Source organism: Puma concolor, chromosome D2 (assembly GCF_028749965.1).
Source record: "Puma concolor isolate L17-30 chromosome D2, mPumCon1.1.hap2, whole genome shotgun sequence".
NCBI classification, from domain to species: Eukaryota; Metazoa; Chordata; class Mammalia; order Carnivora; family Felidae; genus Puma; species Puma concolor.
Window position 1 is genome coordinate 56,447,159 of NC_141677.1, and position 576,716 is coordinate 57,023,874.

The 576,716-nt window shown below is 43.4% G+C and overlaps 6 protein-coding genes and 2 long non-coding RNA genes across 14 annotated transcripts in view; 2 read left to right on the forward strand and 6 right to left on the reverse strand.

The window, feature by feature from the left end:
- Positions 1-14,407: 14,407 nt before the first annotated feature.
- Positions 14,408-92,576, reverse strand: BLNK (B cell linker). 2 transcript variants are annotated; one of them, XM_086680507.1, is made up of 18 exons: positions 91,537-92,576; positions 66,409-66,474; positions 61,780-61,829; positions 53,519-53,559; positions 49,763-49,828; positions 49,407-49,563; positions 46,304-46,464; positions 41,706-41,787; positions 40,640-40,711; positions 33,662-33,731; positions 31,875-31,902; positions 30,987-31,029; positions 28,660-28,744; positions 28,200-28,231; positions 24,127-24,194; positions 23,223-23,306; positions 20,499-20,654; positions 14,408-14,797 (listed from the first exon to the last, which is right to left on the reverse strand). In XM_086680507.1, exons 1-18 carry the CDS (start codon positions 91,581-91,583, stop codon positions 14,678-14,680), a joined length of 1,428 nt encoding a protein of 475 aa, XP_086536633.1. In that variant the 5' UTR covers positions 91,584-92,576; the 3' UTR covers positions 14,408-14,677. The 2 variants fall into 2 exon arrangements, with proteins under 2 accessions (XP_086536633.1, XP_086536634.1); XM_086680508.1 differs by lacking the exon at positions 49,763-49,828 and having other exon boundaries at positions 91,537-92,574.
- A 3,498-nt stretch (positions 92,577-96,074) lies between these two features.
- On the reverse strand, positions 96,075-110,422 carry LOC147576096 (uncharacterized). Its single transcript, XR_015241762.1, has 2 exons — positions 108,948-110,422; positions 96,075-96,859 (listed from the first exon to the last, which is right to left on the reverse strand). It is a non-coding gene; the product is annotated as an uncharacterized LOC147576096 (long non-coding RNA).
- Positions 110,423-120,008: 9,586 nt separating this feature from the next.
- On the forward strand, positions 120,009-151,687 carry DNTT (DNA nucleotidylexotransferase). Of its 2 annotated transcripts, none has more exons than XM_086680515.1 (11): positions 120,009-120,297; positions 131,999-132,170; positions 133,108-133,236; positions 134,726-134,896; positions 135,205-135,276; positions 136,468-136,591; positions 138,683-138,815; positions 139,874-139,982; positions 144,358-144,603; positions 149,289-149,369; positions 151,267-151,687. In XM_086680515.1, the coding sequence occupies exons 1-11, from the start codon at positions 120,095-120,097 to the stop codon at positions 151,351-151,353; spliced, it is 1,527 nt and encodes a 508-aa protein (XP_086536641.1). In that variant the 5' UTR covers positions 120,009-120,094; the 3' UTR covers positions 151,354-151,687. The 2 variants fall into 2 exon arrangements, with proteins under 2 accessions (XP_086536641.1, XP_086536640.1); XM_086680514.1 differs by having other exon boundaries at positions 120,014-120,297; positions 149,286-149,369.
- A 1,110-nt stretch (positions 151,688-152,797) lies between these two features.
- Positions 152,798-165,708, reverse strand: OPALIN (oligodendrocytic myelin paranodal and inner loop protein). 2 transcript variants are annotated; one of them, XM_025917799.2, is made up of 6 exons: positions 164,990-165,704; positions 162,272-162,307; positions 158,362-158,397; positions 157,236-157,355; positions 155,813-155,869; positions 152,798-153,418 (listed from the first exon to the last, which is right to left on the reverse strand). In XM_025917799.2, the coding sequence occupies exons 1-6, from the start codon at positions 165,128-165,130 to the stop codon at positions 153,242-153,244; spliced, it is 567 nt and encodes a 188-aa protein (XP_025773584.1). In that variant the 5' UTR covers positions 165,131-165,704; the 3' UTR covers positions 152,798-153,241. The 2 variants fall into 2 exon arrangements, with proteins under 2 accessions (XP_025773584.1, XP_086536643.1); XM_086680517.1 differs by lacking the exons at positions 158,362-158,397; positions 162,272-162,307 and having other exon boundaries at positions 164,990-165,708.
- A 3,013-nt stretch (positions 165,709-168,721) lies between these two features.
- Positions 168,722-296,146, reverse strand: TLL2 (tolloid like 2). Its single transcript, XM_086680518.1, has 21 exons — positions 291,518-296,146; positions 266,584-266,694; positions 239,857-239,934; positions 224,642-224,797; positions 221,766-221,883; positions 217,272-217,450; positions 216,175-216,280; positions 208,766-208,890; positions 206,156-206,271; positions 200,753-200,855; positions 193,788-193,904; positions 192,625-192,770; positions 192,011-192,206; positions 184,451-184,576; positions 183,557-183,717; positions 182,744-182,924; positions 180,760-180,885; positions 178,329-178,456; positions 175,134-175,347; positions 172,286-172,536; positions 168,722-170,693 (listed from the first exon to the last, which is right to left on the reverse strand). Exons 1-21 carry the CDS (start codon positions 291,723-291,725, stop codon positions 170,559-170,561), a joined length of 3,081 nt encoding a protein of 1,026 aa, XP_086536644.1. The 5' UTR covers positions 291,726-296,146; the 3' UTR covers positions 168,722-170,558.
- A 144-nt stretch (positions 296,147-296,290) lies between these two features.
- TM9SF3 (transmembrane 9 superfamily member 3) lies at positions 296,291-366,178 on the reverse strand. Its single transcript, XM_086680513.1, has 15 exons — positions 365,885-366,178; positions 354,815-355,010; positions 344,050-344,172; positions 340,610-340,770; positions 339,301-339,378; positions 333,220-333,351; positions 331,517-331,683; positions 326,433-326,527; positions 323,004-323,134; positions 312,134-312,273; positions 309,490-309,558; positions 306,367-306,513; positions 305,771-305,854; positions 305,366-305,442; positions 296,291-300,396 (listed from the first exon to the last, which is right to left on the reverse strand). The coding sequence occupies exons 1-15, from the start codon at positions 365,981-365,983 to the stop codon at positions 300,329-300,331; spliced, it is 1,767 nt and encodes a 588-aa protein (XP_086536639.1). The 5' UTR covers positions 365,984-366,178; the 3' UTR covers positions 296,291-300,328.
- A 4,696-nt stretch (positions 366,179-370,874) lies between these two features.
- On the reverse strand, positions 370,875-488,610 carry PIK3AP1 (phosphoinositide-3-kinase adaptor protein 1). Of its 4 annotated transcripts, none has more exons than XM_086680509.1 (17): positions 488,453-488,610; positions 479,701-480,117; positions 429,831-429,967; positions 426,944-427,088; positions 424,841-424,983; positions 424,328-424,460; positions 422,210-422,406; positions 419,406-419,595; positions 402,764-402,859; positions 399,905-400,102; positions 397,289-397,354; positions 395,048-395,253; positions 391,274-391,346; positions 383,575-383,730; positions 381,514-381,584; positions 379,513-379,631; positions 370,875-372,781 (listed from the first exon to the last, which is right to left on the reverse strand). In XM_086680509.1, the coding sequence occupies exons 1-17, from the start codon at positions 488,463-488,465 to the stop codon at positions 372,724-372,726; spliced, it is 2,418 nt and encodes an 805-aa protein (XP_086536635.1). In that variant the 5' UTR covers positions 488,466-488,610; the 3' UTR covers positions 370,875-372,723. The 4 variants fall into 4 exon arrangements, with proteins under 4 accessions (XP_086536635.1, XP_086536636.1, XP_086536637.1 ...); XM_086680510.1 differs by having other exon boundaries at positions 488,484-488,586; XM_086680511.1 differs by lacking the exons at positions 479,701-480,117; positions 488,453-488,610 and adding exons at positions 442,696-442,928; positions 443,723-443,963.
- LOC147576097 (uncharacterized) overlaps positions 488,053-576,716 on the forward strand; it is a 91,562-nt gene continuing 2,898 nt past the window's right edge. The window contains exons 1-2 of the long non-coding RNA XR_015241761.1: positions 488,053-488,207; positions 522,760-522,873. This is a non-coding gene — a long non-coding RNA (uncharacterized LOC147576097). The remainder of the gene's footprint in view (positions 488,208-522,759; positions 522,874-576,716) is intronic.

Genomic DNA, 576,716 nt, shown 5'->3' on the forward strand with positions numbered 1-576,716 from the left:
TGAACACACTTGTTTCCTGGAACATAATTTTCTGGTGTCTTCTGCCCTTCATACATCTACTCTGGCATGCTTACTTCCCTGAGTCTTAATTTCTGTCTCCACTATCTTTCATAGCAATTCAGACATTTTAGCCTCAATCAGTAAAGGCAATCACTTTCTCTAGTCTCGCAGGAGCCACCCAGTGAATTTGCACCACCTCCTATGGGTCTTGCCAGGGTGTTAAATTCTGTATCCTGAGAAGTGCCCTTAAGTTAATAAATTATTTCTTATCTAGTCTTATATTCTGGCTCGTTTGCTCAAGAATTCTCAAAATCTAGTCCTATGGTACTCCCTCAGCTCTTGCCAGTATGTGGTGCCTAATTCTTTAATCCCCTTCAGGGTTTATTCTTTTCTTCCCTCAGCAGGCCTAGCACATCCATAGCTGGTTCAGGCTGCAATATGACTTTAGTTATTGGTCTAGCAGCCAGGACAGGAGATGGAGCATATCCTAAAGGAAATTTCTGTTGTCTTACAGGGAAGAGTCCTCTGCAGTGCCTTCCTACACAGGCAGAGTCATAGTTCTTAATGAGAGGGGTACCTCTGCAAACTCTGAAGGTTTAGAGGATTCTGGAAAACCAAAGAATTGTTGGCATTCACAACCAACAACGAATTTACTACCATTCATCACCAGATATACTCACCCCATCTATCAGGGTCCCAGGTTTTTGAACTAGGACTCTGAAACTGGCATAACAGATCTGTCTTGGTTTAGAATTAAATTATCTTTGCAGCTCAGGAACTTTATTAAATCCTGAGTTTAGTCTTAAGCTTTTTGTTCTCTCTCACTGCAGGAGATTAGCAATTGGGTTGCTACTTTGTACCAGGCATAGTCCGTGCCTCAAATACCCCCCAAAATGGGGTCCTCACTGCCAGCTGGGTGGTGAGTAATCTAGTGGTGAGTAATCTTACTGCCTACTTTCTTGGATTACTAATACTAATTCTGTCAGTTTGGTTTTCTAGGGAGAAGATGCTGAGTTTGGAGTGCAAGAGGTTTCTGAGCAGTAATGCCTGGGAAAAATTAAAGGGGAGAGAACAAGACGGAGTAAAAAAAGCCTTGAAACCATAGTACAGACACTGGTGAAAGAAGAGCGTTTGTGAGTGGAAGTAGAATTGGGTATAGAAAGCCTCAGACTGCCATGCATTGCTGATAAAGTCAGCCAACTCAATGAATGTATTAGGTCAAAGACTTTCTATTAGAGGAGTTCCATGTTGAGCAGAAATGGCAAGACTGAAGACTGTCTAGGGAGAGCATCTACTTGACTCAAAACCCAAGGCAGATTTTATTTTATTTTTTTAAAATTAAATTTATTTAATTTACATCCAAGTTAGTTAACTTATAGTGCAACAATGATTTCAGGGGTAGGTTCCTTAATGCCCCTTACCATTTAGCCCATTCCCTCTCCCACAACCCCTCCAGTAGCCCTCTGTTTGTTCTCCATATTTAAGAGTCTCTTATGTTTTGTCTCCCTCCCTGGTTTTGTATTATTTTTGCTTCCTTTTCCTTATGTTCATCTGTTTTGTGTCTTAAAATCCTCATATGAGTGAAGTAATATGATATTTGTCTTTCTCTGACTAATTTTGCTTAGCATAATACCCTCTAGTTCCATCCATCTTACAAATGGCAAGATTTCATTCCTTTTGATTGCCGTGTAATACTCCATTGTATATATATACCACTTCTTCTTTATCCATTCATCCGTCGATGGTCATTTGGGCTCTTTCCATACGTTGGCTATTGTCAGTAGTGCTGCTATAAACATTGGGGTGCATGTGTCCCTTCGAAACAGCATACCTGTATCCTTTGGATAAATACCTAGTAGTGCAGTTGCTGGGTCGTAGACTAGTTCTATTTTTAGTTATTTGAGGAACCTCCATACTGTTTTCCAGAGTGGCTGCACCAGTTTTCATTCCCACCAGCAGGGCAAAAGAGATCCTCTTTCTCCGTTCGCTCACCATCATCTGTTGTTGACTGAGTTGTTAATGTTAGCCATTCTGACTGGTATGAGGTGGTATCTCATTGTGGTTTTGCTTTGTATTTCCCTGATGATGAGTGATGTTGAGCATTTTTTCATGTGTCGGTTGGCCATCTGGATGTCTTCTTTGGAGAAGTGTCTATTCATGTCTTTTGCCTATTTCTTCACTGGATTATTTGTTTTTTGGGTGTTGAGTTTGATAAGTTCTGTATAGATTTTGGATACTAACCCTTTATCCGATATGTCGTTTGCAAATATCTTCTCCCATTCTGTCGTTGCCTTTTAGTTTTGCTGATTGTTTCCTTCGCTGTGCAGAGGCTTTTTATTTTGATGAGGTCCCAATAGTTCATTTTTGGCTTTTGTTTCCCTTACCTCCAGAGACATGTTGAGTAAGAAGTTGCTGCGGCCAAGATCAAAGAGGTTGTTGCCTGCTTTCTCCTGGAGGATTTTGATGGCTTCCTGTCTTACATTGAGGTCTTTCATCCATTTTGAGTTTATTTTTGTGTATGGTGTAAGAAAGTGGTCCAGGTTCATTTTTCTCCATGTCACTGTCCAGTTAGTTGTTCCAGCACCACTTGTTGAAGAGACTGTCTTTATTCCATTGGGTTTTCTTTCCTGCTTTGTCAAAGATTAGTTAGCCATACGTTTGTGGGTCCATTTCTGGGTTCTCTATTCTGTTCCATTGATCTGAGTGTCTGTTTTTGTGCCAGTACCATACTGTCTTAATGATTACAGCTTTGTAACACAGCTTGAAGTCCAGGATTGTGATGCCTCCTGCTTTGGTTTTCTTTTTCAAGATTGCTTTGGCTATTCGGGGTCTTTTCTTGGTTCCATACAAATTTTAGGATTGTTTGTTCTAGCTCTGTGAAGAATGCTGGTGTTATTTTGATAGGGATTGCATTGAAGATGTAGATTGCTTTCGGTAGTATTGACATTTTAACAATATTTGTTCTTCCTATCCAGGAGCATGGAATATTTTTTTCATTTTTTTGTGTCTTCTTCAATTTCTTTCATAAGCTTTGTATAGTTTTCGGTGTATAGATTTTTCACCTCTTTGGTTAGATTTATTCCTAGGTATTTTATGGTTTTGGTGCAGTTGTAAATGGGATCGATTCCTTGATTTCTATTTCGTTGCTTCATTGTTGGTGTATAGGAATGCAACAGATTTCTGTGCAGTGATTTTATATCCTGCAACATTGCTGAATTCATGGATCAGTTCTAGCAGTTTTTTGGTGGAATCTCTTGGGTTTTCCATATAGAGTATCATGTCATCTGCGAAGAGTGAAAGTTTGACCTCCTCCTGGCTGATTTGGATGCCTTTTATTTCTTTGTGTTGTCTGACTACAGAGGTTAAGACTTCCAATACTCTGTTGAATAACAGTGGCAAGAGTGGACATCCCTGTCTTGTTCCTGACCTTAGGGGAAAAGCTCTCAATTTTTCCCCATTGAGGATGATATTAGGGTTGGGTCTTTCATATATGCCTTTTATGATCTTGAGGTGTCATCCTTCTATCCCTACTTTCTTGAGGGTTTTTATCAAGAAAGGATGCTGTATTTTGTCAAATATTTTCTCTGCATCTATTGAGAAGATCATGTGGTTCTGTCCTTTCTTTTATTGATGTGATGAATCACATTGATTGTTTTGCAGATATTGAACCAGCCCTGCATCCCAGGTATAAATCCCACTTGGTCGTTGTGAATAATTTTTTAAGGTATTATTGGATCCAGTTGGCTAATATCTTGTTGAGGATTTTTGCAACCATGTTCATCAGGGAATTTGGTCTATAGTTCTCCTTTTTAGTGGGGTCTTTGTCTGGTTTTGGAATCAAGGTAATGCTGGCTTCATAGAAAGAGTTTGGGTGTTTTCCTCCCATTTCTATTTTTTGGTACAGTTTCAAGAGAATAGGTGTTAACTCTTCTTTAAATGTTTGGTAGAATTCTCCTGGAAAGCCATCTGGCCCTGGACTCTTGTTTTTTGGGAGATTTTTGATTACTAATTTGATTTCTTTACTCGTTATGGGTCTGTTCAAATTTTCTATTTCTTCCTGTTTCAGTTTTGGTAGTTTGTATGTTTCTAGGAATTTGTCCATTTCTTCCAGATTGCACATTTTATTGGCATATAATTGCTCATAATATTATCTTATTATTGTTTTTATTTTTGCTGTGTTGGTTGTGATCTCTCCTCTTTCATTCTTGATTTTATTTATTTGGGTCCTTTCCTTTACTTTTTGACCAGACTGGCTAGTGGTTTGTCAATTTTGTTAATTCTTTCGAAGAACCAGCTTCTGGTTTCATTGATCTGTTCTACTGGTTTTGTTTTGTTTTTTGGTTTTGGTTTTGATGGCATTGATTTTTGCTCTAATCTTTATTATTTCCTGTCTTCTGCTGGTTTTGGGTTTTATTTGCTGTTCTTTTTCCAGCTCTTTAAGGTGTAAGGTTAGGTTGTGTATCTGAGATTTTTCTTCCTTCTTTAGGAAGGCCTGAATTGCTATATACTTCCCTCTTATGACTGCTTTTGCTACGTCCCAGAGATTTTAGGCTGTGGTGTTATCATTTTCATCGGCTTCCATGTACTTTTAAATTTCCTCTTTAACTTCTTGGTTCACCCATTCATTCTTTAGCAGGATGTTCTTTAGTCTCCAAGTATTTGTTACCTTTCCAAATTTTTTCTTGTGGTTGACTTTGAGTTTCATAGCGTTGTGGTCTGACAATATGCATGGTATGATCTCAGTCTTTTTGTACTTGTTGAGGGCTGATTTGTATCCCAGTATGTGATATATTCTGGAGAACATTCCATGTACACTGGAGAAGAATGTATATTCTGCTGCTTTAGCATGAAATGTTCTGAATAGATCTTTTAAGTCCATCTGGTCCAGTGTGTCATTCAAAACCATCGTTTCTTTGTTGATTTTGTGTTTAGGTGATCTGTCCATTGTTGTAAGTGGGGTGTTGAAGTCCCCTACTATTATGGTATTATTATCAATGAGTTTCTTTATGTTTGTGATGAATTGATTTATATATTTGGGTTCCTCCACATTTGGAGCATAAATGTTTACAATTTTTAGGTCTTCTTGGTGGATAGACACCTTAATTATGATATAATGCATTCTTCATCTCTTATTACAGTCTTTATTTTAAAGTCTAGATTGTCTGATATAAGTACGGCTACTCTGGCTTTCTTTTGTTGACCATTAGCATGATAGATGGTTCTCCATCCCCTTACTTCAATCTGAAGTGTCTTTAGGTCTAAAGTGGGTCTCTTGTAAATAGCATATAGATGGATCTTGTTTTCTTGTCCATTCTGTTACCCTATGTCTTTTGATTGGAGCATTTAGTCCATTGACGTTTAGAGTGAGTACTGAAAGATGTGAATTTATTGCCATTATGTTTCTTGTAGATTTGAAGTTTCTGGTGGTATTCTCTGGTCCTTTCTAGTCTTCGTTGCTTTTTTCTTTCTTTCTTTCTTTCTTTCTTTCTTTCTTTCTTTCTTTCTTTCTTTCTTTCTTTCTTTCTTTCTTGTCTTTTCTACCCTCAGAGAGTCCCCCTTAAAATTTCTTGCAGGGCTGGTTTAGTGGTCACGAACTCCTTTAATTTTGTTTGGGAAACTTTTAATCTCTCCTTCTGTTTTGAATGACAGCCTTGCTGGATAAAGAATTCTTGGCTGCATATTTTTCCAATTCAGCACATTGAATATATCCTGTCACTCCTTTCTGGCCTGCCAAGTTTCTGTGGATAGGTCTGCTGCAAACCTGATCTGTCTTCCCTTGTAGGTTAAGGACTTTTTTTCCCTTGTTGCTTTCATGATTCTTTCCTTGCCTGAGTATTTTGTGAAGTTGACGATGATATGCCTTGTTGATGGTCGGTTTTTGTTGAATCTAATGGGAGTCCTCTGTGCTTCCTGTATTTTTATGTCTGTGTCTTCCCCCAGGTTAGGAAAGTTTTCCCCTATGATTTGCTCACATAACCCTTCTACCCCTTTTCCTCTCTCTTCATCTTCTGGGACCCCTATGATTCTGATGTTGTTCCTTTTTAATGAGTCACTGATTTCTCTAATTCTTAAATCATGCTCTTTTGCCTTAGTCTCCCTCTTATTTTCTGCTTCATTGTTCTCCAGAAGTTTGTCCTCTATATTGCTGATTCACTGCTTTGCCAAGGTAGATTTTAAAGGAACTAACAGTTGAAGGTTGTCAACAAATTGCATTCTTCACAGCTGAAAGCCAAGTTTTTTTCTTAATGGGAGAGCCAAGGAGTAAACCTCCACACTGCCACCCTGGGGTAATGTCAAGTAGTGTGACATTCATGTCTCTGGAGTCCCAGAGGGGAAGAGAAGAAGAACAGGCAAAATATTTGAAGGAGTAATGATTGAATTTTTTCCTAAATTTTATGAAAACTATAAATCCCAACATCCAAGAAGCAACATGAAGCTCAAGCAGAAAAAGAACAACAACAACAAAAAACCATACCAAAGCACATCATAATCACATCCTCATAATCACAAGTGATAAAAAGAAAATGTGAAGAGTGGCTTGAGAAGAAAGAACATACTTTACATATTAGGAATCAAAGATAGAATTACTGCAGACTTATCATCAGAAGCTACATAAGCCAGAAGACAGTGGAATGATATATACAAGGTACTGAAAGGAAAAAGAAGTCATCCTTGAATTCTTTAGCAAAATTATTCTTCAAAAAGTTAAAACAAAGACTTCATATGAGAGAAATCTAAAATAAGTCATCACGAGAAAAATTGCACTATCTTAAATGTTACGAAAAACTCTCCAGGTGAAAAGAAAATGATGCCAGATGGATATTTATCTACACAAAGGAATTAAGAGCACTGGAAATGGTGAGTATATGAATAAATATAAAAGACTTTCCCTTCTTTGTTTAGGTTCTTTTAAGGAAAATTAAACATTTAAGGCAAAAAATAACATTGTGTTTATAGTATGTAGAACTAAAATGTATAACAGTAGCACAAAGTCAGGGAAAGGGAAGTGGAGATACACTATTGTACTTGAAGATAGATTGTGACAAGTAAATGATGTATATTGTAAACACTAGAACAGCAATTAAAAAGAACAAAGAAATATAGCTAATAAATCAATAGTGAAGCTAGAATAGATTTAAAAAGAAGTTCAACCCACTAGAAGGCAAGGAAAATGGGAGAGGAAAAATATGCAGGATAATTTAGAAAACAAATAGAGATAGTAGATTTAAGCCCAATCATAATAATAATTACATTAAATATAAATGATATAAACATTTCCATTAAAAGTTAGAAATTGTTAGGATAAAAATATGTAGACTTGAGAGAAAAAAATAAAACTAGGGATAAAAATATCTGTTCATTAAGAAGATGCAACAATTCTAAAATTCTATGCACATAATACAAAAGCTTCAAAATATATGGACCAAAACTGACAGAATTACAAAGAGAAATTCACAAATCCACAATTATAGTTAGATATTTCAACTCTCTCTCTCAGTAGTTGATAGAACAACTAGGCACAAAAAAAAAAAAAAAAAAAAAAAAAAAAAATTAGATTAGTAAGGACATAAAAGACTTGAGCAACAATACCAAACAACTTGAGCTAAATGACATTTATAGAACACTCCATCCTGTACCTTCTTTACAAGTATATTTGGGACATCCACTAAATCATTCCAATTTTCAATAAATTTAAACGAATTGAACTCATGCAGACTGTATTTTCTGTCTACAACAGAATTCAATTGGAAATAAATCTCAGAAAAAGATTTGGAAAGTCACCAGATATTCAGAAATTAAATAGCACTTTCCTGATCAACCAATAGTTTAAAGAAAAAAAAAATCACAATGGAAATTTGAAAATGTTTTGAAGTTAATGAAACTGAGAAAACTGTATTAAAATTTGTGGGATGTTTTAAAGCTGTGCTTGGATGGAACATTTCAGCTTTAAACAGTTATATTAGAAAATAATAAAGGTTTAAACTCAATTATGTAAGCTTCCATCCTAGAAAGCATGTAAAGAAGAGCAAATTAAACCCAAAATAAGTAGAAGGAAGGAAATAATAAAGGAATCTGTGGAAGTCAATGAATAGAAAACAGACAAACAATAGAGAAAATTAATGAAAACAAAACTTGGTTCTTTGGAAAGAATATAAAAATGATAAACCTTTAGCTGGACTGAAAAAAATAAGAAGATATATATTGCCAACATCAGAACTGAAAGAAGGGACATTATTACAGACCTTAGAAGGATTATATGAGAATATTAGTATCAAGTTTATGTAAATTTGGCATTCTATTTGAATTAGATACATTCTTTTGAAGACATGAATTAACAAAATACATAGAATAAATAGAAAATCTCAATAGCCTATATCTATTCAAGAAATTGCTTTCATAATTAAAAACCTTCACACAAAGAGAACACCAGCCCAGATGCCTTCCTGGTGAATTCTATCAAACATATTAGGAAGCAATAGTATCGGTAATATACAAATTCTTTCAGAAAGTAGAAAAGAGAACATTTTTACGTCATTTATGAGGTGATCATTCCCCTAATACTAAAACCTGAGAAAGACATTATAAGAAAACGTCCTTTATGAATGTATATGCAAAAATACTTAACACTGTATTAGCAAATCAAATCCAGCAATATATAAAATGGACAATGTATCATGATTAAGTAGGGCTTACTCCAGGGAAGCAAAATAATATATTCACAATACATGTATTTGTCAAGGGAGTTATATCCAGAATATATAATATATTCATATAACTTAATAAAAAGAAGACAAACAACCTTTTATTTATTTATTTATTTATTTATTTATTTATTTATTTAACAGAGAGTGTGTGCGTGAGTAGGGGAAGGGCAGAGAAAGAGGGAGAAAGAATCTTAAGCAGGGTCTATGCTGAGCCTGATGCAGGGCTTGATCCCATGATCCTAGGAACATGACCTGAGCCGAAATCAAGGGTCAGGTGCTTAACTAACTGAGCCACCAGGCGCCCCTTTTGTTTCTTTGTTTATTTTTTTGACAACCCAATTTTTCAAATGGGCAAAAGATTTGAACAGACCTTTAAAAAAAGGAAAATATATACACATGAAAAGATGTTCAGTATCACTAGTCATCAAGAAAATTCAAATTAAAGCCATAGTGAAATACTATTATATACCTGCTAGAATGATTAAAATGAAAATACCTATAATGTTAAGTGCTGTGTAGAGTGTGGAGAAGCATAACTCTTATATATTGTTGATGTCACTGTAAAATGGTGCATCCACTTTGGAAAACACTTTGGCAGTTTCTCACAAAGTTAAACACGCACTTTCTGTGTGACTCAGGATTACTACTCCTAGGCATTTACTTACTTAAGAGGAACTAAAACATATGTTCACATAAAGTCTTCCACACAAATGTTCATAGCAACTTCAATCATTTCAAAACCAGAAACAATCAAATTCCATCAATGAATGAATAGAAAAACAAATTGATGTATATCCACATATTGGCAAACTACTTAGCCGTAGAAAGAAACAACTAGTGATACACATAATGATATGGATGAATCTCAAAAACATTGTGCCGACTTCCAAGTCCTGGAGTATCTTTTTCTGGTGTTTCCTTCCTTTCCCTTCTTGGTCCATTCATACTAGGCTGGAACCTCAGCACTTCAAGGCCTAGGTTAGCCCAATGGCCACTCTGTCTGCCTCCAGCCTTTCAATTTTCAGCTGTACCTTGTCAGAACAATCTTCATAAAACACCACTTCTTTATGTCATCATAAAAACCAAACAAAAATGTAAAACAACTAAGGTTGTGTTAACATTTAACACAGTTCTTCTAATACCCTAGCCTCCAGAATATTTTCTAAGATTTTTTACCAGACAAATAAAATAAATTTTCCTAAATTTGAGCCCATATGTGAATGTAAGTCTTCTGGCTTGTTCTGATACTCTATTCAATGAATTGCCCTTGAGACTCTTAGAACTATGTGGTCAAGAATTAACACAGGTCAGCTCTCCCTACAGACTTTTGTCTTTTGGTCAGAGGCAGTGCCAGTCTTCCAGGTATCCAGGCTTGAAACAGTAGAGTCAGTGGGGACTCATATTTCACCCTATTCCTCTATGCAGTCAGTTAACTTTCTTGTGTTAATCCTTAGACGTTTCCTTTACATCTGTTTCTTTATAGGAGTCTGGTCACTGCCAGAGTTTAGGCCTATGTCTTCTCACAATGGCTTTACTGCAATAATCTTCAAATTGTGTCTTTTGCCTTTAGACTTACAGTGGGGTATTTGAGGCTTCAGCTATGTCAATAGCATTTGTTGAGACCTAGTATGTCCTAGGTATTTGTATATATTATTCTCATAAAAAACCCTGCAAGGGAAGTAAGAAAAACAAGTTCATTGAGTACTTTGTTCAAGATTACACGGCTAGTGAAGGACAGAACCAGCAAGATTAAGACATAGGCCTAAGTGGCCCATGTATAGGTAAGAAAAAGATAACAGGTAAAATTTCATTTTTTTTAAACATTTATTCATTTTTGAGAGACAGAGCATGAGTTGGGGAGGGGCAGAGAGAGAGGGAGACACAGAATCCGAAGCAGGCTCCAGGCTCCGAGATGTCCACCCAGAGCCCAGTGCGGGGCTCAGACTCACGGACTGTGAGATCATAACCTGAGCTGAAGTCAGCCGCTTAACCGACTGAGCAACCCAGGTGCCCCATAACAGATAAAGTTTTAAAGTTCTGCGTTTGTCTAGGGGGAAAAAGGGGGAGACAATACATTGGAGGTAACAGGCAAGTGCTTTTAAGTAGGGACTTTTATTTTACTTACATGATTTTCTCTCCAGGGTTATTCTAATTGTCTGCCATTATTTTAAGTGCATTTATCATCCTGGATAAAAAGTTCTATTTGATATTTTTATAAAACGATGACTCCAATTTCAAAAGATACTTGAGTGGCTATTTGGTTGCCTTCAAGGTCTTGAGATTATTTGTGCATTTCATGTGTCTGACATGCATACTGACAGACATACAGCAGACTCAGTGAATGTTGGCTGGTTGAGTGAAAGAATAATAATGAACACTTTCAACTTTTACAACATTTAGTTCACTCATTTAACAAACTCATAAGGTAGGTTGCATTATCATCTCCATTTTACAAATGAGGACACCAAGACATGGAACTTGCCCAAGTTCACACACTGTATTATTGGTGGAGCATGGATTACAAGCAGAGATTGAGGCAACTCACTCTCAAGCCCCTGCATTAAGCCATAGTAGTATCCTGCTTCTTGGCTCATGGGAGAGTTACATCGCTCAGGTTGTTAGTAGAATAGTATATCCCTCTTGATGCTTCACATTTTAAGATATAGGGCAAGGTCCTTAGCCTTGGATCTTTGTACCCATGGTCCATTGACAGGCCCTAGGGGTCCATGGATCTCATGAAATTTGATTAAAGTTTGTGTGTCCCCATAAATGCATATTTCCCTGGGGGCAAAGACCCATGCCTCTCATCAAATTCTCGAAGAATTTTGTAATAACTACAAGATTAATCACCATGGACATAAAGAAATATTTGGGAATTTCTTGAGACAAAATTAAAATTATTAAATGCCCAAAGATACTTAATAGGTCAGTTTATTTGAAGGATTGTCTACATTTTATTTCTGCAAAGGAGACTTTGGTTAGGGGACTAGAAATTAATATTTATTAGGCACAACCAAATGCCAGGTATTAAACATATATTAGCTTATCTTAGTTCTTGTACCATTACCAAAAAGATGCTGTTTTACAATGTAGAAACTGAGGCTTGGAATGGTAAGACACATACCTGATAACATACTGGTAAGTGGTAGGACTGGGGCACCCAGAGCCAAGTCTGAAGCCAATATCACCCCACTTCATGGTTAGACGCAGCTGCTAAGTGCCAAGGGCATTTGGTACAACTAACCTTGCTGGGAGATAGGTTTTTAGTGATTTCCTTGCAACCCTGCCTAGAAATAGTCTATCATATGGCATCTTAAGTCCATTTTGAAGGACAGAAGTTCAGTCTGGCTTTAAGATCATGTCTCATGTGGCCTCGTGTCTCATTTACATCTCTACATTCTGTTCTCTGGGATTCATTCCCGTGTAGGCAAGTTTGTCACAGCTGCAGTGGGAGCGGTTTAGCTCCCAGAGTGCGAGGTGTCTGAACCACTGACCTGGATGACTGGTTAGAGCCTACTTCAGGCTCCTCATGGCCACAGGCCTATGCTTCCCATCTCTGTTGTCCATTTGAATATACAAACAGTCCTCCTCCTACTTCAGCTGCAGTGGACTTTGCAACATCCTTGAAACACAAAACAGGAACTCTAGTGGTTTGTTTCCTTGAGCTGCTATACAATGTTCTTCTCCTTGACTGGTGGCTTTTATTCCACCGCCTGGTTTGCCTGAAAATCTCCCTATGCAAAACCACTTGTTTGTCGAGCACTGCAAATCACAGATACGGCCTTTGAGATCTCTTGAAACTTTTCTAGTCTCATAGAGTAGCCTATACCACCGGTGCAGGAGGGTTCTAGAGAAGTAGGTACGGCCGTCCTGCAGTGTGCTCTTGTAACAGGTGGAAGGGGGAAAGATTGCTGTCTTGGATTGAGTGTTTCTCCAGCTTTGGAGAGAAGTGGATCCTCAGCAGAGACTGGCTTAGCTCCCAGAAATTCTCCCAGTCTCTGCTCCAAGAGACCTACCCTAGCAGTGCTGAGTATCAGTCGACTGGATTAGGATGATCTCATGGCTATGCTCCTTCACCTGGCTGGAATAAGCTACCTGGGGGAACAGAGTGGGGCGGATCAGAAGAGGATGTTGTGGAGCCAGGATCATCGTGGTAGCAGAAGGAATTAGTGAACATTTACTTAAGTAGAAAAGCATTCCATATAACACTGAGGAAAACTAAAACAGAAACCTCATACTTCACACTACAAATGGATGATTTGTTTTACAAAAGATAAATCCAGTTTTCTTTAAATTGTGAATTATCTCTGCTAACATTCTAAATGATTCTATTGTTTTCCTAAAAGGAGAAAAAAAACCTTTCCAAGTAAAATTTCCAAAGCCCATTTATATTTGATTTTATTGTCAAAAATGTGTATAGATTGTTTCCTAGGACTACCATAAGAAAGTACTACAAATTGGGTGACTTAAAAGAAATAAAACAGATATTCATTGTCTCCCAGTTCTGGAGGGCTAGAAATCTGAAATCAAGGTGTCAGCTTGGTCACGTTCCGTCTGAAACCCTTGGGGGAATCTTTCCTTGCCTCTTCCTATCTCCTGGGGGCTTACTGGCAATCTTCAGCACTCCTAGGCTTGTAGATATATCACTCCAGTCCTCTGTCTTCACATGGCATTCTCCCTGGGCATCTCTTCATATAGTCTTCTCTCTGTTCATGTCTGGGTCTGTGAATTCCACCTTTGTATAAGGACAGGTGGATTGGGGCCCACCCTAATAGCCTCATCTTAATTTGACTACATCTGTAAATACCTCTTTAGGTCATATTTTGAGGTACATTTAGGGATAGGATTTCAACATATTTTTGGGGGGGGGGACAATTCAACCCATTATGACAGCTAAAAATGCTATTATATGGAAGCATATGACATTAAAAAAATACAGTTATCTTTACAAATGAGTCTGTGTGTTACTCTGAAATATTGCCTTCTAACCTTTCAAAATCTTTTCAGAGGTTGCTGTCTTATTCAGTGATCAAGTGTATTCCTCACTTAATTTATTAGATTTATCTTAATTAGCTGCCTTATCATTTAAGTGCTGCCTAAAAAGTATGTAGTAGAATAAAAAGCTTTGATATGACAAAATATATTACATTTCTGGGATGATCTAAGGCCTTGGATGTGACTGTTCATAATGGTATCTATTTTATTCCTTAGTGTTCATCAATGTCTGCTTTTCTGCCCTTGTTCTGTGCGATGTTTCCCTAGGCTTTTAGTCTAGTTTTGCTCTCACCCCACTTGGAATCTCAAATCAAGCTTAGGGGTCCATTTAATAGACATGCAGATCAAAGAGGGTATAATCAAAGAGGGTAGACCAAAGCTAACAACCTAATCATGGACAAGAACTTCTAGAAAGTTCATATCTGTATACATCTCCCATGGTTGGGAGCACTCACAAAAAGGAATATTACATCCCCCTTAATTTGCACTTATAAATATTGTACATTATCTATATCGTATTTTCTACACATTAAAAGTTCGACCAAGACATAATTGTCAAGCATTGGCAGTAGGCATTACAGTAGTGTACCAGTGACCGTTGTGGTGGCCCAAATTTCCAGCAGCCCTGTTTTAATCCAAGACTATTATTTTCTTATTTTGAAAATAGAGTGTTATTTTCTTACATGACTAAAAAGACTTTACACCTGTTTCTTTTAAATAAAGACATTTATTTAGAGAATTTTAGTAGCATGATAACGCAACCTCACCAAATATTCACAGTTCATCAGGTCAGACAGTAGAACAAGTCTGCGTGAGCTTCTTATGAAGATATGGGTGACCACCTCAATAGCTGCCTCCATCTTCTATCTTATTAGTGGATGGTTCATAATCCAAAATATGAAGTTTTGGGGCTTTTTCTCAAAAAGTAGAAATAAGGAAAATGTCTGAAGCAATGATGTTGACCTTTTTCAAGAAATCTATGAAACTTTAACTGCATATTTCAATCTTGTCCAATCTTTTGTATTATTCTGATTGTCGATAAGAACCAGAGGCCTATGTTGATGATTCTTGATAATTTCAGCAACACTTCCAAAGTACTAGAGCAAGAAAACATAAATGAATTAAACATTGGAATTCACATTAACTTAGAGCTCTGCTCCTCCCATCTTCTCCCACTTTCTCAAGTTAGTCAAAGTTACTAGGTCTCAGCAGACATTCTACCCAAAAAAGTCTAATTTAACAAAGGGTGGAACACTTGAGGTGGCAGACTCTGGCCTTTCTTATATTCGGTAACACTAAAAACACTGGCAGCCTAAATTAGTGGAACCCCTTAGAGAAATTACTTCATTGAGTTATGATGCAATATTTTAATAGTTTTTTATTTGGTAACAAGTATAAAACTGTCATACACTGAGTTTCTCTACATTTTTACAAAACATAGACTATCTGTTACGTTGCATAAATCTGAGATATAAGGACTGATGTAATAAATTAACCCTAGAATTTGGTGTCAGAAGAATTATTTTCCAGATTAATCCATGCTTGTTTTACTTTGTTTTCCTTTTTGAATAGAGAAGCTTTACAAATTCTCATATTTCCATTTCTGCTCTAGCTCCCAGAGCTAATTAATAATTAATTTAGAGGTAATTAATAATGTAATCCATGCCAAGTTCTTGCCATACATATTTATTTTCCCAAATGTTAATTCCTATTGTCTATGATTTTAAAATGTTCTTCTGGAAAATTATCAATAGTTGAAAGGAACACAAAATAAATATAACACAGAACAGGAAATGAAATGCATTGATTATAAAAAAGTGCTATGAGCTCACAATCATAAATAAATGCATTTAGAGTCGTTTTCAAAAAAGTAGTTATCGTTTTGTCACACTGCCATAAATTTAGCAACTATTACCAATTGATTTTATTGTATTTTAATTTTTAATATAAAGACAAACATCCAGAATTAAAAGTTTTTTAGTTATTTGAATACCTTCTAAATATCTATGTATTGAATAAAGTATTCAGAATACTGGTCAACTTTTTCAAATGAAATACCAGTTGTCTTTTAGATAATTGGCTATCTGAATATTAGGTCAGGGAGGAGAGGTAAGAGACAGGGACCTTCAAGTATCTTCAGTTTTTATTTCTTAGCTTTCTCTTCAATCACTCAGCTCTTTGTCAATCGCCAATGAAATCAATGATATTCATTCTGTTTGCTTGGCATAGCATGTTGTTAAATTGAATGCAGTTGGAAGTTAAATTGATGGATGAAAGAACCAGGAAATGGAATAGCACAATCTCTTTTAAGTGGATTCCAAGCAAAAGTGTTCTGAACCCAGTAAACACAGGAGAGAGTTGCTATAACTATGCAAACATCTCAGTCTGTCATTCTAGTCCCTGAATATTTTTGAGTATTTCTTTGTTGGAGTGTTTGGGCATTTGAAATGTTTGAAATATGGAGTTGAGGTGAGTTGAAATGTGTGAAGTAGGGAGCAGAGTTGAGAGCTGAAACATATTGGATGTAGAATTGAGCATAACTTAGTTGCAATTTCCCTTCAGTGCTCTTTTTTTTCTTTTTTTTTTGTCTATAGTAATTCATTGTTTTTGAGGTATTCATACATGGACAGAAAAACAAACTGATAACTCAAAATCCCATGGTCCATAAAATAAAGCAAATAGATATCAAAGCTATAAAATTACTCAATACTGTATCTATATAATGCCAAAACAACTGCATAAAGTAGTTGAACAGTTAATCAATTGGTTTCTTTTTCTACGCAAATACAGGCAAACAGACTTTTCACAATATCCACATGGTTGACATCATGTAACCAAAGTTTTAATTTTCCATTAAGATGTTCAGTATATGGGAGAAATAACCTTTTTATTGTAGATAACTTAAGAGTTTTAATGGACTCTGTCAGCACTTCCAGATACCATTATAATAATATGCTTTTTTTCCCTTTTATTTCTTTTTTCTTTTCTTTTTTTTTTTTTTCTTTTCTTTTTTTGGTATCTATAGGTGGATATGTAGGGAGTGATAGTGATAAAGACTCTTTAAGCCAAAAGGAATCACTATTTACCAGAGTTTCCTTAGCAGGACAAGAGAGTCCAGAGTCCCTCTGAGAGTTCAAAATATATGAGAGAGTTTCAGGAGTTCTAAACAGGACAGCTCCCTCACCTACCCTTAACCCTCTTAAAGAAGTATTGGACCATGGCCTGGGGAGGCTTTAGAATGAAACCATCCATCCAAAGTCACTCTACCCTACTAGGATCACCATCATCTGCTACCAATGATTCCTACTGAAGAGCATCTATTTTTTTTTTTTTAAACAGTTTTTTTTTTTTTTAATTTTTTTTTTTTTTCAACGTTTATTTATTTTTGGAACAGAGAGAGACAGCATGAACGGGGGAGGGGCAGAGAGAGAGGGAGACACAGAATCAGAAACAGGCTTCAGTCTCCGAGCCATCAGCCCAGAGCCTGACGTGGGGCTCAAACTCACGGACCGCGAGATCGTGACCTGGCTGAAGTCGGACGCTTAACCGACTGCGCCACCCAGGCGCCCCAAGAGCATCTATTTTGAAAGATTTGTCAGATAAAGGTTTCAGTGAGAATGACGTTTTTTTCTGAGTAGGAAAAAGCAGACAGTTCTGTTAAAATTTAACTGGTTTTATTTAAAAAAATTTTTTTTTAACATTTATTTATTTTGAGACAGAGAGAGAGCATGAACAGGGGAGGGTCAGAGAAAGAGGGAGACACAGAATCTGAAACAGGCTCCAGGCTCTGAGCTGTCAGCACAGAGCCCGACGCGGGGCTCGAACCCACAGACCGCGAGATCATGACCTGAGCCGAAGTCAGACGCTTAACCGACCGAGCCACCCAGGTGCCCCCCCCTTTTTTTTAAAAATTTTTTTTTAACATTTATTTATTTTTGAGACAGAGAGAGAGAGCAAGCATGAACAGGGGAGGATCAGAGAAAGAGGGAGAAAGATTTAACTGGTTTTAAATGATAATGCAATCTATATTTTAAAACCCAAGTTTGGTCTTGATATATGTTTTGTGTCTTCAGTTTCAGGACTTTTTGCATTTTCTGATTATCTGAGACCTTATTAAAGGCAAAATAAAACCCCAAACTATAAAACTCCTAGAAGAAAACGGGAAAATTTTCATGAAATTGTATTTGGCAATGATTTCTTGAATATGGCACCAAAAACCGCAGGCAACAAAACCAAAAATAGACAAATATGACTACATTAAGTTAAAAAACTTCTGTTCATCAATGGTCACAATCAAAAGAGTGAAACGGCAGTCCATAGAATGGGGGAAAATATTTGCAAATCACCTATCTGACAATGGTTTAAAACTTAGAATATATAAAGAACTCCCACAACACAAAACCAAAAGATCAAATAACCCAACTTAAAAATGGGCAAAGGAGGGGCGCCTGGGTGGCACAGTCGGTTAAGCGTCCGACTTCAGCCAGGTCACGATCTCGCGGTCCGTGAGTTCGAGCCCCGCGTCAGGCTCTGGGCTGCTGGCTCAGAGCCTGGAGCCTGTTTCCGATTCTGTGTCTCCCTCTCTCTCTGCCCCTCCCCCGTTCATGCTCTGTCTCTCTCTGTCCCAAAAATAAATAAACGTTGAAAAAAAATTAAAAAAAAAATGGGCAAAGGACTTGAATAGACATTTCTTTAGAGATGATATACAAATGAAAAGATGCTCAAAATCACTAATCACCAGAGAAATTCAAATCAAAACCCCAGTAAGATATCACCTCTCACCCATTAAGATAACTACTATTTAAAAATCCCAGAAAATTTCACGTGTTTGGGAGGCATGTGGAAAAGTTGGAGCCCTTGTGCACTGTTGGTAGGATTGTAAAATGAGGTAATCACTACAGAAAACAATATGGAGGCTCCTCAAAAATTTTAAAATAGAACTACCATATGATCCAGCAATCCCACTTCTGGATATATACTTAGAAGAACTGAAAGCAGGGTCTCAAAGACATTTTCATGCCCATGTTCATAAAAGAACTATTTATGAGAGCCATCAACAATAGCCAAAGGTCCATCAACAGATGAACGGATAAACACAATGTGGTATACAATATAATGGAATACTATGCAGCCTCAAAATGGAAAGAAATCTTGTCATGTACTGCACAGCATGGATAAACCTTGAGGATATAATGCTACATGGAATAAGCCAGTCACAAAAGGACAAATATTGTATGATCCTGCTTATATTAGGTATCTAAAGCAGTCAAATTCATAGAAATAGAAAGTAGAATGATAATTGCCAAGGACTGGGGGAAAGTGGAAAAGGGGAGTTGTTTTCAATGAACATAGAATTTCAAATATGCAAGATTAAAAGCTCTGGAGATCTGTTTTACAACATTGCAAATATATTTAACATTACTAAACTACACACTTAAAAATGACTAATATGGTAAATTTTAAGATATGAATTTTTTATAATTAAAAAAAAAGCAAAATAAAGAATATATTTATTGACAGAAGACCTTATCGGTTTGTTTTACAAATGCTACTCTCCTGCCTGTAATCAATCAACAAATAAATTCATCATTTAATAAGTATATATCAAATATCCACTAAAGTCAGCTATTCTTCTGTGATTCTGGAAATACAGAGATGAGCAAGACCTAGTTTAGTCCGTGGCCTCATCTAGTGGAGAAGATGACAATTATGACAATTTCTAACAATTCAGATGCTTTCTAACAACTGCTGGGTTCAGAATGGGTATAGTTGTTTCTGAAGGAGTATTGAAAATAAATATTTCTTAACTTGAATTTTTAAATGCTATTTCCTCTGCTTAGATTGTTCTTTCCATTTTTCTCCTTCTCATCTTTAACTTTCATTTTAGCTACTCAAATTCAACCCATTACTCCAGGCCAGTACAAGTTTCACTCCCTTTCTGACCATTTATGGATTATTCCAGCCCATATTTCAGGGCTCACTTATAAAAACAAACTGGCTAAGCAGAGGTATGGTAAACATTGAGTTTAGTCTAGATTAAAGAGGGGTTGGACTTTAAATCTGGTTGGTACTCAAGACCTACTGTAATGCTTTTCTCTTGCTGCAGGCCCAAAAGCTCATCCGGGTCCATGGGAATCTAATGTATCAACACAAGTTTCTGCATCTCTTCTGATCCTTCCTTGGTCATCTACTTTTACATTTTTCTTAATGTTTATTTATTTTTGAGAGAGAGACAGAGCATGAGTGGAGGAGGGGCAGAGAGAGAGGGAGACACAGAATCCGAAGCAGGCTCCAGGCTCCAAGCGGTCAGTACAGAGCCCGACATGGGGCTCGAACTCACGAACCGTGAGATCATGACCTGAGTCAAAGTCGGATGCTCAAGCGACTGAGCCACCCAGGTGCCCCCTTGGTCATCTGCTTTGGTATTTGAATTGAGATCCTAGTTCTTAGGAGCTCTGGACACTGACCTTCATTCTTACAACATTAATTCTACTTGACATTTCAACTTTGATTTCTATATTCCTCTGAACCAAAATACTGAATCAGACTGAGTCCACTAAGTAACAGGATAAAGGGACTAAGTGCAGCCTTTACATCATGCAAGTCTATTCTCCCATCTTCTGTAGATTATGCTGCCTGAACACAGTATTTTATCTTGTACTCTTTTTATGACATGTATGCAAGCCTCACACCGAGTGCCCTTGCATCCTTTCTCTTCATTTCTAGCACCTAACACACTATGACATCATTGTGCTCAATACATAGTTATAGAGTTGGATTAAAAGAGATGTTACTGACCTCTTCACCATTTTTCTTCCTGCCCAAAGCATACTGCTTTGTTGCTTCGATAAATCGCACAGGGATATTATATACTCGCTTATTAAAGAATACAACTAGTGTATATGGCTGTTTGGAATCATGGCCGGAGCTTTTCCGAATAAGAAATGATCCATCCTGTTTATTAAAAGAAAAACATGATTACGGTGAGTATATTTATGTTTTCACAGGTTATTAATCAGTTCATACCTACATTATATTCCAAATGTAATTATTGAGCTATGTGATTTTCATCATTGATTATAGTTTATTATTTTCCAAGAAAATACTTCAGTAAAATATATACTTACAGAAAATCCGGAGTGAGGTCAATGCCAGCTTTTTGATGCATGAAATAAGATGTTATATTTATAGATTTAGAAATGTTTAATCTTTAGATTAAGATTAAATAAAAAGGGCACTCTTGAACTAGGAACCATGTCTACAAGTTACCTATGACTAAAAGAAATATGAAACAAATTCCATTTAAAAGTACTATGAGAAGAAAGCAGAAATTGGGAATCAAAACATTTGATGTGATGAGAATTCTCTTCCCCAAAACTTATACTGAAGCAGAAAAAACTGTAACACAACATACCAAATTAATTAAATATTTTATAAAATATTCTAGGGGTGTCTGTCTGGCAGTAGAGCATGAAACTCTTAATCTTGGGGTCGTGAGTTTGAGCCACATGTTGGGTGTAGAGATTACTTAAAATGAATACATAATTTAAAAACTTAAAAAATAAATATTCTATATCAGAAATTCAAAAATTTTGAACAAAAAATGGACAAAAAGCAGAAGGAAGAAATGCAACAAGAGTTCATCAAACTCAGGAAGGAAACTGAAGAGAAAGGCAAATCTGGGTCAGAAATGAAGAAATTACAAGATGCCCAAGGGACAATACCTTTAAATGAAGATACGATAAATGAGTAAAGGAAGGCATGGAAGCAACCAAGACAGAAAACAACAAAAAAGGAGATTTAAAAGAAGAAGAAGAAGAAGAAGAAGAAGAAGAAGAAGAAGAAGAAGAAGAAATACAATAGGGTCAGAGTGGTTAAAATGGAAGAAAGACAAAAAAGGCCCAAAATGCATGTAATTTGAGTCCTTGAAGAGAAAAACAAAACAATAGAAGAGAACTACTGTTTAAGACTGGAATTTTATTGGAAAAATAAATTTATTGGAAATAAGAGAAAACTTAAATCTATATATAGAAAGGGGTTCCATCTATCTGAAAAAATTGACCTGAAAATCAACTCAGAGACACATTCTAGAAAACTATTAGATTTTAAAAACAAAAGGTCTGCAGAGCCTTCAGACTAAAATATGAAATCACACATAAGGGTAAGAAAATAACATTAGCAACGGACTTCTCAAAAACATCCTATAAAACAAGGTGGGGCACCAGGGTGGCTCGGTTGGTTAAGCGTCTGACTCTTGGTCTCAGCTCAGTTCATGATCTCACGGATCACGAGTTCGAGCCCCACATTGGGCTCTGTGCTGATGCATGGAGCCTACTTAGGATTCTGTCTCTCCTTCTTTCTGCTCCTCCCCTCTGTGTGTGTATGTGTGTGCTCTCTCTCTCTGTCTCAAAAAAGAAAATAAATAAACTTAAAAAAAAAAAAAACAATACAATGGAGCAACACTTTCAAAACTCAAGACAAGGGTTTTTATAAGCTGTCAAGGTATCCTCCAGGTTATCAGGTTATAAAAAAACAGCTTTGAATGTGCAAGAACTCAGGGAATAATGTAAACATAGTCCTTCCTGAGAATCTACTACAAGGTGAGATTTGTCAAACAAAAAGAGATAACTGGAAAGCCAGCCAGCAAAGGGATGAATGGAAAGCATTTAATATATTTAATTGTAGAGGTAGGACTAGAGCAAAGGTAGCAAAAACCAGTATGTAACTGTCATATATTCTGACAAAGTAGGTGCAAGTGAAAAAAAAAAAAAAGAAAGAAATGGAAGAAGGAAAGAGCAAGAAAAGGAAAGGTGGCACTTTAATTTTGGATTTTCTAAACTAACTGCTCCTAGTGTTTCCTACATGATTTGCCTTGGACTCTCTAAAAATTTACTTCCAGGTACTTTCTGCCACCTTGACCTTGATCTTTTAACCCATGCATTGATCCAAAATAGACTGTTACTTCTCACTCCTGAATGGATCTCATGTAGGAGCAAGCCTTACAGAGATCTGCCCCTGCAGCCTTCTCTCCCACTGTTTGGAGAGCAGTGGGGCCTATGGATCCTTGCAAAGGAAGGACAAATAGAAATAAGATGTAGGAACAAAGAGGGAGATGCTTGAAAGACAGGAGGGGATGGCAATGGCTCTTGAATAAGTAAATAAAAAAGATCCCTGCATCTATAATCGCTGCAATTATTTGGTCAGCGAATTATTGGGATGACAGCTGTGCCTATAGTAGACTGGGAACAGAATATGGGATTTAAAAATGGTCACACCTGGGGCACCTGGGTGGCTCAGTGGGTTAAGCATCTGACTTCGGCTCAGGTCATGATCTCATGGTTTGTGAGTTCGAGCCCCACGTCCAGCTCTGTGCTGACAGCTTGGAGCTTGGAACCTGCTTTGGATTCTGTGTCTCCCTCTCTCTGCCCCTCCCCTGCTCAGGCTGTTTCTCTCTCCTCTCTCTCTCTCTCTCTCTCTCTCAAAAATGAATAAACATTAAAAAAGTCTTTTAAATGGTCAAACCTTGTTTGATCTGTATAAAGCCTCTTCAGCAGACTTTCGATCGCAGGCACCGGCAAACCACGGCTTGCAGTGGATGTCAGCTTCCTGTGAAATGGAAAAGAATGTCAGTAGCACAGTACCTTCTGGCACTGAAAACAACGTCCCACTTTGCATTACCAAGACAAATCTGTGTTTGGACCAGTAATTTGAAAATGAGTCTTCTGCTTCTTTTGATCAATCACAGGATTACATGATTGACTTTTTTCTCATTTGGCCTTAGTGCTTGAGCATTCTTATCAATCAGTCAATCAATCAATCCTGCCTGATTCCTGAGCCATTTATTCCTTCCTCTTAAACAAGTTATAATCTCCCTTTCTATTGTGATCTTATTGTTGTTGCTTTGTGGAGTGCATCTTAATTTCCAAAATGTTTTTACCAAATATTATCTTATTTGATTCTTTTAACTGTTTTGAAGGCAAGAAGGACATATAATATCATCCCTATTTTACATCTGAGAAAGCTTAGGGAGACTTGCCCAAGGGCATACAGAGTTCTTTCTCTGTCTTTTTAAAAACTGGGCTGCGTTGTGTGTTTTAATATCATATGCCTCCACAGATCTATTCTGAGAAAATTACACAGTTTAAATAGAATCTGTGTGAGAGGAAGAACAATAAAAACAACATACTTCTTTGCTAGTTTTGAAGAAACACAATTGTTATTTAGGGCATCTAGAATACAAAGTGGAATACATCGAGCAGGGACTTAATCCCTGAAAAAGAAAAGTGTAGTCTGTATCCATCAGCAAGTGATAACTCACAAGCTGACTTTTAAAATACAGTCTATCCTCAAGCTTTACCCCAAACCCCTTACAAGAAAACATGCCCTTTCCTGCATCTTAATGGTAGCAATAAGAGTTCATTCATACCTGTTCTGACAAATGAGGGTTAGATGAAAACTGGCCATCCACAGCTGGGCTTCCCCCTTCTGGAAATCCTGGAAGGGATTTGAAAAATCAATGGGGTCTTCATCTTATCTTGAGAAGTTATTATGTCCATACTCTCAACACTGTGCTGGGCGCTGCAGGGGGCACACACACTGACAAATCATTCACACGCCAAAAAAAATCCTTAATTGCAGTGGTTCTCAAAGCATGGTCTGAGGACCTCAGGAATCCCCAGGATTCTTTCAGAGAGGTTGTGAGGTCTTTTCCAAATCCGTATCTTTGTGAAGCCCAAAGTTCTTCATCTACTTCAGCCAGAAAAACATCGCAACAGATTGAATGTAGAGGCAGATATGAGAATCCAGCTGTCCCTGTTAGTCTAGGCATTAAAGAGACTTCAAAAATGCAAAACAATGCCACTCTTTCCACTCAATTGTTTTTGTTTGGAAAATATAGTGGTTTTTCATGAAAATATTTTATGTTAACATGTAATGGGTTTAACATTTTTAAAGGAAAAAATAAAAGTTTTAATTAAAAATGGATTAATAAATATGTTTTAAATGTCTTTTTTTTTCTCAACGTTTTTTATTTATTTTTGGGACAGAGAGAGACAGAGCATGAACGGGGGAGGGGCAGAGAGAGAGAGGGAGACACAGACTCGGAAACAGGCTCCAGGCTCCGAGCCATCAGCCCAGAGCCCGACGCGGGGCTCGAACTCCCGGACCGCGAGATCGTGACCTGGCTGAAGTCGGACGCTTAACCGACTGCGCCACCCAGGCGCCCCTTAAATGTCTGTTTTAATTAATACATTAAGTATCAATAGAAAGAAACATGTGAACCAAAGGTCTTTGGGTCTGCAATGATTTTAAGAGTGTTTAAATGGTCCTGAGACCAAGACATGTGAAAATTGCTGCCTTAAGGCATAAACTTCCTCAAGGAGTTTATAATCTAAATGTGGAGACACACGAAATACAGAAAATACTGCATTCATTCATTCATTCATTCATTCATCATCGTGTGCCTGCCATGGATCAAGGCATTGGGGATAGATATATAGTGGTCAAACAAAACAGCAAAATGCCCTTCCCTCATGGAGCTTAAGTTTTAATGGAGTGATTGAGACAGGCAATAAAGACATAAGAAATATATATGCAATATTACAGAGTTGTAAGTGCAAGGAGAAAAATCAGCAGGGAAGGGGTTTGGGGTTAGCCTTGGAAAAGCAATATGTTGAAATAGGCTAGTCGGGAAGGCCTCACTGAGGTGACATTTAGGTAAGATCTGCAGTGAGAGAGGGAGGAGGCATGCAGATATCTCAGGAAAGAGTGTTCCAGGTAAGGGGAATAGGGCAAGGGGCCTAGCATGTTTGAGGGATGGAGAGGGGGTCATTGTGCCTGGAGTGTGGAGGGAAAAGGAGAGAAAAATAAGGGATGAAGTCAGACACCAGGTAATGAAGGGACCAGCGGTGTAGGACTTGGTGGACCCCTTAGCATGACTTGAGCCTTAACAGACACGGTGTGGGAAGCTTTTGGGGGGGTTTTGAACAGAGTAGTAATGTAATCTGCCTGTCTTTCAACAAGGTCACTCTGGCTGCAGGGCTGGAAATAGATCCAAGAAAGCAAGGGCAGAGAGAAGAGGCCAGTTTGGTGTTCTTGCAAGCCCAGGCAGGAGATGATGATGGCCTAGAACAGATGGTGGCAGTGGATGGTTGGATATCAATTATATTTTGAAAGAATAGCTGGAAGGTGTGTGAAGAAAGCAAGCGAGGGACGCTCGGGTGGCTCAGTGGGCTAAGCATCTGATTTCGGCTCAGGTCATGATCTCACAGTTCGTGGGTCTGAGCCCCTCATCAGGCTCTGTGCTGACAGCTCAGAGCCTGGAGCCTGCTTCGGATTCTGTGTCTCTCTCTTTCTCTGCTCCCCCTGCCACTCACACTGTCTGTCCCTGTCTCTCTCAAAAATAAACATTTAAAAAATTTTTTTAAAAAAGCAAGCAAGCAAGCCAGCAGTCCTGGGGAGCTCTAAGTTTTTGACCAGAGCAACCATAATTGTCCTTTATTAGGAAGGGAAGCATGCAGGAGAAACAGGCTTAGATGTTTTCTCCTGGATGTTCAAAAGCGACAGCCACCCGTTGTAACAGGATCGGGCAGTGATGGCTTGGCGGGCCCAGCAAGGCTGGGCGTGAAGGAAGGGTGCGTTCTCATGGGTCGGGACAGTACTCCTGGGTGGGCGCAGCCACAGAGGGTGGGAGGTCAGGCTCTCCCAGGCCACACAGTATAAGGTGGTTGGTGGTTATTGTAGCTTGGAGAGTTAGGGCAGTTCAAGCCTGATATTTTCTGACCCTTGAATAAGTGCCAGTCCTGTTCTACTTTCCACATCTTAGTTCATTTTGTCCTCACACGGGCCCATTGTGGGAGGAGCTATTAGACCCCATTTTCCAGCTGAGGCCCTGACGGCCCCATGCGAAACAGCAGACTCCACTGCCTCCGTTACTCTGTGACCCTACCCCTGCCAACTTGCTTTCTTTTTCTTTATAGCACTTTAACATTTACCCGATAGCATATGATTTATCCAGTTGTTTCTGGTTTTTGTCTATCTCCCCTGGTAGAATAGAAGCTCCATAATGGCAGGGATTCATTTGTTTTGTTCAGTGCTGTCTACCCTGTGTCTAGAACAGTGTCTGGCATGTGACAGAAGGTTAGTAAGGATTTGTCAGTTGAAAGAATTACTTAGGTTGAAAAACAATAAAAAGTATAATGAAGCTTTACACAGTGAAAAAGAACATTTCTATAGCCAAACCATTTGCACTTTGTGTTCAGAATTTAAGAATACATATGTCTTTTATATATATGTTTGAATTTCATTTATTGAGATAAATAAAAAAATCTAATTGAAACCTGATTATGTTATGATTAACATAAATGCACATAATTTTTTTGTTTATAACAATTATTTTATTTATGTTTACCAAATCTTGCTTATTTTGGAATATCTTCCAAATTACCCATGCACACTGGGGTTTTGTTTTTTCATTTTTTCATTTTTTCCTACATTTGAGTAGAAGGGAAATCAAAGTTTGGGCAGTTCTGTTCTACAAGTCCGACTTCATATGTTTTTAGGGTGATGTTCTATTTGCCTTGGGAAAATTATCCAGCTATTTGCCAAATATTTTTAGGGTAGCTTTTATGGATATATTTTATGAGCATCAAAGTGTCTTTTAGATTTAATTTCAATAACTATCATTTATTGAACACCTTGTATCGGGGCGCCTGGGTGGCGCAGTCGGTTAAGCGTCCGACTTCAGCCAGGTCACGATCTCACGGTCCGTGAGTTCGAGCCCCGCGTCGGGCTCTGAGCTGATGGCTCGGAGCCTGGAGCCTGTTTCCGATTCTGTGTCTCCCTCTCTCTCTGACCCTCGCCCGTTCATGCTCTGTCTCTCTCTGTCCCAAAAATAAATAAACGGTGAAAAAAAAAAATTAAAAAAAAAAAAAAAAAAGAAGACCTTGTATATACAAAGCACTATATCAGGTACTTAATCTTATTTTAAAAACAGTTGTACTATTTTTATTAAAAAATTAAATATAAAAGATGCCCAGTATGACTGGTAAAATATTGAATCAATACTAAAAAAAGAAAAATGATTTCAGATTTATTTACTTTTGAAAATTACTCCATGAAACAAATATTCTTTTTTAAAATCTTCGTTCATTTGTTTGTTTTGAGAGAGAGAGAGTGCACATGCAAGTGTGAGTAGGGGCGAGGCAGAGAGAGAGAGGGAGAGACAGAGAATCTCAAGCCGGCTCCACACTGTCAGCACAGAGCCTGATGAGGGGCTTGATCACAAACTAAGAGACCACGACCTGAGCCGAAATCAGTAGTTGGACGCTTAACCAGCCGAGCCACTCAGGTGTCCTGAAATAAATACTGTGGCTCCATCTAACAGAAAAGGAAACAAGTCAGAGAGGGCACTAAGATCCTCCAGCTGGAAGTGTTGCTCAGACATGAAGATCCAGCCTTACCTACAACGTGATATTGTTTTTCATGTTTCACCATACTTACTTGGCAGAGGTACAGGTTTGTGATGGATTTGTCTGCAAGGAAGAATTTCAGATTAATTAAAGGGCAAAGCACAAGACGAACAAGTCTGACATTTTGCTTGCACTGAAGATGCTCTGAGCAGGAGCGTCACAAAGGAGTCGACCCAAATGGCCAATAAAACATATTGAAGGACAGATAAGGCACCAAAACCTTCAAGGTAAGTAAAACTATCCCCTTTAGTTTTTGAAAAGGAAGGGCCTTGACTAAAGTGTTAGATTTTAGTGAAGACCAATAAACCCAAATATTAGATCTTTGTGAGTCTAAGAAGTTCTTTTAAAGTTCTTTCCTACTTAACACCTTTAAAAATTTTAATTGCAAAACAATGAATGTCAGATCTTTACCAAGCACTAAGCCCGTGTCACTATGCAATGTAACGATACAGGTGTTAGGGAAACTTATTTTTAAAGGAAGGGATTCTTACTTCTGGGCAGGAGGAAACACTGATGACTGCATATTTTCTTGTCTGTGACTAGATGCTCGGTGGCGTTCAGCAGGTATGGGTTTTTCTGCATTGAGAAAGTTTTCATATCAGACTAGAGTGAAATGTCTGTTCCCAACCCAGCAACATCAACCGAGAAGAAACGGATTTGGTCCGATGTTTTCCTATGAACCCATCTTTCACCAGGATGCCATCTGTTTGTGCACCTGTCAGTCTGGTGATGTGTTTGCACTATTAGGACCGGGCATCCTACCCAGCAGTGTTGCAGGCACACCTCACAGCTCTGTGGCAATATACATGGGGACCGAGCCACGGGGGCTGGACCTTTAAATGTGTGAGTACAGGTGGGAGCCAGAGACAAACAAGTTTGACCCACACCTGTATCCCTCACACAGGTGTTGCAACACACTTAGTTTATCTTCATTAGTCATAAGGGGTGTTATAAGTAATTTCTAACTGATAAGAGGTAAAATATGAGAGTTTGCAAATAATCTACTCTTTTTGCAAAATTAACTGAGCAAATTCAAGGTCATCCCGATAATAATGTTAATCACATTTGCATTTCATTGTGTTTTCCTGAGTGGGAGAAGAAAGGGTGGGGTTATAACTGGTACACAGGGAAATGGGTAAACCTGAAATGTAAGAAATTTATGCTGAATTTATGTTGAACTTTACTGCTGGACCATGGATAAATGTGATGATAAATTATTTTAATGCTTTGTTCTCCTTCAAATTTGGTCTAGGGTGTGTTAGAATCTCGGTATGTCTATGGGTGTGTGTTCCACATGGAAGAAAGGTGAACTATGGGTCTTCTGTTACAGGACCCCAAAAGAGTAAAAGTAGTATGAACTCAAAGATTCAAATAAATGATAAAATAGACTTGAGGGGTTCATGTAATGCAGCAAAATTCAGAAGTCTTGAGGCCCTGAAGAATGTTTTAAGTCAATGGCACCCTACTTTGAGCTGCCATGTGAGATGTTTTGTTCATGACTTTACAACTTGATAATTTCGGAAGGAGAAACAATGAACACACTTGGTTCCCACAGCCTGATGACCACCCTGCTTTGTCTCTGCAGTCCTGGAGGTTTCCTTTCTAGGTGAGAAGAGGCTGTTCACCTGCACTGGGCTTGGCAGATTATTGCCTCTGTCCCTGAGACAAGTCACAAAAGAGACAGCATGCCAAGCTCTTGTACTAGGAGCCCTTTGGGAATGAGGACACCGGAGCTGCGTGGCACATGCCAAGAGCTCCTTCTGGGCTGGTTTTCAAAGGCTCCTGAAGTCAATGGAATTTGCACAGGGTTGAGCTTACTTCCTGCAGAGGCTCACCCTAGGGCTCCACTATAATTTGAGCTCCCTGCTCAACAGGCACAGAAAACTGTAAGGTATGGAAGGACAGTGAGGCAAAAGCATCAAAGGAAAGGGAGATGAAAGCCAGATAGCAGAAAGGGAGTGATAGCTCAAAAATAGCCTGGAGGAAGAAAGATGTGGGAAACAGATGTAAAAAAAAACAAACAAACAATGGTGCAGTTGAAGCAGACAGGCGAGGTGTAGGACACATTCAGAAAATGTCCAACATCCATCGTCAAAGAAACCAGAGCATTTTATGTGGATGTGCCCATGTTAACTCAGGAAATGGTGAGAATACTCAGCTTTAACGCTGGGTAGCTTCAGTTGTAGAATTAGACGGTTTAGGGCTCTAACTCTATATAGTGTTCTAAGTGTTGAGATCATGGATAGTTCTTACTTCTTTCTTTTTTTTTTTTATTTCCCCCAATATTTTTCAAATACAGATAGTTTTTTAAATGGAAAATTCCAATTAAAAGTATTTGTGAGGTTTTAAGGATACGATAAAGCGAAGAAAAACATTTGAAGATGTGAGGTACTAAAATAGACATTTGAATTCAGAAAACATTACTTTCAACACTTAGCAAAAGAACTTGCTCAGATAAACAGATTTTTATAAGTTTCATTACTGTAACTAAGCTATTGTTTCTAAAATACATGAATGCTTCTAAATAAGTCTTCATATCTATGTAAAGCCATAGATCTGTGTCTGGCAAGTCATATGTCTCCAAACAGGCAGGTTTGGGGCGTGTAGACTACAGCCTTGCCCCAAAGACACTGGCTCAAAATCTCAGGTCCTTCCTGCTCGTTGCAAAGCCAAGGCCACTTTATTTAGAAACCCGAGTTTCATATTCACAATTGCTTTATAAGTAGACAAAGCAAATTAGAAATACACTTATGTACAAATCTTTAATTAAAATAGCTTTGAGAGGACATACTCATCCTTCAGAATAATACAGGTTTACCTTCACAAACAGCTGAAGCGTTCTGTTGAGGCGTAAGTGGAGTCTATTAAAAAAAAATAGGCAAGGATATTCACTACGGTGGGATGTGGAAATAAATGTCAAAGCAACATGATTAAAATAAGTACTTGGGGAGGGCGTTTCTTTGATGCATAGCTATTGTTTCAATCACAAGAACAACAATAAAAAGCACCCAGTTCCCAGCCCAACATCTGCAATAAGCAGCAATGGACTAGAAGTGTATCACGGAAGGGGCAGTGTCGCCCTGGTGTAGGGACTTCCGTGCCCTGTCAACAAGGCTCACGGATGCCGTGACCCCCAGTAGCTGCTGGCCAGTAGCTCTTGCACAGAGGGAATGTGGCCTCTGGCTCTGGTCTTAGGGCCCCACCTCAGTGTTTGCTACGTGACTGCAGATGTCAGGTTACAGAGTAGGCACTAGGTCAAGGGGGGCTTCCTCAGACAGTGGGCTGGCCCAGGTTCCCCACATTCTGGCCAGAATCCAAGTGTAGTCGGGCCTGTGTGTGCCTGATACACCATTAGCCCCCAGGCCGGCAGATGGAAAGCAGACACAGGCGCTCCCCATGGGGAAGGCAGATGTCAGGGGAGGAAGGGAGCCCGGCTGCCACCTTGGATCTGCTGCTCACACTCGGTGAAGCCCCCCACCCCCCGCCCCTCCCGCCCCTGGGGCTAAGTGAGGATGAGCTCCTCCCATGCAGCCTCTTCCCTGGCTAACTGAGGAAGCTAAATTTCTCTTGGAGCATCTGGGCGGCAACTTCAGTTGCTAAAATTGCTGTGTTCACCTTAGCTGGAAGCACTGTCAACTTTAAATAAGGGAATAAGAATAAGCATGGCAGGAAATATGAAACACGTTTAAATGCAAAATTAACTTACTGTCTTCAGTGGGGTAGCTGGTTTTTTCCTGGAGGATAAAAAGAGATTGGGCTTTGTTAAAACATAACAAAGATAAAGTGGAGCTGACTGCTCATCATTTCACTCTTCAGTTTAAACTAGAATAATAAACATGATATGAGTGTGTTGGGAGACTATCCTTCAAGGGCAGAGGGGGATGGAATGGGGATTTAGACCTGATCCTCCCAGCTTCAGATAGAGTCCACTGACAGATGGCTAAGAGTTAACTGGGGATAAACAGGAGCGCCAGTTGCCAGGGAGTCAGGATAGCTGAGTTCTTGTTCCAGTCCCGCTGCTGATTGCTCTGTGACCTCAGGCCTCTTTCTCTCGCCTGTGAGGCTGGTTGCAGCTTTAGTTTCCTTGCCCGTAAAATGAGGACTAGACTCGGTATTTTGAAAGTATGGACGCAGAGACCTCCCATCCTCCAAGGGTAAGCTCGGGCTACAGCGTATGGACGCGAGTGGAGATAGGAGGATGGCCCAGCAGGTGGAACCGCAGCCAGCGCCCCTCCTTGCCCACTGCTGTCCTGCCTCAGGTGACTATTCTCTACTAGACACTTACCTAGGATTTCAGCCCAAACAGAGAAATCGAAGACCAACACAAGTGTGAAAACCACTGTGATTTGTGGTCCTGTAGGGGCTTGTCTCAGCTTGGTTCCAGTAGAGATTATAATCGAATATTGTAAGAGTGTATACTTCTTTTCTGTGTTCAAAGACTGTCACCTCCTCTCTCTCTCTCTCTCTCTCTCTCTCTCTCCTTCTCGGTCTCTCTCTCTTTGTTTTTGGCTCAGAGCTGGAAGATGGGAGGAAGAACACTAACAATTCCCAAGTGCCTGTCTCTGGGTTAGGCTTTTCATGTTCCCTAAACCTCACGGTGACCTTTTAAAATGGATATTATTGTTGCATTTTGGAGATTAGGAAACTGAGGCTCAGAGAGATTAAGTAATTTGCCCAAAGTGATAAAACTCAGGCAAGGGAGAAATTTTGGTCAATAAACCTTTGAACCTAAGAATTTCTTTGCTTTCCACAGAGGCGGAATCAAGATTATAATCATGCAGGCCAGCTTTGTACATATTTAAGCGGGCTTTTAAAATAACCTATTGAATCAATATAAAATTATGGGGGTCACTGTTTTGTGATATTAATACGTTACAGCACCTAGCAGTTTACAAAGCTCTTTTACATTCAATAAGAAAGTATTACTCTCTTATCTCACCTTTGAAAGGAACCTCGGCAGTATGGCCTTTGATGGAACAATCCAGTGTGTGCTGTTGGGTGTACACGTGTTTGTTTACATATCATTAACTACTCGAAAGAGAAGTGGAGGAGTAGAAAGCAAAGATGAAACCTGCTCATGGGTCTCAAAATTATTCAGGCTCTGGAGCTTCTGTCTTTCGGAACACAGGTCAATGAACTCAAGACTTAACTAAGAGTTTAGGGGAGGAAAGACTGCTGGTTCTTTATTTCAGCAGGAGACCCGTAGTCTGACTAGCATGCCAGGGGAGCGGAGGAGAACAGGGCAGTGGGGCTTGTTTTCCACACCCTTTAGGAACACACCTACTGTAACGTGAGGTGCACCTGTATCTGAGCCTGGGCCGCTGTGTTCCTCTGGAGGGAAATAGCAGAAAAAGCCCCCGCGTTCCCCCCCCCCCCCCCCCCCGGGTTCTCAGGCAGGACTGCTCTGTGGATTCCAGGAGGCCCTGCCCACAGCAGTGGTGGAGAGCGTCCACTCACATCTCACAGGGCTGATTCTCCACAGCAGGTACTCACCCGGCCCGGGGCATTGGGGACGGCGCAGCAGGAGAAGGTGACTTGGCGTCCCAGGCCCCGCTGTTACGACCTGCACAAACATACACACAGGTTAGTCTCCGAGTCCTGAACCTGGGGCTGACGGTCACAGTGAGGCTGGCCTTTCCAGCAGGCTCAGAGATGTAGGCACATTTTTGGTTTTTTTCAGTCAAGCATGTATAGGGGGTTACACAGAAGCTATTGGGGAAAGCCTATAGGCAAAGGTGATGAAATATCTAAATGATGGCAATTTATAAGCTCAGAACCAGAATGAGAAGTAGGGACTCCATCTTAATATTTCTAAATGACCTTCTCTTCCATGACACAAGCACAGAACCCCTGATTCTGTGGGCTCAGTGAAAGCCCCCCAGTGTTCCTATAGGAAGGAGCCAAGAGCTCATACCTGCATCTATATACACACACACTGCACAGATGTGCACACCAGCAGTGCCCAGGGACAACGTGACAGACCCACCACTCCCACTACGAGCCCACATGAACCTCACATTCACAGGCTGTTCATTCATCTCTGAATTCTCAGGCCTTTTTGCCCGTTGCACAGACAGATTGAGACAAGTAACAAGCTACTGCCTAATCGCATCTTCCAGAGTCACAGAAGGGACCCAGCGGGCCTCGTCTGCTGCACCGCACTGCCCTCCCGCTACCTAAGGCAGGGGGCAGACGGTCATGAGGGAGGAACGGAGACAGGCAGAGCCTCACCATCAGGACAGAGCAGGCCAGGAGGGAGAGAGCCAGACACCAAGCCAGCTCCCCCCTGCGTCTCCCGGCTGCCTTCTCTCAGGCTGATGCTCACCTGCCTGGGCGTCACGGCCCAGTGAGACAAAAGCGCTTTATTGACTTAAAGTGAACCGAATACCCATTTTGTTAAGAAACGACTACATTTCTAAGCCCACAGTTCCTACTGGACCTACAGGGGATGCTCTGGAAATATAGGTTGGACCTGCCCTCAGTATGTATTATTTTAGTTTGTGAGATAAAGCACGTATCGGTGAGTGCTGAGGCAGTAATCGCCTACTGAGAATTACTGAGAACCTGGTACGTGAAGAGCACTGTGTCAGGGGTTGTGGAAGAGGTGAAGACGCAGAGATAGGCCTCTGCCCCCTCGGAATTTGCAACATGAAGACATACGCCCGCCATGCAGCTTCACCTCACAGGACCACCTACGCCAAACACAAAAAAGAAAAAGGCCTCCACAGGCATGAAAAATAGAGATCATAAAGCTCATTCTCACGTACTTTAGAGAGAGAGAGAGAGAGGCCTTCAGGCTTTCGCTTAGAGCCCATCCACTCCTTTTCTACACACAGTCCTTACACAGAACTGGTTTCCACGAATGCCCAGAACGGCCCTCCACAGGACTCTCACTTACATGTTAACCCAATCTTGATGTGACTTTTAAGAACTTTTGCAAAAGAGACTATGTTCAGAATTTTTACCATTTCATATGACAATAAACTGCCATCTGAATATGAAGTGTGAGTCCAAGTGTGTCTCACTGGTTGGTGAACCAACCAAATGGATGTTGTCCTTCAAATTCTTAATACCTGACTGATGCTATTAAAATACCCTTGACTACTCATAGATCTTGATGGAGGGTTTCAGGGATGGAGGGGGAAAAACGCTCGTCTGAAAAGTAAGGAAATAGAAAGAAGGTCTGAGTCAGAACTTCCTCCCTGGGGTTTTCCCTCTCTTTCGATGCCAAAGGCTCATCTGGCCTGGGGTACATTGTTGTCATGTTTTTACTGCCTGGCTTCTCTACGGAGCTTCCCTTCCCTTCACATCTTCAAACAGTCTGCCAACATGTCCCTTCCCCCGCCCTCGCTCATAAATAACTTCTGCTATCAGAGAGGGAGGAGCACACCTCCTTCCCCTGTGGTGGTACCATAAATGTCGGTGGGAAACCCATGGTCTCACACCAGGACAGGGTTCTAGTTATTTCTTTGCCACCAGATGGGCTGGGTGACCTCTTACAAGTCACTGCGTTTCAGTCTCCCCCACTGTGAAATGGGGACACAACCACGCCCGTACCTAGCTCACAGTTATTGTGGTAAGACGAGAGGGGAACCTGGAAAATGTAAAGAATTAGCCAAATATAAACTAATATTTCTGGAAAGGGACTGAAAGTACTTGAGGTAAAAACATTACGCAGGTGAAAAGAGCCAGAGGGAGAAGGCTTCCTACTATATGACTCCAGCTATATGAGATGTTCAGAAAAGGCCAATCTACATCAACAGGAAGCAGATCAGTGGTTGCCCGGGGCTGGGGGTGGGAAGAACATTCACCAAAAATGGGCATAAAGGATCTTTTGGAGTTGGTGTGGGCAAGGAGATTTTCTACAACTGGATTGTAGTGATGGTTAAAAAACTCTGTAAATGTAATGATTTATAAAAAATACTGCAGTACACTGTTGGTGGGAATGCAGACTGGTGCGGCCACTCTGGAAAACAATGTGGAGGTTCCTCATAAAATTAAAAATACATCTACCCTATGACCCAGAAATAGCACTGTTAGGAATTCATCCAAGGGATACGTGAGTGCTGATCATAGGGGCACATGCACCCCAATGTTTATAGCAGTGCTATCAATAATAGCTAAATTATGGAAAGAGCCCAAATGTCCATCGACTAATGAGTGGATAAAGAAGATGTGGTTTATATGTACAATGGAATACTATTTGGCAATGGGAAAGAATGAAATCCTGCCATTTGCAACAACATGGATGGAACCGGAAGGTATTATGCTAAGTGAAATAAGTCAGTCAGAGAAAGACAGATATCATATGTTTACACTCATATGTGGAACTTGAGAAACTTAACAGAAGTTAAGAGGAAGGGAAGGGGAAAAAATAGTTTCAAACAGAGAGGGAGGCAAACCGTAAGAGATTCTTAAATATAGAGAACAAACTGAGCTTGATGAGGGGGCAGGGGAGAGGGGAAAATGGGAGATGGGCATTGAGGAGGGCACTTGTTGGGATGAGCACTGGGTGTTGCATGTACGCGATGAATCATGGGAATCTCCCCCCGAAACCAAGAGCACAGTGTATACATTGTATGTTAGCTACCTTGACAACAAATTATATTTAAAAAATAATAATAATAAATAAAGTGACTGAAAATAGAAAAAAAATCCTGCAGTATACATGTAAAACAAACAAGTTTTATAATATGTAAATTATAACTCACAAAGGTCAGTAAATATGATTACTGCTATTTTTGTTTTAGCATCTTGCTACCAACCACCACAGTGTCTCCAGGTGCTGGGCACTGCTGGGCACTGCGGTACTTTCAATGTGCCATCTCGAAGCGTCACATAACATCACATGGAGCAAACGGAGGCCCAGAGAGGTTAAGTGGCAGGGCTGGGCTTGAAAAGCAAGGCTACCTGAGGTTCAAGCCAGGTGGGTACCTTTCCTCTCTGGCCAATGCCTCCTAGTGTTACTGTGAGCTCTGATCTGGCAGGTCAGATTCACCTGCTGTTTCTCCCTTACTTCAGGAAAGATTGGTGAAACTGAGCGGTGCTTTTGTGGATGCCCGTGGGAAGATGCAGAATGACTGTCCTATTTCATAGACCGGCTCTCTGCTGCTCTGGGCCTGAGGTCAGACCTAGGGGCATGCTGGGGGGGGACAACCTGATCCCCTCTTTGTGTCCAGGATCCTTACTTTCTGATGAAGCCAAATTCCTGGCTGGAATACTCCAGAGGAGAAATTGGAAATGCAACAGAGGGAGATGTGTCCAAAAGCATAATGATAAGAAAAACAAAAATCAGCTTTGTTTTCATTGTATTGAGCAAAAAATGATGTTAATGTTTGCATGGCTGGTGCTTACCAAAGTTCTCGACTAGGAAAACGACTTACTCTCAGTTTTTCCTTCTACCACATGTATTTTATGTATCATCCTCTCTTTGGTTCTACATACAATGTTGGTAAGTTTTCTTTTCCTTTCTTTTCTTTTCTTTTCTTTTCTTTTCTTTTCTTTTCTTTTCTTTTCTTTTCTTAATGTTTATTTATTTTTGAGAGAGACAGAGACAGAATGCGAGTGGGTTGGGGCAGAGAGAGAGGGAGACACAGAATCTGAAGCAAGCTCCAGGCTCCCAGCTGTCAGCACAGAGCCCGAGGCGGGGCTCGAACCCACGAGCTGCGAGATCATGACCTGAACTGAAGCCAGATGCTCAACCGACTGAGCCACCCAGGCGCCCCAACGTTGGCAAGTTTTCTTATCCTTAGCAATCCCAATGTTGGCACCGTAAGCCCTTGGGATTTCCGACTCTTTCCTAGCTGTTCTAGAAATCCTGGTATTATTAGTGGGGCTTGCACACCAGCTGGAGCATCGCTTACTCTCAGGCCTTGTATGAGCTCTTACCAAATAAAGAGATTTAATTTAACAATTTCAGAACAGTTTGGCTTACAGGTAACATTCAACTTGCATATTAACATGGAATCGTAAATTCCCCAAACTCCTTCCCTATCTTAGGAAATTAGCAGATAGATCCCTTTTTAAATGCTACTTACTTAGGGGAAGTTCAGAAGTGCATCCCCTGTCTACCCTCTTCTGACAAAAGCTGCAAATCAGCCTCTAAATCACGTTTAGAAATAAATCACTAAAAAATGTCAGTCTTTCAGTTTGTTTAGACCAGTGGTTCTTAACTAGGAATATTTTGTCCCTCCTGCCCCTGGGACATTTGGCAATGTCTGGAGACACCTTAGCTTATCACTACTGGGGAGATGATGTTATTGGCACCTATTTGGGGCAGAGGCGGCCAAGGATGTTGCTAAAATTCTCACGTGCACAGGGCAGTTAGGACAACAAAGAATGATCTAGCCCTAAATACCAACTGTGTGGAGGCTGAGACACTCTGATGCAGGGTAAAACTTTATGCAGAAAGAAAGAAACAACTGTTCCCTGGGATGTGTACAGGGCACTCCGCCAGACTGGTCACGAATTAAGACATGCTAAACAAAGGATTCCAAAGAATGGTAATAATAATAACAAAGAGCTTACTCAACTTAATTTTCACGCTCCCTTAGGCATAGGTGCCATTTTCTCCTCCCATGTTTTCAGAGGAGAAAACTAAGAAACGTACAGATTGCTTAGCTTGTTTGAAGTCTGGCACCTAGCGCAAGTCGGAATCCAGATCTGAGCCCTCTGGCTTTGGAGTCTGTGCTGTCCTGAAACTGTGCTTCTCTGTATGGAGCATCGAGTAGAGGGAGACATTGCCCCTGCACCTAATTCATGGTGTGATCCTCGCCAAGTACCTTCTTAGCCATCAAAGAGCCAAAAGCAGCACCCATTAGCAGAGGCAACTATCATGGTGCAGACAGAAATACCAATCGAAGCCTTAGCATTTTCATCATGCCTATCTGGGCATTATCCATAGTCTTCAAAGGCTAGTGGACAGTTATACAGAGACACAGGCAAGTAGTCTGAACATTCCTTTTATAAAAATCATCTCTGAAAACTGCTGTTTGCAAACTCAGAAACTCATTCTAACTGTTCAGGTTTCGTCCCTCCCAAATTATCTCACTTCCTTCCTCTTCCTGTACTTCCTCCCGTCCGTGTCCACCAGTCACATAACCAGGAAATTATTTTCTTGTTCAGGTTTGGTTTCTTCTGGTGCCTCTAGTATTAAAATACAGCTATACTAGATTAATAGAAAACAAGTGAATAAAACTGGCAGCATTTGGAGGCATTCAGAAACTCATCTCAGTGACTGAGGAGAGAGCCAAAAGGCAAGGGTATGGCTAAGTGGACTCTCGAACACAGGAGACAGAAGGTATGAAGTGACAAAGTAAAGGAAGCCTAGACTAAGGTAGTGGCAATGAAAACGGAAGAGCAAATTCAAGAAAAAGAAATGGCAGACTTTGGAAAGAACACAGGCCCTCAGGCATGTGACCTGGAGGCCGACATGCACAGAGGAACAGGACCATCCTAATGGCAGAGAGCTGATGAAGGCATTGAGCTTGAGGCCCTGGGTATGTCAAGTTGTTCAGAAGAGAAATTAGGTCAAAGTTGCACACCACGGGGCGCCTGCGTGGCTCAGTCAGTTAAGCATCTGGCTTCGGCTCAGGTCGTGATCTCACAGTTTGTGGGTTTGAGCCCCGCATCAGGCTCTCTGCTGTCAGCGCAGAGCCCACTTTGGATCCTCTATCTCCCTCTCTCCGCCCCTCCATCCCTCTCTCTCTCTCTCTTTCTCTCTCTCTTTCCCCCTCTCTCAAAAATAAACATTTTTTAAAAGCTTATTTATAGTTAAAAAGTTGCACACCAGAGAATTATTGGCTTGGACAAGAGAACTGAGGCCAGAAGAATGGATGGACCCCAAAGAAGTGAAAGAGAATATTCTTTCCCAAGCATGTGCCGTGTGCCAGGCACCGCATTAAAGATTTCCTGGGCACAATTCCAGAATTCTCCTGTCACAGGGCAGGGGCTATTATCTCCATTTACGGAGGAGAAAATCTGAAGATTGGAGAGGCAAAGGACAGGCCCAAAGTGGTACAGCTGGTAACTGGGAGCACCGGGATTCCAACCCATGTCTGTCTGGTCCCAAACCCAAGCTTTTAACCACCACAATATTCTGAAAGAAGAGTGGAGGGCTGAGGACTGAACAGTGAAGACACCCTCAGTCAGGGGAGGGGGAAAGAAGGAGCCAGAAAAGTACCCAAAGAAGTAGGAGAAAAGCCAGGACTGTCTAACAGAGGCCTTGGGATATGGGGGAGAGGGCCCCTCAACATAGGTGCTACGAGACAGTGGATGAGGATGAGCACAAGGCCTTCTGTCACAATTTATGAAGAAATTTGGAAACACAAGCGATTATTTCTTAATACTGGATCTGAGTTGTTTATGTTGTTTGGAATAGATTTAAAAACCATCCCCCCAGATGCAATCGTTTCACACACACACACACACACACACACACACACACAGCATCGAATCACGCCTATACTTTACCTGACGCTGTCCCAGGAGGAGAGGCTGGCTTCGATGCGTTATTTGGTTTCGTAGATCTATTCACCGTGGGAGCTTAAACACACAAATACATGCATATATATATATATAAAACAATGATAAATACAGTTTGTTGAGGGAGATTCACACTTATGGAAAAATGGAAAAATGCATCGTGGGAACGATGGGTCAGACCAGGAAATTTGTAAAGAACGGGAAACACAACTGTTCAACACACAAGCCATGAAAAGAAGCCTTCTCCGAAGAAGCATCTTTAGAGTAAATGTATTAATGATTAAGGGAATAATCAATCTCTTGGATTCTGTGGGGTTTGGGGGCGCAATTTAATATCTATTTGTGGTTTCATGGTGATGGGTAGCTCAGGAGGGCCTTGAAGTTGCTGGCAATATTTGGGGAGTGCAGGAGGGGGTTGCTACAGAATGGCAGAGTAAAAACAGGGAATGACCACTTTGGACTCATTTATCAGGTGAGTAATGTTACTTGAAGAGGCATCATGTTCTCCACAGTGACTCGCTCCAGAGTCAACACACCCCGCTCTGCTCCCGGTCCAAGGGTATGTGGCACCGGCTTCTAAAGATCACTTGTAATTGCACCTGTTACACCACGGAAGGCTTACAAACAAAACGTTTCTCATCGCTTGGGATAGCACTACATGTAAAGAGTCGGGCGTATTTCGTTCCTTCTTCAGTCCTCTGCAGAAACTGTTCCGGTGCCATATTCGTGAGGCCAACACGGTGGCCTGCGGCTTTGTGAGGATTCAGTTTTATGAGAAATCCATTCTACGTGAGGACAGTTAAATAAGAACCTAGCTGCCTTCATAACTGGAGATGGAAGTATGACAGGGTGGAAGGGCATGGGGGACCAAGGGCGGGACAGAGGTGGGTCTGTCTGTCTCGGCCCCCACGGAAGGCAGATGTCGTGACCACAGAGGAGAGAGGCCTGGGCCCGGACTTTCTGTCCCCCCCTGTTGGTGCTTGTCACCAGACAGCCTTGCGTGCCCCCATCCACCGCAAAAAGCGTTCGGGCGCTTAAAACTGCAAACGCTTGCCTTTTTCAGCTGGGAGTGAACTGCTTTCTGTGGGATGAATGTAGTTTTCGTCTTCATCCTCCAGAGGAACCACATAATCAGCCTGGAAGAAGTACGGAAACGAGTGAGAAGGAGGCCGTACATGCCACGTTCATCGTCTGGGGAGGAAGGATTTTGAAAAGACCTTTGTTGAGACAGAATTCACACACCATTAAGTTCCCCTTTGTAAAGTGTATAGTTGGGTGGCTTTTAGTATATTCGCAGAGTGTGCAAGCATCACCCTAATCTAATTTGAGAACATTTTCATCCCCCCCAAACAGGAGCCCTGTGCTCATTAGTCACTTCTCATCGATCCCTTCCCGGACCCAGTCAACCACTGATCTACCTTCCGTCTCTAAGAGCTGCCCATTCTGGGCACTGCCTAGAAATGGAGTCACATGACAGATAAGTCTTTTGTGACTTCTTTCATATAGCATAGTAATTTCCGGTTTCAACCACGTATCATGTATCAGTCTTTCACTCACTTGTATGGCCAAATGATAGTCCGTTATATGAATATAACACATTTTGATTATTCGGGTGGACCTTTGGGTGGTTTTCACTTTCCGGCTTTTATGAATAATGGTGCTGTGGACATTGGTGCGCGTCTTTGTGTTGATGTACGTTTCTCTCGGGAATATACCCAGTGGTGGAATTGCTGGGTCGTACAGTGGCTCTGTGTTTAAGTCTGGGGAACTGCCAGACTGTTTGCCAAAGTGCCTGTACCCTCTTCGTTCCCACCAGCAGTGTGCGAGCGCTCCGATTTCTCCGCGTCCTCACCGACACTTGTGACTGTCCGCCTTTTGGAATAGAACCATCCTGAGATGTAAAGTGGTATCTAATTATGGCTTTGACTTGCATTTCCCTGATGGTTCATGAGGTTGAGCCTCTTTTTGAACGCTTACTGCCCCTTTTTATAGCTTCTTTAGGCAAAAGTCTACTCGACTCCTTTGCCTATTTGTGTAATTGGGTTGTCTGTCTTTTTTATTATTGGGTTTATTATTGGGTTGGGTTCTTTAAATGCTCTAGACAGAAACCTCTTATCAAATATATAATTTGCAAGACTGTTCTCCCATTTTGTAGGTTGTCCTTATTTCTTGGTGGTGTCACTTGTAGCACAAAAGCTTTACATTTTGAAGCCCATTTTAACTAAGTTTTCTGTTGTTGCTTCTGCTTTTGGTGATGTATCTAAGATACTACTGCCTAATGCAAGGTTGTAGGGATTTATACCTTTGTTCTCTTCTAAGAATGTTATAGTTTTAGCCCTTACCTTTAGGCCTATGATCTATTTTTGGTTACTTTTTGTCTATCATATGACGGGGGCCACTCTTATGTTTTCGTATGTGGATATACGGGTCTCCTAGCACATTTTTTTTAAAAAACAATTCTTGGGGCGCTTGGGTGGCTCAGTCGGTTGAGCGTCCGACTTCGGCTCAGGTCACGATCTCGCGGTCCGTGAGTTCGAGCCCCGCGTCGGGCTCTGGGCTGACGGCTCAGAGCCTGGAGCCTGCTTCCGTTTCTGTGTCTCCCTCTCTCTCTGCCCCTCCCCCGTTCATGCTCTGTGTCTCTCTGTCTCAAAAATAAATAAATGTTAAAAAAAAAAAATTTAAAAAAACAATTCTTTCCCCACCGAATGGTCATGGCAACCTTGTCAATGATCAATTGACCAGAAATGAGGGGAGGAAGTGATTTTATGCTGACATGAAGCAAATGAGATGATCAGATCCCAAATGTGGTTTTTACCACCCATCTTGGGGGTAGCCAAGGAGGATACCAGGAGAAACAAAAACCGAACATTTACTGAGCACTTACTGCCAGAAACTCATCTGAGTACTCTACATGTGTTATTTCACTCAATCCTTAGAACCACCCAATAATATAGGTACTACTATCGGCTGCATTTCAAGATGAAGAAACTTGAAGAAACTGAGGCCCAGAGAAGTGAAGTAGCTGGCTCACGTCCTCATAGGTAAAAAGTAGAAGAGCTGGGGTTCAAGTATCAGTTCAAGGATCGAGCGCCATACTCTTATCCACTACATTCTAGGACCTGCCTGCCTTCCCCTTCTTTTTCTGTCTTATTTCTACCCTCTCCTCGTAATTGCTATTTCTCATCTCTTTCTTCACCTCCACACCTGGCCTCTGTGACCTCGGACAAGTTCTTCAACCCCTTTGCGCCTCATCTGTACCATTTCCTTATCTGTAAAATGGGGGTGATAATAGTACAGATTTCGTAGCGTTCTTGGGAGAGTTTAATGGGATGAATACAAAGTGCTCCGAACACCAGTGGACACCTAGCACTCAAGTGACGGCCACTCGTGTCATTAGGGCACAGGTGCTTCTTCCTCCCATGTTTTGCTCCCTCCCCAGCTCTCTGGTTAGCCTGTACCCCATACTTTTCCTGTAACCTGTACAGCAGAGCTAAGTATTTTTAGTTATTTATGCTTGTGCTTGACTTCTTCTTTTGCTATCTAATGGTTCAGCCAGATCTTAATGTTGGCCTATTTTTTTTCGTTTTTAACCTCTTTCTTATCTTGACTGTCCATCTGCCCATTCCAGAATGCAGCCGCCTCCATACTTCTCCTTTTCCCACTGGTTCAAACTTGCCTGAGCCACCTCCACAAGGCTACTATTAGCAAAACTCTGCCTCTCCCCACGGGGGTCCGCTCTCAGCTATTCACAGAAGTGGAGAGCCTTATATAACACACACAGTATTCATTTGTATTCTGTGTCTGAATTTATATCTTCATATAGATTTGCCAAGCGCTGAAAGAATTCACAGTGAGCCCCTAACAGCTGGTCTCTGCATCCTGTCCCTTGGTCAGCTTCCTCCTGCCACCCTCTTCTCACCCCAAAAGGTCAGCATCACCTCTCAGACAGACAGACAGACAGAGGACTGGCAAACCTCCTTTCTCTCTCTGTCAGCTGACTTTCTGACTTAAACTTAAACTGTCCCTAGAGTAAAGTCATAAAGTAAAACGCTTCCAGAGGCAGGCAGGGAGACATGGGGACGTGTGCAGAGGAAGGGCATGTTCATGCCTTGTACGAGTGGTGGGGACTATGACCAATGGAAACAAGGTCAGGGATTCACAGCTGAGCTGGAAGACTGCCATGAAGCTCAGCGGCTTTGAGGCCATGACTGGCCCAGTGTTGCCCAGGCTTTCAGGTTTCTGGAGAAACTAGAAAATTGGATTTTGTAAAGAATCTAGAATATGCTAGAAAGGAACATACGACACAGGGAATCCTTCTATGGGTGAGGCACTGTAGTTAGTGCTGTTCTAACACTAAGTCCTTAAAATAATCTGAAGAGATGAAAAACCGAGCCTCAGAGAGGTTATCTGGCTCGCCCAAAGTCACACAGCTAATACGGGTCAAAGCAGGAATTTGGGCCTAAATGCTGCCACTGTTTTATTTAAAAGTTTCCCTTGGGGCACCTGGGTGGCTCAGTCGGTTGAGCGTCTGACTTTGGCTCAGGTCATGATCTCGCTGTTCGTGGGTTCGAGCCCCCCATCAGGCCCTGTGCTGACAGCTCAGAGCCTGGAGCCTGCTTCGGATTCTGTGTCTCCCTCTCTCTATGCTCCTCCCCTGCTTACACCCTGTCTCTCTCTCAAGAAAAATAAAGATAAAAAAAAAAAAGTAAAGTTTCTCTTTTCCCTCCCCTGCTGGGCTACAAATTATATCAAGGTGGAAATGAAGGTGTTTTTACAACATATTTATACACTATAGGTTTTATCACCTCTAGGCATTTAGAAACAAGTCATTTCTTCAAAAGCTGCAGTAAGATTATGGTTAGAAGTTGCCTTTATTGTGATCTTGTTTCTGGGTTCTGGTATAGGGTTGTTCTGATGGCTAAGTTCGAGGGCTTCACTTTGCCCTTATTTACAATGCGCGGACCTCTGGGAGCCACAACATATTAGGCCTTATCAGTCATTCCTACAACAGTCTGAATGAGTTTACCAGTTAGTTTTCAAATAGGAGCAATTCCATAGGGAATAAGACGTATAAAAAGCTGGGTGCTGCCAGAGGGGAGACTGATGAGTGAAACCCAGAGTCGAGTCCTGGACAATCTGCAAAGGTGGGTCCCTGGGTAGCGGCAGCTGAGGGAAAAGGGGGTGAGAGGCAAGGGCTGCCAGCGGGAAGTGAGGTGCGGGCTCCTGTGCACGTTGTGTGGGGTCCCTGACGACTAGGGTCTCTGTTATTTGTCCTCCCGCGCTCCTGTGCACCTTGCAAGAGAAATGTGGAGAAGTGGCGAGGAGGCAGGGCAGAGAAGCAAAGGAGAGTAAAGATAGAGAAATTTATGGAGGAAGGAGAAGATTCACAGGAAACCCCCGAAGAGGCTAATCAGAGGGGCACAGATCCAGTGCTGGTATCACCCGTACGCTCTGGGAATGAACGTGCTTAAACTAAGGCCATACATGCCTTTTTTAGAGAAGAAAACCTTTGGGATTAACGGTGGGGAGTTAGAGGGGTGGGCGAGGAGGAGGAAGGCATGTCAGACGCCAGACGGTCCTGGCCGGTCCCCCTCCCCCCTGCATCCTGCCTTCCACTCGGACTGGGAAGCCTTCAGGACAGATTTCGGTTACCTCATCCTCAAGGTCTTTGGGTTTGGGTGGGACTTGAGGTTTCTGAAGAGAAGTCAGGGCCGGCAGAGTGGAGGTCAGCCTTGTCTTTGCCGAAGGCCAGTTGGGCTTACTTGGAAGTGTCTTGCTGAAGGGCGGAGACTGCCTCTGGCTTGATCGATTGTCTTGAAAGGAACAATGACAAAATAGAAAATGAGAGGGGGGCTCTGGACCATTCCCTGCACCCAAGTATAAAACCACCCACATCTATGTAGTCACAAACAATTATTCCAGGCAGTCCTTAAAAGCGTAAAATGACATGTTAGGCAAAAATTTTCAATTGCCTGTTCCTTACATTACACTCTCCCACGAGAATGACGGCTACAGGACTCAGAAGAGCCTACGGCCCTGCACTTTGCCAGACAGAGTGGATGGCTGACCTTGGCAGCAGGGAGGCCCGAGAGGGGTGTGCTCCTCGAAGGTTCACTTCGCTCTATGAACCCTTAAGGGCAGTGACTCTCAATCCTCCTTACATAGAAGAACCACCTGGGGAATTTTAAGAAAATGTTAAGGCCCAGGCCCCACCCCAGACATACTGGGAAGAACTTGTGAGGAAGGTCTTGGCGTTAATAGTTTCAAGTCTCCCAGGTTATTTTTTTTTTTATTATTATTATTGTTTAACAATTTTTTTTTTTAATGTTTATTTTCGAGAGACAGAGAGAGAGTGAACGGAGGAGAGGCACAGAGACGGGGGGACACAGAATCCGAAGCAGGCTCCAGCCTCTGAGCTGTCAGCATAGAGCCCAATGTGGGGCTCCAAATCACATAGTGGGAGATCGTGACCTGAGTCGAAGTCGGACGCTTAACTGACTGAACCACCCAGGCGCCCCTCTCCCAGGTTATCCTAAGGCGGATTCAGGGTTGCAGCTACTCATCTGAGTGAACGCACACATTCTTCCTCTCAATGATTTCCCTTCAATCATGGAGGGCCCCTGAGTTACCCCTTGTCGGGAACTGTCCTTGGCATGTGTCAGGGAAGGAACACAAGTTCCAAAGCCAAATGGCCCTGAGTTGGGTCCTCTGCTCTGCCCCTCACTGGCTGAGCTCTGTTTGGGCTACTTATTCATTATCCAGCCTCTCTGGGACTCACATTCCTCTTTTGTTTTGTTTTGTTTTAACCATTTTATTTATTGATTTTGAGAATGGGGGCAGAGAAAGAGGGGGAGAGAATCCCAAGCAGGTTCCATGCCATCAGTGCAGAGCCTGATGTGGGGCTCGATCTCACAAACCTTGAGATCATGAGCTGAGCCCAGATCAAGAGTCAGAGGCTTAGAAGACTGAGCCACCCAGGCGCCCCCACATTCCTCATTTGGAAAGTGAGGATCATAACATCCACCTGAGAGGGCCACTGTAGGGACTGGGAAGAAAGCAGTGCAAGCTGTGGGAGCAGTGCCTGGCAGAGTGGATGCCTAATCCATAGGACCAATATGGCGACGTGACATGGCCGAGGTGTGAGGCAACAGGGAGTCTGCTCAGTGGAATCTGAGCACGTTGCAGACTGATACGCTGTAGGGAAAGCTTAGCACAGGAGGAACCTGGCATGTCCCCATCCTGGGAGCAGCCCAGGCACTCACACTGGCTTCTGCCCCACCCTTAACTTCATGAGGCTGCCCCCTGCCCCCACCACCCTGCCGCCAGGCCCACCCCCTGTTCTCCCCCCGGTGCCAGCTCCTGCCCTGTCCAAGGTGTGCCGTTCGCTTCACATTGGATGTCTCCTTGGAAGGCTCCCTCTGGGTGTTGTGGTCGGGCTGGGGCTCCGGGTCAGCCGCTTTGCTGTGCCCATAACTCTGTCAGGTTTTCTAGTTTTATTTGCAGCTCTTAGAGTTTACTGGGATTTCTTAATGTAAGATCTAAGCCCATCAAAAGTAGCAAAATACACAAGACAGGCTTTGAAGAGCGTGGCCATGAATGAGCCACTGCGCCCCCTCCCCTTAATTGCAGTTTGCTGGCCTATAAAATGGGCCTAATGCAGCCCCTTCCTTCCCAGGGTCCTGTTGCTTGAACAAGGTCAGAAATCTGGTGAGCCAGGGCTTTGGGGGCTGAGAAGCCCAGCGTGCGTCCCAGCTCTGCCACTCCCCAAAGCGGTTCACTCCTCCGAACCTCACTTTCCTCCTTCATAAAGTGAGGACGGATGCCTCTTCCGTAAGCTTCTCGAGAGGGTGAAGTAGGCCACGACTGTGAAGCACGATGCTGTGAGCTACAAACACTCTGGGAGTGTGTCTGTCTTGCTTGCTGTTGAAAGCTCCAGGCTCAGCGTAGCTGTGGCACACAGTAGGTGCTCAACAGGTGAGTTGTGGCATGAAGCAAGGGTCCATGCTCAGTGCCCCGTGAGGAGGCAGTTAATGGCAGTGATAATGGACAGAGTCCTCTACACGTAAGGGCTCTCTGTACAAATGCTGGCGTCACCGTGATCATCACAGACACACTCCCTTCCACGGCTCTGCTGAACTTAGTCGCCTGCAACCCAGGCTTCTTCCTGGGGGACATTAAGAGTCACACTCAGGTCTGGAGGCGACACCTGAGCTGTGCCCATTTAACCTACAGCTGATTCCACACTTAGAGCTCCTCACCCACCTCCACTCCCTGCTGAAAACCCACAGTCTAGACTCAGAGTGTGGGCTGCCTGCGTTGGGGTGGGCATGAAGGAACGGGGCCATTGGCAGATACTGGGATCCCTGAAGATCATCCTCGTTCTGCACGGATGTCTCAAAAGAAATTCCAGAACCTTGTGTGCGGGAAACCCCAAAAGAAGCAGGTACTAACCTCAGGGCTGATTTCTCATGGGATTATCTGGAGTTGGGCTGGGGTGGGGCGGGGGCAACCGTCAGGGCATGCGCCTTTTGTCTTTTACCTGTTTTTACCCTTGGAAACTTGGGAAGGGAGAGCGTTCCCCCTCCCCCAGGCAAGCGTTCCATCTGGGGCTCCCTGGCTTGTGAGTGAGCAGATGACCCACGTGGGGGTGGCCAGGGTGGGAGGCACTCAGCGTCCTGCCAGCCCGGCTCGACCCCCCTTCCCCATGCCTGGCAGGCTGGGCGCCCAGGGTCGGGGGGGGGGGGGGCTGCCTCACCTATGTAGTCGCCCCTGGTGAAGGGCAGGGCTGGGTGAACGGTTCTCGTCTCCTGCTCGGCGGGCGGCGGCTCGTAACTGTCGTCCCCAGTCTCTTCCGCGGGGAGCACGTACATCTCCGAGTCCGAGTGCTCGTCTGGGTGTTCATAGTCGCTGTCCTGCAAATGCATACCGAATGCTCAGTGCCCTGTCTGTGCTCAGCCATCGAGACAGCTCTGGCGTTAGGAGGCGGGAGCTGCTCCCCCAGCGTAGGGACCAGAGAGCGAGGCTTGGAAGGGTTGGCTAAGCAAGGTTGGGCAGCCATCAGAGGCAAAGCTGGGGTTGAGGCCGGGCCTTTCTGCCTCCAGAATTTATCACCTGAACCACTATCCTGGGGGAGCATGTGGACCATTTAACAGGAAGGGTGGCTGAAACTCTGTGTGTCTGCAAAGAAGAACAGTCGGAGATAAAATACATTTTTAGAAGACAGAAAAAGGACGCAATAAAATAGAATAACCAATAGGTTTTGTTTATCATGAATGCTGACGGTTGAGGAAAAAGATTAATATGAAAGGGTAAAGGTTTGCATAGAATATACAGATACCTTTGAGGAGATGAGGTGTGTGTGTGTGTGTGTGTGTGTGTGTGTGTGTGTGTGTTTTAATAGAGCTGATAAGCTGCAGGGGCTAGGCTTCGACCTGACCCGGAGTCCATTCTCTTTCTTTTTGTTTTTCTTGTTTTAAAGATAAATTTTAGTTAAGTCTTCACTGAAATGATCGAATATTGAATATTCAATACGTATGGGAAATACATTCACACAGCAATAGTTCAAAAGGATGTCAAGTCTCCTTCCCAGGCTCTCAGTTCTTCTCCCCAGAGGTGCAGTTCCTAGTTTCTTGGGCATTTTGTTCAGAGATCGCTTAGGCATACTACACCCATATGCATATTCCCGTGCAGGAAATATTTGATCCAGGACTTAAGAGGTCTTCTGTCCACACCGCCTGATACACTGCGTGATTCATACATGAGCTTCCAATGAATGCATGATGCACCTGCCTTTCGGCCTGTCTCCTTCCACCTGCAATCGCACAACACCGACGCAGGTACAGTGTGAAACAAACACAGTGGTTCCTTCATTGTTGTCTCCTTGGGGCCTGTGGCAGGGACCAGCACAGGACAGGAGCGCAGTATGTTTGCAGCGAATGGATGAGCGAGTGAGTGAGGACCGCTTTCCTCCTGAGTCTGTAGGGACATGGAGGAGAGGACAGGAGAGGGAGAGGGTGAATAGCAGGAGAGGGAGAGAGAAAGGCGGCTGAAAAGGGAACTTTTCCCAAGGTGGTGGAGGAGAATTGGGAGAGAATAGAAGGAAGGAGGAGCTCAAGGAGGGTCCTTGTCCTTGTCCTAAAGCAGAAGAGTCAGGAAGGGACAGGGAGCGGGGAGGTAAGAGAAGTCTTGTACGGGGATTTTCCCAAACCCCTGTTTCAGTAACAGCAGACAGCGAGGCTCAATAATCCTTCCTGACCGTGAATATGAAATTAAGGTGAATAGAATAATGGGAATGATAACGATTATTTTAACATTTCTATGTACTGCATACCTCAGTTACCCTTTACCAGTATCATATGAGAGAAACTGAGGCATGAGGAGTTGAATAATTTGAGGCTGTTCTGTGTTCTGAAGAAGCAGTGACTGTTCTCAAACAGGCGGCCTGGAAGGTGGAGTGAGAGCAGAAAAGCAGCCCGAGGCAAGAACCCGGCTCTGAAAGTCTCATCTAGCCAGCCTGAAGTGGTCGGGGCCCCTCCTCATCCTGGGCAACCAAAAGGCCCGTCTCTGTGGCTGCAGCATCCCAGGGAGACAGCAGTGAACGCGCTGAGAAACGGGTGCTTCATAACCATCTGGAAAGTGAAAGAATCAGTAGGCGCCCAGACGCCTGTGCCTGGGAGGGGGAGACAGTTCAGGCGGCCCACTTTGTCTCAGTTTTCATCGGAGCAGGCACCGTGCTTCCCTAGACTTGATCACCTGGAGGCTGGGGAGCAGTGTGCCTCCTGGGAAGGACACAGGGGTCTTCACAGCCCCTTGGGCAGAGCAGCCTGACTGAGAGGACCAGGCTGGCCGAAGAGGCAGAGGAGGTTGAGGAGGGGCGCCTCTGCGTCAGCTGCTCTTGGCAGGCCAACGCTGACACGGGGCTGCCCATCAGACTGTAACGCCCATGAGGACTGGGCTGCGACCTCAAGAGCAATGGGAGGAGGGGTTCTACCTCGGCTGCAGGAAAGGCCTTCCTGAGAAGGAGACGTTTAAGCCAAGCCTGAAGGACAAGAAGGAGCAGAGCAAATGAGGGAGAATGGGGCGCCCTTTGGTTTCTCCTCTCTTCCCTCTTCCTTCTCCTGCCCAAGGTCCGTGAGTCAAATTGCCGAGCAGGCATGACCTTGACCTGCTGTGAGACTAAGGGCAGATCTGTGCATCTGGGCCGTAACGGACAAGGCCCTGCTGGGGGTGGTGGTGCAAGGAAGGCCGGACAGGTCCGCAGGGGCTGGATTTCATCTGGCCTGGAGACTACAAGCCTGGATTTCATTCTGTGTACAATGGGAATCCAATAAGGTCAAAATAATTGTGAGTGAATGTTTACTCAATCTGTATTACAGCAGGTATCTTAATTTTTTGGTTGTTTGGCTTTGGGACACAAGTCACGCTCTCCTCTCCAGGCTGACTCTATTTGTATTTTCTAAGTCCCTACCATGTGCTCTTTTTCTCCAGCCTGCGAGCTCCATTTTCTTGATTTCCCTGTGGTTGTGGACCAGCTCTCAACTTTGCTTCAGACGTGGCTGGGCGCGTGCGGCCAGCAGGGGGCGCAGCTGCAGCGCTTCGGAGGGACCAGCGGCTGCTGGGCCCTGGGAGGAACTCCACACCCAGCTGACCTGCAGAGAACCCCTGTCATCCCCTCTTTTTTACACATCTTCGCTCTGCAGTTGAGAAGGGAGATACTCCTGTCTCATAATACGTTGAATATACTCCAGGTGGTGTACACAGTGTGGATGGAGCTGGGCTCAGACTCAGTTCTGGGCACTGGATTGAAGTCCTGGGCTCTCATTACACTGGCCACTGAGTAACTGAATTTCTGTGTGCAAGTCCTTTTCATTCTCTTAGCCTTGGTTTCCTTATCTGTAAAAGGGGGTGTGTGGTTGTGTGGAGGCCCTCTTGGATCCTGTCCAGATAAAACACACGTAGAGTGGAGCAGGCTAACATTCTGGATGAATTCGATACAAATGAAGAATAATTGTTACAAAAAAGTTTTTAGGCTGTCTTGTCCCTACAAGACTTCACCCAAGAGAGCAGTGAGCACTGGGGTCCTGTGGGCTACAGAGCCACCTTGGAGAAGTTGACTGTTAATTCTGACACATCACCTTCCGTATCATCACGGCCAGGTCCCTTGCTCAGTCTGTGGCCCCCAGCATCTGCTACTGTCCTCTTGGTCACTGCAAGCACCTTAGAGTTTAAAAGCCAGGTTTTGAGACCTGAGGGCTTGGGTTGGAATTTTGGAACTGCAAGTTACTTAAACTCTCCATGCCTTGGTTTCTTTACCTGTAGAATGAGCAGGGCTGATATTCACAATGTTTGACAACTAGCATGGCTCAGGTCCCGACTTGGCCCTAAAGAGTGTCCCAGAGGCCCCCTGATGCGCCAGGCATTCACTCTTTGATGTTGGTTTTTGATGTTTGGCTCCTGGATAAGGCCCAGGCAGCGATGGGACACTGAGGAATTCAGGGCAGAGGCATTTGTCAACTGATATGGAAATATTTAAAAAACATTCTAACATGTGTTTTGGCTGTGCTGGTTAGTACTCTGAATACCAGCACTGAAGACAGGGATAAGAATGCCTGCACACAGGGCTGTGGGGAGGCTCACATGAGGTAATGCCGATGAAGCACTTAGCCTGGCACATGGGGGTGCTAGGTCAAGTCAGCCATCATGAGGTTCTTGCTGCCTTGTCTGTAGGTGGCCTTTCCAGCCCAGCCATCTCCCTGCTGGGATGTGCAGCTGACTATGAGCATGTAATTCAGAAACAAGCCCTTCAAAAGGCCTCCCACGGACCCTGGCGGAAAGGATGATCTTCTGATCCCAGGAGCAAATACTTACAAAGTCATCTGACCACTGCTCCTCTTCGTCAGCAAGGTCTTCTGCAGTGGCATGTGGGAAGCAGAAAGCACAGGCGTCAATCTCAGCTCCACCCTGTCCCCAAGCTCCCTGCGCCCACCTTCCTTGCCCCTGGGCTTCCTGGTCCTGTTTCCTTGGCCTTGAACGGTTATTACACATACCTCGTGTTCATCCACTTTCGACTCCTCTTTTTTGAAAAAATCAGTTCTCAAAGCATAAAGGGACGTTCCACTGAGCAGAGAAACGGTACATCTGAACCATGTCCGTTTTTGTTAAGGAACACTTTTGGGACTTTAGAACGATCCGGGAGGCACCTGCAATCCGTACCATGCTGCTTCTAAGGATTCCTTTGAATCAATATATGGATGGTATAGTAGGAAGAGCACTGGACAGGGAGTCAGATAGACCAAAACTCTCATGCAGGCTCTGTTCTTAACTAGTTGGAGGGTAGGCAAGACAATTAACATCTCTGGGCCTCAGTTTTAAGATCTATGGGATCACTTCTGTGATTCTCTGTAGCTCTAACTTTGACTTTCTTATTGAAAAGCATTTACCCGGTGCTTTACTACACGCTGGGCAATATCATCAGAGTTTTGCACTCAATTAGCTCCCTCAAAACCTTACGAGGAAACTGAGCCCTAGAGAAAATAAGCCATTTGCCCAAGGTCAGATAGTAAATAATAGAGCCAGGAGTTGAACCCTGTAGGTAGACTTCCAAGTGCATGCTCTGAACTCCAATGTCACACTGCCTCACTGTCTTTGAGCTCCAGGGTTCAAGCCCTGCAGGCAGTGTAAAAATGGATATAACAGGTCTCAAGTAGCTGAGGATCTTGAAGAATAAAATTGATCTGAATTATGACAGCCAAGGAGAATATTTGACCCCCTTTACTCCAAAACACATTTAGAGTATGAGAAGCTTAGCATCCATCCCATCGCATACGCTGACATTAGAGGTTAAATACAATTTACTCAGCTATGTACAGATCAACCAGGCACAGGTCCAGAGGGCAGTGTGGCTCCAGTGACTATCCCATAGAGGCATCCCATTGCGCAGCCATGGCTAGAGGGCCCAGTGAATGGTCCCTGAATCCCCCAGAGCCTCTCTAGAATCTTTTCTTGCCATTTCTAGCTCCTGCTATGGCAGGCTACTGACTCCAGATCTGGGTAGACTCCAAAGAGGCACAAGGAAAAGAATTGCACATTAAAAATGGGGGCCTGTGCTCTGGAAAGCAGTGTGGAGGTTCCTCAGAAAATTAAAAATAGACCTACCCTATGACCCAGCAATAGCACTGCTAGGAATTTACCCAAGGGACACAGGAGTACTGATGCATAGGGGCACTTGTACCCCAATGTTTATAGCAGCACTCTCAACGATAGCCAAATTGTGGAAAGAGCCTAAATGTCCATCAACGGATGAATGGATAAAGAAATTGTGGTTTATATACACAATGGAATACTACGTGGCAATGAGAAAGAATGAAATAGGGCCTTTTGTAGCAACGTGGATGGAACTGGAGAGTGTGATGCTAAGTGAAATAAGCCATACAGAGAAAGACAGATACCATATGGTTTCACTCTTATGTGGATCCTGAGAAACTTAACAGGAACTCATGGGGGTGGGGAGGGGAAAAAAAAAAAGAAATTAGAGTGGGAGAGAGCCAAAGCATAAGAGACTGTTAAAAACTGAGAACAAACTGAGGGTTGATGGGGGGTGGGAGGGAGGGGAGGGTGGGTGATGGGTATTGAGGAGGGCACCTTTTGGGATGAGCCCTGGGTGTTGTATGGAAACCAATTTGACAATAAATTTCATATATTGAAGAAAAAAATGGGGGCCTGAAGGAGGTGTTTAGATCAGAGTGGCCGGATTTTAAACTGTGGCAGCAACAGCGCCCTCTCATGGGAAAAACGTGATAGGCGCTAAGACAGAGCTTTCTTCTAGGAGCCAAATAATGGGTCAAACTTTGACATTAACAGAAAAAAAAATTTATTAAATTATGATTTGGCCTCATGTATACCAAATTAGAGTATACTGCAACCACTGGGGTTTTCCAAGAAACTCCAGAAGAATAGATGACTAAGTCCTCTTCCCAATACCTGGCGCTGAGCGGGAATAGGTTTCTAATACCTTAAGTTTGGGGATAATTGAAGATCAGCACTTAAGGGGCCACAATGTTTTTGTTTCGACCTTTAAAATAGAAACATTTATAAATTGATGTTATAAATCACACTTCCCTGCCTTGATCAGCCGTGCCTGCCGAACCTTTTCTCGGGGACCCAGGGTCCACTTTGTGGTCAGACACTGCTCAAAGTACTCGCAGGAGCTGTCTAATTCCTTCTCCTGTCCCCATTATCTTTTCTCTCCCACACATACTTCATACTATTTCTAGTCATTTTCTTTTTTTTTTTTTTAACGTTTTTTTTTTGTTTTTTGTTTTTTTTTTTTTTAATTTTTGGGACAGAGAGAGACAGAGCATGAACGGGGGAGGGGCAGAGAGAGAGGGAGACACAGAATCGGAAACAGGCTCCAGGCTCCGAGCCACCAGCCCAGAGCCCGACGCGGGGCTCGAACTCACGGACCGCGAGATCGTGACCTGGCTGAAGTCGGACGCTTAACCGACTGCGCCACCCAGGCGCCCCTCTAGTCATTTTCTTAAAATACAGTTTGAATCATGCTGCTCCTTTCCTCAAGAATCATCAGTAGCTCCCTATGGAGTGAAGTCAAGGCTCTATGTCAACACATCAAACGCCTTCATCTCCTGTCCCTCTCTGGACTTCTCTCGCACAGCCTTCCACGTTCACTGATACTGGAAGCATGTTCCTCCCAGCCTGCACTTTTGGTGGTTCTCCGCTCCGTTCACGCTGTTCCCCCAGACCCTGTTCCTGGGAAAGCCCTGTCATACCTCTGCCATACAATCTTCCCCAGTCCCTCAGGTTATAACCCACTACTGCTTCCTCTGGGAGGGACTCCTTCCTCCTCCCTCTTAGATGCTGCTGGCACCCTGACGACATAGGCACTGCATTCTGCCCTATGCTGGGATTCATTTGCTCGTGTCTCTCTATACCGAAAAGCAAGGCCTATTTAGTTTGCCTTTGTATCTGGATGACCCTTGGCATTTGTAATCCCGCGCAGTAATAAAAGTATGAACCAATAAATGAGTTGAATGAATGAAAATTAGGATAATAATAATAGATTGCATTTATTGAACACTTCCTGTGTGCTCAGCGCTAGGATAAGTGTACTTTCTCAATTATCCTCAAAATAGCACTTTGTGGTAGGTGCCCTTATGATCTCACTTTTGCAGTCGAGGAAACTGGGGCTAAGAGTGTCTGCAAAACCTGTCTGAGGCCACGTGGCTGGTGAATGTGGGGGGTAGACTGGGGGCCGGGGTACCTGTGTTGGCTCCTGCAGCTAAAATCTCATGTACACTGGGGCGCCTGGGTGGCGCAGTCGGTTAAGCGTCCGACTTCAGCCAGGTCACGATCTCGCGGTCCGTGAGTTCGAGCCCCGCGTCGGGCTCTGGGCTAATGGCTCAGAGCCTGGAGCCTGTTTCCGATTCTGTGTCTCCCTCTCTCTCTGCCCCTCCCCCGTTCATGCTCTGTCTCTCTCTGTCCCCAAAATAAATAAACGTTGCAAAAAAAAAAATTTTTTTTTTTAAAATAAATAAATAAATAAATAAATAAATAAAATAAAATCTCATGTAAACTGCGTGGCCCTCTACTGTGGCTTCAGATAAAGCCTAGGAGAAACAGGATGGCCCGGTGCAGGTATCATGGGGCACTGAGGCAGAAAAGAGAGAAAAGCATCATCATGTGGGAGAGTTACCTGATGGTGCCCCGCCCACTACACCCATCCTACAGGCAGCTTGCAATCTCTTACTCATAAAATCACAGCCCTCGGGGCGCCTGGGTGGCGCAGTCGGTTAAGCGTCCGACTTCAGCCAGGTCACGATCTCGCGGTCCGTGAGTTCGAGCCCCGCGTCAGGCTCTGGGCTGATGGCTCAGAGCCTGGAGCCTGTTTCTGATTCTGTGTCTCCCTCTCTCTCTGCCCCTCCCCCGTTCATGCTCTGTCTCTCTCTGTCCCAAAAATAAATAAAAAACGTTGAAAAAAAAATTAAAAAAAAAAAAAATCACAGCCCTCATGCCATTTCCCAGACTGAAAAGCATGAGAGTCCAAAGAACTAGGTCCAAAGTAGGGGATGTCCAGAACCTCAGTGAGTCTCCTAATATGGTTGGTTGTGGTTTTAGAACCAGGCTCCCTGGGTTCAAATCCTGGCTCTGCTCTTTACTACCTGCTTGGCAGTGGACCGGTACTTTGTTTAAAGCTCAATTTCTCGCCAGGGCAACAAGGGTAGGAATAGTGCCTGCCTCATGTTTTTATGAGAATCAAGTAATACAATACATGTGAAGTGCTTCACAAAGCCTGGCATATAGTAAATGCTGTATTAATGTTACTTATTGTTTTCTCGGGTATTGATAATGTCTTAGTAAACCCTCAAAACAATATCAATTCTATTTCACTCTAATGGCAACCACACAGTATGGTTACCATTTAGAAATGGACCCCAGAGAGCCTCAAGTATAGAGGGTGATGTTTTCAGGAGGGTAAATTCAAGCGTAATACGGGCCGGGTGGTTTAACATGAGATGTAAGGTTGCATGCAAGAACCTGGCAGGTTTCTTCCTGGCAGGAAGCTGAGATGCTGGCTCAGCCTCCTTATTAGGGAAAGCCTTTTCTATTGTGTCGCGTTTCTGGCTTGTGCTCCATTTACGGTGTCACAATCCCACGCCACACAATGGAGGGACTCCTCTCCTTGCCTGGCCCAGGTTTTGTGATTCACATGCCCCACCCCACAAGCCTGTGGGCACAGCACTACGTGACATGTGAGAACGCCACGATGACCCCACCTCAGTGTGCACACTGGGGTTTTGAGCTTTGGGCTCTCAGGTCAGGCTGCCGTGATCAAAATCCCGATTCTGCCATTTGCTAGCAGTGTGACAGGCAAGTTGCTTAACCTCTGGATATCTGTTTTCTCGTCACTAAAACGGACATGACTAATAGTGCCTATATTATGGGGCTTTGAGAGAATGAAATAGCCCAGGGAAAGTGCACAGAAGGGTGCCTGATAGAAGTAAGGGCTCAACGGGAGCCGTGTGTGACTATCAATCTACTTTAATGATCATAATAACCTGAAGGATAGGTCGGCACTCTCATCTCCAAGCAGGAAGCTGAGGCTCAGGGAAGTTTTAAACTGTTCCAGGTTCACAGTGTTTAGGGGCCACAGCCAGGATTCTAACCCAGGGCTAAAGGACCCCAAAGTCCAAGATCTTCTCACTGAGCCATGGAGGGAATAGACCTAGAGTCTAGGAGGGCAGCCATGTATCACACTGATGACAACCCAGGGCAGTGTAAACTTTCCTGACAAATGTCCCTACACCTGGGATCATGGTCAGATGCTGGGAAAGCTCCAGGAAGGGTGTTGCATGAGCTCGCACAAGGCTGTGTGGTGGCAGTGGGACTGAACTGGGCCTTGAAGGACGAGCAGGACTTGAGTGACAGAATGAAGATGAAAGAGGGCATCCTCCTTCCATCTCTTAAGGCTGGGGCCTGTGTGTCAGCCCCAGAAGCAGGGCTTGGCTGATGGCTAGAAGGGGCATCCATAAGGCACAGAGGTGCCTGGAGTGAACGAGCTGCACTGGAGAGTCAGGGAAGAAAACAAAACCAGATTCGTTGCCAGCCAAGGGGGCGCTCCAACCACAGAGGCCACTGCAGGTCCCAGTGACAAGCTGGAGGTAGGGAGGCTGATGACGATGGCGTTTGAGTAGCTCAGGCATAAAGAGACGAAGGTTGAACCGGACTAGGGTTCTTGGGAATGGGAAGGGATGGCTGAAAGGACGGTGAAGGACTCTGTGGCAAGAGCTTGAGGGAAGGGGTGAAGGCAAGGGTGTGGATTGGGCCTTTCCGTTCCAGAGCAGCAGCAGCACCAGAGACCAGCATTGAGAGACATGCACTCCAAACTGTGGGTCTGACACATGCTCAGTTGTAGCCCTGATTCAGCACTGGAGGCCACGTGCTGGGCCACTGGGCCTGCCAGCTTCTCCTCATGCAGAGCCGGTGGTGAGATGCAGGGAACCAGTGGGAAGACCGCAGTGGCACGCAGGAAAAGAAAGAGGGAAGGAGGCTGGACTAGATGTGGTGGTGGGGACAGACGCAGGGAAGGAACAGAAAGCAGAACTACAGAAGCTGTGGGGGAGGCAGCCGGTGGACAGTCCAGGACCACTGGGTGTACCCCAAGAGAAGAAAGGGATGTGACCATGTGGGGAGCAGATTTGGGCTGGCTAGGAGAGGTGATTTGCAACTAAATACTAACATCTCAGAAAGTCCCTTTGTCTGAATATCCCTTCAGCCCTTCCCAGAGCCCTGTTAACGGGGTGGGTGTGCAGACACGGAGGGCTTAGCCCCAGCTTAGCCATCGCCTGGCTGTAGGGCCTTGGGCAGCCAGTTGGCCTGTCTGGGCTCCAGTTATCCCTAAGTGAGAAGCTAAGGTTGGGTGGTCTTTCAGGGCTTTCCAGCCTTAAAGGACTTTCAAGTCCAAGTTTTATTCCTCTATTCTTAGTTGCACGAGGCAGGACTGATGGTGCAAGCCGCTCTCCCCGTGTCAGCCTTGCGGGGTCCACCGGTCAGAGTGTAGCCAGGGAGATGAAAAACCGAGTGAATGCTGGCTTCGGTAAGGACAGCAGGGCAAGGGCAGAGCAGTGTTATATTTCCGATCTTTGGTGGCCAGAGGGTTGGGAGGCCCTGTGCTTCTGTGGTGGGCATTTGCCCAAGAATCTCTGTCTGACTACCTTCCTTTGTCCCGAGGTCTGTCCTCTTTGCAGTTGCTCAGATCGCCTCCCTGAATGACATCAGTGGTGGGAGGAGAATGATTACAACAGCCCCTGGGAATTAGGGCCCAAGGGTACAGGGAGGGGGGCCTGGTTCAGTTCTGACCGCTCAGGGGTTTGTGGAATGGCCAGGGAGCTTCAATCCACTAGCAGTGTGACCCTAGGCCAGTATCTGCCTATTGCCTTTCTTATCTATTATCTGCTCCCCACTAGTCATTAAGCACCTTAAGGTCAGGGGCTATAGTTTGTTCCCTACTCCATGTCTAGTAGCGTGAGCACCACGCGGGGCACACTTGTGTAATATTTGTTGAACGAGTCAAAGAATGTGTGCAACAGCGGAAGCAACTGGAGTTACCGAGTCCAGAGAAGAAACCCTTCAAGTGACCTAATTTCCTAATTGTATCCTTGACGTTGCACAGACCCACTCTATTTCTCTTTTATTTGGTGTTTACAGACTTGTGCTGTGTGGCCATTAGGACACACTTAAGGAGCCACTAGGAAATGGATTGCATCTGTGTCCTGACGGAGCTGTCTGCCCTTGACAGGCCCAGGTAGGTGTGGGAGGTCACCACCGGAAACGTCCAAACAGAAAGTGGACCTCACTGTGGCGCATGGTGGGGGGAGCAGGTGTCAGCACCGGATTGGATACAGGCTGTAGGACCCCTGGGGCTCCTTTTAAACCTGACACTCCATGATTCCATGACTTTCCTACCACAACTTGGGTTACTTAGCAGGTGTAGTCTGTTTTCTTGTTTAGAACTTGGGAGAGAAGAATGAATTTGTTCTCATTTGTTCACTAAGCAGCTCCCTTGACTTTTGATCGGGTAGATTTCAAAGGTCAGGACGGGGCATGTATGTATATATGTTTGTATCACTCTGTGACCCAGTGAGTTCTGGAAAGTGGTCCAACAGGTCAGTCACCAGACTTGGGTAGCTTGGGTCCTACACAGCCTCCACCTCAGATTAGATTAGACATTGCTGTAAGGACTTTCATAAAACTTCGTGCTTCTCCATCACCCTGAACCCTAATTGCTTTTAGATCGTGAATGGATACTCTTCTTTGCTATAAATTCTATGAGTGTGGAGACTATATTTTTCTTGGTTAGCACTGTATCTCCACCTAAAACCTTGTATGTACCTGGCACATGGACAATACTTAATAAATGTCTGATAAGTAGATGAGTGGATGGATGGATGGATGGATGGAGTACTACATCCCCACTATAGTCAAATGCTTAATAGATTTGGGCATTAGGATAGGCACCTTTTATTTTCAAATGAGTAGAACATAGTTCCCTTTTCAAGAATTAAACATGAACATGAAATTAGTCAAGAGTCCAAGTATTTTAGAAATACTCTTACCTGAGGCATAGTCCCTTTGAGGAACACTTGGAGGTGCTTTGACTTTCAGCCTATAGATAACAACCATTAGACAAACGGTCAGTGGGTAGGACAACTGTTGTCAAGGCCCGTAATATAAGCAAATATAGGGATAACAGACAGATAACTAATAGAATAATGGCTTCTTTTGGACCCATCACATTGAAAGACTAAATGTATTATAAATGTAGTGAAGCCGTTGATCAGAGGTCTCCTAGCTCCCTCATCTCCCCAGTGTACAACGGGGCTGTGACTTGGCAAAGGTGAAGTCAGGTGGTGGGATATTCACCTGAGTTCAGAGCTTCAGGGAAGAAAATTGTTAACTGGTTGATAAGATGGTAATAGAAGATGAACTCTGTTTTAATAAATAACTCAATGCAGGACGCCTGGGTGGCTCAGCCAGTCAAGCGTCTGACTCTTGGTTTCTACTGTGGTCACGACCTCACGGTTTTGTGAGTTCGAGCCCCACATGGGGCTCTGTGCTGGCAACGCGGAGCCTTGCTTGGGATTCTCTCTCTCTGTCTCTCTCTGCCCCTCCCCGACTCATGCTGTCTCTGTCTCTCTCAAAAATAAACTTAAAAGAAATAAATTAATACCTCAGTGCTTTAAACAACAAGAAAAATATTAGTTATAATGAGCACTTCGGTTGTAGGTTGGACTGACACTATTTTTGCACTATTTAAAAAAAAAAAAAAAAAAGCCAAATAAGAGAGCAATGAGTGTTCCCGGGTGGGGATTGTGATATTTAGCTTACTTAGAAGTTGAACTGTTTCAAGCACTCTCAAAACTACTTTAGTATCTTTAGGCATATATAGAATGTTTGAATATTCACAATCCTTCCCTACTCATTACGAGAAGAAACTTAAAATTACATTTTAAAAATATACCCCAATTTTTAGGCTTTTTATAAGTTTTGACACCACCTCCCATTCTATTTCTAGTAAATTATTATTCTTACTAATAATTGCCCATTTTATTTAAGAATGATTTGCTTAAAGAAGTTTAAAAATATATAAATAGAACCTATATCCAGTAGCTTTTATTTACTAAAACATCACATCCTTTTACAGAGGCAGGATATAAGGTAACCATTACATGCAAAACATATTTCATTCCTTGGGGGGAAAAAAGCAGCACAGAAATTCATGTTTGATTACAAAAAATAAGCCTGATAAACCAGAATTGTAATGTTTCAAAAATAACAATTTTTATATTTGCATAGAAATTCTGCTTTTTGTTTGCCCCAAGGTTCTCAGATCAATTATTTCATTCAATTCTCATAGCAAGACAGGGTGTGCTGGGAAGATATTATCATTAGATGTATGACGAGGTCCAGAGACAGAGATGATCCACAGTGTTATAGGGGAAAAAAACCCTCAAAAACAAACAAGGAATGGTACCAGGTCTATTCCTGAAAGAGAAAAATTTTGAAAACTAACCATTCCCCTTTATTGCCATCATTTCATTAAAGAAAAGAAAGGGTATTTTAATATTCCCAAATGTATGAAGGTTATCATCTCCGAATAAAGGACAGACTCAGGAAAGGGCTGTTGGTCACTGAACACCGACCAGGAAGAAAAGCTGTGGTTTGGGCCTCACTCAGCAGCTGGCAGCTGCATGCCAACCCCCAACGCTTCAAGGTCCTTATTTTCTCATTTGGCCATGAACCAGTGACAACTCTGTCATGGTCTTGTGTTAGGAAACCAGCGTGTTCAACCGTGCTTCCTCCTTTCAAGGTAGCACCTGTTGCCTGGCAACGAGTAAGAGCTTAACTGCAGGTCCCTTAGAACCAAAGGGCCACTGACTTCACCCAGGGTAATGACTGTGGCAGCCAGATTTCCCAAGCTGAGAAGAAACATTTGTCAAGTACAAGTGCATTTTGGGAACAATGGGCATAAAAAAAATAGAAACTGTCTGAAAATATGTGAGCTCCGTGGCTACTGTGTAAGTATGACCGACCATGGAAAAGAGAGACATTTTATACAGAGGCTCCATATTATTAAGAAAAGTCGTGTGTTATAAAACTAGCAACTGTGGGATAATTAATCTAGAATTGCTAGTGATTAAAACAACGACTCGCAGGCTTCTCTCATTTCAGTGAGATTCTGTATGTGTCAGAAGTATTAAATGAAAATAATCACATGCCTCTCCCTGCCACAGGACAGAACATGGAGACAAAGTCTCCTCCTCTAGGAGATGACCAGTTCCCCACAAGCAGACCGTTTTAACGATTTTATGATAATCACTTATACATATTGAGACTCATTTACATTTTATAGTCTAAAAACACCATAAAACATGATTTCTTTCAAGTTTAGCAAAGACCAAAGAATGAAGATATTCTGTTCTTTATATATATATAATATATATCACATATTTATATTATATATAATCTATACATATATATTTAATGTTTATTTATTTATTTTGAGAGAGAGAGTGCAAACAGGGGAGGGGCAGGGAGAGAGGGAGGCAGAGAATCCCAAGCAGGCTCCACACTGTCAGCACAGAGCCCAGTGTGGGGCTGGGACACAGGAACCACAAGATCATGACCTGTGAAGCTGAAATCAAGAGTTGGTCATTTAACCAACTGAGCCACCCAGATGCCCCTGAACATACTCTGTTCTGAAGGTATAGGTCAATGAACTTTTATACACAATTAGTGGTACAAAATTTTTGGAAAACAATTTGGTAGTATCAACAAAAATGTCAAGGGCATAACTTCTTCAATCTAGAAATTTCATTTCAGGAATTTAGCTTTCTGCTATACTCAAAGTCTACAAAAACTATTTATTGAAATGTTATTTATGGCAGTTAAACTGAAAGAAATGGCCACAAAATTTTGATTGATCTTATCAAATTGCCCTCCAAGAATATATGCCTGTTTAAACTCCCACACTCCCTCTCTTTAAAAAGTGTCCACCAGGGGCGCCTGGGTGGCTCAGTCAGTTAAGCCTCTGACTCTGATCTTGGCTCAGGTCATGATCTCAGTTTGTGAGATTGAGCCCCGTGGGATTCTCTCTGTCCCTCTCTCTCTGCCCCTCCCCTGCTCACGTGTGTGCACACACTCTCTCTCTCACAAAATAAATAAATAAAACTTAAAAAAATAAAAAGTGTCCACCAATACATAGCTGGTTAAATGAATGATAATGGATTTATAGCAGACTATTAATCAGCTATTCAAAAAGGAATATGGTTTATTTTTACATACTAACAAACAAAGATATCCATGATATAACATTAAGTAAAACCACTAAGCAAAGTCAGGTTGGTAGAATGTTTTATGGAGAATAGCACCATTCATGATGAAAATGTATGTATGTATAGGTAAGTGCTACATCTATGTCAATATACGTGTGTGCGTGTGAAAATACATACATGTAGATATTTATGCCAGACTCACTCATGACAATGTCCATTGCCCTGGAGTGGGTTGATGTGGGGCATGGGGAAGGAGGAGATTTTGACTGTATGCAATTCTGAATTCTTTGATTTTTTTTCTCTTCTGGTGAATGACCACTACTTTCATTTTCTGAAAAAAAGAACTTAAACAAAAACTTAGTGGAATACCATCTCCCCTCTCCTCTTAACTTAGATTTTGAGTGACAAATATAGATATGTACAATTTTTATTTTCTTTTTTTAAAAAAACTTAAGAGTTTCTGATGTGCAGGAAGATTTGGAATTCTAGTTTCCTTTTCCAAATGCCAACTGAAAACACTATTTTGGGGTGCCTGGGTGGCTCAGTCAGCTAAGCATCTGACTTTGGTCAGGTCATGATCTCACAGTTCATGGGTTCAAGGCCCACATCGGGCTTTGCACTGACAGTACAGAGTCTGCTTGGGATTCTCTGTCTCCTTCTCTCTCTACCCCTCCCCTGCTCATGTTCTCTCTCTTTCTCAAAAATAAATAAACGTTAAAAAAAATTTTTTTAAAGGGGTGCCTGAGTGGCTCAGTCATTTGAGCCTCCAACTTTGGCTCAGGTAATGATCTCACAGTTGACAAGTTCGAGCCCCACGACGGGCTCAGTGCTGACAGCTCAGAGCCTGGAGCCTGCTTCCGATTCTGTGTCTCTCTCTCTCTCTGCCCCTTCCCTGCTCATACTCTGTCTCTCTCTGTCTCAAAAATAAAGATTAAAAAAAATTTTTTTAACTCCATTTTAAGGCTATAACTGAAAAAACAAAAATTGAAATATGGAAAACAGGTATGGCATCCTAAAGATGCTAGGGCTGTGTTCTTGTAACTTCTCTTTTGGATTTCTCCAACCATGTCCTAGTGGCCCTTAACTACATAGTTACAGAAGCTGATTTTCCTGTTTCTATAAAGGTCTTTGTTGACATTTGCCATCTTAAGTGGCATAGCTCACTTTTACTGCAATGAGAGGGGAAAGCAAAGGGCCCTGAGCATCACCCTGTTCATTTGCCATGTTTCCTGAACATAGATCTGACCACCATAGACTCTGGCCATGAGTTAGAAAGGGTTACATGCTAAAAAGGTTGCAACTCCTCACTCAGGTAACAGAGAACTTTGTCTTCTTCCACTTAGCACAGGCTGGGATGATGTGTTAATTATGTAAATGAGTGCTTATACAGTGCTATGGAGTTTAACTTACTTTTTGATCTTGTTCATTATTCCACCTTCATTGTTCTTGATGTCATGGACCATCTTTTGAAGTTGCCTGCAAGAAATAAAATCACACATAAAATATTAATAATAGGTTGATTTTTTTTTTTTAAGTCAAAAGGGAATACAAAAAGGAGAAAAAACCCTACAATAAGCCCCCAGTGAGAATCGTATCGTATTTAATCGACCACCCGCTACTTGAGTAAAGCAAAGCGTGACTGATAATGTAAGGAACGTGGTCATTGGGCCGTGTCCCTGTCCCCTGAATGTCTGGGCTCTGAAGAGAAATTCTGGTTTCCAGATCTATTCATTTTTAGGAGACACGGGAGGCAAAAGCCCTCTGAATAACCTCACTGTTCATCACTTATTGTCCTTAGAGCATTTGCACTGCCAGGATGGGGCTACCTTGAAGGACAGGTGGGCTGAAATCAGGCCCAAGAGTTCTTGGTTAACTTTACTAGGTTGAATCTGGAAAAACTGTCACTAGAAAGTTGTACCTACACAGAAGCCATAAGGAAAATGATTAATGAATCTGACTGCCTACACATTTGGAAATTCTGTACAACAAAAGGAATATGCACAAGATCAGGAGATGAATGATGTGCTGGAAGAAATATTTGCAACACAAGAACAATAAGGACTACGTGTTTTGATTTACAAAGAAATCTTATGACTCAGTAAAAAAAGATGAATAATTCAATAGGAAATGGGCAAAACATGTGAACATACAGCTAACAGAAAAGGACGAGTGGCTAACAGATAACATGACTTATTTTTTAAGAAATTTGCATCTAAACAACGAGATATGTTCTGCTTTATCAAATTGGCAAAACTTAATGTGATAATACCCTGGGGCGGGGTGGCGGGCGCACCAAAATATGGATATTCTTGGGAATGCAATTTGTGATGATTAATATCTGTTAAATTTTAAAACCTCCATGCCTTTTGACCCAGAAATTCTACTGCTAGGGATTTGCCATCCTGAACATGGTCATAAAACTATACCACTATGTACTATGTTATTTGTGTAATAACCCTAATCCTTCCTGCCTCCCCACTAAATAAAACCTGGAAACAACCTAAATGCCCATCAATCATTAAAAGGGAACTAGCTAAATAAACTTTGATAAAGCCATACAATGGAATACCACAGACCCTTAAAAAAAAAGAAAAAAAAAAAAAAAGAAGCACACATCAGTATTGCTGATACATGAAAATCCCCAATACCTATTAAGTTACACAAATACGGTGAAGGAGAAAAAGAAAAAAGGAAGAAAGGAAGGGAAGTTCAGAATAATGTGTATGGTGTTTTTTTGTGCGATTGCAAAGGACATATACATTCATATGTGCTGGTAGGTGCATAATTTTTTAGAAAGATATGCAAGGAATTATTCAAAGAATGTTTTCAAAGTCAATACAATGTCTTCATACAAATTAGGAAAAGGTACCCTTTTTTCTGAGTGGACATTGCTCAGTGGCCAGGCACACAGCTTGGCAAATAGCGAAAGACAGATTTCAGTCTCTACTTGTCCTCATGGCTGGGTGCCCTTGTACCAAGGGCAGAGCGAGGGCTGGAGGCTTGAGTGGGGATGAGGGCTTCTGCTTTATAAAAAGGAGACTTTCACTTTACAATGAAGATTTTTCTATATTAGTTGAATGTTCATAGCTTGTGCATCTATCATTTTATTATCTGTTTTTATATACATAAATAGAGGAAAATGTTAAAAGTTGGAATCTTGGGCCATGGTTTTTTCCTTCATAACTCTCTGACTTAAAAAAATATATGTGTAAGTATGTTACTTATATATATTTACATTTACATGTAAATATATCTAATAAATATGTTCACATATTATGTATAATACACATTTACATATTATAGTGTATATGTAAATAATGGTGTGTATAAATATATTTATTATTTCTATTTATATGTAAATTATGTATGTATAATTTCACACGGTTCTGCCCTGAAAGAGTAGGATAGCCGAATTTACCCTTCAGGCAAGCCTTTGCTTTGTTCTGAGGAAACCATTTGATTGGGCCCTATAGTTATCAAAACGTAAATCTTGTCCACAGCCATCGCTCTTGGAGAAACCTATTTCCCGCAAACCTGCATGCACACTTCTCTTGCTCTCGGAGCTAGGCCTTGCGTTAGGTAATATGAACAGTGGTGCACAATTCAGCTTGGCAGAGGCCTTCAAAACCCTGTTGACTGTGGGGGGGAATCCGGGGAAATAATCTCTGGCTCAGCACGGATTTAGGACGCACATGTTGCAAAGCTCTTCAGTGTGGGTGGAGGAGTTTAGAGCAGGGAGGAGGCTTGGGGTGGGGGGGCCTCTGCCTGGCCAGCCTGTTGGCGTCTGCAGCTAAGTGTTAATTTAAGGCTAACTAACCCATCTAGGTTGCTGTTCTGCTGTAGTTGTTTACTGAGGGGCCCTTGGGCACTAAGGAGTGGGGGAGATTTACCGGGTAGGGATGGACCCTCTTACCCTCAACTATTTTGGGAAAAGGAAAGTTCTCAAAGGAATGGGAACTTGTCCTGGGGATCTTAGGGAGTTCTCTCCCCTTCTCCCTCTAATGATTGTTAGGAACTAATACTGAAGAACAACCACTGAAGTGGTGGAGAGGAGGGGAGGGATGGATACAAGGGTGGAGTGTTGGCTGGAACCTGAGGCTGGGTCTGGGCTCCAGCTCTGAGAAGAGCCATGCCGGGCACCATCACTAGGCATTTGCACCAAGACAATTCCTCTCCATTGCCCCTGAATGTTCAGCGGTATCCTGTTTATCCTGTTGCAGCCTCTGGGCTGTGGGCAAGGGTGTGTTCCATGGCGTGAAGAGCTGAGTGCACGGGGAACACGGCTGGAAGGTGGAGTAGCAGAAGAGAAACTTCTTTTAGGACATCCTTTAGGCTACATCTTGGGGAACTGTCTTCAGAACTGGGGGACCCACTGAGGGGCCCATGTTGGGAGGTGGGGAGGGGTCGGAGCCAAGCAGTAATCTGGGTAACAAAGGAAATGAGATGGCGTTTTCTATCCCCAGTTAGGGAGGCTGTGCTCACAGATTCTACTCATATGAGAACTCAGCAGAGCACCAGGCTCAGCGGCAGGGAGACGAGAATGGATGAGGGTGAAGGAGGACTACCTGCCCAACCGAGGTACACAGAGGGTCCCTAAAGCTCGACCTTTGAGCTGCTTCGGAACTCCTCGGTATTCTAGAGTTTGTTCACATATAACCTGTGCCTACCACTCCCCCCGCCCCATCTCCTTTTCCTGCAGAACTATAGGGAATCTCTGAGACAGAGGAATGAGGGAAAATGGGAGATAAGATGTCCGGGCACAAGAGAAAGAGACACAGAGAGCGAAGCTGGAATGGTTTGATTGGGAAGCAATGTAATCATTTCCAGTGCAGAGCAGAGGGCATCTCCCGCTGTAAGCTGATGTAACTGAACGGAATGCCTTTAGACTAAATTAAACCTTAACCAGGTTTAAGGACAAGATGAGCCAGAGTGAAGGATGCTGTCTGAAATTTGTCAGCAGCGAGACACAGACAGAGTAAGAGGGAGCCAGGGGCTGATTTGTATAAGCAACTTTGCTGCAGGTGTAGACAAACAGGCGTAAATTGTTGCAAAAGAGTTTCATGTAATTCTGTCATTTGCTCAAGTTGGTATTTGATACTTCTTGGCCTTTCTTAAGTTATTTTCATTATAGATTTTTTTTTTAACGTTTACTTATTTATTTATTTTTGAGACAGAGAGAGACAGAGCATGAACGGGGGAGGAGCAGAGAGAGAGGGAGACACAGAATCTTAAGCAGGCTCCAGGCTCTGAGCTGTCAGCACAGAGCCCGACACGGGGCTCGAACTCACGGACCTGCGAGATCATGACCTGAGCTGAAGTCGGCCGCTTAACCGACTAAGCCACCCAGGTGCCCCTCATTATAGATTATTAAAATAATCAGTTGCTTCATAAATTATGCTTCTTGTGTTCAAAACTTTTCCCCTCCCTCTGCCTCTCGTTCACACAACACTTGAGGCTCACAGACTGCTGTTTCAGCAGCCAAGTGTCTGTTACCTGGAAAAACAGTGTCCGCCAAACCAAGAAGACCTGGGGATGCTCTCAGCTCCTTTTATCAACTATTCACACGCTGCCTGATGCACAGCTTTCCTGCTCTCTGGTACCGTCTTTGGGGCCCTTTTTTCCCCCCTCTACTACAACATAAAGCACATGCAAAGGCATGTGCAGCTGGACTGTTCCCAGATTTAAATACCAGCGGTCTCACTGTGAGAAGTCGCGTGTAGGTGAAAATAGGCAAAAAAAAAAAAAAAAAAAAAGCTTCTCTTTGATTAGCCCTTTCAGAGATATCTTTCCATGGATGGTGAAAGGATAATAGGAGCACAATGTTCTACTCTTTAAATTATGAAGAGACAGCCATGTACAGGTTACAAAATAAAATGAACGAAGAACAAAGCTCATGTAATATATTTTTTAAAAGATGTCAATAGTGTATTTTTTAAGTGTACTCATTTTGAGAGAGACAGAGGGAGCAGGGGAGGGGCAGAGAGAGGGGGACAGAGGATCTGAAGGGGGCCCCAATGCAGGGCTTGAATTCACCAAGGCAGAGCTTGTGACCTGAGTTGAAGTTGGATGTTCAACTGACTGAGCCACTCAGGCACCCAATAACGTATTTTTTAAGTAGCATGCTATTTCAACATTTTACAGTGGTGAATACATTATATAAATAATTATAATTATTATTTCTCTATAAACCAAATCAAATTATACATTCTCTCCTTTGTCATTGATTTAAAAAATTTTCTTCAAGCTTTTGAATTAATGTCAACAACCTTAGTTATTTAACAATACTCTGAAGTAGTGTGACCCGGGCTGAGCCTGGACCTCAGAGGATTTAGATCCCACAATGTACTGAGTTGGAAAAAAATCACTGTTTGAAAGTCAGCAGCAGGGTTTTTTTTTGCCTTCAAGGAAGTGGTTTACTTTAGAATCTGATAGACCAGTGGTTCCCACTGTAAACTGCACCTGAATCACCTGATGGGCTCTGAAAATGGTGAACCCACCCCCAGAGCTTCTGATTGGGTAAGTCTGTAAGTGGGTCGGCTAATTTGCATTGCTAACAATTTCCTTGGTGCTGACTTTACTGGCCAGGAGACCACCCTCTGAACATATTCCCCCCCCCCCCGCCCCCCCCCCGCCCCCCGCCCCCCCCCCCACCCCAGCCCCTTGCTGTGAGCCTTTTAGTTGTGCCTAAGTTAAGCAAATAGATGCTTGGGAAAAGTTCTCAAGCATTCAAGGGTGAAATTTCAGACAAATAAATTGAGTGGTCACTTCAATAACTTAATTTGGGTGTGGGTTTTACTAGACTATCCCTCCTCTGTGAGACTCTGGACTTTTCTCTGTGTGGATTTAGACTACCCCATGCCTGTGTATTTTTATTTATTTTATAGTCACGTGCTTTCTTCCTGAGCCATAGTTTGCTAAAGCAGAGTATCAATGAAGGGGGTGCAGGACAGACACGCCCCTCACATTTGCAACAACGTAAAAAGGGACTGGATCTGCTTGGCACAGAGCCACATGGCCAGGACCATTTGGTGACGTTGGGACATGACTATATCCCTGTCCCTGGCTGTCCTTGCTGCTACTCAGCCTGCAAAGACTCTAAGCCAGGAAGTGAGGAAAATGAGGATATGGTATATAGGCCTTGGGCTTTGCTACTGGATGTTTCCTGTCTTCTGGGGCCTTCTGGTTGTTGGTCCTCTACAGGTTGACCTCTCCAGGGATTTTTATAGTGCAGAGGTGAGCTGGCCCTTGAAATAGTCTATGGCTGGGAGCAAAGCACGGAAGACCTGAAGAAGGATCCAGGAGGCTGAACGAAACCTTGTCAGGGAGCAAATATAAATCGTTCTCTGTGTTGTGCTTCCTTCCATTATTTCCCAAATTTCAGCAAAGTCTTAACTATGTATGACTAAATCTATTAGGATTGTGGGGGAATGAGGAAAGGGTCTGTGGCCAAAGGTGAAAGAGCCTGAGAAACTCACATGGTGCCTGGAGGATGCTGTCTGCTCCACAGTGGGGGGAAAAATGACTCCAAGAAGAGGGACTCATGGATCTGGAGACAAGCAAGAGCCAGTATGGAGCAGTGTGGGATGTGTATGCAGCCCTGGGAGTCCCAGAATGCCAGGGGCGGGAATAGGGGTACTGTAATTTGAACGGCAAAGAATGATGTGACTTTTTTTCTTTGGAGTCACAGGTAAATAGTGACTGGTCACATAGGTTGTACAGTTTTTAATTTTATAACTTTATTTCTGATAAAAAATGTAATCTATGCTAAGTGAAACAATCCTGAAAGCCTGATTCCAACTAGACTCTGGGAAAAGCAAAACTATGAAAACAGTAAAATGATCAGTGGTTGTGCTTTCAGGAGGAGGAAGGGAAGGATGAATAGATGGAATGGGATTTTTTGGGCAGTGAAACTATTTTTGTATGTCACTATAAGGGTGGCCACATGTAACATGTTCATTGTATCAAAATTTGCAAATAAAACTGAAAATGTCACTCTTACTTCCAACCCCCACTATTAACATTTAATTAAATAGCCTTCTAGGGGCGCCCGGGTGGCTCAATAGGTTAAGCGTCCAACTTTGTCCAACTTCGGCTTGGGTCATGATCTCATGGTTTGTGGGTTCGAGCCCCCCCCCCCCCCCCCATCGGGCTCTGTGCTGACAGCTCAGAGGCTGGAGCCTGTTTCGGATTCTGTGTCTCCCTCTCTCTTTGCCCCTCCCCTACTCGAGCTCTGTCTCTCTCTCCTGTCTCTCTCTCTCCCAAAGATAAACATTAAAAAATTAAAAGACTTCTAATGTTTTACTACACGTGTATAGTATGTATAGATTTTACATAATTAAGATGATACTTGACATTTTGTAATCTGCATTTTTCACTTATATCTCGAACATTTTCACAAGTGAGTAGGATCCTTAGACTTTGTTTGCTTAGCTAGCCAGTCTTTATCTGCACCTTTTCTCCTCCTGCAAACTGAAAAGGCTTTTAATTAGCTGAAACTCTGATCTGGGTGGGTGTGACAGGGAGCAATGAAATGTCAGGACCACCCCCCCCTCTACCCCCCCAGCCCATGTGCTTGAGGGAGTGGAGAGAGAAGACCAGACCAGACCTGAGCCCAGCACCAGCAAGAGCTGTTGACAAGTCCTGGATGCCTGGGGGCGGAGGGGCAGGAAAGAGTCCATCTCAGGTTCAAACCCAGATCACTCTAAAACAATGTTTCTAAACGCTAGCATCTGTTAAATGAAGATATGTACCTTGCAGGGTTGCTGTGAATAGACAATGGATGTAAGGTGCCTGCCCAGAAGAAAGTTTTGGTACATTGTAATGGCCCTTCTTGCAGAAGACCCTGGGGACTGGTTTGGACCAGGAACAAAACTCAAAATCAGTGCCCTCTGCTAGAGGGAAGTGGGGGTGGGAGGGCGTTACCACCTGGGTTGATTTCCTCCAGGCCAGAAGGTGCTCCAGAAATGGGTTTGGTTGTGGGGTGTTTTGTTGTTGTTCTTGTTTTGTTAGTGTTTTTTCTGGGGGGGGGAGGTGATGGGTGGTTGCAGGGAGAACGCTCCCATCCTGGCGTGGCTGATTGGTACCAACAAGTGGGAATCATCTACTAACCACTGTTCTGCATGAAACCAGGCATTACGTGCCCTGACCGGAGTGGCATTTTGATCTCTAACCTGCAGGAATACCTTTGCAAAAAGATGAATTATTTTGGGTTCTTAGGGTGCCTTTAGTCCCAACAAATGCTTCCATAGAGCCAGCTGTATCCAAGTGTAAGAAGAGAGCATTTTAATCACCACTAAGTTTAGTACAAGACAAAATAATGTGCCTGCTTAAAAAAAAAAAAAAAAATTGAGGGGCGCCTGGGTGGCTCAGTTGGTTAAGCGTCCGACTTCGGCTCAGGTCATGAGGTCGCGGTCCGTGAGTTCGAGCCCCGCATCGGGCTCTGTGCTGACCGCTCAGAGCCTGGAGCCTGTTTCAGATTCTGTGTCTCCCTCTCTCTGACCCTCCCCCGTTCATGTTCTGTCTCTCTCTGTCTCAAAAATAAATAAACATTAAAAAAAATTAAAAAAAAATTCAATTAAAAACAAAAATTCAGATTGCTGGGCCTGCAACCATCTCAAGGTAATAAAAATCCCAGGTGGGGCCCAGGAATCTGCATTTTCACAGACTTCTTGGACTGGTGATTCTTACGTACACAGAAAGCTGAGAAGCTTTATTAAAAGAAGCAAGGCAGATTTATCTGCTTCTAGTCTAGGCTTAATTGCACAGAGCACAAGAGAAGGCCCCCAACTTCCATAGTATTTTTGCACCTGCCTGCATTGCCTGAAATTTCTTTAACAGAAAAGCTTTACTCCATATTGGGATGCTGAAGGCTTACCCGGACACTCTCTCTTCCCACGAAAGGAACATAGGAGTTTTAGTCAATAGTGTGATGTCTGCTTGCAATAGGGGAAAAGAGCAGAAAGAATCAGATGTGGGTGCGGAGGACCAGGCTCTTACCTTCACCCATGCTCAGATCAATACAAATTTGACACAGAGCTACTTTTCATCTGCCTGCTCTCTGTTCCCTGGCAACCGGCACCAGAGCAGGGACTCCCAACTCCAGGAGCTGAATACAAACAGCCCAGCCTTTTTCAAGGGGTATTTTGTAAATTTGGAGTTAAGAGCTTACATCAAAGGGCAGTCTCTATACATCTTCTTCTTAGAGGAGGTAGTCTTGATTTGGGCTACGCATTAGAGTCACTTAGGGTGCTTTTAATAATCCTCATACCCAAGGCTCCCCACCAGACCATTGGCTCCCAGGTGATTCTAATGTGTGGCCAAGGTTGAGAACCACTGGCCAAATTATCACTGTAGGAAAGACCCACAGCCTAAGAGAGCATGGGAGAAGAATCCATAGATGCTGGCTGCCTTTCAGAAAAGTGTCTACAGGCTGAGAGCAGCCCTGGGATGTAGAGGGACAGAACAAATCCAGAAGGGTGGACTGGTGGACACAGAGCTCCACCAGGGCCAAGGGAGCACCGAGAAGGCACTGCACATGCGTAGTTTGGTCCCATCATCAAAAAGTAGTCCAAGTGGGGCGCCTGGGTGGCGCAGTCGGTTAAGCGTCCGACTTCAGCCAGGTCACGATCTCGCGGTCCGGGAGTTGGAGCCCCGCGTCGGGCTCTGGGCTGATGGCTCAGAGCCTGGAGCCTGTTTCACATTCTGTGTCTCCCTCTCTCTCTGCCCCTCCCCCGTTCATGCTCTGTCTCTCTCTGTCCCAAAAATAAATAAACGTTGGAAAAAAAAAAAAAAAAGTAGTCCAAGATAATTTTGTATCTTTTACAAAATATCTTTCCAATAATTTTGCCAAATACAGGAGATGATTTCAAAGGTGGTATTATCTGGTATTATTTTTAGTAGAAAAAATAAAAGGATCAGAAAACATCTTGCTTTCCTTTCAGCTCCTTAATGCACTCACAGAGGACCATGAAAGGCAGGTTTTAGCAGGCTTTTGCACTTCGGTCTTTTCCAGGAAAGGTGGAATGCAGAGCAAGTTAATCAGAGAAAATCCATGTTTGCTTTGGGTTTAGGAATGGATTGAAGAGGGTCTTGGATGAAAGAGACTCTTGGCAAACAAAAAGAGCAGATAAATCCTTCCTCCTTCTTCACCCCCCACATCTTAACCACGGTCCGATCCGGGTCTAGAATTTTATTTTGTCAGTATCTGTGGAGCTGGTCCTCTGTGTATGAGGGATTTTGTCAGGGCCCTCGTCAGCTACTGTTCCTAAACCCCAGCTTTCACCAGGCCACGTCCTCCTTAAGAGTCTGCAGCAACTCCTTGGGTCTCCTGAATAATCCTGACTTTTCCTCTTGGCTGAGAGTTATTCACTGTTGCCCTGAGCTCCTGGAACCCCCCCTGACAGTGGGCTTGGATCTGTGAATTATCTGCATCTACTTGTCTGGGTACCTTAGAACATCTGCACTCTCCTCATATCCGGCTGTTTCCTCCAACATATATGTTCCTAAGATCATCTGGAATAACAATCTCTCTAACATCTTCTTTGGTATATATAAAGAAGAAGACATTCGTTCTCTTAATTCCTTTCCACCATGAATGGAGTTTTAAAAATGTAACAATCATCACTGGGTCTGGCGATCCTTCATCTGACTTCCTCCTTTCTGAGGTATTTAAATGATCTTCGATCATTGAGTCTGAGTTTCTTTTTAAGATGCTACTCATCATTTTTATAGTATGTTTTATTTTTGTTAAATTTCAATACAAGCATTGTGTGATAGAAAGTTGAAAGCTTCTGATACGAAAGAGAATAAGAAAACAATGGAATTTATAATCGGGTACCCTTGGATGCTCAGGCTTGAACCTTTTGGGCTTTTTTTGACCCTCTTTCTCTTTGACTCTTCATCTGCGATCACCAGTTCAGTCAGTTCACCTCCAGATGATCTTTTCTGTCTCTGTTTCCTCATGCCCACTCCTTCAGCCACAGCCACTATGATCTCATGGACAATGGACAACGCCAAAAGCTTCCCATCTGGGTCTCCCTACTTCAGTCCCTCCCTTCCCCCAAATTCGTTTTCTTAAATTACCCCTTTGCATCATGTCACTCACACACGAATGTCTTCAATGTCTCCCTGCTTCATGCATGATAAAGGACAAACTCATTTGCTTGGCATTCAAAGGCCTTCACAATTTGGACCCAACCAAACATTTTAGACATAATTATGATGCCCACTGTTATGAACCCACAATTGTTCCCCTGAGCCCAAGGCCCAGCTTAAGTGGCTCCTTTCCCCTTCCAGATTATTTCTTGGGCGCAGGAAGGAGGTCGCTTAGGGAAAGAGCACTGGAGCCCAGAGAAGTGGATTCTGCTCTTATCTCTGCTGCTTCCTGGCTTCGCCAATCTGAGCAATCCCCTTCATCACTCAGTGCCTCATTTTCTCTTGTAAAACGAGAAGATTGGATTACAGGGGCGCTGAGGTCTTTTGGAGCTCTGCATTTTATCTCTGTATATCCTGGATTCATAGCACTTCAGGCAGAACTACTGATGGGCCATTTAATCTCCAGTGTTGATAACAGCTTGTGAACTGTTATTTGGTTCATGTGACATCTTTTGTATGCTGTATCTTAAACTTCGTTTCCTAAACTCAAAGTAGTTTTGTTTCTTCATTTTATGAAAGTGATACATGCTAATCCCTAAAAATCCATATGATACAGACACGTAAAAGGGAAAACTCCTCCTTTGGCCATAGGGAGGGTCAGAGGGCTGTGAGGGCCCCTGAGAAGAGAGTGGCTGACCCGAAGTTTTGAGATGAAGTGTCCTGGGAACTGGATCCTGGTGGGAAAATCAAAATTCAGCAGGCAAAAGAGTGAGGAACAGGAGCCAGGTGGCAGAAACAGCAGGTGCCAAGGCCCAGAGGTGAAACTGGCTGGGATGCTTGGGGTCTGGTGAGCAGCTGAGAGCAGCAGGATGTGGGGTGTTGGGGGAAGGGTGGAGTCATAGATGAGGCTGGAGGGTGGGGTCAGGCAGCTAGGGCCTTGTTAGTCAGGCCAAGGAGATGGGTTATAGGCAGCAGGAAGCCCCTGAAAACCTTTCCTCAGAGGTGTGCCCAGGTTAGGGTAGAAAAAGGGAGGAGGGGACACTGGTGGCTGGGAGACCGGTATGAAAGCAGCCCTCCTGGACCCCAGCCCCAGTCCACGGTAGGGAGATACTAGAAGGATAACATCAAGATGCCCTTTAGTGCCCCAGCTGGGCAGGGGGAAGAGCTGATGGCTGCACAGTGGACCATACTGGGGTCTGAGGCAGAACAGATCCGCAATACTGGTCCTGTCTTCATTTAAAATGTCAATATTTTGGGGCATTTGGGTGGGTCATTCAGTGAAGCATCTGACTTGTGCTCAGGTCATAACCTCACAGGTCATGAGTTCCAGACCTGCATCAGCATGGAGCCTGCTTAGGATTCTCTCCTCTCTCCTCTCTCTCTCTCTCTCTCTCTCTCTCCCTCCCTCCCCCACTCTCTCTCTCAAAATAAATTAAACAAAAAACAAAATAAATAAGTAAATAAACAATAACATTTCAATATTTTGTTCATCGTGAACTATTTTTTTTTTTTGCCTTACTTTTGATTTTTAAAGTATTATCTTGAAATACTATTTAACTTACTGATGGGTGGAGGATTTCTTCTTAAAGTTTAATGTTATCATTTTTTTTTTTTACATGAAACATGTATTTGTCTTCTTTAGTCTATAAACCCTGGATGAGTGCCCACGCTGGGAAAGTCAGGTGCCAGACACAGAGCTAACTAGCTTGAGCACAAATCCTTCCCCCTGGGAATGCAGGAAAAAGGTCCTGCCACCCCCTAATCTCATGACAAAAACCTTCTGGTTTATGTGAAACCAGAGGACAAACACAGAGACTGGGGGATTCTCTGATTTGCACAAAATATCTTCCTTTTGGATAATTTCTGTCTCAAAGCTGAAGTCTCTGTTTATGAACCATCGTCTTGAAGCAGAATGCCACTTTTTAGTGACTAGTCTGCTATCTGCATGCGGCGGAGACTGTCCCATCCCATTGGCTGGCAGGCTTCCCTCCTCTGCCTCTCCAACCCTCTTCTAGTCCTGGCCCAGCTTCCTCATGTCCCTCCTTCCTGTGGCATCATGGGTGCTATATTTAGATTTGCAAATTCAGCAGCAGAGGGGGCTTCTTCCTTCTAGAAACTGAGTCCGCACTGGAGATGGCACAAAAGTTTTGACAGCCCCTTCTGTGGTGAGGAAGCCCCCCAAGGATGAGTTAGCACCACCGTCCCATTTCACAGATGCAGATACCAAGGCCCAGAGAGATCATGACGCTTGTCTTGTCTCGGACCACACAGCTTGGAAACCCTGACTCCTAGGTTTGCCTGTCATTAAGGTAGTCACAGTGAGAGAAACTTTAGTAATATCGTGGATCAATCCCCTCTTGTTGTAAGGGAGGAAACTAAGTTCTAGAGAAATGTTGCCACTGCCCCAAGATTGATTAACAAAAGGGGCTCTTGGGTGGCTTGGTCGGTTGAGCATCTGACTTCGGCCCAGGTCATAATCCCGGGGTTCGTGAGTTCGGGCCCCACATCGAGCTCTGCACTGATGGTGCAGAGCCTGCTTGGGATTCTCTCTCTCCCCTTCTCTCTCCCCCTCTCTCTCTTCCTCCCTGCTCGTGCATGCTCTCTCTCCCAAAATAAATTTCAAAAACTTAAAAAAAAAAAAAAAAGATCGATTAGCTAAAGATTCCCCCAGCTCTTTCCATCACACCCTGTTCTTTCCCTTTCCACACATGGCTTGGGTCTCCTGCCAGAGGCTCAGCTTTTCCGTTGCAGGGACTGCGTCTTCCACTTTCTTGTGCCACAGCCCAGAGCCACCATGAACAGTCCGTGCCCAGGAAGCCATGCCGGTGGTCACACTCAGATAATCGGTAGTTCAGTAGTAAAAGCTGGCGCTTAGTGAGCCTGTGTTATGCGCCAGGTGCTTTGCATCTATTACTTCACTTAACCCTCGCGACCCTCTGAGGTAGGTCCTATTATTATCCGCATTTTTTACTGCGATTAAAAATAACTACACACCAGATTTATCATCCTAACTACCTCTAAGTGTCTAGATCAGTAGTGTTTTCGCCTATACATTGCATATTCACATTGTTGTGATTATCCCAGTTTTAATACATGAGAAAACATTCACTCAGAGAAGTTGAGTAATTTGTCCCATGTCCTACACCCAGTTGAGGACAGCTGGGATTCAAAGTGGGGCCTTTTGACTCCAGAGCCCATGCTCCCAACCACCCGTGGATAACCTATGCTGGCTTGTTTCAGCCTGACCCTTACCTGGGCAGGAGGGGCCATCACCACAGGCCTCTTTGGTCACCTCCATCTCTGTCCCTGGAGAAGGCATCCGATCCTTCCACCAAGCAAGCAGTCTTTACTGGGGACACATGTGCCCCCACCACCACCCTGCTGCTGGTCCCCAAGAGCTGACTTGTTGCTAGAGGGAAGCATGGGCTCTTAGGGGCCTGTCTCTATCTTTAAGGAGGGGCAGAAAACAAAGAGGACGGGACAGATGGCAGGAGGAGAGGCAGAGGGTAGTGCAGGCAGGTGGGGAGTGGGTAGGAACGCGGTCCAGGCCCTCTGGGGTCTGGGACCTCCTGAGAAGCAGGATGGCTGGACTCACGGAGGGAGACCAGGGCACCACGTGCCCATGTCCTTTCACGGCATCCTAGTGACAAAGACTGCCCAGGAGACCTGGCGTGGAGGGGTGCATGCAGCTTAACTGTTAGCAACTTGTTTCTGCGGTTCTTAACCACCGTTAACCAGAGAAATTAACTTGCAAGTTTCTCCAGACACTCTACCATTTTTCTTTCTTTTCTTTCTACCGCGATCTGCAAATACTTTGTGGTTGTCTTTGGCATGTCTGAAGTGCTGATCTGTGTTATAAGTCCAATTGGGCTGACCTGCACAGGCAGGAGTAGGGATGATCCTATGAAGGCCCTGAATCCTTTTTACAAATCCTGGCATGCTTTACCCTGTCAGAGGCAGTTAGGCACGGGGCACAGCACCCTGAGACTGATGAGGTAACAAAGGAAATAGGCTAAACTAGACTCAAGAAGTTCTTAGATGATCTGCCACTTGCTGTGATAGTTTCTACTGACTTGCGGGGACTGCAGGGACACACTTTCCTTCCTCCCAGCGCTGAGGAGGCCTTGCTGGTCCCCTCACTCAGCCACTCACGCAGCAGGGAGGGACTGGGGGGAAGGGAAATCTCTTCCAAAAAAACCATACATACATAAGCAGGTTGCAAAATGCAAAAAAGTTACAGGAGGCTCCTGTGTCCACAGATGGCACAGACTGTTGGTTTGGAACAGTCCCCAGAGGTCATGTTATTTAATCCTGTCACTGTGCTTGGCTTTGACATGCTCTTTGTTCTAACAAGGTGCAGACAGCTGACATTTTGCTATGTTCACGGCCTCTCCTCAACCGGCATGAAAATTGCCCTGGGGAACTGATGATTCCCAAACAACAAATTTGTAAGACGATGATGTGATGTATAATTCTAATCACATTTCAGAACCTTCCGAAAATGTAATCTGTGTAATTCTAGAAAAGGAATGTGTTTTTAAGAATTTAAGCATGTTCTTTTATTTATTTATTTATTTATTTATTTATTTATTTATTTTCAGAGAGAGAGAGAGAGAGAGAGAGAGAGGTGGGGGGGAGAGACAGTGCGTGTGAGTTGGGGAAGGGCAAAGAGAATGAGAATCCTAAACAGGCTCTGTGCTCAGCAGGGGAGGGGGACTGGGGCAGGGGGAGGGGCTGACAGGATTGATCTTACTACCACGAGATCATGACCTAAACTGAAATCAAGAGTTGGATGCCTAACCAACTGACTGAGCCACCCAAGTAACCGAGCATGCTCATTTAAATTAAAAAAAAATTTTTTTTAATTTATATATTTATTTTGAAGGAGACAGTGAGCAGGGGAGGGGGGGCAGGGAGAAAGAAAGAATCCCAAGCAGGCTCCATGCTGTCAGCCTAGAGCCCAATGCAGGGCTCGAACCCATGAGTTGTGAGATCATGACTTGATCAGAAACCAAGAGTCGGATGCCCAACCAACTGAGCCACCCAAGCACCCCAAGCATGTCCTTTTAAAGATTAACCTTGATGGGAAAAAAGGACTCTTGCCTATGTCTACATTGGCACAATATAATATTGTCACCCACTTATCTGGGCATCCCAGTTTGATAGTTAAAAGCAAAGATATTTTCAGAGAGTGAAGAGTGATTTTGAGGAATGATATTTCTAGTACGTTGAAAAATTCGGCTCAGTTAAGCTCATTTCACTGGGATCTGAGTAAAAAACCCTACTGGGGAATATCACATGTGGGGATTGAAGTGGAAAGAAGCCTTGTAATTCTTAAAAACCATCCAAAAATGCTTATTAATAATACGTGAAAACACACTTTGAAACAACATCTAATTGGTGAAAAAAAATATAGCACGGATCCCCAAGTATAATATTTTATGGTAAGTACAGAAAATAATTTCATTGTCACTTTTTTCTATGGAGGCGAAATACACTGTGTAAAATTGACCATTTCTACCGTTTCGAAGTGTGCAATTGAGCAACTTCCTGACGGGGTGCAGCCACCACCGCTATCTAGTTGCAGAGGTTTTACATCACCCCAAAAGGAAACCTCATTCCCACAAAGAGGTCATTAGCAATTTTAAAGCAGATTTCCCCCCATTTTATTTGGAGGTATTTACACAAATACCTTTTGTTTTAATCGTTTTAAGAGGTTGTGTTCGGCATGCATCAGGTATATTAGGCCCAATCATCTGTGACTGGTTTGCAAATGTGATCATTTTTGAATGTGGAGAATGATATGAAATGAAATGAAAAGACTTTCTATTGTAAAAAAAAAAAAAAAAAAAGAAAAAGACTTTGACCCTAAACAGGCTGTAAAGACTGCTTAAAAGGCACAATAGTCACAGATAACGACGAGGATCTGGTTTTCCAAGGATTTGGTATTTCATTTGCCATTTCCCTTTTGAAAGTGTATTTCCCAAGTTTGTATTTTATCCCACCCATAGTTATTCGCACTAAAATAAGATAACTTTGGGGCGCCTGGGTGGCTCAGTCAGTTAAGTGTCTGACTTTGGCTCAGGTCATGATCTCACAGTTTGTGAGTTCGAGCCCCATGTCGGGCTCTGGGCTGACAGCTCGGAGCCTGCTTCCGATTCTGTGTCTTCCTCTCTCTCTGCCCCTCCCCCACTCACACTCTGTCTCTCTCTCAAAAAAAAAAAAAAAAACATTAAAATAAAAAAAATAAATAAAAAAAAAAATAAAATAAGATAACTTTCCTTCCGGCCAGGTACTGAGTGTGGACACTGATATGCTTCCTGTGCCTAAGAGATTATTCTTCATCCCATAGCAGTGAAGTTGTAAAGTAAACAACGACAACAAATTGAATGGGGGGGGAGGGTCTCTCACCCTGTAGGGAGCATCCTTAACCACAGCCCCCCACCGCCAACTCCCTTTGCTTGGGCGTGGTCTCCCTCCTCCAAACTTTCCCTCCTTATCACCTGTTCTTTCCTGAACAAAGTCCCATTCTTCCAGCTAACAGCTGTGGACTGAGCCACCTCTGTGAGGGAGAGAAAAGCCCAGCTATCTGCCCTCCAGCCGCAGGGATGTTGGTGACAGATAGTGCCTTAATGCCTTAACCTATTACCCTCGGTGAGCTTTCATTTTGAACCAGGACTCTGAGACACTGCCTTATCCCGCATGGATGCCTCTTTAATGACACAATTTGGGAAAGCCCCAGCCAGGAGGGATTTGGGGGAAGGAAGCATCCACGGATCTCTTCCTCTCTGTTTAACATATTCACTGCTACAACACCCCTGTTATGTTATATGTTATTATAATAATGTATGATATTACTTTCCAGATGAAAAGGTTGAGGCGAAAAGGGATTACATGACCCGTTCAAAGACCATGAGCCGGTAAGTACAGAGAAGTATTCAAATCCAGGCCTGCCTGATTTCAAAGATCCTATTCTTTCCAGTATGGCAAAAACACCTTTCTGAGCACTTCTTAAATTATACCACGTCGGTCCTGTATGCTCGGTCTATGCGTGAGACCAACTCTTCTCTTTATAATTACAGCTCACTCTCAGACTACACAAACGACTGTGGGAACGTTCTTGGAAAAATATGTATCCGTAGATATCAAATGTGCTGGGTCAGCACAGAATTCAAGTGCAGACCAGGAAACCTGTAAGAGCCTGAAATACTGATGGGCATGGTTCTGTAGGGGTTTCTGGGGTTTCTCACTAGTAAATTAGTTCTTTTAGTTAAAAAAAAATGTCTAGGGGCGCCTGGGTTAAGTGCCCAACTTTGGCTCAGGTCATGATCTCGCAGTTCGTGAGTTCCAGCCACACATTGGGCTCTGTGCTGACGGCCTGGAGCCTGCTTTGGATTCTGTGTCTCCCTCTCTCTCTGCCCCTCCCTCACTCACACACACTCTCTCTCTCAAGAGATAAATAAACATTAAAAAAAATTTTTTTTTAATATCTAGGGCAAATACAGAATATAGACTAAGCTGGACCAATCTCTATTGGTCAACACCTGACACAGGGTAAAAAAAAAAAAAAAAAAAAAAAAAAAGAGGGGAGTGGCCTACGTACTCCCTTCTCCCAGCAGGCAAACAGGGAGCTACGGTTCTGGAGCAGGATCAGCTATGTGAGCTCCGACAGTGACTTCACCTCTCTGGGCCTTAGGTTTCTTGCCTCAGAAATAAAGTTGCTAAAGAGACGGCCTCCCAAGTCCTCGCCAGGAGACCTGTGTGATCTGGATGGGGGCTTCTCCGGTGCTGTCCGTGTCCTTCCACAGAGCAGGGGGAGCAGGCTCAGCTGGCGTGGCTCAGGGAACCTGTGACCAGAACTGACTACATCATTTCTAGGGGCCCAGGAAGTCCAGCAAGCGTGTGCAGTGAGAACACTGAAGCTGTCCTTGAGGCTTAGACACCAACGGCCTTGAACAAACAGAGAGACACAGGGCCACCTTAAAGAAGCAGAAAGGCTGACACAGAAGAGGGGCTGACAGAGGGGAATCACGAAGCAAGAGACACACGCGTCCGATGGGGAGAGAGTGGCAGCCCCTCTGACCATTGTCCAGCAGAGACAGAGTCTGGTTAAGCAGACTCAGATGGTTTCCCTGGCAAGGTCATAGCCATAGTGGGCAAGGGCACTGCAGCCCTTTGGCTTGGAAGCAGGATCTGGGGTCACCCATGAGCCTGAGCATCTGACACTACAACACGCAGCAGCCCCACACCAGCCTGGACCCCTTGCACGCATACCCTGTCATCATTCCCAATAGTGTAAGAGGATCACACCAACTGCTCACCTCTGGATAAGATCAACACCAACTTAAAGAGTCATGGGAGGCTGGATAGAGGACTCCTTTCTACTAAAGCTGGAATAAACTCTTTTTTAAAAAAGTTCCACCCTCAAAACCCAGCCATCAGTTTCACAAAATATACACCAGTGGCCATGGGGAGATCAGGCAAGAAAGGGTGAATTGTGCTGCAGAAACTATCCAAGGTGATGTCAGAGTTATTTGGATCCGTGCCTCACAGTGCTGCAGCATCTTCACATGGGACTGAGAAGACATTAAAGGGTGGAATGATACACAGCATCTCATCCCCCACACCTCAACCTGTTTTTTATCCAGAAACATTCTACCCATGGACCTCAGGGCAATGCGTTCTGCTCTAGGACAGACACAGCATATCCACCTCTGTCCAGAGTTTGGCCATAGGATCAGATCTATAAGCCCTTGGACTTCCTAATAGCTATGTTACCACTTAATTGGCTTTTTATCCCAACTCTAAGGATTTGCACTCATGGTTTACCTGGTCTGCTTACAGAGGTAGAAACAGAGACTATTCCAAGATGACCTTATGCCTGGAGATCTTTCCTGCTCTCGTTTCTCTGGAGAGACCAACATATACCCCATTGGTGCATATCGTTTGTGGAATCTAGTTTTATTTGACCCTAAAAATTTTTTAAAATAGTAACTCATTGAAATATAGGCCCCAGCACCTCTAGCCCTTCTCCTAGGCAACCCCTCACCCAAACCGTCCCAGATAGAGGAATATCAGAAGGCTTATCAATTGCAAAGATATATATTCTAAACTTTAAACACATACCATCTCTGTAAGAATATACAAATGAAGAGGGGCTTCCTGTTCGAGACAGAATTCATTTACTTGGCCTAAATCAGTTTCTCAACAGCAGCTCTATTGCAATTTTTGGCGATTCTTTGCTGTGAGTACTGCTCTGTAAGTGTAGGATGCTTACCAGCACCTCTGGCGTCTACCTGTTGGTGCCAGCAGCACCCCCTCCACATTTGTGATGATCAAGTGTCCCCTGGGGGACGAAAGTGCCCCTGGTGGAGAAGCACCGATCTAAATGATGCAGCCAGGCCTTCACGGAGGACAGCAGAAGGAGGCTTCCGTGGAGTCTCTAAAAAGCCAGAGAGACCTTTCCGTTTCCCTGCTACATGCTATCATTCAATTTTTTTTCTTATTCATATTCTTTGTTTTAAAGTTTACTTATTTATTTCGAGAGAGAAGTGAGCAAGCATGAGCGGGGGAGGGACAGAGAGAGAGGGAGAGAGAACCCCTAGCGGACTCTGTGCTGTCAGCGCAGAGCCCGACACGGGACTCCATCTCACAAACCATGAGACCATGACCCGAGCCAAAATCAAGACTTGACGCTCAACTGACTGACCCCCCCAGGGGCCCCTCCTATTCGTATTCTTTAACCAGCCTAGATTCTGTGATGCTGCTGCATGTGGGCAAGAGGAAGATCCTCTTTGAAAATGAACCAAACAGTAAATTCTCCACTGAACAGATGAGGTTCGTCATCCGTGGGGGAAAATCAAGAGACTATCTGCAAATGTCTGCCTGAAGTTCTCTGGAGAGAACTACTCCAGAACTACTCTCTGGAGTAGTACCAGCCCAGTCTCCTCCAATTCCGTGATGTAGGAGTCTTGGCTGGAATGTAATTGTGGTTCCATCCTTGTGAACCTAATTAAGTGTATCACAGCCCACTTCGAGACCAGTTGCATGAAAAGAAGGGAGTCGTTCAGCCATGGTACCCTGGCGATCACTGGATCCAGGACAGAGGGTGCTTTGGACACGTGGGCTCTGGTTTAGGGTTTTCCTGGTACAACCATGCCCAGAGTGGGTGAGAAAGAGTGCCCCGAGTTTCCCTAGCCAATGACCCTGAAAGCTACAAATACTAAGCAAATTCTAGTAATGTGGCTCCAGGGTAGCTTGCCCACAAGGAGAAAGAGGCCTTGTCTGAGGATTCCATCCATTGGTGTGACACAAGAAGTCCCAGTTGAGCAGTTTCTTGGCTGACATAATGCAGATGGGCAGTGTGAAGAGAAATACTTCCTGGGAAGTCTATCTTGTCTCTACCATTAGATGCTGTGCCTTCTTTTTCCTTCCCTCATGAGCACAGGCCTCTGCCCTAAGCTTATAAAGAATGAGAAGAGAGATGCTCCCAGACACATGTATGTTCAAGAGTTGCTCTACCCATCATGAGGCCCTGGGCAGCTTCCTGCTCTGCTTGCCATTCTAATTCAAGGGGGTTGGGTCCATTACCGTGAGGAGAAAGAGAGACTGCAAATAGTCACTCATGATATGTGGGTTGAAGTACTGGCTATTGTGTTTACTTTTTATTTGCTTGTTATACTGACCATAAAGCCAATGCCATTCTTGGCACGTCAGCCCATGTTGTCTTCGTCTTCACAAAAAGGCTGTGAGGAAGGCATCTCTAGTTTTGACACCTGAGGAAACTGAAGCTTACGGAAGTTGAGTGACTTCCTCAGGACCCATATGCTAGCAATGGGCCGTTGAAATTCAGCCCTTTTGGGCTCCAATTGCATTGTCCTTCTAAATACGTCACAGCAACCTTCTAGGTGACCTTGTTGGATGCTGTGTAGTTGTGTTTTCTGACCTCACTGTTTAGGGATGGACAGCTTTCAAAGATGGATGATTCAGTCAGGAAACTTCTCCTGAAGGCCTTGGGATAAAATCATTGAAAGCTGTCTATCTTTATTTTAAAAAAATTTTTTTTTCAACGTTTATTTATTTTTGGGACAGAGAGAGACAGAGCATGAACGGGGGAGGGGCAGAGAGAGAGGGAGACACAGAATCGGAAACAGGCTCCAGGCTCCGAGCCATCAGCCCAGAGCCCGATGCGGGGCTCGAACTCCCGGACCGCGAGATCGTGACCTGGCTGAAGTCGGACGCTTAACTGACTGCGCCACCCAGGCGCCCCGAAAGCTATCTATCTTTAAACAGTAGGGTCAGAGAATAGTCTCCATGCCTAAACGATCACATGGCATTAGAGCCGAGAGGGGCTTCGGGAATTGGCTCGTCCAAACTCGGCATTTGCAGATGGGGGACACAGGAGAGAGGGGAGGACTTATCCAGGGTGGCGTGGTAGAAAAGCCATACATGGAATATATGGAAGCTTCATTAAAGAAAGACTACAGGGTGCGGTAGGTGAATGGGGGTGCAGAGAGGGATGAATTAGAGTTAGGGTTGATGACGATGCAATTGACGGAAATAGGGAGGCTCAGAGATGGAGCTAGTGGCAGAAAGGTGAAAATAAGGTGAGTTTCTTTCCTTTTTTAAAAAAGTAATTTCTACCCCTAATTGTGGGACTTGAACTCACAGCCCCAAGATGATGAGTCACATGTTCTACCTACTGAGCCAACCAGATGCCCTGGTGAATTTGTTTCTGAAGAATTGAACTTGAAGAGCCAAGTAACTGGAAATTCCAATTGAAGATTCCAAGACCTAAGGAGAGAAGTCATGTCCCAGAAGCTGTGAAATTACATCTCCAAGTGAGAGTCCTGGCAGTGAGATCCGGACACCCAAGACAAGGCTCTGCCGTGCTCGACAGATTTTTCGCCACTTAGGTTAAGGCAGAGGAAGGGTGTTTGTCACATCTACAGTCCTTGCAAAGCTAAATGCCACACGTGTCACAATCAATAGGTAAAATAACCAAAATGGCCAAAAAGAAGAACTGAAATGAACATAAACTTTACCAAGGATCAATGCAAAGTTCTGCGTTTATGTTCAGGAAATCAGTTGCACAACTACGGAATTAAGAAGAAAGAATAGCAGTGATATTAATGACTGCCAGTTTTAATCTAACAGTTATTATGTTCCAGGATCACTATGTGCCCTTGATGGACACTCACTATCTCTCTATTTTTGTGGCCAAGAGTTTAGGCAAAGTCTCACATAAATTTTGATAAACCTAAGGATATAAACACAGCTCTTCACTTATACTGTCACCTGGTACCAAATAATTGCAGTTACGCAACCTTCCGAATTGGTGTCAGTCAGGACAGAGGGCACAAATCACAGGGATCAAGTATTTCATTTCCCTATTCTTTGACATCCCACCTAATTACAGAAAAGATTTAAGGTGGTGCTTCAAGTCCATCATGTTTACAATTTCCTGTCTTTGAAAAGCTCCGCGTCGGCAGTGCACATTTTACCAAAACAGGCCAATTCTGTAAAGACAACTGAGTAACCAAGTGGAAAAAAATTTACTTCTGCTTCAGCGGATGAGTGTGGTGTATGATTATCCACAATATAATTTTGGTTTCCCGCCCTATAATCTATGGTTGTATACTGCCTATTGACCACTCACTCTGTGATTAAGCTGGACTTTGTCCCAGGAGGGTAGAGGGTGGAGCTCATATGATGATTCAGGTTCTATTCCCTTTCCTTATTTAAATTCCCATCTGGATTTCCTAAAAGAGGTTCTAAGGCTTAGCGTAGCTCCAGGTTATGGAATGTCTGGAAAGGACTATATAAAACCCTCTTGCTCATTTGAGAGAAGCCCTAATATCCATGCCTTGTTGGTTTCTTTGGCATGTCTTTCCTACACTCTTTTCCTTTCACTTCTTACTGCTATGCCTCAAGTCCAGGCCTATGGCACTAGATGCTTAGGCTGCTTAACTGGCCCCATTACAGAGTATCCCTGCCCCCTATTACATGCTTGCTGGCATGACATTTCTATTCCTGTAAACCATTCTCTAACCCCCTGTGGTTAGAGCCCTCACTGTCCTTTGTGAGCTGACTCCACCCTACACATCCCAATTTACCAGGACCTTCTGGTTCCATACACCCTACTCCATAGTCTCTGTTGGACAGAACACTCTCATCATCCCACCAATGGACTGTGTTCAAGTCCAGTTCCAAGTTGCGTTTCTCTATTTCCTCCCTCCCGGCTCGTTGTTTTTCCTCCAATTCTCACCCTACTTTTGTCTTACTTGCCTCTCAAACCTAGCTCTTGAAGCATTTTCTCCATGAGATCTTTCTCAGCTACTCCAATTCCCTTCTTATATTCATTTAGTCTCTTACTACTTTCATTGATTCATCTGCCCCCCCTCCCATGAGAGTGTAGTGACTCAAGACCAAGGGAAAGACTGAGGTACCTTCTTGGCCCCTGTCAGTGCAGGTCAAACCACAGTACCCAACAACACACCCTTGAAATGGCTGACCGTGCTGATGGAGCCTACTGGTCCCAGATCAGCAGTTCGTTTCAAAACACCATTTACCAAACACCTAACCGGTACAAGATCCAAATTCTCACTGTGAAGGGCGGTCACTCTGCAAATTCCAGACTCATTTCTCTTAAATTTTGTCTCAAAACCTCTAATTGTCTAGCTCTTTATTATTTGTGATAGTTTACTTGTTGCACGTGTCACATCACCCATGACAAACTGAAGGTCAAAGTGGTAGTTGGAATATAAAACACTCACTGAACATTTAAAATTTCCGATCTCCAACAACCATGATGCTGTTACCATGAAATAAAAAGATCTTCAAAATAAAAAGTTGGGATACTGTCTTTTCCACAGCTCAGAGGAGTTGTTTGATTCTTGCCCCTTGGGCCACTTCTGGTTTTTAATTTCTAAGTGGCTTTTTATTAGATAATTGCTATAGTGACAAAATAACACTGGAAAAACAGATCTCATGTCCCCACACAATTGTGATATCCACCCACAAAATAAATAAGAGACAACTGCAATGAATACAAATGATTACAACCATCTTTAACATTAAACATTAAATAGTAATCCACAATGAAATGGTTGAGATTCAGATTAGACAAACGTATCCTTCGAATAATTTGTTGTATTCAGGCTCTGAAAGCTGAACTTCAGTAGAATCTAAGTCCTTGGGTTTTCTTTTTTACCGTCTCCCCAGGGCTTCCTACATGCATCTTTCAATGACAAAAGCCAGCTAGAATAAGCCCACTTGTTCCTACATATTTCTTTAAAAACTCAGGGTACTGCTCTATAGCAATTGCCACCCACTGCCTTACAACGAGCAAAGTATTCCAGGATTTCAGTTTTTCTCAGAATCAGTAGATCATTAAAGAAAAAAAAAAAAAAAGGAAGGAGAAGTATTGGATGGGGAAAATCTTACCTCAACTTCTGACTGGCAGGGACAGTTATTTTGTTAAGCTTGTCCATTCTTTTTGTTAATTATAAGAGCCACGAATAACCGTCAGTGGTAAGGTCAGCAGTCACTGGCCCTCCTAGGGAGTAGCATGGTAAGCCTTTGATCTCAAGGGTCCCAGTCACTTGAGTCTGATTTCCGAGAGAGTGCCGGCTGCTGGCAGACACCCTACACTAGGGAGAAGTAAAACTTGCTCGAGCACATAGTCGAGTTTCATGTTTCTACACAATCATGTGATCTGGGTAGCCAGCCAGCTTGGCTGATTACTCCACGTTGTGTAAACTTTAATAGTGAAACCTATTGGACATGCAAATTTCTTTCCAGCTGCTTTCTTTTATAACCAGATTCGTAATCAGGTCAGGACGGGCTTCTGGCTGGTCACTACTTCCTGTTGTCCCAAACACGTATAGTCCTTGTTTTCAGCAGGTGTCATTCTGTCCCCAGTAGCTTCCTGGGCTCAAGAAAAAGCAGAATAATCAATTCTCAGGTCTCTTTGGGACTTTCTGCTCATTTGCATAAATTCATGGATAAACTTTTCCACTTAAAGAACCATGATATGAAAATAGCATTTCTGTACTGTCATTTAGTGAGCAGAAGGCAGTTTAAGATCAGGGAGGAAGAAAATGAGAGAAACGGTTCCTTTTATGCCTGGCACACTTCCCTGTAGCCAGCAAGCACACCCTGCTCACCTTGGTGAGGAAGGTGCACATTTACCACATTTGCCCAGGTGACCAGTCCTCTTCTGGGTCTGAAGAATACAGAGAAAGGACAGAGTAGAGGTTCCAAGTTGCCTCTTCTGGTACAGACCCCAGGTCTGGCTGAAGATAGAGGGGGAAGGAGAGGAAGAGAAGAACTGAAGGAGATGGGGTGGGGGAGTGAAGAAGAGAAGGGAAAAGGGGAGGAGGAAGAGGGGAAGAGAAGGAAGGAAGGGGAAGAAGGTGGGAGGAGGAGGGGAGGGAAGAGGAAGAGGAGGAGGGGAAGGAGGTGAAGGAAGAGGGGAGAGAGGTGGAGGAGGAGGAGGGGAGGAGGAGGAGGGGAGGGAGATGGAGGAGGAGGAGGGGAGGAAGAGGAGGGGAGGGAGGAGGAGGGGAGGCAGGAGGAGGAGGAGGGGAGGGAGGAGGGAGGAGGAGGAGGGGAGGGAGGAGGAGGAGAAGGAGCAGTGGTACTGGCAGAGGTGGAAGTCGTAGGTGGATTTCTTCCCTTCTCTACTTCTTCTTTGTACAAACAGAAGTTCTGTATTTCTCTAGGTAAAGCTTGATTATTCATGTACTACCTCTGAATTTCTAGTTCGACCAGATGATCAGGAGCAGAATCCTCAGAGCTATTAAAGGGTGGGGCCCTTCTGCTTGGCCAAGCCACTGAATTGGCCAGGCTAGCAAGGGAGCAGACGATCTTTCACAAGAAAAATGCAAGCACTTGCGTCTTCCAGTTGTTTATTTTCCCCAAACAAGCAGCTCAATTTGCTTGCAGCGTATCCCGAGAGAGCTCTAGACCCCCGCCATCCTCTCTCCATAGTTCTTAACTGAAAGAAACTAGTAGACCAGGATGGTGAAGGCTATTGCAACATCATCAAGGATTAAGAAAATCAAGCTTCACTGAATGGGATGATGATAGCCTGTGTCTTCTAAATTACTGTAAAGTGCACCCCATCAGCCACTTGACTTTTCTGTCAACCAACAACTCTGTTTAGCACCTGGACTGGCAACTTCTTATTTCCCCAGAGAAAAAAAAAGCAGAGGCAAGAGTCACACTTCTGCTTTTTCTTTTTACAGCCACTTGTCTTTCTTCTTTTTTTACTGTATTTGGTCTGACATAATAAAAATGAGAGTCTGCTTTTCCAGACTGGACATTTTGCCCCATGTGGTGTGTAGTGTGACGGCCATATTGTTCCAGGCTGCCATGACTGGTCTGTAGCTGCAACCAGCTTACCCAGAAGATTAGTGAAAACATGGAAATTGAGGATACCAAGTCTTAGCTGATTACTTGTGAAAAGAATGAGGCCACACATGGTTTCCACAGCACACGGAGAACAACATAGCATAATAAACAGTCGTGATTTGCACAGCACAGTGGATATGAGTTTTAATCACTAGATGAACAGATGAAAAATGGATAGTCCCAACCAACCTTAAAGAAAATTTGGAACTCTAACATACTGTTGATAAAAATACAAGTGGGTGCAATCACTCTGGAAACACTTTGGTATCACCAAAGCAATTTAGATCATAGACATGATGAAATAGTACGAATATACCATGTACACCAAGGTCACATGCAAGAATTGTCACAGAAGCACCATTTTTAATAGAAAATTCAAAAACACTGGCAATAACACAATTGCCGATCAACGGGAAAATGAATAAATTAATTGTGGCCTATGGATGCAATGGAGTACTATTCAACAGTGAAAATGAGTGAAGTACAATTGCATAAGTATGGATAAATAACAAAATAATTTGGGCAAGAAAGGCAAGTTAAAGAAGATCACACATCATGATTTCTGTTATATTAATGTTAAAGACATGTAAAACTAATATATTATTTAAGACGCATACCTATAGGTCAAACAGAGAGAGGGAATGATAAATGTAAAATTCAGGTGAATGGTTACCAGGAAGGGGGATCACAGTGAAGGGGCATACAGGGCTTCAAAAGCAATGGTGGTGTCCTACTTCTGAAGTCAAGTGGCAGGTATATAAGTACCTACTGTATGTATTAAATATTTAACAAAAATAATTAAGAGAAGATATGGTCTAGGGGCGCCTGGGTGGCTCAGTTGGTTAAGTGTCTGACTTCAGCTCAGGTCATGATCTCACAGTTCGTGAGGTCGAGCCCCGCATCAGGCTCTGTGCTGACAGCTCAGAGCCTAGAGTGTGCTTTGGATTTTGTGTCTCCCTCTCTCTGCCCCTCCCCTGCTCATGCTGTCTCTCTCTCTCTCTCTCTCTCAAAAATAAATAATCTTTAAAAAATTTTTTTAAATAAAAAGAAGATATGGTCTAGATTATGGGGCAAAGCCAGGATAGGCTGTCTAAGTTTCAGTTAGCTGTGTGAGATGTCGGAGCTTGAGAACAAAAAGACAGATTATATTGGAGCTTGGGGATGAGACCCAACCAACCCTGGTTTCTCTTGGGTCTTTCCTTGCATCCACTGACAAAAAACAACTACATGCATCCACTGACAAAAAACAACTACATGCTATTGAAAGCTTTCCATATTTCCATATTATGACATTCATTTCATATGTGAAGAAACTGATTTGTAGAGAGGTTAAGTGGCTCAAAGTTCTACCACTCACTCATGGAAGAGCTGGGCCTCAAACCCAAGCCTGTTTCCATACTTTAAGCTGAGAATCACAGGCCTTTGCCATCACAAGAGAGATCCGTGATTCAGCAGAGGGCCTGCTCTGACATAAGGTCAGACCTTGACCTTGGGTGAATCACTTATCCTTGACCTTGGGTGAATCACTTAGTCTCCCTGACCTCAGCTCATCTTCCGAGGACAGAAAGCAGATTCAAGGAGAGCTCAGGCTCCTTCTGACTTGGTCTCTGAACACTGGCCCACGTGCACAGAAGTTAGATTACACCAATCGCAACACCCTCATGGTGTCCAGAAGAGAAGCTTCTGATGGTCTTTGCCAGATTGCTTCCCAATGACGCACTGGGTGGTTGTGGCAGTTTACAGAGCCTTGGAAGTAGTCCAAGTCTTCACTGGAACTGAAAGTTCAGCTACTCTGCTCTGCCACCCACCTGCTGATGGCTTTTCCCCTGCCAGCGCTGGTTTAGACACACCGCCAGAGTAGGCAAGGTGTGATGTTGGCACTATGGTTCTGCGGTTCTAGCCGTAACCTACTCCCATGATGGTCAGCCTCACAGCAGGTAGGAGGGGGCTACTGTTTATCATTCCCATTTATGATGTGAAGTCTGAGCCTCAGAAAGGTGACATTACTTACCTAGGGCCATCTAGTCTTCCTGCCCCCTAAGCCAGGCCCCAAACACCCAAACCATTCCGTCTTTTTTCCTCTCTTGTGCCGGCCCTCTTTGTTGGGCTGGAGTGGGGTGGGTGTCTTGTAGGAACAGTGGCCCTGGTAGCTTTCTGACACTGCAGGCCAAAGTAGCTGTTGGTCAGACCTATGCCTAGTTAACTCGCGAATGTTAGTTAAGGGCCCAGATGGAAGAAGGTTTGGGGGGAAGCTAAGGGAGGAAGCCTGGCACGCAGAAAGCAAGGGGAAGAAAACAGCAAAAGAGGCCAGAAAAGGCAGAGAGAGAAAAGGAAGTGTGGCAGATGCTGACAGGCTGTTCCCCTCCTTTGCGGGGAGCAGGGTCAGAAAGGAAGAAGAGAACACATCTGTGACTTGAGCAAACGGGCAAAGGCTCTTTTCAGCCCAAGGCTCGCTTTCGGTGAGACCAGTCTGCTCCCTATTTTACCTATTCGGTAAACTCAAAATTCTGTATGTCAAATTGGCCAGGAATGCAACATCTGTATTACTAGGAGAATAGCTTGGATGATAATAGACTTCACTCTTGTATCAGTCCAAGTCTCCAGTTGGAAGGAACATTAGAGTAGCCTATTGTCAGGATGGACAACTCTTGGTCAATGTGCCATCACCTCTTCCCTTGCCTTCAGCCCTCAGAGCCAATCTGACGACAAGATTCTTTGTAGCATGTGTACTGTCACCCTGCTCTCATGCCAGCCTGGGCCCTTGCTGGATAACCACTCATCCTCCTGCTGCTTCTTCGTAGCCAGATCCACCCTCATTCTCATTCCCAGCCCACGTTCCCAGCTGATGACTCTTCTTAAGGACTACACAGGCTTTCCCCTTCTTCTAGAACCAAGTACGAATGTCATTCATGCCCCTCTGCAACTGAGTCTCCGCCTAGGAACCATCTTATTCCTCACAACTTCTGGGCAGGTGAGCATCCCTTTGGGGGTTTTCAAACTCTTTTCTCCACAGCAGTCACACAGCTCAACCACGAGCAGGAGCAGGGTGGGAGGCAGATATATGGAGTCGGAGGCAACTAGGAGGCCAGGTTGTTCCCATCAGTCAGGGCCATGATGAAGCCAGAGAATAGGCAAGGTAGAGGGTGTGGAGTGCTCTCTCCAAGGAATGGGAGTGTCAGAGATGCCGAGAGCCAAGGTAAGGCTCACCGCCTCTAGGGGTCGAGGTCCTGGAGGCCAGAAGTCCTTGGTAGCAGATGCTCTGATTGATTACAATTTTCTGTTATCTTCTGTTGAGTGAAGCTTTACTAGTTCCTAGTCTTCCTACCCAGGCAGTCCACCTGGATTTAAAGGGCTGCAAAACAAAAGCAGACTTGAGCAAATGGGGAGACATTCCATGTTTGTGGGTATGACTCAATATCATGCAGGTTTCCATTATCTCCAATTTAATATATAAATTCAATATGATGCTAAAAGATAAAACTAGATTCAAACCTCAAACCATTTACCCAAAACAACTCCTAATGGATCAGAGAGCTAAGTGTAAGAAGGAAGAAAATATAGTTGAATTTGACAACCTTCTCTATGACTTAAAATCCAGAGGTAATAAAAGAAAAAGTTGATAAATTTGACCTGAGAAACATAAAGAAACTTTTCACAGCATAAAAACCCTCATAAGCAGCATCAAAAGACAAAGGACAAATTGGGAGTAAAGTGTTGGATAATGTATCATAGATAACAAATACAGAGATGTCTAAAGATAATATTAGTACTATGTACAGAGCAAATAGAGATATGTATCTCTAATAGGTAAAAAGCTCCTAAAATTGAGATGAAAAAAATAAAATCCAACACAAAAAGTGGCCAAAACCCATGACCATGAAAGGTAAGAGGTCTTTGAATGGATGAAAAGATGCTCAACCACACTCCTATTAAAAGGAAGACTATCACCATGATAGTAAATATCTCACATATCAGTTTGGCCAAAATCCAAAAGTCTGATGCTAGGGAGCTCTGAGGACACAGACACCCTTTGCTTACAACACAGTACAGTCCTCATGGAGCACCACTGGCCGTCCCTAACAAAATTGCATGAATTTACCTTCTGGCTCAACCACCTCACTTTTAGGACCTTACCCTGCAGATACACATACATGCACACACATGCACATGCAACGTCTCCACACAGTTATTTATTATAAGTTTTTGCTTGTTTGTTTTTTGTTTTTTTGCAGCAGAAGATTGGGAAACCTAAATGGCTATCAATGGGGTCTGTCTGGTTAAAGAAATTTTGGCCCATCTTTATAGAGGAGTTCAGTGTAGCCATACAAAAAGGTGTGAATTCCAGGATTTGGTAATAGAGTAGACAGCTATTTTTTTTTTTTTAAACAAGAAGGTAGAGGAAGTTTATACACACACACTTACTGAAAAAATAAACATAAACATGGGAAGGATAAAACCAGCAGCTAATGAAAATAGTTACCAACAGGAGGCGAAAGGGAGATGAAAACACAGCAGAAGTGATAAGGTTGGATATAGATTCTCTGGATGGATCTTTTTATGGAGTTTTGACCTTTTTTTTTTTTAATGTTTATTTATTTTTGAGAGACAGAGAGAGACAGAGTGTGAGCAGGGGAGGGGCAGAGGGAGAGGGAGACACAGAATCCAAAGCAGGCTCCAGGCTCTGAGCTGACAGCTCAGAGCCCAAAGTGGGGCTCAAACTCACGAACCGTGAGATCATGACCTGAGCTGAAGTTGGATGCTTAACTGAATGAACCATCCAGGCGCCCCTGGAGTTTTGACGTTTAAATTAGGCTTGACATATCTTAAAAACAAAATTAAGGCAAAAATTAAAAAAAAAAAGGCAAACTTTACATATGGAAATAAACAGAAACAAATGAATGAAAGGTAACATCACAGAGAAAAGTATTATCTTGACTTTTGAATGCAGTCCTCTGTACATGCTCAATAAAATATATTCTAAGAATGGAAATAACTACAAAGAAATCTCAAGTTCCACTTACTACTTTTAGTAATAAAACATGCATTATTAATTTTTAAATACTATCAAGCTCTGAAAAGGCATGGAGGGACCTTAGATTACTAAGGGAAAGAAGCCAATCTGAAAAGGCTGCACACTGTATGATTGCAACTATATAACATTCTGGAAAAGGCAAATTGGTGGAGAGAGTAAAAAGATCAGTGGTTACCACTTCTATAGTCGCTTCCATATTGTTTCTCCGATCCCAGTTTCAAGTCTTATCTATCTCCAAATAGATCCCTGGCCTCCCCATGGCTCACCAACACTTCCTTTACTGCTATCCCTGGAACAGTTCCTCTGGATGACGGTATCCCACTGCAGGGTAGGGCCCAGATTACCCAGACTGCAAGGTGCCTTGAAATTGGATTACATTTCAACCATAATTTGTCCGGTCTGGAATAGGCCTTACACAGTGAGTTACCAGATTTAGCAAGTAAAAATATAGAATGCCCAGATAAATTTTAGATAACCAACAGAAACTTTCTTAGTAAAAGCATGTCCCAAATATTGCATCATGTCCTACATTTTACCTAGCAACGCTAAGATGTGGAAATCAAGGACCAGAGGGTGAAATGACTTGCAAAAGTCCATTTTAGAGAAAGACCCCAAACCAGAAAAAAAGCAATAGCATAAAGAACTAAGATCTCCTTACTCCCAACCAATGAACGGCGTGTTCTGTTTTGCAAAGTCAACAATGTCTGTGGTCAAGACATGTTGAATCAGAGCAAGGAATCAGATTGCTTATGAAAAAATGTATAGTGCTTTTCTATTTATTTATTCTATTTATTTAACCTAAAAATTTTGTCCCCAGAGCAAAATGGCTTAAAACTCCAACTGCAGGTTGCCTGAATGGAAGAATTCCAATTCCCTTTTTAGAAACTGGAAACATCCAAGCATGCGTGTGCCAGCCTGAAGTCATAATGAAAAAGTGCAGTTAGATCACTATCATCGTCCCAGAGAGTGACTTCTTGTCTCATGTGATTTCAACATTTTGCTCTTTTGTAAGTCAGAGGACCCTCGTGTAAAATGTAACAAATATTTATAGAAAGTGACATTCTATAAAGAAATCTTCATAAATGTTCTATAACAGCACTAAAGAGATCTTTCCAATCAATAAGTAAATGGCTGATCCCCCAATAGAAAGTGAGCAGAGAGCACAAAAAGTTAACTCACAAAAGGAAGGGTGTAAGTGGCTGATGAGGAAGCTGGCGATCTCACTAAAGCAAAGAAACAAATTAAAGCAAGTATAAGTACCATTTTCTTTTAACCTATCAGATTGGTTCAGCTTTTAAAAAGTGATTGGCGGGGCGCCTGGGTGGCGCAGTCGGTTAAGCGTCCGACTTCAGCCAGGTCACGATCTCGCGGTCCGTGAGTTCGAGCCCCACGTCAGGCTCTGGGCTGATGGCTCAGAGCCTGGAGCCTGTTTCCGATTCTGTGTCTCCCTCTCTCTCTACCCCTCCCCCATTCATGCTCTGTCTCTCTCTGTCCCAAAAAAAAAATAAATAAACGTTGAAAAAAAAAAAAAATTAAAAAAAAAAAAAAAAAAGTGATTGGCTTCAAGGTTGTCAAAGGCATTGTTAAATGGGTACTCTTGTGGCTGACAGGGCTCCAAATTGAAAGAAACCTCCCAGAAGACAACTTGGTCATGTGCATCAGGATTCTTAAAATGTTGACATGCTCAAAAGAATAAAATAAAATTTTAGAAAATTTTCCCAAGTGGAGAGTTATTTATAATAGTGCAGGATTAGGAATTGTATACTCATCTAACAATAATGTAGTAACATTATAAATTATGATATGTCCATAAAATAGGATGTTCTGTAGCCACTAAAAGCACTATTTTCAAGTAAGTTACAATGATACAAGAAAATCTTCATAATGCATTGGCAAAAAAATAAATGAATAAATAAAAGTGTGACCTGAAACTGTCCATACAGCATGATTCAGGTTTTATAATTACACGCATACAAACAGAACAGACTGGCATATGATTATCTCTGGCAATCATTGCATCCACTTCAAAAATGTCCCTAAATTCTACAATGGATCTTTGTTCCACTTAGAACTAGGATAAAGAAGGAAAAGACGTTTGTTAAGCAGGTAAAATATTGCTACCTTGTATTAGTTTCCTAGAGTTTCTGTAACAAATTATCACCCATTTGGTGGCTTAAAACAACAGAAATTTATTCTCTCGCGTTCTGGAGCCCACAGTTCAAAATCAAGGTGTGAGCAGGGATGTGCTTCCTCCGAAGTCTCTAGGGGTGTATCCTTCTTTGCTTCTTCCAGCTCTTCGTGGCTCCACGAGGTTCTTTGGAACCTTGGCTTGTGGCTGCATAACTCAAATCTCTGCCTCTCTCTTCATGTGGCCTTCTTACTTCTCGCCAGGTCTCTCCTCTGGGTGTCCCTGATAAGAACACTTGTCATTGGGTTGGGGGCCCATCCAGTTAACCCAAGATGATCTCATGTCAAGATCTTAAATTTAATTTCAATTGCAAAGACCTTTTTGGGAAAAGGTTCACAGGTTCCAAGGGGTAGGGCATAGACATACATGTCTTTTGGAGGGCTACCATTCAACCCACTATATACTGTAAGTCAGTTTTACTTGAATTATAAATGTGAAGTATGCAAATACGAAAAAAAAATTTGTGTCGCACGTAGGACTATTTCAATTACAAGTAACAGAAAACCCAACTCAGGCTGGATTAAGTAAGAAAGGAGATTGTTGATTTACCCAACTGTCTTGGGCTAAGCAAGCTATAGATTTCAAGGCCCAAACACTATGGTTAGGACTGATTGTCACACTCTCCGACCCTCTTGCCTAATTCTTTCTTCCAAGGTGACCAAGTAGCTCTGGCTCAGTGGGTTGCTGGATCTAGCTCATACCAGCTTTTGGAAGACAACTAAGCTTTCAGAAATGTTGTGAACCTATTGTTAATATAGCCATTATTTGAAAAACAAATATATAAGCCTATAATTAAATAAGTTATATATAAAACCAACGTAATAGGTATTCAAAACTCATCTCATCTCTTCCTGGTTATGTTACTACATTTTGCTAATATCTACACTCTTGAGTTTACTCACATCTATGGTATTTATCTTTTATTTTATTTTATTTTATTTTATTTTATTTTTTGCCACTATATATCCATTCCTAGCTCCATCTTCAGCCACACTGTGTTCGAGCTTGAAATCAGTCATGGTGGAAGTATTTACACCACAGGAGTTGGCAAACACTATACATCAGGACTGGTTGAGCTTTTTTGTTTGAAAGGTAATTATTAAACATTCCCCAACACACCATCACTCTAGCTGCCCCAACCTCAGGTTCAAGAACAACAGGGTGGTGACAGCATCCTCAGAAGTGTGAGATCCATCCTGATTGTATATTTTGGTCACATCCTTGAAGCCAACACCAAGGCCAAGGGGAAAGTGATACCCTGTCCTCTATCTTGGAGTTAGTTCAAAGACCGACCCCTGACCCCCACGTGAAAGTCAGGGGCTGTCATTGGAAGAAGGGAGAATGGCTACCAGAGAAACCTCACAATATAGCCACCATAGCTTGTAAAGCAGCAGCTTACTCTTAGTATCTAGGTCCCCTAACCCTCCTCAAGGTCTCCTTCTTCCATTCATCTTGGACAAGAGGACAAGAGGTTCTGGACTAGTGAAACTCCTGGTAAGTGGGGAGAGATGGGTAGGTTCTGACCTGAGACCTCTTCCCCACAGTCTTCAATCTTCCCCTTTGGGGACACGATGTCCCCATTATCTTTCCCTAGTCCGATTTTTTACTGTTCACAGCTTGCTCCAACATATACAAATGAAACACATTCTTGTGTAGGTTCCTGAGATTTTCTTAAATGAATTCAAATTATTTTTTCTTTGAAGTGTTCCTAATCAAGTGGGGGAAACATACAATTACAAACAAGGTGAAGTGTGCTTTCAGAGACAGAGAGAGACAGAGAGAGACAGAGAGAAGCTGTACTAGTGGAGAGTTAGGAAACCAGGGGCAGCTCCCTAGAGAAGAGGACCTGTGAGCTGGAGCTTTCCATACAAACAAGAAGCTTGTGTGGTGAGGGACTTTCTCTCCCAAGGGAACAGCATGAGCTATGGCACCGCAAGGTCACCCAGTTTCATTTGCCCTCCTTTTCCAAAATTCCAGATACCTGAAGAAAATTTCCCCTCCTCTCTTGCTTTCCTTTCCATTCTGAGCCCAAAATAGAACTCAAACATGTGAGTCACACGAAATCACTCTGTGGTACACCTTTGCATGGAGGATGAAGAACACCCAGGCTTTAAAGTGAGTATACAAAGAGTCTGGCCACCAGAATGCCCCACAGCCACCTCGGAAACCTCCAGCTGCCCCTGCCACCTCCTTAGAGGAAATCCATTCCTCTTCAAGTGTAAGCACTCAAAGGAAACAGGTTTCTTTAGCTTTTCTCTCGGGCTCAATTTTTGCATTGCCACAAAATCGTTTTCTGTTTTCATCACCACGGTAGACATTTCTGCAACAGTCTTTTGAGCCTGGGGACCAAAGCCCCATTTATAGCTTTGCCTCTATGGGAAAAGTTCCAAAGCTTTCAAGTTCCAAACAACCAACTTACAAATAAATGATTGAACTCAATGAGCTTCCTGTGATGTTTTGCACACTTCAGTGCTAAAGGCTGGTGTGTGTGTGTGTGTGTGTGTCTCAACATTTCTAAATATGGGTGCCAGGTGTTACATTTTCAGACCAACCAAGTGTGACATTTTTTTCTCTCTTAAAGCAACAGAATCATTTCATGGGTGAACCCATACCCGTTTAAGAGAAAACTTGGCGGAAGAAACGGCTAGAGCCAAAAAATAATAATAATAATAATACAGCAATGCTGAGAATCGAGGGAGAAATGTATGTATTTGCAAAGTATAAGAAAAGAAGCTAACTTATTTTTTAACTTTATTATCACAGGTTCAGGCAAAACGGTAGGGCCCCTCCAAGCACATAGATAAGTGTCAGAGCCACTGAACAGCTGTTTTTCTTTGGGTTCAGAGATCACCAAGATGAGGTTGCTCATCGGCTGCAAAGCAAATACAGACACGCCAAAATTTCTAAACCACACAGTGAAGAGAGTGCACAAGTCTGTGTCCCTGAGAAGCCAATATCATCAGATAATGCACACATCAGAAGGGGTGACCATGCAAATTGCTTTTTTTGCATCGAAAGAAGACTCTTGGGCTCAATACTTGATTCACTTCATTCTCCCACCCTTGCTTCCGCTCTCTTTGCTACACCTTTGACCTTCTCTGTTCAGTCTCTTTATTTCTCTCTCACTTCCTCTAAATAGAGGGGATGACGCAGTGAGAATTAATGCTCCTGAACCAAAGAAATTAATTCAACTATAGCTCTTTTTCCCTTTCATAACTATTTATTTACTGCTGTTTATTTGAGATTCATACCTTTGTCTATATATTGGCATGAGGAAGTATCTTTCCCTACAAACATCGACATGTCATCGTCTACATACCTGAGTGGCAGGCATTAAAAAAAAAACAAAACAATAAAATACTGACAACTACCAAACTAAACATTAAAAAAAAACACAAAACTTCCTTGCCCTTTTGAACAAGGTCCAATATCTCATAGTGAGCAGGACTGGCTATACATTTTGTGGGATCCAGTGCAAACTGAAAACATGACGCTCCTTGTTAAAAAATTATTAAGAATTTCAAGACACTGGGGGATGCCTGGGTGGCTCAGTCAGTTAAGCATCCAACTTTGGCTCAAGTCATGATCTCATAGTTCCTGAGTTCGAGTCCCACATTGGGCTCTGTGGTGACAGCTCAGAGCCTGGAGCCTGCTTTGGATTCTGTGTCTCCTTCTCTCTGCCCCTCCCCTGCTCTCTCTCTCTCTCTCAAAAATAAATAAACATTAAAAAAGAAAAAAGAAAAAAAAAAGAATGTCAAGACACTGGTGGGGGAACATTGAACCAAGGACAGGACTCCTCTGAGGGTGGGGCCCTTGGTGACTGCACCAGCCATGTGTGTGCCCACAGAGCCTGCCCTGCTGGAGGGTTTTTATTAACGAGAGCACACACACGCATAGACACATTCTATAGGCTGGTATAGAATTAACCAGAAATTCAAGGTGAAAATTTAATAATGTGACCTCACAAGAAAGTGCAAACCTCCTGTGGTGGTTTCCAATACACTTCCTGAGAATTCACTCATTTACAACGACTGACACAGAGAAAATATTGTAATTCCTTATGGCACCTGGGCCAACTGATGAAGGAAGTGTGTTGGGGGACTGTTTTCAAAGGTTTAGAACTTAACAAAATACACTTAAAATGTGCTAAACATGGAAGGAATTTTGAAGTTGCCTTTCCCCTGGGGCCGAAAGCGTCTGTAACAGGTATGTGGAAGAGGTGGGGATTGTGATCGCCTTAGCCACCAGGAACTGATCATCGGAGCGGGTCAAGCCAGGTTTACGGCTGAGAGAACTCTGTAGAACAGGTTTCTTGCGTTCGAACAAATCAAATCACAGTCACGTTGCTCTTCACAAAGTGCCCCGCACCTGCAGCCCAAATGGTAGTTTCATTCTCTCCTGGTCCTGCCGCTGGTCTCACGGACAATCCCCCCGAAACCCCCGCCAAGTCCCCACCAGTGTCCCCACCCCTTGTCCTCCTGGGCAATCTCTCTTCCCCTTGTGACAATGAAGTCATTGTCCCATGTCCTTTCTTGCAAACTTGGCACGAGAGCAGTGGCATCTTCCTCTGCCCAGACTTCTGCTGGCTTCAAAGTGGGGACAGGGAACAGGGAAGGTTGGTTGCTGGGCCTCCAGGTGCACCTGTCTCCAGCAGGATTGCGTGCAGAGGAAGCAGATTGCATTCCGTGGGGGCACTCAAGTCACCGTCATGAGATTTACGCTTTTTCCTCAGTTGCCTATTCCAGCCCCCAATCTGGTCTCATGTGAGCATAGGGGCTGCATTTTTATGAGTGTCGCCGCTTCAGAGATGAGGAAGCTGGAGACGTTAAGAAGACAAGGGACTCTGACCCAGCATTCCACTGCCTAACGTTCAGCCTTCATTCTGTACCACCCATAAAACTTTGCTGCAAATTAAAAAAACAGCAAATTTTAACATTTCCTAGGAAATAATTATATTTACAAGATTAGCTCGTAAATTAGCTTGTTCACTCTCCCTCTGGTTTTCCCTCCTTCCACCAAATCCGTCCCCTCCCCCCACCTGCTGATTCACCTCCTCCCTCAAAACCCAATGGGTGATCTAACTTCCCAGTCTTCTCTTCCTTCCTCCACTCCGATGCTGTCAGAAAACAGACAAATAAGCAAAAAATCAGCAAACCCAGAACACTCATCAGCAAGGAGAAAGAAGCTAACCATCTCCAAAGAAGTTGGAAGGATTTCCAGAAAGTTAATAAATTTAAAAATCTAGAATTGTATTGCCTAAGTTAACCGGCAATGCTGTACCAACTTGTAAACCTTCAAAAATGTGCCCAGAGACCTTTGTAGTTTATAAAGCTCTTTCACATAGATTAATGCACTTGAACTTCACAATACGGTATGACACAGATGCTATTATTAGGTCCATTTTACAGAGGACAAAACTGAGGCACAGAGCAGTTAAGTGACTGGCCCACAATTACTCACCAGAAGAAGTAAAGTCAGGTTTTCTGACCCGGGAGCCCATGTTTTTTCCACTCTCCCACACAGTTGGTTGTTGAACTACATTTTCAGAACAATGCACCTGCATTTCTTTTTCCAAATGACGAGAGGCACAACTCAGAAAGAGCTACAAACCTAGTCCAAAGTTTTGCAGCTTGGACATCCTCCTGCTGCCAAATTTAGAAGTCTCTGACCTTCTTTCAAAACTTAAGTAGGTTTGAAATCAGTGGAGAAAATATGGATTATTTAATAAAAGAATCTAGGACAACTAGGAAGTTACTTGTGTGGGGAAAGAAACTTGGATCCAGTACCTCACTTGGTACACAAAAATAAATTCCAAGCAGATTAAAGATGTAACCATGAAAATAAAATCATTAAAGAAAACTAAAGGAGGACACAGATTTTGTTTTCATCTCAGAGTCTCAGAATGGGAAGGTGCTTTCCAAGTCTGGCACAAAGCATGGAAGTCATGAAAGAGACAATCAATCTATTGGCTACATTAAAAAAAAAAATCGTATGTTTAAAAAACACCACCATCACCACCATTCACCAAATCAAAGGTCAGAGGACAAATTGGGGCAAGAACTTGCAACCTATATTCAGAAAAAGGGCTAATTTTGTAATAGGGAACCAAATCCCAGAAACCACTAAGAAAAACACAACACACCCAGTGGGAAAATAGGCAAAAGATATAAAGGGATGGTTTGCAGAAATAGAGCCCTTCAGGAGATGGAAAGACGCACAAACTCACTCATATTAGGGGAAATGCAAATGAAAACCACTGAGATACCTTTGCCACATGTCAGATTGGCAAAGATCCCAAAGTCTGATAACTTACTGGGTGTTAAGAGGGTGAGGACACAAGTTCTTTCCCACCTTTCTGTTGTATAATCCAAGTGTGAATTAACATATCCTCAAAGAGGAGCAATTTGCTGTTGGGCAATGTTTATACAAATTTAAATGCACATATGGAGGATTTCAGCCAATTACTTGTCACCAGGGGTGGATAGTGAACCTAGACTCGGCTCCAAGCCCTATGCTGTTGCACGACCCAAGGGCTAAGCAGCCCTTAGCCCACACTAAGTAGACATTCAGTTAGTACCCGTGAGTGCAAGTAACACCTAACTTTCATGGTAAACTGGAAGAAATTTTATAACATGCCTGTTTTATGTATGAGGAGACTGTGGCTCAGAGAAGTTAAGTTTCTTGCCCAAGGCCACACAGCTGCTAAGTGGCAAAGCCAGGCTCAAAGCCAGAACCTGCCTCTTTCCCTACAGAACTTCAGCCTCCGGCAGCCTCCTCTACCCCATTTGTGCTGCCATCTAGAATCTCTAAGCTCTGGAAAAGGAGGGACCCGTGTTACACAATGCTGATCCTTAAAAATCTATTGATCCAATGAATGAATGGTGTAATCCTATGCTGGCCTTTGCAGATAAAGAAGATGCTGCCCTTTCTGAGCACAGAGGAAAAAAATTACCAAGCAGGAAATGAAGGGGTGAATTTCAAGAAAATACAAATATTCAGCCCATACCAATGGGCAAAAAAGAAAAGCAAAGCCAAAAACACTGTTTGCTTGGTACATGCAAACATTTCTACATAAATATTTGTTCTTGGAGTGCCTGGATGGCTCAGTAGGCTAGCATCTGACTTCGGCTCAGGTCATGGTCTCACAGCTCATGAGTTCGAGCCCTGTGTGGGGTTCTGTGCTAACAACTCAGAGCCTGGAGCCTGCTTGGGATTTTGTGTCTCCTTCTCTCTCTGCCCCTCACCTGCTCATGTTCTGTCTCTCTCTCTCAAAATAAATAAACATTAAAAAAAAATAGATACATAAGAATTTGTTCTCCACGGAGAACTCTGGTTCACATTCCTAGCTACACAGTACAACTACCTGAGTTTTTAAAATATCAGGGACCAGTCTCCATCCCAAATGGAGGCTGCATCTCAGAGGGTGGTGGTGGGGATGAGCATTCAAGTTCCCACTCCCCCCTTCCCCTGCACCACCATTGCCCTCCTGTGCTGGCAAAGTTGAATACCCACAGGAGGAATATTAAACATTTTTTCCATAAAGTAATTTATTCACAACCAAATGCTCCAGACTTTCTTCAACAGGAACTTTAATTTTTACCAAGATTAAAAAAATTTTTTTAATGTTTTTATTTCATTTTTGAGAGAGAGAGGCAGAGTGCAAGTAGGGGAGAGGTAGAGAGAGAGGGAGACACAGAATCTGAAACAGGCTCCAGGCTCCGAGCTGTCGGCACAGAACCTGATGCGGGGCTTGAACTCACCGACTGTGAGATCATGACCTGAGCCGTCAGGATAAGTCAGACACTTAACCGACTGAGCCACCCAGGTGCCCCCAAGATTTTTTTTTAAGATAGAAAATACTGACACCAAATGGTGACAACTAGAACTTCCAAGTATGGGGCATCCATCATTGGAAATGAAGCTCCCCCGTCTGGCCAGCTCATGGAACTACAGTGGTTCCCAGGCAAATTGGCTTGTTAACCGCACCACTGAGGGGTTTTATTTTGCAGCATTTCACATACGGTGTGTCAGGATTCGCCCCCAAGAAGCTGGTATTCCTTTTCCGAAGCCAGAATCCCACACCGCGCTAGGGGCTGCCCACAGCTGGCCTGTACTTCTAGTTTCTTGTGTACACGGCCTTGCCTTACCTTGCCCTGCAGTGTGGACGTGTATACACACACAGGCATATAAGTTCATGTACCAGGATGCAACATCACTTACCTCATGTGTACAGAGAAAATGTGAGCTTTGTTATCTTGTCTGTAGAAGAGCTGATTTTCTTTCTTCTTGTTGGAAGGTGGGAAAAGAACTAAAGTTTAGTCCCGGGTAGCCATTTCAGCCCAATCGAAATCGTCCCACTACATAACCCACTTTTGGCTCACGTAACTCCAGGAAATGTACTACTTCCAAGGTGGCTCCTGGGTATATGAGAGAAGCATGTGGTCCCGTGCCCTTGCGGCATTGGGGAGCACTGTCTCACATGGTGGTGACAAAGCGGAGCTATGACTCAAAAGGTGACAGTGCCTTCTCCCGAAGCCCTGAGTGATGCCACCTGCTAAGCGCTGAGTGGAATGAGTCCGAGTTGTCCAGAATGTTGAGAAAAACATTAAACAAATTAAAAGTAGTGATTTCATTTAACAAATGCAAATATCAAAAGGAGTAAGAAAGGAATCTACGTCTCCGTATCTTTTGAGCTTTATCTGAAGGAAGACAAACGAGAGTTAGCGATGGCAGCTATCCACAATGACCGCCCACAGTGAAATCCCAAGCCAGGAGTTGCATCAGCCTCTGTTTGCCTGGGATGGAGACTGGTACCCGACATTTCAAAAACTCAGGTAGTTGTACTGTGTAGCCAGGGATGCGGACCGACGTTCTCAGTAGAGAACAAATATTCACATAGCAGTGTCTGCAGGTAACAAGTCAACAATGTTTTTTGGTTTTGCTTTTGCTTTTTACCCATTGTTGTGACTCCCCAAAATTCACACGCTGAAGTCCTAACCCCCAGTGTGGTGGTATTTGGAGGTGACGCATTTGGGAGGCCATTAGGACAGGAAGATGGAATCCTCACGAACGGGATCAGTGCCCCTCTGAGAAGAGACGTTAGAGACACCATCTCTCTGCCACCTGAAGACACGGTGACAAGGCAGCCATCTCTGCAAACCAAGAAGCGGGTTTTCACCAGGAACCATATTGGCCAGCACCTTGATCTTGGACTCTCTAGTCTCCGAACTGTGAGAAATTAATTTCTGTTTTTTGAGCTGCCCCGTCTGTGGTATTTTTATTATAAGCAGCCCAAACTGACTAAAACACCCACTGTGCCCCTGGAGACTCTAACATCTAAAATTTAGGGAATTTTCCTCTCAGAGCTGTTGGGCTCTTCTTGGATTTTTCTGGAATCCTCCCTCTTCTCTCCCCATGTTTTCCTCCTAAGCTGTCTGAAGCAGACTCCAGCTGTAATTCTTTATGCTGGATCCTCTTCTGCCTTTTCTAATAGAGCTCAGACAGGTTTAGTTCCTTTGAGACTAAGTAATCCACTACCTTAGAAAACTTTGAAAGGAACCACCACAATAGCATAAGGTTTGTACAAGTTAAAACATCTTGGTGAAATATAATCACATCATGTGGCACACGAGGAGAAACTACACTATCGTGTCTCTAATTTTAAACATTGAATATGAAATTTGTCTTATTTTTAGAAAGTAAACAATTGCTCACAAACCCTTATGAAAAAAGATTACTATGTCTTTTAAGTGAGTGCCTGCTCCCCTCCCCTCCCCTTAAATTATTCTCTTTGAGAAACACACATTCAACAGAAATTTCTCATTGTTGCATCCAACTCAGAGCTGGGTTTCATACCATATTCACCGATGTAGGATTGTTTCTATTGAGCCTGAGCGGTTGAACCCCTTTTTCCTCTCAGGTGCTGATAAAAGACTTTCACTTCCTGGCAGGGAATAAAAGGGTTTTGGCTGCATCCCCAGCAAAACCAGCTTTAGAGAAATGGTTTGGCACAAACACTTGTGGGCCTGAGCTGTTCTCTTCTGTGTCATCCTCAGGGTTCTCACTGGCCTCTCTGGATGGAAGCAGAAAGCTTCTTAAGCCTGTAATTGAGGACAGTCGCCTGTGTGCAAGGATGGTTCTACACCCCCGAGGGTATACAAAGGGGTCGAGGATGGTCTCCTTTATCATCAAGAAGGTTATGACCTAGGTAGGTAGTTAGGCAGTTAGAAGACAATCAGAATCCTTAAGTGTCCAAGGTGTGTTCTTAGGACGAGTTCCCGGGAAGCTGATCCTGAAATGTGTGCAGGAAGCCGATCCGGGATGCCCGTGGGATCCACATCTGTTGGAGGGGAAGGAAATGCACGCCTCGAGAGGATAGTTGTTCCCCAGTGCAGACACGACACAGGCCTCAGCCGATCCCACAGGATGCTCTGGAGCTGGGACGGGGGGCTTCAGAGTTGTCACCCCTTGAGGCAAGATGGTCTGGCCTTCGTAACCCCCCTCCCATGTGGCTGTCTCCAGGGAGGGTCCTGCCCGCAGGCCAGGTGGCTCCCTTTGGCAGTGAGCCATCAGCTCACAGCACTCGCTGCAGCAGAGGAAACGCGTGCCTCTGAAATAAGGGGGGGCTGTAGGCAGCACAGTCTGCAGCCATGACAGGGGACATCTGCGACTGTGGTAACGTTGGTAGCAGGAGGGGGCAACAGTTCATTCCTAAGGGACAAGGAGCATCAGGGAATATGAAGCATATTGCTGTCCTCAGCCTCCGCTGTTCCTTTCCCTCTAACATCAGACCATCTCAAACCCCAGAGTTACCAATGCTACGATAGTGTAGAATTGCCCCCATAAAGTCTGGTAAAGGCACTTGGGTGGCTCGGTTGGTTGAATATCTGACTACAGCTCAGGCCATGATCTCATGGCTTGTGAGGTCGTGCCCACATTGGGCTCTGCTATCAGCACAGAGCCCGCCTTGGATCCTCTGCCTCCCTCTCTCTGCCCCTCCCACACTAGCTCGTTCTCTCTCTCCCAAAAAAAAAAAAAAAAAAAAAAAAATAAGTAAAATAAACATAAAAAGAAGAATAACTGAACAATTCAACTGACTCTCTTCAAACCATAAAGGACAAACACACTTCAAATTTGGTTTAATTCTATATTTTTACAGTTTTGGTTGTGATCCTATTCTCCAATTCAATGTCTAAATAATTGCGAGATTCTTTTCAATGTTGTTTCTTCATGATTTACCTCCTTGCTTTGTCCCATTTATCCCCAGTCTCTATCCCCATGGCCAGTAGCTTCTCTCAGGCCTTTGCCCAAATGTCACCTCCTCGGTGAGGACTTCTGGTCATCTCTGTTAAAATGGCCACCCCCACCCCACCCCATCCGTTCACTTTCTTTCCATAGCACTTACCATCATCTGGACTACTCTAGTTCATTATTAATTATATTTATTGTCTGTTTCCCTTTAACAGAGCATACATTTCATGAGAGCAGGGATAGTGTGTTTTATTCCCTCTGTTTTCTTAAATGTTTATTTGTTTTTGAGAGAGAGCGTGGAAGCGGGCAAGGGGCAGAGAGAGAGGAGGACAAAGGATTGGAAACAGGTTCTGCGCTGACAGCAGCGAGCCCGAGCCCGACGACGTGGGGCTCGAAATCACCAGCCGCGAGATCATGACCCTAGTCAAAGTCAGACACTCAACCGACTGAGCCACCCAGGCGCCCCACACTCTGTTTTCTTATTGAGTACAAGAGTGCCCGGAACATCCTAGCCACATGATAAATATTGGCGAATGAATGAATGGCTCCAGTTTAAACTTTTGTCAGCTTTCCCCCCCGACCGATCACAATGGTCTCCCAGCTGGAGTCGTGGCTTTGGATCTGCACATGTGCGAGGCGCCCCCTCCCTGACCACTCTACGCCTCCCACCAGGCTGACTTGACCCTGCCACTGTCCCGCTCAGAAGCTCTCCAGTGCCAACCCAGTGCCAGCTCAGGTGCTCGGCACTCTCAGAGACCAGGTCCCTCCCTCCCTCCCTCCCTCCCTCCCTCCTGGCCCTGGAGCAGCGGGCTCCCTCCTCTGTGAGCATCATTCCTGCCTCTCCCCTCCCCTCTCTCCTTGGAATTCTGCCAGCAGGAGATCCAAAGAGGTGTTGAGGACTTCATAAAGTCTGACACCCTTACAGATGACCGTGACTGCTATTCCATCGGCGTACTGTGATCATATCATGAACGTCTCAATTTTAAATTTTTTTTTTTGAACGTTTATTTATTTTTGGGACAGAGAGAGACAGAGCATGAACGGGGGAGGGGCAGAGAGAGAGGGAGACACAGAATCGGAAACAGGCTCCAGGCTCCGAGCCATCAGCCCAGAGCCTGACGCGGGGCTCGAACTCACGGACCGTGAGATCGTGACCTGGCTGAAGTCGGACGCTTAACCGACTGCGCCACCCAGGCGCCCCTCAATTTTAAATTCTAGGTGTCCTGAAGGTAGGAGCTAAAGAATCAAGCTAAATTTTCCCCTTTACTAGAAATGAAGCTCATCTAGTGACTCAGATCACACGGCAAGGTGGAGCCGGCTAGTGCCCGCTGACAAAAACCAAAGGCTAAACGTTCTGGAACTTTGCCAGCCAGTGTCTAACATTCACATGCTCCCCGCCGCCTGTCTGACCCCTGGGCTGCTTTGTGGTGTATCATCTAGAGGGGACGGAGAGGTTACTAGTTATCTCAGAAACCCCATCAAGTGACAAGGAGAGAACTAAAGGGGTCTGGGGAGAGAAATGAAGGAGTGGTTTGGGGAGTGTGGGCGAGTGGTTTCTGTTTTAGGCATTTTGATTAAGACCCGTAAGAGGAACCTGAATGGGCCTGGCACCCCAGAGAGAGGAATGGGCTGGAGAGAAAGATCTGGAAATCATCCGGGCACTGGCGGTACTGGAGGACTTCCCCACCAGGTGTCCAGGGGCCATAAATGACCCCGGGGGCCCCACCCAGCGGCCACCAGCACAGTCATCAGCTCCTGTCACTGTCATTTCACTCAGGCTTCCTTTGGCTACCCCAGTTCAGTCTTCGATCACCTCACGTCTAGATTATCACCATTTTCTCCTAATTTCTTCCCTTCCGCTCATCCCATTCGGGACTGCCTGATTAATTTTCCTAAGGCCCCAATTCTTTGCAGATAAAATCCTAGCTCTCTTTTCAAACTCTCCATTGAGGCAAGTACCTGTGCTTTCTCCCCTCCATGCCTGCTATGCATGCTTTCAGCCACCATTTTGTGCACAGCTGGAGTTTAATAAACAGTTTTGAATAAAGACTAGTCACAGAGTCACAAATAAGCTGCGGTTTCCATCCATTTCCTTGTTCTTGCCATCCTTTCTCACCTTGTGGGGAAAGGTGAAACCCCAAGTCATAACTAAAATGTAGAGTTTCCTTGTATTTATTAGCATGAAGGATCCATAGCTACAGATTGCTTCTCAGTGGTAAGAAGCAACGTTTCCAAGACTTCTGTCATGCAAGAAACTCTATAGGTTTTCCCAAGGAGGCACTTCTAAGCTCCAGAAAACATTTGCTGCCCCCAAACCAAACACAGCTGTTCAGGCAGCAGAGGAAGCTGGTGCTCGGTAAAAAACCAAACCAAAACAAAACCCTGCCCGCACGTTTGGGGATGGCAGGTTTCCCAGATCTACAGCTTGAAATGAGTACATGATACAAGATATTTGGTATATAAAAGAAAATAAAACTACCGGAAGCAGAAGTGTTCTCTCTCAAACTGAATTCTTCTAAAGCACGAAAACAGAGCAACGGGACTCCCAGGGACAAAAATAATGTTGTTGATGGGAAGAGACTCACTTCTCCACCAAACCAGGGAACATATGCAACCCTCTCCCTCTCCCTCCACTCATAAAGGTGTCTAAGAATGATCAGAAGGATACCAAGCACTACCCAAAATGGAAGAACAAATCAACATTAAACTAGAAGGGCAGCCATTGCATAAAAGTGTGACAGTGGCAGTCAATGACAAGAGGTGCTCCTTCAGGTAGGCTGGCACTACCTACCCAAGCCCGGAGCCCAGGGCGTATCCGCCAGCACCTGGGAGTGGCAAGGTGAAGGTGAGCGTAGAACAGGGCCAAGTATGCCCGTGGGCCAGGTGGGTGTGTTTATGTTCTCTTGTTCCTCACTTACAATGTGATGAAGTTGGCACCGTAATGATGAAGTTGGCATTTCACAATTAATCGCATGGGTTAAGTGACTTGTCCAAGGTCACATACCTGGTGAGTGGCAGGTGGTTACTAGGCCTAACTCCAGGCCCCAAGGCTTAGTACATATGGAGCCGTCAACACTTGCTGTGTTTGACAAGATTCCACAGGTGTTCTGGAGAATGAACAAACAAAAATACAGGCAACCTGGGAATACATCGGGCTAAACACAATTTAAGAGGTTTCTTTACTGCAAGTCTTCTTGAAAACGTTAATGTTCTAACACAAATTGTATAGTTCGTCTGGCTTTCCTAAACTTAATTCACTACAGAACTTTTTCTGACCATTTATTTATTTTGGGGACAGCGCAAACGGGAGAGGGACAGAGAGAGGGGAACAGAGGATCCAAAGAGGGCTCTGTGCTGACAGTCTGACAGCAGTGAGCTGGATGTGGGGCTCGAACTCACCAACTGCGAGATCGTGACCCGAGCCGAAGTTGGACGCTCAACTGACTGAGCTACCCAGGTGCCCCTAATTCACTGCAGAACTTTTCGTTTTGCCCAGAACACTGCGTGAGACTTGTGTTCCTTGGAACCCATGTTGGGAATCATAGCAGGGCACCCCTTTGGTCTCTGAGATCCTGAGTCTGTTCTTGAGTGGGCCTGACACCACTATTAAAAGAGTCTAGGGAAACCAAAAGGCCAGAGGGAAGTACTCTGAGAAGATACCTCTCAAGTGTATGGGGACGCAGAGACAGGACAGGGAGGGACAGAGGAGGGAAGCGGAACAAGACGGCTGAGCTGTTCTACTCACAGTGGACACTTCTGAGGACTTGTTGCATGCCAGCACTCTTTGAAGTGCTTATTCAGTCCTCATAACCACCGTTAAGATAGAAATCATTATAATCCTCATTGCACAGATGAGGGAATTGAGGCATAGAGAGGTCTGGTAACTTGCCCGAAGTCACACAGCTCATAAATGTCTGGGTGTTGAATTCAGGCAGTCTGGCTCCCTAACAACTATATTATACTCGCTCATTTTGGAGAGGCATTTAGTTGGGAACTTCTAGGGTGGAGAAGGGCGGTCATGGCAGAAGATTCATATCATAGTTACCCAAACAGCATAGAAGTTTAATAATAATAATAACATCAACTTACATTTGGTTTCTAGCTTATTCTACACTAACTGGTGCCTACTGAACAAGGTGTTGTGTTAGATGCTGAGGACTCAGACGTGAATACAACCTATATGACTCCTGCCCCACTGGACTATAATAAGTCCAGGTACACACAGGGGATTAGAGCGTTGCAATACAGAGTGACACATGCTCTTATGGGCAAAGTGGCCCAGAAGACTGGGCAGGCAGGGAGGCACCTGATCCGAATTTAGGATAGCTTTGACACTTTATAAAGGACGTCCCTCCCTATATGCCACTTGAAAGGAGGAACAGTTGGTATGGAGGTGTTTTAGAGAGATCAGATCTTCCTGTCCCCAGGACCACAGCTTGGAATTCAAGGAAGGCCCTAGAATGGCCTGACCACTGTACAGTGTGGTCCTTCTCTTGAGCTTCTCCTCTAGCAAGTGCAGGGCTATCGTCCTCCATAAACTCTGCTGTGGCTTTAGTGCAGATGCAGTAACACCCCCTTGATAGGGAGTCTCCAAAACTAATCAATACCTTGATCCTGGGCGTAGCAGGAACAGGAAAGCTGCCCCCAATTCCCCTGTGCTCCCCTGCATTTCCAAGCCCTGATGCATTTAGGTGGGGCCATGTGACTAGTTCTGACCAGGGCTATAAACAGCAGTCATGTATATCATTTTTGAGACAAAGCATTTAATTGCTAATGCAAGATCCCCAGTGCCCTCTTCTCTGCCACGGTGACCAAGACAACCTCATAGTCCAAGTAGTCCAGGTACAAAAATGTGAAGCTTCCATCAGTCTGAGTCTTGAGTGAAGGAGAATCCTCTACCCAAAAAAATGTCGTCAGAGAAAATAAACTTGTGTCGTGTTAAGCCACTGAGATTTGGAGCTGAATGACCCCATACACTGGACCAAGGGCGTGCTCAACACCTGGTGCAAATAGCTCCGGAAGATGATGGCTCAGTAAGAAGAAATTAATCAATTCCTGCCATTAGCAGCAATGCCAGTGAGAATAACAATAGCAATTGACCTTTGTACAGTGGTTCGTGATTTCCCAGGCACTTTCGTGAGCATGATTTAATTTAATTCCTGAAATGATGAGACTTTGGTAGGCTCAGCCCCGTTTTTTTTTTTTTTTTTAATTTTTTTTTTTTCAACGTTTATTTATTTTTGGGACAGAGAGAGACAGAGCATGAACGGGGGAGGGGCAGAGAGAGAGGGAGACACAGAATCGGAAACAGGCTCCAGGCTCTGAGCCATCAGCCCAGAGCCCGATGCGGGGCTCAAACTCGCGGACCGCGAGATCGTGACCTGGCTGAAGTCGGACGCTTAACCAACTGCGCCACCCAGGCGCCCCGGCTCAGCCCCGTTTTAAGGTGAGGCCAAGGGGCTTCACGCCTCCCTTCCTCCTGCCATGACAATGGCCTCAGCTCTCATAACTGTCATCCTAGCACAGGTTACATGATATCCCTGGAAGGGACCCTCAGAGGCAGGAAAAAGGACGTAGAAGCCACAGATCCCCTCCCCAGATTCAGCTTCAGTAAGTTATCTAAACCAAGCAGGATAACACAGCCCCGTCCATTCCTCAGTGGGGTCTTGCCTGGTAGAAAGATGGGATTTTACACAAAATGTAAAAGCGTTTGTCCCTCAGCCCTGTGTGTAATTAGCAGAAAACACAATCCATTGCCATTTAGCTTACTCTGAGCAACCTCCTACCTTTGAATCATAGCTTGCATAAGGCCACCTGGTGTCAACTCAAGGTAATTTTTCTAAGTTGTCTGTGTTTGTGGTGGCAAACATGACTCATGTTTATTATAGAGAATTGGTAAAACACAGAAAAGCACAAATAGAAATCATGCATAAACCCTACAAACAGCGATATCTACTATTATATTAAGCTTGCCATATACTTCTCTAGTCTTCTCTTTCAAAACTGATGTCATACAGTAACTACTATTTTATACACTGATTTCACAATTATTAGATTGTGAATGTTTGCCCATGTTTTACAATATTTCCTTATGACATGGTCTTAGTGGCTGCGTAGGGTCCTGTCATACTTTATCACCTCCTGCTGTTATTGGACATTCATGGTTTGTTTGTTTTTTTTTTAAGTCTTCTCTGTAAAATGTTGTGATGAACCTCTTAGTGCATTCATATTTATGTGTCTCTCTTTCTTAAAAAAATGGAAATGCTGGTTTAGGGGATTTGGACGTCTTAAAGATTTTTGTTGTTGTTAGAGTTCCTTTTAGAAGGAATATACCTCCAGCAGTGTAGGTGGGTCCTCATTTCCTGTGCCTCATTTCTTTTTTTTAAATTTTTTTAATGTTTATTTATTTTTGAGACAGAGAGAGACACAGCATGAACGGGGGAGGGGCAGAGAGAGAGGGAGACACAGAATTGGAAGCAGGTTCCGGACTCTGAGCCATCAACCCAGAGCCCGACGCGGGGCTCGAACTCGCGGACCGCGAGATCGTGACCTGAGCTGAAGTCGGACGCTTAACTGACTGAGCCACCCAGGCGCCCCTCCTGTGCCTCATTTAATTGGACAGTGTATCAGTTAGGGTCCAGCCTTGGACTTAGTCCCCCTAGTGCCTCCTACTGGTAGAGCCTAGCAGGGAGCCCGCTGACCTTGAGAAATGGCATTTACACAGTCCCACCCCCAACCTCATAAAGCCCAGGAGAGAAAGGTGGATTTGGGGCTGATAGACAATAGCCTGATAACCAGACAGCCATCATCGCATTTAAAATTTTTGCTGGTGATCTTTTCAATACCAGTGATTCAAAGCAGATTAAATAAGACAGTGGTTAACATCATATTTTGTTGATTTAATAGTTTTATAAAACATATAGATCTGATTTCAGATCGAACTCGTTCTTCTCTAAAAACAAAACATCAAATTACTACCAAATGACATTTATTTGAAGTGCTTCCTCTGTGCCAAGCAGACAGATCTGAGTTCAACTTAGCTTGATAATTTCCTACCTATAACCATTTATTAGCTCTGTGACCTTGAGCAAGTTGTTTACCTCACTGGGGATGCCAACACCTACCAGGCAGTGGTATTATGAAAATTCAATCGGCTAAGGCTTATAGATGCTTGCCCTGGCCACTTGGTAGATGGTCAAGAAATGAGATTTATAAAGTATATTGATGAGAGATACTAATTTTTATTTTGCACATAAAATTATGAAAATGCCTTTTTATGACAGCAATTCTCATCTAAAGATCATCCCATTCCATCCCAAAAGATCCAAGTTTAGAGTTACATAATAGACTATTCTCCAGGCAAACTTAATCCACTGACAAAACTGAGATATATAACATTTGGAGTCTGAAAACCTGAGTTCAGGACCTGGTTCTGCCTCTTTACTCTATGATGTTGAGTCAACTGAGACTTGGTTTCCTCACTTACAAAATGCACCAACATAGCTAAAGTGTCCATCATGAACAAATTAGCACATAGAGCAACGTGGAGGGAACTGAAAACATAGTTTTGAATAAAAAAGTGATCAGCAGAATGAGAAACTTAGCAATGCCATTCACGTAAAATCAAAACAACTGCGTGCATCGTATAACACCCACACAACCTATAGAAATCCAATGTATTATAATGATTGCCCAAGAGAGGAAGAGAACCAAGCAAGTTGGAAGGTTAAAAAGGAATAGACGACAAAGACAAGAGGGTCCCGAACGAATAAATGAACCGTAAATAGGTAGATGCTAACATGGGAATAATAATGCTTCCCTACCTTCCTCACAAGGTTACTCTGAGGATCTGGTGAGATTATACATAGGAAAGTGAAGTTAACTTACTGTTTCCGTTACAATCTCCACATTGAACAAATGAGTTGGACGGAGATAAAAATTCTCCATTGCTCTTCAGCAGGAAGCTATCACCAGGGCAGGGCCCAGGAAACCCTTCCCTGACATCAGAGTCTGCCAGTAAGATGACATCAGAGCTCTTCACGAAGGAGGGCAGGCTCTCCCTCACTTCTGGAGACACCGATCGATGGCACAGGCAGAAGCATCAGAAGCTTCTTCCCATGGATCCTTTGCAAATGGCCCACTCGGGCCCTCGGAAGAAGAGGCCCAGGCAGATGGGGGCCTCAATGGTCTCTCCTCCGCATGACATCAAGTTTCGGGATTTGGTTCTCTATATTTTGGAGAAGAAAATGGGGACCACCCGCAGAGCCTTCCTCATGGACCTGGCGCGAAGGAAAGGATTCAGGGTTGAAAATGAGCTCAGGTAGGACATCACTGATTTCATTTTGTGAATGGGCAGGGTTTTTGTGAATAGCTTCTTTGGAACCCAAAGAACCTGTGTCTTCTTCCACGTATAGAAGAAGTGCTACTTCTCCTGGGAAAATAGGTTTGAAATCAAAGAACACATTCAAGCCAACTAATTAAAGGAAATAAGATATATAACTGATACAATTATATTGAAACTAGTTGGCACCAAAAGATAAGGTGGTTTCTTATTTTTCTGTTCTTTTGTTTTTGCCTTTCACCATTATGAGATGAGGTATCCAGGGATGATAACAGAAATATAATTGGAAAATTTAATGCAGAAACCACTCAGTTTTGTTCCTGACCAAACTGAACAAAACGCTATTGAGTTCAATCAAAAAATTCAGCTACTCAGGGCACCTGGGTGGCTCAGTAGGTTGAGCGTCTGACTCTTGGTTTCGGCTCAGGTTGTGATCTCATGGTTCGTGGGTTCAAGCTCCACATGGGGCTCCGCACTGACAGTGAAGAACCTGATTAGGATTCTCTTCTCTCTCTCTCTCTCCCTCTCTCTCTCTGCCCCTCCTCTGCTTGTGCTCTCTCTCTCTCTCTCTCTCTCTCTCAAAATAAACAAACTTAAAAATTTTTTTAGCTACTCTGAGGCAGAAATAATGGTTTGGTTCTTTGTCAATTAAGCTAAATATCTGGCTGTGGTGAGGTGACCAGTGTCTGTGATGGGCTAGGATGAGTGACTGCAGCTGGCTCTCCATAGGCACCCAAATGTGATCTTGATCATGCTTTTCTGAAGAGCAGTCCCAGCGGGGTTCACGGAGCTAGGGGTTCTGGTTAAAGGTTCAAGGACAGCTCTGTCCAGGGCTGCTAGACATGGGGCCAAGTGATGAGGTCAGAGCTCAGACAAAAGGGCAACTCTTTGGGTCATCTACACTTGTTTGCTCACAATCCCATTCATTGAAGCAATTAGCCTTGTGGTTCATCTAACCGGTCTCCACTGGATGGAAGAGAAGACAAAACAAAATCCAGAAACAAATGGTATTAAAACCTTGAAATAAGTAGCTCCAAACAGAACGGCCACGGGGCTTGCAGTGGGTAAAGAATGACCAGCACAGTTGGCTGGCCTTGTTTGTCCAAGGAATAGATTGACCACAACTTTCCTGGGAAAAACTGTAAGAATTCTAAGTGAAAATGAATGTTTTACTTTAAAAATAGTCTTTGATATTTAAAAATAAAACTGACAAGCATTTCCTGCTGAAGAAATGCCAGGTTCATATTGCTAGAGAAACATAAGACAAAAGTCAGTAATAAGATACGGTAATTTCCAAAATACTCATAATTCATATGAAGAGTCAATGTCACAGAAACATTTTAGTTTAGTTTATTTTTTACTAAAATGCCCTATTCAGAAATTCCTGTGTCTCCCATGATCTCTCTCCCATCTGATTTCTCTTTACATGAACTCCTTTCCCCCTCTCTGCCTCTTTTTTTTCTTTTTAGCCCCCTATCTCGTTTGGGATGTTAAGCTCCAAATCTCAACATTCCTTCCATGAAATTGTAGATTTCATCTAACCGTTAAGTCTACCCAATCTTACGGACTTACATAAAATGTTGGAATTGGGGGAAGAAAAGATGACATAGTTAAAGAGGGCAAACCCCGGAAATTAAAAAAAAAAAAAAAAAAAGGAAATTGGAAAGCAGAAATGAAAAGCCTTTGCAAATATGGAACGGCTTTTTGTGGTAAAGAAATCTGACAAGGGCCAGGCAGGAAGGCGACAGCCAGATGGTCAAGGTACCACTTACATAGAAAGCTCTCTCGGTGGAAACGGCCATACTTCCAGCAAGGGCTGACTAGCCATGGACACAGCTACGAATACAGACATGGTGGCTCGGGCAGGTAGTTGGGAAGACACAGGAGGCAGGTTTCTTCTTTTGGAAACAGAGCCAGAGAGGCAGTTCTGTGCCCCCAGATGCTTGCTGCCAAGGACCAAGCCCGGCTGCTCAGGCAACAGAGGAAACTGTGCAGGGTGAGCTAACTGCTGCCAGGCATGTGATGGCGAAGCTACAAGGCTGACAGCCCAGAAGACACGTTAAATGCAAACGTGTTCTATGGACAAAAATAAACCACAGGAAGTAGAAGTCCTAGCTCTCAAACGGAATTTCTGTACAGAGATACATAGACTGTAATTGGGAGAGACAGTAGAAATTATGGCCGGAGAACATCTCTAGATAAGAAATCTAGAGGGGCGCCTGGGTGGCGCAGTCGGTTAAGCGTCCGACTTCAGCCAGGTCACGATCTCGCGGTCCGTGAGTTCGAGCCCCGCGTCAGGCTCTGGGCTGATGGCTCAGAGCCTGGAGCCTGTTTCCGATTCTGTGTCTCCCTCTCTCTCCGTCCCTCCCCCGTTCATGCTCTGTCTCTCTCTGTCCCAAAAATAAATAAACGTTGAAAAAAAAAAAAATTAAAAAAAAAAAAATTAAAAAAAAAAAAAAAAAAAAAAAAAAAGAAATCTAGAGCGCTCCAGTTCTGGCTCTGACCCTTTCCAGCCACGTGGTGGGGAGCAAGACCCCCTCTCTCCTCTCTGCCCTTGGTTTCCTGAAAAATAGTCTGTTCTATCTGAGGTAAGCACCAAAAGTGATGATGGATGTCAATGTGCTTTGGTGAAACAAAACAGTTATACAGATGTGAAGTGTGATTGTTTTCTTGTTAATTGGCTGGATCCATTGACAGTAAAACCCTAAGGAGAGGAATTGAACTAGGTCAAATGATATAAACAAAGAGAACAAAGACAGGAAGGAAAACCATCAAAATGTTGTGATTATTTTGTGAGGAAGGGTATAGTAGGAAGGAATTATGGTTGCTTTTATTTTCTGTGTTTTCCAAATTTTTTATGGTAAGCATATATTTTAAAAATAAAGTTAGTTTCTATACGAAAGGATACTTCTCATTAGTGAAGCCTATCCTTTCTCTTTCTAGTACATAAGATTCAAAGAAAGAGAAGATATGTGTGTGTGTGTGTGTGTGTGTGTGTGTGTGTGTGTGTATTATATATATTATATATATAGGGAGCAATCTCCATAGTTTCTAGCACATTCTTTGGCTGCCAGGAGGATTACATTTGAGGAAACATCTGATTCCTACTTTACCTGGACCTGAACACATAGCTTAGAAATGGTGTGCCTCAATCCATTGGACTATCTGGAGCTATTTCATTCCCAAGCATACGTGCACTGTATCCTTATATTTGGAATGAGTTCCACTAATATTATATCTTATATTAATGTTAAATTTCAGAAAACATGCTATTCAACAACCATACGAAGCTGGGTCTTAAAATAGAAATCAGGGGAGATGTCAAGTCATTTGACACATTTTGCACATTCATGAAAAAGATACTGAGTTTTATTCCATAGTCAATATCCTAAATTTTAGAGCAACTTCATAATCCTTACATTATTTAGGATGAGCCAGAGAAGGATGAGAATCCAGTGCTTGCCATGTTCTTATTTCACTCCCTGGTTCTAATACTTTGAGCTGTTTTAAAACTCTGTCTTCGACCCTCCTCCACGAACTCATTAGTTAAGCTTACTATGTCTTGACCTAAATCACTGATGTTGAAGAAGAAAGGGCTGTGGCTAAGGAGGGACACCACGCAGTAGTTTAACACTTGCTCAGTTCCGCTGTTGGAGCAGTAGAAACCCACCGGATGGCACTTTTGTCCTGCTTAAACATCTTAATTTGTCCACAAGGGTATCTTTGGGAAGTATTGTCCGTTGAAAGCAAGATATACCCCAACCTTGAATCCCTCCTCCCTACACCTCTCTGCATCCAAGACCGAAGACCCCTGGAAACCCTCCTAGAGGACAGAACTTCCTCCCCAGAACATGGGTGGGATCAATGGTGAAGGGTTGGTCCCAGCTCTGCCACTTGGCTTTACATCTTATCCAATTACTCCTCCCTGGCTCCATAAGGGCAAGGGCATCTTAGGGGCCATCCTGTAGCTCATTCTCAGAACTTTGACAGTTTTCTTATACACAGTAGTTTCAAGAAATATTTGCTCAGTGGCACCTGGGTGGGTCAGTGGGTTAAGCATCTGTCTTTGGCTCAGGTCATGATCTCACGGCTCGTGAGTTCGAGCCCCGCATCAGGTTCTGCGCTGACAGCTCGGAGCCTGGAGCCCATTTCGGATTCTGTGTCTTCCTCTCCCTCTGCCCCTCCCCTGCTCGTGCCCTGTCTCTCTCTCAAAGATAAATAACAAAAACATTAAAAAAGAATATTTACTCAAAGAATAATTTGACGAATATAAAACCAGACAAAGGAACTTGTGATTACCAAGATTAATTGTTGTAATTAAATTATTTTTCAATGAGGCACCAGTATTACTTTTGTAATCAGCAAAATAATAAAAACTTTATACATTCAAGGACATGCATTGTAAGCTCCAGCCCTTCTCTGGTCCAGATTACCTCATGTTTCAAAATCTGTGGATTTTAAATTCATGTTCATAATTTCATTTAAGGTGGGACCAAAAAAAAAAAAAAAAACCCAAAAACAAAAAAACAAAACAAGGCAAGACCCCTTCAGTCTTAAGTATATCAGGGCTGGAAATAGAAACGTATCTACTGGTGATAGTATGAGTGTGGAACAAAACCAAATAAAACTGCTTCGATTTTTCTGTTTCAGGGATTCTGAAACAGATCCGTTGCTAAGGGAAATCGGCAGGAGGATTTTTAAATGGTGTTTAGCTCAGTTTAACTGTAAATTACTATTTAAAGTCATTATGTATAAGATAAGTCCTACATCAGATGGGAAGAATTGGGAATGACCTCTCTGGGGAAAGAAAACAATTTTAAAGACAAAGATAAAAGCAGGTGACCATCCGTGAAGACTGTGGAAGTCAGAGTGGGGGTCAGTCTGTCTCCAGGCAAAGGAGGGCCACCTCTTTCTTCATGAAGCATTTTTCTAATTATACTCAGAGGCAAGACCAACTAGGAAAAGAAAGACAGGAGCAGTGAGGAGGTAGATACCAGAAAAAAAAAAATCAGAACCAAAATTTGTGAGTGAATGTCATAACTCAGGGCTTTCTGAACATCTGAGGGTCACACTCATGATTCTTATAATCATGTATGTTTTACCACATACGTTACTATATACTTAATGTGTTTCTTCTAATTGCCCCTAAGATGAATTGTTAAAAATAATTTAGCCTTGGGGTGCCTGGGTGGCTCAGTCGGTTAAGTGTCCGACTTCGGCTCGGGTCATGATCTCACGGTTTGTGGGTTCGAGCCCCGCATCGGGCTCCATGCTGACAGCTCAGAGCCTGGAGCCGGCTTCCAATTCTGTGTCTCCCTTGCTCTCTGCCCCTCCCCCACTCACGCTCTGCCTCTCTCAAAAAAAAAAATAAACATTAAAAAAATTTTTTTAAATAGTAATACTTTAGCCTTGTCCTAAGGAATAATATAAAAACCATGAAACTCATAAAAAACATGAGTCTGATATGCATAGATTTAAACCTGTAGATATAAACACATATGCCTTTTCAGTGCTCAGTTGTGTACCCGCTAAAATTCTCTCACGTACCTTCAGAGCAACGAGCACCACGCTGGGAAACCCTGGTACCATGGAGCCCAGAGTCCAGTGTGCGGCAAAGAGAGATTTTCTCTCCAGCACCATCTCTCAAAATGCGGTTCTCAGGCTGTGAGGTCATCTTAGAATGTGGTGGCCCCCAAGGAGAGGCAGGGACAATTTTCCCTTTGCTTGCATCTGAGAGGGCTTGTGACTGCTTCAACATAGTGTCACCGCGTGACTTTTGATGCTGGGTCATAAAGGGCCCTGGGGCTTCTGCCGCTCCCTGTATCTGCTAAACAACCTCATGTAAGGAGTTTGAGTCCCTGCCGAGAGGGGCCACGCGACGGTGCTCAGGCTGATAGATGCGGCCCAGCCCACCTCCCCGCCATCCTCACCAACGTGCCAGATGCACCGAGCCACAAGGAGCATCACGCCTCCACCGGCACCATACCCAACAGCTGCCTGAATTCTGAATCCTTGACCCCAAATTGTGAGTTATAGTCAAATCGTTGCTTTTCTTAAAGCCTCAAACTTTGGCATAGTTGGTTATGCACCAATGACTAACTGGAGCTGACTAGGCCAGAATTACCAAGGGAGCACGTTCCCGGGCTCTGGGTAAGATTTACTGAATCTGAGTCTCTGCTCATAAGGCCCAAGCATCTGAATTTTAACCCCGCTTCTTGGATGTCTCTGGTGGACACGAGTTCAGTTCCTTTAGAGCTATGGATAATTAATTCATGAATTCATTCCACCAATGGTCTATCTATTGACTGTTCCCTGTGGCAAGCTGAGGGACAAATCCTAGTTCAGAATTGTTATAATTGGTTCAAGCCCTCCCAAACCTAGTCCAAGGTATTAGTGATTGGCTCTGGCTAAGGAACTAGGTGTACTTAAAGAACTGAATTCATGGACATTTCAGGAACAGCCATCTCAGCAGAACCTTGGAGTCTTTGGAAGGGGCTGGGGGTCACTGCCCGAGGCTTCCGTCACTTTTATTTGTTTATTTTAAATTTATTTATTTTGACGGAGAGAGCACGGGCAGGGGAGGGGCAGAGAGGGAGAGAGAGGATCCCAAGCAGCCTCTGCATTGCCAGCTCAGAGTCTGACGTGGGGCTAGAACTCACGAACCACAAGATCATGACCTGAGCTGAAACCAAGAGTTAGTTGCTTAACCGACTGAGCCACCCAGGTGCCCCCTCCTGTCACCTTTTAGTATATGAAGAAAGCCCAGGACTCTGGGACCCAGGCAGGTACCACCTCAGCCCCAGTGCCAGGTTTTGGCCTTGAAAATGACATTCATGTGTATTTTTTCCCCCTTCAGTAGAATGTGATGATAGAGGGTTCATGACAGAAAATGGGAAAATATACAAAAAAAAAAAAAAAAAAAACCCTTGAACAGCACCTCACTCAGGGGTCTAACCACAGTCTACTGGAACGTTAAGAGATTGCTTGAGTCATGCACAGCTGGGTTTGAATCCTGGTTTCACGGAACCTCCACAAGCCTTGGTTTTCTCATCTGAAGTTATATATCTCCCACCTTGTAAGACTCTTGTGAGGATTAAGCAAGAATATACACGTGTGTGTGTGTGTGTGTGTGTGTGTGTTTACTTTTTCTAACGGTCTGGAGTATTTCTCTCCAGTCTTTTCTTGGGCGTATGCCTGTACATTATATTCTTTGTGGATCCTTATCCAGCACTCCTCCCTCCGCATCCCCGGGCATGCTGGCTGTCTCTGGTAGAGGCAGGGCCGTGTCCAGAGACATCCCCGGTGAAGAGACAGTGGTGGTGCAGCAGGGATGGTCAGGGTGGATGGTGAGGGGCCCAAACTTGGAAGGTGAGCCCCGGGGCTCCACCTCAGCATATCCGCCTCTCTGCGAGGTTTAGGAAAACTCAGAGCTCAGAGAGCCTGCCAGACCCCCCATGGCTCCTCCATGTTGTTGTGTAGCTATGGCAACTGTTCTTTCAGATTTTCTGGGACAGTTCTGCGTGTCTTGCAGTCTCACTGCGGTCCATATGCCGTTGGACGAAAGGCACCAAACACAAATTCTGTGCAGCAGCGGGGACAGTGTGGCCAATAGGAACTGGCCTACAGAAAGTGTTATTGCCTCTCTGTTTCTTTCCTTTGGAGGGAATCAGGGTTTTTTATTATGATGTCACCCTTCCAGATGTTATTCCTTCTGTGAAAAGGAGCAGCACTCTCTACAGCCATGGAAAAAGCATGAAGTCACAGAGGGGTCGTTCAGTTTAGTCCTGCACACGGGCTTTGGATTAAAATAGAACAAAACAAGGGTCTATCTAATCCTGCTCCACCAATCATCAGCTGGGTGAATTTTTCATGTCCCCAAGGTCTCTTCTCATCTTAGATGGGGGCGAAATTACCTACCTCACAGCATTGTTGACAATTAAATGAGGGAATGCATGAAATGTGCCTGCCACGGTGTCTGGCCAGTAATATTCCAATATTATTAATATTTCCAATATAGGCATACTCAGAGCAGAGAGAAAATTGCTCTACCAGCAAATAGACAAAGAGCTGCCACAGCACAGCACTGAGAAATTGTCAGCAGAACACATGGGAGGCAGTGGCTCTCCCAGGAGCGCTGATGCCACAGGCTCAGAACTGACAGTGAACAAACACAGTCAGAGACGGTGAATGGTCTGCGAAGGGCGTGTGACAAGCCCAACACAGGAAGCACATTGTAGTCCAGAGCCAGGTGGCCACTAGGAGTCTATTGGCCGAACTCAGGCAACACAAGAAGACGGGGAATGTAGACCGGGCTAGAACAGACAGTATTCTCTAGACAGTGTTCCTTAAGTGATTTATGTTGAAGGACCAGTTTTCAAAAAATTCACCGCAGATCAATGTTTTTATCAACAAACAAAAAACAAACAAACAAACAACGAACAATAAGCTACTGTGATGGTGTCGAACTATCATTAAAGTTTCTAAATGCTGACTTTCCATTTCTGTGCTTACCTTGTGGGAACCAGTGACAAGCAGTCCCCAACTCTGAGTAGCTCTGTGTGAGTGGCTGAAGAGGTCCTATTTGATTGTGTGCGTGTGTGTGCTCTGTTGTTGTTGTTGTTTTGTTTGCCAATTGCTTAATGAGCAGGGGTTGGAAGTTTAAATCAGTCTTTTTCCATAGGATGTTTGACCTGTCATTTGCAAATATGCTTATATTAACTCTGTAAGAAATGCATGTGGTTCTCATCCAATAGTGTGAGCTCACACATTACCACATGGCCCCAAGGAAAGCAATAGTGGGGGTGGGGATGATAGGAGAGTGGATGGTGAGGGGCTTGAATTTGGAAGTTGAGCCCCAGGGCTCCTCCTCGGCATACACTTCTCCCCTTGAAGTTTAGACAGAGCCTTAATAATAATAATAATAATAATAATAAATATTATACTACAATTAATAATAATATAATAATGAAGTTTCCCTCCAAAGGGCAGAAATCTAGATGGAATAACACTTCCTTTGTAGCTCTATTAATCCTTTTGTTGTCTTCTTCTTATTATTTTTTTTTTAATTTTTTTTTTCAACGTTTATTTATTTTTTGGGACAGAGAGAGACAGAGCATGAATGGGGGAGGGGCAGAGAGAGAGGGAGACACAGAATCGGAAACAGGCTCCAGGCTCTGAGCCATCAGCCCAGAGCCTGACGCGGGGCTCGAACTCACGGACCGCGAGATCGTGACCTGGCTGAAGTCGGACGCTTAACCGACTGCGCCACCCAGGCGCCCCTTGTTGTCTTCTTAAAGTCTTCACATAAACGATCTTTCAAGAAGCTTGTTATAAAGAATTTTTGGAATGCTGTGGACCTAGAATAGGGATGCAGAGAGCTGCCTTCTCCCAACTCTTGTCAGATGTGGTTTCACCACAATGTACTTCTGCTTGGCCCGCTGCACATCCTGCCATCCGGATGGTCTCAGCTCTGGCCTCCAGCCCCCAACCCTCTCCCCACGTCAGACTTAGATCCCAACTGTCAACCGGACATTTCCACTTGGACCTCTTGCCATCCTTCAAATGCAGCATGCCTGAAATAAATTTCATTTCCACTCTCCCCCAAAGAGGTGCAACTTCTGAAATCCCTATTTCTACCCAAAGCGCTCTTACTTTACTGTATAAATACGGGAGAGTAATAGTTGACTCTGTTCTCCACTTCAGCCCTTGCAGGTGAATTGAAGCCAGAGGTCCCTCTTATGTCTCTTTTGCCTTCCTTCCTGGTGCTACAGGAGCCAAACTGGGTGAGAATTATCCAGCTCCCAACCCTCCCACCCATCACCCTCCCCTCCAAACCATTGTGTGGACCAGATTAGTTTTTTTTTAAAGGGGGACAACTTATTATTTTTTTAATTTTTTTGTAATATATGAAATTTATTGTCAAATTGGTTTCCATACAACACCCAGTGCTCATCCCAACAGGTGCCCTCCTCAATACCCATCACCCACCCTCCCCTCCCTCCCACCCCCCATCCAGATTAGTTTTTTTATTTATTATTATTTTTTTAACTTTCTATAATAATCTGTATTTTTTTCAATATATGAAGTTTATTGTCAAATTGGTTTCCAAGATTAGTTTTTTTTAAATAACATAGTGATGCTATCACTGTGTCCTGCTCACGAAAGCTTTCACTGGTTCCACAACCCCAGAAAATAAGATCCAACCTCCCAAATGAGGCTTCTAAGACCTTCTATAACCTGGTTGCCCCAACCGACCCAGCCACATCGACAACTACTTCCCAACATAAACTCTTCACTCTGATCCAGGCCATTCCCCTACTTTTCTTCTGGCCTCTGAACCTTTTCTTCCAGGAGGGCCCTAAGTTCTGCCATCTAGGTTCCTATCCCTCCCCATCCATCAGTGGACACAAACCCCTCCTTCCACAAAGCCAGCCAGCCTCTCCCAGCTCACACCGGCTCACACCAGCTCTTTTCCTTCTCTGCACACCACTTGCAAATCTTGTCCATGCTTTATGCCTTGTCATAACATATCGTTAACCATCTGTCTCACATAAGATACTAATGTCCACAAACTTCCCTTTCCTTCTTTGGAAACTCCAACTTCTTACCACTGTCACCACTGCCACCACAAGGAACCTGGGCTGTGAATACAACAGTCAACAAAAAAATACCCAGTGCATCTAAGAGTCAATCAAAAAAGGAGAAGAAGCAAGAGGAAGTCAAGGAAGAGAAGTAGGAAAGAGAAAAGAATTCTATTTTTCTCTTGGATGCCCAAATATGCATCTTGCTATCTCCCAGATTCATAGATTATTTGAACTGAAAGAGCCTGAAAACACATTGGTTCCAAGGATATCATGCTGACCGTGAAGACTTATTAAAAACTAGAAATAACCTACTTGACCCCAAAAAAGACAATCAGAAAGGATGAAGGCCATTTACTAGCTGTGTGGCCTTCAGAATGTCACTTAAACTCTGTTCTTCAGTTCCCTCGTTTTTGAAGTATGAATAACATAACACGTGCCTGAGGAACTTTGTGAGTATCAAATGAGATGATGGGCGTAAGGTACTTGGATGGAGCCGAAGCATGGTTAAGTGCTCAGTGATTATTAGGCGAAAGCTTCCTGCCTACCCTCCGTCACAAGATTGTGCTTTGAATAAACATGTAATACTTCCCCAAAGCTGGTCACCATCTATTAATGGGCTGTGAGATCAATTTAATGAGATGTTAGAAGCATATCTACATGTATCTATATTTTTATTTTAGGTCATAATATAAAACGTATTTCTAACTGTGGGTCATAGACAGTTTGAACGACACTGGACTGAAGTCCTCTACAAATAAATACGAAATGGCATACCGAAGCCTCATGTGGAATGCTTGGTGCTACTTTAAGAAAAATTTCATCTTCTGTCATCTCTGGACTTTGGTTTTCCATCGACACCACAATTCTGTTAATGTTTTCTTAATTTTTCTTGTGTCTGACATGTAACATCGACCACTGTGGCTACACTAATTAATGTAGAATTCCCTTCCCTGGAGGCCTAAATCGTCTGTGCCTATGGTCAGGTCTAGTATGCGTCTTTCTTCGTCAGATGGGATGTTCTGAACACCTCGAGGTAAGAGGAGCCCTTCTCCTTTTGAAATCCCCCTCAGCTGATAGCTTTTTCTTGCATTCTGCAGTGATTCCGTCACGCACATTGTAGCAGAAAACAACTCTGGCTCAGATGTCCTAGAGTGGCTGCAGGTACAGAATGTAAAAGCCAGCTCACAGCTAGAGCTCCTGGACATCTCCTGGCTGATAGAATCCATGGGAGCAGGAAAACCAGTAGAGGTGACAGGAAAACACCAGCTTGTAAGTGTTACGGTTAATCCTCTTTGCCCTTTCCTTGACGATTAGGAACATGGGCTATAGAATCAACAGACCTGAGCTTAACCCCCAGGCGGTCTGCCTTCTCCCTGTGTGACCTTGGGAAAGTCACTCGGGTTTTCTGAGCTTCAGTTTCCTCCTCTATGATATAAGACAGCAAAAGAAACTACCTCACAAGATGGTTAGGGAATTAGAGTAACATACGTGTAAAGCGCTTACCACAGAGCCTGATCTATGACAGGCAGCTGATAAATGATAGCTGCTTTTATGAACAACACTATGCACAAATATTTCAGAATGTGGAAGCCTTGATGTTCTGGTAACCAGAAAAGTAGAGGCTTCCTATTTTTTTTTTTTCTGTCATCATTCATAAAGAAAAACTGATGAAAATTAATCTCTTAATTCCAAGTCCTTCACCATTAATGCTAGAACCCGCGGGAAGAAGGTTCAGACCATGAGTACATGAGTTTGCGGAAAAGGAAAATGGTACTTAATTGATGGTTCTTTGCACGTTTGTTTTTCTCATTGCAAAAATAACACATGTTGGGGCGCCTGGGTTGGCTCGGTCGGTTAAGCCTCCAGCTCTTGATTTCGGCTCAGGTCATGATCTCACAGTTCGTGGGATGGAGCCCCGTGTCGGGCTGTGCACTGACAGTATAGCACTTTCTTGGGATTCTCTCTCTCCCTCTCTCTGCCCCTCCCCAGCTCAAAACAAACAAATAAACTTTAAAAAATACAATACATGTAAACTGTAGCAAATGCAAATGTTAGAGATGCATGTAACATAAAATCTGACTCTCCTATAATTTTATCCTCTCCAGGGACAATTGCCATCAGACTACCTCCAATTTTTCTCGTTCATAATATCTATGATTATGACTATTGATTGCTATTAAAAACGGATGCTTCCGCATTTGTTTAGGTGAGAAGAGATTATTCAGCTAGCCCAAACCCAGAGCTCCAGAAGACTCCGCCACTTGTTGTAAAAAAGATCCCTCTGTATGCATGTCAGAGAAGAACCACTTTAAACAACTTTAACCACATATTCACGGTAAGGGGCTCTACAACAACCCCTAGAGCAAATGAAGGGCTTGCAGCGTCTTTCCATGGATCTGCAAATTCTTTTTTTTTTTAATTTTTTTTTTAACGTTTATTCATTTTAGAGACAGAGAGAGACAGAGCAGGAATGGGGGAAGGTCAGAGAGAGAGGGAGACACAGCATCTGAAACAGGCTCCAGGCTCTGAGCTGTCAGCACAGAGCCCGACGCAGGGCTCGAACTCACGGATCTCGAGATCGTGACCTGAGCCGAAGTCAGTCGCCCAACCGACTGAGCCACCCAGGCGCCCCCATGGATCTGCAAATTCAATTGTGTAATTTTCTGAATATCTAGGAAAATTACCCCCCACATTCACTCACTCCCCCCCACCCCCGGCCTGATCTCTGGTTCTTATTTCAGTCCAGAATGGATCTACTTCTGTTGTAGACATGGACAAATACAATCAGAAATATATTTATATTGTTTAGAGATGGTAAATTACTATTTGATGAGAATTGTCACTTTGGGGCACACTTGTCAAAGGCAAATATTTGGAAAAACCAAATACTGTAGTCCAAAACATAGTAAGAGCAAGTTACAAAGAAACAGCACTAATGCATAAACAGCCTTTGCTGGGTAACCAGGCAACTGAGAGACAGCAGGCCTGGATTCTCACCTCTCTGATCTTAACTAGCTCGGGCAAGTCAGTTCCTCTCTCTGAGCCTCGGTTTCCTCACCCATTCAACTAGAAATTAACCAGATTGTCTCCAAAGCCCCACCCAGGCCTGAAGTTTGGCAGTTGCATTTCAAATGACCCTCACAGGTCCACAGCTGCTCGTTCTCCAGCCTAGAGAAAGTAGTCAGGTTGTTAAAACATGTGGTAGGGTATCAACTACAAAACTTCTCATTTCGAGACTTCCAGCCCCACATCTGCCAGGAAGAACAGGAAACTGCAGTACTGGGCACGGAAGCATGATGCCACACAGCTGTAGCTACTTCCTCCTCTGCTAGAAATGCAAATGCGCCCTACCTGAAACAACCCGCCTTGGGTCCGTGTCCTGTGATCACGCCCCTCTGTTGCCATGTTAAGTGCTGACTGTGTTTTACATACAAGCTGAGAGATGAAGGTGCCCAGTGATCCAGGCAGAACCCCGGACACACGCTGGTGGGGAAGCCTGCAAGGAAAGAGGGCAGGGTCATGCTGAGCAATGACGAGTAGGGGTGCAGTGAGCATGCGATCAGGTTTTGGTTGAATCGCTCCTGAATATCTAATGGCATCAAACTCAAAGTTTCCTTACGAAGCACTCTGTGACCCGTCTTTTCAGTTCAGCTCCTCTCATAGCAAGGGAGGGGTGCAAAGACATGGGAGACCCCATCCCACCCTTCGAGGAGACTGTCAGGAGGTATTTCAACACTCATGAAGGGCAACAGGTGTTTGCAAGTGACTACTAGCTCAGGGGCTCGGAACAGGCCGTGTTTGGCTCACCTGGTTTTGTTCTTCAGGACGCCTTCGAGGTGCTGGCTGAAAACTATGAGTTTAAAGAAAATGAAATCTCCTCTGCGACATTTATGAGAGCAGCTTCTGTGCTTAAATCTCTGCCATTCACAATCATCAGTATGAAGGACACAGAAGGAATTCCCTGCCTGGGGGACAAAGTGAAGTGTGTCATAGAGGTAAGGGTGAAATGTGATTTGTCCTGCTTCCTAATAGCAGGCAGGAGGGGGAAGGGAATGCAGGTAATATACAGATGTGAGATAGACAGACAGACAGATAGATAGATGTTATATCATGTCTATGGAAGGGGCAGGGAGACGGGAGAGAGAGACTCTCAAGCAGGCTCCGCACTACCAGTGCAGAGCCCGACGCGGGGCTCCGTCCCACAAACCGTGAGATCGTGATCTGAGCTGAAATCAAGAGTCGGATGCTTAACAGACGGAGCCACGCCAAGTGCCCCTAACAATTTTTTCAACTGTCCGCGCAGGAAATTATTGAAGATGGAGAAAGTTCTGAAGTTAAAGCTGTGTTAAATGATGAACGATATCAGTCCTTCAAAGTAAGTAATTTTACAGGTGTTGGCTGAAAATGGTTTTTCAGTTAACCCCGTTACTTAATGTAGGTGGTTTGTCAGCTTGGGCTGCCATAACAAAATGCCACAGACTGGGTGAGTTAAACAACAAATATTTATTTTCTTACAGTTCTGGAGACTGGAAGTTCGAGATCAGGGTGCCAGCACGGTCGGGTTGTGGTTAGGGCTCTCTTCCTGGCACCTTTTCAATGTGCCTTCACATGACACACAGAGAGAGAGAGCAAATCCCATGGTGCCTCTCCTTAGTAAGGCACAAACCCCATCATGAGGGCCCTACAGTCATGACCTCATCTAAACCTAATTCCCTCCAAAAGCCTCATCTCCGAACACCATCACAGTGGGGGTTAGGGCTTCAACATATGAGTGGAAGGGGGCACGGTGAGTCCATAATAGTGGTCTAGGAAGCAGATGCCAAAATAAATATGGGTGCACAAGCGTATTGCCATGCTGTGGTGAGATCTTCTAGGATCTTCTAGGATCTGTCACTCATGGGCACAAATAGCATGGGGACACTGGGAGCATGGGACAAAACAAACCTGCTCTTAAGGAGCAAACCTGTGTTGGAAGCTCCCCACTGTGTCCTTCTCTACTTCGAAGCAGGGCTTGGTTCCCCCGCAGTGTTCCCCACCTTGGAGTTCAGGGTGGCAGAGATTTCTGCCCGTCCCTTTGGTTCCGGAGTGATGCAAAGGCCTAAAAGCTGGTTGTGGGCAGGAGCCCAGGCTTGGAGTGCAGACAGCCTGGATTTGAGTTTGGGCTGTGCCGCTTACCAGCTGAGTGACGGCAGAGAATTCATACAACCTACATGAGCATCCCTCTTAAAACCGCAGCGCATGAGTGTGCGTAAGGGACCCCTGGCCAAGGGGAGTGCCTGGTAGGGAAAGCTGTGGTCACACGTGGACGGAACAGGCAAAGGGCGGTCAAATTACACGGAAGCCTATGCAGATGCCAGCCACTGTAACACCATAGGTCAGGAAAGGACCCCCCTGAAACAAAAAGCTCTGTAAAAAGTTACCATCACCCACCCACTTGTCATATGCAGGAGAAACTGGGTCAGAAGTATGCTTACACTGTTTTCCTAATCCCTTGACCTTGAAAAGTGTCACTTCATTGTCATAACGGTCATGTCAGAAACTAAAGGCATGCCTTTCCCTGTTTCAGCTCTTCACTTCTGTGTTTGGAGTGGGATTGAAGACATCTGAGAAATGGTTCAGGATGGGTTTCCGAACTCTGAGTAAAATAAAGTCAGACAAAACCCTGAAGTTCACACAAATGCAGAAAGCAGGTAAATTGTCTCTCCTACGGATCTCCTGATGTTGCCATGGGCTGGCCAGGTTGCGGTAGGGCTCTGAGTTAGCTGAACTTCAAGTCCAGTCTCAGTGAGCTGGGTAACTTGTTCATCCTCTTTCTTGCACTATGGTTAAAAGCACAAGCTTTTGGAATCAGACAGACTTGGATCCAAATCCTGGCTCCAACATTCTGTGGCTGCAAGATCAAGCAAGCTTGTTCAAGTCTTTGAGCCTAAGTTACTTCATCTATAAAAGGGAGGTAACACTGGTAGTTAACGAGGAATAAATCAAATAACGTAGGCAAAGTCCTTAGCACCTCGCGTGGCATAAGCAAAGACGCTTTGCATAGTGGCTGTTGTCATTCCTGCATCCAGATGTCAAACAGGGTTGTGCCGTTGATCTACTTCTTACTGAACTGGCTCTAGATGTTTGGGTCCTGACTGTCTCCTGTGGGTGAAACGAGGAGTGGAGGAGTCATGCGCACGAAAGAGACATGAAGGTTGAGGAGTCAAAAATATTTCAACGAACTAGAGTCATTGCTGGACTAAATGTGGATCTGCGTTAGACACTGTCAGATACCAGGAAATAGAAGGGAAAGCATGAAAATCTAGGCACAGGGCTGACCTACCCGCTCATGACCGACCAGCCGGAGAAGAGAACACTGTGTTGAGACAGGCAGCTGACAGCCCGGCAGGACCTCCCGCAGGTTGAAGGTGGTGGCTTGGACGCTTCCATTTACGGGGGGGGCTCTGGTAAAATGAATTTGGCATTAATTGGCACTAATGAAGAAATGCCAATAAGGGGCCAAAAATTGTACACGTTTTAAACATTTTTTTTTAATTTTTTTTTTTTAATTTTTTTTTTCAACGTTTATTTATTTTTGGGACAGAGAGAGACAGAGCATGAACGGGGGAGGGGCAGAGAGAGAGGGAGACACAGAATCGGAAACAGGCTCCAGGCTCTGAGCCATCAGCCCAGAGCCCGACGCGGGGCTCGAACTCACCGACCGCGAGATCGTGACCTGGCTGAAGTTGGACGCTTAACCGACTGCGCCACCCAGGCGCCCCTTAAACATTTATTTTTAACATGCAATCGAAATACAATATAATTGGGATTCGAAAGAGCAAGACGCACCCAGCAGTGTTGGCTGTAGCCAACTTGCTGTACATGCATCCCTGGTACTTACTTATCTTAGGACTGGAAGCTGGTACCTTTTTCTGATCACCTTCTTCCAATTCCCCTTCTGCCGGCACTGGCCTCTGATAACCACAGGTCTGATTTCTCTTCTATGAGTTTTTGTCTTTAGATTTCACACATAAGTGACGTCATACAGTATTTGTCTTTCTTGGACTTATTTCACTTAACGTAAAGCCCTCAAGGTCCATCCATGTTGTTGCAAATGGCAGGATATCCTCATTTTAGTGGCTGAATAATCCTCCTATTTCCATGCGCGCGTGCGCACACACACACACACACACACACACACACACACACTACAATTTCTTTATCCACTGACGGACACTTAGGTTGTTTCCATGTCTTGGCTATTGTGAATAATGTTGCTATGAACATGGCGGTGTGTATATTCCTTTGACGGTGTTTTCATTTCCTTCAGATGTATTCCCAGAAGCAGGATTGCTGGATCACACAGTAGTTCTATTTTTAATTTTTGGAGGAAGCTCCCTCCTTGGGTCTGTGGGAATAACCAAGTCATTATAGCAAGTCGGCCTGAGCTTCCATCGTAAATCTTTATGCATGATCTGTAAATAATTATAGGGCACAGTTTATTAAGAAGGCTGGTTCTTCAATAAGGAGCTATATTTGAACAGCTTGGTTTCTAGAGGGATATGAAATATAGTCTCTTTCTTAGTCAGGAAATTGTAAGACTCTTACAAGTCAGAAAGCGAAGAGTCATCATTACCATGAAAAATTCACAACCAAGAGAGTAAAGATTTCCCATCTCTGTGGAAACAGTTTGTTGATGCCTGTGGTCATGTTTACTCTATTTGGGGGCGGAATCACCTCCCACAGAGGGCTGGTCATCTCACGTGTCACTCTCTCCATTGACCTGTCCAATGGCCCCTCAGGATTCCTCTATTATGAAGACCTCGTCAGCTGTGTGACCAGGGCAGAAGCAGAGGCAGTCGGTGTGCTGGTTAAAGAGGCCGTCTGGGCGTTTCTGCCTGATGCCTTCGTCACCATGACAGGAGGATTCCGGAGGTAGATAACGAGGGCTGCTTTTGCCTCCCCTGCTCTAACACCTTCAGTGGCTCCCCACCTTCAGAAGTTCAGTTCAGTTTTAAGCACGGCACAAAGGCCTTTGGTGATCTGGTGACAGCCTCTCTCGGTGGCCTCATCTTCCGTAGCTCGGGTTTCCACTTCAGCAACCCCAAATGGCTTGTCTTTCTTTGCACACATGGAGCTATTTCATGCTTCTGTGACTTGCCCAGTCAGACCCTTCCGTGTTTGCACTGGCTTTCCTCAAATTGTCACCTGGCTGACTTTTCCTCATCTTTTATGACTCAGTTCAGGTGCCATGCTCAGCCAGGCACCCCTCCTCAGTGCTACCTGTCAAGTAATTTGTTTGTATGCATGCTTTCCTCACACAGTTTGTAGAAATTAGTCCTCTGTGAGAACCCGGTGCCTGGCAAAATATAGGTGCTCAAGAAATACTGGCTGAGTCAATGAATGAATGAACTCTTCACAGAGATGTGTGCAGTTGTTGGATGTTGAGGCCTCCTTTTCGGAAAGAAATTCCTTCCTTCCCACCCCTTCCTCCAGCTCTCTCTGTGGCCCTCTTACCTGTTAGCTATTGGCCATCTTGGCAAGCCAAGTTTGAAGTGAGGGAGCAAGTGGGAGAGGAAGATCAAATCTAAGAAAATGCCTTCAGTCAATACCATGATTTGGAGAACCCTCTCTCGTATTGTGTGCATGCAGTTCTCAGTTCTGGTCACCGGTTCTGATCTGCCTGTCTGTGTGCACATGTGGGGGTGGGTGTGCACATGTGAGTATGCAGAAGGGATCACTTCCTGTGTTATTTTTACCCACACATATATAATCATATACGTACTATGTGTGACTTTTTCTATGTCATAAATTTATCTTGCAAGGAGTAGAGTTGTGCGATCAAGGATATTTTGTTTAAAAAAAAAATATCACGAGCATTTTGTGTTGCAAACGTTGAGCATAGGGCATAGAAACAAAAGTGAGTTGTAAAAACTGAGAGCTAAAAATCTAATTGATTTCCATTCTATACTTTTTTTTTTTTTTTTGGTCAGGGGTAAGAAGATTGGGCACGATGTTGATTTTTTAATTACCATCCCCGGATCAACAGACGAAGAAGAGGAACAACTTTTACCTAAAGTGATAAACTTATGGCAAAGGAAGGTAAGAAGAAGGATCACAGGTAGATGTTTGGACACTCAAGCATTACATTATACCATTGAATTTTGCACACTATTTATCTTGTCTTTGTGTCATGACCATATACTGGATTCTCAGCGATTTGCAACAACTTACACAATGCCACATGACACACGATAAGACTTACTCGCCTGGGGTCCTAGAGTCTGTGTTGTGAATATCTATCTTATTTATACACCCCTGTCCTGTGTCCAGGGGCCGAGGGCCGTAGGTCTCGGTGTCTGACAGGAGGAAGTGTTACCGCCCCTAAATGAATGGGGCGCGTGTGCCCTACAGACCTGGGAGGTGTGAGATGGGTGGTAGCAGGCTTAGGGGTGGGGCGGGACCACGGGGACTGGGATAGTATCAGCCAGGAGATGTCGCTGCTGCCTTGAACTCTCTGAGGGTCAACAACCACCTTGACTTTGTGCTGAGATGGGAAGAAGGAAACCAACGAGGACCAGCTGGGCTCAGAAGCCCCCACCCACTGCGGAGATCAGACTCGCCTCGGGCTACCTATTGCCCAGCAGAGGAAGCTGCCAGAGCAGCCTGGCAGGGCCCCGACCCGCGCCCCACTCCAGGGAGAGCTCCACTTCCCAAAGGGCCCAGAGGGAGCCACCCCAGGGACCTGTGGGCCTGGCCGGCGAGGATGCTGGGGCTAATGTTTTTCTGGCACAGCTTCATCCTTCCTGAGTGATCTAGCCTCTGCTGCCCGTGGGCCAACCTTCATGATACGCCAGAGGGAGAGAAACCTCAGATAAAGTGAAAATGAGATCGGGGAACACACGATCCTGGAGCCAGGGGCAACAGAAGTGCGGACCCAACATTGGAACCAGATCCACATTCACCTGTGAGGCCATCCCAAGCCCCCTCTGTCCTTCTCAGGAGGGTGGACCCCGGGACTGCCAGGGGCCCTGAGAGTGAACCTCATTGGCCAAGCCAAGGGAAGGCAGGACAGGGAAGAGTCAGCCCCACCTACACGGGCCCCTCGGCTCGGCTCAAGCAGGTAAGGTGGACGGTTCTCATGGATAGACAGCACCATTCATGGGCCTGCTAGCCAAGGCCTGGGTGGGCACAGCAAGACCTGGGGCCCTGTGAGGGTGGGCCTGTTTGACCTTGGTGTTTAGGCACTGCGCTTCCCAGGCTCCGAGACTGTTCCAGACTAAGATGGAGATGGTGGTGTGGGACATGGAGACAAGGACCCTTCTTTCCTTTCCTCTTTCCTCAGTTTGAGGAAACCAGACCTCTGGCCTCCAAGCAGAGAGATGGGCAGGCACGGGTGGAGGCGGACATTAAGCCCCGGGGGGTTTTATTTGGGACTTTAAAAGCACAACCCTGCAGCTTACTGGCTGCATGACCTGGGCCGCTTTGCTTAATCTTTCCTCGTCTATAAAACAGGGAGAGCAAGGCTGTCTCGCTTCATTAACGGAGAGGATTAACTGAGAGAATTAGATAAAGCACTTGATGCTGTGCCCGGTAATGGTAAACGCTTAATAACCAGTGGCCATCGGTGTGATGGCTCCTGCACAAGTACTCACTGAGCTCTGCCGGAGAGCCGGGCCCCGTGCCAGGTGAGGGCACCCAGGAGCCAGCAGGTGCACCTGCTCCTCTTGCGGACAAACAGGACCTCAGGGAGGAGACACCGAGTGGCAGTTGGGTGTCCCAGCTCTGCCTGAACCCCTGCAGCCCCGGACTTGCCCCCACCACCTTGGCTGTGAAGTCCTCGTGGGTAACTTCCGTTTCTACCTCGCTCCTCAGCCCTGACATTCTTACCAGAGCTCGCATTTTCCAGATTATACAGATGATATCCCACCCAGGACAGGCATGAGCACACTCACACAGCACGCACGTGTTATGTGAGCACGACAAACGGCCCGTAGGCGTCAGTGTGAGCTGCCCATCTAGTGAACTAAACGTGAGCCTTGGAGAAGACCCCTTGGTCGGTGGAAAGAAAAGGAGGAAAGGGAGCTTGGAAATACTGATCTTTGGTGGAGGTCCCCATCTCGAAGACTCCTGCCAGCCTGAATTCTTCCTGGCCACCACAGCTCAACCCAAAGAGGGGAGGGCTCACTGGAGTGGGGTTCACCCCTGGACTAGGGTGGGGTTGACCCCTGGTGGGTGGGACCTTGCTCGGGGCCGCTCACTGTTCACCAGGCTACATCCTCAGTTCCTGGAAGGCTGACAGACTGAAAGTATTAATACTTTAGAGGAGAGAACATATTCACTCCCACTGCAAAACAGACTTGACTTTGAATAGGGGATGTGGAGTCTTCTGAGAAGGGGTTGGAGGAAATTGAAACAGAAGCGTGGATGGATCCTGGCTGTCAGAAAGGGGGAGGGCCTCACCCTCCAGCCTTGCCACCCTCCCTCTCTGTTGGGGGAGCCTGATACTAAACGTGGGGTGATGGTGCCTCCTTCTTTGTGAGAGGCAAAGCTGAGGGCTAAGCACTTCTCTCCCACCCCGTGTCATGTACCTGAGAGTCAAGTGCTCAGTCCCCAGGGGAGGAAGGGAGGGAGGAACAGGGGAAGATCCTCCCTCCTGGTCAAGAGGAGTCCCTTCGTTTCCAGTAAGAAGAAAAGAACATGCTGATAGGAAGTTTAGTCAGCTTGTGCTTATCGATGGCAGAGCCCAAAACTTTGAAGGAGTTTTCAAAGAGAGAAGTCACTCAAGGGGAAATGGGGATCAACAAGGAAAGAAACGGGAGAAGACAGAGATGTCCCACAAACAGCTCAGGCCAGACGGCAGGAGGCAGTATCAGGGGTTGTGTGGGTTGTGTGTGTGCGTTGTGAACTGTGCCCCTGCTGCAGAAGGTGTCTGAATATGCAGACAGGAGCTTTTTATTCAAGGCATGCATTCCCAAACACCTCGCAAGATCCAAAGCAAAACCCTACAAAATGGCCCATTGTCCATGACCAGCCAATGTCACCACCATGTGGCAATAGGGTAAACACAGCTTTTTAGGAAGACAGCTTTGTGGATTTTGGAGGGAGGTGGGTGTTATTGCAGATTTAACTTCAGGGAAAGACTTGTTAATATTTTAATAGCTCACTTTTCAAAGGTACATGATCCAAGTTTACAAGGAAGTCTGCTATGCTGTACTCATTTTTGTAAGTTTCATTAAAAAGCAGAATTGTGTTTTCTTGAGCTGGTTATGAGACTATTCTATGGCAACACTTGGCCTCTCACCAAAAGGGTCTTCTCGACATCAGTGCTCCACGCCCCTTCAGATGGTGTGTGTTTTTCCTAATACCTTTCCTGGGGGGGGGGGGGGGGGGGCGCTAAAGGGCAAGAGTTCCCTCTTTTGAGATCAGCAAAAGGAAAAGTTATCAAAGTCCGGTTGAATTGAACAATATCTCCCGGAGGGCTACAGAGGGAATGCAGAGCATTCCTAATAACAAAATTAACTGAACCAAAGTGCTCAAAGTGTGGTCCCTGGACCAGCAGCATCAGCATCTCCCGGGAACTTGCTAGAAATGCAAATCCTCACCCTTTCTCCTTCCACTGAATCACTCTGGGGAGAGGCCCCCACAAACTGCTGTGACAAACTTTCCAAATGCTTCTGATGATAAAGTTGGAGACCGGCTGACCTGAGGAATGTCTGATAACAGATCACCTACCCGCAGAGCTATGACTGAATTATTGTGAGGTTTTTTGCTTTGTTAGTTGTCACTCAAGATTTATCAGTTGATTACACGTTTCTTTCTCTCCCTGTCCCACATCTGCCCTGTGCTGTGAGGAGTTCCCACGGAGCAGACAAATTGGAGGGTCGCTGAGCACATCTTCGAATCTCTTCTTCTCGTTCTGACTCAGCATCACTGGGGGAGATATGTGTCATTAACTGTATCCCAGTCCCCAAGGCGGACCCAGTGACAATCTTAAAATGCAACCTAGAGGTAGTGACTCGTCCTGCCCAAAAGCAGGGCTGAGCCTCCGGCCACAACCCTTCGGGACAAATAAACCAGGTCATCTATATAATATAGAGGGACACTGACTCAGAGCAACTGCATAAAAACAGCAGGGCTTTTGTTCATGATTGGTTTGTTCTCAAAGCGGTGAGGCAAGTTTCTGAGCCCTGACTTGTGATTCGGAAGTAAGGAGCGGGATTCTCGGGCAGCTTTGCCATGAAGTGGCCTTGGCCTCTCTAACTGCTAAGTTCCTCTGCTACATAGGCTAATACACCCACTTCCTGGCTTCCTTTCCCAGGGTTACCAGGTGGGCTTGCATGGCAAGGGCACAACATGCCCACCTTCTGCTCAAATCTGTAAAGCTTCTGCTAAGAGCAGTCATTAACAGCCCAGTATCAAATTGCAGACCCTGTCCACTGGGGACTCTTCCTGATGTCTTTCTGTTTGCTTTCAGGAATTACTTTTATACTACGACCTTGTGGAGTCGACATTTGAAAAGCTAAAGTTGCCTAGCAGGAAGGTGGATGCTTTAGATCATTTTCAAAAATGCTTTCTGATTTTAAAATTGCACCATCAGAGAGTGGACAGTGGCAAGTGTAGCCAGCAGGAAGGGAAGACCTGGAAGGCCATCCGTGTGGACCTGGTCATGTGCCCCTACGAGCGCCGTGCCTTTGCCCTGCTGGGCTGGACTGGCTCGCGGGTAAGTGCTACACAGATCCAAAAGAAGTAGGCTGGGTCCACCGGGGCCCAGGAGAGAGACAATGGCAGTGGGACCAGGGAGACAGGGAGGAGTGCCCAGAAACCTCCAAATCTGGGCATTCTACCTGCACGAGGTCAGTGACACAGATTAATTTAGAGCAGTTGTTATTCTCAGTGTTGGTCCCAGGCTGGCAGCATCAGATCACCTGGGGGCAGGTTAGACACGCAAACTCTCCACCCACCCCCCCAGGACCTCCTGAATCAGAAACTCCGGGGGTGGAGCCCAGCAATCTGCTTTCGAAAAAAGCCCGGCAGGTATTTCAGGCTGGCATTTCGGATGTAGCTGGAGAGGGAGGACCACTGAAGCAGAGAAAGCAGCAAGGTGGCTGAGGACACAGGTTTGGCTTTTCCGGGACCTGTCATGGGCCTCTGCTCTGCATCTCATTGGCTGGGGGTCTCAGAGCTCCCTATGCCCTTGAAGACTTAGCTTTCCCACCAAGGAAGTGAGGGCAAGGACTCTGTCACCTCCCTGGGCTGCAGGGGTGGGTGAGATGAAGCCGGCAAAGTCCCCAGTGCCATGCCGGCATGTGATGGGTGCTGGCCAAGAGGCGGTTCTCCCTCCCCTCCAGTTACATTCACAGCGAGGGTGCCCAGGATTCGAATCTCATTAGCAGGAGCTTCCCCCCACCACCCCCGGTGTAGTATGCGCTGCCCGCTTTCATCAGCGTCCCCAGGCAGCTAGCTGTTGCTTGAGCCTTTAGCTGTTACTTGACTCTTTAGAGGGTTTTATATGGATGAACGACAGGACACGAATTAGTTGTCCTCAACCTCGAGTTAAATGTCTGGTGTCTTTGCTTGAGGCTGCAACTATTTCAGCAGAGGGTCTCGGCCCTAGAATTCCTCACCCTCATCAAAAAATGTTGGCTGACATTTTTCATTCATAAAAGTTGGAAAACCTGATGAAGCAATCTATCATAAATGCAGCTTGTTTGACAGACGAGAATCTTTGGGAGCACAGAGCCTGATGAGACAGGGGAGAGTTCCAAAAACAAGTCCGAAGTTATATAAGATCAGGCTAGTTAGGCATCACTGGCAGAAACGGTGGCCTTTTACCCATTTTGTTTGAAGACAGGCATGTTTTCAGCACATTTTATTTATTTTTTTTAAATTTTTTTTTTAACGTTAATTTATTTTTGAGACAGAGAGAGACAGAGCATGAATGGGGGAGGGGCAGAGAGAGAGGGAGACACAGAATCGGAAACAGGCTCCAGGCTCCGAGCCATCAGCCCAGAGCCCGACGCGGGGCTCGAACTCACAGACCGCGAGATCGTGACCTGAGCTGAAGTCGGACGCTTCACCGACTGAGCCACCCAGGCGCCCCTGTTTTCAGCACATTTTGGTCTCTTCTCTCGGAGTTCTTGGAAATTGCTTCTATGGGTTCTGCAGGCGCTGATAGAACACTCAGCGTTTTGCTGACTGACTTTAAACTAGTTCACCTCTTTGAGCCCCCACCGCCCCATCTCTATTGTGGATAATAGTGGTGCCCACCTCTTATTGTTGCCATTTGGGTTAAAGGAGAGGCTGCGTGCTCAGCATGTGGTAGCTACTTGTGTGACTATCTTTACGCCCTACTTATGCAACCACTGAATATGGTGTGTTTTGTCTCCAGGGGGATACCTGTTGGTGGGTGACCAGGATTAGATTTAGTCTAAAGTTTTGTAGGTGAAAAATTCGACTTCACCTTTTTACCCAAATATTTCAGGGCCTGGGAAGTGTTCTCAAGACAATTCAAGTCATCTCTTAATCTCACCTCAATTTGGGGCCTACATTCCCCTATAGGGAATGGTGCCCTCTAGAGTTCCGCAGTGCACAACTTGCACAACTGTATGCAGCAGCCGTTGGCCAACTTCTGAGGTCGATTGTGACCGATGATACAGTCAGACTGTAGTACCAATGCCCCTGCCCAGTGTTCGGCTTCCTTCATTTGAAACATAAGACATCATCCTTGCCATGCCTATTTCACAGGGTCATTGTGAGAAACTAAAGAGGGTTTAAAGCAGAAGGCTTTTAAACTGTCTTGGGTAAAGTGCCTGAGTCTGGGTCCCAGCTCTATCATAGGTTGTGTGGCCTCGGGTGAATGACTTAGGCTCTCTGGGCATCCTTTCTTCATCTGAAAAATGGACTAACAAAAGCCCCGCCTCACAGGATTGTAATGAGCATTAAATGAGACAATGCCCTCATCTCAGCACAACTTCGAGTCCAACTATGTACATAAAACTGTTCTCCTTGAGGGGTGCCAAGGTGGCTCAGTTAAGCATTTGGCTTTGGCTCAGGTCATGATCTCACAGTTCGTGGGTTCAAGGCCCGCATCGGGCTCTGTGCTGACAGCTCAGAGCCTGGAGCCTGCTTTGGATTCTGTCTGTCTCTCTCTCTCTGCTCCTCCCCCAGTCGTGCTTCCCCCCCCCAAAAAAAAATAAACATCAAAAAAATTTAAAAATTAAAAAAATATAAACATTTTTAAAAGTCTAATTAAAAAAAAACTGTTTTCTTTGAGGTAATTAAAGAGTCTTTTAGAGTCTTCCAGAAGCTGTTAAATGTCAGCGGTAAGAGAGCAGATCAAAAAATTAATATAAAGCAAGAAGTGAGCCCAGTGCCTGGCACAAGGTGAGCTCTACGTAAATATTAAGAAGGATGTCGTTGCCTGTTTCTGGCCTCGCCTGGTACAGCTGAGCGATCCCCCTAGAACATAAGTCAGATCAGGTCCCTCCGCAGCTCAAAACCTTGCAGAGACTCCCCCATTGAGCTCAGAGTAAACGTGGGGTCCTGCCGTGGCTCATGAGACCCTGCTCGATCTTCCCACCCCCTTATCCCTCTGAACTCCTCTCCTACGGCTCTCTCCCTAAACAGGCCAGGCTCGCTCCATGCTAAGGCTGTGTGCTGGCTGTTCGTCTGCCTGGACGGCTCTCCCCCCAGAGTCCACTTGGCTGACACCCGGTCCAATTCCTTGCTCAAACCCCTACCTTCTCAATGAGGCCTGCTCTGTACACAACAGTTACCTTTCCTCATACCGTCCGGTTTATTTATTCCATTATTGTGCCTTGTCTGTGTCCCCTGCTCGAAGGCAAGCCCCACCAGGGCAGACATGTTCACTGTTGTATCCCAAGCACACAGGACACACATGGCACACAGTAGGTGCTCAATAAATACTTGAGTAAATATTGTTATTCTCCAAATAAAAGACATCATTATCATTTCTTGCAGTCTATGGGGAAACGTTCTCAGGTTTCAGCAGAGGAGTCCAGGAATATATCTTTCACCACGTAGAGTTGGGGAGCCAAGGGCAGCCTCTCACTGCCCCCCTCATCCCCATCCTCTCCAGCCTTTCCCAACACCCTGGGAGCAGCCATCGCTCTAAGTGCTGGGGAGTGGGGTGGGAAGAGAATGTCCCAGGGCTGGCAGGAGGCATAGTGCCAAGTGACGCTCCCATATTTTCAGTCCAGCAGCTACTGCACCCAGAACCTGCTACACCCCGATTTGTCCACAACCCTGGCTCCCCCTCTGCCACATTAATAAAACTTCTGTTTGGAGAGCCTGTTTTCTTACACAGCGGGCCGTGGTGGGAGGGGTCCCAGCCTCAGCCGGCTTTCCGAAACTAGGAAACGGCTCCTCGCCGCTAGAGGGCGCGATTATCCCATACTTTCCTCCGCATCTCACAAGGAAAGATCAACGTTTCTAGATCTGTGCTTAAACTCAACAGCAGCTTTATTCACTGTCCTCTATCTTAGCCTTCAGTTTTCACCCCCTGCAAACTCAGAGCCCACCCTCGATCATAGGACATGCTATTCTGGGACAGGTGGCTCAAACCGTGAGTTTTACAGACTCTCATCCAAGAGGCTGTTAGAGCCAGAAGGGACCCTACTTCCTATGTACGGACTTTCTTCATCCTCCTGTCTGACCAGTCAAGATTCAGAGAAACGGGGTGGCTTGCCAAAAGAGGCACAAATAGGGACAAAATCCAGGCTGGAGTTTGGGTCTCTTGACTCCTCAGCTTCTCTTGGCATAATGATATTCCAAATAAAAAAACTATTATTTAGGGGCGCCTGGGTGGCGCAGTCGGTTAAGTGTCCGACTTCAGCCAGGTCACGATCTCGCGGTCCGTGAGTTCGAGCCCCGCGTCAGGCTCTGGGCTGATGGCTCAGAGCCTGGAGACTGTTTCCGATTCTGTGTCTCCCTCTCTCTCTGCCCCTCCCCCGTTTATGCTCTGTCTCTCTCTGTCCCAAAAATAAATAAACGTTGAAAAAAAAAATTAAAAAAAATTAAAAATAAAAAAAAAAAAACTATTATTTATCCAGCATTTGCTTTGGGACCAGGTATTATCCTGGACACAATCCTCACAGCATTTATTTATTCACTCAACAAACACTTTCTGTCCATCTTCTGTGTGCCAGGCACTATTAGAGAAGGGAATATGGTTATGAACCAAGCCAGCCAGGCTCCTGTTTTCAAGGAGCTTACATTCTAATGTGCCATCACAGAGCTTTGCCCTCGGAGAGAAAATTGCTTTCAGAACGTTCACTGGAGGTAAATAGGTGTTTCGTTATAGGGACTTAGATATCTCTAAACGCGTAATACTGAAGACATTCTAAACTTAATAGTAATTTATTTTAATTATATCTCGTCCAGCAGTTTGAGAGAGACCTCCGGCGGTATGCCACGCATGAGCGGAAGATGATCCTGGATAACCATGCTTTATACGACAAGACCAAGGTAGAGTTGTCTCCCCAAGGTGGGCTGCTCTGATCCTCATCCCTATGGCTGGCTCCCTGAGCACTTTTCCTGAACTGATGTTTGCCCTGAGTGTCCTGTTCCCACAGATCACAGTTGAGGGCAGCTGGAAAGACCCTGATGGGAGCACGGTCCCCACCTGGCCCAGAATATACCTCAAGGGCTTTGGGCTCAAAGATGATGAGCTTGTTGGGTCTTTAGAACCAGTCCAGCGTGAACATTAATTGTGTTTGATATATCTTTGGTATTTGGAGTGAATAAGTCCAAAGAAAACCAAGGATTCCCCAAATCACAAATACCACTCAAGTACCCCTTAAATGCGTGGGCAGCTGCATTTTGAGTGACCACTTGGGTCATTAATGAGAGCATACTGCAAGAGGAAGAGCCACAGAACTTCCCTGAGATGTAGATGAGCAATCAGTGAGGCTCCCTCACCAGCTGTGTAACTCACTTGGTGTGCTGCACTTGGCACTGATCAGGATCCAAATTCATGCCTCGGCAAAAGGATAAATTACTGCATAAATTATGAAGAGTTAAATATTCATCTGTTAAATCTACACGCCAAGGTCTGCTGTTCTCCCAGGGGTCAAGGACATTAAACTAAGCTCTGAGGGGAATAAGACATAAAATAACCAGAAGTTATCTTTACCCTCTAAGAGCTCACAGCCTAAATGCGCTGTATTTGATTAGAGCTGTCTCAGTTACAGGTGTCAGAAACCCAGTCCAAGGTGGCATAGCAAAAAAAGTATACTTGGCTTATATATTGAAGCATCTGGGGGTAATACTGATTTCAGGTATGTCTGTATCCAGGTGCTGATTGCAGGTTTTCCTCAGTGTTGGTTTCAACCTCAGGCATGGTTTTCCCATGATTCCCATCCGTCCAACTTAACAGAGAAGAGCCTCTTTCCTGATAGTTCCAGCAAGAGTCCTAGTTGATGTTCATTGGCCAGGCCTGGGTCATGTGCCCATCCCTTATGGCTCTGATTGGCCAGGCTTTGATCGTGTGGCCCTCCTTGGAGATGGAATTAGCCCCACCTGATCCTCACAGACTGAGAGTAGGGAAGGGTGGTTTCTCAAAGGAAAATCAAGGTACTGCTGTCAGAGGAAAGGGCCATAGATGTCAAGCATGTGAGTGGAGGCAGAGTCACATAACACAGCATAGGAATGCTTACAAATTAACACATACTAAATAGTTTAACATAACTGAGTGCGTCTTGAGGGTCCAACACTGTGCTATAGGCAAGAAGGGGATGAGGGAGAAGTGGCGCTTGGTCTAAAAGAGATCATGGAGTGGGAGCCTGGGGTGGGGGTGGAGGCGGGCAGGTGAGGAAGGTCAGAAGGAGAACCCAACATATACAAGTATCCTATAATTGCCTCTCGTTACTTGGAGCAGGAGTACATAATTCTGGCTGCCCATGAGACTTACCCAGAGCCTTTACAAAGACTGGTGACAGGACCTCTCCTGAGATTCTGATTTCATTGAACTGGGGTGTCATTCAGGCTTCAAAGTTTTTTGGGTTTTTTTGTTGTTGTTGTTAAGTTCCTTTAGGTGGTTCTAATGAAGAACTGTGGTTAAGAACTACAGACCCATTGGAAAAATACCAAATGCTTTTAGCTAAATATGTAAGGCCGTTGTAATTTTGTTAATTTATCAGATACCATGTTTTGGGGGCAGGAAAATAATAAAATTACAGAAGCCAGTCAATATTTAAAAAAAAAAAGAAGTCAGTTCAGATGATTTTTTATACTCAGAAGCAGGGAATTATGTTTTGGTAATAACCCACTCTGCCAAGACAATTTACAAAGTAAAACTTTCACTATGTCAGGATTGAGATGTTTAAAAATATCTGAATGCACATATTTCTTTTTATGCTTTCAGAAAATATTTCTCAAAGCAGAAAGTGAAGAAGAAATTTTTGCACATCTGGGATTGGATTACATTGAACCATGGGAAAGAAATGCCTAAAAAAAGTTGTCAACTTTTTTTCAGTTTTTTTTTTCGGGTTAAATAAATTCTGCTTCATATTATAGTAAAGATGCCTTAAGAAAATATGAGATTCTTTAAGCCTTATTGAAATGCAGATTGCTTTTAGAAATAGTTTTGGAAACATGATAAGGCACCGCCACTTGGTAATGGGTTAGGGTCTAATAGGCCGTTTGTATGACTGTTGCTTAGATTTCACAATGCATTTTTCCATTGAAATGTTGTTGTAATTGGTGGCTCATTTCCAGCATAGCTCATCAAAGCCCATAGTGTAGCTGAAATACTATATATTTGCAATAAAAATAGGAGGAATCAAGACGGTGGAGTCTTCTTTTTCACTCAAACACTATAAAATATTCTAAACAAAAATGTGACAAAATGAAAGAGTGAAGAGTTTAAGATTTATCTTGAGGAGAGAAGATTCTGGAGGGGGTTCTGGGTCCCTTCTGGAGGAGGGGGTACTAACTCACTTTGCTCAAGCCATTGTCTGCTCCTTCTCTCAGCCATGGAGCTGCTTCCCTGGGCACCCAGCACAAGGCCACACACGAGATGTATTCCCACTGCTTTCATTCAGAAGTACAACTTCTTAAACGTCAAAGGAATATATCCCCTATTTTCTATCTCTGAGTCTCTCTCTGGATCTTAGTGGCCCTTTTCCTCTCAGGGAGATACTTTTTGTTGGTCTTTTCATCTTGGGACACTCCCCAGGTAAGGGAGGCAGCTTCGAAAGCACGTGTTGGCATTGGCAGTAACTGGGTTTGTAGAACCTGTTCTTAGTTATTTGAAGAAGAGGGTCATGTTTCTGAGCAAGCAGAGGCCCTAGGGTGAGAAAGAAATGTCTCCACAACATATCAGAGTGGAATTGGTGGATGGATCCTGAGATGCCGTGGACTCAGGCTCTCCCATTAGGAGACCCTGCCTGTTCACCAGCAATGGCCCCGCATGGCAGAACCAGGACTCCCGGAAGCTCCATCACAGAAGCAATGTTGAAGTCCTGGCCTGAGCCAGCTGGTGTGTCTTCAGGCTTTCCTCAGATGGCAAAAAAATTGCTGCTTAGCCCATCCCTTTGGTCCTGTGTTCATCCAGAGTCCTCTTGCCCTCTCTTCCTGCCAGTGAGTTTTTCCCCACACAAGTCCAAGGACGTGAGCCTTTCCCTCCATTCTCACAAAATGGATATGGCCCTCATTTCTAATCTCCTGGAAGGACCTTTGCCTTCACTCCACCCTATTTGCCCTCAACACACACACACACACACACACACACACACACACACAGAGGGAGAGAGAGTCTACTGCAGAATTGCCTTCCTTAAATACTCTTTGAGCACAGACACAAATGGGAGCATGTGCTACCCCTGTAGTCAGGGAACATATGGCTCCACAGGATTTCTACCTTGAGATGTTCAGAAATAAGAAACTGCTTCCCCTCATAATCCAATTTAAGTTTTATTTATATCCCAGCTTGCACCATGCTGACCTTGGCCAACCTTCCCACAGAAGCCAGGTCTGATGATTTTTTTTTTTTTTTTTGAGAAAAGAGATGTGAAAAAACATAAGGCAAAACACACAGAAATCAAGTCCCTTCCCCAAAATCATAAAGAAAAGAAAAGCATAGGTCAGGAATAGGATCAAAGGGCTCCTTCTGGACCTCACTTGGTGCTTCACTGCTTATTAAACAACAAGATCCGAGTGTTGGAATGAACCTTTAGCTCTGTCACCTACAGAGACAAACCAACCTGAAAGTTTTCCAGATCTACACATGAAATTTAGATAGGTTAAGAAGCAGCTTGGCATCTCTCCTCATTCCGAGCAAAAATCCATGGGTTTTCAGCTCTGTTCCAGCTCCATATCTTCTCCTTGACTGAAATGCGTCATTCCAGACTCAGTCTGGGCATAAGCCACCACAATCCCCGTCTTCTCTCCGTTTCAACAGTAGGACGGTAAGTGTCATGCATGGGTTCCTCACTTCCTGCTACAGTCCTCACATATATGTGGGCTTCTTCTGCTCCCGTAATATTCTTCTCATGTGTGGGTGACCTCCTAGGATTCTTGAGAAAACAAACAGGGTTTTCAAAAATAGAGCAAAGAAAGACCTCTGCTTCTGGCCAAACAGCAACCAGATTTACCCTCCCACCTGAACAACCAGAAGTCTGAAAAAACATTTAAAACAAGTTTTCAAGACGCTGGACATCAGGCAAGAAAGGATGTGATCCTTGAGAGACAGAAAACAAATGAGGAGAGGCCTATAATTGCCAAGTTTAGTGCCTTGGCAGGTTTTTTTCTGGCCATTCCACTCTCTTTTGTTTCATGTTAGCATGGTATTTCTTTTTCATTCCTTTCACCTTTAATTTATTAGTGTCTTTATATTTAAATTGAGTTTTTGCCAGGCAGTATTTGGTTGGATCTTGTTTTTATATTCAATCTGATGTAAATTTTGATTTTTATATCTCTGCCTTTTAATTGGGATATTTAGACTATTTACATTTTTAAAAATATTTTGCAGATCTTTTTTTTTTAGAGAGAGAGAGAGAGGAAGAGAGTGTAAGCAGGGGAGAGGGGTAGAGGGAGGGAGGGAGAGAGGGGGGCGGCAGAGAATCTCAAGCAGGCTCCATGCTCAGTGTAGAGCCCAATGAAGGGCTTGATCTCAAGACCCTGGGATCATGACCCGGGACAAAATCAAGAGTCAACCAACTGAGCCACCCAGGTGTCCCTATACCATTTACATTTAGTGAACTCACTGATGTGGTTGAGTTTAAATGTACCATCTTCCTATTTGTTTTCTCTTCATTCTGTCCATTCATTGCTATTTAAAAATTTTCCCCTGCCTTCTTCCATACAGATTTTAGTAGGCTTTTATTGAGTTCCCTGTAAAAAAAAATCTGTTGGGATTTATATTGGAATCCATATTTATCGTATAGATTGATTTGAGGTTGTTTGACATCTTTACCTCTTGAGTCTTTCTATCCAGAAGCATGGTATGTAACTCCCATTATTTAGGTCCTATTTAATACCTTTTACTGAAGTTTTATTATTCCCCATAAAGGGGTTCCAGTTTTTGTTAGATTTATTCCTTAGCAGTCTACATATTTTTAATACCTCTACAAAATGGCATTTTTAAAAATTACTTTTTCCATTGGTTGTTAATGATTTTTAGAAATGCAAATTGCTTTTGTATATTGATCTCATATCCAGGCAACTTGTTAAAGTCTTTCCTTAATTCTAATAATTTATCTGTAGATACTTTGGCTTTTCTATGTAGATAATCATATCATCTGGAAATAATGACATTCTGTTTCTTCTTTTCCAGTCTTACAATTTCTACTTCTTTTTCTTCCTTATTCTATTTCTTTTTTAGTATTTATTGAGATATAATTGACAAACAAAATTGTAAGATGTTTAAGGAGTATGATGTAATTATTCGATATATGTACACATTGTGAAAGAATCTCCCCCTCTCAAGTTAATTTCTACTTCTTTTTTTTTTTAATGTTTATTCATTTTTGAAAGAGAGAGAGCACAAGCCGGGGTGGAACAAGAGAAAGGGGGACACAGAATCTGAAGCAGGCTCCAGGCTCCAAGCTGTCAGCACCAGAGCCCGACGTGGGCTCGAACTCATGAACCACGAGATCACGACCTGAGCCGAAGTCGGACGCTCAACCGACTGAGCCACTCAGGCGCCTCTCTACTTCTTTTTCTTATCCTACTGCATTGACTAGGACCTAAAGTACAGTACTGAATAGAATTCAGTATTGAATAGATCATCCTTGTTTTGTTTCCAATCTTAAAGAGAATTCATTAATATTTTACCTTTAGATATGATGTTTGCTGTAAATTTGTAAAAAGATGTCTTCTTTCAGGTTAAGGAAGTTCCTATTCTAGTTTCAGTTGGCTAAGAGTTCACATCACAAATGGCTGTTTAATTTATTTGGACTGTCTTCTGTTGAGATGGTCACACAACTTTTCTCTTTCAATTTGTCAGTGAAATAAATAATACTCATTTTCTTGTTTTAAAGTTTGTTTTGAGAGAGTGTGTGAGCATGAGTGGGGGAGGGGCTAAGAGAACAAGAAAGAGAGAGAGAGAGAGAGAGAGAGAGAGAGAGAGAGAGAGAATCCCGCGCAGGCTCCTTGCTGTCAGCGCAGTGCCCGACGCAGAGCTCGATGTCACAAACTGTGAGATCATGACCTGAGCTGAGATCAAGAGTCAGACACCTAACTGAGCCACCCAGGTGTCCCTAAATTGGCTTTCTAATATTCAATCAACCCTGAATTCCTGTCCAGCCAATAAACACACAGTGAGAACCTCCTTTGTGCCTGAGCTTCCCTGGGCCACCTCTTTTCCACACGTGCTCACACGGTACTTCTCCTGTAGGTGGACGGCTTAAAAACCCTTAGCTTGCTTACTGTATCAATGATCTACAGTGATTTTAAACAAGAGTTCTTACCTCAGCAATCTTGGGATTGTCATAGATTTCTGAAATTTCACATGGCCTCTCACTTTCCTAAGTTGGTAAAAATACATTTAAAAGGAAAGAATAAATGAAGGATCCCAGCATTCGCCCCTGACCATGATTAAAACCAATGGTTCTTAAACCTGCATGCACATAAGAATCATCAGAAAGCTTTAAAAACAAAACAAAGTAAGCAAACAGATAATAACCATCCCCTCAAAAATTCCATAAATGAGAAATATCATTGTAAGTTACTTCGAAAAGAATCCCAGGTTGACAGTGGGGAGAAGTGGGTGGGAGCAGAGGTCAAACAAGATTGGCCACGTTTTGATAATTGAGTTCATTATACCATTTTCTTTACCTTAGTATATATTTAAAATTCTCCATGCCGTAGCTCTATTGTCCAGAGGTGCTAATTTAATCGGTTTTGGTGATTGGTATTTTTGTAGCCTCCTAGATGATTTTAAAGTGCATTGAAGAAGCTATGATTTAAATATTAACAACACCACCAACAACCATAATATGTCTTAATATGTTTAAAGTTTACAGCTTGTCAACACATCTTTACAACCATAATCCTAGTGCATCTTGACAACTTTGCCTACCTCTTAAAATAGGGAGGGCAGTTTTTCTGACCCCTATTTTGGAATAGAGTGAACCAAGGCACAGAAAATGTGGAGGCTCTTGTTCAGGATCATATAACTCATAAAGTGGCAGAGCCCGGGGTAGAGCCTCGATTGTCTATCTCACGTTAACGTTTATTAATATGAGAACAACCAGGACTGTTCATAAATAGAGGACGGAATTAGAACCCAGAGTCCACACGACACCGTTGTATTATAACCACGGAAGCTTCTCGGATAGTGGTCTGGGGGGGCCTTTGACTTCTGAGCACGGTCTCCAGAGCAATCCGGCATTTGGAGGGGTGGAGTTGGTAGATTCCCTTGTGACTGATGTGTGCTCAGATGTAGAGAAAGGGCAAAGGGCAACAGAGCCGCATGCCTGTGGACGTGTCCTCACCATAGACATGTCGGCACCTGTTCACCCCCTATCTTTCCTGAGATTATTTCCACTCTCTTTATGAAGCCCGCGCCCTTTTGGTTCTCGACTTTAGAGAACACACCCACGGTACAGACGTGCGTTTGCCATGGCAACACACGTCCCCCTCCACTGCCACTTTTTGCCACCCCAGACACCATGCTTGTTGCCACAGATTTCCTGAAGCGAAGGTTGTGTGACACATCAGCTCTGCCTGGAGCGTACTATCTTCAGTCTGCGATAGAAATGGAGGGACAGGAACATTCACCATCGTGTCCCCAGAACACAGATTTGGATTCTGACACCCTCAGCCCGAAGCCAGTTCACTGAAATACTGATTCCTGCTACAACATCTAGAACCAAAGAAGCTGCTGATCACCTCGGCGGACTCCTTGCTGCTGCTTCTTCGGCGAATCAGTATAAACAGTAAAGCCACCAGCAGGGCTGCGGCCACCAGGGACGGGATGCCGGCTGCTAACCCAAGAGAAGGCCCACAGTCCTGGCAAAAGAGAGAAGGGCAGAGTCAGTTCCTCCAAGAATAAAGGGAAAGTTCCATTGATTAAAAATAAAACAAAGCAACCCCCCACATGGCCTCTCAGTGTCATGTATGAAATCAACGGGTAATAAAATACTGTGAAAAAAGGTTTGCAACATCCATGGCAAATGACTCGTGGACTTAATTTACACGGTTTAAACCAATGGAAAAGGGGTGAAAATCAGGTAGGAAAATGGGCAAAGGGTATGAACAGGCCATTCTGTCTCATCAACATCAGCAAAAGCTGAGAAACAATTCAAAACAGCTATTAGATACTAGCTTAACCTATCAATGTGGCAAAAAGTGAAAAGTTATATTCCACATCATTCGGACGTGAAGCTTTAGATTCATTTACAGTATATGCATTAAGCAATTAATTTTCCAATGTCCATTTTGCTTCAGTCTGAGTGGAAACAGCCATCCTTGTATCCGCATAAGTTTTCAGATTTATAGATTATCTGGAAATATCAAAGGTGATCTGCAGAATCCCTGTAAACGCTCAGCTCTCATATATAACGTACATATAGGAAACTATGTAAATCATAAATATATAGCTGGATGACTTTTCGCATGATGATCTCACACAGGTAACCGGCACCCAGATGAAAACACAAAACATTGCCGGAAGCCCTGAAGCCGCCCCATACTCCCAGCATGTGTAACCACTATCCTGAAATCCATCACCATACGTTAGTTTTGCTTCTGTTTGCCCGCATCATCTAGATGCACATGAAACGTATCTACTCTTTCGTGTCCAGCTTTTTCCCGCTTAACAAAGTCTGTGACTTTTGCATGCTCTCCTTCATTTTTAAGCTGAGTTGGTCATAGGGATAATTGTTGAGCCGCCTTCTGTGCTTGGTGACGTATCGAGCTTTAATCTTTAAAACAAAGGTAGGAAATGGCTGGAATGTTATTATTTCCTTCTTGTAAGTGACCAAACCAAGGCTCCATAATTTAGGGATATACTTACTGCTTCTTTCCCACCTGTTACAACTGGGGAGGAAGTCTGTGTGAAAAAAGAACACACATCTTAAAGAAACAAAATCTGCACATCATACAAGACAGTCCATCAAAGGTTAAGCGATCATGCCTAAAGTTTACCCCTTTGCTAAACTTTCTATTGAAAATAACATATGGCAATAACTGCCAAATAGAACCTTTCTTGGTTGCTTTCTAGGTAAGAAGGAATGAAATTTGGCTATAAGGAGAGAGAATTCAGAAATTCTGGTGGTGTCTTTCTTATTCACCCTGTGGATGTGCAATAAAGCATTTTACAACTCAAAAAAGCTTTCTTCTGTCCCTAGCTCCCACAGCCTTTCCATCAGGCTTTGGACCACTTGTGCCCATTGCTAGAAAGGAAACAAATATTAATACTGGTGGACGCAAGTTTCTTTAAGGAAGCCTTACCTGTTTTCAAATATGCAACAACGCAAATAGCTTTGGGGGATAGCTGAAGTTGTGAATCTCTGTGAATACATGTGACCAGTTCATAGCTCCACTCAAGTGGGGGAACCAGATTTCATCCATTTATGAGATATTCCAGGTGAGAGTCTTGCCCAGATCAATAAATCTCAAGGGACAGAGTTCCACGTTAGCCACTAACCGGCGTAAACTACACTAAGTTGTGCCCTGTGAGGTTAAAAGCATACGTCCCTGGCTCACACGTGTCCAGAGTTAAATGGTGATTTCTCAACTCAGGCGAAGGGGCCTCATTTCTTCATCTACAAAATAAGGATGTTAGTACCTACCTCTAGGGCTATTATGAGGGTCCAGTGAGCACCAGAAGTGTATGCTTTTGTCTTTCCCTTGAACTTGGCAAAGTTCTGGTCAGACCTGTCATTTACTTCATCATCAACCTCAGTGAGCACGCTGGAGTCCCTGGGGCCTGGGCTTTTACTTACTGTCTCCATCTTGCAGAAAATGAAATAGATCTTAGAGAAGTGATGGGTCTTTCCCCAGGTTCCAGGGGTAACCGTAAATCGAATCTCACTTGGGTGTTTGAATTCCAAGCCCAGGTCTCTTTCTCAAAGAGCTCCCATCAGAGGGGGGATTTATACTTAAATGGTTACACTTTTACCTAAACACAGACTCCCCCCCCCCCCGCCCCCCGCCCTCAGTACCACTTTAATGCTGCTATCTGCCAAAAGTGTTCTGTTTCTCAGAGTGGTGGAAGAGTCCAATATTGTTTCAGGTAAGATGTTCTGTCTTTAGATTTTAGAAATTCACTTGGGCTGGCTTTGGCAAAAAGAAAAAAAAAAAGAGTTACCTCTAAAGATGCCGGGATGCCGCGTGGAGCCAAAGGCCAGCGGGCATCTGGCTTCTCCGGGGACTGGAGCCATCCCTTGTGGGATGTCTCCATCTCTCCATCTCTCCTGGGCATCCTAACCTTTCACATGCACTCCTCTCTGCCTGTTTGCTTCCTTCTTTCTGTCTCCAGATGGGCTTTTCTGCTCTGCTAATTGTGCCCGCTCACAATTAGGGAGAACTTACTAAGTGCCTGTTCAAGTACTTCTCCTGTATTGGCTCGTTTATTCTTCACAACAGCTCGTGAAGAAGGACAATAATGACTCCCGGTTTACAGATGAGAGGAGTGACGCACAGAGAAGTGAAGCCACTTGTGTGAGGTCACACAGCCCTAAGTGGTGGGTGCCAGGTGCTCTGCCTCCAGGGCCCATGCCCTTAACCGTGGTGCTACACTGCCTTCCATGACCAAATGCAGCACCCCAACCCAGTGTTTGTACTTGACTGTCCAGTGCTGTTCAGCAGAGACCGACTTGCGTGTGTGCCCTGTTCCAAACCCCCTGCAGACAGGCTCTGATGAGCCAGGTGTACCTCTCCCCTACCTCCCGGGGCACCGGCATTCCGGGTCATTCACACCACAAGGGGAGGTCATGCAAGAGAATATAACTGCTGGGTAGGATGACCAACCACCTGGAGAACTTGCCCAGGATGTAGGACATCCGTGCTGAAACCAGACAGCCCCAGACTAACCGGGATGGTCGTTTGCCCTACATAGGAGGAGGGGACAGTCCTCAGAGAAATGGGCTACTAACAAAGAAAGTACTACAAAAGGTGACGACTAGCATCATAAAGGCATCCGCCCTACCCCCCACTCACCACCACTGCCCTGAGCAATGGCTTCTTGCTTCTCTGAGTTACCTTCATAGGCTAAGCCAAGCCAGGATTAGACAGAACCTGGGGTCTCTATACACCTGCTGATTTCTCTGGGGGGGAAAGCAGCTGGGGGAATGTTCCAGCGGTGACCACATTACAAGGTTTTGACAGGTGAAGAAGGAATAGGGATGTTTGTGTGAGGACAACAGGCAGAGGCTGAAGCAGGGAGCAGAGCAAGTCAGGCCTCTGCCAGGAGGGCAGGGTGGGTGCCCGGGAAGGTGAGGTACAGAGATCCAGGGCGGCCGGGAGCGGGCACCAGAAGGCAGGCCGTGAGTCACAAGGTGGCACCTTTCCACTGCTTTCCGGGCTGTGACCCCAAGTTACAGTAAAAACGAACACTGGCCGGGGCACCTGGATGGCTCAGTAGGTTACGCGACCAACTTCAGCTCAGGTCACGGTCTTACAGTTCATGAGTTCAAGCCCCAGGTGGGGCTCTGTGCTGACAGCTCAGAGCCTGGAGCCTGTTTCAGATTCTGTGTCTCCCTCTCTCTCTCTGACCCTCCCCCGTTCATGCTCTCTGTCTCAAAAATAAATAAACATTAAAAAAAAAATGAACTGTCTACCCCTTTCTCTGCCCCTCCCTCGCTTGTGCTCTGTCTCTCTCTCTCTCTCTCTCAAAAATAAATAAACATTAAAAAAAATTTTTTTTTAAAAATGAACCCTGGCTTAGGCATCCTCCAATCAGGTAAATGCAGTTTATTCTCTTTGAGTCACCATGCAACTTATCAGAAAAGTTTGGCACAGCTAAACCCACTAAAAATCTGGGCTGGGAAAGTGCCTAGCTCCATCATAGCAGCACCACTGGTCAGAAAACAACCCTGGCTGCGTTATCTCCACACAACAGGAGGACAGAAGACAGAAGAGCGGCTATGGGCTGAGACTATACGCCATCATCAACCGACAATCTCCATTTGACTTGCAACTACAGGCCAGACTCGAGAGCCATAAACTGTTCATTCTTGTCGCCCCAACAATGCCCCTTCTAGAACATACACTAAGGAAATGCAGACAAGGATTTAGCTATAACGATTTTTATGACAAAATTATTCCTAATTGTGGTTAACCGATTAAAGAGATAATTCACTTGAAGGAATACCATGTGACTATCCTCAGTTACGGTTATAAAGGCTGATGGAAAATTTTTATCACAGAATCTGTATAAAATCATGCGTGGTACAGAGACAACAAAAGTCAAAATATATGTAAAGTCAAACAGGACTAGAAGGAGAAGCACCAAGGTTTTCTGCTGATGGGAATTTAGGTGTTTTGATTTTTTTTCTATTTTCCTTTTAAAATGTTTATTTAGGGGTGCCCGGGTGGCTCAGTCGGTTGAGCACCCAACTCCTGATTTGAGCTCAGGCCATGATCCCAGAGTCGTGGGATCGAGCCCTGCATCAGGCTCTGTGCTGAGTGTGGAGCCTGCTTAAGATTCTCTGTCTCTCTCTGTCTCTCTGTTTCTCCCTCTCTCTCTGTCTTCCTCTGCCCCTCTCCCCTGCTCACACTCTCTCTCTCTAAAAAAAAAGTATTTATAATTTTTATAATTGAAAACATTTGTCTCAGTGGCATCCCCCCCCAACTATTCATAAGTCCTTTGACAACCAGCCACTTATCCCCTGGCGTGAGCTCTGTGTGATGTGCTCTGCCCCCCTCCCCACCCCCAGTCAGATGTGCTGACTTGCCTGGTGCCCGGGGCCCACTGCACTTACCGTGTTGGTCGGCAGTGTGAAGTTCAGTGAGAAACTCTGGAGGAGAGAAGGAAATATTAAGGCTCCAGGAATGGTCAGTCAGGCTCCAGACCCCCTACTAACTGTCACTCACCCTGGTGGGTCACAAGGAAACTTACTAATTCCACAGGCTCAGTCACCTCCCAATTTCTGCTCCCAATCTCGGTCTCCAAAGACAGAAAGGGAGCAGAGGAGGCTGGGATCGGGAGTTCCTCCCTCAATATCAAGTCAACCTCACCCCCCTCTCCCCTCCTCAGATCCCCAGCCAAGGTCAGATTAAGGGGCCAGCCAGTGATTGGCTGAGGGGTCCCAACCCAGAGGGCAGCAAAGACAGTACTAAAAATTCAGCAAAGTATTGAAAATTGTTTTTCCCCAGAACTCCTTTTAGGGAGGGAATTGTGTGAGTTTTTATTTTTTTACTTGAGAGAGAGAGAGAGAGAGCAGGGGAAAGGGGCAGAGGGAGAGAGAGAAAATCTCAAGTAGGCTCCATGCCCAGCCCAAAGCCCAAGGTGGGGCTTGATCCCAAGACCCTGGGATCATGACCTGAGCTGAAATCAAGAGTCAGATGCTCAACGGACTGAGCCACCCAAGCGCCCCAAAGGAATTGTGTGAGTTTAAAAGCATTTGGTACTTTCTGTTGGGGGTAGGAAGTAAGACCCACAAGGGTCATGCTCCAACAAGAACACCTGCTCCTTAACCCCGTTCCCAGGAGGCAGAACCTGAGAAAGACAAGGCTTTAGTTTGTGCTGAGTCTCAGGCACAGGTTCTGGGCTGAAGTGCAGCTACTCAGGACAACAGAGGAGAGGGTAAACCCTCTGCACACCCCCTCACTCAGCACCCAGCCTCATCTCTCCCCCAAATGCGGAGCCATATTGAAGGACTGTGAGCTCACTGAGGCGCCAAGTCGTGAGCCTGCCCAGAGCCTCCAGTGGCTCCTTCCTCCTCCCTCTCCCCATGCTCTGTCACCACAGTTTGGGTTAGCCAATGCCACTCTTTCAGGCTGCTCTTTACCGAGACCAAGATAGACACTCTTCTGGGACAATGTTAGAGCAAGAGGAATATCTGGGCCACCTTAGGTCGGGGTCTTCTTGCTCAAGGCTCCTAACCACTGCCCTTCAGGCCAATACCAACCAAGCCCAGAGATGCTGCAAGGACTCTCGGTGGTCACGGTATTGAACACAGCTGCCCAGAGCCTTATCTCATCAGTGAATACTGGGTACTGATGTCAGCAGGCCCAAGACAAAGCTTCCTTTGGGGGGAAGCAAAAGGGGGGGCAGCAAGTGGGCCATTGCATGTGCTGTTTATCAATATCTGGATGACGAAGATTTTGGCCAATTCCAGAAAGACATTCATATTTTGTAGAGACACAGTACGGTGCCCTCGTGGAAAGAAAAACATCACATACATTTGGGGTGGGGGGGGTAGAATCTGACACAGTACCCTTCAGAGAGGCAGCTGGGTGGGCTGAGGCTTGGAGTCTCCTGATCTGGATTCCAGTCCAGACGCAGCCACTTAGTAACTGTGTGACCTTGGAAAAGTGACTCAGACTCTCTGGTCTCCACTTCCTCCCAGCAACTCTATTCTCCCAGGCTCAGTTTTTGCATCCTTAAAAGAGGGATAATGTTAACTCGCCCTGCCCATCCCGCACGATAAGCCCAAAGGAAACAACATCTGTAACTGCTCCTTCCAAACTGTAAAATACTCCAGGTGTGTAGGGGTGGGGGGAGTCACACGGTGTCACGTTCTTTAAGGCCTGGCCAGCATGGAGCAGGGCACAGGGAAGCCACTTGGGAAGTTCCTATTGGATGGAATTGCATGCATAGATTAGCAACATTCCAAGTACAGGGATTTGCCACAATACACTTATTGCTGGTCTAAGCAGTATACAATATTTTCAGATGAAGGCACATTAGGAGCTCACTGGTCAAGTGTCACTCATTATGAGTTTGCCATTTGTGAGGGGAAGGAGGGAGAGACAGGATAATTACTCACTGTTATTGAGGGGACACTGTGTATCAGACACCGCATGCATAAGCGCCCCATAAGGGAAAGGCCATCGTCCCTACGTGGTGAGTGTGGGGACCGAGATTGGTTGCTAGCAAGTGGTCTGGGTCTGGTTAGATCACGGATCTTCCTAACTCCAAAGCCAGAATTCATCTCCTTCTAATAACCTCTTTAACAAAGGAGCCACAGAAGCCTCTTCTAACTTAGCAAACTTCTTTTGATTGAGTCACGCCCAAATATGTGTCACAAGTCAGTAAGAAAATCAGAACACTTCCAATGCAACTCGCCAGTATCTATGTTGCAGATCACGTAACGGAAGGCGGACTGAGCAAGTGAGAAGGGTGGGGATCACACCCCCTGCTTCAACTGGGAAATGAATTTAGCTGAAACATGTGCTTTGCGCCCTTGTTGTGTGTGTGTGTGTGTGTGTGTGTCTGTGTGTGTGTGTTTGGGGGGGGTTAAAAGCAAAATGTTAATATTAAAATGAAAGATGAGATCAGCAAATATTAGAGGAGAATTGATTTAATGATTAGTATTTTACTTATAGGAAAATAATAAAACACCAAGTCCCTTGAAGTCACAGCACCCAGAGTAGAGTCACGTTTGCAGTACGAGATGTGAGCTTTAAATGCCTGGGAGTTGTTTTTTATAGTGAGGAAGGAAGACAGGGTGAGAAAAGATGCTAGCCTTACTCACCATTTCTGACAGCCTCCTGAGAACCTTCTCCAGACGCCGCCCTCGGCAAGCTCCTTTCTTGCTGGTGTTACTGGCTTGTGTCTCACATCTGTAGAGCACACAGCTGGGAGGGCAAGGGTGACACAAGGGGTGTGGCCCCATGAGAGCTCTGGCCAAGCCTTGTATGGCCAGGGGAGTAGCCGAGTCCTCCGCCCACCCGTCGGGGAGATGGCGTCCTGCTTCATGGTCACCGTGTATGGCCCGGGTCAGCCTCCCTCCTTGTTTTCATTTTCTCTCTTACTTTCCAGGCTCGTTCCTCAGCCAAGAACCCACGGCTGGCTTGAGAGCTTGGTGCCTTCTGCGGCCAGTGGCTCTTTACAAACAATGGGTTACACAGGCCGAGGCTGGCCGCACCCTCCCCTGCTGCAGGCTTCGGTGTTGACCGCTGTCCCGGCAACGATGGGGTCAGCACCCCACCAGCATCAACGCCGAGGATGCCCGTGTGACGGTGTTGGAGCCTGCTCTGTGTTCGAGGGACCGCAGTGAACACACTCCCTGGTCAATGAGCTGCCTGGTGGGGAGTTTGACCTTGCCCCCCTTCTGCTCTCGCGTGTTGAGTGGGGACCTTCCTAGAGCTGGAGGAAGCCGCTGACATGGACTGCTTTATATCTTGTATGAGTTCTTTGTTAAGAGTTTGCTTCTTTAAAACACTGAGAGAGCTGGAGTCCCAAGCCAACGAAACAACACAATTATGACCAAGACATTTGGTCACTTAAATGAATGCATTCATCATGATTCAACAAATCTTTTTGACAGCTCCTGTATGTCGAGGGGTTTTCTGGGTATGGTTCTGGGCCTTGGTGATAAAGACAAATGAGGCCCCAACTCTTGAGGAATGTATATTCCAGCAAGGGCAGACAGACCCCAATCGGAACAAGGGAGACCCCCTAGGAGAGGAGCAGACGAAGTGATCGGAATGACTGGTAAACAGTTGTTCTAGATGGCCCTGAGAGGTGACCCTTAGGGTGCACGTGAAAGAGGAGAAGATGGTCCCAGGGAGCGGGAACAGCATATGCAAAGCCCCGGGGCTGAAGCAGGCACAGCCTGGAAGGAGGTCTGTGTGCCTGAAGCAACATAAACCAGGGGAGTGACCTCAGAAGGAGGAAGACACAGTGAGTTACACAGGTGGAGTTTCAGAAACAAAAGAAATAAAGAAAAAAAGAGATAAACAAAAAAAAAACCCAGAATCTTAAATATAGAGAACAAACTGGGGGTGGGTAATATAGGTGAGGGGCATTAAGAGTACATTTATCACGATGAGCATCGAGTAATGTGTAGAACCACTATTGTGTACGCCTCAAACTAATATAACACTGTGTGTTAACCATACTGGGAATGAATGAATGAATGAATGAATGAATAAGATGTCTTAACAACAACAACAGAAACAACGACAAAAGACAGAAAGAGTAAGGGGACGGATTGGGTGAGCATGGCAGGGCTCGGTGAGATTTCCGTCGTAGTGGAAGTGGAAGTGTTTCAAGAGTTTAAGGGGGAGAGGAGCACTAGCTAAGCAATGTTGACAAAGATCGTCTTCTCCGGGAGGTCTGGATTACAGCAGAGGAGTATTTTCCCGGAGACTGGCTGGCAGAGTGCAAAGAACAATGAGCACCTTTCAGTGCTGGTGACTGCAAAAGACAGAAGGGTCCTAAAACCCTGACACTCCACGTGCAGCACAAGACAGTCGCATGAGCGGTTTGGCATTTAAGTCATTTTGCATTAAGACCAATCTGAGTGTTTTAAAAAACATGGTTCCTTATGACCCTTCCCTGATAGGACCCACAAAATTCCAAAAATACCCCAAAGTCTCCTCATCTGGTCGTCCCGAGAAGACTGTCCTCGATTAGATGGAACCTCTGTCTTTGGGCTAAAAATGACCCTGCATCACAGGAAATGAGACACTCAATTTGCTCTGTTTGAAGAGGGCTTATTCAAAGGACCATTTGTAAAGGTCCCCCTTGGGGGATAATGCAGTCCCCAGGATTACACCTGCAGAGTGTCATCACCACCCCTGGGCCTGAAGAGGGGAAGAGAGCTACCGGCACCCAGAGAGACAGGGCCCCTTCATAGGAGCTGTGCCCTTCAGTTCTAGATGCCAGACGTGGTCCTCAGGCACACAAGCAAAGTAGAGACAGGTGCTGAGGGACAAATGGTGTCTGTCTACCACATCTAGCTCGGTCATCACAGCACCCGGCTCCGCAACAAGTCTGGTGTCAGATTTCAAGCCTGTTTGGGTTCAAGAAAGGCGGCAACTTTGAAGCCATCTTGAGCTTCGCTCCTGACTTTCTGGGTCCAATAGGGAGCTCTGCTCTTGACCAGGCACTGGGTATTCACCTGAGAATAGAAAGCCACTGAGATGCACCCCCTTTTCATGTGTTCAAGTCCTGGGACATTGGAGAAAATATCATCAAGAGGCCCAAGCTTGTCTGAACTAGTAATACAAACCCAGGACACATCAATGAAGCCACATTCTTTAATGAGACAATTCTTCCTAGACAGACATGTTAGCTCCTCTCTGCTTTTCTCTTTGAAACTAACATTTCACGAAATGTAAAATTACACAAAATAAAAAATACAATATATTTATAGAGTGCACTCTACACAGTTTTTCTTTTTTAAAAAGAAACCTTTTAGGCATTTGGGATTATCTTTCAGAGGTTCTGTCTATCAAGGGAACTTGGAAAACAAGGGAGTGGAAGTCAGGGGAACATTTGTTCGCAAACTGAACGACAATACCACGAATTATTATCAAATGGACCAGATCAACAGCAAATCCCAGTGTGAATTTGCTAGTTAACAGGGTTCTTGCACATGATTTAAACAAGCCGGGTGTTTCATGAGTAATACGAAAGTTAGCTTTAGAGGAAAACGGGCCTACGGTGAATCAATGCACAGCCTCATTTTCTCTGTTTGGAGAAACTCCACAGGCTAAAGTTAATTCCTGACCTTTTCCCCGCCCTGGGATTCAGGTTCTAGCTTCTGCCAGAGCAGATCACACCAGAATTGGACCAGGCTGATGACCCACACATTTCATCAGGTCATCAAGGGAATTCTGTGAACAGAAGGAAGCAGGTCTCGGAGCTCCAGACATCCCCAAGGCCAAGCCCCCGACTAAAGGACAAAGCAGGGTAGCAATGTCCCCCTTCAGCAGGGGGCCTGGGTCTTCCTGCCCAGTGGACCTTCTCTCTTGAAGCCAGTGCGTCAATCCCCTTGTGAGCTCCCAGGGGAGTGGTCTGGCCGGCCCCAGCTGAATCAGGGCTTGTCTTGTCTGGGAATACGTCACTCACAGAAGGCCTAAATAAAGGTTTTCATAAGAGTCCCATTGTTTCAAGTTGGCCAAGTTGTGTGTTTTTGAAAATATTCATACTAAAGAGATAAAAATAAGTACCATTGTTTCATGAGGCAAATGCTGAGGCACGGCCAACTCTGTTTCTCACTTTCTCCCACTCTTCCATGGAATTCGTTGATCTTATTTAGGCTTCTAAAGGTCGACACTACAGAATGCTCATGTTGTAGGAAAGAGACCTCTAACAGCCACCTTATATATCCTGATTTCAGTCCCAGCGTTGACAGATGAGACAAGGTAAACCCCCAGAAAATACAAAAATCTGAGAGATGGGATCCACCCTAGTGGGCGGGTTGAACCACGAAACAAGGGGCTCCCGTTGCTGAGTCGAATTCCGCGCGCCCCCCCCCCCCCTCCCCGGCAGGGTCAGTGATGCACCAGGACTTGAGAATGCGGGCGAATCTCCATCAGGGCCAAGAGAGGGCGTGGCGAAGGAGACACAGAAAATCAGGGCTGGTCCAAGAGGGCCCGCTCAGTAAAGCTACGATCGGCATTTGTCACACTGCATTGATTAAGGCTCTGACAGCTGATCCTTTACATACATACATATATACAGACATATATTATTATTAATAATAATACTTTGCATTTTTTTCTGTTTTAAGGAAAAAAATATATTTCCATGCATTTCTTCTACCTTTCTTTGTACTATCCTTTCTTTGTTTCACTCCCAGCCATCATTTTAATTAGGCATAGTCCTCTGGGGACATATTCTGATCTTTAAAAAATATAACTTTTAAGATTTTACGAACACTCTGTTTAAAATGCCATTGCTTCATCCCAAAGGAATTCTGGCGCTTGGGAGCTATCTCAGGTCTCACGGAAAACACTCTCTGTGCTGTCCTGTGTTCAATACCAACCAAACAGGACTTACGGTTATGTAAACATTATTTAAAAATGATTCCAACATAAATACTCTTTTAAAGCTAACATACCACAGCTTTTAGCTCATAATGCCCATAGATGCCTTAATGAAATGCCATTCAAAACTACCTCACTGTTTGAAGTCCACCTGGAGGTTCTAAAATTATGTAAACAACATTCTCTACACTTCTCTAGAACACGTGCCAATGTGGTGAATTCTGATTGCAAGTTGGTGATTGAATACTAGTTAGCCTGAGCAAAGTTACCAATGCACTCTTTAACCTGACTGCTGACAGGAAGTTAGTCACAAAGTTGACTTGTCCCACAGATGATGATTCTTACATAACTTTTAATTAACCAGTTTTCAACAGTGTTCACCCCACGAGGGACCTGAACTGGTCCTTCATAGGCTGTCTTTGCACATCTTGCAAATGCAGTTTGAATCAGTTGTCAAGAAGTCAAGGTCAACCACAGGAAGTGCCTTTAAAGCTGGAGGAGGAAATGGTCTTCTAGGCCCATGGAATCCCAAGCATGGGTGGCATCTTCTCAAAGTCAGCCAGTAAAGGAGTATCAGGAGGATCCAGGATGTTTTCTTCTCGGCAAACTGGGGTCTCTCACTGGCAAATATGTTGCTGGAATTAATAGTGGATGCCTCAGCCTCCTAGTGCAGTTAGGGATGAGGGAATCCCAAAGTGGCAAGGAATGCCAATGACACAGACCGAAGGCTTGATGTCAACTAGTTTTGTGACGACGATTCTCATACTCAAGCTCTCTCTGTGCACTGCTTACTGTGAGTCCTTTTTTAGTCCTGACATCCATATTCTCAGGTTTCCTGGTTGACATGTCCCTGGCAGATAGAAAGCCAAAGTCTCCAGCCAAGCCGGTGAGTAACAACTCAGCCATGGCCAAGCTCTTATCCTCACTGCCCAGTGTAGACGGAAAACAGCCTGAGTCTTCAGGACACAGTCACGCTGCCTGGCACCTACAGAAGCACATCCAGAAATAGAGGAATGACCAACCCAAAGGCCGGCCTCTTGCCCCAGAGGAGCATGGGACAAAGGGAATGAGTATGACCAGGCATAGCTTGAATGGTAAGTAACTTCAAAACCTTAATCTTAAGAGCCCATGACTGATAATGTTGTAGCCAGAATCAAAAAACATCTTCCCTCTTCCTTGTTGGCCAAACTTCATCAGAGACAGACCTCCAACACTAGATTCTGAGTTTTTGAGAGAAATACTATACACCGGTTTAGGGCAGATTCACAAGGTGCTATTGTTACAAAAAACATTCTCAGTTCCTGTCTTTCAAGAACATCGACATTATTTCTTCATGTGCAGGGCATCCTGGAACTTGGTGCTAGTGTATCGGGCGTGAAAGCCTTTCTTATTGATGGTGTCATCCGTGTGGAATTGAATCATTAGAGAATCTCCTGCCGAGTAGATCTCTTCCAGTGGCTGAGGGAAGGGCAAGAGAAAACCAGGGGGACTTTAGGTCAGTTGGCTGTGGTTGGAGTTTTAAATACGGAGGATGAGATGGAAGTTACATGAGAACATAGGAAGGCCAGTGCTGTCATGAGGCGTCCCTGGCATTAGAGACTCTGAAGGGCGTCAAAACAAGCTCCTTTTCAAAGGAGAACATTGCCAATTCTGCTCCTAAGAGCTCCCCAGGCCCCACTTTTTCAAGACAATCCTAGACGCACAGCTCACATAGAATCTACTGGTTGTTATGGGTACAGATGGGCCAGGAACTGCTCCAAGTACTTTCGGATCTTACCTCATATATAAACCTTACGACAACTTTATAAGGTGGTGTGATCTCCACTTTACACTTAAGGAAACTGAAACTCAAGTTCATACAGCTAGACAGGACCCAAGCTCAGGTCTGACTGTGAAGTAGGTATCCCCCCCCCCCCCCCCCCCCCCCCCGCCATCCACCAGCTCTAGGGTCACGTTGTGACGTGTCTCCCAGCAGACCAAACACCAAAGCCCACGGATTCAGCCTATGTCCCATCCAAGGACAAAACGTGGGAAGGAACCTCTAACAAACCTTTTGTTAGAAAGGTTTGGCCAAGGGGGTCAATGAACGGGAGCCAGGTTCCGAGGCTGCTGTCTGCCAGCTCACAGTGGGACCAAACTGGGCTTCCCACACATCTCACTGTTCAGGACTCTCCAAGGTTTTCCTCCGCACACGGACCCCATAGTTTCAAAGACTTTATTAAAGGCATGGCATTGGTGACGTCCCACTTTGCCATCTTTTCTTTTTGGGAGGGTGAGGGAAGACAACGGGAAATTATTCAGAGACTGACATAAACGCCATTTTGAGGTTCCGATCAGCAAAAGCAACACTAGTGACTCCAAAATGATCTGATGCAATTTCAGCCAATAGCAAAGAAGCTTGTACAACCAGCCCTGGAGGCAGAGACAAGGAGGGGCGGGGCCAGTGTGAGCACGCCCAGTGTGGTGCAGCCAGAGAGTGACCGGGGCCCTGTACTGGCCCCTCCACACACTCGCACTGAGTGCCAACTGTATGCCAGGCTCTGGGTCAGGTGCTGGGGAAATAGTGAACAAAACAGGCGTGCCCCGTCCAGGGTTGGAGGCTGAGGAAAGAAAAGGTAACGAGAAGAATGATGATGATCTGGAGCATAGCTCTGTGCTCACAGGAAGAGTGATTCGGGATATCGGAGGAGCTTGGAGTTGCTTGGGGAGAGAATTGTGAAAATACGGGATATACAAAAGCATGATTTAAAAAAAAATTTTTTTTTAAGCCTGAAGGCCAAATGAAAATGAGGATTTGGGGGAAGGGAATCCTTTGCAAAAATAGTAGGAATATCCTCCAGGAAAACGCTCTTACATAGCCGACATTGGTGTGAGGCCCTCCTGATCTGGTCCCAGGCCACCCCCTCCCCCCCACTCCTCTCCGACTGCTCTCCCTGTTTGTATCCCGCTGGCTGGTGCTAGGAGTGGCTGGGACCCAACCCCCGCGCCCGTGGCACCTCACGCTCTGAATCGTCATGCTTGGTCCCGGGCCCCGCAACCGGGGCGCTCACCCCGGAGCCGCAGAAGCGGCCGAGCCTGGGCGCGGTGCTGTCGTAGCCGTCGTAGGCCTCCATGTAGTCGTAGCCACAGTCAGCCTCCTCCTCCACCTCGAAGGTGCGGAATATCAGCTCCACGCCGTAGCCGTCCTCCGCCACGATCACCCAGTCACAGCGGGCCTGGCTCGGGTAGTTGTTGTCCCCAAACTGGGCGTGGGAATACAGCTCTTTGGTGTGCACTTCGGCCTTCAGCCTGCCCCCGCACTCTGGAGCGGAGAGAGAGCCGCCACGCCTCCTTGGCACCGAGAACCGTGCGGCGCCCCCACCCCCTTCCCAGCCTGGGCTTTCTCTCTCCACACCCGCATGCACGCAGGCCAGCTTTCTGTACGAGGCCTCGCCAGTGCCCTTTAGGAAAGCCTGGCAAATTTCATCATCCCATTTTACAGAGGCGTACATAGAGGCCGAAAGGTCTGAGTTTCAGGGCTTACTGTGAGGGTCCAAATTGGCCCTTACCAGCCAAGATCCTATGTTCCCAGGCTGGGCCGCATAAGGCCTCCGGGAATACCCGAGCATGCTTCTGGAAAAAGCTGGCTGGCTGGATCTTTACCACTTAATAATCACCTGAAAGTGCTAGAAGCGCCTGAGAAGGGCTCCGGAGCCCCACCTACTTACTGTAATTTGTAACTGTTGCCAACAGAGGGCACCAAAAGCACATCAGACCTTCAGGTGAGCTCTCAAATCTAGAAACCTCAGATTACGGACTGACTTGCTCGTGCATCTGACAGGGCTGACTATAGCTGACTTTGAGGCTCCTGGGGCCGGGAGGGGGGGTGCCCACAGGTGAGCTGGGCCGCATGCTTTGGCCTTGTATTCTGTAGCATTGGCTTCTGGGTTTTTGACTAGGATGGTGACTCTGGTTGGCCTGGGTCCCACACTATCTTGTCTAGGCCACTGGAGACCACATAATATAAATGGATACATGAGAGTGGTCTGAGATTAGTAAGCACCAGAAATTCTGAAGGTAAGTTCCTCCACTGCCTGTCTTCAGGGTGCTCCACACCCCGGGGTGGGGGACGGGGTAGGGGTGGGGGGCAGGCAGCTCCTGAAGGTGTGGCTGCTGTACTGTCTGGGAACACCCGCAGGCCCAGCCGGCCCCAGTCCTGCCAGACAGCCGACTCTTTTTTTTTTTTTTTTTAAACGTTTATTTATTTTTGAGACAGAGAGAGACAGAGCATGAATGGGGGAGGGTCAGAGAGAGAGGGAGACACAGAATCTGAAACAGGCTCCAGGCTCCGAGCTGTCAGCACAGAGCCCGACGCGGGGCTCGAACTCACGGACCTCAAGATCATGACCTGAGCCAAAGTCAGCCGCTTAACCGACTGAGCCACCCAGGCGCCCCCAGACAGCCGACTCTTAACCCTCCCTGTGCTCTTGTTTAGAATTTCCTCCAGGTGTGAACCGTCTTTGGGAAATTTCGAGTCCCCGACGTGACATGGGTGGCAATGAAATGGGCGCAGCGCAGGGCAGGATGCCTTCTATCCACCTTGCCAGATCCTCTCTCCATTCTTCCCCACCTGTTCCGGGCCTCCAGAGGCTGACCTCTAGGCCCACATGGACTAGCCCCCTTGCCCTCCGCCTTCTGGGTTGGGTTCAGCCATGGGGAACACCAGCAGATGAGAGGAGGAAGGAGAGAGGTCAGGGTGTTTAATCCCAGGCTCCCTCCCTGCCTGGTCACCACAGGTTGTGTTGTTCAACTGAAGGGCACAGCTCCAGGTGGGGGGAAGAGGGTTACTCTGCTTGCATACTCCCTCCTTGGGCATCCTGGCCTGGGGTATCACCCCCTGCCCCCACCCCCATGTAGTTCCTGGTCCTGGCTACTGCACTGCTCTTTATGGTGTCCCCACACCCTGCCTGACCCTTTGTAAACAGTCCCTTTTAAAATTCTCCTCAAATAATGATTTATTTCCTGCTGGGACCCTGACCTACTTTTTCTGTAGGGACTAGAGGGTAGAGTCACCAGTCAATGGCTTTTAACCTTCCCTAGGGGAAGCTGGAACCCTCAAGGAGCTTGGAAGAGTTCTACAGACACCAAAGTGTTTTCTAGGTGGGCGAGCTAAACCACCTAAGGGTGCCGGGTGTCATTTTGTTTTTCCTGATTCGTATCTTCTGGCTCTGAAAATAAACTGGGTGGGGTGGGGGCTGTTAAAGCTCACAGGGTCCCAGGATCATGAGCTCAGACTCCAAGTGGGCCGCGGGCAGCCACTGCTTTGGCAAAGGGCCACAGTCTAACACCGGGATCAGAGAGTCGGTTATTTCTGTGAGTAATGTTTTAATGGCAAAAGAGCAGAGCCCATTTTCTTACTGACATTCTTCTATTTAACAAAATAGATGTGTTAGTTACACGCATATACATTTTCCTCCAAAGGACCAAATAGAGCTATTTACATTTTAAGTGGAGGAAAAATAATAGATAAAGAACCATTTTCCATTTTCCAGAACTTGTCCTTAGAGGGTGAAAAGGGCTGCTCCCCACCGCTCAGCTCCCAGACTTTCGGATTTCACAGACCAGTCAAATTACAGATAAATTTTGAAAAGAGGATGGGAGGAAGGAAGGGAGAGAGGAAAGAAATGTGACACCAACAATGGGATTGCCCACATCAAATGCTGTCGATTAAGGACATTAAGAGAAAACCACCCTTCCCCTCATGGTTGCCCACGTTTCGTTTTTGAAGGGACATTTGATCACACGCCTCCTACCCCCCAAGAGTCAGAATGAAAGGCAGTTCCTTCCCTGCCGCCATCACCCGTCTGTCTCCAGTCTACATGGACATCAGCGGGCGGCTGGGCATCCTCGCTCACGTACCTGTGCTGTGCATTGCCTGGAAGCCTTTCCTCTGCACAGAGGCATCCGAATAAAACCTGAGGAACAGGCTGCTGCCTGAAGCCACCACGGGGTCTGGTTTCTTGCTGCCACAGAAACGGCCAAGGATGGGCGCCAGGCTGTCGGCTCCGTCGTAAAGCTCCAGGTGGTCGTAGGCACATTCTTGGTGCTGCTCAATCTCAAACTCGTTGAATGTCTGGGGAACGGAAGAGCAGAAAGTGAGACAGGGGCCTGGCACTCAGCTGGGGTGGGGGCCGCCTCTCTGGGGGCTGAGAGAGGATGGGGCGAGGCAGGACACTCGTCTGCCCCCACCAGCCTCGTAGGGGGCATGGCGCCCAGGTGAGGACAGCGACATCTACAGCGAGAGTCTCAACTCGGGCCCTCTGCTGGTCCCCAGGCACCCCCACGAGGCAGTTACATGAGCGATTGCTGCTGTGAGTACTTTGCGGGTGAGATGGCTGGGCTCCCAGAGCTGAGATGCTTGTTGTCAGCCCCAACAGCAGCAATGGCCAAGTGCTCACTGCGCCAGGATTTGTTTTAAGCGCTTCACAAATATAACCTCGTATAATCCTCATGCCCCTGTGCTGTGTCTACAACTACAACCCCCATTTTACAGATGAGGAAACTGAGGCACAGAGAAGTCAGGCGACTCGCCCAAGGTCACCCAGTGGTAGAACTGGGCCAAGGCCAGGAGGTCTACCTGCAGAGCCCTTGCCTTTAACCTCTGCACTATACTTGACCATGAGTGATGTGGATGAGGCTGTACGAAGTGCTCGCTGCTCTGTGTCTGCACCCTCATAGTGTCTGGCATTCGAGGAGGGTTTTTTCCATGCAGAGTCCTGTGCCAAATGTTCACGAACATTTTCTCACTTAATTCTGATGGTGCTGTGAGCTAGTATTACACCCAATGTGCAGAAGGGGAAAATGAGTCTTAGAAAAGTGTCTTGCCCAAACTCACACAGCCAGAGGAGGAGGGAGCTGGACGTGAGCCCCAGCCAGCCTGACTCCAGCCCACACTCCTAACCATCACCAGGCTATACTGCCTACCTCCTCCCTGCCCCCTGAAGACCGTCCCCCAAAGCTGGCCAGAGGAGCCCCTCAATTCTAGGCCGTGCACCAGGGACTGGGCAGCTGAATGACTTATGGCCTGCCCATGGCTTCCAGGGAGATGGGACAAGGTGAGAGGGGACAGTGTTAAATGAAGGTGTGAACCAAATGACAGAGCAGGAAGAGAGGACTTGGAGGGATGGGGTTGGTAAGGAGGGTCTGAATTCATAAGAAAGTTTCTGGAGAGACAGGACAGGGATGGAGATGGAGAGGGGTCATTAGCAGTGTGGGCTCTCGTAGGAATGATAAACACAATAGGAATGAGCAAAGCCCTTCACACCTTACAGAAAGGGAGCTGGGTGGAGGGTGATAGAGAGGCAGTGGGCAAGAGCAGGAGGGGGGACCAGCGGCATCAGGGTGGGTGAGGCAATGGGAGGGACACCCATGAGACACCTTGTTGCGGTGCCCATACAGTGAAACACCAGCTTCTTGGGAAGTATTTGATTCACATTTTCTGTGTAAGCAAAAAAATGTGTGAGCATTACATTTTTGCGTAAGCAAAAAGATAGAGCATGATCAGTATATCCACCATGCACTTCCCAAGGGAGTTTTTTTTTTTTTTTTTACTAGAAAACTTGTAAATTTGAGATCTGGCCTAACTCTGGCCACTGGATCAGTTGCTTCCTTAGCACAGTAAAGAAGAGGAAGACGTTTAGCAACTGCTAAAATCTTGTGCCCTTTAGAAGCACGACTTCCAGTTGTGCAGGCTGCACATTCCCACCCCCAGGGGGCGCCATTCCCCAGCCCGCAGCCTAGAAGAATGTTGTCGGGAACCTTCCCCCGCAGAAGGCAGCGTTGGGGAAGGAGTGCCTTACTCTAAGGCACTCTACTTCACCCTCACCCAGATTCAAGGCTGTTCTGACACCCAGGAAGGCCGCCGCCGCCACATTTCCCCCATGGGCAGCCATGCACATGGGGTGCCCGCTGTGAGCAGCCTGTGGTCGTGGGCTCTGCCTTTGCCACCCCTCACTGCCCTGGGCCTGGCACAGACAGACACCAGCACCTGCGCTCTGTTCTGGCGGCCCATCGCGTACCTGTCCTCCCCTCTCTCACCTGCCAGCAAACACCCTCGAAAGTCCCCGGAGCCATTGTCTGCTTATCGTCACCACCTCCTTTGTTCTCTCCCATTCTCCCTGCATTATATTGGCCCATATTTCGGAGGAACATCTATGTGCCTTCTGAAGAGCTCACAAACCTCAGAGTCAGAAAGACCCTTTTAAAAAACGTCTGTCTGGAGTATACCTTCTCCAGCTAGCAAGAGAGTTTTACACTCCAGGATCTGGGATACTCTGGGGGCTGAGAAACGAGATTGGTACCACAGACTAGTTTCTCCTTTGAAATAACCAAGTATGGTACGCACACGTACAATCAAATGCACGAGGGACTTTAAGGAAATGCCTGGAAGATACATATTTTTTAACTCAAGAGAGAATTAGCATAAATAACTTAATCTCTTATTGTTAATTTTTAAAAATGTAAGTTCTAGAGAAATACGGATAATAATAAGCATCCACTGGAGAAGTCTGGGCAAGAAGAAACATATATTTTTCCCATGCATGTACATACACTATTGTGTATGCATAGGAAATTTCTGGAAAGATTTTCCAAAAAGCGCTCAGAGAGGTCATTTCTGGAGTGGCCATGGGAGATCTAGAAGCTTTTGATTCCCACTTGCCAACACTCTGTACTGGTTACTTTTTTTTTAACCCTGAGAATGTATTGTTTTGTCAAAGATTACACCTGGAAACAAGCAAATCTGAAATAGCTCTACCGATCTGTGCCGTGAATGTCACCTCATACCGGTACCGCTGTCAACAGGTGCTCTTTAGAGGGCTTTTCTCACTGCCGCCCTGTGCTGAGAGCTGTGTGTGTGTCCTCTCTTAATCCGCACAGCAGCCCGCGAGGGGGGGTTCGTTAGCATCCCCATTTTCCAGATAATGAAACTGAGTTCTGGAAATGTTGAGTAACTTTCCCAAGTTTCAGAGCTGGAAAGTGGCAGCACAGAGACTCACAGCCACATGCCTCTGAAACCAAAGTCCGTGTTGTCCATAAACTATGAAAATGACTCACGAGTTTCACCCTGTGGCCCGCGGTTGAAGAGATGTTCCAGGTACACTCCCTCCGACTGGGGTATTTGTCAGGCCAGTTGGGGCTCGCCAGGGTCCCCTCTGCACTGCTGATCTTGTGCGCACAGCCAGCTAGGGGCGATGGGGGGACACATGCAGAGAGAAGCAGTTCACTTGTGGGCAGCACCAGAGGCCCTCTGGGGGAGTCTCCATCTCTCCTTCTTATTTGTCATGTGGTCATTACCAAAAGTGGGGGCAGGGGTCAGCCCGAATCAAATGTCCCCTGGCTAGAGATTTGTTGATTTATTTGGTTTCGCTGCCTTCCTGTGGGCTCAGATGGCTCATCTTTCGCACTATCACCATTCAGGTCGTGGTTATCATTGGACATACGGTAGTGGGTGGTCAAGACCACAGGCACCAGGTCAAAAGGACTCGGTCCCACTGCCTTCAAGCTGTGGGACTTTGGGCACTCACCTAAGCCTTGGTGTCCTTATTTGTAAAAGGGTGCCAGCTTGGTAGGGGGATACGTGGATTAAACGAGATGATACATGTAAACGGTTTAGCAAGTACCAACAGAGGTCTTCATCACTGTGCTTTCTTTCTTAAAAATTGTTTAAATGTTTATTTTTTTGAGAGAGAGACAGACCACAAGTGGGGGAGTGACAGAGAGAGAGGGAGACACCGAATCTGAAGCAGGGTCCAGGCTCTGAGCTTGTCAGCACAGAGCCCGACGTGGGGCTCGAACCCACAAACTGCGAGATCATGACCTGAGCCGAAGTTGGGCTAGCCAACTGAGCCACCCAGGCGCCCCCATCACTATGCCTTCTGCCTGTACTTCTTTCAGATTTTCAAAGCAGTTTCATTTGGAGACTACAGAGGTCGCCCTGGTTATGGTGCAATTAGCAGAGACGGGTTCCACGACTTACTCAGTGTGTAGCATTTCGGTCAACACTTGGAATGTGTCTCCTCTGGGCTGGGCACTATGCCAAGCATTCTGAATGCTTTCTCTCATCTGATCCTTCTCACTTTCCAAACGAGAAAATAACTTGTGGGGCTGGGCGGGGGGGGGGGGGGGGGGGGGGGTGACTTGCTGGGGAGGGGCGGGGCCAGGACTCGAAACCAGGCCTGCCTTTGCTGTAAATGGTTGGGGAACAGAGGGAGCGTGTACCACCCCTGCGTAGCCAACCAATGCCGCCCCGCCCCACGGCTGCTGGAGGGGGCAGTTGAGGGGAAGGGGAAGGGGGAGGGGGCGGGCACCAGAGGGAGGGGGTTTCTGCTCATTGCTGCCTCCACTCTGCAGCCACACAGAGCACAAATGCCAGTAGGGACAGGGGCTCAGCTTCTGGAACATCTGCTGCCACACCCCCGCCCCATAGGAAGGCAGCAGCTGTTCAGTTGGCGCGGCCTTAGTGGGGTTAAATCCCTCCTGGCCTCCCCCCACACCACCGGAGGGACGCTTCGTTCTGACCCAGGCCCACCTCACAGGAATCTGACAAAGACTTTTAAGTTCCGGGATGACAGGTCCTTCCAAGTTCTTCCAACCTGCCTCCCAACCAGCCCACTACTGCCCATGTCTGTGTCACAGAGCTGGGCTTGGAGGGTGGCCTGTACCCTGCTTCTGAAGCTGTCTTAGCTCATCCTGTAACATGTCAGGTAGGCCTGATCAGACTCTGTGCACCCTAGGCAAATCTCCCAACTTGAAATGTTTGTCCCGAGGGAACAAACATTCTTCACATCTTCCTTCCTCCTGACGCCCTCTGTGGGGCCCTGTGCTGGGGCCAAGGTCTAGAGGCCTGGGTGCTTATCAGAGATGCCTAAACTCCCTTCACAGGCAGGGTGATAACAGAAGGAGGCTCTTTCCAGAATGACTGGACATTCAAAGGCATCTGGCCCTGAACTCTGAGTAGTAAATGGAGCAGGGAGCAATCTTTTTCCAATTCCGTTTTATTATCAGACCTGCATATGGCAACTACTATTATGATATAGACGGTTGATATGCATTGACATTTCAAGTGCTTGATAGGTGCCAGACTGTCTGAAGTGCTTTCTAGGCATGCTTTCATTTAATCCCCGTACACCTTTAAGAAGGGGGTATGTTTAGTCTCTTTTAGAAGAAGAAACTGAAGCTCAGAGACGTTAAGTAACTTGCCCAAAGTCACAAAGCCAGTAAGTAGCAGAGTCAGGGTTTAAACCTAGATGGTCTGATTCTAGAGCCCGGGGGTGTAACCACTTTGCAATAATCACTCCAGGAGGGCCCCCTGAGGGCCCCTGCAAGCCTCCTGGGGGAAGCCACCCTTCAGCAGGAGGTCAAGGAGGAGGGAAGGCAGACGCTGAGGGCTCGGCAGACCAGAAAGGCCCCTGGCTCTCACTCTTACACGTGTGCACACCTTGGCGGCCAAGGTCAGCCGTGCCTCCCAGCTGCGGTCTAGCCTTACCTTCTTTACAGTCGTGCCCATTCTCGTGGAGCCGGTAACCGTTTCTGCACCGGCACAGATAGCTCCCAGACGTGTTGACGCACTCGTGCTGGCACCCGCCGTTGTCCTTGGCACACTCGTCCTTGTCTGAGGAGATCAACAGACTCTCCTAAGGGGGAATGCCAACTTGGGAACGTCCCTCCCACCTTAGAACTCTGCTCAAAAGTAGCCTCCATCAGGGAGCCTCCCCTGTATACACACACACACACACACACACACACACACACACACACATATACATGTATACATATATACATATATATATATATATATATATATATATATATACACATACACATACATTCTTTACCCCTGCTTCCTGCCAAAACAAGGAACTCCTTAAAGGATAGTCTAATATTAATAATAGTAACAATAATCAAAATAACTGCCATGTGTTGAATATTTATGCGATGGGCACTTCCCAAAGCACTTTCTGATGTTTATGTCTTTTTGAGAGACAGAGAGAGAGAAAGCATGAGCAGGGGAGGGGCAGAGAGAGAGGGAGACACAGAATCTGAAGCAGGTTCCAGGCTTCGAGCTGTCCGCACAGAGCCTGACACAGGGCTCGAACCCACAAACTGCAGATCATGGCCTGAGCTGAAGTCGGACACTTAACTGACTGAGCCACCCAGGCACCCCTCCAAAGCACTTTCTATGCAGTATCCAGGTTTGTTCTCATAGAACCTTAGGAGGCAGGTGCCTATGCCCCCATTTTACAGGTAAGGAAACTGAGGCTGAGAATGCTAACATGCCCAAGGTCGCTCAGTGAGCAAGCAGCCTACGTGACCCAGAGGCCTGGGCTCCTCCTCCCCGACCCCACACCACCTCCTGCCTGTGGAGCAGATACGTGTGCGGCCACGAACCAGATGGCTCAATGCCGGTCCTGCACCACCACTCCCAGCCGTTGTGACCCTGGGCAGTCCTTGAGCTCTGTGCCTCAGTTGTCTCACCTGTAAAGGGGCACAAGTACTGGTGTCCTCACCTCATAGGGTTGTTGGGAAGAGGAAATGAATGAGTACAGCAAAAGCACTTTCAAACAGTGTCCAGCCCAGAGTGAGTGTTAGCTTGTATTTGTTATTATGCATGAGCTCAAGTGTTAGCTGCTGTCATCTCTGTGGTTCTTGTAGCTCAGGCCGGCGCTGCTCACAGCGCCCACCAAACTGGCTTCTTCCTGTAGCGACCGAGGACCGGCCTCCACGCCCAGCCCCCGGCACCGGGTTAACTCCAGGGGTCAATGGTGTCTCCCTGCCTTCCTCATACCCCACCGTGATGTGTCACCGAACACTTTGTGTTTTAGTTTCCTGAGGACAACTAAGAATCCATACAGAATAGAGAGATGAAGCCCACCGAACCCTTAGGTACTGGAACCACAGGCTAGGAAGAGGCCGGGAAGGATTGTCCCTCGGGCAGGCACAGCCCTGCCCACACCTTGATTTATGTATTTTTGAGAGACAGAGAGAGAGAAAGCATGAGCAGGGGAGGGGCAGAGAGAGAGGGAAACACAGAATCTGAAGCAGGTTCCAGGCTTCGAGCTGTCCGCACAGAGCCTGACACGGGGCTCGAACCCACAAACTGCAGATCATGACCCGAGCTGAAGTCGGACACTTAACTGAGCCACCCAGGTACCCCAGTCAATTTTTGACTGTCTCTCAAAAATACATAAGTCAATACACCTTTCTGGCCTCCGGGACTGGGAGAGATCCCTGTGACTTCAAGCCACCCACTTTGTGGCAGTTTGTTACGACAGCCCTGTAATAATATAACCACCAATATAAAAAAATAACAAAACAAACAAAACCCGGATCCGGGCATGCCACCGCCAAGGCTGAAATACTGTGAGGGCAGGGGCAGTGGGCAGACAGGGGGTGAGCAGGTGCCCCCGAGGCTGAGAGCCTACACAGCCATGTCCCCCTCGGCCTGGGACCTGGCCTCCAAGCCCCCACACCTGAAAAGAAGTGGGCCCTAAAGCCCCGTTTGGAGACCGTGTTGTCTGACTTGAACTCCACACGCATGTTGTTGCTCTGGGAGGTGATGGCCTCGGGCATCTCGGAGCCGCAGAACTTGCCATGCAGCCGGGCGTCGGGGGACAGGCCGCTGCGCACCTCCACAAAGTCGTACTTACAGACCTGCAAGGGAGCGCCACGGGGAGCCGCCCGGTCCTCCCGAGGCCCCACCCCACAGTCAGTGCAGGACCCCTTCCTGACAGCCACACCCTGCCTAGGGGCCAGACCGGCTCAGCCTCATCCAGAAGAAGGGAGGGGCTTCTCAACTCTTACTGGGGTCCCTCTGGCCCAACGCGTAGGCAACATGGGGCTCTCGCGACTAGCACTCTGGCTGGAGGGCTCTACCTGGGCCTTGGCCGACTTGGTCATCCCATGACCACTGCCCAAAGGAGGAGACAGGCAATTCATACCATCCTGGTCCCCGGGTGCGTCTCACCCCCTCCGTTACCCTCAATGGGACGCTAATCCCCAGACTCCTACCCCAGGGGACATCCTTGTTTTGACCACCTCCCACCCCCAAGACCTGCCTCCTCCACTCTGGTCCTGATTCTCCTTGGGTCCGTCAGTGACAAGAGGACCAAGGCACCGTGTCTGCAGAGGACAGACAGCTTAAACTGCTGCCCCAAACGCTCCCAGATTCTGCCCCGCAAAGGTAGTATGACTATAGGAAGCTGCGTCCCTGCCTGCCGAGCCCCTCGCTGGTCTGCAGCCCCGAGCCACGTCCCCACACAAGGAATTAGAGCACAGAAGCATACATCGTTGCCTTCCAGTTCAAACACTTCAAACTGGAGGGAGATCCGGTACTGAGCAGGGGCCACCACCTGCCAGACGCAGTTTTTGTTTGTAGGATACTCTTTCGGCCACCCAGGGCTGGTGATGGTTCCGTTCAGCTTGGTAATAAAACCGCCACAGGCCACTGCACGGGAGAAACAGAAGCAAGACTCATTTGGTTTTCGTTCCAAGTGACTGCGATTTCCCCCCAAGCGGCAATAAGCGGGCTGTTCTTTAACACAAAAGAAAAAGAAAGAAAAAGAGAAAGGTTGACAATCTGAACTGATTAATCCCGCAGCGTTTCTCCTAGTCGGCTTCAACTGAGCATTTGGAGGGATGAAGCTGAGGACAAGCCTTTACCGCTTTTTAAAATGATGACAACACACGCGTGCTTACCTGTTGCTCAGGGGCATAGCCGGGGACTCCACATGACTTGGACCAAAGGAGCCTTGGCAATGTTTGTACCGAGCTGTGCACTTTACCTGGCTTACACGAACAAGCAGGGTCAGCCAGGTGGGCAAGGAAAACGGAACGCCAGGCAGGTAGAAATGGAATGAGTGAAATGGGCTATCAGCTGAGTCACACCTAAGGGCGCAGAGTTTTTCTTTGCTTTTCTTTTTTATCTGATAATCATGTGAAGTGTTCACGGTCACGGAAGAAAATGAACCCGTCAGCGCCTGGGATGGAGTCCTCGTAATTTGGGCAGCCCCCTCGCACGTGGGTGACTTTGTGGAGCTATTTTTCCCTCCGAGAGCCGGGGACGTCACCCACCACAGATCATGTCACCTCACAGCCAGCCGGCTTCCCCCTCTCCTCCCCACTTCTCCTAACTTGTCCCTTATCCTGTCTCATTCTAGCTTGGTGGGTCCAACACCAACCTTCACACGTCTTCTTATCGGCAGCCAGCTCGTAGCCAGGGTCGCACGCGCACTTGTAGCTGCCCAGAGTGTTCACACAGCGCTGCTCACACCCGCCGTGATCTGGCCAGGAGCACTCATCCACCTCTGTGGGAGAGGAAGGGGACCCCGGCTAAATCACCACAGAGCTGCCTGGTCTGTTCCCCATCCCATTCCACGCCCCATGGCCCCTGGCAAATGACCTCTAAGAACAAGAATGGTGCCTGGTGACCACCTCCCAGGGAGGCTCATGCCCACGTCTCAGACACTGGCAGCAGCCATAACCAAAGGAGAAGTCTCGAGAACATAAGAGTAACTTGTTACCCAGAGGGAGGGCTCCTCTGGAGGAGATCAGGCCTGGATGATTTTATTCTTTGAAGGGTTCAATCAGGGAATACAGTGTGATTTTTAAAAAATCTCTTCCACACCGGAGACTTAATCAGTTTTAATGCCATGGAATTGAGGTTCCTCCCAAATATGGCACTTCTCAGGGACATTAAGTGGAAGATAAGAACAAAGGGACACATTTCTAGATGAAGATATAAAAGTATTTTTTAGAGACAGAACCAGAACCTGTGATTTAGCGTTTTATAAATAATCTGAAGAGGTGTGCTCAGGGAGATCTTCAAGATTACAGAAAACACTGAGCTCTCAGGTTAGCCAGGAGAACTGGGAGGTTCTCCCAGGAGAAACCGGGGGAGGCCACAGTGCGACTGAGTTAGCAGGGGAGTCAGATGGGATTCAGCACTGACAAGTGTCTGGTGACATGTTTGGGGCAATTAAATAACACCAAGCAGGATACCAGGAGAGCTGTCCCGAGGAGCAACACAGGAGTCACTGGAGAATCTGCCTGGAAATGTCAGCCCATGCATCACTGGAGAAAAGAAAAACCCAGGCAGTGGGCATCGCCCGGGAGAGGATCAGAAATGAAAGGAAAAACTCCTGATTTTCCGTTGCCAGGCTGTGGTGCATCTATCCCCGAGAGGGGAGGTTGTGGCCTCACTGAGCCAGAGAGCCCAGAGAGGGCACAAGACATGGAGGCATCTTCAAAAACAAAACAAAGCCTAACGAGCCCAATCTAGGAGGAAGAAACGGTGGGGTGGTATGGGTTCATAACATCACGGAAGGTAGGAATAGAGCAGGCACGGTGTTGTCCGCAAAATCCTCAAAGACGGCATTACACGTAAAACGAGAGAAACCAGGACATCTTGCAGTTAGTTAAGTCCTGAAAAGACCCCCCCCCACCCCCAGTCCTGCCCTTAGGCGGGCGATCCTTTCAGTGACATTTCTTACAGATGGCTTTGCAGGTCCTGCTCAAAATCCCCCAGAGACAGGACTCTCACTGCTTTTCAAAAGTATTTCTTATCCTTTGGAATTTGAATTGTCAAAATTCTGGCTCCTTGCCACTTCCAACCCATTGGTCCTGCAGAACACGCAAACCCTTCAGCCGTGATGTGTCCCTCTGAGCTGCCTTTTTCTGACTCAAATAGACCCATTTCCTTCCAGTCTTCCTTGTCCACGATGCACAAAACACTCATGCACCTGCCCGCTCTTCACTGGGCAAACTTAGGTAATTCTTAGAGTGATGCGTTGTTGGGCTCAGCCAAACTTAAGTAAGTTGGTCAGGAGGGGGACTGAGTTCAGGAGGCATGCTCTAGACAGGGGTTTGAAGTTGTCCGTGGGCTCGAATAAATGCAAGCATTAAGTATGCTAAAATAGTAAGCATCTGGCAACCACTCATTCCTTTACAAAAGGCAAAGTACTTTCTTTGACATTTTCTAGAAAGTATAGGAGGAGAATCAATGATAAGAAGAAACGGAAAGAGTCCAGTGTTCTAGAGTGAGCCTCACAGACCTCGGTTGGATCCACCACTGGATCTTACCCCAACCGGTTGGGTGATTTAATTTTTCTGAGTGTTCCTCCTGTGTTAAAGTGAGGATAGTACCTACTTTTAGGGTTGTGGGGGTTGAAAATGAAGGGTGTGAAGTACCCAGCATACAGACATCTGGTACGGAGTAGCGCTCCCTACAGACAACAGCAAGATTGCTTTTGAAATCCCAGTGGGTGGACAGATATGCTGATGAAGGGAGTGGAAAGGATAAGGTTACCTGGGCACACCTGAATCAGGTGAGAGCACAGTGCAAGCCTGAGGAGGGGAGCGAGACAAAGGTGTCAAAAGAAGGACAAGGTGTCAAAGACTGGCCAGTGATGGAAGAAGAGATGGGCAGGAAGGCAGCACAGCAGAGTCAAGAAACTGGCAGGTGAGTGCAGGGGAAGGGCAGAAAAGAATGATGGAAGAAGCTCATCAAAATAGACCAAGACAAACACAAGACCTCACAGCTGGGGGGTGAAGGGAGACTCTGATGCCAGAAGATGCTATGGCAATGGGCAGGACACACGTTTGTCATCAGCAAGAAAGGGAAGACCACAGATGAACAAGTCTCCTGGTGCCATCTTAGCCATGTGGAGGGAGAGAGGCTGGTAGATTGGATTTGGGCTGAAGGCAACAGGAATATAGTTCCTCCAGGGACTAGAAGGGTAGGATGTTTGTTGAGCCCAAGAAGGCGGGTGAAAGATACAGGGTTACATCTGAGCTCCCTCCAGCTAAAGCAGTGGGATGTTTGGCCATTTTCAACTGTACTCCAGCTTGAGTGGATGGTGTGGAAGTGTACCAGGGCCCCACTCTTGGTGGGACACTGGGTGTCCTTGGAACCACTCCCACACTTTGATGAAGCAGCATCTGCTCCAAGCCCACAAGTTCATGCTTGCTCTGGCCTACCGTGGTCAAAAGCCAAGCCTCCCCCCCAAATCTGGGACGCTGTGGGTGTGGGTAGGAAAAGAAAAGGCTGAACTAGACAGGGCTCAGCCATACAGAGTGGTAGCTCTGTCTTCCTTGCCTTCTTCAAGTGGTAGTAGTGAAAGAAGGTACCATTCTATGCTTAGATCATGAGATGGCTCAGAGAGGATGCCAACAATTGTTTCAGAGAGAGTTGAGGAAAGAGGAGTCAGGGCACCTCCTTAAGCTTTTGAAGAAGCACCTGAAGGAAACCAGTCCGCCTCATCGACATCCCATGGTGGTCCATTGGCACTGGGACAGAGGAGTATGGGGATCAAGGTGGGAATCATATTCTTTATGTGAGGAGTATGGGACCAAAATGGCTCTGCCAACCTTCAAATGCTGCTGCCATCTCCCAAAGTAAGCGGAGATGAGCTCTGCCTGCTGCCAGGCCAGCGGGCTCAGAGAGGACTGCCATCTGGCACCGAGAGAGGGATGCAAAGGCCAACTGGCACCCTGGTCAGTGCCATGCGCCAACTGGGCTCTGGGCAGAGGCTCGTGCCAACTGGCACCAAGGCAAGAGCTTCTTAGGCTTGGTCCAACTCCTCTGGGTGGACTTTGTAGTTAGTCTTCCAGTTTCTTTCAGTGGAGGAGTCCTGACACACGCACTGGGTGCTGTGTGTTCCCAGGACACCCTACCGATGGCTTCTCTGGAAAAAGGCTGGGCCATCCAGTCTCCAGACCTGCACTGACCGAGGTGGTCGCCACCAGCCTGTGTGGCTATCGAACACTTGAAATGTAGCTGGTCCAAATTCAGGTGTGCCGTGAGTGTAAAAGACGCCGGATTTCCAAGACTTAGTATGAAAAAAACCCTAAAATGTTTCGTTAACTTTGTGTATATAAATTACATATTAAAATGATAGTATTGCATGTGATGGTAAATGATTATAAAACTGATATATTGGGTTAAATAAAATATATTCAAATAATTCCACCTGTTTCTTTTGGGGGGGGCAGGGTGAGGGACGAGGTTGCTACTGGATAGTTTAAGATTACATATGTGGCTCACTTTTGTGACTTGCCCTCTTTTTCTGTTGGACAGCACTGCTCTAGACTGCGGTCTCACCTCATTCTTTCTCCTGGGAACCCCGAAAAGTAAGCAGGGAAAGCAGCAGGAAGCTCAATCCACAAATGAGGAATCTGAGCCTCATTATTCTTTCATCTATTCATTCCCTGCCCAGTGAGTATTTACTGAGCTGAGTGTGGGCCAGGCGCTGGGAATACAGTGGAAAACAAAGCAGGTACGATCCAGTCTCAGAAAGGAAAACTGACCTGCCTGAGAGCAGACACCTACCTAATAAGGAATGAGGGCGGGATGAAAAGCCGAACCTCGGACACTAAATCCAAGGCCCCTTTCCCCATATTCCCATGGTATTAAGGGGGCAGAAAGGCGACAGGTGTCAGAATCAAGTCACAAACACGAATGAGAAATTCAAGCCCCCTGACTTTCCCTTGCCCGAGACTGGCAGGTCTTTGTAGTGGGAAGAATGCACTGGGGACCCTACAGAGATCCGGGGTCTGTTCTGGCTCCGCCAGTTTGGAATTTCAGTTTCCTCAATTTAAAAGTGGGGGTAAAAATAATGCCTACCAAGGGGTTGTTCTGAAGACGAAGTGAGATATCTCATGCAGTTTCTAGCACACTCAGTAGACCTCTTTTCTTTCCCCTCCAAGAAGTGTTCTGAGGTTTCCAGCAATCCTGCTGCCCGTTTTCAGGTTCAGAGTCAAGCTTACTGACATCAAGAAGACATCAAGCCGGGCCTGTGCATTAAGTCAGTGTAGACGGGCCTCAGTAAACATCTTCCTGGGCATCTAAAAAAGATGTTTGCGAGCCGAGAAGTGAAATGCCCTTGAAGTGTGAGGCGGGGCAATGTGGCCCTGTCCCCAGGCTGGGGGCCTCCCAGGTCCACACGTCCATGGTCAGTGTCATCACCCATTTGCCTGCAGTTCTCTTTCACCACCTTGAGCTCCTGAGGATGACTGTGCCTTCCTGTGTCCCCAGCCCCCAGCACAGCACCTGACACATGGCTTGATGGCTGCTGAATGATGGCTAACTGTGGAAGAAGAAGACGATGGTATCTTCTAACCAGCAAATGGAGCTGGTTATCGTGGGTACTGAGAGCGAGCCAGCTCGGTCCCCCACAAACCAGTGCAGCATCACAGAGGAAGCACTCCTTTCCACTGCGTTGATTGGCATCTCAGGAGGGTTGCCACAAGAAAACAAAAACAAAAAAAAACAAAAAACAAAAAAAACCACAGGATGCTCAACTACCTTTGAATTTAACATGAACATTTCTTACCATTTCTTAGCAAGGTATGCAATGTTTGGGACATGCTTATACTAAAGGATCATTCTTTATCTTATATTCAGATTTAACTGGGCATCCCCCCCCCCCATTTTTGGTAAATCTGGTAACCCTACACTCCAGCTTTAGCTGGTCCTCTCAAAAACATGCCTCACCGAACCAGGAATGAGGTGTGGGTGGGTCGTGGGTTTCCGACTCCCCAGCACCCAACTTACAGAGCTCAGGGTGAAAGTCAGAGGAGAAGGACAGAGGTAGAATAAAGCCTCATAATCATTTGTGACATGGGGTAAGCAAACTAAGGCCTCCTGAAGCTGTCTACGTCCCAGTCCCTGGAACCTGTGAATCTGTTACCTTACTTGGCAGAAAGGGCTTTGGGAGTGTGATTAAATTAAGGATCTTGAAATAGGAGGTTATCCTGGGTTATCTGAGTGGGCCCACTGTAGCCACACGGGTCTTATTACCGAAAGAGGGAGGAGATCAGGGTCAGAAAAAGAGATGTGATAGTGGAAGCAGAGGTCTGTGGTACAGCAGGGGAAAGACCCAAGTGGCCAGTGCTGGCTCGAAAGTGGAGGGGCACCTGAACCAAGAAATGCAGGAAGAGGCAAGGAAATCCGACCTCCAGAACTACCAGATGACAAGCTCGTGTTGTTTTAGGCCACCGAGTTTGCGGGAATTTGTTACAGCAGCAGCAAGAAAATGATACCTGGCAAGAAGAAACTGTCATGTCATTTTTGCCAGAGACAAAAATAACCACTTCAAAGACTCCTTTAGCAAAGACAGCGCATGGGTCTAAACATTATACCACGTGCATTTGCTTACACTGTTTCATGTTCCCCTGTCAGCTCTGCAACAACACATCTGTAGAAGTGGAAGATCTGGGATTCAGAGAGGTTGTGTAACTTGCTTAAGGCCACCCAGCGAGCGGCGCTGCTGCTAAGTCACACGCAGTCTGGGCCAGGTTGGGTACCGACTGCGAATTTCCAGGCATCTCAACCACAAGCTTGAGCTGCGTTTGAATTATACCTGCTGTGGCCTGGGTTTTTTTGCTTGGGAAAGAATTGATTAAATTTTTCCTCCCATTATTGAAAGCATTATGATTCTTGTTCTGTTTCTGCTTGGGTTTTGCTCTCGCAGATGCCTCAAGACAAAAGAAAAAGAATCCCATGTATCTGTGCGGCACTTTCCAGCCTGTGGAGTCTCTCGACAGCCATCATTTTGTTGGGGCTTCACCACTGGTTAGGTAAAACGGGCAGATTTCTTCCCCTTGTTTGACAGAGAACAAAACTGAACTCTCAATAAAGCACAAAGAGCTGCCTGCTCAGGGGTGCACGGCTTGAAATGGGTTTTTCTGACACCTGTCCACTTATACAGAATCTGGGAGAAAGGGCTAAAGAGGGGGCAGATGGGGAAAGTGGGAGTAAGAGAGGGACCGGGATTTCTGGATTGGCACAGCCAGGAGTCCTCGGGGAGGAGGGAGGGAGAGGAAAGCAGCTTCCTACTGGATGTGAATAGTGCCACGCATCAAGGGATCTCAGGTGTGGATTAGATAACACCACTCAATGGCTGCTGGTGTGCCACCAGGTGCCCAATCACAATGTGCTGGGGAGCATCCATGCTTCCCTTTGAGAGTGTGGTCTGAGGGGCTTCCAGGAGGTCCCCGAGAGCAGAGAAGGAAGACCTGCCCACACGAAGGAGTCCTGAGAAGCCCATTCTGCCGGGGCCAGGAATGCTGGTCTTCCCATGGCATTCTGGGTCTGCTTTCATGAAGACTGCAACTCAGCCATGGAGGTTTGTTCCCTGAGCACCACCCCCTCACTGTCCTCCCCACCCTGACACACTTGAGGGTAGACTTGTAGGCTGGGGGTGGTGCCTCGGCTGCTGAAGACCGAGGCTGCCTCTCTGGCCCACAGCGGGGAATGTAAAACAGTGCTGCAGAAAGAGTTGGGGCTTAGGGGTCAGACTGCGCTTGGATTCTTGATCAACCACTTAACTGAGTGACCCAAGCAACCCTTCTCGACTCTAACCAAACGTGATCCAAACCCAACTCAAAGGGTTATTCAATGACATCCTGTAAACCAAGTACCTTGCACAGTTCCTGACACACAGTAGGTGCTCAGTTCATGAGACTGACTGCACAAATATTTATTCTTATCAATGCTCATTCCCTAAGGTTCACTAAGTTGACCTTGTAAACTTACTAACTCTAATTTCGACGCCAAGGCTGCTCCTGCTCCTGAGTCCGTGGTGGACTTTGTTAGAGGCAGCTCCGCTATGGGTCACTGCCTTCTCCCGGCAGGGAGCCTTGTTTGACGCTAAGGTTCCATATGGGTTTTATGATTCTTAGGCCAGGGGGGCAATACCTCTTCCTGTGACTAAAAATGGAAACAAACTGCTAATTCATACCCTTGAAAAAATTGGCTGCAAAGCCCGCTTTATTGATAGAGCCATCGGACACAAACTTCATCCACATTCTGTTGGAGCTCGATTTCACATCTTCCGGCTTCTCGTAGCCACAGAAATGGCCAATCAGGGCACTCTCTTCCGTGGGGCCGTCGCGGATTTCCAGGTAGTCGTATGCACAGCTGTCATGCCTTTCAATCTAAACAGAGAAACAGAGGCAATGTGAAAGGTGACGGATGGTCTGGCTTTAAGGTTTTTTGTGTAACAAGGGAACCGAAATAGCACCTCAAAAATCTAGCCTAGGGTGGACCAAATTGTGCAGACTAAGAGATGATAAGTAGGGAAGAGCGATTCTACAAAACATCCTGGGATCCCCTCCCAGACTTTTACTTCCCCCCATCTACCCAGGCAGCCATCAGAAAGGAGGTGGAGACAATTTCAAAGCCTGCAAAGATTTTGATATCAAATGCCCAGGTACAATGCACCATGAGCTTGAAACGGACTTAGGTACCTGTTTTCAACCAAAAAAATGGAAACCCGTCTTTATAGAGCACAGAGTGTCTGGCAGAAGTTTATGTTTACTTCCTCCTGGGGAAGAAACCCTGAGCAGTACTCACCTCAAAAGCTTGGAAGGTAAGCCCCACGTGAAACCCTTCCGAAACCGTAATCCTCCAGACACATTCCTTGGAAGGTCTGTAGTCATCCGGGTAGTTGGGAGATTGAATCTGACCAGCATCTTTGTTAATATCTCCCCCACACGTAGCTTTAGAAAGAGAATCGGGAAGAGAAGGAATGGGGTCCTTGGTCAGACCTTTAGGAAGGAAATTCATGGCCACTTATCACCACTAGGTGGCTCCACTTGGCAACATTTTCATTTCCAGCCAACCAAGACTGTGCCTCCGGAAAGGCACAATTTCATTCGTTTGCAACTCTGAATTTTTTTCATATAAAGAAAATAACCTTGCAAAGCAGAGGTTCTCCACCTTTTCTGTGCATCAAAATCACCCGGGACATTTTTTTGAGCTGTGGAAGCAGGGGCCATGTCCCCAGAAATTCTGATGCAAGTGTGTCTGGGGGCGGGGGGGGGGGGGGAGGGGGGTGCTCCAGGCAGCTGTGATGTTTGAACTCCCCAAGGGATTCTAATGTAGAGAGCAGAGGACTGCTGGTGCGGAGGGACCCGCACCTGCGCGCGCGCGCGCGCGCACACACACACACACACACACACACACACACACACGTTATTTCTTTTATAAAAACAAAATTTTGGTGTCTGCAAAATTACAATTTACCCAGTAGGTGGGACAAACTGAAGCAGAAATGCCCTGGTGGCAGCCGCCTAGAGCCCAGACCTATGTGTTCCCTCAACTCGGTCACCAGGGTGGCCTCAGAGGCCCTTTCAAAAAGTGTCCTTGTAAATACCCTGATATTGTCCAAAGTCTTCTTTTCATAAATGAAACAGAGGCCTAGAGAGGTCAGGTTCTTTTCTCGGGCTCACACAGCTATTCAGAGGCTGCTTTCCTTTCCTCAGGGCTCTACACCTGGGACACGCTCCCCAGCCCCACTGGAGTGGAGTCCAGCGGGTGGTGACAGGTGGACGACACCTGTCGTGACGTGAGCACAGCTGCGGACCTGGGGATCCTCAGCCCGGCCCCTGCGGTGGTTGCCCCTACCCCTCACGGCTCTGGCGGCTGCCACGCGTGCGTGGGTGCAAGAGGGACAGCGGGCCGCGTGGGAAGGAAGGTCAGAGGTGGAACGAGAGCCCCCCCTGCCGTGAACAAACCTTCGTACACCGCGAAGAAACCCTTGCCCAAGGTGCTGCTGCTGCTCCGGAACTCCACCCAGAGCCGGCTGTCCGTGGAGGTGAGGGGCTCCGGGGCCCTGTCACCACAAAACCTGCCTGGGAAGTGGAGAAGACCGGTCAGGCCGCCGGCAGGGCAGGGCGGGAAGCAGCTCCTTACAGACACGAGGCCGCGTTTCTCCAAACGTCCTCAAGGTGAGCGGTAACCCTAGCTGTGGCGATTCTCCTGCAGCACATGCAGGAGTCACAGATGGAAGGAAGCAGTCACCCGGCCTGTGTGTCCCCTTCAGGCTGACTTCAAGAGAATGCCAGACTCCAACCAATCCAAGTCCCCGGAGCGTAGCTCAGGCACCCCTCCTCTGCCAGGTGGGTCCCGCCCAGGTGCTGAAGGTGTGGTGGGATAATGGTCCCAGATAGTGATGAGCCTTTCCTCCCCTGGTGTCTCCCACTACATATATGGCCCTTCTTTGGGGGCAGAGCATGCCTTTAGGAAGAGAGTCTGCTTTCCTCGCCCCAGAGAAGAGATGCCAGAGAACACATGACAAAAAAAAAAAAAAAAAAAAAAAAAAATCAAACCTTCTTGGCTTTTGAACTTCCCAAGCCCAGTCACAATTACAAAGACTTGGGAGAACACACGATGTGTAAGAGCACATGTTTCCATCCTGGTAGTCTTAGAAAGATTCCTAAAATAGATGAGTGAGGGGACTAGGGAGGAGAGGGTTAGAGAGGGCACAAGGGATGCTTTGGAAGGACCCTGTGCCCTGTCCCACCTTGAGCTAAGACCCTTGATGGAAAAGGATGATAGAGACCTCAAGTGGGTTTGAGGGTCTGGGAGAAGGACAGGACTGCGCCCCCAGTCCCTGGGCAGAGCCTGGAAGGGCGACAAGATCTTTGATCCCCATGCCCCACCGGGGGTCAGAACGGGAGTGTGTGCATGGCTCATCCAGACATTAGGCCAGGATACAGGCATGCAGAGTTCTTCAGGCAAAGGGATATGGAAGTGAACTTCCCATAGTCCAGAGGATGTGGGGAGCCATAGAACATCACCCACTGAATGTCTTCTAGGGAGACATGGACTTGGCACCAATCTGAACTGGCCTAGAATTGAGACAAGAAGGAGGCACAGCAGCCACTGAGGATTCTTTGCTCAGATAGAGGACTGGAGACCAGACAGGCATGAGGACGCTCAGCGATGCCAACTGAGATGGCAATACGGATGCCCCCCTGCCACCGTGCCGTGGCACATGTATACACCCCTTACTGGCACCCCCACCTCAGGGGAAGAAAACACAAACTGACCAAAATTAATTTCCCCTACCTGATAGAGAGGGGCTCATAGTTGCCGTTGAAATTCTGCTATTGAAAAATACAAATACCTGTGTATTTCTCTGACACTTGGGTATGAGTCTGATACTTGGATCTTTCACACAGGAAGAGGCGGAAGGCCGTGACTTCCCAATGTATGGTAATCTTTGGCCCTATAATTCCCAATGTCGTGTAAAGATGGCAGCCGTGGCAAGGGTGGGGATGGGAATAGGGTGCGACATGGGCTGGGTTGTACTGATCAGTTCACAACACAGACCAGTCAAGGTCTATTTGGACCGGAAGCCATGGTTCTCTCAAGCACTGACTGCGTAGGTCGCTCAAAAATCCATCTGATATGGGGGAAATGGGACGTCATGCCTGTTAATGAGTATGGGTTTCCTTTTGGGTGATAAAAATGTTCTACACTTGATTATGGTGATGGTTGGTTGCACAACTCTGTGAGCACACTAAAACTTATTGACTTGTACCCTTTAAATGGTGAATCATACAGTATGTGATTTGTATCTCAATATTTTTTATGTCTATTCAACAGATATTAAGCAGGTGCTCCCTTATTGCCAGCACCATATTAAGCACTGTATCAACCACCTGAAGTTATAATTCTGCTTTGCCCTTCTGAGAAATGGGGGAGTGAGGTTGAGGGAGGAATAAAGGCTACGATGGACGTTTCCTGATGGCCAACTGCGGACACGTTCTTTGGGGACACATGGGGTAGAAGTTGCTAATCTCCTTCTGCTCCCTTCCAATTCTGGCCACCTGCAGCTTTTTGGATTTGATGAGCTTAATATCAAGTGAGATGAGCTGAGACTTCTGCCAAGAATTTGGCAAGGAAAACTCCATCAGAAGCCTATAAATTTTCAGTAATGGTTACTCTGGCATGGCCAATTAGTGTCAATTAATTCTTGGAAAACAACACATAAGCATGGGCAAGTAAGTACTGCTTACCAGTGAGGAGACAGAGCTGCTGAACAGCAGTTAAACAATATGGGATCACAAAAGGAATTCCTTCTTGACCAAACTGAGTTTCAAGTCCAAATTTCTCCTTTTAAAACCCCAGCTGTCACAGCCACTGGGGACTGTTTCCAAAAAAGAGAAGAACTTCCCACGTCTGCCTTGCTGCCTAAGAACGTAACTGGATGAGATGAACCACCCACGGCTGGGCCACAGGACAACCTGGGTCTACTCACTCACTACTCTGGAGGGGGTTGGAATCACTGCTTTGGCAAAGCCAGGCTTGGTGGGGTAAGTTACAAATATTCCTAAGTAACTTCTCTCCCCAAATCACCTTGTAATTCTCACCTAGAACCCTTTACTTTGTCCCCTGCCCATTTCCTTAATGTTCTTATCTTCGCCATAACGGTCCCGATGAAAGCCCCTTTTTACTGAGCATGACCCTCTCCCCAGCGCTTTGCGTGGATGATCTAACTGCTTCCCCCTACCCTCTGAATTAGGGACTGTTTATTATTCATCTCATTTATGGGCAAACTGAGGGTTGAAGAATTTGAGTCGAGTTACATTCAACTTGAGTTATACTCAAAGTTGTAAGGGAAGCAGGATTTGAACCTTGGCAGTCTGAGCCCTTGACCTTCATCATCAATTTCACCTTCTTCATCACCACTGCCACCATCATCGAGAGGAACTTCTCTGTTAAGGTGTGATTCTGAACACTGTACACTTTTGGGTAAACAGACATGAAATCTGCTCTCTGGGAATGTAAACATCATTCCCAGTTTGGACACGGACACTTAGAAATGATAGATCAAAGCCTCCAACCATAAAGCAAGTCTGTGGTGACGCCGGGCTTGGCTGTTTGACTCACGCTGTCATTTCTGCTCACTTGAGAGGCTGCCCCTGCCCAGGGAGCCCCGGTGGTAGGGCCACGCGACACTGATTGGCCAGCCTGGCCTTTCTGAACCTCCCTCCCCACTTCAGGGAAAGGGGGAAAAAGGGCTTTTGTGTGCAGTGAGGTGGTACAGAATACTCAAAGACAGTTCTGCATACAAAAGTGCATTGTCAGAGTAATTCCTCCTGCAGAAATAAGGCAGGGGGATCCAATTAGCAGGACAGTGTTTCAAATCACTGGGTAAATTCTCTCTGCGGCCACGTTCCTCCCCACTTCAGGTGCAATCTCGTAAGTGACCCCTGAAACTGAAAACTCAATTTGATAGCTCTAACTGGCCATGACATGCTCTCATTCTGCTTTCATTTCTCTTTAATCACTTTGTGAAAAAGTGGGACCCAAACAGCCCCTTTCCAAGAAAACTAACAGGCTGGGGAGAAACTGGACTCAGAAAAGGTGTCAAATTCCTCAACGGAATCTGGTTCCCGGCTTTGGAGGAGGAGTTTAATAAGGATATCAAGAAGAGGAAATGCAGATGAGGACACTACAAGTGGGCTCCACGGGGAGTCATAAAGGGTTCATTCATAAAAAGTTATGCATCCATTATGCCTGGGTTTTCACACACTGCCCTGGGAAAATATGCAACGCACAGTTTTTCAGAGCAAGATGCATACTTTCACAATCCGCCCTAATCCGCTCTCCCTCCTGCCAAAGGGGCATTGACCTGCCTCCTCCCAGCAGATTTCATGGCACTGACCCCTCCCAGGGACCAGTTCGGCCCACACAATGCACTTGTTCCAGACACAGAAGTGCACTAACGGCTGCATTCGGAAACATCAGAGCAGGCCAAATAGTTGGCAGAGGAGAATTCCCGCAAACGAAGAATGACGGTTACAGGCACCGGGCCATGCCTTGGCTGTGGCACTCACACACACACACACACACACACACACACACACACACACTCACACTGCGAAAGTGTGTAAAATATGAGCCCCCAAAATAACCCAAACAAAACAAACCATCACCGACAACAAAGAGTGGCAAAAAGCCCATCTAATCAATGAAAGTGTAGCCAGGATCTGTAGTGAGAAAATTCTTGTTTCAAGTTCAAGAAAAGGAAATCACTGGAAATTCGTCTGCGAGTGCCCAGTCTCAGGAGCGTGTCTCAGCCCTCTCTAGGGAACTTCAGTAACCGAGAGCTTCCTTCTCCAGAGCCCTCCGAGTCTGCTGCGTTCCTGGTGGGATTTAGGGTTGCCAGATTTCACAAACAAAAGTAGAGGAAAGCCAGTTAAATTTGAATTTCATATAAACAATGAATCATGCATTTTATCTGACGGTCCTACGGGGATACCCTTCTCAGATTCAGCAGTCCCCAGTCCCCACTCCCCAGGACCAGGGCATCTGAGTTCTGGTCTGATCTCATCCGCTAGCCGGCTGTGTGGACTTAGCAAGTTGGTCCACACTCAGGGAGCGTGTGCTCTCCTGTTAATAAAGGTGTGGGATAAGGGACTCTAAGATCCCTGCCAGGTTAAGGGGTCTGTGATTCCATGTTGTCATCCCAAATCCTTCCACACAGCCCCTTGAATTATCTTAATTATAAAATTCTACCTGAGTGCATTCTTGTAAAAGATGTAGAACAATCCAGAAGTACACAAACCAAACCATTTCTGGGCTTCCTTTCTCAGAGGTAAACACCTTCCTCCTTGCAGTCCCTTCTCTATGTGTGCGGTATTAAACAAGTCACACGCACATACACATGCACATACATTTACAGGGAAGCAGGAGCATTTCCTGACCCAACACATGGGGATTCTGACTCGGTAGTTTCCCAGGGATCTGTATTCACAGAAATCTGCCCAGCAGATGCTGATATTCAGCCAGGTTCGGGAACCTCTGCTAGCCACAATGCCCTTCTCTCTCTCTCTCTCTCTCTCTCTCTCTCTCTCTCTTCCCACCATCCCCCCCCCGCCCCCACCACACCCAATCAGAGCTACCTGTAAAGGCACGCCTCCTTCTGGCTGCTGGCATACCCCGCATCTGGTCACAATAGAGAGGAAGCAGGAGTGCAGGACAGGCAGCCTCCACCCTGCCATCGGGTGACAAAACCCATTTGTCCTACAATATACACGCTCGTGTCCATGGTTGGCTTGCCCAACTAGACTGTACGCTCCCCGACTGATTCCTCCTAATGGGGGTAACCTGGTACCCCTACTCAGAGCCTGCTTTCTTCAGCACGAGTAGACACAACTTCCTATCCATCTGTAGCTCTGGAAATTTCAACTCGTGGTCCTCTGGATAGAAGGGGCGTGTGTGCTCTTCCCAATGAAAGCTGGCCTGGCTGAGACCTTGTGGCCATACAGAGCCAGGCCCCTCAGACCTTCTGCTCCCATCTCTTCCGACCTACCCGGAATCTGATGTGAAGTCAGGCTCGGTCTGGCCGTTTAACTCCCCAACTTAGCTCTCCCCCTCCCCTCCTGTTTCCATCTCTGGTCTGCTGTCCCAACAGCAGCTCACGCCCAGGCCAGCCATTCACAGCATAACCAGTGTGGCTGTTCCGCCCACATGAGGATATGCCAGGGACAAAGATCTCACTGAGGGCTTAGCCTTGGCAACCCGGAAGCTCACCTGGGACTGCTCTAAAAATGAGAACAGCCCCTATCAGCCAAAACCCTTCCATCTGGCTCCTTGCAAATCTGCTTCTCTCTCTGGGTCCACCATGGCTGTCATTTCTGTCAGATGAGTCCCTCTGTCCATTCCCAGGACACCGATGCCATAGGCTCTCTATACACTCGTCTTTCTGGGTCACCCACGGGACATTGCTCTTCTGTAACCAGTCCTGAATGAACTGACCTTTCATCTTATGCCATCTGACCACAGCCTCCCACTGAAAGGTCTAAGCTGCCTTTTCACGTATGAGTTCATGCACCGCGCGTCTCCCAGAAAGGATACATGCTTACTGTAGAAAAATTAGAAAATACAGCTAAACCAGGAACACAGAATAAATTTTTAAAAATATACTCCATCATCCTGAAATAACCACTGTTATTTATTTACGCCTATAATTCCACTTGATATTTATACTGTAGATCACAAAATGGCTTCCTCCAGTTGAATCCAACCTACACATGTTTTAAATAATTTTGTTTTGAATAATCTGGGTCAAGATATTCACTGTTCACTCTGCCACACTCCCCACCACTCCTTATTTTAGTATGCCAACCCCATCTTACTCAGGTGTGCCTTATTTCCAAGGGCATCTGAGTTTGCAAAGCCTGCAAAATATACATATGAAGGGATTTTTATGAAAGTGGAATCCAGCGGCATATTCCAGTTGGGAACACCTTCTTGTGAAACAATGCACAGCGAACACCTTTCTGTATCAATAAGTAGTCACCTCCAACTTTATTTTTAGTGGCTGGATAGTTTTCCACGGGAAAGATGTGTCACCAGTGCCTCAGCTAACCCCTGCTGGTGAACATTTAAATTGTTTTCCATTTTTCCCGCTCCAGTGAACATCCCCATCGCTAGAACTTTGCACGCTTCCTTCATCGGTTCTTTAGGATAAATTCCCAGAAGTAGAACTGCCGGGTTGAAGGGCGGTCTCAGTCCTAGAAGCTTTTAACACGTGCTGCCAGGTGGAGTGTTCAGAGTTTTACAACGACACGGGCTCTTGAGAGCTTCCTGTGACTGCTGTCAGGACGGGCCCCTCCGCACATTAACAGCATCCCACAGAACAAGCCGATCACCCCTCTCCCAGGGCTTTCTAAAGTCAACTCACCCAACAGGGGGGCTTTTCTCCAGTAACCATCCCGGACCTCCACATAGTCATACCAGCACAGGCGGCTTTTAAACAAATCCATGGAGGTGAAGGTTAGGACGATCTGTAAAGAGTTACCGGAAAAGTGAGTTGTGGCCGTGGAGCCCGAGGAGTTTTGAAGATACATCTTGCATGCCAGTGTTCTCACATTACCCGTTAGCATACAGCGCTCTGAGACCACAGTAGGAGTGTCCTCACAAGGACACACAGGAAACCTTGTGACATTAAATAATAAACCGTAAGCAGGGCGGGGAGTAAACAGAGGAGATGGGTCCTCTGGTTCTGTCTGGGGAATAGCTTGAGCTTTTGAAGTCACTAGGTGGTTTATAGAAAACAGGATGCATTAAAAAGATGGGCCAGGATGCCTTGAGACTGGGGATTTAGAAGGAGGTAAGGGGTCAGTGAAGTTCAGAGATACGGAAAGATCTTATAGCATCATCAATCATTCCAAAGGGCCTGGGGTTAGCCTGAGTACATCTGAGCACCACTGTGAGCAGTGTCCCCTCGGCCATGACCTCACTCTCAAATAGCCTTCTTATGGTTAGTCCGTTCGTTTGTTCGTTCGTTCATTCATTCATCTCACCGTTGTTAGCTGAATACCTACTATGTGCCTGTCTGTGTTGGCCAATTGAGATAGAAAGATGAGCAAGACAGGGTTCTTGCCTTTAGGGAGCTCAGAGAGCACAGATGCGTCAGGCCAATTAGAGCACTCTTGAAACAAATGTTGAAAAGAGACGGATGGACAGAAAGGAAATTCTGTAGCCCCAAGGAGGGAGACATAAATGCTGCCTGGTGATACTGGAAAAGGCGTCTCAGAAGAGGTGGCGTTTAACCTAAGGGGAATAGGGACCCAGCGGACAGAGACAGGACAGGAGGGCGTTTTGGTGAGAGGGACTGACATGAATAAAGGCAAGGAGACGTCTGGGGAATGGTACTGTACATCAGAGCAGGTTGTGGTTTGTGTGTCTGGAATGAAGAGGCAGGGGGGTGAGGAGGAGTGAAGGCCAGGGAGCTGGGGCTTCAGATGGACTAGGAAAGAGGTGTCAGCTCTTCACGGACATGGTGAGCCCATTCAGTGGATGCCCCCGTCCACAAAGAGTGGAGGGAGTTGAGTGGCCCTGTGGACTCAGCACACAGGTGCTGTTCCCACAAACCTGCCACCCTTCCAGCTTGGGGCGTCCCTGACAGATGGCCCAGAGCAGAGCTCAGGCGTGCCCCCCCCCTTCACCCCCATCAAGCCCCGCCATGTAGGGTGTCCGCACCATGTCTGCTGTGCTCAGAGTGTCCCTGCTCCATCATTTCTCAGCTCTTTTCGCTCACCGGGGCCCCACCCTGGCTGCTGCAGCACTGACCCTGTGCCTTAGCCCATTCGGGGCCCTCATCCTTAGCCAGTTCATCTCTCTCCCCCATCCACCGGCCACTTTCTTTTACATTTAGACAGCCCCAGGTCCCTCTGTCTCTAAGCAAACCCCCTAGGCTGGAGGGCTGCAGGTCAAAGGTTCCGGTGCCCTCCCAGCCAAATTGAAAGGACTGTTATTTATGGGCTCTGTTCTCCGTGGCCCCTCTGCTTTGAACCTCCTCTCTCTGGGTTTCACCACACCTGCCCTCTCTCCGCTCTCTGGCCTCAGCTGGCTCCTGTCCTCCCTGCTCCCCAGGGACGGTGAGAGCACCTCAAAATGGCATTTCCCTTCCAGCTTCCCTGTCCCTAAGTGGCACCGGTCAGCCAGGTGCAACCCTTTGCGCTTATCTCCACTTCGCCCTATTGTTTACCCCCTATGCCCACAGACGTTCTTCCCTTAACTTGTCTGTGTCCCCTGCTGCAAGCCAGTCTCACTGCCCCTTCAACACCGCTGCCTGTGTTGTACCTGCGGAGAGGATTCCTGAACTCCTCCCTGCCGTGCCCTGAGCCATTCTTCACAGTAGGGCTTCTAGATCCATCCTGCACTGGCATCTCATATTTATTAAACCTCTCCTACTCTCAGAAAACTTCAGTAGCTCCCCATGCCCTCATCTCATAAATTAACCTCTCTGCTTACCTTCCAGAGACCCCAGAGTCCATCCTATGGGACCTCATTTCCCAATGTGCATTGGCATATCCATGCTAATGGAACCTTCCCCAGGCCCAGCTCAGGGCTTTCTGCCTCCTCCCGGAGTCCCTCTCTGACTGCCAAGATGGACATGGCCTTTCCCTCCTTGGGACTCCCCCCTCTCCCTTTCATAGTGACTGCAGGGCAGGTGTTTTTAGAATCAGGAAGATCTGGATACCTCAGTTCTATCGCTCACTAGCTCTGGGATCTTGGGAAAATACTTGCCCATTTAGATCTTTAGTTTCCTTATCTGCGAAGCAACGTGCACACCATTGGTTACCGAGGGGGCTGCATGAGAAACTGTATACTGAGTGTATAATGAGGTCTGGCACATAATAGGCACTCAATAAAGGCACTTTTAAAGAATCAGGCCTTACTGAGTGTATACTTAGTGCACCACAAACCAGACACACTAAGTGCTCTTCACAGGCTGCCTGTCTTAATTAGCCTTGCCAGTTTCTCCCCGAGCTTCCTTTGGGCCAATCCCTCCCAATGTTCGGTTCTCAGGACAAGTAGCACCTTCTTCCACAACACCCTCTGATCTCCTATGAAATGAAGAGGCGGTACCAGAAAATAACAGGCCAGCCCACCTCCTGTATTGTACAGTGTGTGTGTGTGTGTGTGTGTGTGTGTGTGTGTGTGTGTGATGTCACTCTTCTTTCAAACTAGACCAGTGGTTCTTAACCCTGCTCATGAATTAGTACCACCTCAGAAGTTTAAAAAATACTGCCCCTTCTTCAATTAAATCAGACTCCCTAGAGGTAAGGAGGGACCTTAACTAAACTCTAAGTCTCTTGAAGACAGGGACTGTAAATTAGATTTCTTTTGTATGTCTCACAGAGTTCACGTTCAGGCAGAGGACTCAGTAATATTTACTAGCCGGTTGTAATATTACTTAGCTTTTTAAATTCTTCAGAAAGAAAATGTTATTACAACTTCCTTGGTAACACATTCAGGATCAAAATAAATGGGGTAATTATTCAGGTTAATTACTTTAAATATGTTAGGGAACCATAAAGACCATAGGGGAAGAGGTGATAAACAAGAGGTGATACTTGAACCAATCAAGTTTGCTAATTACTAGCAGCTCTGGGGAAGGCTGGGAGAAGCAGAAATGGAAATAATTGGTACAGGAATTTCAATGAGGTATATTCTCTCTGCCCCCCAGTTAGCAGTAATAATTAAGACTTGATGAGTCTTATGTAGTTCAAACATATCACATAGCCTCTGCTATTTAGGGAAATTCAACAATTTGGGGCTTTCTGGATCACTTCCTCCTCCTCCTCCTCCTCCTCCTTCTCATTAATGCCTCCATCAGGCACAGGAACAGAACATGCACCTGCGGAAGACAAATCTGCAGTCTCTCAGGCTCAAGATGACAACCACACTGTCCTAAATGCTTAGAGCCCAGAGGAAGAGTTGTACATGTGGGTATTGTACGTGAAAACATACACACGTGAGCATGTGTGTGTGAATGCATGTTCAAATGCCTATTAGCCTGACCCCTTTGTGGAATAGTATAGGATGATGGCTAAGCATCCAGCTTCTCACCTGGATTCAAATCCCAACTTTGCCACAAACTGAGTAGCCTTAGGCAAGTCCCTTTCCTTACCTGAAAAATTAATGTGGGAATAGTACCTATCACACGAAGTTGTGAGGATTAAAAGAGAATCCACATAATATGCTGAGAATAGAACGCAGCCCATAGAAAACATTTAAAGGGATGCTTTTTAAAGTTATGAATTAGGCATACCTGAAGATTGGCTACAAGCACCTAATAATCCATCACCCCACAACACAGCTGCAGATTTCTCACTTGGCCACCCACCCACTCACATGCCCATTCAACAAATACCTTTTGTGTGTCTATGTGCCAGGGGCTGTGTTGGGTGGCTGGAGACCTAGGGGTGAACAGTCTCTGTCCTCAATGAGTTTAGGGTCTTAGAAGGCAGACAGCCCAATAAACCAGCAGTCACGATATTGTGGAATAAGTTATGGCAGGTATGACTAGAGGGAGTTGAACAAGGGATAGAGGGGGCATCTCAAAGACAGCTGCACTTAGTCTGAGACAATCTGAAAAACCCTTGGATTTGTAGGGAGGCGTAGTAAACACACACACACACACACACACACACACACACACACACACACGTTTCAGGAATGCAGAAGCCCCAGTTCCCAGTTCTATATTTTACTGTGAATTTGGTCAATTTTTAAAAATGTCTGAGCTTTGGTCAGCTGAGTGGCTCAGTCAGTTGAATGTCCGACGCTTGATTTTGGCTCAGGTCATGATCTCATGGTCATGAGATCAAGCTCCGTGCTGAGCATGGAGCTTTCTTAAGATTCTCTCTCTCCCTTTCTTTCTCCCTCTGTGCCTCCCCTACTCACGCTCTCTCTCTCTAAACAAGAAAAATGTCTGAGCCTCAAATTCCCTATCCATATAATGGATATCAGGAGATGCATGTGTGGTAGGGTTGAGAACATACCATCCTTGGACCAGGACAAAAGAGGCCTCTGTCCTGACCCAGCTCTAGGGGAATATAGAGGGTATCATGGAATCTTCCAACCCAAATGCTTGTGCTCACTCAGAGCGTGCATAGCTCCTAGACCTAACTCCAGGTGCCCTGGATCCTGGAGTCCCCTGTCCAAATAGCTCCGAGCCCCCTTCCAGAACATCCAGAGATCTCTGCCCTGAATCCACCCTCCCGAGGGCAGATAGCACACCTAACCAGTCCACTTCTGCTGGAGGGGCAGCCAAAGAATAGCTGTTTGCAAGGTAGGAGTGCAGAATGTTCAGGAGCGTGGGCTGGAGTTTTGCCACGGCTGCTCCTGAGATGAAACCGGGGGCTGAGAAGAGAAGGAGGGGCCAGCTGTGGGTTGAGGGCTAGCTTGCCCCATATTGCTACCTTCCAGAGCAGCATTCTGAGGTGTCGAGGAACCCTACACTGGACCCTCGCCTTCCGAGGCATTCTGATGGTGTATTTACCAGGGGAGAAGGACAAGGACACAGTCTACTTTGATTTACAGACTGTGAGCTTGATTTACAACTCATGTGGACATTTAGCTTACAGGCCTCCATTTGTATGGGTGATCCTGGTTGAAAGAAAAAAATAATAAAGAATTAAGAAATAAAGAACTAAAGAATGTTAAGCAAGCTAGCACAGCACCTGGGTGCTCACAGCAGCTGCTATTACTACGGTTAATAATAGTACAATCCCCCACACCTCACACAACCCAAAGAAAGCTATGCCATTTCCTGAGGTGGTTTCACACCTACCTTTTCCCCTGGAGTGACCGATATCCTCCAGACACAGTGGGAATAAGAAGGATAGCCATTTGGGAAACCAGGTGCGGAAAAGTTTCCTGTTGTGTCCTGCAGGGTCTCCCCACACGCTGTGCAAGCAAAACAACAACTGTGATTCCGGCACACACACATTCCCCACCTAAGCAGCTCCCTGCACCAGGCCACTGAGAAAACACACGGCTTGACCAGCCAAAGCCCTCGGAACGCATTGGCGAGAAACCGGTCAGGCAGATTGATGATGTTTTCTGGCTAATAAAAGTGAAAATAGAGTCCGGGACGAGAACGTAATACCCAGGCGTTTCTTCTGAGGCTCCCAGGATATGGTGGGCAAGTTTCCCAGCTTTGCTGGGCCTTAGTTTTCTTACCTGTAAAATGGACAAGACCTGCCTAGAGGGTTAATGAAATGGCACATAGTGAGTGGTCCACACATAGCAGCCATTATATTATGACTGACAGGGGCGCCTGGGTGGCTCAGTCAGTTAAGCCTCCGACTTTGGCTCAGGTCATGATCTCATGGTCTGTGAATTTGAGCCCCGCATCGGGCTCTGTGCTGACAGCTCAGAGCCTGGAGCTTGCTTTGGATTCTGTGTCTCCCTTTTTCTCTGCTCCCCCGTGCCCCCCCCCCCACTGGCTCCTGCTCTCTCTCTCTCTCTCTCTCTCTTTCTCTCTCTCTCTCTTTCTCTCTTAAAAATAAATAATAAACATTAAAAATAAATTTTTTTTAAAGTACAAATAGGTGAAGCGACAAGAAAAAGAAAACACTTTGAAACACATTTCAGGTATTAGTTTGAATCTGGCCTCTTCTTTTTTTGCTACCTATTTCTGAACGAGCAACCAAATAAATAGTCAAGAAAACAGAAAAATGACCAGAGGTATGGGAAGCTGGGCTACTCTACAGTAGACCATCCCACCTTTGAATGTTGGAGGGTTGTCTGGTCCTAAGTCTAGAACCCAGTTCTTATGTATGTGAAAAATATTTCACCCAATTTGTCCTTAAAAAGAAAGTATCTGCAGGAGTGAGCTCGGGACCTGCGGGTTCCTTACCTCCTGCCCCCTCCTGATTCCAAACCCAAACCCCTCCTCCTACGGGGTTACCCCAAAGTGTGGAAACATATGCATCTCTTCCTACATGCAATTCACCCTCCACTCGACAACTACCCCGCCTTTCAGTTACTACTTGAAATTACTGGAAGCTGCAGTTTTGGAGCCGCAGGAAGGAATACTGGAGAGCGGCCCGTCATCAGCCTCAGGAAATCCTGGATATTGGGGCTTCGATATCATGTTACTGAACAACTGCCAGGCATCATGAGGATTATGCCCCGCAGTCAACACCCCCAAGGGTTCCATGGAAATTATTTTAGAATAATCATCAACATTCTGCAAGAATAGATGCATTACTATATGGCTCCATGGTATTTACCAGCTGCCTCCAATCCTTTTGGGAAGTAAGAGCCATATACATTATAACTAAATAAATACTATGGCATTTCCCAGGGAATGCTATAAGGTTTCTCTTTCAATTCAGCAAGGTTATATGATACGTGTGACCTGCATTTCAGCCCTAACACACCCCCAGATGACTAATAGCTGGATGGACGTATTTCTTAGAGTTTTGTGATGGACCAAACCCCACCCAGCCCTTTGCGTGCCCTGTGACCCCACTTAGCAGGGCAACGGGATAGCCTAGATTTTCTAATATGGCGCCTATTTTGAACATTCTGTCCCATGATCAGACCGTGTGTCTGGTCTGGGGCATTTGGAAAATGTTACCGGACCTGTTAGCAATGAATTTCCTTCTTCCTCCCCAAAGTGCTGAATTGAATTCTCTCCCCTCAGTGGTAAAAACCTGGCTGCTCTAACGCTTTGCACTGAAGCTCAGCAACTTAAAGGGTCAGCGTGAGCTCACTTCCAGGGCCGCAGGCTGGGGGAGGTGCTGGTGATGCTGAACCAAGGGTATGGAAGGCAAAGAGGGCAGATTCAAGAGGAGGGGCCTTGCGGATGAGCAGAGAAACAGACGTCTCCTCAGACCCTGGTATACTGTCCAATCTTTGCTGGCAGATTTCTAGCCGATGACCAGAACCCTAGGAAGCCCCCAGGACCATAGACGTAACCTCATTTACAGCACTGAGTATTTGGGAAGCTGACTCCCACCCTCCTTCATTCACTGTCTTCCTGCAAAACCCTTGGTTTTTGTTTTGCCAAACCCACATCCCCTATTCCCACAGGAAGGAGAGGAGATTTTGTAGTTACAGGGTACGCACTGCATCGGGCCCCCATTCACTGTTGTTCCACTATCCTTCTTCCTCTTCAGAATATCAGGCCTTTGCCAGAGAATTCTGAGGATTCTGACACATTAAACTGTGAGCTCCAAGACCTATTATTTGTGTCACTACTGGCAATCACCTCTGCACGTGGGCCTCCTACACTGTCTAAAACCTCCATATAGTAGATACCAGAAATTATAGCAGCCTCTCCATGTTCTCCAAGCTGTTTTTCCCAGCAAGGGGGAATGTTGGCAAAGGATGGCTGAGTCGTGCTCCGTGGGTGCAACAGAGGCCCCGGGACTCCCCGGGATTCAGTTACCTGGGCATTTGTACAGCTTCCTGGCTTGCGCTATGTCTCCCTGACTGAGCCGCACACGCTGACCAATGGTTGGCCTGACGCCATTGTCGTCTCGACGGGGGAGGATGGTGTCTAAGAAAACTCCTCTACAGGAAGAAAAGAGAAAGAGAAAGGAGAAAGAAAAGTCAAGGCTGGCTGGCTGGCCGGGCTGGAACTTACAGTCTTCATTTCCTTGCCCATAAGCCCGTTGACATCCCCAGCCTCTGGATGGCCTCTCTGTAGGCCAGTATGACTGAAGACGTTGCTTCACTCGTCCTGGCATGTGGGTATTCCATTTCATGAGCGGCTTACTCACTTTCCAATGGGAAAATGACTCTGCTAAGCTTGCCAGTCTGCCCTAGTCCACTGGCTTAGGGGCTTCCTTACCGACATGTACTGTGCATTTCCACAAAACCCCTGACAGGTCCAGGTCCTGGGGCTGCCACATCCTACAACTTCAGGGAGCACCATTCAGAGAGATCAAGGTGTGAGTGGCGCCCCCTGGAGTTGTGCAACAGGCACTACTGAGCATGGATAAGTCTTGGAGGGGCCCCACAGGGAGCCTGGGGACCAGCACAGAGTGAGGCTCTCAGGGGCTGGTCAGTAAGTGCTGCTTGACGGGCTGGTGAATAATGGGAATCAGAGTTTGGGGGCCTTTCTGGCAAAGGGGATAATCAGATGGAAAGTGAGATGAATGTAGAGAACAAAGTTGAGAGAGTCCTAGTCTAGAAGTTTCTATGTAAGGCCTGGATCCACCACCTGGGTGAGCTTAGACAAGCCCCTTCCCCTCTCTGAGCTTCAGTTGACTCCTCTAACAGTAAGAGAGTGGCCTAGACAGTCACAGCAGCCCTTTCCAGCTCTAAGCATCCTATTCTACTCCCACGTGAAGGAAGTCTAAAATGACCAAGTCAGGATGCCCGGCTGGGTACTGGCCCTATTTACATCTCCATGATGTGGGTGTGGTTGACCCCTTCCTGAGCCTCCTTCTCTGCTTCCAGACCCCCAATGAGGGACCCCTCCTGGAAGGTAGGGTCTCCCTTCAAATCAGCTCCTTCTCCAGTTACCAGTTTCTTCCCTCCCTTTTAACCAGGTTTCTGGAAACAGTGGATCCCATTCTCTGTCTAGCTGCCCACATACCATTCACTTTTCAATGCAATTGCAATCAGACTGCACCAGCAACGGTCAGTGGTCACCCACTAACTGACAACTCAGATGGACACCTGTCAACCGCCACCTGCCCTCTCTTACAGCACTGCCACTTTTCTGCTCCTTCCTTCCTCAGACTCTCTTCCCCTGGTGTCCAGGGCACCACTGTCTCTGCGCGGCAAGTTAGCATCCACGTCTGCTCCCCACTCCATGCTTTCCCTTGGGAATCTGCCCTCTTCCTCTCTCCCGTCTCCTGCTCCACCTGCAACTCTGGGCTTTAGCTGATGCCAATAGACTCACAGAGAATTCTCTGATTCTGACCCCAGAACCATCTGCTAAGCCCCAGATGCCTGGCGACCCCTCCACTACACTGTCATGTGGGTCTCATATCCATGTTCGTTCCATGACTCTTGTCTCCCAAGAGTGAATCTGAAGGCACCGTGGCACCTTCTATCGTGCCTTGAATCTATGCCTTCCTCCTCATTCCAGAACACTGCCTTAGCTCAGGCAAACAGCATCCCCTTTCTGCATTCTTCCATAGCTTCTTACCTGGTCTCCCTCCCTGTAGACTCAGTCAGCTCTATGTTGCACCCACAACAGTGCAACGTGATTGTCCGGAAATGCAAGGGCAGCCTTGAGTCCTCTCCACTTAGAAGCCTCCACTGATGTCTGATCACCACCTGGATCCCCAGGCCCTTGGCTCACTGGCCTCTGCCTTCCTCTTCAGGCACTTCTCCTGATACCTCCACCCCACTTGGTAGCTTAAGCAACACCGAATCTCTGATAGCCCCAAACATGCCCTTACGCAGGCTGTCCTCTGTGGAGGCTGCCCACTGCCCATCTTCTTGTCCACTAGCAAACTCCTGTTCATTCACCAAAACCCCATCAGATGGCTTTCCCTCTTAAAAGTCTTCTCGAGCCCTTTTTATCCCTCCTTATCCTGAGTTATTCATTCCCTCCTCTGGGCTACCTCTTGGCCTTATTTGTCTAGTCTCTTCTTATCATACTGTATTGTCTTTTTTGAAGGGTGAAGATATTTGTCATCTCTGCTAAATAGTAAGTTCCTCAAGCAGAGAGACTGAGACTTTCATCTTTATGCCCTTAGGGACTGGAGCACAACAGGTCAAGAAATAATTTTTGAATTAAATTATGTAACCAAGGTAGGGCAGTGTCTTCAAAAAATTTTGCAAAGTAATTTACACCCAAGGGAAATGCGACAATGCATGTTACCTAGTTATTAGCTGCACTGTCCCTTCTCTTCCCTCTCACTTTCTCTCTAAAACATTTCCTTTCCCCTCAATTCTGCACTACTTTGGAAAATATATATTATTCTTATATCTTGCTGGTGGCATGTCTTATTATCTTTCTGGTTTTGCATATATGTTTTCTAAATCAGACTTCAAACCCACTTTCTTTCCAACATAAGCAAGCAAGAGCCTAGATCATCTGCCGATTTCCTTTTAAGTATCCCCATCCCCAACCTTTAACCACCTGGCCTGTCTTTCTTGATTTCCCATTGCCTTATCTCTGGGTCCAGAGCCTTCTAGAGAAACTTTAGGGGAATCCTCATTTTCCCTCACTGACTTTGCCAAGTTTTAAACTACAAGTAATGACTCTACATAAAATTCTAAATCCAATCACCTACTAGATCTAAAAGAGGGCACTTCTGCCCTATAATAAAATGGGTCCATTTGTAATTTTTTTCTTGATTCCCCTGAAGGAAAGAAATTTTCCTGCACAAAATGCAAAGCTCACCACCATCTCTTAGCAACCCAGGCCAACCAATCTTGCTGAAGACCACAGCATATAAGTGACTCTTACAGTGTGGAGAACGTGTGCTCCCACTGAGCGTTCACAGGACCTTCTTATGTGCCAGGACCAGGCCTGAGCACTTTACATGCACCATCTCGTTTAGTCCTTGTAACACCCTAGGCCAGTGCAATTATTAGGGTCTCCTCCCCACCGGTGAGAAAAAGCCTGCAGAGCTTAAGTGATTCTCCCAGAGTACAGAGCTAGTAATGGAGAGCCAGCCCTGGAACCCAGGCAGGCCAGAAGCCCATCTCCCGGCATCCTCCTCCTTCCAGCCAGTGTTCTCACTGCCCAAGGAACAATAGGCTTTAATGTGTGCTAGATAAATGATAGAGTTAGGAATGTGAGAGACTTCAAAAACTGAAACAGCAGGAACAACATCAGCCCACACTCAGATAGCTCTTTGGGGCTGGGACGCCCTCCTTGACATGTCCCTGAGCTGCCAGCAAGACGGAAGGCTCTGGAAAATATTTACTACAAGAGGCATCCCCCGCATGAACCGCTGCAGTGACATCCCTCTTTTATGTAGGACAACTCTTAGCCCTGACACTCTGCTAAACTAAGAAAGGGTTTGGCAGATGCTTTAGGGAATAAAGCTGTCAGCTCTGAGCTCTCCAAAGATGCCCCTGTACCACAGATCTCTCTCCCCAGCTCCTAGACCCTTGCCCAACGAAACCTCCAAACACATCACTCTCCACAGCCGAGGTCCAACCAAGGGGGAGAGGGAGGGACTGCAATAAACCAGAAAATAAAGTTGGAAGGAGTCAGATCAATTGTAAAGATACACAAAGATTGGGTTTCCCATCAGCTGGAAGAGTAGTTGCCTCCAGATGAGCAAATGTTCTATAAGTCATTTCCTGCTCTTTTTCAAACTCAAAGACGATGCACAGGCTGGCTCCAGGGGATATGTGGCCAGGAGTAATGATGTGGATTTAAGGACTGGGAAACTTGACGAAAAGTGGGCCAGGAAAGACCATTAGTAAGGATGCCACTGTTAAATGTCCCACTGAACAAAGTAGTTTCCTGAAAATCCATGCAGAAAGTTGGCAGAAAAGACAATGAAGGTATCCACTTGCTACAAAATAGCTTTGCCAACATCGTTGTGAACCCTGGGGCAGGGGTGAGAAGATAGCTGTGGTAGCTTGTTAAAATAATGGGAGGCACCTCCTAATGTACATAGCCTTCACCTTGTACCTTGCTCCGACCATTGAAATGTGACAGAAGTGATGTCCTGCAAGTTCTAGAGCCTGGGTCTTAAGAGTCTTGTGGCCTCCCAGCTTGTCTTTTAGGAGCTCTGAGTTCCAGTGCAGTGAGGAGCCCTGTCCAGCCTGCCAGAAGTTGAAAGGCCACAGGGAGGAAAACCGGGGGGGCCCCAGTGCACAGGCAGCACAATGGCCAGACATGGCACTGGCCATCCTGGACTTCTCAGCCCAGTCACTTTGTCAAATGACTACTGCTGTGGAAATGATCCCAGGCAAAACCAGAGAAGAATGAGCCAGAGTGACCCACAATGTCACAAAAAATAAGTTGCTGTTATAAACCGTGACATTTGGGGGTAGACTCTTCTGAGGCAATAGATGACATCATGGTAGCAGAAGGAGAAGTCTGCCTCCCTTCCAAGCCTTCATGGGAGCTGCTGTGCTTCTACCTAGCCGCCCATCACACCCATGTGCTGCCCCTCGCCAATCTCCCTCTGAGGGCTTCTGGGTACTCTTGGTGGGGAACTATCATTTCATGGGTTTGGTCCATGGGCTTCTCCTGGTCAGTGCTGATAAACTGCTCCACAATGACAACAGTGTTGTTAATGGTTATCTCTTTGAGGGGTGACAGGGATGGCATTATGAGCTAGAGATCACAGGAAAAAAAAAAGATTTTTCTTAAAAGAAAAACAAGAAAAGAAATGCTGGTCCCAGAAGACACTGCATTCTTGCCTTGGTCTTTGGTTTCAGAGCTTTTCCTAATAACTGGCACATGGCAGGCACCAATGAGACAGTGCAGTTCCTATAGCCCATTGGAAGTAATTCATCCCCAACCCCCCCTGAACAGGAGACGCCTGTAGATTCTCCTTATGAAGTGACCACCACATTTGTGGATATGTGGACAGAAATGCAATGACGATAATGGAAATTTCTTCCCTCACCGAGTCCAGCATTTCAGATCTCCCTGTCTCCTTTGATCCACCCATTAATTTTTTCATTTAAGAAATATTTATTGAATATCTACTCTGTGCTAGGCTCCGTGGTAGGTGCTGGAGACGAGAGAAGAGGATGCCCTCAAAGATCTCAGTCTAGTGAGCCAGAGGGGGATGTAACAGGTACATAGGATTCGATTAATTTATAAGAATAATTAATAGACAACTTATAAAGCAATATGAAGAGTCATGACAGCTATGGAAACAAGACCCAAAGTACAACCTTCTCACTTGGGCCAACTTGACAGTGATTCTCTACAAAATCAATACTTTGTCTCTACTCAGCAGCCTGCCATCTCTGGGGCTGATGTAATGTGGCCCAGATTTTCCTACACCATTTCCCAAACCCTCAAGGCAGCACAGCCCCCACACCCAAGCATCCCTGCTCTGACCTTTCATGGTGGGCTGTCATCATGCCCACCCATTGTCTCTTCGACTCCCCCAACAAACCCCCAGAGTAGGTCCTTCGAAGTCTCCTTTCTCAACATGGAAGAGGAAGCCTCAAATGTCCACATGGCAATGAATGCAAACATCTGTCAGTGCCTTGCCCACCTGCGCTGATTAAGAAATTACAACAGGAAATGTTTGAGCTGGAAGGGGCTCAAAGAACATTTAGTCCAACCCTCCTATGAGGAAACCGATGCCCAAGGACGTGGATAGTTGACCCAGCACAAAGCTATCCCTAACTACTGTCTATACCTCCCTCAATAGCACGGTGCATGAGAGCACGAGGCCTGGAACCCAGTCTTTGACTCTCAGTCCAGTGCTCTCTTCATTACATGGTGCACCTCATATCCTCTGCCAAGGAGCCAGGAGAAGAGTAATGAAAACAGGGTCAGTCACTCCCATGCCAGTTGTTCAAAGATGCTGACGTTGACAAAACTCCACCTATTAGAGCTCTGGAGAGATTCCCCCTGGGTGCAGGATGGTGACCATAACTAAATCAGCTGTGTGGCCAGAGGGACAGCACCACCTTCCCGCTACAACTGGGAACATGGGATGCTGAGGTTTGGATACTCTTTCCCACAATTCCATGACCTCATCAACAGCATGCTTTCAGCAGGCTTACCCAAGAGCCAATGAGCCCTGGGTACACTCCCAAGAGCTGTGTGTCTCCTGAAGGAATGGTTTCTTTTGATCTTTATGGACATGGCAACTCATGAAATGGATTGTTTCCTTCCTTGCAATAACTGCTAAGAAGCACAGGGCAGGATTTGCTGCCAGTCTGACCAAAGTGTGCATGACCTTCTGGCATATATTCTGAACAGGCAATTGATTCCAAGCTTCCATGCAGCTATCTACCCTTATTTTCCCCTCCCCCATCCTCAAGTTTCCTCATTTACTTGCTTCTTGTCCTGTGTACGTGCTGGAAACCCAATCGAACCTTTTGTTTTTGAGTAATTAAATAGATAAATAGAAAGCAAACAAGCTGGTTTTAAGACGAAACTGAGAAAAAAGTGGCAAGTGAGAGAACATATGCCTTGTATCTCCTCTAACTCAAGAGTGGAAACACCCACAAAACTGGGATTAGTTGGGGGACACTTCTATATACACAACACGCATATGGTCTAGAAGCAAGGGAAATATTGGAAATACTTCACACCCAGTCCAGCACAGCAATAACTCATCAAAACAGATCCTACCAATGCCGGCTGTAAATCACTGGCCCCAGCTATACTTGGGTACACCAGCTCCCATCAAGTGTGACCAGCAGGCAGGAAACCTGGACCTTTGTTCTCACTCTGACCCCAGCTACCTGTGTGCCCTCGAGCTGGCTGGAGCCTCATTTTCTTCACCTCTAAAATGAATCCACGATTTACAACTCCCCCAGCTCTCATATGGTCTAGCTTTCAATAAACCACACCTCTTTAAGGGAACTGGTTAGCACCACCAGGCTTACATCAAGGACGTGCTTTGGAAGACTCGCCCACCCACTGGAAATTTTACACAGAGCCCCTAAGTTATTATCCCGGCCAACCTCTAGATAATTTCCCCTTTCCAGTTTGCTGCTTGTGACATTAGGGCATGATGGAACACCAGCTTCACAATGGGATTCAATCTTATTAGCGGGAACCTGATTAGATTATATTTCACTGCAGCCCAGAGGCCACTGTATTTCAAGGACAGACAGGCCAACTGTGCTAAGAGCATGCAGAGACCCACTCTCTGCAGACCTCCAGGAATCCGACCCGAGCCTGCGGCAGGCACAGTAAAACACAGATGAGGCATAAGCATAGATTCCGACCTTGAGAAGGTGTTCCGGGCGTAGTGCATGATGCTGTCAAAGTCGTACGTTTCTCCCAGAGAGCTCACTTCCCCAGCTTCCATTTTTAAGAAATTATACTCCTGACCTGTGACACAACACTCTGTTAAGGCCTTTGAAAACCAAGGCAGGTACCTGAAAGGAGGCAGAGGGGGGAGAAGGAGGGCCCATAGCAACTTCTGAGAGCTCTGTTAGCCCAAATAACAGGGTTGTGGTCGTTCTCATTGTTTTTAACAGACTGGAAATTTGAAACTTCAAACAGCCCTGTTCTTCCAACCCACCACCCAACCCCTCCCCAAGTGCCCCTGGAAACTCTTATACTAAGTTTGTAGGCAGGTTCGATTATTAATCTGATCGTTCAAAAACTTAGAAAAAAAAATCTCTGATCTTGCTACTGAAGAACAAAAGAAAAATCAAAGAGTTAAGTTCAATCCCAAATAGTTCACAATTCAGACCTTGAAAGCATTTTAAGGCAAACATATTATTCAACCAGCTACTTTCATGTTCAACATAGACTTCTATATAAAATTATTTAATATAAGAAGTGGGGTGTTTTCTTTGTTTTTTTTTTTGTTTTGTTTTGTTTTGTTTTTAGTCTAGACACGCCTTGGGGCAGAACATTTCCAGGCCAAAATACTACTTTTACATGTATTTGTGTCCTAATTGTATTTCAGTTTCAAAAGGATGTGTTGCTGAAGTCAGCAAAAGTGACTCTTATAAAAGCAACCAGGAGAACTCTTTTTTTTTTTTTGGCTTCTCAGCCTTGATCCTGCAACAGTTACTCTGGTCCATTCTGTCCCTTTTAGGAAATGGAGTTGGATTTCATTGTCCTTTTACAACATGAAAAGTCATTTCGTTTCTGCTGTAACCTACAAGCTATGGCAGATGACCTCCCAGGAAGGGCCACAAATAACAGTGGCAGTGCTAGCAACAAATGTCTGCACAGTAGGGCTGCTGCCTCCTTACTTAACAAATGAGCATTCGTCGGGTCCCTGAAACCCCTCTCCTTTAACCCTGCCTGACCCAGGGGATGCCACCTTCCTGGCCAGTGGCTTCCAGACTCGGTACTGGCTCCTTACCTGGCTGGATGTTCTCTCTGATGATGGTGACATGCTGGTCTCTGTCGGGCCGAGTGTGTTCATGCCAGAACCCAACCACATGGCCCAACTCATGTGCCACGATGCCAAACTTGTCACAGTTTTTCCCAATGGATATGGCCTGAGGGCCTCCTCCTCGACGCCCAACATAGGAACAACAGCTGGACAGTGGCAGAAATACCCAGGTCAGCCGCTCAGAGAATAGGAAGAGTCTAATGCCCTTCCCCATGTGTGTGATTGTGTGTGTGCGTGCACGTGTGTGTGTGCACGCACACACATGCACGCACGCGCACACACACGCTAATCTAAAAGAAACAGATATTCAGAGCTGAAAGCACGTTCATTGTCCAAGTTACCTCCCAATACAGAAATTCCCTCCAAAAATTGTTCTCCTTTTTGGTGGTCACGGATCCACTTGAGAACCCAAAGAAGATAAGGCTTCTCTTCCTGGAATAAAGACCATACCCTCCCCAACCCTGCACCCCCAAGTCTCTCCTGAATCATCTCTGATGACGAGGAAAGGAGTCAGCTGAGTTTCTGTAAAGCATGGTACCCTTATCAGAGAAGCCTAAGAAATGACTCCCCTTCTGGGCAAAATTGCTTTTTCAAGTAACATTTATTCCTAACATATTATTATATATTATTCCTAATATAGAAAGGTATAAGAAAAGAAATAAACATGGCCCACAACCCCACCACCTCTATCACCCAGCTAACGTCTATCAAACATTAAAAGAAATATGTGTTCTGGGGCGCCCGGGTGGCTCAGTCAGTTAAGTGTCTGACTTGATTTAGGCAAAGGTCATGATCTCATGGTTCGTGGGTTCGAGCCCCACATTGGTCTCTAGGCTGACAGTGAGGAGCCTGCTTGGGATTCTGTCTCTCCCTTTCTCTCTGCCCCTACCCTGCTTGTGTGCTCTGTCTCTCTAAAAAGTAAATAAACATTTTTTAGAAGTATGTGTTCAAAAGAGTCAAGTATTAAGCCTCTCACCCCCATCTCTAATCTCTTCATCCAAAGATAACCATTGTTAACAGTTTCTTGGATATCCTTCAGGAAAATTAGACACGTATACTTTTTATTATAAAATGCACTATGTACATCATCCTTAATTTTTACCTTTTTTCCTCCTTAATGTAGAGATCTTTTTATAACAATGCATACAGACTTCCTTCATTCTTTTCAAAGCAACAAAGTACTAAATTTTCCTTAATCTGACTCCTATTAATGTACATTTGGGCTGATTCCAATTTTTATTAGTTAAAGCCTTATGGGAGAGGAAGACAAAACAAACAAATAACAACAAGCAAGACAAATAAATGGTTGGACTCCTGTTTGTAGCATTGGGATTGAGAGATAAACGGGTTCATACATTTGAGATTTGATAGATACTATCAAATTGCAATCCCCAAATGTTGGGTCTACTTATATGCCCACTAATGATATATTTAAAAGCCCTATTTCCATGCAACCTGGCCAACACTGGCTTTACCAGATTCTTTTTGTCAGTTGGATAGGTGAAAAATGGTATTTCAGTGTATCGAGATTGGATAGTTTTCCATGTTTTCTATGACATTTGTATTTTTTTTCTTGTGAGCTATGTGATCACCTCTTTTCCCCATCTTCTTTTGGGCTGTCCATCTTTTTACAAATGATATATAAGGACCCTTTGTGAATTAAGGAAACAAGTCTTTTGATTGTCAAATGTATTGCAGATATTTTTCTCACTTTGTTTCTCAGTTTGCTTTTTTGTTTATGTATTGTCTTGGTTTTGTCTACACCACATATAATTTTTAAATTTCAATGTATGGAATGTCTTCACTTTCCTACATCCTGCTGGGAAAGGCCATCTACCTGCCAGGATCGTCAATAAAATCCATTCTTGCTTCTCTCATAATAAAATAATAAAATTTTCAAAATAATTTTTAAATCTCTTTTCATTTCTTTATTTTTCCTTTTAAAAATGTTTACTATATTTGATCCGGCTAGAATCATTTTGATGTAAGAAGTGAGGTAGGAATCCAGCTTTATTTTTTTCACAACAAGCTGTCTATCTCAGTATTAAAATATCCCAAATGACTAATCCAGCTCTCACTCATTTAAGATGCTACCTAAATTCATGTATAGGCATATGCACTTTAAACTCTTTTGTTCTGTTCCAAATGGTTTTAATTATTACTAACTTCATTTGTATTTTACATCCTAGATGTTTGAACAGACCATCAGACCACTCCCCATAATCCCCTCCATACCTCCATCCCCCTGTCCCTGTGTCCTTTCTCTCTCTCTCTACGCCTCTCTCTATATATCCCTCTATTTTTCTCTTTCTTCTTATTCTCTCTCTCTCTCTCTCTCTCTCTATATATATATATATATATCCCTCTCTCTGCCTCAGTCTCTCTCTCCCTCTCTCTGTCTCTGTCTCTCTCCTTCTCTGTTGGTTATTTCTACATGGTTGTTCCTCCAGATAAACTCTAGTGCCATTTATTTAAGTTGTTGAAATATATATACACATATGCCCACATATACATAAATGTAGATATCTGAATCCAAATGGCATGCTTTTATAGGTTATTTTAGGGAGTTCTGCATCTTTACAATGTTGAATATTCCCATACCAGGAAGTGGTATGCATTTCCATTTTTACTTTTTTTTTAAGTGTCCTTAGAGTTTTAGCATTTTCTTCTTACAGGTCTGGAGCATTCTTGCATTTTTATTAGGTTTATTCTTAGAGATATTATTTATTATGTCTCTATTAAAGTGATATTTTTCCTATTACAGAAGTGTATCAGATTGTTTCATTATAAGGAAAAGTAATTTTTTGTTTACTACTTTTGTATTGAGTCACCTTAATAGGGTCTCCTTTTGTTTCTAGTAGTTTCTCAATTGCTTTTCTGGGTTTTTAGACACGGTCATATTAACTTCAAACAATGCAAACATTGCCTTGTTCCTGCCAATACTTGTCATATGTATTTCCCTCTCTTATTTAACTATATTAGCTAGTATTTCCCAAAATATGTAGAATAATTATGGTGATCATGAACACCTTTGCCTTGTTCCTGATTCTAACAGAAATGCTTCTAGAATTATCAGTTTAATTCAATGTGGGCTCTTGGGATACACACACACACACGCGCGCGCACACACACACACACACACACACAGAGGTTTAGCCATAGCTCTTTAATTTAGAATTGCAGGGCTTTTATTATCTCGACATCTTATAATATCAATCCTGAATTCTTTATGATCTAAGAGTTGTAAACAAAAAATAGAGCTTTTCATTTACTAGGTAATGCAGGCGTGTTCATTCTACTTTTTGTTATTATGTCTAGTTTCATTGCTTTGTAATCAGAGCCTATTTTAACGCTGTTTCTGCCTTTGAGAACTCATTGAGGTGTTCTTAATGCTTAATAGATGGACAATGTCTATAAATGTTCAACATGCACTTACAAAGAAAAGATGTGTTATCAGATTGCCGAATCTGATAGACCCATAGGATCAACTCTTAATTACATTTTTCCAATCCTCAACAGATCTCTACTTATTTTTTGGTCAACTTGACATTGATCTACTTGAGTTGACAGAAATGAAATAAAGTCGCCTGCTGCTGGTGTTTCTGTCAATTTCCCCTTGAATTCCCTGGGGCTTGCTTTATGACTCTTAATGCTATGCTATTTGGTGCATAAAGATTTATGACAGTTATATTCTCACTGTAGCTTGTACTCTTTCTCATTATAAAGTGCCTCACCTTTTTTTTTTAAACACTTTCTGACTTTAAAAACAAAACAAAACAGGAATGAAACAAAAAAGGCCTTGTCTATAACTAAAATTATGATCCCAACGTTCTTTTTGTTAGCATTTGCCTGTATGCCTTCTTTCCTTTTACATGTAAACCTTTCTGGGTCATTTTTCCAGTAGTCATTTCATGCATACGCCATGTAGTTGGGTTTAAGTATTTGAACCAGAACGGGGAACTTTTTCTTCCAGTGAGAGAGTATATCACACTTACATTTATTGGCATAACAGATAAGTTTAATCAAAATCCAGGCATCTTATTGTGTGTTGTTTTCTGGAGGAAGTCTGTAAGCCCACGGAGCCCATAAAATTACCCACAGAGTTTTGCATAAATGCATATCTGTCATGAGGAAGCCCATAGCTTCATCAGGTTCTCAGTAGGACTGCTGACCTCAAATTGGTTCAGAACCACTGCTCCATACAAAACATTCCCAATTCCTTCGATTGCTCCCATGACAGGAGATCCAGACCCCTTGTCTTCCTAGAGTCTTCTTCGTGACCCACCTACTTTGTCACCAGATTGTGAGTTCATTGATGGCAAGGGGAATTTCTGACAAACCCTAGATTGCTACTTATTACAGCTCCTTGGAACGATTTGGTTGTACAGAGAAAACTCAAGACTCACAAGCCATCTGTCTGCCTCTGATTCCTCTGAGACGGCCTTGCTTTCACTTACTTACCCGCACGTTCTGTAACTGAACACAATAAAGCTCTCTTCATCAGTCCTTTCTATGAAGGTCACACAGGTGTGCTTCTCCCAGTGTCTCATAGCCTGCTTAAAAATGGCTCTCTGGCTTCCTGAAATGACAGGGCAAAGCTCATCACTTCACTGATAGGTCCGTGCCTTCCTTCGATGCTGTAAGGCGTGCTGACTTATAACACTCATTCCAATGATCAAAAGAACTTGTTGGGGTGACCCAAGATAGAAACGCACTAGGAATAAGGATTGCCCTTGCTAAGGATATAACTTTCCTGAATCACCAGAACTCAGTAAGGGCTTGTGGATTGGAAAAGAGAGTAAAAATAGATGGTCAGAATATCCCAAGCTCCCCAACTTGTCCTGTGAAGGGAAAGTACTTAATTAAGCTTTAGAAAAATCTTACTCGGGTTATTCAATTTGGAAATTTTAGGCTTTTGAAGGAGCTCACCAGTACTGCATTCTGCAGCCTCTTTTTATTTTATATCTATAGGAGTGTATGTCCATATGCTCTAAAAAGTTTATTTTCATGTACATTCATGCTACTTTTGCATGGGCGTGCACTGTCTTCTGGTGGATCCTTGCGCCTCATTTTCTACAAAGCCTTTGAAAACAGATGGATTTCGTACTTTCTCTGAACATGTCCTCATAGTTCCTTGAACGGAAATGTGTTGAAAAGTAGAACAATAAGTAAATTGTCTGGGAGCAACAACAAAGTAGCTGTAAACTGTGGCTGATAGTTACTTGCAGTCGGTAAGTATTCTTTTTAAAAAATCTATCAGCCTGAGATAAAGAAGACTATTTTGATTTTGCTAGAAATAATGAGAAGGATCTAGAAAAAAATAGTGGTTTGGGGAGTACAAATGATGATTAGGGGTGGGTTCTGAGTTCTAGAGTGACCTTGTTGCCAAAAGCAAACAAACAAAGCACTGGGGAGGCTCCCGTCATAGCCTGGAAGACATGGGGGTGGGGGTCAAATTGTTGTCCCCAAAAGCACACATATAGAATAAAGAGTCACCTAGCTGTCCATTTTTTTTTTTTTTACATCTTGACACTTTTAGTTCAAATTGTTTATATAGCTCACTCACCAAAATAGCAATCCCACTAATTACAGAATAACAAAAACCACCACATAAAGAAAATTCTCTCTATAAAATTAGCTGATTTTGATGAAGGTTATATACATCTTTGGTCAGAAAAGCACACCAGCTCTGAAAGAACACAGGTAAGCACCAGAGACCAAAGGTGAGTAGCTGGTCAAAATTCCAACATTCAAATCCATTAGACACGCTCCTTTTCTCCCAGTAGGACTGGGAGCTCCTGGAGGTGAAGTCTTGGCCTTTTTATCACCAGCACCTACTTAAGTATCAGGCAAGCATCCTGGGTTACTGTCTCATGAGTGACGCTGCCAGGAGAGAGGAGGGGTGGCCCGGAGGCACTCCGTGCTCTCCGCCAGCTCCCAGGTCCCTGTCATCCACGTCTTCACAGTGCCTTTACCCATCAGTGGTTTTCAGTGGCTCTGGGACAGCTGCCTCATCAACAGCCTCCCCCAGAAGCCACAGAACCGCAGAAAGGAGGCTGACTTGTAGGTGCTGGCAGAATTGAGAGCCTGGAAGAGGCAGCTCCGTGTGGCTTTCCACTCAGGCATTTGACTAATACTGGCCACAGGCCTGCTATGGGCATAACTGTTGAATGTCTACTACTGTTCTGTTCTAGGTGTTGCAGATATAGGAATGAAAGCAAGACAAAAAAAAAAAAAAAAAAAAAAGATCCCTGCTCCCACAACGATTGGGCAGAGACAAAAAACAGGCAAACAAAATAAAAGTCAAAGCATTTCAGGTAGTGGGAAGTACTACAAAGACTAGAAAGTGGGGTGCTGAGAGTGAGTGGCTCGTGGGAGTGTTGGGGGTATCAGGGAGGCAAAGAAGGCTTTTGGGGGGACATGCCATCTGATTTGAGGTGCTGGTGATAAGAAGAAACCATGAGAAGGTCTGGGGAAAGAATGTTCTAGGCAAACAGGGCAAGTGCAGGTGTGCTAGGACAGCCATGAAATGGGCATGTTCCAGAAAGGAAAGGTGCCTGTGAGGCCAGCACACAGGAACTGGGGAGAAGAGAGGAGGAACAGGGTAGGACACCGGGTGGGACAGGGGGCAAGGGCTGCCTGGAGGAGGGCCTTGGAGGCCATGGTCAAGAGTTTCAGCTTCATTTGTAGTGATGGGAAGCCACTGGCTGACATACATATTTTAAAGATAATGATACCAATAGCAAATATTACTATGTGCCAGGCACTATTCTAAGTGCTTTATCTAAATTAACTCATTTAATTCTCAAAACAACCCTATGGATTAGAAAATATTATCATCCCCATTTGCATAAGAGGGGACTGAGGCATGGAGGGGTTAAGTAACTTGCCCCAGGGTGTACTGTTGGCAGGTGCCACAGCCCAGCCAGGGTTGGCCACTCTGGTTACCGTGTGGAGTGCTGCAGGGGTGGGGGGTGGTCCCGACTTCTCATCCAGGCAGAACACAGGTAAGCCTTCCTGTGCAGCCGCTCACAGCTTCCTTCTGTCTGGAGGGCTTTGCTCACATACCCATTATGCAACCTCTGCCTATATTTCAAGACCAGGGCCCTATGTCATGCCCTGCACGAAGCCTTGGGGACTAGGTGATCACCTTTGAAGACACAGCCCTACCAGAGAGTGCAGCTTCCCCAGGCTTAGTGCACAATGGAGCATTAGCAGGTAGGACTGCTATGGTCCCAGCATCTGCTCCATTCCACCTGGACTCTTCCTGGGAGGACACCGTCAAGCTAGGGAGACAGCACCCAGCCTCAAAGGAGGCCTCATCTGGGACCACTGACCAGTGAAGTTCCCTCCGATGACGTAGGGGATGACCCCTCCAGGCCATATCCTCTCTGCCCTCGAGGTTGTGGCTCTTCGGACACGCGGAGAAAAGGTCTCAGCTCTGGCATTCGAGGTTCCGGGGCTCTGCAGAAGCATAGCATTTTCCTGGCCATCTGCAAGAGAGGCATGCTGCCATTTACTTTGCCTTGAATTCCTTCTGTACATTATGGTTAAGACTGTATTATTCATGAATCCATAAAAAGGGGGGTGTGATGGGGCGCCTGGGTGGCGCAGTCGGTTGGGCGTCCGACTTCAGCCAGGTCACGATCTCGCGGTCCGTGAGTTCGAGCCCCGCGTCAGGCTCTGGGCTGATGGCTCGGAGCCTGGAGCCTGTTTCTGATTCTGTGTCTCCCTCTCTCTCTGCCCCTCCCCCGTTCATGCTCTGTCTCTCTCTGTCCCAAAAATAAAAAAAAAAAAAAAAAAAAAAGGGGGGTGTGAAGAACCTGTGTTCTACAGGGGGTATTTGGTCTGTTGAGGGTTTTGAACCCCTGGGTGTTAGTAAGGGTGCCAGGCCTCTGAGGGAAGCAAGTCTGGCTTGTTAGAAGCCTTGAACAGGCCCTGTGGGGCAAAGGGCAGCCAGAGACCCTCAGACTCAAGCTGCCCGGACAAGGCATCCTTTGGGAAGGAGCCGAGTTAGGGGTGTGCTCTCTTCTTAGCACTGGGAACACCCGAGGAAACTATTGAACCAGTCCCCTGCCCTGATGAAATACCCATCAGTGTTGTAAAGTTTGAAAACGATTTGGCCAGTCTGACAAACAGAGTGAACCAGTCGGTGATGCTGGGAAAATAAACTCTTTGCAAGATAACCCCCTGGAAAAAGCTGAGCCTCAGAAAATCCCCAACTCCTCCCAGTCTCTTGGCACAACTGGACCTTTCAGAGAGAAACGTGCAGAAGAAATGAAGGCTCTGTTAAGGTCCTGAGTCCAAGGTGTGGCTCCCGGAAATAGCAGAGATAGACAGGTGGGATAAAATCGCTCAAACCTATGGCAACCAAAGAGCTGACTCCACATTCATTTTCTTGGTCATTCCGACAATGTAAGATTTTGTTTTCAGGCTGCTTGCTCAGATTCCCTCACGATTCTCACTTGGAGCATTTGCTCTCTAGTTTCTGGATCGTTTCCCTAAAAATCAGCTTTTGATTTTGTTGGTCCCTTTCATTTTTTTATTATTTCATTAATTTTACGTATGTTATTACTTCCTTCCATTTTCACTTATTTTATTCTGATGTTTCCTTTCTATCTTCTTCTCTTTTTTAAAAACTGGAGATAGCATTCACACACCCTAATAGACACTCTTTGAAGGTATACGACTTGGTGGTTTTTTGTATATTCACAAAGTCGTGCAACCATCACCACTGCAGAACTCTACACTTTCACCGCCGCAAAAAGAAACCTACTAGCAGTCACTCCCCATTCCTACCCTCCCCCCAACACCCCGCCCAGTCCTTGGCAACCAGTAAATCCACTTTTTGTTTCTATGGATTTGCCTATTCTAGACATTGTACATAAATGGAATCATGCAGCATGTGGCATTTTGTGTCTGGCCTTCTTTCACTTAATAGGTTTTCAGGGTTCATCCGTGTTGTGGCATCGATCAGTCCCGCATTGTAACTTACGGCTGAATAATATTCTATTGAGTGGATATACCACATGTGTTTATCCGTTTCTCAGCGGATGGGCATTTGGGTGGTTGCTACTTTTTGGCTATCACGAATGATGCTATTATGCCCATTAACGTACACGTTTTTGTGTGGAAGTATGTTTTCAGTTCTTTTGGGTATATGCGAAACACTGGAATTGTTGGGTCACACAGTAACTTTATATTTAACCCTTCGAAGAACTACCAGACTGCTTCCCCTCAGCAACATACCAGGGTTCCAGTGTTTCCACATACTTGTCAACATTTGCTATTGTCAAGCTTGCTGATTTTAGCCATCCTAACAGGTGTGGTGTGGCGTCTCATTATGGCTTTGATGTGCATTTCCCTAATGACTAATGATGCCGAACAGCTCTTCATGTTCTTATCAGTCATTTGCATATCTCCTTTGAAGAAATGTCTTTTCAAATCCTGTGTCTATGTCTTAATTGGATTGTCTTTTTACTGTGTTATAATTATTCTTTATATATTCTGGATACCAGACCCTCATCAGACATAGGATTGATAAATATTTTCTGTAGGTTGTCTTTTCACTTTTACAATAGTGTGCTTTGAAGCATGAAAGTTTTAAATTTTGATGAAGTCCTAGTTATCCATATTTTTTCTTTTGTTTCTTATGCTTTTTGGGCCATATCTGAGAAATTACAGCCTAATCTAACCTCACTAAGATTCATATCTATGTTATATCTATTTACACCTACAGTTCTATAGTTTTGGTGCTTATATTTAAGTCTTTAATCATTTTGAGTTAATTTTTGTATATGGTCTGGGGTAAGGGTCCAATTTTATTCTTCTGCGTGTGGATATCCAGTTTTTCTAGCACCATTTGTTGAAAAAATTAGTTTTTCCCCTACAGAACTGTCTTGGCACTCTCCTAACAAATCAGTTGATCATCCTTTTCTGGCTTCTTTGGGTGAGTGTTTGGCACATAATTTTCAATCCTTCTTACATTCTAATACTAACATTTTAAGGCTAAAATTTCTCTGAGTTCCCCTTTACCTGAATTCTATCATTTGACATGCACATTTCAATATCAGACATTGATATATTCTATTAGCTCCATTTAGACTTTCTTCTTTGATCTTTGACTTATTTAGAAGTGTGACTTTTAACTTCTAAACATCTGTTTCTCTGTGGGTGTTATTAATCTCTAACATTACTTTGTGTTCTAAGAACCCATTCTCCAAGGCAGGGGCGGGGGTGGGCAGCAAACTTTTTTCCGTAAAAGGCCAACAGTAAATATTTTAAGTTTTGTGGTTAATATATTCTCTGTTGCAACTATCCAGTTATGCCACTGTAGTGTGAAAGCAGCCATAGACAATATGTAAATGAATGAGTATGGCTCTGTTCCAATAACAGTTTATTTGCAAAAACAGATGGCAGGCTGGATTTGGCCTCCTGGTCATAGATGACTAGTCCATGCTCCAAGGTATCAATTCTTTGGTAGTTTGAATCTTCCTTTGTAGCCCAGTATGTGATTGATTTTTATAAATGTTCCATATGTCCTTGGGATAATGCGCATCAGTTTCCATAATTGATAGTTAAGGGGTGCTACATATGTTGTTCACACATTCTATTTACAAATATTTTGGCTCCTCGGTGTATCAGTTACCAAGAAAAGTGCTTTAAGCATCCCTGACAACTAAGATTGTGAATTGTCATTTTCTCTTTTATTCTTAACTTCTGCTTTATATTGTTCAAGGCTACGCTTTTTAATACAAGTAAAATATTGTTAAAGGCTCCTAGTGAATTTCATCATTAATGACCCTCTTTATCTGTAATAATGTTCATCCATAATAAAGATTCTTTTGGCCGATATTGATATTACTGTATCAGTTTTATTTTGATTAGTGTTTGCCTCATATAGCTTTTCTCCACTCATTTATTTTTGATCTGTGTAATTAAGCTTTTTTTTTAAATGAGTCATTCAATAGGCGTTATTCTGTGAATAAATTACATTTCCCACAACAAACAATAAAAGAAATTTTGCAATGGTCATAATACTGAGGTTCAATTTTTTTATTGTATATGAAATAGTTTTTATAAATTGAAACTTTTATTGAGATACTTGTAGATTCACATGCAGTTGTAAGAAATAATAGAGACAGATTTTGTATATCCTGTGTGACACCATTTCCACTAGTAGCAACATTTTATGAAACTACAGTACAATATCACAACTCGGATATGGACATTAATGTAATCCACTGATCTCAGTCTGATTTCTCCAGCATCACATATAGTTGTGTGTGTGTGTGTGTGTGTGTGTGTGTGTGTAGTTGTACGGAATTTATCACATGTATAGGTTTGTGTATCCATCAAGATACTAAACAGCTGCATTACCCTAAGGATCCCTCATGTTGACATTGTATAATCATATTTCCCTGCCCCTGTCCTATCATCCATCCCTAAACTCTCAACTCTAATCTGTTCCCCATTTAGAAAATGTTGTCATTTGAAGGATATTATATAAGTGGAATTTTACGGTACATAACTTTGGGAATTGGCTTTTCTCACTCAGCATAATTCTCTGGAGATTCATCTGAGTTGTTTTATGTATCAATAGTTTCCTTTTATTGCTGAGTAGTAGTCCATGGTATGCATGCACCACAGTTTGTTTAACCATGCACCTGGTAAAAAGCATCTGGGTGGTTTCTTGACATTACAAATAAAGCCATTATGAACATTCATATACAAGTGTTTGTGTGAAGATAAGTTTTTATTTCTCTGAGATAAATACCTAAGAGAGGAATTGTTGGGTTATATGGTGTGTGAGTTGATTTCTGGGTTCTCTATGTTGTTCCATTGATCCTGGTGTTTATCCCTCTGCTAATATGACATTGTCTTGCTTAGTGTAGATATACAGTAAGCCTTAGTATCTGGTAGAGTAATTACTCCCATTTTTAGGCTTCTTTTCCATGATTGTTCTAGTTATGTTTTCATATAAATTTTATGTCTGCCCATATAGATTTTAGAACAAGTTTGTCTATGTCTAAAAAAACCAAAAACCAACCCAAACCAACAAACAAAAACAAAAACCATGCTGGGATTTTGATAGGAATTACATTAAACCTGTAGATCAATTTGGAGATAATTGGCATCTTTACCATATTCAGTCTTCCAACCCATGGACATAGTATGTCTCTCCATTTATGTAGGTCTTTCTTGATTTCTTTCATCAGCCTTGTGTAATTTTAGTATACAATCATTGTACATGTTTTTTGAAAGTGTATATCTAGGATGGAGTGTCTGGGTGGCTCGGTCAGTTAAGCATCTGACTCTTAATTTTGGCTCAGGTCATGGTCTCACGGTTTCGTGAGTTTGAGCCCCATGTCAGACTCTGTGCTGGCAGCATGAAGCTTGGTTGGGATTCTCTCTCTCCCTCCTTCTCTCTCTGCCTCTCCCCCACTCACACTGTCTCTGTCTTTCTCAAGGTAAATAAATAAAACTTTTAAAAAGTGTATATCTAGGTATTTCATTTTCTTTGAGTGCTTACAAATGGTATTGTGTTTTAAATTTTGATTTCTGCATGATTATTCTTAGTATATAGAAAGGTAGGGGCACCTGGGTGGGTCAGTCAGTTAAGTGTCCGACTTCAGCTCAGGTCATGATCTCACTGCTTGTGAGTAGGAGCCCCGCATTGAGCTCTGTGCCGACAGCTCAGAGCCTGGAGCCTGCTTTAGATTTGTGTCTCTGTCTCTCTATGCCCCTCTCCCACTTGCTCGCTCGCGCGTGCGCGTGCTCTCTCTAAAAAAAAAAAAATAAACATTAAAAAATGTAAGCAATTTGGGGGTTTTGGCCTTGTATCTGCCATCTTGCTAAATTTGCTTATTAGTTCTAGGATTTGTTTTTTGTTTTTTGTTTTTAGATTCTTTCGGATCTTCTATATGCACAAACGAGTCATTTGGAAATAGAAAGTTTTATTTCTTCCTTTCCAATTTTCATGCCTTTAATTATTTTTCTTGCCTCACTGCAGTGTCTATAACTTCCAGAACTATGTTGAATAAGAGCATGAAAGCAGACATCCTTGCCTTGTTCCTGGTTTTAGAGGAAGTATTTAGTCTTTTACTTTAAGTAAGATATAAGCTGTAAGGTTTTGGCAGATGCTTTTTATCAAGTTAATTTCTCTCTATTCCTAACTTGCTGTGTTTTTATTGTAAATGTCAGATTTTGTTAAGTGCTTTTTCTGTATTCGTTGATATAATGATGGGATTTTTCTATTTTAGCTTGTTGCTATGGTAAGGTTACATTGGTTGATTTTCAAATATTGAACCTTGCATGCCTGGATTAATTTCATTTGATTATGGTGTATAATTATTTTTTATACATTGATGGTTTTGATTTGTTAATATTTTTGTTGAGGATTTTTGCATATAAGTGTAATTAGATTTTAGTTATGTCTGTTATAAACATCAAATAGCTACATTTTTTTTCTTATTGCTCAATCTAAGAATCTCTCTTTTAACAGGTGAATTAGACTTATTTTATAACTGATATACCTGGGCTGATTTCCTTCTCTCTGTGTGTGGTCACTATCTGCTATCTTTTTCTTTGCTTCTTTTTATTTCTCCTTTATTGCTTTCTATAGGATTAAGATATTTTTCTATATTTACTTTTTATTTCCATTGTCTCCTTTCTATTTTAGTATTGACTTTGATTTTTAACATTCATACTGGACTTAACAAAGTACAAAGAATTAGTGAACTATAAGATAGATCTGAAGAAATCAGAATCTCCATTCTCATTCTGAGAATACAAGGATCTTAAAGTATTTTAATTTGTAAACAGAACTTCCAATTTTTCATGTTATTGTTTACTTGCTTTTAAGGCCCCAAATTAGTCACTATTACCAGTGATATGTTTGTTTGCAATGCAGATTTATATCTGCCTTCATATACACCATTTCTGTGCTTACTGCTACTTCTCACATCTCAAATCTTCCTCGTGGAAATGCATCTTTTATTATTCTCTCATGATGATCATACACTCTCTCAGTTTATTTTATCTTCACTCTATTTCATCTTCACTCAATTTATTTTATCTGCACCCTGGAAACTAAGTTTAGCTGGGAAAGTACAGAATTCTAAGCTGCGAGATATTTTTCTTTCAGCACTTCAAAGATAGTATTCCAATGTCTTTTGGTCTTTATTGTTACCAACAGAAGGTCTCCTTATAGTTTAATGGTCATTCTGTCACCTGTCATTGCGCCTTAGGTAATCACAGGCAGCAATGTGGCAGGTGGAAGTTTGCTATTCATTTCCCATAGTGTCTTCAGTAAGTCTCTTAATTTTCTTCTGCTGCCAACTCTCCTTTGGAGAATGGGCAGAAATAATTCTCTATTTGGGACCAACACCAAGACATACCTATCTAGTAGCTTCCTAATCTGCCTGTTTTTCCCCCCTCCCTACTATAGTTTCAAATTCTGCTGTTGGTTCTTTAGACACGTTACATATACTTATTTAATCTCCTTCAGACTGTTCTATTATTTCTGTATCATTGGGTACTAATTCACCAATTTATTATCTCTGCTGATTCTCCTTCATAGATTAACTCTTTGTGTATCTAATGTTTTTATTTAAAGTTCACTTTTAGGGGAGATCATTTCTATCTGAAGGAGCCCTCGATGCCATCAACTATGAATGTGACCCTATTTTTCATTTTTTCAGGGCTGTTGGGATTCTAGGTTCCTAGATCAATTTTTAAGTTAATTTCTAAGTTTAGGGTTTCCATATTTAGGAAATGTAATTTGAGAACTTATACCTGTAGAGGGAACAGGCTTTCGGATTCAGTTGCTCATAGAAGATTTTTTTTTCTTTTTTTTAGCCACACTTAGAGTCTAGGAAAGATAGCAAGATTTCTTGCCACTCCTCTTAGCCACTGGGCAGAGCTTTTCTATTCTCTCTTTTTTAGTGAATATGAAGCCCTTTGACAGTGCTCATTTTATGCAAGATCTTAGTATTCACTCTCTGCTTCACATGGGACCAAGCCCACATCTCCTTTATTTATAGGCCCCTTGTTCCCCAAATCCTAGCCCAGTTTGAATGTCCTCTGCAAAGTCTTACCACCATCTGAGGCTTAATTTTATGGGTTTGTGTTCCCTATTTCTTCTGATCATGGAAATTTCCCTTTCTATCCTTTGATCTTAACTGTGTATCTTTTATTCAGGAGGGTGGAAAGGTTCCATACTATTTTTAGCAGTTCTGTATTTGTATAGGGGTTCCTGCTAATTCAGTTAGTCATATAAACAAGAAGGTTGGCATATAATACATTTTTAAACCTAAAAATAATTGTTTTACTGGTAGAATATCTAGATCAGAAGTCATACACTTGCAGCTCTTGGGATAAACCCATCCCGCAGATGTGCTTTGCTTGGCTTGGACACTCTTGGCCCACACTGTTTATTGTTTTTTTGTTTAATATCACTTCAGAAGCCAACTTTTAAAAATCAAGGGATTTCACATAAGAATACAGATTTTCATGAAAAACAGAAGGATGTGGCAACACTGGGTCCATGTCCCCTCATTTATAACCCACTCGAGTTCTGCAGTACCTGCTTACCATAGCCAAGACATGTTTTCCTGGTTGTCAGAACCTCTCCCCGCCTTTCTTTGGTCCCATCTAGCCCACTTCACCCATTGACATTACCTGCGAGGCCTCTGCAGATACTCTAGTTGGCTATCCCAACCCTTGACTACAAGTCACAGCTAAGTGCCTTCAAATTGAGTTGCCCCCACAGGCAGGAACTGTGGCTGGCTTGTTCACCACTCTATTCACACCCAGCACAGTGCCTGGTTGGTGGTAAACAGTCAGGTGCTTTTGTGTTTTGAGTGAATGAATTGGATGAGTTATTCTAAAAATAAACAGCCCTACAGTCCAAACAATTCTGCGGCGGAAACCCCTCCAAAATGTCGGCAGCCCTAACGCCCTTAACGTTTAAATCCTGAGAATCATCGCGTCTTAAGTAATCACAGGCAGCGATGTAGCAAGTGGAAGTTTGTTATTCATTTCCCGTAGGGTTTTCAACAAGTCTCTTAATTTTCTTCTGCCGCCAAGTCTCCTTTGCAGAATGGGCAGAAATAGCTCTCTATTTGAGGAACCAGCACTACGACATCCCATGTTTCTCAGACAAGCTGTGCTATATATACACGTGACCTCGTATTACTAGGGCCGGTATGCAGCCGAGTCAGCATGGGAAAATCTTAAGTGCACCTGGAAAGAGACTGGGGTGTAATTTCCAGAGATGGGTTATTGAATGACAGCTTCCCCCCTCGGTCCAGTGAGAAATTTAATTTGCCGAGGACTCAACACAGGAAGCATTTGCCGATTAAAAATATGTCTAAACAGATGTTCTGCTTAGCCTGGAAGAAGGATCTTAATGCAACTGTCATTATTGGATTTTCTTGGATTACTACTATCTGGAATTGGAGTCCACATAGAAGGATGTAGTTATTTATTATGGCCAAGAGTCCTACATTTGAAGAGAAGCTCAGGGGCATCTGAAAGGATTTAACACACTGGGGGTTGGGGTGGGCTGGGGGATAAAGTCCATTTAAATTATCTGGCTTTGGGAGTGGAGCCTATTCTCTCTGAAAAAGCACAGCGGCCACAGCCATTCAATGTTCCATCTCCAGAAGAAGGCACAGGTGTGCCATAAACAGAACCAGGCCTGACCCAGCCTTCTCAAGAGAGGAACTAGGAATTTTCGATTTTTTAACTGGTCACCCCCACAATGGACGCAACCATCCCGACAGCCAAGCCATCTGCATAACCCCCACCCCAGGGTGATGGGCAAATTCATACCTTGCCTGGGAACCTTGGAAGACTAAAGAGTAGCCCCTCGGTGAAAGCAGAGACTGGATTATTCTGCATGATGGTTTTCAAACCTGGCTGCACGTGTGAATCAACTGGGAAGCTTTTTAAAAGTTCTGGTGTCTGCCCCCTGCCCTGAGGTGGCAACTCGGTCCAACTACAGTGGAGTCCAGGCATGTGAGAGTTTAAAGCTCTTAGGTAGTTCAAAAGCACAGGGACGTTTGAGAACCACTGATATAGCCCAAAAGTTGAGAGCAGGGGGTTTTAAGTTGGGAGACTTAGGCTCAAGATAAATGCTGCCATTTGCTACTTGTGTGGCCTTGGATAAGCCACTCTTCCTTCCTTCTGAGTCTTGTTTCCTGCTGCATGGTGGTGTTGTGGGCATTGAACCAGGTAATGAATGTCAAATGCCTGCAGTCGTAAAGGCTCAATGCGAGCTTCAGTAATCACTGTCAAGGTCTGCATTCGGGGACAGGCTAGAGAGAATGCCTACAGTTAGGTTCAGTGGTTACACCCAGATATACTGACATTAGTGACATTCGGGGTCTGGGAGCTGAGTGGTGCTTTGCACCCAAGTTTGTGGTCTCCAGTGCAAACAAGATTCCATTATTATTTCCTGCAACACAAAGCCCTTAGGAACCGTTACTGAAAGTGAAAGGTTCATTCTCTTTTATGAATATGGTTCTGGAAATCAGGCTCTATCAAAACAGTCACAGCTTCATTGGAGTAGCAGTTACACACTCCATTTCATTAATCCTATTAGCAGCCCCAAAATACATGCTGAGCTCTCATCGCCAGGGGAGGGAGACTCCCTGGACCAAACGGTCTGCCAGGGGGATGCTGAGTGAGCAATTCTCTGAGCCCCCCAGCCCTCCCCAGAGCTGGGAGCACAAATCCCTGCCGTCAGGGCTGAGGGGAGCCACATAATGCCAGGAAATAAACCTGCTGCTGAAGCCAGGGGGGCCGGGGCAGGGGGGCTTCCTCAGATCCTTTCTCCTGCTTGGGCGGTCTCTTTTTCTGGGGGTGGTAGGAGGGGGCAGGCTGTGATTAAAGGGGAATCTGAGATTGACACAACTTATCTTCAATTCAAACAAAAACAAGGGGCACCCCAGGCTGGCGCCTGACAGTGCCCTGGAAAGATGGAGCTAACGGAGGGAAAGCTGGGGGGGACGGGCTAGAATAGCCTGCCTTCAGCTCACCTTTGAGGGTGACAAGGGTCTCTTTCCTCGTCAGGCTTGCCCTGGATGCTTAAAGACCTGCCCATCTGCTGCTGCAATACAGAGTGGAGAAACTGGCCTAGCCTTGACATTATCCACTTCCAAAAGCCCAGGGTCATTGGAGGGTTTGTGGACTATGGATTTAGCCTATTTTAGGGGTATGAGGAGGGGTGGCTGGGGGACTATTGTCACTGTGTGCCTTAAAAACCCCAAGAAGATTTCTTGTGCAGTGTGGGTACCATGCACAGGCCAACCTACCAGAAACAGAATTTTAACAAACTGCAACAGCCTTATTCTTTCCGGTCTCCTTTAATTGTATTTCTGTGCAGCTGTTGAACAGCTGTGGAATCCCAGTCCAGAGGTGGATGATATACTTTAATGCTGGATATTATTATTCTTGGAGGTGGAGGTAGGGAGGAAAAAGTAGACGAGCTACATTCAGTGAGCACCTCTTAAATTCCAGAACCTGGCTGTGCACTTTGCAAAAATATTACCTCTAATTCTCCCCAAACGTCGTATGTGGAGTTCGAATACTCATCTGAGGTCCTAGCTACTCAGTGGCTAAGCTGGGATGCAAACCCAAGTGCGTCTGACTGTCGAAGTTTATTTGGTTGGGTCATTTTATACCAACAAACTAGTAAATACTAAGACCCCTGACAATGCCTGTTGCTGGTGGGCAGGTAAGATGCAGCGAGAGAAGGTAGGAGCTGGTCTCTGAATATGGCCACAGCTCTCATTCCTGTGAGCTCATGCTGTTTTTCACATCGAGGGGTGGAATCTATTTTCTTCTCCTTGAAGCTGGTTAGGCTTCTGTTGACCAATAGAATGTGGCAGAAGTGGCATTCTGGGTACTCTGAGTTCAGGCCTTAAGTGGCCTTCCCCCTGGGAAGCCAGCCGCCATACTGTAAGAAAAATCTCAGGTTAGACAACTAAACGAAAGTCCATGTGGAGAGAAGAGCCACGTGGAGGCACATGTGACTATAGCTTTTTTGGACCTTCCATCTGGGCCCAGCCCAGCTGCTAGAGGAATGCAGTTGGGTGACTGACCCGGCTGATGTCAGCTAAGGAAACATCCCACTGAGCCCAGTCAACCCACAGAATCTCGAAAGATAGCAAACCACTGTTTGAAGTCACAAAGTTCGGGCGTGGTTTTATGCAACGATAAATCACTACGGAAGGAAAAATTAGGTGTGGCGTCTATATGTTACTGCAGGGATAGCGAACCCCTCGAGTTGCATCCTCACACCCTGTGCTCAATTGTTAGTGCTAAGTGCTGGGTTTCTGTGGCCAAAATGAAGTGCCACTAAGATTACCAGATGTCTGGAGAGTCTGAGAAAGCGCAAGTCAAAATACTTAGAAAAAGCAAAGCAGGAAACCACAGATTTTTAAAGGGAGCCCCGCACATGGTCCCAGAAGTAAATATCCTGTGAGATACAGAAACAAATGCACATTTGTCACGTGGTCGGGGCGGGGGGAGGCGGGGCAGCTAATGAATCTGCCTTTCTCTAAAGGAGGCCAGACTGAAAAGAGGAGGATCAGCAACCCAACAGCAAAGTGAGCAGAAGACAGGCAGGAAGAGGCAAATCACAGAAGTGCGCCCCCAAATCACTGGCAAAGTCAGGAAGAAATGTTGAAAGTCACCAGCAGTCAAGGAAATAAAAATTAAGTAATAATAAACCACTGTTTACATTATTAAACATGCTGCTAGTACCTGGTGCTAGAGAGGATACAGTGAAAAAGGCACACTCCCAAGTTGCTATGGAAACGTGAATGGTTTTACCTTTTGAAATGCGTTCTAGCAACACCTGTTAAAAACAAGAGTGTGAGGATGTGTGTTAGGAATGTCAAGTGCAATGCAGCATTGCTCACGAAGGCAAAAACTTCGAATGAAGTGAATGTTAATTGACAAGGGAATGACTGGATCAATTACAGTCCATCCATATCAGGAATATTTTGCAAAATATTCAAAAGAATAAAGTTATCACAAATGCATTAGAGGAGTTTCTCATGAGGTGTTGCTGAGAAAAGCATGATTCATAAAAAGCATGTATCAAATATGATCCCACTTTTTAAAGTGATGAAGCTTGTATTTGAATATATGTTTATATCTCTACCTAAGTGTATATATGAATACATGTGTGTGGGGAAAAAAGTATGGAAGGATGCATACAACGTCATCAAGCTTGCATGACAGAGAAAAGGGTAGGGGGCGGTATGTGAAAAAAAGAAGTGAAGGAGGTAGCCAAATTAAAAGGAAAAGAATTTTTTTTCTTTACAGTTTTTAATGTTTATTTAGTTTTGAGAGACAGAGCATGAGCATGAGCATGGGAGGGGCAAAGAGAGAGGGAGACAGAATCCAAAGCAGGCTCCAGGCTCTGAGCTGTCAGCACAGAGCTCTACGCAGGGCTTAGACACACAAACTGTGAGTTCATAACCTAAGCTGAAGTCGGACGCTGAACTGAATGAGCCACCCAGTTCCCCCAAAGGGAAAAGAATGTTTTTAAAATTTCTTTTTAATGTTTATTTATTTTAGAGAGAGAGAGAGATACACACAGAGTGTAAGCAGGGGAGGGGCAGAGAGAGAGGGAGACACAGAATCCGAAGCAGGTTCCAGGCTCTGAGCTGTCAGCACAGAGCCGGACGTGGGGCTTGAACTCACGAACCTCGAGATCATGACCTGAGCCAAAGTCAGATGCTTAACCCACTGAGCCACTCAGGTGCCCCAGGGAAAAGAATTTTTAAAAACATTTAAAAAAGGATATGATAGGGTCGCCTGGGTGGCTCAATCAGTTAAGCATCCGACTTCAGCTCGGGTCATGATCTCACAATTTGTGAGTTCAACCCCGAGTCTGGCTCTGTGCTGAGAGCTCAGAGCCTGGAGATTGTTTTGGATTCTGCATCTCCCTTTCTCTGTGCTCCTCCCCTGCTCACGCTCTGTCTCTCTCTCCTACAAAAATAAATAAACATTCAAAAAAATTTTTTTAACTTTAAAAAAAGATATGATAAGTGTGCCTGGTGGCTCAGTCAGTTAAGCATCCAACTTTGGCTCAGGTCATGATCTCGCAGCTTGTGAGTTCGAGCCCCACGTCGGGCTCTGTGCTGACAAGTCAGAGCCTGGAGCCTGCTTCCAATTCTGTGTCTCTGTCTCTCTCTGCCCCTCTCCCACTCACGCTTTGTCTCTCTCTCAATCTCTCCCTCAAAAATAAATAAATGTTAAAAAAAACTTTTTTTAACTTTAAATAAGGATATGATAGGGGTGCCTGGGTGGTTCAGTTGGTTAAGCCTCCAACTCTTGATTTCGGCTCAGGTCATCATTTCACAGTTTTGTGGGATCGATCCCCACATTGGGCTCTGTGCTGACAGCCAGTGGAGCCTGCTTGGGATCTCCCTCTCTCTGCCCTTCCCGTGCTCGTGCTCTCTCTGTCCCTCTTAAAATAAATAAATAAAATAAAATAAATTATTCCTTTTGACTGGCCAGTGGTGCAATGGATAATGCATTCGACTACGGATCAGAAGATTCTAAAAATCATTCCTTTTGATACTGTGTGTCAACTATGCTTCAATAAAAAATTATTCCTTTTGCTCCGTGTTCATTTTAGGCAGAAGAAACGCCATTGCCAGCAGTGAGCCCTCACTCCTGTAGGCTGCAGGCCAGCCCAAAGCCCAGCAGCCTCTCTCCTCCAGCACAGCTTCCGAACGGGAAAAACTCCCCCAAACTGAGACGCTTCTAGTGAGACACCCCCACCCATAATCTCCAGGCTAGAATCTCTAGAACCAGGAAAGCACACTCCTGTGAGCATTAGTGTGCAGATAGACAGAAGCAGCACTATCGAGGCAGGAACCTGGCAGGTGGCCCTGGCCACAGACAACCCCACCCGCCCCCTCCCCCAGCAGCGCACACACAAGGTCTCTAGTCTACACCCTCCTCCCGAGCCCCCGCCCCAGCTTTATCTTCCCACCTTGCCTCCCATGCCCACTTGTTCCCTCAGATACCCAGTTCCCAAAGCCTCACGATCTCTCCTGTCAGCCCTTGGGGGCAGCAACTTACAAGCCAGGCACCAATGAGAAAGGTCAAACCCAGAAGGCAGAGTTTAACTGAAGACCATACAGTCCCTGAGCAACCAAACACCACCCTTCTACGGCTTTCTCCGGCAGCCAGTCCATCCTCAGTAAGAGGACACACTCCCTCAGGGCCACAGACCTCGGTGCTTCTAGTCTACTGTGATAGGAAGTAAAAAGTGGAATAAGACGTTTCCAAAGCCAAGGGCAGGGGGTAAGGGACAAAAGAGGAGTGACTGCTTAGTAGGTGTGGGGTCTCCTTTGGGATGATAAAAATGTTCTGGAACAAGATAGAGGGATGGTTGCACAACATCGTGAAGGTACTTTATGCCACTAAGTTGTACACATTAAAATGGAAATTTTATATTCTGCGAAATTTACCACAGCTGAAAAAAACAAGGATGCAGAGGCCTGGTGGGGCCTCATATTACCCTTTCTGGCTTCCTCGCTCTTGGTATTCATGGCTGTAGCATTCTGCCAGCTCTCGAAAGGCTGCTCCTCGAGCCCACCTAAAGGAATGAGGAAGAAAAGAAGCATGAGGACACATTAGCCTTCTTTGTAGGAGCACCAAGAAATGAGGGAGCAAACCTGGTCACCTGAGGGATGACCAGAATCCCTGGCAGATCAAGAAAGATTTGATAACAAGGGTTGATTGGGCCTATCACAGGCTGGGTACTATTCTAGATGTTAGGGGCAAGAAAGAACCTGCTTTTCCATAACCACGCACATGATGCACAAATTATAAACGGATTACTCTCCTTGACCAGTTCAAGGGTACTTGGAGCCAGATACACAAAGTTAACAGGCAAATCCCAGAGTCAACCTCGAAGTCAGCTTTCTCACCCTCACCTCCATCAGGAAGCCCAAATGTGTAAACAGGACACAGCCTTCTGGGGTCCCCTGGTGTGGAATGCAGGGAGAAATCATCAGTGCTGCTTTTAAATATGTGATGTGGTCAGTTACGACCTTGGCTTAAATAAGTATTTTGGTTTTCTCTTTGGAGTGAGCCTCATTTTAAAATTGCTCTGTTGGGCGCCTGGGTGGCTCAGTTGGTTAAGTGTTAGACTTCGGCTCAGGTCACGATCTCACAGTTTGTGAGTTTGAGCCCCGTATCGGGCTCTCTGCTGTCAGCACAGAACCCACTTCAGATCCTATGTCCCCTTCTCTCTTTGCCCCTCCTCCGCTTACACATGCATGAGTGCGTGTGTGTGTGTGTGTGTGTGTGTGTGTATGCACACACATTCTCTTCCTCTCTCTCTCTCTCTCTCTCTTAAAAATAAATAAATAAATAATAAAATAAAATAAAAAGAAACTGCTCTGTTGACTTTCAGGGCGCCTGGGTGGCTCAGCTGGCTAAGCATCCGACTCTTGATTTCAGCTCAGGTCATGATCTCGTGGTTCCTGAGATTGAGCCCTGAGGTGGGCTCTACCCTGATGACTCGGAGCCTGTTTAGGATTCTTTCCCTCTCTCTGTCTGCCCCCCTCACCCTGCACTCACATGTGGGCACTCTCTCTCTCTCAACATAAAAAAAATAAACATAAAAAAAAGAAATCCCTTTTGCTAACTTCATGTATTAGACTCCGCAGACACGGCCTTGGTCAAGAACAGTGATGCTTGTATTTGTTTGTGGCCAATGCTAGTGGCCATTGGGTATAAACCTCGTTCACACCTGTCCTCACCAGGAACGTGGTCAATCAGCAAATATTATTAGACCCACAGTGAGCCGAAATTGTGTGCACCAGGCGATCGCCAGGCACCAGGTGATCCAGCAGTGAACAAGACAGACGGGTGACATGGGTGGCTGGACGATAGACACAAAGTAAGAAAACAAAAGGCCACAATCGTTGTAGGTTCAGAAAACCTGAAGGTCAAAGGCGGTATGTGGTAGAGCATGGTTGGGGCAGTTGCTCAGAAAGGGCCTTCTCTGACCACTGGAGTCAAAGAAACTGACATAGAAGTCTGGGCCAGGATCAGGAAAGAATCTGGATGGGGAGTGAGCTTGCCACGTGGAAGGGCTGACAGTGGTGGGCAAGGGGGAACACGACAGAGAGGGAGGCTGGATCCACAGGGATATAGTTGCAGACAGGGAAACAGGGAGGCTGATGAACTAGATACGAGGGACTGAGAGGGGCCCCTAGTGACTCCTACATTTAGGAGTTGCGAAACTGAGTGGGCTGTGACACCAGGGAGCAGATATGAGGGCAAAGCCTATGTCCAGGAGAGACTATTATATATATGAAACCACATCAAAGCGACTACAGGACAATCTACTTGGGCAAAATTGTTTCCTGCATTTGTTTAGAAATTTGCAGCTTGCAAAGCAGTTTCCCCATATCTCCTTTGACCCTGATTAGAACCTTCTGTGGCAGAAAGGAACCCCATTTTCCAGAGGAGAAAACTGAGACACAAAATGCTTAGCCCGGGGTTGCCAGCCCATCAGGGAAGCTGGGGGCTCAGGACACAGTCTCCTGGTAGGAAACCTGATGATCTTTGCTGTGCCCCACAGCTCACAGGCTTCCAACAATGCTCGAGGTAGGGTCCCAAACACGCAATGCAATGACCTGGCCCTGAACAAGCAAGGGAGACGACCCTGTGGTCCACCGTGCAGACCGCCTCTTTCCCTCTCCTGACTATGACACCGGCAGTGGACCAGACGTGCGCTGACATTTTTGTGTGCCTTCGTCCTGTTCATTCTGCTGCCTTTCTGGCCAACTCGGAATCCACTCACACACTCCCTGCAGCTGCCGGTGCATTCGCTGCCAGCTCCCAGCCCTCTGGGTATTCTTCCAGTTGCGATATCATTTCCTCTCGGGCTAAAGGTCAGGGGAAATCCTGATGGTATGAAAATCGCCGGCCAGCACAGGAATGTGGCATGTGTGGAGTGAAGAAGAGGCTGAAGCCAAAGATCTAGGACTAGCTTAGTCTTGACTGCGTAACTGCGGATAAGACCTTGGGCGTTTGTATTCTTCATCTGTCAAATGGGCTGTTTGTTTTGAAGACCAAATGAGGTAATGGGTTTGTTTAGGCACTAACTCATTCAACAAATATTTATCCGACACCTGCTACACGCCAGATGCTGTTTCTGCTGCTCAGGATACAACACGGAACAAACTCTACCCTGACCTCATGGAAATTATATTCTGATGGAGGGTAGGGGAGAAAACAAAAAACAAATAGGCAACTAAGTATTTAAGTCAGTTGCCGATAAGCACTGTGAAGAAAGTAAATGAGGGTGAGGGGAACAGTGGGCACTAGGGATAAGGGGTTGTTTCATATGAGGTAGAAAAGCAGAAGCCTGAGGAAAGTGAAGGAGAGAGTCCACAGACAATCTGGGGAAGAACATTCCAAATTGAAAAAGCAACAGGGGCAAAGGCCCTGGGGTGGGAGTGTGCTTGGCGGTAGGGAGGCGGGATGATTTGTGAGGGGCAGAGTCGCAGGCAATGAGGCCAGCGGGCAGGGGAGGGTCTGGAGGGTTAGCTCATGTGGGGGCATTTTGAGGATCTGGCTTTCATTCTGAGGGATCTAGACGACAGCCAGGGGACAGAAAGGGCTTTGTAACTGCACCGACTTTGAATATGACCGGGGTTGTTAGTAGTGGTCAGGAGGGGGACTCAGGGGCTGGCATTTGAAAGGAGATTCCACATAGCACTACCCCAGCATGAAGGGATGGAAAGTTTAGACATGCTTGGCTCTTGCGAAAGGGGTGGAGGGAGGCCATAAATAAATAAATAAATAAATAACCTGTAAGCACAGTCTGGGTTCAAGGTTAGCTGTAGGCTGTGTTTGAGGGAACAAAAGCCAGGAGAGACTGATATTCAGCTCTGCATCAGGCAGAGGAGGGTGGGGGTCAAGGACTTCTGATCCATTGGCCTCCAGGTGCTTGGAGCTATAATAGGAGCAAAAGCTCTGGAGTTGAGGGCAGAGTGGGTGCCGCCTCCCCCCCCCAGTAGATAGAGGGGGAAAGAATCAGTGTTTCCTAAGTGGCAGTTATGGAGCTGACCGTGCGCTAAGAACAGTGCTAAATGAGTTTCTTGTATTGTGTTTTGTAATTCTAGCCTCAAAAAGACACAATGACAAAAGGACCATAAACATCCCCACTTTACAGACGAGGAAACAAGGCTCCAAGAGGTGAAGTGACTTGCTTGTCTTGAGGGTACGGAGATGGTTAGCAATGGTGATAGCTGGAGGTGGGGCCAATCTGACCCCCAAACCTGTGCTTCTTCCCCTCAGCCTCAGGACCAGAAAGAACAAGTGGGGTGCCTGGGAGATCCTGGGGAAGGGTCCCAAGGGACCCACGGCATTTTCCAGGAGACCTATGAGAGCTTGGAGCCCTGGGCAGTTAAGAACACAAATCCCCCCTCTGTCATCCTTACCAGCAAGAGACTAGAGAGTGTCTTTTTTTTTCTCAAAAGGGCAGCAAATCTCATGCTTCCAGTACAGCTAAGCCTGGGATCCACCTGGAGATAATGTGGTTTGGCCACTCCCCCTGATGAAACCCTTCCTGAGGCTCTCCACTGCCTTTGGGATGAGTTCTAACTCCTGAAAGGATTGCCTGGCCCCTGTGACAAGGCCCTGCCTGCCTCCTCCACCTGGGACCTTGAGGCTGCTACTTTCCCCACTCCTACCCAGCCACCCCAAGCTACCTACAGCACCTTGATTTCTATTGTCTTCAGCCACACCCACGTCTTCACCCGGCCAAATCCAACTGGTGCTTCAAGTGTCAGCAGGGACACTGCTTCTTCTGGGACACTGACCCACTGCTTCTCCCAAGTTTCAAGCACTCTGCTCTGTGCAGTCACAGCCTGGGCTGATTCACATCCCGTACCACAAGGTATCAGCACCTCCTGTCCATTCAGCTGATCCCTCAGTTTGGTTTCTAGTTTCTGGCATCTCAAAGAAAGGGATCTTGTCTTGTCCAACAATGAACACCCAGCACTTTGCCTGGCACATAACAGACACTCAATAAAATATGAGATGGATGGATAGATAAGTCAGGTAGGCAGTGCTTAAAAAGAGAACTCAATCGGGGCACCTGGGTGGCTCAGTCAGTTAAGCATCCGACTTCGGCTCAGGTCTGATCTCACTGTTCATGAGTTCGAGCCCCGCATCGGGCTCTGTGCTGATCGCTCAGAGCCTGGAGCCCGCTTCAGATTCTGTCTCCCTCTCTCTCTCTGTGACCCTCTCCTGCTCATACTCTGTTTCTCTCTCCCAAAAATAAATAAACATTTAAAAAAGAAGAGAGAGAGGACTCAATCATTTCTAACGCAGCCTAGCTGATGGGAAAACTTGTCTTCATCAGCTTTTATGGGGAGAGGAAAGCAGATATTCTCAGAACAATGGTTTTCAACCTTCAGTGCGATTTGGGATCACCTGGGAAACTTTTTAGAAAAATACTGATGGGGCGCCTGGGTGGTTCAGTCAGTTGAGCATCTGACTTCAGCTCAGGTCATGATCTTGTGGTCTGTAGGTTCGAGCCCCACGTCGGGCTCTGTGCTGAGAGCTCAGAGCCTGGAGCCTGCCTCTGATTCTGTATCTCCCACTCTCTCTGCCCCTCCTCCACTCATGCTCTGTCTCTCTCACTCTCAAAAATGAATAAATGTTTTAAAAAAAAAAAGTTTTAGGCAGAAAAATACTGATGCCTGGGTCCCACCCACCAGGGGCTTTGTTATTTAACCAGTCTGGGCCTGGGCTGGGCCTTGGGATTTTCAAAAGCTCTTCAGATGATTCTAAGGTACAGCCAAGGTTGAGAGTGACTACTCAGAGAACCTGTGAGAGGCAGTCTCATTTCATGATATTTTCTTACAACTAAACTCTTACTCCCCAAGCTTACCGGTAATGAAAGACATGGGGCTGGAAACAGACATCAAACATTTAAAAAAGTCGCTTCTCACATCTAAATCAATGAGAAATGTTGCTCTCTTTCAGTAAAAGCTAGCAAATGAGTAAGACAGGTGTGACTGTGGTTGGAACTGCAGGCATGGGTACCACAGAACAGGGAAGAGAAATACAGCCTGACACAAAGATTGGGGACAGTGGGGGAGGGGGCATTTAGGGTGTGGGGATATATTCTTCCTTGGGTGTAATCGCAAGACAAAAAATATTTGGAAAAAAATATGTATAAATGCTCATATTTGATCTTTGGTTAATTACCTCTTTAGTGAGAGGATATGCAAAGACCTTGTAGATTTCATTAGTCACAGGGGCTTATTCAAACGTCTCCTTTGCATAAGAAACCCAGGCTTACAGCTGGTCTCTGGGAAAGAATGCCCTCCAGGCCTTGAAAAGAGAGCTACAGGCCTGTTCACGCTCTCACTGAAACACAGCAGAGGTCAACGGCCCATGATGCATGGGGCCAGGCTGAAATGTTTCTATCCAGCATTTGCAATTCAATCCCACAGTTTCCTTTATGGAACAATTCACTAAATTCAGAGTTGTTCTTTTTTCTAATTCACCATATAATTCACCTCCCAAGTTCAATTAAGAAGCAATCTGTTAGCAACTTTGGGAGCAAGCTGCTTTTCTTTGGAAAAGCCCAATTTTCTTCCGTTCCCAACAAAAAGTAGCTTAATTATATGCATCATATGAGACATTGATGTATACACAACACTCCTCCACCATAATTAATGAAATATTAACTATATACATCCAAAGACATCTAGGCAGAAAGAGATGGGCTTGTCCAAAGCCCAAGAGGACAGTCTTGTTCCATAGATCAATATTGCTCTATTGAATATATGCTCATGCATAGTGACTATGAACTAATATTCATTAATATGCTAATTATAAACAAAGCTTTATATTAATTATTCCTTCTATCCCTCGTTTGTAGAGCCTAACATTTTTTAGTCCTTGGTTTTCTTAAACACCAGAATAACTACCATTTTTAAAGTGTTGACTATTTGCAGGTACACACCTACGTTAACCTGTTTCATCCTCAAGCTAACCCTCTGAGGTGGATATCGTTCTCATTTTACACGCAGGGCAACTGAGGCTTAGAGCAGGTAAGATATCACTGATGACACAGCCATTGAGAAGAGAGACTGAGATTCTCTCCAGATGGTCTGGTGTCGAATCCTTTCGTATACATCACACGCTAAAGTAACCGGGCCGGGACTACCTCTGCTGTCCATTTACTCACTTTGAAGACACCTGTATTTACAGCTCTGGCCCGCCAGAGGTAAACCTATCATGCATCTGCATTGCTTTATTCTAATAAAAAAAAAATCTCCAGCACAAGATCCTACAAACCACTTCATTACTAGTAACTCAATAACTCAATAACTCAGTAAACATTGGTTGAGTGTCTGCTTGGGGTAGCACTGTGCTAGGTTCCTGAACACAGGACACACAGGACCTACCTTTATGGTGCCTTCATGGCTCTGGTGCAGAGGATAAAAATCAACAATAAACAATGAGATTGTTACACGGCAGGATTAAGCACTTTGAAGAAATTACAACAGTTTCAAGAAAGAACAGTGGGGGGATGGGAGCCCAGGGGAGGCCTCTCTGAGCAGATGGCTTTTGGCCTGAGACCCTAAATGATGAAAAGGGGACATCCATCTAGGGACAGTATTCTAGCAAAACAGGCAAAACAAAACCAAAAAAGCAAAAACAAGTAAACAAACAAAAACCCAGCAAGTGACAATGTCCTGGGGAAGGAAAGTGAGTGCCGCGTGGCCGGAGCCAGGGCTGAGGGCAGCATGGCAGGCACTGGTGCCTGAGGAACGCACAGCCAGCTTGTACAGCGCTTTGGAGTGTTATCCTCACAGCTATGTCTTAAGCAGTCTTACTTTGCCATGCCCTTTGGTCATATGTAATACGCACAGCAATCCCATGAATAAGTAATATTATTCCTCTTTTACAGAAGAGAAAATGAAGGGTCATGAGTAAGTTGTTCGAGGTCACCCAGCTGGTAAGTGACTGAATTTGCATTCCAAGTCTGGCTGTCTGACTCCAGAATCCACGCTCCTAACCCGTGCCCTCTACCCCACACCTGTACAAGTGCGGTATCAGCGAGCATCTCCGGCAAGGCAGACGGGTGAAGTATCTGCACACCTCCTCTCCGTCAGTGCAAGAAACACCTGCTGAGCTGAGGTTTTAATTATTCATTAGAAAAAAAAAAAAGGGGCCAAGCCCCCTCGACAGGCTGAATTAGGAATGAACTAGTCAACCACTATGGTAATCAATGTGTAATCCTAAGCAATTCAGTGCCAAGTAAATTTTATATCTATGCCAAATTTCAAATGCTACAGAAGGGAAAGGGAAAATGAGTTAAAAGATCATTGCCAACATGTGTTAATGAAATGATTTAATATCAGCAAGTGTATAATAAAAAGGGAATTCTTATACACTGCTTGTGGAGGAGGAATATAAATTGGCAACATTTTATGAGGTAATTTAGCAAAGTGTACCAAAATAGGCAGTAAGATGACTTTGACCCAATAATATGACTTCTAGATATTGGCACTAAGGAACTGATTGGCCGTAAAGACAAAGACTATTCATCTCAACATTTTTATAATAAAGACTGTAATAACTACACCCCTCAATGGGAGGCGGGGGCTAAAGTGAAATATTATATAAAGGGAACACTATGTAACCTCATAAACTGTTTTAGAAGGAAGTTTACTAGCTGGGAAAAATGGTCATATCGTAAGTCAAAACACAGATAAGGAAATAATACCCAGGGTGATTCCAATAGAACTGGGTATGATCCCATCTTTTCTGAAAAAGCAGATCCAAAAAAAATGGGAGGGAAGTGCTGGGTGGACATACCCACAATACCCATTGTGATTATCTCTGGTTGGCAATTTGGGGGTGAATTTTATTTTCTTACATACTTTGTGTAATTTCCAAATTGTGCTCAACAGATTACTTTTACAATCAGGAAATAAAGGGATTTCAAAAAAAAAAAAAAAAGATTACAGCACATACTCACCTATGAACACGTGCTCTGCACTTTGTAGTGCACATGCACACACACATATACACACATAACGCACACACACAGGCGGCTGCCCGGAAAACCTTTCTCCACTGGGAATGCAAGAAACATAGCCGTGTTTATGCAGATGGAAAAGTTGTGGTCCCATCATTTTTCTCTGTTCTGACCATGGAAAGAAAAAGTAATGAGTCCACATCTTGCCAAGATGGAGGCCAGGAAACCTCATGGCTGAGAAGGTGAGAGGGCTTGTCAGAACCTTCCCCGAGACAGTGTTGGGTGGGCAGTTCTGAGGTCTGGCCCTCCCTTCTCCAGCCAGTTACCTGGCTCCCACCTGTGTCCAAGCACTGGCTGGTGAGGCCTCAGAATTTGCACCTGCCCCAGGCAGAAGCTCATGGGAGGCTTCTTAATCATGCAGATTTGAGTGCTGCCTTCCCAGAGCCTCCAGTCAAACATCCATTTTGCTTGGCATTGGACCCTCCCCCTATCTTGAATGCCTGCACCTGCATTTTTCCTGGTCCCTGATTATTGTTACGGCCATATCAGATCTCTTCTCAAAGAGAAGTACCTGTGTTCTCAAAAGATCTCTTCCTTAGGTGTGTTCTCAAAGCAGAAGTACCTGTTGCTCACCTGGCTTCAAACTTCCAGCACTCTCCTGAGCCTGGACTCCAGGCACTCTTGTCACTTGGCCCACACCTTTCATACCCAGCCTGGCCTTGGCTTCTTCGAAGGCTGTTCCCATCACTTATTGCTGCATAACAAACTATCCCTCTCAACTGAATGGCTTAAAATAACCATTTTATGCTTGCTTCTGATTCTGTGGGCCAAGAATGGCAGCAAAGAACAAATGGCACTGGCTTGTCTGCTCCACAGTGTCTGGGGTCTTAGTTGGGATAGCTCAAATGGCTGAGGGATGGCTACAATGGCTCACGTGGAGCCATAAGTCTGGGGCCTTGGCTCTCTTCCAAGCGGCCTCTACACACAGCCCTCTTGGGCTTCCTAACCGCAGAATGCTTCCAAGAGGCAGCCTTCCAAAATGATGAGTCCCAATGTGCCAGTGCTTTGTAAAAGCCTCCGCTTACGTCATGCTTTCTAGTTTCCCATTGGCCAAAGCAAGTCGCTTTGGGCTGAGCCCAGAGTCACTGAAGGAGAGGATGGTACCAGCGAATGACTGTGCCAGGTGAGGTTTGTCAAGGGAGCACAAATGTAACAGCCTACCTACTACCAACCTGATCTCGGTGTATCTGAGGTTCAGGCAAATCAGGCGGTTTGCTAGACGGACCCTACGGTGCAAGGTCCAGAGTCAGAGTGCTTACCGGCAAAGTCTTAGCTTCGCTACTGACTAGCTGTGGGACCTCAAACAAGTCATTTAACCTCTTTCTCCTTCAGTGGCCTCATCCACAGAAGGAGGATTCACCTCATAGGGTTGTTATAAAGATTAAGAGGGATAATACATGCAAGGCATAGAACAATGCCTGGCCCCAAATCGGCACTCACTGAGTTAGCTATTACTACTATTACGACTATTACTACTGACTCTAAACAACTCACCCTCCTTCACAAAACCCAGATAGTAAGAGGCAAAACCCAGATGCAATCTTAAGCCCATGTGCCTCCACTGATGGCCTCTATAATAAAGGGCTATTTAGGGCTTCTCCTATACATAGATTTCTAGAAGCTTCTGAAGAGGTGTGCTTCTAAAGCAGGGAGTGGTCAGGTGTGACAGCAGTGGGGCACTAGAGAGGCATGGGGGTAGAAGTTCAGATCCACAGTGTTCGGTGCTGCTGGTGAGGCAGCAAGAACCGAAGAGCATTATGGGGCACCAATTAAATCCTTCTTTGAGATGCTGAGGGCCAATCTTTGGGCTTATAAACTGAATGCATAAAAGGAAGTTTGTGGAAGAACCTCCTCCGGTCCCCATTTATTCCTTTCAGGGCTCACTGAACATTATCAGCAATGATCTTGTTTCTGTGTTTGCATGTTAACTGCCTGCATCCATGACACTCTCTAAAACACAAAGCTCCAACTTCTTCAGTGACATAACCCCAGGCCTGGGATGGGCCTGGAACAGAGGGAGGAAGGGAGGAAAGAACACACTGGACATTGAGGTTGGTCTCCCAGCAAGAAGTGACGACATCCTGAAGTGGGTGGGCCACAGCAATGGAGAAGAGAGTGCCTAGGTGAGCTCTTTAGGTGATGGCGCAATCATTGTTCAGGGTGCAGCTGGATATGAGAAGGGGGGTGGAGGAAAGCCTTCGTCTGCTCTGAGATGTGATAAAGGCACTCCCTTTCGTGGTCACCATGCTGAAATATGCCAGCAGAAAAGAGCATTACGGACAACCCACCAGAACGGTCAACAGAAGAGATTTGGGGTAACTCTAACAGGAAATGTGTATAACTGCAATAGGAGAATTACACATTCTATTGCAATTTGTAAAAATAATAGTAAGTGAAGAAGAGACATTCCATGTTCCTGGGTGGATTGAGTAAGTAATATAAATGTGTCAGTTTCTCCAAATGAAGTTATGGGTTTAATGCAACCATGACTCAAATTCTAAGAAGATTTTGTTGGGATCCTCTTAGAGTTTTGTAGGAAAGCGACCCTTAAATTCACCTAGAAGAATAAACAAGTGAGGTTATCCAAGACATTTCTAAAACACAAAGAGCAAGGGCAAGGGGGAAGGATGCAGCTCACCAAATATTAAAATACATAAAGAAACTAACATAAGAAGATATATATATGAACAAGGTGCAAATACTAACACCACTTACAAAAACACACACTATGTGATAGAGGAAACATCCCCAAACGACCAGGAAAGAATATGAAGTAGATGGTGTTGAGATTATTATTCAGAAATTAGGGGGAAAGGGAGGGGTGGCTCAGTCAAAGAGCTCACAGCCTAGGCTGGGAGAAAAGGAAAAGATTTAGCCATTTGGGGACCCAGAGAAGGGGTGGTGGGGCTTGAGGGAAAGGCAGATGGGGAGGGGCAAAGACTTTGTGGGCCCTGGGGAAGGAAAGAGGACAGCTTATGGGAGAGTGTCCTAAGCCCTCAGCCCAAGTCCCACCAGAGTGTGATCCCAATGTGTCCTTCCAGCTTCTCTCCCCCACCTGCCAGCCACCCTGAACCCCTTGGTTCTTGCTGCTAAGCTCCCCCTCCTATGACTGCATTCAGGCTCTGCCTTCCACCTGCAATGCACGACCCTTCCAACTACAACCTTAGCCCAAATCCTTCGAGGCCCAACTCTACTTCTTTCACAAAGGCATCCTCCTTCTCTGTGCTTCATTTACATCTCCCTCGTGGCCTTTTACTCATTCATTTGTTCATTTGTTCCCTCATTTAACAAACTCTTATGGGGCACCTCTCTGTGCCAAGCATTGTACCAAGGGCCAGAGATAGAAAAAGAGACCAGAGGTAAGCCTTCCTTTCAAGAAGCTCCTGGGCCCGATCATACCATGCCCATAGTATTTGTGAACCAAGGCTGTTTTCCCTAATAAGACACTTAACTCCCTGAGGACACAGACAATATCCTGTATATTTCCACCGTGCAGTGTTTGTAACAGATGCTTAACAAATATGTGCATCTGAGTTGGACTGAACTGAGTTGGCTAATGTTTGCATATATTATCCCAGCCAATATTCACTGCACCTGTGTGGGCCAAGGTATTGTTATTGTTGTCCCCATTTTACAGATGAGGAAACTGAGGCTCGATGAGGTTAAAGCCCTTGATCTGTGGTCACCAGCTGGTATGCAACAGAGCTGGGAGGATCTAACCTTGAGTCTTTGGTCTTTGTCTCCTTGTGTGACAGGAGAAAAGAATGAAGGGAAACCCCCAGATAATGAAGAAAAGGTCACTGGACTCAAGGGTTAGGATTCTCACTATGCAGTAAAAAGTTCTTCAGAAGAGGCACACGTGTCCTCATAGAAAATCTTAGGAGGGTTTTACCACATGGCCTTTGCACAGATGACCAAATGACCAATCAAGATTTACAGATGATAGTCTGTAATGGTAATCTCCAAGGGCAAGCCCCATGAATTGGGTCACAGAAACAGTAGCAAGGAACTCAGGAAATCAAAGAAAGGAAGACCAACCCAAACCGTCTCCAAAGACCTGGAGGAGAGAAGCAGAAAGAGCGTCACGGAATTCCATAGCTTATCTTTGACCTTTCCGGACAGAAGTCAGCTCAGTTCAAGGAGAACTGCAGAGCAAGGGCTCCACCTTAAAAAAGATAATATAGGTAAACAGAGGTTAAAGTGACTAGGGTTTTTCTGGGTGATGGCATATGTCAGTGAACTGTGATGGCCCCTTTGTTTCAGAGAGGTTAATATCTATGAATGGTCCTGTCACACTGATTCACTAGCTCAAAAAGAATCTGTTCTGATGCCAATGCATTTGCTGGGCCATAAACTACCCTCTCCCAACACACTGAGTACCCTGTTTGCCTTTTTTGTGCTTTTTTCCCCAGTGCCATGCGGAGCCCAGGACATGGCATGCTGTATTACAAGGAGGTGCCAGAGACTGAAAGTTCAAGGAAGAGAAGAAGAGAGCCTCCAGAAGAAGGATCTTCTGTCAGATGACCAGGTGGTAGTTGACGTTCTGACCCTCCTCCCTCGACAGAGAAGAGAGAAGCCGCATGGCCAGTGCTATGGGACCTGATTTAGGGTCCAAAGATGGTGTCCTTTCCCCACTGGCCTGACATGCAAACTCAGATGCCTGGAGCTAGGAGGCCAGGCGAGCAACACATCGGAGTGAAAGAGGCTGGGTATGAGAGATAAATAGGGGTAGTGGGGTCTGTGGCCAACCGCAGGGCACATGCTACCCCAGAGTTCAACCCATCATTATGCAACTCCATTGATTGTTGCCATGTGGAAATGCTGGACCAGCATGGCCAGATCTCCCAACTTTTCAAGAGAAGCCAGAGTTCTGGATTTTTATGAGAAATCTGATTTTTTAAAATGTTGGCAGTAAGTTTAAAACTGTGAGCACTACAAAACAAACAAAACACATCTGCAGACCAGATTTGGCTGGTGGGCTGACTGCTTAGGGCCTCTCGGCTGCAGAGAGAATGGGAAAGCCATGCCTCTAGGGGGTGCCAGTGTCAGGAAAGACAGGATCTCCTTCCTCAGGCAACAGCAGCCCAGGGCTATGGGTGCAGGAGGCTGGCAGAGAACCCGGGAAGCAGAAAGCAAGGACCAATGGAAGCGAGTTAGAGGCTCAGCGCCAAGACCAGCACGGCTTTTCTCTCACAGTTTGCGGGCAAACAGCTCATTAAATGACACCAAAGAGAAAGAAGATGACCAGAAGAATGCAGGGTGAGATTCCACTGGCAACTCTACCACCATCGTCACCTCCTCTCTCTGGACCTCCTTGGAAGCCACAGATGTAATGACCCGCAGACCTCGATGTGAACAGCCCCAGAAGAAATGTGACTTTGCTCCAGCCATCCCACACATCAGCCGCAGGTTAGCACAATGGAAGGGGGAGAGGAGTCTCATCCCAGACTCACACCGGCGGCATCCCCTGCTGCCCCTCAAGCTGCATCTCCAGCTTGCAGGGTGTGGCCCACTTGTCACTGATGCTTGTGAGACAGCCTCAGCTTTCCTTTCTCTCTCCTATCACTGTTTGTTGTCATTTTCTAAGATAGGGCAAAGGGGGCCACTGCCAGATTTCTGCCAATCTGTATGGGAGCCCGTTGGAGGGCCCCTGGAAGGTCCAGGTTTGATGCAATTTGAGTAGAACATTCTGAAGTTCCATGAGGCATCAAATGAAGGAGAAGCCAAAGATACAGTGGTTCTCTAATTAGTTGTGCATGTAGCAGAAACCACACATTTAGTCTCCACACATTTATGGATTATCTTTGGCAAAAGAACCAGGAGACTCATTCTTGGCCCTCAGGAAGCTTAGAACTTTTATAGATAAGAAAAGAGCCTTTACAGATAAGAAAAGGGATGTCCCATGAAGTGAAGTGACATGGCCAAGGTCTGTGTGTTGTGCAGTGGGTAACTCTGAAGGGCTGGGGCACTGGTTTTGTCCAAGAACAAATGAGTTCATCACCATGCCCAGGAAGAAAATACTTGAGTAGTAAACTGCATTTGTGACACAGGTCTGTCTCCATCTGTACCAAAATGCACACATCTATAAGAGGCCAAGAGATACAAAAGCAAAGGTGCTTAGCTTTAAGAAAACTAAAATATTTAGGGGGTGATTACTTACTGGATAAAAGCATCCTTTAATTTATCAAAAAGGATTCACCACAGGGTTCTCTTAAGTCACGGTGAGGAGTATTTTTGCTATCTAGGCCACTGATATTAGAACAATTGACTGGAAGGCAGCATAGGTAAGATTGCTTTAAGTATGGTTTATTGCATTTCATTCTGCCTTAGAGATCAACTAACATTTAAGTTAAAAACAGGAAACAGAGAATTCCATTCAATAAATACAAACAAAAACATACACAGTTAAAGGGCAGTGAAAGTGGAATCAGACTAAGAAGAACCGGAGAGGTAAGGCATTATCTTTCTGTCGGCCAAAACTGGGAGGCAATGACTGGGTCCTCATCTGACACAGGCAGTCAGTCCCTGGCTCTCAGGAGACTGTGTTCCCAAATTCCATGTATTAAGATGGCTGATGGGAACTCATAAAGTATTTTTCCCATGGAAATAACAGAAATGGCAAAGTGGGTGTGAGGTCCCCAGGCTTGGCCCCAAGACCAAGTTAACCTGAAAGGGACTGCTTCCACACCTCCATGCCTGGGGGGTCTTCACTCACCAATCAGCTCTTCAAACCGAAGGCTGCTCCATCACTCATTCTTCTCTGGAGCCACAGACACAGACCTGCCACCTGCCTCCATCATAACTATGTCTCCTCCTCTTACCTCCCCGGGGTTCTGTTGTGAGACCCATGGTCAACTCATGTTATACTCTCTCCCCAAGAGATTCCTTCCACACTTAGGATTTCCACAGTACCCCTACCTAGGGAGGTACTGCGGGCACCCAGCAGGGGACACTTGAGTTGAGGACCATGATGGGAACTCAGGCATGGTGGCCATGCCATGATGGGTCAGGTGCAAGAAGAGGCAAAAGCAAAAATGAGATATTTTATGATCCTTGAGAAGAGAGGCCAGCTTTGCTCCTCTCTCTCCAATTCCTAGTCCAGTCCCCAAGAGGCCGGCTCTCCCCAGCTTGTGTGTGTAGGTGGCCCAGAGAATATATTCTTAAGTAAATTCTTCACTTGAGCTATCTTGAATGGGATTCTGTATGTTGAAATGGAGAGAACTTTGCCTACAATGCCACGTACTAAATCCTGTCTGTCCTGGCTTCTCAAGCTTATCTCCCAATTTTGACTCAGGCTCCCGGATTCGAGGTCCATGAGGGGCCCAGGATTACAGCTCCCTGAATGAATGCCTGAGGGTGCTCACCGCCCCTCACTCACCCAGCTCAGGCTCCAAGTGGACTCCCAGCCCAGTTTCCCCAAATTCTGAGAAATGCAGTCATAACAAAAATCAACCTAAAGGTGAATTTACTTTTCCTAACACTTCAAGTTCACAGTGAACTCTGGCTTCAATCCAAGGTATAAGTCAGCCTCTGAATGAGGCCCCAGGGAATGAGATGATAGAATCCTTATGTTGCATTCTTTTTTCCTTCCCAAAGAACAGATGTGCATTTTATCAGATGCCTCTTTATCATCTCAAATCATCTTCCTAAATTGAAGAGTTTATGGGCAGAATAGCTGCCAGGCTTTGTCCAGTTCCCGCCCCACTGTCCTTCTCCCCTACCGGCTGCCAGCTGCGGTCTGCGGGCTGAGCCTGCCCCAACGCTGTGGCCAGTCCGGTCCTAGGTTGGGAGATATAGGGAGTATAGACTCAACACGGGAGAGTCTCCACAGCACTTCACCTTTGACCCAGTTTGGATCTGTGTGCTCCTGCCTAATTTCTGACCCATGTCTTCATGCCAAGTCTCCAGCTTATAGGCCCTCCCTAACACCCACACCCCAGAAGGTTCAGGGGTCCTTGCCTTGTTCTCTTGAACTCACAGCATAAAACTGTAACTCCCCATGAATTCTACTAAAGGTCCCTCCAATGCTATTTGCCTTGGTCTCTACCCTGGCCCACCCAATGGCCCTGCTCTGCCCCCTGGCAGGCCCTGTGCTCCAGGCTGGACCCCCAACACCAACTCCTGCCTGGATGACAACTGTCACCTGGGGCCTTCCCTCTAGGTGGGGGTTCTGCCTACTGGACCACACCTCCTCTGGGAGGTTGGTGGCCACCCCATACCAGCAGGGGCTTTTGATCCCAGGTACTGCCCTCCAGGCTGCCCCATTCCTCCCACACTCCAAAGCATGACCATAATCACATCCATCACTAAAACTCCATCTCTTGAATGGCAAGATAGAAAGTGGGTACTGCTGTATCCTTGGTGCTGAGCACAGAAGAGGACCCGATTAACATCTGTTATCTGAAGGAAGGAAAGAGGGAGGGACAGTTGGTGTCAAAGGGTCAGCAGAGCTGTGAAGCGGACACATGCCAGAACAGGAGTTCAGCAAGTAAAGATCAAGGTCTCCACCATGGGAGCCAAGAAGAATTCTCATAGGAGGGCAGAGATGATTGGAGCAGTCAGCTGGGGTGGGGGCTGCAGGTCTGGGGGAAGAAGGGATGAAAGGAGCCCTGAAGGAGTGAGCAGGAATGCTGGCACTCCCTCTCTGGCATGGCAAAGACCTAAGGGCTGCATTTTCCATCTGGGAATCTATGTGAAGGGCCCGGGAAAGATAACCTATTGACCATTTGGCTAAAGGATGCCTTTTTCAGACATTTCCTGCAAAGTGATCAGGGCTTGCTCAGCCCGAGGGTGCCACCCCCTAAGCATTTCTTTCATTGCTGGTCCCCAGTCCCAGCTGGAGTCTGAGGCATCCTGCATTCAAGCAACCAGTCCTAACCCCAACTGGCCTCTTGGGGGGAGCAGAGGAGCAGGAAAGAACGGAGGCCATCGAGCACTCCTGAGGTTCATAGCCCCATCCACAGACCATAAGTGTTTGTCTGGCATCTTTCATGTGTCTAGCCTGATGCTGGAATGAAAAAGGATGAGCCAAGACCAAAGACAAGTCACGGCTGCAATAGGCTGGGGGATGCAGCAAGGCACACACTGAATGCGACCTGAGTCAACGGAGGGCATGATGAGGTGTAGCCCCCTAAGCACATGGAACTCTTTCACATCTTTCTTCATCACCTCTCAAGGGAGGTGATGGGGAGACCAAGTCTCCCTAACTCAAGGGGACAGTGTCGGCAGTGATGCTGATGCCAGCAGCTATTTCTAGAAGCAATGGAGCATAGAGGCCAAAAGTAGGGCCTTTGACATCAGAGTTAAGTCCCAATCTTGGCTCTGCCTGTAATTGGTTGTGTTCATTACATACCTCTGAACATTACCTTTTATATCTTTGGCAACAGTACCCACCATATAGAAGTGTTGTGTGAAGGTTAAGTGAGATCACGTATTTAAAGTATGTGAGACCTACTCAGCCAACAGCAAATGCTAGCTAGTATTATTCTTTTTGTTGTTCTTAGAGAAGAATCAGCACCTAATCCATTTTCAGATCTCTCTCTGGCTAACTTTGTGATCCTGGAGTTTGACTCAGAACGACCAGGGAAGGCTAGGGAATTGGGTGGGTAGGGTCTAAACCCAAGGACCTGCTCAGATCACAGTGGTGCTAGCCCAGCTCCAGAGACCCCAGGGAGGTGCTGCGGAGTACGCACAGCAACAAAAAAGAATTTAGGGCATTTGGCAGTGTGGAGTCTGAGACAAAGAGGTGGGCCAGAGAGAAGAGAAGACAGAGAAGCCAGCACAGGTGTGGCCATGGTGGCTACTATTTATCAGGTGCTTCCCAGGTGTCAGACCCTGGCATAAATGCTTTACCTATCCCACTTCTCAACGCCCCTGCAAGACAGGCATTAATATCCTGTTTTACATATAGGGAACGAGTCACCCTAAATTCCCCAGCTAATCAATATGGAGCCAGAGAGGCAAACCCAGGCCTGCCTGACTCCATCATCCAAGCCTCTCTGCACTGCAGTCCTGCCAGGGCCCGGGTGTCCACATGAGGAGAACCTTTCCAAGAGTGCAGAAGCACTCAGAAAAGGGAGACCATGGACAAGAGCTTCATAACTTGGGATCCATGGAGTAGTTAAATCTCTTGAAATTCCAAGCAAAATTGTGTGTGTGCGTGCGTGTCCTTTTTTCTCAGAGAAGTGCTCATAATATTCATCAGACTCTCAAAGAGGTCTATGAACCCCAAAAATGTCAAGTACAATTTACTTAGAGAAAAGAGGTCACCAAGACCTTATTCTCTGGGCACTCCTTCCTTCAAAGCTCTGGAGGAGACGGTGGAGATGATGAGTAGATTGCTCTCTGACAGAAATATAAACCAAAACCACAATGAGATGTCACCTTGCACCTGTCAGAATGGCTAACATTAACAACTCAGGCAACAACAGATGTTGGCGAGGATGCGGAGAAAGAGGATCTCTTTTGCATTGTTGGTGGCAATGCAAGCTGGTGCAGCCACTCTGGAAAACAGGATGGAGGTTCCTCAAAAAATTCAAAATAGAGCTATCCTACAACCCAGCAATTGCACTCCTAGGCATTTATCCAAGGGATACAGGTGTGCTGTTTCAAAGGGACACATGCACCCCCGTGTTTAAAGCAGCACTATCAACAATAGCCAAAGTATGGAAAGAGCCCAAATGACCATCGACGGATGAATGGATAAAGAAGATGTGGTATACACATACAATGGAGTATTACTCGGCAATCAAAAAGAATGAAATCTTGCCATTTGCATCTACGTGGGTGGAACTGGAGGGTATTATGCTAAGTGAAATTAGTCAGAGAAACAAATATCATATGACTTCACTCATATGAGGACTTTAAGAGACAAAACAGACGAACATAAAGGAAGGGAAACAAAAATAATATAAAAACAGGGAGGGGGACAAAACATAAGAGACTCATAAATATGGAGAACAAACTGAGGGTTACTGGAGGGGTTGTGGGAAGGGGGATGGGCTAAATGGGTAAGGGGCACTAAGGAATCTACTTCTGAAATCATTGGTGCACTAGATGCTAACTAATTTGGATGTAAATTTAAAAAATAAAAAAATAATTAAAAAAAGATTGCTCCCTGACAGCCTCTTGTCCCTCTTCAGCTTTCTAAGTCAGTAGTGGCATCAGGAGCAGAGGCCACCAGATTTTGCTAAGACAGCATTTGGCATTGCACGATGCTAGGAGACAGACTTGAATCCAATTCACTGCCCCAGCAAGAGTTTAACCTGGCATTCATCCATTACTCAGAATATTGTCTCCTCTACAAGATGTCACAGGGAGCCACCCACTGCCCCACTTCTTATCTGGACACTCCCACCTCCAATAAAGGAAATCAATGAGATGGTGAAGCCATGTCTACAAAGTTTAGGAAATGTCTCCACAGGAATGGAGGCTGAAAATCACAGCCTGTCGATGGGGCTGCTTAAAACAACACCACCCACAAGCTCTCTCAAGAGCCTCGAAGCTAAAAATGTGTTGGGAGTAGAGACATGTTGGGTCCCCTTTGAGAGCTTCAAACCTTGGAAGGCAAGGAGAGAAAGAAACCCTATGAACCCAGAAACTCTATGAGCCCAGAAAGCCTCAGAGTACATGTGGGCATCTCATGGGTATGCATTAGCCTTGGATGCCTAATTGTGCCCCTTGATGCCCAATGGCCTTTGCACCCCCTCTTTTCTCTGGCCTGAAACACCAAAGTTTAAATCTATGGTACGGTAACATGTACCACTAAGTCTAGGAGCTGAAGGGTCTGCCAGGTGGGTGGGCCCTCAGGGTTCAGAGAGGAGGCCCAGAGAGGGGAGGCAAGTTATCCAAACCCATGTTTCACTCCTGCTGTTTCATTCTTTTGAAGTCAGGGGCTCAAACTGCTGGGCTCATGCAGACACTCACACAGATGGCAGGGGTTTAGGAACCGAGGATTTAGAGGAAGGATGGTTTCTTAAATAGAGCTGGACACGGCCCAGTGGCTCAGAATAGACAAGGCGGGAACATCAGCTTCCATCAGAGCCAATAAGTCATCACAACCATTTCCCCTTTCCGAGTCCTCCTTACAAAGACCAAGAAATCAGATCCACTATCCGGATGGAGATAATGCAAGGCGATACTTCCTCTCCAGGTTCCCAGGTATTTGCGAAGATGAGAATGCGCAACACTGGCTCCCTGGGAAGATACAAACAAATAAAAGTCCAAAACATCGACCACACTGCACTCCACCTTGTGTGGTTAGCAGAAGAGGTGTCTCGGAACTCAGAAACGGGCCATCAGGCTTGCACCATCACATGGAAGAAGATGCAGGAGGGCCGGAGAGTGTGTGTGTCCCGCTAAGTACTTCCTTCAGTACACAGCTAATCCGATTAGCAGCTTTAGGAAACTCTGCAATGTTAATTCAAGGGTCCCATTCATGGAACAGCTTGGCCCATGCCTGCTCAGAGCTTCCATTCTTCTTTCTGCAAATGAAATGCACACAGAAGGACTTTCTCTCCCTGCAGAATGCACTCTTGCCTCCTTGCCCCGCACACATCCAAGATGCTGCTGCCGCTTCCTCTGGCAGCTCCCGTGGCAGGGGCAGGGGCCTGTCTGAAAACGGTGAGAAAATAGAGCTCTTTCAATCCCAAGCACAACACGGGCTGATTTTAACAGCACTGTCAACCCAGGTGGCCTCCCAAACTGGCGGCCATGCCGAGTCGCGAAAGCACACCAGTTGGAGGGCCCTGGAGGAGTCACTGGCTTTCTCGGGGCCTTCCTTTCTTTTTCTGCAGAATGGGGACGTGGGGTAGAGGGCATAGCTGGGACAGAAGGCTGAAAGGAGGGAAACCGCGGGCTTGTGCAGACAATGTCATTATGTTTGGCTGGAGGACAAGGAGAGGGAAGGGGGCTGGATACACAGGTGGTAGACAGAGTGTGGAGGGCCCAGACGAAGGTCAGACTAAGGAATGTTTCTGCTGGGTGACAGGGAGCCACGAAGGGTCTTCAGCACCGCAGTTGTGTTAATTTCCTGGGACTGCTATAACAAACTACCACAAAGTGTGTGGCTTAAGACAGCAGAAATCCATTCCCTCCCAGTCCCGGAGGCTAGAAGCCTGAAGGCAAGGTGTTGGCCGAGCCGTGCTCCCTCTGCAGGCTCTAGGGAAGAATCCTGCCTCGCCTCTGGCTAACGGATGACAGCTCTGTGGTGCTCCCTGGCCTGTAGATGCTTCACTCCGGTCTCTGTGATCCTCTTCACACGGCCTCCTCTGCGTCTGTGTGCTCCTCTCCTCTTATAAAGACACCAGTCACTGCATTTAGCTCTCATCCCAAGACCCTTAATTAATTACGTCTGCAAGTCCTCTGTTTCCAAATAAGGTCACATTCTGAGATTCCACGTAGACATGAGTTTGGGGGACCCTTGTTTGGTGGTTGCAAGGTCAGGGCCAGGAAGATCACCTGGAAGCAGGATGGGGAAGGCGGACTAGAGGCAGGGAGACTGACTGCTTTAAGCAAACAACGAGGGGGCTCCCGGCTGGGGGTCCCAGGGCCCTCAGCAGCTCTCTTCTGTGGCCAGTGCATAACTCTCATTGGGCTCCTAAACCAACCCAGGCAAAAGGTCTTTGCTCACCCTTTGGCCCATAGAGGCTCCAGGCTACCTTCCAAGTGATGGCAAAGGAATGATTGATTACACGCACCTCTGCTGGTCTCTGTTCCTTCTGACTGGCAACACGGCCGACAGGTGGGTGCAGGGGAGGACGCCTGGAGGTACAGGGGAGGACTCCCTGGCCTGGGAGTTGGGAAGCCTGGTTCCGACCCCAGTTCTGCCACTCACTGAATTTAGGACACTGGGCACATCTAGAGAATGAGGCCAACTTGGTCACTTCTAGGGCAAAGATACGGTTTCATTCTGTAGCCAAGAGAACAGCTCCAAACTCACGGGATGAACCAGGGAAAGAAGCCTTCTGGGGTTACACTGCAAGGTTCTGAACCCTCCCTGCTCTGATTCCCTGCAGGGATTCAGCGCCCCCTCCCCTCAAAACTCCTTCCCTTCCCTAAAACACAGGAACACTAACCAAAGCTTGGAAATGAAATAACCTAAATCTAAGAATACATCTTTTTGCACATTGGAAGCAGGAAGACGAAGTGAAAGTGTGGTTCCTTTTTATTTAGTTAGTTTTTTAATCAAAGCAAATGTTTAAGGATCTATGCACAAAGTTGTTCACAGCCTCATTGCTTCTAATAGGAAAAAATTACCAGAAAAAAGAGGGAAACAATCTTCATGCCCATCTGTACAGGATTAGCTTGATGAATTGTGGCAGAGTTGCACATTAAATGTGATTAGACCACAATGTACCACATGAAAAGATGTCTATGAGGTGGTGTTAAATGAAATACACAGGCTGCACAAGACGGTGTTGAGAAAAATCCTTTCTATGTTTTAAAAATACCTATACGCACATGGCCTGAGCCTGGCAAGGCTGGAGGTAATCCAGCAAACTGATAACAGCACGGATCCCTGGAGCTGAGAGAACAGGAGATTTTTACTTTCTATTTTCTATAATTTTGAGCTATTGGACTTTTTTTTTTCCCAAACAACTGGCAGTATTGGTTTAATCAGCAAAAACAATAAAAAGTATTCCCATTCTGAAAATAAAACAACTATTCTAGATAGTTGCAAAGTACTATTGGCCCGCAGAGAAAAGTGATCAGGATAAAAATCACTTTCCCATAAAAACACACAGAAAAAAAAAAAAAATTCCAAGCTTGGGAAGGAGGAAACACTAGGTAGGTACATGTTTCAAAGGCCTCAAACCCAAGCTACCAAAGTTCCCTCCGGTACATTGCAAAGTTTCCCCACTCTCCATTTTAGCCCTACACCCTCCAGGTCAGTGGGCTTTCTGTAAATACTATTACTACTAATAATGAAGAGGTGGCAGATTTGATATTTATTGAGCTCTTATTATTAGCCAGGCACTGTGCTAAGCACTTCATACATATTCTTTTTGTCCTTGCAGCATTACTATTCCTATTTTATAGATGAAGAAACTGAGACCCAGCTTAAAAATCCAAGCCCAGATGGTCTGACCCCAAAGCCCATGACTGTAGTCAGTGCTTTAACCATCTGTCTGGAAGCAAAGCCCTATTGGAGCTCTTGATCATCTAAGCCCCTAGGAGATGGTTCCAGGATCTGCTGATCTCCACAGGCCTCTTCCTTCTTCCTCTCTCACCCATGTTGACCAGTGCCTTCTAGGTACAAGGGACTGGGCCACCTTCAAGGGATCTGAAGGCAAATTTGATGTGGACTCTACTTCTCTGAGTTCACAGGGAAGAAGGAAAGAAAAGATCCAAGTTCTTAGACCAGGAGGCTGACCATGCTGGCCTTGGGGAGTGCTGTGAGGGAGATGAAGGCAGGGCTTCCAGGCTTCCCTGCACTGAGCATCGTAGGCAACCTTCCAGGCAGGCAACCCTCCAGGAGCTGGCCCACATGGTGGCTGGCCACTCCCGGACTCTCTCTGGGGTCTCCCGCTCACATCTGCCAAGGCTGGACCCCCACGCTGTGCCATGGCAGGTCCCCCCAGGACCACACAGGATCACTAATAGGGGTGACCCTGAGCATTTGTGTTCGTGGACAAACATCAAGTAACTGCTGTGCTGGCCCAGAGTGTGTGAGAAGGGTCCCCAAGCCAAACAGCTCCAGCTCCAGGGTCCTCCTGGATCTTGCATGGTCACCGCTCCTACTTTCCAAGTCAGTATGTACCACACAGAGTGTGCATTGGTGCAAGCACTTTGGAAAACAGATGGTATCTACTAAAGCTTACGTACCACGAGACCCAGAAATCCCACTTGTGCTTGCCCCGTGGGTACCAGTGCTTGCGTCCACCCTAACATACGTCTAAGAATGTCAGCAGCAGCTTTACGGATCACAGCCCAAAACTGTGACCTGTCTAAATGCCTGTCGACAGAAGGATGACTTCACTAGCATTCGGTCACACAAGAGAATACCACACGCAACAACGAGAGACAAACTGCTTCACGCAACAAGGTCAAAAAGCTGAGTGAAATAAGCCAGACACAACGCATGCTGTGTGACTCTATTTATGCAGGTACAATAAGTCCGTGTGACAGAGGCCAGGAGGGTGGGATGGGTACTGACTGGGAGGGGGCATGAGGGAGCGTCCATGGTTCTGGAAATGTTCCATGCCTTGGTCTGGGTGGCGTTTATGTGGACATACGTAAAAGTTCACAATCCTGTGTATTTGAGACATGTGAATTTACTATTCTTAAGCAATATTGCAAAAAGAAGTTTAAAAAATTTTAACCACACAGAGATGACAATGAGGTCAACTTCTTTAGGCCTCCAGGTAAGAACTGGTTAGTTGCAGTGATAGAATTATGGAGATGCTTCCTTTTGTGAGAGCCCGATTAAGGTTGTGTATATTGGTGTGAAAAATAATTTGGTTTGTAAAAGTCCATTTAAAATTCAAACAGATGGGGAACCTGGGCCCCCTCCTCCCCCAGCCCCTGGCAGGAGCTTGGACTTGGCCAGTCCCAGTAGTTGCTCATATTTGAGCCATGGGAGTTGCCCCCTTACTCTGGGCACATTTCTACTCACCCCTCTGACAGGCATCCTCACCATCTACCCCGGCCACCCTTTCCAGGAGTATCTGTCTACCACAGCCTACCCCAAAGAGCCACACTCCAGGGACTCACACCTTACCGCTGTTCCCAGAGTAGAGATAAGCCCTCTCATACTCCCCACATGGCTTCCCCACTGCCCGAAATGTCTCTTTTCAATTCTTGACTTCAGGAACTCATACTCATCCTTCAAGACATAATGCAAGAGTTCCCATTCCCACAATGCCTTTCCCGGCTCAGCTGGGTAGGCTTCTTCCCCTCACTCTTGTCTCTTCCCACTGCTCTTGGTTCGTCAGAGCACTTGCCGTGAGGAACCGCCCTTCATCTATTTATCTGACAGCCTCATTCCACTAGACTGGGAGCACCTCAGTGATCACATCTGCCATTGCCTGAGAACTTGCTATGTACCAGGCACCAGGCTGGCGCATTACCCTGGACTCCATCCTCCCAACCCCCTGTGGAGTGAGTGCCGGTTTCATCCCCATTTGCAAATAGGAAAAGTGAGCCTTGGAGATGTTGGACAGCTTGTCCAAGTCTAAACCCTGTCTGCCTGGCATGAATGGTTTCCTTGAAAGCAGGAGTCACATCTTACTCCTCTTTCTCCAGCACTGCATTTGGCCATGGCAGGTGCCTCCCGAAAAGGGTACAAAGCTTCAGTTATACAAGATAAGTAAGTTCTGAAGATCTGCCATACCACACTGGGCCCATAGTTTATAATACAGTTTGTACACTTAAAAATTTGTCAAGAGCGTAAACCCCTTGGTTCTTACCACAGTAAGTGTTAAAAAGTCTCAAGAGAAAGGAAAGAGGGTGGGAGGAGGGGCTGCAAGTAGCAGAGGTCGTTTGGCAACAGGCACGTGTGAACCTTGGTCACCAAATAGCAAGCCATCGTGAGCCACACCGGCCCATCAGCCTCACAGCACAGCCTCCCCTTCTGCTGCTTTTCAGAATGGGGATTCCCCAGAGCTGAGGCATCTGAGCCCAGTGGGCAGGGCGACTGAGAACTCAAGACACAGTCCCCCTACTATTCACCCCAGGGTGGAGGCAAGGAGGGAGAAGAGTACCAACGTCAGAAGCCCCATCGTATTTCCTGGTTCGTCTGCAAAAGAAGAGCACAGCACCCCACGGGCAAACATCTCCCCCCAGTGCTAAGCATTAGGAGCATCATCAACAAACATGCCCTAAATGGAGCCCATGCAGTAATTCTCTCCAGTCTGGGAAGTGCTGGACCCTGAGGCTAAAGTCCTGAGAACCCACACTGAGCTCAAGTCTGAACCCTCTGAGCTGGAGTCTGAACCTTCAGATAAAGAGGCAAATGGATGTTCTCTTACAAGGATCAGCAGATCGGAGGCTCTGGTTCCATAGCCTGTAGGGCAGAAAGAGCGTCCCTCTGGTTTTCCACAAACAGGTGTGCATGGGACTGACAGGTCAGATACTGATGTCTCATGGTCCACATCTACCCTTGCTGGAGTCCCTGACCCCTCTCCCCAGAGAAAGAGAAGTAGGGGACACAGTACTTACCTGTGCCATGTCCCCTTTCCTCTACTGACTGCTTGATCCAGTCTCTGGCTTTGTCAATATGAAATAACTTCAGGTCCTCTTCGTCCAAGGCAATGTCTCCCCAAAAGACAGCTGGGAAGAAAAAAAAAAAACATAAATGGGTCCATTTAAGCTGGAGATCAAGAAAAAAATGGATTTATGAATGTTTCAGAGGACATTGGACGTTGAATGGAAAACTCTAGAAATGAAAGTCCATCCAACCAAATTTCTCCCTGAACCCAACACATAGGGCTGGCAGAGACAGAGGAATGACATGTAATAATTCTGTGTATTAAAGTCCTAGGACTGGGGTCAACCACCTTGAAGATCAAAGGCCTAGGTCTGTAAAGTATTTTTTTAATGTTTATTTCTTTATTTTGAGAGAGAGAGAGAGTGAACAGGGGAAGGGGGAGAGAGAGAGAGAGAGAGAGAGAGAGAGAGAGAGAGAGAGAGAGAGAATCTCAAGCAGGCTCCGTGCTGTTAATGTGAGCCTGACATGGGGCTTGATCTCATGAACCATGAGATCATGACCTGAGCAGAAATCGAGAGTCAGACCCTTCACCAACTGAGCCACGCAGGCACCCCCTAGAAATGACATTGCATCCAATCAGATCTTTCCGTGAACCTAACACATGGGGCTGGTAGAGACAGAGGAATAACATATAATAATTCTGTGTATCAAAGCCACAGGGCCAGGGCCAACCACCATGAAGATCAAAGGCCTAGGTCTATAAGGTATTTTGAAAGGACACCCTGTCTTACTCTAGCTGTGAGCAGCTCTGGGCAAAACTACCACATAGAGGCAGCTGTTTCTTTCTTTGCCAGAGTCTCCAGGATATTTAAAAAAAAAAAAAAGCATAATGTGGTAAATGATACTACTGTTCACAATATTTGCTGCCTTTCCCTGGGGAAGATTATCTGTCTCTGTCCCATTAATGTTAGGACTGGCCACTTCACCTGCTCTGACTAATTAAATGTGAGAGGAAGCTTTAAGAGTTAGTGCATGATTCACATGTCCTCTTTTCCTTTTACCAAAAGACAAGCAACATTCCAGAATGCAGTGACTCTATCACCCTGGGTTCTAGAGTAAATATGATGTGGAGCAGAGATATGGCTGATCAGGATGGATACGTGGCATGAATAAGGAGGATAAAAACTGCTATTTTCATAAGTCTCTGAGATTTGGGGCTATTTGTTACTAGAGCACAATATCTTCATCCTGACTAATACAGAAATTGCTATCAGAAGTAGTGTTCTACCCTAACAAAAATAAATTGTGTTTGGGCACAAGGCAGTGGATGTCAAGGAAACTTAATTAAGGCTGGAAGGAGGTGATGTATGTTATGCAGTGATGAGGTACCTGGTAAAAATATTGCCTGCATTAACTTGGAAGGCAGATGATAAACTGCCATAGCTTAAAAAAGCCATAGCTTTAAGTGGAGAGATTGAGAGTCAGAATGTTAATAGCATGCTTTGGTTGCTATTAGCTGCATTTGATAAGAAAGAAAAGAGTTTTATAGAGAATTAGGCAATTTATAGTGGAATGAAAAGGAATAGGGAGAGTGCAGAAATTGAGGAAGACCCAACCTATTCTCATTACTAATCAATGAAAGGAAAACTGAGAAGGCCTTTGAGTAACAAATGCTAATTCAAACTCAGCTTTGTGGTGTAGAGAAATGGGAACCCTCATCCATTGCTAGGTGGAATATAAGATAGTATACTACCTGTAGAAAAATCATTTGGCAATTTCCTAAAAACTTAAACATAATCTTATCAAAAGACCCAGAAATTCTACTCCTAGGGAAACTTCCCAAGAGAAATGAAAACATATGTCCACACAAAGACATAAATTCAAATGTTTATAGCAACCTTATTCATCAATGGCTCCAAACTTGAAAACAACATAAATGTCTATTGCCTGTGGAGCAGATCAACAAAAAGTGATATACATATAAAATGGAAAACTATTCAGCAATTAAAAAGAACAAACTATTGACACATGCTACAACATGTATGAATTTCAAAAACATCTAGCTAAGTGAAAAAAGCTAGATGCAAAAGATGATTCCATTTATCCTGAATGTCTAGAAAAGGCTAATTTATAGAGTCAGAAAAGTGATCGCTAAGGTTGGGGTCAGGATGGGGACTTGACTATAAATGGGTATGAGGGAACTTTTCCAGGTGGTGGAAATGTTCCATAATTTAATGGTGGTGATGGTTGCACAACTATGAACTTACTAAAATCATTGAATTGTACACTTACAATGGGTAATTGTACAGTATGTAAATATACCTCAAGAAATTTGTGTGAGACAAAAAAAGAACTCAGCTATATAGCGAGGGCCAGTCAAGATGGTGCCCAGTACATTCTTTCAGTGTGAGAAGCATGGTTCGGTACAGGAGACCAAAAGTGTGGTTCCCTCACAGAGGCCTCATAAGTGCAAGGTGCCAGCCATTATGCCGGACAGAGAGGCATGTCTAGGAAATGACTGTGGTGTGGCTATGGCATGTGGAGCTGAATCAAATAGGAAGACAACTCACATTTCAGAGAAGTATTGTGCCCAAAACGCCCACTAGTATCGCCTGCAAAAGACCTCAACTGTTTGAGATTTAAAATGACCCCTAGTGAACCTTGGGCCCCCAACCTTCTATGGGGAAGGAAGTAGGCTGAAAAAGATGTCCTCTTCAGGTAGTGCAATAAGAATAATGAAACAGAAAAGACAGGCCTCCCTGAGTGGGGCCATAGAAGGCCATGGAGGAGAATGACTGGAGAAATACTCTCAGGAGGTGGGATCAAGGCCCTCCCCTGGGGACCACACATGGGGAAGACACCTCTTTTCCTGCCACTGCATCCTATTCCATCTCAGGAACCAGAGAAGAGCAAGGCACGAAGATGTCAGTTTCAAAAACAGCAATAGTTCAGGGAACAGTGAAGAGTGCTGTGATTGATTAGTGATGTCTGCCATGGCGAGTGTGGGAGTAGCAACCATCAGGGATATTTGGCCCTTCCTGCTTTCATCTTTAGAAAGATCTTTAGGAAGAGAATCATCTTTCATCTTTCATCTTTAGGAAGAGAATCAGGGTAATACTGTTGCAGAAAATAAACCAGAAGTTTGGGTAAAAGCAACTGCTCTTCCTAGAAATTTAAAAGAATAAGTTGAAAAGTGTTCCCAAATAAAATAAGATACTGTAACAACATATAAGGTCAACAATACCACTGGATCAACAATGGATCAACAATACCACTATACAGCTGTGCAACAGAACTTTCTGCAATGGTGGAAAAGTTCTATATCTGAGCTTTTCAATAACCACATGTGGTTACTGGGCACTTGAAATGTGGCTAATGTAATTGAGGAACGGAGTTTTACATTTTATTTTATTTTAATTAATTTAAATTTAAATTGCTACATGTGGCTAATGGCTATCTTACGAATATAAATAATATAAAATAAAATTTTATATAATGATATAAATAAAATAATAAATTATATTTAAAATAGCAAAGAGCACCACATTTCTAGAAATAACCTTGATACAAAAGTGTGATACTATGTCAAGAATGTAAAATTCTACTAAAAGCTATAAAAAGTGACTGACATGAAAAGAAAGACATGCTATGTTGATTTTTTTTCAAATTAATGTGTAGGTTTATTATGCTTCAGTCAAAATCTCAATGTTTTTCTTATTATGATAAGATGGTATTAAAGTTCATCTGCATAATTAGGTGATAACAGTCAAGAAAGAGCACTAAGGGAGGACGGGCCTCATTAGACATCAAAATATGTTTTAAAGCTACAACAACCCTGCAACATGGCATAGTCCAGAAGTGATCTCTAGTCTATATAAGAAAATTCATATATAAGGAAATCTCACAAATTTGTGGAAAGAGGGGGACTAAACTATGAATTATGTATAGACAAATGAATTAGCTATTTGAGGACCTTACACTATACACCAAAATAGATTCCAAATAAATAAAAAAAATATCGGGGTGCCTGGGTGGCTCAAGTTGGTTAAGTGTCCAACTTCAGCCCATAACATGATCCCGCAGTTTGTGAGTTCGAGGCCCGCGTCGGGCTCTGTGCTGACAGCTCAGAGCCTGGAGCCTGCTTCGGACTCTGTGTCTCCCTCTCTCTCTCTGTCCCTCTCCTGCTCATGCTCTGTCTCTCTTTCTCAAAAATAAACATTAAAAAATTTCTTTAATATGAAAATTTAAGAATTAAGTCAACAAGTTGGCTGAACAATAGTTAGAAGCAAATGAGCTAAGTCTATGCATTCAAAACACACAGCTTTTGAATTCTTACCAAAAGGCAAAACATGGCCCATGGCCATCTCCTAAGAGAAGCTCTCTGAGGATTCCTACCACCTGGGGAAAGTTTCCTTCACCAGCTCTGGCTACTCTTAAGTGTAATCTGCAGACGAGCAGCAGCATTGTTGTCTTGGAGCTCGACAGAAATACGAGATCACAGAGTCCACACCAGACCTGCTGAATCAGAAGCTGCATGTGAACAAGATTCCCATGAACGTGTGCACACTGAAGTCTGAGAAGCACTGACCCAAGGCACCAGAGGTTGCCTCACTCAACCATGTCCCTGGGGGCACAGGCTCCCCTGCACCTCTCTTAGGCTTGTCCTGGCTATAATGAAGAGGTCAAGCAGGGTAATCTTTCACAGAATGTTGAACTTGAATGGAGAGGCTAGAGGAAACATCTAAAATGCCCATCGGTGGAAATACCATCTGCTCCAGTCCTGGCTGAGCCCACTGGAACTCCAACCTGCAATTTAGGGAGTTGTCACAAGGTGGTGGTGTTTTGTTACGAAGCTCTGGCCAGTAACTATGTCAGGAATAGATCATGAAATACAATAGGAAAAATGCTTTCCAGAAATCAAAAATAGAAATCTTTAAAGTAGTCAGATACAATTTTAAAGTTTTTATATAAGAAACTTGCAAATATAAAAGACTACTTTCGAAGAAATACTTTCTAATGATCAGTGAATGATGTGCTGATAATTAACAATTGGCTAAGGGGAGGGGAGAGCCCTGATTTGGCGCGTTTGCTGATTTCCCTGGTGTAAACACTTCCACCCTGGCTGATTTCAGAGTTACAGAACATGGAATTGGGAAAAGGAGCATACAATGGGTTCTCACAAGCTTACAGGTGAGAGCCAGCTCCGGCACACTACTGTGATGAGTATCTGTAAAGTTATATTATGCTCCCCATCTGATCCCATGTGTATGCCTGACCCTCAAGGCTGCAAAAGATGACCATGAGCCAGCCTTGCCTTGCAGGAAAAGGCTCCCATTGAGGAGTCTCACAGCATCCTGTCCTGCCTGCCTTTTCCCATCTACAACAGAAGCATTTAGCACTCTGTCTCAGGTACCAGGCCAAATGCATTCTACACATCAACCTCAAATAAAGGCCCAGAGAGGAGTTAGGATTTAGGCAAGGTCATGCAAGCAGGAAGAGGCTTCAGAGATGTTTTAAGTTAACTGAGGCCTCCCTGATTCCCAAGTCAGAACTCTCGCCAGCAAAGCCAAGTCTTCCCAAAGTTTTACATTTTAAATTTTTTTTTTTTTCAGCGTTTATTTATTTTTGGGACAGAGAGAGACAGAGCATGAACGGGGGAGGGGCAGAGAGAGAGGGAGACACAGAATCGGAAACAGGCTCCAGGCTCTGAGCCATCAGCCCAGAGCCCGACGCGGGGCTCGAACTCACGGACCGCGAGATCGTGACCTGGCTGAAGTCGGATGCTTAACCGACTGCGCCACCCAGGCGCCCCATCAAAGTTTTACATTTTAAAAAATTTTTTAAATATTTTTATTTATTTTTGGGAGACAGGGACAGAGCATGAGCAGGGGAGGGGCAGAGAGAGAGGGAGACAGAATCCAAAGCAAGCTCCAGTCTCGGAACAGTCTCTGTCAGCACAGAGTCCGACACGGGGCTTAAACCCTCAAACTGTGAGATCATGACCTGAGCCAAAGTCGGGGGCTCCACTGACTGAGCCACCCAGGTGCCACCCAAAGTTTTAAATTCTAATAAGAAATGTTGCATTAAACAGCTTCCCTTACTGCAGGACTTCTCAGAGGCTTTACAATCCTAACAAATATCACGAGTCTCCAAGAGAAAGAGAATGCAGCCTTTCCCAATGTGGTTTGCCCCGGCATCTCTTTTCACTGAATCCTGTCCTAAGGAACACCTTTTGGAGACTGTTGCACCCCTCAGCATTCCTCCAGGAATTATAGACTCTGAGGCCTAGGAGGGGCCCTACTGGTCGTTGGGTCCAACCCACCAACTGATGCCTGAATGGCCTCTTCTCACACACTTCCAGTGACACAGAACCCATGCCCTCCCAATGCATCCTCCTTTATCTTGGATCAGCCCTCTCTTTCTCCCAAATCTGGTGTTTTAGTTCTTCTCCCAGGAGCAAGGCACTGAAGAGAAAGGGATTGATCATTCTTGAGCACCAGCCAGATGCCAAGCTCCTATGCTCCTCTAACCCTGCCAATGGCAACTCCATGCAATACACAGCATCATTTTTCAGATGAGAAAAAGCAGGCTCAGGAGGTAAGGCGATCTGCCCTGGGCCACCTCTCAAGTCCACTCTCAACTGCCATCCATCTTTGCCTCGCAATGATCCACGCTGCTCAGGGAGGGAGGCCTACAGAGGAGTGACTGAGGTAGTTGTGGGGGTGCAATCAGGAGAGGCCTCACAGAGGGGGTGACACTGGAGGAGCAGAAGTCTGTTGAGTGGGCAACGAGAGGAAAGGGTATGTGACCGACGGAGCAGTGTAAGCAAAGGCACTGTGGTGAGAAGCAGCAAGGCGCTGTCAGGACAGGGGCAGAAGGGGCCCCATGTGGGGGGGCCCAGTTGACTCAGGGGACCCATGTATGTGGACCACCAAGGACAGCAAGAACAAGGTAGAACGTGAGGCCACAGGAACCAAGGGAAGGCTCGGACACCAGGAGCAGAGCCCGGGGCGGTTAGAACACCCATGGTGTGGGAGGCCACAAGGAGTCCCTCAGTTTGGTACAGCCCCTCACAGTCCCCTGTACCTGTTGTCCCCACCACTCACCCCAGCCCCCAGCTCAGCACCTGCAGAGCATTTGCATAAATGAACAAGTGAGTGAAGGCATGCTCCTCTTTGAAGTCACAGGGGACAGCAGGGCAAGAACCGGTCAGCCCCATGTTATGGGGGAAGTAAGACTTAGGGGAGTTAATGACCAGCCCACGTTTACAGCCTATGAGAAGTGGGTGGGGCTTGAAATCAGACCGTTTGGCTCTAAACTTGGAGCTCAGTTCACTGCCTGGCACAGGACCCAGTTTCTCGAATTGGGACTCCAGGTGGGGGCTGATCTCATGGTCAGCTCTGTTCCCATAGGAGCTACTCGCGAGGGTGCTTGGAGGGGTCAGAGTGCAGGAGGGGACGGCCAGGGGGTCCCGAACACCCTTTCCTACCCCAGATTCTGAAAGTCTGGTTGGGGGGATCCTGGAGGTGTTAAGTGGCCCTTGGTTTGGGGGTTGCAGAGCTGGGAAGCCCGTGAGCCAGGCAGAAGCCCAGCCAGTCAGAGGGAGACCGCTTTGACTCTGCCGTCACCCTCTGTCACCAACCACACTCTCCCCAGGACTCTGTTTCCTGGCACCCAGAGAGTAGGAGGACAGGTGGGGGTGGGGGCTGACATTGCTTGAGGATACCCCCAACTATTTCCCAGTCTATCCTGGCAACAGGCCCCACCCTGGGTCTCACTCCAAAACCCACGGAGACCTTGATCTCTCCCATGAGAATGACCTCCAACAGGTACTCACCTCCACTTCTCTTCCCTCCCCTCCCCCAGCCAGGCTATGGCCTCACCTTCACATCTACACTTTCAACTTGGGTCTGTGCTGAGAGGTGGTTTATATCTCAATCAGTGTCCCTCGTATGGACCTCATCACAAATGTTCCACAGTAAACCTGCATCTCAGGACACGACAGCCCAGATTAAAGCACTATGGAGCCACAGGCTTCAGCTGTACTGAGGAAGAGGGAGCGTGGATGCTGTGTGTGACATTGGACAGACCACTTTCCTCTCTGGTGGCATTTTCTTCACCCGTACAAGGAGACAGCTGAACCGGCTCAGTGCTTCCCAAGTCATGGTCCACAAACCACTTGGGTTCCAAATGTCTAAGGAGGGTCCTGCTGTGATGATCCCCAAGCTCCAACCCAGACCTGATGAAATCAGAATCTCCAGAGACAGAACCCAGGAATGTGCATTTTAAATTCATGCCCCGCCCCCACACAGGTGACTCATGCTCACTGAAGTCTGGAGACCAGTAGAGTCTGCGGCCTCTGAGGTCCTCCAGCTCTAATGTTTGATTTCCCTACAATTTCTGTTTGAGAAATAGAGGGTATCTACCCACACAGGGCCTGCCCTTTGTCATCCCAATGACAAGCCACGAAGGAAGGATCTCGCTAGTGCTCCGTAAGGGTCGCCTAGAGAGAAGCCGAGATTTTCAGAGGAACTAAATACGACGCATTCTATAACCATCGGAATTCCTCCCGGGAAACAAGGCCAGAGGCGGAAGAACAGTTACAGGGAAATCCTACCCAGAGACACATTTAGTTCACTCCAAGTTTCCAGCAGAGGGATTGAACAGGTTTAAAGCAGTTTTCTGTGAATCTTTGTCAAGGGAGTGTATGTACAAACAAACAGGGAGGGGTATTTTTTTTTTTTTTTTAGTAAAAAGTTAATCGGCTTAAAGTGTGCAACTAAATAAGCAAAGCTTACATTAAAGTGACCCACAGAGAAAGGACCCCATGGAAAGAAAGTTCTAGGAAATACAATATGGCCTCTATGTTCTTTTGTAGTTTCACACTATAAATATTCATGGGGCGGTGTTAATGGGGTCCACAGCTCTATGCAACCACAATAGTTTTTTTGTTTATTCTCAGGACCATGAACTTTGAGACCATGAACCTAAATTTCAGGACTCTGCATTCAGGCGCGTTTGCAGAGCACGAGGGGAGAGGTTCGGGCTCTCGGAGGACAGAGGAGAGGAAGTGGGGCGAGATGTGAATCACGCCTCCTGGATCTTTTGGTTGAGATTAAAGAGTAAGGTCTGTTTAGTATGGGAGGCCTCCTGTCTCAGGGTCTCCAGCTGCTCCAGCCTGGGGAAATGGCCCTCGCAAGGGACAGATAGCTTAGTTACTCAACATATGGCAGAAAGGAGTGGGGAGCTGGAAATATTTTAATTGGATCAGATTTGTGGCAAGTTTCACATTCTTTATAAACTAGTCTGAATCATGGAATTCCTAAGCTGGAGAGAGTTTAAAAGTCATCTAAGCAATGTCCTTCTTTTCCTGGTGAGGAAACTGAGGTCCAGGAAGGTTAAATGATGTGCTCGAAATAGGTGCTCTTTCCCTACACCAGGGATGGCAAATATGAGACGGGCACGTGTTCCCCTCCACCCACGGCGGTATCCCTAATCACGGTCCTCCTGTCTATCAAACATGGACACTGCCTCCAAGTCCATCCCAACACAGTGCTGCAGAGGGCCAGCACAAATTCACAGAAATGGCACATGAGCTGGGGCCTATGTGCCATGACACCCTACACAATGCTGGCAACGTTCATAACCTATTATTCATTTGCTCTAGCTAAGGGTTTCCTACTCAAAGCCACTTACGGTCTGAACTCAGCAGTCTGAGACTGCACACCAGAAACACAGCAAGGCCTTAGAATCCAGAGGACTCCACGTTAAAGATCAGTCAGGACCGAGGAGAGCACCACATACAGCCGGCTATGACAGAGCAACTGGGCTCTGAAAGCTGCTGATTCCAACTCAAGAGAGTTCTGCCTTGGTTGACACCATCCTATTTTACAGATGAGCCAAGGGAGTCCTCCTAGTGCCTGGGCTGGTGGCCGCCTTGCTCAAGGCAGATATGGCCTCCCGCCTCACCTCTTCATCTACATCACAATATGGCTGTATCAGTGCATATCAGAGCCACGCCACATCTTGGCTTTCCAAGCAGGACTCACTTGGCTTAAGAAATACCCATGCAGCTATTTCCCAGAAAGAAAGGATTACCCACTAGATTGGCAAGAGCAGGCAGGTAGGCCATACTTGCAAGGTTATCTAAGTCTTTATAGCTCAAAATAGGTCTCATCTTACGTACCATGCCCACTCAGTTGGTGATGTTTCTTTGAGCACTGTGAGGTGACTTCTTGGACCCATAGAAAAGAGCTCCATGATCCATTAGCCATGTCTGCCTTTGGCGTGGGGGAGGAGTGGCATCAGAGTGCCACACATTGGCCATTTACATATGTATTTTTAAAGATACTAAAAGTATTCCCATCCATCTGAAAGAATATCTGCAGCAAGGCCTGAGCTGTGATTAAAGTTGTTCTTTCTGTACTTCCTCTCCACCCTCTCTGCCCTGCTCTGTGCCCGGGAAGGCTGATCCTATGGACTGCATCCGCCACGACCCCTGTTCTCTGGCTTCTTGTGGTACTCAAGCAGGAGGAACCCTGGCAGATGAGATGGAAGGGGAGCGGGAGACACAGGCCTCTCTTCCCATCTTTCTCCCTCCTTTGGTGCTGTCTCTCATAGCAGGTGCATCCCTCGGCCACTTCCCCTCCTGCTCGGTTCCAGCTCCAACAGCACTGCTTCTTCCCTGTCCCTTCAGCCACAGGGGTGGCTTACTCGCCTCTGGGTGCCTCATGCTTTTCTTTGTTCCTTAACCCTGCCTCTGTAAGTAGTCTCTTCATGAAGGTCTCTTCACTCAAAACATCTAGGGTAAAGTCTGTTTCCTGCTGGGACCCTGCCTCACATCGCTGTGCTAAGAAAATCCTTCCGTTATGTTATTTCCATAGCTAAACAGGACGGTGGCATTCAGACTAGTAAGGTGATTGGCTACTTTGGCCTAAGAGAACACTTTTCACCGCTTAATTCCAGCAGAATGTGACCCACTGCTGTCTCACACTTGCTATGTTCCCACAGCCTGAGCTCACAGGCCTCCACTCAGTATTGGAGAGAAGGGTGCAGTTTAGGTCCTTAAAGCCAGAGCTTCTTGGGCTATAATTTTGTATCTTATGTGCCTGATTCCAGGACCAGGCATATCTCATAAGCCCTAATATCTCCACTGTGGAATGATCTTGCATAGAGCCACAAGTTACCAGCACAATTATGCAGGACTCATTCTGAAGACAAAGGCCCCCTGGAGACCCCAAGTAGTGCAGAGATTGGAAAGAAAGATATCCTGGGCAGAGGGTAAAGAGACCTGGCACCCACCTCCAGGCTACAGCTGCCGGTAGCTGTCCGTGTGACCTTGGACAAGTTACTGCCCCTCCCAGGCCCTCAGGGTTCTCACAGGAAACGTGAAAAACTTAGAATAAATAATCCCAATGGTTCCTTCCAGTTCTAACATTCTACCAGATTTTCCTCTAAGAACTTACCTTGTGTATCTGGCTAATGTTCAATAATGGAAATGAACTTATCATCATTTTGACTAAATTTTCTTCATAAAGGTCTAGCAAGTTTAGTCTATCGTGGCAGAAATTGCTTATTGTCCACCAATACCTTTTCTCACTTCTTCCATAATAATGGAACCTCTGATTTTCAGTTCCAGGCCTTCCAGAAGAAATATCCCCCAGACTCCATATAGCTATCTGTGGCCCCGTGACCAATAAGATAAAGCCAAAGTGGCAAATGGCATCTCCTGGGAAACTTTTCCTCCTACATCCTTTGTGCCTTTTTCTTTTCCGTGTCTTCCATGTCTAGACTGTGTGTGTGATGGTTTGAGCTCTGGCTACCATCTTGGGCCAGGAGGACAGGGCCTCAACCTCGGAAGAATGGACGGGCAAGTTGTAAAAAGACTGCATCCTGGAGCATTTTCTGGAGCAGAGGCCATATTGGCCCTGCACTGAGGAACCTCCAGACTTTGATGCGACGAAGAAACTTCTGGCTTGTTTAACCAATGTTCCAGCTACCAATATATTGTTTCTCAGCTGTAAATCTACCCTTTCTTCTCATGCTTTGTGATACTGGAGTTGCACCCTGGAAACATTCCTCCTTTGCCAGCTGGCACGACAATCGGCTTTATCAGTAGAGGGCACTAGAGGGATAGAGCAAGAGGAAGGGATTTTTCTTCCTAGGCCAGTGGTCTCATCTTTCTTGTTCCTATGGAGTGGTTGCCAGCGGTGTTCAGGAGACTCACTCATGCCCACCCTTCAGAGTTTTGCCCGAACTCCAATGGGCGATTCCTCACTCATCAGTCTTTTCTTGTGGCACCTCAGTGAATTTCTCCAACCTCCACTGGACCAGGGCCACATTCTCTCCTATGAAATTACAAATTTTGTCTGGGTGGGTGGGTGGGTGGGGGTGCACTTTCTCTGAAGTTTACTCCTAGTAATTACTCCCCACGTCTGCTGGTTCTGTTTTCCTTAGAATTCTCCAGTAACCCCCTCCCTTTTGCTAGTTCATAATCCTTTATATTAAATTTTTGAATTACTTCTCAAATTACTGGTATGATTTTAGTCTCCCAACTGGACCTTGATGGACATAGCCAATTAATGTTGGGTCCACTACTAGCAAATTCAAAAGCTTAGATGGTACAGCCATGCAAACATCACCACGGACAAAGGGAATGATATGGTACAGAATAAACTTTCTGCTTTTTACAAATCTTCTCCCCCCAAATTATTTGTGACAAACATGACAGATAAAAGGTTGAAATTCCTAAAATTTAAGTTTCTACAAAATGTTAAAAAAACGACCATCCAATTAGCAAAATGAGCATGAATAAAAGAAAAAAAAACTCAGAAGAGGAAAAAAAAAAACCACAGGAAATAAACACAGCATAAACAAGAAATGCACATAGCAAAAGAAATGCAAACGGCCAAAATCAATTGTTAAAGGTTCAAAATCATTTGAAAAGGAAATATAATTAACAATATAAACACAAATTGGAGAAATGCAAATCATTTTCTTATCAAACCAGCAAAGATTTTTAAAGATTTAAAACTAGAATACAGAAAGTTAACCTTAATGGAAGTTCAAAGGAATAAAAAAAAAACCTTAAAGGGCAATTTGAAAAGAAGAATCAGAAGCTCTAAAAGCATCTACAGTTTTGCCTCGGCAATTCTACATGTAGGGATTTTTTTTTTTTTTTCTAAAGAAATCACTTTAGGAGCGCCTGGGTGGCTCAGTCAGTTGAGCACCTGACTTCGGCTCAGGTCATGATCTCACGGTTTGTGGGTTTGAGCTTCGCATCGGGCTCTGTGCTGACAGCTTGGAGCCTGGAGCCCGCTTCAGATTCTGTGTCTCCCTCTTTCTCTGTCCCTCCCCCGCTCACACTCTGTCTCTCAAAAATGAATAAACGTTAAAAAACATTAAAAAAAAAAAAAAGAAATCACGTTAAATGTACATAAAAATCTAGCAACAAGGATGATTCCAGCATCACTGTTTATAAAAGCAGAAGAAAAGATTGGGGAAAATCTCTATGTCCAACAAAAGGGGATTGACGAAACAAATTATGATGCATCTAATACAGTGATGTACAGAACAATTTAAATTGACATGTATTACAGAAGCAGCTTTATTATCATGGAAAGAAGTTCATGGTGCTAAGTGAAAATGAAATACCAGCAGGTTCAAAGCAGTATGTACAGCATTTAAAGAAAAAACGTTATAAACATGTATGAGAATTTCTTTGGAAGAATATACAATAAAAGGTTAACAATTACTTCCAGGCCATGGAATTACCGGAAATTTTTACTCTTGCTTGCTCCTTATATTTTCTAAATGTTCTCCAGTGGATGTGTATTAGCTGTGTAATTAAGAAAACTGTTTTACGTTAAAAAAAAACAAAAACAAAAACTCCCTTTCCTGCGCATCTCAAGGACACCCCAATGTTTACTGAGCATGCCTTGATGAACTCATTCATGTGTCAACTCTGATTTTGAGATGCAGCTCAGCTTGGGGCTTCTCCCACACACAGATCTATGATCTCCCTCCCATCTTCCCTTCCTTTTCATTCCTGAGGTCATGGCCCAAGTCCGGTCCTTATGCTCCTAGGCCTAGAGCTCCTGATTGTCCTACTTCCTGCTTCTACAGACCCTAAGCATATATGTCTTCACTGTAAGAGTGCTCTGCTCGAAAAACATCAATAGCTCCCCATTTTTTAAGGGACATGCTTCAAATGTCTCAGTTTGATATTCACTGTTCCAAGCTTCTTTCAGTCTTATCTCTACTGCTCTGAAAAGCAAACCAGAATAATCACCCAGCTCCAGATACATCAAAAGCATTCCTGTTGCCTCACCAGGACTCAGGTTGTTCTACCTTATGTGCCCTCCCCTGCACCCACCTCCTTCAAATCCCATCTATCCTTCTAGGCTTACTAGGAGGCAGCCTTCCTTGATTTTTTTTTATTTTTTTTATGGTGATTGCTACCTTTTCCAAATCCCTATGGTATCTCATTTGCTCAGATTCTCATTTGGCAAATACTGCTTGAGCACCCACCATGTGCCAGGCACTGCGCTGATGACCTGGAAATCAAAGGAGTCTAGTTTCTATGCCTTAGAGCTCATTGTCTCATATGGAGATAGACAAGGAGCAAATAATCACACCAATGACTATACCCAGTAACAGATGGTAAAAGGTACCATGTAGGGAACCAAAGGTGATGAGAGACTTAAGAGATGAGATCTGATCAAGATCAGGGCCTGGGAAGCCCTTGGAGGGTCAGGGATGGGGGGAATGATACGTAAGCTGAGGGTCGTAAGCAGATCTGATTTTGTAAACATGATCAAACATGAGTTTCAAAAAGATCACTCTGCCTACAATGTGGAAAAGAGACTGCAGGAAGGAAGCTGGGCAGCAGGGGCATGGGTTCAGGCACTGTCGCAACAGCCCAGCTGGAAGCCCACCTTAGACCAGAAGGTGGCAATGGAGATGGGGGGGACGTGTATCAGCAGGGCTTCGGTTGGACTGCATGAGAGAGGAGGGGAAAGACAGGCATCCAGGATGGTGCCAGAGCTTCTGGGTGAAGCACTTGGGTGGACTCTGGTACCACATGGTACCTGCCTCCAGGGGGCTCAGCCCCAGGGAGCAATGTGAGTCCAGGGTGAGAGGATGGGAAACCAGCACCAGCTCCATGGGGAGAACTGACCCAGGGACGTGAAAAGGTTTTAGGGCGGAAGGTAGCCTGCTCCTGTGGGAAACTGGCTCACACAGGACTCACATCAACTCAAGGCCAGTAACCCAGGTGGGAGGAAGGGGAGGAGGCTTGGTGCAAATTGCAGGATGAGCCGAGAGATAAGTGGCCCAGCTGGCGGAGCGGGCAAAGGCTCAGGTCTGAACGTCAACACTCAAGTGCTCGTGCAGGCGAGCTTGAGAATATTTATTGGTAATTGACAGAAGTGGTTAGAGGGTGGCGTGATCACAGATAGGTCTGTAACCAATCAGCAGGAAAGCTCGGTTCCTGTTGCTATGTTTGCATCCAGGCAGAACTGTATTATGAGCAGGCTAAGAGGATACCATGAGAAACCTGCTTATATGCATTTGGTTTATCTGTCATCGTCCCTCTGCTTCATGGATGAGAGCAAGCGAGCTGTGGAGCAATAAATTATCACTCGCCACATGCTATGGATCCCAAGAGAACTCTTTGCAGCCCTGAGAGGGAGAGATAAGCCTACACAGGGCACGGAGAGATTGTCACTTCTGGGGAAATTCTTAAATGGGGAACAGTAACATGAGTAATAGTAATCACAGCAAGGAGAAGAACTAACAATAACTACTCACAAAACGCTTCTGTTCGCTGCCTCATTTAATCCTCAAACAAACCTACATGATGGGCTTTCATATCGTTCCCATTTTCCAAATAAGGAAGCTGAGGCTCAGAGAGGTGAAGAACTTAGTCAAAACCACACAAGTAATGAGGACAGAGGCAGGCTTCGTGACATGGGCTGACTGATGCCAAAAACAGTGTCTTAAACATGATGGTTCACTGACCTGCTCTGTGACCCGGATGGCCACTCACCCAAAGCCTCCTTGGGAAACATGGGCCATCTAAGTCCTCTCCCTCGGGTGAGGAGAGTGGCTGGGCCCATCATCCTCAACCGACCTGACACCATGCACTGCCCCGGGCCTTCAGGGAAACGGATGGAGGAACAGAGAGGGACAGATGCCTTGTACCATTCTCCCCTGTGCTTTGGGACTCAGGGTACTTTGAAGGCCAGAACTGTCTCATCTTTGTTGGAGTCCCAGCCAAGGATAGAGAGAAAGGTAGAGAGAAGGTGGTGGGCTATGGTGCTCTGGGGAACAAGTGCACCAATGTGACCTTTAGACCAAGCACAGAGGTGCTTGTTGACTGTATGGAAGGGTTCAGGAGAAGGGAAGCAGCTCCAGGTTTGGAGCGGTCATGTGCTTAGAGAAGACAACAGGGGTGGGAGGCCCCGGCCCCACCGCTTACAAGTTCAATGTTCCATGTAGGCCCCAGCCCAACTCTCCCGCTGTGTAGCACCCAGACCACATCTCCCAACGCCCACAGGATCATAGGAGCCCAGATCATCTTCTGTGAGTGCTCAGATAGTCTCCTGGCAGTTTGAGAGACCAATGGAGAGAGGAGAGGGAAAAGAGCTTTGAAAACCATCAGGTATGGATGGTCCAAAGTTCTAAAGGCAATGTTGTAACCACTGTGAAGATTAACATAAGTGTAGTTCTCCTCTTGAAAAGTACGGTGGGAGGTAAGAAGGCAAAAGTTTGGGGATCAATGAAGTTACATCCTCTATTCAGATTGCTTGAGTAGGTGTTCATGGCAGAAGGACTGTGCCACCATCAAGTGTGATGTGGTCCCAAATCCTGCTTGCTACTTGAAATCTGGAAGAATGAATGCTTTTAGAAAGAAGAGTGGCCAGAGAGAGCCATTGGCTGAATGGGGGCTCCAGCCAATACCATTCACCAATCTCTAAGCAGTCAGGGGCGGACTTCTCAGTGGGGCCTAGACACCTGGTCGGCTTGCAGGGCATGAAACCACACCCCACTCCTAACATCAGGGAAGCCAATGACCTTCATGGCAGATTTGTTTTCAGACCAAGGTTTTTGGATATGGAGGAACTATTAGCATCAGCATCATCGGGAAACGTAAAGCTCTGGAAACATCATTGTCTGGCATCGGTTGTTCAAATACTTGGTTTCCTACCACTTGGAAACCTTGCTAAATTTCTGTGGGATGATAGTAATAAAAACAATCTTTACTGAATATTTGCCATGTTCCAGGCACTATTCCAAGGCTTTGTCTCTATTAACACATGTAATCTTCATAATAACCCTATGTGGTAGATATTAGTATCCACAGTTTATAGACAAGGAAATTGGGGTCTAGAGGGCTTAAGAAGTTGCGTAGGGTGCCACAGGCATTAAGTGGTATAGCTAGGATCTGAACCCGGGCAGTTTGTCTCTCGAGTCTGCTCTCTCCATAGCATGGAAGGTGGTGCTATTCACATGACTCAATTTAATGCACACACTTTTTGTACATGGCAGGCTCTCCGGGGCCACAAAATTACTGTAATATTTCATATTTATTGAATGACTCCATTTGCTAAGCACAGTATTGAGTGCCTTTTTTATAACAACAAGCCTGCAAAATAGGAGTTTGTATTAATCGCATTATAGAGACGACGAAAACAAGGCTTTAAAGACCATGAGACTTGCCCAAGGTTTCACAGCTATTAAGTGACAGAGATGAGAAGGAAAACCTAAGTCAGCCTGTCTCCAAAGCTTGGGTGCAGAGCCAACAGGCTGGGGAGCAGCCCGCCCCAGCCGGTTAGTGTCGTGAGAGTGGCTGGAGAAGCAGTGAGAAGCGACGGTCCCAAACTGACCACAGGAGGTGCTACTGAATGCTGCTGACCTTTCTATACCCAGCTTCCATCAGCAGCATCTTCTTGCTGAGGAGGCCATGCCCAGCCCTGAGCTGGACGCTCCCAGGGACAGGGCTAGGTCCAACTGACAGATCACCATGCCCAGTGCATGGCCCTGTGCTTGGTGGGCGCCCTGCAGATCTGGGGCTGCTGCGAATGGCTCCGTGGTTCAACTACTGCCCTGCTCCTCCTCTCTGTCTCACTGGACAGAGGATTAAAGGGCACGCTCCCAACACATATTGCCATTCCAGAAGAGGGTGTGAGACACCGATCACTGTACAACTGGCAAGGACAAAGAAGAAAACAATGGGTTCCACTGATGTCAGAGTTGGGGATCCACCTTGGACGATGCCATTGAGGACTTCTCTGTCTGCAGAACTTGAGCTCTGTCTGCAAAGACAACGCTGGAAGTCACAGACAGGACCATCGAAGGTCTGGACAAAATGCACAGTTTCTCCCTATGCAAAATGGGAACTGACACAGCCACCTGTCTATTCCTGGGGCCAGGCTAAAGATCAGTGGGGTGGTCTTCTAGCTATCACTCAACTCTTGGAACATGATCATCCAAACGGGGCCCCTTCCTGGCCTCCCTCTCCCAGATGCTGTTTGCCCCAATCTGAGTCTTAGCCACCGTTGGGACCTCTACGTTCTGTTGGGCATCCGATGGCCACACTCTCTCCGCCTGCTTGGTTGAGTTGCTGTGTCTCCGTATGACAGTTACTCAGGGGCCAAGACAGTGCCTTTCCTCCCCCAGCTCTGCCCTGGCTCGTCCTCACCTTCTCTTACTTTTTAAAGAAATCTTTGTTGAGCTATAGCTCACATACCATAACATTTGCCCTTCAGTTACTTAGGAGACACTGTTTATCAATAATTATCAGATCTGACCTTAAGAATCCCTGACTATACCACCTGAATTAAATTGTTCATTTATTACAAAAATTCAAATTCCTCTATAGCATGTCAACAAAAGAACTCAAAAAGTAGTTGTGAGTACCACTCTGTGCTCTAATAATGTATACATCAAATACTGAACACCTGCCTGTACCAAAAGCTAAGCACTTGACAAACACTGAATCGCTTAATCCTTGTAGCAACCCTAAATAGTGAATATTAGCAGTTCTTTTCAAGTGAGGAAACTGAGGCACAGAGAGGTTGAGTAACTTACTCAAGGTCACAAAGCCCTGCCTGCATAGGCAGCAGATTTTGAATCCGGGTCCATCAGGTGTCAAAGCCTATGCTCTTAACCACCTCAGGCCCTGCCCCAGTGCACTTTGCGGGGTGAAATATTAGGAACAGAGATGAGCTAGAGATCGCTCCTGCATGGAGAAGTGGGAAAATTAACTTTCATTTCAATACAGCCCTGAAATATTTTGACTCCATCAAATCAGCACCTGCTGATAAAAGGGCATCGTGACAAATAGGAATGAAAATAAAGTTGTAAAAAGGCCAGGTGCCCTCCCCTGAGTGTGGCCCATGGCGGTGGGAGCCCGACAGGAGAGAGCAGGGGTGCCAGGGTGATGGGAACAGGGTCCGCCAGGGAGACAGGCCTCCAAGGCACCACGGAAACCTCACAACTGTGCTTAAGAAACCAGGGCACCTGCCTCTGCCATGAAGGATGGAGGGGAGCTCTGGAGGGGAGCACTTCCCAGGACCCCATGATCCCCCAACTCCTCCCTGAGCACTTTTAGGAGGGCTGCAGCCCACTGGGCTGGGTCTGCTTCACTACTTCCCAGGCTGACAGTGAGCTTGGAGGTGACTTCAGCCGCAGACCCAATCACACAGGGCCAAAATCATCATTCCCTCATTCAGCAAATACTGACCAGCACCTACGACGTGCCAGGCGCTGCTCGAGGCACTAGGCTTATGGTAGGGACTCAAGCAGACAAAAGTCCCTGACCTCACAGACTATGACATTCTGGCCTCGCATCAGTAACGTGAGGGCTGCTGGCAACAGCTGCCCCAGAGTGTACTGTCCTCGAGGGCTCTGGATGGCCCCGAAAATCAGGGCCTGACTGGTACGGCCACTGTGTCTGGGAGAGAAAGACAAGGTAGAGTAAGGCCGAGCAGAGGTGAGGTCTGAAAGGGTGGGGAGGGATTGCAGGCTTCCTCATGAGGAAAGACTAGCTCCCAGGCCAGCACCGTCACCACTGGCTCCTCAGCCATAAGCCATCAGGGGCCACTGACTATATTTACTTATGTAGCAATATACATTTTGCCATATGTCAACATCGAGCCGGGAGGAAGGCGCTGGCATTTATCAAGCCACCGGCTGAAAAGTAAAGCTGGCTGCCAGCCAGTTTCCTTGGGTTTAATAAATCCGAAAGGCTATACGGCACTTTACAGTTTACAAAGCACTTTCCCACGGTTTGAGCTTCACGTAGATAATTCTGGTGATCTGAGGCACGTACCCTCAGCTTAACTCGAGGCAGCTCCATGCATCGCTGCATGTCTCCCCACTTTTCTGCTTAAGAACTTGAATCTGTCTGACCACGGCACTAGCACGTGCAGACGAAGGCTGGCCGTACCGGGAAGTTAATGCCTGGAGGAGCGTGGCAGGTCCGATTTTCCCAGACTGGCTGTGACAATAGCCTGCATCCCACATGCTCTTCTAACAACGTGACTTTGATACTCCTCCCATGGAGAGGTGGGTCTATGTCCCTGCCCCTTGAATCTGTGAAGGCTTGTGACCATGGCAGAAATGATGATAGGCGGTTTCTGGGGCAAGGCCACATAAGGCAACACAGTTTCCATCTGGTTCTCTTGGGATGCGTGCACTTAGAATCAAGCTGCCATGCTGTGAGGAAGCCTAACTAGCCCACACGGAGAGACCACTTGTAGGTGTTCTGGCCAACAGTTCCACTGAGGTCCCAGGCGATAGCCAGGCTCCAAGCACCAGCTGTGACTGAAAGAGGCTCCAGATGATTCCAGCCCCTAGCTGTCAAGTCACCCCCCTTCCCCACTGCCAACCTACAAGTATTCCCAGCAGAGGCTCAGACACTGTGGAGCAGAGACAAATCACCTGTGCACTGCCCCTTCCAAACTCCTGATCCACAGAATCACCAAAACAATAAAATGGTTGTTGTTCTACACCACTGAGTTTCAGTGGTTTTTTTACACAGGAATCAAAGGAACAGGGAGCAAACGGTGAAGGACAGCAGCCTTTGGAGGAAATGTTCCAACCCCCTCTTGAATGGGTAGGAAATTCGAGGAGACTTTATGGAAGCTTTGCAGAGGTCCTGGTGCGTGCAAGACTCCATCAACGAAAGCAGTTACCTTCGCTGGATTTCCTCCTTCCTTGTTCTACTCTTCCTGCTTCTTGGGATCACCTCCCAAATGAACCAGCAACACACAAGTCCTTGTCTGAGGAATCCAGCTACAAGTAGCCTCAGGTCTGCCCTATAAGGCAAGTGGTTTATTCCCACCCCCATTTTGCAGATGAGAAGACTGAGGCACAGAGAGGTGAAGTGACTTGCTCAAGGCCACACAGAGAGTAAAAGGGAAAAGGACCTAGGCCTTCTGGTTCTGAATCCAGCTAAAGAATTGTAGACGAGGGCAAGCAGGCAGGGAAGTCCTCAGAAGCTTTGCAAAGGTTGTTCTCAGAAGCATGGTGGCTGACAGCATGTCCTGTAACTCACTATCAGTTGAACCCTTGGCCCCACTTACAGTTTAAGATGAAAAACAAAACGGCAGAGCCAGGCAGAGACTATGCCCAGAAAGACCAGCATACCTCCCTAGCCCCAGGCCAGGAGGATTGCACACACTCCCACTCCACGGGCATCTGATTTGAAAACATCCTTTTTTACAGCATTAGGTAGATTGTTTATTTGTTAAATGTTACAGTTTCAAACTTGCTTTGAAGGTCCACAGGAAGATTTCTTTCAAGTTTCTAGAAAACCTGTCTGTAAAGAATCTAACTGTAGGGGCGTCTGGGTGGCTCAGTCAGTTGAGTGTCTGACTTCCACTCAGGTCATGATCTCACAGTTCATGAGTTTGAGCCCCACATTGGGCTCTGTGCTGACAGCTCAGAGCCTGGAGCCTGTTTCGGATTCTGTGTCTCCCTCTCTCTCTGCCCCCTCTTGGTCTTGCGCTCTCTCTCTCTCTCTCTCTCTCTCAAAAATAAATAAACATTTAAAAATTAAAAAAAAAAAAAGAATCTAACTGTATAACAGGCACTGTTTTAAGCACGTTAACCTATTAGGAATCATCCTCATTTATAAATGAGGACAATAAGGCACAGAGAAAATATGTGTCTTGACCAAGGTCACACAGCTTGTAAATGGCAGAGGAAACGATAAAATTCGTAAATGTTAAAAGGGTAAAAATGTTTTTGAAAATGTTAAAAGCAGTGAAATGGAAAATAGTAAAATAGTAAATTGTGAAACACTCACCCGTTTGGTCAGCCTCTGAGAGACTGAGCTGGAAGCAAAAGTCACAGAACCTCAGAACACTAAGTAGGAAGGAACCGGGGGCACAAATTCAAATACCCACAAGGTGGGTAGTGCACACAGGGCAAGACAGCTTTTGTGGGCCAAGAGACCCAGCTCCCTGGGACTGTCAGTTTGCAACCTTAACAAGTCTAACCACCTTGTCCTGTAGGTGAGCAACTGAGGCCCAAAGAGGAGGGGACTTGTTTGAGGTTAACTCAGCTCCTGAGAGACCAGGATCAGATCCAAGACTCTCCTCTATGCACTCTGTGTCTGCAGCATAGTGGGGACCCCCACTCGAGAACGGGAAGGTGGGAGGTGTTTTATTAGATTCAAAATCCTGAAGACCCCCTTCTTGGCAGAGGAGTCAGGAGGTTAGGATTTGACTGGGATAGGGTGAGAGGCTGCCCCTAATAATTTGGTTTAAATGTGGACCCAGGAAATGCAGTGTGCCCCCTTGAGCTGAGAGGCATGTCCTTTTATTGAGGTCTCAATGCCCTGGCGAAATGCTTTTTGTCCTTCCAGAGGGCTTTTCCTAGCTCAGGGAATTTCCCAGAGCACGGAGAGCCAGAGATGCGACCTATTCCCCAGGTCTCCCTTGCCATCGCCCTCTTCTGGCCGCTCTTAGAATGAGTACAGCTTAAGGAGAGGCCAAGGCAAAGTGAAGATCAAGGATGGCTGTGGAACATGCCTGGAGCAGGCTGAAACCGAGCTCCCAAGATCCTCTACTTTCCAGCCCTGCCCGCCCATCCCATCCTGTCTGCAAAGAGTCACGGAACACGCATGCCCTGGTTATCCGGCATTTTCTACAAAATTATTGGAGAAAAATGAGGCCCCAAAGAGGCAAATCTGCCTTAGGGTTATTCCACAAGGCCGAGACTGGGAGCCGGGGAGCTCTCACAGACAGACCCAGACCTGGTTCACCCAGATCAGCACCCAGCATACCAGAGGTGCTCAGTACATTCCTGAGCAGTCTGATGGCTTCCCCAGTCCAGGCCCCAGATGCCCACACCCACATTGCCTCCCAGATCCCCCAGCACACATCCAGTAGAGTCCAGGATCTGACAAGTCCAGGGGATGGCTGATTCACCCCCTATAGCCCCATCCCATTGTCACAGCCTCAGTGTCTCTCTCTTTTCAGGGCAAGGCCACCACCATTCCACCGGTGCTCCAGAGCCCCTTCTCCCTGGTCATGAGCTGGGTGGCATGAGAACTGAGAGACCTCGGTAGGGACATGCTACCTGCTGATATGTTTTTAAATGACCCAACACTTCTATCCACCTTCCTAACTCAGAGGCCCCACCAGGTACAGGAATAGGTGGGAATTCTGGAGGGGTATTCCTGCAGGGTAAGACCAGGGCCCTCAAGCCTGGTTTGATCTTCAACCTTCACGAGATTCTCAGGTCTCACAACCCCTCGGCCCTCCAGCCTCCTAGTAACCTGGTTTTCCCCAGACTTCACCCAGGCTGACCCGTCTGACCCCCAGCCTAGCCCACAGCCGCTGTAGTAACAATACAAATAATTACAGGACCACCTCATTTTTCCATTTGCAGAGAATTTTCCCGTAAATCACCCGAGACCTCCTATAATTACCGTCCCCCATGAACTGAGGCTACCAGAGGTCTCCAGGGAGTGAAAAAGTGGGGCGGCTGGCCACGGTGCCCCCCCACCCCCCAGGCCCGGCCGAGCACAGCGCTAGGAAAGGAGGGAGGCCGCGCTCTCCTTTCCGTGCGCTCATCTCTGCGGGCCGCTGGCCGCTAGCCAGCGGCCGGGCCTCCGAGCCCATCTCTCAGGAGAGTGAGGACCGCTCTGTCTCGGCGGCCGGAGCTCCCCAGACTTGCCGGCTCCCTGGAACCTGCGCTCTGGCCCCGGTGGCGCTGAGGCCCCGAGCGCTTGGGCTCGAAAGCCACGCCCCTCGGGACACACGAGCCGGCTGGTGGCTTCGGGAAGGGAGCTGCGGCGCCCGAACCAAACGTGCGCCAGAAAAGACCCGCGCGTCCCGGGGCGCCGCTTCCTGAGGGATTAGAGCACCTGCCGGCTTCCATCTCCGCGACCCCCAGGCCCGGACCACGCTCAGGGGGCTACAGGGAAGTTTTCGGCAACTCGGGTCACGCGCGTTCTTCCTCGGCCACCACTTTCCCTTTGCCCGCTGTGCAGCTTTCTGGTTTTTGTTTTTTGTTTTTTCTTCTTCTTCTTCTCTTCCCAAGAGCAGGCACGAGATGTCGGGAAACTTTGCGCACAACTTGCAAACGCGGGGAAACCGGGGCCGCGGCTCCATCTGAGCCCGGGAGCGGCGCGCCCAGCCCCGCGCGTCCGGCAGCGGCTCGTGCGGAGCACCTGGCTGTCAGACGGCCGGGGCGCCCGCCCTCCTCCGCTGTGGGAACGCTCCCGCGGCCGTCACCCGGGGCGCGCCGCAGGCCCGCGGCCGGGACGTCCCAGCCGGAGTGGCATTGTTTTCCCGGGGAGCCGGGGAATCTCGGGGGAAGGGGAGGGAGACCCGCCCCACAGACGGCAGCGCAGGCTGGCCCACCACTCATTTGCATTTCAAAGGCAAACTTCTGCCGGACTTCTCCGGCGGCGGCCGCGGCACCTACCGGCTTTGCACGGGTCGTGGTAATGTTCCAGCTGCTGCTCCGCGCCCTCCTCGCCTTCCAGCGCCGAGTAGTCCCGGGCGGCGTCCGAGCGCTCCGCGAGCCCCCCGGCGCCGCGGGGCAGCGGCGGCAGCAGCAGCAGCAGCAGCAGCAGCAGCGGGAGAGGCAGCAGCAGTGACACCAGGGCCCCGAGAGCAGTCGCCCGGGGCATGGTTGCGAGGGGCCGGCGGAGACGGAGGGAGTTGCTTGCGTGCACGGAAAGCTCGGCTCGGGCCAGGGACCGTGCACAGGGTCAGGTCGGCGGCGGCCGGGGCACGGAAATTACGGGCGGCTGCCCGGCATGGCTTGGGCGCGGAGCGAGCAGAGCGCGGCGCCCGGGTCCGCGTCGGGGCGCCCAGCAAGCCGCCGCTCAGAGCTACTTGCCCGGCGGCCGAGGCTGCGGCGGCTGCGACTGTGGCGGTGGTGGCGGTGGTTGGAGCAGTGGCCGCTCCGCCCCTCTCCACCCGGGCTGGACCACACAGCCTTCGCCAGGGGCCCCGGGCAGCCAATCACTCGGGCGCCCGAGGCGAGGCCCCTCCTCTTCCCGGCACCTCCGCAACTTCGGAGGAAGGGGAGCGAGGTGAGGATGCTGAAGGCAAGGGCCCGGGGCCCGCCGAGCTCCCACCGAGCCGAGGGCGCCCTTCTCCGGACGCCACCGCGGCCTCCGGACCCCGAGAACGCTGCTTCTGACGATCGAGGCTGGACTTCCCGCCTCGTTTTAGCCTCACAACTCACTTTACAACTCCCCGATGCACACGTGGGCGAAGGCAGGCAGCGGCGGTTACGGCTCCGAGCACAGGAACCCGATGTGAGCGGTCCGCGTCGCTACCAACTGGCTGGGTGCTTTCGGACAATCGTTTCTCTGTAAGAATGAAGTTAATCTTCTGTCCGGGAGCTTTCAGCTCAGAGGGGGTAAAAAAAAAAATCGCAGATTGCGATTCTCTCAGCTTTTTCAACATCCCTCGTCCGGCCATGACGGGCGCTTGCTGCGGCACCCCACCTCACCTAACAGTAGCGGCTGGTGATACGGGTGCCTTGGGGGAAGAATTATCCAAAATGACAGATTTCCCCTCTTGGTGACCCTATCCTTTAGCAAAACAGTTTAAGATGCTTCATACAGGCAAAAAGATTGACAAATGAACAGCTGTACGTGCTATTTGTGTTGAATTACTGACATGTTTTTATTAAATAAGCCACTCACCATTAACTTGATGGAATAAAAATGACCAACTCCTGAAGTCTGGTTATTTTTTTGCCAATTAAAAACATATGCCCAAATAATTTAGGAGAATAATCAAGAGATATTTGAAACCCAATGCCACGTTATACCTTAAATGTAAAAAAACTGTCAGAACTGAGCCATTGTGATTTATAGACATATAAGGTACTATTATCATGAGGCATCTCAAAGACCTTTTTATGCAAGCAAAATTGCCCTAATCAAGAAGTAAAACACACTAATGTGGAAAGATTTTTCAGCATCACACCCAGTAGAACCTCACTGCGAGCAAAAAAAAAAAAAAAAAAAAAAAAGAACTCAACTTCCTTTGAGGTTTTCATAGGATTTCACAGCCACTAATGGCAAAATAGCTGACAAGGAGCCCAGAGCCGGGCTTTATACAGGACTATAAATTTCTTGCATTATGGTAACCTACCTTCTTATCTATTAACTGGGATTACAAGTCCTTCAAACCAGTAAAGGTTTAGAAATGAACCACTGTATGCGGGCTCTTGGATATTTTGTCTTGGCCCTTAAAAAAGAAATCCAAGTTGACCCTGCTTCATCATCAAATGGGCACACACAGAGAGGAGCCAGATTGGCCAAGAAGATCTAGTTAGGAACTCACAAGTGGAAGACATTTGGGAGGAACGGATGCCACCAAATGGCAGAGAAGGCCAAGTGGCCATTAAACAGGCAATAGGTGTGGGAAGGGGTTGAATGGCATTTCTGCCTGAATGCTGGAAGGAGTCAAACCCAATGCCATTGTTCCATGCTCCCAACACAGTGAAGGTCAGCACTTGTCAATAGACGAGTCCACAAAGTCAACATCTAAGAAGCCTCACAAACTTCTGTGACACTTCCAGGTCTCCAGATGGCACTAGGCAAACAGCCAACTGGCTTCCTCATTAGCAGGAATTCCTCTGGAAAGTAGACATTCCAGGAGACCTCTTGTGCAGGCCCTGAGGCTGTGAGCTTTTATTGCTTCTAATCCCCACCCGGTGAGTAGCTAACAGGTCTCCTCACCAACACTCCCAGTCCAAATAGTTTGAAGACACTGGTGCTCCTGGATGGGCCTGCCACACAGTTTTAGGTCAGAAGCCTTGTCATGATGCGCCTATGGCTGTCAACCAACAACTAGCAACAGAACATTTGAATCACAGTATTGAAAGGTTAGATAGGAACAACTGAAAAGGGATGGTTAATTGTTCTCAGTTCTGTAGTTCCTGACCTCACTCACTACTTTTATAGATTAAACTCTAATCTGGGTTCACACAATTTTTAAAATATACATACTTTGAAACTTAAATCCCATGGGAAAACTAGCGGTAGATTGGGAATAAAAGGTTTTACAATAAGCTAAAGCTGCCCAGCTTAGTTGCATGGTCACATTCCTAATTATTTGTGGGTTTCCTCCCCCATAGCTCTGGTCCTGTGGAAAACCTCCAAGTGGATACAAGTTCCTGCGCACCCCCCCCCTTTTGAGTCAGATGTCTGTCCTCCACCCAGCTCGTTCTACTTCTGTACACCCAGAGCAATCCAGTTCTCTTGCAGCAGCTCTCAAACCCCTCCCCAACCCCCAAGTTTTAGCCTCAGCTACTCCACACAGGCCACTTGCTCATTTTGCCATTGTAGGCCACTACACATCAACACCATCTCCTCCAGGGCAGGGAGAGAACCTCCAGAATAAAGCAGCACTCTTGTCTGGTGGCTCATTCCTTCACCTACATCACTGCCCACCCAGAAGGCACCTTTGAGTTCTTTGGAGGTTATTAAAAATGTTACAATTTTTAGCAGCTGTTTAAAATCCCTTGTGGCCCTTCTCCAAAATCTTTACCCCGAACTCAGGCACACCACACCTTACCATCCACCTTCAGGCCTTCCTTTGGCTCCTGCCACCTCTGGCTGCCCACCCTCCACTCTTGTTGCAGTGAGCACCTTGCAGTCACCCTAACAGGGCCTTGCTGCCTCACACCTCCAGGTCTCTGCGGGGACAACTTGATAACCACACAGCCTGCATCCTCGTGCCAACACCTATTATATAATAGCTACCACACTTATGACACTTACCTATTTCTGTCTGTCCTCCCCTACTGGTCTATAACCAACTCCAACTTGGAATCACCTTCCATGTTTCACTCTCTAGACCCTCCCTTCCCGTCAATGACCTTCAAGGTTAAGTCCCATAATCTTAGTGGCTTAGACTGAGCCACTAAGAATAACCATGACACTGGCCAGTTAAAATGACTTACATCAACTTCTCCCTACAACTGTCTCCTCCATTTTGTAAATCTGAACCTGTTATCACCTTAAACATGCAAAGCTTTGAAAACAATTTAAAATGTTTAGACTGTATCACCACTGACTCCACATGCCCCACTGTAGGCACACTTCCCCTTTTTCCACTGTTAAACTGTAAATTAACTTTAATAAAAGTTCTCACTTTGAAATGCAAAAGCTGGCTCTATAAGATTCCTTTATCCTCCTAATTTTCCAACCACAAAGTGTTCATTAGTGATCAAAAGTAATCCAAATTTGTACCAACTTAAACTATTTGGCTAAGAGGAATTTGTCAAGTACACATATTGACTGAGGTAGCTAATAAAATCAGGGGGAGGAGAGAACCAAGAATGTTGACAAGAATTTAAATAACTGGAGATGACAAGAATTTAAAAAGCTGGAGATGGAAAACAGAAGTAAAACTGACCTGGAGAAATTAACCACTGATTTTGATGTAGCACAATAAAAATAACCTCTTCCTTGGTAGAGAACACTCATTTTCAACATGATGCCTTCCTATATTATCTGCTCCACAGACTGGAAAGGTAATGTCCCCATTTTACAGTGACAGCGGCCAAGACAACAGGACCATGATCTTGATTACTTCAGGCCTAAAACAACACACTCTTTAGCTGTTCTAGCTTTTTTTCTATAATATGTAGTGGTCTACCCTATCAGCTTCACAGAATGGTTGTGAGGGAACACATGTGACAATGCTTTGACTAGACAATTTATTATCAATCAGGAGAATGACAGGCATGGGAGTAGTGGGGTTTGAGTGTAGGAGTCACAGCTTGTATCCAGAAGTCAAAAGAATGATAATAAAAGAAAAATAATTTTTAAAAGACCTTATTTATTGTACCATTCTTTCGACTTTCTGTACATTTAGTTTCTTTTTCAAAATAAGAAGTTGGGAGAAAAATCAAATCTTAAATCCTTCATTTCAGGGGTCAGCAAACTGTGGCCCACTGGCTGTTTCTGTCGTCATACCGGAAAACAGCCGTGCTCATTGGTTTATGGACTGCCTACTATGGCTGTTGTGCTACAAAGGTAGAGTAGTTGCGTCTGGCTCTCAAAGCCTCCATATTTCCTATCTGCCCTTTACAGCAAAAGTTTGCTGACTCCTGTTTGTGGAAGGCTATCAGTAACCCTTTATATGCATACCGATAATAATGGGTTATCCTCTATGTTTGGTTCACTTGTTTCAAGAAGGAAAGAAATAAAGCATCCAAGGAAAATACATTTAACTTTTTATTATTTTAAAAATTCAACTTCAGTTAGATTAACAGACTAGATTAGAACCTCAAATGTATTTGATACAGTATATACTGGGTATCTAGTACTAAAACGCCAGTTGGAATATAACCTACACAAACCAAAGGTGTGTACAAAATGGAAGTAATCATCAAGCAATAACTGTTTCCTTCCAACTGGTACTATCCGTGTTCTGTGGGGATTTATAGCTTCAAATTTAACACAGATGAAAAGCCCAAGTGGGACTGCTTTTCCGCATATACTGTTATCCTTCAAAACAGAATTCCATGTTCTTTGTTCCTTGCCTTAAGATCTTACTTTCAAATGACCTAAACTGAGGAACTGGGGCAAATACACAAAACTCTGCCTTGTCAATTACCTGCATGCCTAGCTCACCTATACTCATACATAAGCCGCTTCCATGACAGTTCCCCTATTCCCATTTCCTGATACAGTAAAATAAGAACTTAAGTTTTACTTTTGTCCTTGCACAATTCCATCTACAGCTCCCATAAGACTGTCAAATCAGACGGCTCTCAGAAGACGCTCGTAAGAGAGAACTAGAGTTAGTCCTCATGCTGCATTTAAATCTTATAAAATTTCTACAGCTCTATGTTCGTTTTCTGATCTACCTTACCTCTAAATCTCATCTATTTCTGGACACACTTCCAAACAATCTTTATAAATGTTCACTTCTCCAATCTATTTAACATCTTGATTGCGAAAATACAGCTTCATAACCATGGAATTTTTATGAAGATATAAAACATTAATGAATACTTGCATTTTCATACGTCACTGCTCCTATTTATTACATGTTCCCATAAATCAATAGACTGAAGCACTAAGACATGCTGAAATCTAAACTTAAAACCCAGATGGAACTGCAGGGTATAAATTACAAATAGGTTTTTCCTTCCTAGAATTCATATACAGAAGCCCTTCAGTATGTAGCTTTTTCTGAACAAATTACATTAATACATTTATTTTCTTTTTAACATTTGTAAAAATCCAAGAAATCTTAAAGGAATATTATTTGCAAGACATTTGGCATAAGGTGGCTAGTAAACATTTAGGAAACAAAAGCTTTAACAAACTGAATACAATCTGTGGCTAAACCCTAAATAAAATGGGAGTTTGGAAGAACTGGAATTTGCAGCAACCACCTTTTGTAACCACTGTCAATGGAAAACACCCAATGGTACCATTCACTAAGTTGAGATATCAATCACAGTATAATAAATTCTAAGAGGATGGGGCTTGATTTGTCAAACACAGTACAATTTAGGAGCCCAACAGGATATACCAAAGAATACTTTACATACCTCCAACTGTTCTATTTCCACCTTATCCTGGCCTTATATAAGGATAGATGAATAATGATGTTAATTACCACTGTAGCTAAATTTCAGAAGCATGCTTATAGATACAAGGAGAAAAGTTTACCCTTAGATTTTGATAGTGTTCAAAGTGTTGAGCAAACAAATGAAAGACAGATACACAGCATTAATGGAGTGTAAGAACCTCACCCTTTAATTAACTTAAATAATATTCTATTTCACTACTCTATAACCAAGAGCTAGGGAGCTAAACTGTTTATGGATTACATCTTCTTCAAGACAAACATATAGCCAGCCCCTCCATGAAGGCATAAACCAAAACAAATTTTCTAAAGGACTTTCAAGGCAATTTATATTCCTTTTAATGACATTCTTAATATATTTAGAAATTAGAAGATTATTTTTCACTGAAGATTCCAAAGAACTTGAAATAGGGCTCAATTTAGTAAAAAGAATTGGTATACCTGAAAGCAGCTAAAGCACTCATTTTCTTAAATCCCTACATCTTACCTGCAAGATTCATGAGAAACAAATTTCATTTTATTAAAACAAAAGCTTGCTGTCCAATTTATATTCCATCAGATAAGACTATACATTGTTGTAAGTACTATACATGTAGTAAAAACTTACATAAGCCATTAAATACTGACTTTCAGTTTCTTTTCTTATAAGATCTTCAAGGCAGGTGAGAAGGAAGAGAAAATGGAAGAACCGGTAGATTGTATTTAACATAACATTTTGGCTTGAAGAAGGATTTACCTACAGCGTCTGATCAAATTCCTGTTTGTTCAGGTCAGCCATATGTAAAGGTAAGAAATCAAACTTTTCACTCTTTATAGTCCTTACATACCACATTATAGGATGCAGAGTCAATTTATAGAAATATTTTGTAATGAAAACATCTTACGTAACTATAAATGGCATGAGTTTCACATTAAAGTTTAAATACAGCGGTTTTGAGTCTTTCTAAAAATACCAATATACAGTATTGTTTTAGGTGGTCATTTGCATAGCAAACTATTAAACTAGAAACTCAATGGTTCTAGGAAAACTTCACATTATGGATAGTTCCAGAAAGATGTATTCAAAATTAAAATCAATTCTCTTAGAAAACTGTAACCTTTATTTGCTCATCCAATAGTAAGCTAACCACTTTTACCCCATACTCACTTTACACAGTACATCAACCTGAACAGATTTTTGTGCCACAATTTAATTCAAAGGGCTTATGATTTACTTTATGACTATACTGGATGATCTAGATGTAAGCAAGTTTGGGGATTTTAAACTGTGGGTCTCCTGTATTAGAAAAGCATAGTTTACAGTGTATTAAAAAATTGCATTCAGTAATATTGCCTTTTGAAAAGATATCTTCAAATTGCAAACACATCTATTTTCACAAAACAATTTGGTCAGGAAAGTTTATTTTAACACTCTAAAGCAGTAATGCTTTAGATGTTACTTAAGTGCCCCAGACAGGATTAACAAAATTAAATGTTTCTAAATTACAAATTTAGCTCCTGTAGGAGTCTCAGAAAAGAAACAGAAGAAAACAATCCCCCCTCCCAAAGGAAGTATGACACACACATTTTGAAGGAACCCCAATGTTTCATGCAGTGGTAGGCAAGATGTAAAAAGCCACCCAAATTCACACATTTCTACACCAATCATCATCAGAAAAAAGTACTCCGTAGTCAATCTGTACATCCAAATGCATTTGAGAATCTACACCTACGATACATTATTTAATGTTATATACATTTATTACCCACCCCCCTTGTTTTTAATAATTTCTTATGTAAAACCTTCATTCAAACCCAAAAAAGATGTAAGACTAACCTGGGGGAAGGAAAAAGATAATCACTTTAGACATTCAGTTAAAATGTAGTTTATCTAAATCTCAAAATGTTTAATAAAAACAAATATCTTCTCCATTTAACACTTTGCTTTCTAACTGTACAGTAAATTGCATTGTAGAGAGTACACCTCTATCTTCAGACTGTATCTTCTTTGGATGGAATTAAGAATGAACTGAAGTTTTAAGATAAATAAATGGGAAGTTGGTCCAACTAAGATGACAGCAGATATATTACATGCAGGATTTAATATTTCTTAATTTTCTCTTTTAAAAAAAATGATGCAGTTGAATTGAGGGGAAAAAAAACAGGTCAAAAAAGAACCCAGATTCAATATATAAAAATGTCCCACAACAGGTTGACGATGACAGTAAAAATAAGAGAAAAGAGTAATCTTTCTGGAACATCATTTTTCAATAATGTAGAAACACTAAGTGCCAGGAAGATTCTATTCATGTAATTTTAGCATCCAAGTTTCCCTCTATTTATTTTATTGGAACAAATGCTTTAAATAAACTATTTGTCCTCTTCACTGAAGAGAGCTGGTCTATTTCATCTTTAATAAGCTAGTTTTTGGGAAGATTAGCCATGTACTGTAGTAATGCCTACTGCATAAAATCCAAGCATTTGCTGTGAACAGTTGGAGAAAGCAGTCAGTAAGAACCTAGGATCAATGGAAACAGATGTTACGTTAAGCCATCCACGAAAGAGAGACCCACAAAGTACCCAGTGTGAAAGCCCAAATCTCTTCTTGCGCTTTTTTTGCTGTGCAAGTCCCACCCCATGAAAGAGAGATTGATCCGAAGTTCCAGGTTTTCTTGGGTCTCTAGTCAATTTTCACATTAGTATAGATTTTTCGGACAAAGGCACTTGTTCCCATGTAACCAATTGCTCCTGCAAAGATAAAAAAAGATGTTTTGAAGTAAATACATACAGAACAGTATCCACCACTTATAAATACTAAATGCTCTCTGCTCTGGAAAGTTAGTCTTTTTTCAAGATTACATCTTTATGTTAGTATTCACTCTGAATTTATTAAAGTTGTATCATTTGTTTTGCAAATCACCTGATACTGTTATACACCAAGTTAGACCTCATGTGATATTTTTAGAATTATCAGTTATTACATGTCTAATTAATAGCTATGAGTTAAAATACATCACTTATAAAGCAAGAATAATTTGATAAGGACAAAAATTTGTTAAATGTTTTAAAAAAGCATGTCTTGGGGCGCCTGGGTGGCGCAGTCGGTTAAGCGTCCGACTTCAGCCAGGTCACGATCTCGCGGTCCGGGAGTTAGAGCCCCGCGTCAGGCTCTGGGCTGATGGCTCAGAGCCTGGAGCCTGTTTCCGATTCTGTGTCTCCCTCTCTCTCTGTCCCTCCCCCGTTCATGCTCTGTCTCTCTCTGTCCCAAAAATAAATAAACGTTGAAAAAAAAAATTTTAAAAATTAAAAAAAATTAAAAAAATAAAAAAACATAAAAAAGCATGTCTTTTTAAAATTTGAGCATATATTATCCTAGGTCATTTAAACCATTTTAACATGTTCCCCAAATCATATGACACTTAACGGAAGTTAAGAAGTGATGGGATTTTCTGAGGAAAGGACTAAGAACCATGGTTCAATGGTCCGAGATTCATATCAGAATAAAAGGGGTATAAAGTGGGAATATGAGTAAGACAAGATAGGTGGTACATGGAGATTCACTAAATATAGTGAATTCATTTATATATACGTGTATACATATGTGTGTGTGTCTATGTGTATATATATATATGTGTGTGTATATACATATATATAATTGTCCCTCTTTTTGTATACATTTGAAAATTTCCCATAACTGAATACTAAATGTATTATTTTTTAAGTTAATTCTTTTTAATGTTTATTTATTTTTGAGACAGAGAGAGAACACAAGCAGGGAAGGGCAGAAAGAGAGGGAGACAGAGGATCCAAAGTGGGCTCTGCACTGACAGCAGAGAGCCTGATGTGGAGCTCAAACTCACAAACTATGAGATCATGACCTGAGCCGAAGTCAGATGCTTAACCAACTGAGCCACCCAGGCATCCATTCCATTATATTAAAAGCATTCTTAAAACCCACCAAGTAACAAAGCAAACCTATTTCCAACTAATTTTGCAATTAATAGACATTTATTTTATAATATGAATTACAGTACACTTGAAAATAGTGATAATTCATTTTGAAATAGTTATAAAAGAAAAGTCCTTACAAAGTAAGGGAAAATATCTTTTGCAAATATAAACCTGAATTCTTAAAACGTTAAAAATCTGTAAAGTTTTAACTAGAAATCACAAATTTAACTGGCATAATAGAACACTAGTCCAATAACCAAATCTAATATTCCAGACTTATAAAACATTGTTCCCCTCTGAGCAGAGATGTGCTTAAAAGCAAACTAGTATCAACCTAGAGAATCATTTTTCCTAATCTTATGAGTATCTCAAGAATAAACTTATAAAAATATGACTTTATAAAAAGGAAGATACTAAATATGCACTCTAGAAAAGAAAATGTCTTGAGAAGAGATACACTTTTAAACTTAATTTCCTTAAAACTAAAAATGCTATGCTCAAAATGTGAAAACTATAACAATCTAATTATTTCTACTTTAAGTCATTTTTCTCCTGTTAAAAAAAAACAAATATTTTTCTTTCGATTACTGACTGCAAAAAAGCATTTTAGCAATATAACTTGATAAACATATATAATTTTTGTGTTATGATGACATTTTAACCAGCTGATCTGAACAGCTTCCCCTGCCCCCCAAAAAACAGATTAGCACTGAAGGCACACAAACCCATTAAAGAATAAATGCTGGGACACTGCCAGAACAGCAGGGAACTATAAATGTGCCCAGATTTTCAGCAACAAGATGAAATTTCAACAGGAAAAGCACTAAAAAAACTAGCTAAATTCATTTTCTTTGTAAATGTCAAGATATTATCTCTCTAGGTCTTCCTAAGATCACATATAGGGGAAAGAAAAAAAAACCTTAACCCTCTGTATAATCCCATGATTCTACACATCACTGAATGAAAATAGTGATAATTTATTTTGTAGAATTTGGGAGATAAAGTGGGAAGATGAGTAAGATAAGACTGGCCATGAGTTGATAATTACTGATGTTGGGTGGTATGTGGGGATTCCCTATATATATATAAATAATTGTCCCTTTTTTGTATATATTTGAAAATTTCCCGTAACTACATACTAAATGTATTCTTGTTTTTTAATTAATTTTTTTAATGTTTATTTATTTTTGAGAGAGAGGGAGAGCACAATGCTGAATTGTGCATACTGGTGATAATCAAGAAAGATCTCAGATTAAATAAAGAGGGATTTGAGGAACAACATTCTGAAAGAAGGCAGGCTAATAATACTAAAGGAAACTTCTGATTGCCTAGAGATACACAAGGATGTTCCCATGTGATACATAGCTAGTTTTAACCTTCAGTTCCTTTCAGTTCAGTCATCTTTCCCTCAAAGTTGGTTAACTAATTAAGTATCACAAGGAAAGGTTATCACAGCAGCTTTAGTATGTGACCATAATATAAAGAACTGTCTCTCCTTCTGGCTTGTGGAGTTAGTTTTACTGCTTTACAGTCAATGTCATATGTGTTTGTGTGTGTGCGTGCGTGTGTCCATGATCACGTACATGATTATATAAAAACGGGACAGATTTTAGTTGACATAAAACATTTGTTTTTGTTCAAGGTGTATAATGTAGTGGTTTGATATGTGTGTATGTTGTAAAAAATAACCTCCACAATAAATTTTTTTAAATTTTTTTAATGTTTATTTATTATTTGAGAGAGAGAGAGACAAAGTGTGAGCAGAGGAGGGGCAGAGAGAGGGAGACAGAGAATCCAAAGCAGGCTCCAGGCTCTGAGCTGTTAGCACAGAGCCCAGTGCAGGACTTGGAACCCACAAATCATGAGATCGTGACCTGAGCCAAAGTCGGATGCTTAACCGACTGAGCTACCCAGGCGCCCCACCTCCACAATAAATTTGATTAACATCCATCACCTCACATAATTATGATTTTTTTCTTGTGATGAGACTTTTTAAGATCTAATCTCTTGGCACCTTTCAAAAATACACGACAGGATTGTTAACTTTAGTCACCATACATGCCCAGAACTTACTCATCTTATAACTGAAAGTCTGTACCTTTTGACCACCTCCACCCATTTTGCCCATGCCCCTAATCCCCCTGCCTCTGTTAACCACCCATCTTTGGAATGGATTCTTTTGACGGAGGAAGAAAGCAATCTTGGCACACCAGAGGTCCACAAATGTCATACCAGAACCTAGCTTTTAACAAGATTATCGTATCTTCCTTATTCTATTGCTTACTCTATAGCTAAGGGTGGAATTACCAAAAAAAAAAAAAAAAAAAAGTCAATGGCAAATAAAAGAGAAAGGAGAAGGGTATGAATTATAAACTATCTGGAAATGTTTCCACAGTGATTAGTCCTTAAGCCTGGCATCATTCCTTATGAGGTAAGTAGGGAATTAGCCTCATTTATCAAGTGAAAACCTGAACCAGAAAAAAAGTAAGTTACTTGTATGCGTTTTCCTTAAGGTACCACTGTTCATGAAATTGTTTGGAGGTAAAAACACAACATGTAGAAGCTTGAACAAACTACAGAAGCAGAGACACAATCCCAGAACAGAAGGAAGCCCAAGGATTTTTAGCTCTTGTCAATATAGTAACCACAGCAGCCACCACTCACTGAGCATCAGTCATCGACCTGTTTATCCACATCTAATCACTGAATCCTCATCACAACCCTTTGAGGTAGGTGTTGCTTTTGTTTTGCAAATGAAAACGCTGAGGAAGAAAGGTTAAATAATTTGTTCAGAGTAACATGGGTATTAAGAAGGGGCACCAGGATTTGCACCTAGGACTGACCCCCAAAAGCCCCAGCTCTTCCCACTCCCTGCCGTGTCTCGAACATAACAGGTTATCTCTTAATACTTGATAGCAGACCTGCAGCATTACACTTGTGCTTCACACATGATACTATTACAGATAACTACTCTGAAAGATATGCCCCTTTCACCAATGAGAACATGAGATTTACAGACCTCCATATGACTTCCCCTGGCCACAAAAAAAGCAGCATGGAAAATTCATCTGGTCTCTCAGGCTCTCAAGTCCATTCCTTTTCTATTTATCATGCTACTTCCAAAAGTTCTTTATTTTCTAGAGCTGTTTCACACATGCTAGAGACTCTATCATATGGTAATAACTATTACTTCTATTTAATGGAAGACTGTGACAGACCCAAAAAACAGTGGTATTATCCTCATTTTACACAGTTTGGAGAGCTTGCAGAATTGGATCAAGGTACAGAACATACCGGGCACAGCCAGAACTTAAGCCTAGTCTGCAGACTCCCAAGTTGTGTACTTATAACCCAGATACTACCTCCTGGACCCTGTATCTCCATGAATAGTCCTAGAAACTTCCAAACATTCAGTCAACACCTTAATGTGTTTACGTCATAATCTTTTCCAATGAGCCTAAGTTAAAAAAATACCAAACTTCAATATGAACGAGAAACTGTGGTACAGAAAACAGTGCTATACAGAATTATTACGAATAAAATATCAAAAAATAATCAATGATGAATTTTTGAGGAATAGTCAAAAGGGAATCAGTGACAAGTTTTTTAGGAATAGTCAAAAGGGCTGAAATCAGATTCTTGAGTCTACTTTGTTGTTCCTGATCACGCAAAAGAATGTAATTTCTTAATATCCAATTACTGCATTTTTCTGATTCTAAAAATCTCAAAAATTTACTCATGATATTGCAAAAACTTCAGAACTTACCACACATTATCCCCAAGGCTGTGCTAAATACCGCCATATATCCAAAGTAAAACGATGTCTGAAATAAGCCATACATCCTAAAATGAAACAAAAAATATATATATAGTATATCCACTTTTACTTTCAACACAGGACCTTAAATTCTACTACTTATTTAATTGTGTTTGAGTTGAAGTATAGTTAGTTGACACACAATGTTACATTAGTTGCAGGCGTACACACAGTGATTCAACAAGTTCACGCGTTATCCTGTGTTCACAAGTATGGCTACCATCTGTTACCACACGACGCTATTACACTACCATTGACTATACTCCCTATACCCGACCTTTTGTTCTTACATTCTAGTATTTAAACGACAGCTTTAGTTTCCTAAACACAAAATGAGAAAATGTCTCCACTTACTTTGTTTTGAAAAAATAGTAGTAAAAGGAATACATGTAAACATAGATTGCAGTTGATGCAGCAGAGAGAAAACTTGTCCATTGCCTGAAAAAAAAGGTGACTCTTTTGAATGAATGGCACTGAAACAGATTTTAAAGCAAAGAATTTTATAAGAACATTCTCTAAAATTCTGTATGTTTAAAAACAAATGCATATAGATGGCATTTAAATATATCATCAAGGAGAAAGCCTAAGAAATGGGAGAGACTCTGAATTCTGTCAGATTCCCTATTATAAATGACCTTAAATAAACCACTTCCTTTTCAGAACTGTCTTCTTTTGTTTAAAATAGAGCAATGCTTCCTCATAATGTTCTTTCCACATCAAGTACTTTGTGAAAATAAGTAAAAGAGTGACCATTATGAGCACAAAAACTTTTTTTGGCTAATACTACTTTTCCTCTAAAATCTTCATCATTTTTACATGAAAATTTCTTATACTATCTTAGGTAGCAAAATTTCTATACAGATCTTTTACTCTACCTGATACACATCAGACAGCATCTTATTTAAAAATATTATCGGCCCCTGAGGTTCTTCCCAGATAGAAGTACTTACCACCTGTAATCCTCTGCATTTAGTAGAAAGTATGTGCACACGATGGTCACACAGACGGTCACAATGCACAGGATGACCAGCACCAGCATCATGAAGCCATAGACATAATAGATCTTATATGCCCAGAAAGATGTGAAGATGAAATACCTACATAAAATGCAATAAAGACATAGTTTTGTCTTTATTTTTGAAGCTCACCCCTTTGCTAAGCCTCACATCTCAGTTCTCACTGTCATCTAACTTACATCTCAATTATTTTTTTTTAAATGTTTATTTACTTTGAGAGAGAGAGAGAGAGAACACAAGTGGGGGAGGGGCCGAGAGAGAGAGGAAGAGAGAGAATCCCAGTCTCTGCACTGTCAGCGCAGAGCCCAACGTGGACTTGATCTCACAAACTGTGAGATCATTGCCTGAGCTGGAATCAAGAGTTGGACGCTTAACCGACTGAGCCACGCAGGTGCCCCTCCGTTATTTCCTTTCAAGTAACTTCCAACAGTTTGTCTTACCCTTTTTCATCTGTTCAATCCTCCAAATATCTCTCAAAAATATTTTTTTGGATAATCTTCCAAGAACAGATTTTTTAGTAGGGCATCCATCTCTAAGCAAACTGAATACATTAGAAGCTTAAAGGAGTAAAATATGGCAAAGAAAAATGAACACAGCTAAAAATTCCTATCTGTCGAATAAAGGCAATTCTCTCATTCTTTCATTTTTTTCTAGATGCAACACTATTCTAATAGTGTAATTTATATTTTATAAACACCCTACTAAATTTTTTAAAGTAGGTTTGATAGAGTAATAATGTATAAAATCAGGAAAATAAAAATAATCAGAAAAAAGAAAGCTCAATGAAGCTTCCTGCTATTTTTGGAGGACAGCAAGAGAAAGGGCATTAACATTTTACATGAAGAAAAAGACCCTTCACTCTAATTCCATTCCCCAAGTCATCGTTAGAAAAGGAGGCTTTAGCCTCTTTTCTTTTTCTTATTCTCTCTGTTTAGCTCACTTATTTGTCACTCATGCTTCCAATAGATATTTGAAGGCCCTACCACAAGAAGCAGCGAGAACAGAACTATGAAGATGACAGTCTCTACCCTCAAGGACACTACTGTAAAGTGGGGAACACCAGTAAGGAGGCAGTCCTGATGCACCACGTGCTTTACCAATGCAACCTAAGAGGGGCATCTTGCCAGTTCCGTTAGGTGGGACTCTGGGGAGGAGTAATGAGAATAATAAATGAGGCATATGGGGGTAAGGGGAGCCAGAAGAATGTTGCAGAAATAGGAAGAGCAAAGGCAAAGCTTACAAACGAGGGAATTCACTGTATTTAGAAAAGCTCAAAGTAACTGAGTATGGCTAGAACTTCAAATGAAGGGGTGAGAGCTAAGAGATGAGGCTGGAGAAGCGAATGAGGCTGTATTACAAAGGTCCTTACTGGCTATGTTATAGCATTTGGGGGACCTTACCTCAGTGAAAATGAAAAGTCTTTAGCAAAGAAGTGACGTGATCAGACTGACACCTTAAGAAGATCACTGTGGCTGCCAAGAGGAGAACGCATGAGGGTCGTCAAAACAGAGAACTTAAGGATACAGCAGAGAGGCTGTCTAATGGAACAAAGCAGGAAGAGAGGTGATCCAGAAGGTACTGGGAACAGGGGTAGGAGGCAAAAATAGAGGTCAAGTCGGGGTGAGGACACAAAGCAGTGTATCAGCTAGAAGTATAGAAGAGGTTCCTGAACTGGCTTTATTAAACCACAAGCTAGAGTGATGTGCACTCCAGTTCCTCTAAGGTACTGACTAATGCCCACAGCTCACTCACAGCTGGCAGGTGACCAGCACAGGTGACCCAAATCTATGTCAACTGTACTTGTTAGTATAATCAGATAACTTAATTGAATGTTACATACACCAATAAATATGACAGCAAAAAGGATGCATGATTTCAATGAACATTATGTGAATGTTTTGGAGAAATTCAATAAGGTGAGTCACTTAAAAAACAACAACATGAAATTAGGTGTGGGCGAGATAGCTACTAAAGTCTGGGAGAGAAATGTACAAATCTAGAGAGATTTTGCACTTAGAATGGTTGAGACAGGTCTTTACGTTCTTGTCCCCACTTTTAAAAGGCTGGAAACACAGAAGATGCATTATGAATGTCAAAGGGAAAATGACGAAACATCGACTAGATATAAATCAAAGACTCTGGTTCTATATTTTTAAAAAATGAGTGAAAGATGTACCTTCAGTTGTTTTAAGTTAAAATAAAATGTTATGTATGGATCTTTTTTTAATAAGCCTTACATGAGCCAACTTTCAATTAACCAATTATCTGATCCAATCCTGTCTGTTAAGGAGGCGTCCACTGTACAGGAGACAATCAGTAGTGGCAGATTTGGAAAAGTATAAGGGAACTCTGTGCAGTCACAGTGACTGGCATTTCGTGGGCAAGAGCCTGAGGTATATGACTGCAGTCCCTGAGAAAGTCCCACACAAAGAACTATCCTGCCTAAATAAAAATGCCAGAGCATTCCCAACAAGCAACACCAGAACACAAGCTGAGAAAAGACTTCTATTTTGCAGTGGTGACCAAGGATGCAGGTACGAAGCACAGTAACTGTGCACAAGGTGGCAAACCTTCGACCCCTAAACACTTACACATTTTCCAGCACTCCTGCAGGCCTCTGTGGAAGAAGACTGGGAATAACTACGTACCTGAAGACATCAAGATCTACTAGACTGACTGGCGGGTAATGTTTTACTAGTTCCCTGGACCCTCAAAAATACTTCAAAAATATAATAAAACCCAGCAATTCCTTATATCATGCATGTGATCAAAGGCTAGTCTAGTACTCTTTGGCATGCATCCTGTGATTTCTAAGATCTCTTGTTAGGTAAGAAGGGTCTAGAACACAACACAAAAACGTATAAACTTCACCTGAATATTTGAAATCACAGGAGGAAATACTTTCAGATACATAATGTTAGATCCCTTTCTGGGAGCCATGAAATTAACAGACTAACTCTATTAGATGCCTTCCTGATGATTCTACACCTACCCTAACTCCTAATTCTCTTATTAAAATTACATCCCTCAAAACATAAATGCATTGCCACAACTTACATTTCAATAAAGATTGAGCCAAAAGGTAAAATTCCTCCCAGGCAAACAATAACTGCAGGCTCCATGAACCTGGAAAATATCAACATTAGCAATAAACTTCTAGTGTGATTTTCACATTACATTATATAAATCCAGATAACAGAAAGCAGAAACTTGGCACTTAAAAAATAATCTAAGGAATAGAAATAAACCAGTAAAAAGAAAAAACAAAATTTCAAAGAGGCACGACATAGAGGTAGGACTTCAAATTAGCCATAGGTTATAGTCAAAATTCTTTCCGGTAATAAAGGTCAAGATACGAATTCGGGGAATACAAATTCTTGCTACCAACAGAACTCAGGAAAAACTCTCTTAAGTGTCTGCTCCTATTCTGTCTGCATCTCTCAATAACTTCTAAAAATTTCACAGGCATTTATTTATAGAAAGCCATAGGGAAAGAAAAGTCTTGAGACCCTTCTGTGAAATAATGTTTCCCAAATTGTAGCCTTGCCATCTCTTTGCTCATGCATTCCTTGGGTTGGCGATTCCCTTCCTTGTGAATTATACAATTACGGTATTGTGAGTCTTGAGTTATAATGGAGCCAAGAATGGATAAAAAATTAAATCCAAACCTCATTCATTCACTCAACAAACACATACTGATGCAACTGGTAATTCTTCACCTGGAATGCCTTCCCTCGTCACACTTCTTCTCCCGCATGCACTATCTCGAGTGTTCTCCCCATAAAGCCCTTCCCCAATCTCCCAGAAAGAGGTGGGTTTTTTCCCCGTACTTGTACTGCCTCGTGAACATAACTCTGGCAGCACTTACCTCACACTATGTGGAACTGCAATCATATACATATCATACCTCACTAGATTAGTGCTATGCTAACTCTGGCAGGCAGAAGCTATTCATCTAGGTATTCCCAGCATCCGGCACAGTATCTGGCATATAAAAAATACTAAACTACTATCTCTGGGATAAACAAACTAAAAAGATGAGAAGAAATCAGTATGTGAAAGCTGGAAAAAAAAAAAAACACCTTAAAAAACATTTAATCTAGTCTTCTTTCCTCCTTTTATAGGAATCCAAGACCCACAGAGGTTAAAAAACGATCTTCCCAAGATAACAAGTCACTGAGAGCCAGATCTAGTATTCAGATTTAGCGCCCATGTAACTTTATAAAGAAAATAAAGATACACACGAGCCTTCCTCCACCTGTGACCCAGGGTGTGCAAGGTCACGTGTTGTTCCTTCCTCTCCTTCACCAGTCCTAGTGACCTAGAGTCTAACCTTGATTTGAAAAAGAAAACGGACTCTAAAAAACAAAGCACGAAAGTTCTCATAATCACGATCTAAGGAAAAAAAAGAACATGGACAATCCTAACACTCTAACAGGTCACCCTCCCTTATAGGTGCTGTTTTATTCGGCCTCCATTTCAATGTCTATATACCTCCAAGTCTACAGAAGATTGTATATGTAAGTCTCTGACTATAAATTATGTCTATAATGAGGCAAACTACCTAGGAACAGAGGCTTTTCAATGTGTGAACAGAGTCTACTGTGCAGCTCTTTCTTATGCGATGGAGAATGTGACAGGTGTCCATACAGCAAGACTGCTCTACTTTTGTCTGCTAGTAACAATCAGGAAATGAAGAATGCAGAATAGCATAAATCAGCACTGAAACATCCAATGTGCTAATTTCAAAAGGCAAAATATTTAGTTTTTTTCCAATGTGAATTACAAAAATTAGAAATATAACATAACTAATGACATCCCATTTTATGTCCAAAATTTGAAAAAAAAATACAAATTATCTCAAATTAAAAATCCATTAAGAATCGTAATTTCAAAGTTGACTGGTCAAATAAACTGTAAACTATGTTTACATTACTGCAGTTAAAGAATCCCTTCAGTTGTTTAACAAATACTCATCATCCTTTGTCAAGATTAATCTTGAATTCTGGGAGTTCTTAAGAACCCATTTTAGCCATAAAACAGAATGTATTTGAGAGATTCTATACTATCCCAGAAGTGAAGATAAAGAACATTAAGTCAGTAAATTATAACTGGTCTTAATCCTAATTCATCTTTCAACTGGTACAATGTATGTGGCTACAAATGTGTGTATTATTTAGAATAACAAAATATCTGGAAAGGAAAATGAAATTGTAAGCCAAGGGTTGGCAAACTTCTTCTGTGAAGTTTCAGACAGTAAATATTTCAGGTTTTGCAGGTGACAGGGTCTCACTCTCTGATGCTGCAGTGTAAAAGCAGTGCTAGATCTGCGAATGAACAGGCATAGGTATGTTCCAACAAAACTGTACTTATAAAAATAGGCAGCAGGTCAATTCTGGCCTGTATACTACAGTAAATAAAACTGTTACAGCTCTAGTTCCTACCCACCTCTAAGCACCAGTGTACTTATCAAAGCATTTAAATTTATCTGTAAATGGCACCGATATTCAGAAAGTGAAATAAGGATATAATTGATTACTACTGCGAACAATATAGGTTGAAGGAAAAAGTTAAAAAGACAAATTCTTAAGACAGTCATTCTTATAAATGCATGCCAATTCAAAAAGTTATATATATAGAATAGCCTTACGAATTTCTATATTGTGAGAGACAATGATATAAGATTTAGCATTCTCTTTACCATTTTTTCTCCGGTATGGGACGAGGCACAGCATTGACACGACAAGGAAAGTTGGGCTGACCTGACAGATTTCGGCCAAGTATTGTACCAACAAGATTTAGAGGAAGAATAACGAAAAAACAGATGCAACAAACAGCCACCTGTAAATTAAATTAAAATGTGTGTGATTACTCAGAAGAACATTTATAAAAATAAAGGGGACACCTAAAAATTTAAACACAATTTGACCACAAAATAAAACGTTCAAGTTCAATACAGGTTAAAATTGCTTAAGATATATACAAACGAAAAGAGGTGAAGAATGTGCATTGAAACAGTAGAACTGAACTAAATACAAGCTGAACGGTTTCCCGCCTACTGCAGCTGCTCACATTCCCCACCCTCCCATCTGGTGTCTGCTGCAGCCCTTTTTCCTCTCTTGATTTCACCTTTAGCTGTCATGCTTCTAACATATCCTTTACCTACTGTCACTATAACCAACTTATGTTATTGAGCTCCTAATATACACAAGGAGCTTTACATGTTATTTCCCTATGTCACAGATGAAGAAAATGAGACTTAGAGAGGCTAAGTAACTTCCCACGCCCACACAGCTGGGAGGTGGCCAGACCACCATTTCGGTTCAGTCTCAGACACCATCCATGACCGTTTCCATTTCACACCGCCTTAGGATCGATCTTAACAGAAGCGGATCTCTATTTACTATCTATGGGTCATTACTAAAATGGCATGAACATTTTTCTGCCCATCAGTGGTTCAAAGTCCAAAGTTGCAGGGAAGACCATATGAGATTCCAGAACCAAAGCAGTCAGGAAAATAATTATTTCTGTGCTTTTCTTCTTTATATAAATCTGGGTACTCAAGGACTCACTCAAGCTCTTTTCCAGCCAGCATCTGGTTAAAACCACTTCATTATGAATTCCTACAAAATGGAAGACTGAACTGCGTCTAAGATCTCTTCCAATTATACATTTTAGGTTTCTAATAAAAAGTAAAAGTGAGAGAAAAGATGAATAAAAATTGTGAAGAAACGAACAATGAAGAGGTGGAGAATAGAAAATCCACAGTTACCACACGAGGGGTCTATCTTTAAGCAACATGAGTGCAAACCACATCACTCTACCCACGCGCGCACGCGTGTGTGTGTGTGTGTGTGTGTGTGTTTTAAATAAATCAAAGGGCAGAATCACATCCCTTCCAGGTAAAACTTGTATAAATGTATGAAAGTTACAAAAGTCCTGGAATTCTATTTTAAAGATCAGGCTTAGGAACTCAAATTATTGGTATCTCAATTTGGACCTATTAGTAATATGAATTTATGCTCATATAACAAGAATATGTGAAACATGAAAAATAAGGTTATATTAGAAAACATTGCAAATTATACATTGTCTCATACATACCTGGGAGGATGAAATTTTGTTGTTTATTTTTGAGAGAGAAAGAGAGCATGAGCGGGGGAGAGGGAGAGAGAGAGGAGGTGGAGATCCCCAGCAGGTTCTGTACTGTCAGCACAAACGAACCAGATCGTGACCTGAGCCAAAATCCAGAGTCGGACACTTAACCAACTGAGCCACCCAGGAGCCCCTGGGGGTATGAATTCAGTCTCAATTGTTGCTGTTGACTGCTTTCTTAATTATTCATTTGCTATCATTAAGTATACAGGACTCATAAATGTTAATATACTGTAGTAGAGACCTATGTATTTTCCTCTTATTTTCCCAGGAGTGTTAATTTCAAATAAGAATTGAAGAGAAGCTGAAGAAAATAATTCCTTTGAGGAATGACATGCTCTAGGACAGTGGTTTTCAAACTATTGCACAGAACCCTCAGGTCTTGCTGAAGAGCTTCAGGAATTCCACAAGCATTTAATTTGACTATCCTTTGAAAACAGTGTTTAAAATATTCTGAAGTATAGGGCTGCTTGGGTGGCTCAGTCAGTTAACTCTTGGTTTGGACTCGGGTCATGAGCTCATGGTTTATGAGACTGAGCCCCATGTAGGGCTCCTGCACTCACAGCACAGAGCCTGCTTGGGATTCTCTTCCTCTCTCCCTGCTCCTCCCTTGCTCGTGCACTCTCTCAAAACAAATAAATAAACTTGAAAAAAAAAATAAAAAGCAAAATATCTTGAAGTATGATTAAAAAAAATAGATTCAGAGGAGTTCTGTGTCAAACATTAATACACTGAGGCTATCATAACCAGATTAACTCATTTTCATGCAAACCTGAGAACAGTTTCTCCTGATGTGTCTATATTTGGATTTCTCGTAAATGTGTTATTGATTAGGAAGGTTTGTAATGCTACACTGGTCTTTTGTTCTCCCTCCCCTCCCATCGATCCCATTCGGGCCTGTACATATTTGCTATTATTAGAGTTGTACAAGCAAATGTACTATAGCACATATGCGTGGCAGGCAATTAAGTGGCAAGCAACACGAGGGCATATTGTCTGTGTGCTCATTCAAAGCAAAACGACAATAATCAATAAAGGAATCTATAAACAGTCTCATCAAGACATTATCAACTGTTTGATATCTGTTTAATTTTTCCCCTTTGCTTGTCTGTTTTCTTATACATGACAAAAAACGTTAGTGGTTTGTTAGAACTGTTAGTGACTGAACTGTGAAACCGATTTCCGACTCCTTTATGTTCAAGTTCTGGATGAGTTTACTTGAAGAATTACTCTGAGACTGTAAGGCAAGCTGTTAAAAAAAAAAGTCACATGAATCAAATCATCCGTGAAGTCAGGATTTTTCTCAGGACTGATATTTAGCCAAATAAACTGGTTACTGAAGAAGATATGACTGAACTCTTACTCATACTCCTTTACATTAGATCTGTATTCATCACAACTTTACTGCTTCTCATTAAATATAGAATGTTACGATACTGAATTTGCAAAAATTTATTTACACTAAAGGATTCATGTTGATATCTATTTTCTATATTGGGCTTCCACATAGTTTCATTTTAAAATGAAATTTAGCAGTTAAGACTTAAAAAAAAAAAACAAACCCATTAGTCTACTACACTCATGAAAGCTCTGGGGCTCAAACAGATACAGGGCCCTCCCCTGGCCTCCTAGCCACCGTGCACGGACTAACATCGAAAACAGGTAGGGAAGTGCAGGGGTTGGGGGGGGTGGGGGACTTACTCAAGGTTGAGGGAGTGATCTACAATAAGAGCAAGTTAGAAACAAGTACTGCCTATCAGCACTTAATACCCCAAAGTGTACCAACTGGTCAGCTCCTCTAATCTGTCACAAACCAAGAATGTGGCTAGTACTTATTCCAGCTTTGCTTCCAAAGTGGCCTTTTATGAAATCTGTGTTGTAAATGGAATGAATGGAGAGGGAAAATGCATCCTGAGAGGAGTTGTTTTGGAACTCTAAAGAATATAAATTTTATTTACGGTGATAGACAATAATTGCTTTTAGGTAAGGTGATTCTCAGGTAATATATTGTCTTACCAGTCATTATGTTTATGCATTTCTTCACCACACGCTCAGACTAGACAATTTTTATCACTCTTTTTCTACTCATACATTTACGCCTTTATGTCTATAAGCATTTCAATAATAGGAACTAATAATCAGAGTACCACTAACTCAAACACAAAAGCCTATAAGAAGCCTTTCTATTTTATGAGATTATTCTCAACATGCTAATAAATAACTTCCCATTCTGCTTTTCGAGCTATGTCAGTACTCTAACAGAAGAAACATTGGACTTGAAGTTAAAAACTTATTCGATGAATCTAGCATCATCCTGATAGCAAAACCAGAAAAAAAGAAAACTACAGATCATATCTTTCATAAATATAGATGCAAAAAAAAAAAAAAAAACTGACAAATCTTAGCAAATGGAATCCAGCAATATACACAATAGATAATACATCATACCAAACTGAGGTTTGTTGAAGGAATGAAAAATTGGTTTAAGATTCAAAAATCAATATAATTCACCATATTACCACACTAAAAAATAAAAATCATAGATTATCTCAAAAGATACAGAAAAAGCCACTGCAAAATCCAACTTCTATTCAAAATAATTACAACAAAAAACTCTCAGCAAACTAAGCAGAAGAGAACTTCATCAACTTGATGAAGGGCACCTGCAAAAAAAATACAGGTAACGTTTTACTTGATGGCACAAAACTGGATGCTTTCCCTCTAGGGGGAGGAACAAGACAAGAAAAGTCAGCTCTCACTGCTTCTGTTCAACACTGCACTGGGGGGTTGTAGCCAGTGCAACATGGCAAGAAAAAGAAATAAAAGGTATATAGATTAGAAAAGTAGAAGTGAAAGTGTCTTTATTCACAGACCACATGATTATGTAAAAAATCTTCAGGAATCTACAAAAAAAGAAATCAGAATAAGTAACTTTAGCAAAGTTGCAGGATGCAAAGCCAATATACAAAAATCAATTATTTTTCTGATATTTTAAAAATACCATTTACAAATAGCATGAAAGATATCAAATACTTAAGGGTAAATTCAATAAAAGATGTACAAAATTTAAACAACAAAATTTACAAAATGTTGCACATAAAAATTAAACTAGGTTAAGAGATATAAGATATACTGTGTTCAATAATTAAAAGATTCAATATTGTTAAGATGTCAATTCTTCCCAAATTGATCTATAGATTCAATACAATCCCAATCAAAATCTCAGGGTTTTTTGTATAAACTGACAAGGTCATTCTAAACTTTAGATGGAAATGCAAAGAACCTAAAAACGCCAAAACAACACTGAAAAAGAAGTGATTTCAAAAATTATAAAAATTGCAGTAATCAAGATAATGTCACACTGGCATAAAAACATGACAAATTAATCAATGGAAGAAAACAAAAAGTTCAGAAATGGATCCACCTTTATATGGTCAGTTGATGATCAACAAAAGTGCTAAGGCAATTCAGTAGAGAAAGCATGTTTTCTTTTCAAGAAATGTTGGAACACTAGTCATAAGCAAAGCAAAACAAAACCCTTGACCCTTTCTTTACTCATGCAAGATACAAAATTACCAAAAATGATCACTGACCTTAAATGATCATATTTAAGAGCTAGAATTATAAAATTTCTAGAAGAAAACACGAGAAAGGCTAACTGATCTTTGGTTTGGCAAAAGGACAGAAAAGCACATATAAAGAAAAAAAAAATCAATAAATTACACTTAATTATGTTTGCTCTTTAAAAGATATTTTTTTGGTTTTTTTTTTCCCTGGGGGATAGAGAGCGCCAGCAGGGGAGAGGGGCAGAGGGAGAGAGAGAGAACCTTAAGCAGGCTCCACGCTCAGCACACAGACCGACACAGGGCTTGATCCCATGATCTTGGGATCGTGACTAGAACAGAAATCAAGAGCCAGACGCTCAACCGACTGAGCTACCTAGGAGCCCCATCAAAAGATATTCTTAAAAGAACAAAAAGACAAGCCACAAAGGGGGAGACTAGATTTCCAAACTAAGACAAAGGTCAGGTACGTACAATATGCAAAGAACTCTTCCACTCAACTAGACAAATAACCTATAAAAAAACAGGCCAAAGATTCATTAAAAAAAAAAAGATAGGGATGGCAAATAAATACACAAAAGAGCTTGAATGTGATTAGTTATTAAGGAAATGCAAACTAAAACCACAATGAGACACCACTATGTATCTCCTAGAATGACTAAAATTAAAAAGACACATCAAGTGCCAGAGATGATGTGGAGTGACTGCAACTCATCCTATACAATACTGGTGGGAATGTAAAATGACAAAATTGTTGTAGAAAAGTTTAGTGGTCTCTTCTTTTTTTTTTTTTTTTTTTTGAGTATAGTCAACACACATTGTTACAGTTTAGAAGTTTCTTATTAAACTATATTGTATGACTCAGTCATTCCACTGTAGTTATTTGTCCAAGACGACTGAAAATATATCCAACACAAAGGCTTGTATATGAATACTCATAACAGTTTGATTTATAATAGCCAAAAACTGGAAATAATGCATTAATAATTGGGATCAATAATCCCAAGAATGCATTACTGGATAAATGGGTAAACAATTGTGGTATATCCATGGAATACTACTGAGCAATATAAAGCAATAAACTTTAATACATGCAACATCAATGAATCTCAAAATAATTTTCTGAGTGAAAAAGGACAAAAAAAGAACATATTATGTGACTGTATTTAGATAAAATTCTGGGTAATACAAACTAATCTATGATGACAGAGAGCAGATCCATGGTTACCTGAGGAGGGAAGAAGAAGGAGGAAAAAAGGGGTGAATTACAAAGGTACACAGAGAAACTTCTGGACTTCATAAATACCTTCTTTTTTTGACTGTGGTGATGGTTTCCTAAATGTATACACATATCAAAACTCAACAAACTGTATACTTTAAATACATACAATTTATCATGTATTGATTATATCTCTACACAGCTGTAAACACACACACACACACACACACACACACACACACACACACACACACAAAGGCATAACATATTCTACATTCACAAGTCTCAGCATAAAGCTAAAATTCCTTTTGGCAGAAAAGAAGGAAAGAAAATAGACAAACAAAAACAAATCATCACCACAGCACAACAAACAAAATGTGATTTGAGTCAGTTACTCTGCAAGAGTCCTGGGCTTCTGCTCTGTATGACAGGGATAACACATGTCACTAGCTCTGCCTATCTCTTTGGGTCCTTCTGAAACCAGATAAGGTAAGAAAGAGCTTTTGGCAAACTACAAAATGCAACACACATGTATCTCTCTCTATTAGAATTCGTCTGGTCAAATTTGGCACATCATTTCAGTCAGGTGAGACCGGTTTTAGATGTTGTCTTCATCATTCCACATTCCTAGTTTTCTCCTTGATCTCATGTCCTTTTTCAACTTAATCTTCAATTCATTATGCCTTTATACACATCATTAACAATCATCTGAATTGGTCAAAGTCTACTCTACTGAAAGACATATGTGACATCTTATTAGTAATATCGTTCTATTTCTTTAATTCTATAACTATTTACACATCTACCTGATTGTACTATTCCACCTATATTTCTCTATCTTGTCCAACAAGATCAATACTTTCCAATCTTTTGTTCTTATCTACTAAAACCTACCAAAAAGAGGAAATGAAGTTGTTCTAGTATTTTTGTCTTCATAAATCCATAATAGCTCCCAATGTTCATTATTTCCAGGATTTAAAAGACAAATTTTAGTAACATTCTAATATCTTGTGTTTCATCAAATTCACCACATTTTGTAAGGTAGAATCCACTTTCTTCCTTTCCCTTCTGGAAAAGTAAATTTGCCAATGTCCAGTTTTACAATGCTTCTGTTCTCTTACACAGTTATTCAGACATCGCTTATTAGCATGATCTCTCAGTATGTCTAAAAGGTCACTTACATAAGCAGCAAACTTACAGCTAAGGTAGCTGTGGAGTCCTGTACCAGGAATCCCCTTCCCTTTCTTAGGCTTCATTTCCCCCTTATCAGGGATTATTTTCCTCTTATCTTTTCTTGTTTAAAGGTTATTTTATTTAATGAAAAAGAAAAAGAAAAAGAATGGGTTAGAGCCATTTTTTCTTCTACTCTGTTACATCACCTAATCCCATGTAATAAGCCTGTGGTCACACTAGGAAAGCATTTTTACAAAATCCCAATTTGCCTTAGCGTTTGTCAAAAGTTCAGGTTAGGTAACACAGTTTTGTTTTTGTTTTTTTATATATATAGATCTTTATTATTCCTTTACACTTAGGGATATTCTACTTTCCTCATAACCTTTGAGAGATATAAAATAGTACCTGTTCATTCGTCTTGGTCTCCATTCTTTACTGCGGTAATTTCTGATCACATATCATGAATTTCATTTTTGAGATATGATATGAGCTCAGATTATTATTACTACCCTCTACTTACATTTATCTTTATTAAGCCAGGAAGATTAACAATTGTTCAAAAAGTTTAATCTGACACGGATTTAATGGCTTTTATGTGTAATTAGGTACACCTGAGCAGAGAAGTTGGGGTCTGAAGACAAATTCTGCTCACTTTCAATCTTGGACTAGTCCTGGTGACAACAGCAGTATTCTGACAAAATTCCAGATCCCAAGTTGGCAAAACCCTATTATGTGGGTGCCTCTATTAAAGCAGGCAAACGCCTGAAATCACTTTCACCAAAGTTGGATTAAATCCGTAGCTATGAAGTATTTGAGAAAACAGAGAACTAGAGAAAGATCATTGAGAAAGGGCTCAATGTCCACGAGATCGAAGGAATGGGGGACAGAAACAGCTAAGGCCAGGGGAAGAGCAAACAGGAGTATCTGAAGACTGATTTTCAAACAAGGGTGTCCAGTTAAGTAGGAGCACACAGCTTCTCAGAAACATATGGTTTGGGAGCCTTTCAGCCGAGAGGTCCATCTCCAGATGCTGGGAACCAGAGTCAGGTAAACGCTAGTGACTGGATTTAAAGCAAAACAGATTAAACTGGCTTAAGACGAAGCCATGAGCACTGAAATTACTTAAATTCCCAAGGATTCTAATGTGTACCTAGGGTTGAGAGCCATGGAGATTTTGAGACTGTATAACCACTTCCTTTGTAATATCAACAAATAACTAAAATACAAATTTCATTAGTTAAAATACTGAATGGACAGCTGGGTCAAACATTCACCTCAAGTTCTTAAATTTCATTTTCTAAACAAATTTTGATACTTTCTAAAGGAGAAAAAAAAATGTTAGACTACACATCTGATTAAAACTTGAGGGCGATGAATGTCCTTCATTCCGAATTTGGAAATAAATGAAGAACAAGGTACTTCAGGTGCCTGCTCGGCATCAGCAGCCAGTCTTGCAAGTGCGAAGACCACTTTTATCAACCTGCTTCGGCTCAGTACAGAGGCTGAAACTGTATTCTAATAACTAGTAATCATTAAATTATCTAAAGGCAAATTACACTGAAAATTTAAAACCCTCTTTACAAGCGGTAAAATTTAAAATTTGAGTGAAGCAAAGCAACTTTAAAATATAATTTTCACCACGTCAATTCAAAACTTTGAGGAAAATTATAGCAGAATCTGAATTTTAACTTTTAAAGCACTATGAAAATAATTAATTCAGCAGATGATCTTTAAGAGATAGTTGAAGCCCTATAGATACTTTCTAATGGCCTGTAACTATTATGAAGCAAATTCTTTTCTAGTTCTGAACGTAATTAATTATGTTACCCTTTCCCAACTATTATCACTCACTTTGGATTGCAAAAAAACAAAAACAAGAATGCCAATTTTGAAGCAATTTTCAAAAATATTTCCAACTCAAAAGTATCAAACATTTAGTAAAAATGTATAATGCAGGATCTTTGAGAAACCCAGATTATAAAACAACCAAAATCACCTGGAATTTTTATGAAACCATTTGACAGAAAACCAAAGATCAAAATTCAGAAAGAGATATGGGTCCAGTTACAGTTCTGCCAATATTTGTATGACCTTGACCACGTTACACAGCCTCTCTGAAAAGCAGTAACCATGGTGCACCTTGCATACATGTGCATAAGAGTGTGCACATGTCTGCACAAGTGTACATTAAAAATAAGTCGGGGCAGGGGCGCCTGGGTGGCGCAGTCGGTTAAGTGTCCGACTTCAGCCAGGTCACAATCTCGCGGTCCGTGAGTTCGAGCCCCGTGTCAGGCTTTGGGCTGATGGCTCAGAGCCTGGAGCCAGTTTCCGATTCTGTGTCTCCCTCTCTCTCTGCCCCTCCCCCGTTCATGCTCTGTCTCTCTCTGTCCTAAAAATAAATAAACGTTGAAAAAAAAAAAAAAATAAGTCGGGGCACCTGGGTGGCTCAGTTGGTTGAGTGTCCGACTTCAGCTCAGGTCATAATCTCACAGCTCATGAGTTCGAGCCCCACGTCAGGCTCTGCGCTGACAGCTCAGAGCCTGGAGCCTGCTTTGGATTCTGTGTCTCCCTCTCTCTCTGCCCCTAACCTACTCTCATTTTGTCTCTCTCAAAAATAAATAAACATTAAATACATATATATATGTATATCTTTAAAAACAAAATAAAACAAAGCATTGAAGTCTGCTCCAAAAAGGTAACAACAAGGGGCGCCTGGGTGGCTCAGTCGGTTAAGCGTCTGACTTCAGCTCAGGTCACGATCTCACAGTTCGTGGGTTCGAGGCCTGCGTCGGGCTCTGTGCTGACAGCTCAGAGACTGGAGCCTGGTTCAGATTCTGTGTCTCCCTCTTTCTCTGTCCCTTCCCTGCTTGTACTCTGTCTGTCTCTCAAAAATAAATAAACACTTTAAAAAAAAGGTAACAACAAGAACAATTTGGAGGCTGTGGGTTACCTTTGTAAAGCACTGGTATACATCTGTGTTTTAGTTTTAATGTAGTTAAAAGATCCAAAATATTTCAAAGTCTGTGATTACAGGTAAGATATGAGATAGGGTTTTAATGTCTGTAGCAACATATCAGTATAAATGTTTTCAGTGTATACTGAAAAAAGAAAATGTATTATGGAGAAGCTTCACTTCCTAACACTACCAACGCACCCACTATCACCTTAAAACACCCTCATTTTTCGTATGTCATTATTCTTCCTCTATAATATATTCTCTAGTTTCTCCCATCTCTGATAAAAAGTATAGTATTCTCTCATCACACTTAGAAGTCAGACTTTCACTTCACTGGTTCACAGAATCAAGGAAAAGTTTTCTTCACCTAACTTTCTGTGACTGGTCAGGGACTGGCTGCAAATGCCAAAATTCTTCTTACGAAGAGGTACTTCAGAGAGATAGCAGGCCTCATATTAGAATGCTTATACTTTTCCAGTTTAAAAGCAAGATTCAAGCAACTTACCATTGTTCCAAAAGGAATGGCTCTTGAAGCATGGTAATAAATGGCTATAAAATTGATGAAGAAGGCAGTGCCACACACCATAGCTGGGATAAGAAATGCCCCAATAAACATCTGCTTTATCCATCTCCTTCCTGAAAGAGAAAGGAAATAATGAAAATCGGAGGTGAGGGGCATATATTAATGTTCATAAGGCACCAAATTATTGTTTCTTTAGTGCCAAAACATTTATTTAAAATTCTCATGTAAACATCTTAAAATCTGACACTCTAATGATTGTTTCAGGACAACAGCTATTCAAGTATGTCTAATGCAAACAGCTTTTGAAGTGGATGCACCAGAAAAGAGCAATGGACTATATAGTAAAATGTCCTAATTTTCTGTCGTGATACTGCCACTGAACTGCTGTGAATTTTGGTAAGCCACTCAATCTTTCTGGGCTACAAGTCGGCCTATATAGGCGTTTTCCAACTAGGAATTCGGGAGCTTCTTGGAGGTGCCCATGAAGTCACTGGTGAAAGAAGAGCCCCAAACCCGGTTTTAACCAGAACAAGTCCATTTTCAACAAATTTACACAATGGAGTTCATGTAAGCTTTCATTTGAAAAGAGGATTACACTGCTTAAAAAAAAATTTTTTTTAAATACTTAGTTTAAGTTACCCCAAATTAAATTACCCCTAGTTAAGTTGAACTTACCCCAAATTTACTTTTAGCTGTAATTATGATTATAAATACATATTTAAATTTGTTTCAAAAGGGAAAAACAAAAGAGTGTTTCATGAGCTCTCTCTCTCAGCAATTAGAACTACAGACTTTAAGTTTCACTATTTCTTTGTACCTCTTTGTACTGCCAAAATTCTATACAGTGAACAACTGTTATTTAAACAGTCAAAGAAATGAATGTTTAAACTATGTCATCAAAAATTTTAAATCGTGTGCATATTGATCAGGAGAACAAGGAGCGATCTTTCTAATACAGCAGAGTATACGAGCAGGCGCACTGCCAAGAAAGCACCTGCATACTGCTTAGGAACAAAACACAAAGACTTCATACTGGATCGATATTACAATTCAACTCCACAACCAAAAGCAATCGGGACCCAAACAGAAAGTGCTATAAGTGGGGCTCCTGGGTGGCTCAGTCGGTTAAGCACTGGACTTAGGCTCAGGTCATGATCTCACGTTTCGTGAGTTTTAAGCCCCACATCGGGCTCTGCGCTGATGGTGCAGAGCCTGCTTGGGGTCTCTCTCCCTGTCTCTCTGCCTGTCCCCCACTCAAGTGCGCGCGTGTGCTCTCTCTCTCTCGCACGCGTGCGCTTTCTCAAAATAAATAAATAAAAACTTAAAAAAAAAAAAAAGTAAAGTGCTATAAGCAAAATAAGCAATACCCTAATTTCTGTTTTCTTCTATGTGAAGCTCTTTCAAACATCCATCTCAGAATTACTATCCCAAATCTTGACATTCTTCCAGAAAAACTCCTTGATTTTGAAGTATCACCTCTATATACTCTATATTATTTCTTTCTCAGGTTAAGTTTCAAGGGCCCTCCTTTCCACACACAGACTCAACATTCAGCATTTTAACACAAAAACAACACAAAAAGGGTGGCCATTAATTAAAGTATTATTTTTCCAATTTAATTCTATCTCTTTCTCAGCACTATCTTTTCCTACACTTTCCATTACCTGCTCAGATTCAGAATGTATTAATAAATTCCATACTTAATTCTCTTACTCCCTTTCCCTCCAACAGTCACAAAAAATCCCACACACATTCCACTGGGTACAATCAGTAGCCCAGGCATCTACACTGTGCTTCCTGCTGGTCCCCTGCAACCTTGGAGATTCTGGTCAAGTTCCAGGCTACCCCTAGTTTCAAACTGGGTCTGGAGGATTATCCAGTACACTGAGGACAATATGCAGACCTTCGCTGTAGTGCAATGAAGTAAGTCTGAAAAATTCTCAACTCTCTGGGTTGACTTCTTACATTAACCTGGTTTTTAGGGATCGCTCAGACAAAATTATCAGTACACGATCAGACCTCCTCAAGGCACTGTCAATCAGAAAATAACCTTTAGATTATACGTGGTAACATCTGATACTCCTAGGTTTGAGTCTGAACTCTGCTTTCAAGAGTTAAGTGTAATAAAGAAAAGTGTAGCTAGGTGTTCTTAACTTGCAATCAAACTAAAAGCAAATTTCTGTCCAAGAGTGAATAAATTTCCTGTTTTAAATAATGTTTCTGCTGTGGAGACTTTTCTGGAGGTCATAAAATGTAAATTTCTTAGCCTAACTAGTTTTCACATCAAATTCAAAGCTGAAGTTGACTCAGGCATCCTGATTTCCTTAGGATGGTAATCCTGTTATGATAAGACTTGTTTCCTGTAGCTAAAGGTATATAAGACATTGAACAGTTAACAAAAATAATTAGCAATCTATGATACTCCCTCAGGCAACCCAAAGATTTATTTACACTGAAGGTACAAGTCACATTAAATCTAGTAGGACCAATAAAAAGAGTAATGGTAAACCAGGATATACTGGAGGAATTTTAAATGGTCCTATACATGCTCAGAATGCCAATAATCTATCTATAAGACTAGTCGACTAAAAAGCAGGATCCCTTAATGCTGACATTGTTTAAGATGAGCTGGGAAAATCACATGAGAAAGTCTCTATCCTTAGGAATATAATTTTAAGGTCTTTCAACAACCCTTCTGTCATAAACTGAAATACGCAAATCTACTTTCAGTACTTTTCTGGCCCCAATTACAGGGAAAACAAAAAAATGTGAAAACCCTTTAATGCTACCACAGAAAGAAACACCATGGAGCAGTACCTTTGTATCATCCCTGTATCTCCCATCATTTCCAGGTCACAAAAGTAGAGAAGCGAGGGAGTATTTAAGATGAAGTGCTAATCTTAGCAAAAGATTTTGACAAAGAATAACAAAAATCTTAATGCAGGGTCCTTTGATAAATATTTCAGAGTCAATAGAAATAAACAGCTCTCTCCTATTCTCCTTCCAGTCCAATACTTTATCCAAAAGCCAAAAAACATGCCTTTATATTCAGCTGTAACACTATATACTCTATGTGGAGGCCTCCCATGGAGGACATTTAGGAAGTAAGGCACCTCAAAGCAAAGTAATATCAATAACTTAAATATACTCTCTCCTACATGTTCCTCAGGGCTAGCTAACTTCACAGTGAACAATGGACATAATCTATTAATTATTCCTAATTTTCAGAAATAAAATGCAAGGATTCCATAAAAGCAAAGTAGATCCCATAGCCGGTTTGGTAGACATTATGTGAAATGGGAACACAAAGTATTTTACAATGGCTGTACTATCCATTTTAAATTCCAAATACCCCACAGTAGAATATTGGCATCTATAATTAAAAATACGAAGAGATCACTTATAAGTTACCTCCTTGTCTGGCATATAAACTTCCTCCAAAATAACCATTCACTGGAGATGTAGCAGCATAGACAAATATGGCTGTACTGAGCATTGATCCCCTCCTGAAAAGGCGAAACAACATATATGGTAAGTTAAAACCAACAATTTAAAGAAAATATCATAAAGCCTATCACATTAAGGTCAGTGTAATTTCAAAGATAAATTTAACAGGAACACAAAAATATCATCCTGGACTATAAAGGATCTCAGAAGGTTTCTGAGTGAATGAATTTCTAGTTAAAACTGCACAGGCTAATACTAATTTTTTTCATCTGCAGTTAAATTTCATAATATATTCTAAACAAATATTTCACATTTCTTTGGCAAAAATGTTAGAAGCTGGCACTAAAATTGTTTTGCAACCCTGTGAACCAATCACATCATATGGATAAGGATATTCATCTGTTAAGAAAAATAATTAGAATATTCCTCTTTATAAATTGATTTAATTGCTTAAGATTTTTGCCCACTGGCAAATAAAATGGAAGTAATGTAACCTATATTAGTGTTATTACTTTAAATGGTATAACACTGAGACTTTTCTTAGTTTTCCTTATACTATTAAAAATTATTTTTTAAAAATCCATAGGTCCAGGGGCGCCTGGTGGCTCAGTCAGTTGAGCGTCCGACTTTGGCTCAGGTCATGATCTCACAGCTCGTAAGATCGAGCCCCACATCAGGCTCTGTGCTGAAAGCTCGGAGCATGGAGCCTGCTTCGGATTCTGCGTCTCCCCTCTCTCTACCCCTCCCCTGCTCACACTCTGTCTCTCTCTCTCTCCTTCAAAAATAAATAAACATTAAAAAAAAAATTTTTTTTAATCCATAGGTCCACAATCAACATTAACTCAGATCAACAATTTCTAATCTCTTCTTCCACTAATGGTATCTAGGAAATTCAGATCAACCCTCCTGTTGAATAAAGCTGAACAAAATATTTTAAATGCCTAATTGCAAAGAGAAATATTAAAATGATAAATGACAGTATCATTTGTCATAATATAGACATGTGCTTAGGGCACCTCCTGGGTGGCTCAGGAGGTTAAGGGTCTGACTCTTGACTTCACCTCGGGTCATGATCTCGCGGGTTCTTAAGATCGAGCCCGCACTGGGCTGCAGTTATAGCACGGAGCTTGCTTGGGATCTCTCTGCTTCTCCCCTACTCACACATGTGCATGTACACACACTCACTTCCTCTCTCTCAAAATAAATTAACTTCAAAAAGAATGTACTTAAACTACTAACAATAAAGACTCTTTTTGAAACTTAGCATAACTAGGAAGGTAAAATAAAGTCTGTAGATAGAGCATATAACCTTGTCAATTTGAGCTAAAGAATATTCTTTTAAAGAGAATTTACAAGAATACCACACGAATGTGTGTACTGGGATGATGTACAATTTTCATAAACTAACCACCTTCTCGGTAGTAATTATTATATTTCACTGTCCACCTATATAGAATACAAAAAGATCATAAAGTCTTGAAGTATGTAGTGCTCCTCTGCCCAAACACCAATGCTGAATTTCTCAAAGTGGATGCATAGTAGTTAAAACATTACAGTATTCAATTTCCATCAATACATAGCTAGATACAAATGTGGTAGTAATATAAGAATATGTCATTCCCATGTTTAAAAGACTGTGGGTCAGGGTGCCTGGGTGGCTCAGTCAGTTAAGCATCTGACTTCGGCTCAGGTCATGATCTCTCGGTCTGTGGGTTTGAGCCCCACGTCGGGCTTTGCGCTGACAGCTCAGAGCCTGAAGCCTGCTTCCGATTCTGTGTCTCCCTCTCTCTCTGTTCCTCCCCTGCTTGTGCTGTCTCTCAAAAGTAAATAAATTTTTAAAAACATTAAAAATATTGTTTTCTTTAAAAAAGATCATGGGTCTCCGGGCACTTGGCTGGCTCACGACTCTGGATCTCAAGGTTATGAGTTCAAGACCCATGTTGGGTGTAGAGCTTACTTTAAAAAAAAAAAAAGTAAACAATCGTGGGTCTCAAAGTTTTTAAAATCAAAATTTGTTTTTTCAACAACTCAAACACTCTAAGTACTAACTTTTTCCTTTCAGATTATCATTAAAAAATCTGGCCCATTCTCTGTTTGTAACTAGGTATGTGAAGGTTGACAAAGGCCTAGCAATACTGAAAACCAAAAGGCTGCTTTGGTCTAAGACCAGTCTATTACCAGTCAGAAGTTCTTAATGTTAGCAGAGAGGGTTCAAAAGGATTGCTCATGTGACTGAGGGTCCAAAATGCCTACCAGGGATTTAAGCTTGCAATCCCCAGAGACACTGCACTAAGTGAAGTGTAAGTATCAGTCATGGTTTTAAAAATCAGACAGACCCTTCATCTCTTCGTTCATAAATATTCTACGGGCATTCTCCACCCAAAATACACCGTTTTCATCTACACTGTAAAATATGCTGAGGTAGGGAATTGTCCTCTTTGTTCATCTCTCCAAGACTGGAGGGGGGAAACATCTAAGGAGCTGACTTACACTTGTCAACTCACCACTCTCCACCCAAAGTTATAGAGCAGCTGTATTTTTCCAGACTTTTCCACAGGTTCTCAAACACTGTGCCTTCTCAGGAGTTATATCACACTCATAGGCATCCACATTGACACTGATCCTCTATCTACCTAAATAGTTTTTCTTCTCTGATTGCTGTGGCCATCACCAACACAAAATAATTTTCACATGTTACATTATCTGCCTTTCATCTTTTAGAATCATTCCTACTCTGAAGTGATTCTTACAAATTTCATGTGCAAGGTTTTTCATTTTCTCACCACTTTATGCTTATTATAATCTCTATTTTCATTTCCATAGCACAGCAAATTAAGAGACAAGTTGTGGCAAAAGACATATCCTTATCCATATGTAGGTTCAAATCCCAGCTTACGAACATCCCTAACAATCGTTATGATCTCAGCCATGTTACTTAACCTCTCTGAACTTTACTTTTCTAATCTGTCGAATAGAGAATACCCCTTCAAAGGATGGATGTGAAAAGTAAAAAAGCACCTAAAGTATCAAGCACCTAATGGGACACCAATGTTAGTCACTTCGATATCAAAATAATACCACTTTAATACGAATTCTATAAAAAAAATACGAATCATATAATTAAGTATGTTCACTTCAAATTAGCACAATACAGGAAAAACATTAATAATGAAGAACAATGCATGAGGTGCCTGTTAAGAAAGTTTCTTATTTCTAAAGTTGAAGGTCTATAAACAAAGAGTTTCTGCAGTAAAATGAATTGCCAAAATTGTAACCCTGACATCTGAGAAGGAACAATGCAAAAACTTGAATTCTAGGAGAGGTTACCCACTCGAGACTGACTGTGCAGTGTCAATTCAGTCAGTGGGGATGAATTTAACCCAGTATTTGATGTAAAGCATGCCTTCTTGGCATTTTTGAAATGCTTTTCTTGTATTTGGGGTTTAGTTCATCTGAAATACATTATATCCTAAAATATGAACTGTAAGTCAGAACACTTAAGTTTAGGTTTCGAACAATTATTTTAAAGCTTATATGGTAAACAAATTGCAAAGGTTATATATTAAAGAAATATAACAGAAACTACAGAGAAACCACCTTGTTGATCAATATATTCACTTGAGTTTAACACGCATTTAGTACCTTCCACACATTTAAGTAGGTACTTTGAGAATTCAAAGATAAATGAAGATCCAGTCCTTGCTCTCAAGGAGCTTAAGGTCTAGAGGAAGAAACAGTAATTTAGTATTATTAAATATTTAACATAAAACTAAAGAGCTATTCTTTCAGCAACAATTTATTGCTTGTCCACCAAATGCCAGGCATATATAAGAAAGAATGCATTATGTGGGGCGCCTGGGTGGCTCAGTCGGTTGAGTGACCGACTTCTGCTCAGGTCACGATCTCACGGTTTGTGAGTTTGAGCCCCGCACCGGGCTCTGTGCTGACAGCTGACAGCCTGGAGCCTGCTTCTGATTCTGTGTGTCCCTCTCTCTCTGCCCCTCCCCCACTCATGCTCTGTCTCTGTCTCAGAAATAAACATTAAAAAAATTAAAAAAAAAAAAAAAAAAAAAAAGAATGCATTATGAACTGAAATAGAGATAAAAGATCTAACTGGAAACAAGTGTCATTCTGATAGAGAACTTCATGGAAGAACGTCTGAAATGCCTAAATTTATAATCCCTACGACCCAGGCTCAAAGTGTGTCTGCTTCACTCGTGGCTTTCTGAGCACAGGTTATAGGACCACTCAATAGGGATGTGAGATCTGTGTTACTTTTCTAATAATCCAAAGACCTCAAATCAAGAATTTCTTTAATTTTTTTTTCAATATTTATTTATTTTTGAGAGACACAGAGACAGAGTGTGAGCAGGGGAGGGGCAGAGAGAGAGAGGGGACACAGAATCTAAAGCATCAAATCAAGAATTTCCTGCAACCAATTTTGTCCTCGAAGAAAAAAATGTACCAAAAACCATGTACAGGTAAGATAGATACACAATTATTTTTCTAACCTCATGTGCCTTTTCCACTGCTCTTTTTACTATTATTTATTATTTAATAGTTATATATTAAAATTAATAAATTGAATAAACATTAAATATTTATTAAAGATTATTTATTATTTTTCTTCTGTTCTGTAGACAGTGTCCCAATTTGGAAGGTAAATACGAAGTACTAATTCAGAAACTGTAAAATTCTTGTGCTTTTTACAAAGATCTAATTGGATCTTCGGCTTTCAAAAAAAATGCCTATTCATTTTGCCAAACACCACTGGCTTATAAGTAACTCTGTTCATACCTCTAAATGGAACACAACGTTTATAACCAATGAAAATGTTCAGTAAGGTTAGTATGTTTTAGCATGTCACAGAAAAACATACTTATAGCTGAATATTATTATTCATTATTTATCTGCAGTAAGAACATTTATGCTATATTAAATTCTAAGATAATGGAAATAAGCAAATATTTAATTATAATTGACTTAAAATGGTCCAATGATTAACACTATTCAAGAACAAAAAAATAAAATTAAACACATGTACTTACTCTGTATACAAATCTTCTATCATTGCAACAATAATAACAATAAGAGACACGGCAAATATCTGACATCCAGAACCAATGAGAGAAGAAAAGATCAGTGGGTGACTTGATGGCCTAAATACGTCCCCATGCACCTGCTTCCATCCATACTCATCTCCTAGGTCTCTATCCTATATACACACATATGGAGAGAGAAAAGAAAAGCATTTGGAATAAAATTAAAATACATAAAGTAGGTGAAAAATTACAATTCCAGTTTTAAGTTCCCTCCTTCCAAACTTACAGCTATTTAAAGGGATTCAAAATATCGAGAAAAGACATTTCAAATTTAACATAATCACTGCAAGGGCTCCTGGTGACTCAGTTAAGCATCTGACTCTTGATTTCAGCTCAGGTCATGATCTCATGGTTCAAGAGATCTAGCACAGAGCCTCCTTGGGATTCTGTCTCTCCCTCTCTCTCTGCCCCTCCCCTACTTGAGCTCTCCCTCTCTCTCTTTCAAAATAAATAAACTTTAAAAAATAAAATAATCACTGCCTTAATAACTTATAATGTTAAAATATTATGGCATTTACTGAGGTTCAGGAAGGTGGCTCCCAGTTGGGTTCAGAGAATATCAAAAAATGGAAAAGAAAAGGTCTAGGAGCAAACACAAATGGTCAAAATGGGAGAAGAGCACACCGGCTCTCTGAACATTCTTATTCTTGTCATTTATATCATGCCTGTGGCTCATACATAATAAGGGGCCAGGTGGACAATCAAACAGAAAACAAAGATTGAAACCAGTACTTAGATGCCCTAACAATGCAGAAATGTCTTTTATAGCCTGGAATCTGAGAAAATATATGAGGAAATATCAGTTAAATATTATCTGTTAAATATTAGTTAACTGCCTACAGCACTTTTGAAAAAGGATTCAATTTTTCCTTTTCAACCTGAGTAAAGAAGTATCTAAAACATTATTTCTTAAATATCAGTCCCTTAAGATAATCTGGCCTGGGGGTGATCCTGGTCAGACATATCTAAAAAGCACCAAATACATAATACACATTAACATATTAATTCAGTTTTAACCTGTTTAACTCTTTTCCAAACTTATTTAATGATGGAATGTATCTACATAGCACAGCCATTAATATTTTACAGAACACACTTTTGCTCATTTACAACACTGTATATAATATAGTAAAAGAATTTAGAAAGTGAACCTGCCCTCTGAACCTACTAAATCAAATGTAAATGAATTCTTTCGCCCACTCCCTGAATTTAATGCAGTATTTAACAGTATTAGAGAGATGTCAATACAGGTCTACAACTTCATAGCTACAATTCTGAAATCAAAAGCTCTGAAAACTGGAAGTCTGCTTCAGAGTTGGACACATTCTTATTTGGTGGCAAAACCTGGTGCCACCAGGTGCCACCATTCTTATTTGGTGGCAAAAACAGTGAAGAGGTTATTTGTACTGTATACTTATCTCACTTAAGGTGAACATTCAATGTTTTTCTGGAAAAAAAATTAATATATTTGATTATGGGGCACGTAATCAGAATATGTAAAAACAATATATTTGATAAGAGATCCCTCAGGAACTTTTACACCTTTCTAAAACCTGAAAATTCTGAACTCTGACACTCATGTGACTTACATGCCAACATTCAAAATGAGTTAAATTGTTTTTATAAATAAATGTAAAACGTTTGCTCACCATATCATCCATTTCTTCTTCTTTACTGTACCTGGCATAATCTTTTCTTAGAGTTCTCATTAAAATCATTGAAACTAAGCCCACCAAGAAGATAACCATCATGAAAGAGTTGAAAATTGAGAACCAATGAATCTAAAATAACAGAAAATAACACATTACTGACATGAATTATTAATCACAAAATTCATAGGCTACATGATGACAACAGCATGTTAGTGAAAAAAAAAAAAAATCTTTTAAAACTTTTACATAAAAATCCAAACTTGAGACTCACTGGGGATGAGTATTCACTATGCAAAGAGATTGGGTTTCTTTACAGTAAACTTCAGATGCATTAAAAACATGATATTGTATACAGATTTTCACAATCAATTTTACTGTACGAAGTACAATCTGACCACACAGCATATGCTAGTTAGCATTACACAGAAAGAACACAGACTTTGGAGTCAAACAGGCCTCGGTTTTAACCCAGATTCTGCCATTTTCTAGCTATGTGACCCCAGTTCTCTATATAAAAAAGGAAGCCAATAATACTATCCTGATTTGTATGGTTTAACAACATGTATAAGAAGTATGATACCATGTCTGGCACAGAGCAGCAAATATTCAAAAAATGTTAGTTCCCTTCCCTCTAACTGAGCAACAACGTGAAAACCTCCTTAGGACACCAAGACTGAACCATCACAGTTGGCTGCCCTGGATTTAGTCCGCCTTCCAGAATGTATGCTTCACTTGCTCCCAGTTCATCTTCTCCACCCCATCACCTTATCCACTCCCTTGTAACTCTGCTACCCGCGGCAGAGAGAACAACGAGATACCCCGTTGTGTCCCGATGTTCCCAAGACTCTTGACTTTTATCTCACCCACACATCTGTCACAGATTTATGTCCACACTCTGCTTTATAATCACAAGGCACCTCTGTATCTCTGAGTGCATCTCAGAACTCAAAGCATCTGACTTCAAATTCCTTTATATTTTAATTCCCATAAGTTCCTTAAGGATGGCTTCAAAATTTCACCTCTCTCACCAAGGCCCCCATTTCCTTTATTTTTCTGCATTTATCTTCCTAGCCTTTCACTCCTTCCATCAATTTCCTAGATGTTGCCTCCTCTTAAGTCAAGCCTTCCCCTAAGCTTTACACCTTTTTCATTCCTTGAGGTGTTTTTGAGGTGCTCTGTGCTCTCTTCTTGCACCCCTAAATTTGCACCTTTCTCCACCATCAGCAATCTCCAAAAGTCCCTATCTATAATGCTATCTACTCCCTGGTGTGGTTATATGGCTCAAACAAGGTAATAAATGTAAAGCATATAGCTTAGTGCCTAGCTCATAGTAAAACACTGAAAAAACTGACAAGCTGCTATTTCTATTAGTATCTTTTAAAGTGCTTGTTTGATCTTCTGTCCCCTCATTCTTCCCATCTTCTTCTTACCTCCCTCCTTTCAATGCCAATACTTTTCAAATGAGACGACACGTACTACTTCTCCCCTCCCACCCGGCCTCCCCCAAATGATAGAATCTCACCATGTCCCACGAAATGTCTCTTACAGGCCTGCAATGAACTTTTAAAGCGATTCAGCAGTCAATGAGCTGTCCACTCTCCCTGCCACATCGGACCTCTACTGCCAGTGCACCATCCTCCCTGACTGACTGCCCCTTCTCCTCTTTCATCTTCGGTGCGTGCTCCTCCCACCTTATGAACGTTTCCAGAAGCTCCAGTCTTGGTACTCTGCTGTGACTTCTTCAGACTCTCAGAACCTATAACTGGTGTTCCAGTGATGATGGTAACACCCTCACCCTCAACCCCAACCGGGATCCAAATCTCTAGCCTTCTTCCTCATTCATGTTTCGCACTTGTACTAAACATCATCGTTTTTAGTTCAATGTCTTTCTGGAATTTCAGACTTAGACTGCCCTAAAGTAAACTCATAATCTTCTGCCTCACATATAACTTGCTTCTGATTTCTAACTGCTGCTAATGGTACTAACACTTGGCTTTGAAAGTTTAGAATTATATCTGCCTCTTCTTTCTCCTTAATCCTTCCTAAGTAATAATTAATTAGTAAGCTTTTGTTTTCCTTTGATATGTCTCTTGTATATCTATCCCTTCCTCTCCATTCCCATTCCATTACCTCACGCCTGGAAGTAGCCCTAATGGTTTCCTAATTAGTCTTCTTTAATCATGGTCTCTGCCCTTCCTTCCAATCTATCCGAAAAAAGTTACCCGATCTTTCTGAAACATCATTTTCATATACCACTTCTCTATTTTAAAACTGACGGTGACATTCCCTATTTTCTCACATATCAAATCTAAACTATTTTCCCTAATATTCTGTACCCCTTGTAATATGGCTCCCTCACCTTCTCTAGCCAACCTTTCACTCCACTGCATCCTACATTCCAATCAGGCCTATCCTTCTTCAGCGACCCACAAGTACAGCACACTCGTGTCCACCTGTATCCTTCTCATAATTTCTTCTCACATAGGATCTACTTCTATCCACTTCTGTAAATTCTATCTACTGTTTAAAGCCCAACTCAAAAAACCCTCCCTTCTATAAAACTTCTCATCTACATATCCCATTAGTCATAGATGTACTCCTGCTCTAAACTCCTACAGGTACATACACAGAATATTTAACATGAAGGATGTACTGTCTTGTACTTAGGACAGATTTTAACTTGGGCCAGTATGCTGAGTATGCGCACTAGGGTGAAGGGCAGCCTTGGCTCTGTTCCCCACCCTGACACTTCAGGCAAGTGACAAACTCTGTGGCTCTCCCTGAAGAACAGGAAACGGTCAATTGCCTCTGCCTCTTCATAAAATCATTTTTTCCTCCATTTAATAATTTATTTATTGAATACCTACTAAAATTATAAAGGAAATAATGAATGTATTGTTTTGAAATATGTGCAATAAAGGATTACATAAGATTTAACATAAAAGTATCATTCAAGATTTTTCAAAGGAGTCTGCAATTATAGGTTTCTCCAAAGATTTGATTTTGTTCCACCCTGAGAAATTAATGACCCAGAAAAGGACAAGAGAGAAAAATGATACAGATGTTTCATATCTTCTTTCAGTCAATTTACCAAATTTTTGAAAAGAAGTTTTATATAGTTACTATTTAGTAGTAAGAAAAATACAACTAAAATGCAAAACTTTCAACAAAGCTCCCTGCTATTTTCTTATCTAAGATACAAATTTTAAACCAATACCTATTCAAATGTACTATCAGCCTGACATTTTATAATATTCTGACTCCAAAAACTACAAAATACTATTACGATTTTGACATTATTGTAGCAAGAGAAATATTTCTTAAAAATAATAAAGAAACTAGGGGCACCTGGGTGGCCCAGTCGGTTAAGCATCTGACTCATGATCAGATCAGGTCATGATCCGATTGGCTCACATCATGATCTCACGGTTTCATGGGTTTGGGCCCTGCGTTGGGCTCTGTGCTGACAGCGTGGAGCCTGCTTGGGATTCTCTCTCCCTCTTTCTCTCTGCCCCTCCCTAACTTGTGCTCTCACTTTCTCTCAAAATAAATAAGCATTAAAAAATTAAAAAAAAACAAAACTAATAAGGAAACCAGATGTCACAAAGGGGTTACTATGAACGGCTGACTCCAGCACCTCCTAGTGTTGCTAACCCTAAAGCAGCACCCCAGGTTTGCCATAAATTTTATAACACTGGAGAGAAAGAACTAATTGTACCCCAGTACTACCATTTATTAAGCACCTGCTATGTGTCTAACACTGAACTAGGTGCTTTATATGCACTACCAAATGGACTATCACAACCCTGCACACTATGACGATCCTTGCTTCATTATTAAGGAGACAGAGCTGAGGAACTGAGTAATGTGACCACAGTTATAGTGGGTGGCAGAGACAGAGTGTGTATCCAGCTCGAGCTCTTAAGCCTGTGCTTGTAGTCACTGTCCTGGAAACAATCCCTGCTCTTACACAGTAGATCCTACCCCTCCCGCCTACTGAAGGAACATACCGCAGTAATTCTCCTCCCTCTTTGCTGCGCTGTTAGCTTTGCACTCACTGCCGAACACTTCCACGCGTGTTTCTCTTTATCTCAAGAGAAAATCTCCGGACTCTATCCTTCCTACTACTACACCACTTCTTTGCTCCCTTTAGCTGCCAAACTTACAGTCTCCAAAACCTCTCCTCCATGCTCTCTTATACCAGCTCTGTTCAGATTTTGTCCCACTCCTATACCAAAACCGCTCTTTGTCAAGTTCACTGATGACTCCAAATGAATTCAACAGTCACTTTCACCTCACCTGACCCAGCAGCAACAATCCAGAACCAATCTCTCTATCCTCCATGATACACTTTCTTCATGTGGCTTCCAGAACACCACACAAGCTTTTTTTTCCTCCCTCCTCTATTGGTATCTCCTCAGAGCCCTGAGGGGCTTCTCCTACTCTTCCCCTAAGCTTTTCTTACTGCCCCCAGGACTCAGTCCTTGGCCCTCTTCTATTTATACATACTCTTCCTTGGTGATTGCATCCAATCTCACGACTCCTTCAAGGCTGTACTCAAATGTCCACATCAGAGGCTTACCCTGAGCACCATGTTCAAACCACAACTAGCCTTGCCTGTGGCATTCTTGCTCACTGCTCTTTTTTGATGGACGAATCTTTGAACACACTATAGCCTTAACTTACCATGTTTATTACATGTCTCCCCCTACAAGAAGGGTAAACTCCAAGAGGGTGCAGATCTTTGACTTTCATTCTCTAATGTATTCCTCTTACTCACTACTGTGCTTGACACATAACAGGTGCTCAATTAATAACTGCTGAAAGGAGAAATATGCTACACCGCTCTACTAGTGAAAATGCCAAATGGCAACCTTTCCCCCAAGTCACCAGTACCCGATGGCACGAGAAACAAGGCAGGCTCAGGTGTTCCAGTAGGGAATGTTAGTTGAGAGCCCTCATATTTTCAGATATTATCTAAACATTGAAGTTATTTGTGCCTCTACCTTCAAACATGTTCAGAACTACCTAAACACTGTATCTGAAAAGAACACACCAGGAGTAGGGAAGTGGAAATTTTAGGTCCAGGAGTAGCATGCTAAATCATTCAGCAGTGACTAAATCCCAAATAGCTTAATTTTTTCTCCTAGGACCCAGAGGAAGATTAGAAGTAGTGACAGGTTCTGGTGAAGTCTGGCAGCAATGATACAAATTTCAAACCACAAAAGCTTCGGAGCCATCTCAAACACAGACTACTAAGAAACTTCAGAATTCCAATCTAAAAGATCAGGTCAAAAGGCGTAAGCTGCAACTCAAGAAAAAAGTCAGAAGAATGGATACATCTCCTTATATCATGTTGTCCTTTCATCTCCATCCTTGAAGGAGGGAACCACTAAGATAAAAACTTTTTTCCTGTAAAAAACCAAAGCTACCACCTGTACAAAACCAGCCAACAATGCCACTGGACTAGACTTACAATCTGAGCTCCATCTTGTATGTACTGGTGGGGGATGAGGGGTATTTCTTCCCATTCTTGATGTTTCTTTTTGTGTGGAAAGATTTCCATCAGCAAATGGTCTTTGGTCTTACTCCACTCTCATCCCTTCCTTCCTTTCCTAAAGGATACACACATTCTGCTCTGTTTCTCCACATTTAAGTTTCCTAAGGGCAGGTGCCCATATACAGAAACTTGCAATAGTCCAGCACTAAGTGCGAGAAGTCGGTCTAATTCTGAATTTCAATATTAAGAAGCCCACCTGTCCAAAGACAGAAGTCACATTTTCCAATATTAGCCTCATTAATAATAAAAGTGATATCCTGGCTTTTGGTATGTTGTATCCTTCCCTGGGGTTACTCAAAATCAGTTTAAAGCACAGGCATGATGAAGAGGGTTTTTGACTGCTTCCCTTCAACTCTCTATCACCCTAGGACTCTAAGCTCACCTGTGAAATCACCACTAGCCCAATGTTTGAACTCCATGGCCTTAGCACAGTGCCTTGCATATGGCAGATGCTCACTAATGTTTGTTAAACTGACTGAAACACATAATGAATGTCTTAAAAGATACAATTTACCTACCCTGTGTTGAAAAAAGGATGGATCAAGATATTTGTCAAATCGATCCTCAAATTTTACATCTGACTTTTTCCACTTGACCTGAAAAAAATTTTTTCACACGAAAATAAAGGCCAGTAAACAAATTAACAAGCTAACAAAATTCTGAGCACAATTAGGGAAGATTTACAGAATTGGAATAGGAAACTAGAGAAATGGTGGAAAGTTACTGCCAATTTGAGAAGCTGAAACACGTATGATAAAAAACCAACTTTCCTCTCTGTGTATTAAAACTTCCAACTTTACCTAGAGGGATCATTTCAGTTTTCAAGGACATTAATGTAAGTATTTGCTACTTATATACTCTGACCTGATAAATTGATAAGAACTGAATCAAGGGGTCCCTGAGTGGCTTAGTCAGTTGAGCATCCGACTTCAGCTCGGGTCATGATCTCACAGTTCGTGAGTTCAAGCCCCGCGTCAGGCTCTGTGCTAACAGCTCGGAGCCTGGAGCCTGCTTCAGATTCTGTGTCTCCCTCTCTCTCTCCCCCTCTCCCACTTGCTCGCGCACTCTCTCTCTAAGATAAATGTTAAAAAGAAGAACTGAACTAATTAGACCAATTAAAATAAGAATCCACCCATCTTTGACATTAGACTGCATTAGTTTTATTACAATTATCAAACTTCTTTATAAGTTCAGTTCCCAGAAATATCATTTGTACTAAGTACATATGCATAAGCTTAAAAAACTTAAAAACTGGCTACTACCAATGGACTCATTCCAGTTATCAGGGAAAAAAACTGGCAAAGAGAGAGGCTACCTACATCAGATTTTTCTTCTTTCCACTATTTTTAATCCTAATGGAACAGAATTAACTTGACAGTTGCAAAGGGCTCTGACAAGCTCTTACTCTGCAGGAGTATCTTATTCCAACTGATAAAGCAAAACATGGTAAACTATACCCATCCAGCAATTTTCAATACAGCATCATCTCTATCTGCAACAGTAAAAAGGAAAGAGAAACAACAAGGCATACTACAATCTAAAAATGTAACCATGAGAATACATGGCTGGGTTAGCTATAACTGCTCAGTTATAATGGTAAACTTTGCCATAGCCAATGAGAAGTCCTGCAGATGCGTACCTCTATCTAATACAGACCTGAGGCAAATCTTCTCCCTGCTTGTAGGAGGCTTACTTACATGCATTAAGGAAACAGTCTTAATAATATTCTGTTGCACCCTACTTTCATTTACTAAAGTAGTAAAACACACTTTACTGTTGCTATCAGGTCACAAACACTCATTAATGTATAATTATTTTAATACTTACTGAATATGACATCTGGATTTTAGTATTGGGAACAAGTTTCACCTTTCCTTCACTAGTTAGATTAACATCAACAATTCGATTTCCATTAAAACCTATTTCAAGTTTTTTGTAGGTCCAAAGATAGTAATCTTCTCCATTTTCATCTGCTTCACCAACAATACCTACAAAAGAAATAATACTTTATACAAGGTAATATCACTTAATATTCAAAATATATTAGAGGCTAAAAGCTCATAAAGAAAGTTCTTATAAACAAACAATATTTGAGGAATATTACCATTATTCCTCATGGTTAGAAAAAGGCAAAAGTATAGGCTGGAATTCTACTCTTTGTTAACTACTTGGCAAACATAAACCACAGCCACACCATGAACAGTTCAGCATAACCTGTCACTACTGATACTCAAAGTCCATGCTTTGTCATGAGTATCACCTTCATTGTAATAATTATCACCTTATATGTATATACTTCCTAACACCTGAAAATTTCAGGGAAGTACTATGTCATCATCTGGCACAGTCATCCAGTTAGTAGTGGCCAAACTAAAATTAAGTTTCAGTTCCCCAGAGGCCCAATCCAGTACTTTCTCTAATAACCTACACATTCCTAAATAAGCTTCACATAGGCGTTTATGGGTACCAAAACTTAAAATGTCTCTTCTTTATGTTTCAAGCACTGGCCCCATCCCTGGGAAAACATCAAAATGAAGAGTGTTGAAGATAAATGTTAATGAGGCACAGTTTAAAATGATCATTCTGATCACAATTTCAGATACTGGAGGAAGACCCGAACAGTGTCAGGGCAATAGGTGGTAGCTAGGGATCTCTCTCGTGTGCCCGCATACTGTCAGCTATTTATCTAACGTTCCCTACCAAAACCTATATACTTCCCAAGAACCTTATACTCTAAAAGTGACTCCTTTCCTCTATGGTTAATGCATCTCATTAAAGTAGTAGGGGAAAAAAAGATCCTTTCTTATTAAGGAGTATTTGCTTATTAACCAAAGTTGTTCTCTCAAATTGATACAAATTCAAGGAATATAGTTTCATTGTATTTGGGGTTGCAGAGGGATAATGAAATCCTTCTAATAATTAATTTCATCAAGGTTTATTTACCTACATACTCTGAAAACTCTGGGGTAGAGACAATTACACCAAATAAGCTATTCTCTGAGGGTTGGTTTTTTTTGTTTTTTGTTTTTTTTGAGAGAGAGAGAGAGAGAATGTGAGTCGGGGACAGGGGCAGAGGGAGAGAGAGGGGGAAAGAGGGGGAGAGAGGGGGAGAGAGGGGGAGAGAGGGGGAGAGAGGGGGAGAGAGAGGGGGAGAGAGAGGGGGAGAGAGAGGGGGAGAGAGAGGGGGAGAGAGAGGGAGAGAGAGGGGGAGAGAGAGGGGGAGAGAGAGGAAGAGAGAGAGAGAGAGAGAGAGAGAGAGAGAGAGAGAGAGAGAGAATGAATCTCAAGCAGGCTCCATGCTCAGTGCAGAGCCCAACATGGGACTCAATCCCACAACCCAGGGATCATGACCTGAGCCGAAATCAAGAGTCAGGCACTCAACCGACCTGGGTTGAACCACTCAGGCACCTCTCTCTAAGGGGCTTTAAAAAAAGATTGTGAAATACTTACCCCAAGAAAAAGCTAAATAAGAATTTTTTTCTGACAAGAATTTTTGTAGTTCAGACATTCTAGGACACCCAAACGTATCTTTCCTAAACACGACAGACCCTGGAATCCCAGGGCTAAAAAAGATTTATTTTAACAGGAAAGCACAATTGCCATGTTGCTAAGGAAATCCACAGAAATGACCAAAAAAAAACTATGGTCATAAAAGAAACCCAAAAGCAATGGAAAAAGAACAGGAGAGGAACTTGCTCTCCCACCAAAAACAGAGGAAACCCTGACTAATGGGTTCTTCTGAACTACAGGCTCACAAATCTTGAGCGACTATTCAGCACATCTTCCTGCTACCCCCAGAGCTGATCACAGAAATGTCTGTGTTAATGTTAACGCTAATTATAGTCATTAATATGAAATGCTTACTATTTATACCTAATTAACATGCAACAGAGTAGCAATGATGCATACAATTACATCTTGAGATTGACTTTCTTACAAATTTCATCTTAGAACCACGTTAGACTCTGGTCTGATATGTTCAGTATTTCAGTTTGCTGCTCAAGAATATAGTGGTCTGCCAACAAATTAAAGAATCAGAATGTTTATTATACATAAGAACAGGTGTCCAAAGGGGGAAAAAAACCCACCAAGAGAATAATATGATCAAACATGCTGGTTATCATAGCATAATGACTGAATTTCATCGTATTCTTTTTTTTTTTCTTTTCTTTTTTTTTTTTTTCATCATATTCTTAACAAGTTCACCACCTTCACGTAGCTCAACCAGCTATGGGACTCTCCCCACCTCGTCAGTAGCATACATATCTGGCAGAGCTCTGTGCCTTGCATGCTGTCACTCATATGAGACACAAAGGGACACAGAGCAGCTGTGGTCCCCAAATGCCCTGCCAATTGCAGTAAGTACTCAACTATTCTTTCGAATAGTCACTTCCCACCCTCTTTAGAATATTCACTTACTTTATACTGACTTGCAATACTAACTCATTTCAACAGTACATAGATGTGAATTCCTTTACCTAATACTGATGTTCTCCTGCAAAGCTGCATGTCAATATATCCTTCAAAGAAAAAAACCAACTAAAATAATCTAATCAAGTCCAGCACAAGCAGAGTTTGGATTTTGTATAGGTTTATATTAACTATCCATCAATACAGAAAAATAAGAGCTAAAAACACTAAAATGTTTTTAGGGGTGCCTGGTTGGTTCAGGCAGTAGAGACATGACTCACGATCTCAGGGCTGTAAGTTCAAACAGGGTGTAGAGATTACTTAAAAATAAAAATCTTAAAAAAAAAAATGAAAAAAATTTTAAACATACAGTGTTAGGAACCTGCAAAACAAGTCGCTCAGGAGACTGTCTTATCTAAAACCATACTACCACAGTTCCACATGAGAGAAAGCCCAAATAAAACTTCAAAATCTTATTTAGTTCCTTTGATTATATATGACAGAATAAGTGAAAATAAGATATACAAAAATGGGGGAAGGGAAGATACTTCAGATTGTTCAAAATGCCTTTTAATTCCTTAAATCTGCAAAGTTATACTATATAAAAGTTGTATTTTGAGGGAATATCATATAAGGTTTGGCAACGTTAAAACCCCTTCAAGCAACAGGGATCATAAAGAGTCAAAAACTGTATGATCAACAAGGGATCATAAAATTGATGTTAAACTAATTCCGTGGAAAATAGTGAAAACTCATTTACTGATTCAGTGTACAATCAATCACCTTAAGAGTCATTACATAAGTCATGCTTATTATGCAAGTATGCCCAAACTTTAAATGGAACATATAATACCTACCCCATATTGGTAAGTCATCTATGTACATCTGGTACCAGTAGTGATTTTTAATAGCATACACAAATGCATCTCTCTTTTCTTTATCTAAGTCAATTTCACAGTAAGTGGCTGGCATCACATCATCTGCATAAAATAAAAATTGTGAATTAGCACACTGGTTTGCAAAATAGAGGAAAAATTACACAAGAAAAAGCCAACATTTCCTTAAGTTAAAATTTGTATTCATAACAGTTGAATTTGGATGATAATTATAGGAGGATTCATTCAGTTGATAATTCTTTCCTTTTTAATGAATGTTTTAAGATTTTTCAAAATAAAAGAATTTAACCATCTTTATTTTCAAAGACTATCTAATTACATAAAGAAATTTTCCCTTGTATAAAGAAAATTATACAAGAACATTTACAAAATAATTTTAAAATGAATAATTTGCTTTTAAAAACAAAAATAAAAAAGCTTACAATACACAGGAAAGTTCTCATTTAATGTACATAAAAACTCAAAAATATGATCCTAAATAGAACAACTTCTAGCTGTAAGATCTCTGAGATAAATATTCATTTTAACATTCTTGGAAATGCAAGTCACTGGAGGCCATAGATTCTATGAGGAATTCTAGAGACTCTTCATAATTAGAAAGATTAAAATACAACCTCCATCTAGCAGGTGTCACTGTTTATTAATTACCCAACGGTCCCATAGAGATGAGTCATTTCCACTTGAATGCTTTAAAAAATACTGCTACCACAATACTGTTCAGATGGTCTCTAACCTATAAACCTTTCAAAAATGTGCTTTCAAAATGGGCTTATAAATAAGTGCTAGGGATACAACGTACAACGTGATGACTATAGCTAATACTGCTGTATGACATAGGAAGGTCTTTAAGAGAGTAAATCCTAAAAGTTCTCATCACAAGAAGAAAATTTTTTTCTTTCTTCTTTTCTTTTTATCTATGTGAGAACATGGATGTTAGCCCAACTTATTTGTGGTAATCATTTCACAATATGTGTGAATCAAACAATCATGCTTGTATGCCTTAAACTTCTACAGTGATATATGCCGCTATTTCTCAATAAACTGGAAAAGATGTGCTTATGGTCATTAGTTTCTAAACAAAATAAGACCAAACCCAAAAAACCTGCAAACACTCTAGATGTCCACTTAAATGATTAAATTGTTTTTGTAGATTACTTAGGCAATTAGAATAAATGATAAATCCTAACAACGACAACAACAACAACAAGAAAGCACAGTTGTTTAAGGTCTCCTGTATTATATTATTGGTTATTTTAAACTTGAAATGCAATTCCCCCCAAGAAACAATGTTAAATTTCTTAAATCTTGATTAAAACTTCTTAAACATAAATTGCAGCTGAACCATGATTAACAGCCAGCTATATTATTTCCACGAGAAACAGCAGTCTGAGTTATGACACTAGCAACATGTCTTCCCAATCCTCAACAAGAAAGAACAGCTTTCCCTTACTAGAGCTCAGTCCAGAGTGGGTACCCCAAAACCATAACACCAAGACGGCAGGAAACACTAAGTCCATGAAAGACAGATAGGGAAATACTCTCACTCCCAAAGTAGAAGAAAATTGCTGTCGCCTCCAACAATGGCTCCCACACAGACTTCCTTTCCACCAAGGCCCTTTCAGGCAGCAAGGAATTTAGGATTTTCATAATGGCAAAAACTGAGACAGAGCAGAGAAGGGCGGGAGGGTTAGGACACGAGATTGCTAGAAAGGGTTCCTACAGAGGAACTAGAAGAACTGGTAGCAAGAGGTCTCCAGATTTCCAGAGTGTGATAATGCACAAAGGGCAGCAGGAGACTACCGCAATGAGGGGAGAAAGAACCACAGGAAGGTCCAGGCTTGGGCAGCAGCAAACAGCTGTGAGAGACCTCACAGCAAATACTGCAAAGCCACCAAATTCCTTGCTGTTAAAATCAGACATTCACAGATAATCTCCATTAACAGTGTGGAGGTCTTACACACGAAGTTCTGAGATATACAAAATGGCATTTAGCTGCATAAAGCTCTTAGGATTCCTCACAGTCTGAACTTCAGTTCAATTCTCTCTTGCCCAACTATCTATCATCTTCTCACCCTATACTCTAGCCAAACCCAACTACCTGCAGTTTGCACACATCTTGTGCTCTCTTGGCCTCTGGACTTTCTGGCCTGTGTTGGAAAGTCTACTACAAATGTCTATCCTAAAATTTTTCCCATCTCCTACCCTCTCCTCCGTAGAGTAATCCTGAATTCCCCACCCCTCACACCTCTCAAATACCAGAGCCCACCCCTTTCTGTGAAGTTCCATGGCTTTCTCCCCATACCTCCCTATGACACCTAAGCCTATACCACTTACAACCTCATACCAGTATCTTACCTCCTCAAAAAGACCGTCAGGCCTTGAGAGCTATGTGTATACTGATTATATCCTTTTTATCCCCACCTATGCCTGTTTGAGTACTCTACACAGAACAGGCACTAAACAAACAAACAGAACATTTTAGCAAATTTTAAGAGCATGCTTTTACATTTATTCAGCAAAGGAAAACATGAAGTATATGACAGTATGCACATATACACTCATTTGTGTATGATTAGTGTGCGTGTGCGTGTGTGTGTGTAAGGAGAAAAATGCCAATATAAACAAATGAAGTTTTTGAGTGGAGTATCTCAGAATGATTCACAAAGAGGTCTTGAAGAGTATCTTTCACTGATGTAAAATCTAGTAAAGAAACGGGTCAAAGGGAAAACCTATCTTTATCGTGGGCTATAAAAAGGACCATGTGAGGTCATATTTTAATGAAATTCCTCTTGCAGACATGTGGGCAAATACAAACATCACAAATAATTGAAAAGTCTGGTTGCTCAGCTAAAACAGCACTTCTCTCAGTAGGGAGCTGCTTTGAAAATAACTAATGTAAAGTGTCTAAATATGCCAAATCATTGTTCAGCATTTAATTGGAAAACAATTCTGAAAAATCTATCACCGTAAGTCACTACTGTAAAATTATAAAAGGACATACCTTTTTCAGATGAAATACACACCTATGAATTCTGAAGAGGAGCCAATTAAGATTTCACCAATGTAAACACACATTATATGGCGGGGATGGGGGGAACAAAAGCAAAGTTATAAAGTGGTAATGTTAATACTGACTTTTCAAGCAGACAGCACGGGTAGATTCTGGAAATTACATACCAGTATATCTGTCATCAATTCACAACAACACCCCAAACTAATAACTGAATGGACAATGCAAACATTGCCAAAAGAATATGGAAACCATTTGAGTTCTCTAGGAACCTATCATGCCTAGCTTTATTAGCTTTCTCTTTTGATAGCATTACTTAACTGGAAATCACAAATGCTCTAACTCAAATTCAGCAGCACTTGGCAGTTTTTCATGAAGTCACCATAGACGAATTTATAGACAGAAACTTGAGTTTTAGTCTGGGTTCTACTATTGACTAGCTATGTGAATAAAAGCCAGTCATTCAACCTTTGCAAACCTCAGATCCCTCACCGGTAAGACAGAGATAACATCCATGCTATCTCTTTTCCAGAGTTGTTTTAAGAATTAAAAGTGTCAATATATTCACAGTGTTTCCTTGGGCCACATATCCTTTTGAGAATCCAATGAAAGTGGTGTCTCCCTTGTCCCCCCAAAATGCACATTCACACAAAACTAAATGTACAATTTCAGAAAACCCATGGACCCCTGAAGCCAGAGTTTCTGGTTCAACTTTGTACACCCAGAGCCTACTGTAGTGCTGGAAAGCACTAAACACTCAAAATCTGCTGAATGAAGAAAAAAAAAGATCTGGAAAAACTGGTATAGTCACAGTTAATCAATATATATATTGAAAGCATTATATTATATATTAAAGCATATATATATTAAAAGTATTAACTGACCAAACTATCTGGAATATAAACTGTACAATTTTTTCCTAGATGACTAATTGGCAACATATACCAAGATTTGCCTCTGGGGCTCCTGGGTGGCTCAATCAGTTGAGCATCCGACTCTTGATTTCAGCTCAGGTCATAATCCTGGGTCATGGGATTGAGACCCTTATGTTAGGCTCCACACTGAGCATGGAGCCTGCTTCAGATTCTCTCTCTTCCCCCTCTCTGCCCCTCTCCCCTTCTTATATGATCTCTCTCTCTAAAACAAAAACAGAGAGAGAGAGAGAGAGAAAGGCCTTAAAAATGTTTATATCCTTTGATTCAGTAATTCTAAGAATTTACCTTAATAAAAGATTCAGAGATGCATTAAAATACTTAAGTGCTAGGGTAGCCAAATGCATTATTATTTCTAATAGAAAAAAAATCAAAAAAAGCAAGGAGGGGGGGCACCTGGATGGCTCAGTTGTTTTTTTTTTTTTTTAATTTTTTTTTTTTTTCAACGTTTATTTATTTTTGGGACAGAGAGAGACAGAGCATGAACGGGGGAGGGGCAGAGAGAGAGGGAGACACAGAATCGGAAACAGGCTCCAGGCTCCGAGCCATCAGCCCAGAGCCTGACGCGGGGCTCGAACTCCCGGACCGCGAGATCGTGACCTGGCTGAAGTCGGACGCTCAACCGACTGCGCCACCCAGGCGCCCCTGGCTCAGTTGTTATAGTGTCTTTCACTCAGGTCATGATCTAGCAGTTCGTGAATTTGAGCCCTATATCAGGCTCATTGCTGTCAGCACAGAGCCTACTTTGGATCTTCTGTCTCCCTCTCTCTCTGCCCCTTCCCCACTTGCGCTCTCTCAAAAATAAAACATTAAAAAAAAAAAGCAAGCAAGGAAGAAAGAAAACAGAAAGGAAGGGAGGAAGAGAAGTAAAGGAAAAAAAGAAAGAAAACAATCAGAATACCTTATCATCGGGAAATGGGGAAAATTACAATATCCAAGTTATAGAATACAACATAAACACATTTTAAAAAAAGTAATTAACAGGGGCACCTGGGTGGCTCAGTTAGTTAAGCATCTGACTCTTGATCTCGGCTCAGGTCATGATCTCATAGTTCATGAGACTGAGCCCCAGGTCAGGCTCTGCACTGACTGTGTGGAACCTGCTTGAGATGCTCTCTCTGTGCCCCTCCCCCACTCACTTTTTTTTTGTCTCTCTCTCTCTCAAAATAAATATTAAAAAAAAGAAAAAAAAGAAGAGTAAAAACTATACATAACTTATTAACAGTAAGTTAAAAATATTATGTATCTGACACATAATAAACACTATATGTTACACAATTTTTTGAAATCATATATATAACAGGAACCCAATTTTTTAAAATTCTAAATAATGTGGGTGAATGCAAAGAAAGAAGGATGGAAGAAAATGTTAATGATAATTATATCCAGGTGATTTTTTATTTGCTTCTTTATATTTCTCTGTAGTTTCTAAATTTTGTACACTGATCCTATATCATTGTCGAAATCAGAAAAAAATATATACACATACATTCTTTTGAAAAAAAAAAAAAAAGATATCAATCTGGAGTAGAACAATGTTATCAATGGTTTGAAAAGGAACTTATAAAAAGCCCAGGCTATTCAAATTTGCAGTCAGCACAAGGTTTAAGGAATTGCTAACACCAGAATTCAAAACACCTAAATACAAGATTCAGTACAAGATTCAAATTATTTGGTCTGGCTAAAACACTCTGGTTGAAACCAACAGGACAAAATACGGCATTAAGTTCCCAGACTTCCAATTAAACAAGGCAGATTAACCACAAGTATGTGTCCTTTCCCTCCTGAAACTCCATTAAAATGTCAATAAAGGAATAAAAAGGATGTAGGTACACAAGGACAAAAAGAGGACAGTAAGATTTCAAAGCATTTTTGGAACACTGAAAATTAACAGAAGATGGTAAATGACTAACAAAGCAGAAGAAACCATAACAGAAGAAAGGGGGTTGGTGTCACAGAACACAAGAGACACTTGAGATTCTCAGGACTTGAAAGGCACCACACACGTCAAAAATTAGGGGACAGGATCTAGGGCTGAACACATAGAGGAACTGTATAAAAATATGTTTATGGAAGGCTTAGATGCCCAAGTTCCCTTTTCCACTCACCACAAAGCTAGATGAATAACCTCAATCCCCCCCTCCAGTAGACCAGAGGCACCTTGCCCTAGAGAACTCCAACAAAAAGGCTGCACAATTAGGGAGAGTAGAATCCAGGGACTGAAAACAGGGTGGGGGGATTAACTTAAGTAAAAATCTTTAGGCAGAATGAAAGGACCTGCCACTTTTCCAGACTTTTCCCCAGTCTTTGGCAATCAGGCCCTTACCACCCAGACAGGTATCTGGAAGGACATACTGCACTGTGGTTAAAAGCTCAAACTCTAGCCATGCACTCCCTAGGTTCAAATCCTTACCCTGCCACTTTGCATCTGTGAACCCTTGGACAAGTTACCCAACCTCTGGGCCCCAACCTCCTCATCTGAAAAACAAGGATATACACCTCATAACATTGAGGATGAAAACTGTCAAGACTGAGAATCACTGAATTAGAAATACATAAGACTCAGAGTAGCCTTTGGCATTTCCCTTTATCTGTAGTTCTCTTATCATTTCACTCTAGAGAAGCAAAAGAAATACTTATATTTCTTTTATAATTTCATCCCTCTGTTAAGTTGGGATATTCAAGAAAAAGAAAATTCAAAAGAAGATCAATAAAACAAATGGGAGGAAAGAATCCTCTAGAAGCCATCAATTTTTCAACAATATCCTTCATTATGCTGTAAGAATTCTCAAATGAGGGAGAAGGGGAGTGGAAATGACCTCCCCTGGTTAGGAATTACTATTCCAGATCATCTAAAGATCATAGTAGAACCAATTATCATAAAGAACAGATAGGCACAGGGTGCTATCTGAGCCTGGGTGGCTCAGTCCGTTAAGCGTCCGACTTTGGCTCAGGTCATGATCTCACAGCTTGTGGGTTTGAGCCCCACGTCCGGCTCTGTGCTGACAGCTCAGAGACTAGAGCCTGCTTCAGATTCTATGTCTCCCTTTCTCTCAACACCTCCCCCACTCTCACTCTGTCTCTCTCTCTCTGTCTCTCTCTCAAAAATAAACATTTAAAACAATTTATTTATTTTTTTAAGTTTATTTATTTTTGGGACAGAGAGAGACAGAGCATGAACGGGGGAGGGGCAGAGAGAGAGGGAGACACAGAATCGGAAACAGGCTCCAGGCTCTGAGCCATCAGCCCAGAGCCCGACGCGGGGCTCGAACTCACGGACCGCGAGATCGTGACCTGGCTGAAGTCGGACGCTTAACCGACTGCGCCACCCAGGCGCCCCAAAACAATTTATTTTAAAAGAACAGATAGGGAGTGCCTGGGTGGCTCAGTTAAGCATCTGACTCTTGATTTTGGCTCAAGTCATGGTCTCATAATTCGTGAGATCAAACCTGACGTCAGGCTCTGCACTAATAGCACAGAGCCTGCTTGGGATTCTCTCTCTCCTATCTGCCCCTCCCCCACTCACAAGTGCGCGCTCTCTCTCTCTCTCTCTCTCAAAATAAATAAACTTAAAAAAAAAAAGAGCTTACAATGTCTTAATAGCTAAGGATGCAAGAGTGAACAAGAATGCCACTGTCCCTGCCCTAGCAGAACTAACTAAACTACTTAGCAAGCTAGTACAATAGTTTGAGGATAAATCAAACCCTATAATCAATAAACTAATTTAACATTTCATAATTGCTAATACAAAATTAAGTTGGAACTACAGACCCACACTATGTGTGATTAGTATTCCTATCAATGGCCATTTTAAAAATGTAAACTATGTATCAGGAACTTTGATAAATGCTCTACACAAACTACCTCATTTAAATCAAACAATTCTGTCAAGTAGATATCATTTCCTTCATTTCACAGACGAGGAAAATGAGATTCAAAGTGTAAGAATAACTTGTCCATGACTAAACAGGTAGGCAGAGGTGGCACTGGGATGCATCAAGTCTCTCTGACTCTAAAGCACATGTTTTCTCTATTCTGCAATGGCAGAGTTCCAAGAGGTACCCTCTAAAATCATAGGGTAGGGGCGCCTGGGTGGCGCAGTCGGTTAAGCGTCCGACTTCAGCCAGGTCACGATCTCGCGGTCCGTGAGTTCGAGCCCCGCGTCAGGCTCTGGGCTGATGGCTCGGAGCCTGGAGCCTGTTTCCGATTCTGTGTCTCCCTCTCTCTCTGCCCCTCCCCCGTTCATGCTCTGTCTCTCTCTGTCCCAAAAATAAATAAAAACGTTGAAAAAAAATTTAAAAAAAAAAAAAAATAAAATAAAATCATAGGGTAATGCATTCAGGCCTGGTTCAAAGATACCCAACTTAATTCTGCCCTTCTATTTTTAATCTTATTTAAATGTTCTTGGTTTAGTATTTTGTCTAATGGTAGTATATAACATTATTAGGAGGAAAAAAAAAAGCTGTACATAAAATCTCAAGTGAGAGGCATCCTACATTAGACTTAAGACTGTCACTTGTTCCCTAAAGGTCAATTTAGTGACCTTTATGAGATAATACCAATTCATTTAACCTGGCAGAATCTACTAAATTTTAAAAAAGGCATGTATATTTATCTGTGTGTGCATGTGTGTGTGTGTGTATATATATATATATACAGTATTTTCTAGTTTTGAAGTATTTCCAAAACTTTATGTTCTTATTTGAATACGCCTTTAGAAGAACCTTTAAAAATCGAATACTTGAGAGATGAAAAGATTAACAATATAAATGTTTCTATAATTCACATAGGGACAGAAGGCTCGAGTTTCCGTGGCATTATTAGTATGCCATGATACGCCTTGGGCAAATCATTTCATCTCTGGGCTTCACTAAGGGGAAATCAGATGACAATCTCTAAGGCGCATCCAACCTTTAAAATTCTATGACACCATAAATAACAACCAGAAAACCTAGTAAAACATTTCTCAAAGCATGATCAACTATGTCTTTGAACAGGGCAAGCAAAAGAGAAATCTAATCAGCATTTACTTTTTCATTGGGACCACTTAATTTAGCAGCTCCCTTAGCAGCACATCCGCCTGCGTTGGAGGTGCAGAGCTGAGAAGACTCCAAGGAACCGCCAACTCTCCGGGAATAACACCTGGCCAATCCTTGTGCTTTTCATCAAAAGGTGCTTAGTCGGAAAGGAAAATAAAGCCCACTTTTATAGCCCACGAAAACGTTCCCCTCTATCTAAACAATCTACCCATTTCAGCCTCAAGGAACGAATAAAAGAGGACAAGTGAAAATAGCTGAAAGATTACTCTTCTTTAGTAAACAGGGTGAGGACTTCAAAAAGTGATCAAATATGTCCACGGCAACAAAGCAGGACTCAGAGTTTTTTTTGCCTATTCTCTCTCTCTGGTTCCTCCTTGGTACACTAGAAATGTGCACCAAATATGTAAAAGAAGAAAGTTATGTGAATAAATGTAGGATTGATGTTCTCAAAGATCCCACATGCCAGTCCAAGTTTTCTCCTTACTTGTAATTAAGTAGTTAAGTTGCCTGATTAAATTAAAACTCAAGCCTTAGGGCATGTTTACAATAATTTATAAAGTTACAGGCAGGTCACTGTGGTTTAAATTTACAACTTCATTTTATAATTAAGCCCCAAAGAACACAGTGTGGGGAAAGGGTGGGGAGAAGAATACAAATATGTACACCTATTTTCAACAATAACAAAAAATATTCTGAAAACAAGAATGAAATTTAACTAGTCAAAATTAAACATTATCTTTAAAAATCTCAATTCACATCCGTTTCTCAAAAGTGCAAAAATAGCAGCAATTACGGTTCATTTTACACTTGTAGACAATGAAGTCACAATTAGAGTAAAGAGCTTCAGTAAAATCAATGCAGTAAAAAACAGTTAAAATTCAGAGTTCCTGATTACAAGATCCAAGCTCTATTCAAAAATCAGGACACCTAATCAAAGATCCTGTAAAAACTCAATTACTCAAGCTTCTGTTCACTGGGTTAAAAATGTCTATGCAGGAGGAAATATACTCTCTGGCTAATTTCACAGAGAAAAATTAGAAGTTTAAACACTTTAAACTCAAAGGGCCTGATAAAATAGATACCTGCATAATAAATAGATGAGGATTTTTTTCCAATTTTAACAAGTCTTTGACCTAAAATTTAAAACCACACTATCTTACAAGAATTGAAAGAGTAAATTAACACCCACTGATAAATACATTCTGAGCCAATGGTACAGGTCTGAATTTGAGGCTTTACACAGAATTTTAAATATCCATATACCCCATGACATTCCTGCACCTCCAGAAATTATGAAATCTCCTGACAGCCTTCCCTAACCACATATGTCCAATAACTAGAAGGTTTACTAGAAATCACTTTTCAGGAAGAAATAGGTTAGGGAAATAAAATTTTAACAAATATTTACTTTATTATTTTACAAATATTCAAAATAAACCTTTGTTACTTACTAACATACTTTTCTCAATGCAACTTAACTTACAGATTAAAACATTTTTTAGAGTTTAAAGCAGTGGTTCTCTAAGGTCAATCAGCAATGTCTGATGACAGGCTGGACTGTCACAACTGGAAGGTGCTACTGGCACTTACTGGGTAGAAGCCAAGAACTTTGCTAAACATCCTACAAAGTACAGAACAGCCCCCCACAAAAAAGAATATCTGGCCCCAATGTCAATAGTGTCAAAACTGAGAAACCCTAGTCTATAATCTGACTTGTACTATAAGGACTATTAAGGTTTACTTACCTTTGAATTTAATATCCAGACCACTAAATTCCAATTCAACTCCTTGAAGTGCTTCTCCCAGAGTTTCATGGTAATGACTGATACTTTTTTTTGACCCCACACAAAATGGAAGTGAAAAGTACTTATATGTCTCTTGGCGATTATGGTAGGGCCCAACAGTATTCATCCATAAGACAACTTCCTCTTTATCATGATACTGAAACAAACAAAAAAACAAAAAAAAAACCAAATTATAAATTTTTTAATCTAATTTAAATTAAGGGAGTATTTGTTATATGATCTAAACAAAAGTGTACTGTGTTTGGGAAGCTATAAAATACTGGAGGTTTATTTTATTTTAATCTGATGATCAATGTCCATACCTTACAAAGACACTTGTTGAATTTTAAAATTATATCTTCTGATTGTGATCTCAGGCAGATCCATCTTTTCTAAACTTTGTTTTACAGAAGGTATTGTTTAAACAAAGTCCAATAGCACATAAGAGTTCAACAGCACATCAAATAATGGTGAACCCAGAACCAGTATTATTCACCATGCTAACATGGACAAGGAAGGAGGAAAGAAAATCAATAGCTCACCCAGAAACTCATGCTAATCATTAGAAACTAAATAATCTAATGTTGCCAGCAAGCGCAAATAAAATTTCATCTCCTTTCTGATCTTTTCCGTGGCCATTGGTCAAGGTACTAGAAATGACTAAACAAGAGGAAGAGAAACCCATGCTATGGAAATCTCCACAGTCCACTCAAGCCATCATTCTATCTTCCCCCTTTACTAGCCTGAAAGACATGTACTGTATGCATACTTCTTTGGATAAGTAACAATGATTCTCGCCATCAGTAAATACCATCTGTAGCTAAATCTGGAGTGTGGTCCAATGACTGTGGGTAGGTGACTCCACCTTTCCAGGGTCCAATTGGGGAATGTGCCAAAGATTTCTAAAATCTTAAGTTTAAAATTCCAATGATTCTATGAAAAGCAATTACCCATAGCAACATAAGCTGAAGACAAGATAGGATACAATTTAAGTCAACAGTGCAGACATTAAATCACTGATCAATTATTTACCGAGTGCCTGCTACATCCAATAATTGTGTTTATAGCTGAGGATACAGCTGTTAACAAGACAGGTTCCCTGCCCTACTGGAGCTCAAAGCCTAAAGGGAAAGATGGACATTGAGCAAGTAATTATAATAAAGTAGAGTGCTAAGGAGCATGTACTAGAGAAAGCTAACCAACTAACCAACTACCAAATTCTTACCTCTAAAACTAATATAAAAACATTTTTTTAATCAAAATCCAACCTCTCCAAAAACAAACTCATGCCACCCAAATCTACCCTTTCATCTTTGTTTTTCTAATGGTATCACCATTCACTCGCACATGGAAACTCAAACCCCAAGTCTCTCTGCATTCCAAAACCACACTGACTTGTCTACTCTTATCCAAAGCATCTACATCTTCCTTTTGATTCACACCACCAGCATCCTAGGAGTTAGATATAATCACCTCATCTTCAAATATAAGAAATGTCTCAATGTCATATAAAACATCGTTTAGGTCATTAAGAAAATAATAAACTATCTTATTTTTTGAATACATGAGACACATACCAAGCATAGTGTTAGGTGTTAAGGACACACAGTTGACCCTTGAACAATGCAGGGTTAGGGTCACCAACCCACCATGCAGTCAAAAATCCATACGTAACTTTTGACTACCCCAAAACTTAACTGCGAATAGCCTTGTTGATTAGAAGCCTTACCAACAACATAAACAATCGATTAACACATTTTTGTATATTATATGTATTCTATACTGTATTCTTACAATAAAGTAAGTTAGAGAAGAGAAAATGTTAAGAAAATTGTAAGGAAGACAAAGTACATTTGTCATACTGCACTGTATTTACGGAAAAAAATCTGCATGTAAGCAGAACTACGCAGTTCAAACCTGTGTTGTTCAAGGGTCAATGTACAGATAAATAAAATACTGTCCTTTCCTTTAAGTTCACAATCTATAGTGGAAGACAAGTAAATGATTAATGATGAAGAAATAGCGTTAAAACTAAGGTAATAAAGGGCTATCATAGCAGCAACAAAGGAATCATTAATTCTGCTTTGGCAGAGAAGAAAATTCTCTAACAATATAGAAAATCATAAACCATTTCAAGTGAACTCAGAAAAACAACTATAGATAATCTTCACGTATGAAGGAAGGAATCAAAGGTCTGAATATATCCATACATCCCCATTCAGCTGACAAAGCTATTACGCCACCACTCTTCATCTGATGCTCATGGTCACACAGCACTAATCAATCAAGGCACTCCTTTACAGAGACGGTTATAGCATAAGAATTCTCAAAACAGTGCGCTAAACCAATCAATGATCAACTGACCATAGCTGGTATTAGAATTGAAACCTGCTCACTTGGCAGAAACCTCTCTGCATAGTATAATCTACACAAAAAGTATTTAATAAATACAATGGGAAAACAATGAAAAAAAAAACACAGAAAAAATGCTGAAATGTAAAGTTTATTAGCAACTTACTAAAAAAAAGTTTGAAGTATGCGTACTGACTGATATGTGCACTGATTGCAATAGTTCCCTTTGAGAGAAAAAGGGAAGGTAACAAAATACATCTATTTAAGATTAGAATGCTGAACAAGAGGACCTATCAATGAGGACCTTGTCATTAATCCTGCCGAGTCTGCAGAAATGTTTAAATGTTACTTGGGAAAATAAGCACAAAAATATTTTTTCTATCAATTCCAATACTCATAATTCCTTTAAAAATAGACAAAAATTTGAACTTAAATACTTATTTAAAAAGGGCATTCTTTTTTTTATACAAACTGAAACATAAAATAACTGAAGGGTCACAGCGTGTGTTCAACGACACATTCTGAAGTCACTTATTTTAATCATTCATGAAACCTGAATGGGGCAGTACAGTTGTGGCCACATGACGGAAATTGCACTGTAACAAAACGTACACCGTTCTGTAACCCTTCTGGGAAGAGGACTGAAATAATAATTAGAAATACATACAGATGTGTAATATATACACACCTTCACACACACACATACGGGGGGTGTGGTTAGGCTAAAGATTAATGCAAAAATGCTTCTTTTCCTTTACATCACTCCTTATGCAGACCATGATCAATATAATTAACTTAATTAAAATGTTACTTTTCTTTGCAGTTCTTGATTACCCCTGAGAGTAAGTGCTCCCAAGACAAGGTCAAGACAAGAGTTCTTTTTCAAGAGAGAAAATGTGCCTTAAAAATATCTTGAAATTAGAAACTATCAAAAGGAAGACTTTACACAATGTTTTTTAAGAGAAAAAACACTTTTCCTTTCCCTAAAGCTGCTGAGAAAGTCCCTGAGCTCCACCAATCCATGAGCAGAAAGCAACAGAGGGAAGGCTCTTTACTCTGGCCAAAAGGCTAACCTAATTCACTTTCAAAACATTCCATGAAGTTCTAGCAAGCTCATTTTAAATCCTTTCTTTGGAAAAACTATGAGTAGGCCAATGACACTGAGAAAGACAGAGATTTGCAACTTACCTGCTGAGTGTAACCAGAAGGGGAGAAAAAGCAAGGAAGCATAGCAGGGGACCAGGGGACCCTTGAGCATGGCAGCAGTAGTCCCTTCCGTGAGGCCTACCTGGGAAGTAGCCAAGCGAGAGGAGGCCAATCCAGACCACCTGCATTCTTCACCTCACCGTTCTATTCATTTTCCAGTTCTCAGAAGAGTTTCAGTTATACTAAATTTCTGAGCCATTCCCTCCAGCCCAAATGGTTTATAATATTGTCTTCCCTTCCTTTTCTTCTCCACCTTGTTTCTCATGCCATTCCCCCAAATCTACAATGCCCTCCTTCTCTCCACTTTGTCAATTTCTACTTATCCTTCAAAACTACTCAAATCCTTTCTCAAACCCTCTAATCCTCAGCTAAAGCCTTAACATATCAATCCCTAACATGATCTCAGCATCTTTTCTGATTGTATTAGCTAACACTTATTAAGCACATACTCTGTGCTAGGCAAACTAAGGTCTTTACATGAATATTTAATCCTCTCAAAATTTTATTAAAACAGATGCTATCATTTTCCCCATTAAAAAAATTTTTTTTACTGTTTATTTTATTTTTGAGAGAGAGACAGAGCATGAGTGGGGGTGGGAGGGGGGGCAGAGAGAGGGGGAGACACAGAGCTCCTTCAGGCTCTGAGATGTCAGCACAGAGCACAACGCGGGGCTCGAACCCACAAACCGTGAGATCATGTTTTGAGCCGATGTCGGATACCCAACTGACTGACCCAGAAAGATGCCCCTATTTTCCCCATTTTACACATTAAAATAGAGAACAAAGATGTTAAATAATTTGTCCAACATCATATAACTAATTAGTATCACATTTACAAGTTTAGGACTACACTTTTGCTAATCCCAAGTCAGTTTCATTAACTAAAGAGCAAAAACTAAATGAAGAAAATATGATAAAAATACAGCTGTACAAAGCAACTAAAGACAGTTACTGAATACTGAACAACTTTTCCATTTGAACCTTTTATCTGCCTTAAAGAAGAAAACCTTCCTAAGAAGTGACTTGTGTTCTAATTTCAAAAGGCCTGACCTTTATTCTCAAGATGTCACCAATGTTAGGCCTCTCTTAAATACTGTTTATGTGCTGGGAAAGGAGAGACACAGAAATTTCTCTCCTTGATAGAAATCATGAATTCATTTTTCTTAGGAAGAACACTTTAGGAGATAGTGTTACTGATGTACTCATGTAAAATCTGAATAAGAAATGATACTTTGGGGGCGTCTGGGTGGCTCAGCCGGTTAAGCATCTGACTTCAGCTCAGGTCACGATCTCATGGTTTGTGGGTTCGAGCCCCATGTCGGGCTCTGTGCTGACAGCTTGGAGCCTGGAGCCTGCTTTGGATTCTGTGTCTCCCTCTCTCTCTGCCCCTCCCCTGCTCACGCTCTGTCTCTCTCTGTCTCAAAAATAAAATAAACATTAAAAAAAAAAAAAGAGAGAGAGAATCTATACATACAAGAGAAGGACTAAGGGCTCAGAATAAGCACCCAAATGCCACCACTTCCATGGGATGAGGTAAAATATACAATGTTTGCTTTCTTTTTTTTTTAGATTGAAGTAGAGATTTAGGGAAGATTTTTTCCACTCTTTATATAAATATATTATTTTAAAGCGTTGCATATTCAAGAACAGGAATCTGAGTATGACCCACACCCAGATAAAATTAGTAAAAGCATAAACTTTGCACCATTCTTCAGGTAAATTCACTTAAGTGCCTTAAGTGATATGAGAAGAAACTGTGGTTGAGCCAACTAAGTAGCCAAATTTCTGAGATGGAGTATTCTAGTAATGTATTTCATTGAGTTTGTATATATACTATGCACACTCTTTATTATACATATATATGTATAATATATGCATATTACACATGTTTGCTTTATTTTTTTTTTTAAAGAAGGAAAGAAATCAATTTATTGCTGCTTCACTTTACTCTTTTTTTTTTTTTTTTAATTTTTTTTTTAATTTTTTTTTTTTCAACATTTATTTATTTTTGGGACAGGGAGAGACAGAGCATGAATGGGGGAGGGTCAGAGAAAGAGGGAGACAGAGAATCGGAAACAGGCTCCAGGCTCTGAGCCATCAGCCCAGAGCCTGACGCGGGGCTCGAACTCACAGACCGCAAGACCGTGACCTGGCTGAAGTCAGACGCTTAACCGACTGCGCCACCCAGGCGCCCCCACATGTTTGCTTTAAAATACGTATCAGAGTGGGGTGCCTGGCTGGTTCAGGCGGAAGAGCATGAGACCCTTGATCTCGGGATCGTGAGTTCGAGCCCCACGCTGGATATAGAGATAACGTAAATTAAAAAAAAAAAAAAACAAAAAAACAAAAAACTTAAAAAAAATTTAAAATACATATCTGAGAATGCAAAATTTAGTTCTCAAAGTGTTTCAGAAATCGTAATTTTGATGCCTTTTATTTATTTAAAGCACACATCAGATTCTTAATATAAATAAATATAATTATAAAATATAGAAATAGATTTTTAGATAATCTCTTGAGATAACTGTGCTCTCTACCTCCCTCTCTCTCAAAATAGCTTTGTACCTAAATAAACTTTTAGTCTACCACAGAGTACAGCCGAAAATAGGACAACGAATTATGGCATTCCTAAAACTAGATCTATATTAAAGCACTCACAAATTCACCTGCAGCAAAGTTTATTCTCTTTATAAATCTTCAAAGAAGTTTTAAGAGTTCCCAAACTCCCAACAGAGACAAAGACAAGAAGCTGCCATTTGACAAAGTAAAGCAAACAAACAATTTCTGAAATCACTCGGTGGTGTGCTAAGTGTTTATAGCAGAGGCTGAGTGTATGCTACCCTAGGTACAGATTGGGCCCTTCTAACATCACCTACCAGAGGTACAATGGGCCACAAAGAAATGCGATTTTAGATTAGTTAGGGCCACTAAGTCATAACAGCATCCCAAAAACCATGCATCCTACATGAACAATGGTCTGGATTTGTTCACTGTGCTTTAAGCAATGGGTTTCATGCTTCCAACACTGCATATTTCTTGTCTCTAGCAGCTCCCTCATCATTCAAGTCACTCAACAAGCACTGATTAAATGCCACTGTGCCAAGCACAGAGCCTGGGTATGTAACAGACAACAAACAAAAACAAAAACAAAAAACCTGACTTTGTGATCCTGAGGAAACAGAACCCATAAAATTTCAAGGCTACAGTATAAACCATAAAATGCATTGAGATTCTTGTGCCCTTCATTATTGGTTTTTGGTGCTGACATCTTTACATATTATTCCTGTGGAAATTTTACTTACAAGATAGGTAGAAAAAGGAAGAACTAGAGAGTCACTAGGCCTCTTCAGGCCTTAGGAAAATGAGTGTGTTGGATTAAATGATCTCAAATCTTTCCAGTTCTAAAATTCTGGTTCGCAATCTGAAATATTTTTAACAGAGTCCTTTGGAATCTGGGGAGACATGGTACTCTAACTATAGACCTTTCCAAGTCCTCTTGGTTTCAGAAAACAAAATAAGCACAAACCACACCTTATACATCCTTCACTCACTCTGAAAAGTCCTTTTTATAATCCTTGAATCACATATTAAGTGCCTTTCAGGGAAGTATTCTTTAATTTTTTATTCCAAACAGTATGCGCTGCATATATGATTCAACTTTAGAAAACTGAAAGGACACATCTTTATATATTCTAGATGTGTACATACTTTAGAAGTCAACAGCACATTTCCTTCTCATTATTCTTATGAGAATATTAAAAGGACTCTGCATAAATAAGCACTTAAAAAATAACATGACAAATAGCTGAATCCTAATTTAGTAGGTAAAACAAGAGAAATAAGAGGCTTTGTGAAACTATATAAACTAGTTACTCCTTCCTAAGACCAGCTATATAACTAGTGGGGCCCAGTACAAAATAAAAATGCAGGTCTCCTTGTTCAAAACTTATTAAGGGGTGCCTGGCTGGCTCAGTTGGTGGAACATGTGACTCTTAATCTTGGGGTCGTGAGTTTCAGCCTCATGTTGGATGTAGAGATTGCTTTAAAAAAATTATTAAAAATTTCTAGATGGTGGGGCATCTGGGTAGCTCGGTTGGGTAAGCATCCAACTCTTGATTTCAGCTCAGATCATGATCTCATGGTTTTTGAGTTTAAGCTTCGCATCAGGCTCTGCGCTGACAGTGAGGAGCCTGCTTGGGATTCTCTTCCTCTCTGCCCCACCCGTGCGTGCGTGCGTATGCGTGCGCGTTTTCTCACTTTCTATCAAAAATAAATAGGGGCACCTTGGGTGGCTCAGTCGGTTGTCTAACCGGCTTGGGTCAGGATCTCACAGGTCGTGAGTTCGAGCCCCACCCCCCCATCCGGCTCTGTGCTGACAGCTCAGAGCCTGGAGCCTGCTTCAAATTCTGTGTCTCCCTCTCTGTTCTACTCCTCCCCCACTCACTCTCTGTCTCTCTCTGTCTCTCTCTCAAAAGTTAAAAATAAACTTTAATAAAAATAAATAAAACACTTAGGTTTTTTTTTTCACTTTTTAAAAATATTTATTCATTTATTTTGAGAGCAAACGCATGCCTGAGCAGGGGAGGAGCAGAGAGAGGGAAAGAGAGAATCCCAAACAGGCTCCAAGCTGTCAGCGCAGAACCCAACGTGGGGCTCAATCCCACAAATGTGAAATCATGACCTGAGCCAAAATCAAGAATCAGATGCTCAACCAAATGAGGCACCCAGGCACCCCAAATAAATATTTTTTAAAAATTTCTGGATAGTAACGGCAGAGCATCAAAGCAAGCACAGTATCCACATGCTTGCACAAGTTACTGACTGCACAGGTCAAATGCGCAATAAGGGGACCTTATCTCTCTTTAATGCTAAGCAAACATCTCCTCAGTAACAACCCATTGCGGAGTTAGACTTACACAAAAATTTCTTTAAGCAGCTAAAACTACTATCAATACAGACAACTACTCAATTTAATACCAAGTGTCTGTCCTATTTTTAGGATAAAGGGCTGCAGAGTATATCCCATAATAGTGTAGAGGATGATTAATTTACACTGCCTGAGCTAAAATCCTACCTCCATCCCCACTGGCTGTGTGGTCTCAGACAAGTAACTTAAACTCTCTGATGCTGGTATACTCATCTATAAAAAGGGTATAATAGGATCTTCCTCACATGATTATTTATATTTAAAGTAAGAGTTAATATACGTAAAGTACTTAAAATAGTGCCTCACACATTGCTGCCACAAAAGTCCTATTAATTATTATTCCTACCTGGAAATTGTCTTCACAGAAAGTTAACCTAAAGGGCAAACTTTAACTTCTGAAAATTGCTCTTTAATTAATAATTCAATCCCACAAGTTTTTATTACACAGCTACTCAGCAACCTTCCCTTGGCAATTTTTCTCTTCCTTCAGTATCATTCTCTTACTACCTACTTCTGCCTTCTCGGTGGGAAAAAAAATTCACTTGACTATAACTTTTTCCGTATTTTTATCTGGTTAAGGTGAATGACCAGTTTCAAGAAATATTTTCAAGAAACTTAAGAAAAATAAAAATTTTGGCTAATAGGCAAAAAAAAAGACACTTATCTAAATTCTATACTTATAGCTTAATGCTAGTCTTCCTACAACCTTTTTGCTTTTTAAATAATGTATATTAATAACAGGTAAGCAAGTGAGACCAATTCAATGTAGATATGAATAAAATGAAGTAGATTCTAAATTTTTTGTCCAGCAATTATCTCACACATACTATGTCCTCTCAAAAACCTTTTCTCATATATTTTATATTCAATTACTGGCATAAAAAATTGAATTCTCCACAATGAAATTTCAATGAAATTTGTATTTGCATTTTAAATCTGCAAATTAAACTCAGGCCTTTTTATATACCTCCAATTTGTGAAATTTTAATTAAGTTTTCCCTATTTATAGCAGTTTATATAAAACACAAGATCAAAAAGGAGGACACTCATCTTAAATTTGTATGCCTGTACCATGGAACTATAGTTAAGAGAGAGTTTTGAGTTTTATTTGGTAACTTTCCTTAAGTGTTCAAAAAATTGGAAAAATATTAGTGACAGTACAATTGACTAAAAGGATGCCCACTGCAAATGAACAGTTCTTACACTTCAATATGTTACCTGACAGAGAAAATGACAGGAAACAGTTTTTCAATTTAACTGTTTAACTGTGAACAAAATTATCTTAAGGTGAAGTCACAAATAAAACACAAAAACATGTCAATGATTTCTGATGTGGGTCTCTAAAAAAAAAAAAAAATACAGGAAGTTTCTGGCTGTGACTGAAGGTAAAACAGCCAAAAGCTTAGCGCTTTCATTAGCTAAATTAAAAGCTCAGCCAATCCAGCAACTAGAGACAAGAAGTGTGGTTAATTACAAATAAAATCTAAAGGACGGTCCACTGAATATTTAAGAATGATTGCTGCACTTCCTCACTTATCAGAAATGACAGAAGATTCCCCCCAAATCTTTCAGATTTAGAACATACACAACCTCTCACGCAAAATCATGCCATTACTGAGTTACAGAATTAAAAACAAAAAAATTACTCCCTAAGCAACATCTCTATTTACAAGACTTCCTGCGTGGCTCACAGCTACCACTCTGAAAACCATCGAGTTACAGCCCTAAGTGAAAGTCACTTTTAGAGTCGTTAACATCCACGCTTTGATGTGAAAAAGCCAGTTAAATAAACAGCCAACCAATTTTAAGCCAAATGCAAAAGGGACTATCCCCGGCCTACAGGAAGCACGGGGAACTCAAGACCCTTACAGCCAGAAGCTGCCTGGAGACCACCGGGATGGGAGCCTCATCCAGGGGCTAGAAGGGTGAGCAGAAAGTTACAAGAAAGGCCCAGAACTGAGTGCGTGTAGACTGAGTGCCCGCGTGTACACGTGTAACCTGCTCTTCACCCCAAGTTTATCAATGCTGTCCCCACGCCAGGGTTTTTCATCCGGTTTGGGCAGGAGAGAAAATAAAGGCTGGTGAGGACCTTAAAAGTGGTGGATATTTCCTGGTCGGTGTATGACGGGTAATCGTAACGCATCCATCTTCCGCTGTGTCGCAGACCCCAGTAGCCAGAGCACAGCTCCCCTCCCTGGGGGCACCAGCCCCGAGCCCTGCAGCCCGCGCCCCTCCCCGGGAAAGTGAGCGCCGACCCTCACCACGCTCCCTCCCAGACCCCCAGACCTCAGAGCTTGGCGCCATTTAGGTACGGGTAGGGGAAGGAGGCCCAGGCACTCGGGAACGGAGTCTTGCCGGGAAGCGCACACAAACGCCTCCTCCCAGCTCCCGGAGTTCCTGCTCCACCAGGCCCAACCGGAAGGCGCCCTCGGCGGCCGCGGGGCTCCGCCGGGCCGCCCAGCCCTCCAGGCCGCGCCGAGCCGGACGGGGCGGCGGGTCGGGTCGGCAGGCCGAGGGCGGCCGCGCCGGCCGGGGGCCCCTCTCACCGTGTGCTCGTGCTCGTCCGCCCGGGCCCGGGGCAGCAACAGCAGCAGCAACAGCGCGGCGGCCGCCGCCACGCCGGGAGCGCCCGGCAGCGGCCTCATCCTCCGCGCTCCCACCGGCCCGGCGCCGGCCCACCGACTCCTCCTCCGCCGCCGCCTCCGCCTCCGCCTTCGCCGCGGCCGATTAGCATCCACGGGGCGCGGACAGACGCACGGGGCCCGGGCCCAGCCGCTGGCTCCTCCGCGCCGCCGCCGTCACCGCCCGCTCCCGAGCCTCCCCCGCCCCCCGGCGCCTCTCAGCCTCTTCCTCTGACTCAGCCACGTCATCCGGCCACCCCGGCACACGCCGGAAGTGCCTCGCGACGCGGGGCCGCAACCGCTGCCGGGCGCCCCACCCGGGAGGCGCGAGTTGCGGCCTCCGAGGGCCACATCTCCGGTCACCTCGCACGCCGCCGGGTCGCCCGGCCCGCTCGGACCTCCGGGCCGGCCTCCGTTGGGCCTCGGCAGCGGTGGCGCGCACTCACGGCCTCGGCCTGGCGCCCCTCGCGGGTGCTGGACGCGCTCCTCGGGCCGCTCCGGGCCGCGTCCCGGCGCTGGAAGCCGTGTGACCTTGGCCAAAACGTTTTAAGTTTTCCTGGCCTCGTTTTCTTCGGCTGTGAAATGGGGTGCGACCCGCAGCCTCTGGAGCTTGGAATCCGTTAAGATACCCCTTGCAAGGCTCCCGTCCCCCGCCGTGAATTGAATGACTCACGCGCTCCCCTCATCATCATCTTGGGGGATTGTTAGACAGGGGTGGATAAGTGTTTTAGAGTCACTTCATATTTGTCGGGCCCCTACTATTTCAATCTTGTTGAAATTCTTGTTCATTTATCTGCCCACTTATATTGTTGGTGTCCCGTCCACAGACATAAACACCTCCTGGAATCTAAGTCCTTTTGTAAGCAGGGAACCTGTGCGCCGCCGCCCTAGTTTCTGTGCCTAGACCAGTGCCAGACCTGTAGTAGGAACTAAAAAATTGCTCGTCCTAGGAATATGGATCCACCATCTACACAGTCCTCTGAGCCAAAAAGCTGGAACTTTAGTCGGATGTCTCTATCTTTCAGCCATCAGCAGTCAACAAGTGTTAGCATTTGGTATCTTAGAAATGTCTCAAAAACTTATTTTTCCTTTCTTTCTTATGCCAGTAACAGCTAATCTCCATCTGACTACATATTGCAACAGCCTAACAGGATCCCTGCCACCAATCTTCCCTCCCTATTTATCCTCCCCAACAGGTGCCAGATTGATCTTTCTAAAAAGAAACCTGATTATATCACGCTCTTGTTTAGAACACTCCTTAAATATTGTTTAAATAAATCATGGAATCAGAGCTAAAATCTTCAACTCCCAGGCACTGTTCCGAGCACTTTACACGTGTTGGCTCTTAATCTTCACCAAAACCCTATGAAAAGGCACTCTTGGTGTGTTCATCTTACAAGTATGATAACTGACGCACAGAGAAGTTAAGTGGCTTGCTGAAAGAGCAGTTCCAAGCAGTTTTGTTCCAGAATCTTACTACTAATGGACTTCTATCTGTACAACCATTTCTAAAACTGAAATAGGCCTGTTTGTACTGGCATGCAATGATATTTAGAGATACTTTTAAATAGAAAAAGTTGACAGAATATAATCCCATTTTAAATGGTACTATATTAGTCTACCCATAGCAAACGATCTGAAAGATAGTAATTCAAACCATTGACACCAGGTTCAGTTTCTTCTTTGTACATGCCTGTAAATATTTGGATGGTTTTTACAATGGCCATGTGCTATTCCCATGTCATTGGGAAAAGTTTCTTGCTAAAGGAGAGCCCTGTCAACATGCAGCTGCACAGACCCCAGATTATCAGACCCCAGATACCAGCTTTACCTTCTACCAATCTCTATGCCCTGGCTTCATTCCTATATTTCCCAAATATACCCCCCCCTTTTTTTTTATACTTGTACCTTTGTCTAGAATGCAAATAAGTGGACGATTAGATACTCTCCTTCCAGGGCTAATTGAACTATCACCTCTTCAGTGAAACCTTGCATGACACCCTGGGAAAGCTGAGCACCCCTTCTTCAGGATTCCAAAAGCATTAGGCATGTTATGTCATAGTTACCATCTTTCATCTCCTCTTCTGTAATACATTCTGACCTTTTTTGATGGCAAAGACTATCATTTTTTCATCTTTGTATCTGTCCCAGCTGCTGGAATAGTCATTGTCACATCATATACATTCAAACTATTTGCTGAATGAACAAATGAAGACCTTAATAAGTGAAAAGCCAAATAGCATAGAGGATTTACACAATATTTTCTAGCCAGTCTAAAAGACATCACAAGGCAGTACATGATTAATTGCTGAATGAATCCTACACCAGTGATTGCTATAGAAATCGGAGGGGGCGTCTTATACATCTTTGTATATCCCCTAGAGCACCTAGCGCAGTGACTTACTCATAGTGAAAGCTCAGTAAATGCTCTGTGAATGAATAATCACTGCTTTTGAATCAAGTGATGATGTGCAATTGAAGAACAAGCAGTGTAAGTGTTGAATTAAGATGGATGAGTAGTTCCTTGCTTAAACATCCATCACCAGCCTCCACAGATTTGAGGCAGTGAGCATTTGCTAGGTGTTGTGGGGAGCACTGGGATGGCAATTACTGAGGGGTGGGGAGGACACAAGAAAAAGTAAAAGCAATCATTTAGGGAGTGTAGACTTAAAACCAGGAAATTACACACACAACAGAGAATAGGCATGACAGTGTAAAAAACAGAACTGCACAAAATGTGACCAACTGTGCAAATGTTCAAGAGGCAGTAAGAGCAATGGGCAAATAGAAAAGAGGAAACCCTATTTTGGTGGAGAATTTGGAAAACTTTAATGGAGGGAAGAGCATGTAGGGTCATTAACTCAACAACTATTTATCAAGCATCTACTATGTGCCAGGAATTCCAGGAGGCACTAGGATATGATGATAAATGGCTTTAGGTGATAGAAGTCTGATGATAGGTATAGAAAGAAGGAATAAGAGTTAAATAATAAGCTGGGGGGGGGGGGGTAGGGAAGGACTGTAGCTTCAAATATCTTTGGAAACTGATGACCTCAAAGCTAAAAAATAGAACTCAGGGGCATCGCCCAAATCAGGGCTGTTCTGGTAGACTGGAGAGTGAAAAACACTGATGTATCTTATTGCACCAGTTTCTTCATCCTGATTAGTGACCTCATTCCCTGACACCAAAAGGCATGGGAGAAAACATGCTAGTGAAAGGAAATACCTACCCCCCGCTCCATGGCTATACAGTCTTTTTTGTGGTAGTCCTAATAAGACTCAGTTGGTGAAAGGGCTTATGACTAGTAAATGACCCAGAAACCCACAATTTCCATCTTTATTCTCATTCTTGATAAACATGATCTTCAAAAATCGTGCTCTATAAATAACAACATATCTTCTGACTTCCAACCTCAGCTACTGTTGGAGAAGGTAACTGAGAGGATCTGACTGCTAATTGGCCCTCGAGCCAGCCTGAACCCTGGCTATTTGAGGATCCTCACCCCCTTCCCTGTTTTTGGAATATGTACTCCGCCCACCATTCCCAAAGTGGGAGCCATTCCAAGGACATAGCCTTGAATGAGTAAGGTGTTGTTGAGATCATCTGGACAGTATATGTGACTGTACCCAGTTAAGGCCTCTCTATATGAACTTTTAAGATTCTGGCAGGCAGGTGAGGAAGATCTACTTGCCTTATGACCGCCCAGGACAAGCCTTGTATGTAAATTTCCTTGCTTATTAAAACTGCTACCCTATCAACCTGGAGTGGTCTGCCTCTTTCTTCACTCTCCCTGCCTTCTGTGTACAGTGGCTGGTTTCAGATCACCTTTTCTTTGAAATTGTATTCCTTCTTTCTACTTTGTTGTGTTGTCTTTCTAGTATTGACTTCTGGGGTGGGCCAGTCCTTCCATTGCTATTTATCACTTTGCACCTCTATCTTTTCTGTTTTTGCTTGAAACGTTTTAGTCACCGGAAAACTTTATAATTGCTCGAAGTTCTTTTTTCAGGAAGCAATCACTTAAAACATTTGGTTCTCAGACTCAAATGAGTTGGTATTAATGCTTCCTCAGCCAACCAGCTGCAAAACCATACACTATTCTTTGACAGAGGAGCACAGAAAACCATCTTATTTTCTGGTGCGTATGGGATAGGGATCTAAAAATCCCAACTACTGAGGTGATATAGGATAGGCTAAAACCTCTCTTTTTTAGCAACAAAGCCAGAAAAATGGAGATGAAGAGTAGGTACTTAGCTTGACTTGTAAAACTACTCATTGAAGTAATTTACATCCTATCACTTTGCCTAATTATGGCGAAGCATTAGGGATTATTCACATCATTAAATACGTCAAGTTAAATGATTTGATTGCAACACCAACCTCTTGTTCATAATCTTTCATTCTTCATGCTTTGTTGCTTATATTGTTGGGTTACCTGCTCTCAGGTTTTAATACAAGATGAAGGAAGAATACTACCCTAGGAACTGGATGACAGCATACTTTGCACAGTTAGAAGGAGAAGCAATGGCAGTGAATATGACAAATAGCTTCCCTTACTATTGAACCAGCTCATAAAATCTTGGGGAAGGATGGTGGTAGCTGAGTTGTCTCCCAAAGCATCACACAGAGAGCTTTTTAACAGTTTCTTTGGATACCTAGTTACAATCTAGTTTCTGATCCTCACTGTATTGGAACCCATGATTTTGTTACATAACATATTCCTAAAAATGTGTGTAAATGTTGAGTATGGAAGTTGAATAAATTCACGTCATAATGGGTAGTACTGTTTCTAGAGAATGCAGAATTTCACATCAACATTAGAGACATTCTTTGATAACATGGAGCAGTTCAGATGTGCAATGAACTCTGGACCATTTCCACCCATGTCTCAAGTGTGTCATATTTATCAGACCCAAGTTTCTAATCAGCACTTTCAATTTTATGTTTTCCATTTACTTTCACAGAAGAATAAAATGTAATAAAATATTCCAATATTGCACAAACAGTGATGTGCACACAAAGATGCTAACACCATTAGCTGGCAGTAAGTTTTGCCATGTTATTGATCTAAATGCTTATTAGAGAATTATAAAAATCTAAATTTGGCAATCCAAGAGGGAGCTTAGAGATATTGAATATAAAAAAGTGTAGCTTTTATCAAAGCCAAGTGTGCTTAAGAGACCACCTATAAATAAGAGAAAAGACAACAATACCAGAATTATAATTTCTTGTTCTCCTTTTATCCCACATTACCCTCTTTCTCCCAAATGAGTGACAAGGAGAGTAAAGGGACCACTGCAGAATGGCTACTATGTGCCAGACATTGTGATAAGTGATTTGCACAAAGACTGTCTTAATGGCCACGGCCAATAGTGTATTTTATGTCAGAAAAAAGACCCACGACCCAGAAGCTATTAACTCCAACAAGAGTCCTCGTTTGCTGGACTGATGAATGAAATTGAAAAAGAACCTCGAATCATTAGAAAAGGACACAATAAAACTGTAATTAAATAGATCATTAATAGTGTGGCTTATATATGTCTGTGTGGGACAAAGAATATATTTCATGAAAAATCACCAGATTTCTGATATTTTTTAAAGAAATGTGTCTGATACTAATTTTACTGTGTAAGTATCAAATTAAGGATCTGTGCTTTGAAGGTAGATTTCTGTGCCAGTGACTCAAAATTAATCACATATTAATGACATATGACAATCATGATATACTAATGGCTCTCTATTCTCTGCACAGATTTCCTAAGCCTAGTGGTAATAATACATTTATAAGAAAATAGATAACTGTTTCGATTTTACATTCTTCCTTTCTCTTCTAACCTCTCGGCAGAGAAAAAGTCAAGGATCCTTCTCTCTCCTTATGGCCTGAACTTATAAGATCTATAAAGACTGCAGAACAATAAATGGGGTCGCTGGCATCCCAAGCTTCCGGTTCCCAACCATTTATAGATGTTCCTTGGTAACATCACTGTTTTGAAAGCATAGTGAAGTATAAGTGCCCAAATTGAAAAAAAAAAAAAAAAAATACTTGATAGTCCCATGCCCGGGAGATATGGAGGAAAGATATTTCTGGAAGGTCAACAGTCAGTGACTGAATTTCTACATGCGGGCATTTCTTGAGGGAGAGTGACTGGCTATCTAGAGATGGTTCCGGACTTCTGTGGAACCTCAGATTTGTATTCCACATACAAGGAATTAGGACTAATCCCTCTCTAAAGTCATTTTCGGTTTGTTTTGTGTGACCAGCTCCAACATTTAGACACCCTCCTGAATCTACAGAAAAGTTGAAGAACTATTTAAAAGTCAGGACATATCTTCTTACTTGAAAACTGTAAGTCTTAAATCATAACCACTTCTAGAAGTTATGCTGGACTAGCAAATAAGTAAGGCCTAATATAAGTGCATTTCAGTAAAATCACTCATAAAGTACATTTCTGATCAATGTTTTCAGGCTTCTGACATGCCAAATTAGAGGTAAGTATTCCCATTAAGTCTTCATCCTTTTGGCAAAGAAGGATGTGGATCAATATACTTGGTGATGGTGAATAAAGTCCTCAGTTTTTCACTTCTTCATGCCTTAATAATATCTTCTTCAAGGAAAGCCCAAACCAGCAGGGCCACAACAATATCAGCCATGAGAGTAGGTCTTAAGGTCAATACTCATGCCATCATACTCAACACGAAGACATCATTAACAGGCTGAAACTGCAGGTCTCAAAGTCCCGAAGTAGGCAGGTTTTAGGAGGTGGAATCAGCGACCTCTGGGTGGAATAGGTGGAGGAGAATGGAAGGTCTCCCTGGTTGCAGGCCTGAAATGAAAGATAAAGGTCACTATTTTAAAATGAGTTTGATTAACTAGTTCTCAGGCATCCATGGTTTGTGGCAAACTTGGTAAACTATGCAAAGAACATGTTCTTAGTTAATGAAGCCATATGGACCTCAGGAGGACCTCAGCATCCACAGTGCTGGCTGTGGATCACAACCTTAGCTGCACATTAGAATCACCAGTGGACCTTTAAAAAATACCAATTCCCAGGCTCTCTCCTAGACCCAGTCCATCATAATCTCTAGAGGATAAGGCTCAAGCATCACAACTTTTTAATACTGTCCCTCCCCCAATGAGTTATATTAACCATGTCTTTCATTTTCTGATGCTTTGACCCCCGGAGACTTGCTGATCCTGGAGGGAATGCCCCTCCCAAGGTAAACTAGTTCCTAGAGATAGCAACTTACTGAAGAGCAGACCTTTCCTATGCAAACTAACCAATCCCACCCTATACCCTTATACTACTTTCTTCATGGTTTCTCACATGTGGGCCACTACCCATCTGCCCTAATCACTTCAGGACCAGGTACCAGACAACTAAGGACAGACAGCTAGGGACTTTTGCCCCAGAGCCCACTGAAATTATTCAAACTAGCCATTCCTAAATCTGCCTACCCTAGTTGTACCCTCCTGCAGAAATCACAGTAAAAGTTCTTGCCCACTTCACTGCCCACTCCACTCTTCCCCCCACTCCACTGCCTTTCTCCTGACTAAACCTGGTGCTTCCCAGTGAGCCCCCAGAGCCACCAGGGCAAAAATGTGCCCCCTCCTCTTGGGATCTAGGAGTACACCAAACTATCTTCTCAAGAGCAGTTGTCTCCTGATCTGTTGACCTTGCCGTATCTAAATAATAAAGCCTATATTTTAAGACACCAGTGATTCAAATATGCAGCCAGGCAGGAGACATATTGTAGTAGGTGGTCCCTTGAGAAAGGAGTGAAGAATTTCTGAAGTCTGCTTCTCACAACTATGCCCTCATGGGATCGCTAAGTGTGTTATCCCAACTCCACATTTGCTTTCCTAGAAGCCCCCCTCCATGTTATTCTGGATGGTTTTTAAACAGTCCTAAATGCCATTCCAGATAGACCTGGGTGAGTCTATTTACAGAGAGGTTCAACAACGGTGGATGGTATTTCCACATGTGTGCTGTAAAACCAATATTTAATTCTCTTGGAAGCAAGTCAATAAGTCAAGAAAGAGGGCTTTGTCAGGTGCCATAATTGAACTGTGCTATCCTGGAGTTGCACAGTCAAAGACTGAATGAATCAATGATTAAATATTTACTAAATGTCTCTTGAATGCAAGTTTTGCATAGGTCAAGGAAATAACAAAAGAGTTGAGAAAAAGAGGGGCCATCTCAGGAACAAGACAGAGAAGCAGGAGTAGAAAAGAACAACCACAGACATCCTCAGAAGGTCCTGCTATGGCCCCTGGGAATAGATGGTTTTGTGTGGTTGTCTCTTTATCCAGAAAAAAACAAATGGACAGTCTCCTTCCACCTCCCCAACCTGACCTATGAACCATGGGCTTATAGGAGGAGGCTGAAGGCCAGTCAGCCTTACTTATTAGCTGAGTACATTTAGGCTTCCCGGCTGCCTCGCTGCCTCCCTCCCTTCCTTCCTATCCATCTCCCTCCATCTCAAAAAACATTTATCTACTATGTGTCTACTCCTGGGTATGACATACAACAACAAGTAAAATGGGAGTGGATTCAGCCCTCACAGTGCTGAGAATGTAATGGATAAGACAGACAACAGGAAAAATCAGTAAACTGCACTGTTTGGACAGGGGAAGTTCAGAACCTGTGGGAACACATAGCAAAGGCAATTATGCACACATCTGAAGGACAAGTTCAACTTCTCTGAATGTGTTTCTCACCTACCAAACAGAAGTACCTACAAACACCTACACTGGAGTGTTGTGTGTTGCTTGGAAATGACAATTGCTAAGTGGGTAGCACTGTTTCTGGCCTTTACTCTAGAAGTAAAGAAGTACTCAAGAAGTACAGCAAATAATTTTAGCTTTATTATGAATAAAGATTTTTCCCATGTATGCCCCATGAGCCTTACAATTTACCATCCACCACAAAGATAGTTATGATTCCCTCTTGGACCCTCTTCCTCTCTCTGCTGCCCCATTCTGCATTTGGGGTGGGTCCGCAAGCAAACAATTTCTGTAGTTCATTCTGATGAATAATCCCAACCAAGGATTGGAAGTCCCCTATCAGGGAAATGGATTTGTGATTATAGACATATCAGAATCATGAAAGTAAAGAGTATTAAATCAGACTCAGGGTGTGGTCTGTGGGGAGACAGCCTCTCCAAGACACTGAGAAGCTGGAGTTGGGAGACATGAGTGCCCAGAAATACCTAAGAACTGGCTGCTTTCTCCTCCCTGCTGAAGGTAAGGTCTTGCTGCTGATGAGTTTTGTTCAAGAAACCAGCAAACTTGGGGCGCCTGGGTGGCTCAGTCAGTAAAGCATCAGACTTCAGCTCAGGTCATGATCTCATGGTTCATGAGTTCTAGCCCCACATTGGGCTCTGTGCTGACAGCTCAGAGCCTGGAGCCTGCTTCAGAATCTGTCTCCCTCTCTCTCTGCCCCTCCCCAACTCGTGCTCTGACTCTCTCTCTCTGTCAAAAATAAATAAAAACATTAAAAAAAAAAAAAAGAAACCAGCAACCTTGATATTGATTAATGTTCTTTTAAAGTAGGACTATGGAGCCCCTGCGTGGCTCAGTTGTTTAAACATACAACTCTTGATTTCAACTCAGGTCATGATCTCACGGTTATGAGATTGAGCCCTGTGTTGGCTCTGCTGACAATGTGGAGCCTGCTTGGGATTCTCTCTCTCCCTCTCTCTCTCTGCCCCTCCCTCACTCGCACATGCTCTCTCTCTCTCTCTCTCAAAAATAAAAAATAAATACTAAAATAAGTAGATTTGTTATTATGCTTTTGTATGATCACAAAATTGTTGAAAATATTTTTAAACTTCCCTATTAGTAAATAGCCTCTGTCCCAAGTACCCTTACTCCCTGACCACTCCAGCCCCTCCCAGGGACTTCACAGACCTCTTTACAAGTCTGCATGTACAGGATCAACTTCTGGCACCGCAAGAGGCCTCTAGAAGTATGTTCTGATTACACAGGACCTTGGCTATGCCTTAAAGGGGAGTGCACAGATTGCTAGTGATTGACAAATCATTTGTAAATGGCAAAATATGTTTAAAAACAAAGCAGCAAAGGCTCAGTAAGATTTGGGGTGTGTTTTTTTGTTTTGTTTTGTTTTTTGTTTTTTGTTTTGTTGTTATCAATTGGCAGGACCTTACTTGTGAGGAACGTGACATTGTCAGCTGCCCGCTCTATAAGGACTAATGCCCTGCAAGGAAAATGCCATACAAAGATATAATGCATCTTCTCCTGTTCTTGTCATCATTTCCTTTCCCTGACTTTGAAATACATTGGGAACTTAAAGGTGGGAGAGTGAAACTTCTTTCCACTAATCTATGAGCTACCTGCACCGTGGAAGATGACTGATGGCTAACTGTTTAAGAGACGGTAGTCTAACACAAGCAGTACCAATCTCTCCATCCATCCATTAACTCACTTACGTGATAAATATTTATTAAGTTCTTACTCTGTTACGGCTATTATACTAAGCACTGGAGACAGTAGAAAAAAACTTTTTAATCAAAAATGGTCTCTATTCTTTTGGGGCTTAAATTCCACTTGAGGAAACAGATAGGTAAAGAGGGGCCATAACATGGAATGAATTATAATAGAGATATTTGGGGAGCCACAAGAAGTTTCATCATAGGAACATAGGAACATCAGGGAAGGCTTCATAGAAGAGGTGATGATGACTAGACCGAATCCTAAAGGATGTGTAAGAATTTTCTAAGAAGAGATTGGAAGGGAGGAGGGAGACAGGCATTCCAGGCAACAGGAGCAGATTGAGCAAAGACACAGTTCCAAATGGCACAGCCCACTGGGAATCCTTAAGGGGTGGTGCATCAGTGAATACAGGAGAGGGTGGGACTTGAGGCTAGACAGGGCCACAGCGTGCTAAAAAAACACAGCATTCAGTGGGAAGGCTTTTACACCAGGAAGTGACATCATCAGCAATTTCTGATCTAAAGTGCAATGTGGCGGCAGCGTGGAGGAGGGAGGTGAGTGTGGGTCTACAAGGATGAATGTAGGCCCTGGCAGACGGAGAGGGGGTGGATCCGAGAGCTGAAAGGGCAGCAGAATGGACAGAGTCTGGAGACCACTCTGTGGGAGCTGTCAGGGAGGGAGGGTTGGAGGATGACGCCTGGGTTTGGTGCTCTGGGAAGTGAGAGAACGGTGCCCTTATCTCAGGCTGGGAACTCACCAGAGGAAGGCAGTTTGGGACAGAGAATGGCAGATGGGATGAATTCAGTTCTGCACAGGCTGTTTGAGACATCCGTGGGGCATCTGGGTCGAGGGGCCCCAGCAGAGAGTAGGAAACAGAAGGCCCAGGTGGAAGTGGAGACTCAGGAGTCCTCACTGCCAGCTCAAGCTCTGAGAACGGCATGTGGAGTGAGTAGAGAAAGGGACCAGGACTGGGAGGGGGTGACAGGCATTGTAGCCCTAGTGCTGTTTGGGAGGGGGGCTCAGGAGACATGGGCAAAGAACAGTTGCTGATTCCCAGATCTGGAAGTGGAGAGGAGACCCTCAAGGTTGGCCTCCCCTCCAGTCCGTCAGTGGGTGGAGCACGGAAGCCATTCAGGAGACAGACAGGCCTGCTTTATTATTTGCTCAAACATCTCCTCGTTTTATTATGCAAATTGCATACATACTTACAAAACAATCACATATTTGCAAATCTTTCTTCACACCAAAAAGGCACCCAAATGCCATGCTCTGTCAATTACAGATTTCCTTGCAAATACCATTTCTTTAGTAAAAAGTGTTTTCCTCCTGTTTGCTCCCATTTTTATCACAACATGCTTCCAGACTCCCCCCAGAATTCATTTGCCATCTCCGTTGACACATTTAAATGCAGCCCAATTTCTATCCTTTAATTTCTGGAACCCATTTCCCTGGCTGTTCTCTTTTTCTCTCCCATTAACAAAATCCCACAGAGTCTTGCAGCTATAGTTTTCAAGCTTGACAACCCTTTCATCTTGATGCAATTAGTTAACTGCCCCCAAACTCCTCAATCTTCAGGATTAGCAGGCCTTAGGTCTTGGATCTCCTCCTACTGATACCTCGACTTTCTTGCACAGGTGTCACAAAATGACTAAGACACTGGAGGCCTCGAGTCAGGCACAACCAGGGTTGCCACACAGGGTAAGTCTCAATCCAGTCCAAGCCCCAGTGCTTGGAATAATGGGATAATCCTAAATATCTAACTCTTAGAGTTGTGGATGGAGTTAAGTGAGATCCTGCATTCACTGTGTTTAACATACTATCCAGTATATAGTAAGCGCTCAGTACAGTTTAGCATTTATAACCATAATCATTCTCCGTAAACACCCCTCCCCAGTCACCAACTATATGATTTTGAAGCAACAGAACATTATGCCAATTCAGGCAACTGGACTCGATTATCGCTACAGGTCCCCCCAGGATTGGTATCCTACTATGTGACCTCTGGTCTATACCAAGGAAACATGCCAGTGAATGTTTGCGATCACAGGAGGTCTGTGTAACAAGTGTCAGTATGTGAATGTTACTGGGAGCACAGGCAAGAGTGGTAAGCAGCGAAGGGAGAAATGGAAAGATGCCTAGCTCAGAGACAGCTTCTCTTTCCAGAAAATCAGAAGAAAGGCCTCCTTGTTGTACTTTCTCAACAAATTGCACTGATGAGATTCATTTGAGTTAAAAGTTTCAATATGAAACAACAAAAAAAACCAACCCTGGTTGAAAAAAAAGCTTCCACCTTTTAATCATTTTCCCCCCACATTATACTTTAGACATCAAAGAATTAAACGCCTAAAACAAGCCTAGGCTTTCATTCTCCAGGCCCCTTTCTGCATGAGCAGACAAGTGAGCTTTGACTACTTTTTCTGTCCATGAGACCTTGAAAAAGTTCCTACCAGAGGCCTGAGTACCATTATAAACAAAGACAGACATCAGAGCCCAGCAAACACTCTAAACTCCTTTGCCTGTTGCCCATCTCCAAATCTCCATCCGCTCAGTCTTGTCCCGAATAAGAAAAACCACTCATTCTGTTGAGCTCTTACTGTGGACCAAAACTCCATTCTTACAACTCTGTGAGGACATTTTACTCTTATCCCCATTTTACAGATGAAGAAATTGAGTTACGTGAAAGTGAAATAATTCATCCAAGTTCACTGCTCCCAGAGAGTGTGGCGCTAGAGCCATGTCTCCCACCTTTATTTTCATCCCCCAGTCTTTCTTATCTCCTGGCCCCCAAAAGGCACTGTCCCCACAAAACAGCCAAGGGAATTACTATCAGCGAGCTGAATTCTAACCAAACATGACAATTACTAAAAAAGTTGATGTTTACCAATGTACTTCATTGATGAAATACTGCAACTGCTACTTAAAGTATTTGCCCTCGAATAGAGCATCAGTTAGCAAAGAGTCCACATTAAAACACATCAAAACTAGGCATTTCAGTTAGCTCTGCACGCATTCTTAGGTCATCTTAGGTGCCCCCAAATCCTACTGTCCTCCCACGGGAACTCAGAGAATGAGAGACACATTTCTTGTCAGCATCAACCTTACCTCTGTGAGGCAGCTCTTGGAGGTACCCTGGGGGGCCTCTCAAGGGGCACAGTGGGTGTTCCGTCCACTTGTGGGGGGCATGGGCTACGGCTTCTGGTAACCTCGGGGACTTCATTATCCTACAGGAAAAAAGATGATAAAGAAAGGTGAACGTTTCTTTAAGCAACCACCATAGTTGGACCCGGTGAGCCCAAAGTCTCCCAGGCTTTGCTGAAGGTTATTCACAAACGGAATGAAGCCAGTGGGGTGCCTGCATGGCTCAGGGTAGGACTCCTGATTCCAGTTCAGTCATGGCCTCGCGACTGTGAGACTGAGCCCCATGTCGGGCTCTGCTCACCATGTGGAGCCTGCTTGGGATTCTCACTCTTCTCTCTCTGCCCCTCCCCACACCAAAATAAATAAACTTAAAAAAAAAGAAAAAGAATGAAACCAACAACACCAGGGCAGCTTTCTATCGATTCCTAGAGTCACTGAGGAGACAACAGGGCCCAAATTCTCATTAATGGTCCTTGTTACTCAGAGCGTCCTCTGTGGACCATCAAATTAGCATCACCTGAGAGCTTGTGAGACCTGCTGGATCTCAAGCTCCTCCTCAGACCCACTTGATCAGAACCTGCATGTTAACAAGATCCTAGGTAGTTATTAATTTTTTTTTTTAAGTAGGCTTTACGAGCAGCAGGGAGCCCAACATGGGGCTTGAGCTTAGGACCATGAGATCAAGATCTGAGCTGAAACCAAGAGTCAGACACTTAACTGACTGAGCCACCCAGGTGCCTGGGATCTTAAGGTTCTTATGCATCTTAAAGTTTGAGAAGCATGCTCTATTTAACCAGGTAGAGCCGGAGAAGTTTTGTTTTTAAACCAAAGTCCCTTTTCGGGAGAGCAGAGCCTTGAGTGGCCCTCAGTCATGGGGTAATGAATATAAGCTGTGCACTGGAGGGCTGGCCCACCTCAAGGGCCCTATCTCAGGGTCTCCCGGGTTGGCAGTGACCCATGTGACACCTCCTGCTCATCCCAGCCACTGGATTGGGGTAGACACCCTGACCAAAATTGGGCTTCAGTCTAAGGCAGCAGCTCATCCCCTCCTGTGAGGCCTTTTGGCTCTCAAGGGACTATTCGCCACTATACATACACAGGAGCAGAACAGGTCAGGGTATAGTGAGACAAGAAAGCAGGTCCACACAGGGGAAAAGAGATGAGAGCATATGGCCCTGGGGAAACATGGAGCACTGGCCTTGGCTCCAGCATTTCTCACTGCTCCTGATCCCGGCCCCAAGATGGGATTTCTACCCCTGGATTCCCTGGTATTCATCCAGCTCCTTCTCACACATGCCCTTTATGGCTTAACTAGTCAGAGCGAATTTCTATTTCTCTCTCCCTCCCTTTCTCCCTCCTTCCCTCCCTTCCTTCCTTCTTTCCTTCCTTCCTTCCTCTTTTTATTGAGGAGAAATTCATATAAAATAAAGTTGGCCATTTTAAAGTGAACGATTTGGGGCAGTTAAGCGTCTGACTTGGTTTCGGCTCAGGTCATGATCTCACGGTTTCGTGGGTTCGAGTCCCGTGTCAGGCTCTGTGCTGAGGGTGTGGAGCCTGCTTGGGATTCTCTCTCTTCTTCCTCTCTCTCTGTTCCTCCCATGCTCACGCTGTCTCTGACTCTCTCCAAAGAAGTAAATAAACTTAAAAAAAATTTTTTTAAGTGAACAATTCAGTGGCATTTAGCTCATGCACACTGTTGCACAACTACCGCCTCCAGCTAGTCCCAAAACATTTCCATCACCCCAAAAGGAAACACCGTACTCCCCATTTACCTCTCCTCCCAGCCCCTGGTATCCACCAATCTGTGTTCTGTCTCTCCGATTCTACCTATTCCGGATAGTTCACATAAATGGAATCCTGTAATATGTGACCTGTGTGTCCGGCTTCTTTCACCTGGATTTCTATTTCCTGCAATGAAATGACCCGTAGGACAAGCCATATGGGAGTGGAGTCCCCAGCTCTCACCTCATTGTCCCCCTCCATCCCGCTGCTCACACTGAGGAGGCTCCGAGTGCTGGATCGGTTACTCGCGCTGCCTGAAGGGTACGAACAAAATTAGCTGGGCTGTGGATTCTCTCAGGCTAAAATAAAATGCAGAACTCTGGCACATACCTTAATTTTAATGGTAGAAGCAATACATAAGCTGTGAATATGGGATCTTCAAAATGCTACCATCTTACACCATTTTATTAGAGTTTAGTTTTTTTCTTTCAGCATAAAATGAAATGGTTCACCTTTTTATTACCTATTTATTTATTTATTATTTATTTATTTATTTTTCTGTATAGCTACCATTTACTGAGAGCTTATCACACGTTACATGCTTTAAAAACACAATTACAAAGGGGCGCCTGGGTGGCTCAGTCAGCTAAGTGTCCAACTTTGACTCGGGTCATGATCTCGCATCCGTGTGTTCAAGCCCCGTATCGGCCTTATGCTTTCCATTCTGTTTTCCGTTTTCACCTCAAGGTAAAACACACACGTAAAATCACTGAAATTAATCTGAACCCGAAATAAATGCTTTGCATTTGTCTTGTTACATTTCCCCTCCTCTCCACACCGGAATGCACTGCCCTCACCCTGAAACGATCTACACCACTTCTCTCCTCCACGACACATCCGAGAGACTGCCACCTGCCTCACGTTTCCTCAGCCACCTGTGATCACTGGGAAAATCTCTCCCATTTTTGAACTTGTCAGAATTCTCTAAAATGCCTCAAGAGGGTTTTGAATACACATTACCACCCCCATTATTTAAGAGAAGTTTTCTCCTCTGCCCTGTCTAGACTTTCCCTGTGGTCGGTCGTGAGACAGGCTTTGGGTCTGTTTCAACACGTAGTGGTGGCAGGAATGTTGAACCGAGAGAAGAGCAGGGCCTACTCCCACCTTTCCTTCACTGGCCAGGTGACCTTGCATAAAACCCTTTCCTTCTCTGGATCATAAATACCCCATCTATTAAGTCAGAAGGGAGACTAGTGCAGGGTTGTTGACCTAAGTCCATGGACGGGAAAAATTGTATGTCTATGTATGTACATATACACGTGCATTTTTCCGGGAAGCACATCCAGAGCACACATCAGATTCTCAAACGGGTTTGTGATGCAGAAAAGATTAACCCCTGGGTTTAGATGACCTTCCTGGGGGCTCTCTGCCTGACATTTAAGGAGACACGAGTTCTAAAATTCAGCCAAGTCTCCTACTCTTTCATGGCTCTCCTAGCTGTTTTGATAACACTAAAATGTGTGAAAGAAGAGAAACTCCATCTATTCTGCTTGTGAAGCCGGTGTATCCGAAGTCAGCTAACGCCGCCCTGGATACGGAAACAAAGCCCCCCACCTCCTGCGTGTACCTCAGCAGGTACTGTCTGTTGCAATCAGACTCTATCAAGCTCTCAAGCCAAAATGTCTTCCACATTTCCTAACTAGATCCTCAACTCATCTATAAAGTTGGAATTCTCAAATTTGAGTCCATCGTTTTCTAATGTTTCTGACTTCATGCTCTTTCCTTCCCCTTACCACGGTTGAGGAAGCAGAAAGAATAGTCTGGGCCCTGGATCCAGACTGCCTGAGCTCAAATCCTGACACCACGACTTATTAGCTATCTTACCTAGGGCAAGACACTAAGACTCCAGTTTCCTTCTCAGTGAATACAGGTCGTAGTGCCTATCCCATAGAGTTACTGTGAGAATTAAATCTGAGAATCTATAGAAGAGGCTTAGCATACAGTAAACGATCAATAAATGTTAACTAGTGTTATTACTAGGTTTTTCTATTTGTAAAAGGAACAGTGTAATAAGGTAGTATGCAATCTGGCTTCAGGGGATATTAAAGGATCTTTGGCCCTCTAAGAAAAGGCAAACTTCACAGGCTAAATGTTCCCCATGTCTTACACCTCCAGACCCAAATCAGGCTCCAGCTGGGATCTGCTGGGCTCACAACAGAGACTATTCTCAAAGCTCCAAGGCCCCAGCTGGAGTGCAGATGTGAAGACACCGCCCCCCCCCCACACCCCCTACCCCTTGCTCACTTGCGGTGCTGGAGGTACTGTCTGTTTTCCAGTCTCCTCGCCGTAGCTCTGTCCTTGGGGGGAAGACGCTTTTCCTAGGGCCACTCTCATAGACTCCAAACTCCACTTTCCCCGGCAGGTGCTGTGAGTGCCGAATTGGGACCGTGATCTCCAAGTCTAGAATCAGAAGAAAGAGGGAAAATCTTCAAGGCACCAGACTACAGCCCACCAAACTGCTCAGGCTGCTCCCGCTCCACCTGCATCCCCGGCCTGAACCTGGCAGGGAGTGGAGGGAAGGGGAGGGGAAGAGAGATGGGTAGGAGCAGGGAGGGGGATCTGCTCAACTCAGCACTGAAACTCCACAGACTCCTGTGTAGCCATCGGTGGGTGACAGACGAGAGGGACAGAGGCACAAATGCTCCACGTCAGGCAGACAGCCTGAGATCAGGGAAAGGTCTGGGGCTCTGCCACTCCCCTGCTCTGGGACTTGAGTCAGCCAGTCAACCTCTCTGCATTACTTCCTTTTCACACGGCAGACTCGCGAGTGCTGTTGATCCTAATAACTGGTTATCCTGTGCACCAAGTGGGGTTCCACAAGCTTCCCAACACCCATGGAATAAATACTATTATCTTCATTCCCAACAGAAACTATTAGAGAGAAGTGAAGTAGCATGCCCCCAGCACACAGCTGGCAAGTGAGACAGCTGGGATTTGAACCCAGGCTCCGGAGTCCAGGCGCTTAACCACTACTCATACTGCCCCTGAATCCCTCAATGAATGATGGATGCTGGGTGCATGGTCTGTAACTGACAGAAGTGACCCAGACTGGTAATGAAAGGAGGTCCATCAGCCCCATGAAAGATTTTGTGACTTGCAAGGCTGATCAGTGGTTTTGGACACCACAGACTTAAGAAATGATGCCTTTGCCCTGTGCAGCATTAAACTGGCCTCTTTCCTGACTTAGCCCTGCCCAGTAGTTGGGTCTTTAGTCCTCCCTAGATTTCCATCCCCGGGGTTCCTGAGCAGAAAACAACCTCTGCTGACAAGCAGAACAAAATATCTGTGGGTGTCCATACCCACTTTCTCCCCAGGGAAGTGCGAACACCAGGTGAGCTCCTGACACAGGGCTCCCTTGATGCCTGGAACATTTCCAAGCCCAGGGGCAGGGCCTCTGGAAGAGGTGAAAGTTCCGTGTACTGTTGGGCCACGTGCTCTCATCTTAACAGCACCACTTCCTCCTCCGACTCTCCTCTTCTATGGGGTGGGTGTGGCAAGAAGTTCAGGGAGTCCAGGACCAGAGGTGGCTCTGCTTGCCAAAGCCAGAGTCCGCTGAGAAGGGCGAATGGGTAAACCACAACAGGAGGAAAGAAATTCAAGGGCAGGGTAGACCGAGTGTATGGTAAGCACACAGAAGGTGTTAAAGTTGGACTGGGTGGCTCAGTTGGCTAAGCATCTGACTCTTGGTTTCAGCTCAGGTCATGGTCTCACGGTTCATGGATTCGAGCCCTGCATCAGGCTCTGTTCTGACAGCATGGAGCCTGCTTGGGATTTTCTCTCCCTCTCCCTCTGCCCCTCGCTGGCTTCTCACTTTCTCTCTCTCTCAAAATAAATAAGCTTAAAGAAAAAAAAAAAAAGGTTGGACTATGGTTTACTAGATGCCACAAGTGCCTCACACTAGAGACTGGCTCCAAGGGCAGTGTTTGGTCCGAGTATTAAACTACCTTTCTGGGTCCCTGTGTAGCACAGACCTTTCTCACACCCTCAGGCTCTCCTAGTGACAACTGAGCAGTGCAAGCAGCTACCCGAGGCTGCAACTACTTGGGCAGAGACCAGCCGTACCTGCATGTGGGCGTGGGCCCACAGTTGGTCTCAGAGCCCAAACAGGTGTAATGCTTTTGTTTTCCCCCTCAGCTTTGACCTAGTTTTTTTTTTTTTTTTAAACAACACTCTTTTAAAGGGAGGTTCCTGTCTGCTTAACTCACTTCAGTGAGTCAATTTTCTACCCTCAACTGGTTCTATGAGGAAGGAAAATAAAATACACAGGAAAAAAAATTGGGAGTCAAAAGTTCAAAAAATCAAGTAGAGTGAGTCTACAAAATCCTGATATTCTTGGAAGAAAGGAACAATGCTGGGAATAGTAATCATCATTAGATCGCACAGTACTTTTCCCAAAGCATGTCCACGTGGGCCATTATACCTCCTTTGAACTTCCTTCCTTCTTCATGAAGTTGATTCGTCAGGTAAAACCATGGATGAGAAAACTGAGGCATAGAGTGGTTAAAGTCTTGGATCACAAAGTGATTCAGTGACGAAGCGGGGATTGGGACCCAGGTTTCCTGGCACCCTGCCTGCTCCTCTCTGTCCTGCCCCAGACTAGCCCCAGACACACCCAGAACACAAATATTGACTGCCTTCTGTTAGGGTGTTCTACAAGTCACGGGCTACACCAGCTCCTCTGACTTCCTACACTATCAATGTTCTGAACCATCCCAGCAAGAACAAAACAACTCCCTGAAGCTGAAGAAAGACCAGTGAGTTATTATGAACAGAATCTTACTTTTTAATTACCCTTGGTGTTGTAACCCAAATTAAAGCAAAATAATCATCATTTCTCTTTTCTAAGGCAAGTGAGATTTCTAAATAAATAGAGTCAGTCCTTATGTTTAGAATGGGCTTCATTCCTGGGGCGCCTGGGTGGCACAGTCGGTTAAGCGTCCGACTTCAGCCAGGTCACGATCTCGCGGTCCGTGAGTTCGAGCCCCACGTCAGGCTCTGGGCTGATGGCTCAGAGCCTGGAGCCTGTTTCGGATTCTGTGTCGCCCTCTCTCTCTGCCCCTCCCCTGTTCATGCTCTGTCTCTCTCTGTCCCCCCCAAAAAAATAAATAAACGTTGAAAAAAAAAATTTAGAATGGGCTTCATTCCTAGAAAAGGTCCTTTAAACAGAGATGCCATTTGTCAACCCTAATTTTCCTACAGATTGATGTTACTCTGTATCAATGGGTTCCAAATGCTTTTTCTTTTTCTTTTCTTTTCTTTTCCTTTTTTTGGAAGCAGAGTTCTTTCCTCTGTTGAAAACAGAAGCTCAATGTGGAAAACAGATTTTTTTTTTTTTAAAGGAGCTGTGATGGTCAAAGAGTAGGTTGCCCCAAACACTGTCCCAATCTGAATCTACCTCCCCTGCTTTCCCCTACCCACCCTCCCCAAGTGCCAAACCTCTACTCCCACAAGCACACATACAGCAGCACTGAGGCTACTCAGTGTGAAATGGGTAATTACAGGTTAGTACGTCATTAAATATACAATCGAGTTTTATGGAGTTAAATAATATGCTATATTTAGTCAACCATAAAGATGCCCACTCTTCGGAAGATGCTCTGATGCCCTTGGGCCTCACTATGTAGCACAGGGCCCCACTCCCAGACTACCTGAGGCTTTCTCTGGTAACTGGTTTACAAGCACCCCTCCCCCAACAGGCCTCACCCAGACATGGGAGCTGGGGAAGAAATGGTCAGCTCTCTGGCCCCTCAGGAGGGATCACTCTTCCATAGTGTTCTCTACTGACCGCCAGAGTCTCCAGGGACATAAAGTTCCATCTCTACAGTGGTGACTGTACTTTGCTGGTCACTTTTCCTTCCCTCTCTCACTTCCCCACTCCCACTGTGTCCCTGGGATCATGTCCCACATCAGCTACTTGCTCTCAAATCTTTGTTGGGGAAGAAAAAAATTCTACAAATGGATTGTGGTAATGGTTGCATGATATTGTGGATGTATTTAATGCCACTCAGTTGTACATTCAGGTCCAATGATAAATTTTATGTTATGTGTATTTTACCACAATAAAAAACAAAAGTGGGGGTGTCTGGGTGGCTCAGTCAGTTAAGCATCTGACTCTTGATTTTGGCTCAGGTCATGATCTCACAGCTCATAAGTTCAAGCCCCGCATCAGGCTCTGTGCTGACAGGGCAGAACCTGCTTGGGATTCTCTGGCTCCCTCTCTCTCGGCCCCTCCCCAACTCGTGCTCGCTCTCTCTCTCTCTCTCAAAAAATAAATAAATAAACATTAGGAAAAATGTCCTGGGGCTGATGAGTAGAACTTTCTCTCTATGGTGGTCCCCAGGCATTCTTGTTTCATGTCAGATTATATATAATTTAATCTTTTGATAGTTATGACATTAAAGCTCCTAATGTAAAAAGTAAAAACACTGGGGTGCCTGGGTGGCTCAGTCAGTTAAGTGGCTGACTCTTCATTTCAGCTCACGATATGATCTTGTGGTTCAGGAGTTTGAGCCCTGCAGTGCAGAGCCTGCTTGGGATTCTCTCTCTCTCCCTCTCTCTGCTCCTCCCCACTCATTCTCTCTCCCTCTCTCTGTCTCTCTCTCTCAAAATAAAAAAAAAAAAAAAAAAAAAGGAAAAGTACTTAACATTCCCCCCCATAAAATTCCTAGTCAGAGGGCCTGCTACTTGAAGAGTAGAGGGTAAGGGTAGGGAGGGCATTTAACCATGCTCCTTTGAAAAAATGTAGACATTGACCACGCCAGTGCAGAGCATAAACACTGGTGGGTATCACTTGTCCAGAGTCTGATTAGCTTTGGGTGAACTTTGGAAAACATTTCTAAACCCAGGATTTCAGCTCTGGATCCTGGATGGCAAGTCCCAGCCCAGCACATGCACCCTGGGTGGTCCTGCCCGAGAGGTCACCAGCTGCTGTATGGGTGGTTTTTAAAGTGCTTCCATGTGCCAGGCACTGTGCTAGGTCCCAGCCAGAACTTAACTGGTTCAATCCTCACAGCAACCCTAATAGGGTAGGCACTTTTATTTGTGTCACTTTGCAGATGAGGACTGAGGCTCAGTTGGGTGACTTATCTTGTCTGTGGTTCCCAGCTAGTTAGGGGTGAGCAGTGGCTAGGAACTTGACCCCAACCCTGACGGCCTCAGGGCCGATGCCTGTACCCCTTTACTCCTCAACGTGTGTATGTCTTGCTTCAATATCTCCATTGATTGGATGGTAAAGTTGTCATGACACCCAGTGGGTTCAATTCTGGAGCCCAGCTTCCCAGCACTCATGACTCCAACACAGCGACACCCTGGCCTTCAAACACCTCATGTACCACCAAATCACAACTTTTTTGAGGCTGCCTATGTGTAAAAGCGTGAAATGTTTCATTTAATCAAGGCTTCTATCTTTGGGTTCATGTGCTCTGGTTTTAAAAAGCACCTCATCCCTTTTACCACCTGGAACCTATTGTCTGACCCTAAGATGACCATGCAGATCTTGAACCAGATTTTTTGCCTTCTCTCCTTTCCCCTCCCTTCAGCCAGGAGGGCAGACAAGCGTGAGCTTGGGTAGTGAAAGCATACATTTAAAATCTAGTCACCCAAGCAGATACCTGTCCTTCTGCCATGGTTATAACCTCTTTATGCCTCTTTTCCCAAACAGTCAAAATCATTAATATTCACTAAGCTAGTACCATATACAAAACACTGTGCTAGAGATTGTAGGGCAGGCTCTAGCTGGGAAAATCAGACCTACACAAATAAAAGACTAATTCATAAGCTACTAGATGGTGAAGATCAGGCCTTATGGGTCTCTGTATCTGGCAAAGAGCCTGGTGCTCGATTAAGTATTTGTAGAGTGAATGAATGATGTTACCAAAAATTTTCCTGAAATCGACCATTCCAATGGAGATTTCTTGAGCCCAATCAATGTACTGTCTTACATGCGGGGGATTCAGCAGAGCACAAAACATACAAACTTTTGCCCCCATGGAGCTTGCAATAGGAGGCAGTGGGAGGATGGGCCAGAAAATATGGAACAGAAATATAAGATAATTCCAGTGTGTGATGTGAAAAGAAGGTAAGCAAAGCTACTCTGGAGAGAATGCAGAGAAGGCCTCTCTGAGGAGGAGAATCTACAGCCAAACTCTGAAGGATGAAAGGACAAGTCAGTAAAGATGTGTGAAAAGTGGAGGGGGGACAAGTGTCAAGGCCCTGGGGAGGGCTGCTCTTGATTTGTTAGAGCAACAAAAGGGAGTCCTTTGGTACTAGAGCTCGGGGTTGAGGGGGAAAGTAAAGGTGAGCTCAGAGGTCAGAGGTGAGACCATGTAGGGACTCTCAGAACACAGTGAGGAGTGTGATTTTACTCTGGGTAGGACAAGAGCCCCTGAGGGTTTTGAGCAAGTGACTGACACCATCTGATTTCTTATTTTTAAAAGGTGATTGGCTGCACTTTGGAGGATTAACTGTAGAGAAGTAAGACTGGACACAGGGAGACAATGGAAGAGGCTCTTGCATTCATTCAGGAAGAGATGATGTTGGCTTGCCTGCAGCTGTGGCATGGGAGATGGTCAGAAATGATCAGATCTAAAAGATGCATTTTGGAGGCAGAACCTCGGGGAATTGCTGATGGTTTGAATAAAGGAATGAAGTCATAGCAATCAGAGGCAGCAAAAGAGAAGTGCCAGATGAATGGGAGGGATAGTGGTTCTATAAATGCTCAAATGAGGAAGGGGTACAATGGCCTTGAGTGGTCCAGGAAGGCCTCACTGAGCAGGGGCTGATGGGCTGGGTCTTGCAGTCCTGTAGTTTTCATGCAGGTGAGAAAGAACAGGCATGAGCAAGGGGCCTATGGCAGAAAGATGTCCTTTTTAAAGACTGGGGTGTTACCAGCTTGACCAAGGTCATGAGAAGTCAGGCTCTTGGTGGCAGCTGGAGACAGACTATGGACGTCATACACAAGCTTAGTCCTTTATTTAATGGGGCTCTACTCAAGATTGCAGAGCCTCTGAAAGCCTTTTATTGTCAGCTCCACTTAATAAACCCTGGCCAAAATAAATCACAGAGACCCACCATGCCAGAGGCTTTCGGTGGGAATATGCAACGTAGGCAAATGCCTATCAACGCTCAAGGGTAGTGGTGCCGAGAAGCCTGGTCCTCAGTGTAAACACTGCAATGCATGGCCTTGCTATTGGACTGCCACTACACATGGCAGGAGCCCTGCTATACCTGGAGTCCTGGCTTCTGAATCACTGTATGGTATAGACACCAGTGACACAGTTCCCTGCTTCAGTGAAAAACAGATACTATGTGAATGAGATTTTCTCCTTTCTCTGCTCAAAAAACATGTCTTCCTGGGGCACCTGGGTGGCTCAGTCGTTTGAGCATCCAACTCTTGATTTCTGCTCAGGTCATGATCCCAGGGTCGTGGGATCAAACCCCGTGTCAGGCTCAGCATGGAATGTGGAGCCTACTTAGGATTCTCTCTGTCTCTGTCTCTTTCTCTGTCTCTCTCTCTCTCTCTCTCTCTCTCTCTCTCTCTGCCTCTCTTCCCCCCCTTTCTCCCTCTCTACCTTGAAAACTAACAAACAAAAGCAAAAACAAAAACAAAACAAAAAACATGTCTTCCTAAATGCTAAGGGGAGAGTCAGATGCTTGGGGAGAAAGTTTGATCATCCTCTTTGAGTGAGAGGATGAAGGGATGCAGAGGTCAGTCCATTCATTCATTTGCTAACAAGTCTTCTGTGCCAGGTACTAGGTATGCAGAATAAACAAGACAAAGTCATTGTCCCCAAGAACCTCACAGATCTGGGGGACCCAGATCTGTAAACAGGGTGACAGGCACCGGGCAAGCTCTCTGCCCATTCAGGCCACAGCAGAGAGGAGGGTCAGGAACAACAGATCACAGCAGTATCCCACAGTGCGGCACCCCCAAGGAGCTACATACCTGCCTGCTTTCCTGATTTTTGCTTCTCTCTCTGTCTTCGGGTGATGCTATCTCTTAGCCGTTTAAGATTTTCCTGGAAAAGATTTAGTTCATTTTAAAAGTAGATACCAGAAATATACCCTCTGGACATTAGAGTTTCTTTCTGATTTTATGCTGTTTGCCCGATGTATCACATTGCAAAAACATGCAAATGAGGTTGAATCCATTTGCAATCAGCCCCCAGAGAAGTTCAAGTACTCTTAGAAGTTGTGCCTGAGAAGACATCTTTCCCACAACAACAAAGCGTCTCCCCTCCCCTCTGTTCCTAGCTCCTTCCCAGCCTTAGAACTCACTGCCCTCCTCCTTGTGTGTTCCTTTAGCCAAGCCAGTCTCTCACATGCTAACAAACACTCTGTGCACACTGCCTCTGACATTGTTTTCATACCATTCCTCTGACCGTGAGGGACAAGGATTCCTCTCCATGAGTCTGTTCTAGGTCTGGGTCAAGGTTCACCTTCTCTGTTAAATCTCCCCCCAGTGCTCCAGTCCTTAGTGACCACAGGTGCCATCTGGCACTGAGCTATGCGGCCTTGCCCAGCGCATTTGTGTGTGCGTGTGGGTTTGAATATGTGTGTATGTTGTCTCTTCAGAGGTACTGTGCCCTCTCAAAGGGAAAGACACCAGGTTTACACCTTTCTGAAACTGTGAAGTCTGGTCTATTGCAGTCATTCAACAAATGTTGAATAGACACATGAGAGACAAATTTTGTTGCTATTTAATTTATTTTTAAAATTGTTTAAAGTTTATTTTTATTTATTCTTGAAAGAGAGATAGAGAGCAAGTAGGGGAGGGGCAGAGGGAGAGGGAGACAGAATCCCAAGCAGACTCTGTGCTGTCAGCCGTGAGATCATGACCTGAGATCATGAATTGTGAGACCATGACCTGAGCCAAAACCAAGAGTCAGATGCTTAACCAACTGAGCCACCCAGGTGCTCCTGTTGCTATTTTAGTCAATAACAACTACCTCAAAAGTGTGTGAACATTCTAGAGAAAGTGCTCCAGGGACTAACATCCAGACATCTGGAAGGGTCCCATGAAGGAGCTACAGGAGGCTGGACTGGGAGGGGTGTTTGGGTTGTGACCATAGGTGAGACTGAGCTGGGTCCAGGAAGCACCAGGGGAACACCGGAAGGTATGGGCTGGCTACAGCTTTAAGGTCTGACAGAGTGCGGGCAGAAGGAGTTGGCAGAAAAGAGACCCACCTGGAAACTAATGCTACGTTAGATGAAGGTGACAGAAGCTGGCCTGGGGGGGAATGGAAAGAAAGGAGCAGATGCAAGAGGAAGAATGTCACAGAGCAAGACCAGGCATGACATGCAGCTCACTGGGTACAGGGAGTGAGGAAGAAGAGCCTAAGAGATGTCTGTCTAGCCTCACTGTCTGGAAGATAACAGTGCAGTGAACAGAAGCAGGGAGCCGGGGAAAGGAAGCAGCCTCAAGGTACAGTTTGTTGCCGGACATGAGGCAAGTCTTGGGCACCTCAGAGGGACACACCCAGCTGGTGGCCGGAAAGGTGGAATGAGAAAGGAGACACGGACTCAAGAGTCACCTGCACAGAGAAAAACATAACGGGAGCCTGGGCAGTGCCCACTCATGGGAGGAGAAGTGAAGGAGACACAGAGGTGGACAGTGACATGGAGGAAAAGGAAGATGGGGCAGCCCCAGGAATGGTCTTCATGCCCACCGGTCGCTGGACAGAGGATGCTCTAGAAGTACCAAGAGGCTCTCAGAGCACAGAGTAGTGTCAGCTCCCATGGATCCCATGGATTCTCTGCCATGTCAAATATGAACCCCAGTTGTCTGCCACACCCAAGAGTTCCGGGTAAGCTTATGCGACCAGGAGAAGCCTCTTGGATACAGACAGAGACAGACAGCTAACATTTGTTATACATTTATTGGGTGCCAGGCGTGCCAAGTCCTTTACATGGTTTACATTGTCCAGTGTTCTCCCTTCACATGTGAGATGGGAAACGGACACACAGAGAGGCCAAGGTCATCCAGCCCCAAGCGACAGAATGAGGATGTGACTCAGACTGCCTGGCCCTAGGGTCCTGGCTGCTCTTAATACTGTGCTATGCGGACACGTGACCTGGCTGGGAGAAAGAAAACCATTGTTTGCCCAGGGCCAGGCTGTCCCAGCAGGACTGCAGCCCTCTGGGGCTCCTGAATGCGGAGGACCCTGGGTTCCCATACTCAGCACTAAAGAGTGCCTTCCCAGCCATCAGATCCCCAGGAGGAGGGAGGCAGTCCACCAGAGTGGATGACTCTGTTTTAGGGAGCACTAACAAGGCAGAAAGTATAGTTAAGGGAGCACAGGCTTGGTGTGAGAAAGGGCTCATTTGAATCTGACTCTGCCTCTCCGCCCCTCTGAGCCTCAGCATTCTGTAAAATGGGAACGGTGATACTTCTCTCGCATGCATGCTGTGAGTGCAGAAGAGGTCAGGTCCATCCAACACACTGCTGCACAGCTGGACAATTACTGCCTGATGGCTCATTTCCCCACTTGTCGCCACCGACTCCCCCTCTAAGAAGACATGACTCCCATCTCAGTGTTAGGTGGTGCTGCTCCCCACCCCACCCCCTCGTCCCCAACAGCAGGTGTGTCAGGTCCTCTGAGGACAGACGTTAGAACACACACCTTCTGGGGAGTACTGTGGGGAGGTGAAGAGAAAAAGCAACGACTCTGTTCCTACCTTTCCCTCCACTTACTAGGTGAGTGATCTGGACATGTCTCCTAACACCCTAGGCTCAACATCCTCCTTTTTTTTTTTTAATTTATTTTTTTTTAATTTTATTTATTTATTTATTTATTTATTTATTTATTTATTTATTTATTTATTTTTGAGAGAGAGAGTGTGAGTGGGGCACGGGCAGAGAGAAGGGGACAGAGGATCTGAAGCAGGCTCCATGCTTACAGCAGAGAGCAGCCTGATGTGGAGCTGTGAGATCATGACTGGACTCGAAGGCAAACATTTAACTGACTGGGCCACCAAGGCACCCCATCAACATCATCTTTTTAATATGAAGGAGTTGGACCAGGGATATGCTTCCTAAGGTCAAGTTTGAGTTCTCCGCATCGCTTTAAATTACATATGAAGTACATGTATGGAGTTATAGATTCTTATATATATATATAAATAGCAAGAGTCTCCTCTGACAGCCCAGTCCTCCAATCACCGTCTCTGAGTGGCCACCCTTCGGATGGCCATGGGGTGGCCTTTCCTCACCTTTGCCTCTGCATTGGTACACATGCGTATAGAAATACAGTTTGTATGTGAGTGTGCTTTAACTTGCATGGTTTCATGTCTGAGACTTGTTTTGTTCTCTTAATCATATTTCTTGGAAACTGTCCAAGTTCTCTGAGTTCAAAAGTGTGATTGTTCTGTGGGGGTTTTGGCACTAGGAGTAGAAAGAGGGACTCAGAAAAGAAAAAAGCTGGAAAGCAAAAGTATAGGGCCATATGCAGAGGGAAGTGGCAGCTGAAAAATCAGGGTTTACAGTCATGTCTTTGTTCCTGATCTCTAGCCTCATGACAACCAGCAAAGCCATCCAGCTCTTGGCCAAGGAGCCGTGTGGTTACAGACTACAGGTGACAGATATACATACACATCGATCCACAATGACACTCAAAAACCCAGTATCAGGCCTGGCTCCAGGTGCTCAGTTATAGGACCCTACCCTCCACTTTGTCCAGTGGAGAAACAGACATGAAACAGACCATACAGAGCCGATTACCTGCTGGAAGCGGAAGGACTCGGACCGCTTCTTCTGGTTGAGCTGCCACTCTTTGAAGTGGAGCACAGCCTCATCCACATTGACGATGCCCAGCTTCACCTGCTCCTGGAGGGTAATCAGCTGCCGCTGGCCTGGTGTTTTCATCCCAGCAAAAGGGTCATATATACTTGACTGGGGCCTGTCCCTCCACGGTCTGACGAGAGGCTCTGGAAAGGATGGCAAAACTCAGTGTGATGGCTCCCCAACTGGGGAGGGCAGGCAGAGGAGGGGGGTTAATGTGGCTGGTCATGGGCTCAAGAGGACGTGTCTCAAAAGAAAAATTACATGTGGAACTAAGAAGGGAGACATATGACATGGAATCAGAGAGAGGGAAGCAGCTAATAATTCCAAAGCCTGTTACACTAAAGTAGACAAGGCCACAACATCTTAGGAAAGCATTTTATGAATAGCATCCACTGGAATCAACAGAATCCCTCAAGCCTGAATTACTGAGAAGCCATTGACCAGCATTTCTCAACTTAAGACACCACTGATGTCTTAGACTGGATAGTTCATCTTCGTTGGGGATGGGGTGTTGCCTCATACACTGTAGGATGTTTAGCCTCATCCCTGACCACTATCCGCTAGATGCCAATAGCATCCCCTACCTCAGCTGGACAACCAAAAACATCCCAGATATTGCCAAGTATCCTCTGGGAGGACTGGAGAAATCACCTCCAGTCAAGAACCACTATATTAGACTAAAATCCCCTCCCAGAAAAGAATATACAGAAAATTCTAGGCAGGCTGCTTCTCCCAACACACTCCATCCCTCCCTATCCTCCCTGCCTCTGAGCACCATGGGCACAATGGCTGTGGACCCAGGTCATGAAATGCCCAAGAATACTGGAATGCCAATGGAACCACGATCTAGCTCCAATGTCACTAGGTATACATTAAGGACTGGGTCCCAACTAGCTCTCATTGGGTTGTTCCTGTGCCAACTTCTCCTCCACATTATGAATTTGTGGTTCTCTGCTCTGGAGATTCTAAGGAAATAAGAAGGCAACCCCTCTCTTTCTCCAGGCTGTGACTCCACTAAGTTCTGTGGAGAACAAGCTACTTGCAGAGGTGATGCAGTCACTGGGGGCTTGTGAGGACTTGAAATTTTACTGCTCATTTCATGGAGATCTATCTTAGATTCTAAATTTCTCCAACAGGACCCCATTTGAGCACCGTGACTTAGAGAGAAAGCAAGATGGACAAAGAGAGATGACTTCAAAGTTTATCTGTCATTCTTAACACCCATTCACTCATCTGTCTACACACACCCAAAATGCTTTCTTCCAGATTTGCCTTCTTCAAGGCTCTCTTTAATTCTGTTGGAAGAGGGATTTTGGGGGGAAAGCAAAACGCATAAGCCATCAAAGCCTCTCTCCTACTACCTAAATCCTTGGAATGCCTTCAAATGCTTAGATGGTGTCATGTCTCCTTTTCTTTTCAATTTTTTTTAAAAGTTTATTTATTTATTTTGAGAGAGCGAGAGACAGAGAGAGAAATCAGGGGAGGGGCAGTGAGAGAGTGAGAATCCCAAGCAGGCTCCACACTGTTAGAGCAGAGCCTGATGCAGGGCTCAAACCCACGAACCCTGAGATCATGACGTGAGCTGAGATCAAGAGTCAGAAGCTTAACTGACTGAGCCAGCCAGGTGCCCCTCACATCTCCTTTTCAAAAGAATCATCAGTGGGATAATACTGAGTGCCTCTCTTTAGCAGAAGAAAGTTAATCAAGAAAAAAGGAGTACAGATCTCCTCAAACTTCCTCAAAAGGAAGAAAAATGTTACCCAATGGCAAGCAAAACATCTCTTAAATGAAAGTATAGTTTTCTAATACAGATAGGGTAAGTAAATAACATGATCGGCCTGTGTCATTAGGTAAAGCCTGGGTGCCAGGCCACCCACTTTCATCCTGTTGGCAACAAACTCGGTATTTACACTGTACTTTTGTGTGCTGTCGCAGACACTTCCCCGTGTGTTCATGTCCTCGGTATGATCAATTTGTACACTCTTCTCGGGTACCCCAATTTCTCTCTTCTCCTCTCCCACTCCCATTGGTACAGCACCACCTAAGGTATCCCCTAGACTTCTCTCTGTCTCAATGCTAAGGAGCTGTTACACCTGAAATTCAATGAAACATGCATGAACACATCTACCTCCCGGAAGTCCGGGTCATACAAAAGGAAGCTGTGGACGTGTGGCTTACCTTTCCTGATGCTCTCTGAGGAAATGTAGAAATTCCCAGGCCGCTCTTGACTTTTTTCTGCAAAAACTATGAGATAAAGAATATTCTAGGTAAAAGTCAAATCAGATCTCTTTCTAAGGGGCTTTACAATATTTTATTTATTTACCAGGAAAATTACCAAAATCTTGTACAAAAATTAAGGGATGGATCGCACCTTGGACCACTGTCTGCAGTTCTGTAAATCAAAACTCCAGGAGGCAAATTAAGGAGCTAAAGCTAGAGGGATTATGAAATGAAGACAGCCCAAACAGACAAGGTCTCAAAAGCAGAAAGACAAAGCCAATCAGAGGACACGGTCAGCACTTACAAGATCATTAAAGAAAAGGGTAATGTGGGGCGCCTGGGTGGCGCAGTCGGTTAAGCGTCTGGCTTCAGCCAGGTCACGATCTCGCGGTCTGTGAGTTCAAGCCCCGCGTCAGGCTCTGGGCTGACAGCTCAGAGCCTGGAGCCTGTTTCCGATTCTGTGTCTCCCTCTCTCTCTGCCCCTCCCCCGTTCATGCTCTGTCTCTCTCTGTCCCAAAAATAAATAAACGTTGAAAAAAAAAAAAAAATTAAAAAAAAAAAAAAAAAGAAAAGGGTAATGTGAACAAGGATGTGAGCTGGATCCCAGAATACCTGAAGCTAGCCGTGGAACACCTTGAAACTTGAGAGTAAAAAGAAGTGCCACTTAGCATGCCAACAAGTGCCATAAGACAGAACTCAGAGTGGAACAGATACAATGTGTGCACAGCTCCAAAGGGACTTAGATGAAGTCACTCATAAGCAACAGACCCCCACCAATAGTGCATCCATGTATACATGTATTATTATGATACCCATTTTACAGGTGAGGAAACTAAAGCTAAAGAGAGTGAAATGACTGACCTAATGTCCTAGGCTATACGGTTGGAAAATGCAAGAGCTTGGACATGAACCCAGGGATTCTGGCCTCCAAACCACGGTCCTTTTTGTCATCTCCTGCCTCTCCCTTTCCTTTGCTCTCCCAGTTTCGTAGCAAGTCCTTCAGTGATCTTTAGGAACCACCTGTGCCCCTGTCCTAGCTCCCCAAAATGAGCCATGCCACTGACACTCTCTCCTCCCCTCCTGCCATTTAGGAATTATCAATATTTGCATGCTTCTTCATTTGGGTTCCCTTAGAAACAGACCTGGAGACAAGGACCCAGATGCAAGGAGTCAATGTGGGGGGTGAAGGAGGTGAGACAAGGAAGTGGATAAAGCAGAACATGGTGGGTGTCCAGTAAGTTACCAGGGTGGGCAAGCTGGAGAGCTCTGGAAAGCAATGTAGAACACGCACCTCAGAGTTCCCCCAGCAGAAGGGCAAGCACGCTGGGGTACTCACTCAGCCATCAACCCATCTGTCACTGGATGAGGGCTCAGGAGTGTTCACCCCCTAGCTCTTCCAATCTGAGTTGCAAAATGGCAGGGGAGACTCTGGCTGCCAGAGAAAGTGGTGAGACTAAGAGACACAGGTCCTGACAGGCAGGGTCCAGCCAGTGGGCACAGAAATGTAAAGAGCTAGGGGGATGTGGCCAGGGCACCAATAGTGTCTGTGACACAGGCCGAAGGACATGTTACCCAGGGGAATGGCAAAGCACGTAGAGCACTTGGCCAAACATGATGTCCCTCAACTGCATTTCTACCCGGCTTAGGGTTGCCAGGCTTAACAAATCAAAACCAAAAAGAGAGTGCAATTTTGGGACTTACACTAAGAAATTGTTGGCTTTCTGTCTGAAGTTCATGCTTAACTGGGCATCCTATACCTGGGCTCTGGTTGAGGGCTACCTTCTCCAATTTGTGATCTCCTTTTGCCACACGTTTTACAACTTTCTTATACTATTAAAAATGGAATGGATGTCAGGCACACAGATCTGGCAATTCTTAGCTCTTACAGTATTTGTAATCATATCAATACAATGGGGTCCTGAAAGAGGCTGAAACTGATAATGCATCAGCATCTAACTGATGTCCTAGGGATCACTATGAAGATAGTGGTCACCAGTTTGTATTAGTGTAGGCAGGTAGATAGCCTGGCCTAGTGGTTGAAAGCCAGGATTGTGGAGTTGGATTCCTTGAGTTCAAATCCTGGCTCTGCTATGTGGTAATAGAGTGACCTCTGTAAGTCTCCTTTTCCTCATCTGTACAATGGGGATGATAACAGCCCTTACCTAACAGATTACTGTAAAGATTAAATGACACGTTCCATATGGAGTACTGTTGGTAGATTTCAATAAATGTTAGCTATTAAATAATAACAATAACAATAATAATAATAATAATAATAGTTTCAGGAGATTAAAATGTACCAGGGTTCTGGCCATTTGGAGAGGGAAATCTTGTTTACCTCCGTCTTCGTACTGCATATGAATGCTTCCAGGAATGCCAGAACTGAATCTGATCTTTGTCCATGGTCCAGCTCCAAAATATGCCCTGAGCTCTAACCCCATCTCCTGGCACTGGTTAGATACCACTCAAAAGCAGACAGTCTCTGAGCAATGGTTTAGAAGTTAGGAGGAACCAGGGAATTCCTGCTGAGAAGCCCTGAAGACCCTGCTGAGCACCATTCCCTGCCATACTTGCCTTTAGAAATGTACGGTTCATTGTCAGGCAGGTAGTGAGTGCCAGGAGCACTGGCCTCCGGCCTGGGCACTGGGACGGGGGGCCTGTTGGCCAGGTCCACGGAAAAGGCCTCATCGTTATCCACTGTGTGATAAACATCTTCTGCCTGATCACCGGGGTGCAGGTCCCTCTCCGGACTGCCCATCCCCATGCTGTTACCTAGAAACACAGAGAAAGGTGTCTGAAAGCAGTGGCCAAATGAACTGGATGACCGATGGTCATAAGAGCAGAGAGAGGGACCATAGCTTATTTGTACAGTACCGCCCTTTGGCAAAGATCTTTCCTCTACAGTATCTCTTTTATGATCTGCTAAGGGATCACTGCAGGCGAAGTAACTGAGAACCACTGATGTCACCTTCATTTGCCACCCATCATGGTAGCAAAAGGGAGTGAGGACTAGGCTCTATCAGCTTAATTTTATTGCTAGGATTCAGTTATTCATCCCATTAGAACTAGGGAAAAAGGAACATAGCCCCCAAAGCCAAAGGACCCTTGGAACCACCCCCTGGTGCTGGGGAAGCAGTGTGAGGGTGGCCAGAAGTCCTCACCACCAATGGCCCCAGCATCCTCATCCCCAGCATCCAAGTGACTACAGCAAATCCTTCCCGTGGACTTCCTCTGTGCCACGGACTGTTCCAAGAATATTACCCACCTTATCTCCTTTGATTATGTAACGACACTGTGCAATAACTACAATCATTATTCTCATTTTGCAAATGAAGAAACTGGGTCCTTGGGCATTTAAATAACTTGCCCAAAGTTACTTAGAGCCAGACTGGCATCCAGGAAAGCTGGCTCCAGAACTTTTGCTCTTAACCTCCATGCTCTACTGCTTTTTTACAACCTTTGCCCCCACTCTGCTCTCCATCGACCAGAAATATAGAGGACAGAAGCTTGCCTCTCCCTCTCTGTCCCTGGAGACCCAGAGCCACCATGTTTTCACTGCCCCCTTCCTGGTGACAGGGTGCAATGTTCTTTGCTGGAACCCAAGTACAGCGTCCCCTTGGCTTCAAGGATCTCAGCAGACCTTTGTATGCGATCTGCCCCTCATATACGTGAGCTGTGGTGACCTCAGCCATGTTATACAACCTCTCTGAGCTTGATTTCCTTCTGAGACCTGCTCACAGGAGTACTGTGAGGAAAAGCACCCAGCTCAGTGCCTGCACATAGTAGGTGTTCTTTTACTTCCTTCTTTTCCTTAGCACCATTCAGTCAACAAATCTTTATTAAAGTCCTGTCTGAGATACAGGAATGACTAAAGCTTAGGCCTTCTTCCTGCAGAATTTCCAGTCCAGTGACTTAATGGAAAATTTTTAGTTGCATCTTTTCTGAGCTGCAGGGAGACTACTCTTGGCTTCCCTGTGTCCTGGATCCAGAGAACTAACTGACCAGAGAGTCCCAGCTCATCCAGGGGCTCAGAGTCCCAAGGCTCTGCCCTTGAGAAACTTCCCAGTTAGTGGAGAAGCTCCCATCTGTTCATCTTTAAACACAAGGGCATGACAAAATTCTGGAGAGGCTCGTATGATGTTAACAAAATGAGGTGTCCTGAGAGAGCTGCTGGCTACCCTACCGGTGACAGTGATTCCCACAGTGCCTGCCCCCGTGTGAGTACACACACAAGCACGCAATCCTGCTTTTATAGTGTGAAAGCAGCTAGAGACAATACTAAATGAATGGGTGCAAAGTGTTCGGATAAAACTTTATTTACAAAAACAGGCAGCTAGACAGGCTATGGTTTATCTACCACTACACAGAAATTTCCTTTCTTCTTCACTGTCAAAATTACTTCTCCCATCCTGAATCCCATCCTCTTAGCATTCTGCTTCCTATGCCTACTTCATCAGCAGACCTCCCCGCCCATTAATTATAAATGATTGGACAGAGTGAAGGAATTAACCACATAATTTAACACCCTCCATCTCTGACCTTCAATAATAATAATAATGACAACAACAACAACAATCATCATAAACTTTTATCACTTGCTCTGTGCCCAGCCCTGCTCTGACGCCCACTGCACAATAACTCATTCAATTCTCCCAACATTCACCTGAGGAAGCGGAGACCAGAGGAGTTGAGAGCTTGTCCAGCTAAGTGAAGGAGGAACGAAATACAGATCATAGTTTATGTTCTTAACCATGATGCAACACAGGCTCAACTTAACGATGTTTGTGTGGGGCACCTGTGTGGCTCAGTCGGTTAAATGTTCAACTTTTGGCTCTGGTCATGATCTCACAGTTCGTGAGTTCAAGCCCCACATCAGGCTCTGTGCTGACAGCAGGAAGCCTGGAGCCTGCTTTGAGTTCTGTGTCTCCCTCTCTCTCTGCCCCTCCCCCACCCCTGCTTACACTCTTTCTCTCTCTCTCAAAAATAAATACACATTAAAAAACAAAGCAAAACAATGTTTGTGTATATTCCTCCATGTTCTCCTCCTTCACCAGAAAGTCATCTCTTGAGAGCACTGGTCACATCTTATTTTTCTCCTTGTCCCCCAGCCCAACATCCAGAGTAGCACTTTGCTCATAGTCAGTAGTCAATAAACTTTGGTTAAATAAAAATAAACATATGCATTTAAAAACAGGTCTTGTTGAAGGCAGCTTGTTTAACCTGAATGAGTGACTCCAGCGGTGGGAACTTCTGGCCTACCTGTAACAGGCTGATGGGGGAGCTCACGGCGACGGAGTGCCTTTAATCATGCCATACACCAAGTATATGGCAGCCCATTTCTTTAATGGATCAACCATCATATGGAACCAGGGAAGATCTTACATTTATTTTTCTTTCCCTCTTTTTGCTTGCCTGCTCACAGCTACAAATTACCTTCTAAAAACTTGCGGATCATAGAGTCCTTAGTAGCCCGAGGGAAACCATCTCCAGGGATTGGATTAGATGTACTGGCCTGAAGCATTTCAACATCTAGAAGAAAAGGAGACTAAGAGTTTATTTGTTGTTCTTCCACACAGGCAAGGAGACTTTACAGATGGATGTACAAGGTTTGAGGAATCAAGAGATCTTGAACCAAGAGAATCAAGAATTATTAATCCATCTACCTTCCCACCCATGCATCCATGCTTCCATGGATTCAGGCATCCATCCACTCATCCAACTATCTATCTACTTAATAAGGACCCCCTGTGGAGTACCTGGGTGGCTCAGTCAGTTAAGCTTAAGCAGGTTAAGGGTCCGGCTCTTGATTTCAGCTCAGCAGGCAGCACAGAGCCTACTTGGGATTCTCTCTCTCCCTCTCTTTGCCCCTCCCCTGCTCACACACATGCTCACTCATATACTCTCTCTCTCTCTCAAATATAAATAAATAAACATAAAAAAAATAAGGACCCCCCCCTGTACGTGTGAGGTATGATAGAGGGCAACACTCACAACTCTCAGGCCCTTTCCTGGACCACAGGACTCAAAAGGTATAGATATTATGCTTATTTGCATTTGAAATAATGAGTTTAATTTTTATTTTTTTAAAATGTATATTTACTTTTGAGAGAGAGAAAGAGAGAGAGAGAGACAGAGGTCAAGCGACAGAGGGGCAGAGAGAGAGAGGAAGACATAAAATCCAAAGCAGGCTCTAGGCTCTGAGCTGTCAGCACAGAGCCCTTTGTGGGGCTCAAACCCACAAACCATGAGATCATGACCTGAGCGGAAGTTGGACGCTTAACCGACTGAGCCATCTAGGCACTCCAGGCTTAATTTTTAAATGTATAACCATAGCATTGTTTATGACAGCCAAAAAACAACTAGAAGCAAAAACAATAAAGAATAGATAAAACTGTGGTTTACTCAAACAATGGAACAGTATGTAACAGTTACAAAGAACATATTGGAGCCAGTTTTATCAATATAGTGCCACCTCAACAACATAATAGGACCAATTCAACAACTTAACAACAAGAACCCTAGTTCTAGGTTACTAATGGAATTATTTATAAGGAAGAAGCATATTGACCTTTGTTTTTCACTTTTAAACATAAAGACCCATAAAGACCAAAACTATGTGTGAAAACCATTCAGTTACCACAGCAGCTTCTAGTCTAACTCAAGTAAGCAACATATTACTTTACGACTCTGAAGCATGCTTTTGGGAGCAAAATTTCAGCCTTGTATTAAAAATAGAGCTTTGATATTATCAAGAGATTTCACTTAGTAATTCTTATCATACAATTATTGAGTACTTATTTGCTTAGGCAAAATACATAGTTTGAAGTTGAATAGTATACTTTGAGAAAAAGTGGTTTGAATTTAATCAATATACACACATATGCCACTTCCTTACTACTGTAATCTTTGGGGATCAGCTGAATACATCCTGGTGAATTTGTATGAAGACTTCTATGCAACTAGAATATTCACTGAAAAAAGGTTATGGTCATGAAGTAATGATAAAGATGATAAACTTCATATGACATTACCCTAGTTTTGAAACAAAATATTTGTATATACATAGAAAAAAAGACTGGAAAGAAATACATGAAAATGCATATAATGGCTATTTCTAAAGTAGTACAGATTATGAACATTTTATTTTCTATCTTATACTTTTCTTTGTCTTCCAAATTATCCCACAGTGACTTGTATGGCTTTCATGAAGGAGAAAAATCTTATTAACATGTTTTTTTTTTCAAAAGATCTAGGTAGATATGATCAACTATGTACAATTAGATTTTCAAAGCAAAAATAATTTCAGGTTATTAAAAAATAAATTGTGGCTCACCTGTCAATTCCCAGATTACTTGATTTTTTTAAATACAAAAAATGACTGATTTCAAACTTTCCAGGGACCAGATATTACATTATTACATAGCACAGCTCTTACTGGACCTTGTTTCAAACTTCAATAATCCTTTGACAACCAAAATATAAGTTTTGTGACCATAAACAAAAAAAAATTACATTGAATGAAAAAGTTGCAGACTTTTCAGTATTTTCGGTATTTTCGGTGGCATATTGTGTATATAACGTTTTAAGGCCTATAAGACAACATCACATGCTGGGAAGTATAAATGTTGAATTCATGGTAATGGTTACTTCTGGAGAAGGAGGGAGGAAAATTGGATTCCAGAAGGGATTCATAGGGTGCTATAATATGTAATTAAAAAAAACCCCGAGACAATTAAAAAAGAAAGAAAAAAGAAATACATAGAAGTGTATTGATGAATCAGAATCTTTAACAAATACAACATTAAAAAAAATCAATATAGTATCAATTGCCCCAAAAAAGGGGAGAATAAGGTTCTATTTTTATATTGCTTATATATGCAAAAAGAAGCATTGGACATAGATGTAAGAAATTAAAATCACTTGGACAAAAAAGATGAGGGACAGGAATGGAGAAAGATTTTTCACCGTTCACCCTTTTATAGTTTAGTTTTTAAGGCTATTGAAAAAAATAATATAAAGAAATACGGGGCTTGGATTATGTTTGTGTTACCTTAAATATTATCCAAAAAAGAAAAACCAACTACTTTTTTCTGCCTTGTCAGTTTATTGTTTCCTTACACAGTGGAGACATTACACTGACCATAATATGCCTTGATACTCTAGTCCAAAGCCCTACGGTTCCAAATGAGGAATCTCTCCTGTCACCGCTGAATTCTATAAACTGCAGAGATTAGGGAGACTGAACTGATCCTGAAACATACCTAGAGGTGTTTTAATTTTAAAAATTAAATTTCTGAGGTGCCTGGGTGGCTCAGTCAGTTAAGCATCCGACTTCGACTCGGGTCGTGATCTGACAGCTTGTGAGTTCGAGCCCTGCACAGGGCTCTTTGCCGACAGCTCAGAGCCTGGAGCCTGCTTTGGATTCTGTGTCTCCCTCTCTCTCTGCCCCTCCTGTGCTCACACTCTGTCTCTGTCCAATTTCACGTATCCAAATCCAAAAATTTCATGTATTTTTTTTTAATTCAAGACCAGAAAAATTCTACTTATTTGAGATTTCCTGTTCAATTCATTTAGCAGTGTTGTTTGTTGTTTTCTTTTTTAAGTTTATATATTTTGAGAGAGAGTGTGTGTGAGCAGGGAAGGAGCAGAGAGAGACAGAGGGAGAGAGAGAATCCCAAGCAGGCTCTGCACAGTGCGGCGCCCAACATAGGGCTCAAACCCACAGAACTGCAAGATCATGACCTAAGCAAAATTCATGAGGCAGACACTCAACCAACTGAGCCACCCAGGTGCCCCTCACTTAGCTGTGGTTTTATGGAACACTTTCCCCATAGAGGTAGAAAATTGGAAAGAAAGGTGTTTTCTACAGGTGTGTGCCTTGCCAGGAGCAGGACCCTCCCCTATCTGATGAATACCCTGTATTAATCTCCCTCTAAACACCCACACCACAGACCTCACCCCCCGCAAGCCACCTGACCCTGACCCAGCCAACTTTTGAAACCCCTCATTTAAACAACAGTAAAGCACAGAGGAATACACCCCAAAGTAAAGACTTGCTTGAATCAGACACCCCTAGAGATGAGGGGAGGGAGAAATTTCACAGGTCCAGTGCTATACCCTCCAGGAAATCACATCCCCCTCAGGTTCCAGCATCTCCAAGAAGCTGGGCAGAGCAGCGCCAGGAGGATTTCAATCACCAGTAACCAAATCTCCCAGGCAGGCAATGCCAGGGTGCAAGTTTCACAGTCAGTCACCCCTGTTGACAATGGTAAATGGGTCATAAAACAGCCTAGCTATTTTCACTAACAAAGGTCAATTTGAGAGAACTGATTTTCAGGTCCAAGAGGTAGATGCACAGTTAAAGAAGCTACAAAGAGTATTAGAAGAATAAAATGTGGAAGAAACAGGGAGCGGCAAGAGCGGCCCTGGCTGGCCCTGGTGTGCTAACATACTAAGAATGCAGGCAGCTGCCCCTGGTAACCAAGGGGGTCTTACTTAACATGCTGTCTTAACATGCTGGGGTTTTGTGGGTTAAAGAATTAAAAAAAAAAAAGAATGAGCACTAGAAATAAGACATATCAATATCAGGATCCCTTGATACAATGCACTGAGGAGGACACAACACCATTTCTATGGTATTCTTGCCAAAAAGTTACCACCTCAGTCCAATCACAGAAAACATGACAAACCAAACTGAGTAGCAATCTATAAAATAACTGATCAGCGCTTAAGTCAAGGAATGACTGAGGGACTTTTACAAATTGGAAGAAACTATGGGGCACCTAGCTGGTTCAGTCAGTGGAGCATGCAACTTTTGATGTTGGGGTTGTGAATTTGAGCCCCGTGTTGGGTGCAGAGATTACTTAAAAATAAAATCTTCAAAAAAAAATTGGAAGAGACTAGGGAGAAATAACTACATGCATTGTGGAATCCTCTGTAGGCTCAGCATCTAAGACCTCATCAGCATCTAGCATCCTACCTACAGGGGAAAAGCTGAACAAGGCCTAGAGGTCACTTGGTGGTATTGCACCAATGCTAATCTGGCTTTACGAACTATGCTTCAGTTGTACAAGACACTGATATCAAGGAAATCTGGATGAAAGGTATACAGGAGAACTAGCATTTTTGCAACTTTTCTCAGGTAGTTCAAAATGAAAAGTTTGTTTAAAAAAAAAAAGGAGAAGGAGATGGAAGAGGGGAAAAGATTTGAAAAGCAGAGGAGGAAATGCAATGGGAAAATTACAGAAGCACAACCCCCAGGAATGACCTACACTGACCCTTCCCTGTCCCCCAACGCCACCAAATCACCTTCCAGTGACACCTGTGAGCCATACACATTGGGTATTATGACCAACGTGGGGTTAAATGAGCCACCAATGACAAACATATCTTTTTACTTTGTAATCACATCTTGACCAGATCTGCTAAATATCAGTCCTGTGGTTTCTTAGTAGAGTTATTTCTCCTCCTTGAGCTGTCCTAGCATCAAAATGCATAAGTCCCAATTTTGATTCTTCTATTCCTGGCTGGAGGACTACAACACCCACGGGTCTGACACCAGACAGACTTCTTAGATCCACCTGATCGTTCAGGCTCACAAGATGACCATGGTCATCTATGCAGGATGGATGGTCTGTTCAGGAGAATGTAGGACACAGGCCAGGAGGACACTGCCAGGTGGCATCCTTCCTCAAGAGCAGTCTTTGTGCCAGTCCAGTAGCTCATGTGCAAGGAGACAAGACCCAGGTCAGGCAGGTGGAGGGCCCCCCCCACGGAGTGAAAAGCCTCATGGCCCACAGGAGTGGTATGTCTCGTGGCAACCCCTAAGGCATCCTTCCAGGGGTCCCCATGAGCATGTCAGAGTCACTGCTCTCAGGGAAGCCCAGAGTGTGCTGCCCCTTTCGGGTACTTATAGTCCACATATAGCTCCTCCCAGTTCCAGATCCAATTTACCAACCAATTAGGGGTCATTTTTATCATAGGCATATGTTGCCTAGAAACATAGTTGACATTTGACTCTTATCAGGTTACCAGGGTAACAGCTGGGAAGTCAACCGAAGGCCAAATTCTCTAGCAGAAGGGGAAATGATAGCTGTTACATTAACTTCACTCACAATTATCTTGGGTCAAGTTGTTTGAATCCTCTCAGCTTCTCTTTACTTGTCTGTAACATGGTGATGGTAGCAGGATGTATCTCATAGGTTTGCCATGAGTATTAAATAAGAAGCTGGCCAACTGCTTAGCAGAGTGCCTAGCTCAGAGAAAGTGCTAAATAATGCTAATTGCTATTACTATTAGTATTACTGTTACTAGGACTGTCATTACTGTGGTCTTTATTATTAAATTCTATATCCAGGCTAATGTCCTAAGCAGAGACCAGTTTTTTAAAAAGAACTCAATTTAGGGGCGCCTGGGTGGCTCAGTCGGTTAAGCATCCGACTTTGGCTCAGGTCATGATCTCATGGTTTATGAGTTTGAGCCCCGCGTCGGGCTCTGAGCTGACAGCTCAGAGCCTGGAGCCTGCTTCGGATTCTGTGTCTCCCTCTCTCTCTCCCCTTCCCCCTCACACTCTGTCTCTCTCTCCTTCAAAAATAAATAAACATCAAAAAAAATTAAAAAGAACTCAATTTAATTGAGGGGACATTCAGGGGACAATCGTAAGTCAGAGAAAGGCTGCCACTGAAGCCAGGCAAGCAACAGAGGCGAGGACACCAGTCACTGAGCGACCAGTGCAGGTGGACATCATGGTCGAAGGTGGCAGTTACCTGCGTGGACTTTGGTATCCCGGAGAACTGGGTTCAAGCCCTGGCTCTGACTCTGACTGGCTCTATGTCCTTGGGAAAGACACCTGATATCACTAAGCTTGTATATCTCCATTTATAAAGTGGAGATAAATAAGAAAACTGTAGGGGCCAATGGAGACAATGCTTATAAAATGTTTAGCAATAGCGCCCAGCACTAATATTAATGGATACTATTATTATATTGAAGCAACCTAGATAGTGTATTCATATTTTATTGTGCTGTAAAAAATTATCCCAAACTTAGTGGCTAAAAACAACATAAATTTATTGCCTTATAGTTCTGTAGTTTGAAAATCTGAAAAGAGTCTCACTGGGCTAAAAATTTTGAGAGGACCGCCTTCTTTTCCAGGAGCTCTAGGGGAGGATCTGTCTCTTTGCCCTTTCCAAATTCTAGATGCTACGTGCATTCCTTGGCACTAAGCTCTCTTCCTCTATATTTGAGGCCAGCAATGTCAGGCAGTGAACTTAGCTGAATTGAGTCCTTCTCATGGAGCCATCTCTGGTCTGTTTTCTGATTCTTTCTTCTACTTTAAAAAAAAAAAAATGTTTAATGTTTATTTATTTCTGAGAGAGAGAGAGACACACACACAGAGTGTGAGCAGGGGAGGGGCAAAGAAAGACAGGGAGACACAGAATCCGAAGCAGGCTCCAGCCTCTGAGCTGTCAGCACAGAGCCCAATGCAGGGCTTGAACTCACGAGCCATGAGATCATGACCTGAGCTGAAGTCGGATGCTTAACCGACTGAGCCACCCAGGCGCTCCTCTTTCTTCTACTTTTAAGGATCCACCCCAATAATCCAGGACATTAGCAACCTTAATTCCATCTACAACTTTCATTCTCCTTTGCCAGATCGTCTAGCCCATTCACAGATTTAGGGGCTCTATTCTGCCTCCTACAGATGGAAGCAAGCATCAGCACAGTCAGCCTGTCACAAACTTCCTCCCCATACTGGGCTGACAGGGGCAGTAAGGCTCAGGGATCAGGGCCCACGCAAGCAAGTCCATCGTGTCCACACTGGACCCAGCAGCCCTGGCGTGATGGAGGCATTGCACACTACCGTAAGTGAAGTTACCCAAAAATGACTTTCTTTCCATTTATATTTGAAGCAAAATGATTCTTTTTATATGTAATTGAGCATATATGGTTTTCAATTAGACCAAGAACAGCAAATATATACATCGGCCCCCATGTCCTATTCTGTACTCAAGGCAAACATCACTAGTTAGTCATAGCATTCTTTGTGGTCTCAGAATCCTCAACATAGCCCCCTCAGGCACTCAGTACCAACTAACTGACACTGGCATATGAAATGATTTTTCAAACACTATTTGCCCTATCTGTATTAGGCAGTAAGTCTTAGTAGTAACGATTACTACCTTCCTAATGATAAAAAAAAAAGTGTCCAATTGTTTGGAGTTCATAAGTAAAAAGACACTCTCAGACTCTAAATTTCCCAACCCCATGTGTGCATACAACTCAGGTATACAGTGAGCACCACATGAGTGGCTGAAACACATAGAAAATTCTGGAGGTGAAGGCAGTGTGCTTGCAGACAAAGGACATTTTGTAAAGAAAAGCAGAACAACAAATCCCTGCATTCCTGGATGCTCAGTGTTTGTACTTCAGATTCTAAGCACTTAACCTTCACCATGTGTCAGTTAAAAATAAACTAAAAAGCCCTGAAACCTGCGGGTGTAAGGAGAAAGTGCAAAGTGCTTTCATTTCAGCAGAGACAAAAAAGAAAAAAACATAAAACAAGGAGACTCAGGGGCCACAGTCCTCAGGGAAGAGCCAGCTGTAGAGTTACACTGTACTTCATTTAGGGAATCAATCAGAAAGAACCCATTCCTGGGAAGAAAGAAGCTTGAACAGATGAGAGAAAGCCTAGGCAGGCACTTAATTAAGGAATGAGTCAAGAAAAATAATGAATTTTCAAAGAAACCCATACGATACTCCTCAGGGGACATAAATCTAGATCGCTTAGCTGCAGTGGAAACTCTATCCGGATTATGTGTTGTTAATTTAATATAAAACCTAATCTGAGAATCTAATACAGTAAAATGTCAGATACTAAGAGGCTATTCTTCTGGAAAGGCTCTCAAACCCTGAAAGCAGTCCAAAAGTAATTTTTTTTTCTCCAGCAAGTATTCTTATAGCCAAAACAGACCCTTAGAGCAAGAAGCAGCGTGGTAAAGCATCTGATGACCTGAAGCCCGGTGTGCTCCGTATGCACTCAGGTGGGATCAAGTGCTTTCATTGGCCATGTCTGTAGGGCGGTCCAATCTCCCCATACCCTAATGGAGAAGTGATGGAAAGGAGGGAGACACACACACACACACACACACACACACACACACACACACACACACACACACAGACTGAGAGAGAGACAGAGAAAAGGGAAATGGCAATCTGAAATTACAGCAGCTAAGGAGAGGCAGGCAATGAAACGAAGGAGCTGGGGCACCCGGGTGGCTTGGTCAGTTGAGCATCCGACTCTTGATTTCAGCTCAGGTCATGATCTCACGGCTCAGGAGTTCGAGCCCTGCACCGGGCTCTGCGCTGGTGGCGTGGAGTCTGCTTGGGATTCTCTCTCTCCTTCTCTCTCTCTATCCCTCCCCCACTCGTTCTTTCTCTCTCAAAATAGATAAATAAACATTAAAGAAAAGAAAATGAAGGGGCTAAGGATGCAAGGGTTGGGCAGCAACAAGTCTCACGGATTTCTTATGCAGACAAGGGCCTCCTTGCAGCACTCCTGGCAAGCACACAGACCCTCTGCAGGGCAGGAATCAGTCTACGAGATGAGTTCACAGTGGGATGCGGTGGGTACCACACGCCCTCCTCCCCTCATTCTCCACATCCATAGCTGCCCTCTTGGGGCACCGTGTCCTTTTCCTCCATGGCACTGTCACGGTTTTGTAGTTATATATTTAGTTATGTGGCATTTTTATTTAATATTCAGCTCTCTTGCTAGAAGGAGGGCTCTGGGAGGCAGAGATCATGCCGTCTTGTTTATTGACTCTCTGCCACCTGACACGGTGACTTAATCACATGAGAGGTTTGATTAATATTGTTGAATGAAGGAATGTGTGAATGGACAAATTAATGAGGCATAAACACATGAATATGAACACGAAGGTATCTGGGCTTTGTGAAGGAATCTGGGCATTTTCCACGCTGAGAAAAGAGAAGGGCGATCCTGGCAGCAGGAACCACATGAGCTAATGTAGAGGAGACATGAAAAGAAAGGCAGATCCGAGTGCCGGAGGAGTCACTACTGCCGGAGATGTCCGCGCTCGGAGACGTCTAATAGATGTGTCGCTAGCACCTATCAGGAAAGGTCTTTGCACTGGAATGTCAACCACTCCACCCCACCAAATCCAGGATGACTTTCTATTTTCTGGTACTCTCAAATTCAAGAAATAGTTGAGCACCTATTGTGCACATCATTATGGATGACACATGCTTCCTAAACTGAGGTAGGAGCAGGTCACCGGAGAAGCATACACACAAACCAGGGTGCAGAACGATGTGGTTGCAGTGGCCCCAGGAGAGTGTGAACCACGGCTATACAGGTCCAGAGGGGAGCAAGGTCACTGCTGGTGGTGGGGATTTTTATCTTCTTTGCTTTTAAAAGTCTCAATCCACATGCTTTCACTAAGTGCCTACATCCCCGACACAGTTCCTGTACATCTGGAGGAACCAAAAGCCACAGAAGTCAGGAAGTGCCTTGAGCCTCCCTTTGCCCCACTGGGTCACTTTCAGCCCTCGACAGCACAGCACCAGCCCTGCCCAGATTGAGCTTCTTGCTGGTAAGGCCCCATGACTTACCCTAGCCCCACTGCCCACAAGGCATTCCTTGGCTCCCAGCCAGTCTTTCCTAGATGGATTAACAGGAGGATGGCAGTCTCAGTAAAGTCAGGAAGGAAGACTCCTGAGAGAAAAAGGTGCAGGGAGGAGAGGCAGCATGTTCCAGAAGCAAATTGGTAACTTAACAGTCCTTCAGCTGGGCTCAGAGCTTTCCTGGCTGGGCTGCAAGGCCCCGGCTCGGAGGGGACCCAGATCACAGACAGGGTCACAGATGGAGGTGACCTGTACAAACATGCCAGCTAGCAAGGAGGTTGCTAAGGGAAGGCAGCAAGTTAGCTGGGGTTGAGTCCGCTCTGCACCATACACAAATTTGAGCCACAGAACCAGGCAGAGGGAGCAGAGGCACGAGAGAAGAGTGTAACACAGGAGTCACCTGAAGCAGAACAGCCTTCTAGAAGGGATTACAGACTCATATGAGTTTATAGTTTCCACTCTCAAGATATTTGCCTTTCTCTTTTGGCTCTTTTCTCCTAATAGAAGACGAGTCTCTGAGACTTTTCTTTTTAACATGTATTTTTTTCTAATTTTTAAATTAAAAACATTTTTTTAAATGTTTATTTTTGAGAGAGAGAGTGAGCAGGGGAGGGGCAGAGACAGAGGAAGACAGAGGATCCAAAGCAGGCTCTGCGCTGACAGCAGAAAGCCCAATGCGGGGCTTGAATTCACAAACCGTGAGATCATGACCTGAGCTGAAGTTGGATGCTTAACCACTGACTGAGCCACCAAGGCGTCTGAGCCTCTGAGACTTTTAAGCAGAGTTAAATCCACAAGCAGATCATGTTGGAAACAAATGGACAAGGCCTCTCAGGAATGGCTCCCAACGCTTTAGCACCCAGAGTCTCAGGGAGGTGACCAGTCCCTGGGAGAGGCTTTCCATATGAAATGTATTACCCAAGTCAGAGCAACACTAGGACTACAGTGTCATTCTCTGAAGGCAAGGACAGCGGCAAAAGAACTGAGAAAAAGATTGGGTGATAGAGAAAACACCCAAGAGAGATGTGCCTTCATTTCTATTTAGTGTTTGCATAAGCTTACCCTTAATAGAAATATTCATTTCTTATTTGGTAAAGTTAGGAAACTGATGGTTTAATTCTGTCTCGAACAAAAAATTCTCAGGAGTATTGGGAGCAAAGTTGAATATCTGATATCAAAGGCATGCAGTTACCACCTGGTGGCAGCATAGCTAAACTAAAGACCATGAGTGTGAGGGGTGTGAGTGTGTGTGTGAGCGCGCGTGTACACCCAGGCAATTCCAGGGAAGGAGAGTCAGGAGTGGAATCATAAAATCTCAGGGTCAGAAGCCAACATCACTCCCCTGCCCCACTTCATTCAACATGGCGAGTCTCCCTCACAAACTTCGTACTTAGTGGTTGTGGGCTCCTTTTGGAGAAGGGGACCTCATTACTATCCCTTTTCCAAAACTCAAGTCAGAAAGAGGCAGATTTGTCCCAACACCGTTGATGACCTCCAAAGAAAGCCTTCACTCCATACTGCTTGTCCTGTGACTGAATGAACACAGCCCACAGTCCTTAATACATTCACTTTCAGCTTCTAGGGTTGAATGGTAACAAAGGTGGGGCACTGATAAACTCAGCTACTTAGACATTTAGAAACAGCTCCATGTCCCTTCTGTCTCAGTGTCCCTTCTGGGGCTGGCAAATGCAGATCCTAGAAGAAGGGCAGGCCAGGAGAGTCCTCTATCCCAGTTGGGGGGCAGACAGACTTGTCACCGGGAATGTACTGACCCAGAGTCCTGACCCAGTTCTCCCTCCACGGGATTTAAGTAGGCTACTAAATCTCGGAGCCTCAGTTTTCTCCCCTGTGAAATGGAGGTAATTCTATCCACCAAGCCCAAGGACGATGGGACAAAATAACAGATGAGATAAAAGCAGTCTGTTTGCCTGAAAGGGCTGTCGGATGGTACACCTTATCACTGTGCTGGGTGCTATTGCAAATACGCATGTTAGATTTATGTTTGTCCTGCTTGTTTATGAACTAACCCGCTTTCTCTCCTAGCAAGTCACTGGTAATAAATGAATGGTTTCTTCCCAGTGCGGCTCCTTGTGGGCCAGCAAGTAAGTGGTCCTTCTCAAAATTAAACCACAAAGACAGAAACACAAACCAAATCATGTCTAGAATCAGAAAATTGAGAGCTTATGTGATCTGGCAAATGAAAAATACAGTGGGTTTCCTTTCCCCACCCACAAAGCAGCCAAATTCTACAGCCAGCCTATTGTATTAGTGGCCTCCTTCTACCTCCAGGGCAACCAGAATCCCCCTGACCCACGTAACTTTACAAGTGGCCAAGGGCCACAAAGCAGACTAGCCCCAGAGCACTCCGCTGCCTTGGGCAGTGCTGGAGAGGTTCACTGCTCCTGCTGTGGCTGCCTTTAGCATCCCCTGCAGCTTTCTGCTAGTGTGAGATTTCTTGTGTTGGAGCATCCAGGGGGATAACAGGTGTTAAGGCTCTCTGTCAACACTAAACTGCTAGTTAAGTGGGGGATTCGTTAACTGTTCAATTGCCCCGTAACAAGGACACAGGCAGACATGATATACACAATCTCTGGCTTCCCAAGTAGGTATTGGTTTTCCTCCAAATGTTCTGTGTGAATGGGTCTCTGTTCCATACTGGAAAGGACTGTGTGTTGGCCCCTCTTGTCTCCCCAACACCCAGAAGAAGAGGCAAGTAGCTAAAACATGTTCCAGTAGATGTTCCAGAAATGCTTGTGGTGGCCATGGAGAGACAGATGGATGTACATGTGTAGAGGGTACCAGAGGCTGTTTGGTGAGCTGACATTGGGGCAATGGCTGTAGCTGCTAGATGGCTTCTTTAGAAGAAACTAGGACTAAAATTTATGGCATTAGATGGAAAATTCAGACAGAAAATAAAGACTATAATCCTAGATACAGACTTGAGCTCAAATGTGAGTTCTATCACTTATGAGCTGTGAGACTTTGGGAAAGTTGCTTAACCTCTCTGAGCTCAGTTTTTTCATTTGTAAAGTGCAAGTTAATCAAAACATCCTTATGCAGCTTTAAGGATTCAGTGAGATAGAGGATGTGGATGTGGGGGTGATGCCTTCTCTCCTCGCCCCTCTGCTGGGTTATGGCTCATTCGGTAAGAGCTTCTATCAGCACTTCCAGGCCTCCCAGTTAGGCGTAGGAAGGGAGCTTCTACCGAGCTTTCCCTCATTCTTGCTGCACCCCACAAGGGGCAGCCATTCTAACTACCAAGTACCTAGTAACGACTGGACCACAGCTTCCAGGTGCTGGGGGTGACTTGTCAAAGGCCCTGCTGGCATCAGGGTCTGCCTCTGGCCACCGACCTGCTCACATCCCCTACTCTAAGGCACCTTCTTGGCACCTGCTTTTCTGTTCATGGGTGGGAAACTCAGGGTCACTTCCCTGTGTGCCGAGAGCTTCTCTGTCTTCTTCTCAGACTAAAGGTTAGCAATACTCGATCTAGCCCATTCCAGAAGCCCTCCATCAATAAAGCTGATACACTGATAGGAATTTGTTCTGCCTTTCTTTCTTTCTTTTTTTAAGTTTACTTATTTTGAGAGAGATAAAAAAAAAAAACAAAAAACAAAAAAAAAGTGTGTGTGCACGGAAGCAGGGGAGGGGCAGAGAGAGAGGGGGAGAGAGAGAATCCCAAGCAGGTTCTGCAGAACCCAACATGGAACCTGACCCACAAACCATGAGATCATGACCTGAGCCAAAATCAAGAGTCGGTCACTTAACCAACTGAGCCACCCAGGTGCTCCTTGCCTTTCTTGAATCTATTAAATAGACCAGAGGGAAGGAAGGTAAGCTTTAGGCAGTGTTTCAGAGTGCTTAGCCTTTGATAGCAAATGGTAGCAACATATTAAGAAAGCTCGTTGAGGGCCCCTTGCATGTTGTCCTGCTTCAATACTGCTTTGAAGTCCAGGGCTGGGGCACCTGGGTGGCTCAGTTGGTTGAGTGTCCGACTTTAGCTCATCGGTCCATGAATTCAAGTCCCATGTCAGGCCCTGTGCTGACAGCTCGGAGCCTGGAGCCTGCTTCGAATTCTGTGTCTCCCTTTCTCTCTCTCTCTGCCCCTCCCCCGCTCATGCTCTGTCTCTCTCATCCTCAAAAATGAATAAATGTGAAAAAAAAATACTGCTTTGAAGTCCAACATTATTTAGACCAGTGAGTCTCAAGGGCAGCAACACTGCCCTCTAGGGGAGGTTTGGAAAATCTAAGAGGGGGTTTTAGGTTGTCATCATGATGCAGGGACACTATATTAGTGCCCCTTATCCTCAGAGATACCTTCCAAGAAGCAGATACCTGAAACCACAGATAGTACCAAACCCTATATGTGTGTGTGTGTGTATGTGTGTGTGTATACACAGTACACTTTCCCTACATACACACATACCTATAATAAAGTTCAACTTATCAATTATAGTAAGAGATTAACAACTATAACTAGTAATAAAAGAGAACAATTGTAACAATATAGCATAATAAAAGTTAGGTGAACATGGTTTCTCTCTCCCTCAAAATATTTTATGGAACGAACCCTTCTGGCGATGACAGCAGATGATAAAACACTACTTGATAAGATAAATGACGCATTAGGCTACCATCTACCTTCTGAGCCTATGTCAGAAGGAGGATCATCTGCTTCTGGGCCACAGCTGCTCATGGGAAACTGGGGAAAGTGAAATAAGTGAAATATCAGATAAGGGGGGACTACTGTACTGGAATTTAGCAGAAGGGAGAAAGACGTAGACACCCTGCAGTGTACAGGGCTGTCATGGGCAATGGAGTGATTTGTGCCCCTCATGACTTCTAAATATTTCACTAGACACACATATAGGTTAAAAAAAAAACCTGCTTATGACATGTAATTACACATATATGTGCATTTGTACATATCTATATATTTATGTGTGTATATTTCTCAATTTAATATCAGCAGGTACAAAGAAAAATATAGACAAGTATCCCAAACTATTAGGAGTGCTTGGGGTAGAGTCATATGGACTTTTAATAACTCAGTTATACATCTTTATTTTGTTTCAAATTTTATAAGAATGTATTACCGTTGTTACTGGGAAAAAAAATTAAGGTAACCAAAAACTAGGCAAAATTTGTTAAGCAACTTACAGGAAAAATCCTGTCCTAAAGATATTTTAGAAATAAGTTTATTATATATTAATCCATTAAAGTTGGGTTAACAAAAAAATCTGCTTATAATTTTCTGAGCCTGGAAACTAACCCCATATCGGGCTCTGTGCTGACAGCTCAGAGCCTGGAGCCTGCTCTGGATTCTGTGTGTGTGTGTGTGTGTGTGTCTCTCTCTCTCTCTGACCCTCCCCTGCTCGTGCTCTGTCTCTCTCTCTCTCTCTCTCTCAAAAAATAAAATAAAATGTTAAAAAAAAGTAAAAAATAAATAAATACAACTTGTATTTCTGCACGGTTTTGATATGTACTGAATTTTGCAGGAATTCAATTACTATGAAAATGGAAAGGAGAGTGTGAAAAATCATTTACCACTTAGGAAAATCCATTGCTGCCAGTATCCGAGTCTCCAATACAACAGACACGTATCGGTTGGTCAGCATGTGAGGCCATGACATTGGTAGTGATTCTGAGTGTAGATGCCTGCATCTGACTATTTCATTATGTCCTCATGTGCAGGCATACTGAGCTGTTCCTTTCCTTTTACTTCTCTTTTATATTTCATTTAGGACATATATTTGATTTCTAAATTTTCATATGTAATGGGGCGCCTGAGGGGCTCAGTCAGTTAAGCATCCGACTGTTGGTTTCAGCTCAGGTCACGATCTCATGGTTTGCGGAATCGAGCCCCATGTCGGGCTCTGCACGGACTCTGCAGAGCCTGTTTGGGATTTTCTCTCTCCCTCTCTCTCTGCCCCTCACTCATGCGGGCACATGTGCTTGCTCCCTAAATAAATAAATAAATAAATAAATAAATAAATAAATAAACTAAAAACATTTCTTTTAATTTTCATATGTAGGTAGATTATATTGTATATGAGTGGCATGTCAAGGTACTAAAGGGAAGCATTATGAAATGTTATAAGAAGGGCCCGTTGGGACTGATAGGGTTGAGAGCCACTGATTGAGCCTCTCAGATCACAAGACGATGCCTCCATCAATTCTGACCTCCAGGCACTTGCCTACACTTTTCAGTCACTCAGCAGTCACAGCGGAGGAAGTCTGGAGAAGGACTGTGCTTGTCACAGCACATGATGACAAGATCTAACTTGTGTAAAACAGGATCTTCATCTCTCTGGGGCAGAGTGGGGGTAGGCGAGGGACTTCCCCCCACCCCCACCACCACACACCAGAGTGAAGAAAGCCGTGTGTCAGCAGAAGGATGGAAGCAGAATTGGGCTGTGCTACTTACAGAGGTCTTCGGTGGCAGCTGGGACAAAAGCAGCCATGGACTCATATAGCTCCTCGTCACAGCCAGGGTTGAGGGAGCACTTCATGAGCAGGTCTGTGGACAGGTGGGCCATGGACTCATACACGGCGTCAGCCTCCTCCCCTTGCATCAGTTCCTCTTTAATGTGACTCTTCAGCATGTCCACAGTTTCCTGAAAGAGAAGACGGGAGTCACGGGAACCCTGAGACGGCCTGGCCCTCTGGGGACAGTTAGGCCCTCAGGGCCTCGTGACAGGCAGAGTAAAGGTGCACATGGGTCAGGGCTCAGCTGTGTGTCTGTCTGTATTTCCCACCAGCCTGAAAGCTCGTGGAGGCCAGGCTCCAAGCCTTCTTCTGTTTGTTTTATATTTTTTGTTTTAATCTTTCTATCTTCTCCCAGCACGAAGCAGAGTCATGCACACAAGAGACTGTCATTAAGCATCCGATGAGATGCATGTATCCACAGGATACAAATTAAAGACTTCCTCGTGAGCACCTATTACGGGTCAGGTATGATGCTGGGTGTTTGCCTATACATACCGTCATGCCATCCCTTCCACAAAGGCTTGAGAAACTTGTAATATTCCCTAGTTCAAAGATGAGAAAAACACAGCTCAGAAAAACCTAGTGCCTTACTCAGGGCTGTGCAATCCTACCTTCTGACCTTTCTACTACACCCTGGTTTCTACTTAGGGAAACAAGTGACACCCAAGGGTGTCACCCTTGCTGACCAGCCAGATGGAAATCCAAATGGGCTAAGCAGGGCTGCAGCTACGATGTCCTTGAGCTAGCGTGCAGTCAGACGTCCCTCAGATGCTCGGGGCCTCATCCCTGTCTCTTCTAGCAGGCTGCTCTGAGGTACCTCCCTTGGTTTTCTACCCTGTGTGCCCGAGACAAGAGGTGGTCTTGGATGAAGTGCCCTGCAGTCGGACAGGCGGCCCTCGTCATTCTGCCTGTAGATGGTGGTGAAGCCAGAAAACTGGCTTCCCTGAAACCTCCACACAACTTTCCTGGTAAGAAACTTTGATGTTTCACAATCCTATTTCAGCACCAACCCGCAAAAATCCTCGTTTTCATCATCACTACCCCAAGAGAGCTAATCTGCTATTGACACAATGTGTTCGTTTCCTGATGAGACCTGAGGAGTAGCTCAGGTGACAGTTGGGAAGTGGTAGAGACTCAAGTTCTGGCATTTGGTTTTGATGTGGTGGAAAGAGGAAACAGGACAGTTCTTAGAGGTCATAAACAACACGCGGAGGCAAACTCTTGGGAGCAATGCTGAAGATGCATCGGCTGAAGGTGATTTTTGGTCGGAGAGCTAAGATTGGAGAAATGTGAATCAGATGAATTTCAGTGCGAACTGAAAAGGCATCTCGAAACTTCCCTGTTACACAGACTAGAATAACAAGCCCCGGAATTAGCATCAAACTAGGTTTGCATCCCATCTCCACCCTTACTAGAGTGTGACCCTCGCACAATTACTCTGCCTTGCTAAGCCCTTCTCCTCATTTATTAAAGAGAGATAACAATACTGCCAACTTCAAAGGATTGTGGTGATGATTAAATGAAACACTGCCTTTTGCCAATCAAATAAATTCAATAAACAGTAGTTATGACTATGAACACAGTATGTCCCCAATAAAAACTGTTGGCATGGAAATGAAACCCTGCATTTGATACATTTGTGACTTCAAAGGAAAGCCAAGTAAACACCTTTTAGCCTTATTTATGTAGACCGTGCCCCAAATGGGCACTCATGCTATTCCACTCATTCAACGTACTTAATCACTCCCAAACTGTGGAGAGCCCCCATACATGCCTCAGTGAGTCACTGACCTGAAAACTGTCAAATACTGAGCACAGAATTAAGTTTCTGGGGAGGTGTAGGCTCACCTCTGTATGGAGATAGAGAGTAAGACTAGATTGTCTTTGTTGTTCCTTTTGAGGTCACAGCCCCACGAGAGAGGCTGAGAGTCCCAGCTGTGACTCATGAAGATGAAGGAAAATCAGAAAAGGGTCCAGTCAGGAAAGGTAGGGGCCTCCAAGACAAGAGAAGCAATATTGGGGCATGGAATAAGGCCCAGGCATGGATGAGATTACACTCAAAGAAGGACCCAGAAGTCAGTGATCAAGGAGGACCTGGGGGTCTAAAACCAGATGAGCAAATAAACGGGGCCTCTGTCTCTTAGACACACAGAGGCTCAGAAAGAGAGACAGGCCATTGGCATAAGGTGGGTCCTCACAGGTGGCCTCCCCAAAGCATCAATTGCAGAGCTTTGTTGTGGTCTCTGCTAAGGAAGAAACCAATCCTAACAGTTCACAGTGGGACCTGACAGTGGGAGAGGCAGCTGGGAGCATCCCATCAAAGTGCCTTGGAGGTGGAAGAAGAGGGATCAGCATCAACCTCTAGCAGATTCACTCTCTGAATGTCTCTGTAAATTCTTTGAGGGTAGACCTCAGTGCTTTACATACATTATTTCCTTTTATCCTGAAAACAACCCTATGAGTAGGACTGGTGTTACCTTCCTTCTGCATCTTAGGACACTAAAAGAGAGAGTATACATGATCTGTCCATGTCATCCACTGTGGCTGACAAGTGTTGGCACAGGAATGTGGACTCAGGTCCATATGACTCCAGGGCTCAGTTCCACACACACTGGCCCCGCCAGAGAAGAGGCACATGAGCCCCTGCTAGAGATGAAATCCAACCATGTCTCGAGTGCAAAGGCAGCCCTTGGACCACACAGTCCATTTCCATTCCTGGGGCCTCCCCCGCCTTGACCTTACCACATACTCATCGATGAACTGCCGCAGGTCTCTGAAGCCATGTTTCTCAGCAATGGTGTTGGGGTAGTGGCCATGCTTGTTTGCCACACTGTATGCCTGTAGGGCTCCTGGGCAGGTGAGCAACAAGGCAGTGAGGTTCTTCAGTCCATACTTCGCAGCAAAATGCAACAAGGTGGGCAGCTCCTCGTCCCTCTGATCTGAATAATTGTTAAGGAAAACAATGGACAAATGAAAATGAAGGCAGAGGCACCCTTATTCATAGACACAAAGCTGGCAAGCCTACCATGGCATCCAGCAGGCACTCAATCAATAGTTCTCGGCTGACTGACCTAACATCTGGCAGCTTCCTTTGAGGTACCACTGAAGATTATATGCCCTCAGATGACAGAAGAAACATGTTAATTAATTTGCAAATCTAACAGTTAATATCCTACCTTTTTTCTCTAAAAGGATCAAAGAATCCTGAAAAATAATACTAATTCAAAATATGCTGATCTTCTAAAGGCTTAGCAGCAGCCGCAAAATACAACGGGAATCAGGTTTTGACCTTCTCTGCAAATTTCATAGCACTTTAACACGATTTCTTCGTGCTGATTAAAAAAGAGAAGTCCATCTTCTTAGCTCTTACTCCAAATTTCATAAAGTATGCCAAGTAATCCTAGGTATGTTAATTAGCCTTTCCATGGCCCTTAGTTTTGAATGAGGAGATATTCCCAAACTATCTCAAAAGGGCTGAGAGGATTAATAAGATGGTATTCAGTGAGTTCTTTGTTTAGGACAGGTTTTGAATGTTGGTATTAATACACCTGAACTGCAGGATGTCCATTAACCCTCTGATTCATGGGAAACAAAGTATTCCTGTAGGTCACTGGATCCCCATGACCCCCTCCACCTACTAATATCTGGATGCAGCAAGTTAAACTCTACCAAGAAAATAGACAGTTTGTGTTGTGGAGTTGGGGACCAATCTTTCTTTTGTTTGTTTTCATAAAAATTGATTTCTTTTTTTTCTCAATGTTTCTTTCTTTTTGAAAGACGGAGAGACACAGAGTGTGAGCAGGGGCAGGGGAGGGGCAGAGAGAGAGGGATACACAGAATCTGAAGTGGACTCCAGGCCCCGTGGTATCAGCACAGAGCCCAATGCAGGGCTTGAACTCACGAACCGTGAGATCAAGACCTGAGCCAAAGTCAGACACTCAACCAACTGAGCCACCCAGGCACCCCATAAAAATTGATTTCTAAACCCAATAGTGATAGATAGATAGATAGATAGATAGATAGACAGATAGATAGATAGAAGGGTGGGACACAGGTAGAGGGTAACTGGGTTCTACTGGGCCATGTGATGGAAGAGTGGTGTCCACAGAAGCACCCTAACAGGCACCCTGTCCAGCTGGCCAGTGACCATCGCCACACAAGCAGTTCATGTCACACGTGCACACAAGACTGTTCCTCCCTCACTGAACAAATGTTTTGAGCCTTTAATTAGCCACCCAGGCACTGCCTCTGCCCTCACTGAGCTGACAGCCTAGCAGAGAAGACAGACACAGCTGAGGAGAACTAGCACAGAGGACAGCTGACATGCCAGGGGAGCCCCTGGCACCTAGATGGAACACCCTGCCAAAGGTTCAGGAAGGTCTTCCTGAGGAAGTGCTACCTAAGCCGCTGCAGGGGGGTGAACAGAGGGCCACCAGGTGAACGGTAACCAATGAGGAGAGGAAGAAACTGTATTCCCATAAGTTGAGTTGGCAAGAGGCAGGGCAGAATTTTCATCAGGTGAAAGAAGCTCATACTTTCCGTAGAGCAGAGCCAAGGGATAGAGTGGAGAGAGATAAGGGCAGAAATGCAGCAGGAACCCCTTGGGAAGTGCTTGCAAACATGTTAAGGAGTTTGAACTTGATCTGAAGGCCAATGGGACCACAAAGGGTTTTTAGCAAGGGGTGGAGGTAGGCAGATTGACAATTTGGAAGACCAGCTAGCCAGTGAAGGAATCATCCCCCAAGGATGAGCTGCAGGGAAGGAACCAGTGAGGTTTGAGCACAGGCTGACTGGATGCTGAAACCAACAGAGTGGAGTCAACCCACGGCTGGTTTCCTGAGGTTTGACCTTTTGACTTACTTGTCATCATATCTTCTTCTTCCAGTTGGTTAATTCCAAAGAGGTGCAGTCCACTCGCAGGGATATTGTTCTTCAGGGACTCAGTTAGCAGTTTATCAAGGGTCTCTGTGTTGTAGGGCACAATTTTAAAGGCCTGAACACAAAAGGGAAGAAGGTCAGACTTTAACCCCAGCTATCTCCCATCCAGCAGGTTAGAAGCTGAAGAACCATGAGCAGAAACTACACACCCAGGGGTGCCTAGGTGGCTCAGTCAGTTAAGCATCTGACTTCAGCTCAGGCCATGATCTCCCAATTTGTGAGTTCGAGCCCCACATCGGGCTCTGTGCTGACAGCTGAGAACTTGGGAGTCTGCTTTGAATTTTGTGTGTGTGTCTCTCTCTGCCCCTCCCCTGCTCATGTGTGCTCTCACTCTCTCTCTCAAAAATAACTAAAAACATTTTTTTTTAATTTTAATTAAAAAATGAAAAGGAACTATGTGCCCAGAAAACTCAGGTTTCCTTTCAACATCCTTACCTGACACATGAACTCCACAGGATTTGCAGCATTGGACAATAAATTCCCAATTTCTTCCATGTCAGTATAGTAGCTGATAACAGTTTCACACACCACTAACTCCCCAGAATAGATCTTTAGAGAAACATTCCCAGATGAAAGGTCTAAACAGAAGAAGAAACAAAACAAAACAAAACACCACCATGAATGCACCCAGGAAGAACAAGGTTTCCAGGGAAAAGTGTTCATGGATTCACCTTAATGGTAAAGAAATTAACTGGGGGCTGGAAGAAAGATTTTGGAGGTAAGGTGGAGGACAGAGAAGTGAGGGGAAGGGGAGAAGTAGGAAGTGAGCAGACCAGTACTTGGGAGGCCTCTGAGTCAAAGGAATTGTCCTCACTGGGTCTGCAATTGAGTCTTTGGAAGATTTTCATCTGTTTTGTTCACTACACTAGGCCCAGTACCATGATAAACAGGAAGAGGACCTGAGTTTAAAGCACTTTATACAAAGGTCAGTAGTTGGCACAAGGTGGGATAGATCCTGGCAGGTGGAATTCTGCCTCCACGACACTGGGCCAGGAGAATTGATTCACTTGCTCTGTTGCTGTCATTACTACGTGCTCTCTCTCTTCGGCACCACAGGAAGGGGTTTTGAGGAGGAAAGAAAAAATTAAAAATACACCAACCACAAAGATTCGATTCACAAAAGAGGAAATGCAACAAGTACAGAACATGGAAAAACATTCAGCCTCTTTAATAATCAAAGAAATGCAAATTAAAACAATGGGCTACTCTTTAAAAAGACATCAAATTAGCAAAGATATTTTAAATGATAATGTCTAGTGCTGGTGATGATATAGCAAACTTGATAGAAGTAATATTTCAGAAGGCAATTAAACCTTATTTCCAGGATCCTTAAAAATGCCCATCATTTCAAGGGATTCCATCTTGAGGAAAAAATCCTAAATGCATGCATGAAGATGCTCAATATATCATAACTTAAAAGAATAAGAAGACAATAAGAAATCAGAAATTATGTAAATACAGAACACAATGAGGAAATGGAAAATTGAAAGATGACACTTCTTTTCAATGGAGTATTATGCAGCTTTAAACAATATGGATTATAAGATATAGGTCCAACACAAGGAACTGGCTTTAAAAACTATGATACATCTGTACAATGGATTACCTCGTAACCATTAAGCATCATGTTGCAAAAGAATATTTATTAACATGGGAAATACTCAAAGGTATTTTCCAGGTAATGAAAGTGGCCGATGAGACTATACAAAGCTATGTACACAGGGGTGCCTGGGTGGCTCAGTCAGTTAAACATCCGACTTCAGCTCGGGTCATGATCTCACAGCCTGTGAGTTCGAGCCCCGTGTCAGGCTCTGTGCTGACAGCTCAGAGCCTGGAGCCTGCTTTGGATTCTGTGTCTCCCTCTCTCTCTGCTCCTCTCCTGCTCATGCTCTGTCTCTCTCTGTCTCAAAAATAATAAATAAAAACATTAAAAATAAATAAATAAAATAAATAAAAAAACAAAGCTATGTACACAGATTCAGAAAAATATAGAAATCACTGATTTCCTTTGAGGTGGGCATATAGGCAATTTTCTATTTACTTTCCTTTATGGTGGTTGTATTCCTCAACTTTTTGGTACTGAGCTCACATTACTTTTGTAACAGAAAAAGTATGTTATAAAATGGTAAGTTACAAAGTCCATGTAACAGCACAGGGTAAAAGAATGCTAAGAGGATAAATATAAGATTATATAAAGAAAAACAGAATATTGAAAACAACTGTTGTTAAAACTTGTGAACAAAGGCCAAAAGACAGTATAGTAGTCTGATGACTTTTTTCTACTTTCCTCTAGTTTAAAAAATTTTTAATATGTTTACTTCATAAGGATAAAAATTTTAATATATCTACTTTTTCCCCATCACACATGTACATTTCTGCAACTTCCTTTTCCTTTAAATAGAACATGACAACCAAATCCAAATGTTGGCTGTCAGTCTTCTCAATTGCTGAATAAAGACAGGACAAGTAAAAGAAAGTAAGAGTGGGCCTCTTCCTGAACAGGACGCCTAATTTCCGGAGGTAGATGGGGCTACTTACTGGGGGCCTTCACGGAAATGGTGTACTCATTCTCCAGCTTGGCTTCCACCCTTAATGAGGGAGAATCCTCAGGAGAAAATTCCGCCTCTGTGGTCACCCTCTCATCCAGCTTACATCTCACGATGACGTAGACAGTGGTTTCCGCCTGCAACAGGAGACCAGTCAGTGTCCCCTCTCCCTCCTGGGTACCCTATTAGGGTGCTGGGCAGAGGGTCTCCTGGCTCCCTGATCCCCAGCTGTATCTAGAGAGGCTGTCCCAGAGCAGGGTGGGGTCTGGAGTCTAGCACTGGGCACAACTGCTGTGGGTCTCAAAAAGACAAGTTACAAAGACCGAGAGTGAACATTTATAAGCCTTTACGGCAATTTGATGGAGTAATTTTATGTCTGTTGAACTTAATGTAATAATTTAAAAACCTGGGGCTTGTATTTCATACATACTTTTATTTCATTTTTACAGCATTTCTTTTTTATTGTGTTTTATAAAAGCATTAGCCCGTGGCAGAATTAGAAAATTTAAAAAGCAAAATAAAAAGGATCTTCACAGATAGTTTAAGAAGCACTATTCTGAGAGTAGGCTGGCTACTCAAAGTGAAGCCAGCAGACTAACAGCACTGGAAATCATTAGAAATGCAGAATCTCAGGCCCTTCCTGGATCCACTGAACCATCAAAGTCCGAATTTTACCAAGACACCCGGGGTGACTCACATGCACCTCACAATGTGAGAGGCAACAGCCAGAAGAAGCCCTCTTGGCTTCTGCTCTTTATGCTGTTCTTGAATGGGAAAAATGCCTTATTGGAGGACTGATTTTCCTAAGGCATGGAGCAACCTATGAATAGCTATTTTACCTTGCTTTAAGATCTCTGGCTGGGCCAGCCACATGTGATTGTCTTGTTTTACTGTGCTAGTTAAGTGGGTAATGGGCCTCTCAAAACTTGAACTGCTAAGGATAGACCCTCCAAAGAGAAGCGGAGAAAGAAGAGATTTCCAGTCATTGCTAATCCCCAAGTGTTCATCCTACGATTCTATTATAAAGTCCTTTGGGGCACCTGGGTGGCTCAGTAGGTTAAGTGTCCCAACTTTGGCTCAGGTCATGATCTCACGGTTTGTGGGTTTGAGCCCTTAACTGTTGGTTGAGCTCTGAGCTGACAGCTCAGAGCCTGGAGCCTGCTTCCGATTCTGTCTCCCTCTCTCTCTGTCCCTCCCCCTCTCACACTCTGTCTCTCTCTCTCTCGAAATGGACAATAAAATAAAAAATAACATAACATAACATAACATAACATAACATAACATAACATAACATAACATAACATAACATAACATAACATAAAATTAAAAAGCCCTCATAGTAGCCCTTCATGATGAAGGCCACTATTTCACAACAGGTGAAGGAGAGGCATGATTCTGGTTTCTGGAGACTGTTGAGGCTGAATGTGGATGCGTTTGTGGTTGACCTGGCTCTGGCTGCAGCCAAGGCCCTGTCCCACCTGCTCCTTCTCCCAGGCAACATGGAGAGTCAGAATGAGTGTGTTCTTCTCTGTTGACAGTCAGGACCCAACCCCAGTCCAGCCACCCCAGGATCCAGAGACCAAGGACAGGCCACAAGGAGAATCCTGGAAGCCAGGACGGGAGAAGGAACAAAAGTCTGGAGAATCAGGGAGGCATGTCAAGGGCACCATTCTTCAGTTCTGAATGCCTTCACCCACAAGTGCCCACTAGCCTGGTCTTGGGAAAAGACCACAGGTCTCAGGACGAGAAGAGTGTGGGGAAGACAGGCGGGCATATGGACAGCCTAGACACTGGAATGCCCACCAAGAGCTGGCCAACAAGGAGGAAGCATGAAGCGGGCTGAGAATAAAGAAAAGTGAGTGGTGGGAACAGTGGACTGGGGGATACATGCCCCATCTAACGGGCTGCTAGGCCCAGCCACTCACCTCAGGCCTGGTATTACCAGATTCTGATTCAAAGGAAGCTGGGAACAGATTCTCATGCCTAATTGCTAAAACACTGTGCAATCTAAACCAAACATATCTATGAGCTCAATCTCACCCAAAGCAGCGGTTTGCAATCTCTATGGAGGGAGTCCTTCCTCAACACCTCGTGGCCTCAGGCTGCACGGAAAACCACTCACTGGTGCAAGGAAGCTAGTACTTCCCACTGCCAAGGCTCACACACCCTCTTGTCTCTAGGAGACCATGCTGGCAAACTTAGCAAAGGGCTTGTATCCACAGGGAAGTATTTTACTGCCCTGAACTAATTATCACATATTTTCCACAAGGAAATAAAAAACTACCAACAGGATGGTAGGATTCAAAGGACAATGGACTATCAATTGTGCCATCACATTCAAGTCACCTGTTAACACATGTCCCACCCTGAAAATGTGAGTCACATTATGCTTTGGCATTTATCTTATCCCTTTAGCAATCAGCCTTGGCAAGTTTCAGCCAGCAAGCTTCAAGGGACCCATGTGGGGCACAGCAGTGGTCGGTTGATGGAGAAGCAAGCTCGCAAAATGCCCCCCATCTCCCTCCTCCCAGCACTACCCTGGCAGGAATAGACCCAGGCCTCTACCTCCAGGGCTGGCATAAGTGTCCGGTAATGCTCATGTGTGCCACATGCTCTGTGTTTTTGATCCAGGAACTCACAGTCTTAGATCGATGGCACATACATTCCTGAGCTCACCTCTGTTGGACTTAAAGGAGTGAGTTGTGCTCAAGGCCCAGGTCCTGGGGTTCTCAGGGAAGCTCATCTACAGAGGAATCCCAAGGGAAGGCTGGGATTACACTGAGGTGCAACAGGAAAACCCCACTCCTTTCACTATGACAACTGCATCCACTGAAAAGGCCATGTTCTGACACTGATCCACCAGCCCCAGGAGCGCCTACCCCACAGCGAATGCGGTCCGGCTGCACCACCATCAGGTTCCCAGGTGAAGTCTGCGGCGGTAGGCTCTGCTGCTTCGAGTAGGAAGGCCCCTTCTCGTCTTCAGCCTCTGTGTCAGTGACTGAGTCACAACCAGAATCTACGGAACAAAGGACACCGCTGAATGGGAACACAAGGAAGGAGAACTATTGGGCACGTTCCGTAAGCCCGAAAGCCCCAAACATTACCAAATAGGAAATGGCTCTGAACGTCAAATAAATATAAGCTGAAGGGAGTGACTCAGGAAATCATGAAAGAGGACCTAATGAGGAAAAGCCAATGACCTGGTAGGCCACAAGGGTAGGGTGACAGCAAGAGGAAGACTGCTGAGAAGAAGGCCAAAAAGTCTGAGACAGGCTGCTGCCCAACGCTAGCAAGTCTAGTCTCAACAGGTGGGCTTCTGGAAGCTTTGCCTCCAGACTTCCTGCACTGCTGGCTTTAGTGGCTGTGAGGAAAGGAGAACCCTTCTCCTCAGGTGGGGTCAAGCATCAGCTGTCCATTTAAAGGCCATCTTTTGAACATCAAGTAAAAACTGTGCTGTCCAGGAAGCCACTATTCCTCAGGGTTACGACGAGCCAATGTGCCCACTCTGGAGTAACAGTGACAAGCATTCATTTTCAACAAATCTCCGGTCAGTGTAACCGGGTTCCAGATCGGTGCCACAGCCAACACCTCTACTGTGCACAGGCTCAGGCAGGTGAGGAGGGGTGTCCTGGTGTGTGGGGCATGGCACAGAGTGAGATGATGCTGAGATGGTGTAAGTGGAACCTACCAGAGTTCTAAGGCAGGAGCTGTTAACCAGAATCCATCAACTGATAGGCTGTGTGCAAGATTTTTATTCGGGGGGGGGGGGGGGAGGGGTGCACGCGCATGCGTGTGCACAGGCCTATACTCTCTGGAGATAGTCCGAAGCTTCTGTAAGATCCCAAAGAAGGACAAAATAGTTAAGAATGGTTAAGAGGAGAAGGAAGGCTCATCCAGCCCCTTTCTTGGGCCATCTCTTCTTCACTCCTAAATCACTTACAGAGCAGCCAAACATGTCAGGCACTGAGAGGACATGAAGATGAATAAGATATCGATCCTGCCTGTGGAGAACCCACAGTCTAAAAGGGCAGGTACAGTGAGAGGTAAGGGTTATCTTCGTTGATTCCTGCAGGCTGACCTCCCAGGGAAGGAGGTGGCCTCCTGCAGAGCTCATGGCAATCAGTCCTAGTAGAATGCTGGGCTGGTACATCAGGCCACTGATATGTCCCACAGAAAGCTCTACCCACGGGCTTGCACGCTAGACCTCAGGTCATACAGGGGAAGAGGCTGTGCTCCCACGACCGTGAAGGCTGAGATGGGTTAGGGGACTAGGCACCATCACGTCCTACTGCTGCTAACTGTGGGGCAACGACCTCCAGGACCCGCTCAGGCTGGGCAAAGGGCTGAGGTTTCCCAGATAGGCAGCTTAAAAACCCCACAGCCTTGGCCAGCGGTCTCATCCTAGAGCCTGACATCTGTGCTGACAGATGTCTATGCATGGCCCCAGACTGTGACAGACAGTGAGGCAGATTCCTGCTGCTCTTCCCTCTCTGTGATTTCTCTCAAGACTCACTATTCCACAAGGTCTGCCGGAGGCGGCCAGATCTCTGACCTTGCTTGCACAACAGGAATCCAAGCAGAATTTAGTGCTGACAGACGAGGCAAAGGACTCTGGGTGTTTTAAGCGGGGCGGGGGGGTGATACTATTTTTCACTAGCCATCAGAGCCAACGATCTTCTGTATCTCTCCTGTCCTTGCCAATCCTACTGACTCCCTTCTCAGTGCTAATTATCCCCCTCCAAGGCTAACTGGAGTAATGTCCCTGCCTCCCTGCTCTCCAAGACCCATTAACTGAGGCTGCCATTTTCTCCACTGGATCTGTCCTTCCTGATAGCCTTCTGTCCTTGATTGGTTACTTCTAGAACAGCCAGGACCCAGTCCCATGGACAGAGTTGTACATGCCACCCAAGCAACTCTCAGCCACCAAGGGACCTTGTGAAGGAAAGAGCCAAAAAGATCAGTGATGATTAATATTCTTCTTCTGAGTAATTATATAATATCACCTCAAGCTTCAATATTTTATTATTAGATGCCTGAACTATCCCATTTTTTTTTTTCATTTCTGAGGTTCTTCTTGGAAAAGAAAATAACCTCATTGAGTTAAAACACTCAATCAGCTACTTTATTTTTATTATTATTATTATTTTAATATATTTTATTTTTGAGAGAGAAGGAGAGTGCAAGCAGGGGAGGGGCAGAGAGAGAGGGAGACACAGGATAGAAAGCAGGCTCCAGGCTTTGAGCTGTCAGCACAGAGCCGGATATGGGACTCAAACCCAAAAACCTGGAGATCGTGACCTGAGCCGAAGTCGGAGACTTAATGGACTGAGCTACCCAGGCACCCCTCCAATCAGTTACTTTAAACTGCAAGAAGCTCCCCAGAATTGCTCCAGAATTGTTTAGATGCTACCCTGAGCGGCCGAGTCCCAGGCACCAACTTTTGCCAATTCTCTATTCTAATTTACAATACAGGTACAAGCTTCTTGGGACAGACCCATTGTACAGTCTACCAGTGCTTCAAGAAAGAAGAACATGTCATTTCTCCCAAATTACTGATCTATTATTAGTCAACTAGCCAGAGTCAGAGCTCTACTAAATAATATTAAGGAAAGAGCAGAGAAAATACAAATAGGCCAATGAGAAAGACAGGATAATAAAAGATATGGAGAATTTTAGAAACACACTGATGTGAATTCCATGCTAAGAATTTTTTAGATTTCAGTACAATTTTTATAGAAAAATATTAATTGCCAAAACGGTCTTAAAATAAGAAAATCTGACTAAATCAATAATCATAGATTATATATGTTTTATGTCTCTTACTAAAGTTTAAGAAACAATAAAGTGTATTCCTATTTTAGATTACATTTATAAAAAAAAATTAAACAGCAATTAAATTCAATGGATAACCTAAAAACCAAGCTTCATTCTCATAAAAACTTAATATGTGATAAAGAAAGCATTAAAAATCAGTATAAAGAAAATGGTTGGTGAGAAGAATGACTCAGGAAATGGTGCTGGGAAAATTTAGCTATTTTGGGGTGGGGATGGGAAAACAGAGGGACTATTGCGATGCTTCCTAATTCTCACATACCTCCAAATAAAGTTTATATGGATTATAGACTGAAGTGAACAATAAAACAGATTTTTAAAATTAAAAAGATGAAAATATGGGTGAAAATTTAACATTGGCTCGGGAAAAGACTTATTAATCTTAAACAACAAAAGAAATACGATCCAAACAAGCAATAGGGTTGGTATGAATTTAAAACTTCAGTAAAAAACATTTTAAAAACCTAAAATCTAAATCATATTGTTTTAGTGGCATTAGTCATAATAGTCAAATTGGAAACAACCCAATTGTCCCTCAGCTGATGAATGGATAGACAAAACATGGTATATTATTCAGTCATAAAAAGGAATAAAATATTGACATTGAAAACATACTGAGTGAAAGAAGCCAGTCACAAAAGACCACATATTTTTTTATTTCAAATATATGATATGTCTACAATAGGCAAATCTATAGAAACAAAAAGTAGATTAGTGGTTGCCTAGGGCTGGGGGCTTGGTGGGGGCTAGGGAGTTGGGGGAGCATAGCTAAGGGGTATGTAGTTTCTTTTTTGAGGTAATGAACATATTCTAGAATGAATTGTGGGGATAGCTGCAAAAGTCTGTGAATATACCAAAAAAAGCCTCGCTGAATTTTACACTTTAAATGGGTAACTTGTATATTATATGAATTACATCTCAATAGAGTGTTACCAAAAAATCCAGTGGCAAGTCACAAACTGGTTTAAAATTAGAAATAAACAAGCGAAGGGGCTAATTTCCTTAAGATATGAAGAGATCACAGAAATGTCTTTTAAAATACCCAGTAAGTAGATAATTCACCAAGGAAAAAAATACAAATTACCTCCCCATCTAAAAAGAAATAAACCATCATTCATTATCACTAATGATCATGAAAATAAAATAAAAATAACATTTTACATTTACTGCTATTTTACCTTTTCAAGTTAGGAAACTTTTGAAGGTGAGGTAATATACTCACTCTCATTTGATGCTGAGGGAAGTATAAACTGGTAAGACCTTTCTGGAAAGGCATGTGTTCATATGCCGAGAAAGAGAAAGGTTTTGGTTTTGGTTTGGTTTGGTTTGGTGTTTTGTTTTGTTTTGTTTTGTTTTGTTTTGTTTTGTTTTGAGAGAAAGAGAGAGAGAGCATGAGCAGGAGAGGGATACAGAGAGAAAGAGAATCCCAAGCAGGCTCTAGACTCAGCGCAGAGTCCAACACAGAGCTCGATCTCACAACCAGATCATGACCTGAGCCAAAATCAAGAATCAGACAGACTCTCAATTGACTGAGCCATCCAGGCGCCCCTGAAAGAGAAAGTCTTTAAAGTGTTCATACCTATGGCCGCATATTTCTACTATAAGTCTCTCTTAAGGGGGAAAATAAATGTTCAAAATGTAGATAAAGACAATGAACAAAGATGTCTGCTAAATCACTCTTCGTATCCATGAAAAGTGGAAAACAACCTAACTGATGAAAGAACATTTAAAAATATTTTAATTTTTTTTTTTTTTTAACATTTATTTTTGAAACAGAGAGAGACAGAGCATAAACGGGGGAGGGTCAGAGAGAGGGAGGCACAGAATCTGAAACAGGCTCCAGGCTCTGAGCTGTCAGCACAGAGCCCGACGCGGGGCTCGAACTCACAGACCATGAGATCATGACCTGAGCCCAAGTCGGCCACTTAACCGACTGAGCCACCCAGGCGCCCCTAAAAATATTTTAAAAGAGGGGCGTCTGGGTGGCGCAGTTGGTTAAGCGGCCGACTTCGGCTCAGGTCACGATCTCGCGGTCCGCGAGTTCGAGCCCCGCGTCGGGCTCTGGGCTGATGGCTCAGAGCCTGGAGCCTGCTTCCGATTCTGTGTCTCCCTCTCTCTCTGCCCCTCCCCTGTTCATGCTCTGTCTCTGTCTCAAATAAATAAATAAATAAATAAATAAATAAATAAACGTTAAAAAAAAAAAGAGTTTTAAGTAGAAGCTTATGACATTATGTTAAGCAAAAAAGCAGGATATAGAATCATATATCTTATAGTGTCGGATATCAACTATATAAAGAAAAACGCATTTAAAAGGTCAGAAGAAAATCTGTCCTTGGATTGTGCATGGCCCCTCTTCCCTCCCTCCCTCTTTTCCTCCTTCCTTCCTACCTCCCAACCTTCCACGTGTTTTCCTATTTTACACAATGAGAAAGCACTTGGATAATGGGGGTTGGGGTACAGAGAAAAGCAGCAACTGACTCCGTTGGCTAATCGTGTCACTAGCTTGGCATAAATGAGATTGACCCTAACAGTGCGGCACTTGGCAGATATTCCCCAGCATTCAGATGGGGCATATAAACAATTCCTTCCAGTTGGTCTATTCATTTAGTCACCTGAAATGAATTCACTCCCAGCAGCTAATTCACTTCAGGAAGTCAGGCAGGATGCCATTCATTCTGCCGGCTGCTTCTGGAGGCGCTGATTGACAACACTATCGCTTGCGTTTCTTCAGCCACATCTGCCTCTTCCACAGTGTACTACAGACTGGGCCAGGCCAACCACTTCAGCAAATCCAAAGTTTCCTTTGAAGGAAATGCCAACCCAGACATAAGCACCCCTGAAACCCACCTCACAGAGTGACATGGCACCAAGCTTTGCCACGTAAGTATGCAGATCCCTTGTGACCCCTCCCCACCTTGAAGATAATACCACCTTTTTTTCTAACGTTTATTCATTTTTGAGAGACAGAGAGAGACAGAGCATGAGTAGGGGAGGGGCAGAGAGAGGGAGACACAGGATCTGAGAGCCTGATGAGGAGCTCGAACCCATGAGCTGTGAGATCATGACCTGAGCCGAAGCCGGATGCTTAACCAACTGCGCCACCCAGGTGCCCTCATAATACCACCTTTGCTGTCCTGAGACTCAAATAATAAATGTTTGAGTGAAGGCATTCCGAAAACCCCAAGGACCCCACACAATGTAAAGTACTATTAAGACACCAATAGTATCCTCACTGCTTTAAAATTGAACAATATTTTCTCAGCTTTTACGAGGTCCACAGGAACTCTGGAGAAATCATAGAAAAAAAGACTTCCTTTGTACATCTGCCCCCCCCCCCCCCCACACACACACAAAGTCTTATCTATAAAGGATCCATGTGGCAAATACTCCTAGGATTCAGTGGCAGGAAAAGTTTGTCTCTTCAGAGAACTTGCCTGTTTTCTCTTACTAGACCACAAGAACAGGCTAACATGGTGCATTTCACTTTTTGCCCTTACTTCCAGACAGTTCAGTCATCATTTTGGTTCTTAACTGCTGTTAACACTCTCACCCAGGTCCTTGGTCATGCCTATTTGTCTTTAATATTGTGTTTAATTTTGGAGGCTGCTCCAAATTCTTTGGGGATCTAGGGAGGATGTGAATCAATGTTTCTCAAACTGGTATCTGCCAGAAGTCCTCCCCTATAGTCCTTATGAGAATCTGTGCTTGGGCTTAAATTTAGATGATAATGCCTTTAAAGTAAAAGGCAAACACGTTCCAAGTTATCTAGATGACCATGTTATAACTGGGTCCTGCCATAGGATTGTGGTGTCCGTGTGTGTGTGGAGGGGGTGGGTTGCAATCATTTTGCAGCTAGATTGTGCTATTCTGAATGTCAGAGGCTAATGAGCAAAGAGGAGAGGGGGCAGGGCAATGTGCAGAGTAGGCATTTGTGCCACATAAACACCAGAGGGTTTCCCTGTACACTACTTCATATAGAGAAATGCGGTGGGGGATCCAAGTCCCAAAATAACAGCTGCAGCAACCCCCTCAATGGAATCAGTGAGCACCACAGCCTCGTGCCATGTTCATGATGCTTCCTCAATAAACCAGCATTGTCTGATGAAATAAATATAGTCAGTATGCCTTTTATTTGTTTCATACCTATATTTGTATCTTGCCCATGTTCTGCTTTCAGAGTTGGGAAAGAATACTAAGCGTAAGAATACTAAGCCTAAGCGTAAGGAATATGTTCATACATAGTTAAACAACGTCAGAATAATGGTTTTTTTTCCCTCTGTGAAGGAGTCTACACATTATTTGGGTCTATAAACACCCTGAGTTTTAGGGGCACCTGGATGGCTCGGTCGGTTAAGCATCACATTTTTGATTTCAGCTCAGGTCATGATTTCACAGTCATGAGATCAAGCCCTGCCTTGGGCTCCTCATTGGGCCTGGAGCCTGCTTAGGATTCTCTCTCTCTCCCTTGCTCTCAGCCCCTCCCCCACTCACACATGCTCACACATTCTCTTTCTCTCTCTCCAAATAAATAAACATTTTTTCAAGCTATGAATTTTAAATGAAATGCATATATGTATTCACCTGTAGCCCCACTGCACCACGTGGAGCCACTCATACTAGGTCAGAGGATTGATTGGTGACAGATTCCTTCCTACTAATAATAACAATAAAAGTTACCATTCATTGAATACTGTGGTGACTGCTTAACAGTCTTAATCTCATTTAATACTTACAACAACACTAGGAGATAGGATTCAAGACCCTATTCTCATTTTATAGATGGAAACATGTGCCTGAAGGACTCAAGTAAGCAAGCAAGCGGGAATTCACCCCCAGGGGTCTGTGTCTGGCCTCGTGTTTGGATAGGTCCAAGGCAGGAAGCAGCTGTCACCTGCTATTCCTGGTGTGGGGTTGTGGCTGCAACTCATGAGACACAATGTGGGCTTTTGCTCACCAATGCCTGGTGATGCTGTCATGTTCTGAGCCATGCTGCCTTGGGTTAGGTGTGCTGTGACCTGCAACCGGGGCCAATAGGCACATCCTGAGAATGGGGTTTAAGTCAAGAGACACTGAACATCAATGGAACCAGCCAGGATCCTGCACGTTCAAGGGGCCTCTGACACAAGGCTGCACTCTCTTACTTCCCAATTAAGTTTTCAGACCATTAAGTTTGCTGTCTTTTTCCTGCACATTGTCTGGCACTCAGTCAGGACTATGGCATTTTGATAGTCTGCAGGAAGGCCAGAGAATGGTGTTTGCTGATCTTGGAGAGTTTCTTCAGAATACACAAGCTAACTTTTCTTTGTAAGGTAATGCTAAACTTTGGGAAAACTATAAACAAGGATCATTCTTAAAAATAATCGCATTTGGGGGCACCTGGGTGGCTCAGCCAGTGAAGTGTCCAACTCTTGATCTCAGCTCAGGTCATGATCTCACTGTTCATGAGTTTGAGCCCCACATCAGCCTCTGCACTGATGGCGTGAACAAAGCCTGCTTGGGATTCTGTCTCACCTTCTCTCTGTCCCTCCCCCCATTGTGCTTTCTCTATCTCTATTTCCGTCTTAAAATGAATAAACTTAAAAAAAATACACATTTGTTGAGCATTTACTATACGCCAGGAACCAGGCAAGACCCTTAACATATAAGGTTCCATTTTATCACAACTAAGAAGAGATTGATATGACTCTGCCCATTTCACAGATGTGAAAACTAGGGCACGGAAATTTAAGCAAGTTGTCCAAATCATTCAAGTGCTTGCTGTGTGAAAATTTAACCCCCAAATCCATGCTCTTGTGCACTTTTACAGTGTTTTCCACACTGTGACCCACATAACCTGGTGTACAGGAGATGATTCCAAAGTGAACAGCAAATATTCAGTGACACTGAACCACATGGTAGAAAGCAATCCCCTTTCAATTCTTTCAATCCCACTATATCAAGAAGACCCGGTATGATAAGAGGATGCCTTTAATAGCTCTTTCACATGCTTTTCTTTTTCTCCCTTGGTACAATGGTGAGAACAAGGCCTTAACCCCACAGACTTCTGTAGGCTCAAGTATCCAGTAAAACTTAATACCATTGTTTGATTTTTATTGTCTTCATTTTTAAAGTTACCTTTTTCAACATTAAAAGATTCTGGTTTTTCAATTATAGTGGCAAAGTTTCCTTTTTTTTTTTTTTTTTAATCGATAGAGAGAGGGAACAAGTGAGCGAGGGCAGAGAAAGAGAGGGAGAGAGAGAATCCCACAAAGGGCACAGAGAGAGGAAGAGAGAAAGAGAAAGAAGTTTGGCTCACCCAATGTGGGACTAGAACTCACATAATGACATAATGACCTGAGCTGAAGTCAGGTGCTTAACCGACTAAGCCACCAAGGCGCCCCAAAATTTCCTTTTAAAATAAATTTACGTAGGGGCACCTGGGAGGCTCAGTCGGTTAGGGGTCTGACTCTTGGTTTTGGCTGGGGTCATGGTCTCGAGGTTCATGGGTTTGAGCTCTGCAACAGGCTCTGTGCTGACAGTGCAGAGCCTGCTTGAAATTCTCTCCCTCTCTCTCTGCCCCTCCCCTCCTCATGTTCTCTTTCTTTCTTTCTCTCTCTAAATAAAAAATAAACTAAAAACACCCTTTTTAAATAAAATAAGTTTACTTAAAAAACATGAAATGACTCAAAAACAATATTGGGGTTTTTTTTTTGTTTTTAAGTAGGCTCCATGCCCAGTGTGTGGCTTGAACTCATGACCCTGAGATCGAGTCACATGCCCTACCAATTGAATTGGCCAGACACCCACAAAATAGTGTTAATAGTACAATGGAAATAGATAGCGGTTGAACAACATTGTGAACGTCATTAACGTCACTGAATTGTATATTTAAAATTGGTTAAAATGGCAAATATATATATTTTGCCACATTTAAAAAATTGATAATGTAATATACCCAAACCAAAAAAACCATTGAATTTTACCCTTTAAATGGGTGAACTGCACGGCATATGAATTATATCTCAATAAAACTGTTGAAAAAGATAAATCAAAAGCCATGTTGATAATTCTCACGTGACTGAAGTTTGAAGAAAGGTGAATTATGCTGTACTGCTCCCATTTTGTTAAGCTAAATTCATCAGTAATTTTTAAAATAAGGTAAAGTAAAGGAAGGAAGAGAGGAAAAAAGACCTGAAGTATGAACATACTGAATCCAAGTTTTGGATGAGAAGGAAAAAGAAAGTGAACAAAGAAAGAAACGAAGGCGATACATTTCAGCAGAGAATGAAAAGCTTTCTACCAATATAGCCCCAAATGGCATGAAACAGAAATGATCATTAGGGCGACTCCAATTGTGGTCACCGGGGAATGTGTGTCCCTGGGCTGGAATGAAATAGGAGAGGATCGTCAGTTGTGTCCAAGATTTCCAGTGCAGCTGTTAAAAGAAAGAGTGAAGAAACTCAAAGATTTCTTGGAAGAATGCAGACATGAATAGCCACGAAACCCAGGTAGCGGTGTCCGGGAATAAGAGCGGCCATATTCTCTCTGCATTTGCATCCTGGGTCAGGGACGCAAATTTAACTATCACACAGGTGAGGCAGGAATATAGAGAGTTGCCTGAAGTCTGGAGAAACTTCCAGCGGCTTTTCCAATGTCAGGATGACATTTCTCAACTATTATGATTTTCACCCATCCTACCTAAGCTACAATGTTGAAACCATAAAACGACTATGCCTGAAAGCCTGACATAAAGCTTTCCGAAGCCTGAGCTTCCAGATGACCTAGCAAGCACCTACTGAACATGATAGACGTGGGTCCCATTGGGGACTATACAATGTGTCCTCCACAGTCTTGGCCTTCAGCTTACAGCTGAACTGGGAAGAGGAAGCTCCATGGGAAAAACATGACAGAACTATGGAATCCCTTACCAGCAAGCAGCAGCCTGTGTGGTGAGACCATAACCACAACAACATGAAGTAAGTTATGTTTTAAGTGTTTAAAATGTGCTGGTGCAAGAAAAATAGAACAGAAGTTTCAGAAGTTGAGAAAACCTTCCTGAGGGATGAAGAAGGCAGGTTAACTTTCTTTAATTGATTCAAATAGTAGCTGGATGCTGAGATGACCCTTTGGTGAAGAAGGTACATTTTCCATTTAAATTAATAAAATAATTCATAATTCTTTCCTTTATTCCTTCCACATATAGTCATTGCCTATCAATGAATAATATATAGTCAAAGCATATCTTAGGACCCCCAAGAAATGTAGGGGTGAGAACATTTCTGTCTTCCCTGGCAGTGGGGGGATCACTCAGGCAAAAAACACAGGACAGCTGCTCTCAACCTCCAGAGACAAATGAGAACAGGAATAACTTAAAAATAGATAAATAAATAAACAAACAAACAAACAAACAAACCTCATGAGGGAAAAGCAGGAATTTATCAATAAAACACAGTTTATGGCCACTAGAGGATCAAAGCAGAAAGGACATCCCAAAGAAATGACAGGTATGGAGTTGAAAGGCACAGAGAATGCGGACATGGGGGCAGGGGGGTCGGGGCGACTTTCCTGGCAGAGGTAAAGGCACGATTAAGGACACAAAGGCTTCACAGCAAATGATGCATTTGAGCTACAGGAAGCACTGTGGGGGTACCTTCTATATGGGGTAAGAGGGGAAAGGGAATGAGAGGGCCCTGAATGCCATTTCAGGGACTTTGGTTGTGTATCAAAGACCTGTCAGCAACACTACTCAGGAGAAAAGGCCATTCTGTAAAATATAGATTGAAAATATAGTTTCATTTTCCTAAAAGTGGACGAACTTTGCTTGTTTTTCAAAATAATTCCAGACACACAAGCAGAGTATGTCAGCTCTTTTGTAAATCTTGGTCAGAATCAAGAAGGGGAGTGGCTGACCACCCAACACATAAACAGTATGGAGCAAACAGTGCCTCCAAATAAATAAGAAAACATAAACTGGAGGCTAACAAACTGTTGCCAAGCCAACATCCTGCTCTATCGCTTTCTCGAACGAATGAGATGCTATAATTAACCTGATGTCTGAGAGTATACCACAAGCATGGTTCACAAAATGCTTACAAAAATGATTCTCAAGTAGACTAAACATTTCTCCTACCATGTATTTTGTTTCTACGCTATGAGCTTAGAAAATTAGGGTTATGGTTATTATGTTCTTAGAAAACGCAGAGGGAGACCTGAGGCCTAGCCTCGTCCCCAAGTTCCAAATGTGTGCATCCAAATAAAGGAGGCTTTGCTCCCTGCAAGAGCATGTGGATTCTGGGGCGAGGTGAGAGGCTTGCAATGGCGGGACTCAGGTTCTGGGTTTCTGTAACCCCCCGCTTCCTGGCAAACATCAAGAGGGCTTAATCATTTTAGTCATCACCCATGGGTCTTTCTCCCCACTTGTTCACCCACCTTGGTTAGTGGGTACTGAATTTCCTGTCCGATGAACCCCTTTCTCTTAAAAAGCTCCCAACCCAGTGACAAGTATACCCAAGCTACAGGTCACCAACCCCCCACAGAGTCACATACAGTCATCAGTCTGAATGGCGGTAGGAGGAGTCGGAGGAATGCCTTACCCACCACATCTCTTACTGGCATTAAAGTCGGGTGGGGGGAGGTGACGATTGTTTAGAGATTATTTAGAGTTAGAATGAGTTCATTAAAGTGATACCAATCGTTGGCCATGTCGCCTTCATCATCTCATCCTCGTGATGTTAAAAAGGGAAGGCAGGGAGTCCTGCGGGCATATCCCCAACTCAGACTTTCAATAAACTCATGGTGGCCACTCTGCCTCCCTGGAAACAAGGAGAAAGCAATAGAAAGGAGGAGCAAGAATGAGTCCACTCCTCCCATAAACCCAGGCTGACTTCCTGAGGTGGTCGGTGTTGCTGACTTTCCCAACACAGGCCAGCTCACCTGTCGCATTCAACCCGCTTTGCCATCCAGATGTTCTGTGCCAGCCGCAGATTCCTGAGGTGGCCCAGGTTCATTACACGCCGGTGGATATGCAGCGCAAGGTAGAGGGTTCTGATCAGGACTCTACTGTACATCAACGCCAGTCTTCTCCAGCTCACATAGGTAAGGAGTCCTTTTTCCTTCCTTCACCAGGTTAATTCCCCTGGCCCCCCTTCAAGTTCAGGATAAGGGTGCTGGACGGGAGAAGAGGAGACCTCAGGACTCTCAGATCTCTATCCAGCCCCCACCCAGTGACTCTAAATGAACTGGTCAAAGTGTTAGTTTTGTTTTGCTTTAAAGCGAAAGATGACGGCTCTTTCCTTCCCCTCCCCAACACACCCTACCTGCTCTTCAGCTTGAATAAAAATAGCCCCACAGATGAGGCTGCCATGACAACCAAAGTGAGCTTGACAGCCTCTCCTGCCCCCCAGCCTTGCTGGGCCTCTCCAGCCCTCTCCCAAGTTCAACCTGCAGGAAACCTCCCTGAGTACCAGACCCAAACTGCTCTGTCCTCATCCAAGAAGCCAAGGGTTATTTGGAGTTCTCGCACCACCCAGTGCCTCAGAAGTTTTTAAATTGTTCTCATTTGTTCCCTTCAGTGTCCTCAGCTACCTGTGCCAGACACGACTGTCTCCACCTTGCAGATGGAAAACGGAGGGCACAAGGACATGAAATGACTCGCCCTAGGTCATCAGCAGTGGGTTTAATGGTAGAACCAGATTTAGAACTCCAGGTTCCCGTTTCCTAACCAGTTCTCAGTCTGAAGGAACAATTGATCTCAGGAAAGATGACCCCAGGAGAGAAATAATTCCTCCGGGGTGAGCTTCTCCCTGGCCACAGACAGAAGTCCCTCAACCAGTCTCTGAGATAAATCTGGGAAGGGTTGCAGAAACCCACCTCTACCCTGGATCCAGCATCTCTGGGGATGCTCCAAGCACAGCTTTCATGGGCCAAGTTTATCAAAATCCTTAAGAAGCGTCATCCATACCTGCATTCCAAAATCCACCCCTGGGGAGAAGGCTCTCCACCAGGAGGGCTCTCAGGGCTGGAGGCCTGTAAGCCCCTGTTTCATCCTTCAGGAAACCCCAGTGTTGCTAACAAAGCAGGAGGTACCACAGCCCCCATGAAGGCTTCCTCTTTCTTCACCTCTTTCCGATACTTATAAATGTGCTTCCTCTCTCTATGTAAATTTCGTTCAAATGGCAGGACATACGCTTGTAATGAGGCCATTAATAACTACTCTTTAAACAGCCTCTTCTGAGTTTCCTGGTTCAGAAATCAATTCTAATCTAAACAGACACTGATGTCTAGATTTACTGGTGTGAGGACAGACAAATGGGCTTTGTCTGGTGCAGGCCACAAAAATACAGTTTATTTTCACCCGGCCAAGAACTGGGAGACCAAAGGCAACTTTAAAAAAAAATTTTTTTTTTAATGTTTATTTCTTTTTGAGACAGAGTGTGAGCTGGGGAAGGGGCAGAGAGAGAGAGGGAAACACAGAATCCAAAACAGAATCCAGGCCCTGAGCTGTGAGCACAGAGCCCGACACAGGGCTAGAACTCAAGAACCATGAGATCATGACCTGAGCCGAAGTCAGACATTTAACCGACTGAGCCAGCCAGGAACCCCAGGCAACTTTTGCTAATAGAAATGAGCTTAGGAAATTGTGAAGAAAACTCCTTTTCTTTTTTCTACCATTCCACTGTCACACTTGCAGGAAAGGCTGAGGTGAGGTTTACTTGCCCCCACTGTGGCTCACAGCGTCCTAACCAGCTAAAACTGGGAAACTGGACTGGTCAGTTTCACTTTCCGTTTTTAGGAAGGGTAACTTTCTCTCCCTCCTCACCCCGAAACGCTGCATCTGAACTCACAGTAGGGTCAAGCTGAGGGGGGGCGCATGCTTCTCAGCGATCAGCTTTACAAAAATTACACGGGGAGCCTGGGTGGCTCAGTCGGCTAAGCATCCGACTCTTGGTTTTGGCTCAGGTGTTGATCTTGTGGTTCATGAGTTCAAGCCCTGCATCGGGCTCTGCAGTACAGGTGCACAGCCTGCTTGGGATTCTCTCTCTCTCCCTCTCTTTCCGCCCCTCCCTCCCTCCCTCTCTCTCTCTCTCTGAACAAAATTTAAAAAATTTAAAAAAAAAATACAAAACAACAAATGGGCCAGAATAGAAACTCAGCCCAGGGACTGCTGTTTGCCCCGCACCCTAGTAATTAAAACCTCTGCTACTAAAGGCATGGCTCTATAGATATTATATACTATTTTCTAGTAACAGAAATGCAGCTGCTGGTGGGGTTCTGGAAGAGTGTAGTCAGCAAAACTGCAGGGGCCTAGATTCAAGTCCCACTGCTCATTGCTATCATTGACTGGGTAATCATGACTTTTCTAAGCTTCAATTCCCTCCCCTTTAAAATGAAAATATGTATACCTGCCTGGCCTGGGGCACAGGCTTATTGGGATTGACAAACACAGAAGCCCTTGGAAAACTGAAAGTCCTAGACAAAGGTAAGTATTTGTTATTTTTGTTACTACTCATTTACCGAATGAAAGTTCCTACAAAACAAGTCTCCATGTAGAAATGAGTAGGAGTGTTACCTCTGCATCTGTCCAGAGCCAGACAATCAGATGTGACCCAGGAAGTGAGTGTTAGGTGGCCCAGGGATACTCCAGGTAGCCAAGGAGACAGGAAACAACAGAGACTCAGCTACTCCCAGGCACGGGCAGCAAGCCACGAATCTCCACAACAGAACAGGCATCCTGCACCCACCAGCTTGCTCATGAGATTGTTCTCACTGTGGTGATCGATGGAGATTTTTTATCACGGGGGAAGCCTGCGCTCCCCAGGCATGGTCACACTGTCTCAGAACAGGTGGTAAGGTCAGGGGCAGGTGTAGCAGAGGAGTGAGTGCAAGGGCTCTGCTTGCGTTCAGACCCCAACTCTGCCACTTCCCATCTGCCACTTACCTCTCTGTGCCTCAGCTGTCGCATGTGCAAATGGACAAAATCATACCACCTACTTCACATAGTAATTATAAGTATATGATTTGATTCATATAAAACGCCTAGAGAGTGCGTGACAGAGAGTAAGCACTGGAGAGTCATTAGCAATTAATGTTGTTTATCTGTTGACCAAATTGTTCTTCTACTAGACTGTGATTCCTTTGAGGGCAGATTCCCTGACATTCATCTTTGGATCCCCAGAGCCTAGAATATAGTGAAAATCAATAAATGCTTCTTACATGAATGGATGAATCAATGAATAACGTAAGACTGATCACCTAAGTAACTATCAGGGGGAAAATACAGCAGGGAGGACCAATACAGGGCTTTGTGCCATGGGGCTTTTAGTGTGGAATCTGGAAAAACAGGAAATTGTCTGCCCCCACCCCCACCCCAGTTTATGCTAGCAGGCTGAACCAAGCTGCCCTGAAAATTCGACATGGTACACTGTGTTAGTCCAGGTCTTCTGAGAAACAAACACTAAAATGGAATTACACATGCAGGGAAAGTACCCATGGCAGAAAAGCGGTTTGGGGGGGGGGGGGCGGGGGGGGGCTGGGAAAACCGTCACATGGTCTGAGCCCAAATAAAGATGGAGGAGGGATGGGTGGAAGCATCCTAGACCACTGAGCAGTCTAAGGAAAGTTCTGCAAGCCTCTCAAGGAGTTCTTGAGCTGAAGGTGGCCACTGGAAGAGTTCCATGTCTCCCAAGAGCCAGACTGCCATGCTCAGTCATTGGCTGGGAGCAGCCAGTGGGGGAGCAGAGCCTTGGTCAAACGTCGTGATGGGTTCACGATGTAGCCCTGGGGCGCTTGCTCAGTTGCACTCAGCTGGAGGTCTGCCAGGTGCGTTCTCATGGCTGCCACATATATGGTAGTTCTTAAGAGCATTGGATTCAGGGTCCAGACAATCCAGGCTGAATCCCAGTTCTCACCTGCTGGTTACCTTAGGCAAATTATTTGACCTCTCAAGGCCTCATTTTCCTTATTTGCAAATTGGAAATTAGAATTCCTATCTCTCAGGATTGTTACTGTCATACACGGTGCCTGACACATAGCAAGTGCTTAAGAAGAGGCAGCTGCCATTTCCCTATTATTACTATTAACAATGAAGTACTTCTATTTACAATTAGGACATGAAAACAGCCCCCACTGTTGCATACTTGTATTTGAATCTTGTGAGCCTACTATAAGGGACGAGGCACATAAGTCTAGAACCATGGGTAGGCGGAATCACAATTTAAACAACCAAACCAGTTTGTCTACAAATGAAAGGTCACAGGGACTTCCCCATTTGGCTATTTCCTGGAGGGGAGGCCAAGATGGGTTGTAGCGTGCCAGAATCCATCTATAGCCACACACCCCTCTCTTCTCTTCCACTTGCTGTGGTTTGTCTGCAGTGTCATCCCCTGTCCCCTGCCAGCTGTCTGCTCCTAAAGGAAAGTATGGCTAGCATACCTTCTCCCCAAGAACAGGATCACCCCGGGCTCTGAGAAACATGACTCTGCACTGCTACATACATTCTGAGCATCTGTTTGGGGGACTCCTTGCTTGCCTTTGACTCTGTGATCTTAACTGTTATCTTAAAACCTTGGCCAGCTTTCTGGTAGTGGTCATTGCCTGGCTACTGCTGGTTTCTGGCCCCTACATCTGATTGGGGTCACAGAGTGTCCACCTGTTGGGCTGGCTATGACCTAAGCACATATAGCTGTTATGGCCCCAGTCCTTTGGTCTCTCCCAACCTTGCTGACCCTTGTGCCTTGGTGGCAGTAACAACTAAGAACCAACAAGGAAAGGAGCCCCCAGACAAATAGGAAACCACCCTCTTACTTCTGCCACCACCACCTCAGAGGTCTTTCACCAACTCCTATTTCCCAGAAGGTCACCAAAAGCACACATTAGGATTTCGGGGGGGGGGGGGTGGTTTGTCTTTGACCGCATGACCTTCAGTTTTTCTAACTGAAAAGAGTCAAAGTTAAGCTAAAAAGATATTGGTTTTTGTTTAATAATTAACAGTGTGATACAGCTGATCAAACTGTTATGTTCCAGAATGATAAGTTTCCGTTTTAAAGAGACTTTTTCAGGAAATGTTAAGTTTCTGTGTTGGAGCTAGAATCCAACACAGCTGTCTTGTTTCCGCCAGAGGTTGGAAAGTCAAGGGTGCAACATAAAGGAACTCATTGAACCTTCCCCACCAAGACGAACTGGGCCTTCCCATCTGAGGGGAGGGAAGGTCACTCTCTGAAGTGGAAGTAAAGAAAGCCTCACAGCAGTAAACAGGCTGGCCACTTGCTCATATGGCCTCCAACATGAACACTGAGCCCAGCTCTGAATGTGGCCTCTTTCTCCCTTCTGGTTCCTCAGCCAGAGCTACAAAAGTGCTGGGCCAACCTGGCACCAGGCATACCCAATGTCCAGGACACAGAATTCCCATCATCAGGAAAAAAATGCTGGCTGGACCATCTTCTGCTCCCATTACACATAAAAATACTTACAAGCTTAGTAATTAGCTTCTCCACATCATCTTTGGCTCTTGCATTGCCTTGATTGCCTTTGCATCGATCACGCTCATCAATTGAAAAATCAATCAGATTTGGTGTCCTTGCAAATCGAAATGCTTAAAAAATGATACCCTGAAGTAAAACCTGGGCATTCTCACACTTCCAGCCTCAGATCAACGATCCATTAACCACCTGGCCCCAATGAGTCACGTTCGCAGTCCCAGTTGTCCTCCTCTGTGTTAAGACAGAGGAGGACAACACAATCTGATTTCAGGGGCCCTGTCCAGAACTGACACTCTGAGTGACATCCCACCGGCCTTGTGGCCCCCTGACCCCCTGGGAATATTTCTCCCCCACAAACCCAGTCTGGATAAGTGCAGTACGAGGTATGTAGGATCAGAACACACTTCCTGATTCAGAATCACAGGCATGAGTGCAAAAGTACAGTTTTCACTATTATTTTATATTTAATTATAGGAACCACTAGAAACCTAATCAACACTGAGATATGAATCAAGAAAAATCTACCCAAGTGATTCACATCTCCTCAGAGGGGAGACAGGAGTGTTTGCAAATGGCCTGCCACGGGGATAAATTCAAATGGAGAAAGTGTGTTGCTTTTAAGGCACAGTCAATCTTCTATTACAATTTTTATGTCTAAATAATAAAACTATTATTTTTATAACATGGACTACAGAAGGTGGGTGTCGAAAGGGGTTTACAACAGATTGAAACTGCTTCCCTGTAATCCAAACACCCTTGTGTCCACCACTTGGCTACGCCCCTCAGCCTCTGTGCCCCTCCCACCAGCAGCTCGCAAGCCACCAGACCCTGCTGTTTTTTACTTTTCCTCTCCATACTGGAGGCCCTTTGTATGTTGTGTTTTGCAAATCCAGCAGTCACAATATGGTTTATTTCCCCTTTGGTCAGGGTTCAGCAATTTTCCAAAAGTGGGGGTGGCAGACACAGACCCCTGTAGGGGAAGAGAAGAATGCTCACTCATATGAAGTGGGCAAGGAGCACCTGGAAGGTTCTCATGCACAAAACCTCCCCCACCTCCACATTCTACTAATAAAAACTTCATCTGAGTTATCACACTGGGGATAATGCAAATGTCCTGAGAAAATGTTCAGCTTCATGGTCACTCACATCTTACAAGAATTATTTTTGAATCTTAGATCATCCACATTTGAAAGACACTAAAGAATCATTTAGAGCAAAACCCTACTGTTTAAATAAAGGATTTTTATTTTAATTATAGTCATCCTCTATTTAAATACTCACAGTGACAAATACTTCTTGTCTACTCCATCAGTGGGCATTTCAAATGATCTATGAAATGATCTATGATCATCTATGAATGATCATCCTTATCTTCAGCACAACCCTGCAGAATCTGTTAAAATGATTCTGCTGCATGTAAAGGAAATCCCAACTCAAAAGGCCTTAAACAGGTAAGGACATTTATCTCTCAGTAGAAAGCCCAGCAGTTTGGGCAGATTTGAGGGTTGGCTGCCATAAGAGTTATGTCACATCATCAAAGCCCCAGGTTCTTCCTATTTCTCTATCCTATCATCCTTCGGCATGAGCTTCATTCTCAGGCTGGTAGCATGATGGCTGTGGTGTCTGCAGGTTCATTTCAGCCACAAAAAGGTCCAGAAGAAAAGAGAAATATTCCCCCAAGCATGGGATATAAACTCTTCCCTTCACTCTGACTGTTCAACTGATATCATATGCATAATAACCATCACCAAGAGAATGCCATCCACTCACGGGCTTCACTAATCATCCAGGGTGGAAAGAATGTTGGAAATTCCACCGTAATATTCATCCCTCCTGCCAGGAATTTCTACCTCAAATAGAGTTCTCCCTTACGGGGCAACTCAGAACACAGTCACAACCCCTTCCACAAAATGGCTAATCCACGTTTCTAAACCCCAGGCTTGTCCTTTGCTGGACATATTCTAGTTGGCCAGTTTCCTCCTAAAAGGGTGGCACCCAGAGTGAAACACCATTCTTGGTGGAATATAGTGAAATTACAATATACCAAGACTGGGGAGCTGTAGAACTGTGGCTTAATATCGTAGTAGCTTTTAATGGCAACATCATACTGTTGCTTCCTAATCAGTCAAGTGGTCAACTGTAACCAGCAGTTAATTTTCACACATTATTGCCACGCTGGATTTCTGCCAAGCTGCACTAGTTGAATTTTTTTTATGGACCGAAGTGTAGAACTTAAGATCATCCCTACTGAACTAGACCAAGGTAATTTTGAATAATGCTTCTGCCACTCAGTGTAATAACTACCCAGACATCTATACATGTTATCTGTCTATAAATCTGTATTAGTTTGTGTTCTGTGCTGGTCTCAGACTATCTACAGCCATGCTGTCAGCCAGAAATGCCTGGGGGCACTCACCTGGGCCCCGGGAGGGTCCCACCGACCTCTCCCTTTCGAAACCAATGTTACAATTAGATGGACCCTTACGGATTCTATTATGATTGCAAGATGCCCTTCAGCAATAAGCATCAGGAAACTTTGAAAAAATGAAGTTTTATTACTTACAAGACCTGAAAATTACTTAGCACACCTGTGGCCACACAGTGAGGTCATGGGAAAGGGGAGAGAGAGAAAGAGACAGCACAGACCTGGGGTTCTGCTTTTACTGGGGCTGAGGGTGGGGCCTTGGGGTTTTGCAGGCTTACTCTTTAATGGTGAATTTAAAACCTAAGAATGGAAATTTAAAGCAGGAAGAGAAAAGACAATGGTCAGTTATTGAAATCAACCAAGATCTTTAAAACAAAGGAGACTCCATGTGGGGAGGTGGCCTGGCTCTTCATCTAGTCCTGTGTTTATTAATGTGTTTATTCCAGACAGCTATCTTTGAAATGGATGCCATCTTTGAAATAGATGCCTCTGCAATCAAAGCTTAAAGCAAGCACTTGAAAAACTGTCAGAGCTTACATTACAGTTTGCTGGGACTGACATAATAAACACCACAGACAAAGGGGCTTAAACAACAGAAATATATTTTCTCACAGTTTAAGATCAAGGCTAGAAGTTTAAGATCAAGATGTCTGCAGGTTTGGTTTCTTCAGAGGCCTTTCTCCTTGGCTTGCAGATGGCTGCCTTCTCCCATGTCCTCACATGGTCTTTACTACATGCATGTACTTACCTCCGTCCTAATCTCTTCTTCCAGTCGTATTGGATTAGAGCCCATCCTAATGCCTTTACTGATGAGGGAGCATAAGGCAGGCTGCAAACACCTCCCTCACCCCCAGGTGGGATATGTGTGATATTCCTCGGGCAGTTCTGGCTGCCCAAGAACAAAGGAAAGGGGAAAAACAAATGGTTAACTGATAGAGATCATAGTCTTGGACCTAAGTCTCCATCACCCCTCAATAGTGATGTGGGGAACAAAGGCAGAAGGAAATGGTAGACAGAACTAAATTTCCTTATAAACTGCAACCCATTGACAAATACTTGAGGCTGGCAGAGTTCCTCCAGGAACTCCCTAGGGTCTTAATGCTAATTATTTGCTAGAGGGAAAACAACCTTCGCTTGACAATAGCTAGGCCTCCACTATCCTAGAAGTCTTCTTTAGCATATGAAAATCTCACTGGAAACTTCCCCTGGACTTTACCTTCTCCCAACTCCATAGTATAAAGCTAGTCTCTCCTCTTGGTCCCAGGGCAGTTCTTCCTGCCCAAGGGCCCTGTCCCCATGCTTCAGTAAAATTACCTTTTTGAACCAAAGACATCTTCAAGAATTCTTTCTTGGCCTTCAGCTCCAGACCCCACAAACCCTACTGCCACCCCAAAAACCTCATCACTTACTTTAATTATTCCTAAAAGACCCTATGTCCAAATACAATTGTATTCTGAGCTACTAGGGGTTAGGATTTCAATAAATGAATTTGAGGGGAGAAATAATTCAGCCCCTAACAAATTTGATGTCTGTATATGCCTCCAGGTCAGAGAAAAATTAGACAGGAAATCTAAAACTAGAGGCTCTGGCAATCTACTAGCCTCTCCTCCAAAGAGGACCATTAAAGAATAACCATTAGAGTGCCTGGGTGGCTCAGTTGGTTGAGCAGTTGAGCATCTGGCTTCAGCTCAGGTCATGAACTCACAGTTCGTGAGTTCAAGCCCCACATCAGCTGCCAGCACAGAGCCCACTTCAGACCCTCTGTCCCCCTCTCTCTGCTCCTCCCCAGCTTGCTCACTCTCTTTCTCTCTCTCTCTGAGAAATAAATTAAAAAAAAAAAAAGAACCATTAATTCAGTTACTTTCGCATTTTGGAGAAAGGATTTTGAAAAGGTTCGGGGGAATGTCGAAGAGAAAGATTGTTCTAGAAACTGGAGCATTTCTAGTTGAGCAAAAAGAGGACTCTACAACGGTGTTTACACAGTCACAATGGGTGACTTTGGATATGAAGGTGCTGTATCAGGGGACTGCTGATCAGTCATCATGGAGAAGGTTGAAGGAAAAAGAGCCAGAAGGTTATCAAAAGGCAAATTCAGTTATCTCCCAGTTTTACTTAGGACACGCACAGCGCTAACTCCAATCGGTACGCTGAAAATGACCCTGAATGCCCACAGCATAGATTGATATGTCTGTCTTCATTATTTTGGTCTGCAATTAGCCAGGTGGGCAGCAATAACTTGGCATTTTGCCCAGAGACTTGATGTGATGAATGGAAAGCAACTGGTATGCTTTCTCAATCCTACCCTCTCTAAAAATTATACACACACAACATAAATCATAAATGAATATATGGAGGGGGTTACTATTAGAGCAACTACACATAAATACTAAAGAGTTAAGTAGGTAGCACTAAAGAATAAGACTGAGAGAAACAAACTAGTTTGTAATCAGCTTGGTTACTCACCAATCCATAACTGTTCCTTCTTAGATTAAATCACTTAATTTAAGTGGAAAAACGCCTGCCTTCCAGGTAGATTTACAATTCTAATGCCTGAAAGCTTTAGGGTAACACGATGTGATTAACCTTCCTTCTGTTTTTTTGTTTTGCTTTGGTTTTCACTGTTGTTGTTGCCTTTTTTTCCCCTTCTTATTGCTGCGTACAAGTACTCAAACATTGGAAATTGAGGCTGGAAGGCCTGCAAAAGTCATTCGCCCAGCTCCCATATCTGGTGCTTGAATCTCCTTTCCCACAATCAAATACCTACTTAAAATCAATGAAGCAAGCACAGGGGAGCTCAACTTTGCAAGAGCTGCCTCCTCTCTAAGGAAGCTCCCTCGGAGAAATCGTCAAGGGAGAAGAGAGGCACGATTTTTTGTTCCACGCTCCAATTTGTACCCCCTTGCTCACAGTTCAGAGATTAGTCAGTGACTGGATACCTGGGTGGGGAACGAGCTGTGTGATCCTGTCTTTCCCTCCTCCCCCCTCATTAATGGATGCTTTTTAGCCACTTCACCAACTGACACCAAGCCTCACCTCAGGTCTCCAATCAAAACCTTAGCAGGGTTTTACATAAACTGAAATTTACATTCAATCATCACCATGGCAACCATCACACAGCATTGGATGCAACTTTTCCCCCTCTGATATAATCTTTTTTTTAAGAGCTTTTCTCTTCAGTTGCAAATCCAAGCTATTCGAAAAATAAACATTAAAAATCTATTTTGAAAAACTACATTTAAACAGACTGCAACAAGGTTCCGAGAACAGACATAAATGGTTTCTAGACACTAAGCACCATATGCTTTCTACCTCAGCTGATGGCTGTACATTGAAGTCCCAAGGATTCGGCCCTAAGCTGAGAATTGTTAAAATAGAAACAAGGCTTCACTCATGTGGCAAACATTCCTTGATAGATGCCCCAAGATAACAACCATGAGCTTGGGCAGAAAATTCTGCTAATTTCCACAGGGATATGTGTATTGTGTTTAAATAAAACAAGGTTTGGTTTGACTATACAATGTGCAATTGGCAAATCTGAAATTTTTAGGATTCACATGTTGACTAAAGAACAATCACTCAATTAGAAATGGGGTTCAAGGCCATGTGGGAAAATGCAAAGGTACTAGAGACTAAGCTAGAGATTACAGGATATGTCCCCACCCAAGAGGCCTAATTTTTCTTATTCTAGAGGACAATGCCACAAGAGGCCCTGAAGATTTGCAGATGTCAGAAATAATATTTCAGATTTAGAAAAAGGTAAGAAAAGAGACTTTTCTGATATTTTACTAAGACAAAAAAAAAAAAAAAAAGCTGACTTATGACACTAGCCCCACTAACAAATTAGTGAGCATTCACCTCACCACTCCTATATATCTTATTCTTTTCTACTTACCGTCCCAGAAAATGAGCAACTCGGATGTACTGACAATTGAGACAATGAAATTAAGTCATTTTCCATAAACCAAATAATGTGATCTTGTTTATTTCAAGCCAAACCACAAAGTATGACACTCCAATCATTCATTGACTCATTCATCAAATATTTATCGAGCACTAGATGCCACCATATGAGGGCTGTAGCTCATAAAGATGAGTAAGACTTTGTCCAAGACCTCAAGATCTTTACTTTTCTAATTCCATAGTATGGCAGATGGTTTAAGCCAAAATGTCAAGGAAATCTTAACACATTTTCTCAAAAGGAACATTCAAGCTTGTATCTGTATATAGGAGGTGATGCCATCCATGGCTGTGCCACTCATTTTAATGACCCCAGTGTCTGGACATAAGAAACAAGGCTAACGGTTAATAGTTGATTTTATGACTAAGATCTAGTAGAACTCACCAGAGGACATTAATTTTAACATTTCTGAAAATTCTGTGACTTTTATTGAATCTAAAATGATGCAACTTGGGGCACAGGGTGGCTCAGTTGGTTAAGCATCTGGCTCTTGATTTCAGCTCAGGTCATGATCTCACAGTTCATGAGATCGAGCCCTACATTGGGCTCTGTGCTGAGTGTGGAGCCTGCTTAAGATTCTCTCTCTCCCCCTCTCTCTCTGCCCTTCCCCTGCTTGCTCTCTCTCTCTCTCTCAAAATAAATAAACTTTAAAATAAAATAAAATAAAATAAAATAAAATAAAATAAAATAAAATAAAATAAAATAAAATAAAATAAAATAAAAATAACGCTTCGTCATTCAGGAAATATGGCTGAATTCTACCCCAAATGATAAGAAAGCTCCCCCAGATGCTATTAAAAATCAGATGTGAAAGGGAAAGAAAGGCAACTCTTGAAGGTTCTCAGTCATTCTTTTTTCATGCAAGACCAATGACATAGCTAGTTAGGCAACTTGAGCAAGAGGGAGAATGGGAGTTAATTTTCAAATAGTTGCCGAAATATTTTATATGCCTAGAAGCAACAAATACTACATATTAAGTAAGATAAGGTGTGGGAAAGATACTAGAGCAGGAACAGGATACTGGTTTCATCTCAAGTGTCAACTCCAGTGGAATGAGGGTGGATGCCTAGAACCCTGAGTAAGGACAATGCTGAGTCCAATCCCAGCTCAGTGAGAAAAAATACCTTGATCCTTTAACAAAGTCTGATCTGGGATCAGGTAGTCTGCATGGTACAGTATGTCCCACTCTACGAGACTATGGGAAGCGGGGAGCCTAGGCTGTGCTGGAGGGCAAGTGGGGAGATATATGCCACTGAGTTACCTGGGAAAATACATAGAAACAATAATAATTTTAAAATCCCAATGCATTCAAAGACCAATGAACCTGTGTCAGAAATCTTTTTTAAAAAAACTTTGAGGCACAATTGGCATAATTTAAGACAGAAGAATGGGTACCTTCCAAATGGCTGACAAAGAGCCAGTCGAGTGCATTCCATATTAGAAAAAAATGTGCCAAGGAACACGAAAAAAGAAAAACCTAAACATGATTATAGAAATCAGAGATCAGAGCATTTGAGGTGACACCCTAGGATAGATATGCCATGTTGCCAAGTAACAAGACAAGCTGAGAACAAAGTAAAAATCCTTTGGTGAAAGTTAAGGAATCTAATCAATATATGCACTGCAACCAACACAGAGTTCTTGGCTTGTCATTTGTTTCTGCTTTTTTAGAAGATCAGTAGGAAGATCACAATCTCCCTAACACAACCTCCTGGTAATGACGTAGACATGTGGCTTCTGTGGTCAAAGGAAGCAAAGAATGTCATTTTGAGTATCTTAGACTCACTGCTTTTGAAAAGTATAAATAAATATATCCACAAAAGCCACAAATTCAGCTTGTGAGCTATTTATGTCTTGATTTTTTTCAGAGTTTCTTAGATGACCAGCATCAAATCTAAAATGATCCCAGTGTGGTCATTGAGTGGTCATTCCAGTGGTCATCAAACTCAAGATGCACAAACCTATCACTGATGTGAATTAAGCATAGAGAGAATATCCCCAGTCGCCCCCATTCCGTTCAGGTCCTTGCAACTGGGAGAAGCAGAGGCTGCCAGGTATTGGTTTGTCAAGAAAGGATGCTGACCGTCCTTACCTGCACACGTCCCCCGGTAACATTTCCAAAGCTAGACTGATGGCAAATGATGGACCCCATATCATGGGCAATGGAAATACCTGCATCTCTTCTTTGCCCCAATTGCAGACGGAATTGTCCTACCTGATATACTTTCTAAGGATGAAAAGCCTATTGAGCATTCCTGGTGGGCCAGGCACTGAGCTAGATACATGAGACGACCCACCTGGATACATTCTGTTCTGCAGCTTGTTTTCTATCTTAGCTCATGAACACAACTATCACCTACTCGGTCTGCTTGCTTCAATCCTCAAGAACCTCACAGTCTTTGGGTCCTGGAGATCTAAACATAATAATAACTCCAGAGCAAAGAAAAAAGGTCAGCAATAGGAGAATGCCCAATATGTTCACCATCGAAAAGGACAGAAAAGCAACGAAACCGAGCTCTTCAAAACTGGCTCTCCAAATGTCCATGTCTGAAAAAGGGTAACTTAGAATCTGAGTGGGCTCATTCAAGACACTTCAACAAAGAGTTAATAAGCTTATGAAATTCACTTCCTCTAGGAAAGAAGGTTAACAAAAGGCTCCCAATAGTTTTGTTTTAAGTATTGCATTGCAGGCTCATAATGAATAAAGAGAAACTGAGAAGTGTGCATACATCTCTGACTTTTTTAGGCTGATCTCAAGAAAGACCAACATGCCTTGAGATAGAATACGAAGTAGGATAGAGAACAGGGCTTGTGAGACAGGGAAGGGTGCCTGAGCAGGCTGGGATCTAGAGGCCCCCACAGAGGTACACATCAACCCCAGGAGCCCCACGTTTATCTACTTAATATATAGGGGGTATACATAGGTTTTGTTCAGAGGACAAAAAGCTTCTGCCACTAACGACAACAAAAATCTAAGAAATACTCCAATCAATTTGCAAATCCACTGGGGCTAGATAGTAGAGAGCTTTGAATTGTCACGTGAAGGAGTTAGGACTTCACCTTATAGTCAAAGATTCCCCCATCTGGGTTTAAGGAAAACCATTCCTGCATTTTGGTGGAGAGGTATGAGATGGAAACAAAAAGCCCAATTAGGAGACAGTTGTGTATGAGCTAAGATAAAAGGCTAGCTGCAAAATAAAGTGTACACAGTAACCTACTTTATGAAAAAATTCTCATGTGTGTATATGTTGTAAATTCACAGAAAAGGATTGATTGAAAAATCAAGGCGCAGAAAAATATGTACACAATGATTCTATCTAGAGTAGAAAAATGTCTCTGTGTGTTTTATAAACTTATAAAAATATACACACCAAAATGCTTATGGCAGTTGCCTCCACAGGAGTGAATGAAGATTTGGGGAAGTGGACTGAGATTGATACATTCAAGAGATTTCTAAAACTTAAAAAAGTAAAAGATTACCACAAAATAAAAGATGTAGTTTCTGTGACAAGAAATGATCAGGACTTCAAACCAAAGCCATAGCCATGAGAACAGAAAGCAGGGAACAGACCCAGCAGACAGATGCTGACAGCACCGCAGACGGGAGCCTGAGTGACGCGGGTCAGGAGTGAGGGAGGCAGATGGGGCCATATGTTTCTGTTCACCCTCTCAGTTACATTTCCTGAGAGTCCTGGGAGGTGGGCATTTCCACCACATCTTAAAGACAACAACATGGAGCCCCCGAGAGCTCAGAGAGACTAGAACTCCCTCTCACCTGACGCTGAAACAGATTTCCTACATATCCACAGCCCTCTTCACTGCCTTTTCTGCACTCAAGCCCTGGTCTGATGCAGCCGTAAGGAACTAGGGAGCTAGCTCTGACAACATAGGGTGGGTCATGGGAAGACTGGCAAGGCTGAACCTGTGCCCATCTCTGTTGAGTAGTAAGTCCCAGATGCCAAAAGTGACCCTTAACAGACGAGTGCCCACTGGCCAATTTAGCTCAGGAGGATTCTCCAGACAGGACCTATATTCTTGTTTCATTTTGTTTTTTGTGAAAGTAGGCTTCACGCCCAGCATGGAGCCTGATGCTTGGACTCACGACCCTGAGATCAAGACCTGAGCTGAGATCAAGAGCTGGATGCTCAACCAACTGAGCCAGTCAGGTGCTCCAGGACCTATGTTTTCTACAGAATCTGTAATGCCTCTGCAGTGCCTAATATAGCACAAGTCCTCACCAAATTCACTGAGAGTTTAATGCATATATGTATTAATGGGAAGACAGCAGGATCACCCGAAGTCAATGTGAAACTGCATTTAAGCCCTCATTTAGATCATGAGTGTTCTGAAAGCATTTTTTCCCTCAACAATTCAGGATGTAGGCAGTCAACGCACATTTGTGACAAATAATAATTGTGACCCTACTGAGAGAGAGCAATTTAGTCACTGTCATAAAGCTCCTTCAGCTAAAAAGTAACTATACTATCTGTGCTCCAAGACTTCAACCAAACAGCTGAACAAGCAAATAGCACTTACTAAGATCTCCATGTGCCCACACTGTTATAGGCACAATGCAGAATCCCATGGAATGATAGTCATGGGCCCTTCTCCTAAAGAATTTACATACTAGCTGGAGAACCAAATGGAAATTCAGGAAGCAATTAGATAAATGAGTGTAATCTATGGATGTCCTGCAAATGAGTTCCACAGGAGTCCAGAGAAAGGAGAAGCCATGAATACTAGAATCTAAGGAAGAGGGACTTGGCCTGTGGGGTGAAGGATAGAGACAAAAAAGACAAGGCTTCTCCCAGCCTCCTAGGAATATAGTGGCATTCCACAGTGTCCATAAAAGCACCCATACCTTTCAAGCTATTCGCTCCCCAGCACAAGTGGTTGCCGGCCAAGACTGTTTCATGCCCTGACCACCTCTTTCCATGTCTGTGTTCCAGGGAGCTATTGCAAATCTAGGGACGGCCCCACCCCACCCCAATACCCCTTAGCATTTCCATTGTTTATTCAATAGGCAACACTGCACATCAGGGTCTTTGCTCATTCTAGCCAGCCATCATTCCCCACCCACACCAGGGATGAGGCCTGTTATAAACACACCACCTGACATGTCTAGGGGACATAACTACTAATAGTAAAGGGGGGGTTGGTGGTAAGAATCAAAAAGTGAAGATAAGATGTCAGAGGAAATTAGGGGCGCCTGGGTGGCTCAGTTGTTTAGGCGTCTGACTTCAGCTCAGGTCATGATCTCACAGTGTGTGAGTTCAGGCCCCACATCAGGCTCTGTGTTCACAGCTCGGAGCCTGGAGCCTGCTTCGGATTCTGTGTCTCCCTCCCTCTCTGCCCCTCTCCCCCTCGTGCTCTGTCTCTATCTCTCTCTCTCTCTCAAAAATAAAAATAAATATTTTTTTAAATTTCAGAGGAAATTAATGCTTGACACCATCTCAATAAAATACTTTTGCGAGCCTATGGAAATTTACTAATATTTCATCAGAAAATCAGGTTGTAATAGGGGTTCCATTTCCTTTTTAAGTAGGATCTATGAACATTTAGCTCTACATCCAACAGACACTGGGGAAAAGACTGCCTCAGAAACTAGGGTCGGCCCTTAATGAAGGAATAAGCAAACAAAAAGCAAAAACAGACCTATATATTTATCCAAAGGATATAGGTATGCTGTTTTGAAGGAACACACGTACCCCAATGTTTATAGCAGCACTATCAACAATAGCCAAAGTATGGAAAGAGCCCAAATGTCCATCGATGGATGAATGGATAAAGAAGATGTAGTATACATATACAATGCAGTATTACTCAGCAATCAAAAAGAATGAAATCATGCCATTTACAACTGCGTGGCTGGAACTAGAGGGTATTATGCTAAGCGAAATTAGTCAGTCAGAGAAAGACAAATATCATATGACTTCACTCATACGAGGACTTTAAGACACAGAACAGATGAATACAAGGGAAGGGAAGCAAAAATAATATAGAAACGGGGAGGGGGACAAAACAGAAGAGACTCTTAAATATGGAGAACAAACAGAGGGTTACTGGAGGGGTTGTGGGAGGGGGGATGCGCTAAACAGGTAAGGGGCATTAAGGAATCTACTCCTGAAATCATTGTTACACTATATGCTAACTAACTTGGATGTAAATTTAAAAAATAAAATAAAATAAATTTTTTAAAAAAGGTTGATATCCAAAATCTATACAGAACCTATCAGACTCAACACCCAAAAAACAAATAATCCAGTGAAGAAATGGGCAAAAGACATGATAGATACTTCTCCAAAGAAGACATCCAGATGGCGAACAGACACATGAAAAAATGGCTCAATATCACTCATCATCAGGGAACTACAAATCAAAACCACAATGAGATACCACCTCACACCTGTCAGAATGGCTAATATTAACAACCCAGGCAACGACAGATGTTGGCGAGGATGCAGAGAAAGAGGATCTCTTTTGCACTGTTGGTGGGAATGCAAGCTGGTGCAGCCACTCTGGAAAACAGTATGGAGTTTCCTCAAAAAATTAAAAATAGAACTACCCTATGACGCAGCAATTGCCCTACTAGGTATTTATCCCAGGGATACAGGTGTGCGGTTTCAAAGGGACCCATGTACCCCAATGTTTATAGCAGCTCTATCGACAATAGCCAAAGTATGGAAAGAGCCCAAATGTCCATCGATGGATGAATGGATAAAGAAGACGTGGTATACACATACAATGGAGTATTACTCGACAATCAAAAACAATGAAATCTTGCTATTTGCAACTACATGGATGAAATTGGAGGGTATTATGCCAAGCAAAATTACTCAGTGAGAGAAAGACAAATATCATATGACTTCACTCATATGAGGAATTTAAGATACAAAACAGATGAACAAAATGGAAGGGAAGCAAAAATAATATAAAAACAGGGAGGGGGACAAAACATAAGAGACTCTTAAATATAGAGAACAGAGGGTTGCTGGAGGGGTTGTGGGAGGGGGGATGGGCTAAATGGGTAAGGGGCATTAAGGAATCTACTCCTGAAATCTTTGTTGCACTATATGCTAACTAACTTGGATATAAATAAATAAATAAATAAATAAATAAATAAATAAAAACAGACCTATAAATAAAGACTGCAAACTGATTGTTGCCAGAGAGAAGGGGGATAGGGGAATGGACAAAATGGGTGAAGGGGAGTGCCTTCCACTTATGGAAAGAATAAGCCGTGGGGATAAAAGGTGGAGCATAGGGAATAACATCAATGGCACTGCAACAGCGCCGTATGGTGACAGATGGTAGCTACACTTGCAGTGAGCATGGCATCACATATAGACTCCTCCAATCTCCGTGTCGTACACCTGAAACTAATGCAACATTGTGAGTCAACTGTACTCCAGTGTAAAAACAAAACAGTAGGGTCAGTCCTTTAGCTGGGCTGAGCGATCTCTCCAAATGTCATTTTGGTCATATTGCTGCCCCAAGAACAAGCCCTCAAGACAAAAGGGGCAAGGCTCTTCATACTGATGTCGAAGGTCCTTATCCCACTGACTTAAGTTGATCTTTGTAATATTTGCCCCCACCTTCCCTCCCCAACCACTTCTTAGCCCAAATTCAAACACATCCTGTGCTTTCCTACCCCTCTGCCTTGCCCACAGAGCTCCCTCTCTGGGATGTCGCTCCCTCCCATTCTCACCAGTTCCTCCTAAAATCCAACTGTCTGTCTGTCTGTCTGTTTGTTTGTTTGTTTGTTTGTTTATTTATTTATTTATTCCAAGTTGGAAGCTCAACAGACTGAGCCACCCAGGCACCCCTCCAGCCATCTATGTCAGTGCTATCTCCTCCATCAAGTTTTCAACTCACCACCTATTGAAAGTGCTTTCTTACTTTCGAAAGTCTATATGCAGACATCTTTCAGTCCTGTGTACCGAACTCATGCACTAGGCTACTTCCTCTCCCTCTACTCCACAATCAAGCACCAAGTCCTGCTGCTTCTGCCTGCTTTCTGCCCCTCCAGGATATCCCTTCCTCTTCATTCCCACTGCCTCTGCTCTGCTCAGGCCCACATCACCTCTCCCCTGGAAGATGCAGTCACCTCCAGCCCAGTCTCTAGCCTCCAGCCCTGCCCACACAGACACCGGACTGAATTCACTGAAGATGAATTCCTGTCATGTCAAACCCCAACATTCCGCCCTTCAATGTTTCCCCATAGCCTTCAAAGCAAATCTCAGCTGTTTAGATAAATATGAGAATTTTCCGCATCTGATCTCCCCTCCAGCCTTCCCCTGAAAGCTCTAGACCAGTGGTTCTCAAACTTTAGTACCCACCAGTATTAAAAAATGCATATTCCCAGTCTATCCCATACAGACATTCTGGTTCATTGGGTAGCAGGGAGAGCTGATGTACATGAATATTTACAAATAATATGAGGTTCAAATATATGGGGAGCATGACTATTTATAATGATATGAGGTTCAAAATATTTGGTTCTTCATCAAAACCAAAAGTATATGGCTCTGGGCACCTAGGTGGCTCAGTCAGTGAAGTATCTAACTCTTGATTTCGGCTCAGGTCATGATCTCATGGTTGTGGGATCAAGCTCTGCAATGAGCTCCATGATGAGTGTAGAGCCTGCTTGGGATTCTCTCTCCCTCTCCCTCTGCTCTTTCCCCACTTGGGCGTGTGCTCTTTCTCTCTCAAAATAAATAAATAAACAAACAAAAAATAATGGTTCTGATGCAGATATTCTGAGCATCACATTTTAAGAATACCTGAAAGAGGGGTGTCTGGGTGGCTCAGTCGGTTAAGCATTCGACTCTTGATTTCAGCTCAGGTCATGATCTTGTGGTTTGTGAGTTCAAGCCCCACAGAGGGCTCTGTGCTGATAGCTGACAGTGTACTATCTGCTTGGGATTCTCTCTCTCCTTCTCTCTCTGCTCCTCCCCCACTCATGCTCTCTCTCTCTCTCTCTCTCTAAATAAGTAAATAAACTTTAAAAAAAAAAAAAAGACTACCTGAAAGAGGCATTGTAAAAATGGAACTGGAAACAAATAGTTTTTAAGAAGCCATTGAATACAGGGGTTAAGACTAGAAGTTTGGGTGCAAACCTGAAGTTCCCACATGCCTCTGGGAAACGATGCTTCTGTGTCTCATTTGCATAATGAGACAATAATAGCATCTCTCGTCTAGGTTTAGATTAAATGAGATAACCACTGTAAAATGGTTAGCACAGTATTTAGCATTGCAAACATTCTACAGCTGGTGGACACTGAAGGAAAACAGTAAAAAGCAGTGTAGTCCAGATCCAAGTTTGTTATTAAAGTGTCTCTGGGTTGGAAGGGACTTTAGGGATTCCTTCTTCAGCATCCTTCTTCAGCAGATGTTTATGCAACTTGAGCCTGAAGGGTTCCAGTGACAGGGCCTCTGGCCACCACCTCCTGGGACAGCCTCCTCCTTTGTTAAGCCTGTCCCGGAGTTAATGTTCTTCCTTAAATGTAGTAGAATTCTGCTTATCAGTCACTCCTGTCCACAAATCCTAATCTGCCTCTGGAGCATCATCAAACACCTTTCTTATTTCCACATAACAGTCTCTCAGATGTTTGAAGGTAGTCCTCATGTCTTGGTGTTTTCTCCTTTGGGAAGATAATAAAGCATGGTGGATGGAACTCTGAGTTCAGTGCTGGAGGCCTGGGCTCTTGTCTCTAACTGGCTGGATGGCCCTGGGCAAGTCATCTGACAGTGCTGAGCCTCAGTCTCACTCCAGCCCCAAATTCTGTAATTCTATGACTAAGCATCCCCAGTTTACTCCTACTCATCAGGCATAGGTATGTTTCCAGATGCCTTGGTGTGCCAGTTCTCTTTCATACTGCTGGACAAGGACAGGACAGAAATCCCCCCTGGGGAGAATTCCTGATCCATTCCCTCTCACCAAGTGGTTTGAATGGAAGCTGCCCAGCTCCTAGAAACCTCACACCCCAGGCTATCAACAAGGGCCATTTAGAGTCCTCCAATCCCCTGGCCACAGATCATTGGCCTCGAGTTAGGCACCTGATCCAAATTCAACTATTTAGTCCCTATGTGGGATTTTTAAGTTTTGGGCCATTGAGAACAAGTATCAGTTCCTCTCTGGAGTTGGGGTTGGAAGGAGTGAGGGGGGACAGCTCCTAGGGGCTGCACTTCTTCCTGGAGAGGACTCATCAGAAAATGACGCCCAGATGCAGAGAGACAGAAAGGTGAGGTGAAGAGGTAATATGGAGTTCGAGTCCTTGGTTCTAGGCTATCTCTGAGGACCAACTGCACTCTTGCCCTTCCTCTTTGTTAACTCCTCTTTTGCCCAAGTTGGGGTCCTCTCTGTATAAACAAACAGGTCCAGAACAATACTCAGCTTTCTAAGTAGGCCTTCAATGAAGATAGTTCTGGCTTATCTGTGCTCCCTATACTGTGCCCCCCCCAAACCTAACTGTCCACTTCCCCAACCTTCTGCCAACAGCTACTCCAGATGGGTAACTAGAGTCTGTGTATAAGAATGGATGTCACTTCTTCCCATCTGGCCACTGTTCAGAAGGGTAGTTCAAGACTGCATCTTAAAGCAGTCATGACAACTTGCTGATTCACACAGAGCATGTGGCCACCTCAAACCCCCAGCTTTTTTCATGTAAACCAAGGAAGCCAGGATTTTCTCTCTGCCATGCCACAATCGAATAATTCCATTTGTTTTGGTGTGTGTGTGTGTGTGTGTGTGTGTGTGTGTGTGTGTGTGTGTGGAGGGGAGGGAATGGGGAAGGGATGAAGTTTGAGACCTAATTGCAGATAAACACTTAGTCTTGTTAAATATTACGTGTTAGCTTGGGGCCATTGTCCCAGCCTGTCTGTGACTGTGGTGACTCAAGATTCCATCATCAACAGCAAAGCTTCCCAACTAGTCTACCAAATGGAATGGGTTACAGATGTGCCAGAATATTCATTCCCTCAGTTCTCTGCTTGGTGGAACAAAGCTTAGAGCTCTGAATCCATGTCAGTGGCTTTCAACTCTGACAGCTTTATCATCTTCTGAGTATTCCTATTTCAAGTCTCCATAGTTCTGGTAACATAGGAAATTAAATTTTTCATAAAATAAAAGTATTTCCTGGAGCTGGGTGGCTCAGTCAGTTAAGCATCTGACTCTTCATTTTGGCTCAGGTCATGATCCCAGGGTTGTGGGATGGAGCCTCACCTAAGGCTCTGCGCTGAGTATGGAGCCTGCTTAAGATTCTCTCTCTCTCTCTTTCTCTCTCCCTCTGCCCCTCTCCACTGCTTGCTCTCTCTCTCTCTCTCTCTCTCTCAAGAAAACAAAAGTATTTACTAACAAAATGATCATTTACGAAATTGGTCTCCATGTAAACATCTCTGCTTGTTTAATCACAGTATATATTTTTATCCAGTTAAGTCATGTCTTTATTGCTTGTTCTCTTCCAGATTTAGGATTTCTCTACAACAAACTATACATGCAGTGTGATTTGGATATATAGGGTTATTCTAGATTTTGGAAAAGATACAGAAATTTATGAGGCTGATAAAAGTAATGTTGGAAAACTGAATCACAAGTAAAGCCACTATCCATTGGAAAGGTTACCAACCAAACAGGAAAAAGTCCATAGGAATGCAGCCTGATAATCAAAACTGAATTATAGGAATACATAATGATTGAGAAGAGGCTTTGAAAACTGTAAAAGTCAATTATATTTCAATACAACTGTTTTTAAAAAGTCAAATGTGAAATAAGGAATGTTTTCTTTTGTTAGCATAAAATTGTCACAAAAATGTACTCAACCCCTCTTGCATAAAACCCAGCAACAGCTGATTCAGTCTTTGTATGGATTAAGAATTAGCATACAGCTGAAATTATAATCAAAACTGTATTATGCAACCAAATTAACTTATTTTCTTTTTCTTTTTTTTAATGTTTATTTATTTATTTTTGAGAGAGAGGGAGAGCACAGGGGGGGAAAGGGAGAGAGAGAGAGAGACAGAGAGAGAGAGACAGAGAGAGAGAGAGAGAGAGAGAGAGAGAGAGAGAGAGAATCTGAAGCAGGCTCCAGGCTCCAAGCTGTCAGCACAGAGCAAGATGCAGGGCTCAAACCACGAACTGTGAGATCATGACCTGAGCCAAAGTCCGACGCTCAACCGACTGAGCCATCCAGGCACACCGCAATTAACTTATCTTCTTAATGTTTAGTTTTGCTTTTCAAATAAAGCCCAATTTTTTTAACTTATATTTTATTTTATTTTTTTAGTATTTACCATGAAATTTTGACCCCTGCTTAAGAATATCCACTTTCCCTGACCTTTCCCCAGGACAACCTGTCTTTAAATTATGAACTAAACTCATGTTATTGCCGTCACTGCAACTTTCAGTCATGGTTCCCTGCTCTGTCCACCACAGTAACAGGGAGAAGTCCCACCCCTCTGCTTTATCCACATGACGGGCCTTCCAAACTTGGAAGACAGTTTCCACGGTTCCAGTGAAACTTCTTTTCTCCACAAGCTTATTTCCTTTAAACATTTATCATCTGACAGAATTTGCAGTTCTCTCATTTACTCCATTCAGTCATTCCAGTTTCCTGAGGGCCTACTGTCTGTGAAGCATTGTTGTAGGAACTATGTATACAGCAGTGAACAAAATCCCCACTCTCCTGGGGCTCATGTTCTATTGAAGGAAAGTAAACAAAATGATTGAATGGATGGATGGATGGATGGATGGATGGATAGATAGATATCCTTATATGCCTCCCATTAGAACAGTAAACACTTTTCCAGATAAGCCGACTAGATGCAGGGTAGAAGAGGAGCCTCTCCTCTGACACCAATATTTCTGTTCATAAACCTTCATGTGGCATTAACTTTTTTGAAGGTGACATTGCTCTGTTGACCACGTTTAGCTTACCTCCAGCTAAAACCACTAGATCTCACAAACCCTACTCTTAAAATATTTATTCCTTCACTGTTTCATACAACTGTTTGATTATTTTCTTGGACCCTGTGCTGAATTTTATATTGATCCTTATTAACTTCCAACTTATCTTTAGCCCATCCTTCTAACCACCCATTTAGATGAACTAAAATGTGAAACTTTCAAATAGTGGGAACATATTAATATGTACACCCAACATCACTGCTTGTCCTCAAGTTTAAGGAAGAAGCAAAATGCTCATTTTAAAATTGAGTGCTTAAATAAAGCTACTCTCAAATTTTAGACAGTTCTAATCACTACTCTGAGAAAATGACTAACTTGCCTAAAAGCCATGGTTAACTTGGGCTCTGTGTTAGCATTAGGTAATCATTTGCACAACATTTGCCATCACTGTAAGACACACATTTTCTCCTCTTTTCCAAGATACATCATTCTTTCCTAATAGATACTGTGAGGAACTAGCAAAGGGGCCCTCAGGATATCTCAAGTCCCCTTTATTATTCCAAGGAAGCTCCCTGACTTTGGCCTCATAACACTGGACATGCCTGGCATTAAGTAATTAAGAGGACAACTGGCTGCTTAATGGCTGTCTCCTTCTAGGACACATACATTTTGCAAGGGCAGGAAGTAAGTTTACTTTTTCATCAAGTCTCCTCAGGACCTTGCAGAGTGCCACCCCCAGGACAGGCACTCCATAAACTCAATACATGTTCATTGAATATAAACATAAATTGGCTCTCATCTCCTTCACTAACTGTGTAACATTGGGTAAGCCCTCTAATTCCTCTGGGTCCTTTGTTCATTTTAAACTAAATGGGTTGGGCCAGATAATCCCAAAGTTCCCTTTTCTGATGTTAATATTCTATCTCTCCATCCTGTGGACTCCATGGCTCCTAATCCCTGTTGTCCCATCAGAGACTCTAGATTGTTTCCAGAGGATGGGCAAGTTGTAACCACATGAACAACCCGGACCGTGGAAGGGACAAGGGAGGAACAATGTTGAAGGGTTTCTATAGCCTCTGGGACTCTGATTTCAAGGTGAACACAAAACAAAAATAAACATTTAGGCTGCCAAAGTAGCATACAATCATTTCGGTATTACAGTTTTCCTGAAAAACTTCTAACACAACAACACTTCACAATCACAGTCAGAGACCCCTGGCTACAAACCAAGGCTTTGAGAAATGATAGTCAGAAAGTTCTAGAAAATGAAAGGGGGAATTTGTTTCAGAACAAATAACAACAGGTGGACTCTGTATGGAATGCTAAATGCCATATCCTGCAACAGAAATGTTTCCCTACATTTTACATGCTCGAAAAAAATGAGTCAATAGCTAACATTAATATTCTTCTATATGCTAGCATTGATGGGTATCTTAATGCAAGCCTTAGCTACAACTATAGCCTCAAACATTAGCTGTACATGTAAAAGGAAACTTATTTAGTCCAAATTTAAAATTAGAGCACTTTCATTTCATCATCAGCCCCCCATCCGTTTCCTGTGTTATCAGATGTTAGAGAGAGAGCCAGCAGTCTGTTTGTGAACCTGGCAATTCGGCAGACAAAATATGCATGTTCAGCCAGCATTCTTCTCAATAAGAACCTGATATGAGTCTAGCCTTGTAAGAGTGATAGGGAAGATACATACATGCAGAAGGCATAAGCCCAGAAGAAAAAGTACCAAAGAATTTCCAAAATGACTAAGTCAATTCTAGAGGTCGCTTTTGAACTCTCCAGATGTCTTCACTTTAATGATCTCCTTTAAACAGGACACACCCAATTTAGTCTCTGCTGCAAAAAGACTCCCCACACCCCCCACTCATGGAACAAACAATTCTCATTGTTAGTTTCTATAATAGCATACTGATTCTTTCGTGGGACAGGATGTCATACCTGGTACGTTTTTAAGTATGGACACAGTGAAAAAGACATACTCCATCATCCTGTCTTGCTTTGAATCAACTCAAAGTTTCTCTTTAGATGCATCCTGACTACATGACACAAGACAAATCTGCTCCACGGAAATGGTTGACAATCCAAATGACCCCAGCAGCACAGACCGCTAGGAAGGATACTCTCGAGAGGGGTATCTTTCTCTCTAACTGGGGCATTCGAAATGGGCCCAAGAGTAAGGAAAATGGACAACAATCCGCGGACGCACCTACACAGCCAGTCATCCATCCACCCACCATCTATTAGGCACCTGCCACACATAAAACAGCGTTAGTGGAGACCAGTATTTTCTTTAAAAACATAAACACAGTGAAAATGAAATAGCCTCCAAGGGTTTTTTCCCCACAGAAAAGGCAATTTTATCAGTTTTTGATTTTGCTTACTGTTAAGTGTCTTGGAAAACCTTCAACCACTGTTTGTCTAAATTTTACTAAAATTGCTAAATTAGGAAGTCTTCTGCTCAAAAGTCCATATGACAAGCCTACTGTGGTTTCAGTAATTTCTCCAAAGTGTAAAGAGTCATTTACAGCATAAATCATCCTATTTCATTGGCCGTCTCAGACACACTCTCAGTCATGTGAATGGCAGTGGAAACTAAATCGAAAAGCTGTCAAAACACCCTGTAATAATAGGGAAATTAACAAACCCATTTTGTCATGCATATTTGCCCTCATTTCCCCTGTCCCATTATCTTCCTATAGACTCACATTCATAAATTTGCACATAGACCATAATAAACAGTACATGTAAAATGTTAGATACACACATTCTTTCATTCCCACGCATATAATGGCATCATGTTATATTCTCCTAAGACTGAACTTGGGGTACTGTCCACGAACAGAAAGCTATCATTATGTCATTTAAGGTTCTGTTTAAAATTCTGTTGTGAAGGAGAACTTGTTAGCTGAAATAAAACACTATCTTGTAATGGGGTTTTGAAAACTATCAGCAACGCAACGTAAGCCGTGTAAAACCACACACAGTAAAACCACATACAATTTCACAGCCGTAAAAGTCTCAGATGCCAACGTGTACTCCTCCCAGCTTTTTAAAAAGGACAAGAACAGATGCAGAATGACCTGCCCAAGGTGGCAAAAGAAGTCAGTATCAGAGTCTGTGAAATATACACTCATATTCTCTCACTTCTTGCCATCAAAGTTGTAGTATTCTAAGACATCAATCCAAATTTGATTTGACAAAAGTTAAAATATGACTCAATGAAAGTAGCAGGCATTAGCCCATACAGGGTGAGTGAAGATGCAAACATCACAGAAATAACACAGACCAATACCATAACACTCCCCCTAATCCAGAAGATCAACCCAATGAAGCTGAGAAAACGGGCAAGGAGTTTATATAAAGGAATTTAACCTGAAGTCCAACCTGTTTGGATTAGCTGGGTACAAGTCCAACTCCTTCCTCTAGATCCATAAAATCCCCATGACTCCATCATTTTTCTCTTTTAAAATGCCTAACTGAAAGTAAAACATGAACATGGTAGAAAAATGGAAACATGGGAGAAATGTCTGAGAAAAAACCCTCCATCCACCCAAAAGCAACTACTATCAAAAATTTCTTAGACAGATACCATATGTTTTCACTCTTATGTGGATCCTGAGAAACTTAACAGGAACCCATGGGGGAGAGGAAGGAAAAAAAAAGAGAGAGAGAGAGAGAGAGAGGGGGGTTAGAGTGGGAGACAGCCAAAGCATAAGAGACTCTTAAAAAATGAGAACAAACTGAGGGCTGATGGGGGGTGGGAGGGTGGGGAGGGTGGGTGATGGGTATTGAAGAGGGCATCTTTTGGGATGAGCACTGGGTGTTGTATGGAAACCAATTTGACAATAAATTTCATATATTGAAAAAAAATTTTCTTGGGGCGCCTGGGTGGCTCAGTTGGTTAAGCGTCCAACTTCGGCTCAGGTCATGATTTTGCAGTTTGTGAGTTCAAGCCCCGCATCGGGTTCTGTGCTGACAGCTTGAGCCTGCTTCAGATTCTGTCTCCCTTTCTTTCTGCCCCTCCCCTGCTCACACTCTGTCTCTGTTTCTCTCAAAAATAAATAAACACTAAAAAAAAAATTTTCTCATGTATCCTTCCAGGAAAAAAAGCTCTCTATGCATATATGGGTATAAATATAACTTTTGCTTGTAGATATATATATATGCAAGCACCCTGATTTGATTGTCTTCACAGAGGCTGCCACAAGCTCATTCTCACTAGTCCAGATGATAAACTGGTCATTTCAAGGACAGAAATCCTGTTGTTAATCAAACCTAATGTTGTCTTAATGACACTGAACTTCTGGAACCTGGGAATGCAGCTAAATAGCTAACACAATGTAGAAATGGAAGAAAGGAAATAAAAAGATAAAGAGGTGTTGTATACCGACCAGCACCTGGCAGATAGATGCCCATTCAGTACTTTCTGAATGACTGACCAAATATATGAACGAATGTTGAAACCAGGATAGGCATGTTGTTGATACATACGACATTCAACACATTAAAATATTAACTGTCAGGGCCCTAAATCTCCAAAACATAAGCACCCTTCTTGATCTATACGATCCAATATCGTAGCCACTAGCTACAGGTAGCTATTGAACATTTGCAATGTGTTCTCTAAGTGTAAAATATGCACCAGATTTCAAAGACTTAGTACTTTAAAAAACTATAAAATATCTCATTGATAATATTTATATTGATTATATGTCGAAATGACAATATTTTAGATATATTGGCTTAAGTAAACCATATTATTAAATTAAGTCACCTGTTTCCTTTTATTTATTTCTTTTCTGCCGCTACAAGTAAACCTTAAATGTTACGTGTGGCTCACATGACACATTTCTTGGATAGCACTGCTCTAAAACATAGGCACCATTACAACAGTGACTAGGTCCATCCTTCCCTGCTTTATCCCAGCACAGGACTTTGGAAATAGTAGATGCCCAATAAATACGTACCAGGTGAAAAGCTGTTTGTGGTATGTAGATAAGGCCATGAGTAGGCCTTGGACTACATGGCAGGAAACCCTTGCTCTCATCCTAGTTTTATGGACAAGCAGCTGTGTGACCTTGGGCAAGTCACTGAATCTGCTGAGGCCTTGTTTTGCTCATCTTTAAAAAGGACATGATAACAATGTCTTCCTTATAGGAAAATTGCATGGGCCAAATGAAATAATATCTACCAAAATGGGTAAAAGAGATGTCAGGTCCCTCCTAAGTTCTAGTATTCTCTACTACCAACAGTCCCAGGAGAAGCAAGATGCAAAAAACACGGAAAGAACAGGTTAAGAAACTAATGGATGAAATTCCTGTATCTAGCATTTCCATTCTGGCACATGACAGAAAATCGAGACAAAGACAAGTGCAAACAAGATTCTCCCAGGAATGGAAACTTGAACATACATCACTCCCTCTTCACTGCATCTCACCAACCAACCACGGCTGACAAAGGGACTTGCAGATACGTTCCTCAAGAGGCCACAGAAAGGCTCATGAACTGGGAGGAGACAGCCATCTCTGGGTGGCTGACGAAGCAGCAGGGGTGGCCAATTGCCCTATGCCACATGGGGCTCACAGCTCTGTGGGAAAATTCATAACCCTGGGAGGGGGGGTGCCTCACAGGCCTCAGGGGGAAAGTTCCATGGGCCCAAAAATCTATTAGTCCTCACTAATTGCTTCAGGCGTAGCTAGGGGCATGAACTTACCTTTTTCTACAAGGCAGTCAGGGTACCTGGCAAGGGAAATCCAAAGGGCCCTGGGACAGGCTGTGGCTTGTTAGTGAACACCAGGATGGACTTCAGCTATCCCAGCCGGGGATCTTCTTCCCCAAATCAAAGATTATTGTAAAAAGGGAAGACTGTATTGAAGAAAGCATCCTTTTGCAGGAGGCATTTAAGGAGCCTTCAGGAGCCAACTGCAGAGTGGTTAACCCACAGCAGAGAAAGAGCAGTCCAACCACCCACAGCCTTGAGGCAGAAGAACAGCAGAACAAAAATAGTCCATTTCAAGAGGCCAAAGGTCAGTTCTCCCCTCGGCCTCTGCAAGGAACCACAGAAACCCCAGAAGTAAATGACTTACCATCGGTAAGGCCACCGCACTGAGGAAAGCAAGGAGGGTGCGGTGACTTCCCCTTAGCTACAAGGGTCTGACTCTCCTCCCTTCTCTAAGGGCTGCTCCCTGTGACGCGGAAGCGAGTCTCGCCTTGGCCAAGCTCTGAGCTCCTGAGACGTGTGCCCCGTGACTTGCCTCGAAACAACCCACAAGGCCGGAGCCGCTGACTTCTCCTCTAACCAGAGCACTAACAGGGCACCAGGCATGGAGCAGAGCCTCCAGAACATGGCTGTGCAACAGAACCAACGGCAAGGCTTGTTGAAATTCACATTCTAACCCCCCTGAGATTCTGGTTGGGCAGCTCTGGGGTGGGGGCCCACGCACGTGCACTTTAAACACAGCGGAGGGTCAATGCCAATACCCAGTCTCACTTGTGAACGTGTGGTCTAGCGAACTCGGGGAAGCTTCACTGTCCCTGATTCTTCCACAAGCTTTCTTCATCCCTCTTGTCTCCACGTGGAAAAGAAGGGCGGTGAGAGCAGACTTGGGGGAAAGCAAGGCAAAGTGGAGAGCCTGAAGGTTCTAGAGCCTGAAGGCCCTCAGTTCCAAAGAGAGCTGTTCTTGGTCTTTACGCAAGTCAGTTAACCTCTCTGAACCTCAGTTTTCTTATCTGAGGAATGGAAATAAAACCATCCACCCACTCTGGGTCAGGGGGTTGGTGCACATAAAGTGTCCGCTGTATTACACTTCATAACAGTCACAGAAGCATTCGTGTTATTATTAGCTCTTTCAGTAAGGGGAAGGAACAGTGCATGGCAGCTCTCCATGAGTATCTCTGCAAGAGAAACTGCACATGAAAATAACTGACTTAATGAGGCATAAAGGGAAAGAAAAAAATTAAACTATAACAACAACAAAAAACTGTAATAAGAGGAGCCATGGATTCAGGTCACAGGGAGACGCACGGAGCAGGCATGTCGTCCCATCTCTGGGAACTCGACAGAGAGGAGACTGGGGACATCGGTAAGAGACTTACGAAGATTTGGGTACAAGGCTGTAGGAAGATATATTGCAACATTATTTATAAAAAGGGAAAATTGGCAATAACCTACAGGCATTAAAAAAATTTTTTTAAACATTATGATGAACATATGTTACTTCATTTCAGAAAAAAAAAGTTCCTTTTTCATTTTAGGAGGAGATTTTGGCATCCGCTTGAAGAGCTGAAAGCATTTTTAAATATCCAATTGTTTTTCCTCTAAACTCCAGTATAATATTCAGATTAGAACATTCATATCAACAAAGAAAGGCCAGAGGTGGGCATCTAAATTTTCACCGTGGAAACAAAAGGCAAAATACATTATAATTTTGGGTACCATCAAAACTTCTAAAGTACGAACAACATGAGGACGGATGGGGAGAGGCGAAAAGAAAACAATGCATATAAAGAAGCAGATAAGGTCTCTGGTGGAACACTGGATAATATTAGAAGAATTAGGTTTAGTGCTTCCCTTCCCTCTACATGCACACACATACACGCATGCAACGATGAGGATTGTGGAAATAAAACTCAGTATCACCTATCAAGCCCTTTCCCACGCAGACCAACAATCTATTTTTATATTCCAGTGAGGTCTGCAGCAAAGAATAAAGCTCCAGTTAAAAGAGGAAATAATTTCTGTACTGTACCTACGTTTTCTCACTTCCTTATTTTAAAATAATTGCCCAATAAATCAAAAAACAAAATCCAGAACAACAGTCCAGTGTTCTATGCACTGGGTATGTATCACTGCAGACATTTTGGAACTACACAAAATCAGCTCAAGTGTTCTGAGTCATTTGCCATCTTCCTGGAAGACTTATAATGATATATTACAGCACTGGGGGCTGGAACAAACCTTCCAACCATGTGGTCCAACCCCATCATTTTACAGATGTAGATCTTGGGAAACAAACTGGCTGCTCCAACACACCAAAGGCTCTAATTAAAACATCTGCTCAATTTTAAGGTGGCTGAAAAATTTGAAGAGAGGGGTGGGAAAAAAAATAAAACCTCCAAAACACTTTTTTAGTGGAATAGTAATGATGATCAGCAGGCCTATTAAATGAAGAAGCGGTAAGGATTGTGATGGAAGTGTACCCCCACTCCAATGTCAGGACCACTTATATCTGGAAAACTGAAATTAAAAGTTGCCAGAGCTCACACATCACATCTGTGAGTACGGGCAGAGGAAGAGAACTCCAGAGCTCTGCCCTGAAGTCTATTGGCCTAAGCACCGAACACTGACCTAATTTTATACTTAAACTGACAGGTATCAGGAGTCGTCCTCATGTGATGGTGCTTCTATTTACAGAAAAGTGAAGATTTGAGAAAATAGCCTGTGCACAATGGAGGGACATGACCACTGACCTGGCAAAGGAAGCAGGGCTTGGACCCTTGCTCACATACTCAGCGGACCCTAGACCAGCGCAGCATCACTTGGGCACTTGTTAGAAATGCAGAATGGTGGGCCCCACCCAGACCTCCGGAGTCAGGATGTGCATACTGATGAGATCCCCAGGTCCTCCCACACATGTTAAAGTTTGAGAACTGCTTATTTAGATAACGTGTTGGCAAAAGAAGTGTGACTACCTATAACCCCATTTAATCTAAGTTTCTAGAATAATTACCTTATTACCAATTCTACTCTCTAAAGCTTTTGATCTTTAAGCCTTACTTTAAATTCTAAATGGTCTAAATTTTAGCCTAAATTTCAAATGGTCTCAGCGGATATCTTAGCAAGTAGTCATGTTTTTTTTCAAAAGGCACACATGCTGGGAGCTTTACCATTTTTAAGGATTATATTTTAAGGATTATAAATTAAGGTCTTTTCTTCCTGCTGTTTTCTGCTGAGGTCATAGTAGGAACATGACCAGTATTTCTTCAGGAGGAAGTTAGAAACCTTGGGGAGACCTGGTGAGGAGGAAGACTGGATTCAGAACAGAAATGTGTTCCTGGTGAAAAAGAGGAATTTCATGTAAGGGAATTTTATGGCCAAGAGGCTGTGAAGGTCACATGGTCCAACCACGGTTCCAAAGCTGAATCCCTTTAGGCCACATCTGCAGTCTCCACTCACATACTTCCAGTGATGTGGAACTCACCACCTCCAAAGTCAATCCATTCCATCTTTGCACAATCTAATTGTTAGAAAGGTTTCCTGAAATTTCTCTCCCTATAGCCTTCAACAGCCCTATAATCAGTAACCCCATAATTATGGTCCCTACCATCAATTTAATCCCATTATCAATTTTCCATTACAGTTCCCACCGGGATTTTTCTTTCTTACACATTTCATATATTTATTTCTATGAGAGTAGAGTATGTGTAGTAGAGGGGTGTATGAAAATTTTATTTTTTGCTTTTATGTTGAGGCACCTTAGGAAAACCTCATGTGTACAAGAGAAGTATTAAAATAAATTATTTTGGGGTGTCTGGGTGGCTCATTCAGTTAAGTGTCCAACTCTCAATTTCAGCTCAGATCATGGTCTCACGGTTTGTGAGATCAAGCCCTATGTTGGTATTGATGCTGACAGCACAGAGTCTGCCTGGGATTCTCTCTCTCCCTCTCTCTCTGCCCCTCACCCACTCGCACATGCATGCGTTCTCTGTCTCAAAAATAAAGAAACATTTAAAATAAAATAAATGATCACAAGTTATAGAGAATATAACTAAGGACATAATTATATAAGAAACCTAGCTTGGGGTAGTACTGTTCTTCAACATTGTTTTAACTGGAAGCTTCCCGAGAGTCAAAGCAGGTATGAAATGGGATAAGAAGGTGAATGCTTCAAAATGTTTGAGACTTTTGCCTGGGTGGCTCAGTCAGTTAAGCGTCCAACTTCAGCTCAAGTTGTGATCTCCCAGTTTGCAAGTCCAAGCCCCATGTCAGGCTCTGAGCTGTCAGCACAGGAGCCTGCTTCAGATACTGTGTCTCCCTCTCTCTCTCTCTCTCTGTCCTTCTCCCACTCACCTCTGCCTGTATATCTCCCTCTCTCTGTCTTAAAAATAAACATTAAAAAAAAAATGTTTGAGACTCTCTGGCCTTGGGGAGTCCTAGATTATTAACCCTGGAAAGTATAGATCAAGTCTAATTCTGCCACTTCTCTGCCGCTTATGGAGAAGAAAACTGAAATCCAAAGAGGGTAAGTGATTTGCCCAATACTGGGCATCCAGTTAGCAGCAGAGCCAGGCAATAGGGTGTCCCTACCCCTCTTCATTGTCCTGTTTGGCATATGGCCAGACTCTGAGTCTTGAGTCTGTTACAGAAGTTTTCCCAGCATAAAAATCAGAGCACCACATTACTGGGCCAAGCAAAAGGCTAAGCGTACCTGAAAAGCAAACCCAAGCCATCCTACACACAAAGGATACCTCAAATCCCAAAGTTCACAAGGTCTAACACCAGATCAAAAAGTTATACTGGAGCCATAAGCCATCCTACTTCTTTCTCTTTCCCAGAATTCCACTTGTCCCTCCATATCCATTGATTCTGAACCACAGAGTTGCCACTAAGAAGCTGATTTTAATCTCCCATTAAAATAATCTCTTTCTGATGACAGGTTAGTTGTTCTCAGAACAGAAACACCCCTGTGAAACACGTCATTTGTCCTGAAACACTTAAAGCTAAAGTTTCATAGCATACTGAACCAGAGTCATTAGTAAAAAGTAAATGATTATAGGCAATCAATTTCAGGCACTACACATTGGATGCATTCAAACAATGTTAAAACAATCCTTTTTATCATGTAGTTTTTAAAATAACACCACTGGAATTTTTATTTATTTATTTATTTTTAAGTTGTTTCTTTATTGAGGGAGAGAGAGAGAGAGAGAGAGAGGGAATGAAAGTAGGGGAGGGGCAGAGAGAGAGGGAGAAAGAGAATCCCAAGCAGGCTCCACACTAGCAGATGCAGGACCCAAGCCCACGAAGCCCATGAGATCATGAGCTGAAACCGAGAGCCAGACGCCCAACCGACTGAGCCATCCGGGCGCCCCCACCACTGGAATATTTTAAAGAACCATCTGTTAGATCACGCAGCATGAGATGCCAGTGCAGTGCCAATACATCCATGGAGCTCTGAATGACTGGCCTGCCCACGAGATCATAATGGAGCACTGCACTGACCTAAGCACATCCACAGAAACAACCATTTGTGTTTCAGTTCTTTGTTAAGTGTAGGCAGATCAAAAATCCCTCAAAGGGATGACCTGCAATCATGCAAGATTGAATTATGTGCTTTTTCTATCATTGTGTCCTTCTGAAGTCAAGAAAAGCAAACCCTAGAAGAATTAGTTATCCTGGCCCCAGGCATTTCAGGTGAGACATCTTTCATATTAACACTAGTCGTATTACAAATTAGCCAGGATCCCACGATGCTGAAAGATCTAGTCCTATTTATTGGTTTAGAGCTAGCAGCTTAGTCCTAGATAAAAAGTATCTAGGAAGCTATATTAGCTTTTTAAGGTCACTGAGTATTAGTGAATTCTTGATTCAGTTCATCGAATGAGATGGGGTGGATGAGCCAAATTAATGCCCAAGTCATAGCAGGGATAACTGAGCATAGTTAAATCAGCCCATAATTTTCCAGGCTTCTTGGCTGGCCTCAGGTATAAGAGATCTCAAGTGGCAAGAGAACAGAGATAAACACAAAGCCCACTCATAGCCCTCAGTGGGGCAAAAATAGAAAACAAAAGAGGAAGAAGAGCTGTGACAGGCCTCCATCCCAGAGCACATCTTCCGTTACTGTTAATCGGAGTGTATGTCACACTTCCTGGGGCCACTGAAATCATTAGCCCCGGCAGAGAGGATCGGAATTGTCCCACCTTAAAAGGAGAAACAGGGCAAAAGACAGAAGCTAGGCTAGCGGGAAACTGAGAAGGATATTTCTCTATAAACACGTTATCCGAAATAGCACATTTTCAACAAAAATCTTAAGGTCAGTGACAATAAAATGGAAGTGGCTTACAAGCAGGAAGTCTGTGTCATCTGAAATGTCTGGTGGTGGGGGGGCCTGGACTGGTCATTGTTTTAGGGCTTGCTTATCTTTACTTGAGAAGACACCCTTACCTTCCGAAATGGCCTTCTTCACGGCCGCCACGTAGGTCTCGGGCTCGTCCTCGCAGGTGAGCTCCTGCCAGTGCGCCCAGTCTGGAAAGTAGTCCAGGAACTCCTCGCTGTCCTGCACTCCACAGAGCAGGCGCACCACACGGTTGGGGGGATGGAGGGCTCTCTGCAGCAGGGGCAGCAGGGCCGGCCGGCAGAAGCACTGCACCAGCTCCGCGGACAGCAGCACCACGATGCAGCGCGAGCTGAGGAAGAAGTTCAGGTCCTTGGCCGAGAAGGAGGCCTCGGGGCTCAGCCTGTAAGTCAGCGTCTTCTGGCTACGGACCTGCCGACTGGACAGAAAGAGGTCCTGGAGGTACTGGCACCATTCCTCGGCATCTGGGCCGTAGACGATGAGGATGTCACAACTTCCAACCGCCCCTGAGCAAGAACAAGGCAAAGAAGCACGTTGACATACCTGCTCCTTTAGGGCTCCCATCACTTGCGACATAAACCACCCAGACCGGGGTCCTGGCACCCACAATCTTTCATAGTCTGCCCCTGGCATACCTGTCAAGCCTCTTTCCCTACTTAGAGCCTGTGTTCCAGCCCCGTCTCTGCCCAAATATACCATGCCTTTTCAGATCTTTACATAAGCCGTCACTTCTGATGCGTGCCCTTCCATCCACAGCCGATGCAGTATAAGATGGTGACGAGGAGGGGGAGGACGACAGCAACAGCAAGCTCTTTGTACAGAGCTTACTAGGTTCCAGATGCTCTTCTAGCACACTGCCCAGCAAACTCATTTAATTATCACAGCAACCTTGTAAGGTAGGTAATACCATTAGCCCCATTTTACAGATAAGAAAACTGAGGTGTGGCAGGTTACCTAATTTACCCAAGGTCCACAGCAGCAGAGTCAGAACTTGAATTCAGACAGTTTGGCAGAAGAACCTGGCTCCTTCCTAAATGCAGTGGTTATAAGCACAGGTATACAATCAGGTGGCCACAGTTACCATCCTGGCCCTGTGAATTATTAGCTGTGCAACTTTGGGCAGGTTGCTTAAATATTCTAAACCTCAGTTTATTCATCAGTAAATGGAAATACAATGGCAATACTTGTCAGTGTTTTGTGAGAATTAAATTAGATATTTCATATAAAGTGTGAAGCATAGTGCTTAGCATGTGGTAAACCCCCAATAATGGGTACCTGGTGTCATCATCCTCACAATAATAGAAACCGTTAGGGGCGCCTGGGTGGCGCAGTCGGTTAAGCGTCCGACTTCAGCCAGGTCACGATCTCGCGGTCCGTGAGTTCGAGCCCCGCGTCAGGCTCTGGGCTGATGGCTCAGAGCCTGGAGCCTGTTTCCGATTCTGTGTCTCCCTTTCTCTCTGCCCCTCCCCCGTTCATGCTCTGTCTCTCTCTGTCCCAAAAAAAATAAATAAATGTTGAAAAAAAAATTAAAAAAAAAAATAGAAACCGTTAATGTAAACAGCAACCGTGGATGAATTAATGCTTTGATCAACATAAAACCATTCGTAAAGTGTCGCTCACCATACCTGTTTGTGACATAGGCTTCCTTCTTCTTCTCATAAAGCATAAATGCCAGAAACAGAGCCCAAAGCCTCAGAGAAGCAGGGAGTTAAAAAAAGCTTCTGGGAATCGCTTAGCTCCAACTCCTCATTTACAGATAAAAGAAACATTTCATCTGAGAAGATGAAGGGACTTGCTTCAATTCAAACTGAGCCTATTAGTCACAAAGCCAGGACTGAACCTCAGGTTGTCCCCTGGTCCCCTGTCCAGTCCTCTCATCTGTCCACCTGCTACCTCCCATCAGGGATTCTGTCAAGAATTTTAGGAGTCTTAAAGCATATCTTCCAACTACCCAAAGTTCAAAGAAGCTTGTCTCTTCACATAGCTGTTACTACTGTTGAGAAGCCTCATCGCCCACTAACTCAACAAACTGGTCTCTGAGTTGGAAGGGGTGAGCACAGAAGAATCTCTAAGCATCCTCAATACAATATGATACAAAACAATACAACAGGGATCCTTCCTCCCACTCAGTGAAGGCTCAAGTCTGGTGAAGCTTGGGAATCATCTCAGTTGGGGATTGTCACAATTAAACTACCCCCGGGCCACATTTCACTGAGTGGTTCCCGGCAGAAAGGCCAGAGGAGGGACTGGGGCAAGACCTGAGGCTGTAAACGCTGAAAACATCACAGGACGACTCCCCTTTCCCATCCCATGAACACCATATTCAGAGTAAAAACAATGCCATCTAATACTAACCCAACACTGTTCTCATTTCCCCCAGGATAATGCTACCAAAATTTTTAAAGTAACAAATCAAAAAAAGTTTGTAGTTTCTTTTTGGAGCGTCTGCTTTTCTGGAGCCCTAATCCATTGCTAACCTAAAACCCAACAGACTCGCAATAGGAGCACATTGATCAGTCAAGGAGTACTTTTGAAGGGGAGGTGTGCAAATTTGAAAAGAAGTCAGTTTAGAAGGCAACATGGAAAAAAAAGGGGGGGGTGCAGTCAGCAATTCTGACGCCACCACGGACCTTTATGGCTCTACAGAAGACTCAGTTCTGAGCATCGTCTATTTCCCCAACTGTGAATAAAACCGTCCATCTTAGGCATGCTTCCACTGGTCCCAAAGCTCAAGAAGATTAAACACAAAATTTTAATGTATAGAAGGCAGGGTGACAGCCTTCCATAAAATGAAATCTTTGCTGATTGATCTTTTTTTTTTTTTTTTTCCTGTGTAACATAGTTCTTTGTACCTCAATGGAGAAATAATTTCAGGACTATGGAAGGGATAATACTGGCAAAGCGCCAGAACTATGGAGCTCACCCTGAGAAAAGTAGATTTAAGGCATCATAATACTTTTACCTTCTTTCCGCCCCTCTTTTCTACATGATTGATTTCTCCTCTGAGGTAAATGTTCTTCTAAATGTAGGGGTGCCTGGGTGGCTCAGTTGGTTGAGCATCTGACTTCAGCCCAGGTAATGATCTCACGGTTCGTGAGTTTGAGCCCTGCGTTGGGCTCTGTGCTGACAGCTCAGAGCCTGGAGCCTGCTTCAGATTCTGTGTCTCCCTCTCTCTCCGCCCCTCCCCAGCTCATGCTCTGTCTGTCTTTCTTGCTCAAAAATAAACATTAAAAAATACATTAAAAAAAAAAGTGCAAAAGTAAAAAGCAGTAGCCACTAATACCCCCCCACCCATGCAGACAAATACACTAGCAAATATCATGTCAACAATTTTTACAAATGGGCTAGAAGGAGAATAAGATCTCAGACAGGGCTGGCTGTGGTCTCATACATTAGCGATGAAGCCACTGGTGATGTTTCCAATAGATGGTAAGGAAATAAGCAAGAGAGAAGAGAACTTCTGAGAACATAATAAGTACTCTTTCGATGGCAACTCAGCTCTTGGAGTGCTGACTGACTTAGCAGGAAAGCAGCCCTTCTTATAATCCCTTGACCCCGTGCCCATGAGCAATGTACGCCACTTCTATGAGGAGACAGCGATCCAAAGCAAACCAACAATTTCAAATGACAAGTTCTGGGGTCACTGAGGGAGCGAGTATACTTTAGACCCTGGATCCTGCCTCACCGTCACCTGCTCCTCTGTTAACAGCACAACGCAGTATCTACTGGGCATTAATAGACCTCTAGTCATTAAGGAAAGTGTAAATATTAATAATCAGGGAAACTGGGTGAGGAGTATATAAGAACTCTACTATCTTCACAGTTTTTCAATAAATCCAAAACTTTTAAAATAAAGATTTTTAAATACAAATTAAATTTAAAAAGTACTTAAGGGGTTAAGCTCTTCTATAAGGAAAACATACAGAAAATACCTCATCCCTGGGATTCTGGTGTTACATTTGGCAACCCCCCCACCCCCACCCTGCACGCGCGTGCACGCACACACACACACACACACACACACACACACTCCTCTGAGCAAAAGTACTTGAAAAGGAAGTGGTTAGTGTTTCAGACTCATTAATATCACAGCCTACTTGGTCACCCACTTATGGTGTGACTTGAGACGGGTATACGAAGTCTAAGCAAATTTTGCCTCAACGTAAATGAGGACAATGAAATCTATCGCCTTCTTAAATTTTGCTCTGCTACAGAAACTGAAGCTGGGGAAATTCTAAAAAAGTTCCAAAGTGGAAGTTAAAGTTCCTCCACAATGTGCTAAGTAACAACACAGGACCAAACGCTTCATCAGCAACTCTCTCTTGTATGGGGAACAGCCTTTTCTTCAAGGATAATTCCCTTCCTGTAACCGTAGATCACTTCCTCACATGTGCCAAATCAATTCTTTCAGTTTTGTTTGTTTATTATGAGAAATTAAATACATGGTCCAACAGGAGTCCATAAATCCTAAACAGGGGTGCCTGGGTGGCTCAGTCGGTTAAGCGTCCGACTCCTGGTTTTGGCTCAGGTCATGATCTTGTGGTTTTGTGGGTTTGCACGCCACGGTGGGCTCTGCACTGACAGCGCAAAGTCTGCTTGGGATTCTCTCTCTCTCTCTCTCTCTCTCTCTCTCTCTCTCTGTCTCTCTCCCTTTCTCTCTCTCTGTCTCTCTGCCCCTCCCCCCACTTGCACTGTTGCTGTCTGTCTCAAAATAAATAAACTTTAAGAAGATTTTTTTTTAAAAAGCAAAAGAAATACAGTGACTGAAAGAGAGGTTCCTTAGAAAGATTCAGAATCCACCTGAGAAAAGAACAGGGAGGAAGTGCCAGGGAGCTTTTCAAATTACCAGTCCAGACCATTTTAGTCTATAGGTGATTCTGGCTCCCTGTTCATCTGTCTTAATAAGCACCATACTGAAGAGGGATGTGAACTAGGAAGGTGACTAGGATAAGGAGGGATCTAGATAATGATTCATGTGAGGAGCTTCCAGACTCTAAAGGTTTCAAGTTCAGAGACTTGACAGGAATATTAAGGGACCTCAAGAATCAGATGAGAATTAAGATCACAAAAAATTAAAGGTACCTTCAAACCCTCTTATCTTCTAAGTCTAGAGGTAGTAGAAAAGTCTGGAGATGAGAGAAACCTCAGAGAAAAAGAGCAGGAAAAGGTATGCAAGCTTTCTTCAAATATCTGGAGGCTGGCACATGGAGGAAAGGAATCTGGTCTTCACTCAGCCACAGACTTGGTCACTTTGGAAAGTCACTTATGACCTCTGTGTCTCCTCTCTCTCATGTGTAAATGCAAGAGATGCCATCAGGAGCATAGAGATATTCCAGGGTAGGCTCATTCCATTTTATTTTATCTTGCTTCTCAAGCTCTTTCAAAACCAGGGAGCCAAGATTCTCCTTGATTTCAGCAAGCAAAGATGTCTTTCAAAAAATAAAATCCTGGGGCACCTGGGTGGCTCAGTCGGTTAAGCGTCTGACTTCGGCTCAGGTCATGGTCTCACGGTTCGAGATTTCCAGCCCCACGTTGAGCTCTGTACTGACAGCTCAGAACCTGGAGCCTACTTCAGATTCTGTGTCTCCCTTTCTCTCTGTCCCTCCCCTGCTCCCTCTCTCTCTCTCAAACATTAAAAAAAAATGTATTAAAAAAATTATAAAATAAAATAAAATACTAATGCTTACCCTTTAGTAGAAGGAAATTTTTTTTTCAATATATGAAATTTATTGTCAAACTGGTTTCCGTACAACACCCAGTGCTCATCCCAAAAGGTGCCCTCCTCAATACCCATCACCCACCCTCTCCTCCCTCCCACCCCCCATCAACCAAGTAGAAGGAAATTTTAAAAGACCACACAATTCAGCCTTCAAAAGGAATGTCATGCTGAGACATGCTACAACTTGGATGAACCTTGAAAACATTACGTTATATGAAAGAAAACACAAAAGATGACATACTATATGATCCCATTCATACAGAAGTCCTGAGCATGGAAATCTATAGAGACAGAAGATAAAACATAGGGCTGGGCAGGAGGAGGGAGTGGGAGGGTGATAGCTAAAGCATACAGAGTTTCTTTCTCCCTTTTTTAAAATTTCTATTTCATAATCTGTACCTCCTTCACTCATTTCTCAAAATGAGTTTCTTTTTGAGGTGATGAAAATGTTCTAAAATTGACCATGGTGATGCTTGCACAGATCTGTATAGATACTAAAAAAACCACTGAACTGTATACTTTTTGTTTTGTTTTTAAAAAAATTTTTTTTTCCACGTTTTTATTTATTTTGGGGACAGAGAGAGACAGAGCATGAACGGGGGAGGGGCAGAGAGAGAGGGAGACACAGAATCGGAAACAGGCTCCAGGCTCCGAGCCACCAGCCCGGAGCCCGACGCGGGGCTCGAACTCACGGACCGCGAGATCGTGACCTGGCTGAAGTCGGACGCTTAACCGACTGCGCCACCCAGGCGCCCCTGTTTGTTTTGTTTTTAACTGGATACTTTAAATGGGAAAATTGTATGGTATGTGAATTATATCTGAATAAAACTGTTTAAAATAAAAAGGAGGAGGAGGAGGAGGGGAAGAAGAGACGGAAAGGGAGGAAGAGGACAAGAAGCAGAAGACCATATGGAAGAGTGCCCTAGATGACTCCAGACCCTATAGTAGTTTGGCAAGAGGTAGTCGGTCTCACTACCACCATGGACCCTTGTACCTCCAGACCTCAGAGAGCCCCAGGGACCCACCCCGGAGGCCCAACTCCTACTTACAGAACCTAAAGTGGGTCTCACCACAGAGTGTGCTGACAGCAAGAGAGTCTGAAGCCCTAACCATCACAGATGTCTGCAGAAGCCACTACAGAGCCCATAAATAGCCCCAGGTTTGGCCACTGGGTTACAGTCCCCATCTTCTAGCCCCTTTGGCCATGCCCAACTGGAATCATACACATAGGACACTGGAAGAAGATTTGCTCTGTCTCCTCTGTCCAAAGGTTCTCTCACTTTGCTGCTTCTTGGACTTAACAGCCTAGGGCCTGTTCTCAGCCACAGCAGGAGGTGGGAGTTTCACTGACCTCATCTCCTACTTCTCCCCAATCACCCACCTATTCCACCACTTGCTCTCTGTTCCTTAAATACACCATATACCGCCATCTATTGTTCCTCTGAATGGAGCACTCTTCCCCCACATGACCCCTCCTTTCAGATCTTTGCTCAAATGTCCCTTTCTCCATAAGGCCTAACCTGGCTACCTCATTTAAAATTATAAACCCAACAGTAGAGGGTAGAGTACCCCCTCTACTGTTTTCCCACTGCTCTTAATCATATCATGTGCTTTCCTTATTAAGCACATTGCCTGCCTTTCCCCAGCATTCCATAAGCTCCATGGGAAAATGACTTATGCCAATTTTGAGTATTGAATATACACCTGACACCTAGAAAGTGCCTAGAAACCATAGGCATGCAACAAATATGAGCTGAATGAATGAATTTCCTCTAGATAACTGCTTCAGCTTTCCTATGTAACTGTGGACTATGACCTCACTATTACCACAATACAGCTTCTTCTAACCTCCAGAGCCCCAGTTGAGAGCCAGAAGGCTAAAAGCTAACTGCTTTCCCATTCCCTTTAAAGAATGAGCTTATATTACCAATCTAATAAAACTGTTACCATTGGCCTTCTCTCCTGCTTCCAAAACACCATCAATTAGAAGGCTGAACCTCAGGGGATATGGGGAGAGCTGGCCCTTCATTCAAGCATCTGCCCACATCCTTCAAGAACAGTGTCTTCTCCTGCTGACTAGATTTTAGTTTTCAAGGGGCGTTTACATCCTGTTTATACATGTTATCTCTACTAAAACATGACAAAGTGGTCTAAGACAATACAAGTAAACCTATTTGCCAACACGGCAACTCTAGTCTTCTCATTTAGTAATTCCCTGTTAACTTACTGATTTCCTGTGCAAGACTGTAAACTCCCTGAGAGCAGAGACTCGGCTGTCCTGGTCACCACCGAGAACACACTTAGGGGCACAATAACCATTACAGTGCATAGTAAGTGCTCCTTAGTCATCTTTATTCTTTTTTTTTTTTTAGTCATCTTTATTCTTATCATCACTATGTGGTTGGTCCTGGATATCAGAGACTAGCATTGACAAGTGTATACACCCATGAATGACAGAAGAACCCAAAACTAATGGAAAATGACTCCTGCCACCTTTCGATGGGTAGATTACCCAGTGGCCTCCACTCTTCCCCATTCCCCAAAGTTCTGCAAAGACACAAGAAAAGTAAAGCCAAAAGAATGTTGTTTCTAGTTTCTAGATTCCTATCAAAATTCCAGATGAAAAACAAAAGCCTAGGAAGGGCAAGTGGCCCAAGCCACCTTCAATCACACAGCGCCCACCAGGGACAGCCTGAGCGCCCCCTATTGGTCCGGTGCGGCCCTCAGAGAAGCATTTCCCAGGCGCAGACAACGCGGCTTGTTTCTACTGGACGCCGGTTCACACAACTGCCAAGAGCCGGGGAAACGACCCTCAGAAGCAACTAGAGCCAGTGACGGCGGGAGAAACGGAGACTTAGAAGACGGGAGACAGGAGAGGTGCAGATGGGGACTGAAGAGAATCGCGCGACAGGCCGGGAAGGGGGATGTGGGAAAGCCAGGACGCGAGGTTTGCGCCGGGGAAGCGGGAAAGAGCAGAAAGCACGCGGGAAAGAGCAGGAAGCACACAGTCCCGCACCGACGTAGCAGAGCCGGGAGCCGGGTGGCGCTCGGACAGCTGTGGGGGGGCGAGACGGCCAGCCAGCGGGGAGGCTCGGGAGAAGGGCCCGGGCCTGCCTACGCACCTGAGGCTGCCATGGCGCGGGCGCAGCTCACCTGCCCCGCTCGCTGCGTGCGCGGGGCCGGGCCGGGCGGCGTCCCGGGGCGCGGGGCGGCAGGGGCGCCGGCTCGGCGCAGCACCAGCCGCCGCTCTGGAGCTTCCTCCACACGGGCTGGGAGGGCCGGTCGCGGGGGCGTGTCCACAGGGCCCGCCCCGCCTGCGGGGCACGGCCCGCGCGGCACCTGCACCCGCGGCCGTTGGGGAGGGGAAGTGAGAACCCCCACCCCACACTGGCCGGGCCGCGGGCCTGCTACCCGCGCGGCCCTCGCTGCTGTGTCCCCAGGAGGTAGGGGGCGTCGCGCCACGTGCGCCCCACTCGCGGCGAAACCAGCCCGCCGGCCACCAAAGGGCAGCCCCAGCTGAAGAGAGTGTTGGGGGAACCGGGGGGGGGGGGGGGGGGGGGGGGAGAGGGGAAGGTTGACCTGCCTCAGTGACCTTGGGCGGGGGTGTATCTCAGCACAGCTGGCCAAGCCATCTCCCCATCCCCTGGGGCTTTCTCCCTGAGCTGCTACCAGGGCAGGAAAGGGGAGGGCGCAGGAAGGGGAAGAAGCACCTTCCCTGGCACCTGGCCCTGGGCGCTTGGCGTTGCCCTTGATTACCCTTCAGTGACTTTTCTGTAATTCCTTGGACCTGGTCTCCTGATGGCACATAAGCATTCATGATTATCTCCTATGGTAAATGCATGATACAGTTACTGCCTTTCATGGCTTTGAGATGGCACCTATGGCTCTGTTAATGTCTGAGCTGAAGAAACAAGCCAAAGGCCTTGAGTGGATGCCCACAGGGAGTCAATGCTCCCCGAGGTTCCAGCAGGCCTGAGTCCAGAGCTAGAGCTCTCCATTCACCCCTGCACTCACTTGCTGCTCTTTGCTCTCCTCCCTTTGCCTGCTTCTATAATTGATCTGAACCCTTGGAGTTCTGTGCCCTTGGAGTCCTCAAAAATGCAGAGTCTAGAAGACAGATCCAGAGAGCGGAGACGAAGGAAAGATAGGACTCAAGTATAGGTGGAAATAAATGAAATGGATTTAGGAATGGAAATAGGGCTGAGGCCTATAATTATAATTTTTTACTGCTGCCATAACAAATTACCACAAACTTAGTGGCTTAAAATAACACAAATTTATTATCTTCCTGCTCTGGATTTCAGCAGTCCAACAGAAGTCCCGCTGGGCTAAAATCAAGGTTATCAGCAGGGCTGGGTTCCTTTCTAGAGGCTCTAGAAGAGATCCATTTCTTTGCCTTTTTCGACTTCCAGAGTCTACCCACATTCCTTGGCTCATGGCTCCCTTCCTCTATCCTCAGAACCAGAAACATAACCTCTCTTTGAGCCAACTTAGAATATCACATCTCTCTCTGACTCTCTGACCTCCTCCCTTTTCCACTTTAAGGACATTGATCCCACCCAGATAATCCAGGAAAATCTCGCTTTTTTAAGAGACACTTAAAATACCTTAATATTTTCTTAATATTAATTAAGAAATTCTTAATACTAATTACTCAGCCTACCATAGGCCTGAAATTCTGAAAGAGGAAATGAGCTCCAAACCTGCTAAGCCTCACAACCTGTTCCCCATGTTCAGGACCTTCTGGCCTCCAGATCAGGTTAGCTGCACCTCCTCCCCTTACCCCCACCTCCCATCATGCACTGTCACAGCCCTGTACTGTTCTTTTGTAGAAATTATATAGCTATTTTTCTGCAACTACTTATGTTAGTTTGTGTCTCCACCATTGAACTATAAGCCCCTCAGAGGCAGAATCCAAGTCTGTCTTTTTCACCATGGAACCTCTAGCACTTGGAGCCAACTCTGGCACAGAGAATATTAATATGCTCAGCAAGTATTTGAATGAGCGAATTACTGAATATGGCCAGGAAAGCCTTAAATTTGAGGCCCAAGGATAGAAGGGAATTTTCAGGCACTGAAAATCACTGAACTTGGGGGAAGGGGAATATAAGATGTCAAAAATAGGCTGTATATAATAATAAAAGCCATCAGAGTAAGGAAAACGGTGAGCTGAAGTTTGGAAATGTTGAGGTTGATGTGCCCATGGGATGTCCTAGGGGCTCTGTCATTGCAGGGGAGATGAGTGCCTAGGACTAGCCAGGATGTCAAATACCCATGGAGCTGAAGGTGTGTGAGTGGATGGGGGAGAGAAGATAAAGAGCAAGAGCCTGGCCTCAAGGGCAGAACTTGGGGTGAGAGCCATGCTCTGGGACCACAGGAGACCAGAGTAACTAGAGGTGGGATAAAAGGCAGGCCAGAATAAGCAAGAGACCAAGGAAGAGGATTTAAGGAGAAGGTTGTCAACAGTGTGGATCGCTGTGAGGAGTCTGGGAGAATGAGGTCTAATGTAAAGATCTCCAAAGTCCCCTGGTTCCTCATGTGCACAGTGAGGGCATTCCAGCTCAGAAAATGCTAGGTAGGGCTCTATGGTTCTCTCTGGAGAACCTCACCTGAACCCTGTGTACCTGTTCTGAACATTCCTTCACTCTTCGCGAGCCTGGGGACCCAGCTAGTCTATATTTCTCTTTGGACTCATTCCTACTGAGGGTATATTTGTCCATCTGAGGTCATTTCCTCTGACAGCCCTACTATCCAAAGGTATGGTCCTCCTTCCAGGTCCAGATGTTAGGGAGTGAAAGCCCTTTTCTGCTTCCTAACCAAGAGAATCTGCAGAACTTTGAACTGAAGGAATACTTCTATGGTTCTTATGACTCTTAGAGGGCATCCATCAGTTGTGGGTAAGGTCTCCAGTGCTGGGTCAGTAGTCCAAACTCTGAACATTCCCACTGCTACCCAACACAGGCCTCTGGAATTTGGCTGGGAAGGGGACTTAGAGGCCAACATTCCCTCAAGGCGCTAGTCCCCCATACTGGCAATTCTACCCGGTTTCTCTGTAGAGCAGGTGGGGTTGAGTTGGAGGAAATGGTATCTGTTTTTACATCTCCATTTGGCAGTTTTTACAGAATGTGGAGGGGAGGGCAGTTGCCCCTCTGGAAGGCCTTGCTCTGTCCCTGTGTGTTGGCTCTCGGGGCAAGCTGTGCAGTCAGCGTCTCCAGCACGGGATGGCTCACAGATGGCTTCTAGCCAGAATGGAGAACCCACACATGACTGCCACCCCACCCTCTTGTTGGCTTGGTAAATAGGAGAGGCAAGAGAGATGAATATATGTTATCTAAAGAACAGAAGGATGAGGAGTGGGGAAGAAATCCCTGACTCTTACATCTTCAAGATGTTATTTCATAATCTCTCAGGCCTAAGGACCAGAGCCTTTTTCTTTGGTTGTCAAGACCCACTTACTAGGACAGAAGGTGGAGATGGAGGAGTATACTGCAGCAGGTGCTTTTTTTTAATGTTTATTTATTCTTTGAGAGAGAGAGAGAGAGCACAAGCAGGGGAGGGGCAGAGAGATGGACACACAGAATTCGAGGCAGGCTCTGAGCTGTCAGCACAGAGCCCAAGACAGGGCTTGAACCCACGAACCGTGAGATCATGACCTGAGCCGAAGTCGGACGTTTAACCAACTGAGTCACCCAGGCGCCCCTGCAGCAGATACTTTTAATTCCCCTTAATTCTCTTAACTATCCTATGAGGAAGATGCTAATAGTATACCCATTTTATAGAATAGAAGGTTAAATATCTTTGCCCACGACACACAGCTAGTACATTGCAGAGCTGAGTTCTGAACCCAAACAGCCTGACTCCGGAGTCCATGCTTCTACCTACTAGATTATGTGGTAAACGCTTGAAGCAGGCCCTGCTGTGATCTAAGAGCCACACAAGTCACTGGCCTGTGTTGGCATCACCTCCAGTTGCAGGTGGGCAGGGCAAGAGCTCTGTTACTCTGTTACCTGTGAGTTCCCCCTGCTCTGCCAGGAGTACCTTGTGCTCATGAACCGCAAGCATCAGGAAAGGCCCCTCGTTGGAGTTCCCCTGGCATCCCCTACTTCCCTGTCCCCTTCCCTGTCTGTGTCTCATCAGACCTTCAGCCCTTTGGGAGCAGGCCGTGTCTCTGACTCCACTGCATTTCCAGCTCCTAACACAGGCTCCAGCACACAGCAGGTGTTCAACAAGCATTGCTTATTTTTAAATCATCAAGGCCAACCTGCCCATTTTACAGATAAAGACACTGATCACACAGCTAAAGCGACCTGCCCAAGGTCCCACAACCCTCATCTGAGGGGCTCATTCCTTGCTTTGTTCAAGAGTTCTGAGAGACTGTGCACATTCGTACATGTAGGGTGGAGTATGTGAAGACTGAATTACGTGGGACGGGCTGGTAGGCCATCACAGGTGGGGACAGGGAGAAAGAGTTCCAGGGTACCAGGTGCCTGGTTTAGCCTTGCCAACACCCTGGATTTATAAAGAATGCTGTCATTTCTACCTGCTCAAGACAGTTTCAGCCCAGCCCAGTGGACCCAGTAAAGACTGCCTGAGGACATTGGTAGCTTTTTAGGAATAGGTAGCTTTGCAGACAAAACCTAGAAGCCTACCCTCTTCAAGAGAGAGGTCTCCTTCCCTAGTCACCAAAATGGCCACTCCCTATGCCATAGCCCAAGGGCCCCTCACCGGGCCACTTTGAGCAAAGGCTCCTTGAATCTCAAGTTCTTAGAAACAAAATATTCTTGGGAATCTGCTGGGTGGCTAACTCTACTCCAAGTGCTGTCACTTACTCAGCTTTCATGAATCTTTACCTCAAGCCAGTGAGGTAACCATATTAGTATCATCCCACTTTACAGGGGAAGAAACTGAGGTTCCAATAAGGTAATTCACCTGACCCGTGGTCACTTGGTTAATAAGCATCAAAACGAGATTTTTTTTCCCGTCTTTTTTTTTTCAATTTTTTTTTTAACGTTTATTTATTTTTGAGACAGAGAGAGACAGAGCATGAATGGGGGAGGGGCAGAGAGAGAGGGAGACACAGAATCTGAAACAGGCTCCAGGCTCTGAGCTGTCAGCACAGAGCCCGACTTGGGGCTCGAACTCACAGACCGCGAGATCATGACCTGAGCTGAAGTCGGACGCTTAACCGACTGAGCCACCCAGGTCCCCCAAAACTAGATTTTTAATTCAAATCCACTTGTTACAAAAAAGCTACCTCTTTTGCCATAGGTTACGATCCAAAAGCTATGCCAGCTCTTCTGTGCTGGTTCCATGACCCGCAACCCAAAATTAATCTTAGTGACAAGAAAAAGCAGTGTCATAAAGATTGCTGGTTGTCCACCCATTCCTCCCCTTGTTTCTTAGTAACAGTATCCTAATTTCATTTGGGGCAGCAAGGTTCCATTCCCCAGCCTCTCTTGTAACCAGGAGGAATCCAGTAAGTTGTAAACGGAAGTCATTGTCCAGAGAGGTTCTTTATAGAATGTTTAAGTCTTTCACCCTCTCTTTTTAGTTTTCCCTTTTGCCTTTCTCCTCTTCTTTTAGTTCCTGCCAAGAAAGTGAACGGGATGACGAGACCCAACAGTCCTCTTAGATTCCGAGGTGACTGTGTGAACAGAAGCCATGTGCTAAGGACAGTGGGGCAGAAAGATGAGCAATCTGGTTCTCTACTGACCGTGGAGCACCCAAACAAGCCCCAGGTTTCACCCCCCTGAACTCTTTTACATGAAAGAGAAACACATACATCTCTGTCTTATTTGAGACATGATTATTTACATGTCCTGCCGTACGTAACCAAACCGAATTCTTTACTGATACGTGCATGGAAGTTAGTATTTGTTGAGCACTGACCATAATCCACCAACTTCCTAATGCTCTCACAATTAATCCTCACAATAACTCTACGTAACAGGTATTATCCCCACTTTGCAGATGAAGAAGCTGAGATTCAGAGATGTTGGGTAATTTTTCCAGAATCATTCAGCAGGTAGCAGAACTGGAGTTCAAACCCAGTTCAGTCAGAGTTCAAATTCCAAGGTCCATAGCACCATGACACAGTGGATGCTTTCAGAGAGTTCATTAAAAATACCTTCTGGGACGCCTGGGTGGCTTGGTCAGTTAAGTGTCTGATTCAGGCTCGGGTCATGGTCTCACGGTTCATGAGTTCAAGCCCCAAGTCGGGCTCTGTGCTGACAGCTCAGAGCCTGGAGCCTGCTTTGGATTCTGTCTCCCTCTTTCTCTGCCCCTCCCCCACTCATTCTCTCTCTCTCTCTCTCTCTCTCTCTCTCTCTCTCTCTCTCCCTCTGTCTGTCTGTCTCTCTCTCTCTCTCTCTCAAAAACAAATAAACATTAAAAAAATATTTTCTAAAGTACCTCTTGAGGACACATGGTGCTTTCAAGGTGGGGAGGAGTCACCCTTGAACCCTCAGTACTTCAAGCCACGTGCAGATGGTGCCTTCATCTGTGCATGAAAGCATGTCTTGCACATTTTCTACTTCTGCCTTCTGAGGTGCTGAAGCAGAAAGTCTAGGCAGCTGTGATAAAAATTTTAGGACTTGGCCTCATAGACTCTTAGAGTGTAACAGTTGGGAAAGACCCTGAGAGGTCATTATTGGACACGTGTGTCAACTAAGGCCAAGAGAGACAAAGTGACCTTTCTAACATTATACATTGAATTGGAGGCAATACCAGGACTAGAATTCCAGTCTTAATTCCTAGTCTGGAGGGATTTTGGTTTTTTTGTTTTGTTTTGTTTTGTTATTGTTTTTTAAAGCTATATCTGACCACTTACATTTTCCACTACCAGTAAAAAAAAAAAACAAAACAAAAAAAAAAAAAACAAATGTAGAGTCTTTCCTTGATCTGATGCTTTAACTTGGTAGTTCTTTCCCATAAATCTATCATAAACTCCTAAAAGGTTAAACCAATCTTGGATGCCTAGGATAAGCCCCATTTGATCATGATGTATCATCCTTTTTATATGTTGCCAACTTACTAACATTTTGTTAAGGAATTTTGCATCTGCGTTAAAGATGGATATTAGTCTGTAGTTTCTTTTCTTTTTTTGTAGTATGTTTTGTTAGTTTTTGGTGTTAGGGTTAATATGGCCTCATAAAACATGTTTGGGAGTATTCACTTTTTTATTTTCTAATAAAGAAAGATTGGTATTATTTCTTCCTGATAAGTGTCTGATGGAATTAACCATTAAAACTATCCAATATCAATTTCCTCAATAGTATAGGGTTATTTAGATTTTATACTTTATCTCTACCAGTATAGGTAAGTTGTGCTTTTCAGGTGATTTGTCCACTTAATCTAAGTTTTAAAATTTTACTGATATGAAGTAATTTACTATATTCCCTATAATCCTTTTAAAGCCTGGAGGATTTGTAATGATAGCCTCTCTTTTATTCCTGATACTTGAAATTTGTGTCTTCTCTTTCTCTTACTCTCTCTGACTCTAGATAGATGTTTGTTAAATTTCATTGGTTTTTCCAAAGAACCAGCTTTTGGTTAATTTTTCTATTGTTTGTTTTTGACTTTGTTGCTTTCTGCTCAACATTATTTTCTTCTTTCTACTTACTTTGGGTTCGCTTTGCTCTTATCTAGCTCCCTAAGGTTGAAAGTTTGGTGATTGATTTTATTCCTCTCATCTTTTCTTTTCTTTTTTTAATTTATTTAATTAATTTATTTATTTTTACAGGAAGAAATTATATTTAGTACAATTTTTTGGAATTCCTATTCCATAAAATTATGCCAGTACATTTTGGGAAAGATGTTTTTTAAGCATGTGACATTCCTAGTGTTTCAATATCCTTCTATCTTTTCTAATATAAAAATTTAGGGGCGCCTGGGTGGCTCAGTCGGTTGAGCGTCCGACTTCAGCTCAGGTCACGATCTCGCGGTCCGTGAGTTCGAGCCCCGCGTCGGGCTCTGGGCTGATGGCTCAGAGCCTGGAGCCTGCTTCTGATTCTGTGTCTCCCTCTCTCTCTGCCCCTCCCCCGTTCATGCTCTGTCTCTCTCTGTCTCAACAATAAATAAAACGTAAAAAAAAAAAAAAAAATTTAAAGCTATGAGTTTCCCCTAATTCAATGCTTTAATTGCATCTTCCCAGTTTTGATATCTTGTATTTTCATTATAATTTAGTTCAAAATATTTTCTAATGTCCCCTGCGATTTCTTGTTTGAGCTATGGGTTATTTAAAAGTGAGTCAATCTCCAAATATTTGGGTTTTTAACAAATACATGCCTTACTGTTACCGATTTCTAACTTAATTCCATTATGGTCAGAAAACAGACTCTATCTGACTTCAACTTTTCTAATTTATTGAGATTCATTTTATGAATCTATAATCTATCTTGGTGAACGTACAGTATGATTTGAAAAGAATATGTATTCTGCAGTTGTTGGATAGATTGTCAATTAGCTCACGATGACAGTGTTTTTCTGATCTTCTACCTCTTTACTAATTTTTGTCTAGTTTTATCAATTGCTGAGAGATGCATGTTCAAATATCTGAGTGTGGTTGGGAAATTTTCTAATTCTTCCTTTAATTCTGTCCATTTTTCTTTCATGTTTCTGAACTTCCATTATTAGGCACTATTAGGCACATACACATTTAGACTATTATATCTTTCTGATGAATTAAGCTTTCTTATCTCTAGTAAATACTCTGTAAATACTTGTATCTATTTATGGTAATTCTCTTTGCTTAACATTTACTTTATCTAATGCTAATATAGCCATCTTATCATTCCTATGCTTACTGTTTACATAGCATAATTTTCCATCCGGTTACTTTCAACCTACCTGCATCTTAATACTTCACTTTTATCTCCAAAGTAAACAGCACATAGTTAAGTTTTTTGTTTTTGTTTTTTTTTTGTTGTTGTTGTTGTTCTTTTTTTGTTTTTATCGATTCTGGCAATCTATGACTTTCAATTGGAGTATTTAATCTATTTACACTCAATGTAATAATTACTATGGATAGATTTAGGTCTAACATTTTACTATTTATTTGTTATTTGTCCCTTCTGTATTTTAGTTTTCTATACCTCCTTTCTTGACTACCTTCATTAATTGGATATATTTAAGAATTCCATATTTGTTTATTTGCTATTTAGCTCAACCTTTTTTGAGTTAACTTTTTGTTATCATTCTAGGGATTAAAATATACATTCTTAATTTTTTACAGTTTACTTCGAGTTAATATTTTACTGCTTCTCCTAAAATGTGAGAAATTTGCCATCATTTGGAACCATTTACTGTCCCCTCAACCCCTTACTTTATGCTATAGTTGTATGTATAACGTCTACAAATTCTTGATACGAACATTCACAAGACAATGTTAATAATTTTTGCATCAAACATTATCTTAATAAATATTACTTTAAAGAAATTAAGAGGGAAAATAGTCTTTTGTATTTACATATATTCTCCATTTCTGATGCTCTTTTGTCCGTCCTGAAGATTGAATTCTAATCTAATGTCAATTCCTTCCATCTTGATGAACTTCTTCTTGTATCTCTTGTAGTGCATGTTGGCTGGCAATAAATGTTCTAAGTTTTTGTTTAATTAAAATATATTTATTTAACTTTCATTCTTTTTTTATTTTTTTAAATTTTTTTTCAATGTTTATGTATTTATTTTGAGACAGAAAGAGACACAGAGCACAAGTAGGGGAGGGGTAGAGAAAGAGGGAGACACAGAATCCAAAGCAGGCTCCAGGCTCTGAGCTGTCAGCACAGAGCCTATTGCAGGGCTCAAACTCGTGAACCGAGTGATCATGATCTGAGACAAAGTCCGAGGCTTAACCAATCGAGCCACCCAGGCGTCCTTACTTAACTTTCATTCTTAAAGAATGTTTTTACTGGATATAGAAACCTAAGTTGACTTTTTTTTCTTACAGAACTTTAATGATATTTTTCTATTGACTCTGGCCTCCATTTTTTTCTGATGAACAGTGGGCATTCAAATTATTACTCTTGTATATAATATATCATTTTTTTTCCTGACTACTTGCAATATTTTCTCTTTATCTTTAGTTTCAACAGTATAAGTTCAGATGTAGTCTTGTTTGTATTTATTCTGCTTGAAGCTTCCCAAGTCTGTAATCTTATGTATTTCACCAGATTTGAGGAAATTCTGGCCATTATTTCTTTAAATATTTTTCTGCACCATGGTCTTTCACCTCTCTTCAGGATGCTCTTAACACATGTGTTAGACCTTTTGGTATTCTCCCCCAGATCCTTGAATCTCTGTTCGTTTTTTTGTTTTGGTTTGGTTTGGTTTGGTTTGGTTTTTTTTTTTTTTTTTTTGGTCTTTTTGTTTCTATTCTTCAAATCAGATCATTTCTATTGATCTATAGTCAAGTTCGCTGACCCTTTCTGCTGTCATCTCCAAAATGCTTTCAAGCCCTATCAGGGAATTTTTCAGTTCTAGAATTTCCATTTGGTTCTTTATCAACATTTCTATTTCTTTGCTGATAGTTCTTATTTTGTTGTTCACTTTGAGTATAGTTCTTATTTTGTTGTTCACTTTGAGTATATACTTTACATCCTTGAGTATAGCTATACTAGCTGTTTTAAAACTCTTATCTGCTAATCCCAACATGTAGTATATCTTTGGGGTAAGTTTTGACTGAATGCCTTTTCTCTTGATATGGATCCCATTTTCCCATTCTTTCATATGCCTCATAATATTGGATTGTACCCTAGTCACTGTAAATAATACTTATAGAGACTGTGGATTCTACTTTGTCTCTGAAAAATGTTTTTCTTTTATTTTTTAAAGTTTATTTACTTATTTTGAGAGAGAGAGAAAGAGAGCATGAACGAGTGGGGGAGGGGCAGAGCAAGGGAGAGAGAAAGAATCCCAAGCAGTCTCCACATTCAGTGTGGAGCCCAATGCGGGACTTGATCTCACGACCTTGGGATCACAACCTGAGCAGAAATCAAGAGTGGGTCGCTTTACCAACCGAACCTGAAAAATGTTTTTCTAAAGCAGGCAATTATTTTGATTGGACTCAAACGCCCTTGTGATGGGCAGTGGCAAAATTCTCTGTCCAGTTCTGTTTGCCTTAGCTGGGCTGCTGGGAGTCTGCCCTGCACAAGTACAGTTCAGGAATTAGCAGAGGTTTGGGCAGAGTTTGGACTCTTGCTCTCTCCTTTTTGAGATAACCCTCCTCATTTTCCAGCTGCTGTATCCTTTGATTCTTCAAGATGGCTGGACTGTACATGATCTACCTCACAGGGCAAAACTGGGGCCTGCCCTCTAGCAAAAAGGTCTAAAACTGAGAAACCCAGAGCTGTTTCCTTCTACACGTTGACTCTCCATCCAATGTCTATCTGGTTTTTGTTGCTCTCTCGTGCCTTTAGCTACTTGTTGTTTCTGTTTGTTTTGCCCAGAGCTTATCTGCTACCTGTAGGAAGGTTGGTCCCACAGAAGCTAGTCCTCCATTGTAGCGTCTCGAGCCCAATAAAAAGATAGATCAGTTGGACAGTTGCCTGAGGTACCACTCTGTAAGGAATGCTAAAACCGCCCAGGAATAAATCAGAAATATGGTGCCATTTAGCTCAATTTTCCATGGGTTACTTCTTATATAACAGATAAAACACTAGAGTCCTCAAGTGGACATTTAAGAACTAAAAAAGTCCATTGGTCCAGACATGTGTCTCGGTCAATGCATGTATGTATCTAACTCATGTGTTTTAAGTTGCATAATCCTCTATAGCACCTAATATATCAACTGTCCTCTGATGATGGACGGTCACATTAAGCTCTTTTTCTTCAGATTAGGGGCATCTATAGTCATGCTATAGTAAATTTTCTTGAATATATTTCTTTATATACTGGTATTATTCTTTCTGTAGAATACATTACAAAAAGTAGTATTTCTGGATTGAGGAATAGGTGCATTGTTTTTTAATGTTTTTATTTATTTTTGAGACAGAGAGAGACAGAGCATGAGCGGGGAAGGGGCAGAGAGAGAGGGAGACACAGAATCTGAAGCAGGCTCCAGGCTCCGAGCTGTCAGCACAGAGCCCGACGCGGGGCTGGAGCCCACAGACGGTGAAATCGTGACCCGAGCTGAAGTCGGACGCTTAACCGACTGAGCCACCCAGGCACCCCAATAGGTGCATTTTAAATACATATTATTATAATACTTTACAGAGATGCTGTAGAAATTCACATTCCATGCTCATATGGCTAGTCTTACCAATATTTTTTATTTTTGCTAATCTGATGGATCAAAATGCTATACTTTTATTGTGCTAATTTGCATTTTCTTGAATACCAGTGAGGTTAAGAATCTTTCATATCATTCATGATTTATATCTTTTTTTCTGGAAGTACCTATGGATATGCTTTGCCAAATTTTAATTGGCTTGTCTTTTTTTTTTTTTTTTTTTTGGTTTGTAGGAGCTAAGGTACATTAGCAACATTCATCCTTTATCAAGTACATTTTAAGTATTTAGTCTTTTGACTTTGTTTATAGTTTCTTTTGCTATACAAAAAAAATGTGTTCATTTTTAAGAGATGATGTGACTATTATTTTAGGTGCTGACCCTTAGGGTTTCTAAGTTTTATCTTTCACATCAGAAAGTCTTCTTTACTTTATGATTTTATAAATAATTCCTTACATTTGTATCTAATATTTTTTTATTTTTCACATTTAGACTTAGAGTCCATCTGGAGTTTATTTTTGCATATGATGTGGAGTAGAAGTATCATCATAGTTTCTTCCAGATGGATAGTCAGTTCTGCCAACACCATATATTAAGTAAACCATCTTTCTCCCTCTAAATTAAATGTCATCTTTATTTATATTAAGTCCTTGTTTGAATTTGTTTCTGGACTCTTTATTATTATTATTATTATTCTATTTGTATTGTTTATACCTATGCTATACATATGGTTTTATCATAATAGAATTACAGTAAGTTTTATTATCTGGTGTACAAGGTAGAAATGGTGTTTAGCTATTGGATAGCTAAACATGGAAAACAAACAACAGAAACTTAAATAAGAAATAGATTTATTTCTATCCTGTAGAAGAAGTCTGGTATAAAGCGGCCAGCATAGTAGCATAGTATTATGTAGCGGTTAGCATAGTAGCACCATGAACCCGGGCTTCTTTAGGGCACCTGAGTGGCTCAGTCGGTTAAGCTTCAGATTCTTGGTTTCACCTCAGGCCATGGTCTCATGGTTCGTGGGTTCGGGCCCTGCTGGGGATTCTCTCTCTGCCTCTCTCTTTCAAAATAAATAAATCCACTTTTTAAAAAAATCACTAAAAACCCAAGCACCTTCATTATTCTGCCTAGCCATTCTTCTCAGTGGCTTTCAACCTCAGTCAGAACCTCCTTGTGCTCCAAGATGGTTGCTGAAGTTCCAGCCATATAGCCCTTTATCCAGCCAGGAAGCAAACAGAGTGGGGAGGGGCCAGAAGGGCACATGCCAGCTGTCTGACACTTTTCTGGAAGTCACAACTAAAAAGTTTATTTACATCTTTATCTGTAAGGGAAGGAGACAGTGCTTGCTTCGGTAGCACATATACTAAAATTGTAAGGGAAGCAGAGAAATGAAGTCTTTTAGTTGCTGGATATTGTGCGTGAACCTGGTTTGTCTCAGCTACATCTAGTAAGATAAGCCCTTCCTCCTCCCCATTTTTTTAATTTGTTTTTGTTACTCTCAGGCATTTATGTTTTTTAATTAATAGACTTTATTTTTAGAACAGTTTTAGATATCTAGAAAAATCAAACAGTACAGAGAGTTTGCATATACCCCCTTCCTATATACAGTTTCCTCTATCATTAACATCTTGCATTAGCGTGGTGCATTTGTTATAATTAGTTGGCCAATGGTGATATATTACTATTGACTAAGGTCCATAGTTTACATTAAGGTTCTCTGTATTGTACATTTCTATGGGTTTTGACAAATACATACTATCATGTGTCCACCATCACAACATCATATAGAATCATTTCACCACACTGAAAATCCACTATGCTTCACTTATTCATACCGCCCCCAACACCCCTGAACTCCTGGCAGCCACTATTCTTTTTACGATCTCAATCATTTGGTTTTTCCCAAATGTCATGTAGTATGCAGCCTTTTCAGACTAGGAAAGTTTTGTAAGAAACTGCCTCCAAGTGGCTGTACCATTTTGCATTCCTATCAGCAGTGAATGAGAGTGCCTATTGTTCTGTATCCTATCCTCCCCCCAATTTGGTGTTATCAGTGTTTTAGATTTTAGACATTCTCATAGTTTTGAAGCAGTATTTCATTGTTGTTTTTTTTTTTTTTTTTTTTTTTTTTTTTTATTTATATATGAAATTTATTGTCAAATTGGTTTCCATACATCATTGTTGTTTTAATTTGCAGTTCCCTAATGATACACGATGTTGAATATATTTTCATATATTTATTTGCCATCTGTATATGTTATTTGGTGAGGTGTCTGTTAAGACATTTTGCCCACTTTTTAACTGGGTTGTTTGTTCTCTTATTGTTGGGCTTTAAGAGTTCTTTGTTTATTTTGTATTCAAGGTCTTTATCAGACATGTGTTTTGCAAATACTTTCTCCCATTCTATGGCTTGTATTTTTATTCTCTGAACATTGTCTTTCACAGAAATTAAATTTCTTATTTTAATAAAGCCCACTGATCAATTTTTTCTTTCATGGATTGTGTTTTTGGTGTTGTATCTAAAATTAAGAGCCAAACCCATGGTGACCTAGATTTTCTTCTATATTATTGTCTAGAAATTTTATATTTTTATGTTTTACAGTTAGGTCTATGATTCCTTTTGAATTAATTTCTGTAAAAGGTATAAGATCTCTGTCTAAATTCTTTTTTTCCTGTCTTTCTTTTCATTTATTTATTTATTTATTTATTGGCATATAGATGTCCAGTTTTCCAGCATCATTTGTTGAAAAGACTATCCTTTCTCCATTGACTTGCCTTGTCTCTTTTGTCAAAAAGATCAGTAACTATATTTGTGTGGGTTTATGTCTGGGCTCTATTCTGTTTCACTGATCTCTTTATTTTTTTTTATTTTATATTTTGTCAATACTATACTGTCTTGATTACTGTAGTTTTATAGTAAGTCTTAAAGTTGTCATGTCAGACCTCCAATTTTGTTCTTCTTCAGCATCAAGATGACTGTTTAGGGTCTCTTGCCTTTCTATATAAACTTTAGGATCACTTTGTTGATAATATACAAAATAACCTCCTGGGATTTAGATTGAGATTAAATCAAATCTTTAGATCAAGTTGGCAAGAATTGATATTTAACAATATTGAGTCTTTCTATCCATGAACATGGACTATTTCTCTAATTATTTAGATCTTTGATTTCATTAGAGTTTTGTAGTTTTCTTCATATAGATTCTGTTTATATTTTGCTAGAAATATATAAGTATTTCTCTTTTTTTTCTAGTCCTAATGTAAATGGTATTATTTTTTTTTATTTCAAATTCATTTGTTCATTGCTGCTGTTTGGGAAAGCCGTAGACTTTTGGATATTAAACTTGTTATTTTGCAATCATGCCATCATAGCTTGCTAGTCCTGGGAAGGTTTGTTTGTTTGATCAGTTCCTTGTGGTTTTCTATATAGACAATCTTGTCATCTGTGAGCAAAAACAGTTTTATCTCTTCCTTGCCAAACTGTAATCCTTTTATTTCATTTTCTTGTCTTTTTGTATTAGCTAGGACTTCCAGTACAATTTTGTTTTTGTTTTAAGATTTTATTTTAAGTAATCTCTACACCGACCATGGGGCTCAAACTCACAACCCTCGAGTTTAAGAGTCTCATGCTCTGCTGACTCATGCTCTAGTGAGCCAGCCAGGCACCCCTCCAGTACAATTTTGAATAGCAGTGGTGAGAGTAGACATCCTTGCCTTGTTCCCAATCATAGAGGGAAAGCACCTATTTTCCCACCATTAAGAATGATTCTAGGGCACCTGGGTGGCTCAGTTAGTTAACCATCAGACTTTGGCTCAGGTCATGATCTCACAGTTCCCGAGTTTGAGTCCCACATCAGGTGAGCTCAAGCCCCGCTTTGGGTGAGCTTGAGCCCTGCTTCAGGTAAAAACATGAGCCCCACCTCAGGTAAGCCCCACATGTCTCTCTCTCTCTCTCTCTCTCTCTCTCTCTCTCTCCCTCTCTCTCTCCCTCTCCCACTCTCTCTCTGCTCCTTGCTCATTTGCATCCTCTCTCTCTCAAAAAAGAAGTGTAGCTGTAAGTTTTTGTGGGTGTTCTTTATCAAGCTGAGGAAGTTCTGTTCTAGTCTTGGCTTGCTGAAAATTTTTAGAATGAATTGGTATTGGATTTTGTCAGATGCTTTTTCTGCACCAATTGATATGATCATATGGTTTTTCTTCTTTACCTCTTGACGAGATGGATTACATTAATTGATTTTTGAATATTGAAATAGCCTTGTAATACCTGGAATAAAACCCATTTGGTTGTGGTGTATAATTCTTTTTATATATTGTGGCATTTTATTTGCTAACATTTGTTGAGGATTTTTGCATAGATTTTCATGAGTGAAATTGGTCCTGGGTTTTCCCTTCTTGTAATGTATTTATCCGGTCCTGGTATTAGGGTAATGCTGGCCTCACAGAATGAGTCAAGAAGTGTTTCCTCCGTTTCTATTTTCTGGAAGAGATTCTAGAGAATTGGTATCATTTCTTCTAGAAATGTTTGGTAGAAATCACCAGTAAGCCCATCTGATCCTGGTGCTTTCTGTTTTGGAATGTTACTGATTATTGATTCAATTTCTTTAAAAGATAGAGGCCTATTCAGGTTATCTGTTTCTCCTTTTGTGAGTTTTAGTAGTTTGCATCTTTCAAGAAATTAGTTCATTTCATCTAGGCTATCAATTTTGTGGGCATAGAGTTTGTTCATAATACTGTTTTATTATCCTTTTCATGTTCAGTAGAGATGACTCTTAGTTCATTTCTGATATTAGTTATTTGTATCTTCTTTTTTTTTCTCTGTTAGCCTGACAAGAGGTTTGTTATTTTTTATTTCTTTTTTTCAAAAAAACAGTTTTTGTTCTCATTGACTTTTATTTATTGTTTTTCTATTTTCAGTTTCATTTATTTCTGCTCCAATTATTATTTATTTCCTTCTGCTTGATTTAGGCTTATATTCCTCTTCTTTGTCTAGTTTCCTAAAGTGGAAAGCTTATATTACTGATTCTACATCTTTCTTTTTTTTTAATGTTTATTTATTTATTTTGAGAGAGAGAGAGAAAGTAGGGGAGGGGCAGAGAGAGACGGAGACAGAGAATCCCATGCGGGGCTCAAACCCACAAACCATGAGATCATGACTTGAGCCAGAACCAAGAGTTGGACACTTAACCACTGAGCCACCCTCTAGATCTTTCTTTTCTAATATGCATATAATGCTATATATATTTCTCTCTAAACACTGTTTCATTGATGTTATATTTTTATTTTCATTTAATTCAAAATATTTTTTAAAATTTCTCTAGAGACTTCTTTTTGACCCATGTATTATTTAAAAGTGTGTGTTTAATCTCCAAATATTTTGGGATTTTCCAAAATTCCAAATTATTGGTTCTAGTTTAATCCCACTGTGATCTGACATCATACTTTATATGACTTCTGTTCTTTTATATTTGTTAAGATATGTTTGTTTGCTTTAACTCATGGGGTGGAGCTCTTGGGCAATAAGGTTTCTTTTTTGAACACTTTGAAATATTGATATATTATGTAATATATAATTAATATACAGATATACCAAATAAACCGTTAAGTTTAAACTAAATCAGACAATTTCTTCTACTTGATTCTAAACAAAAACTTCATGTTGGGGCGCCTGGGTGGCGCAGTCGGTTAAGCGTCCGACTTCAGCCAGGTCAGGATCTCGCGGTCCGTGAGTTCGAGCCCCGCGTCAGGCTCTGGGCTGATGGCTCGGAGCCTGGAGCCTGTTTCCGATTCTGTGTCTCCCTCTCTCTCTGCCCCTCCCCCGTTCATGCTCTGTCTCTCTCTGTCCCAAAAAAAATAAACGTTGAAAAAAAAATTAAAAAAAAACAAAACAAAAAAAACTTCATGTCAAGTAAATTATTTTTAATGTTGTGGGAAATACAACATAATATTTAATGAAAGACCTTAACACAAAACCATATATATATATATATATATATATATATATATATATATATATATAAAATACAGTGTATATATTGTCTAAAAATGTAGACTCCACAGTCAGATCTAGGTTTGAATTCCAGTTCCCTACCTACTAATGTGTGACTTTGAACAAATTTCTTTACTTCTCTCTTCCTCAGTTTCTTTTATGGTTAAATAAGGATAATAATGCTTCTAGCTTATAGGGTTATTATGAAAATTGCATGCTTCAATATCCGCAAAGGGTTAAGAGCAATGCTTTGCTTTGGTAAGCATTCAAGAAATATTAAACAATAATGATAGTTAACTATTATTATTTGTAAATATATCTAAAATATATTTGTAGCAGGGGCACTTGGCTGGCTTGGTCAGCAAAAGATGAGACTCTTGATCTCAGGGTCATGAGTTTAAGCTCCACATTGGGCACAGAGCTCACCAAAAATATACATATGTAAATATATGATTGATCAATATATTCACAAAAAAAAGAGCCTGAAAGGAAATATACCTAAATATGTGGAGGTAAGATTATAGATGACTTCTCTTCTTTTAATTCTTCTGATTAAAGAAAAAAGTATTAATGTTATTATAAGAAACAATATTTTTTAAAAGGGAGCTCATTCTATCGGCAAATGCAGAAAAGACTTCTGCTTTAGCTGTAGACCACCTTGGCCCAGGGTTCCACACGGCCCAGTTTAAGAACCACTGCCCTGTCACATGTCACACACATGCTTAGCACCCCTTTTTGAGGGGCTGTTCTGACCTTCTTTACTCATTCTTGCCTCTCGGGCAGTCCGAGGCTTCAAAGGGGCTGGCCATGTGGGTGGGCCCACATTCCCATGGAGGCCATACTAACCATGGTAACTGGGTTAGAAATCAAACTTCCTCTCCTAGGTAGTCTGCTGACTTTGCATGGGTGCATGTGGGGGAGCCCTTTATGAGTTGTGAGGGGAATGTTGCCCTGGAGGGAGGGCCTTCCTCCTCTGGGACTCTTCGCTCTCTGCTTCCCTCCACTAGCAGTTAGGCTTGGGTCCTGAGAGCATGGCTCAGGCCACACAGCTTGGAGCTGTTAGTTTTGTGGGTACGTGAGATCCTCCTCATCTGACGCTTTCTACCTTTCCGTGTCTCTGAAGTCGTACTATGACTTGCCCAATCAAAAGCTCCATTTCTATTTAGGGTTTCAGCAAGTCCCTCCCACCTCCCTTCTCTAATTTCCATTGGCTTAGGGCCACTTCCCTTTCCAAGTCTGGCCAAATGGCGGAAGTCCCTCAACTATCAGCCAATCCAGTACTACCATGTTATATTATATAATATCTAGAAATAACATAGATTTTTAAAAATAATATGTACATATATCTTTTTAATACCTGGTTTTTCAACATTCTCAGAAATTCTTAGCCACTAAAAAACTATTTGTGCATACATTGAAAATTCCTCCTCAAATTGTAATTTCCCTCCTCAAATTTTTCAAGCACTCAGGAAGCTGAGCAGAAAAGGGCCCCTAGTTTTGCTGCCTGCGGAACTCAGCAGAATGTCTGCAGACCCTTCTCCTGGCACACTTCTCCTTTAGGGCCTACACCTCACTCGGCTGCAAAGTCAGCCTCCAGTAGCCGACTCTCTGGCTTCACTTGACCACAGCTTTGCTCAACAACTTCTTCCTGGTTCTTGAAACAGTTCGCTTTTCTCTGTTTCTTACCGGCTGTCCCTCTAGCTGCTTCTTTCTTCCCGTGACCTTCCCACCCCCACCCCCCACCCCTCTCCCTTCCTCACCAGGCAGGCCCCGAGGTCAGAAAAGTCTGCTTCACACCTGTTCTTTCTCCTTCCTTCCATTGGCGCTATCCACATAGACCTCCCTCGCTTTTCCCCACATTCCCACTATTTGTTTTCTGGTTTGTTGCTGTTGTTCCTTACCTTTTAACATAAAACTAATACATACAGATGAGGAAAGGTAGGTAAACCCCAGGTAAGGTTCTAGGGGCTCCATCTTCCTGGATATTGACTGTTGGGACTGGCTTAAAGACAAAGAAAAAGACATGAAAACCCCCACTCCATCTCTTTAATTGTTCCTCTCTTCCCAGAGAAATATTTTCTTAAGGGCAGAGATGAAAATTATGAACTTGGTGCTAAGAACCTTTTGAGGTCCATGGAGCAATGCAGTAGTCCCCGTGTTAAATTTATCCAGATAGATTAAAATTCAAGAAGCTACAAGTCAAAAAAAAAAAAAAAAAAGTAATGAATATTCACTGCAGAAAAATTAAAATATAACAAGTCAAAAGTCAAAGATAAAAAACAGGCTGCAATCTCATCCATCCGCAACAACATTGTAGCAATGCAATAATGCTTGCAGTCTTCGTTCTTTTTTTTTTTTTTTTAATTATATTTTATTTATTTTTGAGAGAGAGACTGTAGGCGGGAGAGGGCAGACAGAGGGAGACGGCGGGTCCAAAACAGGCTCTGGGCTGACAGGCTGACAGCAGCGAGTCCCATGAGGGGCTCGAACTCACAAACAATGAAATCATGACCTGAGCTGAAGTCGGACACTCAACCGACAGAGCCACCCAGGGGCCCCTGCAGGCTTCTTTGCTGATGCCTGTACAGAACACGGGCCCTCGGGCCCTCATTGAGAATTCCAGGAGGTGAAAATCTCTGGAAACACAAGGCTGTTTTGCTTTCATTTTTGTATTCTAAGTTTCCAGCAAATTTACTGGGCTGCACAACCTGACCCAAAGTGATACGATGCTATTTACAGCCTTTATCCCTCTTAGTGTGAATATTCATGTTTCACTGAAGAAATTTTAGTGGGTTTGATTGTGAGTTCAGACACACTGAGGGTGTTCTGTTATCCTCAGGCTACTGAGGCTACTGTTATCCTCAGCTCCCTTTACACACGAGGAAAGGGATTTTGTTATACTTACTGTTTTATCACTTGCTCTCTGGACTTAATGATATGTCTCGAACATCTTTCATTTCAGTGAATATTAATCTACAGCCTTATCTCTAGTGATTGTGTTATGTCCTATCATGTGACTGGTTTTAGCCGGTCCCCTGTTGTGTTCACACCCTTCCTTTTGATGCATTTCTCCATGAGATCGTTCAGTAGAGGACTGTCCAGTGTCCCTCTCAAACCTTTGACTCTGAGAAGCCAGCATATCCCAGTACTTACTTACTGGCTCCTTAAAAGGGAGTCCTTCCTGCCTCTTGACCATCTCCTTTTTACATTTTTTATTTTTCGTTATTCTAACATAAATGTTCTCAGCCTCTGTATGTCTCTGTCCAATTCCCCAGTATTTGAAAAATCCACTTTGCCATTATTGGGGCAGGATCTGAAATGGCAGATATCTCTCACTTCATCAACGTGGCCTCTTTTGCTTCCTGCCCTTAACTGACCTACTTCCCTCTCTGGGTGACATTGTTTCAGAAGACTACATGTCATCTCCGTGGGGACATCTCTTAGGTCTATATTCCTACTGCCTGATGCTAAATATTTGGTCAAATGGGTCGTTTTTTAATATTATTTAATTTTGATGCTATTCCCGTGGTTGCCCCTAAAATTGTCTTGTGGTGCTTATATTAGTTTCCTGTGGCTGCTGTGACAAATCATCATAAACTTGGGGGCTTAAAACAACAGAAATGTATTCTTTCACAGTTCAGGGAGCCAAGAGTCCAAAATGAAGGTGTGGACAGAGCCATGCTCCCTCTGAAGACCTAGGGGAGAATCTTCCCTGCCTCTTCCGGCATCTGGCAGCTGCCGGTGTTACTTGTTGGCTGTGTGACCAAAATTGCAGTCTTCATCTTGGACTTCTCTTCTCCTTGTGTCTCTCTTCTGTGTCTCTTATGAGGACACTCGTCATTGAGTTTAGGGTCCACCCAGATGATCCAGGGTGATCTCATCTTGACATGACATCTGCAAAGACCCTTTTTCCAAATTAGGTCACATTCACAGACTCTAGGGATCAACACGCGGACATAACTTTTGGGAAGTCGCCATTGGACTCAATGGGAAGTCGCCATTGGACACAGCACAGGTCTTCCTTCCCAAGCCTAGGGATTGATTTTTTTTTTTTTTTCCCTTCATACTTTCCAAGGGGGAATCTCTTACTTTCCCAATCCCCACGCAGGAGAGTCCATACCCGTTGGAGATCTTTCAGTCATGTGGAGTTTGCAGAGGTAAAACAATGATCATGAAAAATTTGGTTCCTTTCTTCTGCTGATCCACAAAAGAATCCCAAGTCGGTCCTTTCACATACATTAAATATATCTTCTTTAGCAAACTGAGTGTTTTAACTTAGGCTAAAACTAAGAACAGTTTACTTTATCCCAAGGACCAAAGGTTAAACTGCAAGGAGGAAGGAATGATTTCTTGAGGACCTAGAGTATAGTAAGTACTATTATAGTATGTCTTTTTCATGACAACCCTGAGTCTTATAGTCCATTTTCCCTACTTTAAAGAATAGAAAATTGAGGCTCAGAGAGGTTAAGTAACTTGTTAAAAATCACACAGTAACTAACAGGACCCAGCTGTGTCAAAACCAACAGCCTTTGGATTTTGCCTCTATACCAAAATGAGTTTTGGATTTTTATAGGTAAGTGCAACATACAAACAGAAAATAACTCAGAGTTCACTAATAATAGCAAAAACACCTAGAAGCTTGGTCTTTTACTGCCAATTCATTACTCTTTCCTTCCCACCATACTCCCCATTCAGAACAGAGGGCATCATTTGAGGTGAAAGAAAGACACACGCTCTAACTGAGCTCAGAGATAGCCTGAACGTTGGAGTTGGAGTCGGAGTCTATGCCGGCTTCACTGCTTGGTGACAGTTGCTTCTGGACCAATCATCTGTCACCTCTGAAGCTCAGCTCCCTTACCCATAAAATGGGATGATAATGACATCCACCTCTGCATTTTTGTGAGCCATAGAGAAAACGTGCTAAAGGACATGGTACAAGGTGTTCCCCGAATGGTAGCTATCACAAGTATGTGTAATGCAATCCCATGTTTCTTTAAAATAAGAGGTTTTTTATTATAAAAGGAAAAGAGTAGAAAGTAACACTTCCCTACTCCTGAAAGAACCCAGTCCTAGTCCCTAGCTATTGTTAACAGTCTCTTCTTTTTTTTTTAAGATTTTTTTTATAACTTTTTTAAACTTTATTTATTTTGAGAAAGAGAGAACATGAGCCAGGGAGGGGCATAGAGAGAGGGAGAGAGAGAGAATCCCAAACAGACTCTGTGCTGCTAGCACAGAGCCCTACGTGGGTCTCAAACCCACGAACTGTAAGATCATGACTTGAGCCGAAATCAAGAGTCAGAGGTTTAACTGACTGAGCCACCCAGGCGCCCCAACAGTCTCTTCTGTAAGGTTCCACAAATATTCCATGCATTTGGAAGTCTATATCCATTTGTTACACAGTAAGCTCATACTAGTTCACAGCTTCCTTGTTACTAAATCGTCCCAGGTGAGTTCTCCAGGAAGCCAACTCTGAGATGGACTTTAGTGTACAGAATGCTTACGAGGTGGTGCTGGTGGGACTAACATCTGTGTAAGGGAGAGAAGGAGCAGGAGTGGACAGAGGGAGAAGTCAAGGTCTTGGACAGCCTCGGCCAACCCCACAGAGCTCCAGAGTGACACTCCCACCACTGTGGGAGAACCAGCCTGGGCAGGGCACGCTCTCAGGCAAGACGGCCATCTCTGAAAGGGATGACAGCACAGGGCCGTCTACCAAGAGTGCTCCCTGCAGCTGGACAACAAGTCCTTCTGAAGGGGGTGCCAGCAGCACCCGGCGTCCACCTCAGTAACGTCAGGATGACTTGAGAACCCTGACCAAACATGGTACCTGACCTCCCAGCCTTCTTGCCTAACAGCTGGAAGACCCAAACCCTGTAGACCCGTGAGTCTGGACGCATGGGGCTGTGTCCACTTTAAACTCACTTTATGGAAGTTTTTACTGTCTAAGGACAGTCACCATCACTTTTTCTTCCCCTTCTGACAGCAGAGCTTCTGGTTCCTCTTTGGCTGGGATGTATGGCGAAGAGTGGGGGGGGAGTGGGAGGGGGGGAAGCAATTAAGTTTCAACGCACATTTCTCTGACAAATAATGAAAACAGAAAGTGGCCGAGGATACCCACCCTGTAAAAGACAAGCACAGAGGGTCATTCACACAGTGACAACAGCCCTTCCCACCTACTTCCTTTTTCAGTGACCTTTCAGTGTTTTCCTTTGTTTAGCATGTGCTGAATCAACCCCCAGGGTAAGAATTTGGGGCCACTGCCCCCTAGTCTGAGAAGACAGGTGCCATTGTCTCGCCCAGGCAATGCCCCCAAGGGGGGCTGCTGTGTAGCTCAGCATACTCTGTGGTGGCCCCACAATTTCCCTGCCCTTCCCTCCCACTGCCTCCCTGAAACTTAGGCAATCACTCATCCATAGGGAAGCAAAGACTGGGAAGGGGTAGACCAGGCTCCATCCTGGGGATGGACACTTGCCTGAAAGCAAGAGTTTGGTTTGGTTTTCTTGTTTGTTTGTTTTGCAAGAGTTTGGCTTTAATCAATATTACCGGGTTTGTACCTGGCTGGCTCAGTCATAGAGCATGCAACTCTTAATCTGAGGGTCATGAGTTCAAACCCCACATTTGGCCTAGAGCTTACTTGAAAAATATATGTCTAGGGGCACCTGGATGACTCAAGTCAATTAAGTGTCTGACTCTTGATTTCGGCTCAGGTCATGGTCTCACGGTGGTGAGACAGAGCCCTGCATCAGGCAGGGCTGTGCTATCTGTGCAGATAGCACAGAGCTTGGGATTCCCTCTCTCTCTCTCTCTGTCTCTCTTTCTCTCTCTCTTCTGCCACTACCACCACCTCTCAAAAATAAACTTAGAAAGAAAGAAAGAAAGAAAGAAAGAAAGAAAGAAAGAAAGAAAGAAAGAGAAAAAGAAAGAAAGGGCAAGAAAGAGAAAGAAAGAAAGAAAGAAAGAAAGAAAGAAAGAAAGAAAGAAAAAGAGGGAGAGAAAGAAAGAAAGGGCAAGAAAGAAAGAAAGAAAAAATGTATATATATATTACCAGTGGGAATGTAAAATGGTACAATCATTTTGAAAAACAGTTCAGCACTTTCTTATAAAGTTAAACAAACACCCCAAGAGCTAACCATTCCACTCCTAAATAAATGAAAACCCATATTCACACAATGACTTGTACAGGAATGTTCATAGCAGCTTTATTCATAATAGCTAAAGCTGGAAACAACCCAAATGCCCATCAGATAAAAAATTGTGATATATTCCTTTTAAAAAAATTGTTTTAAGTTTATTTTATCTGAAAGAGAGAGGGAGAGAGAGAGGGAGATAGGGAACCCTAAGTAGGCTGTGCACTTGTAGGACTCAAACCCATGAATGGCGAGATCACAATCTGAGCCGAAACCAAGAGTCTGACACTAAACCAACTAAGCCACCCAGGCAGCACGTGACATATTCTTGCAATAGAATACTTATCTGCAATAAAAAGGAATTGATATACACTATGGATATACATGAAATATGAATGAAACAAAAAACATGCTGAATGGAAAAAAGTCAAACACAAAACACATACTGTATGATTCCATTTATATAAAACTCTAAGAAAGTCAATTTAATCTACAGTGACAGAAAGCGGAAAAGAAGAAAAAGGGGTATGTATGGACATGCTTAGGAAAAAGAAAAATATGCTCCAAAATATTAAGGTACTGGCTCACTTGGGGACGGGTGATGTTGGAGAGCATTATAAACGACTTTTACTTTAGGGGCGCCTGGTGGCTCGGTCGGTTAAATGTCCAGCTTCGGCTCAGGTCACGATCTCAAGGTTGGTGAGTTCGAGCCCTGCGTCAGGCTCTGTGCTGACAGCTCAGAGCCTGGAGCCTGCTTCAGATTCTGTGTTTCCCTCTCTCTCTGCCCCTCCCCCACTCACACTCTGTCTCTTTGTCTCTCAAAAAATAAATAAACATTTAAAAAATATTTAAAATAATAAACTTTTACTTTATACAATTCTGTACTTTAAAAATTTCACAAGATGGGGGTGCCTGTGTGGCTCAGTTGGTTAAGCGTCCGACTCCAGTTCAGGTCATGATCTCACAGTTCATGCATTTGAGTCTCGAGTCGGGCTCTGTGCTGACAGCTCAGAACATGGAACCTGCTTCAGATTCTGTGTCTCCCTCTCTCTCTGCCTCTCTCTCTCTCTCTCAAAAATAAATAAACATTAAAAAAATTTTCACCATATGATCCAGCTACTCTACTCATAAATATATACCCAAGGTAAATGAAAACATACATCCACATAAAAACCATACACAAATGTTCACAGCAGCATTATTCATAATAGCCAAAAGGTGGAAACAACTCAAATGTCCATCAACTGATGAATGAATAAATAAAATGTGCTTATATCCATATACATATGGTGGATTATTTGGCAATAAAAAAATGAAATACTGAGGTGCCTGGGTGGCTCAGTTGGTTAAGCGTCCAATTCTTGATCTCAGCTCAAGCCTTGATCTTAAGGTAGTGAGTTCAAGCTCAGCGCTGGGCTCCACACAGGGAGTGAAGCTGACCTAACATAATGATAATAATGGGGGTGCCTTGGTTGGCTCAGTTGGTTGAGTGTCTGATTCTTGATTTTGGTCATGATCCCAGCGTCATGGGATCGAGCCCGGCATCAGATTCCATGCTCAGCATGGAGATTCTGATCTTAAGATTATAGAAATTATTATATATCTCTCCCTCTGCCCCTCTCTCCTGTTCATGCCCTCTCTCTCTAAAATAAAAATAATAATAATTTTAAAACTAAAATACTGATATGTGCCCCAATATAAATGATCTTTGAAAACACTATGCTAAGTGATAAAAAATTGTCAGATTAAAAATATTTATAATAAATATGATAGGATTAATAAAAAGGCCTCTTTCTAGAAGGGTGCCTGAGTGGCTTACTCGGTTAAGCATCCGACTCTTGATTTTGGCTCAGGTCATGATCTTACAGTTGTGAGATCAAGCACTGCTTCAGACTCTGCATTTAGTATGAAGCCTGCTTGGAATTCTCTCCCTCTCTCTCTCTGCCCTTCCCCCACTCATGCAGTCTCTTACTCTCGCTCAAAATAAATAAATAAACATGAAAGAAAGAAAGAAAGAAAGAAAGAAAGAAAGAAAGAAAGAAAGAAAGAAAGAAAGAAAGAGAAAGAAAGGCCTCATTCTAGAAAAGAAAAAAGAACCTGGTTGGTAAAGGCAAAGGAAATGAAGACAATTGCACTGAGGGAACTAATAGTAAACAAACATGTAACAAGATTCATAATTGCTAGTAATCAAAGAAATGCAAATTAAAGCAACAGCATTCTGAATGCTGGCATTAATATTATCAACCTGCATGGTTGCCTTGGATTCTGGACCCTTCAGCAAATAGACCTAGTTTCCCCTTCTCTCATTTACATAGAGGTAAATTAGTGCTCTATAATATAATATAATATAATATAATATAATATAATATAATATGATATGATATGATATGATATATGATTTCCCCTTCTCTCATTTACATAGAGGTAAATTAGTGCTCTACAATATAATATAATATGATATGATATGATATAATATAATATAATATGATATAATATGATATATAATATAACATAATAATCAATATAATATAATGATATGATATAATAACCTCATGATCTACCCAAAGTTAAAATTAACTCCTATGGGGTAACTGGGTGGCTCAGTCAGTTAAGCATCTGACTTGATACTCTTCATATTGGCTCAGGTCATGATCTCACGGTTGTGAGATCAAGCCCCGCATTGGGCTCCACGCTTAGCATGGAGCCTGCTTGGGATTCTCTCTCTTCCCCTCCTCCCAACCCTTCCCCGCTCACGCGCATGTTCTCTCTCCCTCTCTTTCTCTCAAAATAAGTAAATAAACTTAAAAAAAATTACCTCCCATTTTTTTCTCCTTTTTCCCCACCTCACGCCCCATATGTTCTCCGGAAAAAGAAAGTTACCGAACATGGGTAAAAACACACTGCTTCCAATCCAATAGTAATAATATTAATTATAACAATAATAATAATAATTCGTATGAACTTGTTAACCTATAAGCTACCAGATGTCTCATGATTCCTTCAGACATGGTTTAGCAGGCTTATTTGGTGGCTCTGATGGGGGACACATCTCCCACCACTTAGAGCTTTCCTTGACTCCTCACCCTTCTGCCTTGTGTTCTTCCTAAGACCCCTGCCACTGCAGCTACACAGGATTGATCCAGGAATTCTTTCTCCTTCTTTCAACTCTGTGCTCCCCACAAATTTGCCACTTACAACAGGGGCAGGACCTCTCTGAAACATACCCTTAAGCCTTTTGTTTGACTCTTGCCACAAATTCCCCCTCCGTTTATAAAACAAGGTACTCATTGTTTTTATTTTATTTTATTTTATTTTATTTTATTTTATTTTTAAGATTTTATTTTTAAGTGATCTCTATACCCAACGTAGAGCTTGAACCTACAACCCCAAGATCGAGAGTCACAGGCTTCACCAACTGAGCTACGTTGTTGTGCTTTTAAAGTGATGCTGTTAAGTTAGCCCAAAAGCAAAAATAATTTAATTACAATATTTAATGCTAGTGCACTGGTACAATCTTATACCACTAATAGAAGTGGAAAATGAGGGGCGCCTGGGTGGCTCAGTCGGTTAAGCGTCCGACTTCGGCTCAGGTCATGATCTCGCGGTCAGTGAGTTCGAGCCCCGCGTCGGGCTCTGTGCTGATACTCAGAGCCTGGAGCCTGTTTCAGATTCTGTGTCTACCTCTCTCTGACCCTTCCCCGCTCATGCTCTCTCTCTCTCTGTCTCAAAAATAAATAAACGTTAAAAAAAAAAAAAAGAAGTGGAAAATGATATAAGATCATTAAATTGTGCATTTTTCTTGATTCTGTGAATGTGTGCCTGTGGGGGTACATGAAGATATGCATTACAGTAACATTGATAATGGCAAAAATATATATATTGTGTCTTCTAAATGTACAGCAACAGGGGAACAGTTAAATTGTGAGCCTGCCCCCTTGCAAAAACTAATTGGAATAAGGATAGACCACTGACCCTATCCACTAGCTGACCAGTGACTGGCCTGGCAAACAAAAAAGATGAACTGAGCCTTGCTCTCTTGCTCTCTTAAATTAAGCAATACCTATTGCCAACTGAGTCGGTGTCAGAGCTGGAACGTCATCTAGAGCAGTGGTTCTCCACCTTTAATCTTCATGAGGATCACCTCAAGAGCTTGGTAAAATACAAGTTGCTGGGCCCAACAGAGTTTCTGATTCAGTAGTCTGGAGTGAGGCCCAAGAATTTGCATTTCTGACAAGCTCCCAGTTGATTCTGATGCTGCTGGCCCAGGGACCACACTGGGAGAACCACTGATCTTGGCATTACCAAGGTGCCGTTATTTCTGGACCATGGGCACACAGCAGATGTGCAAATGGGGGAAGGACAGAGGCCACAGAAAGAACTAAAGACCAACTGTGGTTCCCGACTACTTTCTGTTTTCTGTGAGCTCAGCTATACTTGGTTTCCTGATTTGAGGTTCTATGTGACCTCTTTGTTTCTTGTTTTTTTAATTTTTTAAAATGTTTTTATTTATTTTTGAGAGAGAGGGAGAGGCAGACAAAGCACAAGCTGGGGAGGGGCAGAGAGAGAGACAGAATCTGAAGCAGGCTCTAGGCTCTGAGCTGTCAGCGCAGAGCCTGACGCCGGGCTCCAACCCACCAACTGAGAGGTCATGACCTGAGCTGAACTCAGATGCTCAACCGACTGAGCCACCCAGGCACCCCATGACCTCTTTGTATCTTTACACTAAACTCCCCTTCATTTAACTTAACTTGAGTGAGGCTCTTTGCACTATAAAAAGCCTGCCTAGGGAACCCTGGGTGTCTCAGTTGGTTAAGCAACTGACTCTTGATTTCAGCTCATGTCCTGATCTCATGGTCGTGCACTGGGCTCCAGGCTGGGCATGGAGCCTGCTTAAAATTCTTGCTCTCCTTCTCCTCCCTGCCCCTCCCCAGCTTGTTCGCACATGTAGGTGCATGCAGGTGCATTTTAAATCAATCAATCATCAATCAATCAATCCTACCTAGAACAAAGTTGAACGAATATTATGTCCTTCAATGGAGACAAAGTGCATTATCTTGATTCCATTCCAGCCCAACCCCCCTGTGTAACCAAGGTAATGGTTTGGTATGTATCTGTCCACATCTTTCCCTAAAGCTCCTTATATACATATATGCAAACAATTTACTATTTCTGTTAAAAAAATTAAATTGATCTGAGTTAGCATTCAGATTCTGTTATAGACATGTGTATGGCTTAGACAAGCTGAAGTTTACTTCTATTTTGCTTAACGGTCCCAAGGTGGGTGGTCCAAAACTGGTGAGGTGGTTCTATCCTCTGAGGTCATCTCAATGTCCCCAGTACCCTGGGATCATGACCTGAGTGGAAATCAAGAGTCGGTCGCTCAACTGACTGAGCCACCCAGGTGCCCCGAGAGGTGATTGACTTCCTGTTGCTCCTACTCACACACTTCAGAGAGGGTAGATGTTGATCCTTGATGACATCTGCTATAACTACTTCCTCCAATCTCTTCTTTCTTTATAGATTTTGTATGTAGATATTTGTAAGTTTTACTGTGTTCCAGCAGTCCAATTGCTTCCTTATTCCTGTTTACTGATGTATGTTAGAAGGTAGTAGAAGATAGTTAGGATTGTAAGAATTGAAATTCCACCATTCTTAATCTTGCTCTGCAGCTCTGGGTGACTGAACAGATCTCACGGCCTCCTAAGCCCTCTTCCCACCTCTGAGGGCCTAACATCACTGACAGTGGCACGGAGCACACAGGGTCTGATGAGGATTAAATAACATAATGCATAGAATGCACCGAACCCCACAGGTGCAGTCACATGGACCAATATTTAGCCAGGATGCCCCATAATGGCCCTATAGCGAGACACTGAAACACATTCATTCATCTAGAACGTGCATTTCTATAAGGGAATCACTCATTGCAGGAAGAAAATTATAGCCATCATCAGGAAAACAAGAAGCCCTCAGTTCAGCTGTTACGCTGGCTGCATGAGCCCTTTCAGTTATATTTTAGGAAAATTAAAAATGAGCTCTCACACCCAGAGCCCTTCTCCCCAGCTCCTGGCCAGGCTGCACTGCCTGCTGGACCACTGAATAGCACTCAGAGCCCACTGCCCTCTGCACTGTTTCTGCACCTGCCCAGCCAGCTCTAAGTAAAACCCTGCCAGCATTTTCCCACTCTTTCATACTGTACCTTTGAAATACCACTGTGACAGCCTCCAGCCACACTGAGATGTCCGGGCCGTCCCAGTTAGCTCCTTACGTACAAACTACTATTTGCATTAGTGCTACGGTTACAGATTTGCATAGATCGGGAGTGACCTGCTTCTAACACTATTTTCCCCACAGGCCTATTATTTGTACTGCTTGATTTTGCAAAACATAAGGTTTCTCAGGAATGTGTAGGTGTTGGGCCCTAGTATGTACAGCCTCACACCCTCTTGTTCATACCTTTGTTTTTTTGTTTTGTTTTGTTTTTTTAACGTTTATTTATTTTCGAGACAGAGACAGAGCATGAACAGGGGAGGGGCAGAGAGAGAGGGAGACACAGAATCGGAAGCAGGCTCCAGGCTCTGAGCCATCAGCCCAGAGCCCGACGTGGGGCTCGAGCTCCTAGACTGCGAGATCGTGACCTGAGCTGAAGTCAGACGCTTAACCGACTGAGCCACCCAGGCGCCCCTCTTGTTCATACCTTTGATCCGGGCATTGTTTGGGGACACAACTGCACACAGGCTTCAGCCTGCCTTCCGTGCCTCACCCCTGACCCCCTCAGGGTTTCTCTGATGTGGTGGTGTGGACTGCCTGCAAGAGCGTGCTCGACACTGTCTCACCGTGCAACACAGAGGCACCAGGGTGTTACAACCCCTTGGGCAACACTGTGTCAGTGCTGGATGGGAGCCAGTGAATGAAGACCTATAAATGCTTCTCCCTTTCATCCCTCAGATGGTCACTTTGAGGCACATTCTGTACAGTTCCTCACAAGTTCCTGTTGGCATCAAAGCCCCGTTGTCCACAGCACAGACCAATGCAACTGGCTCGGCTTTCTCCTTTCCTGGCCAGGCTGCCTAGGCCCTCATTCTTGCTTTCTGGGATCACCTCCACAGTTAAGCCCTACACACATGTCCTAGTCTCAGGCTTTTCTTTCTGGGAGAACTAAGATAGCATGGGCTGCATTAGAGTCAAAACACCTTTGCTTACTGTTGGTCAACAGTCATTGCCCAATCCTTCCAAAGGCCTTCATCATCTCTTCCCCAGGATCCCCTGGACCTCCTTATGATGGCTACCTGAAGCTCTAAAGCCTTCATCTAGAATCTTCTGTTTGGAGGGGTACCTGGGTGGCTCAGTTGGTTAAGCATCCAATTTTGGCTCAGGTCATGACCTCACCGTTTGTGAGTTCAAGCCCCTCATCAGATCCTCTGTCTCCCTCTGTCTCTGCCCATCCCCCCTACTCAAAAATAAATAAACATTTTTTTTAAAGGGAGGTGGTGCCTGGGTGGCTCAGTCGATTAAGTTTCTGGCTCTTGGTTTTGGCTCATTTCATGATCTTGCAGTTTCATGAGTTCGAGCCCTGTTTGGGATTCTCTCTCTCTCCCTCTCTCTTTGCCCCTCCCCACTCTCCTCTCTGTCTCTCTCAAGATTAATAAACTTAAAAAAAAAACAAAAAACCAGAATCTTCTGTGTGGTTTGGATAGAAGGAGCCAAGTCTTCAGCATATGCCCCAGTGTCTAGATTGAACAGAAGTATCTCTTCCATGGGCATCTGGGTGGCTCGGTCGATTAAGCATCCGACTCTTGATCTCGGCTCAGGTCACCATCTAATAGCTCGTGAGTTCAAGCCTTGTGTTAGGCTCTGCTCTGACAGCATGGAACTGTTTGGGATTCTCTCTCTCTGCTCCTGCCTCGCATGTGTGTTCTCTCTCTCTCTCTCAAAATAAATAAATAAACTTAGAAAAAAAGAAAAAGAAGCAGCACCTATGTATGGAGGCCTAGTCTGAATCCTGAACAGGGACAGACTCTGACAGCTCCAGCTCTCAGCTGTACCCCAGGATTCAGAAAAACTGCAGCCAAAAGTGGGTTTATGGATCCCAGCCCTTCCCTCCTTATCCCATTCAAGATGAGCTCAGAAGGGAGGGAGACCATTCCTAAGACCCGTACTTTCCACTGGGGTGCTCCCTTCTTAGACTTTGACACTGGGTGTGTGCGTGCATGTGCGTGTGCGTGTGTACACGTGAGCCTGATTTTGTCTTCTTGTTCTCTGCATTCTTTGTATCCTAAAATCTAGGTTATTAACTCTTAGACTTTGGGATTTCACAGAATAGTAAATACAAGACATGTTTTTTAAATTGTAAAGCTGTCAGGGGTCCTAGGTGGCTTAGTCGCTTGAGGGTCTGACTTCGGCTGAGGTCATGATCTCACGGTTCCTGAGTTCGAGCCCCACGTCGGGGTCTGTGCTGACAGCTCAGAGCCTGGAGCCTGCTTAGGATTCTGTGTCTCCCTCTCTCTCTGCCCCTCCCTCACTCGCACTCTCTCTCTCTCAAAATAAATAAACATTAAAAAAATAAAATATTTAAATTGTAAAGCTGTCATAATTTATTTCACCTTAGAGGGAAATTTATAACACACAATCCATGGTTCTACAATCTTCTTTCTGTCATCTGCCATAAGGCTTAATGAAGTCTCAACATTATTCTGGGAGTTCTCTTTGTTCTGCAAATACGTTCTGTAGCTTTAATATTCAATGAATCATCACAATTCAAAAGGTCAGCAAATAGTTTGTTTAATCCCCAAACAACATCCTTGTATGTTCCAGTGGGAGTCCAGCCAGTACTGTTCTCTCGGTAAACTTAGACATATTTCACCTGCCTTGGAGATGCTGGTCAAACATTCATCCTAGGGGGTACCATGTTGTGCATGGTGGGAACTGTAGTTTCAAAGTGAAAATATCCACCCTGGTGGTTACCCTCTGAGGGGGTTACGGTTGGCTGAAAGCAATGCGGCTTGTTTGGATCAGAAAAATGCACTTGACACACACAAGGTAAATTGGCCTCAAGTTTTGCAACCTCCCTAAAAGCAGCTTGTCTCTCACAGAAACCCTGAGTGGAATCAGACTGACATCCGGAACTCTTGGGAACCGTCAGCCCACTTCGAGTGGTGACCAGTGTTAGCATTGCTGCAGCCTCCACCCTGAGCACCCAGGAACAGGTGAGGTGGGCCCAACACAATACCGTGCAGGACCTCGCAAGACATGCAGCCTCTCACAGTGGCATCGAAGTCCTTCCTGTAGGCTCTTTATCAGCCTTCCTCTCCCTCCCGCTCCCTTGCCCAAAGGAGTCTGGTTTATGCAACTTGGCAAACGAACAAATGATGCCCTAGGTAATATAAAACAAGTTAAAAGGACAGCATTGAACTTGAAAATTTGTACTTAGCTTTAATTCACACGGAGGTTGTTTTATTTGCCTCGATACAATGATCACTCTGTACTCCAAGTTTATTGTACAAAATTAGAACAAACCAGTCCCCTAATATGTAATTCCTTTCTAAGTTAAAGAAAGGCAACTCTAAAGGCTTTTTTAAAATTCTTCAGGTTCTTAAGAAAAGGAGACTATTTTTAAAAATTGACTGCTCAGGGCGCCTGGGTGGCTCAGTCAGATGAGCGTCCAACTCTTGATTTCAGCTCAGGTCATGACCCCAGGGTCGTGGGATGGAGCCCTGCATCTGGCTCTATGCTGTGCATGGAGCCTGCTTAAGATTCTCTCTCTGCCTCTCCTTCTGTCCCTTCCCCGCTCATGTTCTCTCTCTCTCTCTCTCTCTCTCTCTCTCTCATAGATTAAAAAAAAAAAAAATTGGGGCGCCTGGGTGGCTCAGTCGGTTAAGCGTCCAACTTCAGCTCAGGTCATGATCTCAGGGTTTGTGAGTTTGAGCCCCACATTGGGCTCTGTACTGACAGCTTGGAGCCTGGAGGCTGCTTGGGATTCTGTGTCTTCCCCTCTCTCTCTGTCCCTCCCCTGCTCACACTGTCTCTCTCTCTCTGTTTCTCTCAAAAAAAAAAAAAAAAAAAGTAAAAAAAAATTGATCATTCAAATGACATTCCACGATACTGAAGTCCAAGTCCAAGTGACTTCCCAAATCGCAATGGTGAAATTCAGTGTCATGTGTGTCCAATAACTCATAACCCACTCTACAGGTAGAATTTAAATGTAATTCGATCTTGTTGCCAGTTAGAAAATATTTCTGAAAATGTTTCCAGAAAAGGCCAGCAGTTAAAAGCTATTTAATTTACCACTAACTAGTAAACTGACAGTCAATGGGTGAGATTTAACCATATCTATGACGACAGTGGTCCTCAAAATTTATTCTGCATCAGAATCACTGGGAGAGATCATTAAACCACAAACTTTGGGGGCCCTATCCTCAGAGTTTTTAATTTGTAGGTCTAGGATTGGATATGAGAATCTGCATTTCTAACAAGTTCCCAGTTGATGCTAAGACTGTGGGGGAACCACACACTGACTATATTAGAGAGATGTGGAGATACTATTAGATTAACTATAAAATAGAGATAAATTCTGTTTTATCCAAGGACAAAGGGGGCCCAATATCTAGCTCTGGCCTGGAAAACAAACCAAGGTTATCTACAGAGATTTTCTTTGGGGCTAGTAGTTGTCAAGGGTGCTGCGGGTGGGGGTAGAGTCCAACAGAAGTGGAGAGGATGTACATGTCATGTTTAATTATGTGAAACCAGGTTACTGGAACCACACATTTAGGAGTGTGGCGGGCAGCCCAGGGGCTGAAATCTCACCTCAATCTAGCATCGGCACCCTGACTTCTCTGCAACTTCCTCCCCCCATGAAAAAATGAAAAAGGAATTATCTTCATTCTGATCAAATCTCTCAAGGCCTAAATAAAGTGTGAACTGGTTCATTTGGTGATGAAACTTACAAAACCTTTACAAGTAACTTGCCATCAACAGGGTGTACAGCACATTCGTACACATTATTTTTGATCCTCAACCAATCCTAGGACGTGGACCTCACTACCTCTTTATACCAGTGAGGGAACTGAGTCACACAAAAGATAAATGACTGGCTCAACATTACAGCTAACACAGAGCAGTGCTAGTGCTCAAATTCAGGCTCTAAAAATTTTTTTAATGTTTATTTATTTCTGAGAGAAAGAGAGACAGAGCATGAGCAGAGGAGGGGCAGAAAGAAAGGGATACACAGAATCGAAGCAGGATCCAGGCTCCAAGCTGTCAGCACAGAGCCTGACGCGGGGCTCCAACTCACGAACAGTGAGATCATGACCTGAGCCGAAGTCAGACGCTCAACTGACTCAGCCACCCAGGCGCCCCAAAGAAATAACTTTATTTAAAGGATGCAGTTTGAATAGATTTGCCATATAGCTATGCCTGCAAAACCATCATCACAATCAAGATAATGAACACATTCATCACCCTTAGAGTTTCTTTTTGCCCCTTTGTACTCTATCCCTCCAGGCACAAACCCACCCCAGTCCAAGGCAGCCACCAGTCTGCTTCCTGTCACTATGCATTAGTTTGCATTTCCTACAATTTTATTTTATTTTTTTATTTATTTTTTTTTAATTTTTTTTTTTTTAACTTTATTCATTGTTGAGAGACAGAGAGAGAGCATGAGCGGGGAAAGGGCAGAGCGAGGGAGACACAGAATCTGAAGCAGGCTCCAGGCTCTGAGCTGTCAGCACAGAGCCTGACATGGGGCTTGAACTCACTAACTGTGAGATCATGACCTGAGCTGAAGTCGGACGCTTAACTGACTGAGCCACCCAGGTGCCCCTTCCTACAATTTTATATAAATCACACAGGATGTACTCCTTTTTTGTCTGGATTCTTTCACTCGGCATAATTATTTCAAGCTTTATTCATGTTATAGCATGTATTAATAGTTCATTTACCTTTATTGCTGAGCAGTATTCCATTGCATATATGGGCCACAGTTTCTTTATCAGTTTACCTACTGACAGACATTTGGGTTGTTTCCATATGTTGGCTATTTCAAATAAATCTGTATAAAACAATCATGTATAAGTTTTTGTACAGGCATATGCTCTCATTCGCCTGGGTAAATACTAGCAACTATTAATAGTGAGAAGGAGTTCTAGTTGCTCAACATCCTCATCAACACTTGATGAGCTTTTTAACATTTTGGCCATTCTAGTGGGAATATGATAGTACCTTGTGATTACAATTTGCATTCCTCTAATGACTAATGATGTTGATCATCTTCCCATGAGTTTGTCATTTGTATATCTTCTTTGGTGAAGTGTCTTTGACTCTTTTTAAAAAATTAGTTGTTTGTTTTCTTATTAAGTTTTGAGGGTTCCTTTTTACATTTTAATTCCCATATGGATAATATGCAGTGTTCTATTAGTTTCAGGAGTACAATATAGTGATTCAACAATTCTGTACATTACTCAGTGCTCATCATGGTTAAGTGTGCTCTTAATCCCTTTTATCTATTTCACCCGTCCCCTCCCCATCCCCCCTCTGGTAGCCATCAATTTGTTCTCTATAGTTAGTAGTCTGTTTTTGACTTGTCTCTTTTTTTCTTTGTTCATTTGTTTTGTTTCTCAAATTCCATTTTTAATTGAATTATTTGGGGTTTTTTGGTGTTGAGTTGTGTAAGTTCTTTAGATATTTTGGATACTGACCTTTTATTGCATATGCAATTTGCATATATCCTCTCCCATTCAGTAGCTTGTATTTTAGTTTTGTTGGTTGTTTGCTATGCAAAATCTTTCTATTTTGATGTAGTCCCAATAGTTTGTTTTTATTTCCCTTGTCTCAGGCAACATATCTAGAAAAATGTTGCTATAGCTAATGTTAAAAAAATTACTGCCTGTGTTCTCTTCTAGGATTTTTATAATTTCAGGTCGTACATTTAGGTCCTTAACCCATTTTGAGTTTATTTTTATGTATGATAGATATAAGAAAGTGGTCCAGTTTCATTCTTTTGCATGTAGCTGTCCAGTTTTCCAATACCATTTTGGTGATGAGATTGTCTTTTTCCCATTGCATATTCTTGCCTCTTTTATCAAAGGTTAATTGACCATATAATTGTGGGTTTATTTCTGGGCTCATGTTTTGAGAGCTCTCTATATATTCTGGGTGCAAGTCCTTTATTGGATATTTGTTTTAAGAGTATTTCCTCCTCAGGGCGCCTCACTGGCTTAGTCAGTAGAGCATGCAACTCTTGATCTCAGGGTTGTGAGTTCAAGCCCCATGCTGGGCGTAGAGCTTACTTAAAAAAAAAAGTAAAAAATTAAATTAAATTTAAAAAGGACTCCCTCCTAATCTGTCATTTATGTTTTCGTTCTCTTAACTATCTCTTACTATGAGCAGAGATTTTACACTTTGATGAAGTCCACATTTATGAAGTTGTTCTTTTATAGCTGTGCTTCCAGTCTCATATCTAAGAAATCTTTACCTAACCTCAAGGTCACAAATATTTCTCCTGTTTTCTTCTAAAAGTTTAATAGCTATAAGTTTTACATTTAGATCTATGATACATTTGGAGTTAATTTATGTGTAAGATGTGAAATATGATTTGAAGTTGTTGTTTTTTTTCATGAAAATATTCAAAGTTGTCCTAGCAACATTTATTAAAAAGACTATCTTTTCTCCAATGAATTGTTTTTGCACCAAAAATCTATTGTCCATATATGTGAAAGTCTGGACTCTCTATTCTGTTCTATTCATTGATTTGTCTGTCTATAAGCCAATGTCACAACATCTTTGTTACTGTACCTTTATAATGATTCTTAAAATCAGATAACGTTACTAGAATCATATCTTATAAAATTTGATAATATATATGAAGGGCAACAAAAATAAAGAGAGTAAACTCCTCTTTTTCCCATAGTCTACACATTTTGGGGAGTTTACTTTTAGGAAAATAATTTGAAAGAAAAAGAACTTTATTTATCTTAAAACATTTTATAACAACTTTTCCCCAGCCAGGAAAAAAAAACAAAACAGGGTTATATCAAGGCTAATAAAAATGCAAACTAGTCTTCCCCCATTCTGCATATTCCCAGGGGTTTACTTACAAAAAGTAATTTGACAGAGAGAGAGATTTATTTATTTAAAAGTATTTTATGACAAATTCTCCCCCAACAAAAATGTGGAAATGTCTTCCATGTTGAACACTAGAGAAATTATTGTCCATTGTGTCATGTCTCCAGGATGGAATTATACAGTCTTTAAAGAAAAGCTTCATGAAGAGAGAACGACTTAAGAAACACCAAATTGATACGTGTGTACATTTGATGGACTAACATCAGGTGGAAGTAGAACACAAATTGGTTTGTCCATGAACTGTCACCGTAACTCTGAGAACTACACACAGGAAGGAAGGAAAGTTGTGGCTTTAAAAGCTGGAGGCAGAAATCCTCAGAAAGTGAGCTATCTTTGCTTTCGCCACACACTTTCTAAATCCTTGTGGTCATACACTTTTCTAGATCCTCTTGGTTGTAGCAATCGAGAGCTTAGAGCTGGCCCGGGTTAGGGTGAGGTAAGTAATGCAGCATTGCTCTTCCAATAAAGAAAGCCAGAGTTTTACTTTTGTAGGGCAAGTGAAGGGGGAAAGAGAGCAATGGGCAGAAGTGGGTGGAGATGAACAGTGAGGTCAGAGAGAGAAAGGTGGGCAAGAGTGGGGGAGGCTGGAGACGTCTAGAGAAAAAACAGCCCATGACAGGGTTGTAAGAACAACCATAAGGCAGAAGTGCAGGAGGCAGCTAGGAAGAGACAGAGAATACAAACAAAAAATGTGCCTGGGAAACTGATAAATTTGGGATTTCCAGGATGCTGACTTTTGTGTTATACAGATAAAAAGTAAAATTGCTATTATATTAGAGGGATGCAACATGATCGAAGAAAGTTTTCAAATTCAATTTGTACCTATTTATTAATCTATTCCTTTTGTTTAGAACAGCTTTATAGAAATTTTTAGCATCCAGTGTATCTCTATGCAAAATTTTTTTCATGAATTTCTTGGCCTTTCTCTGATTTCTCAGACTTTGTTTTTTCCATACAGATTCCTGAATGATTTAATCTAGTTCCCCTTAGTATGTCCCCCCCAAATCAATGAATGAACGGCATAGCAACATAAAAAACAAATCTAAGTGTATATCCCAAACTTAATGACAAAGTTGGTATTTTAATTCAATAGAGAAAGTATGATTACTATGGCTAGAATAATTGACTCTTCATCTGAAAGAAAACAAACTAGACTCCTTACTTCATGCTCTGTACAGAAATGATTCCTAATATAACCAAGATGAAAAGTTTTTTTTTCAATCTGGTAGAAGGAAATTCAGGAAATACTTATGTAACTTTGGAGCACACGTAGAAATTGTCTTAAATACGGCAAAAAATTGAAAAACCGTAAAAATACTCGTGGCTATGTAAATTTGAAAAGTTGAATGGAAAGCAAACTGTAGAAAAAGAAATAGATACTTGAGAAAAAAAATTAACAGAGAGGAGAGGCACCTGGCTAGTCAGTTGAAAACACATGGGACTCTTGATCATGAGGTCATGAGTTTGAGTTTGAGCCCCATGTTGGGTATAGAGATTATGTAAATAAATAAAACTTTTGGGGTCCCTGGGTGACTCAGTCAGTTAAGCGTCTGACTCTTGATTCCAGCTCAGGTCACGATCCCAGGGTCATAAGATCAAGCCTCACGACGAGCCCCACGTTGCGCTCCATGCTGGGTGTGGAGCCTGCTTAAGATTCTCTCCCTCCCTCTCTCTCTGCCCCTCCCCAGCTCATGCTCTCTCCCTCTCTCTCTCAAAATAAATAAATAATAAATAAAGCTTTTTTAAAAAATTAACAAAAGAATATAAAACTTTACTCTGCAAACACAAAACATTGCTGAAAGAAATTAAAGACCTAAATAAACAGAAAGGCATCTCATGCTCATAGGTCAGAAATTAAATATTGTAAAGATGGCAGTAATCTCCAAATTGATTTGTAGATCCAATGCAATCTCTATCCAAGTCTCAACTGGCTTCTTTTCAAAAACTGAAAAGCTGATCCTAAAATCCATATGAAATTTCAAGAGCCCCCCCCCACCCTTTATTTTCAACCTTGAAAAAAAAAATTTTTGGAGGACTCGTACCTCCTGATTTCAAATTTTACTACAAAGCTACAATAATCAAGCTAGTGTGGCACAGGCATAAGGATAGACATATAAATCAAGGGAATAAAATTGGGAGGTCAGAAAAAGTACTTTCACATTTATGGACAACTGATTTTCAACAAAGATGCCAGGACCATGCACTGAGGAAAGAATAGTCTTTTCAACAAATGGCACCAAGACAACTGAACATCCACCTATGAAAAGAATGCAGTTGGACCCCTAATTCATGCAATACACAAAACTTAACTCAAGGTAGATCAAAGATAAAAAGTTACAGAACTCTTTGAAGAAAATAGGAATGTAAAGTTTCGTGACTTTGGATTATGCAGTGATTTCTTAACTATGATACCAAAAGCATAAGCAAAGAAACTACACTGAGAGTCACCAAAGTTAAAAACATTTGTGGTTCAAAGGACACCATCATGAGGGGCGCCTGGGTGGCGCAGTCGGTTAAGCGTCCGACTTCAGCCAGGTCACGATCTCGCAGTCCGTGAGTTCAAGCCCTGCGTCAGGCTCTGGGCTGATGGCTCAGAGCCTGGAGCCTGTTTCTGATTCTGTGTCTCCCTCTCTCTCTGCCCCTCCCCCGTTCATGCTCTGTCTCTCTCTGTCCCAAAAATGAATAAACGTTGAAAAAAAAAAATTAAAAAAAAAAAAAAAAACAAAGGACACCATCATGAAAGTAAAAAGACTACCCACAGGATGGGAGAAGATATTTGCAAGTCACATAACTGATAAGAGTACAACGTCTGGAATATATACATATATATTCCACATATATACTTAATTTTGTGATCATATAGAATACAGTTATGATAGCCTTAATGTCCTAACATCTGTGTCAGTTTCAGTTAGTTTCAATTGATTGATGTGTCTCCTCATTATAGGTTGTATGTTTCAGGCTTTCTGCATGCCTGGCAACATTTTTGGATGCCATATATGTGTACTTTACCTTGTTGGGTGCTGCGTGTTTTGGGATTACAATAAATCTTCTTTAGATTTGTTCTGAGTTACTTGGAAATACTTCAGTCCTTCCAGATTTTGCTAAGATTTGTTAGGTATTCTAGAACAGTGCTCAATCTAGAGCTAAGTATTCCACCAGGAGGCAAGACTCTTCTATGTACTCTACCCCAGGCTCTCTGAATCTTGAAGTTTTCCAGTCTGGCTGCTGGAACAGACAGTATTCTTGGCCTGTGTGAGTGGCAGGCACTCTTACCTCTAATCATTTCAGGTGGTTCTTTTCCTGCCTCAGGTAGGGAATTAGAGTCCTCACCAGTATGCCCTGATCAGTACCCAGCCAAATAGTCAAACATATGCCCAGAGTCTGCATATGCCCAGAGTCCCCTCTGTTTATAGCTCTTTCCTCCCCACCACTCTGTTCAGTACCCTCTAGTAGCTTTATTCTCCCCAGACTCTCCATTTTATCTCCTCAACTCAGAGACTGTTTGCTGGGCTCCACTTGTGTTCCCCTCCCTGAGTCACAGTCTGGAAACTCAAAGCTATATATGGGGACACTTGGGCTCACCTCGTTTGCTTCCTGTTTCTCAAGGATCTTCACTGCCTTTTGTATCCTCCTGGAAATTACACAATCATACAAATGTACCCCCCCACACACACATACCCCAAAATGACTTCATAGAAAACACGCACTTTTGCACTTTGCTTCTTAAAACTTAGTGTCTTGAATACCTTCTTTACCATGGCATATCAGGTGATCTCAATTAACACTTGCATAGAATGCCATTATATGGAGACACCGTCATTTATTCTACCAGCCTTCTATTTGTGAATACTCATTTTTATTCAGGAATTTTCCATTACCAACAACACTGTACTACACATCTTATGTAAATATGTCACTAGTGTACATGAATATGCACACATATACTCATTTGTCAGCATGTATATATGCAGCTATATATGCAATGTGTATATTTACCTACATAAATATACACTTACAAATATTTCAGCTTTGACTTTAATCATTTGTAATTGAATAATGAGTTATTATGAGCAAGAGTTCTTTTTTTTTATAATGTGTATGTATTTTTGAGAGAGAGAGAGAGAGAGAGAGGCAGAGCACGAGTGAGAGAGGGGCAGAGAGAGAAGGAGACAGAATCCAAAGAAGGCTCCAGGCTCTGAGCTGTCAGCACAGAACCCAACGCAGGACTTGAACCCACCAATCGTGAGATCATGACCTGAGCCAAAGTCAGACGCTTAACCAACTGAGCCACTCAGGCTCCCCAAGTTCTTCTTCTTCTTTTTTTTTTTAATGTTCATTTATTCTTGAGAGAGAGAAAGAGAGAGAGAGAGAGAGAGAGAGAGAGAGAGAGAGAGAGAACATTAGCAGGAAAGGGACAGAGATAGGGAAACACATAATCCGAAGCACGCTCCAGGCTCCAGGCTCTCAGCCCAGAGCCCTATGCGGGGCTCGAATCCATGAACCGCGGTCCTCCAACACACGAACTGAGCCCAAGTCGGGTGCTTAACCAACTGAGTCACCCAAGCGCCCCCACTAAAGTTCTTTTCTTTTTTAAGTTCATTTATTTATTTTTGAGGGAGAGAGAAAGCACAAGAAGGGGAGGGAAAGAGAGAAAATCCCAAGCAGGCTCCACACTGTCAGCACAGAGCCCGATGCCAGGCTCAAACCCATGAATTGTGAGGTCATGACCTGAACTGAAGTCAGACGCTTAACCAACTGAGCCACCCAGGCGCCCCTATGAGCAAAAGTTCCGAAGACAGACTCCTTGGGTTCAAATCCTGGCTTTATCACTCTGAAGTTGTGTAACGTTAGGCCAGTTATTTGTGCCTTGGTTTTCTCTTCTATAAAATGGAGATGTTAAATGGAGGTAGTACCTACCTACCTCTAGGGGTGTTGAGGGATTTAAGTAATATAATCAAAGTCAGGCACTTAGTACACTACCTGGTACAAAGTAAGGATTCAATAAATAGAAACTGACATTACTACCATGTATCTTTACACATGTAGATACCCTCGCAAACATATAAAGCTATGTTTGATTCCTTGGATTGAAAATGTTGGATGAAAGAGTATGTGGGTTTAAAAGTTGTAATAATATCAAATAATCCTCCAAATATTGAACTGATTTACACACCTCTACCTACAGTGTGTGAATTGCATACTTCTTTATATCTTTGACAATACTTGACCTTATCAAAATTTTTAACACATGCACTAACACATGCACAGTCAATATTTATGTACGTGATTTACCTGTTCATGGGTATTGCCCATTCTGCAATTGGGATATTCATCTTTCAATTATTGATGTTTAAGAAATCTTTCCATATTAAGGAAATTAACTCTTTACCTGCAAATATTTTCTCATTTGCTGTGTATCTTTTGACTTCAATAATGACATCTAGTTCAATTGAAACTTCTTTTAATGGGTAAAATTTATCAATTATTTCATTTGTACCTTCTGGATTTTATGTTTTGCTTCAAATGGCTTCCACCTCCTAAATAATCAAAACAAAGCATACCCATCATTTTCTGACTGGACTCTTTTTCTTTTAACAATTAAAACTGATCTGTATGGAATATATTGGTAAAGAGTGAAGAAGGAATCCAATTTTATATTATCCTTAGTTTCCTGTTGTCCTATCACTATTTACCAATTAATCAGTCTTTTCCTCACTTTTTCAAAATATTACATCTACCATGTAATGAATCACCTTCTGTATTTAGCATTTTGTATACCTGTGAGAGTTGTTTCTGAGTTATCAGGCACTTGCAATATTATTATCATCATTATTTTAAATGTTTTATTTATTTTTGAGAGAGAGAGAGAAGGGGAGGAGTAGAGAGAGGGGGACAGGATCTGAATCAGGCTCCTCATTGACACCAGCAAGCCCAATGTGGGGCTCAAACTCACAAACCATGAGATCGTGACTGAGCCAAAGTCAGACACTCAATCAACTGAGTCACCCAGGTGCCCCACAACATTATTTTTTAATAAAGCTTTTCCAGGTGATAAAATCATAGAATTCTAGCACTAGAAGGATGTTCAAAATCATCTGGCCCAACCTCCAGTCAAATTTAGAAATTTCTTCTACAGCACACATGACAAAATGTCACCTAGCCTTAGCTTGAAGATCGCTAGCAATGAAAAACTCAAACTCCATGTGACAGATGCTTCAATTTTTGGACACTTCTAGTAATTAGAAATTTTTATTATGTTGTGCTAAAATCAGCCTCCTGAAATTCCTGTCCACTTTTTCTAGTTCTACTCTGACCGCGTGTACATCTGTTCCTACTCAAACCTATCAACCTTTCAGTGCATGGAGATACCTATCCTGTCTCCCTTTGGCCTTCTTCATGGAAAAACATGAACATTGATTCCCCTACTCCCCATAGGCTTAACAAGTTCTCTATTCTGTGGATAATTAACCAGTTAGCAATGTGATTTTTTTTTACTTGATTTGTCATATTTCAAACAAAAATATGTCTATAGAATAAAAATTCATAATCTTCACCCCCTACATTCTGACCCTCTTCCAATTCTCTCTCCTCAAGGAAACCAATGATAACCTTATGATGCATATTCTTTTATGGGTTTTTTTCTATCTACACATGTAAAAAGTGTTTTTAAAAATGATATGACTTGCCTTTTGCATATAATAATATTTCATGTACTTTATGTGTTTCTAAGTCAATACATATAGAGATCTACAGCATTCTTTAAGATAACTTCAGGGGCATCTGGCTAGCTCAGTCAGTAGAGCATGCAACTCTTGATCTCGGGGTTGTGATTGGGCATAGGGCCCACATTAAAAAAATGAAAAAGAAATAGGGGCGCCTGTGTGGCTCAGTCTATTAAGCCCCATGTTGGGCTCCATTTTGAATGTGGAACATGCTTAGGATTCTCTCTCTGCCCCTCTCCCACTCTTGTGCACACCTGCACTCTCTTTCTCAAAATAAATAAACATCAGGAAAAAAAGAAAAAGAAATAAAGTAAAATAACTTCAGAATATTTTTTAAGTTTATTTCTTTATTTTGAGAGGGAGAAAGAGAGACAGCACAGAGCCCGATGTGGAGCTCAAACTCACAAACCGTGAGATCACAACCTGAGCTGAAATCAAGAGTCAGACGCTTAACCGACTGAGTCACCCATGCGCCCCACTTCAGAATATTTCATAGCATGGATTTGCCATAATTTATTCTAACATTTCCCCTATACATTAATGGTGACTCCATATTTTTTTTTTATTTAAAAAAAAATTTTTTTTTAATATTTATTTATTTTTGAGACAGGGAGAGACAGCATGAATGGGGGAGGGTCAGAGAGAGAGGGAGACACAGAATCCGAAACAGGCTCCAGGCTCTGAGCGGTCAGCACAGAGCCCGACGCGGGGCTCGAACTCACGGGCCGCGAGATCATGACCTGAGCTGAAGTCAGCGGCCCAACCAACTGAGCCACCCAGGTGCCCCGGTGACTCCATATTTTTTAGCCATTATAAAAGAAATGATACAATATACATCCTTACATATAGATTGTTATATACTAGTGCTTTTATTTCTATAAAATACATTTCGAAAAGATTGTTGGCTTATAGGGTATGTGCATTTTATCTATTTATTTTTAATTTTATTGCAGTAAGAACACAACATGAGATCTACCCTCTTAACATATTTTTAAGTGTGTAATATGGTGCTGTTGAATATAGGTACAATGATGTACAGTAGTTCTCCAGAACTTACTCATACTGCTTAACTGAAACTTTACGCCTGTTATCTACTATCCTTCTGCCAAGACCCTGAGAGCTACCATTCTGTTTTTTGGTTCTATGAGTTTGACTATTTTAGATACCTCATATAAGTGAAATCGAGTAGTATTTGTCTTTCTGTGACTGGCTTATTTCATTTGCCCCATTGCCATAAAGATTCATCAATGTTGTCTCATATGGCAGGAATCTTAAGAAGAGATGAATAATATTCCATTGTATGCATACACCACATTTTTCTTCTCCATTCGCCCACTGATGGACATTTAGACTGTTTCTAGTCTTGGCTATTGTGAATAATGCTGCAGTGAACCTGAGCTCTTCAAGATCCTGATTTTAATTCTTTTGGATAAATACCTAGAAGTCAGATTAGCGGATCATATGGTAGTTCTAGTTTAATTCTTTAAAGAATCTCCGTACTATTTCCATAGCAACTGCACCATTTTGCATTTTGTTTTTTTGTTCTTTTATTTTTTTAGTGTTTATTTATTTTGAGAGAGAGAGAGATGGAAGGAGGAGGAAAAGAGAGAGAATCCCAAGCAGACTCTATGCTGTCAGCCCAGACCCTGATGTGAGGCTCGATCTCATGAACTGTGACATCATGACCTGAGCCAAAACTGAGTCAGGCACTTACCCGACTGAGCCACCCAGGCACTCCTGCATTTTGAACAATGGTATAAAAGGGTTCTAATCTCTCCACATCTTTACTAACACTTGTCATCTTTGGGGGTTTGTTTGTTTCTTTGTATGTTTGCTGTTTTGTTTTTATTTTTTAAATTCTTTTTTAAGTTTACTTTTCAGAGAGACAGACAGAGTATGAGTGGGGAAGGGGCAGAGAAGAAGACACAGAATCCAAAGCAGGCTCCAGGCTCCGGGCTGTCAGCACAGAGCCCGATGTGGGGCTCAAACCCACAAAATGTGAGATCGTGACCTGAGCCAACGTTGAATGCTTAACCAACTGAGCAACCCAGGCGCCCCTGTTTTGTGATGATTAGTGACAGTGAGCATTTTTTCACATATCCATTAGTCACCTGTATGCCTTCTTTGGAGAAATGTCTATGTACATCCTTAGCCCATTTTTTTAATTGAGTTATTAGGGTTTTTTTTGATATTGAGTTGTAGTAGTTCCTTATTTTTTGGAGCCTATTCTCTTATCAGGTGTATGGCTTGCAAATATTTACTCCCATTGTGTAGATTGTCTGTTATTTCCTTTGCTGTGCAGAAGCATTTTAGTATGATGTAGTCCCATGTGTCCAGTTTTGCTTTTGGTGCCTGTGCTTTTGGTGCCACATCCATGAAGTCATTGCCAGGACCGGTTTCATGAGGTTTTTACCCTATGTTTCTTTCCAGGATTTTTGCTGCTCCAGGTCTTAATTTTGAATATGGCATAAAGGTTTAATTTCATTCTTTTGCATGTGGACATCCAGTTTTTCCAAAACCATTTGCTGAAGACACTGTCCTTTCCCCATGGTGTATTCTAGCCATCCCTGTCAAAGATCAATTGACTGTATATGCATTGATTTATTTCTGGGCTTTCTATCCTAGTCCATTGGTCTGTATGACTGTCTTTGTGCCAGTACTATAATGTTTTGATTACTGTAGTTTTGTAATGTATTTTGCATCAGAAAGTGTGATGCCTCCAGCTTTGTTCTTCTTTCTCAAGATTGAGTCAACTCTTTGTGGTCTTTTGTGATTGGGTGCCTTTATTTCCCTTTCCTTGCCTAATTGCTCTGTTACAACTTACACTATTATGTTAAAAAGAGGTGGCCAAAACGGGCATCTTTGCCTTGCTCTTGATCTTAGAAGAAAAGCTTTCAGTTTTTCACAGTTGAGTATGATGGAGTATGTGGAGTTTTCATATATGGCCTTTATTATGTTAAAGCACTTTCCTTCCATTCCTAATTTGTCGAGAGTTCTTATCATGAAAGGATGTGGAATTTTGTTAAATGTTTTTTTCTGCAACTATTGAGAGGATCATATGCTTTTTATCCCTTATCTTATTAATGTGATGCATCACATCAATTAATTTTCATGTGTTAAATCATCCTTACATCTCAGGGATGAATTTCACTTGGTCATGGTGTATGATCCTTTTATTTGTTTAGTTATTTTGAGAGAGAGAGAGAGAGAGAGAGAGAGTGTGTGTGTGTAAGCAGGGGAGGGGAAAGAGAGAGGGAGAGAGAGAATCCCAAGCAGGGTCCGAACTGTCAGCACAGAGCCTGATGTGGGGCTCGATCTCTGAACCATGAGATCATTACCTGAGATGAAATCAAGAGTCAGACACTTAACCAACCAGTGTCACCCACATACCCCACGTATGATCCTTTTAATGTGCTGTTGGATTCAGCTTGCTAGTATTTTGTTGGGGATTTTTACATTTACATTAATCAGTGATATTGGTTTATAGTTTTATTTTCTTACGGTGTTTTTGTCTGGCTTGGGTATCAGGGTAATGCTAGCCTCACAGAAGGAGTTTGGAAATGTTCCCTCTTCTTCAATTTTTTAGAGGAGTTTGAGAATTGGCATTAATTCTTCTTTAGATGTTTGGTAGAATTTACCAGTGAAGCAATCTGTTCAGACTTTCTATTTCTTCATGATTCAGTCTTGGTGGCTTGTACATAACTAGGAATTTATCTATTGCTTCTAGGCTATCCACTTTGTTGTATATTTGGTTTATAATTGTTTGGACTAGTCTCTTATGATTCTTTTTATTTCTGTAACATCTGTTGTAATATTTTTTCTTTCATTTCTTGTTTTATTTGAATCTTCTCTCTTCATTAGTCTAAGTGTGTCAACTTGTCTACTTTTTTAAAAAACCTCTGGTTTCATTGATTTTTTTTCTAAAAGGGTATATGCAGTTTAAATTTAAGTAGCTATAGCCAAATCACTTGGCCAAAAAGGTTGTGGTAATTAATATACTCTCTGAAAAAGGTGGAAGATGGAGTGCCTCTCCACGTAGAAGAAAATAAAGTTAGAACCTCGCCTCACACCATAAGCAACAATAAATTTCACAGTAATTAATACACAAATACAAAAAATAGAACTATTAAAAGAGGGGAAAAAAAGATAACATTTGTTTAACCTCAGGATAAGTTTGGCCCTTTTAAGAAAGACAGGAAACTGAGAAGCCATATGGGGCCCCTGGGTGGCTCAGTCGGTTAGGCATCCGACTCTTGATTTTGGCTCAGGTCATGATCTCATGGTTCATGGGATCAAGCCCTGCATCGGGCTCCCTCTGCCTTTCTCTCTCTGCCCCTCCCCTGCTCACATACACACACTGTCTCTCTCTCTCAAAATAAGTAAACATTAAAAATAAACCTGAGAAGCCATAAAGAGAAAATTGATGTATTCAACCACACGAACATTTAAAATACCATAAACAAAGCCAGAAAAGAAATGAATAGACTGAGAGAGAAACTTGCAAGATATGACAAAGTGATATCACTAATACATAAACAACTCCTTCAAATTAGTAAGAAAGAAGTATGTAAAAAGACAATGCCTGGCTGGCTCAGTTGGTGAAGCATGTGACTTTCGATCTCAGAGTTGTAAAATCAAGACCCACCTTGGATGTAGAGATCACTTAAAAAAAATAAAAATCTTTTTTTTTTTTTTACTTTTTTTTAATGTTTTTTTTTTTTTAATTTTTTTTTCAACGTTTTTATTTATTTTTGGGACAGAGAGAGACAGAGCATGAACGGGGGAGGGGCAGAGAGAGAGGGAGACACAGAATCGGAAACAGGCTCCAGGCTCTGAGCCATCAGCCCAGAGCCCGAGCCCGACGCGGGGCTCGAACTCACGGACCGTGAGATCGTGACCTGGCTGAAGTCGGACGCTTAACCAACTGCGCCACCCAGGCGCCCCTTAATGTTTATTTTTGAGAGAGAGAGTGAGCAAATTGGGGGGCGGGGGGGTTGGGGAGAACAGAGTGAGAGGGAGACACAGAATCGGAAGCAGGCTCCAGGCTCAGCCGTCAGCACAGAGCCTGACGTGGTGCTCAAACTCACGAACTGCAAGATCATGACCTGAGCCGAAGTCGGACACTTAACCGACTGAACCACCCAGACACCCCCCCAAAATAAAATCTTTAAAAAATAATAATAAAATAAAATCTTTTTTTAAAAAAAGCTAGTAGAAAAACGGGCACAAGATAGGAATAAAAAGTGATAGAGAACTGTAAACAGCCAATTAACTTATGAAATGTTCATTCTTCGAGATAGTGCAAAAAACACACACTTAACCAACATTATCGTTATTCCCCATGAGACTGCCAGAAATGGAAAATATTGCTAATAACTAATGCTGTTGAGCAATGAGCACTCTAGGTCACTCTGACAAAGGAATCATTTTAAGTAATCAATTAGTCAATTGCACTTTCACACCTCACTTTTTTTGCTTCATTGACTGTATTTCTAAGCAAATGATATTTTATCACCAGCTGCAGAAGATAACACCTGAACGAGGTGAGAAACAACAGGATCAGAAGCTGTAGCATGTGGAAGTCCACTCACAGTGCTGGATGACAGAAGCAATGCTCCTCCTTCCCCTTTCCAAATATCCTATAATGTAGTTTTCGGAATTCAGGGGGGAAAATTAGCAGGAAAAAAATAACATTCTCATCTTTTTCCCAAGCATGCCGCTTGTTTTAGAACCTCATTATGCAGTCGGTGTGCAACTTACACTTCTGCCAAATGCATCTTACACCTAAGTAGTCTGCAGCAGCATGAATTAACTAAGAACAAAATTCTCATTTCATAATAAAGCCTTTGTTTTGTTTTCTTCTTCTCAGTTGGCTAAGCATCCAACTCTTTCTTTTTAAGTTTTTATTTATTCATTTTTGAGAGAGAGCACAAGCAGGGGAGGGGCAGGGAAGGAGAGGGAGACACAGAATCCAAAGCAGCTTCCAGGCTCTGAGCTGTTAGCACAGAGCCCACGCAGGGCCTGAACTCACAAGCTATGAGATCGGGACCTGAGCAGAGATGTGTCGCTTAACCGACTGAGCCACCCAGGTGCCCCTGTTTTGTTTTCTTCTTTGCTACAAACAGAGAAAGAGGAAGTATCGGGAGAAACTTTAGAAGGGGATTTTGATCCCTATAAAGAACCATTGTCCAGAAAGGGAAACTCAAGTTCACCTGGTTGCCCTTATTGTACAGAAAAGGAAACCCTAAGCTAAGAGAAGCAAGACCTCAGAAAACAGACAGTTTGGAAATATGTCGCAGTTGCCACTGGACTTTGGTATAGATTATTCCAGAGGGGTTCTTACCTCTTGTGGTCCAGTCCCTTCCCTGCGGTCACAGGGCTTGCAAGAAGAGCCTTCCATGGCAGTGTAACCACTAGGTGGCACTGTGCACTGTGGGGCTAGTTCTGGTAAAGTAGCCCCTGTCCAGTATAGTGTTTCAGTGTCTAGGACAGGATGATTTTCACGCCTACTGGATCGTAATTCTCCTCCAAAATTTATAAACTCAGCCAATTTTAAGAGGCATCTCACTTTTCTTAGAAAGGATGGAATTTTGGGGTGCCTGGGTGGCTCAGTTGGTTAAGTGTCAGACTCTTGATTTCAGCTCAGGTCATGATCTCACATTTGTGGGATCTAGTCCTGCGGCAAGGTTGAGCGTGGAGCCTGCTTGGGATCTCTCTCTCTCTCTCTCTCTCTCTCTCTCTCTCTCTGTGTCTCTCTCACACACAAAATAGAATAAACATTTAAAAAAACTTTTTAAATAGACGATCTAATAGCAAGACATTTTCTTTGTTTATTTAGATGGGACAACAAATTATAAAAGTGTCAATTCTCCTTAAGTTAATTTAACTTACAAAGTTAACATAAGCCCAATAAAAATACCAATAGTTGGTAATAAAATTCATATAGAAAAACAAAAATGAAAGAATAGCCAAAAAACAGTGAAAAAGAAGTACAGTGAGGACCTAACTCTACCAAAGACTAAAACATGCAATAAAGACTCTGTAATTAAAGCAGTTGGTCCTGATGCATAAATAGACAGCAGAATTGAATAGAAATCCCTAGAGAGAAGGAAATTTGTATACAACAAAAGTGGCATCTGAAATCACTGGGGTAAATAAAAAAGGCCAACGAGTAGCCTTTTGGAAGAAGATAAAATTATATCCATACCTTATTTCATACACAAGAATAAACTCCAAACTGATCAGAGATCTAAATGGAAAAGAAAAGAAAAGAAACCACGTAAGTTACTAGAAAACATATGGGTAAATTCCTTTTTAATCTGAGTACAGGTTTCCCCCATTTCTTAAAGTAGAATGCTCCTATGAAACCTTTCGTAAGCCAAAAATAGCATAAATCACAGAAAAATTACCATTTTGCGGAAAAAAATCCCGGACCCAAAAAGTAACGTCTCCTGGACTTTTCTGGTACCTTAAGACACATCTTGCCAAGGGGGCACAAAACAGATGGAGATAAAGCACAGATGTTCACAGACACAAAGCTATGGCAGCTTGATGTCAGAAGCTGAGACCGGGTTCCCTGGGAGGAAGGAGGGAGCTTGGCCGGCGATCTCACTGCTCAGAGCAAACTGCCTCTGTGATGGCTTTGCTGCAAAACGAACAGTGAACGATGTTTTTGCTTTTCAGCTTTCTTCATAGAAGCAAAAATCCTCTTCAGAGCTCCTCTGCTTAGCAAAAACAGGTACTAATGTAGGGCTGTTTTAAAAGTGAAGTGGTGTGGGGCGCCTGGGTGGGGCAGTCGGTTAAGTGTCCGACTTCAGCCAGGTCACCATCTTGCGGTCCGTGAGTTCGAGCCCCGCGTCAGGCTCTGGGCTGATGGCTCGGAGCCTGGACCCTGTTTCTGATTCTGTGTCTCCCTCTCTCTCTGCCCCTCCCCCGTTCATGCTCTGTCTCTGTCTGTCCCATAAATAAATAAAAACGTTGAAAAAAAAAATTAAAAGTGGTGTAACACAAACTTTTGAAAAATAGGGAAAAGCTTTCAAACTCAAGATCCAAGAATAGTAAAAGAAAAGACTGATAAATTTGGCTACATAAAAATAAATTTTTGACGGGGAAAAAAAACCCCACAACGTAAAAAGTTAACTGATAAATTAGGAGAAAATACTTACAACCTATATGACAGATAAAGTGTTATTATCCCCAATTTATTTTATTTTTTTTCTCCATGTTTATTTGCTTATTTTTGAGAGAGAAAGAGAGCACGCGTGAGCAGCGGGGGGACAGAGAGAGAGAGGGAGATAGAGAATCAGAGAAGCAGGCTCCAGGCTCCAAGCTGTCAGCACAGAGCCCAATGCGGGGCTCAAACTCGTAAACTGTGAGATCGTGGCTTGAGCTGAAGTCAGACACTCAACCAACTGAGCCGCCCAGGCACCCTATATCACCAATTTATTTTTATTTTTTTAATGTTTATTTATTTATTTTGAGAGAGAGAGAGAAAGAGAACTAGAGTAGGGGAGGGGCAGGGAGAGAGGGAGAGAATCCCAATCAGGCTCCATTCTGTCAGTGAGGAGCCTGAGGCAGGGCTCCATCTCAGGAACCATTTGACCGAGACCTGAGCCAGGAGATCAAGAGTCACATCTTAACCGACTGAGCCACCCAGGTGCCCCAATCACCAATTTATTTTTAAATTCTGAAACTGAAGAATAAAGGAGCAAAAACTCAACAGAAAAAAATGGAGGGAAAACATATGAACAGACAATTCACACAAAAGTATAAAAATGGTCTTTAAAGTACAGAAAGATGTTCAATCTCACTCACAATTAGAGAAATGTAAATTGAAACGGGTAAACCACTTCTCACCTATCAAGATTGGCAAAAATTGAAAAAAGCAAAGCAAAGCAAAACAAAAACCTGACAGTACATTATGTTGGTAAGGCCGTGGGGAACCAGCTACTGTCATGCATTGCCAATAGAAATAAAAATTGGCACAATCCTTTCAGAAGGGAATTTGGCAACATCTGAAAAAGTACATATGCAGTTAACCTTCTGGCCCAGCAATGCCACTCCAGGAGTCTACCCTGAAAATACACCTCCACCGGTATGAAACCACATGTGGACAAAGTGGTTCATTGCAGTATTGTTTGTACCTGCAAGGTTTTGGAACAGCCTAAACTCCCCATTCACAAGAGAATGTTTGAATTAACTAGGAGGCATCCACAAATTGAAATACTTCACCACTGTAAAAAGAATGCGGGGGGGGGGGGGGGGCGGGGGGAGGGGGGCCGGGTGCCTGGTTGGCTTAGTCGGAAGAACATGCAACTCTTGACATCAGGCTTGTGAATTCGAGCCCCATGTTCAGTGTAGACATTACTTAAAAAGAAAAAAGAATGAGGAAGATCCTGATGAACTGATATGATTTCCGAGAGATATCGTTAAATGAAAAAAAAATGCAAAAGAGCTTTAATGGAGAGACACAGAATGGTGGAATGAGGAACTCTGAGGACCCACCCTCCAGCAAAACAATCATAACTGGTGAAAGTTAAAAAGAAAAAAAAAAAAGAGAGAGGCATCTGGTTGGCTCAGTCGGTAGAGCGCGCAACTCACGACATGAGTTCAAGCCCCACACCGGGCATGGAGCCTACTTTCAAAAAATAAAAAAATAAAAAAATAAAATAATAAAATAAAGTATCATTTGGGGCTCCTGACTGGGTCAGTCAGAAGAGCATGTGACTCTGGACCTTGGGGTTGTGAGTTCGAGTCCCACTTGGGTGTAGAGATTTCTTAAAATAAATAAAATTAAAAAGAAAAAAAAGTATTTAAACTCTCTGAAAATTGTTCTAAGGGCAGACAGCAAATAAATAATTATCCAAGTACACCTACTCAATCTTGATAAGATCAGCTAGAGTCTGTCACACTTGAGCCACCCCACTAGCTCAGTGCAGGGAAGCTCTACTCCAGGTGGGTACGGCTTCTCTCTCCTCCCCATCCCCCCAGCTCCCAGGCAAAGGCTACAGTATTTCCCCAGGAAGGGCAGGTCCCTCAGCCTTTCTTATCCTTCCCAGCCCTGGGCTGCAGAGGAGAAACTCCAGGCAGGCAGGTGTGGACAAGAGCTTAGAGCTAGCTCCCTTTTTATACTGAGCCCCCTCTCACATTGTGGAGGTGCTACCTCAGGGTGGCAAGCTAAGGATACTAGGACCCTGATCACCCTCACCCCAGTTGCTAGTTCTACAAGAACCTAAGGGACCACGGGATACTTCCTTTGCCCAGTCCCTTGCAATAGAACAGAGCCATCACTCTGAGGAAGCAGGCTGCTGTCCTCACTGCCAGCTCTACCGTTATGTATATTTTATGACAATTTATAAAAGAGTAATACTGGATTTAGCATTAGAAGAATCTAAATTACTCTAACATCTCAAATAAAATAATGGGCCATAATGAGCTAGGTGCTTTATGGAAAAAACTCTGTAATGTCATGAATCAAATCACCCATTCTGGACAGTAACTTTTATACTGGTATTTGAAGGTTATTTATATTAACTATTATTCTTGTCTGGAAAACAACTGGAAACATGCCAAATATCCATCAACTCTTCATAACAAAAAAGGATGAACTGATACATGCAGCAAATGGAAACCAAACACGATGTGTGCCGAAAGCAAACACAAAAGAGTGCACACTGGGTGATTCCATCTATATGAAGTTCTACAAAAGGCAAAACTAACTTATAGTGAAAAAAAAATTTTTTTAAGTGGTTCTCTATACGGAATTGTTGAATCACTATATTGTACACCTGAATTGAATACAACACTGTATGTTAACTACACTGGAATTAAAAATTCTAAAAATAAAGTGGCCCTGTAAAGATGAGAAATCATGTGGGAATTGAAAGGGGGTACAATGAAACTTTCTAATGGAAACGTTTTACATATTGATTGTAGTGGTAGTTACACTGGTATATACATTTGCCTAAATTCATCATACTATGTACTTAATATAAGTTCATTTTATTGTATTCAAATTATATATCAAAGTTGATCAAAAAGAAAAAAGAAAAGTCTGGTGTCTTCCCTGTCTGCTCATATCTAAGAGAGGAACATTAAGAGACTGATTGGGAGTCACCTGGGTGGCTCAGTAGGTTAAGTGTCCAACTTCAGCTCAAGTCACGATCCCACAGCTTGTGAGTTCGAATCCCTCGGCGACTCAGTGCTGACAGCTCGGAGCCTGACGCCTCCTTGGGATTCTATGTCTCCCTCTCTCTTTGCTCGTCCCCCCCACTTATGCTCTGTCTCTCTCTCAAAAATAAAATAAACATTAAACAAAACTTTCTTAATTAAAAAAAAAAAAAAAGAAATCGATTGGAAGTCCTGTACATGAGGAGGCTTTTCAACTGGGGGGTTTCACTGTAGGGTGATCCAGGTGGGCTGTTTTGTCAGAAAAACTCAGATGTCAGTGTTTTTAGGTCTTTCCTAAAAAGAGACGGTAAGGGAATTGAGGCCAGACTACTTCAATTCAAATACAGGAACTACCACTCATTTGCTACTTCCTAACTTCTCTGGGCCTCTTTTTCTTTATCTGTAAAATCGGCATGATAATAGTGTCTACCTAGGAGTTAATGTAAAGATTAGATGAGTTACTGTATATAAAACAATATCTGGCACTTAGTAAACACTAAATAAACATTAGCTGGTAATGTTGTCATTCTTATTCAGGCAAGACATTTCCAATCTTCTGCCTTGAAAACAGAATCCTGGCTGTCACTATTTTAGGAGGGAGCATGAAAGAGAATGAGGTGATTGGAGAAGAGGGATCATGCATTCTCTTTGCCCTTCTCCTGGGGGCGAGGTGGGTTATGCCCTTATCTTCCCCTCATTGTCTTTTGGTGGGATTGGGGGGAGGAGCAGAAGTTGTTGTGTGGATTCATCCCATCAGCTTTTGGGAAGGATTTGTCAAGCAAAAGAGCAGTGGAAAGTCTTCCTACTAAAGAGCTGAAGAGATCTGATTACATAAATCATATATTTTAAAAATCACCATAAGCAAAATCATAACATCACAAAAAATGCAAAGAGAACTAAGTGTGAAAAGAATTTGCAACAAATGTAGTGTGGAAATAAAGACCTACTCAAATAAGAACTCAGAGCTTCCTGAGCAAGGGAGTCACCACCATCACATGCTTTGGTCAGAGACTGAAAGCCTGCAGGGGAGTGAGAAAGCACAGTGGCAGCGCGGGAGGGGGGAGGGGGGCGGATAAAAAATTTCAGATGTGCTGTGATTGGAGATTTTTGGCACAAGAATGTGAATGTAAGCTAACTAGACATGGGGCATCTTATGTGATTAGTTTGGGGAGCATATTTGGCTTTGTCTGGTTGACCCTAAGTTAGAAATTGGGGAGAGGGAGCAAAAAAAATAGGGAAAGTGACTGTCCTTGACCAAGTCCTTGTTGTGGGCGGGTAACTAACGAGGTTGTGGTTTGGTGGCCCGGACTGACTGCTGCAGAGGTTGTGGGACAGAATTCTAGGGTCATATGTGGTCTGACTCTTGTCTGTGTTTATACTCAGTCTCTCAGTAGTTAAGGTGTATAATACGTGAAGCTTATACAAAAGAGATAAGAAAAACTTAGATGTCCCCAGTAGATTAAACGGTCAAAAGAGGCAACGTATGATTTCTATATGTGGAATTAGAAGTAGCTACCTCAGTAGATTCAAATCACAGTCAAGTTTGGTTTATGCACATCTGATTGCAAATGCACAAGAAGAAAGAGAGAAAGGTGATTCAACTTTATTATCACCATGAGTGTGTGTCACAGGCAATGCAAACTCGGGATGGCTTTGTTTGCAAGAAACAAACTGTATAATTAATTATGATGCACAGAGAAACACCAATAAAGAGTAAGAGGAACTGATCATATCAACTACAGAAGATACGATTAATATTTTATGGATGATTTAAGACAGTGTTTTCAAACTACGGGTTATGATCCATTAGTAGGTTGTGAGATCAATTTACAGGGCAATCAGTGTTTAAAAAAAAAAAATAGAATGGTACAGAATAGAACAGAATAATGCCTTTTCCCCTTATCAGTTAACTTGCAGAATCTAAAATTTGGGTAAGATGTGACACCAGTGTAAACACTAAAATAATTCAACCCCATAGGAGAAGTAAATAGGGATACAGCAAGATATTGTTTGTCTGAAAAAAATAAATAAATAAAAATTAAAAAAAAAAAGATATTGTTTGTCTGAATGGAACTACATCAAAATTAAGACTTCTGTGTATTAAAGGATATAATCAATAGAGTTGAAAAGGAAGCTATAGATTAGGAGAAAATATTTGCAAATCATATATCTGATAAAGGGTTAATATCTGGAATATAAATAGAATTCCTACAACTTGACAACAAAAACAAATAAGTCAATTTAAAAGTAGGCAAAGGACTCAGACATTTCTGTGAAGATGATATACAAACGGTCAGCAAGCATGTGAAAAGATGCTCAACATCACTAATCATTAGAGAAATGCTAATCAAAAGCACAATAAGGTGCTCACACTCTTTAAGATGGCTACTGTCAAAAAAAAAAAAAAAAGTGTTGGCAGGGATGTAGAGAAATTGGCCCCATTATGAAACGTTGGTGGGATTGAAAAATAATGCAGCCACCATGGAAAATAGTATAGCAGTTCCTCAAAAAATTAAAAACAGAACTACCATATCATCCAGCAATCCCATTTATGGATATATATCCAAAACAATTGCAGGTAGGTCTCAAAAAATCTATTTGCACACCCATGTTCGATAGTAACATTATTCACAATAGCTAAGAGGAAAAGCAGCTCAAATATACATTGATAGATGAACAAACTATGATATACACATACGATAGAATATTGTTCAGCCTTGAAAAGGAGGCAATCCTGTCAAGTCTTGGATGAACTTTGAGGACATTATGCTAAGTGAAATAAGCCAGTCACAAAAAGACAAATACTGAATGATTCCACTTGCATGAGATATTTACAGTAGTCAAATTTATAGAAACAGAACGTAGAAGAGTGGTTACCAGGGGCTTAGCTGAGGGGAAATAGGGAGTTGTTCAATAGGTAGAGAGTTTCATTTTGGCAAGATGAAATGGTTCTAGAGATTTGCTGCAAAACAATGTAAATATACTTAACACTACTAAATGAATACTTTAATTTGTTACCACAATTAAAAATAAAATTTGAAAATTATTGTTATTTTAAGATTTTATTTTTAAGTAATCTCTACGCCCAAGCGGGACTTGAACTTACAACCCCGAGATCAAAAGGCTTACATTCCACCGACTGAGCCAGCCAGGAGTCCCTAAAAATTATTTTAAACTAAAACAAGATACCATTTGCTATTAAATTCCCAAAGGATTTAAATGATAATGTTGAATGTTGGTGAGAGTTGAATGAGCGTTCTTGCCACTGCTGTAGAAGGCATCTCTTACAAGAAAGCAATTTGGCAATAATCTTTCAAGAGACTTGAAAGGATTGATACCTTTCAGCTCAGGAGCTCTATTCCTAGTAATCTCTCCTAAGGAAGAAAATTTTAAATGTGGACAAGGAATTGAGCACAAAGACATTCACTAGCCTTTTCTTTTTTAAGGGAAAAATTGTAAACAATGTAAATATTGAACACATGGGAACAGTAAAGAACATTTGAACATTAGGAAGCAGATGAACAAAATGTCTTAAATTCACACAATAGCCTTAAAATGTCTATTCATGAATAATTGTTAATGGAGGGGCGCCTGGAGGGGTTCGGTGGGTTGAGCATCAACTCTTGATTTTGGCTCAGGTCTTGAGAGTGAGCCCCACACTGGACTCCGTGCTGGGGGTGGAGTCTAGTTGGGTTCCTCTTTCTCTCTCCCTCTGCCCCTCCCCCGCTTGTGCACACTAAGTAAATAAATAAATTGTTAATGGAAAAATGTTTATGATACAATGTTAGTTGTGTTAAGGATTTTTTTTTAAAGATAAAATCATGACTGTCACATAAATATAAAGATAACATTCATCAAAGATTTAACTTAAAAAAACCCACAAAGATCTAATTTAAATCATTAATTAATGAGGGAACCAGTAAGATATTAAAACCTATCAAACAAGAATTCAGAGAGTTGTGGGAGGGGGGATGGGCTAAACGGGTAAGGGGTGTTAAGAAATATACTCCTGAAATCATTGTTGCACTTTATGCTAACTAACTTGGATGTAAATTTTAAAAATTAAATTAAATTAAATGGTAAAAAAAAAAAAAAGAATTCAGAGAATCCTACAAGAATAGGTCAACCAGGAAGACTGTAATGAATTTCCAAATAGATACAAAACTGACTTTATCTACTTAGGGATTTGGAAATCTTATCCCTCCACCTACAGAAATCATTTGCATATCTATGGGCCAGAGTAATTTGCATTGCTACCTCTGGCGAAGATGTGTAGTAAACAAACACTAAGGGCTCGTTTTTTTTTCTTTCTTTTCTTCCTCCTATTTCAGAGTCTTTTACAGCTTTTCCTGACTGTTGAAGTAATCAGGATATAAAATTGAATGTATAGCATTGTCTCAATTAAGGAAGAAAAAAAAAGAGAAAAAATATAGCCTAAATATTAAGTATGGGTTTTTTTCTTAATGGTGGAGTTAGTAATTGTTTCCTTAATCTTTTCTCTTTTCCAAGTTTTCTACAATAAAAACATAATCCTTTTATAATAAAAGTTTTTAAAACTATAATCATAGTTTACCTAAGGCAAAAATACCCAAATAATGGTACCCCTAAAATTCAGTAATGAAAATTTATATCTAAATCTAAATAAATCTATATAAAATCTAAAAATTAAGGGAGTCAATATGAAATACTTGGGATTAGCTATTTGTGGAAATACTCCCTAAAAGCAATCTTCCTCTGAACAAATTTGATGATAAATATTTTTGAGGAGACAAAGCATGCTTTCAAATTCCTTAGGGAAATCACAATCTAAGTCTAAGAGGAAAATAATTAAAAGTGAGTGTGTTTTTTTTTAATTAATTCTAACATGAATTATACTAGGAATGAGATTTGGTAAAGGTAGATTTTGGTCTGCCTGGAGTAGCATGGGAAAACTCTAAACATAAATGATTTGCCAGTGTTTCCTCAATAGTTCTCAGAGGAAAGAATATACTGATTTGAGATGGCTAGTCCTAAGTACTTCAGTAGAAATACGTTTTTTTAAAGTAGAGAAGGACAATACATCTGTTTACCATGCTATGGTTTAAGAGCAATACTTCTAAAAGAACATCCAACTCCTTTTGTTCTCTTGAATACAAACTGGAGACCAATCTTGAGAATTCCTTGAGCCAAGTAAACAAAACTAAATCTAGCTTGTTCGTAAACACAGGTGAAACCTAGGTTATTTCTTATAAGTGTGTCTGACACTGTAATAGAAACTTAAGTCATCTGCCTAAAAATGACATAAAATAATCACCTCTAACTAACCCCCTGCTTTCTGGAAACCCCCAACTGTAATAACCATTGTCAAGGTTAGACAACTTCCTCATTTTCTCATTATAAGCTTTACCTCTTTGATTTGATCTCACATAATCATATCCACTAGAATACTTACAATCTCCTATCACATGTGAACAATGAACCCCAGGTATATTGGTCAGTAGAGTCTACCTTAGAAACTCATCCTGGACCTACCTTCAGTCCCTCTTGGCTGCACCTACAGCAGTGAAATTCTGGGAGGCACCTGAGCGCAGAGTTGATTCTGTATGGGAGAATTGCTTCCTTCCTTAGGAGGCTCATGGGTCACATCAGGTAGCCAAACTTCCCTGAAGACAGAGCAAGCTCTATCAGATCCCAAAAATACGTCTTGGGCAAATTAACCCAAATTGGGTTAATCAGGGAATCATAGGCAAACATGTATTTCCTAAGTCATGACAATCATTTTCATCTACGACTAGACTTTAACTGCTCTATCACCAGACAAATGGTCCCGGTAAAATCATTTTTTCTTTGTATTTACAATATTATGCTATTGTTTGCATTACATAGTGAAGATTCAAAACACGCTTATCTTGAGGCGCCTGGGTGATTCAGTTGGTTAAGGGTCCAACTCTTGATTTCGGCTCAGGTCATGATCTCATGATAGTGAGACTGAGCTGCGAGTCAGGCTCCATGCTGAGCCTGCTTGGGATTCTCTCTCTCTCCCTCTCTCTGCCTCTCTCTCTCTCAAAAACAAAACAAAACAAAACAAAACAAAAACAAACAAAAAGACCCCACTCTCTATCTTGTCTCAGGAACAATAGAAGGAAAAGTGTTTCTCTGACCTCCCCAAATCTTTTTCAACATAGAGAAGGACCAGGTGTTCTCTGGGACGGTAGTTTTCAGACATGATGAGATTAAGGTTGATAGAGTATATCCAAAATGAAGATTTCCCTCTCCCAACCCCTGAGATTCTGATCTTTTAAAAGCTCCTCAGGCAATCTGACTGTACAGCCACCCTGAAGAGCCCCCGATGCATAGGGTTTTAAAGTGCTTGCACAGGCCTTTCTTAAAAGTGTGTTAAATGGCCCTCTCCCTAACCCCAACAGATGAGAGTGTGAAGTATGACTTAGCACAGCCAATTGGTCAGCCTGGAACATTGACTCTTGAGAGAATTACTGCAAAGTCTCTGGGCCAATTAGAAATTATTCATGAAATTGTGGTGGCATTGAGAGTCAAGGACTGCAGCACCTGGTGGTGTCCCAAACAGACCTTCCGTATGTATGTGCTAGCCTTCCCAGTAAGTCTCTGAACTATCCAGTTCCTTCTAATAAATTCCCTTTCTGGGTAAATTAACTAGAAGTGGTGTCTGTTGTTTGCAATCCAGAACCATGGCTAGGCTAGGTCAGTGAGGTAGGTCTTATCATTACCATTTTGAAGATGAAGAATCAAGGTTCAGAGAGATTGCGTTACTTGTCAGAAGTCACTTGATAAGTGACAGAGCCAGGACGCAAGTCAAGATCTTTGTTCATTGCTCTTACCATCACAATATGAGTTGGGGAAAACCATAGAGCAACCATAACATACTTTCTTGATCAACGGAAACAGTATCGGTGGTTCTCAGCCCTAGATGCACATTAGCCACACCTGACCAGCTAAGGTGACCCGCTTGACTCACCTGGAGGTGTCCTCTTTTTAGCACTGGAAGTCTCAGTTCCAGGGAAACCCTGTAACCCTGAGGAACTTGAGACAGTGGGTGACCCTACCTGGAAGGCTTAAAAACAACAACAACAACAACAACAACAACAACAACAAATGCATAGGCCCTCCTCCAGAGATTCTAATTTAGATGTTTTGTATGGGATCTAGATACTGACATTGTTTAAAGTATCCCAGTTGATTCTAATGAGCAGCTAGGGTTGAAAGCCGTTAGTCTATATGAAATCTTTTAGCTTATCAGACTCCAAATCAGTCTATCATATTTGTCTATCCAAGCCTATCTCTGTTACTGTGGTTGATATCTACACAAACTGGCGTTTGATCAAGACTGAAATAATAAGAACACAAACCATGGCAAATGGTGTCCAGAGCCAAAGTGCTAGTTTCGATGGCTCCCTCCCTGACTCCTTCAAGAAAGAGCAAATAGGGAAATATCAGGGGCACTTGAATGGCCTTACAGGCAATAATTATGGCTTCTGGGGTGAATCTAGTGATCTAGGGGAGGATAATGGGCTCTGCAACATTTATAAGTAGTGGTGTATGTGGGAGAAGGAGGTGTGGGGAAGGCTGTATGGGTCAATGAGGTTGAGTTATAAATTGGTGATGACGCAAACGTCTCAGGTCATTTGGGGACTGAGGTCTGGTTGCACTACACTAGTTGGGAAATTCTACAACTTTGGCTCTAATCTTGCTCCTTGACTTTGTTACTAGGGGCCAAGGAGAAATCCAGAGGACCAGGTCATTCCTTTAGGCATCTGTTGTCTTGTTGGCCCTGAAAGAAATGCCTAGAGCCTTGGCATTCCAGAATTCTTTCTCTCTCAGAAGTTCAATGGTTCATTTATTCATTCACTTAACAAATGCATGCTGAGTACCTATCATGTGCCAGACACCAAGACCAGGATGCAACACCAAGGAAGACTAACATGGTTTTGCCCTTCTGTGGTGTGGTGGTGGGGAGACTGATGCATAACCAAGCTGTTGGAAATAGTGTGGTCATTGCCAAGAAAGAGAAGTACTGAGTGCTCAAGGATCAGGAAAACTTCCCAGAGGAAATGTCACCCAGGCTGGGGCTCAAGGATAATCTGGGCTTAGCAGGTCAGAGGAAAACCTCTCTCAGGGAGAGAGAACAGCAAATGTAAAGACCCCAACTGGGCAGTGTGAAACACGGTGAATAATGGCTCCCAAAGATGTTCACATCCTAATCCCTGGAATCTTCAAATATGTAACCTTACATGACAAAAGGGGTTTTGCAGATGTAATTAAATTAAGGATCTTGAGGTGAAGAGGTTATCCTGGATTATCTGGGGGGCCCGATTACATTTGGCCTTTTACTTGAAAGAGGGAGGTAGTAGATCAAAATCAGAGAGAGATTTGAAAATGCTACAGTGCTGGTCGTGCAAATGGAGAAAGAGGCCGTGGACTAAGGAATGCAGGAAGCCTCTAGAAACTGGATGAGGCAAGGGAACTTACCTAGAAATTCTCCCACAGAGCATCCAGAAGGAGCATAGCCCTGCTAACACTTTGATTTTAGTCTAGAAAAACCTATTTTGAACTTCAGACCTCCAGAATTGTAAGATAATACATTTATGTTGCTCTAAACCGTGAAATTTTGGTAATTTGTTACAAGAACAATAGGAAACTAATAGAAGAACCTACAGAAAAATAGTCTAGTGTGACTAGACCATAGAGTATAAGGTGGGAATAATATTGGAAAGGTAAGCAGAATCAGGAAGAACCTCATAGGGCTTATTAAGGGTAAGCCTAAAATCTGCTTCATCCTTGGGATACACTGAAGGATTTTTTTTTTAAGTTTATTTATTTATTTGGGCGGGGGGGGGGAAGCATGAACAGGGGGAGGGGCAGAGAGTGAGAGAGAGAGAGAGTGAAGGATTTTTAAACTGAGAAACGATAAAATAAGGTTTACATTTTAGGAAATTACATTTGCTCTAATCTATGGGTCAGCAAACTTTTCCTGTAAAGATTCAAATAATAAATACTTTATGCTTTATGGGGCATATGGCCTTTGTTGAGTATTCATTTGTGTTTTTGTTTTCTAACAGCCCTTAAAAACATAAAACCTGTTCTTAGTTCAAGGGCCCATACAAACACGGGCAGTCCCCTGCCCCGAGTCAACCTATGTCCCATTTCTCAGCCACCCTTGTAGCTAGGTGTGGTGATCAGAGTCAGGAACCCAAATTTGGGTAAAGAGACCTAAGGAAAAGTCTCCCAAAGAATTCTGGGAAAACTTTGGCTATACTAATGACAAGATAGGGCACTGCTGGTTTGCTTTCTTCCTGCCCTCTGAACACTGATGTGATGCCTTATATCGCGAAATGAGCCTGAGAAAAAAAGCCAAGATTAATGGAGATGACAGCCCTGGCAGAGATTACTGAAGCAAAGCCGCAAGCGTCTATCTCTAGATTTTTTTGTAATATGGGGGGAAATTGGTTCCACTTTATAATCCATTTTGAGTAGGGTATTCTGTTACTTGCTGCTGGAAGAATTTCTAAGCGAACAGGTGGATGCTGGGAGATTGGTTAGGAGGCACTGAACTGCTCAGGGAGGGCTGACGGTTGCCCAAACTAGGGCTGTGGCAGTAAGTGTAGAGGGAAGTGCATGGACTTGAGACATGTTTAGAAGGCAGTATCAATAGGATATAGAGATTGGATGTGAAAGGAGAGGCAAGAAGAGGGAACAAGTGATGTCAAGGATTCCTCCCTGGTCACTAATCATCACGGTAGCATTTTTTACCCAAACAGAGAAAACAGGAGAAAGAGCAGCTGTTGGAAGGGGAAAAAAATGAATTCTGGAGTCTGGTGTTCCTGTGGGCCATCTCAGTGGAGTTGTCCTTAAGCAGTTCTATGTGAGAGACTGATGCTCAGAAAAGAGGTTGCGATGGCTGTCATCAGCATTGATCCATACTTCTTTTAAGTCGCTTAGCGAGGTGTGATTCACATAATGTAAAATTACCCATCTTACGGCATTTGGTACATTCAGAATGCTGTGCAATGATCACCTCTATCTAGTTCCAAAACATTTCCATCATTCCAAAGTAAAACCCATATATATGTATATATTCCCTGCAATAACAGTTTGTTATGAATTATGGATCTCCAAAAGAGTATTCAATTAAAGTTGTGAACCTTGTTTCCCCAAATACAAACATGCTAAAAATAACACATATGACCTTAGAAAGCATACCCCCAAAGTCCATCCATGGACCTTCTAGGGTCTTATAGACCCCAGAGTACGAACCCCTGATCTAACTGAAGCTTTGGAAGTGGACATAGGGGGCTTTCTTGGTGAGAAGCAGGGATGACCCAGCTTCCTCTAGATTGTTCCCTTTCTCTCCATCACCCACGTATTGCCCACTCTTGTCCACACCCTTGGCCCATTCTTTTCTTATCTGGAGAACACTTATCTCTCCATTCTCCTTCTCTAAAACCTCTGAAGCTTTCTGCCTTTCTCTTTGGGACTTTCATTTCAGTCTGTTTTGGGTCAAAATTGAGGGGTATGGGATAAAAAGAGTAGTTGTTTTAAAAATATACAACATGTGCAACTTTAAAAATACATATGTACAACACGGATGAACCATGAAGACATTACGCTAAGTGAAATAAACCAGACACAAAAGGACAGATATTGTATGATTTTGCTTATACGGGATACCTAGAATAGTCAAATTCTTAGAGACACAAAGTAGAATGGTGGTTGTTAGGGGCTACGGGGAGGGGAGAAGAGGGAGTTATTGTTTAATGTGTGCAGACTTTCAGGTTGGGGATGATGAAAATTTTGTAGAGATGAAGAACAGTGAAAGATAGACCACAATGTAAATGTACATAATGCTGTTGAACTGTACACTTAAAAATAATTCAAATGGTAAATTTTATGTTATGTATATTTTGCCACAACAAAAACAAAATGCTTTATAAACATTTACTAAAACAATCTTCTACACGATGTGATAGGTGCTTGACTAAACAGGTGTGAAAGGCGACAAGACAGATACGCAACATCAAAGAGCTCATAATCTAACCGGAAGGTGAACCGTATACTAGAAGGTTAAAATAATACTTTTCAGCCTATTACCATTTGGAAGTATTGCCTCTGATACTTTCTTATTTCAGGATTAACTATAGTACTGTGGGGTTGGCAAGGGTGAGAATATTACCACCCCTCACTTACCCCATTATTCACCCACCCAATAGATAAGAGGTCTAGCCCAAGATCGATAACTGACGGGAGGACCACCAAAGTTTAACCTTGCAAATGACTGGTGAGATCTTTTTTCTGATTTTTACATTTCAGAATGAGAATGAATAGATGGCACTGTGAGCAGCAGTTACCTGAGAAGAAGTGTATTTTCTGCTACTAATTTTACCCAAAATTTCTTTATTTGATGAGTCCACAGGATTTTAGGTTGAGTCCATTGACTTTTGCTGAGCCTAAAAGATGCTTTACAATACCTTCTTTTGCAAGTTGGATGTGACACTTTGGACTGTCTCAACTCTTGCAATTCCTTGAGATACAGATATCTTTTCCCTAAAATGCAAAACTGTAGTCAATTTAACTGTAAGTTCTTAACTGTGGCTGCTCAGCCACACAAAGATTGACTTTCCTTATATGTAAAAGTTCTGGCAATACCTACTCCATAGTCTATCCAGAGCATTAAGTAAGAATCTGTATATGATTCTTTGTGAACTGTAAAAAACTAGATTAAGATTAGCTGGGTGTTTATTTACACATAGTAATGTATATACAGACATCATAAGAGTAACAGGATTTCATTTGATCTTTGTGGAATGGGTAGGAGTTAAATTGGTAGAGAGGAGAACAATGAATTACTGTGTGGGAAAATGGTATGATATGATAAAGAACAGTTCATCAAAATCAAATAAAATTAAAGGGGAAAGATGAGAGGCACTCTTTTTAAAATAACGATCATGATGATGATGATGACTGTTATTGTCATCATCTACTATTTTGAAAATTCTTCCTAATTCAGCAAGGAAGAAATAATTCTTTGTAGATGATACAGTTTTAGTACTAGGAAACTAAAAATAATTGGTTAAAAGTATTGAAATTAATAAGAGGGTTTGGTTAAATAGGTAGAAACAAATTAATATATAAAGAAGCAATAGAATGTCTCCAAGAAGTTGGAGAAGACAGTGAAATCTTGCCTATATGTTATTCTGAATACACTTATATTTACTTGCCAGTCAAGTGCATTGTCCAAACCAGGTTTTCCCCTTGTCCTTCTCCTTCCTTCCCACCACGCTGGCGCTGGCGCTGGCGCTGGCGCTAGCCTGAGAACAATCACGTGATTACATATATCTATGTTAATTAGTATTGATGAGAAGAGGTTTTATCTTGAAAATTCTGTGTTAACATTTTAGGTGGATCAGGATTCTCCAAGAAGAGCACTTAAGAGAGGGCCTTCATAAAATGTATTTGTTGTTTCTGTTGATGCTTATCTCCCTTTCAGTTCCCCTGAGGTCTCACTTTCCTTCTCTCCCAGCAATAACTGTTTGTTATGGAATATAACAACTTGTAGACTTTTGTGATAAGCCTGTAATAAATGTCAGTGTCTGTCTGCACATGGAAGTAAGTGGTTACTTCCCTCTCTTCTCCACCCATTCATCACCTAGACACAGGCTCTGGGAAAGGTTAGCAGAGTTACAGAACCACCGCCTCTCTCTGCCAGAACATTCCTCCCTCCAATCTACCTGCCTTGTCCACCAAGGCACTGATGACTTTATGGCCAAATCTGACTGTAGCCATCCACTAAGATAGGTGAGCATGCTCAGGTCCTTGGTCTAGAAAATTTTACCTTCCCTGGCCCCCACGGGACTGTGGCCCTAAATTTCATTTGAAGTTGAAGATTGGTGTAGGGGATAGGCTGTGTCTGGGAGGGCTGAGTAATCAGAACAGAATGTGGGAGAGAAGGGTGGAAAATGCCCTTCCTTTTGTCGGTTCCAGGGCCTCCTTTCTGGGCCAAACTTGGTACCAACAAAAGCACATGAAAGTACCTAAGTTAGAATTTGGTGAGTGAATGTGATTCCTCTTGCTCTTGAGCTCTTGTCCTTTCATGCAGAGCAGCACAAGACCAGGCAAAGGAGTAGGAAATGTTATGAGGCTTAGCGGCTTTGCCTGTTAGGCCCCATAACTCTATTCACAGCCTACTGACACAACTCCTAGTTTCCCCTATTGTTAACATCTTATATTACTACATTGTTAAAACTAAGAAACAACCTTAGTATATTTTTATTAATGAAACTGTAGACTGCATGTCACTGGTTTTAACTAGTATTAACTAAACGCCAGATTTGATTTCAATAGTTTTTTTGTTTTTGTTTTTTCCCCAGCTAATGCCCTTTTTCAGTTCCAGGATCCAGGATACCATATTGCATTTAGGGGCTAATGTGCTTTTAACCATTTTGTAAACCTCCCTTAATGTCCATTTCTAGCCCCATCCTTGAACTTTCTGCTGAGACTTAACATCAAACATAGGGGAGAAGGAGCCAAGATCCTAAAAAGGTCTGATAAAAGCCACCTCCATATTTCTCATCAGGATTTCCTGAAATGAAATCTCCAGATTAGATTAACAAGACACCCTGTTTTGTTTTGTTTTGTTTTGTTTTGTTTTTTCAAGAAAAGAGAGATTCTATAGTCAAATGAGTTAAAGAAATGCTTGATGCCAAATCCCTTCTTGAAGAGGCAAAATATTCAACATGACAAAATACTGAGAAGTCTTGCAATAACCAAGTTTGATTTGGTTTAACAGAATTTTTACCAAATTTCAGTCATGTCTTTTTGCCATATTTTCAGACAGTCTGTACTATTATTGACTTATTCTTTTTCTTTAAATCCACTCACCTTTTAAAAAATACATTCTTTTTTTTTTTATGTTTATTATTTATTTTTGAGAGAGAGAGACAGAGTGTGAGCAGGGGAGGGGCAGAGAGGGAGGGAGACACAGAATCCAAAGCAGCTCCAGGCTCCCCGCTGTCAGCACAGAGCCAGATGCGGGGCTCGAACTCACAAACCACAAGATCATGACCTGAGCTGAATTTGGAAGCTTAACCAACTGAGCCAACCAGGTGCCCCTTAAAAAATACATTCTAAAGAGCATTTGATATCACTACCATAAATGGAAAATTAAGACCATTTACCAAAATTAATTAGAATGGAAAAAATGTTAATTTCATCCAAGAAATTCCTAAAGTCATCCCATCTAACACCAGTCATTCACATATGATAGACTGGGAAATATTGGTTAACCAGAACCATTTTTTCCATAATGGCTGTTAACACCCTGGGGAGATCCTTTGGGAAAGGCCCAGAACATCAGGAAATGTACACAGGGAGCTAGTGTTAAAGTCTAAACTAAAACTGAAGCCCCTTCCTGTCTCTCCAGTGCCTTCCTCACAATCCTCCTCTGCTTCTGAGTCTCAGACATCTCTTGGGCATGGCCAAAGGAGATTCCATGAAAGTTTGTAACACCCAAAGTTCAGATTCCATGTGATCAGGTCTTAATCCTGTGTTTCGGATTCTAAACAGATTCCCATATCTAGCTCTGAAGGCACCTTATCTTCCTCCACTCTAGAGGAGGAAGTTGGATCTGATTCTTTGTCAAAGTAAACGAGTACAATTTTTCAGATTGTTTTCCGATTCCCAACGATAATTGTTGCTTATACCCCACCAATTCCCACCTACTGACCACTGACTACGTGCACTTTGTCCAGTTCTTCCTAAAGTCATGTTATTTTAAAATGTAATTGTGTTTGAGCAAGAGGGTGTGGCAAGAGGGGTGCCTACTGTTAATCAGTAACAGAGAGCAGAAGATAAACAAGGTGCTTCCAGCTGGGCTGGGCACATTTGGCCCTTGATTCTCCCTACAGTGACCTAAGCAGCCTCCATGCTCAGTGTGGAGCCCAACTGGGGGCTTGATCACACAACCTGGGGATCATGACCTAAGTCAAAATCAGGAGTCGGACTCTCAACCGACTAAACCACCCAGGCACCCCGACAATTATATTTATGTATATTTCAAGTATACTCTATTTCTATTTCAAAAATTCCCAGTCACTTTTTATAGTCCCAATCATTTATGTAATTCCACTTTAAAATTTCACACAAAGTTATTTTTTATTTTGATTTTATAGTTCCAATATCTGAAAACCATGGAGGTCTAAATCTGTTTTTTGTTGTTCTGATTATCAGTCATAGTGCCTTATTTTCTCTTATGTTTGTTAATCTCCAAGTGTAGGAATATATGTATTTGTCTTCGGGGATCCCACAGGCCCAAACAGGGTTTTGTTTTTGTTTTTGTTTTTGGTTTTTTTTGATGCTTCTACGAGGAGCCAACAAGAACTGTCATCTTGGGACTACTTTAGCTTTTTTCAAATGTCTTTCCTTATTTAGGAATCTCAGGTTCAAGAAGTCCATTTGGAACTAGCCCAAAGTTTGGTCTCTGATCAGTTGATACACAGATCTATATACATTTACCCTTAGGGCAATACAACCTCCAAACTTCTTGCTACTCATACTCCCATCCTGGTTTCAGCTTACTTTTTATTATGGACCAGTTGAAGATTTCTTTATTTCTTGCAATCCCATGATGTATTTAAAAAAATTAACCTCTTCCAGAATCTCCTTGTTTTGGAGTCATGGAATTCTTTATAGTGTCTAGCCTCCCATACTGACAGAAGTCAGAGTCCTGAAAGCTGCTGCTTCTTTTTTTTTTTTTTTTCAAGTGAGCTCTATGCCCAATTTGGGGCTCGAACTCACAACCCCAAAATCAAATAAATAAACTTTAAAAATTCTTAAAATAAAATAAATAAACATATATATGTATAATCATTGATATTTTAAAATTTCATGAAGCCATGTGTCAGACAGCAGATTAGGCAAAGATGTTAAGGATGTAATGGAAGTTGGATCTAAATAAATCACCCAGAGTGTAATGCAAGAAAACAAGGGTCTGGACCTTTTGAAAGTGAGATTGACAAACATAAGAATAATGAATCTAATTTATGGATTTCTGGGGGATAAATGAGTGAGAACAGAGGAGAAGAAATCACTGCTAAGTTAATATATGATAATTTTTCAATTCCAACAAAAGATAAAAATCCATAACTACCCAAACAGGATTTATAGCAAGCCTTATAAAAAAAAAAGAACTTTACACCTAGATCCTTTATAGGAAAACTCCAAAACACAGGGTAAATGTATTTTGAAAGTGACTTAGGAGAAAAAAAATGATTTAGAAATGAATGACCACCTGACTGTGCAGATTCCACAGCAACAATTCAGGTTAGAAAGCATACTGATCAATAAATCTCTTCCAAGTGCCAAAAGAACCTATTAACCTGGAATCAGAAAACATTTGTCCACTCTAAATTATGTACCTAACAAAATTATCTTTCAAGATTGAAAGCAGAATAAATCTGTTTTGAGATTAATATCTGAGAGAATCTTCCACAGCAGAACTTCTCCAAAAGAATATAAAAAAATTTTTTTTAATTTTGAGAGAGAGTAAACATGAGCAGGGGTGGGGCAGAGAGAGGAGAGAGAGAATCAGAAGCAGGCTCTGTGTGCTGTCAGCACGGAGCCCTTTGTGGGGCTAAACCTCACAAATCATGAACTCATTGACCTGAGCTGAAATCAAGAGTCCACAGCTTAACCAATGAACCACTCAGGCGCCCCTAAATTTTATTTTAGAGAGAGAGAGAGAGCGCACTCGTGAGCAGGGGGGAGGGACAGAGGGGGAGAGAGAGAGAGAGAGAGAGAGAGGTTGAAAGGAAAAAGATGGGTACATGCTGGCTCAGTTGGTAGAGCATGCAACTCTTGATGTTTCCTTTCCTTTGAAAAATGATTTGTGGGCTGTGTGGGCTATTAATAGTAAATAAGGTAAAATATGCATTTGAAAGTGGATTCAGATATATATTCCCAAAACAGTGAAATCACGGTAAGCAAGGAAAAGTATACATGTGAGTAAAGATTCAGATCTAAATCTGAAAAGAAAGCAGCACACACACACACACACACACACACACACACACACACACACACACACACAGAAAGGAAAAGAAAAGAAAAGAAAAAAAGAAAAGAATAACACAGTATCTACCAGTAGCAGGGGACTGAACCAAAATAGATGAGTTGATGACCTTAGAGGGAGTACTGAATGACACTGAGGACTTATAGATACATTTGCCCTGGGGGACACTTACTGACTAGCTGGAGGCTGCGAATCCAGGATTGGCCCTGGAGCTGAAGGTCCCAGGGAAGCAAACAGGTAAATCAGCAGAGATTTTGGTATGTAGGGTTCTGGAAAGACATTGGATATTTCAGGGGTCAGATGAAGGCTTCTAGTCTCCATATCCCCTTAAGGTATGGGCCAAATTTTGAAGCTGCTGGCCATGGGAGGCCGAAAACCTCTTTTGGGCAGAATCCAACCTCCAGAAAACAAATTTCTGTTTCTCAATTAAAAGCCCTGGAAGGTCTTCCTCTAGGAAAGATAACAAATCAGACATAGGCTAACTCTAAGCAAAACTGTAACCCACTTCCACCATGCCCCCCCCCCCCCACACTCAGTCCCAGTTCAAAATAAGATTATTAGGGGCACCTGGGTGGCTTAGTCGGTTGAGTGTCTGACTCTTGATTTCAGCTCAGGTCATGATCCCAGAGGTCATGGGATTGAGCCCTGAGTCGGGCTCCATGCTGAGCATGGAGCCTGCTTGAGATTCTCTCTCTGTCCCTCTGCCCATCTCCCTGGCTCACGGGCTCTGGCTCTCTCTCTAAAAGAAAAAAAAAAAAAAGAGAGATGATCAACCCCCTCCTCTATCAGCCCAACAAATGAAAGGGTGAATTCTCTATGATGCATGATAACACCACCTGGAGCATATATTTGGCCCTTTATATACAAAAGCTGGCATAGTTAACAATTTCTGGGCATGTAAAGACCATGAGACAAGTGGACAAATCCACAACTGTAACCAGAGATTTCAATAATCCTTTAGGGTACCTCACTCTGAATTCAATAATTAGGTAGATTCAATAATTAAGGAGACAGAAAATCAGCAAGAAAATAGCTGAACTGAGCAACACTATCCACCTGTTTGACTCCGCTCAACGGCAACAGAATATGCATTCTTCTCAAGAGTGCATTGAACCTAACCATGACTGACCATATTCTGGATCATAAAGCTAGTCTCAATAAATTACAAAAATTCAAATCATACAATATATTCTCTGACTACTATGAAATTAAATTAGAAATTAATAACAGAAAGATCTATAGAAAAACTGTAATTTTTGGAAACAAAATAACACACTTCTAAATAACCTACAAGTCAAAGGAGGAATCAGGGGTGCCTGGGTGGCTCAGTCAGTTAAACATCCGGCTTTGGCTCAGGTCATGATCTTACAGTTCATGGGTTTGAGCCCGGTTTCTGGCTCTGTGCTGACAGCTCAAAGCCTGGTTGGAGCCTGCTTCAGATTCTGTATCTCTGCCCCTCCCCTGCTCATGCTCTGTCTCTGTCTGTCTGTCTCTCTCTCAAAAATAAATAAATATTTAAGAAGAAAAGGAGAAATCAAAAGGTAAATTAGAAAAGGCTTTGAACATAGTCAAAATGAAAACGCAAAATATGAAAACTTGTAGGATGCCTTCAGAGCTGTGAGAAAAAATTCTGTTGTGCGAGCCACTCAGTCTGTGGTATGTTATTATGGCACTCCAGGCAAACTAATACGGCCCCAAACTGGAAATAACCTAAGTGTCCATGAACAGATAAATTATTAAATAAATTTGGCAGATGTCATCTTAACGAAGTCATCAAGTCTAGCATCATCCTGTGATTAGTCATATTATGACTTCATGCAATGAAAAAAGTACCTCATCCGTATGGTCTCCCTCCCCAAGTCCCATACCCTCAGTCTAATCACTAGAACGCATTAGACAAATCCAAACTGAGGGGCATTCTACAAAATATTTGACCAGACCTCTTCAAAAGTTTCAAGGTCATGATAAACAAGGAAAGACCATCATACCCTAGAAGAGACATGACTGAATGCAAGGTAGCATTCTTTTAAAAAAAAATTTTTTTTAATATTTATTTTTGAGAGAAAGACAGAATGTGAACAGGGAAGGGGCAGAGAGAGAGGGAGAGAGACTCCAGAGCAGGTTCCAGGCTCCAAGCTGTCAGCACAGAGCCTGATGCGGGGTTCGAACTCACGAACCTTGAGATCATGACCTGAGCCGAAGCTGGATGGTTAACCAACTGAGCCAGCCGGGCACCGCTGCAATGTAGCATTCTTCATTGGACTCTGGAATAGAAAAAGGACAGTAGTGGGAAAACTGCTAAAATCTAGATAAAGTCTATAGTTTAGCTAATCATATTGTTTTAATGTTAATTTCCTAGTTTTGACAAATGCACTGTGGTCATGTTAACATCAAGGTAAGCTGGATGAAGGATATTACCTTTGCAACTTTTCTGTAAGTATAAAATTATTCCAAAACAAAAAGCTTATATTAAAAAATTGTATTCACGTACCAGCGTTAAACAAATACAAAATGAAATTGTTTAAAAACTCAACAACTACTTTGGAATAAGTTTAATGAATGATCTGTGAAACCTCTACATTGGAAACTACAGACTATTGTAGAGTCCATTTCTAAACAGCTAAATAAATGGAAGGATAGATTATGTTCATGGATTGGAAGACCCAATATTGTTAAGACTTAGTCAATAACCTTAAATTACTTTGAAAATTTAAGCAATCCTAATCAAACCCAGCAGGTGTGTGTGTGTGTGTGTGTGTGTGTGTGTGTGTGTGTGTGTAAATCAACAGTCTGATTCTAAAATTCAGATGGTGGGGCGCCTGGGTGGCTCAGTTGGAGCGGCTGACTCTTGATATCCACCCAGGTCTGGTTTCACAGTCGTCATGTCACGCCCTGCATCAGGCTCTGTGCTGAGTGTGGAGCCTGCTTGGGATTCTCTCTCTCCCTCTGTCTCTGCCCCTCCCCCCCCCACATGCTCACACACTCTCTCTCCCAAAATAAATAAATAAGCATTTAAAAAATAAATAAATAGAATCAAATTCAGATGGTATTCAAAGGGCTAAGAATAGCCAAGGCATAATAATTCTAGAGGACTCACACTACCTGATGTCTAGACCTATTATAAAGGTATAGTAATCAACACAGTATGTATTGTGTACAAAGAAATTGAACAGTGGAACATAATTGAGAGGTCAGAAACAGACCCACATATGTATGGCCAGCTATTTTAGGACAAACATGATACTACAGTCAGTGAGGAACAGATAATCTTTCACTAAGTAATATTTAGGCAATTGGGTAACAACATGGGAAAAACCATATCTTGATAGCTATCCCATACTACACACAAAAATCAGTTCCAAGTGGCTTGTAGATCTAAGTGTGAAAGATACGATAGAATTCTTAGAAGAGAACATCTCCTTCATCTTGGAGTAGGCAAAACTTTAAAAACTAAGACAGGGATGCCTGGGTGGCTCAGTCGGTTAAGCGTCCGACTTCAGCTCAGGTCACGATCTCGTGGTATGTGAGTTCGAGCCCCGCGTCGGGCTCTGTGCTGACTGCTCAGAGCCTGGAGCCTGTTTCAGATTCTGTGCCTCCCTCTCTCTCTGACCCTCCCCCGTTCATGCTCTATCTCTCTCTGTCTCAAAAATAAATAAACGTTAAAAAAAAAATTAAAAATAAATAAATAAATAAATAAAAACTAAGACAGAAAAGCACAAACCCAAAAGAACAAAAATGGATACATTGGGGCTATATTAAAATTGAGAACTTATGTTTAACAAGATAGTACCATTATGAGAATGAAAATGCAATGCACAGAATGAAAGAAAATATTCACAATACACGTACTCCACGAAAGACTCATACCCAGAATACATAAAGTACTTATGTGTAAAACACAATTTCACAAGGAATAAATATGTAAAGAAACACAAAGGCGGGGCGCCTGGGTGGCGCAGTCGGTTAAGCGTCCGACTTCAGCCAGGTCACGATCTTGCGGTCTGTGAGTTCGAGCCCCGCGTCAGGCTCTGGGCTGATGGCTCAGAGCCTGGAGCCTGTTTCGGATTCTGTGTCTCCCTCTCTCTCTGCCCCTCCCCCGTTCATGCTCTGTCTCTCTCTGTCCCAAAAATAAATAAACGTTGGGAAAAAAAAAATTAAAAAAAAAAAAAAAAAAGAAACACAAAGGCAACCCACTAGAAAAATAAGCCAAAGCTGAACAGTCACCTTACAAAAAAGTACTGAAATGGCCAAGAAGTATGTGAAAAAGTGATCAACGTTGCCCGTTATCTACAGAATGGCTAAAATGGGGGGGGGGGGAGCCAAATGGAGCACCCAGAACATTCCTACACTGATGGTGAAAATGTGAATTGGTGCAAGTATTTTTGGAAAACTGTTTGGCACTATCTAGTAAAGCTGAACATAAGCATACTCTACGATCCAGTAATTCTACTCCTAGGTATAAACCCAACAAAAATGCAGAAATATGTTCAACAAAAGATACATCCCTGGGGCACCCAGGTAGCTCAGTTGGTTAAGCATCTGACTTTGGCTCAGGTCACAATCTCATGGTTCAGCGCATCGGGTTCTGCACTGACAGTGCAGAGCCTGCCTGGGATTCTCTCTTTCTCCCTGTCTCTCTGCTCATCCCTGCCTCTCTCTCTCTCTCTCTCTCTCTCTCTCTCTCTCTCTCTCTCTCAAAATAAATAAACTTAAAAAAATGTCCCACAATATTCACTGAAGGGTTGTTTGTAAATAATCAATTGTTGGAAACTACCCAAACACCCACAAACAGTAAAATGGATAGCATTTAGTGCATTCACACAATGAACAGTACTTATCAATGAGAATGAATGGACACAAACCCATGTTGCAATATATATGAATCTCACAAGTGCGATATTCATCAAAAGAAGCAAAAAACCCACCAAATGACATACTGTATAATTAGTTTTCAACGTATAAGAACGAGTAAAACTAATCTATGCTGTTAGAGGTCAAGATAATCCCTTTGTGGAAAAGGGCGTGCAGTTACTGGGCCCAAGCTTGACCTACATGTTCAATTTGTGAACAGGTGTGTTCAATTTGTGAACATTTAACACACCATGCACTTATGCTGAGGTAATAACCAATCCCAGAATTTCAGTGTTTTAAGAACAACACTTGTTCATACTTATATGTTCATTGAAAGTTAGCAGAATGCAGAATGGCTCAGCTCATCAGACTCACTCAAGGACCGAAGCTGATGGGGTAGCTGCCACCTCCAATGTTTCTGGCTGCCATCCCAGGGGGCAGAAAATGCCCAACGGGGTGTTGCATCTATATTCAAATGACCTGGCCTGAAAGCGTCCTATGTATCACTTCTGCTCACAATTAGTTCATTCGCCAGAATGAGTCACATGGCCCCAACCAACCACAAGAGGTCCAGGAAATGCAACACTACCATGTCCAGAAGTAGAGAGAACCAGAAACATGCAGTAAACAACATATTACGCCATACTGTCAAACAATATTCTTCTAGAACATACTTTCTAGAGCTATATGGTTATCCATTACAGGGGGCCTCATTATATACATAACCAATTCTCTTTGCCAAACAATTTGGTTTTATTTTTTCACTATTATTAATAATCTATATTAAATTTTTGTTCTTTGTGTCCGCTACCTTAGGAGTTTTCATATGGTCTCAAATGTCTGCCATTTTGAGAACCTTGTGGGGATCCTGTAAAAGCCTCCTCTGTTTCGGTGATACAACACCTGCTATCTGGATACGTGAAATTTATTTTATAATTTTATTGTTTTGAAACTTATTTCACTAGGCTTTATTGCTGTTCATTGCTGTTTTGGTATTACTATTGGTGCTACTGAGTTAGATGACTTTCACCAAGAGGTATGCATAAATTTCCTACATATATTACTTCCTTCCTAGAAAACTCCTAGTGTCTTAAACTCTGAATGTGTTACACATGTATGAAGAACAAATATCAGTTACTATAATATTAATTATATTACTATAATTATTATTATATTACTATAATGTTAATAACATCAAATTAAAATGTGTGGGTTCATCCAAAGTTGAATCTACTTATTTTACATAATATGTCATACTACACAATTTTGCGATCTTTTTTTATGTACTGTGGTATTTTATTAAAATCTGCAGATGTAAAATTGTTTGAAAATTTCAAGCACTTAACTTTGATGTATCCTAACAACTTAAGACAGCTCAAGCTTGAAGGAAAGTTGGGAGTACCTAGTACAACCTTCTCCTTTTAAAGAAGTAAAGAATGAGGGTGCTTGGGTGGCTCAGTCGGTTGAGTGTCCGACTTTGGCTCGGGTCATGATTTCACGGTTTGTGAGTTCAAGCCCCACGTGGGGCTCTGTGTTGATGGATCAGAGCCTGGAGCCTGCTTTGGATTCTGTGTAACTCCTTCTCTCTGCCCCTCCCCTACTTGTGCTCTGTCTCTCTCTGTCTTTCAAAAATAAAGTAAAGAAGTAGAGAAAGAGGGCCTGAAGAATCAGTGACTCACTCGTTGAAGGTCATAAAGCATTATCAAGGCAGAGTCCCACAGATTTCAAAAGTATAATGATGACTATAGGTCTCAAGTTTCTTGAAGGGTGATAGATCAAAGAATTGACCAATAGAGTTTGCCAGAATCCACAGCGTCACACAATATGAAAGAGCAATTTGTGCAGCAATGTCACTGTCAGTTTGGAACACCTAGAGTTTATTGGCATCCTCAATGCTGCATCTAGGAGAGCATCTGGGGAAGACTCTGATGGAAAGAATAAGAACTTTCAGAGAGATGTTAGTAAATTTGAAAATGACTTATAAGGGGGAATTTTTTACACTAAGGTTACGTCAATTGCAAACAACTAGTGGAGATTTTTTTTTTTTAATGAATGTGTGAAAAAGATCAAAATGTCATTCATCATTTGAGTACTTATTCTCCTTCTCTGAATGTGAAATGTCACCCATTCCATGAACAGAGGAACTGTCCTGTTTATGGTGTATCAGTTTATCTACAGTATTTCAAGTCTTCCACAGTGTATGCTTTGGAATTTGTTAATTCTGCATTTCAACTGATTTGGAAAGAACTCTTATAGATCAATAAGACAATGCTTGAGAAGAAATTACAGACCCGTGCTGTAGGCAAAATAGTAAGTCATAAGCAAATGTAATTGTATAAGACATTCTGTATTAACACGGCTTTGGTGACAAATGACAGCATTTGAACTTATGAAAAGGCATTTCAAGGAGAAATCACAAATCAAAGATATTAATGGGAATTTTTTTCAATGTTTATTTATTTTTGAGAGAGAGAGAGACAGAGTGTGAGTGGGGGAGGAGCAGAGAGAGAGGGAGACACAGAATCTGAAGCAGGCTTCAGGTTCTAGGCTCTGAGCTGTCAACACAGAGCCCGATGCGGCTTGAACTCATGAACCATGAGATAATGACCTGAGCTGAAGTCGGATGCTTACCGACTGAGCCACCCAGGTGCCCCATAATGGGATTTTTTTTTTAAAGAGTGTGGATCGGTTAGTGGAATTATCAAATATATTTGAATGCTTTTATCATCTTTCAAGGATAACTGTATTTAGTTATTAGTGATTAGTTATTAGTCAGTCCAGGAGCTTTTATTCTCTGAAGATACAACCATTCCAATTAAATGATGTAGAACTTCAAAGACTTAGTGGGTAAGCATTTGTTAAATGTCAATAGCACAGTGTTTAATTGATATAGATTAAGTAAAAAGGAGGTTTGGCTATCTTATAATTACATATGAAGCCACACTAGCATTTACCTTGATCTGTGAAACACTACAGTGAAAAATATAAAAACCAAATTACTAGAGTCTCTTGAGTTCAGATTCTTCCATCTACCATCTACCTGTTGTGTAAGACATTTACACCCTGTGTGCTTTATTCTCCCCATTTCTAAAATGAGATTTTAAAATAGTACCTATTTTTTAGAATTGTTTTAAATATTAAATAAAATAAAGCAGGTAAAGTGCCTAGCTCAGGATTTAGCTCTGAATCCTCATTCAATAAATAGTACCATTATTTCACAAATTCGTATAAGTAACTCTGATTTTTCCCCCTACACTGATAGGCACTTAAGACACCTGTTTTGTGGCTTTTTTTTGTAGTAATATTCACTGTATTATCTGAAAAAGATAATTAAGATTCACCTGCAATGATGAAACTACTTTTTATAATAACCTAGTATGATATGATGTGATATGATATATCATATCATGATATATCATATCATATCACATCCAGTACTCTTGGAAGCCAGCATTGGAATACCATTGTAGGGGTGCCTGGGTGGCTCAGTTGGTTAGGTGTCTGACTTTGGCTCAGGTTATGATCTCGTGGTTCGTGAGTTCGAGCCCTGCATCCGGCTCTGTGCTGACAGCTCAGGGCCTGGAGCCTGCTCTGGATTCTGTGTCTCCCTTTCTCTCTGCCCCTCCCCCACTCGTTCTCCCTCTCTCTCTCTCTCTTTCTCAAAAATAAATAAACACAAAAGAAAGGAAGGGAGGGGCGCCTGGGTGGCGCAGTCGGTTAAGTGTCCGACTTCAGCCAGGTCACAATCTGGCGGTCCGGGAGTTCGAGCCCCGCGTCGGGCTCTGTGCTGACAGCTCAGAGCCTGGAGCCTGTTTCCGATTCTGTGTCTCCCTCTCTCTCTGCCCCTCCCCCGTTCATGCTCTGTCTCTCTCTGTCCCAAAAATAAATAAACGTTGAAAAAAAAATTAAAAAAAAAAAAAGAAAGAAAGGAAGGGAGGGAGGAAGGAAGGAAGAAAGACCATTGTATAAGGAGTGAGTGGATGTGATTCCATACCCGGCTCTAACTGCTCTGCTTCCACACTTGAAGATAATTTAAATCTCTAATGACTCTGCACCTGCATTTTCAGACCCATGAAAATAACTGGCTTGGAAGTCGTGTGGATCACTTCTTCTTACAATCAGTTCATTGACCAGAACAAGTCATCCATTTGCTTGGGTAGCTGGTACACAGTGGGCTCTGTATAACCAGTCTTTCAAAGAAGAAATGAAACAAATTAGATGATTGCTCGGTAGGAAGGAGCCATTTTTGTTAGATGGCAAAAGTGTCAGATATGGATTTTGCACATTTTGCCAAAGCTCAGTGAGGACTTTCTGTGATTTTAGCAAACTTTCCTTTTATTACTAAACCTAAACTTTTCTTTGAGGATTTCCTTTGGTTTTAAACACTTTCATTTTGCTTAACTCAGATGCATTTTATACCTTTACAGGCTTAAAAATTGAAACAAATTTTCCATGGAAACAACCTTCATTTGCTATCTAGTTATAAATAACTCCTTTCTGGTGATTCTTTTTTTTTTTTTTTTTTTTTTATTACACTCACCTAACAAAGACAATAGTGAACTGTTTGCTTGTTTGTTTTTTTCCTGAAAACCAGATGAACAAAATACCATGTGTTCAGATAAATAGATCCGCATAAAGATCAACATAGAATATGATTCTACGGGCTTATGGAAAAAAGGCTCTTCTTAACATTAGTGGCCACAAACACCCTATTTTCCATGATTTCCCTCTTCCTATGCTAGTGCCATGGTAATATTATTACTATGGCTTTATATTATAATATCTCAAAGTGAATGTCTCCTTGTCACATGTCAGATTCTCTGGAAGCAGAATTGGAGATGGACTTTGGGATGCAAAAATTTTATTAGGGATTAGCATCTATGAAAGGGAAGGCGGGGTGGGGTTGGGGGAGCAGAATTGGGCAAAGAAAGTAATCAAACTAAGATGCAGGTCGACAAAGCCTCAGCCAACCCAGTGAAGTTGACATATGCTAACTGTCAGTGTCCAGCATCAGGCTGAAATGGCCAGGCTATAACCTGCTAATCCTTAATCACCATATCCTGGCAGCCCCAGTAAAATGGGACCTTGGACAAGATAAGTCTCAGCAGCTGAGGCTAACCCTGAAGCTGGAGACTATGTAGCGATCACACTCCTGCAAGGCAGGCCAGGAGTTCTTTCTCAAAGGAAGATCAGGTTGCTCATCTCCTTGTCTAACATACTCTCCTTTGCTCTTTTTTTAAAAACTGACATCATAATTATTCATGGATCTTTGTTTCTCTTTATAAATTTTGGAAAGTTTTTTTTTTTTTTTAAGGGTCAGAGAGAGGGAGACACAGAATCTGAAAGAGGCTTCAGGCTCCGAGCTGTCAGCACAGAGCCCGACATGGGGCTCGAACTCACAAACTGCGAGATCATGACCTGAGCCGAAGTCGGCCGCTTAACCGACTGAGCCACCCAGGTGACCCCATGGAAAGTTTTTTCTAATTCCTTTTGGAATTTTGGTTAGAATGCCACAGAATGTATGCCACTCAATGTGGGGAGAATTGACATCCACTGGGTAGTGGTGTGCCACATAGACAACATTTGGGTAGTAAGAAGATGACAATCTTGGGAAGGGTTTGTAGAGGTAGCAGGCCAAGGAGGTAGCCAGCGTGATCAGGAGATTGCCAAATACAGAGGGGATCAAGCAAATAAATAGACTGAAGTCAATATAAAAAAAATACGGGAGCCTAGAGGTACTTGGTTGGCTCAGCCAACCAACTGAGCGTCCCAACTCTTGATTTTGGCTCAGGTCCTGATCTCACAGTTTGTGAGTTCAAGCCCTGCATTGGGCTCTGCGCTGATGGCATGGAACCTGCTTGGGATTCTGTCTCTCCTTCTCTCTGCCCCTCACCTGCTTGTGCAGTCTCTCTCTCTCTCTCTCAAAATAAATAAATAAACTTTTAAAAAAGTTACATTTAAAAAAAAATATGGGAGCTTGGTTTCTCACTGTCAAGGGGGAAAGGCTTGCAAGTATTCAGAGGTACTGGATTGGAATTAAATGCATCAGTGTAAAGTCGTGGTGTTTAAATATGTTTAAATATAGATATGGAAGTGGAAATAACTGCATATGTGAGTACATACAGATGAATATATATATATATATATATATATATATATATACATACATATATATATGTATTTCATAGCACCAACAACTAATAAGACCTAGTAGCCATGACATCCCAGTAGTAGTGAACACATTGAGCCCAAATCTTGATTTCTAAATATTATCCTCCACCAAAAGTAACCAGGGCTCTGTGGAGAAATGGCTGATTCCAGAGCTGAAGCAGGGAAAACACAAAATGAGCCTAGAACATTGAGTTGTACCCGAAAATAAGGAAATTGTTTGTAGTATGATGGGGGTATACCAACAGGACAAAGAAGTCAGCTTGAAGTGACTCCCACTGGCAAATCTGGGACAAGTAGGGCATGAAAATAAATAACTATAGCAATACATTACAACCCACTGAATGAAATAGGAGACCATGAGTCTATATTGAGAAAGTAAGTAATGAATAAATAAGTGAAAGGGGAAGAGGGAAAACTTTTTCTTGTATTAGAATGTAAACTGGAAAATACAGAAGAAATGATGAAGTAAAGAAATCACTTCTTGATCATCATCATTGTGATGATCAATTCAGGCAATGATTCATAGACGTTAAGGCTGATGGGTAGGGCAAGGGACAGGATATTTGCAGAATCTCAGATTATGTCCCTACAAAATATTTATCAAGTACAAAGGAAACAATGGTGATTTTTTGGTGGAGGAAACCACTTGACCAGATGAGCAAAATTCTCATCACATTGGTGTGAAGAGTTGACATCATCAGCCCTTGATGAGATGCATAGAGAACCCAGCCTCATTTCTGTGCTTTTTCTTGTCCAAATGTATGTCTGACTTGAGTCTAGTCATGAGGAACACTGCATAGACCCAGTTCATGATCATCCTACAGAATGAAAGACCTGTCCTTTTTAGGACTGTCAAGGTCATAAAAACAAACAAACAAACAAACAAACAAGGAAAGACTGAGGAACTGTACGGGAATCAAAGACACTGAAAATACATGCAGTTGTGAGAATGCAAGCTGGTGCAGCCACTCTGGAAAACAGTATGGAGGTTCCTCAAAAAACTAAAAGTAGAATTACCCTACGACCCAGCAATTGCACTCCTAGGCATTTATCCAAGGGATACAGGTGTGCTGTTTCGAAGGGACACATGCACCCCCATGTTTATAGCAGCACTATTAACAACAGCCAAAGTATGGAAAGAGCCCAAATGTCCATTGACGATGAATGGATAAAGAAGAAGTGTTATATATATACAATGGAGTATTACTCGGCAATCAAAAAGAATGAAATCTTGCCATTTGTAGCTACGTGGATGGAACTGGAGGGTATTATGCTAAGTGAAATTAGTTAGTCAGAGAAAGACAAAAATCACATGACTTCACTCATATGAGGACTTTAAGAGACAAAACAGATGAACATAAGGGAAGGGAAACCAAAATAATATAAAAACAGGGAGGGGGACAAAACAGAAGAGACTCATAAATATGGAGAACAAACAGAAGGTTACTGGAGGGGTTGTGGGAGGGGGGATGGGCTAAATGGGTAAGGGGCACTATGGAGTCTACTCCTGAAATCATTGTTGCACTATATGCTAACTAATTTGGATGTAAATTTAAAAAATTAAAAAAGAAAATTTAAAAAAGAAAATACATGCAATTAAATTCATTGTAACTTCTTGGACAGGATTCTGGACTAGAAAAAGGAAAAAAGACATTTTTGTTACAGAGAGTGAAAATGTCATGGGTTCTGTATTGTATCAATGTTGATTTCCTGACGTGGATGGGTCTTTTGTTCTGTGGACATACACACTGGATATTTAGGGGTAATAAGGAATCAAGTTTGTAGTTTTCTATCAGATTGTTCATAAAAAGACTCAACAACAACGACAAAACCATATACCGTATATAGATACATAGAAAGCAGAAGCAAATGTGGTAAGATATTAACAATTGGGGAATCTGTGAGAAGGGAATATAGGAGTTCTAGCAACTTTTCTATAATTTGAAACTATTTCAAAACAGATATGATACAAATGAGTATTCATATTTAATTTTTGGGACAGGGAGAGACAGCATGAACGGGGGAGGGTCAGAGAGAGACACAGAGTGGAGACACAGAATCTGAAGCAGGCTCCAGGCTCTGAGTTGTCAGCACAGAGCCCGACGCGGGGCTCGAACTCACCGACCCTGAGATCATGACCTGAGCCGAAGTCGGCCGCTTAACCGACTGAGCCACCCAGGCGCCCCGAGTATTCATATTTAAAATAAAAGTGAAAACATATGTTCACACAAAAACTTGTACACAAATATTCATAGCAGCTTTACATATAATAGTCAAAAAGTGAAAGCAATAAAATATCCATCAACTGGAATGGATAAACAAAATGTACATCCATATGATGAAATATTAATTGGCAATAAAAAGGAAGTATTGACACATGCTACAACGTGGATGAACTTTGAAAAACATCGTGCTCGGTGAAAGCAACCAGTCACAAAAGACCACTAACTGTACAATTCCATTGACCTGAAATGTCCAGAAGAAGAAAATTCACAGACACAAAAAGTAGACTAGTTGTTGCCAGGGGTTGAGGAGAGCAGGGAATGGGGAGTAACTGCTAACTCATACGGAGTTTCTTTGGCGCTGATGAAAATGTTACTGTAGTGATTGTGGTGATGGTTGCACAACTCTGTAAATATACTGAAAACCACTGGTGGGTAAATTTGACAGTATGTGAAACATATCTCAATACAACTTTATAAGGAAAAAAATGTCACAGACAAACATATAACATAAAGTCAAAAAGCTTTCTGGGCACACAGGCAGACTGAAAAGGAAGGAACTTTAAAAATCTGTACTAAGCAAGAAGAGCCACTCCCTGAGTAGTTCCACCAAAGATCAGAGCTTCCCTTCTGTCCACCAGGCCTTGTCCCTCACACTAGGTCCCATATCCTCTATAGTACAGGAGGCAGAATAATGTGAAGATTAAGCATCTAGC

Excerpts from the sequence above, each read along its gene's own strand:
- BLNK (XM_086680507.1), bottom strand. The coding sequence starts at position 91,583 with ATGGACAAGCTTAACAAAATAACTGTCCCTGCCAGTCAGAAGTTGAG. Across the intron at positions 41,788-46,303 it reads CCAAAGACCTTGAGGATGAG|GCTGATTATGTGGTTCCTCT; the intron begins GTAACCGAAATC and ends TACTTCTTCCAG. Across the intron at positions 28,232-28,659 it reads GTGTTTCCTCCTGCCCAGAA|ACAAATCCATCACAAACCTG; the intron begins GTAAGAATCCCT and ends TCTTCCTTGCAG.
- DNTT (XM_086680514.1), top strand. The coding sequence starts at position 120,095 with ATGGATCCTTTGCAAATGGCCCACTCGGGCCCTCGGAAGAAGAGGCCC. Across the intron at positions 120,298-131,998 it reads AGGGTTGAAAATGAGCTCAG|TGATTCCGTCACGCACATTG; the intron begins GTAGGACATCAC and ends TGCATTCTGCAG. Across the intron at positions 139,983-144,357 it reads TAAACTTATGGCAAAGGAAG|GAATTACTTTTATACTACGA; the intron begins GTAAGAAGAAGG and ends GTTTGCTTTCAG.
- OPALIN (XM_025917799.2), bottom strand. The coding sequence starts at position 165,130 with ATGGGGCCACACCCCTTGTGTCACCCTTGCCCTCCCAGCTGTGTGCTC. Across the intron at positions 158,398-162,271 it reads TCACACTGCCGACCAACACG|ACTTCCTCCCCAGTTGTAAC; the intron begins GTAAGTGCAGTG and ends TTTTTCACACAG. Across the intron at positions 153,419-155,812 it reads ACAATCCCAAGATTGCTGAG|AATCCTAGGAGGTCACCCAC; the intron begins GTAAGAACTCTT and ends TGTTTTCTCAAG.
- TLL2 (XM_086680518.1), bottom strand. The coding sequence starts at position 291,725 with ATGCCCCGGGCGACTGCTCTCGGGGCCCTGGTGTCACTGCTGCTGCCT. Across the intron at positions 266,695-291,517 it reads CCACGACCCGTGCAAAGCCG|CTGTCTTTTGGGGAGACATT; the intron begins GTAGGTGCCGCG and ends TTTTCTTCCCAG. Across the intron at positions 208,891-216,174 it reads GCCCGGAACACCTTCTCAAG|AGGAGTTTTCTTAGACACCA; the intron begins GTCGGAATCTAT and ends TTCTTCCTGTAG.
- TM9SF3 (XM_086680513.1), bottom strand. The coding sequence starts at position 365,983 with ATGAGGCCGCTGCCGGGCGCTCCCGGCGTGGCGGCGGCCGCCGCGCTG. Across the intron at positions 339,379-340,609 it reads AAATCCAGATGTCATATTCA|GTCAAGTGGAAAAAGTCAGA; the intron begins GTAAGTATTAAA and ends AATTTTTTTCAG. Across the intron at positions 306,514-309,489 it reads GGCTCAATCTTTATTGAAAT|GTATTTCATCTTCACATCTT; the intron begins GTAAGTTGTGGC and ends CATTTTATGTAG.
- PIK3AP1 (XM_086680509.1), bottom strand. Across the intron at positions 419,596-422,209 it reads AGTTCATCGATGAGTATGTG|GAAACTGTGGACATGCTGAA; the intron begins GTAAGGTCAAGG and ends CTTCTCTTTCAG. Across the intron at positions 397,355-399,904 it reads TGAACCGTACATTTCTAAAG|TTTTTGCAGAAAAAAGTCAA; the intron begins GCAAGTATGGCA and ends TTTATCTCATAG.